Below are 537,105 nucleotides of genomic sequence, written 5' to 3' on the forward strand. Positions count from 1 at the left end.
AGAAGTATGCATGTGCTGTGCTAATCAGAGCGTTACACCAGTTTCTTATGTACCAAAGGTGTTCCCAACTATTCTGTCTATCAAAGAAGGTTAAGTAGTATAATCACACGTTCCAGGTTAAACAGAAAGCACCTATACAGCACCGTAACTTTTTGAAAACAAAATGAAATCCATAGAAGCAGGAAAGTGGAAAAAAAATTAAGTCAGAACTGCCCTACCTTGTACTTCCATTGTGTCACTTGTACAATTACAATCTAGGAATATATATGGAAAAAATCAGTTTGTATGCTATTGCCTCTCACTCATACACATCTAGTAGGTCAGATTATACAAAACAAGGCTGGAGATTATCGAGGGTGTGTGTTCAGGTCTGTACTGACTCGGGTTTGTACTTTTCACACATTTCTCTCTGTAGGCTTAATGCTCCCCTGCAAGTTCATTTCTTCTGCAAAGCAAAACAGGACTCCTTTTTTTTTTCTTTCTCCTTAAAACTAAATCCTTTAGGGGCATTTGGCAATTAGTGGACAGCTGAGCTGATTTATTTCTTGAAAAAACCCTATTTCCTAACCAACATAGCATCATTGTTCACTGCATTAGCTCAGGATACTGACGGGACCACAAACCCTGATCTGGCACCTGCAGCCCAGGTGCTGGGGTTTCGTCCCTCGACTACCCTGACTCAGAACCGAAACACACTGGGTTGGTGGCCGTGGTCTATTTGTTTTCCCTATGCAGGATTCAGTCCTGGATGGGTGCACACAGCGAACAGTTGTGCCATTGTTCAGTTTTTAGAAAAGGATCCTTTTCTACCAAACAAAAGAAGAAAGAAAATCCCCCTCTAGCTTATGTAATTTGTTAGTTTATGGAGTTCCATGGGCTCAACCGCTCGTGATGCCCAAAGCCAAAATGGTAACTGGTACATTTTCCTTCTGTTTTTAAATTTGCCTAGGGAAGAATGGTTAACATTTTAACAGAAAAATACCGCAAGTTAATGCAAGTGAAAAACTCAGAAAGTCAAAGGAAAACAAACACACAACAACACTTAAAACATCCCTCAAACCATCGTGATATGAAAACACCACCAAGTTTATATGAATCGCCAACGGGGCTCCTGGTGCGCTCTGACTGAGGTGGGCGGTGCTGGCAGGTGCTGTCCTGCGAGGGCAGGGGGTGCATCACCTGGTACAAGGAAGATTTGCATACTTTATAGAGAGAGTTCTGTTCCAGGGTAAGTGCTTCATCCAGGTAAGGGACCATTAACAGTCTCTGCTGGGTCAGGAAGATGGCGTGGGGCTCACAAAGGGGTTAAGCTGTAAACGGTGTCACTGTCCATTGCTGAGAGCAGATTTGGCAAAGGGTTTTCTTTGTAGGTCTTGTGTCAGTTTGAGGGTCTAGAGGAGGAAGAAAGAAAACCAGAGATGATTAAAGACATCCAAATGGCAAGAGTGGCAGGCACCTCGCGGTCACACGCCATCAGCCTCCCAGGTCCTCACCCACCTCCAAGCCAAGAGCACACTCAGTAAAGCTGTTTTGGCTACACCAGCTTTGAAGGTCTCAGAGCCTAAGGACGAAGCATGGGGATGTCAACTTACCTATTTCTCCGCTTGGTTACAAAACGTTCTCAAGTTGCCAAAGCTCAAAGGAGATGGGGTCATTTGCTTGGGAGGTTAACAAAGACGAGAATGTAGGGGTGTTTTGGCGGCCCTTTGAAGTTAGGGATGTCCAGGGTGCAGCTGGGATGTTGCTCTAGAGTTCTGGACCAGGGATTTCCTGGGAGACAGGACTTTTATGCTAAACCCAGGGAAGGGGTCACCCTAAGCAGACCAGCTATGCTTTTCTGGGTCTCTCCCACTGGCTCTGTGGACTTCGCTTACCACCCTTCCATTAATACCCCCAAACCAGAGATGAAATGGTCATTTTACACAAAATCTTAATTAAATAAGTCTACACTGCTGGGTGGGGGTCATCTTGACTCCCCTACTAAAAAAGGATTAAGTAACCTCTAGGTGGGCTATCTTAGGAATTTGATTTTTATATTAAAAATCTATTGAGGCAGTCGAGCCAGTGTTGCTCAGAGCATCGACCCATGAACTGAGAGGTCACCGGTTTGATTCCCAGTCAGGGCACATGCCAGGGTTGAGGGCTCAATCCCTGATGGGGGGATGTGCAGGAAGCAGCCGACCGGTGATGTTTCTCTCATAGATGTTTCTATCTCTCTATCCCTCTCCCTTCCTCTCTCTGAAAAAACACACCTCGATTAAAAAAAAAAAAAAAAAACTACAGAGGGGAAAAAATACATCACACACATATGACAAAAAAACCACCTCTCATAAAACATCCCTTTAACAATTAACATTCTTTTGTCTCTAAAAGTATTCAGTGGTAAGGCACAAAAGAGGTCCTCTTAGAGGATCTAATTTACACAAGTCTTATCAGATTTCATGCGACCACTGAGCCTGGAAAAGTTAAGAGTATATTTTTTTATAAAGTATAGTTGATCCCTGAACAATGTGGGATTTAGTGGTGCCAAGCTCCCAAGGCAGTCAAAAATCCAGCTAGGCCCTAGATGGTTTGGCTCAGTGGACAGAGCATCGGCCTGCAGGAGGCTTGAGTTGCCCCTGGCGATGGAAGAAGCCAAGCTTTCCGCCGCTCTGGCCTGCCCTGGCCTCCACTCAAGGCTACAAAGTTTCAATTATAGAAGATAAATAAATCCCAACAAAAATGGCTGCAGCCACAGAGCGAGCAGGAGGCTTAGCTCCAATCAAAGCTACAAAGTTTCAATTATAGAAGATAAATAAATCCCACATACCAGGGCCTCCGCTTGGGTCGCCGGGGGGCGTGGCCGGCCTACAAACCACCACAGGCCCCTCACGACCCAAGGGAACCCCCACCCTGATCCGGGACACCCTTCAGGGCAAACCAGCCGGCCCCCACCTGTGCACCAGGCCTCTTTCCTATCTAATAAAAGAATAATATGCAAATTGACCATCATGCCGACACACAAGATGGCTGCCCCTATGTGGTCAAAGATCCTGTCCCCATGTGGACACAAGATGGCTGCCACAAGATTGCCAGCAGGGGAGGGCAGTTGGGAGGGACCAGGCCTGCAAGAGAGGGCAGTTGGGGGCAATCAAGCCTGCAGGGGAGGGCAGTTAGGGGTGACCAGGCTGGCAGAAGAGGGAAGTTGGGGGTGACCAGGCCTGCAGAGAAGGGCAGTTGGGGGGGACCCAGGCCTGCAGGGGAGAGCAGTTGAGGGGGACCAGGCCTGCAAGGGAGGGCAGTTAGGGGCAAACAGGCTGGCAGGGGAGCAGTTAGGCATCAATCAGGTTGGCAGGGGAGTGGTTAGGGGGTGATCAGGCTGGCAGGCAGAAGCGGTTAGGGGCAATCAGGAAGGCAGGCAGGTGAGCACTTGGGAGCCAGCAGTCCTGGATTGTGAGAGGGATGTCCAACTGCCCGTTTAGGCCCAATCCTAAACAGGCAGTCGGACATCCCTCGAGGGGTCCCAGATTGGAGAGGGTGCAGGCTGGGCTGAGGGACACCCCCCCATGCACAAATTTCGTGCACCGGGCCTCTAATACACACACACACACACACACACACACACACACACACACACACGTCTATCTATTTATCTATCTATCTATCTTTGGGAGACCTTTGACTCCCAAAAATTAGTAATAGCCAATAACATAAATAGTTGATTAACACATAACTTGTAAGTTATATGTATTATATGCTGTATTCTTACAATAAAGTCAGCTAGAGAAAAAGTGTTAGGAAAATCATAAGGAAGAGAAAATATGTACATATATGTGTTTTATGCATTCATGACATGCCTTCAAAATTTTTACATTTCTAAGCTATGTGGTTCATCTGCAAGTATTTTCAAATTGTAGCAAATCTCCATTTTCCCAATATATTTACTGAAAAAAATCCACGTATAACTAGATCCGTGCAGTTCAAACCCATGTTGTTCAAGGGTCAACTGTATACTCGTAGAGATGTAGCCACAGGAACTGACATGACAGGTCTCTAGACATAAAACTGTTTATGGAGACAGTGTCAGCTGTCATGGTAGTAAAAAAATGGCTCCAGGCCAAAAAAATGGAGAGAAAAGTGGTAGCAAAGCAACATGAACTCCAGATCTGCTCACCGGATAAGGTGAACAAGTAATGAAAAATGCATCAATAAGCCTGCTCACACACACGGACATCGGCTCCCCCTCCTCAGAGATACCATCATGAGCTCATGTGGAGTTTTCTCAAGTGCACTTGTGACTTCACCTCTTCTGTGACTGCACCGGTTGGCAGCCTGACCTTTCACTACGGATGTGCAAAACGATAGCAGGGCTTGGTATGTGTAATGTTACACACCCATGGTCGCAGCGCCCCTGGTCATAGACCCAAAGACAAGAACTGAGGTTGTTTTACCGGCAGCAGAGACAAAAGCAGGAAAAGAAGGCCTGTCTTCCCTCACCCCCAGGACTTAGTTTCCCCGGCTGGTGGCTTTTCTGGAACTATTCCTTGCTTTGTTAGGGTATGAGACAATTTATCCTGGACTATAAAATAATGGCCTGTTGATTTCAGAGGGGAAAGGCTAAAGTAGACACCAGATCTCAGTGTCTGTGAGGAATTGAGCCTTCAAGATCTAGTGTTATTACAGCGTCTCTACCTTGGACCCCTGAGGCATGAACAAACGAGGGTGTGAATAGGGTTCTTTAAGAAGGGGATTTGGTTTTTTCCTTCACAATAACACTTAATAAACCACAACCTAACATCACTATGCAATTAGTCATCAGGGGACTTTGGTCCCCAACTCTCTACCCTGAGCTACTGAAAGTGTCAAGGGAGAAGCTTTGAAGTATCACCCAATTCAGACCCCATCCCCCGGTTCCCTTTGGTGTTAATTATCCAGCCGTGGAGCTGGGATGGTGACATATTTCTTCCACACGTACACAGGCCAAGCATACAGCTTGCTCTGATGCTGGGGCTGGCTCAGCATGGGAAGGAAGGAGGTGGAGGGCACGACAGCCCCCAACAGGGCATCATTCTGGGCAGAACAGGCATCAGCCCTGAAACCTGGGCAGGAGGCCCACATGGGCACAACCAACAACAATCCTGAGACCAAATGCCTGTTCCTTCATCAAAGGCCCGAATCTTCAGGAAGCATCATTAAAAAGGAGATGCGTGGGTCTCACTTTCCCTTACTTCAGAATGGCCTGGGGCCACCTGTGGCACTAGGTGCTGGAACTCCCCCAGTCTCACAGGGGTGCCTCCCACCTGGTGCAGAAACTACCTGTGCCTGGAGATTAAGCCAGAGAGGCCCAGGCCCAGGTGTAAAGGCAGCTCTCAAACAAATTTTATACAAAAACTCCCACTCCACACAACAGAGAGGTGACTTGTTTTCTCTGTGAAGGAAGGGTCAACAGATTGTAAAATAATGTGAAAACATAAAGGGACCGGATAAGTGCTGAACAGATATACAAGCACCCTTCCAAGAGGAAAACCAGAATCACCCTTCATTAGGAAGGCCTGATGACTGAAAATAGTCACGAGGCAAGCAGCTCCTCACCTGCCTTAGATTTATGGCCACTCTTTGGTGGGGCAATGTCTGCATGTTTATCTGACTCCGTCAAGGACTGAAGGAATGAGGGAACATATTTAGGAGTGAGCACAGCTACTGAGCTGGGAATTTAATGATTCTCAGGTTAGGTTCAAGTCTCATGGATTTCAGTGAAGACCCCATACCATTCTCACGGTGTCTAAAGAGAGACGTTATAGTTAACTGTGAGGCTCATGTGTATATGCTAATGCTCTGCTAAGTTTAAAAACACATCAGATTAAGCAAAACTTGGAAGGAAAAGAAAGCATACAGCTGAAGGGAATTACAGCTATCACTTTACAGTTACTAGGCAACAGGCCAACTAACAAGAAATATGAAAATGTGCTGTCCCATCAGTGACTTTCATTAATAGGAGAAGATCCCCCTCTCTTCCTCCTTGCCCAATAAATAAGTTTGAAATTGGGCTGTTGATGCAAGGAAAATAAAATGGGGAGGCCGCAGGATGAGGCCCATCTAAAATTACCTACGGACGCTGTCATCTGGTCTCTGGTGAGAGAGAGAAAGTCCCTCTATAGTCTTGGCATCTGTAGGGAAGACAAGTTTCTGCCTAATTAGGACCACTAAATCACATGATGTTCTAAGAAAGGGCAACGCCTCCAAAAAATTCGACACAAAACATAACAAACCCAATCAACTTTAATCTGGGAATAAAAACATAAATGTTCCTACTGCTGTCTTCCCACAGAGTAACTCCCAGGCGGCAGATCTGGGTTTTTCAGTAGTGTTTTTATCTTCCTGGCAGAGAAGAAAAGAACAGGACCCCAATACTAAATATGTCACCGGAGGAAAAAGAGACATCCACAAACCCAGGAAGGTTATCGACTGCTCTCCTAGCTAAAACTAAAATATGCTGGAGGAAAGTCTGCCTGAAAAATAAAATCAAACACCATTTTCCTCACTCTTGAAAACATACGGATAATTTAAGCCAAACTTGCAACCCCTGGGGCAAGCTGGGGACTATAAATTTGAACATTCAGGATAGAAAAGAAAACGAATGGACGTTCACACAATCTGACAGCAAAGCCTCACGCAGAGTTGAGAGAACAGGGCTGCATTTCAGAGTATGGCTGTTTCTGCCCGAGAGCAAAGAAATGCCTGCCTGCCACCACCTCTGCTCTGCCCCAGAGAGAGCCAAGGGACACCCCATTCATAATGAGCCACAGCCATCTGCCAGCATCCACCAAGGATTTTGTAGCTGGTGTCACCCTAGGAAAAAATGGCATTGGGGGTGGGGGGTGTGTAAGGGGTCCTTGGGTCAGGCAGCCACATGTATTTTTGGAACACGCAAATGGAAGCAGTTCCCTTGGAGGTCACCTTCACAGGCAAAACATGCAGCAGCTCCAGGCAGTGTGCGCATGGACACACCACTGGCTTAATTTGGTAATTTTTCAGTGTCTTCCAGGTTGGAGTGGGTGATAAAGAGGATTCAGGGAGGTGCATGAAAACCAGCCTGGGGCCACTGACAGGGCCTGGGGGATTACAATCCAGCCTTGGCCTGGGCTGCTGGCCGAGCAGAGCCGTCCTCCGTGACTGCCAGAGAAGGGACGTGGGAGGTGCCGCTCCAGAGAAATACATTTTGGCAAGTGCTGTCAACTTGCCAGTTTAGACAAGGAAAAGTAGACGAGGGAAGCAGAACAGGTAGGTATGGAAGCTCTGGCCAGGCTGGAGGCCAATCTGCATTCAGTTCCCAAAAAGGAAACTCAAGTTTCCAGGAAACAGAGCCCATAGGCTCTGGTGTTTTCTGATGGGCAAGGAAATGCTCTCACATGAAGAAGGTGAGGATGTTACAGGGATGCTTAAAATAAGCTTCTTGTGGCAAAGGGGACACTTAGGGAGATACTGGGAAGACACTCATCTATATGCACTATTAAAAAAAAAAGCTTAGTTTCTGTACAGAAAAGCGTGTCTTGTGTAGGTAGGTACGCTTTCTGCCATCTCCCAGTAACTTCTGGGCTTTTTCAAGGTGGCAGGGGGAGCCTGCCTGTGAAGGCTGGTGACAGGCCTCTATAGAGCCTTTGCCTCCAGGACACGTCCAAACTTCGAGCCAGTGTGGATGCCCTTCCTGCCCGCCTCGGCGCTGTGCTGACAGGGCACAGGGAACACAGGAGAGAAGCAACCGTCCTCACACTTCACAGGTAGAGCAGGGGTGACCTGCAACGAGGCTTAAACTGCAGGGAATGTCCTACCTGACTCTATATTGGGGCAGGGATTACATCAACCAATATTCTTTGTGTACGCAGACAAGGATATGGTGACTGACATGGCACAAATGTATGGATTAATCTACTGTCAATAACAAAATTGCAGAGGCCTCCTATTTTCTTAAGATTCTTAGATTTTAAACCACACAGAACAGCATGTAAAGTTTCTTATTATGTCCTTTTAAAGAACCATTTTGAAGGCAAATGCCTTGAAGGGGCATGTGGACCTTCTCTGGACTCATGGTCAATTAACCCTATTATAACATCCAAACACCTTCGCTGGCTGAGGCCTCTGGGATCAGGCTCCGAGGTCCTTATCAGGGCTTTGTGAACAGACCGCCTCGTCTGTAAGTCAGGTGCAGTCACACTGTGTCTGGTTTGCTCTCCCCGCCCATGTGAATCACACCCAGCCATCCAGCCCCTCCTTTTCTAGGTTGTCCTCTACTCAGCTCCTAAACCGCTCACCTGGCACCGAGTCACATGGTACCCAGAAGGGTTACTTTTTCATAGACATTAAGCTCCTAAAATGTTGAATTCCTTGAAAACAGCAAAAGCTTTAAATCAAATCACCGATGAAGCACAAACTATTTTAAGAGCATGGTCGGAGACATGGTATTTACTCTCAAGCACATACTCTAGCCGGGGAAACAAAGTTTTCTTGACGTCCCAAGTGGCCTGCAAAGCTGACACACAGATGAGCTGTAGAGTACACGCTGGCTGAATAAAGGGATGAACCATCCTTCTGGAATAGCCCTATCTTCTCTGCCAATTCAAACGCCACCCTTTTAGTGCTCAGCTTCTAGAAGCATTTTAGAACTACTCACATTTGCTAGGACTTAGTTTTTTTCAACCTGGGCAGAAACCTACTGCTTGTGGGACAAGACTTGGAATTTTAATGCTTTTTTGGGGTGGGGGTGGGGAGGGTGGTTCCAATCAAGTTTCTAAAACTCATGAAACCCCCTAAGGATCAATATGAGGCACAATTTTAACATTCAACTAATTTTAGAAAATTAATAAAAACATTTTAAATAGCATTTAATAAAAAATTTACCTTTTCACATCCCACCATACACACCCTTTATTACCAGCCCCCAAATTAAGAGTCTTGCTATTCTAACTCTCAAACTGCTGTCATCACTAAAGTGACTCACTGTTTACAAACAAAAGGGAACGCCAGTCCAGGAGGAAATGCTTAGCCATAACCAGTACCTGAACATCACAATGTTTAGCTTGCCGGCTGTGACCCCATCCTGTGTGACCCTACACTGCATTCACTGGCTGGAGCGGGTGGGGGATGACAGAGAGGGTGCTGTCACCCTCCAGGCTGGGATGCCCTGGAGCCCTGGGGCATGATGCACCACCCATCTAAGCGTCCCACTACCAAGCATGGGAGAGAAGGGTCTCTCAAGTCTTCTCTTCCTGCGTTGGATAATACATGTGGGAAAACAATCTAATTTTCTGCAAGGTGACTCTGAAATTGAAAATACAAAATCAGCTATTTTAGTTCCACTCATCCTCCTATAAGGTATGACCAGGACATGCAGGTGACACAAGTGGTGGCCAGGAAACAACCACCACACCAGTGTAACAGGCGGCGGGAAGCAAGGGGGAGCTGAAAGGAGTGACTCAAGGGGGGAATCAAGATCAGCAGAGAGACAAAGGACCATCCTGATACCAGGGGTCTAGCCAGGAGTACTGATTCCTGGAGTGAGGTAAATCTGCATTCTGTGTGGCATGAGCGACCCTCACCTCCCTGCTCAGCCTGACAGCACTATTGTGGTAAGTGCCTGGACCTCCTTTCCATGGCCCCCAGACCCCAGCCAGCAGGGCAACCTGGATTGAGTGGGGCTGGGTAGAGAGTGCTCTGGCTTGAGGCACTCAAGAGGCAGGCAAAAGGATCACCGTCTAACAAGTCTATCAGCCAATATTTTCTGATTTCTTACAGATATGCCGGGCTATCTTGTTTTCTGATCAATTGAACACACAGATGACCAATGGAAGTTCCAATTAATTACAGTGGCATTACAAATGGAGGCCCAGTGGATTTCAACCTTAGAACCTCTGGCCTTCTCTTCTTGGCCATTAATATCCCCAAGGAGTCAAATCAAACACTCCACACAGACATGACTACTTAAAAAAAAAAAAAAAATCATGGTCCAAACTTCTTCACAAGAGAGAAAAAGAGACAGAGGAGAGAGAAATGGAAGGGGGAGGAAGAAGACATACTGATATGCAAAAACCTTCAATCAAGCCAAGACTGCCAATTAAAGTTTTATCCTTCAGAACACTGGAATTAACTCGGAGGCCTTCATGACTAAGTAATTATCATCCTTTAATACACGAATGTTATACATTTCAGCACACAAAAAAGAGATTCTTAAAAAAACAGAATATCTAGAATTACAGAGGAAGGTCCACATCTGTTAGTGGGAAGAGAAAGAAACAAAACACCAGCAACCAAGGGCACAGGCGCTCACCACAGAGTGGTGTGTTTCAGGAACAGGCTTGTCTTGCTTCTCTGATGTCTTGAACCAAATCCTTTTCCTTCAAACCATAGGAACTCTGTTCTAAGGAAGCCCCTGAAGAAATCCTGCCCTAGAGTATTGCTGAAAAGGGTCAACCCCCTTGATTACTATGGACTCTTGGCCTTTTTGCCCTCGATTCTTACTGAGCTTTTTGTATGCCCTTGTCATATATCAAGCTCTTCTCAGCCATGGAGTGTGTTCTAAGGTTGGATGAGCTGCCTGGCAAAATGGTAGGCCCCACATTAGTTACAAGTGCTCAAGAAAAGCCTGAATTCATTAAACAAAATTTATTGAGCACCTGCAGTGCATTGGGCACAGGGCATAGAGGTAAATAAAATAGGCTTTCTCCCTACCCCCAAGAAATGCATGACCTGGTTGGAGAGGTGGAGCAGTGGCGGTAGTGAGGAAAAGACTGCCTTACATGCAAGGTTGATGCCAAGGACCCAAGTTGTGTGGTAATCTTACATGCTTGGTTTTCTGGGACAACCTTGCTTTCAAATGTCCTATTCCATTCTCACATGGTCTGTTTTTGTTTGGGGAATAAAAACATAGGCCCTAGTACTTCAGGAGCTCCATAATACTAAGAGGCCAGAGTCAGACTAAATCCAGATACTGGTTTCTGTAAAAAGCCCTCAGGACGCTTGCTTTAGTTTATGTTTGATTTCTAGAGCAGGCTCATCACAGTTGGACATGAGCCAGCCACCCACTTCAGCTCACTGTCCCTGGGGCTCTGCTCTGAAATGTTATTTATTAGATGTTGAATATTGAGCATTATGAACACTCTAAAAAGAAGCATTTAATGGGAGCTTAAAGTTTATAAGAATTTCCAGTGGTAATTCTGGCGATTTTCACCCCATTTATTTATGCTCCACATAAGCTCTGTGGCCAAAAGAGACCTTCCAGAAAGCCACTTATAAATGCAACTGCTTGAAGTGAGAGTCACACATGCTCTGTCCCCATGCCTAGCCGGCTGGCCAGAGGTGACCACAGGTGCACTGGGAAACTAACAGGCCCGGGAAGAGCAGCCTGAGTGTGATGTCCCTGCTTTCCAGGGAAATGAATGCATGGGAGGAGTGCACCAGCCTCTGCACAGAAAACCCCTTTGCACAGCTGTGTCAATTTTCCTTCACTGCTGTCAACAAGATCCAGGCAGCCACTCTCTCCATGAATGGCACTTCAGACGCAGGGCTTTGTAACAGGTAAGAATGAAGAGCCTGGCAGATGCAGAGTTCTTGAGGCTGGTGCATTGTAACCAAAGACTAGACTACAGCAACAGTGCAAAAAACACAAAGGATATTCTCCATGCAATATGTACAGTTTCATACTTACCATGCGCTATATTCCCTGACACAGAAATACCTACACCGAGGAAAAAACGTGGCAGGAATAGTCCGTACTGCCTGTATTTGGTTAGAATTAGTCCTATCTCCCAACATGAATAAAGACATAATAGAATCACAGCATTCAAAGTTAACTCTAGCAAGTATCAAAGATGTGCTCCTTTTGGGAACTAGCCTAAATGTAAATTCATCATGGCCTCCAATGCTGGAGCCTGTGGTTTCCACACTGGTTCACCACTGTTTCTTTATATTCCTACTAGTGGTTTGGTGCACGAAATTCATGCACATTAAAAGGGAATTAATTAGAGGAAATATTTTAATATTGCTATTTGCCCTTTCTCTATAATAGAAGTGTCAGAGATAAAAGAAAATTCGTAAAAATGTATATGAAAATCTCCCTCCTGTCAGAGTCTGGGGCGCACCACAAGACCCAGAGTCAAGTCCCCACCCACCCACATGTGCCTTGAAATTGCACAAGACCCAGACCCGGCTGGCCCCACCCCCATCAAGGTCCTCAGGTCACCCCCCAACCCGCCCCGGCACGAGGGCCCGAGGGCATGACGACCATTTGCATATTAGCTCTTTATTATATAGGATACCATTATGTACCTCTAGTTAGGACCATTTCACAGACAGATGTTAGATTTCAGGTTTAAAATTATACATACGCTGTACTTTTAAAACTCTATGATTCTGTCCTCTTTTCACAGACGAGAAACCTTCAATTCTAAGAGACTCATCAGTGACATGACCAGTGGGCAGAAACACAAAGAAAACTACCCTTCTCCTCTCCATCTGGGCTATTTCCTGGTTGATGTTATCATAAAGTAGTTTAAAACTAAATTCTGGGCTGCTCCCTAATGGGGGGTCTTCAAATGCCAGAAGATGAAGATGAATGAAAGAGCTTGTGAAATTAGGTATCTTTTGACATCAAAACTACAGTGAGATTGATGCTGCTTTCCCTCCGAGAGCAGACATGTGTCACACTCAGGAGGGCTTATTAGAAACTGAGCTTTGCAACCACTACAGTCAGTCACTCACAGACATCTTGCTGCCAATTTGTATGTTTCTTCACCAAGTTTTATGAGTGCCTGAGAGAGGACAAAGCCCTTTACACCCCAGCAGTTGGCACTCATGAAAAGGTATGGCTCCTCTTTCCTCTTCCAGATGGACCCATGGGCTGAGGGATTTTACATGTGGTCTAAGTGAGTGACATGTGGGAAATCCCAGCCCTCCAGAGAAGCATCTCACCACAGTTCTCCAGCAAGACTGTTGACTGGACCGACTGCTCTATAACTCGATGGCTCCAATTCAGGCTCACATGACCTTCAGTTAGCAAGTCACAAAGTGAGTCTTGAGAATACAAGACTTCTGGTTTAGAGAAGTCATTACAGAACATCTCTTGGGAACCTTGGGTGCTTAACCTGGGTGAGGTGAGGCCTGACATTGTGACCTCAGGCCTGTTTTGTCAATTTAGGAACCTTCAATATAGTAACAGCCACAAGTTTAAAAGTAAAGAACACACATCAGGCCACACGTGCTACTGGCTGTCTAGAGGAGCAATTCATTTCAAAGCAAAATGGAAACCCTAAACCCAGAAACCAGACTCCCTCAAAGTACTCCCAACCCCCCGTCTCCATGACGTTTCTTCATCCATGTTTTAAAAACTTAAGGACTAAATCTCCGTTAAAATATGTTTATACAATCTTTTAGAATTATACATACACTAGAAAGGTCTGCTATTCAACTTAATGGAAAATCTACACTGACAAAAATCAGACAAAAATTGATAGTACATTTTCTTCTGCACTTACTCTTTTTAATGAACTAGAAAGTGGCCTCCTTACAAATACACCAAAATTAAAACATCTTGTGTCTTTTGAAGCCACAATTGCATTCCTCTTCTTAAAGGAAGACAAATTCTTTATTCTTCTAAAAGCCAAGTATCCAAATTTCTCAAGGCCAGTCTCCACCATCCGAGTTCTGGTATGTTCTGAACTGGCTGGCACGAAAGTGTCACCCTCTTTAGCTTACATTACAGTCTCTTTACTACCTCAATGGCTATTAAATGACTGAAAACAGATGTCTGAGTTCCATGCGGGGCCTGCGTATGCCTGGGAAAGCTGAGAAGCCTTTAGCTTCACAACGCTCTTGACATTCCACTTTCTACAAGTACTCATGAGCTGGAGTGAGCTCACTCTAGGAGACCCTTGTAGCTCCTTCACCAGGGCAGAGGGTTAAACAAGGCTCAGCGTTTTATGCTTTGAATCCCATTTTCCTCTTATACCATTTAAAGAAGGGTGTAAAACGCTTTCTGAGATTAAAAAAAATAAATAAATCAAAAGGAGCTGAAGCACAGAGCAGAGCCCTTGAACATGGAAGGTCTGGGGTGCGAACCTATTAGAAGACCTCAGAGCTCATCTTACTGCTTGAGGAGGAGTTTCAGGACTAGCTTGTCTATTATCTGCTACTCTAGCTCCAGTTCAAAGCACTTCCCATTTTTTACTATCTAAATGAAATGAGAAAGAACTCTTATGGTCCAGCCATTCAAGAAATATGGATTCTGGGTCCAGCTGTGTGACCCTGGACAAACTACCTAACCTCCCTGCGCTCCCTGCTTACTACTCATCTGTTAGTCGGTATGCTTACCTAATTTGTACCATACCCATTTCAGCCCATTGCTGTTTTACAAAGCACCTTCACATGCCTCAGTGCATTTGATTCTTGCAATAACCCTGTAAAGTAACAGTGGCTATTAGCCTCCTTTTATAAAACTGGGAATTGAGGCTCAGGGGCTGACACACTCTCAAGAGCAGCCAGAAAGCAGAAGCAGACTGAACACTCAACTTCTGATGCCAATCAAATACTTTTCTTGCCACATCATGCTGCGTGATCTTTCCAGTTCCAACAGTACTGAAATGCCACCATTTTAAAAATCTGCCACTATTCACAGCCCATGTCACTCTGTTTAGAACCTGACATCATTTATACAGGGGGGAGCAAGATGCCCATGAGTAAGTGCTCTAACATAAACACTCCTGTTTTCAATTTAATTCTTTTGCTCTTTTTAATGCTTATCAGCTGTGGGCAAACTACGGCCCGCGGGCCGGATCCGGCTGTTCTATCCGGTTCTCTTGCTCTCCCCTCCGCTCCTTTACTTTGAATTTATATTAGTTCACACAAACACTCCATCCATGCTTTTGTTCCGGCCCTCCGGTCCAGTTTAAGAACCCATTGTGGCCCTCGAGTCAAAAAGTTTGCCCACCCCTGGCTTAGATGCTGAATGCTCCCTAATAAAGATGCTTCGTACTATGGTGAATAATCTAACAGATCTTGCTTCTGATGGAAATATGCATGTAAGAAAGAGTCCAGAATACATATTCTACAGTTAAATTGGAAGTACCTGCAAATCATTACTTTAATGGAAAGGAAGATTAAATGATAACATCGAAGATCAACAATAACAGTGCTGGACCGGGGAATCTAACAAAGTCCTTTGGCTGAGTCCTTAACCTTGAAGTTTGTGTGACTAAGGTCCTGCCTTCCTCCCCTTCCCTTCTGCCCTCATTCATCCATCAAATAGGAAGACCAGAGTCATAGGTCAGCAAGGGTGACTGGATACAAGAAGAATGACATTTATGAATGTGTGTGTGTGTATGTTCTTTTTATGGGCAATACAATTCCTGAGCTGTCAGCTTGTGGGGAGGGGCACCTGACAGCCCTATTTGTTTTGCAGGTAGAACTCGGAGATGAACTGGTTGGGAGCTATGTTTCTGTGTAAACTGTATACCCCTGCTTCATAGCTCTAAGTTTCTCAATGTGGAGTAAAGTTCACACTAAATAAAAGGCAGCCTCCCCCCGGACACCCCCACTTTGTTATTATTATGCCATAGCACTGGGCACTAACCTGCTTTGCCCACTTCCCCTTTCCTCAGTGATCCTTCAGCCTGGCACCCAGCTCTGAGATGAGGCCTGCTTAGCACCAGTGAAGTTCCCCACGTTCAAACCAACAACGTTCTGTGTGGAGATGAGGGAATCAAAGTTAAAATCCAACCCATCGGCATCCATGAGGTCAGTACGAATAATGGACTCCATGTCACATTCCAAGCTCCCATTGAACATGTCCAGGTCCAGGTCGCTGGGGAACTTCTCGTGGCCCATGACGGAAAGGTTTGCACTCGTTGAGTACAAAGAGGAGCCTGAGAGAGAGTCCGAGAGGGTTTGCATAGACTGGCTGACAAGAGACTGCTGCTGGTGTTTGGCTGACCCAAGGCTGCTAGAATCGCTCAAGCCCATGTTGCTGACAGAATTCGACAAGGCACGGCTGCCACTGAGAGCACCCTGGGTCTGGTGCTGGTGGTGGAGCAAGTTCTGACTGACCAAACTCCCCTGGTTAGGCTGGGCTGCAAAGGACATCATTGGGTCATTGCGAAGCATCACATTCCGGCGGGAGTTCTGGGCAGACACAGCGGTGCTGGCCTGAGACATCAAGGGGTCTGACTGGGTCATCATGACATCGCTGTGGCTGAGTGAGTCTGAAGTGAGCAGGTCCTGGAGTGTCTGAGTGCCATAGTGCGACATGGAAGAGAAGGTGGCTGGCTTGTTCTCTTGGATGGTCTGCATGGGAGACTGGCGCAGGGAATTGAGAGATGAAGGTCCAAACACTGTGCTGTTGAAGGAGCTGGTTGGAGAGCCCAGGCCGGAGCCCTTGGTGGTGTACGGGAAGCTAGAGCTCCTCTGCATGAGCCCTGCGGTGGGGGACGGCTGGGACGGTGGGAGCGGGATGTTATCCAGCAGGTCATCCATGAGGTTGTCAGCCAGACCATCATTCAGATTCATGGTGCCTGCCATGTCGGTCAGCCGGGGCAGCTCCACAGTGCACGGCTTGCTTACGGAGGGTGAGAGGCTGGCCGAGCTGCTATAAAGCATGGGGGAGAGTGGCGCGTCGTCATCCTGGACGTCATCCAGCTCTGTGCTCGCCAGGATGGGTGACAGGCGGCCACTGACTGTGCTGGCATTGGAATTGGTGCGCGAGCGAAAATCCGTCCATGCGTCCAGCTCATCGCTGCTGCGCGACGTGGGGCTGCCAGGCCATTTGGAGAGCTGGGAGGGACTGTCGTCTGCTGACTCAGGAGCTGTTTGCAGGGCTGCCTTCTTCTTGGCTGCGCGGCTACGGCTCTTGGTATACTTGTTGCTGTTGTCCATGGAGACAGCCCGCCGGCGGGGTGCCTTCCCGCTCTTCCCTCCATCGGGGTTGATGATCCACCAAGAGCTCTTGCCAGTCCCCTCATTCTGGACCCGCATGAACCGGCTGTGTAGCGAGAGGTTATGTCGGATAGAATTCTGTGGAGAGAGAAGGGAAAATGTGGAATATGAGCCAGAATGGTCTGAAAACTGAGCACCAAGAAATAGTTGATCATACTAATTTTTAAGTGCCTGCATGACCCTCCGTGGCTTGGAACCAAAGGACATTGCAAATGGCAAGTTTCCTATTTTGGAGATGGGAGATGGTTTCATCTTCAGGAGATGCTGGGACTGTATAAGCTCACTGACACAGTTTTTCACAAATTCCAAAGTTTTGTTGTCCTCTCTGTAACTGTATTTCCTATACTGAAGTTCACACTTTGCAACAAACCTCCCTGGCTCTCTAACGGTAATTAATCACCCAGGTGCTATTTTATTCTCCCCTAGTGTACAGGCAGCATCTACATTTTCTTAACCACATCTAATGAACTCAGAACCGGTGTGAATTTTTACCTATGACCATCTCCTCCAACCACAATTTCACACCTGACAGATGTAAGAAAAAAGCCTGTAGAGTAGGATTTGCTGAGTTGACAGAAGTAAGCAAGTCTCCCATTCAAGTATCTCATTTATACAGATACTCCCCCATTCAAAGTAATGTGGTCTGAGCATAGTCACTTCCTTCCAAAGAGTACAGTAAGGGAAGGGCGGGGGGTGGGAGGGGGGAGAGTAACTATATAGTGGAGAACCTGACAAATGTGATCTTAGCCAGATGATCAGGGGCAACATCACCAGGGATAAGTCATGTTGATACTATCTCCTCTCGATAGGATGTGATGAAAATGCACCTTCCTTTACCGTCTTTCTTCCAAAACCCATCATCCCTGTCTAACCATGAGAAAAAACATCCAACAGATCCCAACTAAGGGACATTTAACAGAGGCCTGTCCAGTGCCATAAGGAACCTAAGGAAGCATGATGACTAAATGTGATGTGGTTTCCTAGGTGGGATGCTGGAACAGAAAAGGGAAAGGAGGTAAAAACCAAGGCAATCTGTATCGACACTGGTCACTAGTTGTGGCAAATGTACCAAATTAATACCACATGTTAGCAATAGGGGAAACGACATTGGTCATATGAGAACTCTCTATACCAGTTTTGCAACTTTTCTGTAAATCTAAAATTATTCTAAATTTAAAAGTTTATTTTTTAAAAAAGAGAAATAGGGAAAAACATCCCCTGAACACTAATGACTATACCCATCTTGCAAGAATCCTGCTGGCTTGGTAGATAAACCCAGTTGACAGGGATGACCCAGATCCAGTTTTATCTCTGCCACTGACCAGCCACGTGACCCTGAGCAAATCATGTAATCTGTCTGCTGTAGGTTCAGTAACCCATCTTCATTATAGCCATAAAAATATCTAAACCATCCCTCCCTGACAGGGATGACGTAAGGATGATATATGATAATATACTTCAGGAGCCTGTCACGCTACCAAGGTAGGGTGTTCTTGCTGCTACCGTGAAGTACAGAGTCCATGGGGGAGAGCACACTGCCTGGTGCGGGCTCATTCTAACCTGTAAAATGTCTCAGGGGCAGTAGAAGAGAGGAGTTGGTGGTATTCTCCACATTTGAAACAGCACCTGAAGGCCAGATGAGTTTGAGTTTGTATTTTCAAGTTAAAGACAAAATATATTAATTGATGCTGTACATTAAATATGAGCAATCCTAAATGTTACCCTAGTTTTTTAAAAATTGGCAATCACCATGTGTATTTATGTAGAAGATGATACAAATACATGTGTTCTACCAAATGTTTTTAAAACACAAAGTCAGCAGGCTGTTACCATAAGCAAATAACTCAAAATACTCACAGTGTTTCCCACGTATACAATCCCTTGCTAGTAGGGCCTACATCTTAGACTGGGCAACGGCATTAGCAGCCCTGGGTCATAAGTCTGTATTTCTACCATGGCCATAAAGACACATTTGAGAGAAGAAACAGGCAACATGCTGAGTATCTGATGAGATGAACTTTGCCCAAGAGACTATATATCCTGCTTCCCTTTTACTCTTATGGTTTTTAAAAGAATAATGATATCTCTACTAATGGTTCAGAAATTACATTTCTTTAAAAAGGAAAACACTTTCTCAATAAAGTAGATATAAAGCATGCTCTTAAAACTCATTCTGCAGGGTTCAAAAAACAGGCAAGTGCAAGGTGGTTCTACTATTGAGTACTCAGATGACTAGATATATTAAATAAAAACTTAAACTCAAGCTTCCTAGTGAGAAAATGAGAAAGTCCTAAGGCTATGTGGGGCCAATGTGGACCCTGGCCTAATTACTCCTACCCTGGCCAGGCTCCTTTGCTCTAGATGTTGAAAAGAGTTCATACCAACACCCAGAATTAACAATGAGCAATTATAAGTTTCCAATTATTCCTCCTTTAAAAAAAGCATTTAGGGAAACAATATTTTTTTAAACGTATTTTTAGTTTCACCAATTCTAAATCAACTGAGAAAAATAACACACCTTACAGATCTCCAAAATGCCCTATATGGATTTTCTAATGGCCATCTGTTACTGCAACTCTAAACCCCAACAATGTATGTGTACAATTTTATAAAATTACAGGCTACAATTGGTTAACATTTGGAAACAGAAACCAAGCTTCCGTAAGGGCATGTGGTAAAGGGGTTGGGATAGCCACATCCAGGACCAGAACCACAGGGTGTCAGGGCCCTAATTGCAAGGGTGAAGAAGAAATGAGAGCCTGCCTAATTATAGCAGTTAGCTCCTGGGCCACAGGTGTTAGGTTCATTGTCTTTAATCCTCACAATAAACCTGCAAAGGTGGTATCAGTGCCCTCACCATAGACAGGAAGGCTCAGGCTGAGAGATTGTAAATAACTTACACAAGGTCACACAGCTAGTGTCTGTAAGAACCTAAACTGAAATTTGTTTTCCCAACTCCAATCCAATGCTTTTACCATAACCTTTCACACGTCTGTCACCAAATTATTCAGATGTCATCACTTAACCTATCTGCTAACATTTACAGAAAGAAATGTTTAAGAAAGAAGGATACAAAAGCACAATCTTATTGCTGTAATTGTGTTTATGAAATAGTTAGTGATAATAATTTAGTAGGTGTTTCCGGCCCCGCCCCCCTGCCTTTTTTTAAAGAAAGTCTCTCAGAAGAGCAAACCTGAAAGTGAAGACTCACTCCAGAGCCCATGTTAGTGCTTCTTTGCTAGTTGGCCATCATTGTAGTCATTCTAAGGGGAAGACAGCAGTTACCACACAAACCAATGTTAACTACCCTTGGATTCTGAAACAAAACCCAACTGAAGTGGGTGATTAGCTTTGGTGTCCAACCTTTGCTCAACTCTTCATTTTAGAGGTTATTAGCAGCAGAATACATTTCCTGAGGCGTATTGCCTACACAACACTCAGACAGGTTTTTCCAGTTATTTCACTGAGACAACACAAGTAAATACTGTGCCACCACCATCCTCACGTCCCCTAAGCATACAGGTTGGCCAGCCTTCCGTTTATAAAATCCACAATCTGAAGGCGGGGTACCTAAGGCCAATAAATATGGCCCATCTGTCCATTTCCAGTTCAAATGTCCCCTTCACCCCGTCCAGGTCAGAGGCCAGCAATGTGTTCTGGTTTTCTTCAAAGGTCATGATTCGAATTACTAGCTTCTCTACCTAAATTCTGGTAAAGCACAAAAAGGTAAATAACAAAATGCCAGATAAAATGTCAGAACTGCAATATTTTCCCACCTTCCCTGGCAACAAAAGTTAATGGTGATATCATTTCTGTAAGATTTCAAACTGCCCCTCCCTCACTTCAATCCCGGGAGAGAAGGAATGGGATTTACAAACACAGACGAGCCAAGTGTAAAATCCTCTTACAATGTATAATTTAAGTTCTTTAAAGAACTCTCCATTAGGGTCTGTAAATTAGCTTCCAATTTACTGTGTGATTTTTTCTACTAATTCGTATATTGTGCCAAATGGTCCACATTTCTAAAATTTAGTTTGGGAGTTGGGAGCTGAAGGTACAGGAGAAATGCTTTGACAGGACTAGAGCGATTTTTCTAATCACATCAAATACACTCTTTGAGGCAGGCCAATGGTGACTGGCCAAAGTACTAGGCTTTCCTTAAGGCTCAGGTGATACAGTAAATACTACCAACCAAGACTCCGACAGTTAGAGCTCAGACTGCTCTGTCATCACATTTGCTCACTGAAGGAGCCAAGAAGCTATTATAACCCCAACCCAAAACCATGTGAATAGTTCTGGGAGTTTAAATCCACCCCTAAAAATTCCAGATACTGATGAATTACAGGAGAGCAAACATCTTTAGGAGTAGACTTCAGCATCAGGGACAAATATGCCAGTTTTTCTCTAACTTGGTCCCAAAGGTTTATTGAACCCTAAAAGCCAATCTATCACAATGTGCCTGAGGAGAGAAAAGAAGAGATAAGAATACCCCTTCATCTCATCTTTATGTCCATCTTGCCTTTTACAAAAACGAATTACACTGAAGCAAGCGTTAGTGGTTAATTAGTAACAAAACTGGCAAACCTGTGGGACTGCAGCCTCAATCAGTGGCCACTCCAAGGAGGCGTGTGGAGGAGGCAGCACGAGGGAACGCACAGTTCACGGTCGGGCTGACGGTGGTGGCGTGGGCCACAGCCCGGAGGTCCCTTTGCGTGGCACCCCCCTCGAGGAAATTAGTATGAAGATGACTGTACCCATCAGAACCGGCAGTCATTTTCCTTGCTATGCTGACCCTGAGGAGTTTTCTACTCCAAGATGCCTTTATTGCTAATGCTAAAGTGCCTGTGGTCACTACATAACACCACCTGGTTATGAAGACACATGGACCCAAACAGATTAGCTTAGGTGTGGGAGAGAAGCCGCCTGAAATGAAAAAGCCTTCTATCAATACTTCACAAAGTGGATAATTCACAGATGCAGTTTAAAGTGTGACGCAGAAGGAAGATCACCGGCTTTGATGTCAGCCAGCTCCCTCCCAGTTGGAATCCTGGCCCTGGCATTTGTCTTGTGACCTCGGGCAACTGACTTAACTTTGGTTGCCACTTTCACAAAATAGGGTTAAAAACACCCTCTCTGTTATATGCTAGGATCTTTGGGCAGAGTAAATGAAATTACGCATGCAAAGTACTCAACTGTCTGATCCCACATACAGAAGCAATGACATCACAAATGTTCACTTACTGTTTTCCGAGCATCATCTACTTGAAGCCAAAAGGTGAGAGGGTGGCGCCTTCCAGGAAAAGATTTCAAACTCTTAAAAGTATTTCAAAGGGGCCGTGCCAGGCAGGAGTCACTGGTAATTTCTTAACTGTTGCTACCCTACGTCGGCTCCAACCCCTTTAACCATGTTTACCTTGTGCAGACTGTCCACTAACCCAGACACCAGCTGCGTGTGCTTCCCCGGGAACAGAGAGGGTTTTGTCTGGAAGCAACATGTGGTATCAATTTATCTTTCTCAGCAACGGCAACAAGGAACCCACTGACTTTAAAAATAAAAACGGAGTTGGGTAATTTAACTCTTAAAGGCCTGTGCCATTTTTTTTTTCTTTTAAAAGACAGCCTCTTCCTACTCTCCCCCTTACCCCTTTGCCCCGCCCTCCAAAAAAAGCAGCCAAATGAGAGTTATGATGGTCAGCTCCCAACCCAGACCCACTGCTTCCCACCAGGCAGATTACCGGCGTCTCCCTGGTCCCTAAGAGACGGTCCGGTGGGGACCGGCTGCCTTTGAACACAGTCCTCCTCCACCTTGAACACAGGGCCAGCATTTCAAGCGGGTCCCCCTGCTCTGAGTTTGGGCACTGACAATTCAGAATGAGCCTGCCAAACCCCTAGACTCAACTACATGCATGTGCTGAACTGCAGAAGATAAAGGTCACATGAAAAGTCCAGTGGAAACGACAAGTCACTGAGCTCCACAGCCCAGCACCACCACCGCCCCCCCCCCCCCCCCCCCCCCCGCTCCGATGACACAGCCTCAGGAAAGGGTCTGGGAAGCGGCCTTTGATTTATAACGACAGGTTCTTCCAAAGGCATTGCTCTTGAGAAGGCCCTGGTTTCTCTTAAGTATTAGTTCCTCACCTGTGCCCAGCTAAAAGCACCTCGGGGGACATTAGACACGTGCGCCCCACACGCCTAGAGATTGATTCCACAGAGGTTGATTCCACGGTCACGGGAGGGCCTGGGTAGAGGTGCGTTTTTAAAGCTCCTCAGGTGGGTCCAATGTGCAAGTAGAGTTGAGAACTATGGAATTTCCCTCTCACATTTCCACTGACTGGGAATCTGATTCCAATCTGATGATTCCTAGTCTTCCCAGGTCTGGTGACACAGCACAGTTGATGTTCTTTAAGTCCAAATTTCCACCACTTAGAAGATAAAGTCATAGATTATAGGTGCAGAGTAAAATGGAGAATTAGAGCAATTTTTCAGATCACTGAGGTCCAGATATATTATTTTCTCATAAAAAAAAAAAAGGACAGAAAAGAAAAGGAAAAGTGAGGGGGCGGGGGAAGGGTCCTGGACTTGGCACTGTCTTGCAGACAGTCATCCCTTCTGCCTGTGCCACTCCTCCACCCACCATGCATAGGCACAGACAAAAACGAGGGCAAGTGGACTTTCCCAAAAGCAGGCCTGATGTAGGCTGAAGAAGGGATGGGCTAGGCCAGTGCAATCACTGATCCCTGTAATTTTCAGAAGCCTCCCTGAATTAGCATACAATCCCTTTCACAGACTGTCCGTCCAGCAAAACGCCAAAAGACTGGGTAAAAATTACCACCGAAAAAGCCATACCCCTATCCTGAGGTACTTGTTAGCTTCCATTGTTAAGAATACAGCAAAGAATTACTTCAGGAACTTTCCCGAGAACGAAAGTACACACACAGATAGCCTCAGGAACGTTAATAACAACCACACACTGTTTCTCATTCCCTGACTGACAAATACACCACATCATTACGCTCAGTGCAAAGACCCTGGGGTGGACCCTGCAAAGGGCCAAGTAGCGGCACCATCTGAGGGAGCAGTGTGAGGGCCGGTCCTTCTGATTTAGTCATTAGCTTTGAGCTGGCTTGCCCTCTCACACTAGATTTTATCTACGTGGGGGGGGGGGGGAGACTGGCTAACTTGTGGGGGTTTTTTTAAAGCGAGTACAGAAAATATGATGGCGTAAAACAGACTTGAAACCAGAAGAGTTGTTATTTCTAACTATATGGAATACCAGCTATAATAGCCAAAAAAGCCTTTCAGAGTCAGAAGAACACTTAAAATAAACACTCACATAAAAAGATTGCACAATCAACTCTGATGTGCAAGACAAGTTCCAGGCTGGCTCCGGCTTATCCTTGCCTAAAATACTAAAAGTTTAAACCATTAAGGGACTTATTTAAAAGAGATGATGTTCTAAAATAAATACTGTCGGGAACTTGGCTGAGGGATTAAATTTCCAGCTACAGACAAGATTTCCATTAAATGTGCTGACAATAATCTTCTACTAACAGGGATCTCCTTTGAAAACTAGTATTTGTTTCAAGTTTTCATGCAGTAAGCGACAGGTTCTGGTCCCTTGTTAGGAGGAATAAAGTCATCATCATCTTGGGATCAGCATAATGAACCCATTTTCTATCCAGGCAAAATGAGACACGAGGCTTTCTTAGGAGAGGCAAGGCTGGTGGACAGTGTGTCCTGCCCCCAACAGAAAAAAGAAATCCTAGATGGGAAGAAAGTTCTGTTAAAGAGCTACCGCTCTATCACAGACAGTTCTGTTGGGTTTTTCTAGTGTGGTTTTTACTTTCATATTAATTTTTTTTCTCATGTAGCAATCTTCTTTTCAAGCTCTTCCACAGCTGTTTCTGCTCTTGGAGGGCAAGAGGGAACATTCCATTCCCCACAGCCAAACCTGCACTTCCGGCACACAGAGAACCCTGGCAGCCTTGCAACCTCTGCCCACACCCCTCCCGGCAGCACCCTCCCCTCCCCCAGCCCGCCCGCTTCCAACCCCACATCCTTCTCCCCAAGGGCTGAGGAAGCAGCCGCTGAGGACAGGCAGCCACGGGAGGAATCACAATCTCCCCAATGCAGGTTAAAGCTGCAGTATTGGCCTCCCCTCCCCCTTCTCCAGCTTCTTCCCTGATTTTATTGAATCTGTTTCTCCTCCTCAGAAGGGATCAGCAAACACATGCGAGCTACTTAAATTCTCTTTGAAGACCGTGCCCGGGTAGCCACACAAAATGGGCACTTAAATCTGCAAGTTTTTCCAGTTTGAAAACTTATTTCGAGTGGACGTGGAGAGAATAAAAGGGCATTGTAAATATACATCCAGAATTCAGGACCACATCAGAGAGTTTAATCACTTTCATGACATTATGTAAGTGACCAGGCCAGGAAATTCAGTAAAAAGGGGGAAAAGTGGAGAGGGCTATGAAACCCATCTAATAATAAGCAGCCTTAACTTTACAAGGAAAGAAATGGAAGACCAAAGAGATACCGGGACATACCTGAATTCAGCTAGTTAGTGGCAGCTGAGCTGAGACAAACTCGGATCTCCTGACCTTGGGGTGAAACAGTAATGCCACCCAGAAACATTAATACCAATGTCTAGATTACTGCACCCACTGAAAGGATAAACTGCTGGGAGCACAATAAATGAATAGCTTCCTTCCTTCCTTCCTTCCTTCCTTCTTTCCTTCCTTCCTTCCTTCCTTCCTTCCTTCCTTCCTTCCTTCCTTCCTTCCATCCATCCATCCTCAGTCTGTCTTGCTTTATAACTTGAGAAATACACTCTGTCTCCTCTAATATTAAACTCTTTAAAACCAGATATCGTATCTTATTATAGCTTTAGCTCCTAGCATGGGGCCTGGTACATAGCAGGTGCTCAAAAAATATTTGTTCACTCAAGGAATTAGTGGGAAGGGGGCAGCAGCTGAATTGTACTTTTAAACGAAATGTTCTAAAACGTGAGCCAGTGACTAATACTTACATGAATGAAGATCGAAAAAAGCTTCCATTGTAAAGTGTAAAGTTATTTTAAAGTTGCCAAGTTTCATCCTTGGGTACTATTAACATCAACTATACAACCCAATTTCCAAAACCAGACAATATGGTCTGACAAGCAGGCTTCGGGTTCTCTATAGTAAGAGAGGGGAAGAAGGGCAAAATGACAGTGTGTGGGCTGGCTACTTGGTGGAAGCAAGGGCTTGCCAGAATAGTCAAGGATCCATCCAGGGAAAAGAGCAGACTCACTGCCCACCTTGGTAATAAGGTTGGCCAAGAGCCCTCCTAGGCATACTCAAAACCACAGATAACACATCTTAGTTCCACGCTTCCTCCAAGCAAGCACACAATAAGAGAAATACAAAACAGAGTCTATTTCACCTGCAATCTGAAGGAACTTAATGTGTTTGGTGCCTACCAGGTCCAATGCTCTGTGCTTAACGTATCTAATATCATTTTATTTTTATGAAAAGCCTGGTGGGAGGGAACTAAGGGGCAGAGAAGTTACTTGTCTAGTAGGTGGTGTTAGTAATCAAGCCAGAGGCAAACCCCAAAAGCAAAGCTCTCACCACTGCACTGACATTCCCTTTGAAGTCACCAAACTGCCTAAGGACAGAGGCACCATTCACAGGCGACCAGGGAAGTGAAGCTTTAAAGACTACAAAAACCTGTTAATTGGATTAAGTGCTTCGATCTCTGAGTTTCTGCACATGGTCCTGAAGATTATGAGAGTGGAGAAAGGGCAGAAAAATGACGAGCCATAAAGCAAGCCTTGTTGGACCAGATCAATTTTAGAGATACCTTTTTTTTTTTTTTTTCTCAGACACACCCCAAAAGGAACACTATTGGCATGTCCTAACTTGACCAGGGATCACCAATTTTAGGGACGAACCAAACAAGATTAGTGTCTCAAACTGTTAGGTATCCAGGCCTTCCTCAGTGGCATGTCTGGTGCCTTCTGTGCTGGGGGAGCATTAGCCCAGGATTGAGTCAGGCCATATTACCTGGCAGTCCCTGGCAGGCAGATTCAGGCCCTCCAACAGCTGGCATCATGCTACGGGTCCTCAAGCCAGAGACATCAGGCAAATGTCTGCTTTGCCCTGGACTTCGCTATTACGAGGCTTAATCTGAAACAGGGACTCAGCTCTATACTATCTAATATGTAATTAGTTTATTATTGAGCCAGAAGAGATGAGCTTACTTTAAAAGTATGTGCATTTTAAAATATGATGCCTTTGCCTGCCAACTGACGGGAGGACCAAGATGCTTCTGTTTAACCTCAATCAAAAACTCGGGTAGAAAGCTGCTTTTAGGTTGCCTATGCATGCTATTTTATTATTTGTCTTCTGGCATCGAAACATGCAAAAACAGAAAGCACTGACAAGGCAAACACATTAAAGGGATGGATGTGGAGGTGCTGAGTGGGTGAGTGAAACAGTGAGGGTCTGACATCTGAAATCCAGGAAAATTGCTTTTCTGCTCTTGGTCTGTAATCCCTTCTCTCCCATGAAACTCACTGGCTTCCGCACACACATATAAACACCACTGTTTCCAGCTCCTCAGATGTTATGGCTCAGAAAAACCGTTCTTTTTTGTCTTGTTATTTCAAGAGCAACCCATTTCTTTTTGGAAGCTCTGAAATATATGCCAACGTGTGGGCACAGTCACACGCAGGCCCACGCCCTGGAAAGATTGGGAGGGGTGGAGGCACATTTTTCAGCTAAGGAAGGAAAAAGTTTGGGCTAGTATTTACAAACTAGGTAAGTGTGTATGCAATTGGAAGCAGGCTATCTTCCAAGTGTCCATGTTAATTAAGAGTCACCAAAATCAAGGTGTTACTGGTTAAAGAAGCAAAAAAAAGTAAATGCCACATAACAGAGTTTCTCGTGTTGGCTACTGCAAACAAAACCACCGATGGACTTTTTCTTTATGGGAATAAAAAGTATAGAAGTCAATCCTGCAAAACGATCCAGGCCTACAGAGCCCTTGCTCCCCTCCAGACCCCCAGGAAATTCAGCTAATGAGGAGCCTGCAAGGAACCCACTCTTCATCCTAGCACCTCACCTGACGGTGCAGCAGCATTTCTCTGCATGGGTTTTGCAAGATTTCTTCTTGTTTAAAACCACAGGATGCAAAAGTAGCTGGTGACCAATATAACGATACTGCTAAATGCCGAGTGAACCAACCATTTATTCCAGGATACCCCTGAGTGCCAATTACACAGGTGAGCACCAGACAGCTTAAAAGTCCACCTACAATGATCCAGTAAGGAACTGAGAGGACATTTCCACTGACTAAAGAACCAGACACTCCATTTTTCTGGGGGGAGAGGGAGAAGAAACAAAACACAAACAAATGAACAAACATACCTCCTCCTCCCCACACTCACGGAGTCATTCAGATGCCAGTACATTTAAACTTAAAATCTGGATGATCCCAAACTAAAATGAATGGAGCAGGTAGAAGGTGCATGAGTTAAATCAGTCTTTCTATAGGACAGGACAGGAATGCAGCCATTTAGTACTGATCCGTACTAGGCTCTACGTCATGTCTGCCGCAAGGTGAGCTTCCAAGCACTTAGGAGACGGGAAGCACTAGCGCCATAGCATAGTGTAACATCTCTTACCGGAAGGGCAGTAATAGTCACATATGAGACTACAGGAGCTGAATATCTAGTAGAAACAAAATATTCCTGTAACTAAGTATTTCCAGGGCTAAAGAAATTTAGGAGAAAGTTCTTTCAGGCCATGTTTGTGGCTCCCAGCAGGAGGCTTTTAGGAGACAGAAGGGCTTAAGAGGAAGAGATGAGAGTATGTGGAGAGAGAGTGTGTGTGTGTGTGTGGAGGGTGGGGCAGGGGGGGGAAGGCCACTCCTCAACTTGCAGGTGTCACAGTGCTCCAGGAATTACTGGCACTGCTCTCCACACACTAGCTGCCAGTGACCCCAGGGCCGTTCCTGAGGATGCAGGGCCCCTGGCCTTACAGCTGCCTCTAAGGTTGAGTCTGACGTGGTAGGTTTAGCCCTTAGATTTCCTCCCTCAATTTCCTCCAACCCTCTCCCCTTAGGTTAGTCATTTGCCAATAGGGTATGTGTGAGCACTCACAGCATGACCAGGTATGAGTTCCTTCCCGTAAGACTGAACCAATCACTGTACATAGAGGACCCACTAAGGTCAAACCCTTCCCATCAAGACAAGGAGGAAAAACACACAGGAACAGATGTTGCTGAGCCATTTTCAGGTTGAAAGGTAGCTTCAAGTAACACACTTCCAACTCTCTGAGGCATTCTGTGGAGCAGCAGTACCCTGTATTAGCAGTTTCCCCCAAAATAAGCTCATCAATTTCTTTCTAAACAGCCCTGACCTCAGCAGTCTCCCCAAGTACGAAAGACAGCTGAGTCCTGATGTCAATTTGTGGTTAGAAAAGGAAGTCACACAAGCTTCTTATAAGGTTAACAAATCCAAGTTGAGAGACGGTTCTCCCTGGGTCTCCGGTGTTTCTGCATGTTTTGCAAACAAAGCACTAAAGGCCTCTGTCCTGAACTATCTTTCAAGGATGTTTGCGTTTGCACAGTGAACAGCCCTGAAAGATAGGCCTCCCTCCAGAACAAAGGGCAGTGTATTGCCCATTACAACAGATGTAGGATCCCTAAACTCAGGTTTCCTCTCCCAGAACAGAGAGGGACCTGGGCATCCACCTGAGACCATCTGTGTCACTCCCATGGGACCTGGAGGCAAGGGAAGAACAAATGCAAAGTATGCTGCTGTCAGTGCTGCCTGCTGTGCCATGGCCGAGTGGTAAATTCCTTTGCCTCTGACCCAAAAGCCTTGTGGCTAGAAGGGCCAAATCTCAGACCCTCACAGTTCTTGACAGTACACTGCTTTAGTGTATACACTGCTGGACTTTCAACTGCAAGAAATGAGACTGGGCAGATCACCACTTGCTAACTTTCTCCTCTACCCCTACATAAATGAGAAGGAATACAAGATAATGGAAAAGATGACACAAGATAAGGAGGAAAATGAGGTCACAAGAGAGGCGGGCACATGGCTCCAGCATTTGAATGTTCTGGCCTGGCTCTGCAGAAGACCCACCCGTCTTTATGAAAACAAATCATTAACTGAAAGGGGTGGTGGCAGGGTGGGGGAAGAGCTCCCGATACAGTCACTTTTTGCAGTATTTCATCCACGTCAGTCACATTCTTTTTCAGCTGTTGCTCAACGTTGTGGTTTGCTTGTGAAGAGCAGAGCTGAGTGAGCAGCAGGTTCAGGTTTGTCTCTTCTCGCCTTCCTCTTCTACCACGTCATGTCCACTCTCCCGATCGCCCTGACAACGGACTGCCCAGCGTCCGGCAATCCTCTCCATAACACCTGTTGACTCTCTGTGGGGGCCAGATCTCCATTAAGGAGCGCCCCACTCTCAGAGGAAGAACTTCTCGGTCCCTTTGACTTGTCTATGGACTGCCCCAAATTAAATGCTCCTGATGTAAATGCTCTCAAGGTCTTTCTCTTGCCACACAGTCAATAAAGACAGCACTTGGTGACTTTGTTGCTGTAACGTGTAAAAAGCCAGGACTCCCTCCATTTTAGCTCTCCCGCACACATTATCTTCATCCTGCAGGCAGTACCTAGCAGCTTTAGACCTGCAAAAATGAAGACGGACTAGGCAGTTCCCATGAACCAAAAGCAAACACGTGCACGTACACGCTGGTATACTCTCCAAGTTCCCAAAAGAAGAGAGTTGATTTTCTAGCCTGCAAAATATGAACCAGGAGACTCGGCTATGAAATAGAAAAACCTTACAAGGTTTCAGCATCTACGGTTTCTAACTACCGATTTAAGCCAGACATGTTCTGGTACATAGGAAATTGGTGTTTTCTTTTCCCCTCCCCTTTCCTCTTGGATAACCTACTTCCATTCTTGGCAGAAGGAGGCGTATATTTACTATAGAGTTCACATGCACCTACACGTCCAATGCCTCTGGAAAGATACTGGATTGTTGCCACATGGCCAAATAATGTGCTCTTTGAGAAATAATTATCAATTAGAGTGCTATAAAATGGGCCAGCAGTTCTACTCTGCTCACACTGTGTGGTATTTTGGCCACCAAACACTGCAAGCTTTCTTCGGTGCTCTTCGCAACAATCAGAAAGTTACGTTAATTTGCTGATGCTATTTGTGGACATACGTGGAAAAGAATGCAGGCACCCAGGAGCAAATTAGAGTCAACTCCCTCAGCTTGGACAGCAGGTCCCCACACAGGAACTCCAGATACTAACATCATACAGTAACCCCAGCCTGGAGTGGGTGGCAAGGGCTGCACAAATAAGGAAGTATTAGCAATAATCTGCAAGGAATCAATTTTTAGTGTTTTCAGTCTAGAGTAGCTGCCAAAAGAACTTGGCAAAAGCCATCATTTAAAAAAGACCAATTTAAGCTATAGTGAGATATTCTTAAGTATAAATAGGTTTTACTTTATCTACACCTATATATGAAGTCTAAAAATAAAAAAAAAATAAAAGTTTAACATTTAGATACCACTTGGACATTAAAAATGGCATATGGCTTTTCTGTCCTTCCTGACATCTCTCTTCTATGTGGTACTATGTTTAGTGATGATTACTGAGATATTTCTTGGGGGGGGTGGTAGGAAGGGGAGTGCATAAAAATATGGAGAAACCATGTAAGTTCATATGAGAAGGCAACAGGAAAGCATGACAAAGCAAAAGAAAGCATAACTATATCTCTTTTTCTATGTTGAAGATGCCTGAGACATGAAATACTCCATACATGACCCCCGCCTTTATTTTCTCTTTTGAACTAACCCATGCTGAATAAGTTAGCATCTGCAATACAATCCAGGAAGTCTAGCATAAAGAGGTAGACACTCTCTTTTGCCAGGTTCTCCATCTCCAAGGAAATCTACCTTTAGCACTGTAAAGTCACAGGAAATAAAACAGCAGGTGTAAATAAAGTTGTCTGCCTTAGACTTCAAAAGCACTTAGAAGTTCACAATGCAGATATCATTAGTTTTATTAGAAATCGTGCCTGTGCTTCATGTGGACTACACAATCCAAACACCATAGGAGAGAACATTTTATCTTAATTAAGACTCAGAATTTTTTTTTTTTTTTTGGTAACTGTGAGAAAATAAACATTTGGATTAACTGACAAAAGTTATGTGAGTGAGAACTTCTAAAAATAATAATATTATAAAAATAATATTAAAACTGTATCTAACCTCTGACTTAGTGGAACAGTCTACTCCAGTCTCCCTTTTTTCCTTATCAGCAGAATGTTGACTTTTAGCTTGGCACATGGCTGCCCTGGGAAAAAAGAGACCGAACTCCCAGCATTCCTTGAAGTGAGATGTGGCCATGAGACTTAGCTCTGGCCACGGACATGTACCTGTTAAGTGGAGGAGCTCCGCGAACTCTCGGGAAGACTGTGTAAAGGCAGCTGACTCAGATGAGAGTCCCTTTGTTCTCCTTTTCTTCCTCTTGCTGGCCTAACTCTAGAGGGACCTTGAGGATGAGAACTACCTGCATGGCTCTTATGGCAAGGAAGGAACCGCCCCCCCCCCCCCCCCCCCCCCCGAGCGTTCAGGGTGAGCAAAATACTTTCAACCCTTTAATTTTGACTTCTACCCTCCAGATCTGTAAGGCAATAAACTTGTGTTGTTAAAAAAACAACAAACAAAAAAACAGACAGACAAAAAACCACTACCTGCTATGGTAGGACAGAATGCAGGAGGACACTGATCTTCAGTCACTTCTCAGAGTGGCCATATCAGCCCTAAACTACTTTTACATGAAAATAATTCCTATATTTGAGTTTTGTTTTATGTAGCCCCACCTAATCCTGATAGACCCAACTCATTCTATTTTTAGGAATTAATCTTATTGATACACATATTCTCTCTCGACTTTTGTATATATTTAGACCGATAACAAAAAAGATCACTGATTACAACATTTCAAGTATCAATAATGGTAATTAATGGTAAAAAAATGAAACAGAAACATCTAGCAAGAAAGGCCTTTCTGTGCCTGTCTCCCATCTACCTTGAGGTACGTGTCATCAGGCATTTTGACAGTGCTTTTCAATGTGTGTGTGCTGGACTCTGTCACCCCCAGTGTTGTAAGGCTCCCCGGGTGCGCTGGGGTCCTCCTGGACCCAGTGCTTCAGAAATTCTTATGTGGAGGCCACGAAGGAAAGGAGCTCAGTACATTTGCACACACATTTGTGAAGAGGCTGTGTTATAAAGAGGCTTTTAACACGTCTTGTCTTGAGCCAACCTGGATTTCAAGAGAAAGAGCACTTTGGGGAATTCAAGACATAAAGTGAATTGTGGACAAGAGGGCTTGGAGATATATATGGTCTTTCTAAGAATTAATTTTATGGTACAGAATATATAAAGTTGTTTCTATCAAGCATGGGAATTATGCCTGAGCCACTGCCTTGGCAATAATTTTCACAAAATTCTCAGAAATAATATCAACAGCCAGTAAACAAAGAGGATCTAGAATATCCAAGTGTCACAACTTGGACAAAACGTACACTCTTCTGACTTTGAAGCAATGTAAATTGAACAGAAAGTAAGATGGGCATCGTGACATACCAGTCTCCATTCAAGCCCAGAGCACCAAATCCAAAAAATAAAAATGCTACCCAATAAGTCAATCAAAGCAATAGAAACGAAGTTAGAAGGCATTACTGAACTGTATAATTAATAATCCAAATATGAAATCTACTAATTGCACATATGAAATTCTGATGGATTAAAAAAAAACACCAAATTGATTAAATGTCCATAACATACTATATAATGGATGCTAAAAAGTTCACATAATTGAAAATGAATCATTTTTTAAAACATGAGGATAAATGGAATTATATCCACATGAAATACTAACATTTTTGTTACTGACAAAGCCTATCTCTGTGAATTTATTTAGTATGTGCCTAGTATTCATAAAAATACAGTATGCTGCTGTTAACACAGGCCTGCCGATATGGGAGAAGCATGTGGCCAACTGGGAGGTGGGGAGGAAATGATTTCAACTCAGCCTGTATGTATTGCTGCCCAAATTATGACACCTGAAAAATTCTCCTGCCTAACACTATCCTAATGCCTACGGTGCTGCAGCTAACCTTATCAGCACACTAGCACGTGTATTCAAAGCCTTAGCCCTTGGAATAACACACATCATCATCCCTACCTTTCTTCTCCAATGAAATAATCTGCTTGCTTCCTTCCATGAGCCCCTGGGAACACAATCTCTCCCCTCCTCCTCCAGCAATGCATTACTTCTTCCAAATTCCAACTAGAAACTCACTACGTGCAGCAAGACTGGCTCCACCCCATCACTGCTGTGGTCCTCTGCAGCCAAAGGCAGGTACCCCAAGTTAAAAAACAGAGCTGTCTTACACTCGGTGCTTTGCAGTTTTGAACTAATCTCATCATTGTATACTTTTCTGTTTGATGTTGCCATTCCGAGCAGACTGTAAACTCCGAGACCAGGGAGTAAGTTTTTCACTCTTTCTGTAACTCATAGAGTGAATGGTGATTTGATGCATGCAGTGTGGTGTTCCATAAATATTTATGCTAAGGACTGAGACCACAATATATTGATCATCCAAGCTCTGTCCTCTTAAAATTGATATGTACTTTTCAGGGAGAGTTAGTCCATTCTTCATTTATTCAAGTTAAATATAAAAGGAAGGTATAGCACGGCCAGTGTGGCTCGGTGGTTGAGCATTGACCTATGAACCAGGAGACCACAGTTCGATTCCCAGTCAAGGCACATGCCCGGGTCGCAGGCTCGATCCTCTGTTGGGGGGGTTGGGTGCAGGAGGCGTCTGATCAATGATTCTCTCTCCATTATTGATGTTTCTGTCTCTCTCCCACTCTGAAATTAATATATATATATACACACACATATACATATATATGTACAGACATATATGTTTGTGTGTGTGTGTGTGTGTGTGTATACACACACACACACACACACACACACACACACACACACATACTAGAGGCCCGATGCACGAAGATTTGTGCCAGAATGGGCCTTCCTTCCCCTGGCTGCCGGCACTGTCTTCACTCAGGCCGGAGCCGCCTTTCCGCCTTTGCTCCAGCCTGGAGCCGCCTTTTTATCTTCACTCTGGCCCAGAGCCGCCTTTCTGCCTTCCCACGCTGCCCAGAGGCCCAGAGCGGCTGGGGCAGTGCGGAATGCCTGCGTCGTCGCCACGGTGATGACGCAAGCATCCCGCCCCCAGCCGCTCAGCGCCTGTGTATGCAAATTAACCCACCATCTTTGTTGGGTTAATTTGCACACTCACTCCTGATTGGCTGGTGCGTGGCAAAGGTACGGTCAATTTGCATCTTTCTCTTTTATTCGTGTAGATGGAATTACAGTAGTTCCAGTAGCTGGATTTTTGTGTGGGGGGAAGGATTGTGGGGCAGGAGGGAGGAAGTGTTAAGCTCAACCTGAGAGCAAACCCAAAGGTGCCTGAAGGAGGTCCAGCTCCACTTGCTCCTCTCTGAAGGGCCCCGACATTGCTGTCGCCTGGGGTCACTGCACCCACACTTACGCAGGGTTTTCTGTCCCAGGGAAAGCTTTCTCAGAGCAGTGTGCAACAAGAAATAAGATGGTCTCATCTGCCTTTCTCTTATTTAAGTCCAATGCACTTGTGATGAACAAGCTAAGCTTTATATTTACACCATAACTTCATGTAATTTGAGATAAAATGTTTTTAAAAAAGCTAATGCTTGAATGGTGTCGCAAGAGTCCTTATTTCCTTCCCCAGAGGGGCCTGGTGAAGAGACTAAGCTCTGCATATGTAAATAAATAAATAAATAAATAAATAAATAAATAAATAAATAAATAATTGAGGCTGCAAAACTGTCGTTCTCTGGAGCATTTGAAATCTTGCTCCCTGGCATATGTTGTTAATTTGACTCAAATAAACTCTTATAAAGATTCAAAAAAAAAAAAAAAAGCTTTGCATATGAAAGGAGCAGGATCTGCTGAGCCTCATCCGCCAAGAGAAGTGTGTCTGAAAGAGGACACTTTATCATCGGGTCAGAGGCCCAAACTGGTGCCAGGGCTCTAGGCGTCTCCAGCGAGAAAGAACAGATCTGAGGTTACCTTTCCTCTCGGTCCATGAACATGAAGGGTCTCCTGTCGCAGACCTGGATGCCAGCACAGCCTCCTCACACCCACCTGAGGCCATCTAGACAGCGCTGACACAGTAGTGGGAAAGGGTCAGGACAGCCAACGCCCTGGGCCTGTTAGCCAGGACAAGGGGCCACTTTTTTGGCCATTTTCCTACTGTCGACTGGAGTAACTTTAGGATGAGAGAAATTACCACCCACTTTTTCTAAAGAACTGGACCTTCCATCTAAAGTAGTGACAGTCACCTGTAAAAGCAGCAATGTGTATCACTGAGTGGCTCCTATTAGAATACAAGCTGACCGCTAAAAACCCAAACCCCACACCATGGGGGTTGTGAAGCAGCGGTTTGCTATCCTGCAAGTCAGGGCAGCAGGACAGGCTGGAAATCACAGCCTCTTTCCCTGGAGTTACTTATTTTCTGACACCACCTGAACTGAACTCTAAAATGTCAGAGCCGTAAGGGGCCTTCAAACATCACCTCGCTCTAATGCATCATTTCAGAGGCAGAACACCAGTGTTCAGAGCCCTGAAGCGAGCTGCACAAAGTCACACTCCTGGCTCTGACACTGAGATCTACTCCTTTTTCTGCACCAGGGGTTTTCAAATCTTATCTTCAGCAGTGCAATCCTTTTCCCAAATGAAATCTACAACCCCAACCCTCCCTCAGGGACTTGCAGCCCCTCTGAGGATCTCTGGGTCTCTCTGGACTGTCTGGAAACTACCACTGTCCAACACAGCCCTCCCACACACCTAAAAATGCCATATGGATATGTGTGTGGGGGTGGGGTGATGGCGGGGAGTAAAGATAAGCATGCATAAAATGACATTACTGAAATGTGAAAAACAGGGTAAAAAGTTACTCATTCCAACCACCCTAACTTAGCCATTGTTGACAGTTGGATATATTTTATTTTCATTCTTCCTGTTTGTTTTACAAATTTGAAAACAATTTACTGTCCTGTTTTACTGACTTGACATTGGATGTATATTTGCTTAACAAATTAAATTTTTATTAACACTCAGGAGGATTTCAGGATGTTCTTTTTGATAAATGGCTACCTTTAGAAATACGTCAGGAAACTCAGACATTATAATCATTCAACCTGAGTAATGTTAATATAGACACTAACAATCTACTGACGAGGAGACAGAAAAGACCAGGACCAGAGGGAAGGACATACTCTGACTCCCATGTGCAGAGACAATTTCAGGGGAAAGCAATGCTAAGCAAATTCTTGGTGAAAATACAGTCTTAGAGAACCACAACTCTAGAAAAATGAACGATTTCTTTTCTCAGGGGTCTTGATATGCGCAGTAAACCCCATATGGACTTAACCCGCCTAATATTACTTTTATACACCTATGCAAACACTCCGAGGCTAATTACACCGTTCTGTTCTTGACCAGCTTTGCTCCCACTATTCTGGAGAACCGAGGGCTAGGATTGGACATCTTAAAATCCGTCACAAGGTACAAGTAAAGCAGGACTGCAGGACAAAGCCTCATTTCTAGGCGGTTTCTGGCGTTCCACCTTGGTGTTCTAACTGTGTCACTGGACCCAGCAGCTCCGCAAGAAGCTACTGATGGGCACGCTCATGGGGAACTCATCCTGCTTAAATATAATTTGTTCAAGTGGTGCTAAACTAGCCAAACAACTAGGAAAGACAAAAACAGGTGACAGAAAAATAACTTCTCAGTTATATGTGTTCTTTTAATACCTCAATTTATTTTTTGCCAGCTTTGGAAAAAAAATTTTATTAAAGGAAGACATAACGCTGTAAACTAAAAGGGCAACGGCACTGTAGCAGAACCTCGCCCAGCACCCAGAGGTCTGAACCTCCTCCCACTTCATTCCTGCGTGCCTGAGATCTCCCATCCATCCCCAGGGCTGCTCAGTCAGAGCAGCTGCGATAAGGCAGTTCAGTGGGATTGCCTGGGAGGACGCTGCAGAGCTGCCATGGCCCTGGTCCTGTAGCCTCTCCAATCCTCCCAGGGATTCACTGAAGCCTGGAACAGGACATCAGTCCTCCCCAAGAACAGTGCCCGGGCTGGGGGCTGCCTGTTTGGGTGGTCTTTGCTTCCTGTGGTTTCTCACCTGGCACAAGCCAAAGGGAGGTCTCTTTGAGTAGGAGTTCACTCCAAAACTCTTCCTCACAAACTTCTAAATACACACACTCTAGAGGCCTCCATCTCCCTTTAAAGGAGGAGGCCATTTCCTGGGAAGCATGGTGTTGAAGGGCTGGGCTGGTCTTCTAAGCTCCTCCTTCCTCAAACTGGAGGACACCAGCACACAAGTGCTAAAAGCAGGGTCTCTGCAATGCTTGGTCTCCAACCCCATACGTTCCCTCCCCCAGCTCCATGTGGGCTCAACACAGGGTTTGCTCTATATTGAGCCTGTAGGGCACATTGGGTTTATCCTTTCCCTGTTAAATGAGTTCTCCTGAGCCTAGGAAACAGTGATCTGTTGAGAGGTTCAGTGAATAAAAATTTCAAAGAAGTGAACATCATACGTCTGTCTTCCCGAAGAGGTCAACATTCACGTGTGCATACTGCACATGCTCACTACCCCCAGTATCTAGAAATACACAAAGTCACACACAGAACAGAACTGGGGCACTAGGATCACTGCCATCTCGGAGTCTTCCTCCCCAGACACAGGAGGGGAGGCAGGGGGGTGCTTGTCACATTTTGGAAGCAGGCCATGAACCCAGGCCTCAGAACAATCGGTCTTCTCACTCCCCGAACTGAGGGCTTGCCTCCCTAGGCTGACAAGATTACCACAGGCAACCAATCAGTAATAGCAATAGCTTTCTTTTTTTTCTGAGAAGTCTTATCAAGGGAACCAGTTATTAAATTATACACAAAAGCGATGCTTTTTCAAAATCTCTCTTTTTCTTGTTGCCTCCAAACACTCAAGTCATTGTAACTGATTCATCCCCCATGACTTAGCCCAAACTTTCTAATGAGGCAATAGGTCAGCATGTTCCAGAAAACAGTGCCGTAGCTAACTGCTTTTAATCTGACCTCCTTACCTCCATCTTTCCTGACCCACCAGGGCTTCCCTCCCATTATGCAGATGTGTGAGTGGCCAGCCACTGGTCCCCCCCCAATCCGCCCCACCACCATGTGAATGACAGGATGCACATCTCTAACAGGAAGGGAAGGCCCCCTCTCGCCTTCTGCAGCGTGGCTCTTGACATGTATAAGAACACTTCTTGCTCCATTGTGATATATTTTAAGCAAACAAAAAATTAATTATACACAATATAACACCCACTGCTTGATTTTAACAAATCTTAATATCCTGCCGTATTTGCTTCAAATAACTTTTTTTTAAAGAAATAAAACACTACAGATACAGGTGAAATACCCTGTGTATCCCCTGCTCATTCCATTTCTCTCTCACCCTCCTCATAGGTAACCTTAAAGTTAGTATTTATTACTTCTATAAAATTTTTACTACATAAGGATATATATATATATATATATATATATATATATATATATAGACAATATGTAATAATATTTGAAAGTTTTAAAACTATATAAATAGCACCACACTGTCTATAGTGAAGCAAATTGCATTTTTTGCTCATTTTAAAAAAAACAAACAAAAAACTTTCATGTGGAGTTTCCAACATATGCAAAAGTCAAGTGTTATTATAAATCCCCATATACTCATCATCCGGCTGCAGGACCAATCTTCTTACATCTATACTAGAGGCCCGGTGCATGAAAATTCATAAACTGGAGGCGGGGTCCCTCGGCCCGGCCTGCCCCCTCTCACAGTCCAGGAGCCCTCAGGGGCAGGAGGCGACCCGGCGATCAGGGGAAGGCGATGCCCCATCACACCTCTGCTGCTGCCACTGTCGGCAGCGCAAGCCTCGGCCCGGCCCCGGTTACCTGAGCCTCGGGCAGCCCTGGGCAGTTGGGCTGAGGGGACTGGGTGTCGACATCTTGTGGCTGTGGGTGTCGCCATCTTTGAGGCTGGGGCAGTCAATTAGCATATTCCCTCTTTATTGGCTGTGGCCGCCGCCATCTTTGCGATGGTGTGAGGGTCAACTAGCATATTCCCTCTTTATTAACAGGATATCGAACACAAGTGGACTAGCTCCAGGACCCACATACAATAACCCACACTGCCTCCTTAGCAAAAGGACCAGTTCCTGGTGGAACGCAAAGAAGTCAAATACTTGATGAATGTTTGGAGGCAATCAAAACTCTACTGGCAAGTATGTGATAAAGTCCGAGTAATGGAGCCAGACCGAAGGCTGTATGTGAACTGCTCTGGGCAGCTGGTTCTTAGCTCTACGATATTCAGCTTTTCCTTTTAAGAGGTCACAATCAAATTGTGTAAGAAGAGTAACAAATAGTATATAGGTAGACAAAAGCCATTCATTTATTACTCCAGCTTCTCCCCTGTCAACTTGACCCTCAACAGCCACTTCAAACAGGGAACCAGAAAAGAGTAGATCATGCTCTTAATGCCACACACACATGACCTTCCTTTCTCTTGAGAATGTGGTGTCATAGTATCAAAGAGCTCATTGTATTGCACGCACAAAGGGGGGCACAGAATTGTAAAGACCTAAGCATTTGACCTTCATGCAGTAAACACATCAAAGCTTGGTCCAAAACAATTTTCGGTCGTTTATAATAGAACTTGGCTTTGAAAGAAGAAATGCCATTTTTCTTTTAAGAACAAAATCCAGAATTACTCAGCAGCTTTTTGGGCTGTGTGTGTGTGTGTGTGTGTGTGTGTGTGTGTGTTTACAATTAGCAATAATCGTGCCTCGGATAAACCTCATTGGCTACGATACTGCCATTGTGCAAAGCTTGGGCTGTATATCTTAAATGCTATGGACTTTATAAACATACAACTTGAAAACAATCAGTTAGCAGATAAGATAAATCCTGCTCTTCCATTTGCCACCCCCACTCCCCAGCCTCACCCCTTGTGCCTGATCCTCATCCAAGGTGGATTTCTCACTGTGACCATATTATTTACTTGTAATTCCTAAATGAGTGTGAACACGACTGCCCCAACATCTCGTTTTATTTATTCAAAACTGAGCTGAGTAACCAGCACTGTACTAGATGCTGAAAGACAACAGTGAACCACTGTACTAGATGCTGAAAGACAACAGTGAACAAGATATTCCTCGGAGAGCCTTTTCTTTTGAAAAGAGGGATTTCCATTTTTGCTTACGTTCTTGAATTATGAAGCCTCAACTTAGAGGACATCCTCTAGCTAAATTTTATTTCTTATGGGAAAATAAAATTTGCAAGGGGTGGAGATTGGGGAGAGGAGACATTTATGTAAAAAAAAAATCACTGTAATATGGTAACATTATTGCATAGGTTTTTAAAATAGTTTTAGAGGCCACACACACAATTTTAAAGTTTCAACTTTATTCTTGATAAAGTGTAAACCTCTCCATAACATGCCAACAAAAGAAGGAAAAGAAATATTCAGGTGTACACCAGACAGCTGAAGTCTTTACAGTGCACTGTTCCCGTGCCCTAACCTTACACAGGTCAGGCAGGAGGAGATGGAGAAACAGAGCCACTGGCACCGGTGAATCACCGGTTCAGACATGGTGCCAGCATTCTCTTTTACTATGAACTTCTCTTGCCTTTTGTATGCCTCAGTGACTAGATATGGGAAGTTACAGGAATGTCTGTAGGTCCTATACTGACCCAGGGGAACTATAAAAGGCACGGAAAGCAATAGTACGCTACCTCGGATAATACAATGCACCGGGGGTCAGTGGGAAGAGAAGAGTTGCTCAAGAAAGAATGATACGAACTGGCTGAGGAAAAGCACAGCTGCTGTTGCAGAGGAGAAAGTACGATATTTCTGTACTAACCCTTTTAGGGTGCTAACATTTCAAAGGCTTCCTAGGCGATGTCTTTTTTTTTTTTTAATATTTTATTGATTTTTTACAGAGCGGAAGGGAGAGGGATAGAGAGTTAGAAACATCGATCAGCTGCCTCCTGCACACTCCCTACTGGGTTCAGCTGCCTCCTGCACACTCCCTACTGGGTATGTGCCCGCAACCAAGGTACATGCCCTTGACCGGAATCGAACCTGGGACCCTTGAGTCCGCAGGCTGACACTTTATCCACTGAGCCAAACCGGTTAGGGCTAGGTGATGTCTTTTGATACCAGGTATTTACTGAGTGGCTAACTCTTGACTTCCTGGTCCCTGGCTTTACGTTCCCCACCCTCTGTCACACTGCTGGCCACAGTCTGCTGACCAAAAGAAATGGAAGGCAGCTGGTACCAAGCTAGGTTCGCCTCTGTAGTCCCCAGAGTGCCTGGTATTGTGTCTTACCCAAACTCAGCGCTCACAAATAAAAAGTTGGTTTAAGTAAATAAAGGAGGCTTCCCCTGGTGTGAAGCAATGTGAAGTACGCAGCACTGCGAAACTACAAAGCTGAACCTAAATCTAATCACGCCTCTAGAGCTAATTCCCAGTTTGGGAAATCTAGGCGATAAAGGAACAAGATAACGACACCACAAGAAAACAGATATATCCAGAATGTGGGACAGTCTGCGGAAACGGATCCCAGTTTCTGCAACAAGTCAACAGCATGAAAAAAGAACGGAGGAGGGGAGCTAGGGACTGCTCTTGATTAAAAGACATAACATCCAAAATCCATGTGTGGACCACATGTTCAGATGCTGATTTTAACAAAACAACGTTTTAAAATAACGTACTTTTTTTTTTTTTTACACAATCAAATTTTTTTTTACTATAAACCGGGCGTTAGATGATACCAACACACTATGGTGATACAGCTGTCATAATGGGGCAGTGTTTATGTAAGAATGTCTACAGCTTTCCAGGGGGCACCCCAAAGTGTGTAGAGGTGAAATAACATACCTAGGAATTGCTAAAATTCTAAAGAAAAACAAACAAACAAACAAAAGTATAGATTAAGTAAATGAGGCAAAATCTTGATAACTGTTAAAATATGTACTCTATTATTCTGTTAGCCTTTTTTTCATAAATTTAAGGGGCTCAAAACAGTAATTTCATGCATAAGCTAAGCAAATATTTTCAACCCTCTCTGACCACATTCTCATACTTATCAGTGAGGTAGTTTGAATTACAAAATGTTCATAGATCCTCACACTTAAGATATTGATGAAAGAGAAAATGGGAGTACACGGGTGTGCAAAAGCCAGCCCTTTGACAACGGGTGGGAGATGCCCAGCAGTCAGCACCTGGGGAGGGTCTGCTCCTGAAAACACCTCAAAATGAGACATGTGCTTTGTTTGGCAAACAAAATCAGCTTTCTGTTCTGATTTCCCCTACTAAGTATTTTTTATAAGGACAAAGCTTTTATTAAAATATATTTTTATTGATTTCAGAGAAGAGAGAGAGAGAGAAAGAGAAAGAAATCATTTACTGGCTGCCTCCCGCACACAATCAGGGCATGTTCTCTGACTTGGAATTGAACCGTGAGCTCAGCTCCTAGTTCACAGGCTGACACTCAACCACTGAGCCACATCAGCTTAAGGACAAAACTTTTTTACATACTATCAGATGAGTAATAAATAGTAATGCTGTAAGAAGTATCCATCCTTAGACACAGTCTGTTCAGCAGCCCACTGGCATGTTTCCTGTGCCAGGAAGGACAGCAATAACTAGAAATAAATAGTAATTCCATAAGCAGTGTCCACCTTAGGCAATGTGTCTTCAGCACCCCACTCCACATTTCCTATGCTAGAAAGGACCAGGGCCCCTGGAAGCAACTCTGAAAGAGAAATGCTGACAAGAACAAAGTGGACGAAACTCAGGCAGGGTGAGGGGTGGCAGGAGGTACTTCATTGTAGGCATAGCACCACACTTTTCACGCGTTTATTATCTAAAGATGCTTGAAGACAAGTGCTACTTTATTCATTAAAAAAGCCTGAGGAAACCACACAAAAAATATATTTACTGGCTTCTGCAAGAAAAAAGTGTTTTTTTTTAAAGATGACAAAATAATCATTTAGAGAGTAGAAAAATCCTAGACCAACACACTATCCTATTTTTCAGTCAAATCAATGCGGGCCCTTCCCTTTACCCTCTTTCTCCCCCCCCCCCAACCCCCCCCCCCAAAATAAAACCCAAAACTGCATATGGATGCAAGAACTTGGTGCTTGTAGAGCAGAGGCTTAAATGACCAAGCGGATGTGTAAGTGAGGTCTGCACCCCCACTCAGGTCTGCATCCACAGTGCAGGGAGGAGTCGGTCTTGCTCCCACCACACCCAGGCGCCCGCACGTAATATAGGGTGGGGCAAAAGTAGGTTTACAGCCGTGTGTACCTAAAACAGTTTATACCGGTATGATTATTAATTATCGTATTATTTTCCACACTAACAACTGTAGACCTACTTTTGCCCAGCCCTGTATATATCGCCACAGTCCTAACTACCTCCGTCTTCTGTCTTCTCAGAACCAGACGAGGACAAAAAATAGTGATATCCATGATGATAAACTAAGTGTCACAGATCTAGTTTAAGAAAGCGGTACACTTGAATGTATTTTAGAAAGACTGCTATTAAAATGTCTAAAATAAATGGGTTTGGGCACTTATGCTTTAAAAACCCAACAAACTTCTACCCAAGAAAAGGAATAAAGGATGATTCTGAAGTTCATGATTATTTTATGCATTCTAATCAATTAACTAACAAACACAGCCTTATTGCAAGGGATCCTGGAGCAGAAAGACAATGATCCTTGGTGGCAACGGGGAAGAAAAAGAAAGGAGCGCAGAGTTTGAGAAAGCCTAACAGAGCTTTTCCTTCTTCTTAAAGTGAAACGGGTCACAGAGGTAGTTATAGAGAAGCGCTCTTAGAGAAAGCAGGTGGAAACGGAGAACCAGGTGAGCCAACAAAGATAGGCCTTAGTCACAAGACAACGAAAAATTAATGTAACAGGACAGGCAAGGCTGCCTTCTACTGTTCCCTCCTCACTCCGAAGCGCAGCAGCTCAGGTGATCCCCCAACTAGACACACAAATGCCCAAGTGCTCCCCAGCTCAACCAGGTTCCAGATGTCACTCTGCACACCCAAAATGCTCTAATTCCCTGGAAAGTCTCACAGCCACAGAGGCATCCCTCAGGCACTTGTCTCCCTCAGATCGAAGGCACCCTCCCCATACTTCCCATTCATCCACTTCCACCGTTTTGTCTGGCCATCCATGCCTAACACTCTATCTTCTCTAGGTTATTCCTTGTTCCCTATTTTCACCCTTCTGCCCTCTTTCTGCCTTTGTCTTCAAACCTGCTCTCCCCTCTATTCCCTCCTCTTCAATCCTTTCTCACTCTTTGTATGACAATGATTCCCACTCTTACTTGTACCCCACCCCCGACCCCCACCCCAATTTCTATACCCTCCCCTTCCTCTATACCTAGAAGAAGGTTTCCCTGTAGCCATCTGTCATCTATGACCAAACAAAAGGAAGCAATCTTCTCTCAGAAAGAGCCAAAAGTTTAAACCAATATAATATTTAAAAATTGGTCATGTTAAAAAACATTTTTAAGTCTTTAAGAATGACTTAGAAGTAGTAAGGAGACCCCCATAGCTTAAGGTGGGCTTTTCCTATTTCAGGGCCAGAAGTACAGAATTTATATAAACAGGCAAACGTCTCTAAATTAACCCCCTGGTCTGTGTGTCTAACCCTTTTATCATGGGTTCACAGTCAAGGCCACAGGGACTTAGGGATGAGAATATGATCTCTTTTCATGGTTTGCTATCTAAATTCCTATCAAACGTGCTTAAAGATAAGTGCTACTTTATTCACAAAAAAGCCTGAGAAAAAGCACATAAAGAGCAGATGCTTCACTTATTTAATGTCTCCTGTCAGGAGAAAAAAAAAAGAGGCAGTCTTTGTTAAGATTATAGAACAATACTGCTGAAAGAGAGGTTTCACCAAGAAGCAAAAATATTATCCAGCTAAAGCTGTTACTGCTTCCTAGTCCCTTCTGAAAGCTAGAGTATGTGCTTATAACATTACTGTCCTTTGGCTTCACAGTGCCATCCAAGTACGAAGTGCTGGATAACCAGTGGGAGGAGAGCAACTTTCCGTCCTGGCAGCAATTCTGTCCCCCAGCCTGATTCCACTGGGTCTCAGGTCTAAAGAGACCCCCACAGGAAGGCACCGGAAAAATCACACAACCCTCACCCCAACCTTACTGCCTTCCCTCCAGGTCAGAACTGGAGAAGGTCTTACCGCGAAGGGTCCTTCACAATCTAGAGGCAACATTATCTCTGCCCCTGGAGAAGCTGCCTGCTTCCCCTTCTATCTATCCTCTTGGCACTGGATTACTGCTCGTGATGACGCTGGTACCACCACCAATAGTGAGGGGTAAGTTTTCATATACTTTTTGCTACGAACTATGCTAAGCACTTAATATGCATAAACCCAGTGTAATCAGTTGGTATTTTACCTATGAGAAACAGCGCTTGCTCAAGGTTCTCAGCCAGCAAGTCAAGGAGTTGCGGAATGAAACCCAGGTCTGTCCCTAAGGCCCTAACTCGAAACAATGACACAACCTTAGACAAAAAGGATCCTCCGTGCCTCCAAACCAGCTCCAGAAGTTCAAAGGCCCCTAGAGATCAAAAGACCACCAGCACTCACTGTGCAAAAACCTTTCACCCACCCAAGTTCCTCCCCTTCGCCTTTGCCTGCCACTGCCTAGTGGGGGAGGAAAGAGGTGTCCTCCCCACCCTGTCCCAGGTACTGTCCCACTTCTTCCTAATTATGACTGGCTGATAGTGTGGGTTTAAACTCTTTCAACACCAAGGAACCTGCTTAGAACCTAATGGAGCCTCCGTCCTCTTACCTGTCCCCACTCATGTCCTGGATGAAGCAAATAAGCCTGGAGAAGTCATGCAACACAACTCCACGGTGAAACACACCTCCCCCCGCCCCCCTGCCCTACACCACTTCCCCCAACCCCTGGGGTGACATTCCTATCAAAGGACACCACAACGTCCTGCCCCTGCCAGTTCTTCTTATGTGGGGGGAGAAGACGGAGAAAGCGAAAGCGGGATACTGTGGATTAGCCATCAGGAAGCCCCTGCTGAGCTCATGCATTACCTTAGTTGTACACAAGCCAGAGACTTCAAGCTCTTGCTTTGGAGGAGGGAGAAGAGTTCACAGAGGGAATTACACCCAGGGGCAAGGACCAAGTGGTAAGACTGACAATGGTTATTATACTGAGCACCTGCCAGGCTCTGAGCTGGATTCTTTGCAGGCATATCTCGCCACCTTCTTAACCCTGTGAAGTTCTCATTATGAAGAGGAAACTGGGGCTTAGGGACTCTACCTCCCAAGTAATTACAGCACTTACTGGGTGCCAAACTCCACTGTCAGCACTTTACATGTGCATATATTGAGTTATTTAATCCTCACAACAGCTCTATGAGGTAGGCAGGTGATACTATCACCAGGTGACCAAACCGAGAGAGGTTGTCATTAAGCACTGGCCCCAGGTCACGCAGCTGATAAGTAAAAGAGTAAGGATTTTTTTTTTTAACTTACCTTTATTGTTGAAAGTAATACAGTGTACCCTTTTCCCCCCATTGACTCCTTCTAGCCTGTCCCCTCCCCCCACCCCAAGCCTTCACCACACCATGGTGTGTGCCCATGCGTTATGCATGTATGCATATAAGCTCTTTGGTTAATCTCTTCCCACCCACCCACCTACCCCCACCTTTAAACCTAGGCACTCAGGCTCCAACACCCGTGCTCTCAGTCCCGGAGCGATACTGCAAATATACTCCTGGGGTTTTAGTCTGTTTTGTTTTGTTTGTTTATTTATTTTGGCTGTTATTTTTCCAACAAGACTGCAAGCTCTAGGAAGACAGGGAGCACTTTTCATACCCTACTCCACAATCAGTATCGAGATCCAGCCACGACAGGGCTATCAGCGAATCGCTGAGTCTGGAGGGACCCATGGAGGGACCTGACTGCTGGGAGCATCTTGCAGCTCCACTGCCCTGTCACACACTCCAGGTCCTCCCACCCCTCAACCCCAAAGTCCCTGGACAGTCTGTGTGTGTCCATTTGGGGAATATGTGAAGGCAGACTGGTACCTGCTGAAAACAAAGACCAGATTCCTTTACTCGCCACTTCCAATACACTAGAGAGCAACTCGAAGCAACTGGGCTGCAACATCCTGCTCCATTCTCCTGCCTCATGTCCACAAGAGCTCAAAGCCCTCCTTCTGGCTAGACCCAAGAGTGCCGCCATCAATCAGCAAGTCAGCATGCACAGGGGCATCTACCAACCACCCCTGTCCTGCAGTGTACAGAACACACCTTTGGCCTGACGTTCAAGGCCTCTCACAGCTATAGAACAGTGTATAGAACACACCTTTGGCCTGACGTTCAAGGCCTCTCACAGCTATAGAACAGTGTATAGAACACAACTTTTGGCAGACCTGTTCCCCTCTCTACCTGGCGTTCCTGCTGCTCAGTCATTTATTCTTTGGGCAACTATGTATGGAGTACCCACCATATTAGTACACCAGCTCTGTTAGGGTCCAGAAATACAGGGTGAACTAGAGATGCACAGTCTTTAACCTCATGCCACCTCCTCAGTGAAACCTTTGGAGATAACCCTCATTTTAAGTATATCTGGCTGACAATGAGTTCTGTCAGAGTATACAGATTTAAAAAAATCACTTAAAATCCTAATCAAATGCTGGAATGGCCAGTTGGGGAACAAAAAATTCCAGATTAAAGAAAGCAAGATTATCCTCACTTTGAAATATGCAGAAAGTTGAAGGTTGTTTTTTGTGTGTGTTTTTTTTTTAAATCCATGAAATCAATGATTTCTAGGAACAACAAAATCTGAGAAAACAGAGAACCCTGAACCACTCTAACTTATAAACTGATTGTGTCATTCCCTCCCTGGCTATATAGTTGTTCTTTATCTCAAAAATCAATGGCCTGCCTGTCTATCTCTGATATATGTGCTGAAGTCATTAAGTAACCTAGGAACACGATTAAAATATGAGGTGTGCCTTAAAGTAGTGACAGATATTCCAGAAAATTGCCAGGAGGAGGTACCGTTAAGTACCTGGGCTGACACCTCAGGAAAGAAAGCTAACATCCTCAGAGATCACACTGTTAACACCGATTTAAATTCTACCCGGGCCAACTGATATACCTTACCTGTCTTGTACCACAGAAAAATAAGGGGGTTACGCATAAGTGAAATTTTCAAATAACTAACGCTTACTTTTCAATGCCAAAACATGAAAGTGTTAGCCATTTTAAAAGAGCGCGCTGTGTGTAATGGGCACTGGATGTCCAGGGTCATACTGAAGTGTGCTCTTACACTGAATAGACTCAGGCTACTACTTCCTCTCCTCCAAGCCTGCTCCGAGCAGCTTCCTCTCTGCAACCCCTTGCCCCATCCCCTTTTAACCAGCTGTCTACCAAGGAAGAACTGAAAGGAAAAGCAGATTAACTAAGGTTATGCAACACACCAGCTGAATTTAGACACAATTCTAAGTCAATGTGCTCTGGCCTCCCTTTCCAGGAGGTAAGAGACAAGGAAAGGAACCCTAACATCTGAACACGTGTGACAGGGGAGGCCCCACCACCTCAGCATCCCATCATCTCATTTAAGCAACCCAGCACACAGTAATACTATTTCTATTTTAAAGATAAGGTAAATGGGTGCTGACAAAAATGTTAGCTCATCCAAGATCTCACAGCTGGCAGGTGGCAAGGTGGAGTGGGGTCCCAGCCTTCTTACCCCGAGTTGCATTATCCTCCATAACACCAAAGTTGTGAAGGTCTTGCCTGAGAACCTGATGCAGGCAGTAAAGCGTAGAATTCTTCTTGCCACAGGTTCCCAGAAGAAGGATTTCTTTACTTTTAGAGAAATAAATATTTTCACCATTTTATATATCCTATATTTTACCATCCTATATTTAGAACTTAAAATATGCCCTGGCCGGTTGCTCAGTTGGTTAGAGCGTCCTTCCAATACACCAAGATTGCGGGTTTGATCCTCGGTCAGGGCACATACAAGAATCAACCAATGAATGCATAAATAAGTGGAACAACATATCAATGTTTCTCTCGCTCCCTTCTTCTCTCTTTAAAATCAATCAATTAAAGAAAGAACTTAAAACTTATTGGTTAGTGCAAATGATTAATACAATGAAGACAAGTATCTCATACCAACCACACAAATGCCCCTTTAACTGTGGTCCTATGAGCAACCTAGGATCTTCACTAGTTCACATCAATAGACCTAGAAAATGAAATTAATTGCTAGGACTATACAAAAGGGGAGACTTCTCACATAATAATCTAACAAAATTATTACTTCAATCATATTTTAACATTAAACAATTGAGCAAACTCACTAAAATAAGAAGCATGTAAATGTTAAGAAACTGAAGTTTTCCCAAGAAACTAAATAACAATTATTAAGAAAGCCATAACTGTAAATATATGCTAGTTCACTGTATATAGCTTTATCAACACTCCTGCTTAAACTACAGCAATTACCAGATAAACTGTTTAATCCTGTGCACACGGCATGTGTTCAGTGAATAAACTTGTCACTGAGTCTGTAAAATGTCAAGTAACTACAAACATAACAAGGTATAAGGGAAACTCCAGTACCCATTTCCACTCAGCTGAGGATGCACTTGTGATTTCTTTGACCTCCACTTCTATGCAGAGAAAAAAAGCTTATTTTGAGAAATATAAAACACATCTAAAGTTTCACCGAATGCAATACTAACTTTAACTTTTTATATTTTGATTATTCCCTTCAGAAATGAAGTTGACACCCTAGCTGGTTTTCTCAGTGGTTAGAGCATCAGCCCACGGACTGAAGGGTGGCATGCTTTGTTCAGGTCAAGGGCACATACTTCGGTTGCAGGCTCAATCCTTGGCCCCAGTCAGGGCAACCAATGGAAGTGTCTCTCACATCGGTACTTCTCTATCTCTGTCTCTCCTCCTCCCTTTCATTCTCTCTAAAAATCAATGGAAAAAATATCCTCGGGTGAGGATTAATAACAAAAACAAAAAGTGACAATTTTAATTATTTCCAAGCCCACATACGAGGTGTGCCCTATAACTACAAATAATTTTTTCTAAAGAGTGCCCTCATCCTGGACCCATGGCTTCATTCCTGACGCTATTTATTAACCACACAACCTACTTATCTGAGAAATTTGATAATTGCTCCCTTCTCATTTTGAAATATAACTATAAAACCTAATCCTCACTTGTACTTCCTTGGATTTGTGCACAAAGAGCTGTATCTTTCTAGAATAAACAAACAGATTTTTTAAAATTTTATTCTTTTACTATTAGTCTATCCTAAGAAATGCCTCATCGGAGTCAGGAAAGGAGATACACCCTAAACTTCATCATCCATGGGCTTCTAAGCCTGGGGCTCATTCACAAGAGAAGCCCGTAGGTCCTTAGGAAACACAGGGTACACACAGTTCTCCGAGACTGAAAGAACTCCTCCCTCAGAACATTCCCAAAATATCCACAGGTTCATGGGAAGAACAAAATTTCCTTGTCCCTGTCGCCCCAACACTACCTTACGATGCTTTTGTCACAGTGTTTGTACAATCCAGAGATCAGAATCTTGGTGGCACAGGACTCCTACCTGCCATATTTTCACTGAGGAACACAAATTTCTCCATTACTTCTAATTCCATTGGACAAGCCAACACAATTTGTAGATGGTTCTCTTATTTTTTACCTGAAAGGAGAAAACACTTGTACCAACTGTTCTTAAAGAAGGAAACAGTAAGAACAGCACCATGAAAGGCGGAAGACTTTTCTTGTGCGCAGTTTATGAACCCACAGCCCAAGACCTGAATTTCCTTCCTTCCCACTTCCTTTATAGTCGTTGAAATTATTTACTCCTTCATGAAACAGCACAAACTGGTATAATTTTGTTACAAATTTATTCTCCACACAGTTGGGTGGCTTGGACAGATAGATTCCTTTGTCTTTCTGGAAAGAGGCCATGTGATTTCATACAGTAATGACATTAAAAAAAAAAAAAAACAAAACAGCAATAAATACCCAGGAACAAAAAAGTCTGACAAGGCCTGCCCGGGGAAAAAAATAAGCTTTTCCACAACTGAGGCCCAGACCCAGGGATGCACAATGGGGCTGAGCCGGTGTCTGGCCCAAACCTGAGACAGCCCTTGGCTGTCTCCAGGGAGGAACCTGGAGGTGGCAAGTTCTCCACCCAAACTGAGGAGGTGAGACATTAGGGAAAGATTTACATGTGCAGGTGGGTTCACAAAACCTACCTGCCACAGTATCTTCCACTCGCCCACAAAATAGCCTACAACTCCCACCCACACACACCAGTGACCCAGAAATCCTAGAAGGCAGCCCTCGTCTAAGCTCACCGGTGAGGCACTGAGGGCTCGGGGTGTCTGCCCTGAGCCTTCCTGAGGGCTGCCTGGGAGCATCACCGACTTCTCCCCAAACCAGATGCTGGAAACCACAGCAGATTCTGGAAGGTTCTGAGGCCTGCTTTCGTCTTGTGACATGTCCAGGATGAGAAAGGGCACCGTGCCACGAAGCAGAGGCACCAGCACCTGCCCGGGCTCAGGCCTCCTTTTCAGCCTCTCCCGTGCTGGAAGTGGATGGCCCGCTTGCTGCCTCCACTGTAGCTCAGGAAGGGGATACGGCCATTTTTTTTTTTTTTTTTTTTAAAGTCCTTCTTACACATGATTCTGGAACTCCAGAGAAGCAAGTTTCTGACAGAATGCCTGACTGGGGGACACAGCACACAGGGGCTCGGCCCACAGACATCACGCAAAATGAGTCACTTCACCTACGCCTGCTGCTGGTGCTGCTGCCAGCCCTGCTCGAGTAAGCGAGTAAGGCAAACGGGTCCACGTGAGATCTGCGGGAACTGGACGTGCAGGATTATCACAGCAACGAGGACAAGCAGTCCATTAAGAATGCTACTGTTGCCATGTGTACTGGCTCCTTCCCTAGAGGAGCAGAAGTCCCCTCAATGTCTCTGTGCTTGTGGGGAGAAGGAAGGCCAGGGAAAATACTGGGAAGGGAAAGGAAGGGGAACAGAGGTGTTGAAAAACAGTCCTGGCTGCATGGTTCCATTGGTTGCAGCACTGTCTCATGCACTAAAAGGCTGCATGTTCGATTCCCAGTTGGGGTGTGTTCAGGAGGTAACTGATAGATGTTTGTTTCTCTCTCTCTCTCTCTCTCTCTCTCTCTCTCTCTCTCTCTCTCTCTCTCTCTCTTTCTCTCTCTCTCCCCTTCTCTTCTCTCTATAAAATCAATGAAAGCTATCTCTTTGGGTGAGGATTTTTTTTAAAAAGATGCTGAAAAACAAAAACACCCCAAAAAATGAGTGGGGGAAGAACATCTCAATTCAACCATATCCTCTAATTCTCCACAGGCAAGAGCTCTTTGCTCCGATTTGATCTCAAATGGGAATTATATGGACAAGACCCAGTTTCCTTCTCTGAGCTTCTCCTTCTCAAGTGAACTCTCATGCACAAAAGCAAATCTCAAGACAGAAAGCTCCGCTTTCCCTAGCTCTCCTGCTCTCCATAACCATTTCTCAGTTCCACATGCCTCTGCCTCTTTCTTCCCAACTCTCCAGACAGCTTATTCATTGGCATTAGGACCACCACCAACCCTACTACCACAGAAGCATGACTACATGAGACCTGAGGCCGAATTCAGGGGAACTCCATCCAGCACACCCTACCAGGAGGCACTACCTTCCTGGCAAGCACAAATGTGGCCTGACTTAGGGGAGATAAAGGCCTCAATTTTCTCCCCCACAAGTTACAAAATGGCTTGTATCCCTCTCAGGCTTAAGGTAAGGTTTACCAGCCTTGGCACTACTGACATTTGAGCTGGGTAACTCTCTGTGGGGATTGTCCTGTGCAGTAGAGCAGACTTAGAAGCATCCCTGGCCTCCACCCAGACTGCAGTAGCCACTCCCCAGTAGTGACCTGTGAGCACACAGCCCCATCCATGTTGAGAACCACTGGCTTAAGATATCACTTCTGCATACTCTTTATTTTTTTTTAATCTTTTAAAAAATTTGATGGATTTTCAGAGAGAGAAAAAAAAAAACATTGATTTGTTGTTCCACTTATCTATACATTTCGTAGTTGATTCTTCTATGTCCCCTGACCAGGATTGAACACCAAAATTTGGTGTAATAGGATGACACTATAGCCAACTGAGCTACCTGGCCAAGACCAAAAATGAAACTTTTTTAATTTAATAAATCTTTATTGTTCAGATTGTTACAATTGTTCCTCCTTTTTCCCCCCATAACTCCCCTCCACCCAGTTTCCACCCTACCCTCTGCCTTTACCTCCCGCCCGAATGTCCTCATCCATAGGTGTACACTTTTTGTCCAGTCTCTTCCCACACCTCCCACACCCCTTTCCCCCGAGAATTGTCAGTGCACTCCCTTTCTATGCCCCTGATTCTATTATATTCACCAGTTTATTCTGTTCATCAGATTTTTTATTCACTTCATTTTTAGATTCACTTGTTGATAGACATGTATTTGTTGTTCATAATTTTTATCTTTACCTTTTTCTTCTTCCTCTTCTTAAAGAATATCTTTCAGCATTTCACATAATACTGGTTTGTTGGTGATGAACTCCTTTAGCTTTTTCTTATCTGTGAAGCTCTTTATCTGACCTTCAATTCTGAATGATAGCTTTGCTGGGTAGAGTAATCTTGGTTGTAGGTTCTTGCTATTCATCACTTTGAATATTTCTTGCCACTCCCATCTGGCCTGCATAGTTTCTGTTGAGAAATCAGCTGACTATCATATGGGTGCTCCCTTGTAGGTAATTAACTGTTTTTCTCTTGCTGCTTTTAATATTCTCTCTTTGTCTTTTGCTCTTGGCATTTTAATTATGATGTGTCTTGGTGTGGTCCTCTTTGGATTCCTTTTGTTTGGGGTTCTGTGTGCTTCCTGGACTTGTAAGTCTATTTTTTGCACCAGGTCGGGGAAGTTTTCTGTCATTATTTCTTCAAATAGGTTTTCAGTATCTTGCTCTCTCTCTTCTTCTGGCACCCCCATAATTCTGATGTTGGTACGCTTGAGGTTGTCCCAGAGGCTCCTTACACTATCTTCATATTTTTGGATTCTTTTTTCTTTTTGCTTTTCTGGTTGGGTGTTTTTTGCTTCTTTGTATTTCGAATATTTGACTCGATTCTTGGGATCCTCTAGTCTGCTGCTGGGTCTCTGTATAATATTTTTTATTTCAGTCAGTGTATGTTTAATTTCTAGTTGGTCCTTTTTCATATCCTCGAGGGTCTTGCTAAATTTATCAGCCTTTTCTAGGAAATTCTTGAAAAACCTTATAACTGTGGTTTTGAACTCTATATCCAGTAGTTTGTTTTCCTCCATTTCTTTCATTTGTGATCTGTTTCTTTGTCTCTGCATTTTCGCTGCTTCCCTGAGTTGATAGAATAGCTTTGTGTGGTAGGTGTCCTATAGGGCCCAGTGGCTCAGCCTCCCCAGTTACCTGAGGTAGACACTCTTGGTGCACCCCTTTGTGGACTGTGTGCTCAGCCTTGTTGTAGTTAAGTCTTGATTGTTGTTGGTATCACTGGGAGGAATTGACCTCCCGGCCAACTGGCTGTGAGGCTCAGCTGTGTCTACGCTGGGAGAACTTCTGTGCTGGAGACATTCTTATGAGACAAGACTTGCAAAATTGCAAAAGCCTCTGTGCTCAGCTTGGATGGGACAGAGTTTCAGGGCGGAGCAGACAGCCTTGGTTTCCCGTCAGCCCTGCCCTATGAGGCCCCTGGGTCTCAGTGTCCCTCAGTAATCGCTGCAAGCACCTCTGAGAGAAAGCTGCCCTCGAGTTTTGCCTGCTGCCAGACAGTCCAGTTTCTCCCCGAATGAGTCGGGCTTCCCAGAAACTTGCCCGGAACTGGAGTTCAGCACAGTCGGGAGCTTCCATCTTCCTCCCGCTTTAGAAAGCCAGCCGCGCACTCAGCCTCCCATGCATTCAGCCGTCAGTCCTCTCTGCGCGCGCGCGCCTCTGGACCTCTGCCTTCCGCAGCTCCCGAGTCTCAGTGTGCTTTCTCTTTTCCTGACAGTCCAGTTCCTCCCCCCCGCCGCCCGAATGAGTCTGGTTTCCCAGCGTCTCGCCAGGGACTGGAGTTCAGTGCAGTCTGGAGCTTCCTTCTCCCTCCCACTTTAGAAAGCCAGCCGCACACTCAGCCGCCCGTGCACAATGCCGCCCATCCTCTCTGCGTGCGAGTCTCCGTACCTCAGCCTTTTGCAGCTCCTCTGAGTCTCAATGTGCTTTCCTCTTTTCTTCTAGTTGTAGAATTTCCATTCAGCCAGCTTTCCTGTGGTTCTGGATGGTGTCCGTTTTGTCTTGTAGTTGTAGTTTTGATATTGTTGTGCAAGGCAGCAGTTTAGGTGTTTACCTATGTCGCCATCTTGGTTTCTCCTGCATACTCTTTATGAATTTCAATATTTTTACAGGGAGAAGACAGACATGGACTGCTACAAGGTACTCAACTCTTTTGTGTGAATTAATCTTTGCTCCGAGAGGTATACAGCCGGATAAGGATATGATTACCCTGCAAGGGCTCAAGCTTAGTGGCAGGGCTGAGGTGGTGGGCCGGGGGCGGGGGGGGGGGGGGGGGATGGAGAATGCTGCCAGTAGGAAACACACTTCAAGAAGAAACAGCTGATGCACCATTCACAGCACAGGACTTGAAGATGCCTTACCTCCTATTTACAAGGAAACAGAACCAACTTCAAGTATGTCTTATCCAACAAATACAGACTTGACCCTGTAAAAAAACCTACAGAACCTTATGAAGACTGAACTTCATCAAACACCCATGACCGAAAGGTCAAACTGGACTTGGCCAATGAAATGAGCCCAAAATTCCAGCATTTTTGACTGAAATATGTCTCTAGAAGCATTTGACAAGCACCTCGGTGCCCCTCATTGAAACACTGCAGTAGGTGAGACACAAACCTATGGTGTGGAGTGATTCTGTTGGTGGCCTCACAGAAACTTGGACCCACACTGAGAAAAGCAACCAATAATTGTCATCCTAGGAGGTCTAGATCAGTGGTCGGCAAACCGCGGCTCACGAGCCACATGCAGCTCTTTGGCCCCTTGAGTGTGGCTCTTCCACAAAATGCCACGGCCTGAGCGAGTCAATTTTGAAGAAGTGGCGTTAGAAGAAGTTTAAGTTTAAAAAATTTGTCTCTCAAAAGAAATTTCAATCGTTGTACTGTTGATATTTGGCTCTGTTGACTAATGAGTTTGCTGACCACTGGTCTAGATGATACACAAAAGAATAAAACATGTTTCCTGCCCTCAGGCTGCTGACAATCAATCAAGCTGGGAAAAGAAAAGGTTAATTGCACATTCAACATCCTTACCATCTAAAAGCAGCAACTAAGATTTACTAGACGCTTATAATGTGCCAAGCTCTATGCAAAGCACTTTATAACTATTACCTCTTTAATCCTTTCAACAACCCTATAATATAAGGAGTATCACCATCCCCATTCTACAGCTGAAAACAAAAACAAAACTGAGGTTTAAAGAGACTAGGTGACTTGCTCAAAGTCGTACAGCTGATAATGGGACTTGGATGCAAATCCAAACTCATTCATAACCACTGTGCAATGCTGTGCTAAAGACACACTGCAGCCGTGTGAAAGGGCTGGAGCTAGGGAGTTGGGAGACCGCCGGGATGCTCAACAGAAAGCCAAAAACTGGGGCTGGCGAAGGGGAAGAAAAAGTGTCTCCAAGGCAAAAAGTTCTTTAAAAATTAGCTCCATGTCACCTAGCAGCCTAACCAGCTATTCGAAATACTACTGCCCACAAAGGAAATCAAAGTCTTCCCTTTAAAGGATTGAAGTTGCAGTGAGCGGGGTGCTTCAGACAGGCTCAGATGAAGGCCAATACTCCTTTTTCTTCCAAGGGTGAGTATCACCCTTTCTACTGGGTTTAAAACTTTAGTTTTCTTTCTACCACCATACCCATCTCTAGGTCAGTGAATCGTCTTCATCTTGTGGAGCCATGACTCCTCTGAAAGTCCACTGATGCTATGCACCCACTTCCCAGAAAGATGGCCACACACACCTTTCCCTGCATAACATTTTAAGAACACATAAAAGTCTTTTACACGTTACAAGGTCAGGAGGATGTGAACACCTAACTTGGGCCTACATTTGGATTTCACTTTTGCAAAGTGTTTCAAAGTGTTTATTCAAATGACCTATCTACTCCTTCCAAAGTGGGTTTGTACTGAAGAGAAACTGGCCAAGGTGGTGAGAGATTTATTCCAACAAGTATTCACTACAATAGCTGGGGTATATCATGCGCCACACATATACTTAATTCTTTCTTCTGGATGTTACCTTGTTAATTGTATTTTGAACATGACTCCTTAAAATGACCAAAGAAAGCCCTGGTTTGGCTTGAAGGCACTGGATGCCTTTGTGACTCACACAAGCAGTCAGCAGCAGCTGGCTCACTCACATGAGCGGGGGGCTCCTGGTGTCACCCAGATGACTTGCCATCATGGGCAACTCCTAGCTTTTCAGGCAGAGCAAGGACATACAAGTCTGGTTTCCAAAGTGCCTAATGGTGATTACACTGGTTTGGTGATTCACTAAGCAGTACAGGATGTGCCCAATTACACATTCTATTTTTTTCCGATCTTATTTCATAAACTCCAATTTCACAAGAACATAGATTCTCCATCCAACAAAATTATCCAACTTGAACAATTGGAATAATAATTGTCCACAAAACTCTTTTTAGAAATGAGAGTATACATAAGACATGATCTTAGTAAGACATGATATAATAATTTTAAAATGTTTTGGTCATGTCCTTCATTCAAACATTTTAAAAGTGCCTACACATTTTGGATATCCTGAGGGGCCAAGGGCACAAAGAGAGAGTCATTTTCCGAGTGTCAGTAATAAAACACTAAGCTACAAAGATACCAGACAGGCCCTCTACCAAATAAAACAACTTTTATCAAGTAAAACATTAACAATATTAATTTTTTCTTCTCTACTCCCACCCCAGATCTAAGACTACAACTTGAAATCTTTAGGAAGAAGGTGCCAACAAAAGCAGCTGTTGAAAAATAAAATTCTTACTATAAACAAATGATTAGTTCTTTCCAAAATAAGTAATAACTTGGTGTTCTCATCCTCAGACTCAGAAACATGGATTCTTAATTCAAATGGTCCCAATTCCACCAGGAAAGCATGATGCCTTCAAACATGCATAGCCCCTTCCATCCACAAAGGACTATGGGAGAAACAGAGTGGCCTGTCTGCAAGGAGCTGGTAACTTCCATTTTTAGGGGAAATGTCTATATCCCACATGGAATAAACTGAGGCCACTTACCACCACATATTTTCCTCCTAAAGAAACTGCCTCCCTCCTATGTGAGGAAAACGACAGACAAAAAGTTATGTACTGCTCAATGTGTTAAGGAAAAATGTTTTACACATAAAAACAAACCAAAAGGCAGCATGAAACCATGTGAGACCTCTAAGCCAGGAATCAGTCAATGATACTGTGTATTCCTGGGCTCCTGAATGCAAACATGGTCTGATTTTCTGACCCCCAAAATATAATGAAAGGATTTAACTAATGTCAAAGTCTTACAGGGGACACTGTTAGAACTGGTTTAGGAAATGAACTAGGCTCTAAGGCAGGAATGCTACTGAACTGTTCTGCTCTAAGAATGACCTGTGGAAATTCCCTATGACTCCTAGCAAACCTGCTCCTGTAATTTAACCTGTAAGGAACCCAGGCAGGTTTAGGAAATGAGGCCCCACGAAGGTGGCGACATGTCTTAGCTTGGCATGCACGAAAGACTCATTTGTCAGGCTTTGCAACCAAGCTTAAGTGAGATTTAGGAGTAAGACACGCCAAATTAAAATTCTTAAGGACCATTAATCACAGCCTCATGACTTCATATACAGTAATACAACATATGCTTATGTAGGTCTGGTCTTTATTCTTAATCAGAGGTATTAGCCACAGCCTATGGGAGGAATTGTTTCAAAAGTGGGACAAGCATGGTTCAGCCCATTCATTATTTTAAATAATTAAATCATACAGATATGGCTATGAAATTTTTGTTATTCTTGGATACAAATAAACAGATGGCCAGTAAGGAAATGAGATCAACTTTGCAGCTGAGAATATACTATATTTCAGTTCTAGTTTCTGAATGTCAAAGCTTAGAAGACACATCCCAAGAATCCAACTGGTAACCAGAACATGAAAATTATTTTTATTTCACTGGTTTGGCATACTCCAACTGCTAAGAAGTAGGAATAAGGAGAAGTAATGCATAGCAGAGCACCAAGTACTCGGGGTGTATTTAATAAATATTATTTGGATGACCTAAAGGAGCAGTTACTCAAACAATGGCCAGCATATTGAAAATTCAGGGCCTCTCTTCTTCAAATCACAAGCATCCTCGGTTGTAAAGTAAAGGTACCATGTCTGTGCTTTATAGGCAGGCTTTCTGCCTTGGCCCCACCGTTAACACAAACTCCTCCCCCACCACCACCCTTTTAACAGGTTCTGCTTTAAACAGTTAATATAGTCAGAGATTTTAGCACTGACATCACATTTATCATGGATTCCAGCTCTAATGGAAAACTGGAGAGAATATATAGAACAACTACTGGTTTTCAAATATTGGACAATAAGGCAGCACAGGACTTAATTCCTGAGAAGAGTGAAACAAATGAGGCAATCTCTGTAATTCCCTGAACTCACTGCCAAGAGGCAATTTCCAACCCACAGCACGGAGAACGAGGAACTCAAGAGCATGGCAGTCACACTGACTTGAAGAGACAGAGATGAGTATTCAGGGAGGCCAAGACAGCTAGTACTGGCAGGACAGCACACCTGGGAGGAGAGGGAGCCCAGAGGGCCCCTAGAGTCTTAGGTTGAGTTTGGATCTGTGTGAGAGGAGACTACGTCAAGTCAGGGAGAGAAGCACCAGAAAACGGTTTGTCTAAGACATCCCAGAGTTCACACAGCACTGGTAATAGTTCATACTTCCAGAGGCAAACGTGGAAATAATTCATAATACACATGGTATCAGATTAAAATCCTCAGAAAAGTATCACCTTAGTATTAAAGCCAAGTCATCCCTAAACTAAAGGCTGCTTTGGACCTACCCTAACAAAGCCTAAAAGCTAGCTTCAAAATGACACAACCGATTCCCAGTATCTTAACTGCATGCCAGAACAAAGTCCAGCACTATTTAAAATACAACAAAATCTAGCACCTAACAATGTGTATCTGGTACCCAAGCAAAAATTATCAGGAATGCAAAGTAAGAAAAATAACCCATAACCAAGAGAGAAAATCAATCCACAGAAACAGATGCAGAAATGACAAATGATTAGCAAACAAGGGCATTAAACAAGTTAGTAAACTGGTGTAGCTTCTTTGGAAAACAGTTTGGCAGTTCCTCAAAAGGTTAAACTGAAAGTTACAATATGACCCAGCAATTCCTCCTAGATATAGTAAGTCCTTGTTTAATGCTGTCAAAAGGTTCTGTGACTTTAAGCTAAAAGACATATAATGAAACCAATTTTACCACAGGCTAATTGATATAAATAAAAGTTCTTACCACATCTCATCAACATGATAATAAAGTGACATTATTCAGGGACTTAGGTTAGAAAGTATAAGGTACTATGTCTTTGATATATAGGCAGAATCCCCAAAAGAAATGAAAATATATGTCCACACAAAAACCTGTACACAAATATTCCCACCAGTCATACTCATAATAGCCAAAAAGAAAAAGCAATCCAAATGTCCATCAACTTATGAATGATTAAAATGTGGTATATCCATGTAATGGAATATTATTCAGCAAAAAAAGGGAATGAAGCACTGATACATGCTACAACCTGGATGAACCTTGGAAACATTATGCTAAGTGAAAGAAAATAGTCACAAAAGACCCCATATTATATTATTTCATTTATATGAAGTGTCCTAAATAGCCAAATCTTTAGAGACAGAGAGATTAGTGGTTGCCTGAGCTGGAGATGAGTGAGACAGAATGGGGAGTGATAGCTAATGGGTACACAGTTTCTCTGTGTGATGGACGAAATGTTCTAAAATTATACGGATATTGTACTATATGATTGCATTATATGAAGTGTCCTAAATAGCCAAATCTTTAGAGACAAGAGAGATTAGTGGTTGCCTGGGCTGGAGATGAGTGAGACAGAATGGGGAGTGATAGCTAATGGGTACAAAGTTTCTCTGTGGGGTGATGAAAATGTCCCAAAATTATACTGTAGCAATAGCGGCACAATTCTATTAATGTACTAAAAACCATTGACTTATACACTTTAAATGGGTAAATGTATACCAAGGTGAATTATGTCTCAATAAAGCTGTTAAAATTTATTATGAATATACTTCATGTAGTAAGAAGGTAGAGCAAAAGGAAGCAGAGAAATAGATACAAAGCAATTCCAGTAACATTTATATCTTAAATAAAAAGTACACTGGGTGAGATTAATAGCAGATTAGACATTGTAGAAGATCAGTCAACTTTAAGATACAATAAAAATTATCAAAAATAAAGCACAGAGAAAGACTGAAAAACAAATTAACAGATTATGGAGGCAATATTAGGTTGTCTAATGTGTAACTAGAATCAAAAAGAGAGAGGGAGAACACAGAAAAAATAATTGAAAAATAATGGCTAAATTTTTTTTTAATTTTGATAAAAACAACAATCCCACAGACGCAAGAAAACTTAACAAACCCTATAAATATAAAGAAAACCACAGAAAGGCACACCACATCAAAACCAGTGAATGATAAAGAAAAAAAAAATGAAAGCAATCAGGAAAAAAACGACATTAGTTAAAAGGAATAGAGAGAATGAGAATAAATTGCTTTTCAGAAACTATGCAGGACAGAAGACAATGGAGAAACATCCTTAATACGGGAAGATATTATCCTGGAATTCTATACCTAGTACGAATGTCTTTCAAAAGTGAAGATAAAATAGAGACTTTACCAACAAAAGCTAAAAGAACATTACTACCAGCAGAGCTGCAATTGTAAGAAATGTTAAAAGAAAGTTCATCAAACAGAAAGAGAATGATACTAGATGGACATTTGAACTTAAACAAAGGAATGAAGAGCTGGAAATGATCCATATGTAGATAAATATTAAAGATTTTTATTCTCATTTTTAATCTTTTTAAAAGATAATGAATATTTAAAACAAAATAACAATAATTTATTATTGGGTTTATAACATGTAGAAGTAAAAGAGAAATAAGAATAAGAAGAAAGAAATGGCAGTGTATTGTTTCAAGGACCTTACACTCTATGTAAGTGGTATATTATTTGAAGGTTGGCTACAAGCAGTTAAATATGTATAAACTAGAGCAACCATTATAAAATAAACCAATAGATGAAGCTAGTAAGCCAGGAGTAGAGCTAACAGGGATTCAGTAAAATGACAATAACAACAACCTAACTTAAAATAAGACAGGAAAAAAGGGGAAAGAACACAAAGAACCTATGGAACAAACAGAAAACTAAAATAAGATGGTAGAATTAAACCTAAACAAATCATAATTACATAAAATATTGTGTTTTTTTTAAAAAAAAACCCTCCAAATTAAAGGCAGAGATTGTCAGATTGAATCAAACAACAACAAAAACAAAACCTAACTATTTGCTGTCTACATGCACATAGACACAGACAGGCTAAATATAAAGGCACAGATTATAAGTATAAGGAGAGAAAAAGATATAACATACGAACACTAATCAAAAGAAAGCTGAAGTCACCATATTCATACTGGCTTTATTAACAAAGATTTTAACAAAAAATATTGCCAGGCCGAAACCGGTTTGGCTCAGTGGATAGAGCGTCGGCCTGAGGACTGAAGGGTCCCAGGTTCGATTCCGGTCAAGGGCATGTACCTTGGTTGTGGGCACGTCCCCAGTAGGGGGTGTGCAGGAGGCAGCTGATCGATGTTTCTAACTCTCTATCCCTCTCCCTTCCTCTCTGTAAAAAATCAATAAAATATATTTAAAAAAAATATATTGCCAGGATGAAGAGGAATATTCCATAATAACAAAGGAGTCAATGTATCAAGATATAACAATCTTAAATATTTATCCACCAGTAACGGAATTTCAAAACACATGAAGCTAAAACATATAAAACTGAAAAGAGACATAGACAAATCCACAATAACAGCTGGGTAGACAAATCCACAATTATAACTAGATACTTCAAAACTATTTCACAGCAATTGATAGAATACAAAATGAAGGTGACCATCTTGACCAAATTGGCATTTATAGAGCACATCACCTAATAGGGCAAATACTAGTACCCCTTCTTTTCAAGTACACATAAAACATTCACCATGACAGACCATATTCTAGGCCATAAAACATGTTTCGATAAACTTAAAAGAACAGAAATCATACAAAGTAGGTTCTCTGACCACAAAAGGATTAAGTTAGAAAACAATAATAAAAAGGTTTTCTGGGAAAACCTCCAATGTACTTGGAAATTAAATAATTCACTTCTAAATAAACTATAGGTCAAAGATAAAATCACAAAGTAAATTACAAAGTATTTTTAACTGAATGTGAAAACAAATATTGTTGGGATGTAGCTAAAGTAGTTGTTAACAGGAAATTTATAGCTTTAAATGCTTATATTAGGAAAGAAAGGTTTCAAATAAATGATCTAAGCTTTCATTTTAAATTACCAGAAAAAGAGCAAATTAGACCCAGAATGCAGAAGGAAAGAAATAATAAACAGAAATTAAGGGAACTAAAAAAATACAAGTAATAGAGAAAAACCAATGAGACCAAATGTTGATTCTTTAAAAAGATCAACACTATCATAAGGTTGTAGGCATACTGATAAAGAACAAAGACAGAAGACAAATGATCAACATCAGGAATGAAAACATCACTACAGATTATATACACATTAAAAGAAAATTGAATATTATAAGCTTCTAAATTTGGCAACTTAGATGAAATTGACAAGTTTCCTGAAAGATACAGACATTAAAACCCACTACAGAAAAAATAGAAAAGCCAGTAATAGCACTATAACTACTAAGTAAAGTGAATTAGTTAAAAACCTCCCAAAGAAAATTCCAGGCTTTAAAAGATTCACTATTGAATTCTTCCAACACTTTAAGGAAAAGATAAAACAAATTCTACCAGAAAGCAGAAGAGGGAACAATTTCCACTTCATTTTATGATACCATCATTACCCTGATACCAAAACCAGATAAAGATATTACAAGAAAGGTACAGGACCAATATCCCTTATGAAGATAAACACAAAAATTGTTAATCAAATGTCAGCAACTTGAATCTAGCAACACAAAAAATTACTCCAAATACAAAAATATATCCCCAAAGACTTCAACGTGAATATTCATAGCAGATTTATTCACAATAAAAAAATGGAAACAATCCAAATGTCTATCAATGGATAAAATATTGTGCTATATTTACATAATGTAACATTCATATAATGGAATACTTCTTGGTAATTCAAATGAACTGAATCAGTGATAAAAGTAAGACACAGATGAATTTCAAATGCACTCTGCTAAGTGAAAGGAGCTAACACAAAAGGCTACCTACATACAGCCTATTTATATAAAATTCTAGAAAAGGCAAAGAGCAGCTCAGACTTTGCTGGGGGCCCAGAGTAGGGTGCGGAGACTGACTGCAAAGGGGCACCAGGAGATTTTTTATAGTGATGAAATGTTTATATCATGATTGTGGTGTCAGTTACACAACTGTGCACATTTATCAAAACTCAAAATTTCCACTTCAATTGGTTAAGTTTTATTGTATTCAAATTATACAACTCAATAAACTGGATTAAGTTTTTCTACAGGTGAATTTCAAACAAAAATTACCATAGTTTTGTGTGTGTTTTTTAAAGAGAGAGAAAATTTTATTTCACTGTAAAATTATCCAAATGCTTCAAACGTCAGGATTGTAGGAAAACAGTCTTTATATTCTTATTCTTTGGGTTACAAACTGGCGGTGGCAGCAGCAGGGTGGGGGGACAGCAACAAACGTGTAAGAAGTATGTGGAGATTCTCCGACTTATTTAAACTGCACTTATTTGCTTCAGATTCTGCCCACCCCTCCCCCCTACCATTTATATTTATTTGTAAAGACCATAGAATAGGAATTTGTTCTCTCTCTCCCTCAAAAATCAGCACTCACGCTCTATCTCTCTCCTCTCTCTCCAGTACTTTCTCATTTTTTTCCTCTTTGACTCAGGCAGCACAAAGGTGAAGAGGCTCAACCTATTAGGCTGAGAGGTCCAGTCTCATGACTCTCATTTATACAGACTTATGAACACTGAATCCTCCTTTTAATTCTATTGCCTTTCTTGTGGGGCAAATTTCCCTATAGCTAATTGACTATGAGTTTCTGGTCACCAGTCCACAGTTAGAACCTAAGTGATTCTTGTGACTCTTAGATTCAGTCCTTTTAAAATTATAAAAGCAATCACTATAATATTAAAAAATATTTTAAAAAGAGCTCTCCAAGAGGTTAATAGTTAAATTACAAATCCATCCAATACTTGTCCTATTAAAGTAATAATTTAAAATAATCACTATAAAATGTATATACAGATAAAAATAAAACACATCAAACAAAGAGCAGAGAAATCTCTTAATGTGACTAAGTAAATAGCTCGTGTGCATATGACCAGATTTGCCAGGCACTCACATAAATTAAGAGGGGTTGTAATATGTTTCTCCCTGCTTTTTTCTCCTCAAAAGTGTGTGAATGTGTGTGTGTTCTACTAATTCAACATGTGCATCTCCTGAGTTTAACAAAAGGATCCTGGTCTAGGCAACAAGCAACTCTTGGTTAACAGCTGAGTTCAGTAGGCACTGTTACCAACAGAGCAGTATTTTGTCGTCGGGCCCTAAGCTATAACTGAAGGACCTGCAATGAGATGCACCTCTACTAAAGGGGTGTGGCATGAAGAGGCAGGTGAGAACACAACTGCCTTCTAATCTAAGAGGTCACTTTGTTGGCCCATGTGGCTGACCCAGAAATACAAAGGGATGCATTAAGAAACAAATTCACTTGGCTCTCTGGTATTTAACCACCGCCCTTCTTAACCACCTCCAATCTCAATACTGTATTTTCACCACCACCTTGAAAGAAGTTGATGTCCAGGACAGATAGTATTTTGTTGACTAATTTTAAAACTAGACAGATGAAGACTCAAGAGTTTTACAACTATGCCAAGACACACAGGTACTAAGTAGCTAATCCTGGAGTAGAACCCCAGGCCTGTCCGTACCTGGGTAGGTAACATCCTGGCACCTCTCCATGAATGTGGACATCATTCTCTCAACACAACCATTCCTACCCACAGCCTTTGCTCCTCGGAAAAACTCCGGGGACCTGTCTTGTCTGTAAGCACTCACCGAAACAAAACTTTTTGGAAGTGACCTGACAATTCACCATTCATTTAGGAAGAAAGGCTAAAAATAGCAAGGATTAGAGATAATCCATTTACTCAGCTTACCAGTTATAAACCATTGCTTTACTCAATGTGAACTACAGTAGGCTGATCTTAAAGACATTTAAGAACTGACCTCCAATAACCTCTTCTGCATCACGTCCTCTTGTAACTGTCCATTTGGATTAAGGCAAAACCTTGAGGTCTGGCTGACAAACCCCTGCAACTGGTGGAAGCACACTGGCCACCTCAGGTTAACAAAGGAAAGGTGCTCTATAACGTAGAGCTTTAACTGCTTACGCAGCTATCCTGCGGTTGAAACAGATCTGTCCAGGGAATTTAGGGCCAGTTTTCTAACCCGGAGAGGGTAGGTGTAAAGAAAAATTAAAAATTAAGCGCTTTCCCCCCACCCTCTCTGAAAATAGCATATTTCTTTTCAAACTTTTAAAAGAACTATTAGAAATGCTAAACCTTATAAAAGTACCAAAGCCAAAAAAAACAGTTTTTCAGTTGTTCACCACTTATGAACACACCCAGAGACAGTTAAAAGGGATCCTAGAGGGTATACTCTGCTCCGAGCCCACGGAGCTGCCTAGCAGGCAGGAGCTATGGTTTCCTGGTTTGTCACGGAGTTTTTGCTTCTGGATTTTGTTTTTGATAGGGCAACTACAGTAGCATCAGAAGAGGGCTGGGTTTGGGTGTTGTTGGTTTTTTACCCAACAAGTTCTGCGAAGTTCTTTAAGAACCCTCACACTTAGTTTAGATTGTTTCTCTAGTCTAGTCCATGTTCCATTCCCCGCTGGGGGTAAAACAGAATCCCGTTAGAATAAGCCTCTTTGGCAGAACGACTTGTAATACCAGGAAACAGGTCTGTGATAGCCAATTCCCAACCATCTTTAGGAAGGAGTGCCAATTTATCCACATTTCAGTTTCCCACAGGGCTGAACTAGAGATTTCACCCAACTCAAGCATCATAAAGATGATTCTGAGTATAAAACAGACATTTTGGTTTAAAAGAGAGAAACTTCAGGTGATCTCGAGGACGACTGGGGGAATGCAAATGAAGCTCTACATCATTCCTGATGAATAGAATGAAGGAACTGGACTAGAATTTCTACACATCTTTCAACTCTGACATCCAATGATCCCAAGGTCCATGGAAAATGGCAGACCTGCCATCAACTCAAAACACTGCTGTGCTGAAATGAGGAACTGGCAATGACCTCAATTCATCTTCCAGGATCATCCACTGTTAAAGAATATTTCCTTCAGTGCCTGGCACATAGTAGGTGTCACTAAACATTTAGTGAGCAAATGGACAGATTTCTTCCTTAGCATTTGAGGTAAAACATCCAAAGAATTTAATCTGTGAGCCCCTAACAGATGCTTATATCTTACTGTGAGTCAGGACAGCAGAAAAATAAGAATAGGGGGACTCCCCTAGGCCTTGGAGACTGCACAGAATTTATCCACAATCACCTGAGCATCTGAATAGAGCAAGACAAACAGGGTTAGAAATAAATGCATTTTCCCATCCCAATTTTAAGAACATGCAACCTTACTGGAACTAGAAAATATAGTATTAGTGAAGCATGTTTCTAAAGAAGAGAGTGTAGAAAATATTGTTCTATAATATTTCAATTAGTGATTAAAAAACAACAACAAAAAAAACACACCAACCTTTTATCTCCTAAGTATGCCCCTTTGGGTATGAAGGACAAAAGTTAATAAGTAAAAAGTCCAGTTCTGAATTCCATGAGTCTAAGAACTCATGACAACACCTTGCTCCTAAATATTCTACTATCCCAGGGGTTCTTTAGATTTTTACAAATAACAAAAAAACAAAACAAAAATGAACATGGGCACTTGGCTGGTCGAACTAGCACTGCCTTCTTCAATGTACTCCTGTTAAGCTACCTTTATGGGACATTACCCCTACCCCTGGGTGTCACTGCAGGCAACAAAATGTAATCATACACAACGGTGGCCGAACAGCCAGCTCCTAAAACAGCTGTGAAACTAGCATGTGCTCAATGTGATCAAAATACACATTTTAACCATTCAAAACACGCAGACTGGTCCCGGAGCCCTCAGTAAAAGGAGGACAGGCTGGGAAAAGCACTAGGAAAGGTTTGCTGGCTCCGAGGCTGTTCACGAGCCTGCTTCCTGGGGAGAAGAAAGCTGTTAATGGGTCTCCTTCATCACTGAGTGGCAGATCTGTACAGACACATCACATCTGAGAAGACTTCTTTTCCTTCTCTCCTTCTGATTTCTGTTCCACCAGTGCCTCTGCTACTGTGTGTCAAGAACCCAAAGAGTTTAGGGGGAGGGAGAGGAATGTCACAAGTGCGGAGGCCTGACAGCCATGCAGAAAACACGCCCTACCGGACAGACGTGCCAATGAATGGCCTTTGGGAAGAGGAGCCAGGGTACAGTCTGCAGTGGGGGACAAAGGGGTGATGCACTATGGAATTAGTTTCAGAAAGAATTCCTCATCTCCAGAGTGCCGGCATTTCCAGGCAAGAGCAGGAATTAGTCATTAACTGAGATGAACATAGTTGGCAACGAAGGAAGAGGCTCTGATCAGCCTCCTATCAAACTACACAGAACTCACCTTCAAACCCTTAATACCCCAGGGGGTTGTTTTCTGATCTGGCCCCACCTCTTTTAAATTTATAATTGTTCTGTTTCAGAACAAAGCTGCTTTGTGGCATAAACTGTCTTAATTTACTTGTAATTCTTATATTAAAATATCCAAAACATCTCACCAATGACAATTTGCAAAGTAATTAACTATCAAGGATCACATACTCACATTACAAGATAAAACTTTTTCTGGTCTTCAGAGTGATGTGAAAGTACCACATCTTACCAAATATTTGCATCTATGACTTTTCCCTTCAACCTAATTTTCTTTTCATTTGCTCTCCTACCTCACCCTCCTGTTGTATGTCCATCCTGGCCCCTCCCGTGTCCTGGCCTGGTCCCTCATTTTATCTAAGCAGATTATCAAGACAGGAAACATCCCGATATTCACTGTGCTACAGCAAACACATCTTCTCTTTCTAAGGTAATTTCAATCATCCCTGAATCACTTGTGATATTAAGGTAATCTGATCTGAAATCCGACTCTTGTATTTACTACATGTGCCCGTTTGGGTTTTAATTGGTCTAAGCCCGTTTTCTTTTCCGAGAAATGAGAAACATTGTATGTAAGGGACCTAGCACAATGTCTGATGCACAGTGGGTGCTCAAAAATTAGCAGTTGTTAAATAGGAGGACCCTCATAATAAAAGAGTGTGGCTATGCACTTCACTCAGCTCAATTTTAAAAAGTTTATTTTTGGCCTACGTGACATTTTAAACTTAAAAATAAAAACTATAAAGCCAAGAGGTCATGTCCCTGTGGCACGGTGTGGGGGGAAAAAAGCTTCAAAAGAGAAGCATTGGCTTTAAATGCCCCTTTCTCTCTTCTCATTGAGCCATTATAAATCCACAGGTGAGCCATGTCACAACCAATGGGAGAAGTCTCAAATTCACCACCCACTCGTGACACTCAGATGTGGCACAGGAGGGCAGATATCTCCATAGGGATGAACCAGAGCTGAGGCAATTCTCCAGACACCAAATAAGGGTCCAAACCAGACAAACAAAAAAGCAACAACAACAAAAAAACCTGCAAAAACTTAACGGGACCTGAAGCATCCAAGGGGTTGGGGGATGGGGAGCGTACGTGCGTGTGTGTGTGCGTGTGTGTGTGTGTGTTTGTGAGTGCACACACATGTGTGCGCATGTATTTATATTTTTGGCTGAATTCACAGGCTGTTCAATTCTAGCAGAGACCCTAAACTGTAACAATAATTTGTTGTTCGAACACGATAATGAACAGTGAGTGTGAACTGAATATTTCTTGTTCACAAATAGGTTGATGTCAAACATGGTATCACGTACTAATAAATCATATGCAGCCTCAGCACTTCAATACAGATTTAGAATAGAACTACTCACTCACTCCAAGCAAAGGCATGCCTCTGTGAAATGTTATACAAACCCAAAAAGCACACAAACTGCCTCAGAAAGCTCTCCCACAGCATACAGTGGCATCATGCATCATAATCTATGAAAAGTTAACCTGCCCCTGAAGAGGAGAAAGGAATTTTTAAATTTTCACCTCATTTAATTTTACCAAGAAATATACAGTTGTCTTTCAGTTTCTCTTGATGATTTATCACATCCACCATTATTCTAGATTTTCAAGAAATATCTGGAAATATCTATGCAATGAATCTTGTTTGTTGAAATGTGTTTATCTCCCGCAGTACCTTCTGACCAGCTCAATCAGCTAATTTTGAAGGATGCTGACCTGTCTCCTAGAACTACTCCGAGTGGAATCAGACATCACCATTTCAGTCGCTGTAGTCTGGGGGTGATACTGCTGCACGTTTTGTCATCCTCAACACCATATTCTTTCAGAGTCGCGTAAGCGACCCTCCCTAGTCAGTGTCACAAACATTCTCTGAACGTCTTTCTTTTTCAGACGACACTAATGTAACACCAAACAAGTTAGTGAGCACAGTCTCTTCTGAAATCATCCAACCTTCTCCAAGAGTGATCTGCCATTCTAAGAGTAAAAGAACTTTTACTGAAATCAGCCTGATTCATCTTAAATATCACAGCACAGGGAAAGGAGAAAACAACTACAGAACTTGAAACACAAAAGGAGAATAAAATGTCTTGCATTTGGAGGAATGTGTTTGCTACCTTCTACCAAAAAGTATAATTCTACCAAGGGTTTCATTTATCTCAGAAAACACAAATAAATTCATGTTCCAAGTTTTTGGTAGGTATATATTCTTAACCCTCTCTTATTGTTTCAAAAATTGAACCCAATCTTATTGCTTCAAAATCACTGCCTGGTCACATCAAGAGAAACATTAAAACACTTTAGTGTAAGAAGGAGGGAAAAACGCATCTCACCAACTCTGCCTACTCTTAACAGTTCATTAAAAGACCAGACTTACCTCTCACCTCTCAAATGAGCTACTATACTGTATAAGACACATACGCACACTCTCACCTATTTTGTGTATTTTAATCAGGCTTTATAAAAAGTGAAGGTTTTTCTTTCTTTAAGGCTTTCAGTTAAGACAGCCCACCCTTGTCTGCTTCTTCTAGATACGACACAATAGGAGACATCACACAAGAACAGGAGTGAGGACTTGGAGCGATTTCTTAAAATTCTTTATATTCATCATACACCAAATCCTCTGAGGCTCTACAAAACCACCTCAGCAGAGTCCCAAACTTCATGCAAACACAAGATCTTGGTGGTATCTGCTATTCTGAAAGATTTTCTTGGGTGAAGTGGGACTAGTAAACCCACAGTCAAGTGGTGAGTGTGTGCTGCCACAGGGGCATGGCACAACTATACTAAGATCTCTCAGAGTCACTATGCTCTGTGTTGGCAAGGGTATGAGAAATGAGCGCTTCCATACATTGCTGAGTTGAAAAGTTTTTTGTTGTTTTTTTTTTTTCCTGAAAGAAAAAATAGAAACAAAGCAAAGAAGCAAAGCTTTAAAATTCTGCATACTCTGAGGCATCAATTTCATTTCTAAAAAACGATGCACATGAACAGGGGCTAGGTGGACGTGGGCAAAGGGGAGAACAATAGGGACATCTGTAATAGTGTTCACAACAAAAATAAAGTTTAAAAAATTGCAAAAAAAGATGTACATTAACATCTATAAAAGTGTCATCAGTGATATTTATAACTGTAGAAAAACTGGGAGTGGGGTGGGCAGGGGGTGTAACTCCATCTAGAAATAATAAGCTAAATAAATGACATTTATTTCATGTAATAAAGACAATGTTATACAATGAAATAGTATACCATCATTCAAATGATATCACTGGGCATTTATCCCAGAGAAATGAAACTTGTGTTCACACAAAAGTGCATTGCAGCTTTCTTCAAAATAGCTAAAAAGTGGAAACAACCCAAATATTCATCAACTGATAAATGGATAAAGTGTGATATATCCATTTGGATGTATCAAATGAGCTGTGATACAATGGAATAGTATCCAGCAATGAATAGGAACAAACTATTCATATGAGTAACAACTTGGGTAAATATCTAGGGAATTAGGCTGAATGAAAACCCCCAATCCCAAAAGGTCACATACTGTATGATTTCACTTGTATAACATTCTTGCAATAAATAAATTATAAAACTGAAGAGCAGATTAGATTAGTGGTTGCCAGGGTTTAGGGTGGAAGTGAGGGAAAGGCAACAGGAGGAATCCTTGTGATGATGGAAATGTTCTGTATCTTGACTCTCAATGTCAGGACCTTGGTTGTATACACTACAGTTTTGCAAGATGTCATCACCGGGGGAAACTAGGCAATGGTACATGGGATCTCTCTGTATTATATCTTTCAGCTGCATGTGAATCTGTAATTATTTCTAAACTAGAAGCCCGGTGCATGAAATTCGTGCATGGGGAGGGGGTGTCTCTCAGCCCAGCCTGTACCCTCTCCAATCTGGGACCCCTCGAGGGATGTCTGACTGCCCCTTTAGGCCCGATTCAGGTAGGATCGAGCCTAAACGGGCAGTCAGACATCCCTCTCACAATCCAGGACTGCTGGCTCCCAACTGCTCGCCTGCCTGCCTTCCTAATTGCCCCTAACCGCTTCTGCCTGCCAGCCTGATCACCCCCTAACCACTCCCCTGCCAACCTGATTGATGCCTAACTGCTCCCCTGCCAGCCTGTTTGCCCCTAACTGCCCTCCCCTGCAGGCCTGGTCACCCCTAACTGCCCTCCCCTGCAGGCCTGGTCACCCCTAACTGCCCTCCCCTGCAGGCCTGGTCCCCCTCCCAACTGCTCTCCCCTGCAGGCTTGGGCCCCCCCCCCCCAAATGCCCTTCCCTGCAGGCCCCATTGCCCCCAACTTCCCTCCTCTGCCGGCCTGGTCACCCCTAATTGCCCTCCCCTGCAGGCTTGATCGCCCCCAACTGCCCTCCCTTGCAGGCCTGATTGCCCATAACTGCCCTCCCCTGCTGGCCTGGTCCCTCCCAACTGCCCTCCCCTGCTGGCCATCTTGTGGCGGCCATCTTGTGTCCACACGGGGGCAGGATCTTTGACCACATGGGGGCAGCCATCTTGTGTGTTGGAGTGATGGTCAATCTGCATATTACTCTTTTATTAGATAGAACAGAAGCCTGGTGCACAGGTGGGGGCCGGCTGGTTTGCCCTGAAGGGTGTCCTGGATCAGGGTGGGGGTTCCCTTGGGGCGTGGGGCGGCCTGGGCGAGGAGCCTGTGGTGGTTTGCAGGCCAGCCATGCCCCCCGCGACCCAAGCGGAGGCCCTGGTATCTGGGATTTATTTGCAGGCCGGCCACGCCCCCCGGCAACCCAAGCGGAGGCCCTGGTAGCTTCTATGATTGAAACTTTGTAGCCTTGAGTGGAGGCCTGGGCCGGCCAGGGTGTGCAGGAAGCTTGGCTTCCTCCATTGCTGGGGAAACACAAGCCTCCTGCTCACTCCATGGCTGTAGCCATCGTGGTTGGGTTAATTTGCATACTTGCTCCTGATTGGCTGGTGGGCGTGGAGGAGGTACGTTCAATTTGGATATTACTCTTTTATTAGATAGGATAAGACGTTTATTCTTTTTAATGAAGTCATCATTGATTATTAATGATGTGGGAAAGTATCCATAATCCCTCCCCCTTTATGAAAATTAGCTAAGGAATAATTAGTATTAAGAATAATACTTAATTCTAATTAAATGAACAACTGGGAAATAAGCACAATGAAATGTTAACAATAAACTGAAGAATTACAGGTGATTTTTATTTTTGTTGTTGTTGCAATCTGTAGCTTTCAAATTTTCTTCAATGAACACATACCAGTATACTTTAATAATAAAAGGAAATAAACTTTTAAAGGCTTATGTTTCTGGAACACCAACTTATATTCAGTTAGTCCTCCCAGGTAACACAACTAGGTGTTGTCAGTAGTCTTTTAAAGTGAATGGCTCAAACAATTTTTTAACTATTTGTGGTGATGGATGTTAACTAAATTTATGGTAGCAATCATTGTGCAATATAATTCAGGCGTCCTCAAACTATGGCCCGTGGGCCACATGCGGCCCGCCGAGGACATTTATCTGGCCCGCCAGGTGTCGCTGCCTGTCCTGCTTAGCAGCTGACTCGTCCCGGGCCCGCAGTGCGCATAGGAATTTGTTCATAGTTTTTTTTTTAAAACGAATACAATGTTATATGTCAATTATATCTCAATTAAATAAATAAATAAATAAATACATACATACATACATACATACATACATACATACATACCATGGGAGGAGGGAGGGAGGGAGAGAGGGAATGGCTGTCCCCTCAGAAGTCTTGAAAGAGAGGAAGATCTAGGGGTAAGTGGTGCTGGGCACAGCAACTCAGTCCTGCTCAGAGGGCTGATACGGATTCTGATGGGTCTTTAAGGAAAAGACCAGCCACCCAATGCTTTGGTGGTGCTGAAACGTGGCTACACTTTAAACCTGAGATGGACATTCCATTGTCCACAGTCAAGCACAAATGGGACAGAAAGAAGAGGCTGGAATGTCTATGAAATGGGACAGCCCTGCGGAAACCACGGGTGGTGAGTGTGCAGTGGGCTTGCTTCCCAGATACTTATTTTAAAGCATTTCTAAATTTGTGAGTCAGACTTTAATGAACTAAGTCTTTTTGTTGTTGTTGCTGTGTTGTTGTTTTTAAGGAGGATGGGAGAAAGGTTTTAGAAAACGAAATCCAGTGAACTGAAGTTAAAAGCTGGCACACTGAACTTGGGAAAGCGCTCTGTAGCTGAGACACCAGAGTGTCTTTGTAGAAACATCACAATCCTTTCGAGGTCCAGAGCAAGATGCACAAAAATTGTAATATTTTACATACTGTGTGTAAGGTCATTATGCGGAGCACTCTGAACAGCCTATAATCTTGAACTATTTATGCTGCCTTCTAACTAAAACACTGAACACCATTCAAGTAAAAAGAAATAACTGTATTCAAAACATAAATCCGCAAACTATAGTTGTGATATATACACACACATGCAATATACACACATGCACCTATTCTAGGCATAGCTGAGAGCATACAGGTGTATAGAAATTAATATGTATTTTGGTCCTAGAATAAGTAGCAAAGTTAGTATGTAGGAGAATTATATATTCCTCTTTTATATAAAATTGCCCTGTCTTAAAAGAAAATCTCCGTTAAAAAAGGTTATGTCTTTCAAGAACATTCCAGAACCTGTTTCCATTTCAAAAGGGTCATTTACTTATTAACTGGAATAACAACAGGATAAAAGGAAGGTGGAGGACAAGGAGTAAAAAATAACTTGCACTTGCAGTTATTCTGGTCTAGGAAAAAGCAAACAGATCCTGCGCTCCATTTTCTAAAAACTCGGTTTACATGTCAAGTTTCTTATACAATAACTGTCAGTAATCTTACTAATTACATCTGAAAATAAGGGGGAGAGAGAAAGAACATGCACAGATGAGAAAGAGAAATTCCTCCTTCCTGGCCATTGTAAGAAGCCAAGAGTGACGGAGATGGGGGGATCATGCGGAGGTGGTCCCTGCTCCAGGTCGGGAGTCTCCATCATCATCAGGACGCAGTAACAGGGAAAGAGACTATCAACCGTCGCATCTTGCTATATCAATCTGGCTAGCATTCCTGGAAGCCAGGTGTCTGCCAATTTTATGAATGGGAGCCTTCCCAGAACCTATTTAGAATTCTTTTCCTAAATTTGCTTCCATGATGATGAATTTCCAGTAAGTCAATCACCAAAAAAATGTGTAACACTCCTCTCATGCCCCACTACTATCACCAAATCTGGACAATCCCAACCTCTGGATTGTGCTTCTGACTCATGTTGCACTAAACTATTCAAGAGGGAGCTCTAGATTTCCCCGTTTCCCAGCAGGCCCTCCATAGGCAGCTGGTCCAGAGCATGGGGCAACGTCCCAGCGGCTCTTTTATACATCCTGCTTGGGGGGTCTCCGTTCAGTTTATCACTCAGCAACTGCTTGGTAATCCCCTGTCATCCCCACCCTACAAATGTCCCTATCAGCAGACCTGGGAAGCAACAAGACAGCAGAATTCAGCCAATCCATTCCTCCTCTGGGACTGAAGTAACCAAGTGAAGATGAAGAAACTATTGAAAAACACAATTCTGGGGCAAAAAGACTGCTCCAGACTGGGAAGCAAGGAGGTTTTTCCCTCCCAAAACTGGGTAACACAGAAGGGGGGGGGGTCAAGAGAAAGAAGGTAAAGATTAAAGCAGAGAAAACCTACAATATTATATATTATGAACTGCAAGGGAACCGGTCTTTAAGTAAAACACATACCCACCCCATTGAATAACTGGGAACCTCAAAACTTCAAGAGAGAAATTATGTTTATATTTTTTATTACGTTTATTTCTTTCTTGCTTTAGTTTGAAGGTTCTCAAATCCTAGCCTAGAATTTAAGGGTTTAGAAGAGGTTATTTAACAAACATGGATGACTCTAAAGTTTCAACAAAGGAAGAAGAATCACTAATTTTTAAAAAGCAAAGCATGAGGTCTAATTTTAGTACCTCTTTAGTACTGTAGTAGGTGGCATGTGAGGGACTCTGTGATATATCTCAAGAGTCAGGCAGACCTAAGTGCTTATTAAAAATTAGAGGAAACATGAGGTTTGTTCCTGAAATAGCTCTCTGGCTACTGCACAAACTGCGTGGGACGCAGGTCTACAGTGTGAGCCATCAAAGCCTACTGAAACTGCAGAAAAACTGTATTTTAAAAAATCCCTTAAACATTAAAACACGAGGTATCTAACCAAGAGAATGCCGGGCTCAGGGACTGATAATACATAATGGAGTCATAGCATCCCTTTGCCCTTCACTGCGAGCTTAAATTTAGCTCGTAGAGTCCCTGATGTCACACAGTCATCATCTGGTCTGGGTAGGAATACCACAAGGCAGCAGGAAGAGGTCCTGATCCAATTAAGAACAGAAAATTTCATTTAGTAAGAAAGCAATTTCTCTTCAATGAGTGTCCTCACAGCTGAAAAGAAAAAATGCCTTCCACATTCAGAATCACAGGCAGTTTTTTTTAAAATTTTTGTTTTGTTTGTTCTCACCTGAGGACATTTTTCATTGATTTCTAGAGAGAGGGGAAGGGAGGGAGAGGGAGGGACGGACAGAGAGAGAGAAACATCGATGTGAGATTGGTTGCCTCCCACATGCTGCCCCAACCAGGGCCAGGGGATCAAACCCACAACCTAGGCAGGTGCCCTGCCCGGGAATGGAACCCATGACCTTTCTGTGTACGAGACCTCACTCCTACCAACTCAGCCACACCAGCCAGGGCAGAATCACAAACAATTTTTTGGTGCCTAAGCCTATTAACTCGTCTCAACCTGGTGGGCTTCAGGATCTCATGGGAACAGAAGTTTAAAGAGTAAATCTCAGGTGGAAACTGTTTTTAATGGCTCATCTGGACACTCTCAGGTCTGGCTCTCTCTCATCTAGCCAAGAACTTACAATCTGTGAGATGTAAAGTTTCTCAGCAGAGTCCAACACCACCACCCACATTCTAGCACTTCCCCTTTGGGACAACTAAAGACACAACGGCATGGCCTTGTGCAGAGTCTGGCAGAATGATAAGGAACAGGGAGGCTACCATTAAAATACTTATTTTACTGGAATGCTGAATTATACTACTCTTGGCCCATTAATACGAAATCAATTTCCAGAACTGTGAAGCTCATCACTAACAAAATGAAATGGCAGGTTGGCAGGTTGGCAGGTTAACACCAGCACGTGGTCTTGCAGAGGTCACTAGGACTTCAGGTGCACACAAAAGCTCCCTTAGGCAGCAATTACTGTAAACAGAAAAGCAGGATTTACCCCAAAGTCTTAGAAATGGGGGACCCAAGAAGGCAAGTTCTACAAGATTTCTGCTTTTATTACTCCTTTCTTTTCTACAGTAAGGAACCAATCTTAGGGATTTTAACAAACTTATCTTCCTTCCAGAAAAATGTACTTCTAACACAGAGAAATGAAATAATGAAAGTTACTGAAACTATAAAACCATATTTAAATGATTTCAATGAAAGGGCAAAGGGTCTCCAGTACCCAATAGCTTGTGTGGTGTTTTGTGTTCTTTTTTTAAAAAACAAAAATTTATGTTGTATTTCATACAAAACAATGACCATGCTTGGAAAATGAATTCAATATTATCAGCACCAAAGTTTTTTTAGTATCATTAGTTAAATTCAGCTTAAGATTTGGAGAGGTGACATTTATAATGAATAGTATTTTCACTCTACTTCCTGCTTCAGAAATACTTCCAGTATTCTTGAAAACTCAATTTGCATTCCACAACCTTACCTAAAAACACTATATATGCTCACACTTCTCATGAGCACGATGAAAATTAGCAGAAGGCTTTTGGCCTCAACAACTCTTGGCTCCACAATGGTTTGCATAACCTAGCTTCTTGGGGGAGGGAAGGGGGGAGGGGTGGAAGTCACGCCTCTAAAAAAAAAAAAAAATCTCTCCTTGAGTACAACATTAAAATACCGGGAGGATAAAGTGAACTCTTAGTTCTTACTCGTGGTGTATGGGAAAACACCATGAAAAAAATACCCTGGGATCATAAACACACCAAAATCACATTTTCCCTGACATGTACAGACCACTGTTATGCATGTTCTGAAATGGTTTCTATCAGCCCATGGAGGAAGGGCCCCCCCCCCCCCCCCCCCCCCACACACACACACACACGCACACAAAAACTGCTCAGGTGAAGCCCATTCTTATCTCAAACTGACCCAGCAGGAGTCAGTTTAGAAATTGCTGGAGCTCTGCCAGACTCAACAAAGCCAGATTTGGGGATGAGCATGCCCATCTGTCCTGACCCAACCTGACAAGGTCACTGCAACTCACCAGACCCAGAGTCCCCAGAGGCTCACGGGGGAATGGAACACCATGGCCACCACCAGGGAGACCAGAGCTTGGATTTGCCCTCTATGTTCTTAGAGTTTAGAAAGCTTTAAAAAAAAAAAAAATGGCCTGAGCCAAAAGAAGGGAATGCTAGAGGGAGGCCAAAGCAAAGAGGGCAATCAATGTGGCTGAGGTGGGGAAAGAGGAAAGAAAGTGCTGAATGCCTCTGACCTTCCGGAAACCCCTCAGGGACTTGGATGGTGCTACTGTGGTCCATGAGGCTGTTTCATACCTTTATTCTATTAATAAGAAACCAAAACTCCGGTAACTTGACAGCTTTGTTTTCTTTATTTGGCTTCTAAACTTTAGGAGCAGAAAGCAAGCTTCTCACATTCTACAGCTCTCCTGAGAAGGGGAAGGAGAACAGGAACTCCCTTTTTTCTTCTCTAAAGTTTCGCAAACCTCACCTGCTTTCATCTTTTTATAAACTTGTAGCTTAAAACAATCTGAAAATCTCAAGTTGCCCCCGCCCCACTTCAAATTAATCTGCCCACAACTTTTAGGGGAGGGAAAAACAAGAGAGAAGGAAGAATATATCGGCATACAACCTTGTGCTGTCTCTCCTTTCTTTGCTTTAGTGATTTTTTTTAAAAGAAAAGTCAGTTAACAAAACACTATACAAACACAAAAACAAAAAATGTCCCAAAGAAATACATGGCAAAGAAAAAAAATATTTCCTTTTTCCTTCCCTTCCCCCCTCAATTTCTAGTTTGCCTAAGGCACAGTTAACTTTCAGACACAATCTTTCCTCACTCTTTCAAGCTCATCTATTTAAAAACAGTAAGATCTAAAATATCTGCACACCCTATTTCACAATCAACATCTTTTGATAAACCAGGAAATACAAGAACATCTTGTTACTATAACGTGTAATCCTCCCTTCTAAGAAAAAGCACTTGTACCAAATCCAGATAACATGATCCATTAAGGACAAGCTAGTTTTTTTCTTAGAGGGCAACTTGGACTACACATGGAGGACTTGAACTTTAAAAACAAACACTCAACCATATTCCCAATACCTACATGTTCAAATTACCCACTGAATTACATATTTCTGTGGACACGCTAGAAAAATGCCCTCTCTGGTTTCTAACGGTGCTGAGATTGAGATCAGACTGCAGAGCAATGAAAGGCCTAGCATCCTTCTCCTCCCCTTACCCACTTGAATTCCCACGGCAGGGACCATGCTCAGCACCCTCCCAACAGATGGCTTCTCTAAGACCCTGAAACCACGATAAATGTGTAACCCGAGGCCCCCTGCTGTGGCAGACAAATGCCAGAAGCAAAACGCATGGCACTCTCTTTAAGCATTCACACAGAAGCTCCGACAGGTGCGAGGAACTACCCCACCATGATGTGAGGAACATGCCCCTCTCCCCCACATCTACACTCATGCTTCCATTCCAGAAAACCATCAGTGCTAATCTCGCCTCCTACCTGAAAAATAATTTCAGGTGAATGTAAAATGCATTCTCGCATACTACTGACAAGAACTCTAACTTCCGGAAAGGAAAGAACTTCTATTGCTCCAATCTTGAAACACAGAGGAAGGCAGAAGAGGGAGATCGTCCTAAGCAGTCGTGAAGACAGGAGTAACTCAAGAAATGGGAAAGCAAAGGGCCTACCTTACGGTGCTTAAAAACTGGCCTTTGTACTCTCTGTTCCTCAAGTTACACAAAGAAATCCAACCACAGCCTTTTCTAAACTCCCTTTTCTTTTTAAATCAACTTTTTAAAGGTATAATTTACAAACCCAAAAAAGGCACCTATTTTAAGCATACAGTCAGGTGAATTTTTGACAAATGTATATGCCAGTGCAATCACCACTGCAGAGATACAGAACAGCTTCACCTCCCCAGCAAGGTTTTGCAGTCAGTCTCCTCCTACCTCCATGGCCCCGGCGACCGCTGATGTGCTTTCTGTCACCATGGGTTAGTCTTGCCTTCTCGAGAACATCACATGCATGGAGTCAGATAGTATGTACTCTTCTTCTGCATAAGTCTGAGATTCACCCATGTTTTGTATCAGTGGTTTGCTCCTTTTTTACTGCAGAGTAGTACACCCTTTGGATCAATATACCACAATTTTCTAAAAAAAATTTTTTTTAAATAAAAAGGTGGCAAGGGTTAACTTTAAAACACAAACTTTTTAAGAATACTTTTTATTTCTTTCTTTCAAGGTAATTGGGACCTATAAGCGACTCTATAAAGAGCAGACCCCCAAACCTTCGGCCTCAGGAGCACCAAGTGTAATCTTGTTTCACCTCCCTATATAATAAAACTTGTTCAATCAGATGGAAAGAAAAACGGATAACCTGAGATTTTTGTTTACTGCCAGCTCAAGATGTTATTTCAAGCTGCTGAAGAACTATGAGGAAACTGTATCCAAGCAAATTTTCATGTGCTGCTTCCTGAATGCCTGACCGAAAAGTGAACTTTGGGGCTACAGTTTCATACGATTCTGACCCTTCTGCTTTTGCCTGGCTAGTCAGAATTTTGGAGTTCACGCTGACTCCCACCACCAGAAGGATGTGATGGGGTTCCCCTGAGGTGGGACTACCTGGAGAAGTCCTGTTTAGACAAGAAAATAAGTATATCACTTAAATTTTGTTTAACCTGACTTCCCAAATCATGAAGCCTACCACTGTTTCCAAGGAATACACTTTGAGAAACATCGTTCTAACAGATATAAAGTACATCCCTCAAGTGGTACTCAACATTAGGATGGATGCCTCTCCGTAACAGGCCTGGTTATTCTGAACGCAAACGTACCACCCACTATCAAAGACCTCCCTGTGAGTCCCAGCTACACCTGGGCTGTGAAATGAGAAACTCAGACCCCAGAAGCAGCAAAAAGAAATCTCTGTATCCTCAGCTCCCACTGTCCTACCCGGGTATTTATCGCAGTCACAGAGGCAGGCAGCCACATCTTCTAAAGGAAAGGGCCTGAGAGAACAGACTATTTCCTGGCCGCTCCGCCTAACTACCTCGCTTGGTGCTCTGAGCCCACACCCAAGTGCTGGCCTCAGTTTCTTCTCTCGAATGAGGTGGCTGACCTAGAATGAGCTCCAATATTCCCTCCAGTCTGAAAGCTGTAACATGAGTCTCCTAAAAGAGCAGTAAGATCAAGACTAAATTGAGGAAAGTTTTTAAACCCTAATAGAATTTGTGAGCTTGGCATCCAAAATTCTGACAGAAATATCAGTCTCAATGCTCCATTTGTAATTCTTGTCAATTACAGTCTTTAAATAAGTGTTCTATCTATTACCTCTTCCCTTTCCTCTAACTTCAGTATTATCGTTTTTTAAAAAGGGATTTAAGTTAAGTCCTGTTAATGAGTCTCAATCTGCACATTTAACTTTATACATCTATGTGCCTGTTTTGTCTGAAAACTAATGTTTAAAAGAGTTTTTATTATGACTTACTGTATAGTACACGATATCCTTGGATTAGGAATAAATATCTAGAGGGTAAACCGTTTCCTTGGAAAAAGAATACCACTGGTTTTTGCAACAGTTTCATCGTGGGCAACAGGCTTTTGTTTTGATTATTCATGAAACTGCAAAGGATCACTTAAGCTTGACTAACGTTCAGTATAAAACAGTTTTTTTAAACACTTGGAATGAGAAGGTTGTGTCTTAGAATCCACATTAGACAACACTGTGTGATCCAAGAGCTCCTTAAATTTCCCATAAGCACCTAAAGAAAGCACCGCTTTCCCAAGTATTAGTCACTGGATCTGGTGCTGTGCAGCCAGCCACAGTGCTCTCCAGCAAGATCCACCGCCTCCCTGACTCCTCCTCCGGCTCTTCAAGTTAATAGCAGCGAACACTGAGGTTGCACCACCGGGCTAGAAGGCAGGGGAGTGGGCCTGCAAGTCTGCACTGGAACCTGGGAATAATACCTGCACTCCAAGAACAAAAGCCTGCCTCACGGATGAAGCACTTTCCAAGACAGCCGGGAATGGCAGGGCTGAGAGTGAACGCTGGCAGGAGTGCTGTGCTTGTACAGGCACAGTCCATAGTACTGAATGTCCCCAGCACTTGGAGAGGAAGTAAACAAGGACCCGGCTGTACATGCGTCTGTGTGGCCCGGGGCAGCCAAGGCCTGGCCTGGCCCGGTGAGGACTCCCAACCCAGTCGGGGGGCTTACATCATGGAGCTCCAAAATGTGGGCTGCGTGTGACCAGGAGAAATTACACAGGCCAGTTAAATACAGCCTATATTTCTCTCTACCACTTAGATTTTCTTTTTATCTTCAAAAACAATAATTTTCTGAAGAAGTTAAGTAAAGCTGGAACACGGAACCCAGGCACCATGATACTACCCATTATTCTCCTCAAAACCCATTGGGATCAAACCACCCCAGCCCCACTGGACCAAAACCAGGTTTGGCTACTTTGTCTTCAGAAATATCCTCAGGAATGTCAATTTTCAAATGTTCTACTGCAGAACCCACAACACTATGTTTACTTAATAAATGTTAAGGAACTAAGATATTATCATTGCTTTCCATTAAAAAAAAATTATAAGTAGTCCTTCAAACTTTTCCACATTTGTTACACCACAACAAACTGTGTTTTTGTTTTGTTTGTTGGCCTAGTTGCAAAAAATAATCCCAGCAGAGCAGAAAGCATCCTGCGAGCATCCTGCTGATGCTGTAAGTGAGAGGGCAAGGCCCAGCTCGGGCCGATTTCCTATTTCTCCAGCCTACTACACTCTGGGAGGCCCAACCAGCAGGACACTGTAACCTGACTCACCACAAAGACACTCTCGGTGTGTCTTGATATTCTAAGCTTCCACTTAGCCTCTGCCTTTTGCAGGGAGAAAGGAGGAGACTAGGAGATATAAAGTAGAAGCGGTGCTGACCAGAGGGTAGAGGGAGAAAGCTTTGTGTCTAAGCATACATGCCTCATTTGGTATGACAAGGGCATTCTTGTGAAGTTGACCATAACTGAATTTCTGAAATCTGATTTTCTAAAATGTAACAGCTCATTAATGAAAGAAATTTACTGCATTAACAACCTTCAGATTATATGTTTTTGTAAATCATAATTTTTCATATAGTTTAGCTTTAAAAATAATAACATTATATCAAGTCAAAAATGGTCCATACCAATGAATCAGCACACTGGCAAAAAGAATAAGTCCCAGTGCAAAGGAAAATAGGAACTGAATTTTTAAAATATAGTAAAGAGCATATATAAAAAGTAATTTACTCAAAAAACAACTCATGCCTATCATCCCTACCTTTGTTGAATTTATCAATTTAAAAATGATGAAATAAAACACATTCTTAAATGAGGTCACAAGCAATGCAACTGGTTAACAGATTGTCACAAGAACTTAAGAACTTTTTAACTCTGCTAAAGCTGCCTTAAACATTATCTTCATTTTTAGAAGGAACCTTACACTTAGCAGACAGGTCCCTTCTGCCTCACTGCAAAAGTAAGGATGGACGGCTAGACTGGGGACACGCTAGAGGAGGGAGGAAGGGGGGGAGCCCTTCTCCAGCATGTGTCCCACTTAATGTTACTAGTTTGAAAACACCAAGTCATCTCAAAATGCAGGAATCCTTACGTTTTTCTATAAAAATATTGTGTCCTGTGACTGACTTTGTGCAACACAAGGGCAAACGATAAGTTCCAGGTTCCAGAACTAAATGTACCACCAGGCCAGTGGACTAAGAACAGATAACCTCAGAGAGAAATTAAACATTTCGTCAAGGGTTTCTGATGACAATGCAAAAGCAGGAGAGTACATTGTACTTTAAACAATGCCTTGTCTGTTCGCTGAACATGACGGGCCTAAAATGGAAGGGAGGAAAACAAGGGCAGTACTGAGCCACAGCTTTCACTTTAAAGGCAAAGTGTGGAATCTGTGTGCATGCGCGCGTGCCTGTGTGCGTGTGTGTGTGTGTGCGCGCGCGCGTGCGTGCACATACACATATACATACATATATATATTACTGTAGAACTGGCACAAATGGGCACACAAACCTCCCAGTGCTGCCTGAGACCCCAATCCCATCAATCCCCACACCTGATGCCCCTCAATGGAATTTCTTCACCCCCTTGAGCAGTTTGAGGACCAATTCTGCCCAGGAAGAAGCAGTGTCAGGACCCCTCATCTGCCCCCTGGAGGCTTGTTCCAGCCCCAGCACTTGTTCTAAGGCAGTGGTCGGCAAACTCATTAGTCAACAGAGCCAAATATCAACAGTACAACGATTGAAATTTCTTTTGAGAGCCAAATTTTTTAAACTTAAACTTCTTCTAATGCCACTTCTTCAAAATAGACTCACCCAGGCCGTGGTATTTTGTGGAAGAGCCATATTCAAGGGGCCAAAGAGCCACATGTGGCTCGCGAGCCGCAGTTTGCTGACCACGGTTCTAAGGGACAGAGCCCCCTCTGATAAAGCAGGGGGGACCAGGAGGAGGCAGAGGCAGGCTGGGTCTGTATTTACTCTGCCTCTCAGAAGCTGGGGAACGTTGGTCCATTGGATGCACCAAACACCCACTGGGAACCAATCACAGGCCAGACCCAGCTCTGAGCCTGTTTCTTCAGCAATTAACAAGGAAAACCTTTACCTTCAGGTTTATTGTGAGGATGGTACTCAATAAATGCTCATCCGATTTCCTTCCTGGCTCCCTAGCCCCTTCCCTGAGGCCAACTTCCTGTCCTGTCTCACAACCCGAGTCCTGCTAGAGGCTAGACCACACCTGCTGCACACCAACCCCAGCCCCTTCTGCTGAGTTCCTGCTACTACTTCTTGGTACAGGCAATTCCTTACACCAAGACATTTGCCTTCTATCTATCTTGTCCCATTCCTCAGTTTCCCCAACCTGTCTCAGTTTTCTCCTATGCGCTGCTCCAAGAACTTTCCCAAAGAACCTAATCCAATTGCTTCACCTGTAAGTCCCAGTCACTTCCTAAATCTGGAGCCATGCACACCCAACCAAACTCCTGGCATTGCAGAAAAGGACTTACAAGGCCAGACAAACAAATATATCACTGAGAAAAGAACACTCAAACAAACAGACTGGCTCATGACCTTAGAGAACTCCATTTCAAATGTGAGAATGTCATCTATTAGATCAGTGTTCCCTTTATGACGTCCTAAGAAAAAAGTTTCTAGGTAACAGAAAAAGCCAAGCTTCTCCTGTGAAACCGATCTGTTTTTATTTAAAGCCAGTTACACAGGTGGAAGCTGATCTTATGTCCCTTTCTGCTCAGCTGCTATGAAACTCCAGAGCCAAATGTGTGGCCTAACTCTAGCACCTGTCAAGTACTATACTGTCCTTACCCTTAGGCTTCATCCTTTCATACTGCACATAATTTTGTAAGTTGCCACTATGGTACAATTGGAGCACAAACATAAATTTGAAATTTATATCTTAGGGTAAGGTGGTCTTTGCTTTTTCCTAGGCTTGCATCCATCCAGAAATGGCAGATCAGTGTTGGTTTTTAGAGACAATAATGTAGCAAGGAACCTACTGAGAATGCAAGATGGAAATGAGGTGGGCCTGGGCAGAACATGCATCTGTGCCCCACACCTCTTTCCCATGTAACCTTACAGGATGCATAAGGGCAGAGCCAGAATGAAGGGCCCAGATGCCTGCGGAAGCACACTCCATCACTCTGTGGAGGCCAATTTGGGGTGATAATGAGTCCAATATGTAAAGTGGTTTAGATTTTTACTGGCTAAAAACCTAGGAGTCTACAGACTAATATATATATATATAAAAGCCTAATATGCAAAGTGTCCCCTGAGAAGTTTGACCAACAGGGAGTTCAATTGCTCGCTATGACATGCGCTGACCACCAGGGGGTTGAATGGAATGAAGGAAGGCCCCAGCCGGCAGCCGCTAGGGACCCTACCCGTGCACGAATTTCGTGTACTTGGCCTCTAGTAGAATAATATTAATGATAGCTTCTCCTAAGGCGCCCTGAATAACCTTAGCACTAATGGGAGGTAAAAGGCATCTCTAAATTGGAGGAAAAGTATGGGGAACACATTGCAGAGGCTTTCAGCTGTGCTGGGAGTGAGAGCCCAGCTGCATTCTGCTGAAGGGCTGAGGAAGGGCAGAGGTCCCTCCTAGAGAGGGAAGGAGCCACGGATGCACTGTCAACTGGGATCCCCACTCAACAGTCAGTAGTTGGTCCCCAGGCCAAAGGGCCTGTGAGCCCGGACCAGCTTTGCGATCTATCTGGCTTAGACTGAGGCACCTCCAGCAGAATTTAAACTCCAGGTGGGAAACTTCTGTTCCCAGGAGCTGGGAAAATAAGATGACAAAGACTCTTCATGACCTAAAGACTTTGGAAATAGCAATGTTAGGTGGCTGATGGTTCAGGACAGGTTTTCCCAAGCCATGCTACTTTGCCATGTGGATTATTTTGAGCTGAAAGCAATGGAGACACTGTAGGCTCACAGAAACTTCTGCCCCTCCCTTAACTACCCACAAGAATCTAAATCGGGGGCCTTTCCCAAAATGAGAGTTATCATCAGAAATAAATTTTATGACCTACCTATAGGGCAGGGCAAACTTCTAGTTACTGAACATCTATCGTCCCACGAATGACCTTCCTCCTCTCTGAAGCCTGAGGTGCTGGTGCTACATATGCCTCATTTTAACCTTCTGCCTCTGAACCTTTCATGTATGTGGAGCCTCAAACTCTCTCATATATGTGGGGTTCCAGTACAAATGTTTGTAATTAGATTTCGTTATTTTCTCTTATTAATCTGTCTCATGTAGATTTAATTTTTAGATCAGCCAAAAGAACCTAGAAGGGTGGAGTAAAATGTCTTCCTCCTCTACATGGCGAAGCAAGAGACAAAGCCCTGGACTGTGAATTCAACTCATTTCAAAAAGTACAGCTCTATGATCCTGTGTGAGCTGCCATGTTTGAATTTCATCACTATGAAATGAAATAAGATTCCTGCGCCTTTTACCTCTCATTAGAGTGCTTCTGAGGCTATTCAGGAAAAGCTATCATCTTTACTATTTTATTAGTTTACAACCTCCCAGGTTTTAGCCAAATAAAAATCTAAACCACTTTAAATACACATTGGGAACAGCATCATACAAAATTGGCTCTGCATCCCCATCAATGCGAGTTCCCATATGGCAAGATTCTTGGTGAAATCATCTAAAAGACCAAGTAAGTGCCACATATTACTAGCACGTGTGTTCCCCTCGTTAATTCACCCAGCACTCGCACATTAGGGATGAGCCAAGTTACCTCCTTCACAAAGAGCAGACTCCCTATTCTTTCCCAGTTACACAAACAAGTAACAACGCCAAACGAAAGGAAGGGCACCTCCCTCCTCCCTCAAGCGGGGCTCTGTGTTTTATCACTTTTCCTTGAGGGTTGCAAAACTTCTACAAGGAATTCTTTCAAGTATTACTGTGGTACTTTTATCAACAATAGAAAATTAACTCCAACCACACACTAGAGACAGTCAGAAACTTCATTACCAAAGGTGAAAATGAGGAAGGACGGGCAGCAATACTTGTCAGGACGCACAGCTCATCAAGACTTCCTTTCTTCACAGGCAAGAGAGACTCTGGACCCTCCCAAGAAATGCTGCAACTTTCTGTGTGCACATCTCCCTCATTGACTACACTGTAAAGTCAGCAAAGGCATCAACCACTTCTGCATCCATCTGGGTCTTCCAAGCATCACCAGGCCAGGGGACTGAAACCAAGTGTAAATGATCATGGGTGTGGCCCAGGCAGCACGTTCCTGTGCTCGGTCTCCAAATGATCATGTCATGTGAGTCCTGGGGTCAGGCCTGGACCCTGGCCCAGGCTATTGAAACTAGGGCCACTGCCATCGACCTGCTGCTAAGGGACCAGAACTGCCAAACCATTTGTGTTCACTAAGAAAACTTTGCTCACAGGAGTTTTAGTCATGTAATAATTTTCTGTATTTTTAGTTCTCCCTTTAAAGCCCATATCGATAAATTCACAACATTAAAAACCCATTTTACAAGCCTTTCGGTAATCAGTGTTGAGAATGAAATCTCCAGGTAACATTAAAAGTGACCAGAAGTGGACTTTTGCTCTCAATGCCAAAGCCAAAGAAATTGCTTGTTACAAAGACTACCACACTTCTCCAATACCTACAAAAGAGCTTAGCATTGTCAACCCGACTTTTAATAGTTACAGAAAACTGCCTTTGGGATTTAATTCCCAATAAAAGAGATCCAAGTCTACCAAACAGTACCTAATGTATGGACTGCCCAGTAGTAAGACTGGTAAAACTGTGGATTTCCCTTACAGCTAACTGCTGCCAAATAAAGCCACTGATTCAGCTAACTGTGCCCACTCCTCTGGCACAAGGTACCTAACTGATGGAACATTACATGGGGTGTAATGCTTTCCCCCAAAGTCACAATCCTCGAAGTTACAACCACTTAGAAAACTCAGGTCCCATCACTTTGGATACAGTGATGGGGCTTGCTACTTTGCCACCAGGTAATCCCTCTCCCAGGTCTGGAGGTGTATAATGCAGCATTTTGGCTGCCTGAGGATGTCTCCCACAGGTACATTTCCACAGAATGCCTCCACACTGGCAACCACCAATTTAAAAAGCCTTGTTCCTCCCTGGAGAATGATGTAGTGGTGTCTGAAGTGAGGAGCGTGTCCAGACAAGTGTAGGCATGTTCACAGATCTTCATGACAGCAGTGCGGGCTCTTCCTCCATAAAAGTGGTGACTGTGGTGACCACCGACGCAGTTCTTAACTGTGCCCTTCCAGGTGAGCTCCTTTGCGTCTCTCATCTTTAACCTCCTCATCCAGAAATAATGGGTTAAATCAGATGACATCCAAGGCGTTTAGTTCCACAACTCAAGAGGTTCCATTATAATTTAGCATTAATTTGCTTCTCAGATTAGTCCTTGCCCCAGTGGTGGGCAAACTGCGGCTCACGAGCCACATGCGGCTCTTTGGTCCCTTGAGTGTGGCTCTTCCACAAAATACCACGGCCTGGGTGAGTCTATTTTGAAGAAGTGGCGTTAGAAGAAGTTTAAGTTTAAAAAATTTGGCTCTCAAAAGTAATTTCAATCGTTGTACTGTTGATATTTGGCTCTGTTGACTAATGAGTTTGCCGACCACTGCCCTAGAAAATCCCTCAGGATACAGGGCCCAGGTAAGATGGATACTGGGCTGGCAGATGTGGCACTAACACAGGTGGTGAATAATAGATTGAGGGGTAGACTGACCTACTGCACTATTTTTTCTGGGTCAACTTGGCTTTCCTATCTTTATATATAGGAAGCAAGAGAAATCAAAATATCAAAAATCTGCCCTGAAAATTACCTCCTCAAAAATAAATAAGTAAATAAACCCACCCTTTAATATCTTCTAGGAGTCACTTATCTACATGACAAAAACCCAACTGACAGGTATTAAGTTTTATAGGGTAAATGAATTATCTTACAAACAGCTCATTTATTTTCTCCTAGCTTTTTTAAGACACCTCTGTTTACAGGCAGAATGCAAAATTTTCATTTAAAAAAGTCTAACCTCTTTGAAAAATGTTATTTGCCAATGAGTGAGAAAAAAGCTGTTTCTGAGTTATCACAACTAGTTACAGGGCTTCATGTGACTTCTCAGATGAACACTGTCTCCGACTAGAACACAGGGCTGGGACTCTTCGGCTTCTTAGCACATGTTTCACCTTCACTTCCACTCACCACGAGTCTTAGGACAAGTCACAAGTCTGCTGGGCCTGCTTCCCACATCTGGAGAACAAGATGTTTAGGATGATCCCTCTACTTAATCTAAAAGCAACTGGCAGGCGCTTAAGTGGCTAGTAAGTAAGTGGCCCATGCCAAACCAACCAAGAGAGAAGGCTGACTTCCCCTTTTTTCTGTGGGGGTAAAAGAGTGCAAGGAACATATTTTGTCCCTATATGACAATTGAAACTCTTTATATAATATTCAAATAAATAGCCCTGGTTGTTTTAAGGGCTTTTCTTGGAGAGTATGCAGACTACATTTTAAAGTATTGAGAAAGCTTTATCTTTATCATTAATCTCAGAGAAAATGGAGATGCTTTTTATTTTTCATGCAGATGAGAAATACCAGACAACCAAGTTCTTGTAACAAAGCTTTGGCAGCAAGCTGCAGATCATTTTTCATGAAAGGGTGATAATGGAGAAAAGATGGAACATACAGTTTCCTATTTCTTTCTTCTCATTCCTTTGCCCCTCAAGCACAGGGGACTCTGGGATTTAGTTTACAGACAGAATGCTTCTCCCACTTCAACAAAGAAGAAATTATTCATAATTCTAAACTCCTTGGAAAACACTATCAAAGAACAAAGCATTATTTTTATTATTCCAGAGGCACAAAATAACTCTGCTTTTTCCTTTTTTCATTCCAGAGTATGAACTGTTATGGTTCACTTTCCTCCCCAAAGTGTCTCAATGGTTCCATTCTTTATTATAAAATGTGCTCATTAATGATACCATTTAACTGAGAGTACGTATGTGTTGCTAGATAATGCTTTCTGAAGAAATTACATAATGGTCCAACTGTCCTAAACCCAGCCATTGCCCCTGATATTTCATCACAATCACACAACTATAACCCTCCAGCTCCTGCCAAGGTAGTTTTACTGGGCCATCACCCAACACCAGAGATCCCTCTTTGCCAACCAATTAATCACCCGTGTCGTCCGAAACTGGGCCTCCTTGTCCTGATGCTTCCATCACTCAACATCTGTTCACATCAGTTCACCTGCTTAAACCATCACACACAAGGTCCTGGGCCTCAAAGTGTGAAGCAGATCCAAAGAAAAGAATAAAAGTTAGACCTAAATGACTAATTTGCTTCCAGAACCAGGCCAAGCATGACACGGTTGCTCACCTAGTGGTAGAACACACTTAGGCCGCTTCTACTTCCACAGGGGAAAGGAAGAGAGGAAAAGCAGTGACTGTAGGGAAATTCAGATGTGGTGCAGAGTGAAAGTGTCTGTCTCATTTCTGAATCTGCAAAATACAACCTGGGTCACCTTCCTTGGAAGACACATCTGTTTGGCAGCCTGGGGAAACAGGCAGTTTGGAAAGTCTCACCCTTAAGAATAATTACATTTCACTGGAGTGCAAGTCTTAAAGGTCTTTAGAATTCGCTGTGAATGCTTGTCCACAATCTAACATTCCACTCTGTTCTTTATGTGTTCTGAAAGAGTGACAAGCCAGGTAGAACACATGTGTATTAATTTTAACAGAAGATCATGCAAACTTCCCTCCTTTCTCTCTTTTTTTAAATCAAAATGAGAGAAGTGATAGGAACAGCCCAGTGAAGTCTCAGGCAGTATTATACTAGTAAAATCAAAATCCCTGAAGCTTGAATAAATTAGCAATTTTAGAATTTATTTTGTCAAAGCAGAGACATGCCGATGCAGGTATCCCACCTCTATCATTTACCAACTGCACGGCCTTGGCTAAGTCACTTAACCAGCCCATACGTCAGTTTCCTCATCTGTAAAGAGGAAGAGCTGATATCCATAAAGCTCTCAGCAGTGTCCGCCACATAATAAATGTTCAATCAACATTAGCTTTTAGTTATGACCGTGAAAATGATAGGTAAACCTAAGGCTGTGACTATACACATCACACCCATTTGTACCAATGCAGACTGAGATCTGATGGTTTTTGCCCTTTTGGTGGGGAGGGAATAAAAGCTTTCCAATTTCAACTACAACTCTCCCCAACTCAGCATTATGCAGAAGTCAGAGACACAGGGACCTTCTTCTCAAAACCAAAGCCCTCCTCTATGGCCTCCCAGTGGGGATTTCCAAAGAGTGTTGAGCAGATAGATGTCCCTATTACCATCTTCATAGCTGGGCCACAGGAGCCAAGCATTCAGATCCCTCTGATCCTTGGGCTGGAAGCCAAGCCTTCTAGACTGCTGCCAGACAGGCCTCTTCGTATGAGCCTGATTGTTCCTTAAGGCACTTTACTCCTCTGAAAATGCATCCTAGAAACCAGATTTTTTTCAAGATACCCTCTCATCCCCGTCCCCCAAATATGCAAACATCCTTTTTGAAAATCAAAATGGAAGTGAACTGACACAGGTTTACACACTTCATCTGGTAGCAGTGGCAGCTGTGGGAAGCATCCCGTTGTCCTAAGCGCTTCAAGTTCCCACCAGCTGCATCTGACTGACGTCTGATCTCAAAAGTCCCTAGTACTCTCCTTGGAGTCCAATTTTGAATGCTGTTTACAGTGAGGTTTTGTTTGTTTGTTTTTACTTACTCATTTGAGAGAGAGAGAGAGAGAGAGAGAGAGAGAGAGAGAGATTTGTTGTTTCACTTATTCATACATTCATTGATTGATTCTTGTATATGCCCTGACCAGGGATCAAACCTGTGTATTGGGACAGTGCTCTAACTAACTGAGCAATCCGGCCAGGGCTGTTAAGGGCACGATATTCAGGACCCTCCTGCAAACTCTGGCCACAGACATAAGTCCCCTGATGCAGCTTATCCCACCACTGCAATAACCTTCTGATGTCTCAACACCTGGGACTGCCCTCTTGATCCTTCTCAAGAATCTTGGGGAGGAGAGGGAATAATGGCGGCGGAATAGACAGACGTGTTCCGAGCCTTGTCCCGGAGCAGAAAGAAAGAACAGCTGAGGGTCGCGCAAGGAGTGTTTGTTGGCTGGTTGGGAGACAGCTGAATTCCAGAAGGAGGTGGGGGACTGCTGAACGGGGTTCCCCTGACCTGGCAGCACGAACTGCGGCTGGGTCCCCTCCCGGAGCTGCGGGCTTGGACGCGGAGTCTGCGCCATCTTGATCCGGAAAGTGGAGCTTATCTGAAGCCTGAGAATCCACAACGGCGGCACCCCAGGAACAGCTGCGAGCCCCAGAACAACGCTCCCCAACTGGCGCAAGCACACGGGTTCAGAGGAGCTCTACACTCCACCACGGAAAGGTCAGATTTCGCCTGGGATAAGGTGAGGTCTCTGGTCCCGGCGGGAGAGAGGAACGCGCGTTTTGCGGGAGCTGGAGGACCAGGGAAGTCTGTGCCTAGAAAAATCCGTGGCTGTAGGGGCTGGCGTGATCTGTGATTGTGGAAAGGGGTCCTCAGAGCTGCTAAGAGAAGGGCACTCTAAAAAGCAACCCATTTTGATCTGAAGTGCAGGGACACCCTAAGAATTTCAGGCAGTCCAGACTTACGCGCAGCCCGTGCGCTCCCTGGGTGCCTGGGCTTACTCACAGACCCGGAATTCACACACTTGGGCTTTTTCCTCTTCAAATCCTTGCATCTGATTACTAAGCCCAATACATAGGATCACCCAGTTGGGGACACCCTGGGAGACTGCAGGGGAAGGTTGTTTTTCTGGAACCTGGGGATCGGAGCGGGGAGTGACCATCAGAGAGCCAGCTCTGAGGCAGCCCACTCCCACAGGCCCTTGGCGAGTGCCACAGGGAAAGAAGGCTCTAACACTGCCTAGAGAGGCCATAGATAGACCCGGAAGTCAATCCAGAAACACTGCCACCCAGGGGCTGAATCACAAATTGACTCTTGTGTAATCAAAAATAAAGGAATACGAGAAATTAAGACACACTGCCTGCTTAAGATCAGGACTGGCTTACAACACCAAAGAGCAGTGGATCGCAGGGAACTGCAATACTGTCTGGACTGAGAAACAGGCGTGCCAAACAGAAAAACAGAGGAAGTGAATGACCTTCACTACTCCACATTTTATTTTTACCTTTTATTTTTTTTATTTTTTTATTTTTTTTAAATTTTCATTTTTTGCATCCTTTAATCAAGAAACTTTTTTTTCTTTTTTCATCACTTGATTTTACCTTTTTAATGATTACATTTTTATTTTCAATCCGTATTACTACTACTGCTATTTTATCTTTTTTTTTTTTTTTTTAAAGTGTCATTTTATTTTCTCTTCATTTTATTTTGGGATTAGGGTTCTACATTCTATTTTTTATCTTTCCTTTAGCATCGTTTTACTCTATCTCAACTCTACCTTTAGGCCATCACTCTCTTCCTAACCTCCCCCTTTTCAGTGTCCTGTTTGTCTTACCCTTTTACTGCTTTAGATTTTCCCTATTCTTTCTGTTTACCCCTTGTTAAAATTTCACCCTACTTACATATCTAATCTCCAATCCCCTGCTCCAAGTCCACATACACCTTTCCCTTCACTGTCTGAGTTATCCATAAACTTGTCCTTATCTCTGTCCTTTTGTTGTTGTTTGCTTGAATGTAGATTATATCCAATTTTTATGCTTTTTTTGTGAGATTGTTTTGCTTATTCTTCTTTTATTTATTTTTTTGTTTGTTTTGTGCTTCAGCTTTCCTTTGCCTCACTCCATATTAGTTGGTGTTGTAGTTTGTACTAATCCCCAGGCACTTGTTGCTGGCATTTGCTGGGATTAGTGATTGTTCTATTGGAGTTTTATCCCCAATATATATAGTCTGTTCCCCTTTCTCTCTTAGTCAATTTCTTGTCTCTCTTACTTTTTTTTTTTTAATCTCTTTACTTTCCCTTTTCCCAATTTCATTTTCACACTCCTTTTTTCTTTTCTTTCTTTCTTTCTTTCTTTTTTCCTCTTCTTCTTTCTCTTCTATCACCTAATTTGCCTTTCTCTGGTGGTCACCTTTATTGGAGGTTATTAATATCGTGAATACATTCCTGTTCAGTGCCTCGTGAGTTGTACCTGGTAGTGCTGTAGTTTGTGCCTTTAAATCAACCCAGGAGAGAGAGAACTACATAACCAGACACCCAGAGAAGAGAGACCATGGGGAGACAAAGAAGCAGCCCGCATATGAAAGAAAAGCAGGCATCACCAGAAAAGGAAGTAAACGAAATGGAGGCAAGCAACCTTCCAGAAAAAGAATTCAGAGAAATGGTCATAAGGTGGCTGAAAAGAATGGAAGACAAATTCGACAATATGAGCAAGAACCAAGAGGAAATGAAGAAGAACCAAGAAGAAATGAAAAATGACATCGCTGCTGTAAAGAACTCAATAGAAAGCATCAAGAGTAGACTAGAAGAAGCAGAGGACCGCATCAGTGAGCTAGAAGACAAGATGGAAAAAAATACCCAAGAAAAGCAACATCTAGAAAAAAAAATTAAAAGGCAGGAGGAGAGTCTAAGGGAACTTTGGGACAACACGAAACAAAACAACATCCGCATAATAGGGGTTCCAGAAGGAAAGGAAGCTGAGCAAGGAATAGAAAACCTCTTTGAAGAAATAATGACAGAAAATTTCCCAGATATAGGGAAGAAAAAACCCACACAAATCCAAGAAGCTCACAGAGTCCCAAGCAAAATGAACCCCAAAAGACCGACGCCAAGGCACATTATAATTAAATTGGCAAACACCAACGACAAAGTAAGAATCTTAAAAGCAGCAAGAGAGAGACAGAAAGTTACATACAAAGGAACCCCCATCAGACTAGCAACTGATTTCTCAACAGAAACTCATCAGGCCAGAAGGGAATGGAATGAAATATACAAAGTCATGCAAAGGAAGGGGCTGAATCCAAGAATACTGTACCCAGCAAGGCTATCAATCAAAATTGAAGGTGAAATCAGGAGCTTCACAGACAAAAAAGGACTAAGGGAATTTATTACCACCAAACCAGCAATGCAAGAAATGCTAAAGGGTCTACTGTAAAAAAAAAAAAAAAAAAGAAAGAAACAGGAAGCGAAGAAGTAACACAGGGGTAAAGAATAGGAATGGCGACAAATAAGTACCTATCAATAATAACTTTAAATGTAAATGGATTAAATGCCCCAATCAAAAGACATAGGGTAACAGATTGGATAAGAAAACACGACCCATATATCTGCTGTCTACAAGAAACCCACCTCAGAAAAAAAGACGCACACAGACTGAGGGTGAAGGGATGGAAAAAGGTTTTCCAGGCAAATGGAACTGAAAAAAAAGCTGGGGTAGCAATACTTATTTCTGACAAATTAGATCTCAAACTGAAGGACATAACAAGAGATAAGGAAGGCCATTTCATAATACTAAAGGGAGCAATCCAACAAGAAGAAATAACTCTGGTAAACATATATGCACCCAATACAGGAGCACCCAAATACATAAAAAAACTCCTGGAAGATATCAAGGGAGACATTGACAGCAATACAATCATAGTAGGAGACTTTAATACCCCACTATCACCATTGGACAAATCCTCTAAACAAAACATCAGCAAAGAAACATCAATCCTAAATGACTCACTAGACCAGATGGAATTAATTGACATCTTCAGAACATTTCACCCCAAAGCCACAGAATATACATTCTTCTCAAGCGCACATGGGTCATTTTCAAAGATAGACCATATGTTGGGACATAGGCAAAGTCTCTTCAAATTCAAGAAGATAGAAATCATATCAAGCATCTTCTCAGACCACAGTGGCATAAAACTGGAAATCAACTACAATAAAAACAACCCAAAGAAATCAAACACATGGAGACTAAACAGCATGCTATTAAACCATGACTGGGTTACCAGAGAGATCAAAGAAGAAATAAAAAACATCATGACAACAAATGACAATGAAAACACTACAATCCAAAATCTATGGGACACAGCGAAAGCAGTCTTGAGAGGGAAGTTCATAGCTCTACAAGCCTACTGCAAAAAACAAGAAACAGGGGTAATAAATTACCTAACCCAACAACTCAAAGAGTTAGAAAAAGAGCAACAAGAAAAGCCCAGAGTAAGCAGAAGGAAGGAAATAATAAAGATCAGAGCACAGATAAACGACATAGAGACCAAAGAAACAATACAAAAGATCAACAAAACCAAGAGCTGGTTCTTTGAAAGGATAAACAAGATTGATGAACCTCTAGCCAGGCTCACCAAGAAGCAAAGGGAGAGGACCCAAATAAACAAGATCAGAAATGAAAGAGGTGAAATAACAACAGATCCCGCCGAAATACAAAGGATTGTTAAAAAATACTACGAACAACTCTATTCCAACAAACTGGACAACCTGGAGGAAATGGACATATTCCTAGAAAAATATAACCTTCCAAAACTCAATCAGGAAGAATCTAAACAGCTCAACATGCCAGTAACTATGGAAGAAATTGAAGCAGTCATCAAAGAGCTTCCGGCAAACAAAAGCCCGGGGCCAGACGGCTTCACAGGAGAGTTCTACCAAACATTCAAGGAAGAACTAAAACCTATCCTCCTCAGACTATTCCAAAAAATTCAAGAGGAAGGAACACTTCCAAGCTCCTTCTATGAAGCCAGCATCACCCTAATACCAAAACCAGATAAAGACAACACAATGAAAGAGAATTACAGGCCAATATCCCTCATGAATGTAGATGCCAAAATCCTCAACAAAATTCTAGCAAATAGGATCCAGCAGTACATCAGAAAGATCATACACCATGACCAAGTAGGGTTTATCCCAGGAATGCAAGGATGGTTCAATATCCGCAAATCAATAAATGTGATACATCACATAAACAAATTGAGAGATAAAAATCACATAGTCATATCAATTGATGCAGAAAAAGCATTTGACAAAATCCAACACCCTTTCTTGATAAAAACTCTCAACAAGGTGGGAATAGAAGGATCATACCTCAACATCATAAAAGCTATATATGATAAACCCACAGCTAACATCATACTCAATGGGCAAAAACTAAAACCATTTCCCCTAAGAACAGGAACAAGACAGGGATGCCCACTCTCACCACTCCTGTTTGACATAGTACTGGAAGTATTAGCCACTGCAATTAGACAAGAAGAAGAAATAAAAGGCATCCAAATTGGAAAAGAAGAAGTAAAGCTGTCCTTATTTGCAGATGACATGATATTGTACATAAAAAACCCGAAAGACTCCATCAAAAAACTAACAGACTTAATAAATGAATTCGGCAATGTAGCAGGATACAAAATTAACACCAAGAAATCTATGGCATTTCTATACACCAACAATGAACTTACAGAAAGAGAGACTAAAAAAGCAATCCCATTTTCCATCGCACCAAAAAAATTAAGATACTTAGGAATAAACCTAACCAAGGAGGTAAAAGACCTATATGCGGAAAACTACAGGACACTGAAAAAAGAGATAGAGGAAGATGTAAACAGATGGAAGAACATACCATGTTCATGGATTGGTAGAATCAACATCATTAAAATGTCCATACTACCCAAAGCAATCTATAGATTCAATGCACTCCCCATTAAAATACCAACGGCGTATTTCACAGACCTAGAAAGAACTCTCCAAAAATTCATCTGGAATAAAAAAAGACCCCGAATAGCCACAGCAATCCTGAGAAAGAAGAATAAAGTAGGAGGGATCTCAATACCAGATTTCAAGCTGTATTACAAAGCCACTGTCATCAAAACAGCCTGGTACTGGCACAAGAACAGACATATAGATCAATGGAACAGAATAGAGAATCCAGATATCGACCCAAACCAATATGCGCATTTAATATTTGACAAAGGAGGCATGAGCATACAATGGAGTCAAGACAGTCTCTTTAATAAATGGTGTTGGGAAAATTGGACAGATACATGCAAAAAAATGAAACTAGATCACCAACTTACACCATACACAAAAATAAACTCAAAATGGGTACAGGACTTAAATATAAGACGGGAAACCATAAAAATACTAGAGGAATCCACAGGCAGCAAAATCTCAGACATATGCCAAAAGAACTTTTTCAGTGATACTGCCCCTAGGGCAATGGAAGCCAAACAGAAAATAAACAAATGGGACTACATCAAAATAAAAAGCTTTTGCACAGCAAAAGAAACCATCAACAAAACAACAAGAAACCCCACTGTATGGGAGAACATATTTGCAAATGGTATCACTGATAAAGGTTTAATTTCCAACATCTACAGGCAGCTTATACAACTTAATAAAAGGAAGATAAATGATCCAATAAAAAAATGGGCAACGGACCTAAATAGAAGCTTTTCGAAAGAAGACAGAAGGAAGGCCAAGAGACACATGAAAACATGCTCAAAGTCACTAATTATCCGAGAGATGCAAATCAAAACAACAATGCGATACCATCTCACACCTGTCAGAATGGCTATCATCAACAAATCAACAAACGACAAGTGTTGGCGAGGATGCGGAGAAAAAGGAACCCTCGTGCACTGCTGGTGGGAATGCAGACTGGTGCAGCCACTGTGGAGAACAGTATGGAGTTTCCTCAAAAAACTGAAAATGGAACTCCCATTTGACCCAGTAATCCCACTCCTAGGAATATATCCTAAGAAACCAGAAACACCAATCAGAAAGGATATATGCACCCCTATGTTCATAGCAGCACAATTTACAATAGCTAAGATTTGGAAACAGCCTAGGTGCCCATCAGCAGATGACTGGATCAGAAAACTATGGTACATCTACACAATGGAATACTATGCTGCCGTAAAAAAGAAGGAATTACTACCATTTGTAGGCACTTGGATGGAATTAGAGAACATTATGCTAAGTGAAATAAGCCAGTCAATGAAAGAAAAATACCACATGATCCCACTCATTTGGGGATAATGAAAAACATTATAAACTGATGAACAAAAAGATAGTTACAGAGGCAGTAAAGCATCAAACAGACTGTCAAATTACAGTGGTAAGGTTAGGGAGAGGTGGGGGAAATAAGAGATCAACTGAAGGACTTATATGCATGTATATAAGAGTAACCAACGGATGCAAAACATTGGGGGGTGAGGGCATGTATGGGAGTGGGGTGGGGGTGGGGGGTAATGGTAAGATATGTACACATATAATACCTTAATAAAAATTTGAAAAAAAAAATAAAATAAAATCTTTCCAACAAAAAAAAAAAAAAAAAAAGAATCTTGGGGAATATGAGGAGAGTGATTTGCCTGCCCTCCCATTCCCAAGGAGAAACCCCTCTGAAGCGCAGCACCCAAGCCATGTCATCTCGGATAGTACTTCATGTAGGAAAAGATATGCTGCTTACAGAATTTGTAATCCAAACAAATCCTGTGTTTTTGTTTGTTTTTTAATGTGTCAGATATAAGAGTATTTATGAATCTCAGACAACATTCTGAAGCAGCTGCTAAGAGATCCTGAAATGAACTTCCAAGTCCTGGCCAACCCACTGTTCTTTGCACTATTTATATTCCTAAAGCCATCAGCTATGTCTGATATGGCCGATCATGAGGCCCTGCTTAATGGACTACAGAATCCAATGATACCCACGCACAGCAATCACTGGTTTTGATCTTTCCCTGGCTTCACCTTGTGGTGGGAGAGGCCGTGTGCCTTTTTGGTGTTGGAGCCAAGATGTATGCCATCTCCTCACCATGGCCTCGCCTCTGGCCTCGTCACAAGAGCTGCATCACTTTCCCTTCACTCACCCTCTCACACTGATTACACCCAGCACATTTTAATCTTATCTTTCTCCCACATGTCCCACGTCCGTCTGTGGATGAGTCAGTGAGACTACTCCCCTGTCTGATGCTGGTCTGAAAACGAGGAACATTTCCCAAAGACCAAAACAAACAAGGGGAAAAGATCAGAAAACAAAAAGAAGCCAAGCTAAACAGAAATCCTCTGCACACAATGTGTGACTAGGATGAACACTCAGATCCCCCATTGTACCTAAGCAGGTCCTTCATTACCCTGCAGGGAGGTCGGTGCCCTTGCTCTGTACACAAAGCTACACAGCCAAAAGGTTCTGTCAGAGTCTAGAATACTCACGGGGCTAGGTCTCTGCTACATTTCAACAGACACAACCACAGCATGGCTGTTCATCTTTTCCCACTCTTGTCTGAATTCTGAAGCCAAGATGGCATGAGAATTTTTTTTTTTAAATATATTTTATTGATTTTTTACAGAGAGGAAGGAAGAGGGATAGATAGTCAGAAACATCGATGAGAGAGAAACATCGATCAGCTGCCTCCTGCACACCTCTTCCTGGGGATGTGCCCGCAACCAAGTTACATGCCCTTGACCGGAATCGAACCTGGGACCCCTCAATCCGCAGGCCGACGCTCTATCCACTGAGCCAAACCGGTTTTGGCATGGCATGAGAATTTTGATTTTTGACTCCTAGGCTGTCATCAGAGGAATTCCAGACTTAGCAAAGGACTTACAAGCAGTGGTTCTCAAACTTCAACTTGCAGTAGAAGTACCTGGAGACCTCGTTACAACACAGATGGTTGGGTCCAGAGTTTCTGATTCAGTGTGTCTGGGGTGGGCCCAAGAATCTGCATTTCTAACAGATTCCTGTATATTCCTGGGTGATGCTGATTTGGAGATCACTCTTACAGGACCACTGACTGAGGCACCAGACTACAGTAGACCCTCTGGGATATCAGAGCAGGTTGCACAGAGAAGGAACTCTAAGTTTGTGTGTCTCAGTTTTCAAGACTTATGCAATGACTTGAAATAGCACCATCTCTTCTAACAAATTCCGAAAACTTCAAAATAAGTTAAGTGGGGTCCAGTGGAGACTAGAAAAACAAGTGGGAGTTGGAAACTTTAAAAAAAACACATTCATTTATAGGAAAGGAAGTACAGGAGGAGATCCTAGATAAACACAGCTTGTTAAGTAATGATGCCCTTGTCCTAGAGGCCAACTGTTCTATTAGATCCCAAATTGACGGTGCTCCTTTTAATACGGAGCTTCTGGGGAGCAAACTCCGCCTTGTAATCTTCCCATGGACGAGAAGGTGGAACTAGATCTAGAAGTCAATACAAAAATAGTGGATAACTTCCACATCCAAGATCTCTCAGTTTTCTAAGACAATGGTTCTCAATCCTAACTATCCATTAAAATCAGATGGGAGCTTTAAAAACATGAATGCCCAAGCCCTATACCTGGAGATTCTGACCTGACTGGCCTAGGATGGGACCCAGACAGAAGTGTTTTTTAAAACTCCTTAAGTAATTCTCAAATGCAGTGAGGTTGAAAACCATGATGCAGGAAAATGTCACAGAGAGAAAATAGGTGGATGGGAAAGAGAGAAGCCTCCGTTAGAAAATGTCCAGGAAACATAAAAGGAAAGAGAAAAGACTGAGCGAGCAACTAGGAACAACTAGGACAAGTAAAACTGAAACGTTTAGTCTGAGATGGATTTAAGGATCAACCCAATGTCAGCTGTCTTGGGTTCAAAACCAGAAATGGCTAGGTGATCAAGGAAGCCCTCATTTGCCAAAGACCTGGTACCAGTCCAAAGACCTATCAGGAAACCCTTTTAACAGGATGTACTATTTTGTTTTTTATTTTCAGAGGAGTTAATAACTAGGAACACAAGGCAAAGACCTGTAACTTCTCACAAACAAATCATCAACTTTGAAATCATGTACCAGAAAAAAACAGTAAAATTTATCCCTGAGCAAAATTAAATTTTTTTTCTGTAAAGGGAAGGCAAGGGAAGAGACTGAAGAAGTAACTCTCAGAGCATGTGGTAAACTATCCTCCCAGTAACCACACTGACAAATGAGTTTTCAAAGTTGTAAAGATCATGTGATGCAGATGATAAAATCAAGATAGAGTTATTTTCTCCTCTTCCTTCTCGAGTAGCACAGATGCATGAAGTAACAAGCTGGGGGGGAAAGGTTTGAAAGCTTTATGATCCTGTTTAAGTCAGAACGATGAACACAAAATAGACCACGGAATCTCAGGACAGGTAACACAGACAGACAGGTGAAATTATTTCTGCTCACATCAATAAGATCAACACTGGGAGGCCAGAGAGAAAAATCCAGATGTATTTCCACTTCATTAATAGCGGAAACTGATTCATCAATTCAAAGTTTTTTATTTGACTAGAAAACTATACTATAGATAAATCTGCATCCTAAAAAATGAGAATTTTTAATAAAAGCATTCATTTGTTAAATAATCACTTTAAAATCGATTTAGAAGAGGTTTCACTAGCACAAGTTAGCTTTCCTAACCTAACACGTGGTACTTCACTTACTCAGTCCTAACTGCCCACAAACTGACTCAAAGCATTCCTTGATTTTATAAGACTAGAGGAATAAACCTCTCCCTTCCTCCCAAAGAACACACCTACTAAATGATGCCTAAGAGCAAGTGCCAAATTTCTCCTTAGCAACTGACGTGAAGGAGGAGAGTGGTAAAGCCTAACTACGGCCCAAATGACCTACACTTTCAGCCAGAAATAAGGATCTTTATGGAAAGGGAGGACACAAAATAGGACTGATTTAGATAATTCAGTTCAGCAGAGGACATGCATTTATTCAAGCAGAAGGCTGTAAGCTTATCTTTATTGGACAGGGTTGGAGATAGAAGGCCTGATCTAGGCCACTCATTTCAGGAAAAGTATACCAGCTCACCTAGGAAGTTCTCTCTCAGGAGCCTAAGAGCCCACGTGTGCCAAAGCAAGCACACTCATACTGGTGTCAGCTCAAAGATAACTTTAAAATAATCAGGCTTACAACATTCTCATAGCCCAGTGGTTGGCAAACCGCGGCTCGCGAGCCACCGTTTGCCGCTCTGTTGACTAATGAGTTTGCCGACCAGTGTCATATACTACCCTTTACCTCTTTGCACACAATATGCCACAATTGCCTAATCCTCACAGCTTCCAACTACACGGTAACATTTGGTCTAGTCCATTGGTCGGCAAACTCATTAGTCAACAGAGCGGTTTGCCGACCACTGTCATAGCCCATTCCAGGCCTCTCAGGGTTACACAAATGATGCACCTGACCTAACTGATCATTATTCTGTTACAAAAATCAGAAGAATGCTTAGGCTCAAAGTTTCAATTTTTACCTAAAGGAAATTACCTTGCTTAAAACTGAGTCCATGGCCCTAACTGGTTTGGCTCAGTGGATAGAGCGTCGGCCTGTGGACTCAAGGGTCCCAGGTTCGGTTCCAGTCAAGGACATGTACCTTGGTTGCGGGCACATCCCCAGTGGGTGGTGTGCGGGAGGTAGCTGATTGATGTTTCTCTCTCATCGATTTTTCTAGCTCCCTCTCCCTTCCTCTCTGTAAAAAATAAGTAAAATATATTTTTAAAAAATGAGTCCATGGACCACTATTTATTTGAATGACAGGGTATATTCATACCCGGCAAATTAATCTGTTAAGGGAACAGTACTGAAAAATAACCAGTTAATAAAAGTATGCCTTCTCATTCTGCCAACTTGGGGCAGGGGGGGAGGTACCCTATACAGACTGAGATACAAATGTACGAGGGGTTAGATTAACAAGTCCTTCGCTGGGAGAGGAACGCTGGTAGCAAGCAGCCCCAGTGACAGCTCTGGAAGAGCTGCAGCAACACTGAGTTTTAAATTGGGTGCATTTTTTCAGGAATTTACCAACATGAAAAGTTCTGATGGAGAGATCTAGAGAAAGCATTTTACTTTATAAAGCCATTACAGTTATTATAGTGAGATTTTTTTTCAAATATTAAAGTAAAATAAAAATTTTAAAAAGAGAGGAGAGGAAGGTGAGCAAGAGTTTTTGAACATCACTCAGCCAAAAATTATGTATCAAATATGGGGAACAAAGGCAGTTACCTAAGTAATTTATAATGAAAGAAATATCATTTTCAAAATCAATTATTAGGACAATTCAGGGAGGGGGAATCAGTTTTGAGACTTGAATTATGTGAGTTAATGACATAACTATCCACTTGATCTTTCTAATGTACTACCAATTTGCAAGAAGACATCTCACAGGCAATTATATTGGACATAATTTTATGCTCTCCTTAAACTTCAGGTTTACAGCCAGATTTGTACCTTTAGAAGTCTACCGTGGCCATGGCCACCTTCTGCAACTGCCTCCAGCCCCTCCCCTCCCCCACACCGTTCAGTTATCAGACAGAACCGTTATGCCTGCTCTACATTTATCATAGGGTTTCAGTCTATCTTCTGGACACAATCCAGACACTACTCACCTATCTTTACTATGAAACTGAGAGTTCTGAAATTTTTTCCAACACACACATGAGATTAGTATTCCGCTAGCCACATTTTATCTCAGGGCACATGGGTTCTGCAATTCCTGCAGCCAATTGAAATCAGCATTTTAGGTCCTACTCATAGATATTTTTACCTTGAAGACAAAAGCAGTAAGCTCTTCAACAGAAATAAACACTTTAACCTGGCCAGCAACTTACATTATGCAACATTTTCTGCCTGGCAGCCTGCCTTTAAACCCTAGTAACTGCACTGCTAAGAGTCAACCACTCACAAAACATTTTTAATACCTTTAATTATGAGATCTGATTCCGCAGCCAAACTTCTGCCAGGAACTTCTTGTAAATACCGCCTCCCCCCACCCCTGAAATCTGCTTTTCTTGGTGGTGGTGTCTCCATTCACCTACCTACCTAAAGCCTATGGAAGCAGAGACAGACACCCTGTTCTCCCAAGGGAGAATTTCTCAGAGATAACAGCCCAACCCTCAGGATTTCTACACACCATGTCTCACTCTGACAGTTCTGAATAGTACACTTTGTATCTGACCCATAGTAAACCACAGTCACACAAGTCAGTGACAAACAGAAATGAATCCCCAAACCAACAGGTTTCTGAAAGAACTCTAAAGCCACTCCTCTGGCTCCCCCACTAAAAGCCCCGGCACTGACTCCATGAAGTTACTACCTTCATGCAAAAATCAAGGGAAGGAGCCTAAGTCACGGGTCCAAGTCCACGCTCCCATCAACACAGAGAGGGGTGTTAGTTACCTGAGTCAGCCACACTTGGAAGACAAGCATTCAGGACAGCGCTCCCAAGGATTAACTCGAGGATTAGTGTTAATAATGTAAAGAAAGTGGCATATAGTAGCAACTTTTAAAATAGCAGCTATTTTCAAAAGGTATAAACTTCCAGTTATAAAATAAACAAGGCATGGGGATAAAATATACACCAGGTGACTGTAGTTAATAATACACACGACACATTATAGTTAATACTACACGTTTGAATGTGTTACGAGCGTAAATCTTAAAAGTTCTCATCACACACACACACACAATCGGTAACTGTGCAGTGATGGAGGTTCATTAGGAGCCGAGGGACTCTAGAGAGATTCTGGATTAGCTGAACCACCATCGAAGATAATGAACCTGACAGGGCTCCATCTTCTCAAGCCCTGACAGGAACAGGGAGGAGAGGATCCTGCTTCAACACCTCCTTCCAATGAGGAGCCTGGAAGGCTGGCTGTTCTAGGCCAAAGCTGTCATCCAAACCCCATGGCCGTACTGTAAATCTCACAGCCCGTACTCCACAAGGACTGTGAAGCCACACCATCAGCTTCCCAAACTGGGCCAAGAAGAAATTCAGTAAGGGAAGTGGAGAGGGAGCCGAGGACAAACCATAGCAGAAATGAGAGGAAGGGGAAAGTCCTAATAGTTCTAATTAGGAAATCAAGGAGAACTCATGCCTCCCTGCTTCCCCTCACAGCAGGATAAAGAATGAAATTTAAGTTACCAGCAAGTTGCCTATGAATGATTAACATTTTAATTCTAATCTAATTAAAACTTTATTCTCTATCTGCAACCCTGCCTGTCCCTCTCTTCCATCCCTGTGCTTCTGTGTCCTAATGTTAGTACAACAAGTTACTACAAATTTAGGGGCTTCAAAAACCAAAAATTCATTCTCTCAGTGCTGCAAGTCCAAACTCCAGGTGCTGGCAGGGCCATCCCCCTCTGAAAGCTCCAGGACAGGATCCTGCCTTGCCTCCTCCGGTGCTCCTGGACTGGTAACTGCATCACTCTTTGCCTCAGCCTTCTCTTGGCCTTCTCCACATCCAGTGTCCTCCCCTCTTCTCTCAAGGAAACCAGTCATTGAAATTAGGGCCCACCCTAGTCCAGTATGACCTCATCTTAATTTAACCAATTACCTCTGGAAAGAGCCTATTTCCAAATGAGGTCTCATTCTACGGTTCCAGGTAGATACGAATTTTGGAAGGGATACTTTCCAACCCACTATAACTCCCAAATTAAAATAAATCACCAAAATATGGAGCAAAGTGGACGAAAATGACAAATTATGGCATCACAGAACTGTAAAAAATTTCAAAAGTTATCATCTCCAGTGGATCCAGGACTACGAAATCTGAGTTGGAAACGATGTAGTTTTTACCATTCTCTCAACCCACGGGAAACTGAAGTTTTGGAAAATATCAAAAGTCAACCAAAATAGCACTAACACAGATTACACTGATCCGGACACATTATATACTCTGAAATTTGGTATTAGGTATAGCTGGACATTCACATATATCGTCAGAAGTGGAATAGCAAAAAGATTAAAGGCTGGGGAGGAGATTTTGCAGTTAAAAGGGCTTTCATTTAACTATTTGGGGATGGGACATGAACATGAGTTTTAGAAGACCAAGGTTTCCTTTAAAAAGTTACCTTAGGTTTTTAACTGCCCCTCTTCCAAGCTACCCTTTTATCATGACGACGTACGCCTGCACAGAAGCATGACAGATTAGATCTTGACTGTTTTTAATCAAGGTACCACTTTAGCTATATGGGGAAAAATACTTGAGATCAGCTTAAAATCTGTGTACTCCCTCTGCTGGCTCTGATTTTAAAATAAATTATCAATGGCATCAGGAACCAAGTTATTAATTTATCTAAATCCAAAGGAAAATATGACATGAATTCTCCCACATACACATAAAGGTCTTAAAAGAAATAAATAAGAAATTACGAACATGTACTGAGAACTCCCAAAGATATCTGTGCTGGATTTTTTTATGGATTCACTCCAGGGGAAAGCTAATGCAGTTCATCTGCTTAGGGCAGGAGTCACCTCCTGCATTGGCCTTGCCCTCTCACGAGGATGCCAGGAGCTTTCCTTGCTCTGAGTTCACCTCTCCACTGCAGGATTGGGGTGCATCTGGACAGGCAGATCTGGTGAACTCCCAGAAGTTAACCTGTCATCTTCACCATAAGGAATTACCTGAGTAGCAAATTACTGGAAGGACCTCAGCCCATCAGAGAAGTTAGTCCATTTCATTTTGTAATGTTATCCCATACTAGTTAACTGCCGCACTACAAAGAAAAAAAATCTCAAGACAAAAGTCTCAAAAAAAAAGTCCGACTGAAGAGTGGAAGACGCACACTCTAGAAAAGCCCAGAGTACTCCAATCATATATTTATGTTTTACCATCCTCTCAACTCATGGGAAACTGATGGAGCAATACATCACAATAGTCTATGGAACAATTAAGAATTTAAATTTTAAAAAAATCTATGAATACCTGCTATTTTACTTCTTTTCCAATTGGGGAAATTGTGATGCTAAGAAATAGGAGTTGTTTGGTTAAGAATAAATGGTTAAAGGTACTGAGTTTGTCTGTGGCGGTGATGTGATCAAAATTGGGGTCTTTTATCACAATCACTGGCCTAACCACCTGTTCAGAAAACTACCTCCAAAGAGCTACAGACCGGCCCCCTGAAAAGGTCCCTCTGGAAAAGACTGCTTGCTTTCTCTTCTCCTTTCATATGTGACATCTATTTTCCAATCCATGCACATAAAACTTCAAGCACGTCTGAGACTGATGCCCCCAAATGCAGAACATTATGGACAACTTAGCTTTATACAACTTGGCTCCTATAAGTGGATACGTAAATTTGAGGCAGAACCATTCCATGGCGACTCTTTCTAGACAGTACATATTGATGCTGCATAAAGTGGGATACACACATAGGTGACAGGTTAGGTATCAACTTTCTCTTAATGAAAGGTCATCCCAAGATCAGGTTTCCCTCAGTTTCTGTGAGGGGTTGTGACTGGCACTGATCAAGTTTTTTCAGGGACGTCTACAGTAGGAAACAAGACACTGTGAGAAATGCCTTTAATAGCAGAGCATCATTTCATAATTACACTACATCATATCAACATCAATACTAGCAGGTCAAAGATTTGGGCCACCTTCATAGCTACAAGTATCCAAAGACTCTAGCATGTGACATAACCTAACTCCTGAGTCACATTCGCTTTCAGTGTCAAACCCCAGAAAAGGCTATCCCCTCATGAGCTCAGGACATGGTGATCCCAAAAGCAGCTCCAAGTATCAGAAACACTTATTTGTTTGGTAGACACATTGCGTGCTCTCTCAAGGCTCTTACACTGTACTTGGGAATATACAGGAGTTACAGAAAAATGACAAAAGAAACAGGCAGGAGTCAGGGGTGGGTGGGGTGGATAAAGTAGGCCTTTTCAGCAAGGTGAGCTGAGAATGAAAAAAAGAGAAACACAGCCACTCTGTGTGAGCCAGCCTAGAGGAGGGGGAGGGGAGCAGATAGGAGCAAATGAAGTAAGACTTTGCAGAAATGGAGGCCCTGGCACGAATAGCTGTGAAACCACAAGGGTTAGCAGCAGACATTACTGAACAGCAGTGCTCTGGGCTCACGAGGACACACTTAACTCTGTTTCTTCACCTGTAAAATAGTTAGATGCTCTCTAAGACCTCCTTTAGTTCTGAATTGGAGGCAAGAACAGTTGCAGATGAGTTCGTTTGTATCAAGGCTCCACACCCACTCCAGGGGGAGGTCAGTCCCACGAGACAGAAATTGGGGCTCCCAGATCAGTCCAGGGCCCCAGATATGCTCTAATCTAGGTGCATTTGGGAGAGTCCAGCTTCTCCCGAACTGCAGCAGTATGTTACAGTGGCCTTGCATCTCCAAAGCAAGCTGAAAATAATCTGCAGAGAATTAAAGGCCAGCTTCAAGCCAGAGCTCAGCACCAACTTTGGCATTTGCAGAGCTGAAACACTAGGGAAAGCAGAAGTACACATGTGAAAAAAGGCAAGAGAATGGACAATAAGGACAAGTTCACAGAGCACATATTTGCATGTTTATTTTCTGTCTTCCCCCAATAGACTGTGAACTCCTGTGAACTGAAACCTTATTTGTCTTATGCTACTACTAGATCTCTGGGGCCAGCAGAACACCCTGCACACAGTATGCCTCTCATAAATATTTGCTGAATGAATGAAATGGCATGTGATGCAAATGGGTAAAAAGGATTTTCTCTTCCCAATCTTTTACTCACTTACTGTACCTCAGCTATAATATCTGCTGATCCTCACTCACCTGTATGTATGTCATCCCAAAGTACTTTTTTAGCAGCAAAAAGCCAAAGTGAATCTTCAGGACCCCTCAATTTATGATACAGGAAAAGGTGTGGAGAAAAATGAGGAGTCAAGAATAGGATCAAGGTTGTTCCCTACAGGCAAGATCAATGTGTATGAAAACAAAATAAATCCCATAATCTCTCCGGCTTCAGGAATAAGCAATGAGTAAGTGGGATACCTCACCAGAACTCACACGCCTAAATAGTCTTTTATCTTTGCACTTTTTAATCAAGACCTTTGGATGGATGGAGTCTGCTTAACTTTTCCAGAGCAAGTAAATGACTTTTTAGTGGCACAAGGCCTCTTCATTAACTTACCAAATAAAAATATCTTGCAGGTTTTAAGTAAGAATCACGAGTATTAAAAAGTTTAACTACAAGATGTTCTTGTATGGTGTCAGTCTCTTAAAATAGAACTCTCCTAAAAGCTCCTAAAAATAAGTCTGCATAGTTTCATTTCATTTTCTAAGGAGATAAACATATCAGAACAAACACTTCGCTTCTTTTTTAAAGAGTCTCTCTGCTACATAGGGCTCACAGATCAAAGTCCAAAAGGGCCAATTTCTTCACTTCACAGGTCAATGACACAGCTTTGAAAAAGAGGAAAACAGTCCCCCTAGTGTATTGCTGCTGTAGGAAGAGGAAGTATATTAGTTGAGAATCACTGACGATGACAGTACTGCCAAAGGAAATTACAAAATAGCATGTTGGCAACATGCGCCCAGCAGAAGAAAGATTCCTCACACACCACCATAACTGGCCCTTTGCTGAGTTACTCCAAAGGTGACTAAGGTCAAAATTATGAGACAATATGGAATTATTATGATTTTGTCATTTTGAAACTTTAAATATGTATTTTTAACCAAAAAAAAGTGCAGTTAAAATAACATTTTCTTAATACAGTATGTTGAAAGGGAACTGAATGCATTAATCTAAAAAAAAACTGGAACAGTGGGCACATAAACAAGATTTATGTGGCAGGTCGGCCCTCATCTCTCCACCTTGGGAAGACGCTCTAAGAGTGCACATTATCCTACGAAGGCAGACTCGGTCTCCTGAAGAATCACCCTCTGCAGAAGTACCCTACATTTGTGAAACTCTGTGAGCCACCACAGAAACTCATGGCTGCATAATATCGCAGTGCCCTGATCCATGGGCGATGCAGGTGTGTGCGTGCATGTAGGAGACAAGTGGTAAACAGGCCTTCCAAGGTAAACGCTGGAGTCCTAGAGGTCTGCCCAAGTCAGGAGGAACCACTCTCAACAGTTTAATTATGGGTGCAGTGCAAGTAAGTTTAATGGGAATTAAAGGAAATGTAACCTTTTCCCCTCTTAACCACATCTGACTATTCGCTTCTACTTTAATGCCTGAGGTAAGGGAACCTGTGAGATAGCCATCACCTTTCTCCCTGGCACAGCAGGTATCTGACAAACCTAAGTTAACCAAGAACATCCTCTTTTTGTTAAAATGCTATCCCTTTTTTTTTTTTTTTTTTTTGCCACCTTTATCACGTCATAGTTCCCAAATATGCATACTGATAGGCACTGGACAGCTCTACAAACAGGATGCACTCCTTGGCCTCCATCAACATTCATCTGTCTTTCTGATGCTGAAATAATAACAAAGACTAGATTGAGAGGCAAATATGTTTTTCAAGAAAGCAACCTCTACTTATGTTAAGGCTACACTAGTTACTTAGTAAATGACTTTTAAAAAGATCAATTTAAAGAGGAAAACCGTGTGATTAAGAACAAAGATCTCTAGAACTGCGACTACTAATTACCTCTGTACTAACTAGCTGTGTGATCTTAGAAAAGTCATTAACTTCAAGAATCCGGTTCTTCGCCTATTAAATAAAGAGTTGAACTAGATCAGTAGTTGGCAAACTGCGGCTTGCAAGCCACATGTGGCTCTTTGGCCCCTTGAGTGTGGCTCTTACACAAAATACCACGTGCGGGCGCGCACATACATTGCGATCGAAGGAGTACCCTAATTAAGTTAATAACAATGTACCTACCTATATAGTTTAAGTTTAAAAAATTTGGCTCTCAAAAGAAATTTCAATCGTTGTACTGTTGATATTTGGCTCTGTTGACTAATGAGTTTGCTGACCACTGAACTAGATCAACAAACCTCATCCTGGCTGTATGTTAGAATCACCTGAGAAACTTCAAACCTCCCTCCCTCCCTAAACAATAAACACTAATCCACCCACCAGCACAATTAAATCAGGTTCTCTGGGTATCGATATTTATTAAAGGCTCTCGGGTGATTTTAACATGCAACCAGGACTTCAAACCACTGATTCAATTCTGATCCCCAAGGCCTCTTTCATTCTATGACCTTAGGGTCATAATACTGGTAACAGGCTCTCATAATGCAATGGCCCAAAAAGTCACAAAAGAAGTAAGGCCTGGACCCTGCATACTGTGCCTATGTACACACATGTCTAGGAGACAGTAACCTGAATTCTAGACATTTTTAGAGGTTAAAAACTCAAATACATAACTCAGAATGAAAGTAATGTGGTTTAAATGCACACAGATGCTTCCAAAATGACTAATCATGATAGGATTCAACTCCTGAAACTTGGACCCATGAATATGGGTCACAATCAGCTCCTGACCTCTCCCTTTTCCCTCTTCTCTGCCCCCACTAAACCACAAGCACAAATAGGGTTGGCTAGGAGTCATAATCAGAATATGAAACCAGCCCCAGTTTCAAAGGGCCTTCTCCATCATCAAAGATTTGGAAGTTCTTGCATGGCTGCATCTTTTGATAAAGGTCATCTTACAAAAACTCTTTAAATGATATCCCTATAGTCTTCAAGAATTAGTTATCACATAATACTCGCAAGTGGAACTGATGTAACCATTTACAGTAAAAATAATCATAAAATGTCTGCCTTGTATTAAACATATTAAGGCTTGAGTTTCAATTTACAATATTTCATAAAATTTTGGTTAAAGAGAAATAAGACAGCCAAGAAAGAAAAAAGGAACTATGAGACCAAAAAATGTTCAGGACATAAAACCACCAAGTTTATGACTAGGCCCAAAATCTCTACTGCAAATTGTGCAAGCTATAATAAAAATATAATTAGCAATTCATAGTTACTTTTGATAATACCACTTTCTCACATAATTATTTTTTTAAATCAAATGTTATCAAACTGTTATTTTACCTATAAGCACAATAGCATGAAATTACTTCTTAATGGTAAAATCATAGGAAAGCTGAAAACCCTTCCTACTTTAACTTTATTAACTAACTTGAAAGTTAGCTAACTTGCAATTAATAGTATCTATGCACCAAATTCAAAACATGCAGGACTAAATTCCAAGTGTGAGAAATTTGAAAAATACTCCAAAACCCCAAATCTATCTTCTTAGATCCTGTAAACTCACCCCTTCCTGATACTGTACACTGAGATTAACCCTTGCTAACCACTTGGAAACTCAATTTTAAAAGGTATCACATTAGCACTGCTGTGAAACAGAACTCTCGGCCTTTCTCTAAAAAGCCCTCATATCACACAACTGGCACTCCTTTGCAAAGCAATAAAATTAAATCATATGTAGCATTCATACTGTCAGCATTTGTTAAAGGAAATGAAACAGATTTGTGGAATAATATTAAAGCACACATTTTGCTTTTAAAGTTTGTTTAATCTAAATAAGGTTTAAATTTAAACAAGGCCTCTCCAATACTGGCCATAATTTTTTAAGGAACTTTACAAGGGTTTTATTTTTAAGCAAGTTAAAACTCAATACACTAAATTATTTAGTTTTTCATATACAGCCTCCTCTCCAACGCTTCAATTCTCCACTACATGTTATTTTATACACCTATTGAAACCCAGGAAGATACAAGGCTCCCCAAAGACAATAAAGGAAGGGACAGAAGGAAGAAGCAACTAACTCTTTAATTGAAAAAAAAAAAAAAAAGCAGCAACTAATTGCAAATAGAAGCAACTGATAAGCAATCAGTATCTCCAAATGCGCAGGAGTCTCTTTTGCCTGGCACTGACATTCATATCTTGGGGGAAGGAGCCAGGAGGAGCTAAGCAGCTGGGTATCAGCAAGGGCACAGGAGCTAATCTCTTTCGATGCCCAACTGCAGGAAGTCATTACATCATAGGCCTTTCCACACCTCTCTCCCTACCACGTGTCCAGTGCCCCCAAGAGGCTGAAAAGGAACAGTAGAGAGCCTCTCTTCAGGTTCACTTATTGGTAGAAGCCATTACAGCCTAGCCCTGCCACCAAACCTCCCTTCCAAAGGCCTAAGTGAGGCACCGGGCCTCCAGGCCTCCACACCTGGACCCCACCTCAAACAAGGCCAGAGTCCAGGCCTCAGCCGGAGCAGCAGGTGCGGCCACACCGCGTTGAGATGGCAGAGCTGACCTCTTCCAGACCCCAGAACATCTCAGAGGCTACTGGGGACAGATTCACTGAAAAGACCTCTCTGAGCAATAAAGGTGTTAACAGAGAGCCCGCCAGGGAAATGTTTGCAACCACTGGTTTTTCTACTGATGTCTTCATGCCTGCGGAAGTTAACACCCACAAGCCCAAAACTTGGACCCAAGGGTTCTCACCTAGCTAGTGACAATGCACCAAGCTCCTGGAAAACTCAAATCCAACTCCTCCTCCAGGCACTGAGTTCCAAACACAACCCACGTCCCCGCACTCCAACCGCAGCGTCCTCGCCGCACCCCCACTATGGTGAATTCTACTCCAAAGTTGGCCTCGGACCTACCTGCTCCGCGCTGTCCGGGAATACAGCAAAAGCACTCTTGCCCGTCTGTCCTTCTCTCTCCCAAGTCCCTTGCCCCTTCTCAGAACCTGGCCATGCCTGAAACTTCCCAGGGAGCCTCCTTCCCCTCTGCCGCCCCAGGTACCTTTCCTTTGGGGTCACACAAAACTCCTCAAAGACCCACAGCCTAGGCTCTCTGCCAACCCCAGTCCCCAACGCCGGTAGGCGCGCTCGACGAAGCGAAGGGGAGTCTGGCGCTGCGCAGGAGGCCGGCGAGTCCCACCACCCGCCGGAGATAGGTACGCACCTTCCAGCCCGCAGAGCTGTTGCTGTCGCCCTTATCATTGAAGTAGGGCACGCAGCGCACCATCCACTCGTAGATCTGGGACAGAGTGAGCCGTTGGTCCGGGGAGCTCTGGATGGCGCGAGTGATCAGGTCGGCGTAGGACAGGTTCCCCCAGGCGTTCCGCCGCGACGAGCATTTCCTTGGCTGCCCGGAGCCCCCAGCCGCCCCCGGCTGCGGTGGTGGCAGTGGCTGCTGAGGCTGCAGCGGCGTCTGTGTCCCTCCGCTCAGCGCGCCCGCCGCGGGGGCTGGCCCAGACCCCGGGTCCTGCCCTCCGGGAGCCAGCAGCCGAGCCGAGTCCTCAAGGAGCATCCCGGCTCCCAGCGTGCTGCTCCCGCCGCCGCCGCCGATCGCCATGGCCGAGCCGGCCCTACCGCCGCCGTCCTCGTCGTCTTCATCGTCCTCCTCCTCGGGGATCATGGAATCAGCGGCCGCCTCCCCCGAGGGTTTGGCCGGGCTTCCCTGGAGCTCCGGCCTCTGCAGGGGCCACGTACAGGAGCGCGGTCGGCTCTGCGGCTCGAACTCCGGGTCCAGCTCCACTTCGAGCGGAGAGAGCGGGGCCGGGGAGGCCGGCGCCTCTGCCATCTTCGCCGCCCGCCCGCGGCTCGGGCTCTCGCGCTCCCTTCTCTGCCCGGGCGGGGTGCGACGGGGGAGGGACGGGGACGCTGCGAAGGCTAGGACTCCCGGGCGCCGCCGCCGCTACTGCCGCCGCCTGGGGAAGTACGAGTGGAGAAAAAAGGGGAGTTGGTTATCCTGGTCTGGAGCCCAGTCCTCGGCAAGTCTTCAGCTGCCGCGCCGCTTCCCGACCGCACCGCGCCCGCCTTCCAGGAGCAGGCAGACTTGCAGACGTGCGCCCCGAACCTGGCGCAGCAGACACCGCCCCCTGGTCAGGCCGCGGGGGAGACGCAGGCAAATCGACGGGCTCGCACGGGGTAGCACCCTCCCCCCGCCGCCGCCAGATCTGCAGGTCTCCGGGGCTAGGTGCTGGGCGGGGACGAAGGGGGAGGGGCGGGACGGGGGAGGGGCGCGGACCGCGCCTTTAAAGCGGGCAGCACGGGAGCTGGCGCAGCCTAGCCTCACTCGAGCCCGAGCTCAGGCGGGCGTGCATTTGTTTATGTTTCGCTCGGGCCCGTTCAAGTGCTTCCCGCGGCGCCGCGGCCGAAGTCTGGCGTCTTCGGCTCCTCTCCGCCTCCCCGGTCCTGCAACCACCGCGCCCCCCTGTCAACCCCCTCCTAGGAGACGGGCCCAAGGCCGGGGACAGCGCAGGCAGCCCCCTTCTCCCCTCTTCGCCCGCGGGCCGCGAGGGCGAACGCGGATCCGAGTGCAGACGGGCCCTTGTCACTTCCAAAAAAAAAGAAAATACGGGAAGAAGGGGGGCAAGCAGCTTGACGGGTGTTCGCAAAGGGTCGAGCTTAGCAAAAAGGGCTACTTTGGGGTTTTGTGTGGTTTATTTTCTCACAGACGCTCTACCCTCCACCCCTTTCCCAGTAAAGGACGGGGGGGGGGGGGGGCAAGTCAGAACATAAATCTTCCAACAGGTCGGGAAGCGCCAAGTCTCCCGGGTCGCAAGAAAACCCGGACCAGCACGTTCATCACCTCCTTGCTCCCGCTGCTGCCATCTTGACAGTTTTCCCCCCTTCGCACAAGTCCTTTAAAAACACTAGCCGGAGAGAAGAGGGGCGCGCAAACCGAGTCACGGGGAGGGAAAAGGGAAGCGCCTGGCCCAGCTCGGAAGCAGATCCGGAGTCACCGGGAAGGCGGCCGCCCCGCTGCACAGCTCCGGCGCCTACCTCGGTTCCTTCCCTTCAGGGACGAGGGGAGAGGACGCACAATCCCGCGCGGGCCCGGGGCACGGCGAAGGGTCGCGCAACCTTGGCGAAGGAGAGGCGCTCCGGACGCCACCGCAGCCCGCCTGAGGAACCGCCTGTCAGCCTGCGCGCCGCCGCCTTCCACATTCCTCCTCTTCCCTTCCACGAGCAGGGCGGCCGCGGCAGCAGCACAAAGTTATAGACACACGCAGGGTGCCTCAACCTAAGATGACGGCGGGCGGGTGGGTCTCCGCCCAGGGGGAGGGCTGGGCGGCGAGCCGGGGAGTGCTGGTGTCCGTGTGTGTCTGTGCGCTCGCGTGCGCGCCTGCGCGGCTCGGCTTCGCCGGGCTGCAGGCGTGGGTGTCCCGGCGCGCGCCGCGGGCCAGGACTCGGCGGGCTCCCGCAGCCTTCTTCGCCGGGATCCTCCTCCCTGCCCCAGAGCCTCTACGACAACAAAGCGCGGTGCGGGCTCAGGAGAAGAAGGTAGAGGGAGCGCAGAGCCCCAAACGCTTTACTAGTGCAGTTGATTGGTATCCTTGACTCGGGGCAGGGCGCCTAGCACCCAGGGTCCCCGTCAAGAGCGTCCTCCGCTGGGCTCTGAGTACGCCCTGGTGTCCGATTCCCATTTAGAACCCGACACCAAGTAACACCCGAGATAAGATGCCGACCGCAGATGGCAAGGGTTACCTCGGCGTGGAAATACTGACAAGTGAAGATGTTGGTCAAGCCTTCAGGACTTCGATAAGCTGATGCCCTCAGATTTGACCCGGCACCGAGAGGTTTGCACTGAATCTCTTACCCAGGACGCCGGACCGCAATCGTGTTTCACTTTTCATGGATTGCATGACAAACGAGGAGAGAAGTGTAACTAACTCAAAAAAGAAAGGCAAATTATTCCCCCATTCCTAAACGCAAGAGCAGATTTTGAACAATTGTGAATGGGAAATAATTTGATTCTAATTTGCAAATGACTGCAAACGTCTAATTGTGCATTTTTTACTTTTTTTAAAAAGACCTCTTTACAAATCTTTTTCCAATTATCAGTGCCTAAATCATTCATCTGTACACTAAGAATGCACTACATGCTACTTGCACATCAAAACTTAATTTTTTTTTTTTCTTAAATCCTTTCACTGGAGATAGAGTCTAAAGCGGGCTCCGCAACGCCCCATACACAAAAAAAGCCCAACCCAGCCTACGCAGAAGCCCGCCCACCCGGCCGACTCCAGGCTCCGGGCTTCGCGCAGGGCCCCGTCACTCAAGTGACGTAAGGCCCCGCCCCTGCACCAAGCTAGTTCGACGCGTACAAACAGATGATGTCATTGTATCCACACGCGCGTGACCCAGAGCTCCACACCGCGAAGCCATTCGCTGCGCCGCTTACTCGTCAAGCCACGCCGCGCGCTGACTGGCCGCGGCCACCATTCTCTAGGTCCCAGACGCTCCTCTCCGTCCCCCGCCCTCCAGCAAATAATAAACAATCGAGTAAAATTCTAAGGAGTGGTGGGAGGTAGGAGGGGAGAAACCAGAAGCCAACCCTCCGCGTGCGGAGGGAAAGTTAACCGGAGGCAGACGCGAGAGGCTGGAGTGGTGACGGGAGGGAAGGAGCAGACCTGGGGCGATGGGTCTCGCCGCGAAGCAGAAGGATCAGAGGAGGAAAGTTAAGGAGCACTCAGCGGAGAGCGCCTGGCATCACACGGGCCTGGGAGCCCAGGCGCTCGGGGGCGGCACGCGGCCAGCCGAGGGGGAGGAGCCTGAGCTGCGCCCGAAGGGCGCGGGGGGAGTTGGCTGACACGTGCGGGAGGAGGGCGGGCGCGCGCCGCACTGGCTTGCCTGGAGCGCGCGGCACCGCCAACTGCGCGCGCTTGTTTACCAGCGCACGTGGGTGTTATTTTTAAATGGAATGTAGTGCTGGCTGCGCGGGAGAGTGGCGGGAGCTTGGAGCCGCCGCTCTAGCTGGGGGACGCGGCGGGGCCCACACCGCGGCTTCCCGAGGGCGCTGTTTGCTGGCCATCGAGGCTGTCTCCACTGCGGGCTTCCGGCTCAGTCCGAAGCTTGGGCCGGGAAGCTGGATAGTGAGTTTCACGCTCTGTCCAAGCCTTGGCGTAGATTATGAGTTCCCGCCAGGGAACATTGTCTTCTCTAAGCCAGGGCTCGGCTCCCTCATTCACATTCCGGGAACAAAGCCACCTGCTTCTCTTCGACCTGGAAGCCATGCCAGGCCAAACTGCGCGGCCACCGGTTCCGGAGCAGAGTTCACACGCCCACATACTCACTTATCACACAACACCCTGGCCGCAGGTGGACTCTCATCACCCTGCGTGGTTTGTGCCCTCGCTCTCTTGCCCTGAATGTCCCCAGTTCATACGTGCCCGTCCTTCTCTCCGGCTTACAGTTCTGTCCATGTACAAATGCGCTTCTGGTACTTGGGGTTATCTTCAGAAGCGGAATGCTGGAAAGGCGGCTTCTGACTGCGTTCTGGGGTTGCTCCTCTGCGTGAGGCTCCACTCCTCTCATTGTGGGCCTGTCCGCTGAAAAGCCCTGATAGCCTGGTGGTGCGGACCCTGATGCAAAACAACTGTCAGCTTCAAGTGCCCATGGAGTGGGGGCAGGTGGGGGTGGGGGGAACTATATTGCCTGGAATCTGTTGTTCAGCTTTGAAGATAAGAGGGAGGCCTGGGCTTTGCACCAGGATACCGCATAAAATCCAAAGAACTCTCAGTGACTTTGTTTCCAATACTTTAACACACTGTAAAATAAATCCACTCTTTTTCTTCTCTAAATCTAAACAATCTTTTGTCATTAAAGTGAAGACGTAGAAAGAATGTGTTTACATTGGCTGGGCTCTTGACCATTAGATTTTCACTAAAAACATGTTGTGTCCATTTTCAGAATGCATATCCCAAGGGCGTTCCAAAAAATGAAAGAGTTCAAGGTTCAGTTCAAGGTTGACCCTCTTGGTAAGGAATGGGGGTGAGGGGCATAAAACAGGCATTTCTCTCCAAGAGCTTACAGTCTTAGTTGGAGGGAATAAGACATACAGTGTTAAAAAGTTCAGTATTTCAAGAGTTAAAAACAGTACAAGACAAATACAAGAGGTCATATAGTATTGGGTAAGTTTCCAGTGAATGGAGGTTCAAAACTTCAAATGGCAGTGGCTACAAATGTTCAACTTGGTAAATGTGCATCTTACCCAAAGAACTTACCATTGAATTTGGCCCTATGGCAAACCTTTGAAAACTCAGAAGCTGAATCTTTTTTTAAAATATATTTTATTGATTTTTTTATAGAGAGAAAGGGAGAGGGATAGAGAGTTAGAAACACTGATGAGAGATAAATATCATGAGAGAAAAACATCAATCAGCTGCCTCCTGCACACCTCCCACTGGGGATGTGCCCCCAACCAAGACATGCCCTTGACGGGAATCGAACCTGGGACCCTTCAGTCTGCAGGCCGACGCTCTATCCACTGAGCCAAACCGGTTAGGGCAGAGGTTGAATCTTAGTAATTGTTCTCTTTTATCCTAAAATTGCTTTGATCTTAAAGGCCTCCTTGGTCCTTTTCCAAACCCCTAAACCTTACCCCCCACACACACCCAAGTTTTTAGTATATGAAAGCTGAGTAAGTTAAGGTTGTTGGTCAAGAAGTAATACCATCATGACCTTTGAGGTAGAATTTTTGGTCGAAACTTCCCCCACTTTCTTTTTATACCCTGTTTATTTCTACAAATTAAGGTGGTAATTGTCCACTCTGTTTTGTAAATTCAGTTACTGGAGGAACACAAATTTTTTAATGTTTCACCTAAACAAGCTGAGTAGATTCCAGAGCCCAAATACTAGGGACTGAACATGCTGCCTGTCAGCAAAGTGCTCATTTAACCTCTTGGGTTGGCTTTTAAGTTTGTCTCAGCAATGAAGACAGGACACACAAACACAGTATACGCCTCCAGACAAATACAGGGTGGGGCAAAAGTAGACGTACAGTTGTTTATATGGAAAATAATACAGTAATTAATCTATATATATATAAAAGGCTAATATGCAAAGTGTCCCCTCAGGAGTTCGACCAGGAGACCGGGAGTTCGATCACTTGCTACAATGTGTGCTGACCACCAGGGGGTGGCACAGAGCGAAGGGAGGCCCCAGCCAGCAGCCAGGGAAGGAAGGCCCCAGCTGGCAGCCAGAAGGCCCCGATTGGCCCTGATGGCCGGCCAGGCCTGGGGACCCTACCCTTGCACGAATTTCATACACCGAGCCTCTAGTCCATCCTATATAATAAAAACCTAATATGCAAATTGTCCCCTTGACTGGGAGTTCGACCACTCTCTATGATGTGCACTTACCACCAGGGGGTGGCGCGGAACATGGCGGGCATCAGCGACGCAACGCTGGCAGCGGGCAGCAGTGGAGGTGCTGCCAGCCCTGATGGGCCCTGACGAGAATGGGACCGTGGCGGGATGGTGGAGCAGGTGAGCAGGGTGGTGCCAGGCCAAGGTGGGTGCGAGCGGGGCCCGATTGCCCCACCAATCACCCTGCAGATGGTGACCGGTGGCGGCGGCGGGGAATGAGGCCGCTGCCTGCCTCCCGCGCTGAGGGAGCTGGGGGGGGCCCAATGACTCAGGCAAAGGGGGACGCATGGGGGCCCAGGTGCTGCCCAGGGCCCAGAGGTCAGTTGGGACCTGCCCTTCCACGCCAGACGCTCACGCTTTGATCGCTGGCCAGGCCTAGGGACCGCACCCGTGTGTGGATTTCATGCACCGGGCCTCTAGTAATACAAGACTAAACTCTGTTTCACATACAACTGTAGACCTGCTTTTGCCCTACCCTGTATGTGACTGAGATGGAAAGTAGGATCCCTAATATTCACGTCTATAGCTAGCTGTTCCCTTTCCTTTGACACTCTTATTAGTCCCTTCCTCTGATTCTCTACTTCTCAGCAAACTATTTACGTGTAAAACATTTACTGAACATTATGTACCAAAGAGCTTGAGCTTTGGCTTCCCCTCCAGACAGGTTTCATCACCATCCTCTCCAAGAGTATCTGGGGCTCTTCTCTCTTCCTCTTTGCCTCCTTTCAGCATGGCATACCCAGGCAGAGCCCTGTGGGAAAAGAAGAAATTTCACTCTGCCCTTCTAGGTTCTTTCAACTGGTCTAATAATTAGATCTACATGAGACAGATCAACAACAGAAAATGACCAAATTGAGTTACATACATACATACTAGTATGTATGGGAAGTTACATACACACATATGTATGGGAGCCCCACATATATGAGAAGTTAAGAGACAGGGAAAATGAGGTATATATGGCATCTTGCCCTAAGGATGAGGTAAGGTGCCTAGGGCTTCAAAGTGGAGGAAGACCATTTGAAGGAGATAAGAGATGTTCAGTAGCTAGACAGGGGACCTCAAGGTGTGCACCCTATAGGTAGGTCATAAAGTTTATCTCTGATGATAACTCTCATTTTGGGTAAAGCCCCCAATTTAGATTCTTGTGAGGAAGAGGCAGGAGTTTCTTCTGAGCCCACAGGGTCTCAATTGCCTTTAGCTCAAAATAATTCACATGCCAAAGTCACTCTTCTTGGGGAGGCCTATTCTGAACCCCTTCTGCCCCCCGCCCAGGTCAGTACAGTGTCTTATGTTTCATTTGGAGGACAACTATATATGTTTACAGAGGAGGATAAAAGAAGAGGATCCAAAAAAGATGGAAGATTTATGTGACAAAGAATTTCATAAACAAGAGAAAGTGGGAAAGAATCTCTCTGTTTTGGTGTTATAATGATAGCTAACTTTTATTTGACACTTAATATGTTCCAGTCCTAAAACAAAGCACTTTATTTGCAGTGCTTAATTTAAGTCTCACAAAGACCATATGAGATAAGTACAGTAATGCTGAACCCTATGAGGGTTAAGAAGTCAAGCTCTCAGATTAAGTCTTTTCTCCTCATTTATCAGCTATGTGACTCTGTGCTGTTATTTAACCACTAGTGACCCGGTGCACGAAATTCGTGCACATTAAAAGGGGATTAATTAGAGGAAATAACTTAATATTGCTATTTGCCCTTTCTCTATAATAGAAGTGTCAGAGATGAAAGAAAATTAGTAAAATGTATATGAAAACCTTGCTCCTGTCAGAGTCTGGGGCACACCATGGGACCCAGAGTCAAGTCCCCGCCCACCCACATGCACCTCAAAATCGCGTGAGACCCAGACACGGCCGGTCCCCCCCAATTGGGCTAGATCCAGACCTGGCCAGTCCCACCCTTGTCAAGCCCTGCCAGGCAGGGGGTATAGCCTCAGGTCCCCTGGCCTGGTGCTAGGAGGTCCCCCAGATGGGGCGGGGGGCATGCCTTGAGGTCCCCCGTCAAGCCCCGCCAGGTGGGGGATGCAGCCTCAGGTCCCCCGGCCCAGCACCGGGAGGGGGGTGCAGCCTCAGGTCCCCCATCAAGCCCTGCTGGGTGGGGGGTGCGGCCTGAGTTCCCCCGACACAGCACTGGGGGTGCACCTTGAGATTCCCTGTCAAGCCCCACTGGGTGGGGGGGCATGGCCTGAGGTCCCCTGTCAAGCCCTGCCGGGCGGGGGGTGTGGTCTGTGGTCCCCTGGCCTGGTGCCGAGGTGGGGGGCATGGCCTGAAGACCCCTGTCAAGCCCCACCTGGTGGGGGGCGCAGCCTGAGGTCCCTCGGCCTAGTGCTGGGGCGGGGGGAGCAGCCTGAGGTCCCCTAGCCCAGCACCAGGACGGGAAGCACACCTTGAGGTCCCTCACAAGCCCCACTGGGTAGGGGGTGTGGCCTCAGGTCCCCTGGCCTGGCACTGGGGCAAGGGGTGTGGCCTGAGGTCCCCTGTCAAGCCCTGCCGGGTGGGGAGCATGGCCTGAGGTCCACTGTCAAGCCCCATGGGGGCAGAGGAGGGCGGAGCCTCAGGTCCCTGCTGATTGCTTGTTAAGACTCCTTATGGGAACTTAGCCTCAGCTGTGGGTGCAGCCATCTTTGTGACGGAGTGATGGTCAATTAGCATATTCCCTCTTTATTAGATAGGACTAGAAGCCCAATGCACAAAAATTCATGCAAGAGCCCTAACCGGTTTGGCTCAGTGGATAGAGCGTCAGCCTGTGGACTCAAGGGTCCCAGGTTCGATTCCGGTCAAGGACATGGACCTTGGTTGCGGGCACATCACCAGTAGTGGGTGTGCAGGAGGCAGCTCATTGATGTTTCTTTATCATCGATGTTTCTAACTCTCTCTCCCTCTCCCTTCCACTCTAAAAAAATCAATAAAATGTATTTTTTAAAAAAAAATCATGCAAGAGTAGGCCTTCCTTCCCCCAGCTGCTGGCACTGACTTCCCTCCGGCACCCAGGACCCGGGCTGGCTTTCCTCCGGCCCCAGCTTTGTCATTCTAATTAGCATATTACCCTTTTATTATTAGAGCTTAAGCCTCAGTTCCTCATTCATAAAATGAGAATACCTTCTAGGATTGTTGGAAGGTTTGGCTTAAATGGGATTATGAATCTAAAGCATTTGCAATTAGAATACTAAGGGAGGTTTTTTAAATTTTTTTATTTATTTTTAAATATATTTTTATTGATTTCAGAGAGGAAGGTAGAGGGAAAGAGAGAGAGAAACATCAATGATGAATCACTGATCAGCTGCCTCCTGCACACCCCCTACTAGGGATCCTCTGAGCCAAACTGGCTAGGGCAGGGGAGGTGTTTTTTTAAATAGTGATGCCCAGCCCAGCCGGTGTGGCTCAGTGGTTGAGTGTCAAACCATGAACCAGGAGGTCATGGTTTGATTCTCGGTCAGGGCACATGCCTAAGTTGTGGGCTCAATCCCCAGCAGGGGGCATGCATGAGGCAACTAATCAATGATTCTCTCTCATCATTGATGTTTCTATCTCTCTCTCCCTCTCCCTACCTCTCCCTAAAATCAACAAAAACATATAGTTTTTAAAAAATAGTGATGCCCAGGCTCCATCTTAGATCAATTGAATTGAAATCTTTGTGTTGAGTCTAGCATTGATATATTTTTTTTAATCTTTGCCAGATAAATTGAAGACAATGAAAGTTGAGAACACTGAGCTAGAGGTCTCTCTTCCGCACTTTCCAGTGTTTGTGCTCAGCTATAACTAACTGGATTCTGCCCAAGAAAGATGATAGAGCCATAAGAAAAACCTACACACAAAGGGACAGATACCATACACTTAATATCTCACTTTATCTGTAAACAACCTAACCCAACAGGAACCATGCCTCTGATTCCACACAGTTTTGCCCTACAGCACACAGTGAGTGGGCAGACACAGGATTTAAAATGAAGTTTGTCAGAATCCATGGCGTGTGCTCCTCCCCCAACCCTGCACGGTCTCTCCAACGGTATTTCTTTATATGGCCATTTGGCCTAGAAAAACTGGGCTGCTGAAACCAGTCAAGTACATATAACCCCAAGCACTAATCCAACCAGCCGAAAGCTGGTAGTTGTCTGGCCAAATCTGCCCCATCGGATGATTTTGTTGGCTCTCTCACATGCTTTTAAAGTTCTTCTTAAGTCAATTGCCAACATTTAAAAAGGAGATTTCACCTAAAAGTCAGATTTCTAACCCTTCTTGAAAAATTAGAGGAACCAATAACACAATGGCCACAATGTGCTCTCCAGTTCACCTCCTCATCCCCAGGTCCTCTTCCCTCATCTGTGTATCTTGACTAACCTTGGCATTTGAACTTGGCTACCCTAACTGTGTCTTCTCCCTCTACAGTGGTATGCTACAGTTGGCTCATTGCAGTTCATGAGAAGCAACTGTGTGCCCGGCTGGCATGGCTCAGTGATTGAGTGTTGATCTATGAACCAGGAGGTCATGGTTCGATTTCCATTGCGGGCACATGCCCAGGTTTCGGGCTCAGTCTGCAGTGTGGGGCGTGCAGGAGGCAGCCGATCAATGATTCCCTCTCATCATTGATGTTTCTCTCTCTCTCTCTCTCTCCCTCTCTCTTTTCTCTCTGTAATCAATAAAAATGTATACATTTTAAAAGCCACTGTGATCATCTCTTCCAAACTCTTGGTTCAGGGAATCAAATTGGTAGCTTGAGATGGACCAGTATGAGAGTATTTACCCGACAGAAGTTGGCAAATGCCAACAATCAAGTCTTCTTCTTTATTTTTTTTTTCTTTCTGAGAGTCAGTTGGCGAGCACACCATTGCCCTTTCTCTACTCAGCCACAGTCTGGTGTTCTGAGGATGAAGATTTGTTCTGAAGGGAAGAGAAACTGTAACTCAGCTCTGCTTAGCAGTTGATTATACATGATCCAATCTTGTTTTTATTTTTCTTTATTTTTTGGGGGGGGGGTTTGTTTTTTTTAAAAATAAATCTTTATTCAGATTATTACAATTATTTCTCCTTTTTCCCCCCATAGCTCCCCTCCACCCAGTTCCCACCCCACCTTCTGCCCTTACCTCCCCGCCACTGTCCTCATCCATAGGTGTATGATTTTTGTCCAGTCTCTTCATGAACTCCCCCATACCCCTTTCCCCCTGAGAATTATCAGTCCACTCCCTTTCTATGCCCCTGATTCTATTATATTCACCAGATTATTCTGTCCCTCAGGTTTTTAATTCACTTGATTTTTAGGTTCACTTGTTGATAGATATGTATTTGTTTTTTTGTTTTGTTTTGTTTTTTGTTTTTAAATAAATCTTTATTCAGATTATTACAATTATTTCTCCTTTTTCCCCCCATAGCTCCCCTCCACCCATTTCCCACCCCACCTTCTGCCCTTACCTCCCCCCCACTGTCCTCATCCATAGTTGTATGATTTTTGTCCATTCTCTTCATGAACCCCCCATACCCCTTTCCCCCTGAGAATTATCAGTCCACTCCCTTTCTATGCCCCTGATTCTACTATATTCACCAGATTATTCTGTCCCTCAGGTTTTTAATTCACTTGATTTTTAGGTTCACCTGTTGATAGATATGTATTTGTTGTTCATAATTTTTCTCTTTACTTTTTTCTTCTTCCTCTTCTTTAAGAATACCTTTCAGCATTTCATATAATACTAGTTTGGTGGTGATGAACTCCTTTAGCTTTTTCTTATCTGTGAAGCTCTTTATCTGCCCTTCAATTCTGAATGATAGCTTTGCTGGGTAGAGTAATCTTGGTTGTAGGTTCTTGCTATTCATCACTTTGAAAATTTCTTGCCACTCCCGTCTGGCCTGCATAGTTTCTGTTGAGAAATCAGCTGACAATTGTATGGGTGCTCCCTTGTAGGTAACTAACTGTTTTTCTCTTGCTGCTTTTAATATTCTCTCTTTGTCTTTTGCTCTTGGCATTTTAATTATGATGTGTCTTGGTGTGGTCCTCTTTGGATTCCTTTTGTTTGGGGTTCTGTGCGCTTCCTGGACTTGTAAGTCTATTTCTTTCACCAGGTGGGAGAAGTTTTCTGTTATTATTTCTTCAAATAGGTTTTCAGTATCTTGCTCTCTCTCTTCTTCTGGCACCCCCATAATTCTGATGTTGGTATGCTTGAAGTTGTCCCAGAGTCTTCTTACACTATCTTCAACTTTTTGGATTTTTTTTTTTGCTTTTTGCTTTTTCGGTTGAGTGTTTTTTGCTTCTTTGTATTTCAATTCTTTGACTTGATTTTTGTGTTCCTCTTGTCTGTTTTTGGGTCTCTGTATAATATTTTTTATTTCAGTCAGTGTATGTTTAATTTCTAGTTGGTCCTTTTTCATATCTTCGAGGGTCTTGTTATATTTATCAGCCTTTTCTAGGATATTCTTGAAAAGCCTTATAACCATGGTTTTGAATTCTATATCCAGTCGTTTGTTTTCCTCCATTTCTTTCGTTTGTGATCTGATTCTTTGACGCCGCATTTTCACCTCTTCCCTGAGTTGGTAGGGTAGATTTGTGTGCTAGGTTTCCAATATGGCCCAGTGGGTCAGCCTCCCCAGTTAACCTGAGGTGGACACTCTTGGTGCACCCCTTTGTGGACTGTGTGTACAGCCTTGTTGTAATTAAGTCTTTATCGTTGTTGGTATCACTGGGAAGAATTGACCTCCAGGCCAGTTGGCTGTAAGGATCAGCTGTGTCTATGCTGGGAGAAGTTCGGTGCTGGAGACAGCCTTATAGGATTAGACTTGCCAAATTGCAATAGCCTCTGTGCTCAGCTTGGATGGGGTGGAGTCTCAGTCTTGGCTTCCCGTCAGCCTTGAGCTTGCGCGCACGTGCGCGCCTTCAGACCTCTGCCTTCCCAGCTCCCAAGTCTCCGCCCGAGAGTTCAGACTCCCCCCACAAGAGCGTGGGTCCCCAGGGGCTCGCCTGGAACTGGGGTTCAGTGCAGTCAGAACTGGGGCTCAGTGCAGTCAGGAGTCTCCAACTCCCTTCCACTAGGGAAAGCCTGTGGCAACCTTCGCAGCCTTTGTGCGCACTGGCACACGCGCGCCTTCAGACTTCTGCCTTTCCCAGCTCCCAAGTCTCTGCCCTAGAGTCCAGACTCCCCCCACAAGAGCGTGGGTCCCCAGGGGCTCGCCCGGAACTGGGGTTCAGTGCAGTCAGAACTGGGTTCAGTGCGGTCGGGGGCTTCCTTCCCCCTTCCGCCAGAGAAAGTCAGCCAGGCTCTCAGCCGCCCTTCCTCTCTGCGCACACAAAGACCCTTTGCCGTACCTCCAATTCTCTGTGAGCTTTTCTCTTTCCTTCTAGTTGTAGAATTTTCACTCAGCCAGCTTTCCTGTGGTTCTGGATGGTGTCCGTTCTGTCTTTTAGTTGTAGTTTTGAAATTGTTGTGCGAGGCAGCAGTTTAGGTGCTTACTTATGCCGCCATCTTGGTTTCTCCCAATCTTGTTTTTAAGTGCTCCAATTTAATATGGTGGAGTAGATATTCAGAACAAACCTCATGACAAAAACAAAAGCTGCATGTTTTTTACTTTAAAAAAAATAAATCATGGAGCTGGCGATAAAACCACAAAGACCAAAACCAAAATTAAGGTGGGGCCCTTGGGGAATGAGCAAGCTCCTAGAAAACCCAGCAAGCTAGTTTCCGAAGCTTCCACTGAAACAGGTGTGCAGGGGCTGAGAGACCGAGGAGGGGGCCCCAGGGCTGTCCAAGGTCTTGAGCATAAGAGCCTCTCTCGGTGTAACTTGGTGCAGCCACTGGGGAAACAGTGTGGAGGTTGCTACCATATGACCCAGCAATCTCGCTTCTGGGTATATATCCAAAGGGAACAAAACAATTATCTCAACAAGCTATCTGCACGTCCATGTTCACTGCCTCATTGCTCACAACAGCCCAGACATGGAAGCAAGCCAAGTACATTGAGGGCTGAGTGGATAAAGAAAATGTGGCAGAGAGAAACCAAGATGGTGGCATAGGTAAACACCTAAACTGCTGCCTCGCACAACAATTTCAAAACTACAACTAAAAGACAGAACGGACACCATCCAGAACCACAGAAAAGCTGGCTGAGTGAAAATTCTACAACTAGAAGGAAAGAGAAAAGCTCACAGAGAATTGGAGGTACGGCAAAGGGTCTTTGTGCGCGCAGAGGGAAGGGCGGCTGAGAGCCTGGCTGACTTTCTCTGGCGGAAGGGGGAAGGAAGCCCCCCACCGCACTGAACCCCAGTTCTGACTGCACTGAACCCCAGTCCTGGGCGAAACCCTGTGGACCCAGGCTCATACAGGGGGAGTCTGGACTGTCAGGTAGAGAGAAAGGCACCCGGAGACTCGGAGACCCGGGGAATACCCGGGGGAGCCCCGGCAGGCAGGCAGGGTTCCGGAGGCGCACGCGCCAGTGTGCACAAAGGCTGCGGAGGTTGCCACAGGCTTTCCCTAGCAGAAGGGAGTTCGAAGCTCCTGACTGCACTGAACCCCAATTCTGACTGCACTGAACCCCAGTTCCAGGCAAGCCTCTCGGGACCCGCGCTCTTACGGGGGGGATTCTGGACTCTCAGGCGGAGACTCGGGAGCCAGGGAAGGCAGAGGTGTGTAGGCGTGCACGCGTGCAAGGGCAAGGCTGACTGGAAGCCAAGACTGTCTGCTCCACCCTGAGACTCCACCCCATCCAAGCTGAGCACAGAGGCTATTGCAATTTGGCAAGTCTAATCCTATAAGGCTGTCTCCAACACTGAACTTCTCCCAGCGTAGACACAGCTGATCCTTACAGCCAACTGGCCTGGAGGTCAATTCCTCCCAGTGATACCAACAACAATCAAGACTTAACTACAACAAGGCTCTACACACAGTCCACAAAGGGGTACACCAAGAGTGTCCACCTTAGGTTAACTGGGGAGGCAGACCCACTGGGCCATATAGGAAACCTAGCACACAAATCTACCCTACCAACTCAAGGAAGCAGTGAAAAATGGGGAGACGAAGAAATAGATCACAAACGAAAGAAATGGAGGAAAACAAACGACTGGATATAGAATTCAAAACCAGTTATAAGGCTTTTCAAGAATATCCTAGAAAAGGCCGAATATAACGAGACCCTCGAAGATATGAAAAAGGACCAACTAGAAATTAAACATACACTGACTGAAATAAAAAATATTATACAGAGACCCAACAACAGACTAGAGGAACACAAGAATCAAGTCAAAGAATTGAAATACAAAGAAGCAAAAAACACTCAACTGAAAAAGCAAAAAGCAAAAAAAAAATCCAAAAAGTTGAAGATAGTGTAAGAAGACTCTGGGACAACTTCAAGCATACCAACATCAGAATTATGGGGGTGCCAGAAGAAGAGAGAGAGCAAGATACTGAAAACCTATTTGAAGAAATAATGACCGAAAACTTCCCCCACCTGGTGAAAGAAATAGACTTACAAGTCCAGGAAGCCCACAGAACCCCAAACAAAAGGAATCCAAAGAGGACCATACCAAGACACATCAAAATTAAAATGCCAAGGGCAAAAGACAAAGAGAGAATATTAAAAGCAGCAAGAGAAAAACAGTTAGTTACCTACAAGGGAGTACCCATACAATTGTCAGCTGATTTCTCAACAGAAACTATGCAGGCCAGACGGGAGTGGCAAGAAATTTTCAAAGTGATGAATAGCAAGAACCTACAACCAAGATTACTCTACCCAGCAAAGCTATCATTCAGAATTGAAGGTCAGATAAAGAGCTTCACAGATAAGAAAAAACTAAAGGAGTTCATCACCACCAAACCAGTATTATATGAAATGCTGAAAGGTATTCTTAAAGAAGAGGAGGAAGAAAAAAGTAAAGATAAAAATTATGAACAACAAATACATATCTATCAACAAGTGAACCTAAAAATCAAGTGAATTAAAAACCTGAGGAACAGAATAATCTGGTGAATATAATAGAATCAGGGGCATAGAAAGGGAGTGGACTGATAATTCTCAGGGGGAAAGGGGTATGGGGGGGTTCAGGAAGAGACTGGAGAAAAATCATAAACCCATGGATGAGGACAATGTGGGGGAGGTGAGGGCAGAAGGTGGGGTGGGAACCCGGTGGAGGGGAGCTATGGGGGGGGGAAAAGGAGAAACAATTGTAATAATCTGAATAAAGATTTATTTAAAAAAAAAAAGAAAATGTGGCAGCCATGGAATATAACTCAGCCATAGAAAAGAAGGGAATCGTGCCATTTGCGACAATATGGATGAAACTTGAGGGCATTATGCTAAGTGAAATGTCAGACAAAGACAAACACTATGTGATCTCACTTATTGGAATATAAAAAAAAAGCCCAACTCACAGAAGCAGGGCCTGGGGGAAATGGGGACATATTAGTCAAAGGGTACGAACTTCCAGCTAGAAGATGCCTAAGATGCCTAATGTACAGCGTGGTGACCATGGTTAATAATACATATTGCATATTTAAAGTTACTGAAAGAGTAGTTCTTAAACATTCTCACCACACACATACAGAAAAAGGTTACTATGTGAGGTGACTAACCTTATTTTGGTAATCATTTCACTATACATGTATATTGAATCATCACATTGTACACTGTAAACTTACACAATGTAATATGCCAAGTATATCTTAATACAGCTGGGAAAAAAATCATACAAAATAAAACACACACACACACACACACACACACACACACACATATATATATATATATATATATATATATATATATATAAAATACATGATCCAATCTTGTTTTTAAAGTGCTCCAATTTAATATGGTGGGGTATGTATATATATATATATATATATATATATATATATATATATATATATATAGAGAGAGAGAGAGAGAGAGAGAGAGAGAGAGAGAGAGATCCTCTCCCATAAAACTGGGACTCCAATGAGCCAAAGTGAAGATGAATGTGAAATTGACCAGCTATGCAGAAGAGAGCACCCCCCCCCCAAAAAAAAATGTATGCCTGTCTTGATCCTGGGACTCGATGGAGGAATAAAAATCTTCCTTGGAAGTTCATAACTATGTTGTGGTCTGCATATAAGATTGTGACCCAAATTTACGATACAATGGAATAAAAAACTTAATGAGTCCAAGTTTGGAGTGCTCCAAACAACTGGCAGAAGCACCCACAAACTCCCTGGAGGACTATCCTGAGCCTCGGTCCCTAAGGGTGCCCTCAGATAAAGTTTCAGGAGCAGATGTTCATGATAGGAAACACAACACAAACAAGAAAGCAAGGTTTCCTAGGGGCAGATGGAAACAAAAAGTAAGGTTAGCTTTATAACATATAGGAAAGTTGTTAAAAGAGTAAATCCTAAGAGAATTCTTTTTCCTTCTTACTTTTTTTTCTTTTTATTGTATCCATATGAGACGACGGATGCCAGCTGAACCTATTGTGGTCATCATTTCACAGTATCTGTACATGGAACCATCATGCTTTCTGCCTTAAACTTATACAGTGATGCCAGTTCTTTCTGGAGTGGGGGTGGGAGGGACGTAAGGTCAGACACACAAAGATTTGGAGTGTTTTAATAAGCAGACATAGAAAATAGGGTGCTTAAAATATATCAAATAAAATAGCAGCTTGAATATACAAGCAAGGAACAAGAGGCTATAAAAAAAACTCCTGAGTCGGTTTGAAATCAAAGTACTTCTTACTTGTTTTTAACTTTTTTTCATCCCAACAAGATTTTGGGCCCTTGAAGACACAGGACCCAGGTTATTGTTTGCCAGTTGAAGGAAGTGCTCAACTCTTCTGAAAGCAGCAGTAAGCTCCGAGTTTGTGGCGACCTTCTGAAAATCCTATTGTAAGATCTGACAGGTTACTCCAAGGAACAGGGGCCAGAAGGCAGAATCGATGCCACACTGCTGGTTGACTGGCCTGCAGCAGGTGGCACCCGGCATGGCGGGTGGTCCATCTACTCCATTTCTCCTCTTGGGAGAACTTGTGAAGTGAGCATGTGTCCGAAAATGCCCAGTAATTGGAATCTTAAATACAAATTACTTTTAAAACATTGATATGGAACGTAAAAGAAATCGAGGCCACATGGAACCATTCATTACCCTTCGGAATATATCGCACCTCCCTGGCGCGTTTGGCATGTCCACGGAGGTGTCAATGGTTCTGGAATAGTTTGATACTAAAGCCCCACAGGGTGTGTTATTTAGGGCTCCTTGCCTCTCCACAGTTATGCCTGGAGATGCAGTAAACCTGAAACAGGAAGATGACAGAGGAAAAGTGTGAAAGTTGGGCAAATTTTGCAAGTCTGATGGGAACAGTTTAAAATTCTTAAGCTAGATATGAGGCCTGTGCATGCGTTCCCGCAAACCCCCCACGGAAAAGGGCCGCGTGAAGTTACCGCAGGCGCCGTGAGGGTGGTGTATCGGGGTCTGAGCGTGTTCGTTAGCCATGGTCCAAACATCGTAGAAGGAAGTTTCTCCTTTGTTGGATGAACTGCTCTGTCAGTTCAGGTTCTGGTGGAGCCCTTTCGGGTGACCTATCAGAGCAGGGGTCCTGGTGGTGTTCGTGGGACCTACTTCGTGAGCCGTCTCAGCCCACTCAGAGATGGCGTTCAAGGAGCCTGGCCTGCGAGCACCCAGCTCCCCACAGAGGAAGAATTCTGGGTGGTGGTTCGATGCACTCTTCTCAGAAGGTAGCTCTCGTCTACGTGCTGGAGAGGGCTCCCCACTCCTTCTCCCACGCTCTGGTAGCTCACATGCCCTGATGCCACATTTCTGTGCCTTCATAGGGGCTACTTGTGCTCACTTGTGGGAGACAGCTGATGCCACCATAATGGTAACAAAATTGCTAAGACATATGTGAGGAGGAAGTGTCCAGGCCTCCAAACATGAGTTATTTTATGAAAGCACAACGTCTGCACCTCACACATTTGTGCAGCATCTAGTCGGCCTTTTGCAATTCCACTTCGCACATGTAGAGCTTAAGGCTTTACTTTGCACTTAAAATGACCTTGATATATTTCGGATTTTGGAAACAAATAATGAAGCCAAATGAATAATTTCATAAAAGAACATAATCCCTGGGTACCTGTCCTGTTTAGGGAACTAGACAAACCCAGGTGGTTTTACTCAGGCCTTCTTATTTGCTATGGAGCGTGGCACTCCTGGTAGAGTTTGCGGAATTTTGCCAACCAGTAAAAGACTGGGTTAGAGCTGGGACTTTTTTTTTTTTTTTTCTTTGCATTTGTTGTGCCATGAAATTATATTATTGAAGACGGGGTGGGTTGCCATGACAACCACCTGGAAGGGTTGTGCCCTCCATGGAGCCTAGAAGCAGGAGGAATGGTGGCCACACAGGCTGGCCTTTCTCCAGGAGATAAGCCGAGGAGAGGAGGGCCCAGTCGAAGGGAAGGTCACCAGCCTCAGAAACCACTGACAGCAGTGCCCCAGACCTGATAACTCTCTGGGCTCAGTGGTCAGAGCAAGTTTCCTCACTTGCTGAACAGAGAGTTAGACCTGGTATGGGGAAATCACAGGCAAAAGAATTCCATGAGGCCCGGTCTACAAGAGGTGGGCATTTTGACCTATTTCTTCCCGTAAACTCAATATTCTCAATAAGTGATTCTTTTGAAACTAAAACTAACTCATCCCCAAGTGAACAATTAGAATTGCGTTCTTTTCTCAAAAGTATAAGAATTAGTTTGTCTATACATGTTTTAAGTTAGTAACCCTCCACTTTTCACAGTTGCAATCCATTAATACTGAAATCAGGCCAGGTTAAAAGTCACATGTCATTCTTGTTTAACTTCTGGATTCAAGAAATACTCAGCCCTGGCCACTGTGGCTCAGTTGGTTGGAGCATCGTCCTATACACCAGCTTAATGTTTCCTTCCTCTCTCTCCCTGGAATAGTCTGATACTAAAGCCCACACAGGGTGTCTTTTAGGGCTCATTGCCTCTCCACATTTATCCCTGGAGATGGAGTAAACGTGAAATAGGAAGCTGACAGAGGAAATGTCTCTCTCTCCCTTCTTCTTTCTCTAAAATCAATGAAAACATATCCTCAGGTGAGGATTCAAAAGAAGAAGAACAACAAGAAATTCTCAGAAGATGAAAATGTTAGATGATTTGGAAAATTCCTTCCAGAGGTGTTTAATGAGGTCCCACCTAATACTACTTCAATCTCTCGTGTATTTAACAAATGTTTATTAACCTTGAATCTTTCAACATCTAATATGAAACAAAGGCATTTAAAATATTTTTAAATACCTATATTTTTTTACTTGTCCTTATCTATGAGGTTGCTACGCCTACCTCCTTCTTCGGCATATACTTTCTTTTTCACTTTTTTATCAAAAAATACAACAGAATAGTTTGCAGTTTATGTAACAATGCACAACTTAGTGAATGGTTATTAAGGCAATATCTATATGACTAACTTCAGGACAAGAAGTAGAACATTATGAGCACCCTACAAATCCCTGGGGTGTCCTTCCCCATCACAACCCTTCTCTCTCCCCCTAAAAGCAGTCACTCTTAACTTTTGTGGTAATCATTCCTTTGCTTTCTTTTCTTTTTTAAAAAAAATAGTTTTCCACCTATGTTTGTATCCCTAAACATTAGCATTTACTTTTGCCTGTTTTTAATCTTCATATGAATGGGATCACACTGCATATGTGATCTTCTCTATGTGTTCTGTGTTCTCTTGCTTCTCTCTCTCTCTCTCTCTCTCTTTTTAAAAATATGTTTTTATTGATTTCAGAGAGGAAAGGAGAGGGAGAGAGAGATAGAAACATCAATGATGAAAGAGAATCATCGATTGGCTGCCTCCTGCATGCCCCCTACTGGGGATCCAGCCTGCAACCTGGGCATGCGCCCTGACTGGAATCGAACCCGGGAGGGACCTTTCAGTCCAAGGGCTGACACTACCCACTGAGCCAAACCAGCTAGGGCTCTCTTGCTTCTTTCTTGATACTATGTTTGTGAGATGCACCCATGTTGCTGCGTGCTGCTGTACTCCATTTTTTTGCCACATAATAGTCCATTGCATCAGTAGTCATCTGTAATGTATATGCAGTTACTTTATCTATCCTAACATTGATGGCTAATTGAGTTGTTTCCACTTTAGGGCAATTGTGAACACTGTTCTGAACATTCCCAGGCATGTGTGCATGAGCTTAGTTTAGATTTAGTAGAGGAATTTCTGGGTCACAAGCATGTTCAACTTCCATGCCCTGAACTCCGGTCTGCTCTCCAAAGTGTGCCCAGGCTCCACCCTCCCCAGCACAGGAGGGTGGCTCCCTGTCCACGCACTTGAAATCGTTGGACTGTTCAAATTTTTTTATTTTCTTCTTTTAGCGATGATGGATTTAAACAACTTAGATTTAGTTAAGATTTACTGGGCACCTGCTAGGAGCATCTCTATACATTTAATCATCATGAAGTCACAGCAGCTCTATCAAGGAGATGATGTCCGCATTTCATAACTAAGGTAAGTGAAGCCACAGCCTGGAGATTTCCCAGGTGAGGCCCTGACAGAGCTGGGACTTGAACCCAGGTCCAGCCAACTGCAGAGACCACTGCTCTGTCCACATTACTACATCATCTCCATCCTCATCTCTGTTTACCCTCATTGTCGTCTGGAAGACAGCAGGCTGGGTAGGCGGTATGTTGCCCATGGCCCACCAAAGGCCCTCCGTGGTGGCCAGGCCCTGGCTCTGACCTCCCCACACACCATGCTTCTGCTAACAGAGGTCACTGCCTGAAGGAACATTATGGGAGGTGACGCTGCACTAACCCAGCAGAACCACATCTCTCTTGTTATAAAGGGTTCCGTTTAACCACTTTTAACAAGTTTCTTCTGTCTCACTTAATGCCCACAAACCCACCTCCTCCTCTTTCAGTGTTAACCTTAGTCCTTTTGCAATAGGATCCTCCCCCCCAGACTCTGAGCTAATCGAGGACAAAGATTTTGTCTTAATCCCTTTTTCAAAAATCGTATGTTGTGGGGAGGTGTCAGCCAAAGGGAACAAAGTTTCAGTTGTGCAAGATGAATAACTTGGGGAGTTCTACGCTACAACATAGGGCCTAGAGTTAACGATACGGTGGGGTACGTTTAAAATTTTCCTGAGAGGGTAGATCTTAGGTTAAGCATTCTTATCACAAAAGAAAAATCATTCTCATTAAAAGAGAAAGGACAGAAGGAAGAAAAAAGAAATGCGTTTTTAGAGGTAATGGGTGGTCTTGATTGTGGTGATGGTCTCAGGGGTATATACTTATCTCCCAACTCATCAAGTTGCGTGCATTAACTATGGACAGCTTTTGGTATGTCAATCATACCTCAATAAAATGGTTAAAATAAAATAAGAAACAAAAGAAAAAAATGGTATGTTGAACGCCAGGCCAGGGTGACGGTGGGAGAGAGCACGCTGGGTTCAGGAGACAGGCTGCTGCTCTCCACCTCTCCGCTCCATCCTTGCTCCCCTCCCCCCTCCCCGTCCCCCTCCCCCCCCCCCCCACTGCCGTCTGACCTTCCCAGGTTTCAGTTTCCTCTTCTAGAAAATGGAAAGGACCGACTACAGCATCTCAGAGGCACTTGGTAGTACCAGCATCTGTGACTGCGTTGATTTCTTCAAGGAGCACTTATCTAACACCTCCTGTTTGCACTCTTTTACAAACAAAGCTTCTGGCCCACATCACTGACACTCCGATAAAATGCCAGAGAGCTGTTTGTTTTCCCTTCCTTACAGGTTTGTGGGCATTTGTTACTTCTTCGTGGTGTACCTATTTTTAACCATTGGTTGTGGGGAGGTTTAGTTATTTTTTAAACAAGGGCCATCTTTGCTGTTTCCCTACGAGACTTGAAGCTCTATGAGGCCAGGGGTTGTGACTAATTTGTCTTTGTATCTCTGGCACATAGTGGGCACTCAATACATGGAGAAGGAAGGGAGGGAGGCAAGGAAGAAGGAGAAGGTGGGAGGGAGGGACGAGGGAGGAAGGCAGAGAGAAAAGGAGGGAGGGAGGGAAGATGGACTGATCTTTGGAATCTTCCCATGCCCATGATAGCACTCAATGCTGAGAATGTAGATATTGAAGCCATAGTTCCTGCCCAAGGAGGGTGCCATTAGTAGCAGGCTCTGACCTTTTACTGAGTCAGCAAACCATCAGAGCTATACAAAATTACATTACTTTTATTGAAGCCTTTTGCAGGTACCTAATATAATCAAGGCCTTGATAAAGGATGCCAAGTGCTCCTGAGTGCAGAGGAGAAGAGAGAAATATTATAATAAAGTTGTCAGACGTGCTTGGCTTCCAACCATAGGAAAGCTACTGCTCTGAAAGGTTGTTACTCCCCCCGAGTTGGCGTTACTGTGAGGCAACCTGCTTTCTGTTTGCTTCCTTCGCCTGTTTTAGAGCTGCTCTGCAAGAAGGCTGGCATCCTTTACCTGGGCCCAGCTCTGGGCTCTCCCGGACTCCCCAGTGACAAATGTGCCCCAGTCACATCTCCTCCTGCTACCCTATCCCTAACTTAGATGTAAAATACACAATCTCAGTTTGCCCAACTGTGTCCTCCGGGGCTTAGCCAGGGTGCCCTCCCACACCACAGGACCACCCCTCGCCCCTTAGAAAGAAGCCTCTGGACGCTGACCTTCCCAAGGGGCAGGCGTGGGAACAGACTTGCCCGCCCCTCCCAATCGAGCAGTCTGACCACTGGCTGGTCTTGGAGCAGTGGTCGGCAAACTGCGGCTCACGAGCCACATGCGGCTCTTTGACCCCTTGAGTGTGGCTCTTCCACAAAATACCACGTGCAGGCACGCACGTACAGTGCGATTGAAACTTCGTGGCCCATGCGCAGAAGTCGGTTTTCGGCTCTCAAAAGAAATTTCAATCGTTGTACTGTTGATATTTGGCTCTGTTGACTAATGAGTTTGCCGACCACTGTCTTGGAGCATCAGGCACTGACGTAGTTTCCTTTACCGCTTCCCTCTATGGCGTGCGGGTGGGGAGGAGACTCACATCTAGTGGGAAGGGGGACTACTTCTCACAGCCCTGAAGGCCTGTCAGAGAGCCAGACTGGTGCAGGCTCCGGCCGGTCCGCAGGGTCTGGTTCCTGCAGCCAGGGGCGCCTTGGGCAGGCTCTGCAGGGGGGCCACGGGCACCGACCCCGGCAGCCACCTGCTCCTCTCGGGTGTGGGCCGCAGGGATCTGGCTTCACCCTGTGTCCTGGGGAGGCAGGGAGGACGGTCCTTCGCTCTACACCAGGCAAGGCGATGCCCATGTGGAGCTGCAGTCCTGTGGTAGGAAAACGGGTGAGAAGTGGATTCCCACCATCTTTCCTTTGCCCCCTTGGCCTCCCTGGGGGCTGCTGGCATGACTGTCAGGCTGCAGAGCTAATCAGGGTGACCGCCTTCCCTTCCTCCCCCTTTCCCTTTCCCTTCCCCTCTGCCGTCCTCAGTTGCTCAGCAATGCTTCCTTCCCAGCTGACCCTGTGGGAGAGGGCACCGGGTCAAGGGCCCAGCAGGTGCCTGCCTTGTCCCAGCACTCTGGGGCACTCGGTGCTGTGCTAAGGCCAAGGCTGTGGGGTCAGACCTGTGTGTGCCCATTTTTAAAACCAGATGACAGACTTCTTAGGGTCGGGCTACGTCTCAGCTTCTTCCCTCCCGGGTTTCCAGGCTCTGCGATATCCCCCAGCCGTCGCCTGGGACTGGAAAACTAGGTCTCTCACATCCATGCATTACTATTTCTAAGTGTTGCAAAGACTTACCATGATGAATTTTTCTCAATCCATGGGCAATAAAGTCGAGCCACAACCATGGGATAGGCCTTGGTTCCTGTTGACATTAAATGGGGGCCTCCGGGTTCAGAAAGGCTGGGCAAAAGACATCAATGGGTATTTGGTATCTGACTGATGGGCGAGGACCCCCATTCCCAGATGCCCAGCTTCTCTTCGGGGGTGAGGCTCAGGAAAGACGGCAGCACCCTCCCACCAGCGAAGGCATTCTGCGAGTGGCCGGCGGACTTGGTGTCTCCCATTGTCCTTACAGGAAAGAGTTGGCTCGGGGACAAGTAATCCTTTTCAAAAAGAGATGAGCTACAATGTCACAAAGCCTTTACAATTTATTCTGGGTTTTACAGCCACCATCACTGCCCTCCTTCTCATCTTGCATAACTTGAAGAAATTGAATAGCTGCTGAAAAGTGAATCAATCACCTCAGACATAAGAGCCATGTTTGGAGCATTTGTCTCCTGAAAGAGTGATATTTTCAGAACAATCTTGGGAGATGAGACGGGGGGTGCCAAGGGAGGCTCGGTCAGCATTGGTGCCTCTGTTTTGCCTACGTGAACTCGGCAGTGAACGGGGTGGGTTGGTCTAGGTTGTGTCTGAGTGAAACGCTATCCCGAAGCTCCTGACCCCTTGCCATCCTTGCCGGAAGCGCCCATGCGATGCTGTTTGACATCAGTTTCTCTGTGGGGGTCTCTGTGGATGGTCATTAACCCCCATGAGCGGGCTCCCCACTCTTGCTGCAGCCAGCTGCCATTGTCCCCTGGCTCCGTGCAAATGGGCACCATCAGGGCACCCTGTGTGCCCTCACTCACACAGCAGGCCCGCCCTGCACTTGCAGCCAGCAGATGGGCTCACCACTTGATTGCAGCCTTCTCAGCGCCCCAGGGCATAACGCCACCAACGCCCCCTTGTTCCAAAGCTGTTTCGTACCAATAACATGTCTTTTCAAACTCTATTTCCCAAGTTCCTTTCATCTGAACCACCAGACTCTCCCCCAATGCCCATTCCAGAAAAAATGGGCTCTGACTACAGAGGGTTTGTTCTTAGGCCAGATCTCCCAGTTTCCCCAAGAGACTGCCCCCTGGCTGCACTTGGAAGGCCAGACCCCGAGAGAGAGCCTCGGGCCAAGGCCAGGGCACTCTGCCTTCTCCCCTAGTACTTCTGTCCTAGGGACTCCAGTCGCCCACAGCTGGTCTTCATTCCCAGCCCAGCCGCCCCGTGAGACATGGATGGGCAGGATGGGAACAGAAAGAACTTGGGTAAAGCCTCAGGAAGAATTTCCTGATGGTAGATAGGAGCTGGGAGGATAAGGGTAAAGGGGGAGGAGGAGAACGGGGAGATATCTGTAATACTATCAACAATAAAAAGTTTATTTTTAAAAAATAAAATGAAAACATACCACGATCCCAGCTTAGGAAGTCAAGAAATAGTATGCTCTTTATGAATGAGGATGAAGTTACTCACTAGAAAGAGAAAGAAGCCCAAACTGACTGCTAGCTGGCCAGACATGGCCTCCTCCCTCCAACTTCTCCTGCAATGAGGCGCCTCCATGTACGAAGACTTCAAGCTTCCCAGCTGAGGGCCCTCAGATAACTTCAGGAGAGGGTGCAATTCAGCACAGAGGACTGGGACGAGACAGTCTCCAACTGCCGCACAGATTATGTTCAAAGTTTATTCAGATCACCATTCATGCTTCCCATCACCTCCATGGAGCCTGTGAGGGGCTTACCAGATGGGCGTTTCTTTCTAAGCGGGAGCATCGAGGCCAAGAGAATCAGGAGGTCTCAGAACAAGACTGAGACCTCAACCACACACCTGGCTCCAAAGCGGGCCTTTCCGGAAGTCTCCTCACAGAGAAACATCTTTCACCTCTGCCTCTGGTACCTCCTTAAAGAGGAAACTCTTTCTGGAAAGCGTTTCTGACTCAGTTGGTGCCACTATTAAGTAGAGAATGATGTCAGAACTGGAAGCACAGTCAGCCACCAGCCCACAGTCCACACCCCCCACCCCACCCCCATTCCACAGCCACCCCCACAGTGCACAGCCACCAGCCCACAGTCCACACCCCCCACCCCCGCCACAGTGCACAGCCACTGGCATCCGGGCATGGCACCTGTGCCCAGAAGGTTCTGATCCTGGGAGGGTGGGACACGCCTGGCACACCTGAGCCCATCTTTCTAGAAAAACAGCTTTCCTCCGCAAGTCTCAGGGCACTTTACTCACCTCGTACCTGCTTCATCACAGTGAGGTAGGTCACACCCAGAACCACTATTTTGCAGACGGAGAGAGGCAGAGAGAGAGGAAGAAGCAGCAACACATTCCGCCTATTGGGTTACTTACCTTCAGTATCAAACTTCACAGCATCTGCTTGTTTCCTCAGCACCTCTTATGTTTTACAGGGAACTCTAGATAAAAGAAAAGTGGTTCTGTCCATACGAACTTACCCAGAAGGGGCAAGCTGGCCCAGCGCTGGAGGCTGCTGTTTCCTCCAGGTGGGGCAAGCATTCCCAGAGGAGCCTAGAGGGACAGGGCTTTGCCTGTGTTTACTGAGTTAGTTCTGCCATCTTGTGGCCAAGAGGCAAATGTACACTCTCCCTCTCCCATGTTCTCTGAATAATCAGTTTCTGGCCTTTACAATCCACACCCTGGGAGGAAGAAGCCACTGGACCCACCTTTCATTTACCCCTTAGTATAAAACAGGTGAAAAGAGCCCTGGATGGTGGCTCAGTTGGTTGGAGCATCGTCCTGTGCATCAAAAGGTTGCAGGTTCGATTCCTGGTCAGGGCACATACCCAGGTCGTGGGTTCCATCCCTGGTTGGGGACCATATGGGGAGGCAACTGATCAATGTTTCTCTCTCTCCTTCCCTCCCTTCCCCTCTCTATAGAAATCAATAGAATTAAAATTTTTAAAAAATGAAATAGGTGAAAAGAAAATGATTGGCTGCCAGCATGGCAAAGTTACGGAAAAGGGAGGCAGAAAACATCCGATGCCAACTTTGAGCAAGTTTCACTTTGCTGCAGTGGGTAGATGGGGTGCCCTGAGAACTGGAGCCCTCCCACCCAGCTAACTTTCTGAGGCGCAGAGCTGACTACGCCAGGGCAGACTTGAAAAACAAGTCTTAATTTAACCAGCAACGTAGCATCCCGTTAATGATGTTCCACAGTTCACCTGATGAACTACTTTCAAATTGTTTTCATTGGGACTTTTCATGTTTTGAATAACAAAGTACCAACAAAACGAAAGGAATTTCTAGATTTGGATAACTGAAAAAATCAGCTGCAGGGAAAACTTTCGGCATGGATTGATCCAGAGGTTCATGCTCTTTAGGGTTCTGGGTCTGTGTCTCTGGGACCCTTTCTACTCTGACGCCCTCTGTCTGTTGGCATCATCCCCAGGCTTCAGAAATCACCGTGGCAACGCCAGGCCTGGCCTTGGATCTGCATGCTACCTAGTCCAGAGGAAGATAGGACGTCTCTCTTCGTAGTGCCGGGAAGACGAGGAGGCTTCTTGTCAGAGTCCTGGTTAAATATTTTCCTCTCTCAGAGAGGACCAGATTAGGTCCTGCACTAATTCCTAAACCAGTCCGAGGGTCTGCGCTCCTGGAGTCCTCTCCCAGCCACATCACAGAGCTCCCTCCCTTCCTGCTCTTCTCAGCGTGGGCCACATTGCAGGGGCCATCCACAGGCTGTCTCTCTTGTCCCACACTTAAGGCCACCTTATCATGGTTTGAGGATGATTGTGCGGTTAAATCTGATTATGTGAGTACCACAAAGGTATAAGCCATTATTTTTAAATCTATAGACTATGTTACTCAAAGCAACAGTAATCAACTGATACTTCTTTAGCAAGTGATTTTAATATTCTGTATGTTACAGAATTTGGTTAAAAACGTGATAGGTTATTAGTGCAAAATAAGAGGCATGTTTTGATGATAGCAGCAGTTTTTACACTAATGCATCTTAAATTTGGGGCTCTAAAGATGAAATGTTAAGTCTGGGAGGACTAAATGATTCCCCATTTCTCTCCGAACATTCAGAAGAATAACACTTAAGTCATTATATTTCCCTCTTCTGAATCCCCAGAGCACTTAGTAATCTTCCCGGCATTTCCCACACTCCGCCCTGCACTGGTGCTCTCTCTGTGCTCAGTTCACCTCCGCGGGGAGGGAGCCCCATCTGCCAGCACACACTGCCTGCGTTCTGTTCTCTCTGCCTTCTACTCAGCGTCCCGGCTGACTTGAGAGCACCTGGTGTTCCCAGGACACCTGGGCAAGCTGCCCTGTTGGCACTTACTGTAGTGCTGTCCCTGTGTTGGCCCTAAAGATCAAGAGCCCATCATGGCTAGGGGGCTTGTCTTATTTACCTCTGTACCTAGCTCCTGGCAAGACATGTTTCCAACAGTTTTATTGAGATATATTTCATACTAGGGGCCCGGTGCATGAAGATTCATGCATGGGGGGTGGGTCCTTTAGCCCGACCTGCACCCTCTCCAATCTGGGAGCCCTCAGGGAAGCCCTCTCCAATCCGGGAGTTTCTGTCTGTCTTTGCAATCATGTGAGCGAATTGTCTGAGACCCCAACCCAGTTTGGTTTGTTACTCACAGAATAATAGAGGCTTTTTTTTTTCTTTGCTTCATTGGTGGAGATTTCCTGGAAGTTTTAGGATATCTTCCCTTTAATTTTTCGACACTGTGACTTTACTTATGTCTCTCACCTTTGCTTTCCCTCCACCCCCCACTGCAACAGTAACTTGCTTCAGGCTCACTTTGCTCTAGTCTAGTGGAGATCCGTCCGCCACCGGAACTACGATTCCCAGCATTCCTGGTGCTCCCTGCACTCTGGGATTCCGCTTCTGGTCCTGGGGCTGCCACCAGAACTACTACTCCCAGAATTCCTGGTGCTCCCCATGCTCTGGGTTTTCCCTTCCTGCTCTGTCTCCATCCCAGCCTCCCGCTCTGCCAAGTCCTCCAAACTGCCAGCTCTCCCTCTCTGCTCTCCATCTAGCAGCTTGGGGAGCCAAGTTCCCCAAGCCACTCCACTCTCCACCGGCTCTCCAGCTCTGCTCTCTGCCCAGAGCCTGTGTATGCAAATTAACCCACCATCTTTGTCAGGTTAACTTGCATACTCACTCCTGATTGGCTGGTGAGCGTAACAGAGTTATGGTCAATTTACATGTTTCTCTTTTATTATATAGGACTAGAAGCCCGGTGCATAAATTCGTGCATGGGTGGGGTCTCTCAGGGTGGCCTACGGGAATCGGGCCCCAGCTGGTGCCCCCAGCCTTGCAGCTCTGCAGCCCTGCCTGGCACCCCGCCTTGGCCTGGCGTTGCTCCCTCACCTGCTCCACCATCCCACCTGCAGGGCGATTGATTGGGGCCAGGCCCCCCGCCCAAGCTCCCTACTCAAAGCAACAGTAATCAACTGATCACACCTCCCAGGGGGGCCAGGCACACCGCAGCCGCTGGTCACCATCTGTGTGGCCATGGGGCCCCCACTTGCACCTGCCTTGGCCTGGTGCTGCCCACTCACCTGCTCCACCACCCCGTCACAGTCCTGCTCTCTTCAGGGACCATGGGGGCCAGCAGTGCCTCCACTGACGTCTGCTGCCAGCACCTCATCACCAACGCCCACCATGTTCTGCACCGCCCCCTGGTGGTCAGCACACGTCATAGCAAGCGGTCGAACTCCTGGTCAAACTCCCAGTCAAACAATTTGCATATTAGGCTTTTATTATATAGGCTACTGTAAAATTCAACCACACAAACTGTTCCATTTATTCGTTTTTAGTCTATTCACAGAGTTGTGCAATCATAACCACAATTGAATTTCAGAGGCCCTGAAATTACCTTTAGAAAAAACCCTGTACCCACCAGCAATTATTCCTCATTCCTGCCACCACCCATAAGTCCTAATTCCTGTTCTCTATGGGTTTGCCTGTTGTAGACTTTTCACGTCTGTGGAATCATACATCTTTGTGACAGGCTTCTTTCATTTAGCAAAATGTGCTCAAGGTTCACCCATGTTGTGGCATGTCTAAGTACTTCATTTTTAAAGTGCTGAATAGTAACCCACTGGATGGATATGCCACACTATCTGTATCCAGTCATCAGTTGGTGGATATTTGGGATGTTTCCACTTTTTGGTTAATATGAATAATGCTATGAAAATTTACACATGTTTTTGTGGGAACATGTATTTCCATTTCTCTCAGGTATATACCTAGGAGTGGAATTGCGGGGTTATACGGTGACTTTAATATTTTGTAGAACTGCCCAACTCTTTCCAAAGTTGCACCATTTTCACTTTCACCAGCGATGGATGAGGGTTCCAATTTTCCACACCAACAATTGTTGCTATCTGTCTCTTTGATTCTAGTCATCTTAGTGGTGTGAAGTTATATCTCATGTGGTTTTTTATTTGCATTTTACTAGTTATAATACAAGCATGTACATGTGCTTATTGGCCACTTATATCTGTACACCCTTTCATCAAATGATAAAATGTCAGAGCTTCCTAGAAAAACTTCATAGATGAGGCCCACAGAGTGATGTGAAGTGACTTACCCGAGGTTATGTATGGCTGCTAATAGTGCCTGCCCGCCTGGCCCTCGGTGCCCCTGGATCCACCCCACGGGCTGAGTGGGGGGACTGGATTCCTGTGTCAGAACAGCATGCGCTCCTGTGAGGCTTTGTTTTATGCTGTCTTTTCTTCTTTAGTTCGACTGATTTCATCTCTGAGAATGGTTTTCTCCGGGTGCAAACTTTATACCAGAGCAGATGGTTTTCATAGCTTGTAGCTACTTAACATTTTAAACAAATGGTGGCTGGGCTCCAAGCATGACATAATTTGAAACAGCTTTCTTGGCCACCTGAGCGCGAGCAAGGATGGGTTTAAAGTCGCAGGACAAAATTAATCCTGCCCACCTAATGTTTTCACAGTGACCAAGACCACAAAGATGAAGAAAGAATGTATATTTAAAGTGAAGGACTGCAGTGGGGCTGATGAGAACAGTTACAGCATATGTATGAGTGTTGGGATTTGGGAGGATGTAGAGATGTGCTGATATTTCTCAGCCCTCCCAAGGACACACCACCACGTGGATCTGGAGATAAAGCTGAAGAGAGAAGCCATTCTTAGTAATTTTCATGGAAGAGCCAGGTCCTCAGACAAGAAACAGAAATGAAAAACGCTGGTCTGGGGGTTGGCTAGTACATAGTCAAGATAGGCTAGGTTATGCTGCAATAACAAGCATCCTAAAAGTCTTCACAGCTTATCAGAATGTAATTTATTTCCTGCTCAAGCGTCTTTCCCCAGGGGTTCCCATGTGGTGGCTCAGCATTCCAGGCTACTTTCATGTCCGGTGGTATTTCTAGGTTTTCCATGGCAAGAGAAGAGAGCTCTAGGTCTCAAACCAGCTAGTAAGTGCTTCACCTTGGAAGTGACACATCACATCACTTCTGCTCACAACCAATTGCTCAGAACTAGTCACATGACCTTGTTTAACTGCCAAGGAGCCAGAAGTGTAATGCTCCTGTAAGCTTGGAAGGAGAGAACCAGATGTGAGCCAGCTCTGATTATGTCCACCCCGGTTGGAGAAGGGGGTGCTTTTGGACCTTGCTCTGCCCAGAGAAGCCCTGGAGCTAGCTTTGTGTATCACTTTGTGGGAGGGAACAGAGCAGGTGAATATGGAGGTGGGGCTAAAACAAAGGGGAGATACATGCTGAAGGTGATAAAATTCAATGTTTTAGCCAGATTATCTAGATTCCAAGTATTTTCTGAGTTTATTATCTGTATCTTCAAACATGAATGAAGTCTTTGGCTTAGCTAAGATTGGGGGAACTCAACAAGTATGGCTCACTCTTGTTTGAGCCAGACTATGGAGAAGGTGACATTTGGGGCAGGCGAAGACCAAATTTTCCAGACAAGGTTGGTGCCTCCAGTTGGGAGAGTCTCACTCTTATGTCAGCTTTGGAGATCCTAGGTTTTAGATGGACCAAAATTGGTGAGCTTTCCTTCAAGAATGATATAACCAACGAGATGCTCCTGTAAAATTAACCACAATTTTTAAAGCTTTTATGCCATTATATTCCATCAGAAACACTTAAACAATGTTTACTCAATAAATCAAAGCATGAACAAGAAGAATGAGAACTATCAACTACTAGCTATGGCACTTCCAAAGCCTGCCTCATTCTGTAAGACTCCAGAGTCTACCTTCAGCCCCAGGTGGATGAGGTCTAGGAGAGCCCAGGCCTGATTCAGGTACTGCAGGAACACGCGGGACAGGCCCGAGTGCTGGGATCATGTTTGCTCAAATGGCTCCTCCCTTCAGATTGTTGGACTTGCCATTCATTCCAACAATTAGCCATCCACCAAGTCCTGTTCTGCACTGATACTTACTTGAACCCTTTCTCAATCACGCATCAACATGACTCTAATGCCTACCTAGCCTTTCTCTTCTGGCCCCCGTCACTGGCCCTTGTCAAGTCAGAGTATTGGAGCTGCATGGGTGCTTGGGGCAATATCACTGCAAGAAGATATTATGGGCATGGAAGACAGGTTTGAGATCAGTACCATTTTAGACACACTGAGTTTGAAGAACAGTCAAGAAGAGAGATCCACTAGGCCAGTGGTCGGCAAACTGTGGCTTGCGAGCCACATGCGGCTCTTTGGCCCCTTGAGTGTGGCTCTTCCACAAAATACCACGGCCTGGGCGAGTCTATTTTGAAGAAGTGGCGTTAGAAGAAGTTTAAGTTTAAAAAATTTGGCTCTCAAAAGAAATTTCAATCGTTGTACTGTTGATATTTGGCTCTGTTGACTAATGAGTTTGCCGACCACTGCACTAGGCAGTTGGGAGTACAGGAGACTGGGGCGGGGTGGGGGGCAGGGATGGGAATACAGTTATTGTTGGCATTAGGTGGTTTTTGTAGCTGTGGAAATCAAGGAAAGAATGTGAAGATGATATGTGTGAAAAGACTTTGTATAAAACTTGATGTTGTTTTTATAATTACCATTTTTAATGAGCCCAAGAAAGAACTTAGGGGGTGAGAAAAAGGGAAAGGAGCCAAAAGCATTCAAAAAGGAAGAGATGAGAGGCAGCGGGAGAACCAAGTATTAATCCACGGAAGCCAGAGGAGAGAGGATGTGGCTGAGGGGCAACATGCTTAAAGCTTCCGAGCAGCAGGCCACAGAGCACAGGTTCTGGTCTAGACATGGTTCCCAGCTGAGTTACCTCTTCATTTCCTCGTGGGAAGCGGGATGATCACACCTCCCTCGGAATTGCTGTGGATGAAACGATAGGGTAGGAGCAAGTGCTTTGTACAGAAGAAATCGTGCCCTAGACCCATGGTCGGCAAACTGCGGCTCGCGAGCCACATACGGCTCTTTGGCCCCTTGAGTGTGGCTCTTCCACAAAATACCACGGCCTGGGCGAGTCTATTTTGAAGAAGTGGCGTTAGAAAAAGTTTAAGTTTAAAAAATTTGGCTCTCAAAAGAAATTTCAATCGTTGTACTGTTGATATTTGGCTCTGTTGACTAATGAGTTTGCCGACCACTGCCCTAGCCGGTTTGGCTCAGTGGATAGAGCACCGGCGTGCGTACTGAAGGGTCCCGGGTTTGATTCCGGTCAAGGGCATGTACCTCAGTTGCAGGCTCCCAGCCCTGGTGGGGGCCATGCGGGAGGCCATCAATGTGTTTCTCTCACATCAGTGTTTCTCCCTCTCCCTTCCACTCTCTCTAAAAATCAATGGAAAAAATATCCTCAGGTGAAGATTAAAAAAAAGAAGAAATCACTGCTGGTTTAGCTATTCTACTGTCCGTGGGGGGTGGAGAAGACACGCAGGAGAGCCTAGGGAAGGAGGAGAAGCAGAGGAAGAAGGAGAGGACCAGGCACTGGGAGGCAGCAGGGAGGGCAGCGGGATGCCATAGTGTGCCTGGGCCCAGACCCTGAGCAGCAGTCTCTGCTCCCAGGGAAGTGCTCTGGTGTGGAGTCAGGATACCCAGCTAGGCCCAAGCCTACGTACTTACTGGCTGTGTGGTCATGACCATGACCTCCTAGTCGGTGGTTATCAACATTAGAATCCCATGCAGCATTAGCAAGTACTGATCCTGGGGCTCCACATCTGACCAGATGCATCTGACTGGACTGGGGTGGGAGTGAGGCCTGGGAATTGGTGCAGCTTTGAGAACCCTGCGTGGTTCTTGGACTTTTTTTCTGTCAGTTTGTCCCACTGACCACAAGATGGGGCCCTCTTTCTGCAAAATCTTTGATGCTCACCGAACAGGAACAATCCATTTTCCCTATCATCCAGAAAGAATGGATTTGAATTTCACAGTCTTTACAGCATCTCGTTAAGCCAGAATCCGGCCCCCTTGGTGTCCAGCCAGTTAATGTGAATGCTCCCTTCTGCGAGGAGCCGTATTGGGGTGGGATGCGTCCTCTACCTTTTGGGTTCCTCAGGGGCTCTAACGCAAAGCAGAGTGAGTCTTTGCTATTACTTTATGATCATAATCACTAGTATCAATAACAACTGTTCATTTATCTTTCAGCATTTGCAGAATGCTTTTCACCAACTATCCTCAGAATAACTCTATGAAATGGGTATTGTTCTCATTTATAGATGAGAAAAAGCAGCCTCAGAGCACTAGTTCAAGGTCACAAGTAAAAATTGGCAGAACCAGGCCCTGAGCCCTTGCCGTGTGCTCAGTGAGAAGAGTAGGCACCATCAGGGGACCAGCAGCAGTCACCCGTGGGGACCTGGGAGGACAGCCCTGAGGGAGGAAACTTCTAGGACAGCCTCCGGCTGGCTTCCTACTCAAGCAAGAAAGATAGACAGACGTCCTCCTGGAGTTTCATGCCATCAGAGACAACAGGTCAGCAGACACATCTGACTGGGCTGAGTGACCCGCTGAGGTAACATATGTGAGGTTTCTAGTGCAAAGCTATACAGAATCAGCCGTCACTCAACAAGCGGAGAGATTTTATTATTTTTAATTTTCTATTCCAGGAAAATAAACTGCTATGCCAATGGGAGAAGTGAATCTTAATTCTGCCTTAAGAAAAAGCTGTACACTCATCTCCAAAGAAAATCCTTTTCTATACCAGCAAGGGGTGTCTTGTGAGGTTAGTGGATCTGATAAAGGTCATTTACAAGATCACTTATACCCTTGCTGCCAGACAGTTTCCCACAATCAATCAGGAACCCAAATGTCAGGGCCCAGAACCCCAACCTCCGGTTTCCATCCATCAGCTCTCCATTTGTCTGTGTCCATCATTGTCTTTTTATGAAGGTACAGCACAATTGCCACAGAAATATGAAAAGCCAAATACTAAGACTGAAAGAAGAAAGTTAAACATTTTGTATTTATTGAGTTAAAAAGCAATAGTTTTATTGCAAACTCACCTTTACTAAGTTAAAAAAATCAATATTAAAAATGTCTCCTTGCCCTAACCGGTTTGGCTCAGTGGACAGAGCGTTGGCCTGCGGACTCAAGGGTCCCAGGTTCAATTCTGGTCAAGGGCATGTACCTTGGTTGCGGGCACAAACCCAGTAGGGAGTGTGCAGGAGGCAACTGATAGATATTTCTCTCTCATCGCTGTTTCTAACTCTCTATCCCTCTCCCTTTCTCTCTGTAAAAAATCAATAAAATATATATTTTTAAAAATGTCTCCTTTTTTTATAAAGAGATCATGTGGTATAAGACATAATAGAAGTTTTGTAAACAGAATCTCAGGTCAAGCTTCAGTCTCCTTATATATAAACAGCAATGATTATATTAACTCCTCATGATTAATTTTTTCTCTGAGATCATGAAATGTCTAACAATAAATTTGGCAATTATTTCCCATCCTTTCTCCCTCTTAATCTATTTAACCTCTTTTTTGAATTCACTGTTTCAAATCAATAAAAATATTTTTAGCCACAGTTAAGTTTCAGAAGCCTTGACTTAAACTTTTCTCTATACTTGGGTACCCTTTCTATCTATGGGCTTGGCTTGGGTTAATGTTCAAAACAGACTAATGTGGATAGATTAGTAACTTATAAATTAAGAGGTTCAAAGAGCTTACTTATGTTGATGATTGTACTCACGAATTCGAACTGACTCACCTGTACCTACCTCCAAAACTACTTGATTTCCACAAGACTGTGGATTTCTCATTTTTTTTTCGCTTCTCTTTTTTCTTTTAAGGGGAATTTAGACTTTTGTAACAGCCTCAACCAAGAGTCTTTCTGTAACAACAGTTAGCAAAGTCAGATTGTACTGGAATGAATCAGAGTGACCTTGATGCAGAATAAATCAGGTTTTATTTAAGTAGATTCGTCAAGTGTTCTTTCCTATTTTCCATCAGGTCCCTCTCGCAGAAGCAGAGGCAAGGGTGGGGAGTGGCGTTCTGCAACCAGAGCCAATGCGCATGAGCAATGGGAGGAGCCGCTGTCCATTGGGGTCCAGCTGGCCTCAGATGGGCAGGAGACCACTCTGCTGCTTGGTGTGTCCAGGACTTGGCCCCTCTGGACACTCTCACAGGTCCCTATTCCTGGTATCTGTCCTCTTACAGAGGCTGGGGAACCTGCCTGTTGGTTAGAATTTGACACCCTTGCACCTTATCCCATGGTGTCATAATATTCAATCTTTTCAGACAACTTGTGTCCACGGCAGGTCACATCCTGCCTGCCAAGCTTGACCTCAGGGTGAAAAATAGATTCTCTGCTGTGAGAAAATCTGAAGACCTGTGAGATTTAGTACAATTCCTAGCCACGCCCCCCCCCGCCCCAATCACTATATAGAAGCCCATATTCCCTTTAGTTTATAGTAAGATCAGAATGCTTTCTTTGCTTTCAGTTGAAATGTAGGGTTTTTCCTCCTCTCATACAAGATGTGTTTCTATTGTGCGGCTGCCACATAGCCAAAGCTCAGACATGTCTAGACACCCTGCCTTTACCGCATGTGTGTACTCAAGGTTCACTCAGGTGGCTTCATATGGAGCCAGATGTCTGGTCCTACCTGAATCTTCAGCAGTGCTGGTTTATTTTTGTGGTGCAGAAGTAAGGCCAAATAAATAGGCACGAAGTAGACTTATAGAAATGGCTTTAACTTACTAATCCACTACATCTTTGATAGCAATTTTAGATACAAGTGGTCCACAGGACAAAGTGCATAATTAATGATGAGAAAATGATTTCTTCAAGTCCCATAATAAAGAGCTCTCCCTGTGGGAATCATCTGTCCAGCGTTTCATTCATGCGAAAGTGACGGTTACAGCGCGCTTCTGTCCCCTTCACTCCAGTACTGTTCAGTCTGCATTTCTGTGAGTCGGGAAATTGTGCGCTGAAATGCAAAGATTTCCTCTTCTCCAGTAAACATGGAGAGACCTGCTGAGTCCTGGTGACGAAAAACAAAACAAAACAAAACAATAACCCACCACCAATTAAAACCACTTCCAATGAGAACTTACAGAACTAAGTGCAGGTTTAAAAAAAACCTTCCAGGTTTATATGTTTGGATTATAAAATGTTCTATAAATTTTTTCATGGACAATCTCTTAAATTAGAGTAGAGAAACAACTAATTTAAACCAATAATCAATAAACAGAACAAATTACCAGGGAAAAGAACAGAAAAATAATTAAAGCTAAAAGGACACCCCAAAATACAAATGTGAAAATTTTTGCTCAAAGTTCTCTGCAAATTCTAAAGGAAGGACATTCCAGATAGAGAAGGAATTCTTCCGCCAAAACTGCATCCCAGAAGTAAGTAATAGCAAAAAGACAGTAGTTCTGGCAAATTAGAAAGAGGCTGGTGCTCTCCTCCAAAGCTTGATAGACAGGGCTGCCCTCGGGAGGGGAGGCCCTGAGGACGAACCTTGGAGTCTCTTCCAAACTGGATGACTGAGAGGTCCCCATGGGGCCTGGAGGCTGAGCTGGGGCTTACTTTGGGAAGGCCCGAGCTGCTTCTGGGCTTGAGTTGCTGGGAAATGCAACACTTATTTCTTAATAGCCATTCCTTTAGGTGTGATTTGCATCTCCACTATAAGTCGTGAGGTTGAACATCTTTTCATCTATCTGTTGGCCATTTGTGTGTCTTCCTTGGAAAACTATTCAGGTCCTCTGCCCATTTTTTAATCAATTTTTTTAAGTTGTACAAGTTCTTTATACATTTTGGATATTATACCCTTATTGGAGGTATCATTTACAACTATCTTCTCCTGAGGGTTGGTAGCCTTTTTGTTTCCTTGATGGCTTCTATTGCTGTGCAGAAGCTTTTTAGTTTGATGTAGTCCATTTTTTCTTTTAGTTGACTTGCCTTTGGGGTCAAGTTCACAAAAACCCCTCTCAGACCAAGGTCCCTAAGTTTAGTGCCTATGTTTTCTCCTATGTATTTTACTATTTTAAGTCTTATATTCAAGTCTTTAATCCATTTTGAGTTAATTTGTGGATTGTGTCAGCATTGACTAATACTTCAATTGTCTACAGTTGAGAAATATAACCTGACACACTTATTTATGTTTATACAGAAGAAGGAAATGTAGTCTCTTCTGGGTGGCCTGGGTGAATCATCAAATCCCAAGCACCAGGAGAAGTAGGCTGGCATTGGCTGGTTCCCCACAGGGTGTCCCTATAGCCTGGCACCCACAGGTACTCCACACATGTTTAGGGAATGGAGGTTGGGAGAAGAATCATGGATTTCTTTGCAAGCATAGGGACTTGCTAACACTCCATGGTCCTGAAATAGCCGCCCCACATGCCTGGATACTGTATTATGCACTCTACAAACTCAGCAGACATGAATAGGAATGCCCAGAAAAGGCAGCAGATGGCCAGGCATCCAGCTCTGGGCTGTCCTTAGTCAGAGGTATGACCACATGCCCATTAGTCCACCAATCTGTACTGTTTTTGTCATAAGCAAATACAATCGCTAAGATTTCTTCCACTCTAAGACTGTAATTCTCTACATTTAGTGATATTGGGAGGAACTCTGCTATACCAGCTCAAGAAGCAGTGAATCAACAGTTAAATATATACTACATTCCTTTTGCAAAATGTAGCCATGTATCAAACCAAAAACAATAAGCTCTTTTATAATAAAACGAGATTATGTTAATATCAACTACCTGGCTCAGCCCCAAATCATCCATCATTATTCTGTTTTGCTCCAACTCACTGTCATGAGGCTGATGCAGAAATAAGCTTGATAAAGGAGTTGATGCGGAGCAAATTAGGCGCACCTGAAAGAGAGGGAAACGAGTAGATGGTGTTACTCCTCACACTTCACGAGTTGAAGGCAAGAACAAATCAGAAAATAAAACTGTTTGTCATAACATAGAGCTTAGATTTTGCTTTTAAAATGTCCATACTTTTCCTAATAGTTTGTATCTATCTAAAGTGTTCTTTCTAAACTGCACAGTACTTGTCAAAATATTTCCACACAGCTTATACCAACCTGTGAAGAAGGGAGCAAAGGTTTTATTGGGTAACTTCAGGCCTGGAGAGGCCTCAGCTCGTGATGCCAGGCCAGACCTTCCAGTTCTGAGCCCAAGGGTCTTCCCATTACACATGAGGGTGACGTGTATACCTGGCTGTGGAGCCTGTCTCTGTGTGCATCGAAGACACGCCCCAGACGCACTGTACAGAGGTCACCACTGTGCTGGATGGGTATTGCTGAGTTCAGCACAATGCGCCTCTAATTACACGCTGAGTTTCCAGAACCTACATTTTACATGGACATCCTGCCAAGACATTCTTCCAAAAGACTAAGTTTTACATGAATACTAGAGGCCCGGTGTACGAAATTCGTGCACGGGGGGAGGGAGGGGCATGTGTGTCCCTCAGCCCAGCCTGCACCCTCTCCAATCTGGGATTCCTCGAAGGATGCAGGCAGTCGGACATCCCTCTCACAATCCAGGACTGCTGGCTCCCAACCGTTCGCCTGCCTGACTGCCTGATTGCCCCTAACTGCTTCTGCCTGCCAGCCTGATCACCCCCTAACCACTCCCCTGCCTGTCTGATTGACACCTAACTGCTCCCCTGCTGGCCCAATTGCCCCTAACTGCCCTCCCCTGCTGGCCCAGTAACCCCTAACCGCCCTCCCTTGCCAGCCTGGTCACCCCTAACTGTCCTCCCCTGCAGGCCTGGTCACCCCCAACTGTCCTCCCCTGCAGGCCTGGTTACCCCTAACTGCCCTCCCCTGCTGGCCTGGTTGCCCCCAACTGCCCTCCCCTGCAGGCCTGGTCCCCTCCAACTGTTCTCCCCTGCAGGCCTGGTTGCCCCCAACAGCCCTCCCCTGCAGGCCCGGTCACCACTAACTACCCTCCCCTGCCAGCCTGGTTGCCCCCAACTGCTCTCCCCTGCAGGCCTGGTCCCCCCCAATTTCCCTCCCCTGCAGGCCTGGTCCCCTCCAAATGCCCTCCCCTGCAGGCCTGGTTGCCCCCAACAGCCCTCCCCTACAGGCCCGGTCACCACTAACTACTCTCCCCTGCCAGCCTGGTTGCCCCCAACTGCTCTCCCCTGCAGGCCTGGTCCCCCCCAACTGTCCTCCCCTGCAGGCCTGGTCCCCCCCAACTGTCCTTCCCTGCAGGCCTGGTCTCCCCCAACTGCCTTCCCCTGCAGGCCTAGGTTCCCCCCAACTGTCCTCCCCTGCAGGCCTGGTCTCCCCCAACTGCCCTCCTCTGCTGGCCCATTCACCCCTAACTGCCCTCCCCTGCAGGCCTGATCACCCCCAACTGCCCTCCCTTGAAGGCCTGGTCACCTCCAACTGCCCTCCCTTGCAGGCCTGGTCCCACCCAACTGCCCTCCCTTGCAGGCCTGATCGTCCCCAACTGCCCTCCCCGCAGGCCATCTTGTGGTGGCCATCTTGTGTGTTGGAGTGACGGTCAATTTGCATATTACTCTTTTATTAGATAGGATTTCTTGGTTACATAAGTATTTGAGTGAGTGGGCATAGGTGAGAATCATGTTGGAAAGAGTTTTTATATCTCTACAAATATTGCATCCACTAGGTTAAATACAAAACATACTCTCCTTGGTGTTTAAAGTCCTGAATTTGTTCTCAGGATTCACAGCAATCCTTTGAAAATCATCTATACAAAAAGCCAGTGACCAGAATGCCGTAACAACTGGAACGACCGGTCGCTACGACACCCACTGCGGCCAGTGACCCGGCCCAATGGGGGGGTGGGCAGCTGGCCAACCTCTGCAGCCCCTCCCCCTGGCCGGCCCTGCCCCTGATGAGCCCCCACCACCCCATCAGCCTGTGGCCCCTCCCCCCAGCCAGTTCCGCCCCCAATCACCCCCCACACACACCAATTGGGGGTGGTGCTGGCCGGCCAACCTCCCATGGCCCCTCCCCCAGCCACCGACCCCCGATCAGCACCCACCCACCCCATTCCGGGGCGGAGCCGGCCGGCCCACCACCCACAGCCCCTCCCAATGGGGCTGGGCCTGCTGGCCACTCACCCTTGGCCCCTCCCCTCAGCCGACCCAGCCCTGATCGGCCTGATTGGGGTGGGCCAATGGCCAACCTCCCGCAGTCTCCTCCTCACAACAGTCCCGGCCCTGATCCGCCCAGACTGGGGCCAGGCCAGCCGGACCCCACCAGTGCACTGGGCCTCTAGTTATTTAAATAACTATGGCAATACTTTAAAATAATGTATTGACATGTGGGGCTAGTTTTTCCATATCCAAATGGCTTTCCATCTCCTTTTATAAATTATTTTAATCACAAATGACACCTTTTTCATTATTTGGATGGGAATACCCTTATTTCACAAATTCCCATGAATACATTCTAGAATAATGTCTGTTTAATGCTCCCAATTTCTGGAGTAAGACCATTTTGATGACTTTAAATGTGTGATTTAGTTGATGTAAATGTTAGGAGAGTCCATCATATTGCCAGATAAATCTTTTTTCTCTAATTAAGAGATGAAACAGTGAGGGAGAGGAAGAGTTAGGAGGTGGGGACCATAAGCTTTCTTCATTCTTTTTCTTTTTTTGAAACATCAATGTGAGAGAGGCACATTGATTGGTTGCATCCCGCACTCACCCTGACCAGGGCCAGGGATTGAGCCTGCAACCGAGGTATGTGGCCTTGACCGGAATCGAACCCCAGACCTTTCAGTCCGAGGGCCGATGCTCTATCCACTGAGCCAAACTGGCCACGGCTAAGCTTTCTTCAAGGTCTTCCTAGCTGCAGTATATAGTATTTAAAGAGTTTAGCAATTCTACACTCTAAGAACCACCCCCTAATGCCCCTCCATCACCCCTTGTTGGAGCACTGGCCCTGTAAGAACTGAGGGCTGCCTCCAGGCTCACTCCCTTCACTCCGGCCCCTGCGATCCTTGCAGAGCACTCTCTGATGAGTGACAGGAGACCACTAACGATTGTTGGAACTTGATCCCCTAGCTCTGGAGTCCTCAGCTTCAGGCCTATCCTGGCTCCCAGATCACATGCACACTGACCTCGGGGGAGTGGGCAGCCGCTTGTGAAGTGGGCGCCGCAGCCCCATGAAGATCAGTCTTCTCTCCCCCTAGACTCTCATGGCACCATGTTTCCAAGAGACCATCCCACAGTGGTGACTCACACTAGTTCTGTGGACATTTGATTACTGCATCTCTGACACTAAGATGTGAACTCCGTGAGGGCAGGCACCACACCTGGTTTTGCCTGTCACGGAACTTCCAGAGCTCAGCACTGTGCTCGGCATGATGGAGGTTGTGGAAGAATGAATACGTGAAACGTTAAAGTCTCCCTCCCAGAAGATTCTGGCCTTTCCTCCTCCCACTGAAGTCCTTTCAATGTTAAAATCACTGCTCTATTTCTGTATAAGAAATAGGGAGCAAAATTGTATCTAACAGTAAAATAGTATTTAATTAACTCTAATTTGAAGTTGTACTTTTACTGAAAATATACAGTGGCAGGTATAGACTATTAACAGTGGCTCACCCTAAGAGCTTACACAGCCCCCATAATGCTCTAAGTGCTTTATATGCTCACTTAATCCTCACAACAGCCATGTGCGATGAGTACCATGGTTCCTGAGTTTTTCCACTGAAGGCAACTGTATCTCAGGAGGTTAAGCTGGTCTCAAGGTAGACAGCCTGACCCCAGGGCCCACTCCTTAACCAGGAGGCTGCACCACCTCTGATGAATGGACAACAGCTCGGTAATGCATGCTAAAACACATGGCTGAGAAAACAACAACAATAAGATAGTGCAATACTATTACTAGGTTTCTGGGTCATAGGGAGACAGAGAGCCAATACTGAGGAGGCTCTTTACATATCCATTCATGTGTTCATTCAAATATTTATTGCACACTGAGTCTAGGCAAGGAACTGTGTTGTACATGGTCATAGACAGAGCACAGGATGTGTCTAGTTGAATGATGGAATAATTAATATAGCAGAGAGTCTTATGATGTGAGTTTTATTATACTACCACTACTCTTAGTGCTATTACTACTAATATTTACACGGCACTCAGCTTGTGCCAAACATTTTTTTTTTTAAATGTTTTACAGGGATTAGCTTATTTTGTCCTCACAATTCCCTGGAGGAAAACATGTTATTGCCCCAATTTACAGATGAGGAAACTGAGGCACACTGAAGTAAACTAAGAGGTAGACCAGGATTCCAGCCTAGGTGAAGTAGCTCCACAGTCCAAAAGGTTCAGTTCTGAGAAAATGCACATTTCATCCTTACCTTGAAATCATAGAGGGTATCAATGAGAGTTATGAATCTTCGAGCTTGACTCCTTTTTGACAGTGTAAATTGGGGAATGTTTCGCAAAAATACTGTATCAAAATTCTTAGATAGTTCCAAATAATCACTGGCTCCAAGCGGCTGTAATTAAAATGAAATAAAGGATAGAAAATGAAAAGAAGCCATTTCTGGTTGCTCTTGGATTAATGTCATTGGAAAACACCTCTTTTTCTTGTTATGATGTGACCCAGGCGGTAGCTTGGAGTAACTTGACCAAATGGGGCAGTGTGTTCAGAATAGGCTAAGGACAGTATTCCACACTGTCATCATGATGTGAAGGGGGCAGAAAAGAAGACAAGAGTATGGAGGGAAGTGAAAGAATACTTCTAGCCCCTTGGTTGGTAACTAGCAGGTCCCCATCCTAAACCTAGTCTTCACTCTTTTTATTTATATGACACTAGAGGCCTGGTGCACAAATTTGTGCACGGGTAGGGTCCCTCGGCCTGGCCAGTGATTGGGGCTGATCGGGCCGTCTCGCCCAGTCCCGATCGGGGCCAGGTGGCTGGGGGGCAGGGACCGTGGGAGGTTGGCCGGCTGGGGGGAGGGACCACGAGAGGTTGGCCAGCCATGTGAGGTTGGCCGTGGGAGCGCACTGACCACCAGGGGGCAGCTCCTGCGTTGAGCGTCTGCCCCCTGGTAGTCAGTGCACATCATAGCGACCCGTCAACGGGTCATAATGGTCACTTAGGCTTTTATATATATAGATAGATAACTAAACAAATGCTTCCTAGGACTCAACCACAAACAGCACTGCTGTTAAATGGAGCTATCTTACAATGACAGGCTGACTATCATGTCACCACATTGAAACTCAGCAGAAAATATTTTTCACGTAAGTTGAAGTACAATTATTCAGGTGAAATGTAGGAAACATTGCTACCCTCTATAGGAGGTAGCAGGGGAGTTTAATGACCAAAAGTACACTGAGACCCCAGCATAGTTTGGCATGGCAGGCCACCTCTTGATCTGGGGGGGTTATAGACCTCAAGTTCCACAAAATTATTCACAGAGATGCCACCTATAGATATAAAGTGCTTATTCCAGAAACATGACTTTAACTCACAAAAATTATGAGACCTCTGCAAACATGTTATTTGGGGTTAGGAATCTTCCCAGGAAATGTTGCCTCTCCTCATTTTAAGTTGTGTCTGGATGACGGTACCTGAGAGCAGAAACCGTGAGCAGGGTTCAGGGGAGTGTTTCTGGCCCCACTGGAGGGTGGAGGGGACCAGAGGTCAAGTGGGCCGGGATCTCCGCTGAGGTCCCGAGGCTCCTAGGTCACCCTGGCCCACTCCTGGTGCCGGGACACAGGCACTAAGCCTCCTCAATTTCTGGCAGGCCTCTAGTGTCATATAAATAAAAAGAGTGAAGACTAGGTTTAGGATGGGGACCTGCTAGTTACCAACCAAGGGGCTAGAGGGGTATTCTTTCACTCCCCTCCATACTCTTGTCTTCTTTTCTGCCCCCTTCACATCATGATGACAGTGTGGAATACCGTCCTTAGCCTATTCTGAACACACTGCCCCATTGATGGCAATTTCCATCAATATCTCCCTGTCCAGAAATGTCCCCTCACTGGGGGCGTCATTTGCATTAAAACTTCCTTCAGGAATGCAGACGGGGCTGTGTTCCTGGGAGAACTGGGGAACTGTGAGGAGGGGAGTCATGCCCACCTTAGAGCCAGTCATTTAAGCCCAGCACTGTCCTAACGACCCACTCAGGGAAGAAGGCTGCTCAGGAGGCCTGGGAGGTAGGAGAGAACTTGAGGGTTACATTCTGGAGAAGTGGCTCTCTCAAGAGAGAGCAGTTCTGAGGAGGAGACAGCAATTTGGAGACCTGGGGCAAAGGGGCAGAAAACCAGAGAGAAGCACAGAGAATGACCTGACTCCTCTGGAATCAGCATAGGGACTTCCCCACCTCCTCTCACCAACCAGGTAACAAACAGGGAAGAAGGAGATAACCATGCCTTTCCCATTTCCCTCCCTTGCTAGAGAGCATTTACCTCCAAACCCAGTGCCTAACCTTCCCTCGGACTCCCGTCACCTCACCACACAGGGTCGTGTGTGTGTGTGTGTGTGTGTGTGTGTGTGTGTGTGTGTGTGTGTGTGTTTAACCCTGACGCTCTTACAAGGAAACCTTGCTGTATGTCAAACCTGATCTGGACCAGGAGCACGTGTTAACAGAGTAGCCAGGAACAAGGTCTCTAGACTGCCTGGGTCTGAACCCTCAGTTGGTTACTTATAAACTGTGTGCTTTTGGTAAGTTAGGTATCTTCCTGTTCCTTAGTTTTCCCATCAGTAATATGGAAATTTGATTCCCATCTCCTATGATTGTGAGGATCACATGGAATCATACATGTGAAGCATTTAGCATAGTGCCTGAGGCATATATTAGCAAGCAAACAATTCCGGCTGCTTTTAATTTTTACTATGTTGAGCTTAAATAATGAGGCTCTGTACAAATCAGCCTAGGATGTAAAGAAGTGTCATTTGCAATAGTGCGTTTGCTCCACCACCCTAAACCCTAACTCAGCCTTTGTATACCTCCCTGTCCTTAGTCACAACAAGGACCAGAGGGGACTGTGGAGGCCCTGTATAACGAAAACAGCTCCCAGAACGGGATTGGGGGTGGGGGTGGGGGTGGGGGGGGGGCAAGATATAGTGTCTTCTTGCAAAAAAGGATAACATACAGTAAAACTCTCATGCTCTGAGGGTGACACACACGACTTTTTTGAGATGAGTTAGAATTAGTGTCTCCTCTTTTGTAAATAAGAAAGTACATGTAAAAAAATGTAAAACCTCATCATCATATGTAGTTATGCATAATTAAGCTCACTCTTTATGCATGGATGTGATTTCTATCAGTATAACTACAAGCCGAAGGAAAATCATCATCAGAAGTGCACTGAAGTGCCTAGGGCAACTGAAATCAGAATTCTGCCCACTCAGCTATTTTTATAAATTATATACCTTTGTCAGTAGGTTCTGCACTTGCCATTATATTAACAAATATCCCTTTTCTTCATATCCCTGAAACAATTATGTGCTCATTCCTGAAAGAAAACTAAGCTTATTAAAGGTATCTATCTCCTTTAAAAACGATAGTCCTTGGGGAGAATGGGAAGGTAGTGTTCAGTGGGTACAGAGTTTTAGTCTGGGATGATGAAAAAGTTCTACAGATGGATAGTGATGACGGCTGCACCACAACAATGTGAATGTACTTAATGCCACAGAAATGTACACTTAAAACTGATAAAAATGGTCAATTTTATGTTATGCGTTATTTTACCACAATTTAAAAAGTTATTAAAACAAGGAAAGGTTATTAATTGCCAAAGAAATCCCAATCCAGCCCATAGAGAGATAGCAATATATGAGGGAAAGAAGAATAAAATGTACTAATCAAGGAAGTCTTTTCCCAAAAGAAAACAGCACCACTAAGATTAAAATTTTAAATATTAAAAAACTATATTTTTTTAGTAAATATTTAAAGAGTGGCTTCGATGTTGAAGTGTCCAAGAAGTAACACTCAAAAAAACTTTCAGGATTGAATTTGGTGACAGATGGGGATTTCTTATTAATCAGAAATGCTGTTTTCCATTAATTAAAGAGGTTAAACAGTTGTGGGGAAAAATACAGTAGAGGCTTTGGTCTGTCACTTCTTCATGTGACTTTGAGCAAGTCTCTCTGAATTTACGTGTCCCCCACTTGCAGGGGAAAGCCGGCGGCCCACATAATGAAGAGCCCCTAAACTAAAACATGACACATAGAAAGTGGTTAATATTTACTGAATGAATGGGTCCATGTATGAACAAAACACACCATAGCCTGGGGAGCGGGCCTATTCCTTCTTTTAAAGCCATTTGTCTCGAAAACATTGAACACTTACCAAAAGAGAAAAGAATCACTCCCTTTCTTTTCTGTCCCCAATTCCCTACCCCCAGGACATTGCTGAATGTCATAGTATATTTGCAGGAAGAAGTCTAGAAAGATATAGACCAAAATATTAACAAGGATTATCTTTGGGTAGTAGAATAAAAGATGAATTTTGTTTCTTTGTTATACTTTTTGACCCTCCCCCTTGCCTCCCAGTGCACTTGTGTTACTTTTAAACAGCAAATACAGCCGAAACCGGTTTGGCTCAGTGGATAGAGCGTTGGCCTGCAGACTGAAAGGTCCCGGGCTCGATTCCGGTCAAGGGCATGTACCTTGGTTGCGGGCACATCCCCAGAGGGAGGTGTGCAGGAGGCAGCTGATCGATGTTTCTCTCTCATGGATGTTTCTAGCTCTCTATCCCTCTCCCTTCCTCTCTGTGAAATATCAATAAAATATATTTAAAAAAATAAAATAAACAGCAAATACAATAATGGTTGTTTTGGGAGGTCATTTCTATAATGGGAATCTTACCATTTATGTCTTATCTGTGTGAAGTCATAATATCAGTTTTGACATGGACCATTTGTTTTCCTGGTGTGTTTTTTTAATGTGTTTTTTTAAAATGTGTTTTTATTGATTTCAGAGAGAGGAAGGGAGAGGAAGAGAGAGATAGAAACATCAATGATGAGAGAGAATCACTGATCGGCTTCCTCTTGCACATCCTGTATTGGGAATTGAGACCACAACCTGGTTCATGGATTGAGGCTCAACCACTGAGCCATACCAGCCAGGCTGTCTTCCTGGGTTTTTTTTTCTATAGAAGTAGAATTTTTTTTTCAGGGACATTTCAAAAGAAAATAATGTAAGCTGAACACACATTTTCTCCTTTAAAGTTTGACAAAAGAATAAAGGATTTGATATTTGGGATGAAATCTGACTTTAGTTATTTGGTATCAGTCAACTAATGATTCTTTACGCTAGGGCAATTCATGGAACAAAAAATATAAAATTTCTAATAGGCTAATAAACAAATGAAAAATATAAGCTCAATATTAACCAACGAAAGACAAAAAAAAGGACATGTTTTTCATATAGCAATTTTGCAAAGAAAAATTATACTACTCAATGCTGGCAAGCATGTAATGCTTGCATTAAGAGTCCTAAAAGAAGTCATAAACTTGACCCAATCATTTTACTTCTAGAAATCAATCTAGAGGAAATGATGAGAAATTCAAGCAAAGGCGCCATTGCTATCATGGCTTAGTGGTTAGAGCACCAGCCCACACACCAAAGGGTTGCAGGTTAGATCCCCTCCCAGTCTGGGCTCTTGCAAGAGACAACCAATCAATGTGAGACACATTGATGTTTCTCTCTCTCTCTTTCTCTCTCTCTCTCTCTCCCTCCCTCCCGTTCACTTTCTCTAAAAATCAATGAAAAAAATAGCCTCTGGTGAGGATTACCAAAAAAAAAAAAGAGAAATTAAACCAAAGGCTATATACAAGGACTGTTTATAATTATGTGAACCAAAACACAACTTTAAAATGGAATAATATGCTCCCAACAAATAATATTTATGAAAAAAATTTTATGGAAACATGCTTATGATAAAAAGCTAGAAAAAGAATGCAAAATTACAATTAAGGTATCTGTTTTGCTCAAATATGTATGTAGGAAAAAAACTAAGTAACTATATAAAAAATGCTAACAACTATTATCTTTCAATGGTCTGAGTGACAGACTTGGAGGTATTTTTATGATCTTTATTTTTTAGATTTTTCTATACTTTACAAAGGGAAGAGAAACAAAATATTTTATGACAATGAAAGAGTGAAAACAGAATGATGCAGTGAACAATAATGAAGATCAGTAGATTCCAAATAAAGTATACTCTTTTGTTTTTGTCTATTTAGTCCCCTGCACTTTGCCTAATAATGAGGAGTGAATGCATAAAATATTCAACATACATGCATGTATTAAAGAGCTTGAAGAGTCACAAATCTGTTTAAATTTGCAGTTGCCTCCCTCACTTACTCCGGTGTATAAGACTGAGTCCCAGACGGGTCAGTACTCTTTCCCTAGCATCTAGCACAGACCATGGAATGAGTCTTGCATAAGACAAGATTGGTGAATAAATGAATATACTATCACCAAGTCTTCTTCAAAACCATTTACAACTACTGAGTGCTTAATAAATACAAGGCATTGTGCTAAACCCTACAAGAACTTCACAAAACACAGAGAAGACACACTTCATTCCTTTGACCTCACTAATATACCACCAACTTAGATGCACATGGTATCTATTGCAGTTGCAAACATTTATACTTTTGTTTTGCACTAGTTGATCCTCCTATGTAAGTAAACCATAGCATAGGACACTTTTTGAAAGCATAATTAGTATTGTAAATTCATGCATTGTGTCCCATGAATAATTAAAGCATATGATTATTTTTGAGTACTAACTGGCACTTCAGTTAGTAGCATTCTTGAGTGTGTTATTCTAGCTCAAAATTCAAGTAGCATTATTTAATGCAGACTCTTCTTATGATAGATAATGATGACGTTCTCCATCTTTCTACCTGAGCAATTAAAAAGTTTAATAGTCTTTGATGTGGCTGGTTACCGGAATAATTTTCTAAGCAGGAACAATTAAAATTCACTTATTTGGTGGTTTGTGTATTCTCAACTATTGTTTGAAACTCTTTGTTTTTGGAAAACGTAAAGAACTTTAAGTCTATAATGAGTTTTCAAAGAGCATTTGTTTTCCTTAATTACTGAAGTATACAGCTGAATTATACGCAGCGCAGTTTCTCTAACAAACTTTGAGGAATAAAGAGCTTCCTACTGTCTTCTTTCTCCTGTATGAGAAACGGCACAGCTGTCTGCTTTGGTCTGACCCTGGTGCCAGGAGTGGGGATTTTCTCAATGCCACACCAAGGTGAAATGCACGCACTTTACCACCAGGCTGCTTTCTGCCCTGCAATGGGCGTTGATCCACTTCAGCACACACAAATGAGCTGTCAGATTGAATATCTTTTTTTCACTGCCTGGCTAACGCTTGTTCTGCAACCATTATTTCAGCTCAAGTAGGATGATTATTATTTCAAGCACTGTCTAGATTATACTGTCCTAAGGGTTACTCTTTATCTGTATAGACTCCTCTTCATAAATTCCTTGTAGTGATACCCTGATAGCTCCTCATTAAGCAAGTATGTGTGGCATCTTGCTTTGTTTACACAGAAATGACAATACCTCCTATCTTAAAGAGAAGTACCTTTCAATAGAAAAACATATGCTTGAATGGAATTAGAATGAATATGTCCCTTTCAAAACAAACTAAAAATATATCAATTGATGTTAAAACAATTTATATGCACCAAGTTAATAAAGATAATAATTAGAAAAAACAGAGCATGAAATGTGTGTGTTCGTAAATTATTTCCCAAGATTGGTCATATGGCACTTTAATATGAGCAATCTCATTAAATGGAGTCTATAGCACCCAGTTGGGAAATACCTTGCCATTCCAGAAAATTCTACCAACTCTTGCACATTCTATTTCAGACGGTGTTCCTTGGTGTGCTGAGGAAAGTTTTACTGGTTGACTTATATACTCTCAATGGCAGGAGGCTATTTCTACCCAAATCTACTAGATCTTTGCTAAACTCTCTATCCCCTCTGTGGCTGCATAACAATGGTTAATACACTACTCTTGGTGGGGGCATGGGGGGGAATCATCTTTTCATTTTAACAGTGAGTTTGTAGAAACACTGACATAACAACAAAATCAACATGGCAAACCAGAGGCAACTGCACCCTTTCCCTCCCCCATTTGACTAGCTCTGTACATGTAATAGATCTCCAAATTCTGGAAATACCTAATTCTGGAGATTCTGGAACTGGCAACCATCAGAAAACATAAGCCACATCCAACCAGATCTACTGAGTTCTTACTAGGGGGAGGGTGAAAAGCATGTGCTGGGTTTACTCCTGGAAACACTTCCTGTTCATTTGGGGAATGGAAAACCCCAACAACTGGCATAAAAACATTTGACGTGTAGCCTGTAGCATAGAAATCCAAAATGAAAAATGTGGAGACAGGTTAAAAACACAGCATTAGAAGAATATAAAGAATTAGGAAATCATTATCATTAGTATCATCATTATACATAAGCATCAATGAATGTAAGCATCAACACAACTCCAAAGCACTGATAAAAACTGCAAAATGGTGATGGAAGGAGACTTGACTTGGGATGGTGCACACACAATACAGTGTACAGATGATGTGTGTAGAACTGTGCACCTGAAACCTGTATAATTTTATTAACTAGTGTCACCCCAATAAATGCAATTTTAAAAATTTCAAAAGAGTCTTTATGAGATGATAAAAATTAGTGGAATGGGTTATACTAACTACCTGGGATTGAGTAAACCAGACTATAATTTGTTAAGCAATTAGCTGGCATCTGACAAGGATGCAGTGTTCAATTGTTTAATAGATATCTAAGATTTGAGGGGAGTCAAGAATTTCTCTTTCTGGAAATGGGATAACCTAGGTTCAACCATACCAATGGAATCAACAGTGAATAAGTTAGTGTAGCTCAGAGCCCACTACTCAGAAAGACTCCAAATACTTCTGGAATAGAAAGCCCTGCCTAAGTAGTTTATTTAGCCTAAATTTTCAACTTAACTATAATATGATAGTCAGAAACTAGCTTAAAGTCTATGAAAAAGAGGTCTGCTTCTTTGATTTGTAGGCTGAGAAATATGGGCCTTCATAGTCTTCCACTCAGACATTGGTTAATCACGTTCTGGAATTTATTCTCACCACGAGATTATTCAAACTGGCTACACCCACTTAGTTCTCATAGTGTCTACAGTTTCTGAACTAAGGTAATTAGAGGCTTAAACTTGAGATTTTAATTAATCCTTAACCAAGGATATTTTTTTCCCCATTGATTTTTAGAGAGAGAGTAGAAGGAAGGAAGGCAGGGGAAAAGGGAGGAAGAGAAGGAGAAAGGGAGGGAGGGAGGGGGAGAGGGAGGGAGGGAGGGAGGGAGGGAGGGAGGGAGGGGGAGGGAGGGAGGAGAGAGAGAGAGAGAGAGAGAGAGAGAGAGAGAGAGAGAGAGAGAGAGAGAGAGAGAGAGATACAGCTATCCTGCAATCCAAATACGTGCCCTTGCCGGGAATCGAACCCAAGACCCTTCGTTGTTCGCGCTGACGCTCTAACCATTGAGTACACCAGCTAGGGCTAAGCTTTAGATTTTATAAGAAGCCATGGGGACATTTTGGATTGCTAGGTTTTCTCAGGGCTCCCTTACTAAAATTTTTTTAGTGTCAAGCCAGTCTAAGCAAACCAAGTTCTAGAGAATGGGAACAACACAAATGAGCTAAGCAGTGCATTATACTGAGCATTTAGCCCACCAATTTTCAACCTTTTTCATCTCACGGTACACATAAATAAATTACTAAAATTCTGTGGCACACCAAAAAATACATTTTTTGCTGATCTGACCAAAAAATAGGTATAATTTTGATCCATTCACACCAGGCAGCTATTGCTGTGTCGGCTATTGTCATTTTTTAAATTTGACAATATAAGGGAAAAGAGGTCAGTGCCCCTGATTAACAGTCAGGTATTGCATGTTTTAAAAATTCTTGCAGCATACCAGTGTGCCTCTTGCAGCAACTGATTGAAAACCGCTGGTTTAGCCTAATAAGGGAACTCATATTCTTCATACCCATGAACACAGATTGCATGACACTTTTCAAAAACATGCCATATACTGGTATTAACCATGTATAACTAACCATTTAAAATAATAAAGAATATGCTCTAGCGACTAGGTGACCCTGCTAGTGACCCTAGGTTGAGAACCGCTGCTGTGGAGCCTAAGACCATCGGAAAACACAGATATTTACATTACGATTCATTAACAGTAGCAAAATTAGTTATGAAGTAGCAACGAAAATAATTTTATGGTTGGGGGTCACCACAACATGAGGAACTGTATTAAAGGGTCGCGGCATTAGAAAGGTTGAGAACCACTGCTGTAGCCGGTTTTGCTCAATGGGTAGAGCATTGGCCTGTGGACTGAAGGGTCCCGGGTTCAATTCCAGTCAAGGGCACATGCCCAGGTTGTGGGCTTGATCCCCAGTAGGGGGCGTGCAGGAGGCAGCCAATCAATGATTCTCATCATTGATGTTTCTATCTCTCCCTCTCCCTTCCTCTCTGAAGTCAATAAAAATATATTTTATTAAATAAATAAGAAAATTTTATTTTAGCTGCACAACAACTAGTTCTTTGACAAGATTAATTTAGATACTAGCAATCCAGCTTACACTGAAAAAAAAAATATTGGCAAGGGAAAAAAATAGTCCATACATTGCTAGAATTATTTCACTAACTCATGTACTCACAATGCTATAAACCACCCCCCCCCCTTCTTATTTCCACTGGAAAGGGGATTTTCTTAGCTAGTTCAAAACAAATGGACATTTAAACATTATGATTAGTGCCTCAGACATTATGATCTCTGACTGTACAGACTACAGAAGGAAATAATGCGGCCACGCATTTGATATTTTTGAATATGATTTCAATAAGAATGTATGTGGTAATTATGAAGTAATTAGTAACAACATGATTCTACCAAAATCATTGAAACCAGTAACTAGCACTTGATCATTAACATAATCAAGCCATGCTGAGCATCCACTAGGTAGAGGGCAGTATTCGCTACACCTCCGTGGGAGGAAAGACGTGAATGTGGCTAGCTTTGAGATCTCTCCGGAGGAAATTTTAAAGATTACCCACAGGGTGCCAGATGAAGTCCTACACCCTTGGCTACTGGTCCTACATGTGCATTTGAAATGAAAGGTCAATCGATTTCCTTTTCCTTGGGAAATCAGAGCTAAGAGGCATGAAAAGTGACATTTGGGACACTACAAAGAGAGGAAAGACTTTAGAATAGCAAAGAACTTATTTTAAATTTCAGAATGAGGCCCTCTGAACATGTAAAAGTCTTACAAATGCAGAGATTTTGTTATTTTTGTTTTGCTTTTCCTTGTCAGAATTCTTCGGGGACAAACGGAATCCTTTTAGATATTTGAAAAAGCTAATCAGAGATGGAAAAGAAGTGGATATCAGAGAGTTATTCTTCCTCTCCTCTTCTGCTTCCCAAATCATGAAAATACTGCATGAAAATGCTAATTCACAATTCTAAAGATATTAAAAAGTGAATTAGAGCAAGGTTGAATGCCTCTCTCTGCTGCTGGATAAACAAAGGGCCAAATCCTTCAAATTGAATAAAACCAATAGAACTCTTCTATTGGATTCTTCTAATTCTTCAATGGGATTGTTACTCCATCTTCCTACCAAAAATGACCAAGAATTATATGCTGCCCAACTTCTTATTAAAAGATTCACCATTCATGAAGGGATTGAATATGAGTTTATCCAATTTCTAAAATCTTTAAACTATTTCTCTGGATCAAACCAATGAGAAAAGCTTACTTTGTAAAGCACTTTTTTTACCTCTCCAGCACGTGTTTCATTGGACTGTACTTTGTCATTAAACCCCCAGCTTGGATATAGAATCTGTTCAGTACAAAACATATGGGCAACAGGAATGGCGCTGACAAAACTCCCTGCTGGCATCTTTCAGGATGTCCCTCTATGAAAGGCCCAAAGGAAATTTTCATTGTTTCTATTGTACCTTTGATTCAACTATACTAGGACTATGGCTCTGTTTCCTTCCACAGAGATTTTCCAACCCCACCCTCCTCTCTTCTTTTTTTTATGTCAGTTCACGTGATTTTGTTGATTCCTTTAGACTCCAAACTAACACATCTCTATAAATGACTGCCAGATCTGTAGCTGCAAGTCCTACATTTCTAATCTTCATTCCTAGACAGTTGGAAGCTCCCTTCTCCAACCTCACACATATTTATCTTTTTTTTTAAAAAAAATATTTATTGTTCAGATTATTACAGTTGTTCCTCTTTTTTCCCCCCATAGCTCCCCTCCACCCAGTTCCCACCCCACCCCTTACCCTTACCCGCCCCCCACTGCATATTTATCTTAAGGGTCCTGCCATTCCTCTGGTTATCCAAATTGAAAAGAGCGTAGGTGTCTTGTCCTTGGCCCTGACACCTGTCTACATCCAATCCTATAGATTTCTTTCACAGTCATTTTGTTCTTTCTAATCCATCATTTTAAAGGGCAATTAGGAGCTGAAATCCAGCCTATGCTCTGTTTGCCAAACAGTGCTCCCTGGTGAGGGGCAGCATCCAGACCAAGCATGTCAAACTCAAAGGCTCACACGGGCCAAATAAACAAGGTTTAAGTCTATGTGGGCCCCCCAAAAATAAAAGCTTCAGTTTTCATAGAAACATAGGTTTATGTTGATGGAGACATGCTGAATACAAAGGGGTGAAATATGAGTAATCATTAACATAAAATAATAAATTTTAATAAAAATTAGTATTTTTTCTTGAACATTAACTTACCAGACATTGAATAACTGCATAAATTAATAAGCATAATGCAAATAAACCTATTTTCTTGTTCTCCGAAAGTGAAATATTTCCTGTTGTGCACACCAAACAAGTCAGTACAAGACTAATGATGTGCAACCGGCTGCTAAAATATTTGCTGCTAATATTAGTGGAGAGAAATGGTGTGCCTGCGTATAAGGCGAGTAAGGGAAATGAATGTAACACGATTACAGTAATCAGTCATTAGTGAACGCTGTAGTTCGTTAATAATTATGTATAACAGGGTATTGTAAAAATTAAGTTATAAAATTTGCATTAAACCGTTTCTTACATACTGTTATATTGGCTGGGCCGCAAAAATACTCGTTGTGGGCTGCATGTGGCACACGGGCTGCAAGTTTGACATGCTTGACCTGGACGAAGGGGGACACTTTAATTTGCTCACTTAGCTCCAGGCCCATCTTGAGAAGCGGTTTCAACTAATGCACACAAAGGCTCCACATTTGGTAGCCACAGTGCCAATCTTCACATCTTGACCCGACTATCCAATACAGGTCTGTTTTAAAAATACTACTTTGTTTTATGCTGATGGAAGGTCTAATCCAAACTCACCTGATATACAAACTCCTTACACTGACCTCAACCCATCTATCCTACCTGAGTGCGTACCATTCTCCAGCATATAACCTAAATTCCAGCAGGACTGTTAGATTCTCTGCAAAGAGAAACCTGAATTTTTCAGGGTTTTTTTCTCTCAGCACTTTAAAGATGTTGTTGCACTGTTTTCAGGTCTCCATTGCTTTTGCTGAGAAGTTAGCCTCATTAATCATATTATTGTTACCCTGGCTGCTTTGATATTTTCTTTGTGCTTGGTTTTCAGCATTTTGACTATGATGTGCTAGGAGTGATTTTCTTTGTATCTAATAGGGGTTTGTTGAGCTTCTAAAATCTGTAAATTTAGCTGGGCCAGCATGGCTCAGTGGTTGAGCATCAACCTATGAACTAGGAGTTCACGGTTCGATTCCTGATCAGGGCATATGCCTGTGTTGCAGCTTGATCCACAATAGGGAGTGATCCCCAGTAGGGGGCGTGCAGGAGGCAGCCAATCAATGATTCGCTCTCATCATTGATGTTTCTCTCTTCCTCTCTGAAATCAATAAAAAAAATTTAAAAAAAATAAAATCTGTAATTTTACATATTTTATTAAATTAAAAAATATTTCAGTCATTATTACTTCAAAAAAATCTTTCTACCTATTCTTTCTCCTCTCCTTCCAGGACACCAATGATGTAGCTGGACTTTTGATATAGTTTCTTATGCCATGGGGTTTTTAAAAATCAATCTTTCTCTCTCAGATAGAATAATTTCTATTGATCCATCTTCAAGTTCACTGACTCTCCTGTCATCTGCAACCTGGTATCAAATACATACAGTGAACTTTAAAAATTTTAGGTCTAGAATGTTTAACTTGTAGTTTTAGAATTTCCATTTGGTTCTTTTTATACAGTCTTAATTTCTTTACTAAGACTTCTTGTTTGTTCATTCACTATCAGTATGTTTTCCTTTATAACCTTAGTATAGATATCAAAGCTACTTTAAAACCCTTGCCACGAATTCCAACATCTGTGTCATCGTGTGATCAGCTTCCATTACCTTTCTCTTTTAAAATGGGTCAGACTGTCCTGTGTCTGAATACATCTAGTAATTCTGGATTGCATTCTGGATATTGCAAATGATGTGTTGTGGAGACCTGGGATTCTATTATATTCCACCAAAGTATACTGATTTTTTGTTGTTGCTATTTTGGCAGGTACTAGTCCAAACTCCAAACTTTCTCCTCTGTGATGAGTAGGAACTGAAATCTCTGTTCAGTAATTTTTAGCCTTCACTATGCATGTGTACTTCACAGGTCAGCCCAAGATTTGGACAGAGTTTCTATGAAAAATTTTGAACTCTTCCTCTGTGATTCTCTCCTTTCCATGTTTTCTCCTCTATTTTCCAGCTGCTCTGGTTCCTCAAGCCAGGAAGATTGCAGGATTCTACTGAGTTTAGATGTCCCGTATAAGGCCAACTGCAATCTGCTCTATGAAATTTACCAGTGTCAACCCTTTTTCCATGTGTTGACTGCATCCCACTTTCTCCCTGCTTTTGGTTGCTCAGCAGTGCCTTCCAGATAATTTTTATTTATTTTGTTCAGAGTTACAGTTGTGATCTACAGGTAAGTTGGTCAAATAGCAGCTACGGTGGCATAAATGGAAGTAGAGCCCGCCTGAGCTTTCACTTCTTTGAATATACTCTGTAATTTCCTACCTCCATGTTTTTCGTAAAAATAAACCCTCAGAAGAGGAAGAGATCACAAAGGCTGCTCTCACCATCTCCTAATCTTAGGAACATGAAACAGCCACCCATCATCCCCCACCCAGCAGACTCTCCCACACTCCAGCCCTCAGGGCCCAGTTCCTCTCTGATACTCACCGCATTACGGTCATACTGATCCTGCAGTGCTCGCTGTAATCTGCCTCACAGTCTAGTGATCTACGTACGGACCACATTGCTCTTCTAAATGAAATCTGTGGAGACTGACTCTTATTCATCTTCCCACCCTCCCCAGCCTTGGGCAAACTATGGCCCGCGTGCCAGATCCGGATGTTCTATCCGGTTCTCTTGCTCTCCCCTCCGCTCCTTTACTTTGAATTTATATTAGTTCACACAAACACTCCATCCATGCTTTTGTTCCGGCCCTCCGGTCCAGTTTAAGCACCCATTGTGGCCCTCGAGTCAAAAAGTTTGCCCACCCCTGAGTCCTAGACCCATGCCAGCTTTCCATTAAGTACTCAGCAAGTATCTGTTGAGTACTAGGGAGCAGGGCCATAACATTTTTCTTAAAAAGGGTAAAGCACTCTCTGCATAAGAGGTAATTTAAACAAATGTACAGCATGTTGGTTTATTTAACCAAATTTCCTTCCTGAATGGAGGGCATTCCCAAGACGAGATACTATTTGCTGACACACTGAAATATACTGGTGGAAGTTACCCCCTTTCCTAGAATGTACTGCCCCATTAATCTTCCCACATTACTTACTTTATGTACCACATTCCTGCTCAAAACCTAAAATGACTCTGAGGATCATGGTGAGATGTCTGGTTTTTATGGAGTATCTATCTGAGATTTTCACTCTTACTTCCCTTTTCTCTCCAGTATGTGCTCTGCTCTCATTAGGCAAACATCATCTGTTCCTCCTGAAACATTTGGTGCCTGACTTCCGATCATGGCTGAAATACTTTTACCTGCTCATCTAAATTCTACTCACCTTTCAATGTCAAGATCAGTTTCCCCCTTAAATCTCAGGTTTCCTCAGAATCTTCCCAATTCTTACTATCCTTACATTTAATTCCTGATGCACTTATTATATGCACTTAATCAGTGAGCAGAGCTCTTTAAAACAGACTGTTACAGCCAAAAGGAATGACAGGAATGAGCCAATCACACCAGGCATTTTAGAGATGAAGTATTTAGACCCTGAGAGGTTAAGTGACCTTCCTAAGGCCACTCAGCAACATAGTTCTTCCCACTCTACTGCACTGTCTGGTAGTTGGTTCATGTTATTTCCCCTATGAAGTGTACATTCTTTGTAGGAAACTTCCTGCACTTCCTTTGTATTCCTTACAATGTAGTGGCATACAGACATGGAAGCACTGAAGAAGTAGTTGTTGACTGCTAAAATCAATGCAACAATCTTGGAGGGAAATATTACATAACATGTTTCTTGATTAATAATAAAAAATAAAAGAGTTCAGTAATATTTGACCCTAAAACACATGGAAATTTTACAATTTCTTGATGTTACAGCTCATTTCTAGTTTTTTTCTCAAAATATTTTGCCTGACTCAATAAAATCTTCACCAAGCTATTTTAAGAAATAAAAATAGTATATACTAGCAATTCTCAAACGTGTTCTTAAAAAACATATCTCAACGTAATAATATATCTAATGGGATATAGCTTATTAAATATTCTAATTAGCAACATACTAAATTACTAAATTTAAGTCAACTATTTAATCTAAGGGGGAGATACTATGAAGTATATCAAATCATGTACTTTGTGGTGGAAACTGAAACTTTTGAAAATTACAAATCACAGAATTACTTGATAAAATTTTTTTTTTCTGTTTAAAAAAAGAAGAGAGAGGGGGAGAGAGAGAGAGAGAGAGAGAGAGAGAGAGAGAGCCAGTTGGTAGGTAAGCATTAGAAAAGCCAGCAGTGTTAAAACAATTATTTTTAAAAAGTCAAACAAGTAGCTGTAAAGTGTTTTATAGCCATTATCAATTGGTTGGCCTAGATTTTCTCAACACTTTACCAAGCATTTCATCACATACGTCTTCTGTTTAGAGAACTATTCCCAATTATTATTTATAATTGTGATACATTTCTTATTAAACCCAAGTGAGATAATTTACTTTAAAATTAAAAACAAATTCTAATTTTAAAAAGCTAATGACCACTTTAATGTTAAAATTTAATTCATACTTTTTAATCATTGTCTGAGCAGGTAAATGACACATTCCTCCAAAACACTGAAACAAATATTAAATATTACTTTGTCATACTTTCTTAGAGATTTAACCCTAAAAGGAATAGGAGGAGTTTCTTAGAGAAGCAACCCTAAAAGGAACAGGAGGAGTCTCCTTCTACTGCTAGATCTGACCCACAAAATAACTTCCCTCCTACGACAGACACATATTGAAGATGCACAATTCTTAGCACACTTGTTCTTCTCTCGAGATCCTCTGGGAATCCCATGGCACTCTCTCCCCCATGACAGGGACCACACACCTTTTAAACCATTGCAGTCAGCAGCACAATATAAATATACTAGTGGCTCGGTGCACAAATTCATTCACGGGTGGGGTCCAGCTGGCCTGCCCCGATGGGGGCCAATTGGGGCTGGGCTGGTGGGGGGAGGGGACATGGGAGGTTGGCCGGCCAGCCCCGCCCCTGATCAGGCCAGTTGGCCAGTGCAGTGGGCCTCATAGTGACCGGTCGTTCTGGTTGTTCCGATCGTTCCAGCGTTCTGGTTGCTGGCTTTTTATATATATAGATTCACAGAAAGTGAAAGCAAGTTCTCTCCTTCCGAGAAGCCCTAGGCAGCTGAGTCTGAGAAGGCCACCCCTGCAGCACCTAAGGCACTGCTCTTGCCCAAGTTTGGGAACAGAAGCTGAGCAACACTGCTCAGCCTCACAGTGTGTCCTGGAACAGAGAATTTCCCATGTGAAGAGAGTAGGAAGGTGTTCTCTGAACCCAGTTTTTCTCCATCCCTTTTGATTCTTCTTCACCCTCCTTTTCCTCATGGAAATCACCACATTTATTCTAAGTGACTACAGTTTTCAAATTTCTAATCTAGCCCCTATTTTATGGACATTTCTTTAAGTCCCTTTCTTCTCCCTTTAAAATAGAAAGACACAAAACACATCAACAACTTTTAACCCAACACAAAGCTATTTTCTTGGAGGATACAAATCATCATCAACAATTAGTAAAAACTGATACTTCAGTCAAACCTCCAACCTTGCAGAGAGTTCTATTTTTCTTTTATTTACAACATTTCAGAATAATTAAATTCACGTGAAAAATTACTAGTTATACATCTTAGATTTTTAAGTCAAATTATGGTATAGGTCAATTATGAGATTTTATTCCAAAAACCTTTCTTAAAATACTGAGGGCCTATATGAAACAATCTAGGTCAAGGTATGTATGTTGAAATTTTATTTATTTATTTACTTTAATTTTTTTCCTTAATCCTCACCCAAGGACATGTCCATTGATTTTAGAGAGAGGGAAAAGAGGGGGGAGGAGAGAGAGAGAGAGAGAGAGAGAGAGAAACATCAATGTGAGAGAGAAATATCCATTGGTTGCCTCCAGTACACACCCTGACTAGGAATGGAACCCGAAACCTTTCAGTATACCGGAGGGTGCTCCAACCAACTGAGCCACAATGGCCAGGCTGTATGTTGAAATTTTACATCTAACTGCATGTATCCTATGTTCTTTCTCCCACATTCAATGGCATCCTCCAAAATGGCATTATGAAACAATTGGAGGACCACAGTTTGTAAAAAGATTAGGATTGGTTGAATGGATAGATGTCTTTTAAGGTGCCTTTCAAGATTAAGACTATGCCTCTTTACCTGAGGGGTTGAATAGGAATATAGGCAGGAAAAGCCAGAGGACAAAAAAACTTAGGGCTCATTTTTTTTCCCTTTTTTTTTTTTTTTTGTTGTTGTTTAAAGTATTACATACGTCTCCTTTTCCCCCATGGACCCCTCCCCGGCAACTCCCACCCCCCAGCACATGCCCCACCCACTCCCAGTGTCTGTGTCCGTGTCCATTGGTTATGCTTACATGCATGCATACAAGTCCTTTGGTTGATCTCTTTACCTCCCCCCCACAACTTCCCCTGCCTTCCTTCTGAGGTTTGACGGTCTGTTCAATGCTTCTCTGTCTCTGGATCTATTTTTGTTCATCAGTTTATGTTCCTCATTATCTTTAGGGCTCATTTTTGACAATGGATTCACATTCCTCCCTGCAAGAATCTGATCCATTCTCTACTAAACCCTGTTCAATCTCACTTCTGCTCTACCTGTCCCCTATGCTTTAGCCAGGCTGGCTGCCTGCCTTAGCTCTGGTGATTAATGCCCTTATTCCCTGGTGCTAATCACCACTGCTGGCACCCGAACACCAGCAGACTTGACTCTTGGCCAAATAGAAGAGATAAAAGCTAATTCATCCTTTAGTATTTATTGAGAATGTACCAAGCACGGGGCATAAACCACAAGTAGTTTCCAACAAGTGGTTTCATTTGGAATACATGAAATGAAATAAAGCATAAAATAGATAGAGAAAGGAAGAGAAATATCTCTTAACTCCCCAAGAGATACTGTTCAGTACAGTTTAAGTCTAAAAATATATAAACTAATATGATATAATCAAGATTAATAAACAGATAAAGGCCAAAACATGCATCCGATGTACTTCTTTTCTTTGAATACTAAGAACCAAAAAAGAAAGCTAATGAACAAGTTGAGAGTGAACAATGTGTACACCCATGCATATGCATCAATGATATATTTTTCTGCTCACACTTTTTACAAACACACCTGGCCACCTGTCATTATTTTTATGACACAAATAACAAACTACTCCTGAAAAACAGTTACTTGTGAGTACAGTTATCAATTGAGAAAACAATTTTCTGCAGGTGTAAAAATTACATTTCTCAAGAAGGAAATTTTAGGTATAGTCAGTTTACTCATTAAGCCTTTAGAATTCTGTTTTTGCTTGCTTTCTTTGAATAGGAGCCTTTCATTTTGATCCACAGAAGTTAACCCTAAAGTAAGTGATTCTCAAACTTTTTGGTTCAGGATTCCTTTACACTCTTATTGAGGAGCCCAAAGAGTTTATTGTGTATATGGGTTATCTATCATTGTATTTACTGTATTACAAATTAAAACTAAAATTTAAAAAAATATTTATTAATTTATTTAAAATAAGAATGATATAACTATTACATGCAACCCATCAAAATAACATAAGTAACATTTTAATGAAAATAATTATATTTTCCAAATGAAAATAATTTAGTAAGAAGAATAGCATAACATTGTTCTACTTTTTTTTTTCAAATCACATTAAAGTCTAGCTCAATAGAAGAGAGCAGGATTCTCATATCTGCTTCTACATTCAATCTATTGTGGTATGTTGTTTTGGTTGGAATATATAAGAAAATCTGACCTCACACAGATACACAGTTGGGAAAGGGAAAAGCATTTTAATAGCTTTATCAGATAATTGTGGATATTCTTCTTTGATGCTACATGAAAACTCAGTAAGAATTTCCTTCCAAAGAGCACACTCTGGAAAGAAGGAGAAAAGAGTAACTTCATGGTAGAGAAACAAGACAAACTCAACCTCAGACGAGCGTGATCAAGGTTAACATCAACAGTGGTAAGTAATATTGACAGTATGTGCCCTTGATCTGAAGTTTGAAAAAAGCACTTGACCTCTATGGTCTGCCTCACAAAGCCCATAATTTCAGTTTAATCATGAGAAAAACATAGGACAAATCCCAATTGAAGGACATTCTACAAAATAACTGACTAGTGCTCCTTAAAACTGTCAAGGTCATAAACAAGGAAAGTCTGACAAACTGTCACAGCCAAAAGGAACCTAAGGAGACATGACAACTAAAAGTAATGTGGTATCCTGGAGCAGAAAAAGGACATTAGGTAAAAACTAAGGAAATCTGAATGATGTACAGACTAGTTAATGTCCTACCTCGTTTGGCTCAGTGGATAGAGCGTCGGTCTTCAGACCGAAGGGTCCCAGGTTCGATTCCAGTCAAGGGCTCGATCCCCAGTAGGGGGTGTGCAAAAGGCAGGCCAATCAATGATTCTCTCTCATCATTGATGTTTCTCTCTCTCTCTCCCCCTCTCCCCTCCTGTCTGAAATCAATAAAAAATATATTTAAAAAAAGACTAATTAATGATAACATATCAATATGGGTTCATTAATTATAACAAATGTACCATAATAATGTTAAATGTCAATAATAGGAAACTGAATTTGGGAGAATATGGAAATTCTCTATTTTCTCAAATTTTCTGTAAAACTAAAACAGTTCTAAAAATAGTCTATTTAAAAATTGTTTAAAACTTGACAAGAGTTTTTAAAATGTTAATTGCAATGTACAATCTGATAAAATATCAGTGTATTTTTAAAATTCTGTTATATTAAAATCCATGAGCCCTTCTTGCACTTTAAATGGATCTTTTGTCATGCATGATTTTGTAAAAGTATGCAATGGTTGTTAGAAAATATTGGTACAGGGAGATCTTCCAAATGTTGACATGTTCAATTATACAATGTCAAAATTTTGCATTTGTTAATATCACCATCAATCTCATCAGGAAAAAAATGCATAAAAATGGGAAGCTGTCAAGTTCATGGTGGTGGCAACAAGTCTTCCAAAATTCTAATTTTCACTTGTTTGCTCAAATGTTATCACTGGCAGCAACTACTCCTAGTTATTTTTCTTAAAGTGACAGTCTTACTTCATTCATTTTCAAGAAAACGTCTGTCAAACATTGTGAGCAACTATCTGCCAAGCCCAAATAGCCATAGTTTATCCCTCATTTTTTCAGGTAAAAATGGCATTCCATGAAAAAAGTGGCTAGTTCAGCTAGCGACTCAAACAATTACAAGGTACTTTTCCTCAGGACAACAACTGTACTTGGTATACATAAGTGCTTCATCTGTCCTTTTTGCATCATGGAGAACATTAAAAGGTCATGTTCTTAAGAGGTGCTATTTAACAAAGTTAATCATTTTTATTGCTTCTTCAATGACATTCTTAAATGAAATTGAATTTTATTTTTTAATAATTACATGGGCAATGAAGAATACAATATAGTTTAGTGCCACTGCCTTGATTCAGCTAAGGCTCCAGCAATTTTACCCACCATTGCCTTTGTACCATGATTGCAAACGTCACCAAGTGAAAAAGCAAATAGTGTCCTAGCATTATTATAGAAAGCGTTGACCACAAGGACTCCTAAGAACCATATTTGGAGAACTGCTGACTTAAGAGGCCATATTTCTGACGTCTCCGCCATCCTCCAATTAAGTCGAGGTGAGAAATGGACACCTGAAAGCCCATGTCATATGCTCACAGATGAACCTGCTTCATTTTCCTTTTAGCACCGCTCTGATAGGGAGGGAGTGACAGGGAACAGAGACAACCAAAGATACCTGCCTTTACCCTCCCACAGTTCTCTAAAAAGGGCTCCCAACCTTTTTCATATCATGGCAGGGGGAGAAATGGTATTTTTATTAAGGAGTAAAGAAATGAGACTGCCTAAGGCTTGAGGTCCCTAGCTTGGAGGTATAGGCCCCATATAGCCTTCAGGAGGTCGTAGGGGTTGGTAGCTGTGCCCACTCTGTGGGTATGCCAAGGCACATGAGTTGGGCAGTTCTGTACTAAGGTTCTCAGTTCACCTGAGGGTGTCAGACTGGAGGATCTCTATTCCACCCCCAGCTTCATGCTGCATAAGAGGCTCAAAGCTTATTCAAATGTGTGAATTCACAGAGTATGTGATTGTATTTCATGGTAGAACTGGAATTATATTAATGTAATTTGATATAATTAATGTAATTTGATGAAACTTGACCAGAACATTTTCAGATATAGTGTAGTAATTAAGAGTGCAGAATCTTATTCCCAGACTACCGAGAAGTTCAAAGCTCTGGCTCTGCCACTTACTAGCTGTGTGATCTTGGGAAAGTAACTTAAGAGCTCAGTGCCTCAATTTCTCTACCTATGAAATGGGGACAATAGTGCCTACCTATTTTAAGTATAAAGTTAGTTAATATATAAAAAATACTTAGAAGGATGCCTGATAGATGGCAATGTTTGCTCTTGTTATTGTGCAGGTGCTATAGGGTCTCCTAATTGGGACTGCTTCTCTGAGCAGGGTAGTGTTAAATTGCAGGTTTGCAAAGAAAGAGAATCCCTGAGCTACCAATAGGCTTCATGTTAACCTGTAGGATTCCAGATCTGAAGTAACATACTGGAGCAGGGAGGGAGAGAGATGGGAGAAGAGAGGCTGTCCCAGGCCTTTCTATTCTATTTATGGTATACAACCAGGGTTTAGAGTCAGTACCTTCTTTTACCATCAAGACACAAACAAATAAGTCTCTACCTAATATATATATATAATTATTCCCTGGGAGGAGGCCATGGGGAAAAAATAGTCATTACACTCCCTGGCTGGTTTGGCACAGTGGACAGAGCATCGGCCTGCAGATTGCAGGGTCCTGGGTTTGATTCCCAGTCAGGGGCACATGCCCGAGTTGCAGGCTCAATCCCCAGTGGGGGGCGTGCAGGAGGCAGCTAATCAATGGTCTCTCTTATCACTGATGTTTCTATATCTCTCTCCCTCTCCCTTCCTCTCTGAAATCAATAAAAATATATTTAAAAAAATAATAATTGTTGCAGACTATCAACCCACGCATTTCTCACCAAAGGTTTTTTTTCATAATGGTGTCAGGAGTTGTGGCTGGGTGCGCCTGGGACTTCAAGAGCCTTCCAGAAAGCTAGAATAGGTGATCCAAAGCTGGCACTGTCCCAGACACACCAGATGACAACTTCTTTACCTTGGGTTGGATGTTTTTTTCTTCACTGAATGGTTTTTGGCAACTGTTTAGCATGGCTCATAAGACCATTATAACTAATTAAGAGTTTAGGTTACAACTGAAGCTGAATGATTTCAAGAGTCCTCTTCATATAAGTATTCAATATCTGAATTGCCACAGTTATAAAGTTGCAAAGGAACAAAAGATTATCATAACAAGAAAATAGTCACAATTGAACTGACCACATAGAAATGTAGCCCGTCTTCAAACATCCCTCACAGCTTAGTACCAGTACCTGACCCCACCCTTCACATGGGTATCTTTTGTCAGTCAGTCAATGCTTGTCTGATGTAGTAATCATCACAATTACAATGCATATAAAGAGCAAACCTATCCATGCAAAGCCACTGATCAAGGAGGATCTTGTCAACTTGAACAAGGAAAAAAAAAATCAACAAAACTTTAAAAGAAAGTAATTGAAATATTCACAAATTAAAAGGTTTTTAAAAAATTTGATGAAATCCTGAAATATTTTTGTAAAAATTATTTCCTATGTAACTGAACAACCAACTCATAAACTTTGTCAAGTAAGTTATGCCAAAAATAGTCATCTATTCATTGTTATTCTAGGAATTTAGTTCATAGTGCTATTATAATCTACATTTTTGTCAAATAAGATAAAATTACTTATTTTAATGTTATTTTCACTTTTTAAGGTAAAGTCCCAATTAATAATCTTCTCTACTACCTCCAGACCATAGACTGAAGATTTTGGTCCTGGATAGCAGCCTTTTCCTGGTACTAAGTCTCCTAAAGTCATCAGCACCTTAAAAATATAGATAATGCCCAGCCCTGTGGCTCAGTGGTTGAGCTTCCATCCATGAACCAGGAGGTCCCAGTTTGATTCTGGGTCAGGGCACATGCCCGGGTTATGGGCTCAATCCCCAGTAGGGGGCACTTGGGAGGCAGAAATTAATTCTCTTTCATCATTGATGTTTCTATCTCTCATTCTCTTTCCCTTCCTCTCTCTGAAATCAATAAAAACATTTAAAAAGAGATAGATAGATGATAGATAAATATAGATAGATAGATAGATATTTTTATCTATTCAGTATCTGTTCCAAGAGACCATCTTGCCTCACTACCCAGGATACAACAGGTCTGTCCTTCCTCTCTCCCCACTAGGTCCCTTTTGTGAAGGAGCAGCAGCTTTGTCTTTGGGACACACAAGATTTTTCTCAAGTTTATTTCTCGGGCAAAGTATGTAAAACTTAAATGGAAGCCTTAATAGAATTTTCTCTGGAGATATTAGATTATGAGGACCCAGATAAGACTGACCCAGTAGAAGTGTGAAGGGTCCATATTTAATAACAGAGACGGACATTATCACCCTGTCAGATGATCCTACTTGATCCAAAACCTTATTGGTTTGAAGTGCTTTATTTCTGTAATGACAGTTGTAGATTGGATTTATCTCACTGGTTTAAAAATGGCAAATGTAGCCCCACTGGCATGGTTCAGTGGTTGAGCATCAACCTATGAACCAAGAGGTCATGGTTTGATTCCCGGTCAGGGCACATGCCCACGTTGCGGGCTCAATCCACAGTGCGGGCGTGCAGGAGGCAGCCATCAGAGAGTCTCATCATTGATGTCTCTCTCTCTCTCTCTCTCTCTCTCTCTCTCTCTCTCTCTCTTCCTCTCTGAAATCAATAAAAATACATTTTTTAAAATAAAATAAAAATGTCAAATGTACACTAGTTAGAAGTAATTAAGTCACTAGCTTTTAAGAAAAGTATTCATGAAATGGATGGCAGGTATAAATAAAGACTTTTTCCTCCCCTTACTGAAAAACAATTGGTTTTTAGTTACCTAAAAGTCAAGATAAATCAAAGACCAGCTGGAATAATAATTTATAAAAGATAATTGAGGTATTATTCTCAAAGGAAGGTGTGATTTGGATTTATTTTTCTCAAGTTTTACAGCAAATAAATATATTGAATATCCATTGAGCACTGAGAATTACAGAGCTTTTAAAAGACAGAACTCATTTCTATAATGAATCTGCAATCAAAGTCTTTCTCATTTATAGGAATGTGTGTATATGTACATTTTCTCTGTTGAATATATTATTATATAACATATATGTAATGGTTATAAATACTCACTTTCTTTGACCCTGACACAAATAGGCCAGATATTATGGCAATAACAGATGGGTAATAGAATGAGGAATAGAAAATCTTTTGTAATACATCCTTGGATCATGGTAATATTACTTCATCTTCCTTTCTGCACATACTAACCTCACCTCAATTAAAAAATAATATGCCCGGCTGGTGGTTGAGTGTCAAATTATGAACCAGGAGGTCACGGTTCAATTCTCAGTCAGGGCACATGCCCGGGTTTTGGGCTCAATCCCCAGTAGGAGGTGTGCAGAAGGCAGCCAATCAATGATTCTCTCTCATCATTGATCCTTCCCTCGCCCTCCTCTCTGAAATCAATAAAAACATCATCATCATAATAATAATAATACTCTCATATGTTTCACTTTTATAAAATATTCCTAAAACTGATTTTAGTTTTGCTTCCAGCAACAGTTGACAGTTCTCTCTGTATTTCTAATTTTTGTTTTAGAGTCCAAGTGCAAATTTTGTGCCAATATCTATAAAAAGCACATGGCATATACAGATAAGTATTTCCCTAAATGAGACTTTTAAATCCATTCTGACTCTGTGGATAGTATTTTAAAGTCTGAAAAAGACAGAGAGGAAAATCTGAAGTATTTTAACATGTGAAAAGGCCAATGAGTCTGACGTGTCTAGATACTTACTCTTTCACACAGCTCTTCAAATGTGCAGTCGGCAATGGTTCCACAGGCTTTATTCAGCCACAGCTCTCTGCCTTGCACTTTTAGAATCCTTGGTCTAGTTACTATGGGAACATGAACAAAGACTCAATCTTGTCTGGATAATTACTATAAAATTCATCTCTTACAGATAGGAAATGCATAGCTTGATGAATAATAGCACATGATTCAACACATAAATTAGACAAAATGCTGATACAATGACTGCCACTTGAGCGTGGCATCAACCCATATACAGCAATGGAACTTATTAATTGGTCAGTGGAGATTGGGCATTGTGTTCTAAATGTATTCTCTTTCAAGAGAAATTAACTTACGTACAATCATTTTGTTTCTGAGCCAGCTCATCAAACAACTTATCCATGACAGCCTCCACATCAGCTTCACTTGTGCTACAGTGAAAAGAATAATAGAATATGAAATTAATAACACTTGAAGCCAACATCAAACAGCTGCCTGAGCCTGCTTAGCTTTTTGCCCATAAAAGAAGAGAACAGGATGTTATGTTCTAAATACAAACATTAGATTTAGAATACACTTAAAAGCAGAGAATATTAACTCTCAGGTAGATGATTCTGCCTTATTTGCATACACTGAAAGACTTCTGTGCTTCTGGCTGTTTCCAGTAATGAGACGATACAGGCAGAGTAAATCCATTAATACTATGTGTACACAATGAAAAGAAAGGCTTCTGGCTCTCCCTTGCATGCAAAACAAGAGCAAATAGACAAGGCAGTCAAGCATCCAGCAAAGTATCCTTTGAAATCTCTACTGAGAGGGTACATGTGAAATTAAATATTGAAGCTGCTTTAAAAAAAAAAAAATCAAGCCAAGCCACTGACTGAGAGGATCAAACATCCAGAATTAAATTACCAGCTTTGAAATACCAACGAGATCTACACATCAATAACTTTATCAGACTTAGAGTATAAGAACAATTATAAACCACAGAACTTCTTACAAAAGTATCCTTGTCGGAAATTCAAGAAAACTCTTTCCTTCTGTGATGCCCACCATTTCAGTTACTATGAAGTTAGTCTCATCAAAGAACCTTTTGTATTCTAATTAGAAATCACCATATGGTTTAAGGAACCTACATATATAAATGTGATAATACTATGGCCTTTTTTCCTCTCACCTTTTTTTTTTTCAAGAGGAGTTGATAAATTAACAGTCAATAAAATAAAATAAATGGTAGAGGAAATAAGTGCTGTTAAAAAAAACTTCAAATGAAAATGGAATTTTATTCCAACTCTATCTACATACAAACTTAGACAGGATGACCTGCCAATATGCTTGATTTTGACACACAAATTACTCTTATCTAGGTGTGGAAGCAATTAAACTCAATTCCGGGGATGCAAGACTGGTACAATATCTGCAACTCAATAAACATGATCCATCACATAAACAAATTGAGAGACAAAAATCACATAATCATATCAATTGATGCAGAAAAAGCATTTGACAAAATCCAACATCCTTTCTTGATAAAAACTCTCAGCAAAGTGGGAATAGAGGGATCATACCTCAACATAATAAAAGCCTTATATGACAAACCTATAGCCAACATCATACTCAATGGGCAAAAACTAAAACCATTCTCCTATGAACAGGAACAAGACAGGGATGCCCACTTTCACCACTCCTGTTCGACATAGTAGTGGAAGTGCTAGCCATAGCAATCAGACAAGAAGAAGAAATAAAAGGCATCCAAATTGGAAAAGAAGAAGTAAAACTATCATTACTCACAGATAACATGATATTGTACATAGAAAACCCTAAAGACTCCATCAAAAAACTACTAGACTTAATAAATGAATTTGGCAATGTAGCAGGATATAAAATTAACACCCAGAAATCTATGGCTTTTTTATAAACCAACAATGAACTCACAGAAATAGAAACTAAAAAAAAAGCAATCCCATTTACCACTGCAACAAAAAAATTAAGATACCTAGGAATAAACTTAACTAAGGAGGTAAAAGACCTGTACTCGGAAAATTACAGGACGGTTGAAAAGAGAGATAGTGGAAGATATAAACAAATGAAAGAATATACCATGCTCATGGATTGGTAGAATCAACATCATTAAAATGTCCATACTACCAAAGCAATCTACAGATTCAATGCAATTCCCATTAAATTACCAACGGCATATTTCACAGACCTAGAAGAAACTCTCCAAAAATTCATATGGAATAAAAAAAGACCCTGAGTAGCTGCAGCAATCTGAGAAAAAAGAACAAACTTGGAAGGATCACAATCCAGATATCAAGCTATATTACAAAGCCACTATTCTCAAAACTACCTGGTACTGGCACAAGAACAGACATATAGACCAATGGAACAGGACAGAGAATACAGAAATTGACCCAAGCCACTATGCTCAATTAATATTTGACAAAGGAGGCAAGAACATACAATGGAGTCAAGACAGTCTCTTCAATAAATGGTGTTGGGAAAATTGGACAGATACATGCCAAAAAAATGAAACTTGAACGCCAACTTACACTATACACAAAGATAAACTCAAAATGGATAAAGGACTTAAACATAAGATGGGAAACCATAAAAATCTTAGAAGAATCCATAGGCAGAAAAATATCAGACATATGTCGTAACAATATCTTTATCAATACAGCTCCCAGGACAATGGAAACAAAGAAGAAAATAAACAAATGGGACTATATCAAAATAAAAACCTTCTGCACAGCAAAAGAAACCATCAACAAAATAACAAGGAAGCCCACTGCATGGGAGAACATATTTGCCAATGTTATATCCAATGAGGGCCTAATCTCCAAAATTTATAGGGAACTCATATAATTTAACAGAAGGAAGGTGAACAATCCAATCAAATAATGGGCAAAGGATCTAAATAGACACTTTTCGAAAGTGGACATACAGAAGGCCAAGAGACATATGAAAACATGCTCAAAGTCATTAATCATCCAAGAGATGCCAATCAAAATGGCAATGAGGTACCATCTCACACCTGTCAGAATGGCTACCATCAACAAATCAGCAAACAAGTGCTGGCAAGGATGTGGAGAAAAAGGAACCCTCATGCATTGCTGGTGGGAATGCAGACTGGTGCAGCCACTGTGGAAAACAGTATGGAGTTTCCTCAAAAAATTAAAAATGGAACTCCCATTTGACCCAGTGATCCCACTTCTAGGAATATATCCTAAGAAACCAGAAACACCAATCAGAAAGGATATATGCACCACCATGTTCATAGCAGCACAATTTACAATAGCTAAAATTTGAAAACAGCCTAAGTGCCCTTCAGCAGATGAGTGGATTAAAAAACTGTGGTACATCTACACAATGGAATACTATGCTGCTGTAAAAGAGAAGGAACTCTTACCATTTGCAACAGCATGGATGGACCTGGAGAGCATTACGCTAAGCAAAATAAGCCAGTCGGAGAAAGATAAATATCACATGATCTCACTCATTTGTGGAATATAATAAACAACATAAACTGATAAACTAAACTAGATCTAGAGACATAAAAGCATCAAATAGACCATCCAACCTCAGAGGGAAGGCAGGGGAGGGGGGGAGAGTGAGAGATCAACCAAAGGACTTGTATGCATGCATATAAACAGAACCCATGGACAAAGACAGTAGGGGGGTGAGGGCATGTGTTGGGTGGGGTGGGGTGGGAATGACCAGGGAGAGGTCAATGGGGAAAAAAGGAGACATATGTAATACTTTAAACAATAAAGAATTATAAATAAATAAATAAAAGGGGAAAAAAGAAAACGAATATGACAAATTATTTTATCCTTAGATTAAGCTTAAACTAAACCAAACTAATTTCTCCCTTGAGATAATTATTAGGTGGCAGGCATTTAACATGCAAGCACTTAATTCAACTGTTCTATAGCAAATGCCTTTAAAATGCAACTAAGCACACAGTCATTATGAAGGGTTGGAATTGTCATATTTCAAGTAATAACCACTCCTTTTCAAAGGATTGTAAGAACATTATTTGCTATGGTTAACTTTGCAGGGGAAATGCTATTTGACTTACAAAAAGCCCTGTACAACATCTGAATAAAACCATATTAAGATAATAAAATGACACCACAGAAAGAGTGGTTAAAGAGACAAAAAACAATTTTAAAGGTAAGAAATCACATAAGCCATCATAAATGAAAAAAAAAAAAAATGAAAGAAAAAATAAAGTTTCCTAAAACTGAAGGGCATGATTTTCTAAGGTGAAAAAGTCCAATGAGCCTAACCGGTTTGGCTCAGTGGATAGAGCATTGGCCTGTGGACTGAAAGGTCCCAGGTTCAGTTCCGGTCAAGGGCATGTACCTTGGTTGTGGGCACATCCCCAGTGGGAGGTGTGCAGGAGGCAGCTGATCGATGTTTCTCTCTTATTGATGTTTCTAACTCTCTCTCCGTCTCCCTTCCTCTCTGTAAAAGATCAAATATATATATATATATATATATATATATATATATATATACATACATACATACATACATACATACATACATATATATATATATATCTCCAATGAATTCCCAGCACAAAGAATGGGGATGAAAGCTCCATTCCAAGGTACATTATCATGAAATCTCAGGAAATAAAGAATAAAGAAAGACCTCTGGCCAGGTGGCTCTGGTAGTTGGAGCATCTTCCATACATCAAAAGGTTTTAGGTTGCATCCCCAGTTGGGGCATGTACAAGAGGCAACCGATTGATGTTTCCCTCTCACATTCTCTCTCTCTCTCCCTCTCTCTCTCTCTCTCTCTCTCTCTCTCTCTCTCTCTCTCTCTCTCTCTCTCCCCCCATTTCTTTTTCTCTAAAATTCAATAAAAACATATCCTCGGGTGAGGATTAAAAATGAAGAAAGAATATCTTAAAAATTCCAAGAAGAAAAAAACAGGTCAAAATATAAAAGGTCACAACAATTCACGTCAAATTTTGTAAGAGCAATAATAGAAACTTGAAGAAAATGGCATAGTGTCTAAAATTTTCTAAGGGAACATTATTATCAAACTATCCATGCCTAAAGTATTAATCAAGCAAAATAAAGGCATTTTCAGACAGATGAGCCTCCAAAAATATATTTCCCATGTAGCCTTCTCAGAAAGATACTGGAGTGTGTGTTTGATCAGAACACAGAGAAGGGTTCTGTTTCTAGTGGTACCAGGTAAAGTCCACCCCAGCGGGCCCTCCTACTGATAGCAGCAATAAACTGGACAAAATACAAAACAGATGGCCTGAAGACATTGCACAGTGAACAGAAGGGGGCAGATTCTGGAGAGAGCTGACACTGGGAGAAGGGGAAAACATGGGGTGAGTTAACCATTTGACTCAGATTGGAGACCGTAAAGTAAGTACTGCTCAGGGCAACTAAAACTCCAATAGAAAACTCAATCCTTCTGGCAATGAGGAGCCAGAGGAGTGAGGGGATGGGACTGGAAAGGTGTCACCACACAGCTGGATAATCAGGGAGAATTCCCGAAAAAGTGTTTCCAAGCTCCCAAAAGATATTAATCTTGAAATCCTAAATTATTCTGTATTTATCTCAATAATTCGCTTTCAAATAATAATGAGTGTCCATATTAATAAACAGTGAATCATTTTTCTATCATAGTGTTATACTAAAAGTTTCAACAGTTTTCTGTAAAATGATAATATAACAATAAATTCATAGCTTATCACTGTTGTAATATTATGACAAGATTACATATTTTAATAACATGTAAAATTATCTCTATCTGATATAGACCTTTTGTTTGTTTGTTTGTTTGTTTTTTTGGGGGGGTGCCAAATCAATCCCACTTTATTAGACCAATCAGTATTTTAATGCTACAAACTAACTCGAAGAACACAAGAAGCCAGGGCAGGAACATTCAAGAATGCCAGCATCCAAGATGCAGAAACAAAACCTCAACACATCCAAAGCAGTGGCTAGATAGAATCTTATTAAGGTCTTAACTCTGGGTTTGCTGGTCTTCATACAGGCACGGTGTTGGGAGGTCTGAGGGCGAATCCCACCGGCTGAGTAACCACTGGGGCGCATGACTCTCCAGCCACCATAAGGAGCACCAGGAGGGCTGCCAGGTGGACGGTACTTGGAGGTCAGGCACAGAAGGTATAGGCATCTCGGGGGGGAGCCTCTACAGGCTACCAGGGTTGGTGGCGCGGGCTTGGTCACATCATGGTATTGCCAACCCTTTGGCGCAGCTGTTGCGGAGGTGCAGCTGGGTGCAGCCTGTCTGGAGAGGTCCTGGGCTGTTGCGCAAGGCTCTGGAGGTGAAAGAGAGGGCTGAGAGACCCGCGAGGTGTTCGCCTGGAGGTGAAAGTGCCCTGGTGTCAGAGCACAAAACTGGCCGCAGTCTGGTAACATATCGTCGGTGCGGAAAGTGTCCCTTCCTCGCCAATCCATACCAGCTTCCTCAGGTCCCTGTGGCCAGGCTCCCAGCTGCATTTTGAGTTAGCTCCTTAAACATCTGGCCACACTTATGGGGTGTCTGGAGTCTCACTTCTGATCTGCAGTGGAATTTCAACTCAGAGCCCCACTTACCCAAGCAATTGGGGGTTTCAGAGTCTGGAGTCACTTGCTCTTCCGCAGAGCTCAGCATTCCCGTCACCTCAACTCCTTATCCATCTGGGCTGCTCATTTGCATGGAGGCAGTCAACTCTCTTTCCTTGGGGTCCTGGCCCTCTACCGCCAGGCCCTGGAAATCTTCGTCCTAGTCCCAGTCACCGTCCCCGTGTTGGGTATGTTTGCTATCAGTGAGACCAAGGATTGGTCCCTGTGAGCCCCGACCTCCCCTCCCAGCCTTGTGAGTTTTGGAGTCAGGAAGAGTGACCCCACGGTGCCAGCTGACCTCGAGGAGTCCCAGGCCTGGCCGCCATATACCCGCCCACCAACCGCTTCCAAGCACCCCAGCAGCATAACCTCTTAGCTGATATAGACTTTTGATGTAGAAAACATGAAAAGGAAATAATTTCAAAATAAAATTATTTTAAAATTTAAATACCTCATATTTATATGTGAAAATTATTATTTTGTAAATTAAAGGTTTTTATTTTTTTTAATTGATTGGTTTTAGAAAGAGAAGAAGGGAGAGACATAGAGAGAGAAACATCAATTTGTTGTTCCACTATTTATCATTCATTGGCTGATTCTTTTATGTGCCCTGACTGGTAATCGAACCCGAAACCTTGGTGTATTGGGATAACACTCTAACCAACTGAGCTCCCGGGCTAGGGCCTAAATTACAGGTTTTTAAAACACAAGCAATAATTACCTTATCTGACTGTCCTGACCTTTGCTGGTTGACAAAAATTTCAGACATAAGAAAATGTCATTTTGCAGACACATCAAATCATTAAGAGTGTGTCCTAAATCATTTCCAAGTCTTCATTCTAGTTGGGTGTTAGGGTACATATTGCTTCATGTAAGCTCATTTCCCTAATTAATATGAGTCTGGCTCCTTTTACTTAATATTACCTCCTTAAAGGCCCTTTCTCCAAATACAGGCACATTGCGGGGTTAAGGCTTCACCTATGAATTTTAGACGGACACAAAACTATACAGAGCATTTGTGTAGCTTACAGTTTGGGGTTTCTGTGAATAGTGCTACTGTGAACATTCTAGTACACTATTAGCCCTGCGCACGAATCCATGCACTAGTAGCTCTCTGCGGCGCCTGGCCGCTCTGTGCCCGCTGCTCAGAGGCCCATCCGCAGCTGGGCGCGGAACACTTGCCTTGTCACCGTGGCGATGAAGCAAGCATTCTGCCAGGCCGCTCACACTGCTCACTCTCAGTGGCCGCCCCCTCGGGACTGGGGGACTCCGGTAGGGCAGAGAGGACTGGGTGCCGCCATCTTGTGGCTATGGGCACTGCCATCTTTGTGATGGAGTGATGGTTAATTTGCATACTACCCTTTTATTAGATAGGATGCCTTTCGTAAGTTTTTGTATACATGCCCATTGTGTATGACTAGGAGTAAAACACAGGTCTACTCAGAAGGTAGACCTATGTTCAGCTTAGTAGATACTGTCAGTTTTCCACAGTGATTGTAGCAATTTACTCTCTCCCCTGCAGTGGACAAAGAGGTCCACTTGTGCCACATTCTTGCCAACACTTGGAATTTTCCATCTCTTCCATTTTAGTGATTATGGTAAATGTATTATAAATTATTGTAATGTAAGTTGCCTCAAATTGTTTTGGAAATGGGTGGGGCATAAAAAATACATATATTATTCAATTAATGCACTAATTGATCCAGAAGGATTTTCTTAGTAGCATCTACACTAATAAAAGAGAAATATACAAATTGACCATACCTCCGTGACACCCACCAACCAATCAGGAGTGAGTATGCAAATTAACCCAACAACAATGGCAGGTTAATTTGCATACACAGGTGTGAAGCAAAACTGAAGTCTCTGGCCCGAGCAAAGACTGAAGACTGAAGACTGTAGACGACTGAAGACTGAAGACCTAAGACAACTGAAGACTGAAGAGGCTTGGCTTCTCCACTGCGGCCGGAGAAGCCAAGCCTCGCTGCGGCCGGAGTGAAGGCCTGGGTCCCGGGTGCCAGAGGAAAACCGGTGCCAGCAGCCAGGGGAAGGAAGGCCTATTGCACGAATCTTCATGCAACAGGCCTCTAGTGTGATTATTATAATATACATAAAATTTTTAAGTCCATTTTAAAAAATACCTAAGATCACTTGACTTTTTAAGTAGGAAAAATACAGCAACCTTACCTTACACTAAAAATCTATACTCAGGCACTGCCCGATGTGCTCCATGGTTAGAGCGTCAGCCCATGCACCAAAGGGTCCAGGCTTCAATTCCCAGTCAAGGGCACATACCTGGGCTGCAGGTTTGATCCCTGGTCTTCCCTTCCCTCCTCCTCCCATCACCCCCCTCCCCATGGGTCAGTTGGTCAGTAGGGGTGAGTGCAGGAGGCAACCAATCAATGTGTCTCACATTGATGCTTCTCTCTCCTCTCTCTCTCTGTCCCCCTCCCTTCCACTCTATCTTTAAAAAAATCACTGGAAAAAAATATCCTCTGGTGAGGATTAACAACAACAACACAAATCTATACACAGAAATACAATCATGCCTGTGAAACTCTAAAAAAGAACCAGGGTCAGCTAGATTTTTTTAAAAATCAAGTGTTTGGGACACAAGACCTAAGGTCAGCAATAGGTATATTCAGGAAACAAATGTACCAAAAAATACACATGGATATAGATTATAAAAAATATAAATAGTCATTCAAATTATTTTCAAATTACAAACATAAATTTAAAATATTCCAGCCCAACCAATAAAATTAGAAGAAGGGACAAAACCTGGTAGTCAAAAGCAGTTGCATGAAAAAGCTACAGCCTAAAGATGGCACTAAATTAAACATGATTTTTTTCAGTGTAAAAGGGAGCTAAAGTCAGAATTTTCTTTTGAGGCCACCTGAATATCATGTCACACAGCATGAAAGAAAATGTTCTGTTCAGCTTTGTGTAGTTCCATTTTAACCACAGAGAGGCAGATCTTAAGGCAGAGTGACTTGGGTAACATCAAAATGATCAGGAGAAAACACAGGAATTAAGCTCAGATGTTATGAATCGTATCCCCTTTCCTTGCATGAGGAGAGAAACATAAGCTTCTACAACTGAGTAGTGATAAAGAATTTAAGTGACTTCCTTTAATTCTGTGTAACTGCTCCTCAGTGAGATGCTACTGTATAGTAGTCCTTTGTGCAGACAAGATGCAAAACAGATCATCAAAAGTTGAATACAATCCAGAGACAGCGAAGCATCGATCAGACCGTCAAACCTCAGAGAGAAGGTAGGGATGGTGGGGGTAAGGGGGAGAGATCAACCAAAGGACTTATATATGCCCAACCAATGGACACAGACACCAGGGGGGTGAGGGCATGAGTGGGGGAGGGGGGGAGGGGGGTAATGGGGAGATAAGGACACATATGTAATACCTTAATCAATAAAGAAAAAACTGTTTAAAAAAAAGTTGAGCACAGTATGAGAATTAAAGTCATTCGTGAAGAAGAAACAGTCACTCCTTTCATGTGCTTCTTGTTGGGGGATGGAATGTTGGGGGCCCAAGCAGAGCACAGGCTCTTTCCCTTTATCTATAATGCTCGGTAATGTCCACCAATTCCATCGCTTCGGTCACCTTTTGTTTTGCTCAGAAACTGCAGTGGAGGGGCAGGCTTCTATTTTCTGTTGAGGAGTACCACTGTGTCTTTAAGTCAAAAAAATCTCTGGAATCAACCACTATTTTGCTGCCAGAAATCCTGTGAGTACAGTTTCCTGGATTAAAAGCCTGGCTGCTTTAGAAGTATGAGAATCATGATTTATTTTTCCATATCATATTAGTATACAGAGAAGAAAGTAACCAGCCAGTCCAATTTTGAGAGAATTTCAACAGCTAAAATCAGGCATTCAACATAAAACTAAGACTCAAGAAATAGAACACGTAAAAAAAAAAAAAAAAAAAAAAAAAAAAAGGCCTCATTATTGCTGGATCGTTTGAAATTCTCAACAAAAATTCCCAAACAAGTGGAGGCTTCTAGAAGAGGGTCACACATGAATTTAAATGGAAATTAATTTCTTCAAGAACCTCCCACTTCATTAGGATTGACTCAGGGGAACAGAATGCTACCCACACTTTGCCCCTTCATTCCCTTTTAAAAATCAACAGCTTGTTAAGGTATCAACAAGTAGAATAGGGTTGGCTTTCCCTGGTCCCTCTTTCTCCATGTTCTCTATTCCAGAGAGCCAAAGTTGATTCAACGCGGGAGAAATTTCCCCTTCCTCTTGGAGTTCTTGTGCCAAGTTTCCCTGGCAGTGAGCCTTCTCACTCTGCTGATTCCTTGTGCATTCATGCTGTACAGCTCTTTGTGCTCACACCAAACATAATCTGGGGCTGGAGGCAGGTCCAAGATTAAGTTGGTTTATACTTGCCTTCATATAAAACAGACTTGGTTGCATTTCAAATCCTGTAGTCTTGTTTTACATAACGGAATCAGTTGTTAGTATGGATTCTGTCCTAGTATTTATCTTCTTCTCAATCACTCAAAGGCTTAATTGACTGTTCAGAGATCCATTTCAGTCTCTAAATTTCCCACCCTTCTCAATCGCCTGGAGAGTAACTTACCTGGTCCTATTAATTTTGACCTGCATTTAATACAAAAAGTGGGATCTAGCACCTTTTGCTCTCAAAATTCCAGACCTTCACCCCTCCCTCATCTGAGTCCCAAACTCCACATAAAATTTCTGTCAAATTTATATATTGCATTTCCTCACAAATAAATCAGTGATGTAACATGTAGAATTGCAAATTAGTAGATCCAAAAATATTTATTTTTCATAAAAGTTCAGAAAGCTTATAGTGATTGAAGATTTTTAAAAAGATTTTAAAAAGCTAGGGAGTAAGAAGCTCTAACTCCTCTCCAGGGGAAGATAGTCATATCACCTAGGAAAGAGAAGCCAGGGAGTTTTAGTAACTAATAGTTACAGCAAGCAACTAAAGACCTAGGACTTTTTGCTAGGTCAGCTTTTCTACTGTTGAAGATTGACTGTTACTTATAAACATGATCTATTTGAAGATGAAATAACAATAAGATAAGGATTTTAAGGAAATATAAAAACTTTATTCTGTACTTTTAAAAAATATATATATTTTATTGATATTTTACAGAGAGGAAGGGAGAAGGATAGAGAGCTAGAAACATCGATGAGAGAGAAACATTGATCAGCTGCCTCCTGCACACCTCCCACTGGGGATGTGCCCACAACCAAGGTACATGCCCTTGACCGAATCGAACCCGGGACCCTTCAGTCCGCAGGCCGACGCTCTATCCACTGAGCCAAACCGGTTTCGGCTATTCTGTACTTTTATAAGTACACATGCTATTTACTCATGTACATAGTATGTACATAGCCTACTTACACTTCACTAGATGAGTATAGCCATACAATTGAATACTCTGTCAATGTGTTCAGCTAGAAATGGTTGGCCAGCTCTACTCTGGTCCTGTCAGGCCTCCCAGAAAACAAATGCTATGACTGTCAAATGACAGTTCAATGAAGGAATAGAAGATAAAAGTTGTGTTGAGCTGACTGATAGAACCTGACGTCGAAGTCTATGCAAGATGAATTTCTTTTGCTGCTGTACCACTTTTTAGGTGGTGTTTCAAACCCTTGAAATAAGTTTTAATTCAGTGGTCCTTGAGTTAACACAAAATTAATAAATATTTAAATGTGCATCTAAATCAGCTGTGGGCAAACTACGGCCTGCGGGCCGGATCCAGCTGTTCTATCCGGTTCTCTTGCTCTCCTCTCCGCTCCTTTACTTTGAATTTATATTAGTTCACACAAACACTCCATCCATGCTTTTGTTCTGGCCCTCCGGTCCAGTTTAAGAACCCATTGTGGCCCTCGAGTCAAAAAGTTTGCCCAGAGAGAGAAACCAAGATGGCGGCATAGGTAAGCACCTAAACTGCTGCCTCGCACAACAATTTCAAAACTACAACTAAAAGACAGAACGGACACCATCCAGAACCACAGGAAAGCTGGCTGAGTGAAAATTCTACAACTAGAAGGAAAGAGAAAAGCTCACAGAGAATTGGAGGTACGGCAGAGAGGCTTTGTGCGCGCAGAGAGGAAGGGTGGCTGAGAGCCTAGCTGACTTTCTCTGGTGGAAGGGGAAAGGAAGCCCCCGACCGCACTGAACCCCAGTTCTGACTGCACTGAACCCCAGTTCCGGGCGAGCCCCTGGGGACCCACGCTCTTACTGGGGGAGTCTAGACTCTCGGGCGGAGACTCGGGAGCTGGGGAAGGCAGAAGTCTGAAGGCGCGCGCGTGCCAGTGCGCACAAAGGCTGCGGAGGTTGCCACAGGCTTTCCCTAGTGGAAGGGAGTCAGAGGCTCCTGACTGCACTGGGCCCCAGTTCTGACTGCACTGAACCCCGGTTCCAGGCGAGCCCCTGGGGACCCACGCTCTTGTGGGAGGAGTCTGGACTCTTGGGCGGAGACTCGGGAGCAGGGGAAGGCAGAAGTCTGAAGGCGCGCATGTGTGCACAAGGGCAAGGCTGACGGGAAGCCAAGACTGAGACTCCACCCCATCCAAGCTGAGCACAGAGGCTATTGCAATTTGGCAAGTCTAATCCTATAAGGCTGTCTCCAGCACCGAACTTCTCCCAGCATAGACACAGCTGATCCTTACAGCCAACTGGCCTGGAGGTCAATTCTTCCCAGTGATACCAACAACAATAAAGACTTAATTACAACAAGGCTGTACACACAGTCCACAAAGGGGTGCACCAAGAGTGTCCACCTCAGGTTAACTGGGGAAGCAGACCCACTGGGCCTTATTGGAAACCTAGCACAAATATCTACCTTACCAACTCAGGGAATTAGTGAAAATGCGGGGTCAAAGAATCAGATCACAAACGAAAGAAATGGAGGAAAACAAACGACTGGATATAGAATTCAAAACCACGGTTATAAGGCTTTTCAAGAATATCCTAGAAAAGGCCGATAAATATAACGAGACCCTCGAAGATATGAAAAAGGACCAACTAGAAATTAAACATACACTGACTGAATTAAAAAATATTATACAGAGACCCAAAAACAGACTAGAGGAACACAAAAATCAAGTCAAAGAATTGAAATACAAAGAAGCAAAAAACACTCAACCGAAAAAGCAAAAAGCAAAAAAAAAATCCAAAAAGTCGAAGATGGTGTAAGAAGACTCTGGGACAACTTCAAGCATACCAACATCAGAATTATGGGGGTGCCAGAAGAAGAGAGAGAGCAAGATACTGAAAACCTATTTGTAGAAATAATGACAGAAAACTTCCCCCACCTGGTGAAAGAAATAGACTTACAAGTCCAGGAAGCACACAGAACCCCAAACAAAAGGAATCCAAAGAGGACCACACCAAGACACATCATAATTAAAATGCCAAGAGCAAAAGACAAAGAGAGAATATTAAAAGCAGCAAGAGAAAAACAGTTAGTTACCTACAAGGGAGCACCCATACGACTGTCAGCTGATTTCTCAACAGAAACTATGCAGGCCAGACGGGAGTGGCAAGAAATTTTCAATGTGATGAATAGCAAGAACCTACAACCAAGATTACTCTACCCAGCAAAGCTATCATTCAGAATTGAAGGGCAGATAAAGAGCTTCAGAGATAAGAAAAAGCTAAAGGAGTTCATCACCACCAAACTAGTATTATATGAAATGCTGAAAGGTATTCTTAAAGAAGAGGAAGAAGAAAAAAGTAAAGATAAAAATTATGAACAACAAATACGTATCTATCAACAAGTGAACCTAAAAATCAAGTGAATTAAAAACCTGAGGAACAGAATAATCTGGTGAATATAATAGAATCAGGGGCATAGAAAGGGAGTGGACTGATAATTCTCAGGGGGAAAGGGGTATGGGGGGGTTCATGAAGAGATTGGACAAAAATCATACACCTATGGATGAGGACAGTGTGGGGGAGGTAAGGGCAGAAGGTGGGGTGGGAACTGGGTGGAGGGGAGCTATGGGGGGAAAAAGGAGAAACAATTGTAATAATCTGAATAAAGATTTATTAAAAAAAAAAAAAAAGTTTGCCCACCCCTGATCTAAATTATGTCAAATAGGACATTTTCATGATTTTAACAGACAAAATAAACAGCCAACCTGACTATACCATACAGGATATAAAGTAGAAAGTTGTTTTGTTTCTTGTTTTTTACTAATATCCTATATAATAAAGAGGTAATATGCAAATTGACCATCACTCCAACACACAAGATGGCTACCCCCATGTAGACAAAGATGGCTGCCCCCATGTGGACACAGATGGCCGCCACAAGATGGTCAGCAGGGGAGGGCAGTTAGGGGTGACCAGGCCTGCAGGGGAGGACAGTTGGGGGTGATCAGGCCTGCAGGGGAGGGCAGTTGGGGGGGACCAGGCCTGCAGGGGAGGGCAGTTAGGGGTGACCAGGCCAGCAGGGGAGGGCAGTTAGGGGCAATCGGGCCGGCAGGGGAGGGCAGTTAGGGGCAACCAGGCTGGCAAGGGAGGGAAGTTAGGGGTGACCAGGCCAGCAGGGGAGGGCAGTTGGGGGCGACCAGGCCTGCAGGAGAGGGCAGTTAGGGGTGACCAGGCCGGCAAGGGAGGGCAGTTAGAGGTGACTGGGCCAGCAGGGGAGGATAGCTGAGGACAATGAGGCCTGCAGGGGAGGGCAGTTAGGGGTGACCAGGCCGGCAGGGAAGGGCTGTTGGGAGTGACCAGGCTGGCAGGGGAGGACAGTTAGGGGCAATTGGGCTGGCAGGGGAGCAGTTAGGCATCAATTGGCTGGAAGGGGCGTGGTTAGGGGGTGATCAGGTGGCAGGCAGAAGCTGTTAGGGGCAATCAGGAAGGCAGGCAGGTGAGCAGTTTGGAGCCAGCAGTCCTGGATTGTGAGAGGGATGTCCGACTGCCCGTTTAGGCCCAATCCCACCGGGCAGTTGGATATCCCTCGAGGGTTCCCAGATTGGAGAGGGTGCAGGCTGGGCTGAGGGACACCCCCCCCCATGCACAAATTTTGTGCACCGGGCCTCTAGTACAGTCATAAGTTTGTAATGTCACAGAGTCTTTCTCATTCACAAAGTATCAACAGGTGTTCCTATGAGAAAGATACTACTGTGCATCTACTTTTGAGAACAAACTATAGTTTCCCCCATAGCAGCCTTTTCCCTGCAGGTGGCCTTAGAATACAGATTCATTACCATTACTGACCTTGCTACATACAATGCTTCATTTTGAATTTGAAACATTTCAAAGTGAATGAAACTTTTTACTTTATACTTCTTATATGAATAAATACTTCTTCACTAAAAAAAAAAAAATAGTGAAAAGGCCATTAAAATAATTTAAATGTTACATTAAAAAACATTCACTTATATGTGGAAATTAAACAGCACACCTAAATCACCAAAGGGTCAAAAAACTATCAAAAGGGAAATTAGAAAATACTTTGAGACAAATGAAAATGAAGACACAACATACCAAACTTATGGGACGCAGCTAAAGTTGTGTTACAGGGAAATTTATAACTTAAATGCCTACATTAAAAAAGAAGAAAAATCTCAAACCAACAAGTTAACTTTCCACAATGAAAAAAAGAGAAAACTAATCCTAAAACAAGTGGAGGGAAGAAAATAATAAGGATTAGAAAGAGAATAGAAAAATAATATAGCAAATCAATAAAACCTTTAGCCAGATATTCCAAGAAAAAGAGAAAATACTAAATTACCAAAATCAGGAATGAAAAAGAGGACATTACTACCAACCTTACAGAAATAAGGAGGATTATAAGGGAAAACAATTAGTAAATGTATACCAACAGATTAAATAACCTAACTGAAATGAACAAATTCTTAGAAAGACACAAACTCTGAAAGTGATTCAAGAAGAAAGATAACATCTAACTAAAGAAGGAGGGCACACTTCCCAACTCGTTCTATCAGGCCAGTATTACCTTGATGGCAAAACCAGACAAAGACATCACCAGAAAAGAAAACCACTGACCAATATCTTTTATGACTATAAACACAAAAATTTTCAATAAAATACTAGCAAATTAAACCCACATAAAAAGGATTATATACCATGACCAAGTGGGATTTATTCCAGAAATACAAGATTGATTTAAAATCCAATAATAAAAAGACAAACAACCCAATTTTAAAATGTGCAAAGTACCTGAAGACCTTTCTCCTAAGCTATACAAATAGTCAACACACACGAAAAGATTTTCAACATCATTAGCCATCCAGAGAAACAAAAATAAAAACCACAATGAGATATTATTTCACACTCACTAGGATTGTATTTCCCAAATAAAGAAGTAAAAGTCCCAACCCCCACTACCTCAAAATGTGCCCTTATTTGGAAATAGTGTCTTTATAGATACAATCAGTTAAGTTGATGGGTGCTTTATTCAATATAATAATGTCTCTCTCTATAAGAAGAGGAGAGAGGGACACAGGAAGATGCCCTGTGACGACAGAGGCAGAGACTGAAGTGATACATCTATGTGCCAAGGAATCACAAGTGTTGAAGGCAAGCAACAGAACTAGAGTAAGCAATGTTTCTCTCCAAAATGTTTGGAGAGAGTATAACCCAGTCAAAATCTTGATTTCGGATTTCTGGCCTCCAGAAGTATAAGAGAATAAATTTCTGTTGTTTTAAGCCACCCAGCTTGTGGTACTTTGTAACAACATCCCTTGGAAATTAACACATATGTCTATAATCAAGAAATGTTGGCACAAATGTGGAGAAATGGGAAGCTCATACACTGCTGGTGGGACTATAACATGGCACAGCTTCTTTGTAAAACAGTCTGGAAGTTCCTCAAAAGATTAAACAGAGTTACCATACCCAAAAATTCCACTCCTACGTTTATACAAGAGAAATCTATAATAATAAAAGTGTAATATGCTAATTAGACCAGAACGACCTTCTGGACAACCTTCCAGACAAAGCCAGGGCTGCGAGGGCTGAGGCAAGCTGCTGTGGCTGCGAGGGACCGAGCCCCCTGCACGAATTTCGTGCATCAGGCCTCTAGTACAAATATAAGTCCACAGAAAAACTTGTACATGAATGTTCATAGCAGCATTTCACACAATAGTCAAAAAATAGAAATAACTCATATGACCATCAACTGATGAATGGATAAATAAAAGATATATATCTATACAATGGAATACAATAAAAAAGGAATGAAGTAATGATACCTGCTACAACATGGATGAATCCTAAAAACATTATGTTAAGTGAAAGAAGGCAATCACAAAGGTCCACATCTTATTATAATTCCATTTATATGAAATATCCAGAATAGGCAAATCTATAGAGACACAGAGTAGACTAGTAGGTTGCCTAAACTGATTGGGGAGCAGGGTTATGTGGGGAGAAGTGGTGGCTAAGGGATATGGTTTTGTTTTGTTTGTTTTTTGTTTCTGTTTTTTTGGGGGGTGATAAAATTTTTTTAATGAATTGTGATAATGGTTGCACAATTTAGTGATTATACTAAAAGTCATTGAATTGTACACTTTATTTATTTTATTTTTTTTAAATCCTCACCTAAGGATATTTTTCCATTGTTTTTTGAGAGAGTACCGTGTTTCCCCGAAAATAAGACAGTGTCTTATATTAATTTTTGCCCCCAAAGACACGCTAGGTTTTATTTTCAGGGGATGTCTTATTTTTCCATGAAGAAGAATACGGGACACATTTATTGTTAAATGAAAATAAAGGAAATTTATTACCTGTATACGGTACGGTAGTACAATAGTTGTCAACACAAACCGGACAACTGTGAATCCTACAGTATCAAGAATTTACTCATTTATTCAATGACAATCATGTCATCATCTTCTGGAACATCATCATAACAATCCAATTCCTGAATTTCCTGGTGAATTTCTTGTGACTCCATTTCTTTCAGAATCAGTGGACCAAATCTCTCATGTTTAGCAATAGCACTGTCTTTAAATGAGTACTTCTTGTCAAGGTAGCCTGCTCGCAGTGCATTTGCAATACAACTGTCAGTGACTTTCTCCCATGAATTCTTCACCCAAATCACAGCTTCTTGCAGTTTAGGTTTCACAAAGTTTCCACGCTGATTTCTCTCCATTCTATTTTCAATGTAGTCATTAATTTCCATGCGCAAATTGTCTTTGAATGGCTTGTTTATTGCAATATCAAGAGTCTGGAGATAGGCCGTCATTCCTGCGGACATCATTATCTGATCTATTTTTCTTTCGTGAAGAAATGTCTTCATGTCTTTAGCGCGGTGAGTGCTGGCTGCATCCCAGACTAGCAGACCTCTTTGGCTCCCTCGCATAACAAGCGGCAGCATTAAATCGACCCACTTCCTTATAACTGCTTGTGTGGCCCAGGCTTTTTCAGTTTCAAGAATAAAAACGCCCAAAACACATTCAATCTTTTCCTTCTTGCCCTTAGAAATGATTAAAGGTGGGATTTTAGTGCCATCCAGATGAATTGCCAAAATACAGGAAACACGTGCACTTTCGTAAGCAGTGGAGGGAATGTATACTAAGGAGGCACCCCACTGTTCAATTGTTGTTTGAGATGATTGGCCCATAAACACTGCAGTTTCATCCATAGCAATCATGTTGGAAAGATTGTATTTAGAGAAGTCAGCATCATCAATAAAGGACTTGAATGCAAGTGCTCGCTTAATAACTTGAGTATCTTCCAACCTAAACAATGTTGTAGATCTTCTTAAAGACAGTTCACTTCGCTGAAGGAAATTATCCAGCCAGTGTTGTGATGCTTTGAAGTCTTCAGGGGCTATGTCAAACTGTGGTGCCATTGCAAGGGCAAATTCTTGAATCTGAGCCCTATTCACAACCAAAGCCTTTGCTCTCCTGTCAACAACCCATTCACAGATCAGGTCTTCCAGCTCGGAAAATAATGGTTGCCGACCTGATCCACACTTGCGCTTTTTAGCATTTCCCTTGTCCACTTGTTCAATGAGGTTACCATACTCTGCTCGCCATTTTCGGACCAATCGGATACTCAACATCTTCTCTTTGCAGAAAGCAGTAAGATTTTGGCCCCAAGAGTCTTCCACGATTCCTTTCTTGTACTCCACAGAGTAGCTTTTTCTTTTTGCGCTCATTTCTACCGTAGGGGTAAAAAAAAAGGAATTGGGGTATCAAGGTGGGGGGAGGGGGATCACTCAAAATGATACAGGGGGGATCAGAGGGGGGAATCAAAATGGCACAGGAGAATCAGAGGGGGGATTACCATTTTAGTAACCCCTTTTGATCCTCCTGTGTCATTTTGATTGTCCCCTCTGATCCTCCTGTGTCATTTTAAGTGATCCCCCTCCTCCCACCCCTGTGCCACTGAACACCTTCACCAGACATCCCCCCTACCCCTTTATCAGACATTTACCCCCTGGGGCCTGCCTGGGGACTGTCACTGGGCTTGCTGGGGCCTGGATCTGGGATGGAGCAGGGTCTGCCACTGACTGAGAACCTTCAGTCATCATGAAGGCGGCCGCGAGCATCAGGTAGTGTCACCAGAGACAGACCAGCACTCACCACCTTTGCCGCGTCCCGTACGCTCTAATCCTCCTGTTCTTCTACACGCATCTGCGAAAGTCTTCTCCTCTCTCCCGCCCCGCGCTCACCGCTCACTCCGACCTCCGCTCCGCCTCCACACAGCAGTGACGTCAGGACTCCGCGCTACGTCACTGGTTGCTAGACGCCAGTTGGGGCGGCCCTAGTGACCAGTTTACGGTAAATTAATTTTCATTCTGAGACAGAGCCTGGGGCCTTATTTTCGGGGGATGCCTTATATTTCACTCAGAAGGAAACCTGTAAGTAGGTCTTATTTTCGGGGAAACACGGTAGAAGGGAGGGGGAGAGAGAGAGAAACATCGATGCGAGAGAGGGACATCAATTGGTTGCCTCCTGCACGCGGCAGGGGATGGAGCCTGCAAAAAGAGGTAGTTGCCCTTGACTGGAATCAAACCCTGGACCCTTCAGTCAGTCCACAGGCCAATGCTCTAACCATTGAGCAACTGGCTAGGGTGAATGATACACTTTAAATGGGGAATTGTATGGTATGTTAATTGTATCTCAATAAAGCTGTTAAAAAACAAAAATAATATCCTACAAAGTTAACAATAATTCTCCAATGTCATGACATAATCAGTTAGTGTTTGCATTTCTCTGATTATCCCATAAGGTTTTGTTTTGTTTTGTTTGTTTCTGTTCTTATCATTTGTTTGATTCAGAATTTAACAAGCTCCATATACTGCAATTGGTTTACATGTTCTTTTTTTTAAACTTTTATTAGCATTTACTTGATGCTGAATTCTCTCCAGGGCCATAAGATTTTTGTTTCTTCAGTTTCTTCTGGGAATCTTTTTCTTCTGTGCAATCTGTTCTTCTGGTTTAGGAACCATCTGCTCTTTTTCAGTAGGATCATCTTGATGTAGCAGGGAGAGCTCATGTTTGGGTTAATCTGTTCATGAGCTCTGTAAGTTCTGTGCCACATCTTGGGAGTTTTTTGTTCACCTGGATGTGCTCAATGATCAGAGAACCTACATCTAAACCCTTAAGGTCAGCATTACTCTGCATTTTTAAGTACGTAAAGCAAAAATTCAGCACTCTTTTTTTGGGTGACCAACCCGGTGTCTAGCCACATTGTTTGGCCTGGGCACACCTACCAACTCCACCATTATAATGATGAATGGGACACATTGCTTTTGTAAAGTGACATCCTTCGGATCCGAGGTGGCTTTTTTGATATGCATGCCCTTGATGACCTGGGCAGTTTCATAAGTGTTCTTAAAGTGAACACGAAAATTTGAACTTCTTGATTTGCATGATTTTGTGGGGTTTTCTGGGTCAAGTAAATAGCAAACCATTTTCAGAAGTCACCTCAGGTTGCTTATGGGACAAGGTTTGTATGATCTTTAAGTCTCTTTCAAACTACAGGTTCCCTCTCCAGCTCTCTTTTTTTCTTTTACTCCCCCCCTCCCCCCCCCCCCCCAAATTCAGCTTAAAATGTTTTACTATCATTTAGATGTTTACCCAAAAGAAAAAAAATTATAGCATAAAAATTCAGGTATCAGCCCTGGCCGGTTTGGCTCAGTGGATAGAACATTGGCCTGCGGATTCAAGGGTCCCAGGTTCAATTCCAGTCGGGGCACATGCCCGGGTTGCGGGCTCCATCCCCAGTGTGGGGCATGCAGGAGGCAGCCAATCAGTGATTCCCTCTCATCATTGATGTTTCTAGCTCTCCCTTTCCCTTCCTCTCTGAAATCAATAAAATATATTTTTAAAAAAATTCAGGTATCAGAAAGACTCAAAAGGCTGTTTTTCACTTGGTTCAAGTTTTGTTTCCAGGCATTAAGTGTGTCATACAGTTGTTGCCTTGCTGTTTTCCAAATGTCCGATATGTGCCATGACTGACAACTACTTTTTGCTGGGTCTGATCAATTTTGCAGTAGACCACTTTTGTTTTCATGGCAATCAATAACAAACGCTTCAATATCATCAGCTCCAATCTGAAGTTCCTGTTGCATTGTATAAAAAAAAATTTTCTTTATTTTTCACTGCCATTCCCATAAAAGCAAGTAGTCTCATTTTTGCCATATTCTGTTCACGTACTAGTCCAAGTGCATCTATGAAGTCTTTATTATTCTGATAAAACTTGATATATGATGTCAATTTAGCATTCACAAAAATGGTTAAAAGATCATGAATAAGTTCACCTTCCAAAACTTGACTGGCTTTCAAGTAAGAAGATGGTCAAAAGGAAATGCATTTGGATCTTTCAGTGCTCGTACAATACACCTGTGGGCATCAACGCAAGCCTGGGAAGCACTGTCCTCCGTGTAACTTCCTAGAAATTCTACCATGACTTTTGAAGCGGCATCACTTTTCTTATAATCCACAAATGCCTCATAAAGTAGCCTTAAAAGGGTGTGTGTTTTCTCAGTGGTAAGGTTCCAGAAGAGAAATCCATTTTCTAACCTGATCCAGCTCAGTTGGAATATATTGGATGGCTCCACAAGATGCTGCCACTTTAATGAGGCTGCAATATACTGTATATCTTACAGGAATATTCTTATCCATCCCATGGAAAGGATTGCTTAGCAACTGCAGTCTCAGAGATGGGCATTCATCTTCCCAAAATTTGACCAGCTTTTCACAGAGGTTTTCAATCAGAGCTTCTTGCTTTTCTGGCTCCAAGATCAACAGGAGGCATACCACGCTGTTCATCACACTTTCAACATCTTTATCATCTTCTTTCAGACATATATCATAGGCTTCAATAATTTGAGCTAAATCTATATGAAGTCTACCTTCTGAGTTCTCTTCTGAAATTTCAGCTTCTTCAGATTTCAGATAAGTTCGAAGCTCAGCAGCCTGGTCTTCCTCAGTGATGTCAATGAAGGCCAGGACACTCGTGGTGAAGGCCCAGGCACTGGGGCAGCTACACTTGTAAACCACACCCTCTTTTTCTCTTGATTGTTGAAGAAGCAATTTATTTATGTAATTTTAAAATATTTTGATCAATATACTCCTGTGATATCATTCAACATATTCCATTCCCCTAATATTTCCTATAAATTGATCAAATTCGGGTTCCCTTTCTGTAGCAATTATTGTAGAAATATTGATCATTAACTAGATCCAAATTATGAAGGTTTTTCAAAATGGTGATATTCTAGACCTATTCAAATTATCTCATTCTTTTCTCATTTGTTATCTAGAAAACGTCTATAAATATCTCCCCACTGTTTTTTGTTATACTAAGGATCAGTTCTTCTAAAACAGGAGGGAAAAACATTTGATTCTCTCCTTTTATTTACCAGTTTTCAGGATAATGGATTGAAGACTTCCACTTTGGGCCACTATTGAGTAGCAGGACCCAGATTTACCCTCCTTTCTTAAACAACTACAAACTATTTGTTTCCAAGGGAAAGGAAACAAATGAGGTGAGCCCCCAATTTACTATTTGGTGAGAGTTTCTAGGCTTCAGGGGACCCAACCAGATCCCCAAGGTCTCTGCGAGTTCAGAAAACAAAATTCAGAATTTGGGGAAGCCCTAGCAGCTAGAATTTTCAAGGAAGAGTACTAAAATGAGAGCTACACACAGAGAGAAAGAATTATAGTTGGAAATTTCAATACCTCTATCTCAATAATTAATAGAAAACGTAGAGGAAAAATCAGTAAGGGTACAAGAAACTTGAGCAACATTATCAACCAACTTGAACCAAATGACATTTAAAGAATACTCTACAAACAACAGCAGAATACACATTCTTTTCAAGTGCACAAGAACATGTTCCAAGATACATCAGACTGTGGGGCATAAAACAAGCCTCAATATTGTTTTTCAATTATTTTATTTTATTTTTTTCATCACCTTTTATCCTCTCTATGCCCTCTTCCACTTCTACCCATTCCCCTCCAAACTGCAATCACTGTTTTTAAAGCCTCAATAAACTTAAAAGCTTCAAACCATACAACACAGGTTCTCTAACCATAATAAATTAAATTTGGGAACCAAAAGATATATAGAAAAATCACCAAATGTTTGGAAGCTGAACAGTATACTTCTAAATAACCCAGTATACTTCTAAATAATAAATTACAAGGGAAAACATGATATATTAAAAATGTATGAGATGCAATTAAAATAGTAGTTAGAAGAATATTTGTAACATTAAAATGCTTATGTAAGAAGAGAGGAAAGGTTTAAAAATCAAGGACTTGGGTTTCTATCTTTAAAAACTAGAAAAGGAAGGGTAAATTAAATCCAAATTATGCTGAAAAAAGTAAAAAATAACGAGAATTATCAGAATGCAATTAAATAGAAAACAGAAAGCAATAGAGAAAATCAATAAAGCAAAAGCTGTTTCTTTGAGAAAATCAATAGAGTCAATAAAACTTTCACAAGCATGATTGGAAAAAATAGAGATTTTGTACCTTTAAAAATTATCATTATGGAAAATTTCACACATAAAATAAATGTGGAGACAGTAGTATAATAAAGCCTATATAATAATCACCCACTCAATACATGGCCAATCTTGTTTCATCTATACCTTCCCTTAATTCCCCCACACTGGATTATTTTGAAGCACATCCCAGACACTGTATTATTTTACCTGTAAATATTTTAGTTTATGAATATGATTTCTCAAGGTTGTGTTTGTAGTGAGAAACCTTGAGGGATGAGGCAATGTCTATCATGAGACACAATGTCTACCTTGCTTACTTCTGGCTATATAATAGTACATTTCCCAAACTCAGAATCCCTCTCCTATAGCACAACTCACTGCCTATGCAGGCATCCATCTAGGCCCTCAGCAAAACTCAGCATTCCCCCGCAGTGGGACTAGGGAGCAAGAAGGGAACCAACATAATGTTATCCGTGCCAAGAGTAATGAAATCATTTGTCTCTGATCCAGATGTCTTGTGTCTTCCCAGGAAACCATAACCTTCCCAAAAGTGACAGGGAAATGGCCTGGGGAAAATCCCATGTATCCCTCAGCAGTGATATTTCCTTGTCTGAAAAGACATGCTCATCATATACAATAGTAACTTCTATTGCCACAAGCCCCCAAGCAGATAGCTAATCTGAAGCAGTTAAATTCTCTGGAAGGCATGGGAGACATTCTCATAGCAAACACCGAGCAATTCAAAATAAAAGACTGGTTCAAGCCCTCATCCAAATGCAAAAGGAAGCCTTAGTGCTTGGTTGACCTGTTTGGATTTAAGCAAACTATATTCCACACATAGGGATCTACTACTGAGCCCAATCCACCAAGCAACCAGCAAGAAAATGACTTTGTGCTCATCTCGTGGTTATAGCAGAATGAAAAACTGGACAATCATGAGAAACTTTATGTAAAAGTTTGGATATTTGCACTCAAGCTTGCTGTGGTTTGTAACTTGCTAATTTAAATTCTCTGGGTCTGTTTTATGTGAGATTGAAAACTTCTTGGGATAGGCTATAAACATCTGGTATGCAGGGATTTCTAAATGTAACGTAATATAAAACCAATGAAATGTCTGCCTGGTGTGGCTCAGTGGTTGAACGTTGACCTATGAACTAGAAGGTCATGATTCGATTCCCAGTCAGGGCTCATGCCCAGGTTGCGGGCTCAATCCCCGGGGTGGGGGGGAGGGGCTGTGCAGGAAGCAGGCAGCTGATCAATGATTCTCTCTCATCATTGATGTTTCTATCTCTCTCTCCCTCTCCCTTCCTCTCTGAAATCAATCTTATATAATAAAGAGGTAATATTAAAATTGACCATCACACCTTCGCACAAGATGGCCACCCCCATATGATCACAAGATGGCTGGCAGGGGAGGGCAGTTAGGAGCAACCAGGCCAGCAGGGGAGGGCAGTTGGGGGGAACCAAGCCTGAAGGGGACGGCAGTTGGGGGCAACCAGGCCTGCAGGGGAAGGCAGTTGGGGGCAACCAGGCCTGCAGGAGAGGGCAGTTGGGGGCAACCAGGCCTGCAGGGGAGGGAGGGCAATTGGGGGGGACCAGGCCTGCAGGGGAGGGCAGTTGGTAGGGACCAGACCTGCAGGGGAGGGCAATTGGGGGGGACCAGGCCTGCAGGGGAGAGCAGTTGGGGCGACAAGGTCAGCAGGGGAGGGCAGTTAGTCAGCGATCAGGCTGGCAGGGGAGTGGTTAGGGGGTGATCAGGCTGGCAGGCAGAAGCGGTTAGGGACAATCAGGCAGGCAGGCAGGCAGGCAAGCAGTTGGGAGCCAGCAGTCCTGGATTGTGAGAGGGATGTCCGACTGCCCACAGGGATTGGGCCTAAACCGGCAGTCGGACATCCCCCAAGGGGTCCCAGATTGGAGAGGGTGCAGGCTGGACTGAGGGACACCCCTCCAGTGCACAGATTTCATGCACCAGGCCTCTTGTAAAAATATATTTTGAAAAAAACTACCAATGAAATAAGATTACACACAAACATACAATGCCTTGTATGAATTAGTTCTTGTGTAAATCAGACAATACTATAAATCAGAGAAATTGTTCCATGTCAACTTTTTAGGTAATTAAAAAAAAATCTTTGATTATTCTTGAGATTATTTGAATTGTGTTTGGAGACATTTTTAATTGGCTTTGGAAAGTTAGACTAATAAAATACTGAGTTAATGAGTATTTTTGTTAGTTTATGATCATATATGGGATTTTGCTTATATGAAATTCTGAGATAGTGTCTGGTATTCCCCTGGAGGGAAGCTAGAAATTTTTTCTTTTTAGGCCACTGGGGTGCTAGTAAAATTGACATGGGGTAGTCTGGACCTGCATATTTAGGAACCAACTCCAGATGTTTAAGCAGAGGATAATAAAATAAATACATGCTTTAATAGGGCAATATATAGCATAGCACATTAAAATCTGTTATGGGAAAAAAATTGTTTTCCTATAAGAAGAAGATAAAAGGAAATCTAACTACATCAGAAATTACTATGACCCAGGAATTTTTCTTTTACTCTGCCTTAAAAGAAATTCTATCCAAGGGCTCATGTAAAGCAGTGTAAATTATATCCCTAGGAACCTATCTTGGTATCTAATATTATTCTTCCACTTCTGAGATAATTTTAATTCATAATTCTCCTTTGGGAAACATATCTGCCTTATCCTCTGACTGAGGTATGCCCCCCAGCTCTCTCATCTTAGTTACCAAACTATGATGAAAGCCCCCCTTTTTTAAACATTTTTTATTTTATTGATTTTTTAGCGAAAGAGGAAAAGAGAAATATTGATGTGAGAGAGAGAAACATCAATTGGTTGCCTCCTGTAGGCCCCCTACCAGGGACAGAGCCATCAACCCAGGCATCTGCCCTGACTGGGAATCAAACCCGCAGCCCTTTGGTACATGAGCCAATGCCCAACCAACTGAGCCACACTGGCCAGGGCTGATGAAAACACTTTCAATGTTAAATTTGTGACCAAATCTACCTTCCTTGAGGATTACATGATTTTATATATATTTTTTAGAAAGCTGTTCCAGAGTTTCATGAAATCCTTTGTAATTCTAGTTTCCTCGACTCAGATGTTGTCAAATTATTTTTCCTCCAGGACATGTTTTAACCTAAGCACAATCTGCATTTAATTGTGTTAGAATTGTGTTACTTTTATCAGGCCGAGGAAGGGGAAACACAAGGTAGGTCAGAGAGGAAATAGCTATGCTCCAAGCAAAAGCAGCCTTCCTACCTCCTGTAAATCCCACCCAGACCTCTCTGGCACTATGAAGCAAATACCACAATTTAGACCCAGACTGCCATATTTATTTAGGGAACTTCCCATTAGAAAAATGTTTTAATTCTTCCACATAGGGATACATTTTGTGAGAATAAAGGAAATAAGAATTACCTTATTTGAAAAATAAAGACAAGAAGGAGGAGGAGGAGGAAGAGAAGAAGAAATTACATCTGGAGTAGCAAAAAATAAGTAGCTAAGAATCAGGAATATCAGAATAAAAAGCTCAGAAAACACAAATATAAAAGAAGCTGGGCGTTGGGGGTGCTGTCTAAGTTAAAGCAGAAAAAAGTGCTATAAGAGTTTTTAAAAATTATAATGTACTTTAAAGACAAAGTACTTAAGGGCAGATGAAGAACCTCCTATAAATAATCATCAGAATCTGAATAATAAACTGAAATAGTTCCCTTGGTACACTGTAAAGTATGCAATTTTAATTATGTGATTTTTCTAGCTAATTTCTGCTTCAAAAACAGTAAAGTGCTTCTGCTTACAAGGTGGCAGAGATGAGAACTTTCTGAGCCTTTCATATGCACACTGTCATCAAAATTTAAATTAGCAGAAACATGCCTTTGAGTTAAGTCACAATTAGCCCTTAACCAGCGATTTTCAACCACGCGCCGTGGCACACGAGCGTGCCACAAGAATTTTTAAAATATGTAATACCTGACTATTTAGTCAGGGGCACTGACCGCTTTTCCCTTAGGTTGTCAAGTAAAAAGAAATGACAACAGCCAACACAATAATGGCTGCCTGGCGTGAATGAAAAAAAAAAAATTATATCTTTTTTTGTCAGATCAGCAAAAAGTAACATATTTTGTGATGTGCCGCAGAATGTTAGTAATTAGTTTACGTGTGCCGTGAGATGAAAAAGGTTGACATCGCTGCCTTATAGACAGATTTATTTACTGGGAATCCACAATGTGCCCAACACTGACAGCATACATGAAACAACAGTTTGCATTTGTAAAGCGCTTTTTCCTTTTCAGGTTCTCACAAATAACATTTTAAAACAAACTATGTTTTTCAGCATTAACTGCACATGCTTAAGATATGCATTATTTATAAATTGGTCCTACAAAGGAAAGTTTTAGCTGTTAAAAGACAAAATGCATATCCAGTCATACTTGTGTATATATGTGTATATATGTTTTACATAGTTATGTATGGAAGTCAATCAACAATGATAAATACAAACAGGTTGTCTGACAAAATAAAACAACAATTTTCGGGGAATGGAAATGGCACATTTGGCAGAAGATGTGCACAAATAATTAATTACTTTAGCACAATAAAGATATTCTCTTAATACTAGAGTGTCTTATAAGAGGATACTCATTACTTCCTAACCATCTGTCATCACTCCTCCCCCAAAAACTAATTAGGGTTTCATCCAATCACACATGATAAATCATGCAAATGTGGATGGCAAAAAACAGTTGAAAGTAGTTAATATTATAACACCTTGTATTTTAAAAATCACAGGCTTCAAAACTAGCCTTTCCCATTCTAATAACTAACCTGCTTATTTTTCTGATCCTTCCCTGATTAATTATTAGATAGCAAACTTACAAAATTAACACCTAAACAAGAACAAACTTACAGGTAGTAGAGCTTTCCTGCAGCGGGAAGCTCCCTTTTCCGGTAATCTATCCCAGAGTCCAGCTGGACCGTATTGCAGTACTCCTACAACCAAACACAGATGACATCTTTTTAACCAAGTGGTGGCTTAGAATTATAATCTTTCTGCTATCTTATTTTTTTAATTTTTCTAAACAAAATAATGAGTTTAGGACAACAATAGCACTCATGTAAGAATCACAAAACTTGAATATTAAATATACTGGTATATCAAGCCAAAAAAAATCAGTTTAAAAAATTAAGATTTGCAGCATGCCTTCCTGAAACTTTGTGAAAACAATGCTGTCGGCAAATCCCCCATGTAACTGTTTCACATTTTTTTAAAAATCCCGATTTCTATTATCCAGTAGTAAGAAGCTAGAGACTATCAAAAAGAATAACTCATGGGTCTTTATAGTCACAATAGAGAGAGACAGTCTAAGCAAGTTGGGCCAGAATGTTAGCATTCACATTTTAAACCAGATTACCATGCTCAAGTGATGCTATATGTACTCCTGCCCTTTACTTCAAAATGCTTCTGCCCTTGACCTTAGTTCCCTCTCCAGCCATCAAAGTCTTCAGAGCTCTTTCCTGCAGTGAGCACCTCCCTCCAACCTGAGTCAGCCTGTGCCACTGATGTCCTTCTCTCCTCCCAATTATTCTTCCCTTTCTATGCTCTCCTCCCCAGGGTGCTTGTGTGTATGGACACATCGCACACACCCTAAAACTATTAATACAGAAGCATATGAACTTTTGCTACATTTATCTTGGTCAGTTGGCTTTATTTTGAAAGGTATATATATCAGATAGATAGATACAGATAGTTATTCAGTCCAAATGGTGAGCAAGAGATTTCAAAACAATTCAAGAAATATTTACAGGCTGATCTTTTCATTTTCATTCAAAATGAAAATTGCTTTATGAAAATTCATGAGGAAAAATTGTATTTTAACAACTTCACTACTCTTACTAGTATTAATGAAAAACTGCATTTTGGGGCCAAGGTGATTGTGGCGAATTGTATTTTCCAAAGATGGCTGCAATAATCTCTCCATCCCAGCATGTTGCGCCGTTGACATCCCAGCCATCAAGAAGTTGGATCTGTGTTCCCCTCCCTTGAATCCTGTAACTGTGGTGAAAATGATGTTATGCAATTTACTAGATGACATTCAAGGCAGCTTTTACTTGGTGGCTGGAACACTTCTCTTGAACCCTGAACTGTCAGTAAATATCAAACTGTGTGGAGGCAACAGTGCCCTGAGAGAGCTTAAAGTAGCCCATACCATAGCCAACCTGGAGAGGCCTGAGATGACATGAACAGAGAGGTGTCTGACCAGTCCCCAGCTGTTCTAGTTGTAGCCACTAGGGTACTGAGGGAGCCAGAATTGCCAGCTGAGGGTTTCTCAAATTCCTGATCCACAAAAACCAGGAGAGATAATGAAGTAACAGTGTCATAAGCCTCTAAATTTTGTGGTCATTTGTTACGCAGCAATAGATAATCAGAACAGTAATATCTGGGCACACGTGAGATGTAGCAATATCTTCCTCCCTGAAATTGCATCCTGGGGTATACAGCTATGCAAGGACTATGGGCTGTTTCTCATCTGCACTACAGGGAAGAGACTGTACACAGTGGCAGTGAATGTGTTTCCCCTCCTCCCACCCTGCAGCTGCTACAGATTCAGGGAAGTAAAATAGGGTGATCAACCATCCCCCTGGGACTGAGGGGTTTTTCTGGATGCAGGACTTTCAGTGCTAGTTCAGGACAGTTCTGGGCAAACGGGGACAGTTCATCACCCTAGGAATGAAGAGCCAGAAGTCTTGGCTGGAAGGCTGAAGTAGGTACGACAGTTTGATTTATATAGTTGAACCTTAAACAGCAAGGGTGTTAGGGGTACTGATCCCAGTCCAAAATCCACATATAACTTTTGACTCCCCAGAAACTTAACTACTAATAACCAACTGTTGACTGGAAGCCTTAACATAAACATAAATAGCCAATGGACACATATTTTGTAAGTTATATGTCACATGCTTTACTTTTACAATAAAGTAAGCTACAGAAAATCCTATCTAATAAAAGAGTAATATGCAAATTGACCATACCTCCACTATACCCACAAGCCACACCCACCAGCCAATCAGGAGCGAGTGTGCAAATTAACCTAACCAAGATGGCTGCAGCCACAGAGCGAGCAGGAGGCTTGGGTTTTGCCGGCAATGGAGGAAGCCAAACTTCCCGCACACCCTGACTGGCCCTGGACTCCACTCAAGGCTACAAAGTTTCAATTATAGAAGATAAATAAATCCCAACAAAAATGGCTGTGGCCACGGAGTGAGCAGGAGGCTTGGGTTTCCCGGTGATGGAGGAAGCCAAGCTTTCCGCCTGCCCTGGCCTGCCCTGGCTTCTGCTCAAGGCTACAAAGTTTCAATTGTAGAAGGTAAATAAATCCCTGATACCAGGGCCTCCGCTTGGGTCGCCGGGGGGTGTGGCTGGCCTGCAAACCACCACAGGCCCCTTGCCCAGGCGGCCCCATGCCCCAAGGGAACCCCCACCCTGATCCAGGACACCCTTCAGGGCAAACCAGCTGGCCCCCACCCATGCACCAGGCCTCTATCCTATCTAATAAAAGAGTAATATGCAAATTGACCATCACTCCAACACACAAGATGGCTAACTCCATGTGGTCAAAGATGGCCAGCAGGGGAGGGCAGTTGGAAGGGACCAGGCCTGCAAGGGAGGGCAGTTGGGGGTAATCAAGCCTGCAGGGGAGGGCAGTTGTATGTTTGTGTGTAATCTTATTTCATTGGTAGTTTTTTTCCAAAATATATTTTTACTAGAGGCCGGTGCATGAAATCTGTGCACTGGAGGTGTGTACAGCTATGCAAAAACTCAGCCCAGCCTGCACCCTCTCCAATCTGGGACCCCTTGGGGGATGTCCAGGCTGGCAGGGGGGCAGTTAGGCATCAATCAGGATGGCAGGGGAGTGGTTAGGGGGTGATCAAGCTGGCAGGCAGAAGCAGTTAGGGGCAATCAGGAAGGCAGGCAGGTGAGCAGTTGGGAGCCAGTAGTCCTGGATTGTGAGAGGGATGTCTAACTACCCACCAGGATCGGGCCTAAACCAGCAGTCGGACATCCCTCGAGGGGTCCCAGATTGGAGAGGATGCAGGCTGGGCTGAAGGACACACACACCCCCCCCCCGTGCACAAATTTCGTGCACCGGGCCTCTAGTGTTATTAAGAAAATCATAAGGCCTTAGCTGGTTTGGTTCAGTGGATAGAGCATCAGCCTGCAGACTGAAGGGTCCCGGGTTCAATTCTGGTCAAAAGCACATGCCCAAGTCATGGGCTCGATCCCCAGCAGGAAGTGTGCAGGAGGCAGCCAATCAAAGATTCTCTCTCATCATTGATGTTTCTATCTCTCCTTCGCCCTTCCTCTCTGAAATCAATTTTAAAAAAAGAAAGAAAATCATAAGGAAAAGAAAATACAGTTACAATGTTTATTGAATAAAGTCCACTTATACAAAAGGATCTAGTTCAAACCCATGTTGTTCAAGGGTAAATTGTACATTAGCAATTGTGGATTTGATTAGTATAAAATAATCCCCAAGTAGAAGCTGGTCCTCTGAGGAAGCCTCCAAAGCTGAACTTTTGAACGCCATATGTGAAGAACAACCCCTGAACCTAACAGAATCCCGGCACACTATAGTGCTTGCCCTGAGCAGCCAGTTGGCCTCCTCATACAGACATTCCTAGCTCATCATTATTCCATGTTGCTCAAACCTACTTCTCAGGCCTCACTCTCAGGACTCAGGCCCTATAACCCATCTCACCAAAAACTCAAAAATAAAAGTAAAACACTCTTTTGCCCAAATACATGCATTCCACTCTCTCCTAGCTTCAGACGACCTATAAAAATACCAATGGCATATTTCACAGACCTAGAACAAACTCTCCAAAAATTCATATGGAATAAAAAAAAGACCCTGAGTAGCTACAGCAATCTGAGAAAGAAGAACGAAGTTGGAAGGATCACAATACAAGATATCAAGCTATATTACAAAGCCACTATTCTCAAAACTGCCTGGTACTGGCACAAGAACAGACATATAGACCAATGGAACAGGACAGAGAATCCAGAAATTGACCCAAGCCACTATGCTCAATTAATATTTGACAAAGGAGGCAAGAACATACAATGGAGTCAAGACAGTCTCTTCAATAAATGGTGTTGGGAAAATTGGACAGATACATGCCAAAAAAATGAAACTTGAACACCAACTTACACTATACACAAAGATAAACTCAAAATGGATAAAGGACTTAAACGTAAGATGGAAAACCATAAAAATCTTAGAAGAATCCATAGGCAGCAAAACCTCAGACATATGTCATAGCAATATCTTTACCAATACAGCTCCTAGGACAGGGGTGGGCAAACTTTTTGACTCGAGGGCCACAATGGGTTCTTAAACTGGACCGGAGGGCCAGAACAAAAGCATGGATGGAGTGTTTGTGTGAACTAATATAAATTCAAAGTAAACATCATTACATAAAAGGGTACGGTCTTTTTTTTTATTATTTCAATAGTTTTATTCATTTCAAACATTTTAACAAGAAGAATGTAAACGCTAATTATTATAATTTGAAACTTCAAAAAATGGAGGAATCATAGCACAATAACATACCTTATATTGAAGATGGCAAAGGCAAAATAAAATTGCCTAACAAAGGAAAGGTACAAAAGCCTTTCAAATTAAACTTAAATATAATAAAATAATTTAAAACTAAAACAAATAGAAAAGAACAAAATGTGTAAACAGTAAATTAAACATTTTCTTTAGTGCAACTTCCAAATTATGCCCAGGACGTAGATGTAGATGGCAATGTAGACTGGGTTGAAAGGTTTTTGGTCTTTAAAACATCAACTTCAGTGGGAACAGTGTTGTTGGTCTCCTTCTTAGCTAATGCTCTGATACTGTGCTCTCCAGGGGCGTGTCTCCGTACATCACCACAATAACGTGTCTATGCATTTCCAGGGTGATGTCCGAGGACGCGTCCGCGGGCATTACAAGGAGCCTCTGGAAGATTGAGAGGTTGTTCCTTCTACTGAATGGGCGGATATAAATCTGCCCACTCAGAAGAAGGAGCTGCGGCCGTGTTTCCCGACGTTGCCATGTTAACACTGCTGCTGGTGAAGGAGCGGAGGGGAGAGCAAGAGAACGCTCCACTCTTTCGGCTCTGCGGGCCGGATAGAACAGCCGAACAGGCCGGATCCGGCCCGCGGGGCCGTAGTTTGCCCACAGCTGTCCTAGGACAATGAAAACTAAGGAGAAAATAAACAAATGGGACTACATCAAAATAAAAACCTTCTGCACAGCAAAAGAAACCATCAACAAAATAACAAGAAAGCCCACTGCATGGGAGAACATATTTGCCAATGTTATATCCCATAAGGGCCTAATCTCCAAAACTTATAGGGAACTCATACCTCTTAACAAAAGGAAGATACACAATCCAATCAAAAAATGGGCAAAGGACCTAAATAGACACTTTTCAAAAGTGGACATACAGAAGACCAAGAGACACATGAAAACATGCTCAAAGTCATTAATTATCCAAGAGATGCAAATCAAAACAACAAGTAGGTACCATCTCACACCTGTCAGAATGGTTATCATCAACAAATCAACAAACAACAAGTGCTGGCAAGGATGTGGAGAAAAAGGAATCCTTGTGCACTGCTGGTGGGAATGCAGACTGGTGCAGCCACTGTGGAAAACAGTATGGAGTTTCCTCAAAAAATTAAAAATGGAACTCCCATTTGACCCAGTGATCCCACTTCTAGGAATATATCCTAAGAAACCAGAAACACCGATCAGAAATGACATATGCACCACTATGTTCATAGCAGCACAATTTACAATAGCTAAGATTTGGAAACAGCCTAAGTGCCCATCAGCAAATAAGTGGATTAAAAAACTGTGGTACATCTACATAATGGAATACTATGCTGCTGTAAAAAAGAAAGAACTCTTACCATTTGCAACAGCATGGATGGGCCTGGAGAGCATTACGCTAAGTGAAATAAGCCAGTTGGAGAAAGAAAAATATCACATAATCTCACTCATTTGTGGAATATAATGAACAACATAAACTCATGAACAAAAATAGATCCAGAGACAGAGAATCATCAAACAGACCATCGAACTTCAGAGGGAAGGCAGAGGAAGGGGGGAGAGGGTAAGAGATCAACAAAAGGACTTGTATTAATGCATATAAGCATAACCAATGGACACAGACACTAAGGAGGTGAGGGCATGTGCAAAGGTGGGGTGGACGGGGAGAGGTCAAAGGCGGGGGAAAGGAGACATATGAATACTGTATGTAATACTTTAAACAATAAAGAATTTTAAAAAATAAAGAATAAAAGGTATAGTCATATATCTCTCTTCTTCTCAGCCTTGAGTAAAGTACTAAACCTGGGAAAAAATACTTCCTCTCCCTTGCCCATGCTATAATTGTGGGTGCTCAGTCATCCAGTACAAAGAAAGGAGAGGCACTTGCTAATAGCACCTCTCTCTCTCTCTCTCTCTCTCTCTCTCTCTCTCTCTCTCTCTCTCGCTCTCTCTCTCTCTGCTGGAAATCTGTCCTGGTATGTAAGGACCAATTATTCATAAGCTACTTGTACCACAGACAATATCTTACGTAATAATAGACAAACATGTAAATTGACCATACCTCCGCTATGCCCACAGCCAATCAGGAGTGAGTATGCAAATTAACCCAACAAACATGGTGGGTTAATTTGCATATGCAGGCAGGGAGCGGGAGGGAGCTACAGGAGCGGTGCTCTGGCCAGGAGAAAGGACTTGCAGGCTCCCGGGTGGCCGGTAGCGAAGCCAGGGGAAGGAAGGCCTATTCTTGCATGAATATCGTGTAATGGGCCTCTAGTAATAAATAAAATAAATAGTACAGCAATATGTTCATATATTTCCCAATGTTCTCTTTCTTTTAAACCACAATTTATCTTACATGGCTCAATATTCCTAATTTAGTCAACATTTTTTTCTTCTCTTTTTTTCTATTAAAAAAAACAAGGTTAATGGAAGCTATACAAGCTTCAGTTTCACTTTCTGGGTAACTTACTTCCCTCTCATATGAGTAATTAAGTCCTACCAAATGATTGCATTTGTACATTCACTAATCACCACCCAGGAATACCTAATCAGCAGCAAAGGAACTGTATCCAAAAGCCCTTAAATGTTAGCTCATAATTGTCTGGAAAATAATAATACTCGGTTTATATTTAAAAAATAAATAAACCTCCAATTTTCAGATTTTATTCACTCAAACCAGAGTCTTCAAAACACTTTGCAGAAGGTTGTAGGAGGGTGAACGCTAAGCTATTTCCAAGTTGAGGATAATCTAGTCAAAGGAGCATGATCTCTTACGTAATTTCCTAATTTCCAGGAATATTACAAGACCTGTGACCTCTTATCATCATCCAATTCAAATGCATAAAACTAATCAGCCAGCAAACAAAATTTATTTTAAAATAGTTTATTTATGTACACAAAGGACAAATACAATTACACACTCTAAAAATGAAATTAGGAAGCTTGGGGAGAAAAAGGAGGGAGGTTAACACACCCCTGGGAGCACACTCAAGAGTCAAAGGCCTTTGACTTTGGAAAGAAAAATGTGCTACTAAAAGAAGCATATTCCAGCAGTTTGCATTTTCCTTAAGACCTATTGTGTGTATTTTTAGCAATTTTGAATAATACCATTAGAGTAATAACCATCTCACAAAATAGCTTTATATAGCTTCTACTCTGACTTTTCCCTTCCCAATTAGAACAAAAGAACAATAAATACTGTGGAGAAAAATCCTCTAAAACCACAATATATCAACGTCAACATAAACAAGAATTGAAATAATAAAGATCCAGTGTGGAGCATGCAATAATCTGTTGCAAATAAAGATTTGCCTACCTTAAATACTCTTTATTTTAAAAGTAATATTGCTTACTATAGAAAATTTGGAAAAAGAGAAAAAAGCCACCAACCACATAAATAAAAGTTTTATATCTTACCTAAGTGATTATATTAAATAGGGATTTAAAGAATCAAATTATTGAAGTTTTTTTTACAATATTCAACTGATTGGTTTTATACATTTTTTAAAATATGTTTTTGTTGATTTTTAGAGAGAGAGGAAGGGAAAGTGATAGATAGAAACATGGATGAGAGAGGAACATTATGGATCAGCTGCTTCCTGCAAGCCCCCTACTGGAGATCGTGTCCGCAGCCCCAGCATGTGACCTGACCAGGAATCAAACCGGCAACCTATTGGTTCCTGAGTGGATGCTCAACTGCTGAGCAACACCAGCTGGGCTATACATTTTTCATACGCAAAAAAGAAAAAAAAATTGATACTTTTCCTAGTTCCAAGAAATAAAATATTCAAATAGTGAAGATCTATCTTTTTACTGAATTCTTTAATAATGTATATTTTAAAATAAAAATGTGAAACATGCTTACTGTAAAAATTCAAATATTAAAAGTATGAAGGTAGAGCCCTGGCTAGTGTGGCTCAGTTGGTTGAGCTTCCTCCCATGTACCGAGAGGTTGCCAGTTTGATTCCTGGTCAGGGCACATGCCAGGGTTGTGAGCTTGATCCCCAGTAGGAGGCATGCAGAAGGCAGCCAATTGATGTTTCTCTCTCCCTTTCTTTCTAAAATCAGTAAAAAAATAGATATTTTTTAAAAGTATAAAGGTAAACGTGAAAGTATATCCCCTTCTCAGAAAAAGGTTGGCTTATAGCTTTATCCATCAAGTTTTTCCTACATACATAGAGATGATGATGATGATGATGATATAGATAGAGATAGATAGATAGATAGATAGATAGATAGATAGATAGATAGAAGATATATGATAGATAAGTTGGAATGTTATACACATAGTTCTAAGCTTAATTCTTTTTGATATCTTAAAAGTTCTATGAGATAAGTAACTTAGGATTTAAATACAGGTCAGTACATCTCAAACTAGATGACCATAAGTTTATAGAATTGGGTTTTCAACTCACATCTTGTAAATGAGGTTACATCCTTATTTTTTTGAGCATGACTATGATGTGGAACATTCCAATATTCCTCTAAAATAATGAGTTTCTGAATATGTCACCAAAAATATTTTCAAAGTTACTAAAAAAAAAAAAAAAAAGACAAAGCACCAGCTTGCAGCACCTGGTGGTGGCACACCTGCTCAAACTTAGCACAGAAGCCTAGCACAACAATTGTAGAATCTCTCTGTCAGTGTTTGAAACTCTGAGACAGAACCATGGCCCTTCAAACACACCACCACTCTCACCATCTATAAAAGGAAAGGTGGAACATCTGACCGTGGCAACTGCTATTGTGCTACCAGATGTCTTATTCAGAATCCCAATGACTTCCTTTCTCTTCAATTTCTAGAAAATTTGGGCTCTGTATTAAATCCAAAGTTATTTATCTCATAGAACTTTTAAGATATCAAAAAGCATTAAGCTTAGAACTATGTGTATAACATCCCAACTTATCTATTCTATCTATCTATCTATCTATCTATCTATCTATCTATTTATCATATATCTATCATCTATCTATCTATTATCATCATCATCATCCTTAGACTATTAGGAAGTAGGAAATTGTGGAGAACAAGAATCTATACTGACTTTGTCAACTAGGTCAAGATATTGGATGTCAACTAAGTCAAGACTTAATTAATTTGGATGATCTAAGATCCCAATTTGCACCCTAAATAGCCATGTGCCATGATGATGAGCAAGTCAGAATTGATAGTCTTATCCTTATACTATCCAATTATTTTGGCATAGGGGTAGAAAATAAAACAAAGAATCCTGCTGTTATATGAAGAGATGTTTCTGTTCATCAGAAAAGTGGTAACCTTTGAGTCATGGGATACTATAGAGTTTACGTGTTTTCTATTTGTTATACAGAAAATGCCCCACTGCCATTTACTCCAAAAGATAAATATTTAATCATGCTTATCTTTATAAAATTGTTACAGAAGAATAAAAATAACAACAGCTACCATTTATTGAGCACTTAATTTTTAAAAGTAGGGTTATTGGTCTCAATTTACCAATGCAATACTTGAGATTCAAAAGGATCACATACTCTGATCTCTTTTTCTCCAGAGTTATTTTGCTCATAGGGGGCAGAAGACCCGAACTCTTGTGCTCTTCGCCACTACACATACCTTCTATGTTCAGAATAAGACATAGTTCAAAGGTTCAAAAATTCCACCACCTATAAACATTTTGGTAATTATAATTTTGCAATAAGCTGTTGCTGACTTAATATGTACAAGCAATTCCTATATAATAAAGAGGTAATATTCAAATTGACCCTCACACCCTCACAAGATGGCTGCCTATGACCAGGTAGTCAGATCCCTCTCACAATCCTGGAACATCAGGCAGGCAGGCAGGGGGGTTAGTGAGGGATGACCAAACAACTGAACAAACAAGCTGCATGGGGCGACCAGGCTGGCAGGGGGGTTAGTGAGGGACGACCAAATGACTGAACAAGCAGGCTGCATGGGGCGACCAGGCTGGCAGGGGGGGCAGTTGGAGGCGATTAGGCTGGCAGGGGGGGGGGCGGCAGTGAGGGGTGACTAGGCCAGCGGGGGGTCAGTTGGGGGCAACCAGGCCAGCAGAGGGGGGCAGTTGAGAGTGACCAGGCTGACGGGGGGGGGCAGTAAGGGGTGACCAGGTAGGCAGGCAGGTGAGCGATTAGGGGCCAGTGGTCCAGGATTGTGAGAGAGATGTCCGACTGCCAGTTTAGGCCCAATCCCCGGGATTGGGCCTAAACTGGCAGTGCTATATCTCCCAAGGGGTCCCAGATTGGAGAGGGTGCAGGCTGGGCTGAGGGGAACCCCACACCGTGCACAAATTTCGAGCAACAGGCCTCTAGTCCTATATAATAAACGCCTAATATGCAAATTGACCAAACAGCAAAATGACAGGTGGAATGACTGGTTGCTATGATGTGCAGTGACCACCAGGGGGCAGACGCTCAATGCAGGAGCTACCCCTAGCCCACAGGCCACAGGCCAGCCAAGGTGGATGCTAGCCAGGGCCCCTCAATCACCCCGCTGGCCCTGATCACCAGCCAGGACTAGGGACCCTATCCATACATGAATTTCATGCACTGGGCCTCTAGTATCCAATAAAATTCCCAGAGCTTCATACCTCAACTCCACGTGATTTCTTGTCATTTATTAATACTCCATGTGTTCCAGAAGGGCTAATGTGGCTTCTTAAAAAATATCATCTTACTATTTGGAAATTCAGTTCCACCATTTAAATTTTAATGTTAGCTAATACACAAGTAAAGAGTAATTTGACAAAATTTAACAAATCTTTAATTGCATAGAACTTTTGACCTAGAAATTCCATTTCTAGAAATCTATCTTACAGAAACACTGACTCATGTGACTAAAAATCCATTTGTAAGTAGGTTTTTTAAAGCATTATTTAAAAAGTAAAAACTAGAATAAATCTAAGTATACAAAAATAGTTTAAAAATGATAGTTCAGCCTGGCCAGTGTGGCTCCGTGGCTGAGTGTTGATCTATGAACCAGGAGGTTGCAGTTCGATTCCCAGTCAGGGCACATGCCCGGGTTGCAGGCTCCATCCCCAGTGTGGGGCATGCAGGAGGCAGCCAATCAATGATTCTCTCTCATCATTGATGTTTCTTTTCTTTTTTTTTTTTTTAATATATTTTATTGATTTTTTACAGAGAGGAAGGAAGAAGGATAGATAGTCAGAAACATCGATGAGAGAAACATCGATCAGCTGCCTCCTGCACACCTCCCACTGGGGATGTGCCCGCAACCAAGTTACATGCCCTTGACTGGAATCGAACCCGGGACCTCTCAGTCCGCAGGCTGACGCTCTATCCACTGAGCCAAACCGGTTTTGGCATCATTGATGTTTCTATCTCTCCCTCTCCCTTCCTCTCTGAAATCAATAAAATATATATATTTTAAAAATGATAGTGCAGCCATACTGTGAAATAGAAAGCAGCCATTTAAAAAAAACAAGAGTTATATCTAATATCAAAAGGTCTCCAGGTTATTTCCAAGGGATAAATGCACAATTCAAAATGAAACTATTATCCCATTAATTTATGACATAACTACATGTTTGTGCACATAGACAGATGTATATATAAATGTGAAGAAAGCCGAAACCGGTTTGGCTCAGTGGATAGAGCGTCGGCCTGCGGAATGAAGGGTCCTGGTTCGATTCCGGTCAAGGGCATGTACCTTGGTTGCAGGCACATCCCCAGTGGGAGGTGTGCAGGAGGCAGCTGATCGATGTTTCTCTCTCATCGATGTTTCTAGCTCTCTATCCCTCTCCCTTCCTCTCTGTAAAATATCAATAAAATATATTTTTAAAAAAAGAGGCAGCTGATGGATGTTCTCTCCCATTAATGTTTCTAACTCTCTATCCCTCTTCCTTCCTCTCTGTAACAAATCAATAAAATATATTTAAATAAATAAATAAATGTGAAGAAAAATATTTGAAAAGATACATTTTTTCCAGCTTTCTATGAGCTCAGCTTTTTAGATTGCACATATAAATGATATCACATGGCATTTTTCATTTCAGTTTAAAGAATTTCTTTAAGCATTTCTTCAGAGGCAAATTTAGTAATGATAAACTTCCTCAGTTTTTGTTTACCTGGGGATAATTTTATTTCTGAAGAATAATTTGCATTTCCCTGATGAGTGATGTGTTGAGCATCTATACTTGTGCTTATTAGCCCATTTGTGTATTTCTTTTGTGAAGTGTCAGTTCATATATTTTGTTCATTTTTAACTTTTGAGGGGTCATTTTATTATTGAGCTGTAAGAACTCTTTATGTAATTTGAATACAAGTCCTTTGTCAGAGGAAAGTTCTGCAAGATATTTCTCCTCTGTGACTTGTATTTGTAGTTTCTGAATGGTGTCCTTTGAACAGCAAAATTTTTTAAGTTTGATAAAGTCTAATTTGATTTTTTTTAAAATAATCTTGTTTATAACTATACCACCAAAGCATAACTGCAGCTCCTATAAGCTATCATTTTTTCCCACAAAAGGAACTGTGAATTCATCTCCAGACTAACAGGAACTTCCCACCATATACGCAGCTTTACAATATCTATTGTTTTCAAAATCCAGTAAATTTATCCACAAGATTTTTCCTTCTTCTACACAAATAATCAGAGGTAAACAATAACTTTGCTATCTAAAAAAAGTATAACCATTCTATAAATACACGAAGTCTATAATGCATGTGATTCATTTATACTATAATCACAACTTCTGGAATAATAAAGAAAAACTAAGTCTCAATAAAATATTTAACTTAAAAAATAAGTAGTCTAGTTTCAGAGGCTTTCTTAATAAGACTTTTGGTATCCAGGAGAGCATTTATAAATATCCTAAACTCTGATTATGCTCTTTCATCATTGTATTTGCTCAACTTTTTGTCATTTCACTGTTCATTAGCACTTTTATCTGAAGATGAAAAGAGGAAGAGAAAGAAGATGAATTCAGTAAATCTTGCAACTTATTCTTATCTCTGATAAAAGATCTAAAGAGAAAATTCTAAGCTATTAGCTAAAACGAGATTTGGTTATCACTACATTTATCGTTGTGTATGACTAAAGCTAGATTAATAAGGTAGGTTATACCTTATAAAAGAAAGATAAAGAGTTCCTTATTGATAAAAGCAATTGAAAATATAATTAATTCTACCCAAAGACAGTAAAATAACATATAAATACAATGACTATGCAGTGTTAAAATGCACATGTGTGCATACATACGTGCATGCACGCGCACACACACACACACACACACACACACACACACACACACACTGTACAACATGGTTTGGTAGAAAGATCTCTCAATAAAAAACAGGAAATTTGGGTTGTAGACCTGGCTCTGCCATAGCTGGGTGATCTTAGGCAAGATTATCTTAGGCATGAGCCTCAATTGCCTCCACTATACAACAAAAAGGTGGGATAAATGTTTCTAAGGCTCCTTCAAAGTCTGACATCCTGTGAGTAAACACACACATACACTTTCATCTACAGGCAAAGCTAGTACTCACGAGCACACACCAGTACGGCACGACTGACTGTTCACAGTCCAGCATCTAATTGGTGTGTCAAAGCTGCACCAGTTGTTAAAGAGTTTGAATGATTATCCTTATTTCCAGGCACTCCCCAAATTATAAAATGTCTAATATGTATAACCCTCTGTTTGCATTCTGTCTTCCACATACAATGAGGATATTTCTCTTTGTTAAACAGGCTCTCCTAAGCTCTGGTTATAACTTAGAGTCCAGAACCTTTCCTACTACCTTTATTCTCTCAAAAAGAGTTTCTACAAATTCCTTGTTCTATATTTCAGCTCTCACTATTCATAACTTATTTAGTTACATGTCTGGTAACTTCTCCCACATACACTGGAACCATTTTTAGCTTTATTTTTCTGCCCTCCCCTTCTCCCTTCTAAGCCTTGTCCAGTTTTCCCAAGAAAATCCCCACTTCATACTAGTTGAGGCAAAACAAAATAATAAATATGATTATTAAACCCGTGATGGCAGTAATACATCCAAATAAAGAAAACAAAAGTCATAACAAAGTTCTTGTTGATTTTATATTTGTGTGTATATTTATTTGAAGAGGACATTGTTTTAACAACCTATATTTACTATTTAACACCGACTTAAAAATGGGAAGTGTAGTCTAGCTGGTGTTGCTCAGTGGTTGAGCATTAACCCATGAACCAGGACTTCATGGTTCCATTACTTGTCAGGGCACATGCCAGGTTGCAGGCTTGATCCCCAGTAGGGGGCGTGCAGCAGGCACCCTATAGATAATTCTCTTTCATCATTGATATTTCCATCTCTCCCTCTCCCTTTTTCTCTCTGAAGTCAATTTTTTTAAAAATGGGGGAAGTGTAGATAGTCAATAGGAGAGAATATTGTAATAAGAACCCCTAATATACAATACTTTCGAGGGAGAGAGAGAAGCTAAGTTCACTATAACAGAAAAAGATTTCTTGGATGTCTTGAAGCCTCAAAAACTTAGCCAAACTATTGTTTGATGTGCACAGAGTTTGTGTCTTCATGCTCAGATGTTGTTGAAACAGGAGACTTAAGTAATGTCAATGAATCCTACCAAGCACTATACATGACCTCTGGGGTAATTAGCAATCATTCAAAAGCAATAAGACTAAAATGTTCTATTCTTTATTACTGTCAGCTCTTATCTTGATCAGCATTTTAATAAAGATGGTTCGTTTCTAAGACAGTTTCATGAATCAGTCATAATTACATTCTGACATGCAGTGAATAGTAAAGCAAAACTAAATATCACTTCATCAACCTTTCTAACCTTTATGCAAGTATTAACTGTAAATAATTTTTACACAATCCTACAACAGAAAATCTGCATATTTCTTAGCTTTGTACATACTTTACCCCAAATGAATTTCCTGTGACCTATACCTGAAAAACACAATCAGCCATAATTATCCAGTTTTGTGAGATGTTCAGGTGTTGCCTTTCAGAGTTCAAATCAACTTCAAGAATAAAAGGCTACTTTATTCCACAAATGGCACAATATGCAAAATGGGTTAAGTAGCCAAAAGCATCTCAGAGCATTGTGGCTTGAAAGAAGTCTAACCAGAATCAAAACGTCAGAATAAAAATACATAAAGCATAGCAACACTTATAAAAATAGATTCATAGATTATACATTAAGAAATAGATCACTGATGACTACTGCAGTATTAATTAATTAAAATATGTCAAGAATATTAATTAGAGGGAAATCTAAGCACTTAAGTATGTGAAGGGTATATTTTTAAAAATATATAATTCCAAAATAGCTGATGGAAGACAATTTATCAAAACTATAAAACTTACTTACAGATAATATGTAAACTGTTTTAGCACCCCCCCAATACATAATTTACTTTAGAGCTTTGAAATAGCTAATTCTCTTTTTAAAAATGTTTTAGTCAAAGTGAACATAATTCAATTATCAGAATAAATTGATACTGCATTTTAGGTGATTTATTGTTTCAGGTCTTAGAAAATTTCAAAATAAATACAATGCTTTCTCAAGAAATAATTCTTGTCTTCCCAGTAGTACAGAGCATCCACACAGACCTAGGTTCCCAAACCTGAATTTTTACTATGTCTCTCAAATAAGTACAGTTTATGGTAAATCTACTGAGTAACATCTTTAAGCAAAGTGATTTCCATTTAAAAACTTAACCACAGAGAGATAGGAACATATTTACTTTGTGTAATTTCAATTGAAAACAAGTTATTTCAAAAATCTATATAAAAATCATTCCTTATGTGTTTTCTTACACATTTTATTATAAAATAACCTTCCTAGAATGTTACCGACCTGAAACAAAAAGAAATATAGCAAGCATCTTTTTCATCTGGGATTAAGAGCACAAAAATATATGTCTTTTCTGTGATAATTTTTGTTTAACTCTCTAGCTTTCGTGATCATCATCCCTTCCTCTTATTGGAGGTGCCAAAAAAAAAAAAAAAAAACAGTGTTGATTTAAGAAAACAGATTTCCCAGAAAGAAAAAGATCGTGATTAAGATTTAAACAAAAGCTAAAGATGGCTTCCCCTGAGCACTGATGAGGTCCGCTACCTCATTACTAAAGACTGAAAACTTGTGATGCATTTTGTTTCAAGAGAATCCAAAAGTCCTTGCTATAAAGCAGACAGGGGGGTGCAGAGTCCATTCACTCTTTCTGTACCACAACCATTATGTAAGAAGTATAAAACACTGCCTTTATGCTGCCAAGCCACAATGACTCTTCCTACATCAAAGGATTTTCACTACTAGGGTTTTTTCTTCAAAATTTATTCAAGCTAAGGGCAGAGAGACAACAATTCATACACGCTAATTATGTCTAATTATCTATTCCTTTTTCTGACCAGCTTCGGCCAGTGTTATTTGCTATCTGGATTTCTCACAACCTCCCTTTGCCCTGTCCATCCAGCCCAACAGGGAAGGCTTTGAAGAAAACAGTTGTGGCTTTTTAGAGTTTTCTCAATATAGAGTTCAAGCAAATTAAATAATTATTCTGTTAGTTTTGACACATTTGTGCTTTAAATATGAGGACCTCTTTGTTACTTTGGCAAATTCTTCACATCTCTTCATGGCTGGAATCATAGTAACACCCTCTCACACGGGAGTGTCTCCTCATGCTTTCTTTTCATGATCTAAGTGAAATGTTTATTGGATTAAAGTTCTTCTCTGCAGACCTTCATGGTGGCCTATGACAAAGAGCTTAAAAGTTCTATTAATTGGCTTGAGTTTTCAGGGAGGGGAAAAGAGAATTTTATTTCACATTACATCACTAGCCAAGGAAATTGCCACGTGTAATTAAACTAATTTATTTCATGAGTCAAACAAACAACTCATATTTAAGACACACTTCCTTTAAACCATTTCTGTCATTAAAGAATTGATTTCTTATAATTTAACCCAAAATACCTATGATTCTAAGGAAAAAGAATTCAAGACCTAAACAGTACATATTTTACATATAAGCAATAGCTTGCTATATTCCAGTTTGACACAAATATATAATTATATATTGTATATGTAATTAGACAAATACAGATTATAGTTATATATTTCATGAGAAATCTTTATTTTTATTTTATATAAGAAAACCACGCAAAAAATAGTCTTTTAAAAGGCATAAACCCAAAATTACTTTTCCATAGAAAGGCCCTGACTAATATTAGGTGCATATTCCTGGATGTAGAAAACAAGAATTGCATTTTAAATCCAAATCAAAAAATTTTTATTCTAGATATTTAGTGATTTCAAGGACACAGTACAAAAACACCATCACAAAGTTTAATGCCTGTTATTATAGCCGATTTTCTTAAATATATTTTTTTCAAACATGGATGAAATGGACTAGTTTATGACAATATATCCTTTAACCTAAAATTTGGTAATTATAGGAATGTTTTCTAAGAAAAAATACTGGTTTTTATATTTTAAAATATTAATTACTATAATGCAAATGAACAATTTAGTGGTTTGTGGGGGAAAGCCACAAGCCTTTTCAATTCAGGGATTCAGTCTACTACTTTTGTTCTGTCTTTTACATCTTTCAATCTTATGTATTAAAAAGCCAACACGTAAGTAAAGACATTATCACACTAACAAGGGTTAATCCTTGCTAGGCTGCCTCAGGTGACAACACAGTGGAGGTCAATGGGCTGACACTGACCTCAAAGACTGATTCTGATTATTTAGCCCTGTGAAAGCTCTAGCATTGAAAGTTATAACGAACAAACTGACAAATCAATTTCACCAATGAAATGAAAACTGCTTCAGGAAAAAATGGCAAATACACATTTAGCAAGTGCAGGTGGCTGGACAAATGCTGAACACTGAAGCATTTTATCTAAGGATTATAAACAATGTTTCTAAAGTTTATAACTAGAGATCACACCATGGGAATAGTCTCAGAGTTCACTATATGTATAACATTCCTTTTAAAAAATCCCTGAGGAAACAAAAACACAAAGGCTAATACGTGGCTTTTTAAGTTTTAGAGAAAGGATGCATAACAGCTGAAAAACTTTAACAACCAAGTAGAAGAAATGAAGTAATAACTTGAACATTAAGCAAATATTATAAAAGTAGTAATAATACTAACATAACTGTTACTGCCTTAGATTATAAAGTATTTTTATATGTTGCATATTTAAACCCAATAGATGTTAAACCAAATCAGATTATGATGTTTTTCAAACGGACCACACTTTATCAAGAAAAAGAAAACTTCATATTTATAAGAGTTAATACTAGTATCCTATTTTCCCTAATTTCATCATCTAAATGGCATTCATCGGAGAGAAAATTATACTGTAGAATGCCTTGTCAGTTACTTTTGACCAGTTTATTGCTATCATTTCAGTAATCTATTAATAACCTAACTAATTTAATTTTAAACAGAAATCTTGAAAACTTAAGAAAAAGATAGCTTGCTAAAATGTTACTGTGAAATAGAATGAAAGTGCTACATTACTGATCACAGAATCTATCACTGTATGGCAAAAACACTACATACAATATTGTACAGGAACATTTCTCATGGGGCAATTATTTTAGATTGGTCCATACTGTTGAACTAATTTTAAAAAGCATAAGGAGAAAGTTAATAAAATTCACATGGAGAATTTTTTTTTACTCTAAAAATTATGAATAGCACTTATCTCCCTCAGGACTCATTATGGAATGAATCAAACAAAAAGTGATAGAGTGAACAGATAGATTTTTACCCAAATATAAGATACCTGTCCAAAATACCATGGAGTGCTAAAACTTGATCAGATGGGAATAGCAATGCTTGTCAGGCAACCCATTTATAAGAAGGCCAATAATAGTAGCTAGTTGAAATTAACTAAGAATCTATCCTGATCAAAATATCAATTGGCCCTCTTTTCCTTTCACAATAATTTTAAATAATGTTTACAATATAATGAGGTTGTGTTCAATATATATTATTCAATGAATATACATTTAAGATATTCTTTTTAAATGAAACTCAAGATATTTCTAAGAAAGTTGATCCTAACAAAGCTTTATTTCTCAAGTTACAGAATTATTTGAAATTGATACTAAACCACCCTCTTATTTGTTGGTTCGCCAAGTTTCTTCCCTTCTATCAACCATTAACCAGCAATCTCTTAAAATGCTTTCTCCAATACAAACTAAGGAAATCTTTGCTGAGACATGATTTCCATCACTGTACTCTTTAGTTAACTCAATTACAGAAGTTCACACTTATGAAAAAAATTTTACTGTCTGACTTACAGACCAGAGTAAGACAACATTTAATCAGAATCAATGACCACCACCAATGTTTTCTTACTATAACATTTCATTTATAAGTTATTAATTTGACTGGTGGTATAAAATGTTAAAGTAGTTTGCTCAGGAAGCTTCATGAGGACTATAATTCTTGAATTACCATATATCCAAAAATATAATCTGCAACCTTAAAGTTTCATAACAGCCTAGCTAATAAGAGGGCACATAGGCAAGGAGGAGGGGCCAATGGGGGGGGAGTAATGGGGACATCTGTAAAACTTTCAACAATAAAGATAACTTTTTAAAAAGGGCACTTCTTTTTAATTTAAAATTTTTTAATTTAAATTTTTTTAATTTAAATTTTAATATCGTAAAAACTATTCTAGTCTATCCTATTCTAGTATCCACTTGTGGTGTACAAGTCTCAGTCCAGCTTGATTTTTTTTCTCCATGGATTTTTCTTCTATGTAATTATAGGATTCTTTCTTTATCCTTGAAGTTCAGTTGTGCACCAGAAAAAAGGTATTATTTTTCCATTTTATATTTGTGTTCTGTTTTAGAAATATGAGTGATGTGAATGCTTTATCTCTGTTGCCTGCTTCCCATATCTAGCACCTTCTCTGTAATAATTTTAATCTCTATTCTATTTTTTATCCTCGACTATTCATTTTGTGTGATTTGTTTTATAAGTCTGGTCTCTTTATAACTGATTTTGTTTTTATCAGTGTTGATTCTTTAACTTGATTTTTCTAAAATGTTTTTCACTTTTTTAAAGGGTTCACCCTGTCTGTAAGATTCATCTAATCTTGCAGTTATTTCATCCCTAATCTCTTATTTCATTAGAACTATAACTTCTTTAAGTTCTTTTAAAATATAGAATAGTTTTATCTAAAAAAAAGTCTCCCATTTCCTGAGTGAGTTCTTCCAAAGTATATTCTTCATGTGCTTCTACCTATTAGTTCATGTCTGCTTTTGCTGCTTCCTTCCTGCATCTGCCATTCCATTTCTTTTCATAATAGCCTCTATACATAGGACACATGAGAAATCCACTTCACTTTTTGCTGATTTCTCAACTTTGTTGTTTTTTTGTTTTGTTTTGTGTTTTTTTTTGCTCAGTTAATCTGTTTAATTATAGGCACACAGGGAGCTGCAGGCTGAGACAAGTGGGGACTTCAAGCCACACATTCCTCAGTTCTTCACTCGCCCTGCCAGGAGGCTGGGGGGCTGGAAGGCAGTCTGCTCGGCGGAGGAAGTAGAGATAGGAGGCTGAGGGTACCTCAGCGCCAGGCTTGGTATTGCAGGCACTCTCTGTAGCACAGCCTCGAGTGGCAAACCTGGTGTTGATGATACCAGCCTGCACTTTGCCAGTGAAGTAGATGCAGTGGGTTTACTGGCCAACACAGCGGGCTGCCTGGGTCCCTGGGCATGTCTCCTGAAAGGGTAAGATGCAGGCAGGACACTGGAGGCCATTCTCGGGAGGAGGCACTGAGCTGCGACTGCAGCCGTCACTCTGGCAGCAGTGCGTGTTGGACACCATGTAGTCCTTGAGGCCCATGGTGGTGGACACGAAACCCGAGTAGCAGTCGCTGAACTTCATGCAGGCCTTGTAGCTGCTCACTGAGTGGTGGCCCTTGGTGCTCGACTCCCCCACGATGGCCACGCAGGCGTCCTTGCCGGCCTCGCAAGTCTTTATTTTTCCGCTGCACATGGGCCCGGAGCCCCTGCACACCTCACAGCTCAGCGGGCACCCGAGACCCAGCAGGGTGCCGAGCAGTGTGAAGGCCAGCGGGAAGGTGCTCGGTGTCATGGACGGCCTCATGGTGTGTATTAATTTCTCAACTTTGAATATGGGTAGTCCTATCTAGGTGTGCTGATTTTCTAAGAAGGATAGGCTAAAATTTACCTTCTAAAAAGAGTTATTATTATTAAAACTAGAGGCCCAGTGCATGAATTCGTACACAGGTGGGAACCAGCCAGCCCAGCTCCAATCGGGGCAGATCGGGGCTGGGCCTGTCAGGAGGAGGAGATGGCGGGAGGTTGGCCGGCCGGCCTGCCCCGATCAGGGCCTGATCAGGGATGGGCTGGCTGGAGGAAGGGACTGCGGGCAATTAGACGGTGGGCCCCGCCCCCAATTGGGGTTGGGAGGCCAATTTGGGACCAGTGGCCTCGGGGAGGGGCCATGGGTGGCTGACCAGTCAGCCCTGCCCCTGATCGGGGTGGGGGGGCCAATATGGGGTGGGGCCTGGTGGGGGGAGGGGCTGCAGGAGACTGGCCAGCTGGCCCCGCCCCCTATTGAGGTGTGGTGGCAATCAGGAGCGGAGCTGGCCAGGGGGAGGGGCTGCGGGCTGATCAGGGTGGTGGGGGCCCATCAGGGGTGTTGCCAGCCGGGGGGAGGGGCTGCAGGAGGTTGGCCACCCAGCCCAAATCCCTATTGGGGTGAGGGGGTGTGATCAGGAGCGGGCCGGCTAGGGGGAGGGGCTGTGGGCCTACTGTGGTGGGACTGGCTGATGAGGGTGGGGCTGGTGGGGGTGGGGGGGACAGGGAGGGGGCAATTGGCCGGCTCTTGATCAGGGTGGGAGAGTCCAATCAGGGGCAGGCCGGCAGGGAGGAGAGGCTATGAGGTTGGCCAGCTGGCTCCACCCCCTGATCAGGCTGGTTCGCTGGCCACTATGGGTGTCATAGCAACCGGTCGTTATGGTTGTTATGGTCACTGGCTTTTTATATATATAGATAATACAAGATTGAGCAATCTTAGAATAAACTAAAAAGGAAAATTTAAATTATTTATAATCTTATTATTCAGAAATAATTCTATTTACATTTTCGGATACGTATTTCCAGTATTTTTCCATGCATGTGTATTATTTCCATAGTTGAGAAAGTAACAGATATACACTTGCATCACATTTTTTTCACTTACATTATCTGTAAGCATTACACTACATTATCAAAAGCATTTTGAGCCGAAACCGGTTTGGCTCAGTGGATAGAGCGTCAGCCTGCGGACTGAAGGTCCCAGGTTCGATTCCGGTCAAGGGCATGTACCTTGGTTGCGGGCACGTCCCCAGTAGGGGGTGTGCAGGAGGCAGCTGATCAATGTTTCTAACTCTCTATTCCTCTCCCTTCCTCTCTGTAAAAAATCAATAAAATATATTAAAAAAGAAAAAAAAAAGGCATTTTGAAAATATTTTTCCGGTCCCAACAGGTTTGGCTCAGTGGATAGAGCGTTGGCCTGTGGACTGAAGAGTCCCAGGTTCAATTCCAGTCAAGGGCATGTACCTTGGTTGCGGGCTCGATCCCCAGTAGGGGGCATGCAGGAGGCAGCTGATTGATGTTTCTCTCTCATCCATGTTTCTAACGCTCAATCCCTCTCCCTGACTCTCTGTAAAATATTTTCCAAGAAAGTAAAATATACTCACTCCCTCATGTGACTATACCATCAATTAATGATTCCTCTAAACACAGGAGAGAAAGATGTGCCCACCACTTTTTTTTATAGTTATCCTATTTATATTTCTGTATCTATGGGAAAATATAACTCGGAGTGCCTGAATTCCAAAACAATAACAACAATAACAACAAACACCCTGCCTTCTTCCTCTTTATCTTTAAAATAAATACCACTAAAGAGACACTCTCTCTGCAGATCTCTTTCTGTATAGATTCCTCCTGTACTGAATGCTACCATGGAAATTCTGCTTCAGGTCAAGGCAGAGTAGTTGAACTCATTTTTGCTCTCTTGCCATTAAGCACTAAAACACTAGACAAAACATGCAAAACATTGGATATCAGACATAACACAATGAGTAGCAAAGGATAGCAATCCTTGAAATGCGGGAAATAAATCAGGCAAGCAAGCATTACGTTTTCCCTGGCTTTCTATCTAGAGCAGTGGTTGGCAAACTCATGTCAACAGAGCCAAATATCAACAGTACAACAATTGAAATTTCTTCTGAGAGCCAAAATTTTTTAAACTTAAACTTCTTCTAACGCCACTTCTTCAAAATAGACTCGCCCAGGCTGTGGTATTTTGTGGAAGAGCCACACCCAAGGGGCCAAAGAGCCGCATGTGGCTCACGAGCCACAGTTTGCCGACCACTGGTCTAGAGGAAATTTCTAAACTGCAGCACAGCAGACTAAAACAGTTGAGGAAACAGCAATTAGAATTTTGGGAAACTGAGGCAATTAGAATTTCCATGGTAGTGTTCAGTACAGGAGGAATGTATACAGAAAGAGAGCCCCAGATATCTGCAGAGAGAGTGTCTGTAATCTTCGGCCAAATATTAAATTGCCAAGAGCAGTCCACACAAAGCTGGGAGATCTAAGCAGTCTACAGCCAGAGTAGAGGGCTGCCATGAACCACAAGGGAATTCAGTGAGAGCCTACAAGGGCCCCAGCTGGAAGACAGGCTAAAGCAGTCCCAGAGAAAAGGCTACTCCAGACACCCTAACAAAGCTTGAAAACAAGCCTCAATCAGATCAGGCTGATCTGTAAGAAATATAATCACTTGCTGAAATAAAGTTCGACAGCTTTAAAGGAAGGAACAGGGACTCACTGCAATACTCACAATCTCCAGCATCCAGTCACAAATTACTCGACTTGAAAAGAAGAAGGAAAGTAGGACCCACAACGAGGGAAAATATCAGACCATGGAAACAAAACCAGAATTGACTTGTGCTCTGGAAGATGGAGCAGATGTACTTTCCCTACTCCTTCCACTTGTACTATTTAAAATCTGGAAATTACATACAAAACAATGTAAGAAGACACTGAAAAGTAGAAGGAAGGAAGAACAGCTAGGGACCTCTATACCTGAGAAACAACAGAATGGTGAGTTCTCTGGTTTTCTTCTTGACTCATATACCCCAGGCTTGGAGACGAAGCCGCCAGAAACTCAGAAATACCAAAGGACACAGAAAAATGAGACCAACAAAAGCCTGCTCTCTTTAGTCAAAGGATCAAGAAAATAGCAGCATATTTAAGAGGAAAAAACAGTAGCACCACATCCACTCATTCCAGCAAAGGCTGGGGGGAGAGCCCCCCAACACTCCTGCCAGGGTAGTGTCAATGAAAGCTAGGTGGGGAGCTGAAACGTTCCTCCCTGCAGCCAGCAATGAGCATCACCCCCACCCCCACGATGTCTGTGGCGATGGACAGGGCACCCTTGACTCAGGTGCCAATGCAGGCTGAATAGGGAACCTGGACTTCTATGCCTGTATCTGGCAATGATGTGGCAGTGCCTCTCCTCCAGCCAGAATAGTTTGGAAAATAGCCAGTTAAAACAAAAAGTTTAAATAAGGTCTACAAAGAAAATATACAAATGGCAAATAAGCACATAAAAAGATGCTCAACATCAGTAATCATGTGAGAAATGTACATCAGAACTACAAGGTAACATTTCATACCAATTATGATGGCTATTACTTTTTAAAAGAAAAAGAACAAGTGTTGGAGAAACTGGAACCCTTGTGCATTACTGGTGAGAATGTAAAATGGTACAGCAGTTATGAAAACCAGAATGGCAGTTTCTCAAAAATTAAACATAGAATTACCATATGATGCAGCAATTCCATGTCTGGGTATATATACAAAAGAACTGAAAGCAGGGGTAAAGCAGACATTTGTACACAAATGTCCACAGCAGCATTACTCACAATTGCTAAAAGATGGAAACAATCAAAATGTCCATCAACAGATGAATGGATAAACAAAAATGTATAAACATACAATGGAACATTATTCAGCCTTAGGAAAGAATGAAACTCTGACACTTGCTATAGCATGAGTAAACCTTGGAGACATATGCTAAGTGATTGAAGCCAGACACAAAAGGACAAATATTACATGATTTCATTTATACTAGGTACCTAGATGACAAATTCATAGAGACAGAAAGTAGAATGGTGGTTACCAGGATTTGGGGGAGGGGAGAATGTGGAGTGATTACTTAATGAGCACAAAGTTTCAGTTTGGAAAGATAATAAAGTTCTGCAGATAGATGATGGTTGCACAACAATGTGAATGTACTTAATGCCACTGAACTATACACTTAAAATGGTAAATGTTGTGTATATTTTACCACAATAAAATATTGATTAAAAAATAAGATCCAGCTCTAACCGGTTTGGCTCAGTGGATAGAGCGTAGGCCTGCGGACTGAAGGATCCCAGGTTCAATTCTGGTCAAGGGCATGTACCTTGGTTGCGGGCACATCCCCAGTAGGGAGTGTGCAGGAGGCAGCTGATCGATGTTTCTAACTCTCTATCCCTCTCCCTTCCTCTCTGTAAAAAATCAATAAAATATATTTTTTTTAAAAAATAAGATCCAAAGTCTCATGACAAATTATGAAAATGTCCAAGTTCTAGTTGAAAGTCACTCCTACCAAAAACCATGAAGACCTCGAAATAAATGTAAAAAGATTATCAATAAATAACAACATCAAGATGATGGGAGATGTTAGAATTATCTGATAAACATTGGAAAGCAGACATGATAAAAATGCTTCAACAGACAATTATGACTATACTTGAAACAAAAGAGCATTACTACTTAAAATAAAATTGATTAGAAAAAGTTCCATTCACAAGCAATATTTAATAAGTTTAAATCTCTATGCAACTTATAACCCTGTCTTCAGTGATTTAAGGTCAATGACAAAATTATTAGAAACATAGACAAATTTACAATCCAAGTGGGACATGCTTTCCTTAGCCTCTCAATAACTGATGTGAAAAATACAAAAGAACTAAGATTTAAAGAGCATTTAATTTAAAAACCTTACTTAATGGATGTGTTGTTATACCTATATATATAACACACAACAACTAAAGAATAGTCATTATGTTCAAGAACACAGAGAATATTTACCAAAATTGTCCACATTTTGGGCCATAAAGTAAGTTTCAACAAATTTGAAAGGACTTAAGTTACACAGAACATATTCTCTGACCACAATGCAATTAAGCATTTGTTAAGAAATCAGTAACAAAAGCATAACTACAAAACTCTTATATGTTTGAAAATTAAGAAACATACTATAGATAATTCATGGGTTAAAGTAGAAATCACAATGGAAATCAAAAAAACACTTCAAACTTGATAGTAAAAATACTAAATATCAAAACATCATGGATGCAATTATTTAAAGAAAAATAAATAGCCTAGGAAAGAAGGTTGAAATGAGATAAAAATTAATCTCAGAAAATTAGGAGGGGGCAAAATAAACACAAAGAAAGTACAAGTATGAGAAAAACAGGAACCTCCCCACATAAAAGGCAGTGGAAATGATATGTAAGGATTAGGGTTTTTGTTTTGCTTTGCTTTTTTTTTCAAGTTTCAAAATTTATTTATTTATTTTTAATTTATTTATTTTTTTAATTGTTTGAAGTATTACAAATAGTAGTACATATGTCTCTTTTTTTTCCCCCATTGACCTCCCCCCAGCCTCCCCTTTCCCCCAGTACATGCCTTTACCTGCCCCCACCCCCAGTGTCTTTTATCCATTGGTTATGCTTATATGCATGCGTACAAGTCCTTCAGTTGATCTCTTACAGCCCCCCTACCCCAAAACCTCCTCTGCCTTCCCGCTGTAGTTTGACAGTCTGTTCAATGCTTCTTTGCCTCTGTATCTATTTTTCCCCCTTTTCTTTCCTTTAAAAAATCTTGCCTCTGCAGACTAGAAATAAACGTATAATAACAAAAAACGTTTGAGTCCCAATTTCAATGTCCAACAGTTCTGAGTCCCCGTTTCAATGTCTAACAGTTCCTTAAGTGTACATGTCAGCAATGATATATTTACAGGGTAAACTAAGATTGTTGGTAGAGTATTAAATTTGACAGTAAAATAATAATCAAGTTTTCAGATTAAATTACATAGGCTAATTCAAACAACTGAATGTTCAAGAAAATTTAATTGTACTGGACAAAAAGCTGTTCCTAAAGTGATAACTAAAATTTCTATTGGTAGTTCATCTCATGGTAAAATTCCTGAACATGCAATGAAACTAAAGCAGTCATATTTTTGTGCGAAAAATTAAAATTTAAAGTTATCAAGACTGCATTATAAAATTTACAAAAGCCTCCATTAATCAAAAAAAGGGGGGATAGTAGGGTAATATCATGTAAGGAAAAATATCCTATAAGTAAATTACATCTAGAAAATTTTTACTTTACAAAATTAATTTTCATTTGTAATGCTAACAGCAAGACACCCATGAAAAACACACATGGTTTCTAAATAAGACAAAGGAAAACCGTTTGGGCAAAAATAAAAAGGATCCCAAATCAATTACATAGAAAAGATTCCTTTATTAACTTTTGGTCGAGAATATGTTTGTATATTTTCAGAAAACAACTCCAAGACCATGTGGATTCCTGCAACAGAGAGGAATTGACAGGTCTGCTCCAACCACGAAGACAAGAGGAGAAACAGTCCAGAGATGGGAGACGCTGACGACACCTTGCCACGCTAGCAGTCAGAAGCTGTGCGACGCAGCAGCTTGCCTAGGACCAAACCAGAGAGGGTCGGACCTGCATTGCCACCATGTGCCCACCATCCAGATATCATTGCTTTGCTTTTATCAAGGACTTAGTCTAGGAAGGCTTCCTAGGGAAATGTACCTGAGCATTCTGTGTATCTTTTCCAGTCCTGTGGCTTTCTTTCTTTGCTTTCCTTTTCTTTTTAATGAATTGCAATAAAATATACCTAACATAAAATTTATCATTTTGACCATTTTAAGTGAATAATGCAATGGCATTAAGTACATTCACGATGTTATGCAACCTTTTTCATCATCCCAGAGACTTAGCACCCATAAAACAATAACTCTAAATTCCCCTCCCTCCCAGCCCCTCATAGGTATCTGAGGTACCTATGAATTTGCCTTTCATATATTTGTCCTTTTGTATCCTGCTTAACTCACCTAGCTTGTCTTTGAGGCTCATCCATAACGTAGCTCCTGTCAGAACTTCATTCCTTTTAATGGTAGAACAATATTTCATTGTATAACTATGTCACATTTTTTATTCATCTGTTGATGGGCCTATGGCTTTTAATAGCATATGAGTCTTTCTCATTATTCCTATCATCTTACGAAAATACAGTTTACTAATAGCTTATATGTTTTTGTTATTTTTCAATACGTCAAGCAACAAATTGCAAGTTCTTATAGTGAATTGCAAACCTGTCATCACTTGGTTTATAGAAGAAAATGTAATGGAAAAAGTAGACTTTACATTGTATTTTTCCCAAAGTAAATCTCTCTCTCGTTTATAATCTCTTTTTTATTAAATTAAGATTCTCTATTTGTTTTAAAATTGACTTCTGCTATACACTTCTCTCAGATGGACCAAAATGAAAGAGTAACACTAACGTATGTGAATAGGCAAAATGTCAGTTAAATTAATATGATACACCCTTTCCTTACAATAGAAACTTCATCTGCACCCCCCCCCCGCCCCCCAAGCCTCAGGAAAACCAGCTGTAGTGCACGTCATCAGGATGACGTTTTTGTTACATGTGTAACGTCTTTTGGTCCTAGCCAATTTGCCTCAGTGGATAGAGCGTCAGCCTGCGGACTGAAGGGTCCGGCTTCAATTCTGGTCAAGGGCACATGCCAGGGTTGCAGGCTCGATCCCCCATGGGGGGCATGCAGGAGGCAGCCAATCAATGATTCTCTCTCATCATCGATGTTTCTATCTCTCTCTCCCTTCCTGTCTGAAATCAATAAAAATATATTTTTTTAAATATTTTGAATAAATGAGACATTTTATATCTTTTTTCATCCAATCTAGTATTTAGTTTTCTGGCAATTTCAGTCCATGTTCAATTTCAAATTGTGTATTTTTTATCTCAGTTCTCTTTTAAAAATTTTTTTATTAATTAATTTGAAAGAAAGAGGGGGAGAGAGAGAGAGAGAAACATTACTTTGTTGTTCCATTCATTATGCACTCATTGGTTGATTCTTGTATGTGCCCTGACCTGGGATCAAACCCACAACTTTGGCTTATCTAGACGATGCTCCCAGTCTAACCAACTAAGCTACCTGGCCAGGACCTATCTCAGTTCTTGTTTGATTCCAAATTTGAATTATTCAGCTACTTGGTTTTCCTTCCTCTTCAGAAAAACATTAAGTGTGCGACAGGGGTAAAAATTAAATTCAATCTGGCCAATTTAGTTACCTCTTAATAATGCCATTATTATATATCGAAATATGACAAATTACTGGCCAAAAAATATTTGGTGTTAAAAAACAGTACAGCTACTAAGTTCCTTGAGAACCTTTTAATTTGTTTCATTCTGTGAACATTCTCTTTATATTTTGGGTATTTCATGCTATATGAAGATACTATTTTTAGTAGCTATTTTTCTTAGTTTCACTGTTTATAATTTGGTATCTTTGTATACAATTTCACTTTGGATTTCCTGGCATGAAAAAACATACTGCAAATCTACCTTCTCATATGCAGAACATGAATATAAAGGGGAAAAATTACTAACAGCAAAATTTTCAAAAAGTACTTTTCTCTACATCTATAAATATCTCAGAGAAATTAAAAACCTCTCAGAAACTAAAATTGGTTAAGGAAACAGATGTTTGAAGTCTCCTAAGTATAGTACAGGGAATAAAGTTTGGCACCAACAACAATTACAACTTAAGTATATTTCAGAAAAATTATCTGACTGTATCTTTAGAATATTTAAAGATAAACTGTTTTTACTCCTCTTTGGTAAGAATTTTTTGAGGTTTTAGATTTGTGGGGTTTTTTTTAATACAACTTTATCCTTTCTTCAGATATGTTATTATGAACTAAGAAAAATTATGTACCTAAGAATTATCGGAATTATATTTTGGCACATAATTATGTTTCTTTTGGTAGTTATTACATTTTGCTTTGTGTTACAGGTATTTGTCTATATACTGTATGCCCAACTGGATTATAAATGACTTGCAGGCAAAGTAACATAATCTATTTCATGATTATATTTTTCCTTATGCCTCATGCTGCATTTAGTAGATTCTCAATAAATATTGCACATAGTAGATTCTCAATAAATATTGGCAAAATGTGGAACTGTTGAATAATCATGTAAAAATATTTAATATTAACAGTGAAAAGGGAGATTATTTTATTCTTAATTATATTGTAATGAAGACTATTTTAAACTCTATGCCCTGATGATACACACAAATATTTAAATTATTTATGTGCCTCAACTTCACATGCTTTCATGGTAACTTGATGGCAATCACATTTAAATATATTAGAATATTTTTGTAATAATGTTAATCTAGAATAGCAACTTTAATAGCTGGGAAAACATGTTAACCTGAAGGAAACAGAAAAATTAAACATTTTTTCAGAAATCAATGTATAAGTTTAAACATTCCACTATAATATTTATGAGCAAACCTCAAATTAAAATTTATAAAATACAAACTATCAAATGTTTTAGTTAGGTAATAATTTAGACTATATTTTATAATTTTTCCTCTGTACACATTAATGAATGCTAAATAAAAAAGATTATTTTCTCCTTTAGTGTCTTTGACTAATATTACCAAAAAATAAAAATGAATTGTGCTTGAATGCCATATCATAGCATTCGTCTAAAAGCCTTCAATTATCAATCAACATGGTGTTAGTCAGTGAACACAAGTACTGTAAGTGATTTTCCTTACCTTTAGGACTGCTATGAATGGTACAAAGTTAGCTCTTTGTAGTCCATTTTTATAGAGATCTGAAAGAAAAAATTGATATTGGCTTTTTTTTCTTTTTTTTATTTCAGAGGGGAAGGTAGAGGGAGAGAGAGAAACATCAATGATGAGAAAGAATCATTGATCAGCTGCTTCGTGCATGTCCCCCTCTGGGGTTCGAGCCCACACCCAGGCATGTGCCCTTGCATGTCCCTCTCTGGGGTTCGAGCCCACACCCAGGCATGTGCCCTTGACCAGTACTGAACAGGGTACCCTTCAGTCTGCAGGCTGACACTCTATTCACTGAGCCAAACCAGCTAGGGCTGGTATTAGCTTTTTACTTAGCCTAAATCATAATGTAAGCTTATATATTAGGCTGACAAAATTTTCTACTGATAAAAAAAAGATAAAGGAACAAAAAAGGAAAGTATAACCAAAATTAATTTTTATTCTGGTACTAAACAAAATTCATTATATTCTCAATAAGAAAAAACATTAACGATCAAAGAAAGATCAAAAGGCACTCAATCAAATTAGCTTTAAACTATAATAATAATTTTTGTTGACTTCAGATATAATAGAAATATCAATGATGATAAAGTCATTGTTCGTCTGCCTCCTGCAGGCCCCCTACTGGGGATTGAGCCTGTAACCCGGGGATGTGCCCTGACAGGAATAGAACTGGGACGTCCTAGTTCATGGGTAGACACTCAACCACTGAGCCATACTGGCCTGCTCAAGCATTTCTTTTTAATACGTTTACATTAAAACCTCTCCTCCATGGGATTTATTTACCTTTTTCAGTATTTTATTTTATTTATTCTATTTCTACACACTGGCAGAGCTTCCCAAGTTGTTTCCCTACATCACTAATTTCATTTTCTTTAAATTCTACACTTTAATTATTCTAATGCTGATTTTTACTTATTTAATTTAATCTCTTTTCTTATCTTATTTAGCTTTCTTTTATTTCAGCTGATTTCTTAGCAAAAAAAAGATTTTCCACTGAATCTGTCGTCTTCTCTCAGCTTAGATCTTCTACATCACAGAGTCAATGTTTTCCTGATTTTTAAAAAATACAAAACAGAAATTTTCTTACTTCTCTTTCCTCCTTATTGTTCCCATATTAGGGTTGGTAGTTCGCTTGTTTTTATAACCTTGAGAAAGGAGTGGTATGACTAATCCTGGTGAATCCCTGTAGTCAAAACATGTGGTTTTTTTCTTGGTTCCCCTCACTATCACCTAGTTGTTCCTATAATCTTAACCTGTACTGTAATTCAATGTTAAAAACTAATAGTTGATGTCCTAGCTCGGTCAGTGGTTGGCAAACTCATTAGTCAACAGAGCCAAATATCAACAGTACAACGACTGAAATTTCTTTTGAGAGCCAAATTTTTTAAACTTAAACTTCTAACGCCACTTCTTCAAAATAGACTCGCCCAGGCCGTGGTATTTTGTGGAAGAGCCACACTTAAGGGGCCAAAAAGCCGCATGTGGCTCGCGAGCCGCAGTTTGCCGACCACGGCCCTAGCTGGTTTGGCTCAGTGGATAGAGTGTTGGCCTGTGGACTGAAGGGTCCTGGGTTTGATTCTGGCCAAGGGCACATGCCTGGGTTGCCGGCTCGATCCCCAGTAGGTGGCGTGCAGGAGGCAGCCAATCAATGATTCTCTCTTATCATTGATGTTTCTATCTCTCTCTCCCTCTCCCTTCCTCTCTGAAATCAATAAAGAAATATATTTAAAAAACAAAAACCAAAAAACTAATAGTTGGCATCCTTAGCTTGTTCACACTTGTAGTAGAAATATCACAATGTCTCTACTAAGCATCATTCTGACTTTTGAACTGATATATATATTTAAAAACTATCATCTATTTATTTTTTGTGTGATTCTATCAAGAAAGGTGTTGCTTGGCTGGCATGGCTCAGTGGTTTAGCATAGACCTATGAACCAGGAGGTCATGGTTTGATTCCCAGTCAGGGCATATGCCTAGGTTGTGGGCTTAATTCCCAGTGTGGGGCGTGCAGAAGGTTGCCGATCATTGATTCTCTCTCATCACTGATGTTTCTATATCTTTCTTCCTCTCTCTTCCTCTCTGAAATCAATTTTAAAATATATATATTTTTTAAAAAGATGTTGAATTATGCCAAATGCTCTTTCAGCTTTTATGGTGAACACCACTGATTTTTTCTCCCTAGAAGTGTTAATATGATAAATTATACAGGGTGGGGCAAAACTCAGTTTGCAATTATTCATATGGAAAATAATACAATAATTAATAAATAATATTACAAGAATAAACTCTGTTTCATGTACTCAAAACTATAAACCTACTTTTACCCCACTCTGTAGTGTATGTGTGTGTGTGTGTGTATGCATAATTGTTAGCCAACTTTCTAGTGATATACAGTCTTTTATTCACTACTAGAGGCCTGGTGCATAAAATTCGTGCACGGGGCGAGGAGGGTGTCCCTCAGTCCAGCCTGCACCCTCTCCAATCTGGGACCCTTCAAGGGATGTCCGACTGCCTGGGACAAATCCTCTCACAATCCAGGACTGCTGGCTCCAAACTGCTTGCCTGCCTGTCTGACTGATTGCCCCTAACTGCTTCTGCCTGCCAGCCTGATCACCCCCTAACCACTCCCCTGCCAGCCTGATCAACACCTAACTGTTCCCCTGCCAGCCCTATTGCTCCTAACTGCCCTCCCCTGCTGGCCTGGTCACCCCTAACTGCCCTCCCCTGCCAGCCTGATTGCCCCTAACAGTCCTCCCCTGCTGCCCCGGTCACCCCTAACTGCCCTCCCTTGCCAGCCTGGTCACCCCTAATTGTCCTTCCCTGCTGGCCTGGTAACCCCAACTGCCCTCCCCTGCAGGCCTGGTCCCCCCCAACTGCCCTCTTCTGCAGGCCTGGTCCCCCCCCAACTGCCCTCCCCTGCAGGCGTGGGTCACCCCCCAACTGCCCTCCCCTGCCAGCCATCTTGTGGCGGCCATCTTGTGTCCACATAGGGGCAGCCATCTTTGACCACATGGGGGCGGCCATCTTGTGTGTTGGCATGATAGTCAATTTGCATATTACTCTTTTATCAGATAGGATGAATATGCTGGCTTAAGGAAGGATCACATAGCATTGTTGCCTGATAGAATCTAAGTAATATAGGATTATTCTTGGACATTCTAATGTTATAATGTTAGAGACAGGATCATTAATCAGCTGCCTCCTGCATGCCTCACACTGAGGATTGAGCCAACAACCTGGGCTAGTGCCCTGACCAGGAATCAAACCCTGGTTCTTAGGTCGATACTTAAATACTGAGCCATGCCAACTGGGCTGCATTAAGAACGTGGTGTGCCTGGCACTTTGTGCTATACACAAGCATTGGCAGACTGCCTGTTTCCTCCTCTACTTTAACCCTCATCCTCCAAAATATCTTTTTTTTTTTCATTAAATAGGAGATAAAGAGAAACAACACCCTCCCCCACTCACTTGAGAAATGGATACCATTTCCTTTGATGTCTCTGCTGTGCCCCTCCCTGGCAGAGAAAACACTGTTGTCTTAATCATTCCCTGGCTTTGCTTTGTTATGTTATTACATGTTTATATTGGTTTTACATGTTTTTGAGTTTTATATAAGTGGTATTATCCCACGTTTATTCTTCTGTGACTTGCTTTTTCACTCAGTATTATGTTTCTGAGATTTGTCCAAATTAATGTGTACAGCTAAATAGAGTGATCCTTTGAATATACCACAATTTATTTTTCTATTTTGTCCCACTATATCAACCCCCTGTGTTTGATTCCCTAAGATCTATTCTTGGTCCTTGCTCTTCCATATACTAGTAGATTTTAGAATCAGCTTGTCAAGTTCCACCAGTTATAATAAACCTCTTTGAGATTTGACTGGAACCCACTGAATCTATAGATCAGTTTGAGGAAAATCAACATCTACATGAAATAGAATTTTCCAGTTCATGAACATGGTATGTCTCTCCATTTAATTTTTTCAATAGTTATATACCTTTTTTCTCATTAAAAAAAAAATCTAGCCTATAACCAGGTGTTATCCATTTTACCTCTTAAATATCTTTCAAATCTATCCCCTCCATATCCATTGACATAACCCTATAGCAGGGTTTCTCAACCTTGGCACTAACATTTTTGGCTAGCTAATTCTTTGTTGTGGGAGGAAGCCCCATACATGATAGGATTTTTGGCAGAATTCCTGGCCTCCACCTACTGGATGCCAATAACAGCACCCACCCCCTGCCTTGCCTACTTGTGACAACTAAAAATGTCTCCAACATTGTCAAATATGCCCTGGTGGGCAAAAGAGCCCCCCAGTTGAGAATCACTGCTTTATGCCAAGCTATCACCATTTCCTGCCCAGTGTATGCAATAGCCACCTAATGTCTCCCTGAATCTACCAATCACTGCACCCCATCCCGTAACCCATCTCCACACTATAACCAGAGTGATATTTCCAATTCCAATCTCGTCAGTCCCTGCTTAAAGCACTTCAATGGCTTCTCATTTCTCTTAGAATAAAATTCAAAATGCTTATGAGTACTTTCTGTGGTCTAGCTCCCACTTTGCCAGATGCATCCTGTACCTCACTGCACCCCCCCTCCCCCTTCCTCCCACTTCAGCCAACAGCAGCTACATTTCAGTTTCTGCAGTGGGTCATGCTCTCTCCTGCCATTGGGCTTTGCTTCAACCCTCTGCCAGGAAGGCTCTTCCACTACCTCTTGTAACATTCTGAGAATAAGTAAATGTTATTTAAAAATAATAACAACGTATCTGGGCCACTACATTAAAATCTCTGACCTAAAAAAAAAAGTTGAATGCATTTTGATGGTTGGAAAAGGGGACACTCTCTATCTGGGACAGGGAAGACAAAGATCAGTGATGACCAAAAAGGAGGAAAGATAAAGAACAATGTGTTAATAGAGTCACAAACCGAGGTTAAGCCCCTGTTCTTCACTCACTATCCATGTGATTTGTTTTTACTTATATACAGTAAAATTAACATTTTGGGGGTATACAATTGCATTGGTTTTAACACATGGAACCACCACCACAACTGGATGCAAAACAGTTCCATCACCCCCCAAAATTCTCCTATGTTGCCCCTTTGAAGTCAAACACCTCCCCACTCCAGCTTGACAATCACTGATCCATTCTTGATCTGACAGTTTTGCCTTTTCCTACATCTACACTTAACCTGAGTCTCATTTCTTCACGCATAAAATTATTTCTATATATTATTTATATAGATATGCCATCTTATTTATATTATATATTATTGAAAATTATATTCATATATAAATATGTATTTATTTATATATAAAGATATGCCATCTTTATATTAAAATATTCAGATATTTATGATGATCATTTGGCTGCTGTGGCTAAAAAAACTGATATATAACAAGTGCTTCTTCTATGGTTTATATTTATAAACTAGAGGCCCGGTGCACAGATTTGCACATTGAAAGGAAATTAATTAGAAGGTGGCCAGCAGGGCGGAACTGGGCGAGATGGGCCAGACAAATCCTGGAGCCAACCTCCCGCAGTCCCTTCCCAGCCGGCAGCACCTGGGGCGGTGCCAGGGCTCGAAGGGTGCCTGCGGAGTGAGCGGAGTCCCTCTGGCAGGTGAGGTCCCTCGGCCTGGCCTGCAGGAATTGGGTCAAAGCCAGCAGTCCGACATCCCCCGAGGGGTCCCAGAGTGTGAGTGGGCACTCTGCAAAGTTGCTGTCGCTTGGCAGCTCCCGCGTTGAGCATCTGCCCCGGGTGATCATTGCATGTCATGGCCGGTAGCTTAGGCTTTCATATATATAGATGATTTTCTTTAAGTTTGTGGCTAATGACCAATCTTTGCAATTCTGCATCTTGAAATTTCAGTCGCCTCCACAAGGGTGCCTCCACCTTGGATTTCTGCATGCTGCCTTGGTGCGCCTGTAACTGTTCCTACAAAGCTCTGAGCTGCAGGGTGCTCCATAACCTCTCCTTGTGGTTGTCCTTCCTCAGTTTACCACAGTGCAGAAGCCTGAGAGCCAAGAGCAATTTTCTTCTCATTAGTCTTTGATGGGGGTTGGGAGCTAGGGGGGCAGCAAGCTTGTTCTGATACCTTGTTATTTATGAACATAGCTTGTCTCTGAATATCTAAAGTCAATACTACTGACACTGTTAGGTAAACAATTCGGCTAGAGTAGAGTCAAGCCTGGCTCCTACCTAGATAGGTGATCTAATATTAAAAAGCTCACTGACTTGGCTCATAGGGTTCCTACAACAATAAATCACAAGAATTCTACACATAACGTTATATGGATGTTTTAATATATATATTTTTAATTTCAGAGAGGAAGGGAGAGGGTGAGAGAGATAGAAACATCAATGATGAGAGAGAATCATTGATCGGCTGCCTTCTGCATGAGGGATCGAGCCTGCAATCTAGGCATGTGCCCTGACTGGGAATCAAACCGTAACCTCCTGGTTCGATGCTCAACCACTAAGCCATGCAAGCCAGGCCTTATATGGATTTTAACAAATGATCTGACAAAATCATTCATAATTCTCTTATAGCGTAACAGATTAGTTATAACTATAACTGTGTGAATAACTGGCTCCAAAAGTATTATTTCTTTATATCACCCTAAACTTAATTGATCTCTCCCTAAAAGGCCTCTAGTGGTATACTACAGGGGTCTTAATTTGGTTCTATCTTACTTACACATTTTAATTAATGGCTAAAGATATAGAAGTGTGATTACCAACATTTGTACACGGGGGGTATGTGTCCCTCAGCCCAGCCTGCATCCTCTCCAATCTGGGACCCCTTGAGGGATGTCCAACTGCCCATTTAGGCCCGATCCCACCAGGATCGGGCCGTGGGATCGGGCCTAAACGGGCAGTCGGACATCCCTCTCACAATCCAGGACTGCTGGCTTGCAACCGCTCACTTGACTGCCTGCCTGATTGCCCCTAACCGCTTCTGCCTGCCAGCCTGATCACCCCCTAACCACTCCCCTGCCATCCTGAGAGATGCCTAACTGCTCTGCTGCCGGCCCGATTGCCCCTAACTGCCCTCCAATGCAGGCCCGGTGGCCCCCAATTACCCTCCCCTGCAGGTCTGGTCCCCCATAACTGCCCTACCCTGCTGGCCTGATCGCCCCCAACTGCCCTCCCCTGCAGGCCTGGTCACCCCTAACTGCCTGCCCCTGCAGGCCTGGGTCCCTCCCAACTGCCCTCCTCTGCTGGCCCGGTAATCCCTAACTGCCCTCCACTGTTGGCCTGATTGCCCACAACTACCCTCTCCTGCCGGCCATCTTGTGACGGCCATCTTGTGTCCACATGGGGGCAACCATCTTTGACCACATGGGGGCGGCCATCTTGTGTGTTGGAGTGACGGTCAATTTGCATATTACTCTTTTATTAGATAGGATAGTTAGTAGGAATAACTAAATATAATTTGTTAAAATCATATTTCAAAAGCTATCAACATAAATTCAATTCAATGGAACAATACAGATAAACTAATAAGATGAAATGTAATAGGAAGGAAAATCAACTACACAAAAGGGAGAGACCTAGTTTGACAGCAGTTCACCAAGTAAAATATGGGTGTATTAGCAGACTACAAATTTAATATGGCATCAATGTGACATGCTTATTTAAAACAAAACAACAAACTATTACATTGCTCTTTTCAGGTTCACTAGTAAACTCCATATTACCAATTCCAATAGTCAATTCTCCACCTCATTTTCACATCCTAGCTCCTAGCAGCATTTTAACAAACGTGATCAGCTCTCCTTTTTGTACCACTTTTCCTTTCCTGGCTTGACACTCCCTTGGTTCTTCTACCTCACTGGTTGCTGTTTTCAGCTTCCTTTAGTACTGATGAATCCACATTTATGTTTCCAGTCCAAACCTTTCCATTGAAATCCAAACACATATGCATCTGCCTCACCATCATAAAGCCCTCACTTTCACCTCCCTACCCAAATCTGCTTCTCCTGTAGTCTTCACTATCTCAGTAAACAGCAATTTTATCCTTCCAGTTGCTCAGGCCAAAGCCTTGAGTCATTAATCCCAATCTCCCTCTTTTATTTTTTTCCATATCCTACATTCATTCCATCAGTAAATAACTTTTGGCTCTGCCTACAAAATACATCCAGAATCTGACCACTCTCACCACCTGCCCTGCTCCATCACCCCCCTCAGGATTGTGGCAATCATCTCCTAAGTAGTCTCCTTACTTCCAACCTTGAAACCTCAATCCCAAAATCTATTCTCAGTACTATAGCCAGAGAGATCCTTTTAAAGCATGCATTCATTCAAAACTCATTCTAAGACCATTTGCTGAAATCCATATATAGCCTGCTTAAGTGCTTAGAATACTTCTGTGAACAGAAGAAATAAGTCACTGCCCTCACAAAAGCTTTTGTGTCCTGAAAAGGGACAGACAATAAACTATAAATATAATAAGTAAATTATATTCTGGGTCCATAAGTGCTACAGGAAAAAAAAGTAGAGCAGGCAAGGAGAAGCAGGACCAGAAAAAGGGGGAGGGTTGTAGATTCAAATAAGGGGATAAGTCTAGGCTTCATTGGCAAAGTAACTTTTCAGCAAAGACCTGAAGGAGGTAAGGACCTGGCCTTTCAGATATCTGGCAGAAAACCATTCCAGGCAGAAAGCTGTTATTATATAATAAAAGCCTAACATGCAAATTGTCTCCTCAACTGGGAGTTCGACCAGGGGGTGGGGCCAGCCAGACAACTATCCACAGCCTCTCCCCAACTGGCCTGCCCCAGCTGGCGGCGGTGGCAGGTAGCTGGGGGAAGGGAGGCCCCAGCCAGCAGCTGGCAGCCACTAGGGACCCTACCTGTGCACTAATTTCATGCACTGGGCCTCTAGTGTATAAAATAATTTTGGCTCACATGACTTGGCAACCGCCATTTTGAAACAGCAAAGGTCAACCCCTCTCTTTTTCCTTTAAATTAGCCAATCATGCAAGAGTGTGAGCCTAAGCTCTGACCAATCAAGAATGAGGGACAGATGACATGTATCAGACATAAAAGCCCAAGCAGACTGCCCACTCACTGTGTGTGCTGCCAGACCCTGTGAGTGTACACTCTCCTGCAGGAGTAAAGATATTTGCCTTGCTTAAAAAATGAAAAAAAAATAAAAAGAATGTATAAAATATTATTTGGGGTTCCTTAGACCTTCAACTAACCACATGGTGACCCAAATAAAACAAGATTTTAAACTTGTTTTTATTTAAATATTACTTGTATTTTACTTCTTAAATAATTTCCTAGTAAACCACAGTGATTTTTGAGAAATGATATATGAAGTATTAGAAACTACTTATGCAAGTGAACTTTAAGTTTTTTTTCTAAAATTTAATTAGGAATGTTGCCTTCCATTTCATTGAGTTTCTTTTATGATCCATAAAAAGAAGTTAAAAAGGACTGCATTTTTTTGTATGTACATAGGGCACAACTAATACTTAGAAAATCAGCAAGTGCATCAAACACAACAGATCACCTGGACGTAGCATTCGAGGAATATAAACATTTTTCAAATACAAATACTGAGTCCTAGCCAGTTTGGCTCAGTGGATAGAGCCTCAGCCTGCAGACTAAAGGGTTCCGGGTTCGAGTCCGGTCAAGGGCATGTACCTTGGTTGCAGGCTCCTCGCCGGCCCGGCCCTTGTTGAGGCACGTGTAGGAGGCAACCAATCAATGTGTTTCTCTCACATCCATATTTCTCTGTCTTTCCCTCTCTCTGCCACTCTCTCTAAAAATCAATAGAAAAATATCCTTAAGTGAGGATTAAAGAAAATACAAATACTCACTGGTTTTTCAGATTAAGTCAGTTATGAAACTAATGATAAGCAAAGTCATCAGATTTATTCACATAGTAAAATAAGTACAAAATTATGGATTTTTAAAAGCTTGTTAGTTTCCATCTAATTGGATGAGATTAGCACAATGTTTTGTTTTTACCTTCTGGTGGCCTGTTGGATGTTGCCACAACGATGACCCCATTTTTGAACAGATTTTCAAAAAGCTGTTTCAGAATCATGGCATCAGCAATGTCAGTGACCTATGGACAACAGCACATTTGTTTTATTTTAATTTCACTTCTGCTCTAACAAATTTGCTAAAGACTCTTTTTTTTAAGGATGAAAGTGAATTTCAAGAGAAAAATTCTAATTATCATCATGAAGAAAAGAGTAAATAATTAAAAGCATGAAAAACTGTATAGTAGTCTTTTAACTTTACTCTTCTATTTTGCGAGCCTATCATTTATACACAAATTGTCAAATGGTTCTTTATTAACTTCTTTTATAGAACTACAGGTGGAAAGCATAGATAATTGTCCTAAACATTTACGAAATCTAATTAATTAGAACTAACATAACCAACTCCCTTTTCCTACTTCCATCACAGCCCCCTCCTCCAAAAAATAAAAATAAAAAAGAGAGAGACATACATAAGCTGTTTGAGATTTCTAGTACCTTTGTGGCAAAGGTCCCTCAAAAGGTGCCTTTAAATGGTCATGGAACTTTAGAAATAAGGACAAGTAGCCAGTGAGACATAATCAGCTGCTGTTGAAAATAGAATGATATGACATAGATACTATTGTGCAATTGTTGCACAAAACAATTCAACAGATGGCCCATCACAAAAATAAGCAATTTCATTGTTCTTTTTAAGTGCCTTCTATTACTGTCCATGAATAATCAAAAGGCACTGCAGTCACTTCCAGCACAGCCAGCCTCTGCTAACCTTCATAAATACAAATATTCCTTCTACAAAAAAATTTTTTAAAATAACAATTTACAAGAATGGTTGATACAGTATTAAAAAAAAAAACTTCTGACAAAACAAAAAGTGCAGAATGCATATAAAATTATTTAATCTAAGTACAGAGATATATATAACTAACGATCTTTTTTAAAATTACTTTTTAATCCACAATTAACAAATAAGCTTAATAATGACTTTTTTTAAAGCTTTTAAAAATCACATAGAAATACAGAAATTAAGGAGGAAAGGAAGTTGACTTAAAAAATAAGTGTCTAGGGGAGGCTGATATTAATGGTCATACCTTCCCTTTTGAATATAACATGGGTTTTAGATACTCTTGATGTAGAAATGTTATGATCTTTCTTTAATACCACACTTTAGATAATCTCACTAAAACTTGTTTCATGTTCATAAAATATATCACACAATATATATCAATATGTATATGTTATTTTTAAATCATGTTAAAGCACATAGAAACTAATGGAATTCTTTCAAATTAGATCCAAATACTAAAAGTGAACAACTAACTGGTTCTAACACAACTAACAACAACCTGGCCCAGACAGGTCCCAATCACTTTCTCTTTACAGCTCGTATCTTACTCAAAAGTTTAATTATTTCCTTCCCACCTGAGCAAAACAAAACAAGACCAGGATATAGGGATGCACAGATCTTTCTTTCCTGTCTCAAACTGTAACTTTAAAATATTAACCAAAAACCTATTGATGGTTCTTATATTAAAAAGACTTCAGGAACTTATAAAGTGGTGATTAAAATGAAAAGGAAAGTGGTACTGATATTAATTAATTTGGAGCTTAGTATCACTGTCAAATTTTGCTTCCGCAAAAACACTCACAGAGAAGGCCCTTTTCAAAGGCTTAAATACCAGTGGCATTTCTGATGAGAGGACAGAACAAGCTAGCAAATTTTAGAAGCAACTGCACGTTTAAATTGGATTCCCAATACACCGACTTTTAAAAAGAATACCAATGAAAAGTTACCCAATTTTAGAGAATAAAAATAGTCATCTGCCTATCTCACTGGTGTTTTTGAAAAAATTTAAAATAATTTTTGATTCAGAAAAACAAAGGGACATTTAGCTTATAACACTGTGCAAAGGTTTCAATAGGAGGCTGGGAAAAGCAAACAATAAAGATTTGTGGTTGAATTATCATTTGTTGTTTCTGTATTTCAGTGTTTTTGCTGTATTGTAGTAAATTTACTTGGAGAAGCTGTGGCAAATTAAGAAAGCAGGAGTGACTTGATGTAGAGCCGGGTGCCAATGTATACTCTTTTGATCTTGTCCCCTTTCTTGTTCAGCTTTGCTGGGGAACAGTAATTTTACAGTATAAGTGAACAGAAGACAACTGACCACACATTCTTGAAGAGCAGGCTTTTTCAGCACCCAGCATTTCATTACTACCAGGAACAAAAGAGAAGGCTACAGATTACCAATAAGGGTAGTCTGCTAATACAGAGAGTGGAGACATTTCATTAGCATTAAAGAGAAAAGATTTTTTATGACCTAGAGTTGCTTTCCATTATGACTCACTTAAGTAAAAAAAAGGGGGGGAAAAATCTAACGGTTAATTTACATGTGTAAGTGCTTGAGTCTCAGTCAATCCTCTGATTGGTACAGTGCCATGTAATGACTGACAAACATAAGCATGCATTATCAGTAATTAGTATTAGCACAAAAATAAGCACCTATTTTTTATTAACAGTTTTTAACAGCTTTCCTGTTTTATAAAAATGGTCAAAACTATTTTTAAAATGATATTGATAGTTATAGAGGAGAATTTTGCATGATATTCTGCTCATCAGAAATCTTTAAAAAAAACACATTAGTAAAACATCTATCCAGTGTCCCAAAAGACAGGAAGAAATAACATGTTTAAAAATCACTTTCCTTTAGTATTTTGATATCTTCAGAATCATTTTTCAGAAAGTTTAATAAGAAATATAAATATTCAATCAGGTCATAAAGAAGTCCCTAAAGAAAATCTTAAAGAAAACCTATTCTTTTATGTCAGCAACTAAAACACATAAAAACAATCTATCTAGACAAATTCTCAAACAAAATAAAAATAGTGTATCTGATGCCAGGGGTAAAGATGACCAAACTAATGAGAAATATATTCTGCAGATGCAATCTGAGTATTATCATAACATAGTCTTTAAAATGCCTTAAATTCAAGAGCATAAAAAAGAAAGAATATATTCTTGTTTTGAAGCAGCAGTAATTCATTCATTTTCCACTAAAATAAATATTACATTAAATAACACCAACTAAAGGTTGATAATAACTAGTTAAAAATCAAGACTACTAATAGGATTCAATTTTAAAAGTGAAGTGGTGTTTGTAGATATACCGTCATTAAGATTAAAGTGGCTAAAAAAATCTTTTCTAGTAAATCAGTAACGCATTGTACTAGGTTTAATAGGCTTAAGGATAATTTTTAGGTTCTAACTTTAAAAATATCTACTAAAAGCCCACCCAGCTCTAGATCTGTACATTTAAAAACATAATAGAAGATATCATATACCAAGGAGAACATATAATATAGCTGTTACGACCAGTGACTAAGAATACTGATGATGGATTCAAACTGAGTTTCCAGCTGTTCAACCTTGGACAAGTTACTTAATCTCTCTGATCCATAATTTCCTCATCAATGCAATACAAAATTGTTATGATACATACTAGAGACCCAGTGCACGAAATTTGTGCATGGTGGGGGGGAGTGTCCTTCAGCCCAGCCTGCACCCTCTCCAATCTGGGACCCCTTGAGGGATGTCACAGTGGGATCGGGCCTAAACAGGCAGTCGGACATCCCTCTCACAATCCAGGACTGCTGGCTCCCAACTGCTCTCCTGCTTGTCTTCCTGATTGCCCCTAACCACTTCTGCCAGCCTGATTGATGCCCAACTGCTCTCCCCTGCCAGCCTGTTTGCCCCTAACTGCCCTCCCCTGCAGGCCTAGTACCCCCCAACTACTCTCCCCTGCAGGCCTGGGTTCCCCCCAACTGCCCTTCCCTGTAGACCCAGTCACCCCCAACTTCCCTCCTCTGCCGGCCGGGTCACCCTTAACTGCCCTCCCCAGCAGGCTTGATCACCCCCAACTGCCCTCCCTTGCAGGCCTGGTCCCTCCCAACTGCCCTCCCCTGCTGGCCTGATCGCCCACAACTGCCCTCCCTTGCAGGCCTGGTCCCTCCCAACTGCCCTCCCCTGCTGGCCTGATCGCCCACAACTGCCCTCCCTTGCAGGCCTGGTTCTTCCCAACTGCACTCCCCTGCTGGCCATCTTGTGGCGGCCATCTTGTGTCCACATGGGGGTGGCCATCTTGTGTGTTGGAGTGATGGTCAATCTGCATATTACTCTTTTATTAGATAGGATAGTAAATTCTCAATAAATGGTACCTATGACTATTACCTAGATATGGTATGTATGCTAGTATAATTCCTTATTATTTATGTACAGTTATATAGAATTTTAGCTATAAAAGTAATGATATAGAGCACAATAATAACATAGGCACAAAGCAAGCACTAAGTACACAGTAGCTAATATTACAGAACATACATAATAAAATGTAAACATTCCAATAAATAAATGGGCATTGTCTCAAACAGATAGTTCATAAAAGATGGCTTTTAATTAGTAAGTAAACAAACATGGAAAAAATTCAACCATTACTACTTAAAGGAATATGCATTAAAACAATGAGAAACTTGTTAAATTAGACAAAAGTGTTAAGATAATTCAAAACATTGACAGGAAAAAAATGTGGGTTGTTACTATATATAAGGGAAGTGGGACTTAGTTGGGGGACTACTTCAATATGCCAATCATTTCTCTGATTGTTTAAAATTTACATTTTTAAGTTAATGATTTGTAGATGCTACCTATGAAATTCTAATGCTTTACATTCCTCATCTATAAGATGAAGATATTAATAATAACTACTTTACAGAATTAACTGAAGTAAGGATATAAAAATACTTTGTAAGCCAAAAATCATTTAACAAAGGATGGATATTAATATACTTAAATTTTTTTAACTTCAGTACCTTAATCAAAAATTTAACTGTGGCAATTCAATTTTATTTAGAGTTAATTTAGGAGACTCATCATAATAAATCATGTGAGATGGCCTTCAGTGACTCATCACTGACTTCTGTTGCTGAAGGCAGCATAACTGTTAACTCAATGCTACTTTGTGAACTACATGATGCCCTTCTCTTCCTGAAATAGTACATTGATGTACTTAGTATAGCTCTGCAGAGGAGCAGGGGAACATCTCTTTTCCACAGCTTTTCTTTTGAAGACCTCTGTACAAAGGGTAGATGCCAGGCTGTCTTAAAATGACTAAAGGGAGAAAGAAGTGAAGATTCTTCTTCCCCAGATGGTTCAGTGTAACACCACGCATAGCTAAAATTCCCCTTTCTCCTCTATCACAAATCAAGATTGCTGTTAGCTATGTGGATTGAGTTGCCTCATTTGGGATAAAGGCATCCTGGCTACAACATATTTCCACCATCCCAAGTTTTTAACACAAAATAACAGGAAATAACTTACTACCGATGTAAATGCATAATTTCAGAGAATCTTAAAACTGAAAGAAACTTTAAAATTTAACTAGAGCAATTCCCTTACTTCATCACAAATATGAAGAGTTGTGTGAATCACCCAGCATCTACCAAAGAGTAGGCACATGGGAATGTTAGCTCCCAGACTTTGAGAAGGTCTATGGGCCTTTATTCTAGGCAATCAGACACAGGAGTTTCTGCACTCAGCTCCAGAAATATTTTTCAAAAGCTTTGGTGTGAAGCTCTATTTTTAAGTTTATATTCAGTGCTTATGGATTTTCCTGTTTTGATTCTAATAATCAGTTGTTCTTATGATAAGCATTATAGAAAAACCAACCACAGTACTATGCTTCAGAACTACTAAAGAAAGAAGTCTAATAAAGAGAAAGTAATTCTTTGTCTAGAGCAGGGGTGGGCAAACTTTTTGACTCGAGGGCCACAATGGGTTCTTAAACTGGACCGGAGGGCCGGAACAAAAGCATGGATGGAGTGTTTGTGTGAACTAATATAAATTCAAAGTAAAGGAGCGGAGGGGAGAGCAAGAGAACCGGATAGAACAGCTGGATCCGGCCCGCGGGCCGTAGTTTGCCCACAGCTGGTCTAGAGTATCGATTATTACTACTACTCTGACTACCACTACTACACTGGGATGGCATCCTATCTAATAAAAGAGTAATATGCAAATCAACCATCACTCTGTTACGCCCACAAGCCAATCAGGAGCAAGTATGCAAATTAACCCAACCAAGATGGCTGCGGCCACAGAGAGAGCAGGAGGGAGGCTTGGGTTTCCCCGGCGATGGAGGAAGCCAAGCTTTCCGCATACCCTGGCTGGCTCAAGCCTCCACTCCAGGCTACAAAGTTTCAATTATAGAAGACTAGAGGCCTGTTGCATGATATTCGTGCAAGAATAGGCCCCTGGCTTCACTCCCAGCCGCCTGGGAGCCAGCAAGTCCCCACTCCCCGGCCGCCCGGGAGCCAGCAAGTCCCCACTCCCCAGCCGCCTGGGAGCCAGCAAGTCCCCGTTCCCACCGGGAGCCAGCACATCCCCACTTCCCGGCTGCCCGGGAGCCGGCAAGTCCCCGTTCCCCGGCTGTCTGGGAGCCAGCAAGTCCCCGCTGCCGGGCCGCCCGGAGCTGGCACATCCCCGCTCCCGCCCGGAGCCTGCAAGTCCTCGCTTCTGTCTGGAGCACCACTCCAGTAGCTCCCTCTGCCGCCCCGCTTCCCCTCGTAGCAGGCTTCACACCGCTCTGCGCCTACGTATGCAAATCAACCTCCATCTTTGTTGGGTTAATTTGCATACTCACTCTGGCTGTGGGCATAGCGGAGTGATGGTTAATTTGCATGTTTCTCTTTTATTAGGTAAGATAAATAAAACCCAACAAAAATGGTGGCAGCCACAGAGCTGGAGAGAGCAGGAGGCTAGGGTTGCCCCCGCTGATGGAGGAAGCCAAGCTTCTGCAGCCCTGGCCTGCCTTGGCCTCCACTTAATGCTACAAAGGTTCAATTATAGAAGATAAATAAATCCCAACATAAATGGCTGCTGCCACGGAGCCAGCAGAAGGCTTGGCTCCACTCCAGGCTACAAAGTTTCCATTGTAGAAGATAAATAAATCACAGACACCAGGGCCTCTGCTTGGGTCGCTGGGGGGCATGGCCAGCCTGCAAACCACCACAGGCCCCTCACCCAGGCCGGCCCACGCCCCAAGCGAACCCCCACCCTGATCCGGGACACCCTTCAGAGCAAACCAGCTGGCCCCCACCCATGCCCCAGGCCTCTATCCTATCTAATAAAAGAGAAATATGCAGATTGACCATCACTCCAACACACAAGATGGCTGCCCCCAAGTGATCAAAGATCCTGCCCCCATGTGGACACAAGATGGCCATCACAAGATGGCCAGCAGGGAGGGCAGTTGGGAGGGACCAGGCCTGCAAGGGAGGGCAGTTGTGTGTGATCAGGCCAGCAGGGGAGGGCGGTTAAGGGTGACCAGGCCGGCAGAAGAGGGAAGCTGGGGGTGACCGGGCCTGCAGGGAAGGGCAGTTGGGCGGGACCCAGGCCTTCAGGGGAGAGCAGTTGGGGGGGACCAGGCCTGCAGGGGAGGGCAGTTAGGGGTGACCAGGCCTGCAGGGGAGGGCAGTTAGGGGCAAACAGGCTGGCAGGGGAGAAGTAAGGCATCAATCAGGCTGGCAGGGGAGTGGTTAGGGCAGCCGTGGGCAAACTACAGCCCACGGGCCAGATCCGGCCTGTTCGGCTGTTCTATCCGGCCCGCGGAGCCGAAAGAGCGGAGGGTTCTCTTGCTCTCCTCTCCGCTCCTTTACTTTGAATTTATATTAGTTCACACAAACACTCCATCCATGCTTTTGTTCCGGCCCTCCGGTCCAGTTTAAGAACCCATTGTGGCCCTCGAGTCAAAAAATTTGCCCACCCCTGGGTTAGGGGGTGATCAGGCTGGCAGGCAGAAGCGGTTAGGGGCAATCAGGAAGGCAGGCAGGCGAGCAGTTGGGAGCCAGCAGTCCTGGATTGTGAGAGGGACGTCCGACGGTCTGTTTAGGCCCGATCCCAGTGGACCGTCGGACATCCCCTCGAAGTGTCCGAGATTGTAGAGGGTACAGGCTGGGCTGAGAGACACCCTCCCCCTGTGCACAAATTTCATGCACCGGGCCTCTAGTAGGATACATAATAAGCATAAGACTTGGTGTTTGCCTTTATCCCATATTTGCTTTCATCTATAATAATAAAAATGTAATATGCTAATTAGACCAGACGTCCTTCCGGACATCCTTCTGGACAACCTTCTGGACGAAGCCGGAGCTGTGAGGGAAGCCCGGGTCCTGGGTGCCTGCCGGTGGCCAGAGAGAAGCCTGGGTCCCGGGTGCCAGAGGGAAGCCCGTGTCCCAGGTGCCAGAGGGAAGCCTGTGCCGGCAACTGGGGGAAGGAAGGCCTACTCTTGCATGAATTTCATGCATCGGGCCAATAGTAAGAAATAAAGATCAGGAAATAACTCACTACCAATTTAGTCACAATTTCAAAGAATCCTAAAACTAGAAGAATTTTAAGTTTAAGACAATTCTCTCCCTTCATCATATGTAAGTTGTAAGATATGTGAATCAAATAAAAATATTTTTTTTAAAAAAACCTCAAACACCTTTAAAGATATTATGTTGTAATCAATACATTATCTCCATCATGGTGTGGGGAGAGGAATATGGATTCACTGACTAGAGTATCAGGGTGGGAAAACTTTTCCTATAAAAGGCTGAACAGAGAATATTTTAGGCTTTACAAGCCACAAATGGGCTGTGTTCAATTTTCTTTTTCTTTTGAAATAACCCTTTAAAAATATAAACTATTCTTTTCTCACTGTCCATATAAAAGCTGATGGCCAGATTTGCCCTCAGCAAGCTGAGGTGGGTGTACTGACCCCTGAACCAGATAGTAATATTAATGTCATAAGAGATAATTCAGAGAAAACCAAGATGACGGCATAGGTAAACACCTAAACTGCTGCCTCGCACAACAATTTCAAAACTACAACTAAAAGACAGAACGGACACCATCCAGAACCACAGGAAAGCAGGCTGAGTGAAAATTCTACAACTAGAAGGAAGGAGAAAAGCTCACAGAGAATTGGAGGTACGGCAAAGGGGCTTTGTGCGCGCAGAGAGGAAGGGCGGCTGAGAGCTTGGCTGACTTCCTCAGGCGTTAGGGGGAAGGAAGCCTCGGACCGCGAGCTGGGAAAGGCAGAAGTCTGAAGGCGCACACGGGCCAGTGCGCACAAAGGCTGCGGAGGTAGCCATAGGCTTTCCCTAGTGAAAGGGAGTCAGAGGATCCTGACTGAGCCCCAGTTCTGACTGCAGTGAACCCCGGTTCCAGGCGAGCCCCTGGGGACCCACGCTCTTGTAGGGGGAGTCTGGACTCTCGGGCGGAGACTCAGGAGCCGGGGAAGGCGGAGGACTGAAAGTGCGCACACGCGCCGCGCCGGTGCGCACAAAGGCTGCGGGGGTTGCCACAGGCTTTCCCTAGTGGAGGGGAGTCAGAGGATTCTGACTGCACCGAGCCCCAGTTCTGACTGCAGTGAACCCCAGTTCCAGGCGAGCCCCTGGGGACCCACGCTCTTGTGGGGGGAGTCTGGACTCTCAGGCGGAGACTCGAGCTGGGGAAGGCGGAGGACTGAAAGCGCACATGCGCGCAGGGGCGGGGCTGACAGGAAGCCAAGACTGAGACTCCACCCCATCCAAGCTGAGCACAGAGGCTATTGCAATTTGGCAAGTCTAATCCTATAAGGCTGTCTCCAGCACCGGGCTTCTCCCAGCATAGACACAGCTGATCCTTAAAGCCAACTGGCCTGGAGGTCAATTCTTCCCAGTGATACCAACAACAATAAAGACTTAATTACAACAAGGCTGTACACACAGTCCACAAAGGGGTGCACCAAGAGTGTCCACCTCAGGTTAACTGGGGAAGCAGACCCACTGGGCCATATTGGAAACCTAGCACAAATATCTACCTTACCAACTTAGGGATTCAGTGAAAATGCGGAGTCAAAGAATCAGATCACAAACGGAAGAAATGGAGGAAAACAAACGACTGGATATAGAATTCAAAACCACCGTTATAAGACTTTTTAAGAATATCCTAGAAAAGGCCGATAAATATAACGAGACCCGCGAAGATATGAAAAAGGACCAACTAGAAATTAAACATACACTGACTGAAATAAAAAATATTATACAGAGACCCAGAAACAGAATAGAGGAACACAAGAATCAAGTCAAAGAATTGAAATACAAAGAAGCAAAAAACACTCAACCGAAAAAGCAAAAAAAAAATCCAAAAAGTTGAAGATAATGTAAGAAGACTCTGGGACAACTTCAAGTGTACCAACATCAGAATTATGGGGGTGCCAGAAGAAGAGAGAGAGCAAGATACTGAAAACCTATTTGAAGAAATAATGACCGAAAACTTCCCCCACCTGGTGAAAGAAATAGACTTACAAGTCCAGGAAGCCCACAGAACCCCAAACAAAAGGAATCCAAAGAGGACCACACCAAGACACATCATAATTAAAATGCCAAGAGCAAAAGACAAAGAGAGAATATTAAAAGCAGCAAGAGAAAAACAGTTAGTTACCTACAAGGGAGCACCCATACGACTGTCAGCTGACTTCTCAACAGAAACTATGCAGGCCAGACGGGAGTGGCAAGAAATTTTCAATGTGATGAATAGCAAGAACCTACAACCAAGATTACTCTACCCAGCAAAGCTATCATTCAGAATTGAAGGGCAGATAAAGAGCTTCACAGATAAGAAAAAGCTGAAGGAGTTCATCACCACCAAACCAGTACTATATGAAATGCTGAAAGGTATTCTTAAAGAAGAGGAAGAAGAAAAAAGTAAAGAGAAAAAATTATGAACAACAAATACATATCTATCAACAAGCCAACCTAAAACTCAAGTGAATTAAAAACCTGAGGAGCAGAATAATCTGGTGAATATAATAGAATCAGGGGCATAGAAAGGGAGTGGGCTGATAATTCTCAGGGGGAAAGGGGTATGGGGGGGTTCATGAAGAGAATGGACAAAAATCATACACCTATGGATGAGGACAGTGGGGGGGAGGTAAGGGCAGAAGGTGGGGTGGGAAAGGGGTGGAGGGGAGCTATGGGGGGAAAAAGGAGAAATAATTGTAATAATCTGAATAAGTTGGACGGGTTATTTTGTGTTGAATAAACTTGTGGTCAGAAAAAAAAAAAAAAAAGAGATAATTCAAACCAATTTATAAAACAATGACAAATTCAGGAACAGACTGTAAATCTTCACACTTCATTCAGTATTCCATTCTACATCTAGAAGCATTTCTACCTTACCTGAAATTCATCGAAACATAAGAGACATGCTTCTTCGCTGATTTCTTCAGCTATAGGAGCTATTGGATCATATGCTTTAGCCATGAATCCTGGTTTCCTTTTCGGCAAACTCTGTTTAAGGCGGTGTATTCCTTAAACAGATGAAATTAAATGTAAAATCAAATATTATATCAATAGTACATTTCAGATAACTATAACATATTTTTAAATCTAAATAAATGAAACTTTAGTGTAAACATCAGTTTAAAGTCCACATACTGTATAATCATATATAACCACAAGTGTGATTATTGAAATTGGTTGCATTTTCTCTACCTCAAAATAAGTTGCTCACATATTATATTCCCATGATTATAAGGATACTTAGTAATCATTCTATGTCTATTCTTCAATCACTTTGGAGATGACAAAGTGATAGACCAGATGACTAGATGGTAACTAGATGGACCAAAAAATCAATCTTAGTCCCAAGAATCTCAGGAATGCGCACAGAGGAGACAGTCCTGCCCTATGTCTAGCATATCTAATCAGAATGTTCTTGTCTCCAGCCTGATACACTGGAGCCAGTCCCATTTCATGTATTATATGTGTACTAAATGCTGAACATATTCTAAGAAAAACACAATGTTCCTGCCCTGGAGAGGTTACAATATAGCTGATAGACAATGCAAAAATGAAATAATATAAGAACACCGACAAAGCAATAAAGCCTACATACAAATACAAACTACATGCCTACTTGCTAAGGTGGCACAGTGGAAATGATCTAATCAAGAATAACTTCATTTTTAATTAGATTTATTGGATTGGCATTACTCAGTAACATTATTTAAAATTCAAGTGTACAATTCTATAATACATCACCTATACATTGCATAGTATGCTCACCACCCAAAGTCTAGTCCCCTTCCATCACCATATATTTGACACTCTTTACCTTCTCCCACCTCGCCCTACCCACCTTCCCCTCTGGTAAACACCATACTATTGGCTGTCTATGAGTTTGTTTTATTTGTTTCTTTGTGGCTTTCTGTTTTATATTCCATATATGAGTGAAATCATATGGTTCTTGTCCTTTTCCATGTGACTTATTTTGCTTAGTGTGATACTGCTCTCAAGATCCAACCATGTTGTCTGTCACAAATGGCAATATTTCATCTTTTCTTATGGATGAGTTGTAAAGAATAACTTTTTGAAAAGAATAACTTTTTTAACATTTCTTATTGATCCTTAGCATAAAGAGAAAATGCCTAACCTTCATGGAGTAACCTCTGTTCTCATATTTGGAAGTACTGATTTATTTATCTTTAGGACCAACTCTGAACACATTACTATTGTTTCAATATAGCACAAAACATATAAAATCTTACTTTAAGCAAAAGTATATTTTTAAGTATTAAAAAGTTCAGAATTTTAAAAGATGACGAAAATTATTTTGTAGTGTTTGCCCACTTAAAAACCACTGCTTTTCCCAGATAGTTAACTTACTTTTGTGAACATCTAGCATGAAACCATGAAAATGAACCCGTTTTTTCCTCTTCATTTCCACATAAGTATAAAACATGTCCATCACCATTGTTTTCCCTGTACCTTAAAAAAAAAAAAAAAGGATACTATTAAACAGTGTTACTGATTGCTCTAATGATTAGCTTTAGGATAATGAAAACACACTCTTCTACTGGAAAGATTAAGACTATGTTACTTTTTTTTAAAGAGGTGTGGTTTTTTTATGTTAAACCAGCAAAAAGTAAAATAATATTATTCTTTTCTGTTAAAATCCTGTTTTTAGAAAATATTATTAAATATTAGTTAATATTACAGGGGCTATTTGCCCCTGAAAACTATGTTTATAAACTGGCATAATTTACAAATTCTTCATTCTTCAGTTTCTCTTCCAAAAGGTACCAGTATGAATAAAATAAATTCATTATTTAAATATTTATTGGGCCATTACTAAATGTGAAAAATTATCTTAGGCACTATGGGAAAATTCAAACATGAAAAGTAAGAAAATAAAGATTAGTAGCTAAATACTGAAAAAAAAAATAGATGTAGATTAGAGCTGGAGGATTGCCAAGTATATAATACTTTTTCAAAAATCTGAGAATACAGGTCTTGCAAAATGAGGTCTACTTGAAGAAATTCTGATAGTCAACTCTTATAATTAAGTTATGTAATTTTCAACACTCTGGAACTTTTCATCACTATGATTGCATTAATAATTGAAGAGTCAGCCGAAACCGGTTTGGCTCAGTGGATAGAGCGTCGGCCTGCAGACTGAAGGGTCCCGGGTTCGATTCCGGTCAAGGGCATGTACCTTGTTTGCAGGCACATCCCCAGTGGGAGGTGTGCTGGAGGCAGCTGATTGATGTTTCTCTCTCTCATCGATGTTTCTAGCTCTCTATCCCTCTCCCTTCCTCTCTGTAAAATACCAATAAAATATATTTTTAAAAATAATAATAATAATTGAAGAGTCAATGACCTGGGCCTTTAACGCAGGCATGCACAGAAAGCCTATTCCCTAGTAGAAAGGCAGAGCTCAAGCTTGGTTCACACCAAGCATTCCTTGCAGTCCAGGCCCAGGGATGCTGGCCCTGTCTCTTATCCTTCTGAGTTCTCCATTCCCCTTCCCTCCACCATGTTCTCCTCCTAAGAGCTGCAGCTCAGGAAGTGAGATCTGAGTCTTTAAATGGGGGAGAGGGCGCGGGGGGGGGGGGGGAGGGGAGGGCAGGGAGGTGTCTCCATTCCATAGATAACTTTGGATCCATGCTGTTTGAATTGCCAGAAAGTTTTTGTATATGAAAATACAATTTGTTAAAGAGATTTTTAAAAATATATTTTTATTGATTTCAGAGAGGAAGGTAGAGGGAGAGAGAGAAAGAAACATCAATGATGAGAGAGAATCATTGATTGGCTGCCTCCTACAAGCCCCCGGTGGGAATTGAGCTTGCGACCTGGGCATGTGCCCTGACCAGGAATCAAACCCTGACCTCCTGGTTCATAGGTCAACATTCAACCACTGAGCCACGCCAGCTGGGCTGTCAAAGAGATTTTTAATGAAGAAACCATTCAGACTGAAAAGTAATTCTTTGCAAAAATATCCAGTACAATATCTCTTGATATAGTGAGTGGCAGCAGATTTTAAGTCATTATATTTACCTAAAAGAGTAAATCAATAAAGTTTCAAATCCTGCTGCATAAAGCATAGTATACTGACAGGCCCAGAAAAAAGTCATGAATTATCTAACCGCAAATGCAAACAACCTATATTTGAAGTGACTTTTGTGCTAATTCTAAAAAATGGGCTTAAAATATAATGTGACCATCATATAAAAAGTTGCTGAAGATAAAAGAAACATAAAAGGAAAGGACTGATAGATTAGGCTATGTGCAATTCAACTTTCTAAATATAAAATTCACCATAAATAAAATTGTCTTTATTCATTTAATCCAGTGGTTGGCAAACTGTGGCTCGCAAGCCACGTGTGGCTTTTTGGCCCCTTGAGTGTGGATCTTCCACAAAATACCACGTGCGGGTGTGCACGTACAGTGCGATTGAAATTTCGTGGCCCATGCACAGAAGTCAGTTTTCGGCTCTCAAAAGAAATTTCAATCCTTGTACTGTTAATATTTGGCTCTGTTGACTAATGAGTTTGCCGACCACTGATTTAATCAATATATTTTTACTGAATGCCTACCATGTGTGAGGTCCTATTCTAGGTAGTTAGGGCAGTGGCCGGCAAACTGCGGCTCGCGAACCACATGCGGCTCTTTGGCCCCTTGAGTGTGGCTCTTCCACAAAATACCACGGCCTGGGCGAGTCTATTTTGAAGAAGTGGCGTTAGAAGAAGTTTAAGTTTAAAAAATTTGGCTCTCAAAAGAAATTTCAATCGTTGCACTATTGATATTTGGCTCTGTTGACTAATGAGTTTGCCGACCACTGAGTTAGGGTATCACAGTGAACAAACTTCACAAAAATACATGCCCTCGTGGAATTTGGTAGTTAAACCTTATATATCTTTTCAGATATAAAGAACTCTTACAAACTACAATGAACTTTTTGTCCTAAAGCTCTCCCTTCTGGAAACTTCTCTACTTAGTATGATTCTATGATGAGAATATCAATCACAAGGTGGGCCAATAAAAATGCCCCACTACCCTACACACTGTGATTGGCCCTGCCATGGGCATATGACCCAGTTAGGGAATGTTCTATGGGAGGAGTTAATATGGATTCCAAGAATAGGAATCATCCCTTCTCCTTTTAAGAGAGCAACCTAGAAGATTCCAGGAGCCTTCTTTCCTATAACATCAAAAAATTTTTACCAAGAATGAAGCCAACAATAGAAAACCAGAATCAAGCAATGAAGGAGGGAAAAGGAGGGAAAGAGAAAGAGATCCCTAAAATATTATTTAATCTCTCCTCTCTACCCATAGCTGAATCAGATCATTACTTGATTTCACAATTAAACCAACCATTATATTCCTCCCCTGGTTCAGCTACTTCAACAGACTCCCCTCACTCCACTCCAACTGAAAGAGGACTGAGCAATACAGAATTAACAAGGGGGTGGGGCACGGGGAAAGATGATCAAGTGCAAAGAACATGAGTATTCAAATAACACAAAAAATATAAATAGCTTTAAACACATTTTTAAAAGTTTAACTCTATCAGAAATATAAAAAATACAAATTAAAACACTAATGATATACCAGTTTTATGTTGGTGAGGACATGGGGGAATCCAAGTAAATCACCTAGGTCTCGCTAAATTGGATTAAGAAAGTTCAGAATTATAGGAGTCCAACATAGGTGAAAATTTCAAGGCAAAGCACCAGAGAAAAGGAAGCTATATAATGAAAAGAGCTCCTGAAACCAACATGTGAGTACTCTTGAGTCTTTGGCTGAAGACTAGCTACTCCTATGTAGGGTGTTACTCCATGATGTGAGGCAAAGTATGGCCATCAGAAAACTATAAGATAAACAATTTCCAGTTGTTGTATGTATCATATCTCTGGAAATTATGGACAACACAAGGGATTCTTGTAGAAATAGAATTGTTTAGTATCTTGATTATGATGGTGCATACATGAAACTACACAGGTGATAAATTGTACACATACATGAATACAAGTAAAACTGGAGAAATCTGAATAAGATCCATGAACTGTATCAATGTCAATATCCTGGTTGTGATATTTATACTATAGTTTTGCAAAATATTACCTTTCAGGGCAATAAAATAGAAAATACCAAAATATATCACATGTAAGCATAAGTTTTCTTTCATGGAACTATTTTTCAGGCGTGTGGTGGTGTGCATGTGTGTGTGTGTGTGTGTGTGTGTGTGTGCGCGCGCGCATGCGCGCGCACATGCAACCTGGTGCTTTGCCTTGAAATTTTCACCTATGTGCACTCAGTGAGTTAGGGCGTAAAATATAGTTCTTACTCTGGATCGTGTTCAAAATGTTTCAAAGCCATTGCAATAGTTTGTGAACTTAGGGTGAACAAAGGCTGCCTCTGCTTTTATTCACAATTATACCTCCAGAAACAACACAAGGCAGATGCTCAATAAACATTTGTCACATGAATGGAAGAATGAGGACAAAAGTTGTTGGGAAAAAGTAGGGAAGAAATCTACAGTACATTTTACCGACTTCACAATTTGCTTTAGTCTCTACAGAATCCTAAATAAAACCTTGTATATTTCTTAAGAGGAGATTCTTGTTAGGGGACTAATTTGTAAAAACTAAAACTCTTTTATGTTCTAACTTTCACGCCTATAGTTAGGAAAACAAAAATGACTACTTGAGAGCCCCCTGCACCCATGGTGTCCTTTTCACAGCCGACCCCCTGCAGAAGGAGCTGTACGTATGTAGTAGCCTCCATCATGGCTTCCGAGTCCAGCAGAATTTTGCTTTCCAACTCCTAACCTTATTACCAGCCTACCTTTGACTGGTGAAATTATCAATGTGAAATAGGTGAGGCTAAAGCAAGAGTCAGCAGAAAAAGGACTAATAAACAAAAATGAACTTTCATTATCTCCTCATATACCAGAGAAATCATTAAGTGCAGTCTGTTTGTTAGTCAGAAGCAGGAACCTTGTTGTAAGAAAGCCTGCTGAAGGGTAAGAATGAAGCCACAAGAAACTACTGCAGCTTATGGTCTCTGTATGGTTTGAGCTAAGCATTTTATTAATGAATACGTTTTGTTTCAAGATTAAACCATGATGATAATCCCTTCAATTTATATAGCAACTCCAATGGGGTTCCCTGGATTGGGGGGTCTACTTGAGTCAGTCATCTCAACATGTCTATGAAGAAAGGGAGTACAGCTGAGCAGGCATGACAGAGGGCAAGCCAAGCACAGGAACAAGGAGTGGGAAGGGGGCACTAAGAAGCAGACACCCTCTTTCCCATCACTTCTGAAATGTAAACCTGTTTCCCGAGTCTAAAAAAGGAAACTAAAGAGTAAGAGCTTGTGAAGGCACTGGCAGGCTTTTCTCCCAGCCAGAGAATCTGACCTGTCATTGATTACCTATTCTGTAAGTACTCTAAACTAAACTGAGTATAGCCACTGAAATGTTCATCTCACTTCCTGTTTCATAATTCCTTTCTCTTTTCCTCTTTCCATTATAAAAATGTTCCTAACTGAAGGTTGCCCCATACCCAGCCTATGTGAACATCCTATGTTATCACATCTTTTCTGATTCTTTTAAGCATTCAGATGATTTATGTTTTTGTACTTCCCTTCAATCAATTAGAATATGGCTGTATTTTGCAAACTAAAATCCAACAACTTTCATGAATTTTTTTAAGTCCTTTGCAGAAGTAGAAGTTGTGCTTTACTAACCATCTCCATTTATGGTTAAGTGGCTAAGGTATCAGGAGAAACAAATATATTGGCTTTAGCAATGACTGATTGTGAAAGTGAGGGTATAGGAAGGACATGTTCTCCAAAGAGGCAAAGAATGAGCTCTGACAACAGGCTGAGATCTGCGGGCAGTGCCCAAAGGTACTGACATGTAACACTGATCATGCACCTGGTATAAAATGCTTTTTAACTACGAAGGAAGCATACCTAAAAAATACCAATTAGATAATTAACTAAGAGAACAATAGTTTGAGCTTCTTGTGCATTTTTTTAACTGTAAGTTTCAAGAACTTGATGAATTTTAGGGGCAATCTGTATCATTCATTTTTGTGAACTAAACAATTCTTTTTATTAGATTCATTAAATCTGTAAATGTAAAACAGGAATTTAGCAGCATTTGTAAACAAATCAGAAAAAAAGGAGAACCCTTTTAAAGATGAAAAGCTAAACCCTTTAAGTTTTATCTTTAAGGTACTATAACTATTTATTCAACTATTTTATTTCTTGTCCTAAATATATTACTAACTTCTGCCTTCACTCCATAATGCAAATTTGTTATGGCTACAGGGAAACCTGAAGCATGTTAATCAGTCTAGGACCAAAGCTGATCCCATTACATGTAAATGAGAATTTTTAGTATCCCACTATAAGAAATGAGTGACAAGCAATAAAGCCAGGGAAAGTAAGAGGCACCTTCGTAACATCAGTGAATGTGGGTAACCAGGGAGAAGTTTAGGAAGAATTTGTTTGAAGGAAATGAAAAGCAGAAAACAGATTGTTTCAGCAAGACATTTCAGCAAAACAGATGAAGTCAGAGAAGAAGCAAGACATTAGTGGATTAGGAAAATCTAGAAAGTAAGTGACTGCTCATAAATTTTCCAAAAAAAATGTGAGTCTTTGTGCCCAATGTATAGAAATGGGAGACCAAGCCCTAGCTGATTTGGCTCAGTGGATAGAGCCTCGGCCCATGGACGGAAGGGTCGTGGGTTGGATTCTGGTCAAGGGCACGTACTTCTGTTGCAGGCTAGATCCCAGGTTCCAGCTGGAGTATGTGCAGGAGGCAACCAGTTGATGTTTCTCTCTGTGTCTCTTTCCCTCCCTTCCACTCTCTCTAAAAATCAGTGGGAAAATATCCTTGGGTAAGGATTAACAATAACAACAAAACAAAACAAAACAAAGAAATGAGAGACCAAGGAAGTATTACCACTCGGGCATTAAGAGTATCTACTAATAAATTGAAGATAAGGGCTTACATTATGAGTAGAAATATTAGTGGAAAGTAAAAGTGAGAAAGAACAGCTTTTTTAAAAAGTACATCCTAAACTGAGTTAAATAGCAGTGAGCAACAGGATTCTGAATTATCTAATAACCTATCTATAGATGATTTCCTTCCCTGAGATCAACTCACTTTATTCATTGAATAATGTTTGTACCCTAACATGCTAACTAACACTGCCTTATACTACAGGCACACCCTCTGAGAAGTAAAAGTGCAAACTTAGATGCCTACCCTTCCCTCCCCCTATTTTACCTCACCTCATCCTACTCCCTTGCTGGTAGTGGATTGAAGGATTGAAGAACTGAAGGATGGAAATGGAAGTTATCGCTGAGTAAAAGCTGGGAAACTTTCTGTTTGCACCACCCAAAACTAGTTTTAACACACTTACCAACATCTCCATAAACATAGAGGCCCTTTGGAGGTTTGCTCCTTGAAAAAAGCTGCAAATTAAGAACAAATTATAAATCTCTAACATGGAAATCATTAAATATCATCATATACATAGTGTTCCTAACTGTGCTATATATACATGGCTAAAATGGACTATTGTGCACAATAAGTAAAATAAAAACTTGATGTAAAAGGCTGGGAAGCCTAACTTAGGTTTCAATACAGGAGGCAAAATGTATAGCGGTCCAGAGCAGGGGCTCTGAAATCATGCAAGTTTACATCCCTACACCATCTGCTAACCATGTAATCTTCCCCCTCTTTCCCAATGAGCTCTCCAAACAATGGCAGCCTGGCTCATTCTCAGCAAGCAACAGATTAGAATTTTTCTGGAAAAACTAAATGATATCCAGCCATAATTGCTGCCCTAGGCCTGTCCTGCCCATGACTCTCAATGTCGTCCCTTTATTCGATCTTTATTTGAAACATCTGCTGTGAACTGCTTCCTGCCAGGACTTAGATACACACCCAACCCCTAAAATGCACAGACATAACATTAGACAAACAATTGAAAATGTGAACATGAATAAGTTTCCCTAATGACCAGTGTAAGATCTGTCCTGTTACTTGTATCTTAGGAAATTTGTAGAGGAGGTGGAAGATACCTTTCTATGGGGTATTTGATGAGTCCAATGACACTGCATTGTACCACTGAGCAACACTGGCCGGGCCATTGTAGATTGTACAGATGGTAAACTTAAGGATGATGTTGAAACATTGTGGTAACCTGTCACCTTCCTCTGCTAAGCATAAAAGATACAGCACAAGAGTATTGGAGTTGGACCCAAAAGATCTGGTAAAAATTCTGGTTCTGCTACTTATTAGCTATGTGACTCTGGGTAAGCCTCATCAACCCTACAATCTGCTATTTCCTTATCTATTGGGTGCAGGGCAGAGCACAGGGGAGTTTCCACTCACTGCCTACTTCTGCATACCTAATCACAAGGCCCACTCACTCACAATGAAGACTGGAAACTACATGTGCTTACTGATACCAGCTTCCACCCAAACTTGTGGCCATGAAAAAAGAAACCTTGCACCCTTTGACACACCCATCTCAAAGACCTGAATAACACTAATATACACTCTAGATATTTTATATTTAAAAACCAAATGAATCAAGAATTCAAGACAGGCAGCCCAATTACAAATATAGTCCATATGCTAAGCCATAAAGAAAACCTCAATAAATTCCAAAGAATCAATGTACTCCAACTATAATATAATAAAATTAGAAATAATGGAAGAACAGCTAAAAATAGAAAAACCTCATACTAAGATATTGACCTTCCCATCACATTCACCCAGACTTCTGAATACTACTGGAAAAAAGGTCTGAAAGGCTTGCAGACTGCACCCTCTTACCAGTCCCTCCATATTGTCAACAATTATTTCCCTGGTTAGTTCACTCTCTTTCTCCACAGTGATGCTCTAGAACAGGGGTGGGCAAACATTTTTACTCGAGGGCCACAATGGGTTCTTAAACTGGACCGGAGGGCCGGAACAAAAGCATGGATGGAGTGTTTGTGTGAACTAATATAAATTCAAAGTAAAGGAGCGGAGGGGAGAGCAAGAGAACCCTCCGCTCTTTCGGCTCCGTGGGCTGGATGGAACAGCGGAACGGGCCCACGGCTGCTCAAGAACCTTTTCAGCTCCCTTCATGCTAAACTACACTTCCCTCTATCACTTTCAGCAGATAGCTCCTCTTTCTTCACAGGGAGAAAACAGGGGCAGTAGGTTGGAACACCTTCAACTTCCTATATGAAAGTAATCCCACCCATATCTGTACCCATCCTTTCCTCTCTTCCTCCTGTGACAAAGGAAGATGATTCCTCCCCCAATACAACCTTCTATCAATTTCTGGATCTCAGCCCCTCCCCCCAACCTTCTCAGGAACCGCAGCCCATTAAAGTAAATTTTTCACTTCTCTTATAATCATTCTCTTCAACATCTTTATAAATATCTTCCTATGAATGTATTTTTACAATCTTGAAGTGTGATGTTTTATAAGCAAAAACTATAAAGGAAAAGATAGCTACATTAAAAGAAGTGGAGTTAAACATTTCTATTTGGGGAAAAAAATGTTAAGAAAGGTAAAAAGACAAACTGCAAAAAAAAGAAACATCCTATATAATAAAGAGGTAATATGCAAATTGACCATCACTCCAACACACAAGATGGCTGCCCCCATGTGGTCAAAGATGGCTGCCCCCATGTGGACACAAGATGGCCACCACAAGATGGCCAGCAGGGGAGGGCAGTTGGGAGAGACCAGGCCTGCAAGGAAGGGGAGTTGGGGGCAATCAGGCCTGCAGGGGAGGGCAGTTGGGGGCAACCAAGCCTGCAGGGGAGGGCAGTTAGGGGCGACCAGGCTGGCAAGGGAGGGCAGTTAGGAGTGACCGGGCCAGCAGGGGAGGGCAGTTAGGGGCAGCCAGACTGGAAGGGGAGGGAAGTTAGGGGCGACCAGGCTGGCAAGGGAGGGCAGTTAGGGGTGACCGGGCCAGGCAAGGAGGGCAGTTGGGGGTGACCGGGCCAGGCAAGGAGGGCAGTTAGGGGTGACCAGGCCGGCAGGGGAGGGCAGTTAGGGGCAATCGGGCTGACAGGGGACCAGTTAGGTGTCGATCAGGCTGGCAGGGAAGTGGTTAGGGGGTGATCAGGCTGGCAGGGGAGTGGTTAGGGGGTGATCAGGCTGGCAGACAGAAGCGGTTAGGGGCAATCAGGCAGCCAGGAGGGCAAGCGGTTAGGAGCCAGCAGTCCTAGATTATGAGAGGGATGTCCGACTGCCCGTTTAGGCCCTATCCCACCAGGATCGGGCCTAAACGGGCAGTCAGACATCCCTCAAGGAGTCCCAGATTGGAGAGGGTGCAGGCTGGGCTGAGGGACACACCCCCTACCCCCCGTGCACAGAGTTTGTGCACTGGGCCTCTAGTTTATTATAAAATAGAATTTATTTCCTTGGTAAACAAAGGGCTTTTATAAATCAATAAGGAAAACAAATACAAATTGCTTAAACATATAAAAAATACTTCATTTCATTCACAATAAAAGATATGTGCCAAAACCGGTTTGGCTCAGTGGATAGAGCGTCAGCCTGCGGACTGAAAGGTCCCGGGTTTGATTCCAGTCAAGGGCATGTACCTTGGTTGCGGGCACATCCTCAGTGGGAGGTGTGCAGGAGGCAGCTGATAGATGTTTCTCTCTCATCGATGTTTCTAGCTCTCTACCCTCTCCCTTCCTCTCTGTGAAATATCAATAAAATATATTTAAAAAAAAAAAAAGATATGTGATTTACAATAACAATGACAAACCACCATGACAAAATTCTACAGGTCTCAGAGGATATAATATTATTAAAGATGTAGACAGATATGCAGGCTCATAAACTTGTAAGAATATGAATTGCTGCAGTTTATGTTTTAGACAAATGTCCTTGCCTATCAGAATGTAAAGTACATATACCCTTTAACTGAACAACTCCATTTCTAGAAATTTATCCTACTGGAATATCCACACACATACAAGATATATTAGTATATTCATATGATGGAGTTCTATACCACTGTTAAAAGCTAATGAATTATTCAAGTGAAAGAATTTAAAAGAATGAGGTAGCTCTTATAAGAAGTAGACACTCTCATTATTTGCAGATATGATATTGTATATAGAGAACCCTAAATATTCCACCAAAAAACTACTAGCACTGATAACTGAATTCAGTAAAGGAGCAGAATACCAAAAAAATTAAAAATCCAGACACCAATGGCATTTTTATAAACCAATAATGAACTATCAGAAAGGAAAACTATGAAAATAATCCCATTCGCAATTGCTTCAAAAAGAATAAAAATACTAGGAATAAATTTAATCAAGGATATAAAAGACCTGTACTCAGAAAATTATAAGACATTGAAGAAAGAAATTGAGGAACATAAAAATAAATGGAAGCATATACCTGGTCATGGATAGGAATAATTAACATCATTAAAATGTCCAAAATTCAAAGCAATCTACAGAGTCAATACAAATCCTATCAAGATAATAACCCAGTATATCACAAAACTAGAACAAATGTTTCAAAAACTTGTATGGAACCACAAAAGACCTCAAATAGCAACAGCAATCTTGAGATAGAAGAACAAAGTTGGAGGAATCACCCTTGCTGATATCAAACTATACTAAAAGGCCATAGAAATCAAAACAGCATGGTACTGGCAAAAAAAAACAACCAAAAAAAACAGACATATAGATCAATGGAACAGAATAGAGAGCCCAGAATTAAATCCACACCTTTATAGTCAATTAATATTGAAAAAGGAGGCAAAAACATATAATGGACTAAAGATACATTCAATAAATGGTGTTGAAAAAACTAGACAGACACGTGCAAAAAAAAAAATGAAACTAGACCACCTTCTTACATCACACACAAGAATAAACTCAAAATGGATTAAAGCCCTAGCTAGTTTGGCTCAGTGGATAGAGCGTTGGCCTGAGGACTGTAGGGTCTTAGGTTTGATTCCAGTCAAGGGCACGTACCTTGGCTGATTGCAGGCTCAATCCTCAGCCTGGTCTGGGCTCCTGGGGAGGCAACCAATCGATGTGTCTCTCTCACATTGATTATTTCTCTCTCTGTCTCTCCCCCTTTCTTCCACCCTCTCTAAAATTCAATGGAAAAATATCCTCAGTGAGGATTAAGAAAAATAGATTAAAAACTTAAATTTAGACTCAAAACCATAAAAATCCTAGAAGAGTAATACTTTCAACAATAAAGATTTTCTTTAAATCCTAGAAGAAAACATAGGCAGTAAAATCTCAGATATTCTGGTAGCAATATTTTTCCTGATATATCTCCTCCAGCAAGTGAAACAAAAGAAAAAATAAACAAATGGAAATACATCAAACTAAAGAGTTTTTGCACAGCAAAGGAAACCATCAACACAATGAAAAGACAATCCACTGAATGGGAGAACATATTTGCCAATGATACATCTGATAAGGGATTAATAATATCCAAAATTTATAAAGAACTTATAAGACTCAACACCAAAGAAACAAACAATTTAGTTGAAAAATGGGCAGAGGCACTAAACAGACACTTCTCCAAAGAGGACATACAGATGATCAATAGACATATGAAAAGATGCTCAACATCACTAATCAGAGAAATGCAAATTAAAACCATAAAGAGCCCGGCTGCGTGGCTCAATGGTTGAGCACTGACCTATGAACCAGGAGGTCATGGTTCCATCCAGGGTTAGGGTACATGCCCCAGTTGTGAGCTCGATCCCCAGTAGGAGCCAAGCAGGAGGCAGCCAATCAATGATTCTCTTTCATCATTGATGTTTATATCTATCTCCTTTCCTCTTTCTGAAATCAATAAAAATAGTAGCTTTTTTTAAAAATCCACAATGAGCCCTGGCTGGTTTGGCTCGGCGGGTGGAGCGTCTGCCTGCGGACTGGGGGGTCCCGGGTTCGATTCCAGTCGGGGGCATGTGCCTTGGTTGCGGGCACATCCCCAGTGGGGGATGTGTAGGAGGCAGCTGATCGATGTTTCTCTCTCATCAATGTTTCTAACTCTCTATCCATCTCCCTTCCTCTCTGTAAAAAATCAATAAAATATATATTTAAAAATAAATAAATAAATAAATAAATAAATAAAAATCCACAATGAGATATCACCTCACACCTCTCAGAATGGCGATCATCACTAAATCAACAAACAATAAGTGTTGGCAAGGATACGGAAAAAGGGAACCCTCATACATTGTTGGTGGGAATACGGATTGGTACAGCCACTGTGGAAAACAGTATGGCATTACCTTAAAAAATTAAAAATGGAACTGCCTTATGACCCAGCTATTCCACTTCTGGGAATTTATCTGAAGAAACCCAAAACAGTAATTTGTGCCCCTATGTTCATTGAAGAATTTATTTACAATAGCCAAGATTTAGAAGCAGCCCAAGTGTCCATCAGTAAATGAGTGGATAAAAATGCTGTGGTAAATTGACACAATGAAATACTACTCTGCTGTAAAAAGGAAGAAAATTTTACCCTTTGTGACAGCATGGATGGACCTGGACAACATTATGCTAAGTGAAATAAGCCAGTCAGAGAAAGGTAAGTACCATATGATTTCACTCATGTGTAGAATTTAATGAAACTGAACTACCAAGCAAAACAGAGACAGACTCATAGACATAGAGAGCATGCAGACAGCTTTGGATGGGGGCAGGGAGGGCAGGGGTGGAGGTATTGCACAAAAAAGAAAAAAAGAGAGAGAAGACATGGACAACAGTGTGGTGATTGTGGGGGCAAAGGGAATGGGTGGAGGTGGAAGAGGGCATGGAGGGTATAAATGGTGATGGAAAAAATTAAATTAAAAATTTTTTAAATGTGGGAAGATTAAAAAAACAGTTAACATTATGTTCCATTTGTTAAAATAAAAAACACAACAACACAGTTTGAAGTTGGCAACTAGAAAAATTTTATTGAACCATACACTTTGAGTAAATCCTGGCATTAATTTGGACATTTTCAAACAGCCATTAGTTCCAAAATATATCAGCCTTTTTTATGTTTATTACTAAAAATCAATTTAAAATCTTTTTAAAAAATAATCAACATCACCCCCTTCACCCCAACTTTAAAAAAAAAAAAAAAGTGAAACTGCTAGGTTTTTCTTTCAGCCTATGAGCACTGTGAAAAAGACATAATGATGCTGGGAGCCAAGAGGTTAGACCTCTGTGAGAAAAGCAGGATAGCCTGGCTGGTGTGGCTGAGTGGTTTAGCATTGACCTATGAACCAGGAGGTCACAGTTCGATTCATGATCAGGGCATATGACCGGGTTGCGGGCTGCAGAAGGCAGCCGGTCAATAATTCTCTCTCATCATTGATGTCTCTATCTCTCTCTCTCCTCCTCCCTTCCTCTATGAAATCAATAAAAATATATTAAAAAAGAAAAAAAAAAGAAAAGCAGGAATTAGGGGCTTAAAGAAACCAAAAGGGAAGCAATTAAATTTGCATGAGGGTGATTAAGGAAAAACTATAGAAGGGAGATAGCTTGTGAGCTTACAGGTTGAGTAAAAATGAACAAGTTATTCTAGTCAGATGTAAAATAGAAAAAGCTATACTAGTTTGGAGGAAAAGCAAAGACATTCTAATAAAAAGGCAGGATGTCCAGTTAATTGTCTTCGGTGTGATAATGTAACATAGTTATGTAAAAGAATATCTTTGTTAGGAGATACATAATGATGTTTTCAGGGTCAAGTGTTATGATGTTGTAATTTACTTTCACGTGATTAAAGAAAAAATATATTTCAAGAGAGAGAAAGAACAAATGGAACATAATGTTAACTGTTAGTGGATTTACGTGTAATTGTGAAAATTTTTCAAAATTAAAAAGTTGGGGGGAAATAAACCACAAAATTTGATAAGGTAAGTAATTAGTATATGACTTTTACTTTTGAATTAAATCTAAATTATTCTAAAAGTATCTGAATATTGGCATTTTAGACAACTGCTTCCAAAACTTTTACCAAAATTATTCCTTTAACTACTGCAGAGTAAACATTTGTCATCCATCATTCCAAATATTTTGATTGAATCATTCTAACTTTATCCATTGTTCCTTATATCAAAATTCTAGTGTTAAAAATAATCCAGCATAATTCTCATCAAAGTTATAAAGTAAAATAGCATGTCCTCTGTCTTTCTGGGTTACTATCCACCTGCTTCTGTGGCATAATTTCTATTAAGACAAGTAGATAATAAGGTTGGTCCTGTTAGAATAAAAAGAGTTTTCGAGCCCAGCCACTGTGGCTCTTTAGTTGAGCGTAGACCTATGAACCAGGAGGTCACTGTTCTATTCCTGGTCAAGGCATATGCTGCGATTGTCAGCTGGAACTCCAGTAGGGGGTGTGCAGGAGGCAGCTAATCAATGATTCTCTTTCATCATTGATGTTTCTATCTCTCTCTCCCTCTCCCTTCTTCTCTGAAAAAATATATTTTTAAAAAAAAGTTTCAAATTTATTTAAAATGCAGCAATACTACTTTTCCTGTTACTTCCCACTCTCTGCCATTCCACTATTATCTCCTAAAATGACAGAATTAGAGACAATTATTCCAGCTGGAATGCTGAGCATAATTATATCTTTTAAAAACTAGCATTACATCACTCTCAACATAGATCACTTTTTGATAAAAGTATATCACTTCAGGTTTCTAAGATCTTTACAAACTAAAAACAGAACTATATGTTAGCACCTATAAATTTTCTACAAATGAAAATCTTTTTTTAAATGCCTTCAGCAGATTTGCAAGAGAACCCTCTTAACCTAAAGTACACCAATTTGTTCAGTTTACAAGTATAATTAAGTCTATTTAAGTACTTAAGTAACTAGCAAATGTGGGGGGGGGAGGGGAGAGGTGAGCTTAAACCTCTAAGACAACTAGCATAAGATGTGGCTCTACTTCTGATTATAACAGAATTTGAAGATGCAAATTACTTTTTAATGTCTCATTCATTCAAGCAATGAGCATGTATGTGTAAGTGCCTATATGTGCCACTGGGAAACAAATGACAGGAGGCAATTTCTTCTGCAAACCCTTCCATGTCACTCACTCCTAACTGATAATCTGATTCTGGACTAGCTGAGGTGAAGCTGCACTAGGTATGATCTACTCCAGTTCACCACTAATTCAGAAGGATGCCCAGGACATAAGCATAGTTCTCAAATCAATGTGGAGTTCCTCAAAAGAAAGATGTGGACGATAACCCTCAGTATGAACCTGGCTGAGGTTCTGAATTTGAGAAATTCAAGCAGCCTTCCAGGCTTCTTCTGACAACACAGAGGGAATGAGAACACACACACAGCCACAGAGAGGCAAATGGATATGGGAACATAACCTCTCAGATGGACACAAGGAGAGGCTGACAGCAACCAGAACAACTGTCTTCTGAATCAGTGAAAAATTACTGTGTGAATCTTCAGTGAAGGATAACCTAAAGATGCTTCCTTCTCTAGAGAATCGTCAGGAACAGCACATGGGAAAGGCAATGATGAAGAGCTCAGTAGCTGAAACAGATTTTATGGAAAAATAACGGAAGAGAAAGGAAAAATCTAACTAGAACATAAATCAAAATCTATCACATCCCACCACTTTTCCAAATACAACGTGCCACACACATATGTCCTTCACCAAACGATTGGCCTTCATCTGAAAAGAGATCTTTTCACTCCCCTCTACTCAGATTCTCACTCTGGCTACCTTGCTTTCCTCCCCACCTCCTCCTCCAAATCAAAGTCCTTGTTGCCAGTGATTTCAACGGACAATTCTTGAAATGAATTCTTAAAATTTCCTACTCCATAGGGAGAAACCAAGATGGCGGCATAGGTAAACACCTAAACTGCTGCCTCGCACAACAATTTCAAAACTACAACTAAAAGACAGAACGGACACCATCCAGAACCAAAGGAAAGCAGGCTGAGTGAAAATTCTACAACTAGAAGGAAGGAGAAAAGCTCACAGAGAATTGGAGGTACGGCAAAGGGGCTTTGTGCGCGCAGAGAGGAAGGGCGGCTGAGAGCTTGGCTGATTTCCTCTGGCGGAAGGGGGAAGGAAGCCTCGGACCGCGAGCTGGGAAAGGCAGAAGTCTGAAGGCGCACACGGGCCAGTGCGCACAAAGGCTGCGGAGGTAGCCATAGGCTTTCCCTAGTGAAAGGGAGTCAGAGGATCCTGACTGAGCCCCAGTTCTGACTGCAGTGAACCCCGGTTCCAGGCGAGCCCCTGGGGACCCACGCTCTTGTGGGGGGAGTCTGGACTCTCGGGCGGAGACTCGGGAGCCGGGGAAGGCGGAGGACTGAAAGTGCGCACACGCGCCGCGCCGGTGCGCACAAAGGCTGCGGGGGTTGCCACAGGCTTCCCTAGTGGAGGGGAGTCAGAGGATTCTGACTGCACCGAGCCCCAGTTCTGACTGCAGTGAACCCCAGTTCCAGGCGAGCCCCTGGGGACCCACGCTCTTGTGGGAGGAGTCTGGACTCTCAGGCGGAGACTCGAGCTGGGGAAGGCGGAGGACTGAAAGCACACATGCGCGCAGGGGCGGGGCTGACAGGAAGCCAAGACTGAGACTCCACCCCATCCAAGCTGAGCACAGAGGCTATTGCAATTTGGCAAGTCTAATCCTATAAGGCTGTCTCCAGCACCGGGCTTCTCCCAGCATAGACACAGCTGATCCTTACAGCCAACTGGCCCGGAGGTCAATTCTTCCCAGTGATACCAACAACAATAAAGACTTAATTACAACAAGGCTGTACACACAGTCCACAAAGGGGTGCACCAAGAGTGTCCACCTCAGGTTAACTGGGGAAGCAGACCCACTGGGCCATATTGGAAACCTAGCACAAATATCTACCTTACCAACTCAGGGATTCAGTGAAAATGCGGGGTCAAAGAATCAGATCACAAACGAAAGAAATGGAGGAAAACAAACGACTGGATATAGAATTCAAAACCACGGTTATAAGACTTTTTAAGAATATCCTAGAAAAGGCCGATAAATATAACGAGACCCTCGAAGATATGAAAAAGGACCAACTAGAAATTAAACATACACTGACTGAAATAAAAAATATTATACAGAGACCCAGAAACAGAATAGAGGAACACAAGAATCAAGTCAAAGAATTGAAATACAAAGAAGCAAAAAACACTCAACCGAAAAAGCAAAAAGCAAAAAAAAAAATCCAAAAAGTTGAAGATAATGTAAGAAGACTCTGGGACAACTTCAAGCGTACCAACATCAGAATTATGGGGGTGCCAGAAGAAGAGAGAGAGCAAGATACTGAAAACCTATTTGAAGAAATAATGACCGAAAACTTCCCCCACCTGGTGAAAGAAATAGACTTACAAGTCCAGGAAGCCCACAGAACCCCAAACAAAAGGAATCCAAAGAGGACCACACCGAGACACATCATAATTAAAATGCCAAGAGCAAAAGACAAAGAGAGAATATTAAAAGCAGCAAGAGAAAAACAGTTAATTACCTACAAGGGAGCACCCATACGACTGTCAGCTGACTTCTCAACAGAAACTATGCAGGCCAGACGGGAGTGGCAAGAAATTTTCAATGTGATGAATAGCAAGAACCTACAACCAAGATTACTCTACCCAGCAAAGCTATCATTCAGAATTGAAGGGCAGATAAAGAGCTTCACAGATAAGAAAAAGCTGAAGGAGTTCATCACCACCAAACCAGTACTATATGAAATGCTGAAAGGTATTCTTAAAGAAGAGGAAGAAGAAAAAAGTAAAGAGAAAAAATTATGAACAACAAATACATATCTATCAACAAGTGAACCTAAAAATCAAGTGAATTAAAAACCTGAGGAACAGAATAAACTGGTGAATATAATAGAATCAGGGGCATAGTAAGGGAGTGGGCTGATAATTCTCAGGGGGAAAGGGGTATGGGGGGGTTCATGAAGAGAATGGACAAAAATCATACACCTATGGATGAGGACAGTGGGGGGGAGGTAAGGGCAGAAGGTGGGGTGGGAAAGGGGTGGAGGGGAGCTATGGGGTAAAAAAGGAGAAATAATTGTAATAATCTGAATAAAGATTTATTTAAAAAAAAAAAAAAAAATTTCCTACTCCATAAATACGTTCTGTCAAAGCATTTTTCTAGCCGACTGTCTATCTACCAAGAGGTTTTCCTGATATTCTCTCCTTTGAGCTGTATTTTCCACGACCATCCTCACATCATGAAAATAAAAATTACCTTTAGAGTTGACTCAGTCTTCACACAAACCCTCTACTGAACATCCTGAACTGAGAAGAAACTTGAGACTTTTTGTCTCTCTTCAAAACTAATTTTCAATTCTCAATATTAGTTTCCAAAAAATTGCTATTATTGAAGTAATATACTTTGCACAAATGGAAACTTTAATCAATAATTCTCAGAAGTGTTTTTATAAAGTTTATTTAAATTTTAATTTTGTTGAGTATATTATTTACATTTTATTATTCTCTCTATAATAAAATGGGGTCCAGCCGATCAGGACTGAGCAAGACAGTAAATATTACATTTAACTAACAGTCCAATACTACAGAAACAATGCAGAATTTATGTAATACTGAAACTGTTACATGACAGTTCAGATATTGGACACATATGAAATGGCAAAGCCACTCTATATGCCAAGAGCAGTATCTTATATTAATTTATTTTACCAGTAATAACACAAATGAAAAAATAACTTGAATATATTTTTAATTGGTATTTAAAAAAAAAACCATGTTGAACAAATTGTCTTAAACATAGTGATACTGCTATTTCCCAGGAGCAAATAGTTAATACATATAATCTTAATTATATAAATTTGTACCATATATATTTTGTGGTTTTATATTAATTTTAATGTATATAATCACATTTGGAATCTAGTCCCAGAGTAAATCAATAGTAATTTGATTCATAAAATTTCTATGTAAGAATCAGAATTGTAAGTGCTAAGTGAAGCAATAATATAGAGTAGAATAAACTTATATCCTTTTTAAGTGGGCACTCAAAGACAGTTCTCAAATGTATTTTATACCCACCTGAATTTTTGTACTTAATTCACTGAGCTATAAATAACTGCTTATGACTATTCTCTATGCTGAACAAGGTATCACTAAAATAAAAAATGTTCATCTTATTCACATCTGTATCCTTGACTCCTGCATGGAGCCTAGCACATAGTGAGAAAAAACTCTCCTTTTGTTTAATGGGATTTCCTATATAACAAAAGCCTAATATGCTAAGTATCTGGTCGTCTGTTCAACCAATCAAAGCATAATATGCTAATGATATGCTAAGGCCATTCAACCACTCGCTATGACGTGCACTGACCACCAGGGGGCAGATAGTCGACCGGTAGGTTAGTTTGCTGCTGGGGTCTGGCCAATCAGGACTGAGCAAGACAAGCTGGACACACCCTGGAGCCCTCCTGTGGTCCCTCCCTAGCTGGCCAACCTTCCGCATCCCTCCCTGGCCCCAATTGTGCACCGGTGGGGTTATTTGGCCTGGCCTGCACCCTCTCGCAATCTGGGACCCCTCAGGCGATGTCAGAGAGCCAGTTTCGGCCCAATGCTGCAGGCCAAGCCAAGGGACCCCACTGGTGCACGAATTCGTATATACAATAATTCAGGGTCCTTGATAAACAAGAAATACATATTCTAGCTATGATAGATGTTTCTGTAAAACTAAAAATCATTTGCTTTTCCCAGCTACACAATGGAACTACTTTCCTCAGGGCCCATTACGGGGATGCATCAATTCTCCTTTTGATGGCAAGAAGACACTGGCTAATTATTTCTCCAGTACATGAAATGGGCACATTACCTGGAAGATAAAACATTATCATACATGGGGTATAAGGCCAATATTAAATGGAGACATAACTATATACCATACATAGGACTCAGAAACAACTGGCATTCATAAAAAATATTTAAGGCCTAGAAGATTCAGATTATGAAACTTTAGAAAGAGAGGGAAAATTCCATTGCCAAAAACCTCTAAGATATTTCCTATGCCTGTCTTTCTGAGCACTGTGCTAATAATTCCCCTTCCTCCGTCTATTTGCAAGAAGCAAATGCTGACTATCAAGAGTCTAGAATTACATTATCAAGAAAAGTTGTAATTTCCACAAAGTGATAAAAAACAAACAACTAACCTGTTGAAATATCTCACAATTACACTGAAAAATATTTTTACTATGGAATATAAATGGGCTAAATTGGAGAAAATATTAAACACCTGGTTATCTATCACCCAGTTTTATCAAATCTTTATATTTTAACATATTTATTCCAACATTTCAGTAATAAAACATTAAGTATAGTTGAAGTCCTACTTTGTGCCCTTCTTCCTCCAAGTTAACAATCCTGATTTTGAAGGTTATCATCCCTAGGCTATTTTATTTCAGAAATACATTCTAATTTATTTATTAATTTTGTGTTATCCATTAGTTATCCCCCCAAAATTGACTCTTCTTTGTCCATTACTGGTTTGTTCAACTTTTTTCCTATTATTTGGTAGGAGTCCATTATATATTCTAGATAGTAATCTATAGGCAATTATTTTTTATGCAAATATTTTCTACCACTGTGGTCTGCCTTTTCACTTTTTCTCTGGTACTTTCTATTTAGAAGTTTTAAATTTTAGTATAGTCAAATATATCCATCTTTGCCTTTATAATTTAGTATTTCATATCTTGTATAAGAAATACTTTCTTTTCCTAAGTTCATAAAGAACTTTACTCTTATTTTCTTCAAGAAGTTTTACTTTAAATTAGTACAATAATTCTATAGAATTTATTTTTTGCTTAGAGAAGTAGGTACTTAATTTTATTTTACTTTCAATGTAGATAATTGTGTCATCTGTTTATTGAATAGTCTATCTTCCACTAATTTTCAGTGCCAACTCATTTATTTATCAAGTTTCCATGTATGTTATGAGCTATTTTGTCCCATTTTTTCTGTTTGCCTATATAATGGGACAGTGAACAAAATAGTTCTGCTGATTACAGTCAGGCATATATAAAGGGAAGTAATGGGAGATAGGTTGGAAAGATAGACTAAGTACAGTTCAAGTAGAATCTTAAATACTTAATGGTCTCCCTCTAGCTTTCAAATCTAGCCAGGTAGCAGTCATCCAGAATAGAGGTCAAATTATGGCCTGTGGGCCAAAATCAGCCTGACACCTGTTTTTGCAAATAAATATTTATTGGAATACACTTATTTATGTATTGTCTGTGACTGCTTTGACAATGGCAGAACTTTTGAATAGTTGTGACAGAGATCATATGGATCCCAAAGCCTAAAAAGATTTCCAATGTGGTCCGTTGCACAAAATATTTGCTGACCCTTTCCAGAGACCTAACTATAATCTCAGCATCGATTCCATGGTACTGATGCCTCTTTCTGGCCTACATAATTCAGCTGCCATAACCAAAGTAGTCAGTCAGCTTTGGTTGATAATGCCAGATAAAATTCCAATCCTAAACTATTAAAATAGGATTACACCCCTTTCTCTAAATTTAAGGAATGTACTTAATGAATTATTGTTTGTTTCATAAAGTATTAATAATTTTTTAATTCATTTAGAGGGATTTATTCTCATCTATGTTGACAAAATAATTTCACCTTTTGGAACTATGACAAAGCTTAAGATGTAACTGACTACATTGGCTAATTATTCTGGATTCTGAAGCAAGCCCCCACACTCTGGTTCTCAGATTTCAGATTTTCTTTTTAAACATATTTTATTTTTGTTCGTTTGTTAATCCTCACGTGAGGATATTTTTCCATTGATATTTAGAGAGAGTGGAAGGGAGGAGGAGAAACAGAGAGAGAGAAACATCGACGTGAGAGAAACACATTGACTGGTTTTCTCCCACACAGGCCCGACCAGGCCGGGCGAGGATGAAGCCTGCAACCAAAATACATGCCCTGGATGGGAATCGAACCTGGGACCCTTCAATCGGAGGACCGATGCTTTATCCACGGAGCCAAACCGGCTAGGGTTCAAATTTCAGATTTTAAATGAGTCTTTGGCATATGTTAGTTCTCCAAAACAAAAAATCTTAGTTTGATCCCCAACCTTACTTCTTTACAGATAATACCATCACTGGGTTAGGACATAATGCTTTTGCTTCAGCTTTCATGAAAATTTGAGTCAAGAAACATTCATTTTAAAATATTTCTGCTCTTTCACAAAACTGTAGCTTACAATTTTCTAAAGGATAAAGTTCCAGAGATGAGGGAAGCTGTACCTAAATCACATTGCTCAGCTTCCTTTACCTATAGGAAATGCCAGTTCTAAGAAAAGGAATGGAGGAGAGAACAAGCTCACTCTCTGGGAAGGAAGGATGAAGGGAGGAATGGAGGAAAAACCAGCAAACTACCTAGAGGCCCTTCTGAAAATCTTAGATAACTAACTAAAGGGATCCAGACCATTAGGCCTCCCGCATATCCTGAGTGTCCACAGCCCATATTCCAGGCATCCTACCCACGGCCTCCAGGTGCTAGAAGCCAGAACAAGTCAAGCAGTAAGACCTAAGACTAGCTGAATTGAAGACAGGACGGTTCTTTTCTACCTGCTATATGCATTGTTCTTGGGAGGGTGAGGAACGGTATCCAAATAAAAAAAAATGGTGAGATGTATGAGGAAACTGGAAATAATAATTTCTCATCGGGAAAAACCGAAAATTACTTTGTGGAGAGCAGGAGAAAAAGGAAAGGAATTTGTGCTTCCCCCCATTCCCAGGACTCTTGGGCTATGATGTCTCCCCACAAAAGATAAAAAAAACCTGGCAGTCTGTGTACCCCTGATTAATGGAAACAGATTTTCAGAGTAGCTTCACACTCCATTTAATTGTCTCCCTCCCTGACTCCAGAAATGCTTGATTTGGCTGTGTAAAAGTAATTCTAATTATAGTGATTTACATGAACTACTTACCATTTATGCCTAATTACCTCACAGCACAATAACAATTATGCATACATTAAACGTGTCAGATTAACCTGGTTGTAAGTCTTATTTGATAACAAAAGTAAAGTGTTCATACATGCTCATTCTTCACAGTTTGTTGCTCACATAACATGGTCATCCGCATGTAACTTTTTCAAATTTTTAGTAGAGAAACCCTTGTTATGTAGGTAGGTGAAAGCAGCCAGACAATATGCTACCAATTTTATCTCATTAATTAATGATTTTGGCATCTTGGGAAGGTGTACTTTATTTTAATATTATAGATTAGCCTTACAGAAAGTTTCTTAGGAGTACAATGAGGAAAAACATATAGTCCACTACAATGAATGTTTAAACATCTGTATTAAAACAAAGTCAAATGTTCATAAAACCATAAATTTTATTTACCAAACTTAAGAACTCTATAAATAAAGTTCTTTTATTGCTGGAAAACCTAATAGTCCAATTTTCCTTCTCTGATAATCAGCATATCAGTGTTTATTTTTTAATAAGAAATAGGTTTGTGGCATCTTATAATCTTCAAAAACTAAAACTTTATAGATGTCTTACTCAAATTCTGTCAGATGATTGGGTCATTTTCTTTCTTTCTTTTTTTTTTTTTTTTTTTTTTTGTTGTTGTTGTTGTTGTTAATCCTTACCTGGGCATATTTTTCCATTGATTTTTAGAGAGAGTGGAAAGGAAGGAGAGAGATAGACAGAGAAACATCAATGTGAGAGAGACACATCAATTGGTTGCCTCCAGAACACACCCCCAACCAGGGTCAGGGATCGAGCTTGCAACCAAGATATGTGCTCTTGACTGGAATCGAACCCAGGACCCTTCAGTCTGCGGGCTGACACTATCCACTGAATTAAACTGGCTAGGGCGATGATTGGGTCTTTTACAATGTTAAAGATTTGGTAGGCTAAAGAAATTACAGGACAAATATTACCACAAAGAGCTGCTTGATCTAACAACTAAACATTTATTCACATATGCATTAGCATTTAACAAATATAAGCTTTCGTTAAACACATTGAAAGCTAGCTGACATGTCAAATCTCCTACTTACATAAGATTACAATTATACAATTAAACCAGGGTTATTTACTAGGTAGACCCATCATAGCCAATTCAGAAATCAATGGTGGAAGTGTGGGAGAACACCTCTAAGAAAAGCAAAACAATATATATATATATTTTTTTTACTTATGGGTTTTATTTTGCCAAACAAAAATTTTAAAGGGAACAAATATTGTTGAATTGGCAACCAGATAAGTTAATGATTTAAGGATACTTCTGACTGGATGGGAAGTTCACCAACCACAGGAAGATGAGCCCCAGAGATGATACAAAAAGGGAAGAAGGAAAAAAGACTGTATTTTCAAAAGGAAGACTAGAAAGGGAACAAGATATAAATTCATGAGACTAACTCAATTCTCAGGTAAACAAAAAATCCCATTAAGTAAAACATCTTGTTTCCTGGCTATGACACATAACCAAGTTGTTGTTTTATTTGGAAGACCACCTGTATTGAAAACTATAATTAGGAGGCAGTACATAAGAAGTCTAAGTTTTCCAAACTTTTTAGTACTTTACTCACCTAAAACTTTGGATATATGGTTAAAGGAGAAAAGGCTGGCCATCAAAGGGGGAATTCGTCATTATTTCCAATAACTATTGTGCTGGACTAGTTAATCAGAGTGCTACTATACTTGTGGTCTACTTCTGAGGGAAACTGCCCTGCTCACAAGAGGTCTGGATGGAAACTTATGCAGAGATCCCACCTTTATACTGGCTAGTGGCCTCTGAAAAACTCGGTGTGAAAGCTCTGCCCAAATACTGATGAAGTGATTGGTGATGAAGAGATCAGATTCTTACGCAGCAATTTAAACCACAGATTCAGGGAGAGAATTTATAAGCTGGTAAAACAAACAGAAGTGAAAATGCACATGGTAGGGGCGGGGGGAGGAACAAAAGAGGAAATGGATTTCATGAGTAAAAGAGCAGTGGTACCTGTTACTACTGCCTGTTAACTCTTCAAAGCTTTCAGAGACACTGGTTCTGCAGCTCAAGCTCCAGGAGGCCTTGCTGTGTAATGGAGATGCCCTTCATTTCTATATGCATATGCAGTGTTTCTAAATCTCCATTTCTTTCTGTAACCTAAGTGAATCTCTATTCCTTTTAACCAAAAGATACTAACACAATAATAGCCTTTTTCTTTACATAAAAATAAAACTATTTAATTATACTCTGGGTGCTTTTTAAAAAGTAAAATTACTTTCCGTCATTTTTAATAAAGCACTACTAACACATATTATACAGGACCTTTCTCCTAAAGACCACATAATACACAAATATTCGTGTGTGGGAGTAGGGAATGGGCGATTTGGCCAATTAAAAGAAAACTAGTTCCTTTGATTAAACCATATTTTAACTCTTATCACTATTAATATCCTTCATAATTTGAAGATGACACCACTGAGGACATTGACTTCTATAATGGGATAAGGAATGGGAGTTTTCCTGTCATCTTAGAATTTCAGCAAAAGCTCAAAGCTGAGGATAAGGGGAGACAAGGTGTCCTACACTCTTAAGAGAGGCACTAGTCATATCCATGCAGGAATTATGGGGGGAGGAGGGATCAGCTCAAAAACAAAAGTAGAACTGAAAGAGTCATCAAGGTGAAAGCTGTTAGCTGGGTAAGAAATGCTGTGGAATTTCCCCCAGATAAACCTCATGCCAAGTGCAGGGGTAACCTAAGAGAAGCATCTAAAAAAGTGAGGATTGAGTGAAAGCAGAATGCTTGCTTAGGTGAGGAAATCTATAGTCAGCTATCAAAGCAGGATGTGGAAGAGTTAGTTCATGGAAGAACTTGACATGTGTCCCCAGGATCATGGGAGTACATAGGACTAAGACAGAGACTGATGTCTACTTCTTATCAGCAGAAGTCCAAGGGCAGTAGGCTAACTAAAGCTGTCCATGCAGCCCTGACTGGTTTGGCTCAGTGGATAGAGCATCGGCCTGCAGACTGAAGGGTCCCAGGTTCGATTCCAGTCAAGGGCATGTACCTTGGTTGTGGGCACATCCCCAGTGGGAGGTGTGCAGGAGGCAGCTGATCGGTGTTTCTCTCTCATCAATGTTTCTAACTCTAATCCTCTCCCTTCCTCTCTGTAAAAAACCAATAAAATATATTTTAAAAAAATAAAATAAAATAAATAAAGCTGCCCATGCAGTGGTGTGAGGTATTCTGCTATAGTCATAAGAGGTCAGAAATTGTTTATTAGGGAGAGAAACCAAGATGGCGGCATAGGTAAACACCTAAACTGCTGCCTCGCACAACAATTTCAAAACTACAACTAAAAGACAGAACGGACACCATCCAGAACCGCAGGAAAGCTGACTGAGTGAAAATTCTACAACTAGAAGGAAGGAGAAAAGCTCACAGAGAATTGGAGGTACGGCAAAGGGTCTTTGTGCGCGCAGAGAGGAAGGGCGGCGGAGTGCCTGGCTGGCTTTCTCTGGCGGAAGGGGGAAGGGAGCCCCCGACCGCATTGAACCCCAGTTCTGACTGCACTGAACACCTATTCCGGGTGAGCCCCTGGGGACCCACGCTCTTGTGGGTGGAGTCTGGACTCTCGGGCGGAGACTCGGGAGCCGGGGAAGGCGGAAGACTGAAAGTCCGCTCGCGCCAGTGCGCACAAAGGCTGCGGGAGGCTGCCACAGGCTTTCCCTAGCGGAAGGGAGTGAGAGGCTCCTGACGGCACAAAACCCCAGTTCTGACTGAAGTGAGCCCCAGTTCTGACTGCAGTGAACCCCAGTTCCAGGCGAGCCCCCGGGGACCCACGCTCTTGTGGGGGGAGTCTGGACTCTCGGGCGGAGACTCGGGAGCCGGGGAAGGCGGAAGACTGAAAGTCCGCTCGCGCCAGTGCGCACAAAGGCTGCGGGAGGCTGCCACAGGCTTTCCCTAGCGGAAGGGAGTGAGAGGCTCCTGACGGCACAAAACCCCAGTTCTGACTGAAGTGAGCCCCAGTTCTGACTGCAGTGAACCCCAGTTCCAGGCGAGCCCCCGGGGACCCACGCTCTTGTGGGGGGAGTCTGGACTCTCGGGCGGAGACTCGGGAGCCGGGGAAGGCGGAAGACTGAAAGTCCGCTCGCGCCAGTGCGCACAAAGGCTGCGGGAGGCTGCCACAGGCTTTCCCTAGCGGAAGGGAGTGAGAGGCTCCTGACGGCACCGAACACCAGTTCTGACTGAAGTGAGCCCCAGTTCTGACTGCAGTGAACCCCAGTTCCAGGCGAGCCCCTGGAGACCCACGCTCTTGTGGGGGGAGTCTGGACTCTCGGGCGGAGAATCGGGAGCCGGGAAGGCAGAGGACTGAAGGCACACACGTGCTAGCAAAGGCAAGGCTGATGGGAAGCCAAGACTGAGACTCCACCCCATCCAAGCTGAGCACAGAGGCTATTGCAATTTGGCAAGTCTAATCCTATAAGGCTGTCTCCAGCACCGGACTTCTCCCAGCATAGACACAGCTGATCCTTACAGCCAACTGGCCTGGAGGTCAATTCTTCCCAGTGATACCAACAACAATAAAGACTTAATTACAACAAGGCTGTACACACAGTCCACAAAGGGGTGCACCAAGAGTGTCCACCTCAGGTTAACTGGGGAGGCAGACCCACTGGGCCAAATTGGAAACCTAGCACACAAATCTACCAACTCAGGGAAGCAGTGAAAATGCGGTGTCTAAGAATCAGATCACAAACGAAAGAAATGGAGGAAAACAAACGACTGGATATAGAATTCAAAACCACGGTTATAAGGCTTTTTAAGAATATCCTAGAAAAGGCCGATAAATATAACGAGACCCTCGAAGAGATGAAAAAGGACCAACTAGAAATTAAACATACACTGACTGAAATAAAAAATATTATACAGAGACCCAAAAACAGACAAGAGGAACACAAAAATCAAGTCAAAGAATTGAAATACAAAGAAGCAAAAAACACTCAACCGAAAAAGCAAAAAGCAAAAAAAAAAATCCAAAAAGTTGAAGATAATGTAAGAAGACTCTGGGACAACTTCAAGCGTACCAACATCAGAATTATGGGGGTGCCAGAAGAAGAGAGAGAGCAAAATACTGAAAACCTATTTGAAGAAATAATGACCGAAAACTTCCCCCACCTGGTGAAAGAAATAGACTTACAAGTCCAGGAAGCCCACAGAACCCCAAACAAAAGGAATCCAAAGAGGACTACACCAAGACACATCATAATTAAAATGCCAAGAGCAAAAGACAAAGAGAGAATATTAAAAGCAGCAAGAGAAAAACAGTTAGTTACCTACAGGGGAGCACCCATACGACTGTCAGCTGACTTTTCAACGGAAACTATGCAGGCCAGACGGGAGTGGCAAGAAATTTTCAATGTGATGAATAGCAAGAACCTACAACCAAGATTACTCTACCCAGCAAAGCTATCATTCAGAATTGAAGGGCAGATAAAGAGTTTCACAGACAAGAAAAAGCTAAAGGAGTTCATCACCACCAAACCAGTATTATATGAAATGCTGAAAGGTATTCTTAAAGAAGAGGAAGAAGAAAAAAGGAAAGATAAAAATTATGAACAACAAATACATATATATCAACAAGTGAACCTAAAAATCAAGTGAATTAAAAACCTGAGGAACAGAATAATCTGGTGAATACAATAGAATCAGGGGCATAGAAAGGGAGTGGACTGATAATTCTCAGGGGGAAAGGGGTATGGGGGGGTTCATAAAGAGACTGGACAAAAATCATACACCTATGGATGAGGACAGTGGGGGGTAGGTAAGGGCAGAAGGTGGGGTGGGAAATGGCTGGAGGGGAACTATGGGGGAAAAAAGGAGAAATAATTGTAATAATCTGAATAAAGATTTATTTAAAAAAAAAAAATAATAAGAGGTCAAAGAGTGGAGCACTGGGGAGGTTCTGAGGAACCCACCACTGTGCCCCTCAAAAAAAAAGAGCTAGAATGTCAATATCTATCACACCAAAGGCCCTTAACTAGTCACTTAAGACTGCTATTTCACTCTAATCTTCTATCCCTCTCATTCTGACCCTAGAGAAGCCAGGCAAGCAGAGAAAGGAGGAGGAAGGAAAGGAGAAGAACAAATCACTCCATCTTCACTGCTGATCCTCGGCCATGCCTCAGCAAGAGAAAGGGAAACATTTGAAGGGCACTGAAGTTTTTTTGACTGGATGGCATCAACTATTATGTAAACACTAGAGGCCCGGTGCACAAAATTCGTGCGGGGGGGGGGGGATGTCCCTCAGCCCAGCCTGCACCCTCTCCAATCTGGGACCCCTTGAGGGATGTCCAACTGCCCGTTTAGGCTTCATCCCGGTAGGATTGGGCCTAAACGGGCAGTCGGACATCCCTCTCACAATCCAGGAATGCTGGCTCCCAACTGCTCGCCTGCCTGCCTTCCTGACTGCCCTTAACCGCTTCTGCCTGCCAGCCTGATCACCCCCTAACCCAGCCGTGAGCAAACTACGGCCCGCGGGCCGGATCCGGCCCGTTCGGCTGTTCTATCCGGCCCGCGGAGCTGAAAGAGCTGAGGGTTCTCTTGCTCTCCCCTCCGCTCCTTTACTTTGAATTTATATTAGTTCACACAAACACTCCATCCATGCTTTTGTTCCGGCCCTCCGGTCCAGTTTAAGAACCCATTGTGACCCTCGAGTCAAAAAGTTTGCCCACCCCTGCCCTAACCACTCCACTGCCAGCCTGATTGATGCCTAACTGCTCCCCAGCCAGCCCAATTGCCCCTAACTGCCCTCCCCTGCAGGCCTGGTCCCCCCCAACTGCCCTCCCCTGCAGGCCTGGTCACCCCCAACTTCCCTCCCTTGCAGGCCTGGTCCCTCCCAACTGCCCTCTCTTCCCTGCTGGCCTGATCACCCACAACTGCCATCCCTTGCAGACCTGGTTCCTCCTCTGCTGGCCATCTTGTGGTGGCCACCTTGTGTCCACATGGGGGCAGCTATCTTTGACCACATGGGGGCAGCCATCTTGTGTGTTGGAGTGATGGTCAATTTGCATATTACTCTTTTATTAGATGGGATAGAGGCCTAGTGTACGGATGGGGGCAGGCTGGTTTGCCCTGAAGGGTGTCCCGGATCAGGGTGGGGGTTCCCTTGGGGCGTGGGTGTCCTGGGCAAGGGGCCTGTGGTGGTTTGCAGGCTGGCCACGCCCGCCGGCAACCCAAGCTGAGGCCCTGGTATCTGGGATTTATTTATTTTCTATAATTGAAAATTTGTAGCCTTGGACGGAGGCTAGGGCAGGCCAGGGTGGGCAGAAAGCTTGGCTTCCTCCATTGCCAGGGGCAACTCAAGCCTCCTGCTCTCTCCAGCTCCGTGGCTGCTGCCATTTTTGTTGGGACTTATTTATCTTCTATAATTGAAACTTTGTAGCCTTGAGTGGAGGCCTGGGCTGACCAGGGAGTGCGGGAAGCTTGGCTTCCTCCGTCGCCGGGGAAACCCAAGCCTCCTGCTCGCTCCGTGGCCACAGCCATCTTGGTCAGGTTAATTTGCATACTCGCTCCTGATTGGCTGGTGGGCGTGGCTTGTGAGTGTAGCGGAGGTATGGTCAATTTGCATGTTACTCCTTTATTAGATAGGATGAAGCTATCTGAATCCCCCCAAGGTGAAGGAAAGCTATGGAACATCAAGAGGTCAGATATGGGGATCAACATAGCTTATTTAAAGGAACTGGTGGGAAATTTTCAAGCTGTTTCAGATTGTACCCGACTGCATCTAGTCCATTTTATGAAATGCTTATACTTTTAACTGTTTAATCTTTAGCATCACACAAACCTCACCTTTGAAAAAATGCCTTCTGCCTCTATACTGTATCCTTTAAGGTCCTCGTGTAACTTCTGCAAACACTGTATGACTCTTCTTTGATGTGCATCATCCTTTATCTCATGATTTTTTATCAGAAAGTTATAGTGGTCCAGAGGTCCATGGCAAAAAGCCAAAGCTTTCACATAAGCTTCTGTGGCCACAGATGGAGACATACTCTCGGGTATCTGAACGGTATAGGCTATAAACAAAAAAATGTATAAAATGTTAGACTTTCTTAGATGGAGATGTTTCATAGTGCTACTATACATATGTTTCTTAATAGTCACATTAAAACTTTTAACCCGTTACAGATATATATTTGAGCAGTTATTGTAAATATTCTGATAAAAACAATTTTGCACAGTAAATACATTTAAAACCATCTCATCTTAATAAAACAACCCTGGCTGGTTTGGCTCAGTGGATAGAGCATCGGCATGCCGACTGTCCCCAGTTCGATTCCAATTCCAGTCAAGGGCACATGCCTGGGTTGCTGGCGTGATCCCCAGTGGGGGGCGTGCAGGAGGCAGCCGATCGATGATGCTCTCTTATCATTGACTAGAGGCCCGGTGCATGAAATTCATGCATGGGGGGCGGGGCAGTCCCTCAGCCCAGCCTGCACCCTCTCCAATCCAGGACCCCTCGGGGGATGTCCCACTGCCAGTTTAGGCCCAATCCTAAACCGGCAGCTGGATATGCCTCTCATAATCCAGGACCGCTGGCTCCTAACCACTCACCTGCCTGATCGCCCCTAACCACTCTACATGCCTGCATGATCACCCCTAACTGCCTCTGCTTGCCAGCCTGATCACCCCCTAACTGGTCCCCTGCTGACCTGGTCGCCCCTTAACTGCTCCCCTGCCAGCCTGGTCGCCCCCTAACTGCCCCCCTGTTGGCCTGACAGCCCCCTAACTGCCCCCCTGCTGGCCTGATCGCCCCTAACCGCCTCTGCCTTGGCCCCTGCAACCGTGGCTTTGTCTGGAAGGAAGTCAGACATCCAGAAGATGTCCAGTCGACCTGGTCTAATTAGCATATTACCCTTTATTAGTATAGATGTTTCTATCTTTCTTTCCCTCTCCGTTCCTCTCTGAAATCAATAAAAATATTTTTAAATAAGTTAATAAAAAGGGAGAAATCCAAACCCATAGCTATAAATATAGCCCCTCTTCTAAAAAACCTAACCTGCTATAGAGTCTCTACTTTACCTCCACTCCATTAAACGAGAGCCCTGGGTTCATCATATCTTCCCCACAGCAGGGCTGGTCCCTTTCTTTGAGTTAGGCCTAATTATGATTCTTAAGTACCAAGGCAGAGACATACAGGCTAGTCACAAAAGGTTCTCTACTGTGGAGAAACCAAGATGGCGGCATAGGTAAGCACCTAAACTGCTGCCCTGCACAACAATTTCAAAACTACAACTAAAAGACAGAACGGACACCATCCAGAACCACAGGAAAGCTGGCTGAGTGGAAATTCTACAACTAGAAGGAAAGAGGAAATCTCACGGAGAAGGAGCGGCAAAGAACTGAGGTACGGAGACACGCGCGCGCAGAGAGGAAGGGCGGCAGAGTGCCTGTCTGGCTTTCTCTGGCGGGAGGGGGAAAGAAGCCCCTGACTGCACTGAACCCCAGTTCCGAATGCACTAAACCTCAGTTCCAGGCGAAATCCTGTGGACCCAGGCTCATACAGGGGGAGTTTGGACTGTCAGGTAGAGAGAAAGGCACACGAAGACTCGGAGACTCAGGGGAGCTCCGGCGGCAGGGGTCTGGAGGCGCGAATGTGCACAAAGACTGACTGCAGAGGTTACCATAGGCTAACGGAAGGGAGTCGGAAGGTCCTGACTGCACTGAACTCCAGTTCTGACTGCACTGAACCGCAGTTCCGGGCGAGCCTCTGGGGACCCACACTCTTACGGGGGAAATCTGGACTGTAAGGCGGAAACTCAGGAACCGCGGAAGGCAGAGGTCTGGAGACACGCGTGCAAGGGCAGGGCTGACGGGAAGCCAAGACTGTCTGCCCCGCCCTGAGACTCCACCCCTTCTAAGCTGAGCACAGAGGCTTTTGCAATCTGACAAGGCTAATCCTATAAGGCTGTCTCCAGCACTGAAAATCTCCCAGTGTAGACACAGCTGATCCTCACAGCCAACTGGCCTGGAGGTCAATTCCTCCCAGTGATACCAACAACAATCAAGACTTAACTACAACAAGGCTCTACACACAGTCCACAAAGGGGTGCACCAAGAGTGTCCACCTCAGGTTAACTGGGGAGGCCAACCCACTGGGCCATATAGGAAACCTAGCACATAAAGCTACTCTACCAACTCAGGGAAGCAGGGAAAAATGGGGAGACGAAGAAACAGATCACAAACGAAAGAAATGGAGGAAAACAAATGACTGGATATAGAATTCAAAACCACGGTTATAAGGCTCTTCAAGAATATCCTAGAAAAGGCCAATAAATATAATGAGACCCTCGAAGATATGAAAAAGGACCAACTAGAAATTAAACATACACTGACTGAAATAAAAAATATTATACAGAGACCCAACAGCAGATTAGAGGACCGCAAGAATCAAGTCAAAGATTTGAAATACAAAGAAGCAAAAAACACTCAGCCGGAAAAGCAAAACAAAGAAAAAAGAATCCAAAAAGTTGAAGATAGTGTAAGAAGACTCTGGGACAACTTCAAGCGTACCAACATCAGAATTATGGGGGTGCCAGAAGAAGAGAGAGAGAAAGATACTGAAAACCTATTGGAAGAAATAATGACAGAAAACTTCCCCCACCTGGTGAAAGAAATAGACTTACAAGTCCAGGAAGCGCACAGAACCCCACACAAAAGGAATCCAAAGAGGACCACACCAAGACACATCATAATTAAAATGCCAAGAGCAAAGGACAAAGAGAGAATATTAAAAGCAGCAAGAGAAAAACAGTTAGTTACCTACAAGGGAGCACCCATACGATTGTCAGCTGATTTCTCAACAGAAACTATGCAGGCCAGACGGGAGTGGCAAGAAATTTTCAAAGTGATGAATAGCAAGAACCTACAACCAAAATTACTCTACCCAGCAAAGCTATCATTCAGAATTGAAGGGCAGATAAAGAGCTTCACAGATAAGACAAAGCTAAAGGAGTTCATCACCACCAAACCAGTATTATATGAAATGCTGAAAGGTATTCTTTAAGAAGAGGAAGAAGAAAAAAGTAAAGAGAAAAATTATGAACAACAAATACATATCTATCAACAGGTGAACCTAAAAACCAAGTGAATTAAAAACCTGAGGAACAGAATAATCTGGTGAATATAATAGAATCAGGGGCATAGAAAGGGAGTGGACTGATAATTCTCAGGGGGAAAGGGGTATGGGAGGTGCAGGAAGAGACTGGACAAAAATCGTACACCTATGGATGAGGACAGTGTGGGGGGAGGTAAGGGCAAAGGGTAGGGTGGGAACCGGGTGGAGGGGAGCTATGGGGGGAAAAAGGAGAAACAATTGTAATAATCTGAACAATAAAGATTTATTAAATTATTTTTTAAAAAAAGGTTCTCTACTACATTTTTACTCTCTATCCAAAACCACACAGCATCTAGACTTTACCACACGACTCCAGCCCTCTGTTTATGAGATTCCTTCCCTTTTCCATAACCTTTAGGTCAAACACAAAGATCTGGAACACAATAGTGTCCATTTCTAAGCAGGGTGTTGTTCTGATCCTTCTTTTAGTCTTCCTGAGAAGAGAAATGATTGGCCAATCATAACTGCATCCCTATCTGGGTAGGTGCAATGAGTAGGTAACTATTTTTTAGAAGCATCAATAAACAGCAGTCAATGGACACATTTTTTAGAAAAAGATTTTGCACAAGTACATTGCCAGTGTTTCTCTTGTTTGATTGAATATCATGTTTCCTTTGTTTCAATATAAAAATTACTTACTTTAGAAAAAAAATAACAGTGACAATGTTATTTCCATCTTTTTCCCAAGAGAGAAAAACATCTAAATAAATCATGAATGTCCAGGATAGGGTAGGGCTATCTTCTAATAGCTGTTTTTTCTGAATAGAAGTTTTGGTTGAGTTCAAGGCTACCCTGTTAAATATTCCATGTCCTGGCCTCTCTTGCAGCCAGGTTGGCCAGGGAACTAGTTGGAGATAAAACCATCTTTGTTTACAGATGACATAATCAACTATGTAGAAAATCCAAAAGAATCAACAAAATAAATCTTGGAGCCCCGGCCAGGTGGCTCAGTTGGTTGAAGCGTCATCTTGTACAGCAAAAGTTGTGGATTCTATCCCAGTCAGGGCACATAACTAGGTTGCAGGTTTTATCCCCAGTTGGGGCAGGTATGGGAAGCAACTGATTGATAGTCCTCTCTCTATCTCTCTCTCTTCCTCTCTCTCTAAAATCAATTTTTTAAAATATCCTTGGGTGAGGATTAAAAAATAAATAACTCCTAGAATTAATAAGCAATTATAGTAAGGTTGTAGGGTACAAGGTTAATATATAAAAGTGGAATTAAAGCCGAAACCGGTTTGGCTCAGTGGATAGAGCATCGGCCTGTGGACTGAAAGGTCCCGGGTTCGATTCCGGTCAAGGGCATGTACCTTGGTTGCGGGCACATCCTCAGTGGGAGGTGTGCAGGAGGCAGCTGATCGATGTTTCTCTCTCATGGATGTTTCTAGCTCTCTATCCCTCTCCCTTCCTCTCTGTGAAATATCAATAAAATATATTTAAAAAAATAAAATAAAAATAAAAGTGGAATTAAAAAAAAACAAATGTAAAAAACATTAAAAAAGAAAAATAAATAAAAGTGGAATTTAAAATTAAAAATACAATACCATTTACATTAGCAGCCCCCCAAAATAAAATACTTGAGTATAATTCTAACAATATATGTACAAGATCTATCATGAGGAAAACCACAAAACTCTTATGAACCAAATCAAAGAACTTAAAAATGGAGAAATATTCCATGTTCATAAATAGGATGACTCAATACTGTCAAGATGTCAGCTCTTTCCAATTTGATCTATACATTAAATGCAATCCCAGTCAAAATCCAAGCAAGTTATTTTGTAGATACTGGCAAAATAATTCTAAAGTTTAAATGAAGAAACAAAAGACCCAAAATAACCAACACAATATTGAAAGAGAAGAACAAAATTGGAGGACTGACACCACCCAACTTCAAGTTATGATAATCAAAAGAATAGACAAATAGATCAATGAAATAGGATACTGAGCCCAGAAACAGACCCACATAAATACAGCCCACTGATCTTTGACAATGGAGCAAAGGCAATACAATAGAGCAAAGATAATCTTTTCAACAAATGGTGCTGGAACAACCTGCAAAAGAACAAAAAATGAATCTAGACACAGACCTTTCACCCTTTAAAAAATTTAAATCAAAATGAATCATAGACCTAAATGTAAATCATAAAACATATAACTCCTAGAAGATACCCTAGGAGAAACATAGGAGGCATAAGAGAAACCTAAATGACCTTGGTATATATGATAACTTTTTAGATACAATACCAAATGCACAATCCATGAAAAAATAATTGATAAGCTGAACTTCATTAAAATTAAAACCTTGGCCCTAGCTGGTTTGGCTCAGTAGGGCACATGACTGGGTTGCAGGCTCGATCCCCAGTAGGGGTTGTGCAGGAGGCAACCAATCAATAATTCTCTCTCATCATTGACATTTCTATCTCTCTCTCCCTACCCTCTCCTTTCCTCTCTGAAATCAATAAAAATATATCTTTTTTTAATTAAAACCTTGTGTTGCAAAAGACAATGCCAGGGTCTCATTAAAGGACAAGCCATAGACTGGGAGAAAATATTTGCAAAAGATCCATCTGATAAAAGGACTGTTATCCAAAATATACAAAAAAAACTGTTAAAACTCACAACAAGCCCAGCTGGCATGGCTCAGTGATTGAGCATTGACCTATGAACCAGGAGATCATGGTTCAATTCCCGGTCAGGGCACATGTCCAGGTTGCAGGCTCAATCCCCAGTGTGGGGTGTGCAGGAGGCAGCCAATCAATGATTCTCTCTCATCATTGATATTTCTATCTCTCTCTCCCTCTCGCTTCTTCTCTCTTTCACTAAAAATCAATAAAAATATTTTTTTTAAAAACTCACAAGAAAACAAACAATCTGGTTTTTAAAAATGGACCAAATACGTTAACATACAATTTATGATAGATAGGACTATAGAGATACATTCCTAAAAAACACAGCTACCAATAAACAAAAGTGGGCCAATGCCCTTAATAGACATCTCACCAAAGAAGACATACAGAAGGCAAAGAAGCATACGAAAAATTCTCCAGGTCATGACATTAGGGAAATGCAAATTAAAATAATGAGATATCACTATACAGCTATTTGAATGGCCAGAACACTGACAAATGCTGGCCAGAATGTAGAACAACAGCTCTCTTTCATTCCTGATGGGAATGCAAAATGATAGAGCCACTTTGGAAGACAGTTTGGTGGTTTCTAACAAAACTAAACATAGTCTTTTTCTTTTTTTTTAAGGGAGTTGGCATCTTTTTTTTTTATTTTTTACAGAGAGGAAGGGAGAGGCATAGAGAGTTAGAAACATCAATGAGAGAGAAACATCGATCAGCTGCCTCCTGCACACCCCCTACTGGGGATGTGCCCACAACCAAGGTACATGCCCTTGACTGGAATCAAACCCGGGACCCCTCAGTCCACAGGCCGACACTCTATCCACTGAGCCAAACTGGTCAGGGCAAAACATAGTCTTACCATATATGATCCAGCAATCATGCTACTTGGTACTTACCCAAAGAAGCTGAAAACGTATGCCCACACAAAAACCTGCACACGGATGTTGATAGCAGCTTTATTCATAATTGCCAAAAGTTGGAAGCAACCAAGCTATTCTTTAGTAAGTGAATATATAAACTGGTATATCCAGACAGTGGAATATTATTCAACACTAAAAAGAAATGAGCTATCAAGCCATGAAAATACAAGCAGAAAACGTAAATGCATACAACTAAGTAAAAGAGCCAATTTGAAAAAGCTACATACTATAAGGTCATATTTTCTAACTACATGACATTCTGGAAAAGGCAAAACTAGGTAAAAAGTAAAAAGATCAGTATGAGACAAAGGCGGGGGGGAAGGATGGAGGGATAAATAGGTGGAGCACAGAGGATTTTTAAGGAAGTGAAAATATTCTATGTGACACTATAACGATGAATATATGTCATAATACATTTGTGTGAACCAGCCGTGGGCAAACTACGGCCCACAGGCCGGATCCGGCCCATTCGGCTGTTCTATCCGGCCCACGGAGCCGACAGAGCGGAGGGTTCTCTTGCTCTCCCCTCCGCTCCTTTACTTTGAATTTATATTAGTTCACACAAACACTCCATCCATGCTATTGTTCCGGCCCTCCGGTCCAGTTTAAGAACCCATTGTGGCCCTCGAGTCAAAAAGTTTGCCCACCCCTGGTCTGAACCCTTAGAATGTAAAACACCAAAAGTGAACCCAACGTAAACTCTGGTTAATTATGATGTGTCAATGTAGGTTCATCAATTTTAACAAATGTACCACCCTGGTGGGGGATGTTGATAATGGGGGAATCTATGCATGGGGGGGAAGGAGGATATGGTAGAATCTCTGTACCTCCCTCTCACTTTTGCTGTGAACCTAAAACTACTCTAAAAATAATAATAAAGTCTTTTTTTAAATATATTTTTATTGATTTTCAGTGAGAGGAAGGAAGAGATTGAAACATCAGTGATGAGAGAGAATCATGGATTGGCTGCCTCCTGCACAACCCCTACTGGGGATAGAGCCCGCAACCCGGGCATATGCCCTTGACCAGTATCGAACCCGGAACCCTGCAGTCTGCAAGCCAATGCTCTATCCACTGAGCCAAACCGGATAGGACAATAATAAAGTCTTTAAAAAAGAGAGAGAAAGAGAGACTCAGTCAGGCAAGACAATCAAGGCTGAGAGATTGGCCAGCGTAGGCCTGGATAGCAGCTGTATAAATTGAAACACAAAAGACTTCTCAAAAGCTGCACTAAATTAAATCTGTTACTACATCAGTGTACACAAATTATGTGATGCTGCTGCCATATTATTTTGATTTGTATTAATTTGTCTTATTGTACTCCAAATGGACAGTGGGAAAATGCCATTTTGAAGATCCACACATTAATCTACACACATAAATGGAAGATTTTAAAGGCCCCAAAAGTCTGTACTGTTCTAATACTTCAAGTTTCTTCTTTATTTCACTACTTTCTCCTAAACTCAATTTTAGGAAGATCCCATTACAACCCAAAGCCAACATGCTTTAAGATTTAGTCAATATCATGATGTCCTAGAATCTGAATAATTATAATAACTTCTTAGATAGTATTTTGGCAATTACTTATATTTTTTCCCCAAGGCTTTTAATATATTTGTGATTATTTCAATTTCCCAATTTTTTTAAGTGAACATAACCACAAGATTTCACTGTCTTCATAATAAAACTGGATCAATTGGCCCTTTCTCTTATCTCCTCCCAGTTCAAAATGCTTGCATGTCTTTTTTTTTTTTTTTTTTTTTTTTTTTCCAGAGAGGAAGGGAGAGGGAGAGATAGAAACATCAATGATTAGAGAGAATCATTGATCTGCTGCCCCCTGCAGGCCCTCTACTGGGGATCGAGTGGGGTATATGCCCTGGACCAGAATCAAACCCGGGACTCTTCAGTCCACAAGCTGACACTCTATCCACTGAGCCAAAGCACGTAGGGCCAAAAAGCTTGCATGTCTTAATGGCCTGCACTCCTTAATGGCCTGCAGTTGGGCTCAATGCATTCAAGCCTCAGCACAATCTCCTTTGCAGTTTTAGCCCTTTTCCAGAAAATCGGCATAGTTTGCTCACCATAATCACTGTTTCCTGTTAGAAGGCCACTTTCCCTGGGCATACAGATTCCCTGCCCTTGTCCTGTTGTCACTTTTGGGGTTTAGTGCTTCTCACTTCTTATAGGAGACCGGTGGGTTTTAGAAACATGGGTTTGCTTGCAGCGTCACTATTAGCAGGGAATGAAGCAATATCCACCAATTTTTTTTTTAATTGATTGATTTTATAGAGAGGAAGGGAGAAAGAGAAACATCCATTTGTTGTCCCACTTACTTATGCATTCATTGGTTGTTTCTTGTATGTGCCCTGACCAGGGATTGAACTGCAACATTGGCATACTGGGATAATGCTCTAATTGAGCTAGCTGGCTAGAGCTGAATATTTCCCAATTTTTAAGTTTTCATCTTACGTAGGACATAAGTTTGGAACAAAAAAATTCTGAGGTTCTACAGTCTGTGCTAATATGCTCTACTTAACACAGGGGTGGGGAATGTCTGGCTCGTGGCCCGTATAAGGTCTGTAAAATCATTTGATCTGGCCCTGCCAAGGCATTAGGGGTGAGTTAATTAAATGTTTGAACAAATATAGCACGCTAATTTTTAAGTTGATAATTTTGTATGGCCCTCGAATAATGTTATAAATATCCAAATGAACCTTGGCAGAAAAAGGTTCCCCACCCCTGACTTAATGGATCTCACTACATTAATAAATAATATAATAAGCCCCAATTACACTCTTCTTAATAGCACGTGGTAGCCTTAATGCAGAAAGAGACAACTCAACACAAGAACAAAAGAAATTAGAAAAAGGCAAATTGTTTCTAATAACACTAAGAATAACTTTTATATATAAATGGGGTTTTTTTTAAACAAGGCCTTGACTTAGGGTCCCTGGCAGGCTGGAGGACAATGGGAGGTTTTGGTAGCCTTCTGACATTAAAAGAAAATACTATGTATGTATATTTGCATATTTTTCCTGAGGCAAGATCTCTAAATATACTACAGCCTCCTTCAGATTTTTAAACCAAATTGGTTAACAAAAACTGGTTAAGAACTACTGTTTTAAACAGAATTGTCAAAAATAAATAATTTATAATAAAAATAAAAACACTTGTCAAAACTTTAGAGTTTTAGAAGAAAAGTCTATTAATAGTTCACACTTATTGAGCACCTACTGTCTGCCAGGGATAGGTTAGGTAACTTAACATAATCATTTTTATTAATCCTCCCAATAATCCTATTATACAGATAACTAAAAAAAACACACGGATAAATGTATCCACTCATTCATTCACTCATGCTTGTTGAGAATCACCTATATCTCAGATACTATTCTTGACACCAGTAAAAAAAAAAAAAAAAACACTAAAAACAAATTTCTTTCCTTATGGCAGCTTCACTCAAATTAAGGGGAAGACAGACAGACAAAAAAAATTAAATGAAGAAGGAAGGATCAGACAGTGGTCAGTACACTGAAGAAAATAAGTGATATCCTAGGAGAGTGGTCAGCAAACTCATTAGTCAACAGAGCCAAATATCAACAGTACAACGATTGAAATTTCTTTTGAGAGCCCAATTTTTTAAACTTAAACTTCTTCTAACGCCACTTCTTCAAAATAGACTAGCCCAGGCCGTGGTATTTTGTGGAAGAGGCACACTCAAGGGGCCAAAGAGCTGCATGTGGCTCGCGAGCCGCGGTTTGCCGACCACTGTCCTAGGGCCTCTGACCATCAGCCCTAGGGACATTTCCAGGGAGCTTAATAGAAAAACAGAATCTCAGGCCCCACCCCATGGATCTGAATCAAAATTTGCATTTTTAACAAAATGCCTAGGTATTTCAGATGCACATTAAAATATGAGGAAAAGACTACCTGTGAAAGTGACATTTAAGTTGACACCTGAATGCTAAAAGAAGTCAGCTCTGAAGAAGATCTGAGAGAACATTCCAGGCAGAGGCAAGAGCTCTTGCAAAAACCCAGAAGTGAAAATGAAAAAAAAAAAGCTTCACATTTCTAAGGAAGAAAAACAAGGCTTACGTGGCTGATTTAAATGAACAATGTGGAGTCTGTCACCAAATGAAGCTGGAAAGGAGAGCCAAGACCTGATCATGTAGGGTCTTGTAAGCCATGGTAAATAAATACTGTGAGTTTTTTAACTAGAATTAAGAACAAGTGGCCCGGGCGGCATGGCTCAGTGGTTGAGCACCAACCTACGAACCAGGTGGTCACAGTTCGATTCCCAGTCAGGGCACATGCCCGAGTTGCGAGCTCAATCCCCACTGTGGGGCATGCAGGAGGCAGCTGATCGATCAATGATACTCTCTCATCATTGATGTTTCTATCTCTCTCTCCCTCTCCCTTCCTCCCTGAAATCAATAAAAATATATATTTTTTAAAAAAGAATAAGTGGAAGGCTCTGATCAGGGATGTGACATGATTTGATTTATTTTTTAAAAGATTACTCTGTAAGACGGGTAAGATTCCTCAGGGAAGGAACAACCTAAGACAGGCACAGTCGCAGAGGGGCCATCAGGAGAGAACTTGGGGGTCAACAGAGGTGGGGCACAGACCCTCACCCCCCCACCCAACTTTGCAGGGGCCTGAACCCTAACCCCTTATGAGCGAGGTCTCCTGCCCCATGGCTGCTTTGCTTCCCATGCCCAGCTCAAACTGGGACCCAGGTAACAGACAGAGACTTGGCCAACAGCAGCTGCCCTCCCACTGCAACAAGACTTGTTTGAGTTGTCTTGTACCCATGATGTGGGTAAGTGGGTTTTTGATATCTAAATCCAGCCTAGCACCAGGAATGCTCAGGGCCTACTCAAGAAGGCAAATAATCCTTTCCACTAATATTTACAAGGTAAAATAAGATTGTTGTTAGAGTATTAAATTTGACAGTAAAATAGTAGTCAAGTTCTCAGACTAATTTAAATTGGCTAAGTGAAATAAGCGAATATTCTAGAAAAATTAATGGTACTGGACAAAAAGCTGTTCCTAAAGTGTTAACTAAAATTTTTCTTTTTAAATAAATCTTTATTCAGATTATTACAATTGTTTCTCCTTTTTCCCCCCATAGCTCCCCTCCACCCGGTTCCCACCTCACCTTCTGCCCTTACCTCCCCCGCACTGTCCTCATCCATAGGTGTATGATTTTTGTCCAGTCTCTTCCTGAACGCCCCCATACCCCTTTCCCCCTGAGAATTATCAGTCCACTCCCTTTCTATGCCCCTGATTCTATTATATTCACCAGATTATTCTGTTCCTCAGGTTTTTAATTCACTTGATTTTTAGGTTCACTTGTTGATAGATATGTATTTGTTGTTCATAATTTTTATCTTTACTTTTTTTCTTCTTCCTCTTCTTTAAGAATACCTTTCAGCATTTCATATAATACTGGTTTGGTGGTGATGAACTCCTTTAGCTTTTTCTTATCTGTGAAGCTCTTTATCTGCCCTTCAATTCTGAATGATAGCTTTGCTGGGTAGAGTAATCTTGGTTGTAGGTTCTTGCTATTCATCACTTTGAAAATTTCTTGCCACTCCCATCTGGCCTGCATAGTTTCTGTTGAGAAATCAGCTGACAGTCGTATGGGTGCTCCCTTGTAGGTAACTAACTGTTTTTCTCTTGCTGCTTTTAATATTCTCTCTTTGTCTTTTGCTCTTGGCATTTTAATTATGATGTGTCTTGGTGTGGTCCTCTTTTGGATTCCTTTTGTGTGGGGTTCTGTGCACTTCCTGGACTTGTAAGTCTATTTCTTTCACCAGGTGGGGGAAGTTTTCAGTCATTATTTCTTCAAATAGATATTCAGTATCTTGCTCTCTCTCTTCTTCTGGCACCCCCATAATTCTAATGTTGGTACGCTTGAAGTTGTCCCAGAGGCTTCTTACACTATCTTCAACTTTTTGGATTTTTTTTGCTTTTTGCTTTTTCGGTTGAGTGTTTTTTGCTTCTTTGTATTTCAATTCATTGACTTGATTCTTGTGTTCCTCTAGTCTGTTGTTGGGTCTCTGTATAATATTTTTTATTTCAATCAGTGTATGTTTAATTTCTAGTTGGTCCTTTTTCCTATCTTCGCGGGTCTCGTTATATTTATCGGCCTTTTCTAGGATATTCTTGAAAAGCCTTATAACCATGGTTTTGAATTCTATATCCAGTCGTTTGTTTTCCTCCATTTCTTTCATTTGTGATCTGTTTCTTTGACGCCGCATTTTCACTGTTTCCCTGAGTTGGTAGGGTAGATTTGTGTGCTAGGTTTCCTATATGGCCCAGTGAGTCGGCCTCCCCAGTTAACCTGAGGTGGACACTCTTGGTGCACCCCTTTGTGGACTGTGTGTACAGCCTTGTTGTAGTTAAGTCTTTTTTTTTTTTTAATATATTTTATTGATTTTTTACAGAGAGGAAGGAAGAGGGATAGAGAGTTAGAAACATCGATAAGAGAGAAACATCGATCAGCTGCCTCCTGCACACCCCCCACTGGGGATGTGCCCGCAACCAAGGCACATGCCCCTGACCGGAATCGAAACCGGGACCCTTCAGTCCCCAGGCCGACGCTCTATCCACTGAGCCAAACCGGTTTCAGCTGTAGTTAAGTCTTGATTGTTGTTGGTATCACTGGGAGGAATTGACCTCCAGGCCAGTTGGCTGTAAGGATCAGCTGTGTCTACGCTGGGAGAAGTTCGGTGCTGGAGACAGCCTTATAGGATTAGACTTGCCAAATTGCAATAGCCTCTGTGCTCAGCTTGGATGGGGTGGAGTCTCAGGGCAAAGCAGACAGTCTTGGCTTCCAGTCAGCCTTGCCCTTACGTGCGCGCGCGCCACCAGACCTCTGCCTTCCCTGGCTCCCAAATCTCTGCCCAAGTCCAGATTCCCCCCACAAGAGTGTGGGTCCCCAGGGGCTCGCCTGGAACTGGGGCTCAGTGCAGTCCGGAGCTTCTGACTCCCTTCCACTAGGGAAAGCCTGTGGCAACCTCCGCAGCCTTTGTGCGCACTGGCACGCGCGCATCTCCAGTCCTCTGCCTTCCCCGGCTCCCCAGTCTCCGCCCAAGAGTCCAGATTCCCCCCACCCCGTAAGAGCGTGGGTCCCCAGGGGCTCGCCTGGAACTGGGGTTCAGTGCAGTCAGAACTGGGGTTCAGTGCAGTCAGGACCTTCCGACTCCCTTCTGCTAGGGAAAGCCTGTGGCAACCTCCGCAGCCTTTGTGCGCACTGGCGTGCGCACCTCCAGACCCCCGGGTCTCCCCCGGGTCTCCGAGTCTCCAGGTGCCTTTCTCTCTACCTGAGAGTCCAGACTCCCCCTGTATGAGCCTGGGTCCACGGGGTTTCGTCCGGGACTGGGGTTCAGTGCAGTCAGAACTGGGGTTCAGTGCGGTCGGGGGCTTCCTTCCCCCTTCCGCCAGAGAAAGTCAGCCAGGCTCTCAGCCACCCTTCCTCTCTGCGCGCACAAAGACCCTTTGCCGTACCTCCAATTCTCTGTGAGCTTTTCTCTTTCCTTCTAGTTGTAGAATTTTCACTCAGCCAACCTTCCTGTGGTTCTGGATGGTGTCCGTTCTGTCTTTTAGTTGTAGTTTTGAAATAGTTGTGCGAGGCAGCAGTTTAGGTGCTTACATATGCTGCCATCTTGGTTTCTCCTTAACTAAAATTTTTATTGATAGTTCATCTCATGGTAACATTGCGTAACCTGTAATGAACCTAAAGCAGTCATATTTTAGTGCAAAAAATTAAAATTTAAAAGCTATCAAGACTACATTATAGAGGAGAAACCAAGATGGCGGCATAGGTAAGCACCTAAACTGCTGCCTCGCACAACAATTTCAAAACTACAACTAAAAGACAGAACGGACACCATCCAGAACCACAGGAAGGTTGGCTGAGTGAAAATTCTACAACTAGAAGGAAAGAGAAAAGCTCACAGAGAATTGGAGGTACGGCAAAGGATCTTTGTGCGCGCAGAGAGGAAGGGCGGCTGAGAGCCTGGCTGACTTTCTCTGGAGGAAGGGGGAGGAAGACCCCGACCGCACTTAACCCCAGTTCTGACTGCACTGAACCCCAGTTCCGGGCGAGCCCCTGGGGACCCACGCTCTTGTGGGGGGAGTCTGGACTCTCGGGCGGAGACTCGGGAGCCGGGGAAGGCAGAGGTCTGAGGGCGCGCACATGCGCGCAAGGGCAAGGCTGATGGGAAGCCAACACTGAGACTCCACCCCATCCAAGCTGAGCACAGAGGCTATTGCAATTTGGCAAGTCTAATCCTATAAGGCTGTCTCCAGCACTGAACTTCTCCCAGCATAGACACAGCTGATCCTTACAGCCAACTGGCCTGGAGGTCAATTCTTCCCAGTGATACCAACAACAATCAAGACTTAATTACAACAAGGCTGTACACACAGTCCACAAAGGGGTGCACCAAGAGTGTCCACCTCAGGTTACATGGGGAGGCAGACCACCTGGGCCATATTGGAAACCTAGCACACAAATCTACCTTACCAACTCAGGGAAGCAGTGAAAATGCGGTGTCAAAAAATCAGATCACAAACGAAAGAAATGGAAGAAAACAAACGACTGGATATAGAATTCAAAACCACGGTTATAAGGCTTTTCAAGAATATCATAGAAAAGGCCGATAAATATAACGAGACCCTCGAAGATATGAAAAAGGACCAACTAGAAATTAAACATACACTGACTGAAATAAAAAATATTAGACAGAGACCCAACAACAAACTAGAGGAACACAAGAATCAAGTCAATGAATTGAAATACAAAGAAGCAAAAACCACTCAACCGAAAAAGCAAAAAGCAAAAAAAAATCCAAAAAGTTGAAGATAGTGTAAGAAGACTCTGGGACAACTTCAAGCGTACCAACATCAGAATTATGGGGGTGCCAGAAGAAGAGAGAGAGAAAGATACTGAAAACCTATTTGAAGAAATAATGACCAAAAACTTCCCCCACCTGGTGAAAGAAATAGACTTACAAGTCTAGGAAGTGCACAGAACCCCACACAAAAGGAATCCAAAAGAGGACCACACCAAGACACATCATAATTAAAATGCCAAGAGCAAAAGACAAAGAGAGAATATTAAAAGCAGCAAGAGAAAAACAGTTAGTTACCTACAAGGGAGCACCCATACGACTGTCAGCTGATTTCTCAACAGAAACTATGCAGGCCAGACGGGAGTGGCAAGAAATTTTCAATGTGATGAATAGCAAGAACCTACAACCAAGATTACTCTACCCAGCAAAGCTATCATTCAGAATTGAAGGGCAGATAAAGAGCTTCACAGATAAGAAAAAGCTAAAGGAGTTCATCACCACCAAACCAGTATTATATGAAATGCTGAAAGGTATTCTTAAAGAAGAGGAAGAAGAAAAAAGTAAAGAGAAAAATTATGAACAACAAATACGTATCTATCAACAAGTGAACCTAAAAATCAAGTGAATTAAAAATCTGAGGAACAGAATAATCTGGTGAATATAATAGAATCAGGGGCATAGAAAGGGAGTGGACTGATAATTCTCAGGGGGAAAGGGGTATGGGGGGTTCATAAAGAGACTGGACAAAAATCATACACCTATGGATGAGGACAGTGGGGGGGAGGTAAGGGCAGAAGGTGGGGTGGGAACTGGGTGGAGGGGAGCTATGGGGGGAAAAAGGAGAAACAATTGTAATAATCTGAATAAAGATTTATTAAAAAAAAAAGACTACATTATAAAATTTCCAAAAGCCTCCTAATATTTAAATCAAAAAAGGGGGGATAGTAGAAGAATATCATGTAAGGAAAAATATCCTGTAAGTAAATTAACTCTAGAAAAGTTTTACTTTAGAAAATTAACTCTCATTCGTAATGCTAACAGCAAGACACCCATGAAAAACACACATGGTGTCAAAACAAGCCAAAAGAAAATCGTTTGGGCAAAAAATGAAAAAGGATCCCAAGTCAAATTTATAGAAAAGATTCCTTTATTAACTTTTGGTCGAGAATATGTTTGTATATTTTCAGAAAGCAACTCCAAGACCATGTGGATTCCTGCAACAGAGAGGAATTGACAGGACTGCTCCAGCCATGAAGACAGAAGAGAAACAGTCCAGAGATGGAAGACGCTGACGACGCCTTGCCATACTAGCAGTCAGCAGCTGTGCGTCGTTGCAGGTTGCCCAGGACTAAACCAGAGAGGGTCGGACCTGCATTACCACCATTTATCCACCATCCAGAACTGAAATATCATTGCTGACATGTACACATAAGAAACTGTTTGACATTGAAATTGGGACTCAAAAGAACTGTTGGCCCAGAAAGAAACTCACTACAGACTGATTCATTTGCCTCTCAGCATAACCATTATTGCTTGTCTCATTTTCGGTTCTTGTAAGTGTATTTCTAGTATCACATGATCTCACTCATCTAGGGGAAATAATGAACAACATAAACTGATGAACAAAAACAGACCCGGAGACAGGGAAGCATCAATCAGACTGTCAAACCTCAGAGGGAAGGTAGGGGAGGGTGGGGGTAAGGGGGAGAGATCAACCAAATGACTTGTATGCATGCATATAAGCCTAACCAGTGGTCACAGACAACAGGGGGGTGGGGGCATGCGTGGGAAGGGGTTTGGGATGGGAATGGGGGGATGAGGACAAATATGTGATACCTTAATCAATAAAGAAATTAATAAAAAAAAAAAAGGAAAGAAACCAAAAAAAAAAAAAAAAGAAAAGATTACTCTGTAGAAAATAAGATGGTAGGAATGCAACGTAAAAGTAGAAATGGGTGAATTGTGTGGTACGTGAATTATATCTCAATAAAGCCATTACATTTTTAAAGTAGAACAGAGAAACTATTTAGGAAACTATAATAACAGGTTAAGAAAAGTCTGTAATTTGGACCAGAGTTAGCACTGCAGGTTAAGCAAATTGACCAAGATCATGAGGCTAATAGCAGCAGCAACAATTGCTAATCTTTACTAACTACTAAGTGCCAGGTACTTTTCCAAGCACTTTACATACATTAACTCACTTGATCTTCACAACCACCCTATGAAGTCGGTACTACCATTATCCCTACTTGAAATCTTAAGAAACTAAGAAACAGAGGGGCTAAGTAACCAGTCCATGCGCCCATAGCCAGGTAGGAGCAGAGCCAGCATTTGCACCCACAGGTACAGCAGAAAGGTAGAATGTTACAGTGGAAGGAAGGTGGGCTCTGGAGTCACATACACCCTCTAGATCCATCTCCTGATTCCACCATTTGACTCTCAATCACAGTAATGTCATTCTCCATGGTGACTGGCACATGATCACCATCCTAGCAATGATGCCTAAAGGAAAGTCAGCTTCTGCCAAAGTTTCCCCACGTGCTCTTCAGGAGAGCAGGACAGGAACTCATTCCTTCCTGCATTTGTAGTTTTACGTGTCAAACAGCGATACCTGGACTACTACAACCATCCTATCTAATAAAGAGGGAATATGCTAATTAACCATCACTCCATCACAAAGATGATTGCACCCACAGCTGAGGCCAAGTTCCCATAAGGTGCCTTAACAAGCAATCAGCAGGGACCTGAGGCTATACCAGGGGTGGGCAAACTTTTTGACTCGAGGGCCACAATGGGTTCTTAAACTGGACCGGAGGGCCGGAACAAAAGCATGGATGGAGTGTTTGTGTGAACTAATATAAATTCAAAGTAAAGGAGCGGAGGGGAGAGCAAGAGAACTGGATAAAACAGCCGGATCTGGCCCGCAGGCCGTAGTTTGCCCAAGGCTGGGCTATACCCTCCCCTGCCCCCGTGGGGCTTGACAGGGGATCTCAGGCCACGCCCCCCACCCAACAGGGCTTGACAGGAGACCTCAGGCCACCTTCCATACCTGGCAGGGCTTGACAGGGGACCTCAAGGTGCGCTTCCCGTCCTAGAGCTTGGCTAGGGGACCTCAGGCTGCTCCCCCCGCCCCAGCACCAGGCCAGGGGACCTCAGGCCACACACCCCCACCAGGTGGGGCTTGACAGGGGACTTCAGGCCACACTCCCCACCTGGCAGGGCTTGACAGGGGACCTCAAGGTGCACCTCCCATCCTGGTGCTGGGCTAGGGGACCTCAGGCTGCTCCCCCGGCCCCAGCTCCAGGCCGGAGGATCTCAGGCCACGCCCCCCACCAGGTGGGGCTTGACAGAGAACTTCAGGCTGCACCCTCCACCCCGGCACCAGGCCGGGGGACCTCAGGCTGCATCCCCCGCCCCAGCACCGAGCCAGGGGACCTGAGGCTGCGCCCCCCCTGCCTGGTGGGGCTTGACAGGGGACCTCAAGGTGCACCCCCAGTGCTGGGTCGGGAGAACTCAAGCCGCGTCCCCCACCCAGGAGGGACCTGAGGCTGCACCCCCCTGCCGATGGGGCTTGATAGGGGACCTGAGGCTACGCCCCCCCCTGCCTGGCAGGGCTTGACGGGGGACCTCAGGCCATGTCCCACACCTGGCGGGGCTTGATGGGGGACCTCAGGCCATGCCCCCCGTCCTAGCGCCAGGCCAGGGGACCTGAGGCTATGTTCCCTGCCCAGCGGGGCTTGACAAGGGTGGGACTAGCCAGGTCTGGATCTATCCCAATGAGGGGGGGAGGGGGCGGCCGGGTCTGGGTCTCATGCGATTTTGAGGCGCATGTTGGTGGGCGGGGACTTGACTCTGGGTCCCGTGGTGTGCCCCAGACTCTGACAGGAGGAAGGTTTTCATATACATTTTTCTAATTTTCTTTCATCTCTGACACTTCTATTATAGAGAAAGGGCAAAGAGCAATATTAAATTATTTCCTCTAATTAATCCTCTTTTAATGTGCATGAATTTCGTGCACCGGGCCACGAGTCCATAAATAATCTTACTAAATATATTTTACTTTAGTGACTTATCTCCATAATATAAATCAAATTTCAACAGCTTTCTTTGAAATGTCATGAAGAAAGCAGCAATTTGTATTTTCTAAAAACCTCCAGATGTTTGGAATAGCCAAAGAAAAGGTAGTTACATCCAGGAGAACAAAAACCATCCCTGGTTTTCTACAGAAGCCCTTTGCATAGTCTTCAAAAAATCAAAACTGCATTTTCTAGAATTCAAAGCACTGAAATCAAACTGAGCCCTTTGCCATTGTTAATATTGGTTAGGCATCACCCAGTTAAAATGGTTTTAGTAATTCTATAGAGTTGAGTCCATTCCATTTCTACTTACCAACTGGAACCCACCCTCTACCATTTCAGTATTAATATTTCAATTACTCCTAGCATAGCCCTACATTTATATAACATTTCTTAAGAGTTTTCAAAGGACTTTCTCATATAATAATCTATTTGAGCCTCATAAATGACATGTAAGAAAGGGAGTTAGGATAACTAATCCCATTCTACAGATGAGAAAATGGAAATACCAAATTAAATTATTGATCCAGTACTGTAGAATGAAACCAATATCACAAGCTAGTCTTTTCAGGTCACATTTTATTATTCATCTGGTATCCCATATGTTCACCAGTCCTAAAATAAAACCGATCCAAATTCTTCAAAGTAACAGTTATGGAATAAAAGGAGCTTCACTTCTTCACAAAAAGAAATAAGATTGTTGCCAAAAAGAACACGCTCAGTTAAATGACATCAAAACTATAGAAACCGAGATTTCCAGTTTAAAATGTTTACCCAACTGCTGTGAGAAAAATGCACAATCAGGAAAAGCACATTTAATATTTCTAAAGGGCTGGATTAAAATTTCAGCTGTAAACTTCATTACTATAATTAGATTTTAATGCATATTTATTAAACATCCTTTCAAATACTGTGTTCACAATTCCTCATGAGTTACTTGTACATGTGTAGATTTTAACAAACTGTAAACAGTGGCCACTGACCAGAAATGTTCCCCTACAATAACAGAAGCCCATGCTAAGGTCATAAGCATCCTATGTATGCTCTCTTATATCTAATCATACCAAAAATAAAGATTCAGCTGCTTTTTTGAAAACTGCAATGGTCAACAATGACCCAAAAAGTCAGACTTAACAGTGACATTCAAGACCTATGTTTGGCCCTGGCTGGTCTAGCTCAATGGATAGAGCGTCAGCCTGCAGACTAAAGGATCCTGGGTTCAATTCCAGTCAAGGGCACATGCTGGGGTTGCAGGCTCAATCCCCAGTGGGAGGCATGCAGGAGGCAGCCAATCAGTGATTCTCTCTCATCATTGGTATTTCTATCTCTCTCGCCCTCTCCCTTTCTCTCTGAAATCAATAAAAATAAAAATAAAAAAAGACCTATGTTTGATTCAGTGATGAAAAAACAAAGTGCAGAATAGAAGAAAATCAAATCTTCATAAAACTCCTTCTTTTTTTTAATGTATATATTTTTGTCTTGATTTCAGAGAGGGAGAAAGAGATAGAAACATCAATGATGAAAATCATTGATTGGCTGCCTCCTGCACATCCCCCCTGGGGATGGACCCCACAACCCCCACCAGGAATCAAACCAGGACCTCCTAGTTCATAGGTCAATGCTCAACCACTTAGCCACACCAGCCAGGGCCATAAACTCTTTCTTTAGAAAAACAACGTAAGACAGCATCAAGGAATGCATCACGAGATGATGTGCCTTATTTATAAAAGGCTGATTTAGGAGCTATTAAAAGGCTGCTTTTGTGTTACAAAGAAAAATTATCAAAATTAAAACTAAATGCTTGCTGGTTATTTTTTTTTTCCTTTAGGAGCTAGTTAATCTTAAAAGTAACAATATGCATAATTTTACAAAAGGAAAAAATTGTACTTTAAATTTCATGATAACAAATCAGTAAAACACTGCCCTACATATCTGAATAAAGCTATTCTGAAATAATTATAGGCATACTGAGTAACTCCTTAATATTCACCCATACAATATTTAATAATAACATCTACAGGGTCTACTTTCCTTCAAAAGATAAAGAAAAGTAACATCTATGTTATGTTCATTTATTTTAAATTTTATACCTTCACACATATATAAATGAGAATTTTAAAAATGGAATCTTACAGGAATTACATTTAAGATATAAATTGCATCATAAAACTATTAAGGAACTAAAAATTGAGAACTACTGCACCTAGCCAAAAATATGGATAGATAACATATTGAAAAAGTAACTTCTGGGATAAGGTGGATGGAGAGAAGAAATAAGAAGGGACAATCAGGACAATGAAAGAGGTTATAAAAAAAGATCCTGGAGATTAAAGTATCAGGTACCTCCAGTATGGCAGGCGTAGAAAAGGGACCTCAATAGAGGACATTAGGCAAGAAAGACAAAACACAGCAGGAACAGACACATTCAAAAGGCTCTGAAGAGAGAAACTGGAACAAATCTTAGTCACAGGTCAAAGAAAATATGAGTGACCTAGGAAAAAAAAGTGTTAGATATGTTCAAACTGAGGCTAGATGACCTTTCGTCGGACAATTTATAGAGCATCTTACTTCACTGGGAGCAAAGGCTGAACTACCAGTTTCTAGACCCTTGACATCCATTATTTCTGTGGGACTTTTTGTGAAAAGACAAATCCAAAATAGTCATACTCCATTTATATTCTTCATTTACTTAGAGAATGAAGCTCTTGATGTATGAAGCAGTGATAATAAATAGTATATCAATAATCCATTTCTGGACTTTTAAAGTTCCTTTCTATCACTTCTACTCTTAGACAAACCCTATTTCATCTGCCCCACACTCCACCCCAGAACTACATCTAGGGCACTAGCTATGCTTATATAAGTCGTGCCATGCCTTTAAAAAAATTAATTGAAGGAAACTGTTATCATGAAGTGAGTCTCATGAAGTTAGTCATGAACATTCTTTTCTAATCTATATATATCAGGGGTCCTCAAACTTTTTAAACAGGGGGCCAGTTCACTGTCCCTCAGACCGTTGGAGGGCCGGACTATAGTTTAAAAAAAAAACTATGAACAAATTCCTATGCGCACTGCGGGCCCGGGATGAGTCGGCTGCTAAGCAGGACAGGCAGCAGCACCCGGCGAACCACATGTGGCCCGCGGGCCGTAGTTTGAGGACCCCTGATATATATAATCTATATATATAAAGAGGTAATATGCAAATTGTCTAGGACACTGTAATGTCATGACCGCTCAGCAGGAGGCTGCGCACGCAGGTGGGCGTGAGGAGACTGCATGTGCAGTGATGGCGCAGGCCCAGAGAGAAGAGGGCCTGCCAGCCGCAGTGCGCCGGCAGTCCCGCCTCTGCACGTGAACAGCACAGGAAACACCTTTTCTGACCACTCATTGGCTAAGCTCCTGGTATGCCACTTGCAGTGTTCTTGGTAACTTGGGTAGTAAGAATCCAAGAAGGTGATCTAGGGTTTTTCCACCTCACTCCTGGAGGAAAAAACGGAGGTCCACTGCTGGAAGGGCTAAGAAATGTCATATCCTGCCCTAGCCAGTCTGGCTCAGTGGACAGAGCCTCGGCCTGTGGAATGCAGGGTCTGGGTTCAATTCTGGTCAAGGGCATGTACCTAGGTTGCAGGCTCCTCCGTGGCCAGGGCCCAGGTCAGAGCTCATGTAGGAGGCAACCAATCGAAGTGTCCCTCTCACACTGATGTTTCTCTCTGTCTTTCCCTCTCTCTTCCACGCTATCTAAAAATCAATGGAAAAGTATCCTCAGGTGAGGATAAAACAAAGAAAGAAAGAAAGAAATGTCATAGTCTATGAAAGAGACATCTTGAAAATGCCTAAAGAAAGTTGTCAGTTTTTCGTGGTGAAGGGACTGGAGTCCGTGTTGATGAAAACACCTTGGTGGCTGCCACGGCCAGCAGTGGCAGCAGCAGCGGGGTGACGGGGGCGGCGCCTTCCCCTGATCAGCCTGGTCACCTCCACAGAGGGAGGCCAGGCTGCGAGGAGTGGGCCTACGCTGTCAGTAGGACATCCTCTGTGGGCTCCCAGACTGTGAGAGGGGGCAGGCTGGGCTGAGGGACCCCCCTCCGGTGCACAAATTTTCATGCACCGGGCCTCTAGTATAATAATAAATGTTAATGGAGATCCAAGAAACATGAAGTTTCACATCAGGGACTTCATCTTACTGGGTAATAAACATCCAAAGCCCATTTTCTAAACCACTAATGTATATTATGAATAAACTAGTGGCCCAGTGCACGAAATTCGTGCATGTTAAAAGGAGATTAGAGGAAATAATTTAATATTGCTCTTTGCCCTTTCTCTATAATAGAAGTGTCAGAGATGAAAGAAAATTAGTAAAATATATATGAAAACCTTCCTCCTGTCAGAGACTGGGGCTCACCACAGGACCCAGAGTCAAGTCCCCACCCACTCACATGCGCCTCAAAATCGCATGAGACCCAGACCCAGCCAGCGCCCCCCCATTGGGCTAGATCCAGACCCGGCCAGTCCCACCCTGGTCAAGCCCCACTGGGCAGGGGGCATAGCCTCAGGTCCCCTGGCCCAGCGCCAGGACGGGGGGACACGGCCTGAGATCCCCTGTCAAGCCCCGCTGGGTGGGGGGCACGGCCTGAGGTCCCCCATCAAGCCCCGCCAGGTGGGGAGCGTAGCCTCAGGTCCCCTGGCCTACCACCAGGAGGGGGGCACAGCCTCAGGTCCCCCGTCAAGCCCCACTGGGCAGGGGTGTGGCCTGAGTTCCCCCGACCCAGCACTGGGGGTGCACCTTGAAGTCCCCACTGGGTGGGAGGCATGGCCTGAGGTCCCCTGTCAAGCCCAGCCAGGCAGGGGGGCCCAGCCTCAGGATCCCTGGCCCAGTGCTGGGGCGAGGGGCATGGCCTGAGGTCCCCTGTCAAGCCCCACCGGGTGGTGGGTATGGTCTGAGGTCCCCCGGCCTGGTGCTGGGGTGGGAGGAGCAGCCTGAGGTCCCCCAGCCCGGCACCAGGACGGGAAGTGCACCTTGAGGTCCCCCGTCAAGCCCTGCTGGGTGGGGGGCATGGCCTGAGGTCCCCTGTCAAGCCCTGCCAGGTGGGGGACATGGCCTGAGGTCCCCTGTCAAGCCCCGCCCAACAGGGGGTGGAGCCTCAGGTCCCCTGGCCCGGTGCTGGGGCCGGGGGTACGGCCCAAGGTCCCCCGGCCTGGTACCGGGGTGGGGGGCATGGCCTGAGGTCCCCCAGCCTGGTGCCAGGGCAGGGGGCGAGGCCTGAGGTCCCCATCAAGCCCTGCCGGGTGGGGGTGGAGGCCTGAGGTCCCCTGTCAAGCCCCATGGGGGCAGGGGAGGGCATAGCCTCAGGTCCCTGCTGATTGCTCGTTAAGGCTCCTTAAGGGAACTTGGCCTCAGCTGTGGGTGCAGCCATCTTTGTGACGGAGTGATGGTCAATTAGCATATTCCCTCTTTTATTAGATAGGATTATACCAACCCACATGGCTGAGATGGGGTTAGTTCTATTCGACTTAATCGAGATCACCTATGTACATGTACTAAAGAAGAAATTGGGGAGCTAACGGTGAATCATCATTTAATAGAGACATCTAAAAATATAACATTGAGATACAGGACACTATAATAATAACAAACCACAAGATGTGACTCTCATATTATCTTACCTCTATGAAGTAAACTTAAATTCTAAGACTAGCTTAAATAAAATACAATTTCAGATATGCTAATTTTCCGTTTCAGAAAACCTAGAAACATTTTCTTCCTTGGCTTCTTCCCCAGTTTCCCTATGACCTAATTGCTCTTCGACAAGGTCACATTCTTCTGCTCATGTCGGTTTTCTCAAGGACTCCTCCTCAGCCTTTTCTCCTTTCACTCTACAAATATTTCCAGGCTAGTTCTTCCATTCTCATGGCCCTCAACATCTCAAATTTCCTGCAATAATCATAAACACCTCAAATTTAACAAATTAAAAATTATTTACCTGCAATCATCATAAGCACCTCAAATTTAACAAAATCAAAATGGGATCTCCCCCCTAAAATGCCTCTGGCCTTCCTTTTTGTTTGTTTTGTTTCCCTTGACAGATAGATGGCAATGCCATTAAATTACCCAAACTAGGAAACCTAAATTGATCTTAACTCCTGTCTTTCCTTGTCTCCCCCAAAGTCTGTCAATTCTACCAAAGCAGTGTGTCCGAATTCCCTCCCTTGCTGCCCTGATCTCCACCTTCACCACAGCAGTAATTCCTATAAGGCTCTCCCCTGTACTACTACAACTTCCTTCTAAATCATCACCCAGCTTCCAGTATTCCCCAGCCAGCATCCTGATCTGTTTTTCAGGCTGCCACAAGAATAATCATGCTAAAACAGATCTCATCACCTCATTTCTTAAGAAACCTCCAACAGCATCCCACTGAGCTTTTGCTTAAAAAACCCTCCCAGCTCCAAGCAGAGCTGCTTTTTCCTCTGTAGTCCTACAATACTTCAGGTGGGCCTAGCTCATGCTGTTATTAATATTCATTGTTATGAGGAGGAGCTAATAGAACTTAGTGATTAAGTTTGTGATTCTGAAGCAAGAATGCCTGGCTTCAAATCCCAGTTGGGTAGCCATACCTGATTATTCATTTATGAAAGATAATTTTATATATCTAGTTTTTATGAAGATTAAATTATGAGAGAAAGAATCTGCTAGCAGACTGCCTGGAACAAAGAAAGGGCTCAATAAATGTTAACTATTGTAATTTCATCTCCCTTCCAAGACTGTGAGCTATTCAAGGGCTGGAACTAAATTTCATTCACTTTCTCACACACACACACTTAATACCAGGATTCAATTGAATTAGCAATTTTTCAGCATTTAACACCCACACTATGGCCATCTAATTCCTAATAAATGCTTCTCCTTAACTACCTGGAAGTTGAATAACTGTTACATTAAATGGAGATACATTTAGACCTAAAAGAAAACAGATAGTGAAATAAAAATTAAGCATATATATTTAAATTACATAAATAAGAATTTCACTTTCAAATTTTTAATAATCTTAGTAATGGAAATACACACATCCCAAAATGGAATTCATAATGCTATATTTCCTACAAAGTTTAAAGCTAGGCAATCAAGGAGGTGATTTGGATGAAGAGCATTTTAGGACCCTTAAAGTTTTCATTGTTCCAGTTTCCAACATGGCTTGGAGCCACGGCTGGCATTAAAGCTGAGATGAGGCATAAAAACCATGCTCTTTCTTTTCCTTTACCTATGTCCTTGTTTTAACTTTAAAGCAATGCTCCCCTCACATTACACTGTAGTCAACAGTAGACTTGAAAGGATGAAAAAAAATGTAGATAAAACATAAACAGTAAATAACCAAAATAATTGAAAAATGCATAGAAAAATTGTGAGATTATAAATACTAAATAACATTTCAACTTAAATTTTCCTTTGATTTAAAAAGGGGACGGGAACATCTTCATAACTGCATTTTCATAAAATCTCCACACTCAGTTAAATTTTGAGTATAGGAAGTAATATGAGTACAGGGTAATAACATAGCCTTTAGGGTCAAATGGAAGTACAAGTATAGCCTTTACTATATAGCCTTTACTTGAACCACAAGTTCTATCATTTAATTAGCCTTATAACTTTTGCAACCTTGGATTCATCAACCCCAAATTGAGGATAGCAAGAATTAGATGAGATAATGTACGTAGAAAGCACTCAGCTTATTGCATGACACAGAATAGACACTCAGTAGATCTTAAATGTCATTATGTAATGTTCATTAAATCTTACTTTTCATAAATTATGGTTACATGCAAAGAATGGAATTCTATTTTAACCATTTAAAACATGAAACAGTTCTATACTTATTGACATGGAATAATCTCCAAGATATACTAAATAAAAAAAATAAAAAGAACAGAACAATGTGTACAGTATGTTCCACTTCTTTTTTTAAATTATGTTTTTATTGGTTTAAGAGAGAGAGAAAGGGAGGGAGGGAGGGAGAGAAACATCTATGTGAGAGAGAAACATCGACGGACTGCCTCCTGCCTGTCCCCGACTGGGGATCAAGCCCACCCATATGCCCTGACCAGGACTCTAACTGGCAGCCTTTTGTGTGTGTTTGTTTGTTTGTTTGTTAATCCTCACCTGAGGATTAAAATTTTACTATTGATTTTTAGAGAGAGTGGAAAGGAGGGGAAGAGACAGAGAGAAACATCAATGTGAGAGAGAGACATTGATTGGTTGCCTCCTGCATGCTCCCCCAAGCAGCAACCGGTATGTACCCTTAACTAACACTCTAGCCAGAGCCAAACTGGATATGGCATCAGTGGCCTTTTGATGCATGAGAAGACAGACGTTCAACCAACTGCACCACAACAGCCAGAACACACTTCTATTGTTTTAATACTGATATTTATATACATATGTTTGTATAATACAGAATGTCTCTATAAAAATATTCCATTATAAAGTGGATTATGCTAAACTTTGCAGAAAAACCTTAGGTGACTTCCATAGTTCTAATATTCATTTCAACACTATTGACCATAATAGTTAAAGACTAGATCAGAGTTTTAGCTATTTTAGCCAGTGAGAATCAATTAAGATATATAAGAGAGGGTGCTTGGAGATGAGAAAAAGCATATGTGGATGCAAAAGACAAAAATAACGTCATTCAGCAGAAACCGGTTTGGCTCAGTGGATAGAGCGTCGGCCTGCGGACTGAAGGGTTCCGGGTTCGATTCCGGTCAAGGGCATGTACCTTGGTTGCGGGCACATCCCCAGTGGGGGGTGTGCAGGAGGCAGCTGATCGATGTTTCTCTCTCATCGATGTTTCTAACTCTCTATCCCTCTCCCTTCCTCTCTGTAAAAAATTAATAAAAAATATATATATTTAAAAAAAAAATAACGTCATTCATTAATTCAAAAAACACATCTGCCCAACAACATTGTGCTAAGAAATGAGGAAACAATGACACCTAGTCCTTGCCTGTGAATAGCCCCAGTTTAGTGGGCGTATATGAATACAACAATAAAATTAGCACTCCTGTGGGTTTGGTTATCAAAATATATGTGCATTCTGACCGGCCGGTGTGGTTCAGTGGTTGAAAGTCATGGTTTAATTCCCGGTCAGGGCACATGCCTGGGTTGCAGGCTCATCCCCAGTGTGGGGCATGCAGGAGGCAGCCGATCAGTGATTCTCATCATTTGTTTCTCTCTCCCTCTCCCTCTCTGAAATAAAAAAATATATTTAGAAAAAAATGTGTCATGAATAACATAACATTTAAATGAATGAAGCAAGCCAGGTGACAAAATATACTCCAAGCCTCTAGTGACTTGAAAAGAATCAAAGAATCTATCCCTCAATCTGCGAATGTTTGTGTGTGTCCCAGAATCCCAAGAACCAGAGGTCCCCCAGGGGTCCCAGGCGTGGCCTTCAGATCCAGTGCCTGGCCACCAGCCCCGACAGCTTGGGAAGGCGCAGGACGGAGGGTCCCCCGCAGTGTCAACCCCACACCGGCATCCCTTCTAGCCAGGCCCTTCCACACCTGGCCTCACCGGGCCTTCGCTCTCCAACAGCCAGGAGGGAACAGACTCTGGGTCGACCTCTGACCCTCAAAATGCCCGCCTGGGCCAGCTCCCTCAGTGCTCAAGGCTCCTTCATAGACGGGCAGTAGTAACACGAGAACGAGAGGCTGAAACTAACTCCTCTCGAGGGCTCGAAAACCATGAAACCAGGAGGGAGGTTTCCCAGGTCCTATGCACAGTCACTGACCTTTCCAAAAGGGGCTCCCAGGGGCGGTGGCCGGAGGGGTTAGAGCGGCTGCCCAGGCTCCGCACCCAACACATTTTCCCCTCAACCGGCTCTGCACTAATCGCAGGGTAACCAAGGGCGGCCAGGAGGCCGCCATCTTGAGCTCCGTACAAGAGAAGGAAGAGGAAAACTTTATTGAGACCTAAAGAGAGACGGTGGCACAGACAAATCCAACGGTGCTCACGGAAGGCTCCGCCCGACAGAACGAAGGGAGCAGCCCAGGAACGCGACCTCCGGTAGAAAAGGGGCGGGGTGGCCTCCTGTGCCCTTTCGTCCCTCAGGTCGCTGCCAGCCGGGACTACGACCCCCAGCATGCAGTGCGGCGGCGCCGAGGGCGGAGGGCTGGGAGGGGAGGGGAGGGGCGGGGAGGGGCGGGGAGGGGAGGGGAGGGGCGGGGAGGGGAGGGGAGGGGCGGGGAGGGGAGGGGCGGGCAGTTCTAGGCTCGGTGGGAGGGGCAATTCTGAGCCCAGCGCTGGATGCAGAGGAGCCCAAAATATTTTCATGGAATTGGAACTGGAGTACGACGTGTAACCACCCCTGAACCTTTTTCAATTAGCGTACTCTAGCCAGATTCCGAAACCTAAATAAAACGTAGGTGACTCAGTGGTAGCCCCTTTTTTTTTTTTTTTTTTTGCCTCTAGCGCCCAGTTCATCTTTGACAGGATACCTGAAACGTTTCCTTACCATTTTTATTTTCTGTATTAGAATAGCATAAATCTTTTTCAAAATGACATATGCTCAAATGTTTGGAAAGAATTCACAAGTGACATGGGAAAGCCAAAGGCCTGAAATGGACAGTGAGTTAAGGGAGTGGCCATGGGTTAGTGTATCCAAAGATGAATTTCTGAGTGATCTGCTCTAATTTTATTTAACAAAAATGTTTTGAGATACAATGATAAGTGTATTGGGAATACAAATTGCTGTCCAGAAGAGGCTGGCAGTCCAGTAGGAGGGGTGAAGAAAAAGACAAAAGATTCTACCAAGTGCTGAGAAATCAATGAAAAAGCACTTTGGAAAATCTGGAAGGCCTACTAGAAGCTTTTTTGTTTTTAATCCTTACCAGAAGACATGCTTAGAAAGAGAAAGGGAGAGAGAAACATTGATGGGAGCCCTCCTTAAGTAAGAATTATATATTTGCCAACCTTCCAACAAAAGTTACCATTTTTTCCTTTACTGAAACATTGTCTAACTTGTAACTAGAGACTGGCTAAAGACAATATTTGAAGTCAAGTTCAATGCTTAAATCTTTATTTAGTTCCTACTTATTTTCTATAACAGATTAAAAATAACTAGTTCTTTTTGTTTTCCAGCTTTGAATATCGTTTATGAGCATTTGCTTTTTAATTTTTTCTAAGATATATTTTCATTGATTTCAGAGGGAGAGATAGAAACATCAATGATGAGAGAGAATACCTACTGGGTATCGAGCCCACATTCTGGGTATGCTCCCTTGACCGGAATCAAACCCAGGACCCTTCAGTCCTCAGGCGGACACTCTATCCACTGAGCCAAACCAGCTAGGGCAGGATATGCTTTTTTAAAAAATGTTTAACCCAATGATAATGTGTATGTATTTACCTACATATTTCCTCCATAAATATCACTTGCCCAAATGTTGAAGGGGGAGGAGAGACTTTTCTCATATAATTTCTCCACATGACCTTTCTGCCATCTTTATTTTAAAAATAGCAGCAACCCCCAACTAATTCTAACTGTCCCAACTCCACATGCAAATTTGTAATCTTGGAGCCATCTTCAATTAATTCCTTTCCCTCCTCACTCAGATCCAACCCTGCACCAGATATAATTAAATTTATCTTCTTTTTTTTTTATTGTTTGAAGTATTACAAATAGTAGTACATATGTCTCCTTCCCCCCCCCCCCCATTAACCTCCCCCCGGCCTCCCCTTCCCCCCTATCTTCTTAATATGGCTTTAATTCATGTACTCTTGTTGGATCTTTCTCCTCCTGTCTTTACTAGGTTAATGCAGTCATCTCCTAACCGGCTCTATCTCTTTCTCCTGGCTCCATCCTGCTGTCAGAGTTGTTTTAAAAAATGTGACCTAAAAATGTGATCTAAATTTGCAATGCCTGCCCACTGTCTACAGAATTTCTTTATTATAGACCTTTAGAAAATCAAGATCTGGTTCCTATCATCCTTACTATCTCATTACCAAGTATCTCATTTGAGTTCATGAACCTTCATATATATTATATTGAGAAAACTGGAAAAATGATCCCATTTCCTCTCTCATTTATTTCCTGTTTTCTCATACTTTTTTTAAATTAGAAAAATAATCACTTTAATGTAAATAATTATAAAAGCTAGTAATTGAATTTTAATATTTGCAGGGCAACTCCAAGGATTTTCCAGGTTTAATGTTGCACATGTTTTTAGTATTCATTATTATAAAAGAAAAATAAACTTCATGTAGATGGATATCCAGACTTAGTAAGAAAAATCATTTTTAGAGCAAATTGTTCTATATGTAGAACATGAGAGGATGTGAGTTCAGGATCTGCCTACATCACCATCTTGAACTGGAACCAAAAAAATTACTTGTAGATCCTCAAGGGACCTTAAAGATCTTCTGATTTTAACCCAGCAGTTTGCATATTAAGACTCAATGATTCTGAGCAATAAAGTAACTTCCCCAAGGTAGCTAAGCTACTACCCCTTCTTAAAATTAACTGGACAGTAATAGGGACTGAAAGCTTGTTTATTCAATGAGATCGTTCTTTAAATGGCCCTTAAATCAGTTGTATATCTAGACAAAAAGTAAACGGTGCCACATAGAATTTTAATTATCACCGAGTGATGGTCATAAGCAAGCTAGTTTTGTTGGTTAGACACAGTGCATCTAGGCAATCAAATAGACTGAATACTTTTCAGTTCTACAGACTGCTTTTTCTAAGGAACTAAAGTTGGCCTAAAATGCAGCCAATCTTCAAAACTCAAAGATGGAATGATAAAACTATATCAACTCATTTGTTTACAAGTATTAGTACTTGTACCAGGTGCCTATTTTCAGAATTAGCCATGATTTGGCCTAGACCTCAAAGGAATAAGCTGGGTGTTGTGTTGTGTTGTGTTTGTTTTCTAATGGGCACCTTGGGAAATTACTTGAATACGTTTTAAATCAAGATGAGTTTTATTTACCCAAGTTTACTAGTAACAGAGCAGTTCTCAATCTAGAATCTCTAGATGATAAAATCTGAATACCTTTTAGTCATGGGGCATATCTAATTCAAGAAGGACTTATTACAAAGTTGAATGTCTTCTGCAAAAACCAAGACTGGATAAAACTAAGGGACCAGATGATAACAGTGTTGAGACTACTAATGTCTATACACACCAATTGTAAGGGCCCAATTTTCCCAGCATGTATCTCACTTAGGCCAAGAAATTCTCATCAACTTCAAAGGGAGAGATGGTCACCCACAGATCTGAGTTTGCAGTATCCAGGGCTTACTCAGCAGGAATACATGCTATAATCTATGGTACCAGGCTTCATTTCTTTAGTTCAAATCAACTCAGCTGGATTTTGAAGCTTTAGTTCTTGGAAATAATCAATTGTCCCTTACAATATCAAATCCTCTTGGCTTTATTTCACACAATGATTTTGTTGATTAACTAGGAAAAGTATAGTTTAGATTTATAGATTGATATGCAAGACATGTAATATAGAGCTGTATGCCATACTACTATGTAGCTTTATAGTATCAAATTACCAAAATTTATTCTGTAGGTAATTTGATGCATAGCAAAGAGAGAAGCTGTAGATTTAATTTCTTGTTTTGCTGTTCAATGATGTTCTTAAAAGTATAATTCTGCTTACAAGTACTGTTTTTCATCTTTAATTTGATACTTTACTATGAGGTAAATTATCTTTTAATGTAATTAGCTTTATGTAATAATTATGATCTTGAAAGTCTGCAAAGTGATTAAAGGGCATTTTCTAAGAAATAAATTTCTAGATGCAAATTATGCAATTTTTCTGCTTATAGTTTTGGCGTTATCTAATTTATTATTATCATTATTATTATTACTACTATTAAATTCTTATTAATTGGCAAGTATAAAGGTAGACCTTTACAAATATTAGACATAAGGTTAAAAATATTTTTAATCATAGATTTCAAAAGTTGACAAGTATATCCCTGTTATCTTCTTTTAAAAACATTTATTAGGCCCTGCCAGCATGGCTCAGTGGTTGAGCGTCAGCCTATGAACCAGGAGGTCACGGTTCAATTCCGGATCAGGGCACATGCCCGGGTTGCAGGCTTAGGCTTGATCCCCAGTGTGGGGCATGCAGGAGGCAGCCGATCAATGATTCGCTCTCATCATTGATGTTTCTCTCTCTCTCCCTCTTCCTTTCTCTCTGAAATCAATAAAAATATATTCTAAAAAAAATCATTTATTAGTTTTAACTCACTCTAGCATGTTATACACATCAGCACCTGTGCCCATTTAGCAAAGAATTCAGTACAAATCACTCTGGATTGAATAGACATCTCTAAGAAGCATTACAATTGTTGCAATATTTTTAGAAACTGAAACGAGGAAATAAACAACTTCAGTAAAAGTGATTTAAATAACAAATAACATCTTTATAAACAGCTTATCTCCTTGAGAACAAAGAATAAACAAGGAGACAAGGGGTTTTTTTTTTCCTTCCACTATTAAAGCAGATCACAATATGAGTGGGTGAAATGTCATGAATAATTGGAGAAAATCACAGAGTAATCTTCGACAAAAACATCTGATTTATTTAAATTGTCGCTGTTTGTCTTATTAGAACCTTTATTTAACCTTGTTATACACAATGCAGTATTCAAGCTGGTTTACCAAAAAATGTACTTTGGAACTAACCATATCTTGAAAATTTTGACTTTTTCAAATGCAAGTTATGGTAATGTAAACTCTCTGGTGGCAGCTGTTTTACTTGAGACCTAATTAACTGACATTGCGTTAGACTGAAATGCCCGTGAAAACGAATATTTTGAATCTGAAGCAATAGTGAGTAAATCAAGGCTTTGAATAATAGATTTAAGCTCAGGTTTCTGGTCAAGAGGATCGTCAGGCTTCCCACTATTACACTTATGTAGATATAACATTCATTCGATGTCTTCTACTCACAAACCTAGCTCAGCACCACCAGGCATTCAAGGCCTCATTTTGTGATTTTCCAACCATCTTTTTTTCTCGATAAGATTATGTTCCTATGAACTTTTATGTAGATTCTATGTATTTCAGGGCTTACTATTATGTCTGTCATTGTTCTAAATGCTAGAAAAACATTAACTCTTTCAATACTTATAACTATGCTATGAAGTAGTATTGTCCCCACTGTATACATAAAGAAATGAAGGCACTGGCAGGTAAAGTAACTTTTCAAGGGTTAAGTAGATGCTAAGGATTCTGCCCATCTCCTCTACCAAGCCCTGATTAAATAGATTTGCTCATAGTATTATCTTCAACTCAGAAATACTTGTATAAAATATAAAACTCTAGCCAAGAGGTATTTAATGTAAATATAAGACATAACTGAATGGCAGTACGTAAGACATGCTAGTATTGTGCATAAGAGATAAGTGTGACTGAACTTCACATCACCCTGCTTGGCCCCGGAGGATAGCTGGTTAGCCAGAGATGGGTAAGATTCCTCAGGGAAGGAACAACCTAAGACAGGCACAGTTGCAGAGGGGCCATCAGGAGAGAACTTGGGGGTCAACAGAGGTGGGGCACAGACCCTCACCCCCCCCCCCACCCAACTTTGCAGGGGCCTGAACCCTAACCCTTTCTGAGGGAGGCCTCCTGCCCCATGGCTGCTTTGCTTCCCATGCCCAGCTCAAATCAGGACCCAGGTAACAAACAGAGACTTGGCCAACAGCAGCTGCCCTCTCACTGCAAAAAGACTTGTTTGAGTTGTCTTGTACCCATGGTGTGGGGAAGTGGGTTTTTGATATCTAAATCCAGCCTAGCACCAGGAATGCTCAGGGCCTACTCAAGAAGGCAAATAATCCTTTCCACTAATATTTACAAGGTAAAATAAGATTGTTGTTAGAGTATTAAATTTGACAGTAAAATAGTAGTCAAGATCTCAGACTAATTTAAATTGGCTAAGTGAAATAAGCTAATATTCTAGAAAAATTAATGGTACTGGACAAAAAGCTGTTCCTAAAGTGTTAACTAAAATTTTTATTGGTAGTTCTCTCATGGTAAAATTGTGTAACCTGTAATGAACCTAAAGCAGTCATATTTTAGTGCAAAAATTAAAATTTAAAAGCTATCAAGACTACATTATAAAATTTCCAAAAGCCTCCTAATATTTAAATCAAAAAAGGGGGGATAGTAGAAGAATATCATGTAAGGAAAAATATCCTGTAAGTAAATTACATCTAGAAAAGTTTTACTTTAGAAAATTAACTTTCATTTGTAATGCTAACAGCAAGACACACATGAAAAAACACACATGGTGTCAAAACAAGCCAAAAGAAAATCATTTGGGCAAAAAATGAAAAAGGATCCCAAGTCAAATTTATAGAAAAGATTCCTTTATTAACTTTTGGTCAAGAATATGTTTGTAGCCAAAACCGGTTTGGCTCAGTGGATAGAGCGTCGGCCTGCGGACTCAAGGGTCCCAGGTTCGATTCCGGTTAAGGGCATGTACCTTGGTTGCGGGCACATCCCCAGTGGGGGGTGTGCAAGAGGCAGCTGATCGATGTTTCTCTCTCATCGATGTTTCTAACTCTCTATCCCTCCTCTCCCTTCCGCTCTGTAAAAAATCAATAAAATATATTAAAAAAAAAAAAAAAAGAATATGTTTGTATATTTTCAGAAAGCAACTCCAAGACCATGTGGATTCCTGCAACAGAGAGGAATTGACAGGACTGCTCCAGCCATGAAGACAGAAGAGAAACAGTCCAGAGATGGAAGACGCTGACGACGCCTTGCCATACTAGCAGTCAGCAGCTGTGCATCGTTGCAGGTTGCCCAGGACCAAACCAGAGAGGGTCGGACCTGCATTACCACCATTTGTCCACCATCTAGAACTGAAGTATCATGGCTGACATGTACACATAAGGAACTGTTTGACATTGAAATTGGGACTCAAAAGAACTGTTGGCCCAGAAAGAAACTCACTACAGACTGATTCATTTGCCTCTCAGCATAACCATTATTGCTTGTCTCATTTTCGGTTCTTGTAAGTGTATTTCTAGTATCACATGATCTCACTCATCTAGGGGAAATAATGAACAACATAAACTGATGAACAAAAACAGACCCGGAGACAGGGAAGCATTGATCAGACTGTCAAACCTCAGAGGGAAGGTAGGGGAGGGTGGGGGTAAGGTGGAGAGATCAACCAAATGACTTGTATGCATGCATATAAGCCTAACCAGTGGTCACAGACAACAGGGGGGTGGCGGCATGCGTGGGGAGGGGTTTGGGATGGGAATGGGGGATGAGGACAAATATGTGATACCTTAATCAATAAAGAAATTAAAAAAATAAAAAAATAAAAAGAAGAAAAAAAAGAGTTAAGTGTGATCAGAGAAAATAGCCAATATGAAGATCTCTGTAGTCTAATATTACCTAAAACCAAGATAAAGGGCAGATGAGAAAGAAGGTAAAATATAGGACTCAATGTAGGTGAATAATAAGCCCAAGTGGTTTGTAAAGTAATGGTAATATTTATACCACAAAGGATGTAAATAATGGGAATTGCTTGGGGGTAAATGGGATGAGCCTAATTTTAGACATGTGAGTTTGATTTAGTCAATAGGACAACAAACAGAACTAGCATATGGGTGCCTGGATGAGTATGTGGTGTGATGGGTGGCAAATATAGTGGTATGCCTATACTCAAGGTTGAAGTAAGTATAGATTGGAAGCATTAAAAGCTTAGTGGATCTAGTCTTGGTCTAGCAGGCCTGTCAATCTCTCTACCAAACCCAACCCACAGGTTCTGGACAAATACACCTTCTATGAGGACGTGTTCCCAAATGAATAGAAGAGCTTACTTCCTTTGCAAATACAACTAGAATCAAACCTGGTATACCTGAACATATATATCTCTGTGGCTAAGGTCTTGCACTAGAACATTTACACCAATCCACAGAGACCTGTCAGGCCCCTCATCTCCCAATAGAAGTCATGGTGTTCTTTGCATGCTGACATCCCCCTCTGCCTGGCATCTCGAAGACTTCCAGTCAGAGCAGTCCTCAGTTGCTTAGTGCAGTGCCTTCTTTGGGTCAAACCAGAGAAAGAGAGGCAACTATTTCTCAAGTGCATTCATTTCTCTGCATTCCCACTGCTATTATCTTAGTTCTGCCAGAGTGATTTTTCTAAACTAAAAATCAAATCACTTCCATTCCATGGTTTCCTTTAGAATGTTTTTAGATAATGTCCAGAATCAAAAATATGGACCATAATGCCCTTCATGCCTTGTCCCTTTGGCCTTAGTTCTTGACATAGTTTCCTTTTATTCTAGTAGCACTAAGCCAAGTGTAGCTCCTTCTTTCTTCTGGGCCTCTGCAAGTGTTTATCTCTAGCTCCAAAATGCACCTCCCACACACAGGCACACCCAAATCATAGGCACTTCACCTGTCAAATACCAACTTCATGTCTCAGTTTTGTTGTCGTTTCCTTCTGGAATTTCCCCCTTCTGCCCCCAAGACTGGGCTATGTGACTCTCATCACCATCTACTGACATGTCTGTATGATCAGACTAGAAGATCCTGGAAGCAAACACTGTGTCTTGTTTACCACCATCCCTCTTCTCCGTGCTCCCTCCTCCCCCAGCACCAAGCACAGCGCCTGGTTTATTGTAGCTGCTCAGTACATATTTGTCATATGAATGGCCAGAAGGGTCTAAGAGTCTTAAGGGGACATATCTGTTCATCTAAAAAGACCACATGCTGCCCTTGGTTCTGGAATGGATCCCCCCTTTTCCACTAGTTAATCAATATATCTGGCATTCCTGAGAGTCTCTAGATCCTTGTTACTCAGTGTGGTCTGGGGACCAGCAGCACTGGAATTACCTGGAAATGCAAAATCTGAGTCCTCAACCTAGAATTTCTGGATTAGAATCTGCATTTTTACAAGGTTCTCAGGTGATTAATATGCACGATAATGTTTGAGAAACTCAGTGCTCTAGATAACATTAGTGGTTCTTTACTCCAAAAGTTGGTAATGCATTTTCTTGAGAGAAAGAATGCAAATGTCTGGTTGCCAGTGTTCTGGAAGCTGAGGACTTGCCTGAAACAATCTACTCTTTGTTGGAAATTTCCTTCCCTACCTCCCGAAGCCTTCCATTTTGATTTTTTGGTTTTTAAATATATTTTTATTAATTTCAGAGAGGAAGAGAGAGGGAGAGGGAGATAGAAACATCAATGATAAGAGAGAATTATTGATTGGTTGCCTCCTGCACACCCCCCATGGGGGATCGAGCCTGCAACCCTGGCATGTGCCCTTGAGCAGAATTGAACCCGGACCCTTCAGTCTGCAGGCCAACACTCTATCCACTGAGCCAAACCAGCTAGGGCCATTTTGAATTTTTAAATTTAAAATAATTTTAATTGGTTTTGAGAGAGAGAGAGAGAGAGAGAGAGAGAGATATCAATTGGTTGTTCCACTTATTTATGCATTCATTGGTTGATTCTTGCATGTGCCCTTTGTATGTGCCCTGACTGGGGACACAACTTTGATGTATCTGGATAATGCTCTAACCACCTGAGTTACCAGGCCAGGGTGGAAGCCCTCCATTTTGTACAGCTCCTCAGAGCTCCTTTCTGTTTGCTAGAGGGAATGCTGCTAATTCATGAATCATTGAATAAAGCCACTTTGATCTTTAAATTTACTTAGCTGAATTTTGTTTTTTTAACATAGGTCACACAAAAAAGAAAATAGGAATGGCTTGTAAACATATTGAAAAGATGCTCAAACCTGGCCAGAGTGGCTCAATTAGTTGAGAGCCATTCTGTGCACAAAGGGTTGCTGGTTCCATTCCCGGTTATGGCACATACCTGGGTCTTGGGTTCCATCCCCAGTCGGGGAGCCTGCAGAGGGCAACTAATTGATGTTTCTTTCTCACATCAATATGTGTCTCTCTCTCCTTTCCTTTCTTTGAGCATGTCCTTGGGTGAGGATTAAAAAAGGAAAGGTGCTCAACTGTACTTATAAAAAAGATTAAAATAAGGATATGATTTAGAATATTAAAGATTAAAACGTTTGCTAACACTTGGTGTTGGTGAAGCTATGGGCAAACAGGCACTTCCATCCTTTGTTGAACAGGGCGTAAATAGGTAAAGCATGTACAGAAGGAAATTTTGCAATATTTCATAAATGCGTATATCCTTTGGCCCAGTGATTCTATTTATAAAATTTTATTCTACAAATTTAATACCACATTTGGAATGATGTCATATTCAAGGTTATTCTTGCACCATTGTAACAGTCAAAAGGTTGAGATCACCATATATATATTCATCAGTAGAGGACAAGTTAAATTATGGCACATCGTGTAATGGAGTATTTGGGTGCCATACAAATGTGAGTCTATCTTCAAGATATTATTAAGGGAAATATGGTACAAAAGTGTATCTTATGATAACATTTCTGTTAATATGTACACGCACAGATGTTTTACATGCTAGACTTTTTCTGGAAGGATACAAAAATATACAAGAAACTGGTAACAGGGGAACTAGATGGCTAGCGATAGGAATAGAAGGTAGATTTTTCAGTGAATACTCTAAGTGCATTTTGACTTCTGATTTGTTGTTTATTATGTGAAAAACATATAGAAAAGTACTTATATACTTTGCCTATTTTTCTGTGGGGTTGTGCTTTTCTTATCAATTTATGATCTCAATGAGATCAGAGAATTTCCACGTCTTACCCTTATCTCTTTAGTATCTAGAATTGAAAATATCTATAGGCCTTCAATAAATATTTGTTGATTCAATAAATGTACTTTTTGGGAAATAATCACATAATTTTAAAGTAATTTATTTCAACTGTTCTCAGTATTATTAGAAATGGTTGCTAATGATCTGGACAACTTTTCAGTTTAAGGGACAGAGCACTTAAAGTACATCAGGCCCAGCCAGTGTGGCTCAGTTGATTGAGCATCATCCCATGCACCACGAGGTCACCAGTCCCATCCATTACTGGTCAGGGCACATGATGGGTTGTGGGCTGAATTCCCAGTAGGGGGCATACAGGAGACAGCCGATCCATATTCTTCTCTCTCCCTTTCTCTCTCTCTAAAATCAATAAAAATATATATTAAAAAATAAAATAAAGTACATCAATTTTACCCTGTGTGCTCAGTGGTTAGAGCATTGGCCAGCACCCAGAAGGGTCCTGGGTTTGATTTCCAGTCAATGGCATGTACCTGGGTTTCAGGTTTAATCCCTGGCTCTGGTCGGAGCAATGTGGGAGGCAATCAATTGATATGTCTCTCTCACTTGGATGTTTCTCTCCTCCTCCTCCTTCTCCTCCCCCTCCTTCCCCCTCCCCCTCCCCCTCCTCCCCCCTCCCCCTCCCCTTCCCCCTCCTCCTTCTCCCCCCCCTCCTCCTCCTCCCCCTCTCTTTCAAAATCAATGGAAAAAATATCCTCAGGCCCTAGCCGGTTTGGCTCAGTGGATAGAGCATCGGCTTGCTGACTGAAAGTTCCCAGGTTTGATTCCGGTCAAGGGCATGCACCTTGGTTGCGGGCACATCCCCAGTAGGAGGTGTGCAGAAGGCAGCTGATCGATGTTTCTAACTCTCTATCCCTCTCCCTTCCACTCTGTAAAAAAGCAATAAAATATATATTTTAAAAAATATCCTCAGGTGAGGATTAACAAAAATAAAAAATAAAGTATATCAGTTTCTGAAAGAACATAAAAAATTCAGAAATAGTTATGGGGCTATAACATTAAAAGAGATAACTCTCCAGGCAGGGTCATTTATCCTTTACCTCAATGTTCAAAACCTGCATTTGGTAGAAATCAACTACGATATACTTGTTTTGTCTTGTTTTCATTTCTTATAAAGGTTTATCTGCGTTTCATTTCAAATGCTGTAGAGATAAGTTTGTCACCTTTTAATTTTTTAACTTACTGTGTTACCAGCGTGGACCTCGATTCTTCCCATCAATGCAGAAAAGATTTTAAGGTCAAGGAAAATGAAAATAAAGCAAAGTGGGATTTATTGAAGATACACTCCAAGCAAGCAGCAGCAGGCCAGTCAAGAGAGACCATGGCCCCGAACCTCTGGGTTATATTGTTTAAAACAAAAAGATGTTACCAGGGAGAGGAGGAGACCTCAGTTCTTGTCTTCTTGAGGGAACGATTTCAATCAAGAGACTAAAGTGTAGAAAAGCAAGCAAAGAATTTATTGACCACAGCAAAAATGTACACAGAAGAGTGAAACAAGGAAGGGCATAAAAGAAGCAAAAGGAGAGCCTAGGCTGGGCTTCTTTGGCTCACTGGGAAGCCAGAGAAAGGGGGGAAAGGAGCCTTAGAGACAGGTTCAGGGGTTAGACTTGGATGAGCTGCTGCTGCCCATTGCTTCCCTGGTTGCAAGCCTCAGGGGGTCACTTAGAGGTGGGATACATGGCGGGCGGGGAGGGGGAGTTGGGGAGGGAGGAGAGGAGTGGTGGAAGGGAGGAATGGCAAGGGGTGTGCTTCCTGAAGGGAGAGCAGCACTGGGACCTTCATTTTCAGAGGTTTTAAAGGCTGGGCGGTTAGGGGAGATATTAAGGGCAGATCAATAGAATATTCATTTGCTTTAGGCTGATGTCCCAAAATGAGATTTATTCTCTCAATCTGTCTGTCCTTGGGTGTGGTTGGCAAATGGGACTTAATTGGATTTCTGAGTTGGAAGATTTAAAACTATTTACCCTCCAGTTGGGGAGGAGTGCAAACCATTTACTTTTAAGTGTCCTTGGTTTAGGGAAGATAGAATTTACGAGGTGGACGTAAACTGCTGTTTAACCATCTGTCTCAGCTTTCCCATTCCACTCCTGAACTCTTCCTAGTTCCTTACTATTCTGTAACAACTGCGATTGTGTGGGAACTGAAGGAAGAAGTTGCAGGTCACCCAAACATAGGGCATTCAAGGCAGGTTTCAGCCTAGCTACTACATGTTATTTTGTTTCTGAGAGCCCACCAGTCAAAAACGGTTTGATCTTAGTGCTATGATCTCATGAGTTTTTGTTTGTTTGTTTATTCCACTCCTACTTTACAGCCTTCAATTTATCCAATCAGACACGTGTCTGGTGAAACTCTGGAAGGTGATGTCAAAGTCATTGAGGCATTTGTAAAGGGTTACCACGAAAGGCACAGCCGTGGTACAAGGTGAGGCGGTGGATAGATTGGTACACAGTTAGCGTTGGCAGCTTGGTGTCCATAGCCAGTAAACCACTCATACCTCGCCGTTTAACTTTTGTCCCGCAGTTCCCCAGGGCGAGAAGACCCTTTCCAGTGTTTCCCCACCGCTCCAGGCCCAGGAGGACGCAAAAAGACAGGAAGCGCCGCCCCCGCTTCCCTAGGTCCTGCAAACCCCTGCCACATTCCCACGGCGACGCGCTCGCCCGGTGCATTGTGGGCGCTGTAGTCCGGCCGGAACCTGTTTCTGACTACAAGTCCCGTGACGCCGCTCCTCCTCCACCTCCTCCGTCTGGTCCGCAGGCCCCTCCGCGGCCGCAGCAAGGCCTCCCGGGCCGGGTACGGCATTTCGGCGAGTCAGTGGTCTCTTCCCTGAGCACGAGAGGCGGAAGCCGGAGGAGCTCAGGGAGGAGCTTCGCGCGCGGGGTAAACGCCCGCCCTACGTGCTCGTTCGCTTCGCGACCGCTGCGCGCGAGCCTGGTGTCTCCGCGGCCAGCAGCGGCGGCGGCGGAACGCGGCGGGGGCGGAGGGAGCCCGCGGAGGCGGCGGCGGCGGCTGCACCAGCGACATGGCGGAGACGGTGGCGGATACCCGGCGGCTGATCACCAAGCCGCAGAACCTGAATGACGCCTACGGGCCGCCCAGCAACTTCCTTGAGATCGATGTGAGCAACCCGCAGACGGTGGGGGTCGGCCGAGGCCGCTTCACCACCTATGAGATCAGGGTCAAGGTGAGGCCGTCTACCCCTGCTCACAGTGAGACCTTTCCTGCCCTCACGGGTCGCCCCCTGCTGACCCAGGAGCGCATCCCCTCGGGCAGCCCAGGCCGGGATCCCCAGGCTGACTCCGTAGGGCTGCCCTATCCGCGGGCGGGGTCTTGTTCCAGGCTCTCTGGAGGGCTGGGCTGGGGGCTGCAGAGGGAGCTGAGCCCAGCGCTGGCACTTGGAGAAGGTGCATGGAGATCAGGACGGGGGTTGGGCGCCGCTTGCCCCTCCAGCAGCTGATCGGGGAGTGACATTTGAGTTGGAAAGGGGTAGATCTTTCGAGAACACAGAACGCAGCCTTTCGGGAAGGGAGGTAGATGTGATTGAGATAGGGGGGTTGCGCAAAGTTGAAACCCTCCCAGTTTTCCTTTCTTGGACACTTTTCCCAGCAGTGGCCGAGCCAAGCTGGTTGCTTTGGGCTTTTCCCAAGCCATCAGACTAACCTCGGTTGTACACTTTTTGAACAGAATCTAATGGGAGTTCACAAAAGTCTGACAAATTTGGTATGGCTGAGCCAGGTGAGAGGGGTGATTGGAAGTGATATTGACCTTAGCGTTCAGGGCCACCGTTGTCGGAGGTGTGGGTGGGGAGTGTTGCCTACCTCACAATTCAGAACTACGACGCTTTAACAAAAGCCTGTCCAGTTAGGGATCTTGCTCTGTTAATTTAGAGGTTTGCACTTCATTGAATGAATGAATCAGCTGAAGTAGAAACACATAATTTCATGACTAGTATTTCTTGGCAATCAGTAATTCAGATGATTTGAAAGATGCTAATTGAGAATAATGCTTCACTTTCTGTAGTTCATGCTCATGTATGGAAGTATCTTTAAAAATTAACTACATAAAATGAATCCGGCTGTTAAAGATGACAACAACAAATTATTTTATTAAAAATTAAGCATAATAAGAATTTAGCTTTAGAATAATCAAACTTTACATAAGTTACTATTAACATTTAAATGGAATAATGTCTTCCTTGACTTACCCACTTTTTGTATGGTAAAAAAACACAACATGAAATTTATTATCTTAACCGTTTTTAAATTCACAGTTCTGTAGTGTTAAATATATTCACATTGTTGTGAAACTTACGCACTTTAAAAAATGATTTACTTATGTAGTTTTGCTAAATTAAATATCATCAAACTTTAAGATATGAAACTAACAATTTAATGACACAAGCTACTCATACCTCCCTACAGATATGTAAAATGTGACCATAAGCAGTGTTGTTATAGTGAAACTGCAAATCCAGGCTCCAGTGTACCTAGGGAAGTACATTACCACCTAGCCTACTGAAAAAGTGAGGTCTTTTTTTTAAAACTTTTGGAATTACTTTGGATTGTCTTAAATATGTGGCTTATTGTTCACCAAAGCGAACTTCCTCTTTTACCCTTATTCACCAAGCATGTTTTCCTTTCTTTCTTTTGCTGAAACAGAACTTGGTATTCCTATTTCTAAACTTCCATAGCTAGTACTTCCTGTCACACAACTGAAGAAGAATCTCCTGCCTACACTTCCTCCATTTAATAACTGAGTTTATCTTGCTGAGTGCATTACATTAAGTAGACTCTACCAGCCGTGGGCAAACTACGGCCCGCGGGCCGGATCTGGCTGTTCTATCCAGTTCTCTTGCTCTCCCCTCCGCTCCTTTACTTTGAATTTATATTAGTTCACACAAACACTCCATCCATGCTTTTGTTCCGGCCCTCCGGTCCAGTTTAAGAACCCATTGTGGCCCTCGAGTCAAAAAGTTTGCCCACCCCTGCTCTAGCCTGATAATTATTTTAAAAATATATCTGGTACTTGGTTACCAAATAGCTGATGTGACACTTAAAAATAAGTTGTGCTTTATGGTGTAATCATTTGCATTTTAAAGGCAATAATCTTAAGAATGATTACTAAGTTATAGAATTAACAAAGAGTACACATACACAGGTTTGTATTATCTAAAACAGTTTGTTGTATGTTAATGACTGTTACAGTCATAAATGCAAGTGCTCTATAAGAAAATGTAATTGAGTTTCTAATGCTTATAAAATGCCATTGTTGCCCTAAGTTTGGTTCAGTGGATAGAGTGTCGGCCTGTGTACTGAAGGGTCCCAGTTCGATTCCTGTCAAAGGTACATGCCCAGGTTTCAGGCTCTGTCCCCAGTGGAGGGCGTGCAGGAGGCAGGCAATCAATGATTCTCATCATTGATGTTTGTAGCTCTCTCTCCCTCTCCCTTCCTCTCTGAAATCAATAAAAATATATATTAAATAAATAAATAAAATGCCATTGTTGTTCCTCATAATATGTAATGTTACTTAAAACTCAGGATACCATGTATTAAGTTATTAGTCTTATTTTCAGCTGCATATGGTTTTTGAGAACAAGTACAGTCTTGTATTAAGGCAGAATGGCCAGTGAAATGAACAGGTAAATCATTTTGTAATGACTTTTATTACTACTTTTCTACACTATTGCTGCTCTCCCTAGCCCCTACTACCTGCCTTTTGCTATTAAATTTGCCATGTGGCAAACCATTTTATGTTTCAGAGTTTGGGCCCTTAAACCATATTATAGTTACTCTTTAATTCTGGTCTTGAGAAAAATGTTCAGTTTTATAGAATCTGATTGAAATTACTCTAATTCACAGAGTAATTTTATCTGGATGGTGGCACTTTAGAATGCAAGTTTCCCAATCTCCATTTATCTTTTGGTTTGAGGATAGTGTTTAAGGCTATTAGGATCCCTTGATTAGTATCTTTGGGCTTTTGAAAATAATTAGTGGTGGTAATGTTTTTAAAAATTGTTCTAATGGGTAGGTACAGCAGAGAGCACCATAAATGATTAAAGTTTAGGAAAGCTCAGGGTCTAGAATTATTTTGGCATATTAAAGAGAAGGCTAAAGGGAAAATTCAGTCATCGTTTATGAAGTTTGTGCTATAATGTAACTTTAATTTTCTGGAGATTTTAATTAAGATCTATAGTACCTAGAGACAACTGTTTCAAACAGGAATGAACTTAAGAATCTTTCTTGAGCTCTGAGTTCAAATACTCAATTTATTATTTATTAGCAGAGTAAGATACAAAATTTAAACTCTACTTCCCCTTGGTAGAATAGGTATCCTAATAATTGTGCCTACCTCATAGGATTAAGTGAGATAATGCACATAAAACCCTTTAGCACAGTGACTGATACATAATCACTCAAATGTTACCTCTTTCTCTTTTTTTAAAAAAAAATTTTATTGACTTGATTGGGGTGATATCGATTAATAAAATTTACAGGTTTCCATTGTACAGTATCATCTATATTTCATCGTGGTTCATTCCTTAAAGTCAAGTCTCCAAAAGGTTACCTCTTTATAAATACAGATATTTTCTAAAAGTCAGTAATCAGCATAGCCCTGACCAGGTAGCTCACTTGGTTAGAGCAAGCATGTCAAACTCAAAGGCTAACACAGGCCAAATAAACAAGGTTTAAGTTTATGTGGGCCCCAAAAAAACAAAAGCTTCAATTTTCATAGAAACGTAGGTTTATTTCGATAGGGACATGCTGAATACAAAGGGCTAAAATAAATGAGTAATCGTTAACATAAAATAATAGAACATTTGAATAAAAATTAATATTTTTTTCTTGAACATTAACTTACCAGACACTGAATAACTGCACAAATTAATAAGAGTAACGCAAACAAACCTATTTTTCTTGTTCTATGAAAGTGAAATATTTCCTCTTGCGCATACCAAACAAGTCGGTCCAAGACTAATGATGTGGCAATTGGCTGCTAAAATATTCGCTGCTAGTATTAGTGGAGAGAAATGGTGCGCCTGTGTGTAAGGCGCGTAAGGGAAATGAATGTAACCTGTCATTAGTGAACGTTGTAGTTCGTTATTAATAATTATGTATAACAGGATATTGTAAAAATTAAGTTACAAAATTTTTATTAAAATGTGTTTTACATACCATTGCAGCCTGCGCGTGGGCTGCGAGTTTGACATGCTTGATTCAGAGCGTAGTCCCGATACACCAAGGTTGTGCTTTTGATCCTGGGTGAGGGTACATACAAGAATCAACCAATGAATGCAAAACTAAGTGGAACAACAAATTCATGTTCCTCCCTCCCTCTCTCCCTCTTCTCCTTTCCCTCTTTCTTTCCCTCCCTCTTTCTCTCCTTCTCTCTCTAAAATAAGCAAAAAAATAAATAAATGAAAGTCCGTGATTAGCTACATTTTCTGTGTTAATATGCAGTTGAGTTATTAAAATGTTAGATTATCTTATCAAGAAACCTACTTGGCATGAAAGTATACTTTCATTGAGGCAAATATATTTTTAAAAAAGCCATCTTTTCTAGTACTTAATCAAGTAACCTTTTTTCTTTAATGTTTTACATTTTTATTATATTTTGTGTGATTCCATGTGCAAGTTGTGATGCCATTTAGAACAGTAAATTTCACATTTAAGATTTTAAAAATATTGAAAAAATATTCCATATTTTAAAGTAAGTATGGTTCTTATGATTTTACTGTACTACCGTAGTATATTTTCCAGTTTTATTGAGATACTAGAGGCCTGGTGCAGGAAATTCGTGCACGGGGGGCCGGGCGGGGGGGAGTGTCCCTCAGCCCAGCCTGCACCCTCTCCAATCTGGAACCCCTTGAGGTTTAAACAGGAGGTTGGACATCCCTCTCACAATCCAGGACTGCTGGCTCCCAATGGCTCGCCTGCCTCTGCCTGATTGCCCCTAACCACTTCTGCCTGCCAGCCTGATCACCCCCTCACCACTCCCCTGCCAGCCTGATCACCCCCTCACCACTCCCCTGCCAGCCTGATCGACGCCTAACTGCTCCCTAGCCGGCCCGATTGCCCCTAACTGCCCTCCCCTGCCATCCTGGTCACCCCTAACTGCCCTCCCCTGCAGGCCTGGTCCCCCCCCAACTGCCCTCCCCTGCAGGCCTGGTCACCCCTAACTGCCCTCCCTGCCAGCCTGGTCTCCCCCCAACTGCCCTCCCCTGCAGGCCTGGTCTTTCCCAACTGCCCTCCTCAGCTGGCGTGGTCACCCCTAACTGCTCTCCCCTGCAGGCCTGGTCCCCCCCATCTGCCCTCCCCTGCAGGCCTGGGTCTCCCCCAACTGCCCTCCTCTGCCGGCCTGGTCACCCCCAACTGCCTTCCTCTGCTGGCCTGGTCACCCCCAACTGCCTTCCTCTGCTGGCCTGGTCACCCCCAACTGCCCTCCTCTGCCAGCCTGGTCACCCCCAACTGCCCTCCTCTGCCAGCCTGGTCACCCCCAACTGCCCTCCTCTGCCAGCCTGGTCACCCCCAACTGCCTTCCCCTGCTGGCCTGGTCACCCCTAACTGCCCACAACTGCCCTCCCCTGCTGGCCATCTTGTGGCGCCATCTTGTGTCCACATGGGGGCATCCATCTTTGACCACATGGGGGTGGCCATCTTGTATCTTGGAGTGACAGTCAATTTGCATATTACTCTTTTATTAGATAGGATAATTGATATATAATATTGTATTTAGGGTGTACAATATAATGATTTGCTATATGATGTATTGTGAAATGGTCATGACAATAAGTTTAGTTAATACCACCTCACATAGTTACAAAAGTAGCCTTTTGAAGTTGAGGCATATTAAAATATAAAACTGAACAGTACAGTTTGCTAATAAAATTATGACGAAGATGGTTAATAAAAGTAACATCTTGACTGTTTGCCTTTCTAGACCTGTGTTGGTGATTTTTCTTTGGGTAAATCCTCTAATTTTTTTTGTTTGTTTATTTGTTAATCCTCACCTGAGGATATTTTTTCCATTGATTTTTAGAGAGAGTGGAAGGGAGGGGGAGAGACAGAGAGAGAAACATTGATGTGAGAGAGACATTGGTTGCCTCCTGCATGTGCCCTGACTGGGGTTGGGGATTGAACCTACAACCCAGGTATATACCCTTGACTGGACGTCGAACTCGAGACCCTTCAGTGCACCAGCCGATGCTCCAACCACTGAGCAACACCAGCTAGAACTACAACTTAGTTTTAAATAAAGAAGGGAGGCATTGACTATTTTCAGCCAAACCAGATCTTTTTGCCTGTTTTATACCATCCATGTCCATATTCCTAAGTAATAAACATGGAAGTAAGCCAGAAGTCAAGGAAAGATGAAATATATATCCATTTAAGAAAGAAATCTACATTTTATTTTTTAAATATATTTTTATTGATTCCAGAGAGGAAGGGAGAGAGAGAGAGAAACATCAGTGATGAGAGAGAATCATTGATTGGCTGCCTCCTGCACGCCCCCTACTGGGGATCAAGTCCACAACCTGGGCATGTGCCCTGACCGGGAATTGAACTGTGACCTCTTAGTTCATAGGTCAATGCTCAACTACTGAGCCAGCTGGCCAGGCTGTTTACAGTTTATTAATAACCCTATTCTGCACCTTTAAAGTGGAAAGTCTAAAAGGGCTTAACTTTTAGCTATCATGGTGATTCCAAGTAGTAATAGAGATTTTCCTCTACTCACCTTCATAATCATGCTTACCCCCCAAAAAAGGCACTCAACTGTTTTTAGACACTTTGACATTTGTACTATATTATGCGGCTTCCCTGTAAGCAGAGCCAGCAATTTTTTGAACATTAGATAAGAAAGATGGTGTTCAATAAAAAGCAATATTATAATCTTGTTACTGCTGTTTATTGATTCCTTAGATAAATGACTTAAAGCTTTCAACCAGAGTCCTACTTCTTTAAAGAAATATTTAACTTAGGAATTTGGACATGGTAGTTAAGTGTGACATTGGCTGTAGCTTGCTAGAAAAGTTGTATCAATTAGAATATAGTTTTGGCTGTTCTCACAGGGACCTCAAAAATAGAGTTTGTTTTTTTTCACGTTGAAGAGGTCTTGGGGGCAATCCATGGCTTGTATTGTGGCTTCACCACCAGCTTCCAACATTATATCCACATTCTAGCCAAGGGAAAGGTATACCCCTGCCCATTGACACATGTAGCCACAAAGGAAGTTGGAAAATTTAGTGTAGCTGGGCAGCCATGTGAAGAAAGGAAAAACAGACACTGTTCTTTGCTTTCCCACAATAGCAAATACTACGTGATTGGGATCGGCTTTTTTAAGTGTAGCTTTAGCAACATTCTGATCATCTCCTACTGCTTTTGTCTTTTTTGCTGATATCTGAAATTTCAGAGTTTTGAGAATGTTCACTAGATTTCGAAGAAATAAAGTTGAGCTCTCATTAGTTTTGTTAATCTTTTTTTTTTTTTTTTAGTTTTGTTAATCTTAAAATGTGAATGAATTTTGATCCTTTCCTGAGAATTAATTTTGTTGAGTAGAGAAAGGAGACAAGCATGAAGAAATGGCATATCTGATAGTGATATATCATGGGACTGAGTTAGGTTAGAGGTACTGAAAGTAGATAATTAACTTTTTTTTTTTTTTTTTTTTTTTTTTGCCTTCAGTGACTGTTTAAAATTACGTGGGCATTTTTACTTAGGACCAACATTTTAGTTTGTGACATTAACTGATGGAGTATGTAATTTGAGTCACCAAAATAAGTGAGATCATTATATCTTACCAGAAAATCTTAGGAAGACTTCAGATAATTTTTATAAAAGCTTTGTGTCAAATAATATTGGAATGATCACTTTCCAATTCTTTGGTTTTAGACTTTGATTTTGTCACTGGTGTCTCTATTTGCTTGGCTTTTCTAAAGTATTTCCACCCCTGTCCCCTATAGCTTGTTTGCTTTTCATTCCTGCCCTTGTGGTATGAGCTTCTCTGTTCTATTGTAAGTTTGGGTATTCTAATCCATATAGAGTAGGGATGGAGAATTTTTTTTCTACCAAGGGCCATTTGGATATTTATAACATCATTCCTGGGCCATCCAAAATTATCACCTTAAAAATTAGCCTGCTCTTTTGATCAAACATTTAATGAACTCACCTCTAATGCCTTGGCAGGGCTAGACCAAATGATTTCACAGGTCTTATATGGCCCATGGGCCAGACATTCCCCACCCCTGATATAGAGGAACAAAATATTATGACATACTAGAGGCCCAGTGCACGAATTCATGCACCAGTGGGGCCCCTCAGCCTGGCCTGCGGGATTGGGCCGAAACCAGCTCTCTGACATCCCCCGAGGGGTCCTGGATTGCGAGAGTGCGCAGGCCAGGCCGAGGGACCCCACTGGTGCATGATCGGGGCTGGGGAGGGACCATGGGAGGGCTCCAGGTCGTGTCCAGCCCATCTCACTCAGTCCCGATAGGCCGGAACCCAGCAGCAAGCTAACCTACCAGTCAGAGCGCCTGCCCTCTGGTGATCGACCGGTCGACTGTCTGCCCCCTGATGGTCAGTGCACATCATAGCGAGCTGTTGAGCGTCCTTAGCATATCATTAGCATATTACACTTTGATTGGTTCAACTGACGACCGGGCACTTAGCATATTAAGCTTTTATTATTATAGGATAGAGTCTCAAAGCCTCTCTTCCTTGTGTCTAGTTCTTAGTATCTCAGTATCTCACTCTTGTCTTGCCTTGCCATTATTGGTTATCTTCAGGTGGAAACAGAAGTATGTACAAATTTTATCACCAATAAATCAACAAACAGCAAGTGTTGGTAAGGATGTGGAGAAAAGGGAACCCTTGCACACTGTTGGTTGGGAATGCTGATTGGTGCAGTCACTGTGGAAAGCAGTATGGAGTTACCTCAGAAAATTAAAAATTGAACTGCCTTGTGACTCAATGATTCCACTTCAGGAATTTATTCTAAGAAACTCAAAACACTAATTCAAAAGAATATATGTACCCCTGCCCAGCCAGGGTGGCTCAGTGATTGAGTGTCAACCTTGAACCAGGTGGTCGCTGTTTGATTCCTGGTCAGAGCACATGCCCAGGTTGCAGGCTTAATCCCCAGTGAGGTGGCATTCAGGAGGCAGCTGATCAATGATTCTCTCTTATCATTGATGTTTCTATCTCCTCCCTTCCTCTCTGAAATCAATAAAAATATATTTTAAAAAAAGAATATATGTACCTCTATGTTCATTGCAGCATTATTTACAATAGCCAAGATTTGGAAGCAGCCCAAGTGTCTGTCAGATAAGTGGATAAAAAAGCTGTGGTAGCCCTAACCGGTTTGGGGATAGAGCATCGGCCTGCGGACTGAAGGGTCCCAGGTTTGATTCCGGTCAAGGGCATGTACCTTGGTTGTGGGCACATCCCCACTAGGGGGTGTGCAAGAGGCAGCTGGTCGATGTTTCTCTCTCATCAATGTTTCTGACTCTATCCCTCTCCCTTCCTCTCTGTAAAAAATCAATAAAATGTATTTAAAAAAAAAAAAAAAGCTGTGGTACATTTATACAGTGGAATACTACTCTGCCATAAAAAGGAAGAAAATTTTACTGTTTGCAACAGTAAGCATAGACCTGGAGAACATTATGCTAAGTGAAATAAGCCAGTCAGAGAAAGACAAGTATCGTCTGACTTCACTCATGTGGAATTTAATGAACAAATTGAACTACCAAGCAAAATGGAGATAGACTCATAGAGAACAGGCAGACAGCTCTAGTAGGGAGTGGGGGTGGAGGGATTGAGCAAGAAAGAGAATTGATGGACATCCAACAGTGTGGTGCACTGACCTTGGTGTATTTCGAGAGGTGCAAAGTCAGTCACTGCCTGTACCCCGCCTGGGGCCACATGGCATGAGCTACAGAGCAATCTACAGATGGCTGCTACCTGTGCTGGGCTTGGAGATGCCCAGAAGAGGCCAAGCTGCCATCCAAGGCGGATTGCTGCTAGTGCCAGGCCTAGGGCCACTTAGCAAGAGGTAGCAGGTAGGCAGAGGCCAGGTGCTGCTTATTTGAGAGATTGTAGGAAAGTGAAGCATGAAGCAAGAGAGGTCCTTTGTATGGAAAAGTGACTGGAAATGGCTTGCGTGGGTCCTCAATTTGAGTGGGACAGGGTCTCAGGGATCACTAGGGCTGGGTGAACAGTGTGAGCCAGGTTGATGGAGACTTAGATCTGGTGCCTACATGCTGGCTCAGTGGGGGTGGGGATTCAGAAAAGGAACAATGGCTTCTGCCAGCACTTTTGTCTGGCAGAAAGCTGCCTCCCAACTCTTGCCCTGATGCCAGACAATTCACTTACTCCCATTATATCCCTGGTTCCTTTCAAGCTACTGCCCCAGCGCTAGAGCTCAGAGGGAGTGAGTCAGAGTAAATCCATGCTTGGGCCCTTCAAGAGGAATGCCCTAGGACTCCAGCAGCCCTCTGTCTCTCTCAGCCACAATCCCTGCTGGGTTTTACAGTCAGAAGTTATGTGGACTTCTCTTCCTGGCTCTGGAACCCTGGACTGGGAGGCCTCTTTTGGGGCTGGGACCCCTTCTCAGCAGACTTCTGCAGCCCAGATATCCTTCCCAATTTTAAACCACCACACATGGTTGTGTGACCAGCCCAGTCTGTGTTTCCACCCCTCTCACCAGTCTCAATGTTGCTTTAAATTCCTAATTGTAGGACTTCCATTTGACTAGATTTCAGGTGATTCTGAATGATGGTTGTTCTGTAGTTTAGTTGTAATTTTGTTGTGGCTATGGGAGGATTCGAATATTGCATTTACCTACACCATCATCTTGACCAGAATCCTGTATGTAGCTGTCTTTAGCTGGAGAGTTGGCATGTCTGGCTCTCACTTGGATTGCCTTATTCTCTTCCACATAGCCTGTCATTCTCCAGTCAGCTAGACTAACTTCCTTATATGGCAGTCTTAGAATAGCATTCTAAGAGGATGAAGATGGAAGTTTCGAGACCTGAGATTTCAGCTATTAAACTTGCTTATCCCTTCTACCACATTCTGTTGGTCAAAGCAAGTCATAAGGCTAGTCCAGATTCAAGGGGTGGGGAAATATACTCCATCTCTTGAAAGGAAGGAGCTTCAAAGAATTTGTGACAACATTACTTATTAGGAATGTCCAAATGCCATAGTTGGTGGTGGTACTTGTGACTTGGGTGACTTTGTAGGCAGAATAACGATTCCCCAAAGATATCCACTTCCTAAACCTCTGAACCTTACATGGCAAAAGTGACTTCAAATGTGTGACTAAGGGTCTTGAGATGAGCACATTGTCCTGTATTACCTGGTTGGGCCCAGTGTAATCACAAGGGTCTTTGTAAGTGAAAGAGATAGGGAGAGTCAGCCTTAGAAGGAGATGTGACAGTGGACACAGAGGTTGGAGTGCTGTCATTGTTGACTGTAGATGGAGGAGAGGGCCATGAGCCAAAGAATGCAGCCAGCTCTAAAAGCTAGAAAAGGCAACGTAATACATTCTCCCTGATGCAGCCCTGATGATACCTTGATATAGCCCAACTGGAAGCCCTATGCACGAAGATTCGTGCAAGAATAGGCCTTCCTTCCCCTGGCAGCCGGCACACGGCGGGCTCGCTCCGGCAGCCTGTGCAGTGGCGGCGGGGGTGGCAAGCCTTGTGCACTCCGACGCCGCTTCTTCCTTGCCCTCCTTCTCCAGAGAGTTCCTCTGTGCAGCGCTGGCACTCCAGGGAAGGCGCGGAGGGGAAGAGGTGGAGGAAGCGAGGCAGGTGGGGAGGACTGGAGAGGTTGAGTGTGTTAGTGCGTTTCACTTTTCCATTGTGAAAGTGGGATGCAACTGGCCCCCTTCCTCATCCTCTTCCTCCTCCGCCCTTCAACTCCTACCCGCCTGCCCTCCCTCCACACCCATCGCCCCTCCCCTCTTGATTTGGCAAGATAGGGAGGAGGGAGATCTGATAATTTGGGTTACTGTGTAAGTGGCCTCTTTCATCTATTCAAAACAAAGCTGAGCTGCCTGCTGCTGCATCCACGGCTGCCACCATTGCCCCTTGGCTGGCCTGGGGCTCCCAGGTGTGCTAACTGTGCACCAAGTGAGCTACCGTGTGTGTCCGTGCCCGCAGGGCTGCTCCAATGCTAGGGTTTTGTTTACCAGAGCAGCAGGGCAGGGGTGGGGTAGAGGGAGATGCCAGGCACCGGGAGCTATGACCTCAGGCACCAGAGGGTTGCCTCTGAGGCCGGGGGCTGGGCCACAGGGAGGCTGCAAGGACGGTTGACAGGTGTGGAGCGTGGCAGGGAGGCCCTGAGGAGGAAAACTGCCCAGAGGCCCAGAGTGGCTGGGGTGCGGGGCTGCTGCCATCTTTGTCAGGTTAATTTGTATACTCACTCCTGATTGGCTGTGGGTGTTGTGAAGTGATGGTCAATTTACATCTCTTTTATTAGTATAGATGAAACCCATTTTGGACTTCTAACCTCCAAAATTGTAAGATAAATTTGTGTTGTTTTAAGCTACTAAGTTTGTGGTAATTTGCTACAGCAGCAATAGGAAACTAATAAGAGTGACCATGCTCCTGTCTTAAAGATCATTTCCAACAGAAAGAGACACTCTAGACTCCAAGAGAGTGAGAGTCAGTAGAGACTTGGTTTCAGACTGACACTGATCCTTGATCATAGGCCACAGCCTGATCTTTCTTCTTTCCCATTATAATCTAGTACTGCTGGTTCTCATTATCACTCCTTCTAGTCTGCCAAGATGCTTTACCAAAGGTGTAAAAGATATTTTTTTTCTCATGGAAAAAGTTGAGTGCCTTACTTAAGTTAATAGGCTGTAAAGAATTATTTTTCCAAACTAAAGAGAAAATTACTAAAACACTGAATATAAGAGAAAGAACCACATAACCTTTTATAAAGTTGTTTATGCTTCTGTTGTGATCTAGTGCCCTTGAATGAGAGAGGGCTAACTTCTGAGACTAGACAAGTGTAAAATTATGTGTACCAGGTGATGAATACTTTAGGTTATGGGCTCTTGATTAAAATTTAACTTAGAAATGTTTCATTCTTTTTCAGGCCTTTGACCCTCCATAATTCCAAGTAAGGTCTTAGAAGTATAGTATCTTCCATTCACTGCACACATTAGGAGAAAAGTACTTTGACTTTTGCAATTTATAATTCTAGGGCTCAAAGTCTAAAATATATTTAAGTATTTCTGGCAGTGAATGTATAACTTCACAATTTCTTTTGATGTCACAGTACTTTTTTTGAATTTTGAGGAAGAACCTCCATCTTAACTTCAAGAGGTCATTTAAAATGAGCAAGAACAATGTTTTCTAAAACGTCCACATCCATTTGTGATAAGACAGATTTTATCTTTTTTTGTGTGTGCTTTATTTATTTGCCGTATTTTTCTGTGTATAAGAGAGCCCCCACTTTTCCAACCCAAAATTAAGAAATCACTATCCTATCTAATTAAAGAGTAATATGCAGATTGACTATCACTCCAACACACAAGATGGCTGCCCCCATGTGGTCAAAGATCCTGCCCCCATGTGGACACAAGATGGCCACCACAAGATGGCCAGCAGGGGAGGGCAGTTGGGAGGAACCAGGCCTGCAAGGGAGGGCAGTTGGGAGGGACCAGGCCTGCAAGGGAGGGCAGTTGAGGGCGATCAAGCCTGCTGGGGAGGGCAGTTAGGGGTGACCCGGCTGGCAGAGGAGGGAAGTTGGGGGTGACTGGGTCTGCAAGGAAGGGCAGTTGGGGGAGACCCAGGCCTGCAGGGGAGGGCAGTTAGGGGTGACCAGGCCTGCAGGGGAGGGCAGTTAGGGGCAAACAGGCTGGCAGGGGAGCAATTAGGCATCAATCAGGCTGGCAGGGGAGTGGTTAGGGGGTGATCAGGCTGTCAGGCAGAAGCGGTTAGGGGCAATAAGGAAGGCAGGCAGGAGAGCAGTTGGGAGCCAGCAGTCCTGGACATCCTCCCCCCCCCCCCCCCCCGCATGAATTTCGTGCCCTGGGTCTCTAGTTTTAAATATAAAACAGAACACATTTTTATTTAGTAATTACCGCAGGTAATGTTTACATACCAGTACTATGATATTATGCAGCATAGCACCTTATTCAGCCTCTGTTGCATCACTGCTCTCTTCTTCATCACTATTAGTTCCAGTCATATCAATTTCTTAAACTTCTGTTGTATCACTGCTGTCTTCTGAGTCACTGTCTATATATGTGAGATCATCCTCATAAACTGGGGGCATTTTCTGAGCTAACTTTGTTCATGTTCTCATGGCCAACCCTTCTCTCCTCATGAAATTGAAGCACCATTTTGCCTTTCCTGTAAAATCAACGATGTTCATTTCACTTGCAAACATTCTTGCCTGACATTGAATAAGCTTGGTTGATACACATAAGGCACTCTGGCGCTGTTCCAAGTTTGCCCATTTTGTTGGTTTTCCTCTTAAGGCCTTCTTCTTTTTTGGCATCTTAAGGAGTTGTTCTTCCTGTTTTCTCCACTGTCTGATCGTCTCTCTGCAGCTCTATATCCATGCTCTTTTGCATAGCTGATTATATTCAGTTTGAATTTTGCAGAGTAAGACAATTGCTTACCAGTATTTATCTTTTTATTTTTTGACATCTTTATGGGCTCAGAATGCTTTGGTTGGTCCCTGTTGCATCTGTGCACTCTCTATCTCCACCTCCAATTATGGCTTCAGCTGACGTCAGTAACAATAAGGCTCATGATTGCAGGAAGTCTGTTTGACAAGGTATAGGCAGCTATGTGCAGGTGTGGCTCCCTCCTCAGCTGACTTCAGTGTATAAGATGCCCCTCAATTTTCAGTCTAACAATTTTAGAAAAAAATAGCATCTTATACACAAAAAATATGTTTTTTTTTGTTCTGTATTTTTTTCCTGATAGGACAGATTTTAAAAATCCAACTTAAGAAAGATGATGAAGTATATGAAAATATGTATCAAGTATGTAAGGCATCCAGAGCTTCTGTATGAAGAGTATTCAAGAATGTCAAAACCAGCCTGGCCGTGTGGCTCAATGGTTGAGCATCGACCTGTCAACCAGGAGATTCCCCATTAGGGCACAGGCCCAGGTATCGGGCTCGATCCCCATTGAGGGGAGAGCAAGAGGTAGCTGATCAATGATTCTCTCTTATCAGATGTTTCTATCTCTCCCTTTCCCTTCTTCTCTGAAATAAATAAAAATATGTGTTTGTTTTTTTAAAAAAAAGAATGTCAAAATTAAGGGAGCATAGTAGAAAAATTATAACTGTAGAATATGACAAAACATTCATAAAATTAAGAAGAGCTTTGTAAGTTGAATTAGGTTATCAGTTCTGAATATAGTTAAGTGGATTATTTAGAAAAAAATGTTATTTTATCTGCCTTACTCTAGAGCTTTTGATCTGCCTTTGTCTAAAATTGGTCTAATACAGTAACCTTTAGCCAAATGGAGCTATTTGAATTAAAATGTTAGACTCAAGCTCTAGCTGGTTTGACTCAGTGGATAGAGCATTGGCCTGTGGACTGAGGGTCCTAGGTTCGACTCTGATCAAGGTCACATGCCCTGTTGCGGGCTTGGCCTCCAGTAGGGGGCTCTCTCATCATTGTATCTATCTCTCTCTCCCTCTCCCTTCCTCTCTAAAATCAATAAAAATATATTTTAAAATGTTAGACTCAAACTATTAGACATCTGTTTGTCCAGTTTTCCTGGAATTGAAGTTGACTTATTGGTCTTGTCTTTAGTTGATTATAAGTTATATTGGCCTCGAATATACAGGGGAGTCATATATGAAGGGATCAGTGTACACAGGGCTTTTTCTATTGAGTTTCTTTGACGTTTTTGCCCCATCTCACTGTGTTTCTGGTCAGTAGTCACAGTCTGGTCACTGTGACCCCTGTGACAATCTCCAACGTGTGCACCAACTTCACACAGACCCTATTCTCTGTGACAATGAAGATAGAACAACTTTTAATCCAACCAAAGGTTAGAGACTTGTTTTTTTGATAGGATCATTTATTACCTTAGGAAATTGCTTAACTAAAGTGAACTGAGATGAGAAAAATAGTGCTTTTCAGAGTGCATACTACCTTTTTTTCTCTTCAGTCCTGTCCAGAACGGTCCCGGTTGGATGTAAAGTCTTTGTGGTCCCGACAGAGTTCAGTTATATCTGGAGAAATCTGTAGGATTAAGTAAATATTCATAAGCAAATTATGAGTGAATTTTGCCTTACAGTAGAATTGTTATTCCACAAGTCCATTAAAGGTTGCTCATTGAAAAACCTTGCATGAGCTTGTAAATGAGTCTTGTTGCCAATTCACAAATGAAGAATATGGACAAAGAAGGAAAAGTATATGGAATTACTTGGTTTGTGCATTAAACCAATCTAGATAATTTCTTCTCTATTGTTTTGGAAATTATACCATAAAGGATACTTCTTCTAAAATAGCGGGAAATTGTATCACTGGAAGGCCGTGTCCTTTTTTTTTTTTTTTTTTTTACAAAACTAAACCAAATACCTTGGCTTAGTGACAATCTACATTTCAAAGGTTCACCAGACTAAAAGCTTATTCTTCACTTAAATGACTTCTCCCCAGACATATTTAGAGTTCATCTAGGTTATAAACCATATCTCCAGTTATTCATGCTGTTCCAGATTGGGTAAAACAAGTATCAAAAGTACTGAAGGGCGAGGTAATAGCTTAAGCACTTCTCAGCTTATCCTTTATCTCTAGATGTAGATATTTGGAGAAATGCAACCGTTTAATGAGAACTGTAGTGGGGCATCCATTTACATCTCTTAGGATTGGTTGAATAGAGTATGGTCTATTGAGTATACTTTTGATGTCGTTGCCAGTCTCTCTTTTCAAATGTACACGTGACACTATCTGAAGAAATACTAGAAACACCTAGTAAACATTTTTCTAATATCTTTTGTTAAGCTATATTCAGGTGATCACATTTTGAGGCTTGGTTTTCTGCTTAGCTATCAGTGATAATCGGGTTACATATAGGGTATCTGTGAGCTGCTGACTTTAATAGGTCAGCCTGTGTAAGTGTGTAAGACTCAGTTCTTTGGAGACTAATAATGTGGCAGTTTCCTCCGCTTAGATGTGAAGGGAGCACTTGTTTTAGAGCTCTGTAACATGGCTTCAGAAATCTGTTCTTTCTCATATAATGTCTGGATTCCTGATGATTTTACTCCATGTGACTAGTAATACTTTGTGGGAAATGGCTGGTTTCCCTTTAATTTAAAATAGCAGTTTAAGGGTATCAGGCATACAGACCTCTTAGAACATTTGCATACAGACCTCCTATAACATTTCATCCTTTTGGAGCTTTGTTTCTGGTACATGATTAGAACAAGTGTACAGTAACAAAATAATATTGAACTGTCTTCGGATTTTTAGTCTTGTTCTTTTCTAGTTTTCTGAACATCTCAGGCACATAAACAGTCCATCACCTTGTCATGAGCTACTCAAAAATGCATCCTCCTCTTGGAAATGAAAAGGCAAGATGTACAGAAGCTTGAGAGGTGCCGTGAATTTCTCCTAGGGCAAGTACAACTACTCATGGCTCCATCTTAGCCATGTAGACTATAAATCCTCTTCTGGTTTTGCATTTTCACACTGTACTTGGCAGAGTAGAGCTTTCCTACAGTAAGCCAGTCTCTCTCCTAATGGTTAAATCAGGCAAATAACTTCACCTAAAAATGTGAATTTTCCAAGAAGCTTTAAATTTAAAACTTCATTCTGTAAGTTTTTTTTTAATTTTATTTTTATCTTATTTTATCTTATTTTATTTTATTTTATTTATTTTATTTTATTTTATTTTATTTTATTTTATTTTATTTTATTTTATTTTATTTTATTTTATATTTTTTTGTTAATACTCACCTGAGGTATTTTTCCATTTATTTTAGGGAGAGTGGAAAGGAGAGGGAAAGACAGAAAGAAACATTGATGTGAGAGAAACACATCGATTGGTTGCCTCCTGTATGAGCCCTGACCAGCGCCTGGGCTGGGGAGGAGCCTGCAACCTAGGTACATGCCCTTGACCAGAATCAAACCTGGGACCCATGGGTCTGCAGGCTGACACTCTATCCACTGAGCCAAACAGGCTAGGGCTCATTCTGTAAGTTTTAAATTTAGCTGGGTAAATTCCAAATAGCACTAAATCCTATATAATAAAAGCCTAATACGCAAATCGACCAAACGGTGGAACGACGACCCATCGCTATGACATGCACTGACCACCAGTGGGCAGACACTCAATGCAGGAGCTGCCCCCAACCCACAGGCCTCAGGCCAGCCAAGGCGGGTGCCAGCAGGGACCCCCCTGATCGCCCTGCCGGTTGCCCCACAGATCGGCCCTGATCACCAGCAGACCTAGGGACCCTGTCCATTCACGAATTTCATGCACCAGGTCTCCAGTTTTATTATAAAGGGCAAGTGCAAGAGTAAGAAAAACTTACAATAAAGAGGAAAAAAGATAACTTCATTTTGGAAAAACCTGGCTTACCTAACCTTAACAAAGTGATTCAGTAATAGGATAATATGCCATCTGATGTGATACACTGAGAAGGCCAACATTCCTGCATTAGGAACATTCCTGCCCCAAATGCAGAACATGAAGCTGGTCATGAGGAAACAGACAAACACAGATGTCTGGCCTGCACTCTTTAAAATTGTCAATGTCTGGAATGGCTAAAAGGCAGGAGGACTGTTCTAGATTGGAGGAGACTAAAGAGATAATGAGTGCTTGATTCTTAAAGGGATTCTGTTTTTTTAAGAGTTATGAAGGATGCTATTGGGACAACTGGTAAAATTTTAATATGGGCTGTATGTCAGCATTTAATGTGCTGTATTTGGTCCTTGTTCTGTGGATATACAAGAGAATGTCCTTAGGAAATGCACACTGAAGGACCTAGTGGTAAGGGGTTATAATGTCTGCAGTTTACTCTCAAATGGTTTAGCAAAAATAATGGTAGAAGATATACAAAGTAAACATCACAATTAAGAATTGGTTAAAATATAAGGAGAGTGTTATACTATTAGAACTTTTTGCTAAGTTTTAAAAAGACACAAAATGGGTAATATAAGAAAAACAAAGAAATAACTTAAGACTTACGGTGCAATTATTGTGTGATGGGTATAGTTCTAAGAATGTTTTATGTATTACCTCATTTTATCACTACAACAACTGTATGAGATAGGATTATAAGAAAATAGTTTCCCAGCATTGCAGATCTTATTTATTTCAAGATATTTATATGATTTCCCAAGTAGTAGAAAAGAAATCATCTAGGTTAATTTAACTTCTAAACCATCTAATTTGATATACTTTCACACTATTTATTATTTCTAGTTTATAGATGAGCAAATTAAGAAACAGGGAGATTAAGTTGCCCAAGTCACATAGCTAAGTGGTATTGCTGGAATTTAACCCTAGACAGAGACTGAGCTCTTAACCACTATAATATGGAATATTAGAAAGTGTATACTCATATGCTGAATGAATCTCTGAGATTTTAAAGTAAGAATGAGAGTTAGTAGGGTTACTAACTTTGATTTTCTTCTCCTATAAAAGGAATAGTATGACTATTATGTCAAAAAGTTTTGTAAAACAGTATATTAAAAATAATCTCAAATTTGATTAGTCTCCTGTTTCTTTAATTCGAGCATTTAGTGTTTTACATCTATGTTTTCTCTGTTGTTTTTAGTCTCCATTTATTTCTGCTCTGAACTTTATTACTTCTTCCTTCTACTTGTTTTGTGTTTTGCTTGTTCTTTTTCTAGTTTTCAAAGGTGGAAGGTTAGGTTATTCATTTGAGATATGTTTCTTTTTCAATGTGGACATTTGCAGCTATACATTTCCTTCTAAGCACTGCTTTAGCTGCTTATTGTATGATCTTTTGAACCAGTCTGATGTGGTATGGTAATAGTTTCTATACTTGTGTATAAATCATCTGGGGAACTCTTTATTTTTATTTTATTTTCCAGAATGTTTTTTCACCAAGCATTTTTTAAAAGTAATTCTTTATTGTTGCAAGTATTACATATGTCCCTTTTTCCCCCATTGACCCCCGCAGCCGCCCCCGCCCCGCCCCAGACCCTCACTGCCCCAATTGTCTGTGGCCATCTGCCATGCATATATGCATACGAGGTTCTTGGTTGATTGCTTCCCACCCACCCACCCTCCCCCGCCTTCTCTCCGAGATTCTGCACTTTGTTCCATGCTTCCATGTCTCTGGATTCACTACATTCATCAGTTTGTTACTTAGATTTGGGGAACTCTTTTTAAAGAGCCCATTCCACTAAAAGCTGGTTTAGTTGATCTGAGATCTGAGGTAGGACTCAGGACTTTTTTTTTTTTTTTTATTAATGACTACCCAGATTATTACCATTGAAAACTTATTGAGCTGTACCTCAATGTATTTGTGCACTTTTCTTTTTTTTACGCTGGGAATGCTGACTAGTTTTATTTTGGAATGCTTTTTAACCTTTTCAAACTAGAAAACCTCAAAGTTAATTTCTTCCTCTTTTCCCAGAGATGCCTCTAACACATTCTTCTGCTATCCTTTCCCCATTTATTTATTTATTTTTTAAATAAATCTTTATTGTTCAGATTATTACAATTGTTCTTTTTTCCCCCCATAGCTCCCCTCCACCCGGTTCCCATCCCACTCTCTGCCCTTACCCCTCCCCCCCGCTACTGTCCTCATCCATAGGTGTATGATTTTTGTCCAGTCTCTTCCCGCACCCCCCGCACCCCTTTCCCCTCGAGAATTGTCAGTGCACTCCCTTTCTGTGCCCCTGATTCTATTATATTCACCAGTTTATTCTGTTCATCAGATTTTTTATTCACTTGATTTTTAGATTCACTTGTTGATAGATATGTATTTGTTGTTCATCATTTTTATCTTTACTTTTTTTTTTTCTTCTTCTTCCTCTTCTTAAAGAACACTTTTCAGCATTTCATATAATACTGGTTTGGTGGTGATGAACTCCTTTAGCTTTTTCTTATCTGTGAAGCTCCTTATCTGCCCTTCAATTCTGAATGATAGCTTTGCTGGGTAGAGTAATCTTGGTTGTAGGTTCTTGCTATTCATCACTTTGAATATTTCTTGCCACTCCTGTCTGGCCTGCATAGTTTCTGTTGAGAAATCAGCTGTGGTCCTCTTTGGATTCCTTTTGTTTGGGGTTCTCTGCACTTCCTGGACTTGTAAGTCTATTTCTTTCACCAGGTGGGGGAAGTTTTCTGTCATTATTTCTTTAAATAGGTTTTCAGTATCTTGCTCTCTCTCTTCTGGCACCCCCATAATTCGGATGTTGGTACGCTTGAAGTTGTCCCAGAGGCTCCTTACACTATCTTCATATTTTTGGATTCTTTTTTCTTTTCCGGTTGGGTGTTTTTTGCTTCTTTGTATTTTAAATCTTTGACTTGATTCTTGCGATCCTCTAGTCTGCTGTTGGATCTCTGTATATTATTTTTTCAGTCAGTCAGTGTATGTTTAATTTCTAGTTGGTCCTTTTTCATATCCTCGAGGGTCTCGCTAAATTTATCGGCCTTTTCTAGAAAATTCTTGAAAAACTTTATAACCGTGGTTTTGAACTCTATATCCAGTAGTTTGCTTTCCTCCATTTCTTTCATTTGTGACCTGTTTCTTTGTCTCCGCATTTTGGCTGCTTCCCTGAGTTGATAGAGTGGCCTTGTGTGCTAGGTGTCCTATAGGGCCCAGTGGCTTAGCCTCCCCAGTTACCTGAGGTGGACACTCTTGGTGCACCCCTTTGTGGGCTGTGTGCACAGTCTTGTTGTAGTTAAGCCTTGATTGTTGTTGGTATCCCTGGGAGGAATTGACCTCCAGGCCAATTGGCTGTGAGGCTCAGCTGTGTCTATGATGGGAGAACTTATGTGCTGGAGACACCCTTATGAGACAAGAGTGTGTCCCTTATGGATCTGAGGAGTTGTAATCTGTATGGTCCCACTCTGACCCCTGGGTACACTGGCTCTTGGATCTCCAAGGAGCTGCTAATTAGCCTTTGCCTGAGGCCACCCAGCAGGAGCTACAGAGAGATCTGCAGATTCCTCTTCTTTGTTTGGGTTTTGGAGGTGTCCAGATGAGGCCCAGCTGTGAAGCAATGCAAGCTGCTGCGGGGCCTTGGGCCTTCTTTTGGGTGTTCTTGGTCTCACTGACTCAGCTGCAGTTTGTTAGGTAAGATTAGAGTTCTGAGGACCAGGCTATTCATATGCAAAAGCCTCTGCCTCAGCTTGGATAGGGCGGAGTCTCAGGGCAGAGCAAACAACAATGGCTTCCCGTCAGCCCTGCCCTAAGAGGGCCCTGGTCAGTGTCCTGCAGTAATCACTGCAAGCACCTCTGAGAGAAAGCCACCTTCGAGTTTCACCCGCTGCCAGACAGTTTAGTTTTCCCCGTATGAGTCTGGGTCCCCAGAGTCTCGCCCGGAAACGGAGTTCAGAGCAGTCGGGAGCTTTTGTCTCCCTCCAGCTTGAAAAAGCCAGCCACATACTCAGTTGCCAGCCCTCTCCGCGTGTGCGCCTCCCTCCCCATGTGCGCGCCTCTGTACCTCTGCCTTCCACAGCTCCTGTGAGTCTCAGTGTGCTTTTCTCTTTCCTTCTAGTTGTAGAATTTCCACTCAGCCAGCCATCCTGTGGTTCTGGATGATGTCCGTTTTGTCTTTTAGTTGTAGTTTTGAAATTGTTGTGTGAGACAGCAGTTTAGGGGGTTACCTATGCTGCCATCTTGGTTTCTCTTCCTCTGTGCACTTTTCTATATTTGTGTTATACTTCCACTTCAGAAATTGTTTTAAGCTACTCAGGTAATTCTGAAGTTTACCAGGTTGAAGAACCACTGATGTCTTTGATTTTAGTAGTTGAAGTAGGATATGGAGTAGAGATTTTTGATTGACTTCTTCTTGCTCTTTTAACTTTGTGTCCCATATTTAGATGTTATAAATGTTATATTTTGTAAAAGCTATATAAAATTTCATTTTACGATTGTAAGAATTTAATTAGTTTTTTTAGTGTTGTTTTGCTAATACATAAACACTGCTAATGTAAACCTCTGCACCAATATCTTTTTGCATGTGGAAATATTTATAGGATTAATCCTTAGTGAACTTCTTGGCTCAAAAGATATATGCATTTAAAGGAATGATATGGGGAAGTAAAGTACAACATAGGAAGTATACTCAGTAATGTAGTTACTATGCATGGTGTCATATGGCTACTAGACTTATCAGGGTGATCATTTTATAAGGTATGTCAGTGTCTACTCACTATGTTTTACACCTGAAACTAATACTGTATGTCAACTCTAATTGAAAAATAATTTTTTTAAAAAGGGATGAAAAATGTCACCAAAATGGCCTCCTTCAGGTTGTGCCAAGTTTTCACTACCATTAGCACGTATTTTTATTTATTTATTTTTCTTTTTAATGACTTTTTTAAAAAATATATTTTTATTGATTGCAGGGAGAGGGAGAGAGATAGAAACATCAGTGACAAGAGAGAATCGATTGGCTCCCTCCTACATGCCCCCTACTGGGGATCCAGCTCACAATCCAGGTGTGTGCCCTGACCAGGAATCAAACCAACACCTCCTGATTCATGGGTCAAGGCTCAACACAGCCACACAAGCTGGGCATTAGCAGGTGTTTTTAGTTGTTTATCTCTCTACCCTTACTGTCACTGGGAATTAAATTTTAATGCGTGCCTGTTTGATATATGAAAATGGGATCTTACTGTTTTAACTGGCATTTCTTGTGTGAGTGAAGGTGGGTGTTATTGGCCATTCGTTTTTCTGTGTTCTGCCTATTTTATTTGTTAGGTTATTCATCTTTTTCTTTCATTGTTTTCTAACTTCTTTACCTTTTAATGAAATTACCTCTTTGTTTTATGTTGCAGATATTTATTTGTTTCAACTTTATTTTTGTTGATGATGTATGGTATTTTTAAGCACATAAATTTATATTCCCCACCTTACCTAGCACTATACTCTAGTATAGATGCTCCCAGAATGTAATAATAGTTGAATCCTCCCAAAACTGTTGGAAAGAATTATTATCCTTACTCCTCTTTCTTTAAAACAAAAACAAAAAACCAAAGTAGAACATTTTGTAAGTGTTAAGTTGAAAGTGACCAGTCATAAGAGTTTGTAATCAGTGGTGATAGTTCATTGGCTTAAACAAAAAACCTGCTCATTTTCCATTTGTATTTTGATCAAGTTGAATTGAAATTCCTTGTGATGATCAGGAAGACATTGACAGGCAAACTTACACTTTAAAGTAATGAACAAATAATATCAAGAATTACTTGATGTGACTATCAAAAGTATGGCAGTCTTTATACAAAGAGAAATCATACCCAGCTGAGAAAACTAAATAAAAGAATTTTCTTTAAACTAACCATGATCCTTTTTTAATGTATAACCTGTCAAACTATTAGCTAATCATAGAAAGGATTGGATTTTTTTCTCCCTCCCACTCCCCTACTATTAAAGTGAATCAGATATAATCATGATTGTGTCAAAAGTTCAAAAGGGAAAATGGGAGGTAAAATGAGCCAGATTGGCACTCTTCCCTCAACATTGTACCTGTAAGCTTGATATGTTGTTTCAGAGATTAACTTTATAGACTTCCGTACCCAGAAGTATGAAAATTCTTAGGGAACTCTTTTCACAAGCTTGATCTTAACATACTGAATAAAGAGAGCAGCTAATCCCCTTTGTAAAGTAATTTGAGAGGAGGGAATTCAAAATGTAAATCTCACCTGCATAAAACACTCAATTCTGTAAAGGCCTTTCTACCTGTAGACACTTACAAAGACTTAATATTTTAATGCGGAAGGGTGAACTTGGTTAAAAAGCCAATGAGTGAAATTAGAGAGAAATAATCCAGTGCTTTCTTTCTGGGAATTATCATCCTGCTCTCCAGGGGACCTAATTTTATTCCCTGTGGGGAATGAGAATACCTCTCTGTACAGCAAGCCAGCGTCTCTAAATATAAGCTTGACTTTTAGTATAATAAGAGTCTTGTTAGGTGCAATTTGCTCTTAGTCATTAATACAATGAACAAATGTTGTGGTTACCTGGGAAAGAAAATTCAAGTGCTTTTAAACCTCTTGTGAGATTTGGTTTCATGCTTGAAATCTATACAGTGTTATGCCCAATAGCATCAGTAGAAGATTCCAAGCTATAAGGTATACAACATAGAGAAGTTAATACACTTTAGAAAAAGCTTAGACCACTACAAAGTGGGTTTAAGATCCTGAATAAAAAGCTTCTCTTTAGCTGAATGACAATTACCAGTGGCATTAAGTTTAACAAATGATTGGAATTTTCTTACGAGTAAATTTTATATAATGATTTGTATACAAAATAAGAAGGCAGTCTTTTCTTTTAGTGGCACTTAACTTTTTTCTTTTCAGTTCTAAAACAGTTTATAGTTCTATAAGTGCAAAGGTTGAATTAAGGACAAATTATAATCTGAAAGTATATACATTTGACTCTTGAACAGCACTGGGGGTTGGGATGCCAACCCCCCATGCAGTTAAAAATCCTCCTGCAACTTGACTTCCCTAAAACTTAACTCCTAATAGCCTACTGTTGACTGGAAGCCTTACCCATAACATAAGTAGACTATTAACACATGTTTTGTATGTTATATGTATTATATACTATAGTCTTACAATAAAGTAAGTCTGAGGAAAGAAAATGTTACTAAGAACATCATAAGGACAATAAACTACATTTAGAGTACTGGGCTGTATTTATCAATACCGTAAGTTCGTGTCATTTGTTTAGCAATGAATCGTCTGTCACAACTTACATCAATATTGCCTTATCTAATACAAAACACTATAGATGTTACATCTATTACTCATACTGGATATTAAAAATGTAAAGATATTGTGAAAAAGAAATTCATATTTATTTACAGGTATAAAGTTTCATGAATTGATAACAAAGAAGCATATATGGATGTTTTAGGGTAGCCTAGTATAGTTGATACAATAGGAGATCACTATGAAATTATTACAGTAGCACAGTATTACTACAGTTAATTTTATGCAGTTATGATTTAATCTTTACATTTGTTTACATTTCTCTCAACAGCCAATTGCATGCTATTGCTATGTATGGTCTGTAAGTGTGTAAGTTTTAACTTTTTACAATAGATTTGTAGATATTTTATGGTAGTAAAATGATAAAATAGACTAGTATCTATATATTTTATGCATTCATAGTGTATCTAACTTTTAAAAATATTTTTCATATTTCTAGGCTACAAGGCTTGTGAATTTTTTCAAATTATTGCAGAACTCCATAAAATTTTTTTATATATTTATTGGGGGAAAAAAATGCCTGACCAGTGTTGCTCAGTGGTTGAGTGTTGACCCATGCACTAGTCCAGTGGTCGGCAAACTCATTAGTCAACAGAGCCAAATATCAACAGTACAACGATTGAAATTTCTTTTGAGAGCCAAATTTTTTAAACTTAAACTTCTGCCGAAACTGGTTTGGCTCAGTGGATAGAGCGTCGGCCTGCGGACTCAAGGGTCCCGGGTTCGATTCTGGTCAAGGGCATGTACATTGGTTGCGGGCACATCCCTGGTGGGAGGTGTGCAGGAGGCAGCTGATCGATGTTTCTCTCTCATCGATGTTTCTAGCTCTCTATCCCTCTCCCTTCCTCTCTGTAAAATATCAATAAAATATATTTTTAAAAAAAACAAAAAACAAAACTTAAACTTCTTCTAATGCCACTTCTTCAAAATAGACTCGCCCAGGCTGTGGTATTTTGTGGAAGAGCCACACTCAAGGGGCCAAAGAGCCGCATGTGGCTCGCGAGCCGCAGTTTGCCGACCACGGCACTAAGAGGTTGCTGGTTTGATTCCCAGTCAGGGCACATGCCCAGGTTGTGGGCTTGATCCTCAGCAGGGGACATATAAGAGACAGCTGATCAATGTTGATGTTTCTCTCTCAGTGATGTTTCTATTACTCTGTCTCCCTCTCCCTACCCTCTCTCTCTCTAAAAAGTCAATAAAAAACATTTAAAAAAACAAAAAAATAATACTTTAAGAAAGGAAAATTAAAAAGAGAGAGAGAGAGAAAAAAAAAAGCCACGCCTAATTGGAACCTTGCAGTTCAAACCTGCATCATTCAAGGGTCAACTGTAGTATTAAGTACTATTTTCAGTATGATATGGCATTAATTGTGTTAGGTAATTCTGTTCCCTACAAACATTGTGATATTATATGCATTTTAAAATCTATTCTTTTTTAAATTAAACTTACTGGAGTGACATTGGTTAATAAAATTATATACTTTCAAGTGCACAATTCTGTGATACATCATCTGTATATTGCATTGCGTGTTTACCACCCAAAGTCACATCTCCCTGCATCATCTTGTATTTGACTCATTTGTAGGATATAAAACTGAAAACAACAAATGAACAGGGGGGTGGGAGTGGCTGGGGAGAGGTCAAGGGACAGAAAAGAAGACATATGTAATACTTGAAACAATAAAGAATTAAAAATAAATAAATAAAATAATAATTAAAAAAACACAAATGAACAAACAAGCTCTAGCCAGTCAGGCTCAATGGTTAGAGTGTCGGACTGCAGACTGCAGGGTCCCGGGTTCGATACCAGTCAAGGGCACATGCCCAGGTTGTGGGCTGGATCCCCAGTAGGGGGTGTGCAGGAGGCAGCCGGTCAGTGATTCTCTTTCATCATTAATGTTTATATCTCTCCTTCTCCCTCTCTGAAATCAATAAAACTAAAAAAAAAAAAAAAAAAAAAAAAAAAAAGAACAAACAAGACAAACAAAAACTCACAGACACAGACAACAGTATGGTAGTTACCAGAGGGGAAAGGGGGTGGGAGAAAGGTAGTAGGGTAAAAGGGAAAAATCATGGTTCTTGACTTTTTCTGTCTGACTTACTTTTATTAGCATGATATTCTCAAGTTCTATCCATGTTGTTACAAATGGTAGTATTTTATCTTTTCTTATAGCTGAGTAGTATTCCATCGTATATATGTACCATATCTTCTTTATCCAACAATCTATTGAAGGACACTTCGGTTGTTTTCATGTCTTGGCCACTGTGAATAATGCTACAATGAACACGGGGTACATATATTTTTACAAACAAATGTTTTCAAATTTTTGGGGTAGATACCCAGAAGAGGAGGTTGCCATAATGTTTTCCATAGAGGCTGTGTCAGTATACATTCCCACCAGCAGTGAATGAGGGTTCATAAAATTTTTTCTTAAAAAAAAAATTATTCTTTTTATTTTTTAAATTATTTTAATTTTTATTTTTTTAATTTAATAAATCTTTATTTTTCAGATTATTACAATTGTTCCTCTTTTTCCCCAATAGCTCCCCTCCTCCTGGTTCCCATCCCACCCTCTGCCCTTACCTCCCCCCTACTGTCCTCATCCATAGGTGTATGATTTTTGTCCAGTCTCTTCCTGCACTCCCCACACCCCTTTCCCCCTGAAAATTGTCAGTCCACTCCCTTTCCATGCCCCTGATTCTATTATATTCACCAGTTTACTCTGTTCATCAGATTTTATATTCACTTGATTTTTAGATTCACTTGTTCATAGATATGTATTGGTTGTTCATCATTTTTATCTTTACTTTTTTTCTTCTTCTTCTTCCTCTTCTTAACACCTTTCAGCATTTCATATAATACTGGTTTGGTGGTGATGAACTCCTTTAGCTTTTTTTTTAAAATATATTTTATTGATGTTTTACAGAGAGGAAGGGAGAGGGATAGAGAGTTAGAAACATAGATGAGAGAGAAACAACGATCAGCTGCCTCCTGCACACCTCCTACTGGGGATGTGCCTGCAACCAAGGTACATGCCCTTGACCAGAATTGAACCTGGGACCTTTCAGTCCACAGGCCAGTGCTCTATTCCCTGAGCCAAACCGGTTAGGGCTAGCTTTTTATCTGTGAAGCTCTTTATCTCACCTTCAATTCTGAATGATAGCTTTGCCCGGTAGAGTAATCTTGGTCGTAGGTTCTTGTTTATCACTTTGAATATTTCTTGCCACTCCTGTCTGGCCTGTTTCTGTTGAGAAATCAGCTGACAATCTTATGGGTGCTCCCCTTGTAGGTAATTAACTGTTTTTCTCTTGCTGCTTTTAATATTCTCTCTTTGTCTTTTGCTCTTGGCATTTTAATTATGATGTGTCTTGGTGTGGTCCTCTTTGGATTCCTTTTGTTTGGGGTTCTGTGCACTTCCTGGACTTGTAAGTCTATTTCTTTCACCAGGTGGGGGAAGTTTTCGGTCATTATTTCTTCAAATAGGTTTTCAGTATCTTGCTCTCTCTCGTCTTCTGGCACCCCCATAATTTGGATGTTGGTACGCTTGAAGTTGTCCCAGAGGCTCCTTACACTTTCTTCAAATTTTTGGATTCTTTTTGCTTTTTGCTTTTCCGGCTGAGTGTTTTTTGCTTCTTTGTATTTCAACTCTTTGACTTGATTCTTGCGGTCCTCTAGTCTGCTGTTAGGTCTCTGTATAATATTTTTTATTTCAGTCAGTGTATGCTTAATTTCTAGTTGGTCCTTTTTCATATCCTCGAGGGTCTCGCTAAATTTATCGACCTTTTCTAGAAAATTCTTGAAAAACATTATAACTGTGGTTTTGAACTCCATATCCAATCATTTGCTTTCCTCCATTTCTTTCATTTGTGATCTGTTTCTTTGTCTCCGCATTTTCGCTGCTTCCATGAGTTGGTAGAGTAGCTTTGTGTGCTAGGTGTCCTCTAGGGCCCAGTGGCTCAGCCTCCCCAGTTACCTGAGGTGGACACTCTTGGTGCACCCCTTTGTGGGCTGTGTGCACAGCCTTGTTGTAGTTAAGTCTTGATTGTTGTTGGTATCACTGGGAGGAATTGACCTCCAGGCCAATTGGCTGTGAGGCTCAGCTGTGTCTGCGATGGGAGAACTTCTGTGCTGGAGACACCCTTATGAGACAAGACTTGCAAAAGCCTCTCTGCTCAGCTTGGATGGGGCGGAGTTTCAGGGCGGAGCAGACAGCCTTGGCTTCCCGTCAGCCCTGCCCTGTGAGGCCCCTGGGTCTCAATGTCCCTCGGTAATTGCTGCAAGCACCTCTGAGAGAAAGCCACCCTCAAGTTTCACCTGCTGACAGACAGTCCAGTTTTTCCCTGAGTGAGTCTGGGTTCCCAGAGTCTCGCCCGGAACTGGAGTTCAGCGCAGTTGGGAGCTTCCATCTCCCTCCCGCTTGAGAAAGCCAGCCGCGCACTCGGCAGTCAGTCCTCTCCACGCATGTGCGCCTCTAGACCTCTGCCTTCCGCAGCTCCCCTGAGTCTCAGTGTGCTTTTCTCTTTTCCTAACAGTCCAGATTCCCCCTGTATGAGTCTGAGTCCGCAGGGTCTCGCCTGGAACTGGAGTTCAGCGCAGTCAGGAGCTTTTGTCTCCCTCCTGCTTGAGAAAGCCAGCCACGCACTCAGCCGCCAGCCCTCTCCGCGCTCGTGTCTTCGTAACTCAGCCTCCTGCAGCTCCTCTGAGTCTCAGTGTGCTTTTCTCTTTCCTTCTAGTTGTAGAATTTCCACTCAGCCAGCCTTCCTGTGGTTCTGGATGATGTCTGTTTTGTCTTTTAGTTGTAGTTTTGAAATTGTTGTGCGAGGCAGCAGTGTAAGTGTTTACCTATGCTGCCATCTTTGTTTCTCCCCCCAAAAAATTATTCTTGATAATAAAATTGTGATGCTATACAGCTTCCGCTAATTATCCTTAATCATAAACCACTTTTTATTGGATTTGGTACTATGTTCTCTCTTTTTTTAGGGATCAGTAAAAGATAACAGATGTCGTTCTTGTGACTTTAAACTTAGAAGGTGACAGAAGTGATCTTTGCAGTCTCTGAAAGTTTTCTTTCATTCGGATGTAATCTCCCAGTACTGGGCACTATGTTTCCCATTGTTAATTTTCCCCTCAGCCTGTAAAGCTCTGGATCTGTGAACCTGATCTGAAGTGTGGCTCCTGATTTCCTACTGGTGTTAAGAGTGATTTTTTGGCATTTTTAAAGATCATTAAGAATAATCCTTTATTTCTTTCATTATGCAACATCTAATCTAGTAATCCTATCTAATAAAAGAGTAATATGCAAATTAACCATCACTTCATTACACCCACAAAGCCACGCCCACCATCCAATCAGGAGTGAGTATGCAAATTAACCCAACAAAGATGGCTGCAGCCACAGAGAGCAGGAAGGAAGCTTGGGTTTCCCCGGCAATGGAGGAAGCCAAGCTTTCCGCACACCCTGGCCAGCCCAGGCCTCCACTCCAGGATACAAAGTTTCAATTATAGAAGATAAATAAATCCCAACAAAAATGGTGGCAGCCACGGAGCTGGAGAGAGCAGGATGTTAGGGTTGCCCCCGGCGATGGAGGAAGCCAAACTTCTGCAGCTCTGGCCTGCCTGGCCTCCACTTAAGGCTACAAAGTTTCAATTATAGAAGATAAATAAATCCCAATAGAAATGGCTGCCACCACGGAGCGAGCAGAAGGCTTGGCTCTGCTCCAGGCTACAAAGTTTCAATTATAGAAGATGAATCAATCTCAGATACCAGGGCCTCCGCTTGGGTTGCCGGCGGGCGTGGCCGGCCTGCAAACCACCACAGGCCTCTCGCCCAGGCTGCCCCACACCCCAAGGGAACCCCCACCCTGATCCGGGACACCCTTCAGGGCAAACCAGCTGGCCCCCGCCCATGCACCAGGCCTCTATCCCAGTGGTCGGCAAACCGCGGCTCGCAAGCCACAAACTCAAGGGGCCAAAGAGCCGCATGTGGCTCGCAAGCCGCAGCTTGCCGATCACTGCTCTATCCTATCTAATAAAAGAGTAATATGCAGATTGGCCATTATTCCAACACACAAGATGGCTGCCCCCATGTGGTCAAAGATCCTGCCCCCATGTGAACACAAGATGGCCAACACAAGATGGCCAGCAGGGGAGGTCAGTTGGGAGGGACTAGGCCTGCCAGGGATGGCAGCTGGGGGCGATCAAACCTGCAGGGGAGGGCAGTTAGGGGTGACCAGGCCAGCAGAGGAGGGAAGTTGGGGGTGACCGGGCCTGCAGGGAAGGGCAGTTGTGGGGGATCCAGGCCTGCAGGGGAGAGCAATTGGGGGGGACCAGGCCTGCAGGGGAGGGCCGTTAAGGGTGACCATGCCTGCAGGGGAGGGCAGTTAGGGGCAAACAGGCTGGCAGGGGAGCAGTTAGGCACCAATCAGGCTGGCAGGGGAGTGGTTAGGGGGTGATCAGGCTGGCAGGCAGAAGTGATTAGGGGCAATCAGGAAGGTAGGCAAGTGAACAGATGGGAGCCAGCAGTCCTGGATTGTGAGAGAGGTCCCAGATTGGAGAGGGTGCAGGCCTGGCTGAGGGACACCCCCCCCCCCCCACCGTGGACGAATTTCGTGCACCGGGCCTCTAGGAATAAAATATTTTGTATTTCATTTCAAAGTAGTTAAGGTCTATTTCTCAAATGAGCATTATATTTTGAGGTGCTATCTAAACTGGATTGCAATTAGCTAGCTTTATCTTCACTCCTGTTCAGTTGACATTTTTATAAATCACTGAAATGGAAAAAATGGCCTTTGTTTATGTAACTAACCTCAGACAGATTGACATCCAATAGTATATGTGCAAATGTGCATATAGAAAGTGTATTGTAGTATAAATAACATACTTTTTTAACAGCTAAGTTTTATTTTGTTAAAAATAAAATGACACCTTAATAAGTTTGTGATTTTCTTATCTTAATGTAACCAGGTTTGCCATGTTATTAATTTGACAAACAGATCTCACCATTCCTTATTTGAAAGTCCCTGTAATATGCTTCAATTTAGGAGTGACCTTTTCTGTTTCAGACAAATCTGCCTATTTTCAAGCTGAAGGAATCTACAGTTAGAAGAAGATACAGTGACTTTGAATGGCTGCGAAGTGAATTAGAAAGAGAGAGCAAGGTAAGAATTATTTGTAATGCAACTTGAAAGCAAAACATTCCAAATTTTAATATTCAATTTCTCAGAAAATTATCTTGAATAAAGTGGGTAAAACAAATATGATTTCTTTTTTTCAAATAGTTTAGTTTTGTCTTATTTCATGGGAGATAGAGGAAGTCTGTAATTTTTCCTCAGAACTCTCTTCCTTCTCTTGTCTACGTTAGTGGCCTAATTGAGGCCTTTGCTGACTCACAGTTGGATAACACTTCTTAGAACTATCTTACTATTGCTTCCTTTCCTTCTTCTTATTCTGCCTTCCCCTCCACAACCCGTGCCAAGTTTCTCTTCCTCAATACATCTCATATGTCATTGTATTTCCAGTATTTTTTACTGACTCTTAATAAGTACATTTTTCATCATTATACATTTATATATAACAAAAATTTCTAAGCCCGGCTGGTGTGGTTCAGTAGTTGAGCTTCGACCTATGAAACAGGAGGTCACAGTTGGATTCCTGGTCAGGGCACATGCCCGGGTTGCGGGTTTCTTGCACGAGGCAGCTGATTAATGATTATCTCTAATCATTGATGTTTCTCTCTCTTTCTCCCTTTCCCTTCCTCTGTGAAATCAATATGTTTTTAAAAAACTTTTTAAACCAGAATTTAGCATAGTTTGTGTGATATATGCTGATATTCTTCAGATTAGCTTTTATAAATGATGGCCATGATCTACTAATAGATTGCTACCTGCAATTTGAAAACAGTTATATACCTGGGTAAGAATTTTCTTAAGCTTTGGCTGCAAAATAAATTAGAGCATGGTCTCACTCTAATTTTTCTTATTTCAGCCCTGTGTCAGAATAACATCAAAGGCATGGTATGCTCAGATTGATGAAAAGTTATTTTGTAACTAGAGTATAGTAGGGAAAAAGTAGATATGATAGGAGCCCAGAAGTAGGTTAAGGGTAGCTTGTGCTTATTTTGAAGCATAATAATCTAGAAATGGAAGGAAGACTTCCTTACCCAGATAAATGTGGCTGGATACAAGAGTAGCATATACAAATCATTGCATTTTATCAAAAGTGTAAGAAAAAAACAATTTTACTCATAAAGTGAGAAATATAAGACCCATATAAAGAAAACTTAAGCCCTAGTTGGGTGGCTCGGTTGGTTGGACTGTTGTCCTGTGCACCAAAAGGTTGTGGGTTCAATTCCTGGTCAGGACACATGCCTAGGTTGCACGTTCGACCCCTGGTTGGGGTGCATTCGGAAGGCAACCGAACAATGTTTCTCTTTCACATCAATGTTTCCCTCCCTCCCTCCTTCCTTCCCTTCTCTCTCTAATCAATTTAAAAAAACACATATCCTCCAGTGAGGATTAGGGGAAAAATTTTTTTACTGAAAGACAAAAAGACTGTAATAAATAGAAATACTATGTTCTTATTTTGGAATATTCACTTTTTTCTCTCTTAAAAAAAAAATCCTCACTGGAGGATAAGTTTATTGATTTTTAGAGAGAGGAAAGAGGGTAGGAAGAGAGAGAGAAAGGGAGAAACATCAATCAGTTGTCCCTGTACATGTCCCAACTAGGATCAAACCTGCAACCTAGGTATGTGTCCTGGCCGAGAATCCAACTGCAACCTTTAGGTGGGTATACAGGATAATGCTTCAACCAAATAATTCACTTTTGAAGATTTATTTACCTTATAAACATTTGAGAGTTCATTCAGTGTGTTCTTTGAGTAATAGAGTTGTGAAAACTTAATGTCCCCATTTTTATGATGCTTACATTCTTTTGGGTAAGTTGGGATGGTGGTGAAGGAAAGGCAGAAAAAATAGTGAGATATCTATACTAAAAAAAGGGTAATATGCTAATTAGACTGGGAGACCTTCCGGGAGAACTTCCAGACATCCTTCCGGACAAAGCCATGGCGACGAGGCTGAGGCAGAGGTGGTTAGGGGTGATCAGGCTGGCGGGGGGGTGGGGGGGCAGTTTGGGGCAAGCAGGCTGGCAGGGGGGGCAGTTGGGGGTGAGCAGGCTGGCAGAGAGAGCAGTTGGGGGCGAGCAGGCCAGCAGGGGGTCAGTTGGGGGCAAGCAGGCCAGCGGCAGGGGTGGCAGTTTGGGGCAAGCAGGCCGGCAGGAGGGGTAGTTGGGGGCGAGCAGGCCAGCAGGGGGGGCAGTTGGGGGCAAGCAGGCCAGCTGGGGGGGGGGGTGGCAGTTGGGGGCGAGAAGGCCAGCAGGCTGGCAGTTGGGGGTGAGCAGGCCGGCAGGCAGAGTGGTTAGGGGCGATCAGGCAGGCAGGCCGGTAAGCGGTTAGGAACCAGCGGTCCCAGATTGCAAGAGGGATGTCCCAGATTGGTGAGGGTGCAGGCCGGGCTGAGGAGACCCCCCCCTCCCCACCCCCCCACCGTGCACGAATTTCATGCACCGGGCCACTAGTATATATAACGTCAAATGGTGATGTGCTCTAAAACAAATTGAGTTTAAACTAAGAGAGAGCTACTCATATAGGATAGTCGAGGGAAGGCCTTACTAGAGGTGGTATTTTAGCAGCAGACCTGACAGAAATAAGGCAGTGTACATATTTATTTATCTAATAATAAAAGCATAACATGCTAATTAGACCGGATGTCCTTCCAGACACCTTCTGGATGAAGCTGGCAGCCGGAGGGGACCCTGGGTCCTGGGTGCCAGAGGGAAGCCGGTGCTGGCAGCCGGGGGAAGGAAGGCTTACTCTTGCATGATTTTCATGCATTGGTCCTCTAGTAAATTAATAAAATTTTAATAAAGGTATCTGTGAGGGTCTTTATAAACTTACAAATTTATATATGAACTTTAGAATCTGACAAAGCTCAAAAATAGCCAGAAATTATTTTCAGTGTATATTTAAGCACTTGCAGACACCAAAACATATCTTTAGACTGTTCTGAAGGGCAAGTAGATTAGTGGATATAATATAATTTAGAAGCTGACCCATGTGTTTATTGGAAATTTAGTTCATAACAAAAATAACATTGTTGACAAGTGGGGAAAGGAATTTATATTCAGTAAATGGGGTTGAAATATTTGGCTGTCTATTTACAGATCTTTTGAACATGTAAATGTACAAAACAAGTTAGGAAAGTTTTGGAAAACAAAGGAAATGTTTTATGACTATTGGAAAGAAGTGTCTTCCCCCCCCCCCCCCAGCTTTATTGAGACATAATTGATAAATAACATTGTGGAAGTTTAAGGTGTACAACATAATGATTCGATATGTATATGTTGTGAAATGATTACCACAATAAGGTTAGTTAATACATTGACCACTTCAGATAATAATAGCTGTTGTTATCATTTTATTTTATTACTAGAGGCCTGGTGCACGAAATTGGTGCAGTCAGGGGGTTCCCTCAGCCCAGACTGCACCCTCTCACAGTCCGGGAGCCCTCAGAGGATGTCTGACTGATTTAGGCCGGCAGTTGGACATCCTTCGTGCTGTGGCGGAGGCGGGAGAGGCTCCTGCCACTGTGCTCGCTAGCTGTGAGCCTGGCTCAGGGCTTCTGGCTGAGCGGTGATCCCCTGGTGGTCAGTGCACATCATAGTGACCGGTCCTTCTGCCATTCGGTTGATTTGCATATTAGCCTTTTATTATATAGGATTATTTTTGCTAATCTGTATGAAGTTGTGTTGCTCTTCCCCTTTTTTACGCTGTTGAATTGTTGTTTTACGATAACTCTTAGTTATAGAAACTCTGCATCAAGGGTTTGAAGTTTTACATCTTAGAATACATATGATTTGTATTACTGTTGTTTACTGTTTATAGTTCTTTGCATTGTGTGCTTACACCTTTTTTTGTTTTGGTGTAAGATAGGTTGGTAATTTAACAGATATTTGAGCTTCTATTTTGTATGTCCAGCTTTTATTAAAATGACCATAAGTAGTCTAAGAGGGTTCTTGATTTGAAGGCATTAATAGGCTAGATTGGTGGTTCTCCACAGGGGCAGTTTTGTCCCCCAGGAGACACTTGACAATTTAGGAGACATTTTTTACTGTCATAACGGGGTACTACTGGTGGTATCTATGCTATTAAGTATTCTGTAGTGCAAAAGAAAATCCTCCTCCAGTACAAAGAATTATGTAGTTGTGCCATTTGTTGAGAAACCCTCAGATAGAGAAACCAAACTAACCTGTGAAATAAATAGCTAGCTAGCTGCTGTTTCATTCCAATACTGACCTCCACATAATTTCCAGAAGAGAGATACAGTATAAGTTGATCCTAGAGGATAGTTAGTCTTTGAAGGGCAAAATTTGGGATGTTCCTATAAGGTGGGAAGGAAGAAATGACAGGTCTTTGGGGAAAGATAGGATAGCGGATGTGGGAGAAAGTTAACATGTTTCTTAGCCTAGGAAATGAAAGTGGTGACAAGTTGTTGATTATCTTATCATCACCTCAGACACAAGCAGGAAATACCATGTACAAGATGGTGTGAGGTGGAAGAAACTGATCACTTAATTCTTACCTGCCTCTGTCAACATTAATATTTTATTTCTTTGTTGGATTGAGAGTTGATTTGATCCCTGCAGTTTCCATCAGAATAAAGCGTTGTCTTTCCCAAGTGACATCAAAACTGTCTGAGGGGCGTGGTAGCTTTTATTTCAGTATTGCTTGAATGTTCTCTTTGTGTAGTTGTGCTTTGCTAATAAGTCCAGGAAAAATGATAATTAAGCTAGGGGCCCAGCCATTAAGGAGCTTTGTTCTGATGGGCTATTTTGCATTGAATATTTTTTCATTGTGTTTTTTTGCTGATTCCCTTTTATATTTAAACAAGTTTGACAGTGGGATGGCTGTCATAGTGAGGATACACTGTATCTTCATGTTGTGCTCTAGAAATGTTCACAACTCAGCATGTTTGAGAACGCTCTTTTCTTACGTTGTTTTAGGTTGTAGTTCCCCCACTCCCTGGGAAAGCATTTTTGCGTCAACTTCCTTTTAGAGGAGATGATGGAATATTTGATGACAATTTCATTGAAGAAAGGAAGCAAGGGCTGGAGCAGTTTATAAACAAGTAAGTGCTTTCTGATTCTCGGGGTGTAAGAGGGAACAGTGTTCTGAGACTGTCTTATGTGACTACTAGTAATTTTTATATTAAGCTAAACTGTAATATTGCTTTTCCTTTTGGCCATTTCCTAACTAATTTTTTGTATCATTTAAACAAAGTAACAGTATATAACAAGTTGAATATCATGTGATAAATACACTTGAGTGATTGAAAATGAGTATCTTTGTTTTGACTTAAGTTTTGTATTTGTTTTTCTTGGTTAATTTATGCAAATTGCATTTAAAATTATAGCATTTAAAAAAATACAGTTTACTTATGATTCTTTCTGATTTAAGGTATGTTCTAGTAGGAACAATAAAACTTAAAATACATTTGAAATAATTTTGTTTGATTGCAGATGGAGGTATTATTAGCATGTCTTGTAAAAATGCACATTTAAAATTTTTATGGCAAAATATATTTTGGAAATGCGAGAAGATTTGGGGTTGATTATCTTTTATTTTAGAAACTCTTAAGCTCAAAGTAAAATTTCTAACTTAAAATTTTATTTCCACTTAAAAATAAGTATTTTTAAAAGGCCACTAGGGAGACTTATGCCTGGGAAGCGTTCAGTATAATTATGTATTGTCTAAAGTTTAACCAAATAAGACCAAATCCTAGAGAATACGGTTGTGTGAGCTATTTATTAGAAGCAATTTAATTTTATCTAGTGGTTTGAAGATCTGTGAGTGGTAAGTAAACAGAAGAAAAGTTATACAAAGCCTTTAACTTCTAGTTACCTACTGTAGACATGACCTTCGTTATCTTTTTATGAACATACTTTCCTTTTAGAGAAGGCATTGCTAGATTAGATGTTTTTAAATTCTGAAATAGAAGTCTCTTTGCCCAGTCTGATCTTGGGTTAGGTCTAGTGGAAACCTTTAAAAGCAGCCCTGGCTAAGGTAACTGTTGGTTAGAGCATCATCCCGATATGCCAAAGCTGCGGGTTCAATCCCTAGTCCGGGCACGTACAAGAATCAACCAAAGAATCCTATCTAATAAAAGAGTAATATGCAAATTAACCATCACTCTGCTACACCCACAAGCCATGCCCACCAGCCAATCAGGAGCGAGTATGCAAATTAACCCCAACCAAGATGGCTGCGGCCACAGAGAGCAGGAGGGAGGCTTGGGTTTCCCCGGCGATGGAGGAAGCCAAGCTTTCCGCACACCCTGGCTGGGCCCAGGCCTCCACTCAAGGCTACAAAGTTTCAATTATAGAAGATACATAAATTCCAACAAAAAACGACAGCAGCCATGGAGCTGGAGAGAGCAGGAGGCTAGGGTTGCCCCCGGTGATGGAGAAAGCCAAGCTTTTGCAGCTCTGGCCTGCCTTGGCCTCTGCTTAAGGCTACAAAGCTTCAATTATAGAAGATATATAAATCCCAACAGAAATGGCTGCTGCCACGGAGCGAGCAGAAGGCTTGGCTCTGCTCCAGGCTCAAACTTTCAATTGTAGAAGATAAATAAATCCCAGATACCAGGGCCTCTGCTTGGGTTGCCCGGGGGTGTGGCCAGCCAGCAAACCACCACAGGCCCCTCGCCAAGGCCGCCCCACGCCCCAAGGTAACCCCCACCCTGATCTGGGACACCCTTCAGGGAAAACCAGCTGGCCCCCACCCATGCACCAGGCCTCTATCCTATCTAATAAGAGAGTAATATGCAGATTGGCCATCACTCCAACACACAAGATGGCTGCCCCATGTGGTCAAAGCCCCCATGTGAACACAAGATGGCCACCACAAGATGGCCAGCAGAGGAGGGCAGTTGGGAGGGACCAGACCTGCAAGGGAGGGCACTTGTGGGTGAGGCCAGCAGGGGAGGGCAGTTGGGAGGGACCAGGCCTGCAAGGGAGGGCAGTTGGGGGTGATCAAGCCTGCAGGGGAGGGCAGTTAGGGGTGACCAGGCCTGCAGGGGAGGGTCGTTAGGGGTGACCAGGTCTGCAGGGGAGGGCAGTTAGGGGCAAACAGGCTGGCAGGGGAGCAGTTAGGCATCAATCAGGCTGGCAGGGGAGTGGTTAGGGGGGTGATCAGGCTGGCAGGCAGAAGTGGTTAGGGGCAATCAGGAAGGCAGGCAGGCGAGCAATTGGGAGCCAGCAGTCCTGGATTGTGAGAGGGATGTCCGACTGCCTGTTTAGGCCCGATCCCACTGGCAGTCAGACATCCCTCGAGGGGTCCCAGATTGGAGAGGGTGCAGGCTGGGCTGAGCGACACCCCCCCCCCCTGTACGAATTTTGTGCACCGGGCCTCTAGTGTATAAACAAGTGGAACAACATATCAGTGTTTCTCTCTCTCCTCCCTACTCCTCTCTCTAAAATCAATAAATAAAGGCACATCCCCCCCCCAAAAAAACCCTCTGTACATTGGTGCCTATTTCTTACTATTTGGGGCTTTTATGGAACTCCAATGTATTTCTAGCTCTAATCTATATATTTTCCTTCTTTAAAATGGATTCTCAGAATCAGGACATATTTCACTTTTAATATTAAAGTTAATTTAATTTTTTATAATATACTATCTAATAGGTAAAGAAGCTGACTGGGTACATATGCCAGAAGCAGTGCAATGTTAGTGATTGAATGTTTTCAAATTACCTTGCGAACCAAAGGAAAGAAAATTTACCATAAATTTTGGTAAAGTTGTTAGAGCATAGCTTTATGGGCAGTTCAGACTAACAGTTACGATTACTAATTGTATTTGCTTACTAACCTTAAACTATGTGTTTGACAACTCCTCCCATCCCTTTTTATAAAAGATTGGACTAAATTTGTCTTTTTTATTCCTAGGGTCGCTGGTCATCCTCTGGCACAGAATGAACGTTGTCTTCACATGTTTTTACAGGATGAAATAATAGATAAAAGCTATACTCCATCTAAAATACGACATGCCTGAAATTTGCCGAGAAGTGGCAAAAAAAACTTTCTGTGACTATGAATGATCGTATGCGCCAGTGAAGAAGTTCTAACTAACTTAGCATGCTGCACAGAAACTGGTCTAACATGCCTGCAGTATACTAACACTCGTGTGCTCTGCTCTGTTTTGTTTTGCTTTGGCAGTTGACAAGAAGTTAATTTGCTTTAGTAAAATCCCTCATTCCAGCCTTTCTATATAATAGCTCTTCCTTGCTCTTTCATGTGCTGCACACTATCGCCTCACACACCTGTTCCTCCAGCATAATCCGCAGTGTCTCGACTAAAGTTACTGAACTGGCCTCAGCTGCACAGTTTTTGTGTCATGTTTGCTTCTTGAATCTGATTAACTAGGAATCTCTTATCCCCTTTTTAATATGTCATGTCCTTGACCTAACTTACGTGTAGGAGCACTGCACCGCTGGTTGCCAGCACCCTGCACGTAAGATACACACTCGTATGCAGAATGTATCCCTTCAGGCTTGCCATGCCCTTCACATGGAAGATCAATGAGGGAAATCTTTATATTCTGTACAAAAACAAAATCAAATTTATATACTAAAATCATTTGTCTAAAAATTTAAGTTGTTTTCAAATAAAAATAAAACTGCATTTCTGATATGCACTGATTGTGTTGCCTCCGGCTTTTCTTTTCTTCCTTTATGACTTTCCTACTTAACTCACTTGTTGAGAGGGATTATTTACTAATTATATACTTCTCATTCCTGTAATTTCATTCCTCTTTAAACAGTGGTGATATCAAATATGCTACCACCCTTTGAATGGGGTATTTTCTTTTACACAACAAAAAAAGTGATGTACTAAAAAAAAAAAAGCATTCCTTAAGGCTTATTGAGTCATTATGAAGTACTTTGTGTATTTGAAAAATGCTTTATAATCTCAAGTCCTTCTTTTTTGAAGGTCTTTTAAGATAAGTCAATACCATGTCTCCAAGTTTATAGAAGAATTTTTTTTTTTTTTGTAGTTCATCTGAGTGACTTAAACTTAGCCAGGGTGTAATAACTTTTTTTTTTTAATATATTTTATTGATATTTCACAGAGAGGAAGGGAGAGGGATAGAGAGCTAGAAACATCGATGAGAGAGAAACATCTATCAGCTGCCTCCTGCACACCTCCCACTGGGGATGTGCCCGCAACCAAGGTACATGCCCTTGACCGGAATCGAACCTGGGACCTTTCAGTCCGCAGGCCGACGCTCTATCCACTGAGCCAAACCGGTTTCGGCGTAATAACTTTTTTTGTAGTCAGCAGATTCATGCTCTCTAATTTGGTTTGGGATAGTGGCACTCTTGATCTTCTTTAACCAAGACAAACTTGTATAAATGATAAAAATGCCTGACTTGTATCTATATATATAAAAGTCCAGCGACCGGAATGGTGGAATGACCGGTGGCTATGACGTGCACTACAGCAGCCAACCAGCCTGATCCGGGCCCTGATTGCTCCCCTAACCCCCAGCCAGCTCGGCCCCTGATCAGCCCCCAAAACCCCGATCGGGAGTGGGGCCAACTGCCTGCAGCCCCTCCCCCCCACCAGCCCAGCTTAGATGGGCCCCATTGGACGCCACCCATGCACGAATTTGTGCACTGGGCCTCTAGTAACTGATAAAGAAAAAAAACAAAACAGAAAATACATAAGCCTTGCTGCGTAGCCTGTGTTATGGCCAGACCTTTGCAGCCAGAATGTGGTTTTTAGTTTGACTCTGCACAACATCTGGTGCTTATGGGACCCACAGTGACCTAGAGTTAATCCCCAAGGTAAGGCAGGTTTGTCCTCCCACACCAGAGCAGCACCTAGAGACACGTCTGTCCATTTGAGAGGAAACCAGCTTAGGTCTCAGTCAAATTAGGATTTCCACCAAGAAGATTGGAAGTCACAGAACAGTCAGAGCTGCCCTAGAAGGTCTTAGTATTTCACAATTCCATAATATTGGAGTTTTCACTTACCATAAAACACAAAGCTAAACAATGTGAATTTTATTTCATTGAGCTAGAGAAATAAAGTCTGTCAGTTTTCGGTATTCAGAACAAATGGTAGCTCTGCTAAACTGAATGATACTGCCAGAGCAGTGGTTCTCAACCAGGGACGACTTTAACCCCACGGGACATTTGGTAATATCCTGAGATGATGTTGCTCATCGCTACTGGAGAATGCCACCGAAAACCAGTGGGCAGGAGTTAGAGATGCTACAGACCCTGTGCAGGATAGCTTCTCACAGTAGAAAAATGTCAATAGTGCTGAGGTTTCCACTCACTGTGGAATTTTGATTTTGGTCATTCATATATGAGGGAATAATGTGGCTTAGGATGGGTTGTATTGGCCTGCTTGCTTCTAACCACTACCGTTTCCTAAGGGCAGGCATACTCCAGAAAGCTGAAGGCTTTAAGTTATGTGAAAAGTTATCTATTCCAGGTAACATGTTTTTGCCAGGAATGGTATTCTTCAGTGTTGTCTTTCAGAGAATTGAAACCATGGTCTATGTTAAAACTACGTCTTTAACCTGCAAAGTGAAAATGCAGGGGCTGTTAACTCTAACCACACAGGAGGATGTTCTAGAAGCCCTTAAGAGTCTTCCTAAAAGAATGGGAGTGAACTTGGCAGTGGGTTATGCAGCAAGAGTCGTGGGCTTTGTGTCCTAGTAAGTAATTGCTTCGTCTCAACTCTTGCCAGTTGTAAAGGGTCAACATCAGTGGGACCTTGAGTAACTTAGAGCTGTTAAGTACTAAATGTCAAGTCCATAGAACAGCAATGTCTGGGACGTGTAAAGGTTCAATACTAGTTCTCTGATGGCAGTGGTAATCATAGATATATTAGTAGTAACAGCAAATGGTACCACTAAACCCATGGCAGTTGGGTGGGTTTATCTGGTATTTGGTTTCTTCTTTGGAGGTTCTGCCCATTGTGATCCTCAGTGGCAGGGGTCCTCAAACTTTTTAAACAGGGGGCCAGTTCACTGTCCCTCAGACCATTGGAGGGCCAGACTATAGTTTAAAAAAAAAAAACTATGAACAAATTCCTATGCGCACTGCGGGCCTGGGACGAGTCGGCTGCTAAGCAGGACAGGCAGCGGCACCCAGCGGGCCGGATAAATGTCCTCGGCGGGCCGCATGTGGCCCGCAGGCCGTAGTTTGAGGACGCCTGCTCAGTACTGATGATGACCTCTGTGGGGGGTGCCGGGAGCATCTTCTATTTATTACGTCCTGTGGCTTTTCAACTTGGCTCTCTTATGGCCCACTCTACATTAAAAGTCCTTGTCCGGTTGCCTCGGCTTACTTTGCCTGTTTTGGTTACAGGAGTGAGGATGAATATAGCCAATGAAAGGGGGAGGCCTTTACAGATAAGATTTGTTTGAAATGTGGATGCACAGATAGAGAGCTTAGCACACTGCCTGGCATATAGATGAACTGCTCAGTAGGTGCTAGCTGGGATTATTACATTATGCAGGCATTTGGACTGGGAAACTAGTTAGAAACGTTTAGGAGGGTAGAGTATGTCTTCCTCAATAGTTTCTTTGTGATCCTTGTCAGAGGACTTTCCTATGAAGTAATATTCTCCTTTATAGATGAGAAGACTGAGGCTCTGAAAGCTTAAGTAATATACTCCAGGTTAGCCAGGATGTGAGGGCCCTGGAATAAGTATATCTGACTCTTATTGTGGACAGGGACTGTGACTTGGTACCCAGGCCTTATTTGATGCTCAATAAATTTATTGAGTGAATGAAAGGGTGAATTTTCAGTAACATTTCCTATGTCCTCTAGGCAGAACATAAATGATTAAATGGCTGGTTTTGTTTTTGTTTTTGTTTTGTTTTTTAGTTTGACTTTAAGTGAGGGTATAAAAGCACTTTTTGACCTGAAGAGCTTGCTGATTAGAAGTATCCTATTTTCCCAAACTTAGCTGTACACCACAATTACTCTCTAAGATTAAGTCCAAGACTTTTTTAAAAAAAAATTTCCCAGATAATTTGGAAACAGCCAGGTTTGAGCACTTAGCCAGAAGGTCCTTTGATTTCTAGGAACTTGGTCAGATTTTCTTTTTTAATATTTTTATTGATTTCAGAGAGGAAGGGAGAGGGAGAGAGAGAGAGAAAAATCAATGATGAGAGAGTATCATTGATTGGCTACCCCCTGCACACCCCCTACTGGAGATCAAGCCCAAAATGCAAGCATGTGCCCTTGACCAACCCAAGCATGTGCCCTTGACTGGAATCAAACCTGGGACCTTCCAGTCCACAGTCCAATGGTCTATCCACTGAGCCAAACCAGCTAGGGCAGAATTTGGTTAGATTTTATCTTGGCTACTTTAACCTGGCTACTTAAGTCATTACAAAAAGAAATCAGAAAATTGAGAAAAAGTCAGGACTTACCAGATGTTGAGAAGTTACTTTTGTAAATCTTGATTTACAGTAAGAGAAGTTTGCCTTGGGAAAATTCATTCTAAAGCACAAAAGGGAGATCAGAGGACAGGGTGCTGGGGAACACCACCCCACATGCTTTTATTGTTAGATGAGTGCCATACGTGGAAGTGACCAATGATATCAATGCGTTAAGCATTTTATATGGGCAAAGTGTTACCATAGACAAGAGGTTAAATATGGCCTTTTTCTCAAGAAACTCAGTCTTGTTAGAACACCATCATGGAAAGATTCGTTGTTAGTACAGCCAGATAGGAGACCGGGCCAATACGGGGACAAGATGGAGGGAGGGAAAGGCCATTCAAAATAAAATAAAGGGGAGGAGAAACCAAGATGGCGGCATAGGTAAACACCTAAACTGCTGCCTCGCACAACAATTTCAAAACTACAACTAAAAGACAGAACGGACACCATCCAGAACCACAGGAAAGCTGGCTGAGTGAAAATTCTACAACTAGAAGGAAAGAGGAAAGCTCACAGAGAATTGGAGGTACGGCAAAGGGGCTTTGTGCGCGCAGAGAGGAAGGGCGGCTGAGAGCCTGGCTGACTTTCTCTGGCGGAAGGGGGAAGGAAGCTTCCGACCGCACTGAACCCCAGTTCTGACAGCACTGAACCCCAGTTCCGGGCGAACCCCTGGGGACCCACGCTCTTGTGGGGGGAGTCTGGACTCTCGGGCGGAGACTCGGGAGCCGGGGAAGGCGGAGGACTGAAAGCGCGCGTGCGCGCGCCAGTGCGCACAAAGGCTGTGGAGGTTGCCACAGGCTTTCCCTAGTGAAAGGGAGTCAGAAGCTCCTGACGGCACTGAGCCCCAGTTCTGACTGCAGTGAACCCCAGTTCCAGGCGAGCCCCTGGGGACCCACGCTCTTGTGGGGGGAGTCTGGACTCTCAGGCGGAGACTCGAGCTGGGGAAGGCGGAGGACTGAAAGCGCACATGCGTGCAAGGGCAAGGCTGACAGGAAGCCAAAACTGAGACTCCACCCCATCCAAGCTGAGCACAGAGGCTATTGCAATTTGGCAAGTCTAATCCTATAAGGCTGTCTCCAGCACCGAACTTCTCCCAGCATAGACACAGCTGATCCTTACAGCCAACTGGCCCGGAGGTGAATTCTTCCCAGTGATACCAACAACAATAAAGACTTAATTACAACAAGGCTGTACACACAGTCCACAAAGGGGTGCACCAAGAGTGTCAACCTCAGGTTAACTGGGGAAGCAGACCCACTGGGCCATATTGGAAACCTAGCACAAATATCTACCTTACCAACTCAGGGAATCAGTGAAAATGCGGGGTCAAAGAATCAGATCACAAACGAAAGAAATGGAGGAAAACAAACGACTGGATATAGAATTCAAAACCACGGTTATAAGACTTTTTAAGAATATCCTAGAAAAGGCCGATAAATATAACGAGACCCTCGAAGATATGAAAAAGGACCAACTAGAAATTAAACATACACTGACTGAAATAAAAAATATTATACAGAGACCCAGAAACAGAATAGAGGAACCCAAGAATCAAGTCAAAGAATTGAAATACAAAGAAGCAAAAAACACTCAACCGAAAAAGCAAAAAGCAAAAAAAAAAATCCAAAAAGTTGAAGATAATGTAAGAAGACTCTGGGACAACTTCAAGCGTACCAACATCAGAATTATGGGGGTGCCAGAAGAAGAGAGAGAGCAAGATACTGAAAACCTATTTGAACAAATAATGACCGAAAACTTCCCCCACCTGGTGAAAGAAATAGACTTACAAGTCCAGGAAGCGCACAGAACCCCAAACAAAAGGAATCCAAAGAGGACCACACCAAGACACATCATAATTAAAATGCCAAGAGCAAAAGACAAAGAGAGAATATTAAAAGCAGCAAGAGAAAAACAGTTAATTACCTACAAGGGAGCACCCATACGACTGTCAGCTGACTTCTCAACAGAAACTATGCAGGCCAGACGGGAGTGGCAAGAAATTTTCAAAGTGATGAATAGCAAGAACCTACAACCAAGACTACTCTACCCAGCAAAGCTATCATTCAGAATTGAAGGGCAGATAAAGAGCTTCACAGATAAGAAAAAGCTGAAGGAGTTCATCACCACCAAACCAGTATTATATGAAATGCTGAAAGGTATTCTTAAAGAAGAGGAAGAAGAAAAAAGTAAAGAGAAAAATTATGAACAACAAATACATATCTATCAACAAGCGAACCTAAAAATCAAGTGAATTAAAAACCTGAGGAACAAAATAATCTGGTGAATATAATAGAATCAGGGGCATAGAAAGGGAGTGGACTGATAACTCTCAGGGGGAAAGGGTATGGGGGGTTCATGAAGAGAATGGACAAAAATCATACACCTATGGATGAGGACAGTGGGGGGGAGGTAAGGGCAGAAGGTGGGGTGGGAAATGGGTGGAGGGGAGCTATGGGGGGAAAAGGGAGAAATAATTGTAATAATCTGAATAAAGATTTATTTAAAAAAAATAAAATAAAATAAAGAGGCATGTTCCAAGTGGCAAAAAAAACCACAAAAAAAAACAAAAAAAAAAAACAAAAATAAAATAAAGGGGACTCTGGTTTCAGCTCTGACATGTAAGGCGCTTGAAACATGTAAAGATCTTGTCCTTATAACAAGAATAGCTGAACAGGCTGAAAGTGACCTTTCCTGGACCCACCCACCAGAGAATTGAGGTTGCAGGGCAAATTACCACCCCCAAATCTGGAGAGACAGAATCTGTTTCCCTGGAGCAGAAACTGCTGGAGCGATAAGCGGGTAGGAACACATACATGGTAACATTGATGAATTGCTGGAGGCTGAGTGTGATCGCAGCCTTGGAGGGGTCTCCACAGTTTCCTGGGCTTTCACTCCAGGAACCCCATCAGATCCCCACAATGAAGAACAAGAAAGATCCCCTATGGCTCTGGCAGGGAGAGGAGATGAATAATCATTGTAAAATATGCCTAAAACTTCCTTACAAAGGCCTATGCTGAAGGGTAAAAGACTGCCAGAGCCATATCCCCAACAAGGGACGGATAGTCTCACTCTTGCCCATCTAACCTTCATGTCTCACCCAAGGAGAAAAAGAATACATCAGTAGGGGGTTAAGACGTCAAGGAAATGTATTGGGAAAGCTCAGGCATGGGGGGAGGAAGGTGCCGAGGGGAAAGCTATAGCACCAGGGAAATAAATACTCGTGAAGGTCACAGGCCCGCGAAACACTGAGATTTGACCTGGAGATTACAGAACCCCTATCCCCCAACATTACCCCACACCACCAGGGCTCCAGTATAATCATAGTGGATTACAGCTGAAAGCTGCAAGACAGACTCTTGAGGAGGAATAATTAGGGAAAACCAAAGTTAAGACAGAGACAAAAGGAAGAATTGCAGCCTCTGGTGCTGTAACTACAGCAAACATTAAACACAGTCCACTCCCTCGCCAGATAAATCCCACACGTGAGGCCTGTTTACCTCGGTTTCTATTATTCAGTACAACATGTCTGGTTTTCAACAAAAAATTACAAGGCATGCCAAAAGGCAAGGGAAAAATAGAAGAAAGAAAGCAATCATCAGATAGATGTTGGAATTATCAAACGGAATTTTAAATAGCTATGATTAATGTGTAAAAGGTTTTTAAAATATGTATATTTTTATTGATTTCAGAGAGAAATGGAGAGCGAGAGATAGAAACTTCCATGTTGAGAGAAAATCATTGACAGGCTACCTCCTATGCACCCCATACTGGGGATCGAGCCCACAACCCAGGCATGTGCCCTGACCAGGAATCGAACCGTGACTTCCTGGTTCATAGGTCGACGCTCAACCATGAGCGACACCGGCTGGGCGGTTTGACAGTTTTGAAACACCTTTTCTCAGTAGTCTTGAGACGAGAGATGGTGATATTTTATAACACCTGAGTTCTTAACCTGGATCTGGATTTGGGAAAAAGTTGCATCTTTATACCTAGTATTCTCTAATTGAAATTTAGCATTTCTTCCATTATGAATGTAGAAACAAGCCAGAAGAGCAGTATAAGCAGAACTGGTGAATACGTTATATCCCATTTGTTGCAGATCATGAAATACATACACTCACTACTTGAAAATTATTTTAGTTATAGACCAGCCCTAAGATCTTGTTTAATGTGTTACAGAGACACATTTTATCACCAGTTTTTAAAATAGACTTTAATAAATGTATTTTAACAAATTGGTTTCTTTTGTCATCCTATATATTTCACTTTACCCTTTTATAAACAGCTGAGAAGGGATCTTTGTTACTGGAAGTAATGGGTTCCTGCACAGAGTGTGGCTCGGATGTGCCTGGAGTCTGCAGAACATGGAACAGGTTTGCCTGCCGTGTGTGCGTGAGGAGGGGGAGGGAGGTTGGAAAACAACCAGCCTACTGTCTCCGGAGTGCTTAGGTTTCAGCCTGGGCTTTTTACATACGTTACCTCCTTCAATTCCGAAAACTACCCTATATGGAGCGGGTATTACCCCCTTTTCACCAGGAGAAGAACTGAGAGCTGAAGTAATTTGCCCAAGGTCACACAGCCAGTAAGCCATGAAACAGATTCTTCCTGACTCTAGCTCCTGTGCTGTGCAATGCTGGACTGCTGGCATTTAGGCCAGAGCCCTGACAGGGAGTGCCTGCAGACTGGCATGCCGGGGCCTCTGCCCTCCTGGGCATCAGTACCCCTAGTCCGGGCACAGTTTGCCTGGACACCAGTGTTGTTATCAAAGAGGCCATCGAAAGCAGAGGCTCCTAATCTTGATCTAAGGGAAAGTTAAACATTTAAGAGAGTTTGGCTGTAAAACCGGAGTGGCCATCCCTGCTTGGCACAAGTAAACACTGCAGCTTCGTCATTACTTAGCGTTCTTGGTACATTTCCTTTCCTTTCTAGCTAGATTATACTTAATCCAGTTGTTTTCATGTTCAGTAAATCCAAACCATGTTTAACCGGTTTATTCATTGGAGAGTCTTGAGGTGAAGAAAGTTTTGTCCTTTCAACTGCCCTGGGGATTTGCTGTCTTCTTTCTGCAAAGGGATTTTCTTGTACCTGTAACCTGAACACTGTGACCTGTGGGTCCCTCCCTCCCTCCCCCCCAGTATGAGCAACATTGTGAGGCTTGACTCTTTGTGTGCTGTGCAGCAGGGACGATGCCCTCTGTGGACGTCTGAGGACAGTAGCGATTGGTGTTAGGAATGCTAATCATTTGGCTACCACTTCCTCAGAGCCTGGTGGCTCCAGCCCCTGCAGCTGCCCCTGCTTGCCTCCGCTGCATGCTTCAGCATGGACCCACCGTACTGGGATGGCAGTCTAGAGAGGTTTGCTTGTGAGCATTTTGGGAGTTGACAATCTCATTTAAAATGCAGTGAATTGGTCTCAGACAGTCAGCATTGGTGAAATGACAGGTCCTCATACACATTGTCTGGGACAGTGGTCGGCAAACTGCGGCTCGCGAGCCACATGCGGCTCTTTGGCCCCTTGAGTGTGGCTCTTCCACAAAATACCACGTGCGGGCACGCACATACAATGCGATTGAAACTTTGTGGCCCATGCACAGAAGTCGGTTTTCAGCTCTCAAAAGAAATTTCAATAGTTGTACTGTTGATATTTGGCTCTGTTGACTAATGAGTTTGCCGACCACTGGTCTGGGAGAATAAATTGGCACAATTTCCATGAAGGGCAATTTGGCAATAACTATCAAAACTATAAGCCCAGCCAGGCTGGTGTTGCTCAGGGGTTGAGCATTGACCTCTGAATCAGGAGGTCAATATTTGATTCCTGGTCAGAGCACATGCCTGGGTTGCTGGCTCAGTCCCCAGTAGGGGGCGTGCAGGAGGCAGCCAATCACTAGGTGGCCCAAAGACAGAAGAGAGAGGAAAACATTTCATCTTATACTCTAAAAAAAACCCCAAAAAACAAACACAACTTTTTATTTTGGAGTAATTTTGGATTCACAGAAAAGTTGTAAAGGTAATACAAACAGTTCTGATATACCTCCTCACCCAGTTTCTTCTCATGTTGACATTTTATATGGTCATGTCATTTTTGTCAAAACTAAGAAACCAGCATTGGCACATTAGTATTACCTACACTCCAATTTATTTGACTTTCCCCATGTTTCCCACTCATGTCCTTTTTCTATTCCAGGGTCCAGTCCAGGAGACCACATTGCATTTAGTCAGCACACGTCTTTAGTCTCGCCTGGTCCTTGACATGCATACCATCAGGAGCGTTTTGAATTTTGTATCATGTGACTACTAACTAGTCAAAAATAAGTAAATTTTAAAAGAGAATTAGACTTATAGAGTCCCAGGATGTTAGAACTGTAAGAAATCTTATAAGCAATCCAATTCAAGCTTCTCATTTCTCAGACACAGGACGGGACTTGTCCAAGGGCCTCCCCAGAGCCCATACTAGAAAGGAAGGGGGGTGGGGAGTTAGGGGTCCCTGGGGAGCAGTAGAAAGAGGATAAGCTTTAAAGTCACCCAGACTTGGGTTCCAATCCCAGCTCTGAGTCCTTGGGCCAGTAGGTACTCTCTCTTCTTCTTCTTCTTCTTTTTTTTTTTTTTGGTCTGGATTCTCTTGCTCAACATGTTTTAAGATACAGCCATGCTGTTGCATATATCAGTAATTTGCTTAAAAGACCAAATAAACAAAAACAAAAACTCAGTTTTTTTGAGAAAGTAGTTCTGATTGCAAAGAATTTGTTGAGAAAACTGTGTTTTTCCATCCTTGATCTGTCCTTCTGGTGCTAACATGCGACACCACCGGCCAGATGCTCCCTTCCTGGGAGCACTTTGAGTCCTCAGGCTGAGGGGAAGCCTGGGAAGGCACTGGGAGAGGAGGGCCACAGGGCGAGGGAATGGGAAGAACAGTAACTCCTAATACGGGCCCCAACACTCATTCCATATGAAGACTCAATTCCAAGGGTTGATCTTTTTTATATGGAGTGCAAAATTCAGCTGTAGAAAGCGGAGCTCTGGGTCCAGAGCAGCTGTGTGACCTGGGAGAGGTCTGTCACTCACCTCTGGGGCCTCTGGTGTAAACTTATGGGAGCAGACAGCTCAGCTCTGGTTCTCTGCTATGTCCACTGTCATCTCTCCTCCCGCACAGCCACCTCTCTTTGGTGCCCTTGCCCTTGCTTTCCCTGCAGGTATCTTTCCTGTAGGCACAACAGATGGCCATGTTTCCCTGAACTTGCATAGGGGACTCCCGAGAAAGCAGGCACCTCCTTATTACCTTCCAACTGCATGTCTCTCCACAGACCCTCCCGCACCTGTAAGTGCCCTGCCGTGGAGACTGAGTCAGCCATTGCTCCAGCTTTGGAAATTTTAAATAAATTTAACTATAAAAGAAATGTAAACAATAAAACACCAATAGAAATACAAATACAATAAATATGCCATGCTAGTAAAAATAATTAAAACATCAATAAAACCACCTGATAGGTTGTTTGGCAAATAGATGAAAAAGTAACTTACCCATAATCCCCCCAGTTCTCCCAAACATATTTTCAGGTAAGAATAGCGCCACAATAATCTCGCGGATAGCAATGAATGTGGAGGGTATACAAAACGGGCTTGTGCTACATCCTGTTGAAGATGTTTATTATCTCCAACATAGAAGTAGTATAAATAACACTGTGGTGAGTATCCTAATGCATAAAGCTCTCACTAAATTTTAGGTTTTTCTCTAAGCCAGAGTTCCAGAAGTGAATCTGAAGACTTTGGCTTGTGACACAAGTCACTAAATTGTCTTTCACAAGAGTCGTGTACCCACTGTACCGTGACAGCCTATCATGAAAATTCACTGTGGCATCTTCTACGTTGGGGAAGAAGCCTCGCTGCCAGGTGTATTCTTTCAGCTGGGCACTGAGGTTGGCATTCTAATGCCACTGCTGGCTTGCTCTCTGGAAGAGAGATGCCGTTTTCAGGCCTTAGCCAGCTACTTGAGCAATATAACCTGCCCACCTTATCCCCTCCCGTGCTGACTGCTTATGTTTCGAAACTCTAACGGCGGGTTGTATACAGTGGATGGGTTGCTATCATTTTATTTCTTCACAGGGTCTGAGTTTCACTTGCAGATGAGATGAATTTTTTTAAACAATAAAGTGTCCAGATGAACCTCGCACTACAAATTGTATAGCTACTCAATTTCTTTCGTTTTTCTACTACTCACCTGCTCTTCACAAGCTCACACCTGTGGCCTAAAGATAAAAATCAACTTTTTTTCTTCTCTTGTGGACTGCTTTAAATAGCCCTTTAGGTGATTTGCAGTCTTCCAGAGAGCGAGCCCTCCCCCCTGCTCTTTCTCCCTAAGAGGTGTCCCCTGTCCTGGGGGTCAGTGCGGAAAGATGTGCTCCTGGTAGTAGGAAGAGTTGGGGCTCTCAGGCACAGAGCCCCACCCCGCCGGTCTCGGGAAAGGTGTCCCTGCTGCCCACAGCAGGCATTTGTGCTGAGCTTCACTGCAGCTGTAATTCTGGTTTCCACGTTTGCCCATAGCCAGTGGCGGTGCCTGGTTGACAGGGCCCCACTTCAGTTCTTCCTGGCTGCTGACCTCTGACTCTCTTCCAAGTCCTCAGATAGTCACAGGCCCAGGGGGCCACCCCTACCCTCTGCTGAGTGGTCTGTCACCTTGCCCTGCCATGGTGACCTCTAGCTTTTGGGTTAGCTCCCACATCACAGGGGATTAAACCATAGGCCCTGGCTGGTTTGGCTCAATGGATAGAGCATCTGCCGGCGGATTGAAGCGTTCCAGGTTTGATTCCGGTCAAGGGCAGGTACCTCAGTTGTGGGCTCAATCCCCCTGCCCCAGTTGGAGCTGGGAGGCAACCAATCGATGTGTCTCTCTCACATCGATGTTTTTCTGTCTCTCCCTCTCCCTTCCACTCTCTCTAAAAATCAATAGGAAAAATATCCTCGTTTGAGGATTGAAAACAAAAATTAAAAACCTTAGAACCTCGCTTTTCTTTCTGACATGAACAGCTTGAGGTGGCCACCCAGAGTACTGTGGAAGCAGTGTCAGAGCACTGTGAAATACGAGAATCCAAACAGGCCTGGAGGCAGAAAGTTACCCTCACTCCTCCAGCCCTGCCCCTGCCCCTGCCCCAGCTCAGAGATCTGGAAACTGGGACATAAACCTCAGTCTGGTTCGCTCTGCTTCTCTCTCACTCCGTTTTTCCTTCTCCCATCATATTCGAGAATGAGAAAAGCAAGGAGATTTTTTATTTCTACTTCCCCCTTTACCTCAGCCCTCAGGTAGCTTGCCTCCTGGCTCACTGTCACGGGCCAAAATAGAATTCTCTACACTACAAAGCTCTGTGCACTGGGTTTTCTAATCTCCAGATTTGAAAAGGAGAGAATAAAGGATTTTAAAAACTCAAAGTAATAGTCTGGCTTGTGATGCTATTATATCAGTGTTTAAACTAGGAAAAATAGGAAAAAATAAAAATTGTTGTATTAGAGAGGTGGAATTACAGATGATTCTTTCTCCTCAGATTTTCCTATAGCATTGTCTTAAAAAAAGAAAGTCAATGTTAATCTATATATATAAAAGCCCAAGAGTCCATCTGACAGGTCACTATGATGTGCACTGATCACCAGGGGGCAGATGCTCAACATAGGAGCTGCCATGACACACTAGCCATTTAAAAATAAACTGTACTGTGGACCTGGCGCCCACAAAGCAACACTCGGCTTCCCCCAAGTGGGACACAGGCCCCACCACCACCCCAGAGCGACACCCCACCAAATCACAGCCAACGCTGCCAAGACCCCATGGCGTAAAATGTGGCCCACAGCCCAGCCCAGCCCAGAAAGGGTGGCTGTGGGCGCTGGGTAATGACGTCATGTCGCAACGCCTGGCTTCCTCTCCCTAGCGACTAGCCTCCTTGGAGTTTCTTCAGCTCAGGAACCTGACTTTCTTTATAGCCAGGTGCAAACATTTTATAGTTTAACCAAATGTTGGTGAAGCATTTTCCCATGCCTCATCTCATTTGATCCTCACAGAAGTCCTGGAGTAGGTAGATAGGAGACTCGGAAGAATCCTATTTTCTTTTCATTAGCAAGATGCAAATAGTGATATTAAAATATTTCTTCTAATTAATTTCCTTTCAATGTGCACGAGTCCATGCACCAGGACACTAGTGTTTTTATAATGTTGTATTTGAAATAAAGCAAATACCTCTCACCTGTGGCCTACATGCTGCCTACCACACATGTATGAGATATTCCACTGGGTGCTGTGTATTAGAACCTGAACCAGCCAGCCCAGCCCTTCCAGGAGGGAAAACTCAGCTATAGTCCCAGGGCCACTCTGATCACAGGCTCCCTGCATGTGGTGGAAGCCTGGAGTTCCTCTGGGCTGAGAGAGGGGTGCGAAGTGTGCACTGCTCCAGGCTCAGCTGCTCTGGCTTCTAGGGTATTTCCAAGAGGGGGGTGGGGCAGAATGTGTTGCTCCCTTGGATCTGATAGCCTCAACCCCACTTCTGAAATACAGATAATCTGGACGCACTGCTCCTCCTCACCAGCCTGGCGTTGCCCAGTGTGTATAAAAGAATCCACTGATCTTGCCCTCTTCTGGGTTCTGAGGAGACATTTCTTTCCACTGCAGAGAGCTCGGGGTGGGCAAGGAGTAGCCTGCAGCACTGTTGGCAAGAACTGGCTTCCTCCTTTTGACATTCAATGTGGACAGGCTGGGAGCTTGCTGGTCCCTGTGGGGAGCAGGCCATAAAGAGCTCGGCAGTCAGTTCAAGGGGCACAGCCCCTTCCTGCACACCAGGCCCTCCCCTCCCCCCAACTCCCCACAGTCCCTGGAGGCTCTGCTCTGAATCACAGGCTGCTGCCAATTACAAAAGGACTCTTAACTCTGTTTCGCAGCTCCTTGATTGATCGCACTGGTGAGTGAAATTATAAGCCTTAATGATCACGTTAATTTCTGGGGAAAGGAAAGGGTCAGAAGAGGTTCTCAATCATAAGCACCACAATCAGCTGGGTGAGTTCAATGACAGGCCAGAGCAGAGAAAGAAGGAAAGAATTAACTTCTTGAAAGGTCACCAGTGAGTAGGGGGAGAGCAAGCAGACATGAGGGATGAGGGGCACAGATGATCCTGGAGCTTGCACATAAGGTATCATGCTTATTCTCGTGCATCCTGGAGGCATCTTGGGGCTTTCAAATATTGCCGTCTGGGCCCGGCCCCAGAGACACTGCAATGGGTCTGGGATGCAGCTTTAGCACTGAGAGAGTTGTGGAAGCTCCTCAGGTGACTGTATGTGCAGCCAAGACAGAACAACTTGACTAGATGAAAGGATGTAGGGGGCAAGAAGTCAGGGCTCTGCATATTTGGAAATGCGTTCAATCTGATTTGTTCTTGTCACCAAGGAGACGTGTTCTCATGGTTGCCTGGTCCCCCTTAAAGATGATGATGATGAGAAGAGAAAGAGGGAAATTAGGCATCACTGAGCCAAGTGCTCCTTTGCACAGATGGAAACATTGAGGTGCAGAGAGATGAACTGACTTATCACTGTGATCATAGCTAGGACCCCAGCCTCTTCACCCTGGCCAGTGCTCCTTTCACTAGGCTCATCACTCTGCCAGGGCGAAGAAGATGCCCTGGATGACACTGGGGGCCGGGGGGGGGGGGAGGGAGGGGAACAGGAGCAGGAGCCGTTCTCCAGCTTTCAGTGTCCTGGGACATAATGATCTACAGTTATTTGAGATACCAGGGCACAATAAAGCCACCCAGCTCCTCTGAGGATCAAACCTATGACCTTAGCCTCTTAAATACTTTGACCCTACTCACGTTTTCCCAGCAGAGCATTGCAACACTTTGGCATGTCAGAAAGGTGCCCAGGCTATGTGGCAACATCCTGGCTTTCTCATCAGAGAGACTGCCCTCTGCACGTTGCTGATAAGCTCAGTGGGCCGCTGAAAGCTCTGATGACCCTCCCTAACAGTCCAAGTGCAGGTCAGCAATATTCGGAGAAAAGAAAGTCACTTCTGGTTCCAAAATGAGCTTCAAAAATCCAACAACATGATTTGAAAAACAAAATATATAAAAAATAAAATTGCTTCATGTTGACCAATGTTACCCCAATAAATTTAACAAAAAAATAAAATATAATCATCATTTAGGTAAGATACTAGAGTTATTCAGTTAAAGTTATTGTTCTTCAAGCCCTAACCAGTTTGGTTCAGTGGATAGAGCGTTGGCCTGCAGACTGAAGGGTCCCAGGTTTGATTCCGGTCAAGGGCATGTACCTTAGTTGCGGGCACATCCCCAGTAGGGGGTGTGCAGGAGGCAGCTGATGGATGTTTCTAACTCTCTATGCCTCTCCCTTCCTCTCTATAAAAAATCAATAAAATATATTTTAAAAAAGTTATTGTTCTTCAATTTCTGTAAGTGATTATAAAAATGTTATTGTAAAATGAGTGGGTTGAGATTCTTAGAGCAGCATCTTAGCAGAAGAAAGTGTCTGCCAACTGCTTCTACATTTTCATTTATCTCTTCACTGTGACTTGGGCACTCCCAAAAGTTCACAGAAGTGGCCTGGACTGAAAAATTCGGGGAACCAAGTTCTAACCATGGATACAGTGTGAGACCTACTTGCCCAGTCCAGTAAGCATTGTAGCAGAAGCATATTCATAACAGAAACATATGCATCCTCTGTATTTTTCTAACAGCCTCTGAAGTGTTCATCAAGCCTGTGTCTGATTAAGCACTTTTAAATTCTGAGCAATGAAATGGTTCCTCTCATACCCTCTTGGCAGGAATGCAAATTGATGCAACCCTTTTGGAGAGCCATTTGGCCATATGTATAAAAATTAAAAAATGCAGCCTGGCCAATGTGGCTAGCAGTTGAGCGTCGACCCTACGCACCAAAAGGTCTCTGGTTTAATTCCTGGTCAGGACACATGCCCGGGTTGCCGACTCTGTCCCTGGTGGGGGCCATGCAGGAGGCAGCCAATTGATGTTTCTCTCTCATAGATGTTTCCATCTCTCCCTCTCTCTTTCTAAAAATCAATAAAGACATACTTTTTAAAAATTAAAAAATGCATGTAATCTGTGACACAGAAATGCAAATACCCTCTCAAGACCACAGAAGTGTATACTGAAGGGTGGTTCTTTACAGTTTAATTTATTAATGAAACACTGCAAGCAACCTCAATCTATCAATAAGGAATTAGTGGAGTCACTGTAGGTCATCCATAACATGAAATACTAGGCCAGTGGTTGGCAAACTGTGGCTCGTGAGCCACATGTGGCTCTTTGGCCCCTTGAGTGTGGCTCTTCCACAAAATACCATAGCCTGGGTGAGTATATTTTGAAGAAGTGGCATTAGAAGAAGTTTAAGTTTAAAAAATTTGGCTCTCAAAAGAAATTTCAATTGTTGTACTGTTGATATTTGGCTCTGTTGACTAATGAGTTTGCCGACCACTGTACTAGGCAGATGTTAAAAAGAATGAGTCATGGGAGGAGAAACCAAGATGGTGGCATAGGTAAACACCTAAACTGCTGCCTCGCACAACAATATCAAACAAGACAAAATGGACACCATCCAGAACCACAGGAAAGCTGGCTGAGTGGAAATTCTACAACTAGAAGAAAAGAGGAAAGCACATTGAGACTCAGAGAAGCTGCAAAAGGCTAAGGTACAGAGACTCGCACGCGGAGAGGACGGGCAGCTGTGTGCACGAGTGGCTGAGTGCATGGCTGGCTTTCTAAAGCGGGAGGGAGAAGGAAGCTCCCCACTGCACTGAACTCCAGTCCCTGGCGAGACGCTGGGAAACCAGACTCATTCAAGGGGAATCTGGACTGTCAGGAAAAGAGAAAGCACACTAAGACTCGGGAGCTGCGGAAGGCAGAGGTCTGGAGGTGTGCACACACAGAGAGGATTGACTGCTGAATGCACGGGAGGCTGAGTGCATGGCTGGCTTTCTAAAGCAGGAGGGAAACAGAAGCTCCCAACTGCGCTGAACTCCACTGCTGGGCAAGTTTCTGGGAACCCCGACTCATTCAAGGAGAAACTGGACTGTCCGGCAGCGGGCAAAACTCAAGGGCGGCTTTCTCTCAGAGGTGCTTGCAGCGATTACCGAGGGACACTGAGACCCAGGGGCCTCATAGGGCAGGGCTGACGGGAAACCAATGCTGTCTGCTCCGCCCTCAAATTCCGCCTCATCCAAGCTGAGGACAGAGGCTTTTGCAATTTCGCAAGTCTTGTCTCATAAGAGTGTCTCCAGCACAGAAGTTCTCCCAGCGTAGACACAGCTGAGCCTCATAGCCAATTGGCCTGGAGGTCAATTCCTCCCAGTGATACCAACAACAATCAAGACTTAACTACAACAAGGCTAAGCACAGAGTGCACAAAGGGGTACACCAAGAGTGTCCACCTCAGGTAACTGGGGAGGCTGAGCCACTGTGCCCTAGAGGACACCTACCACACAAAGCTACTGTACCAACTCAGGAAAGCAGCGAAAATGCGGAGACAAAGAAACAGATCACAAATGAAAGAAATGGAGGAAAACAAACGACTGGATATAGAGTTCAAAACCACAGTTATAATGTTTTTCAAGAGTTTCCTAGAAAAGGCTGATAAATTTAGCGAGACCCTCGAGGATATGAAAGAGGACCAACTAGAAATTAAGCATACACTGACTGAAATAAAAAATATTATACAGAGACCTAACAGCTGACTAGAGGACCGCAAGAATCAAGTCAAAGAGTTGAAATACAAAGAAGCAAAAAACACTCAACCGGAAAAGCAAAAAGAAAAAAGAATCCAAAAATTTGAAGATAGTGTAAGGAGCCTCTGCGACAACCTCAAGTGTACCAACATCCGAATTATGGGGGTGCCAGAAGAAGAGAACAAGATACTGAAAACCTATTTGAAGAAATAATGACCGAAAACTTCCCCCATCTGGTGAAAGAAATAGACTTACAAGTCGAGGAAGCTCAAAGAACTCCAAACAAAAGGAATCCAAAGAGGACCACACCAAGACACATCATAATTAAAATGCCAAGAGCAAAAGACAAAGAGAGAATATTAAAAGCAGCAAGAGAAAAACAGTTAGTTACCTACAAGGGAGCACCCATACGACTGTCAGCTGATTTCTCAACAGAAACTATGCAGGCCAGATAGGAGTGGCAAGAAATATTCGAAGTGATGAATAGCAAGAACCTACAACCAAGATTACTCTACCCAGCAAAGCTATCATTCAGAATTGAAGGGCAGATAAAGAGCTTCACAGATAAGAAAAAGCTAAAGGAGTTCATCACCACCAAACCAGTATTATATAAAATGCTGAAAGGTATTCTTTAAGAAGAGGAAGAAGAAGAAAAAGGTAAAGATAAAAATTATGAACAACAAATACATGTCTATCAACAAGTGAATCTAAAAATGAAGTGAATAAAAAATCTGATGAACAGAATAAACTGGTGAATATAATAGAATCAGGGGCATAGAAAGGAAGTGGACTGACCATTCTCGGGGGGAAAGGGGTGTGGGGGTGTGGGAAGAGACTGGACAAAAAGCCTATGGATGAGGACAGTGAGGGGGAGGTAAGAGCAGAGGGTGGGGTGGGAACCGGGTGGAGGGGAGCTATGGGGGGAAAAAGAGGAACAAATGTAATAATCTGAACAATAAAGACTTATTAAATTAAAAAAAAAGAGAATGAGTCATGGTCATATGTACTACCAGGAGAGACACTAACACATGAAAATAACTTGCAGAAAAATAGAAGATTTTTATTTTTATATAAATGATGAAGAATGGCAACCACAGAGGAGGTCTCTGGCCAATGGGTTCAGTTCTTGGATTCCTAAAGTGGATTAAAAACTTTGAACTCTAAATGAAATAATCTGGGAGTCTCAATTCAGTTTCTGAACTCATCCTCTGTTCTTTTTCTTCCTTAGCATCAAAGAATAACTAAAAAGTAAATCAAAATAAATGTAAGACTCCATCCCTAGTTGTCCCAGGATATAAATGATACCTTTGAAAAGCAATCCTTCCAGTCTTGGGAAAACCATTTGTCCAAGGAGAAGCACTAAAGACTGGTTTTTGACCACAGTAATCCCTTGGCTGGGCTTAGCTTCTCTTGTTTGTATATTCAAGTTGCATATATTGGAATTGTATATCTTGAATTTATATATTCAAAGACCGCTGTGGCACCTCCCCCACCATACCAGCCTTAACATCCAGGCAAGCAGTGAGGTTCTTAAAATACCCAGGCTGCATCTGGCAGAAACTCCCAAATCTCAGGAGAGACAGCTATTGGGCTTCTAATTCTGGGTTTTTCAAATGCAAGCCATGCTTGATTCTTATTTGTAATGGCAGAGAAGCCCAAAGAAAAGGCAACTTCAGTGGGAATCAGTATTTGTGGTATGTCACAGGAAGCTTACTCCCTTTTAATTTTACTAAGAATATTTAAAATAGATGAAAGTGGATTATGCTTGTGACACATTTCATTATAGGTCAGTGATAGTCCCCCTTCCCCTCCTTCACGAGAGGAGTCCACGACCCTGCCCACTTGAGGTTGGGTTTGGCCATGTATCTGGCTTTGGCCAGTGGAAAGTGACCAATGTGACATAAACAGCCAGCTTTAAATGAGTGTGCCTGGATTGGCTCAGCCTCTTGCACTTCTGCATTCTGTCAGATGCAGATGTTGCTTTAGGGAAGCTGTCAGTCAAGAATGACAAAACACTGGAGCACACTTGAATCCAAACTGCAACCTGGAGCCAGGCCCGGCTGAGACTCTGGAGACTGTCCCGTGAGCAAGAAATACAAGTTTGTTGTTGCATTTCCAGCACGTTGAAACAAAACTGGACTAATACATGGGTGAACAGCCTTGGATCCATCACTCAGTTTTACCAAATCTTGTCATTGATCTCATATGTGTTTCTGGTCTTTTATTATCTTATAAAATAAGCCATTTCAGAAACATTTGAGGGTTCTCTTGGTACCCTTCCCCAATCCCACCCATCCCCAGAGGTAACCACTCTCATGCGGTTAGTGTTATACTCATGTTCATTTTAAACATTTGCTCTATATTTATATATCTACTAAAGGCCTGATGCATGAAACTCGTGCAAGAGTAGGCCTTCCTTCCCCCAGCTGCCAGCACCGGCTTCCCTCTGGCACCTGGACCCAGGCTTCCCTCATAGCCTCGGCTTCGTCCGGAAGGTCATCCAGAAGGACGTCCAGTCCAATTAGCATATTACACTTTTATTATTATAGATAAACATGATCTATTTATAGAAATACCAAGCTGCATGTATCCTCTGCAATTCACTTCTCACCCACCCAATACACTGTATTTCAGATTTACCCCTGTTGACATGTTGGCTCTAGTCTATTCACTTTAACTACTGTAACACTGTCTATATATACCGCAATCTATCTATTCTCTGTTGGTGGGCATTTTAGTTATTAAATATGAATAGTATTGCAAGGAACATTCTTGCACACATCTTTGAGTTTCTGGCTTTTCTTTAAGACTAATTTTTCTGTGGAATCAGTAGATGAGAGGGACATGGCAGATTGAACTTCCACACATGCAATCTGCAAGGTCAGTTTAGCCAACAGTTGCTCGTGCCTCTGCTCCAGACTCTCGCTGGAGCTGCTCCCCAGGAGGAACCCTCAGGTACGTGGCCTTGGCACTTCCGACTTCCACTACCCACCTCTGGCTGTGGGCCGGTGCCCTGAGATTTCCTGGAAACATCTGAATGCACTTTCTACATCTTACTCTCCAATAAAGTTCTTCACACTTTATCTTTTTGATCATTAAATGATTTTAAGTTCCTGGTTAGGATTGAGATGTTGGCAAGAGAGTTAGAAACAGAGGAGTAAGTGAATGAAGACTCTGTTAATCGTCCTCTTTCTTCCTCACACAGCAATTTTTCTAACAGATGCAATTATATTTGAGAGCTGCAGAGAATGGAATCTTGTTTTATTTCTTTATTCATCATTTTACAAATGGGATTCACTGTAAAAAGGAAATTGCCTTTGTAGTTCAGTTCTTCAGGCTGGAGTGCTCTGAGCTTCAATTTTTATACCAGCTGCTGCCACCACCTTGTATCTGGTGGGTAAGAACCAGCCAGGGAAGGAGGCTAAGAAACCAGGCAGAGTTTAAATTCATTTAGATTCAATATATTTTTATTCTTTGTAAATACAATGAAGTACAACCTTTTAACTTCACAAATTAGTTAATTCACTTTGTACAAGAAAAGTTTTACTCAACCTATGATAGTCCAAGTGCTGAATAGTTTTCCTCAGTGCTAGAAACTACTAAATCAAAATGTGAAAAGTACAGCAGCTATTTTAAAATGTTTGTTTCTACATTTTCATAAGTATAGATTCATACCAAAGGAGCAGCTTACAATGTAGAATGGTGTGTGTGTGTGTGTGTGTGTGTGTGTGTGCACGCACACATTCAAGGCTTTACTAGAAACCAGTTTTCTGAAAGGCATTTAAGAGTCTCAAGCTGTTAGCAGTGGATCAATCGAGAAAACTCTTAGTGCCCATCTCTTTGAAGTTCCATTCAGCATCACGTCTGTGTTGGTTTCCTGTCTGATGCGACTCACTGAAACACCAGCTTGGACCTTCATTGCCTTTGGTTTCAGCACTATTTTAATGGGACAGCAATCTGCCTCAATCTTTCACCTCCGCTTTATTTGGTTTTGCTGTTTTTAGTCTTCCTCCCTCGACTTTTGTTCTTTTAGTAAAGCTCTTCTATTTTTGAGATGTCATCCAAACTGAAGTTCTGGTGAGAATTTTATTTTTGTCCACCAATCTTTTGACAAGGTTGCCTGGCCTATGGTATTAAAAAGAAGAAGAAAAGAAAGAGAAAGGAAAAAAAGATAGAGAAAAAGCAAATCTCACGGCATAAGCTACCTTTCACTTATTAACTCAGTTCTGAAGGCCACTTAATGATGTATTACAATAGATGGAAAACTTTTGATAGAACTTTTTATTTTAAACCTAACCATTGTTTTTACAATAAAGTCTAGTTCATAAGGTAGTTCTCAAGGCTGCTGCATGGTGTTATACACAGAGCTATATTTGGTTACCCAATTTTATACACTAAAGACGAAAAGGAAGTTCCTACTCATGTTTCAGTGTTTGATAGTTCAGACGGATCTTCCAGGTGAGAGGCAGAGTGGCATGGCCTGTGGCAACCCTCCATTTGTGCCCTCCCAGGGCAAGGCAGCTGTGAGTTCTCTACGCAGCTGGTCCTTCCGGGCTGCCCTGCCCTGGATGAGGCAGCAGCTGGTCAGAGCTACTGTAACTGTTGTGTCCATGGTGTTTCTCCTGAAGGCTCCACACCCCCAGACATATGCTTCCTGAAGGGTTGGTTAGTTGAAGCTTGTTCTCCGTGGGTAGAAGTTCATCAGAGACTATCCCATACTGAAAAGGGGGAACTTGAAGAGCTTAGATATCACTGGATTTGTACATATCTGAAAGCAGTCTTGTAATTGGTACATTGCCGATGGTTTTTTTGAAAAACACTTCTTCTATGGTTGATGGGCTAATAGAACGTAAAGCTGGCAAAAGCAACAGAAGCTTTCCAAAGCGACAAGGTTGAGTGGGATATCTGGAATAGGAGGAGCCGTGAAAGCAAGGTCAGATCCATTACCACTGGGAATTAATAGCTCATACTTAAGCACACACCACCTCCAGCATAGTTTCCTGACTGGGCCTCATGAATAGCACACTGCCCCTGCAGCCGAGTCTGGGACTCGGGCCCTACTTATGGTCCTGGTTCTACAGGCAGAAGTGTCCAGGCCTGGAGAACACACATGATGTCAAAATCACATGGTGACTGTCTCAACATTAGCAAAGGGGTTGCATTTTGTTTGGAGGGGGAAAAATGAAGAAACAAGGTACTAAGTTTAGGCTAGTTAATAAATATAAGGGTGCTAGTGCAGTAGCTAGTGGTAGTATCCATGTTTTCTGATTGTCAAGGTTTCTTCCTTTGCAAGGCAATTTCCCTCAAATAAAATGGATTCCTTTTCTAGGAAATTCTCCAAATTATTATGCAGGCATTATACTTAGTCACTTTCAGGAATAATTCCATTCTTATTAGACTGCAAATTGAAGGCTAAGTTCTGTTGGGTGGCAGTGCCACCCAACTTTCATGTCAATGAAATTGACATATAATTAAAGATGTGAGAAATTGCTTAACAATTTCCTTTCTTAATGTCCAACATACATCTGTGTTCAGATGTGCAAGTTTCATTTTCTACTGCCTTCAGATGCCTATAAGCCACCTCCTCACAGTAGCCCTGATGCTTCTTTAGTCAGCTGCTTGGAATCAGGTATCTATACACTCCCCAGGGAGGGCTCCTTCGACTGGAACAAACCGCCTAAAAGACTGAGGTCTGGCCCTGGCCCATTTGGCTCAGTGGATAGAGCATTGGCCTGCGGACTGAAGGATCCCAGGTTCGATTCCGGTCAAGGGCATGTAACTTGGTTGTAGGCACATCCTCAGTGGGGGATGTGCAGGAGGCAGCTGATCAATGTTTCTCTCTCATTGATGTTTCTAACTCTCTATCCTTCTCCCTTCCTCTCTGTAAAAAATCAATAAAATATATAAAAAAAAAAAAATAAAAAAATAAAAGACTGAGGTCTGGGATCACAACCTGTGACTGAGCCAGGCTCAACCAATAGCCACAAAGTGCTAGGAACTGACAGACATCAAAATTCCTTCCCAGGAGTCAGGTGGCTGAACACTGAGTTTAACTGCCCAATAACCCCACCCTGCAAATAAAATTCAGGACAGCAACCGTCCCGCTTGTCTCCTGGCTTTGAGACATGAAAGTCCCTCTCTTCAATCTGATACGAGGTGATAATTCATTCTGGGCCTCTGAGAGCCTCATTTGGTACTTTGACTACCCAGCTACCTGAGCACCCATGGACGGAGATCACCACCCGACATTGATTAATGCAGTATGGAAATGGTGAAGTTTATCTGCATTTTCTTAAAGGCCTAAATCCCACCACTTGCTCTCCTTGCTAAAAGTTTCTCCTACGTTTCCTGGAAAGAAATCCCAAGACCCAGGTCTCCCTTTCACCTTGTCCACTTACTCTTGTCAATAGCTCTGTTTCCTGTCCCAGGATCGGGCAGAGGCGAGAGAAGCCTGCAATGGGTGGGACACAGCTGAGCCTCTACCACATCTGCTGCATCGAACTAATGTGCTAGAAGTTTCCAGTGTGAGGAACCACTGGGGGAAATGATTACTTTGAAAAAGGATGGATTTTGGAGAATCCATAGACAATTCTTGATTTTTGGTAAATAAATAATACATTCTCACCCACTTATTTTATTCTCTAGTTAAGAAGGGGTTGGTTAGTCAGTCAACAAGAATTGTCTATTACAGTGGTCGGCAAACTCATTAGTCAACAGAGCCAAATATCAACAGTACAATGATTGAAATTTCTTTTGAGAGCCAAATTTTTTAAACTTAAACTTCTTCTAACACCACTTCTTCAAAATAGATTTGCCCAGGCTGTGGTATTTTGTGGAAGAGCCACACTCAAGGGGCCAAAGAGCTGCATGTGGCTCGTGAGCCGCGGTTTGCCGACCACTGGTCTATTATATGTGAAGTACGGTACTACTGAGAATTAATAACAAAGTGTGTATATATGAGAGACACAGAGACACAGAGAGAGCATGTGTCTGACTCCTCAAAATTAATATTTTAGAATAGCTATGACCCTGGTTTCATCCATTAGTAAAAATAACTGGAAGTTTTCACTCAGGTATAAGTGTTTTGAGCCTGTCAGAGATCCATGTATTTGATCTTCAATGATAACATATGGTTTGTGTGAAACGCCAATTCCAAGCCTTCTCCTTATATAACAGATAATTAGAGAAATAGCTCACACAGCTATAACAATGAGCTCAGTTTGCAATGTTGACTATTAGTTGTTCGCTATGTTAACTTTTCATTTTGATTTCAGATTTTATTTTTCTAGACAGAAAAGTGCTAGAGGAGAATGATCCTGATTTGAAAGAGCTAAGAAATAAGGCATGGCCAGTTTTGTCACATGCATGAGTCTAGATCTTAATATATTAAATTATAGCTGTGGCAGATATCATAAAACAAGAATTCCATGTCAAAGCAGATGAGTTCCTTCCATGAATAATTTCCTTGTTTTGCGGGTGAGGGAGAAGTAGTATACTTGCCATTTCTTTAAAATAGACTTTTGTTAATTTGTGCTTTAATTTTCTCAGGCTTTCTCTCTCTCAGATTCTCCTCAGTCACCTCTCTGGCACCTCCCTCTACCAGCTCTAAGGAGCACCCCTTATCCCTGCCATTCAAGAACACCAGCTCCTGTGTGGTCCCCTCCATCAATCAGCCTTCCCAGAGTCTCCCTCACCCCGCCTCCCCCAACTAGAATTTGTCTCTCCCACTCCCCACTTTGCTTTTCTGTCTTCTCTGGTCTGAATTGGAGTAATACTTCTACCTACTTCATGCACCAATAAAGGACAGTTGTCTTATTCTCTGGTGCCCCACAGTGCTCACCAGCAAAGGCTGGACTTATATTCTTCTTGGTTTGATGTTCTTTAAACCTTAATGGCTCTAAATGTCAGAGGTCAGTTCTAATATACAAATTAATTTTTAGTGGGAAAATTTATGTACTACTTCACTCAATAATTTTGAACAAATATTCAGTGCCTATTATATATATATATTGAAATTTAACGTGGATTTTAAATTTAAAAATCATGGCACTTTAATTTAGAAAAACATATACACATTGCACCAGCACACAGCACAGTTTCAATGATATTGGATGGACAGGGAACAGTTTTATTCAATGGAATTCAACAGAGGATTTGTAATAAAAACAAGAAAATCCTAGCAGAAGTGGTATTGCTCCAAATGGATACAGTATAAGGGAGGCATTCACAGTCTCCATGAATCTGATTAAGTTATTCCAGCTCAGTGTCTGTGTTGATATCGAGAGGATAGAGACAGGCTTCCATGGGTTTCCCTTTAAGACCAAGCTAGTTTTCCTGTTCTCTCTCTCTCCGCCCCTTTCCTCCCTCCAACCCTAAAAGTCCCATTCTCTCTCCATAGCAATCATTTGGCCCTAATAACCACGAATAAATAAATAAATAAATAGCCAGCCTAGAGAATAAACAAGAATAGCAACTCTGTTCTAACCTTACATCCACCACAGACCTAGCAAGCTCCACAGCTCTTTAAAGTCTTGCTTTTTCCCTCTGAAAATGGAAGCAGAAGGTCTATACCTCCTGGAGGACTTCCCCATCAGTGGGCCAGGAGGAGGACTGCTGAAGCCCCTGTGACTGAGAGTTTCTACAAATAGACAAGAGCAGCTTCTGCCAATGCGCCCTGCTTGGCCAGACATAACCTGGTGGATGCAATGACTCCAAGTAACTCAACAGCTATCAATCAGCAGTTACAATGGGGGTACAGATGGCCTCTCTAGAAAGTTCTCTGGTCCTTCTATTTGGGATTAGCATCCAAAGAAAGGCACTTGCCTTTTTTTAAAGGATGACTTCACTACTCTCTATCAACTGTAACACTTGGCCTTCATTGTTACCTTTCCCACATCTGGGTCCATTCATACAAATGTGTTCAAATATTATGATGGATTATCTTGTTCAACCAGGTCAGCTACAAGGCATCTGGCAATCTAATTGCTAATCTAATTTTATTTGCTCCTCTCACCCACCATGTGATATAGGTGAGCACATAATTCTAAGTAACTTTATTGGCTGGCAACAGAATAATTAGTCAGAAAGTTTGAACTGGCTTATTACCCCCCTGCTCACACATTCACCATGGGAACAACATTCTTAAGGACACCTTCAGGGCAAACAAGAGTCACCTGGTATGGATGTAGCTGTTGAGAGTTAGCTGAGCCTCATCTTGAAGAGCTGCAATGGCAGCAGCATTCCGGAAACTTCTCAGTTCAGAACCACTATGTGTAGGAACTAGAAATGAAGACCAGGAAACTGTGATAGACAGCACAGGAAATGCAGATATGAAATCTCCTCTCTGAAGAGAATAGCCAGCAGAAGAATGCGCAAGTCCCCATGGCTATGGAAATGAGGCCAGACTAAGAGTCTCAGCATCATTCAAAACTATCACTTGTTTTTGCAAATCTGGAATTTGAGGTGGCTGAATTAGTGATGTGGCAAAAGTGGGGGAGGAGAATAGACAGGGGTTTGTGTCTGCTTACCAGCTTTGAAAGTGACGATACATTTCAGACAGGCAAATTCAGTAGCATCTAACCGGAGTTGTCTAAACCGAGCCACCACCTCTTGTAAAGCCTGTATTTCAGATATAATCTTGTTCAGCTTCTGGGAATCTGTGTTGTCACCATTCATGCCTAGAATTAAAACATGGAATAAATGCTATAATATGAAGGCATTTTCATAATTTAATATTGATTTTTGACAAAATCCTGCATATCAATATCTTTTCAATTGTCACTCTAAGATATCTGATTCCATGTACACTGGCTATATTGTATGAAAGTTAATATAAAATCGTCTCTTGGATGATAACAAACACAGTAATTTGCATTTAAATAACAATGCAAGCAGTCATGAATACAACAAAACAACATTATTTGCATTTAAATATAGATTTATAAATGACAGGTATACTCTATTGTTCAGTGGGAATTTGTTATTCTTTACATGTTGTTCTTTTTTCAGTAATGTATTTTTATGGTAATTTCTACAACAAAGTCATTAAATTGTGCAATTCTTACCAGATACAGCCAGTAGAGTGTTAGCATCAACCGGAATGGCCCATTGTGCTATTCCTAGAACAAACAGTTCTCTCCAAGCATCTTCCAAAAGCATCAGCTGTCATACAATAGATGTATAATATAATATAGCGTGTAATTTATAAATTTATAAACAATTTCAATATGTAAATTTCCATTATTTTAAAAAGTGTTTTAAATGCTTGTCTTGGTAATTTTTCCTCTGAATATTTTTATCTTTCCCTTGTTTTCCTTTTTCAAAAGGTGCCTATAGATAAGCACAGGCATTTGAGAGTCAGACATTCTAATCCTCCAAAGTTTGCTTCCCTTAAGAAAGGGTTTACCCTTCTGGTCCTCCCATCTATTTGTTTCTAAAGACCTAGAAACTTCTCCCAGAGACCCAGGCTCAATGAAATGCCACCAGCAGCTCAGCAGGTGGATACCCCTCCTATAAAATGCTGATATTATCAGGGTTGAAGATTCCAGAGTAAGCTTGCAAATCTGGGCCCTCATTGTCCTGGTGGGTATAGGGAGGGGAAGAGAGAGAGAGAGAGAGAGAGACAGAGAGAGACAGAGAGAGATCTCACTAATTCCCAAGAGGCATGCAGGGAAATCAGGGTGTAATTATGTTAATCGGGCTTTACTGAGTTTACCTCATCTCACTGACTGATTTTTCTGAGACTCATAAGTGGACAGCATCAAGGTGCTTGTCATTTTCATTCTAATAAAATGTGCTACTGAATATTTAAAATGAAAATTTGGCTCCTTTTCCAAATGAATATACTGGATTCCACTTCACTGCAGTTTGCTAGTTGTTGAAGGGTTTCCATCGAAGAGCTGAGTAGCAGACAGTAAATATATTTTGTTTGAATTAAAGAGTCTACAAATACTTGTTTTGAGAGAAAAAATAGCCAATTCTCACACACACACACACACACAGACACACACATGGCAAATGATTAGAGCCAACCAGCTAAACTGGTCAAAGATAGAACTTAATCATCTTGAAAAATCTGTTTTTTGAAAAATCTATAAAAATTCAGCCAATTCTGGATGATTTATATGAAAGGATTTCCTTTCAGAAACTAAGAGCTAAATTGTGAAGGCTTGTAACCAAAATCAAAAGGTTGAATTTTCAAAATGCTTTATTTTTATTACATGAAGTACAAAAAAGAATATTTTAAAAATGCAAGGTAAACAGTATCAAATTCTGGCAGTGTCTGCAAGTCCAGGTCATGAAAAAAAAAAAAAAAAAGAACATTCCATGCTAGAAGATTAAATGTCTTTAGCACATTGCCAGGTCTTTCTGTAGGAAATGTACTTCATATTAAGGAGCCCTATTATTCCTTAATTAGGTATAAAACGAATTAAAGAAATAAATCCTTTGCTTTTAGAACTACTTATTAGCCTTTTGGGAAATTTGTCATAAATTCCCAAGAATGCACTGGTAACAGCCAAGATTGTGAACACTTCATTCTCTTCCTTTCCCTTAAGTTTAGAAAAATTCTGGCAGAGGCCATTTCTGATGCCCCTAACAACAAAATTTCTGGGTTTTGGTACAATGCAGTTTTTAGCAGCACAAACTTTTATTGCCTCAGAATATCATTTACAACCACAGAATTATGCGCAATGCCCATTTGTTTACAAAATCTCTAAAAGACTTAAAGACTCTAGAGAGAACTTAGCCTGCAACACACCCTTTAATCGTATATGCTGATAAATTAGCGGCCCCAACTCTATCACGATGAAAAACATAAAGCTGAGCATATAGAATAGTGAGACGAGCTCCAAAAACCTTAAAGGAGAATACTCTTCTATTTCTCTCAGTTCCAGTGTTCTAAGAAAGCACGGTTTTTATTAACAATTTTTAAAAGGTCATTAAGAATTTGTGATTAAATTTGAAGTTTCAGTTAAACTAAAAAAAAATAATGCCCTTGTTTGTTTGTTTTTCATAAACCAGATCTGAAGTTTCCAAATTAACATAATTACATTTCCTTAGTAAGGTCCATAGCTAGATATTTTGAACCCGTAGAAAGAAGCTAGCAAAGATAGATTCCTCCTTGCTGTTAAGAACTGATGCCTGACCTTGGTGATTTATCCAGGTAACCTACAGTTCCATAAGGCTGACTCCTGTGGCTTCTTCCCAGCTTCCTTCCCTCAAGATCTCTGGGCCCTCTTGGTCATACCTGGTCTTGCAAAGACAGGGTGGAGAAAGCTGGTACACTCTTAGCCCACTTGATGCTCATAAAGAGAAGCCTGGCAGCTGATTCACACACTGACTCTGTGGCCACTTCATAGAGATACATGGGGGTCCCATTCACTTCATGGGGATACTGGGTGGGGAAGAAACAGAGAGACCAGCGAGTGAGGAAACCACAGCTTTGCAAGAAGAGCCAACTTTTTTTAATTTTCTAATTAGAACAGAGAAGGAGATAGGAATTTGGATGTTCTGCTTAAATGGGCAGTTGCCATAAGGGCATAAAAACCAAACATCATAGCTATAGAGTTTGGGAAATTGTTGGGGGAGACCCACTTCCACTGTGTGGGCCTGTTCCTTCCAGAGGGGCATCTGGCTTTTTACCCCCTACAGCAAATTTTCCTTGGGCTGAGCCAAGTGCCAGGCCTGTCTCCCAATTTAGATAAGAGCTGCTCACATTTGTGTACATAAAAGTAGATGTGAAAAAAGTACAAATTAATAGGCATCCCAAACACAAATATGCATATGAGTATTTTTAGAAAGGATTAGTATATTATGGAAATATTTCAATTAGACATCTTAATCATTCACAGAGCATTCCCATTCATAACTGACAACATATTCATAACACTACTTTCCCAAGCTTATTATACACATCAAGGGTAAGGAAGCAATATTAAATATTGTGCGTGCGTGCGTGCGTGCCCAGGTGTTTGGCTTCCCTGCCGTGTGGGGCTGCAGCTGGCCCTCCTCTGGGGGAAATCCAGATCCCTTCTTGGCCTGGAGTGGAGCTGTGGGTAGGTACAGCTGGAAGCCTGAAGGGTAGTCCCTGCGTGGCAGCCTTTGGAGGTGACCCTGGCTATGTCCCTGCCAGTAGAGGGCCTGGTGTAAATCAATCCATGAGGCACAGAAGAGAGTGAGTGAGAGGAGACTGGGAAATGATGTCAGGTTCCCCAAACTGTCCAACGGGGTGAGTTCCACTCTCCTCTCTTAGGTTAGAGACCCACAGCTTTGCCCAAGAGAATAGACCCCTAATATTTGCAACTCAAGGACTCTTCTCCTCCTTCTCAAAACAAATGTCCACTCTTCTGACCTGCAGGGGACTTCCTAGGTTCCTAGGCGGCCTGCTGGGCTCAGACTGGGCTCCCTCCCCCGCCCTCCGTCAAACGCCCTGAAAGGGCCTCTGGGGGAGCGGGGGGGAGGAGAGGGTGCCCGGGAGTCCACGCTTGTAGCAACTCAGAGAATGACTGTACTGCACACTCAGGTGTGAGCAACCCTGGCTCCAGGGAGAAGAGCAAAAGGCCCAGAGCTCCCTGCAGGGCTCTACCAGTATCCTGCGAGGTCGCCCCATCTTTTGCCTGTCCCCATTCCTCCCTCCACTCTTCCCGGGACTCCCAGCAAGGCCCCTGACCTTGGGCGTGGGCTGAGCCAGGCTCACGAGGGTCTGCCGCTCAGGCGTGGCGGACACCGTGGCCAGCTCCAGGCCGTGCGGCTCCAGCTGTGTGACCGTGGTGAAGAAGGCCGGGGCGGGCAGGGCTGCCGAGGGGAAGTGCGCGGCCGCCCCGTTCTCCTCCTTGTGTCCACGGAAGTAGAGGGCCACCTGCTTGCGGATGGTGGACGTCCGAGGGCCCCGTTCGTGCTGCACAGCTGCAGAGACAGACGGACACAGGCCTGGGATCAGAGCCTGGGAGACACACAGTTTTCCACTGCTGCGCTGCAGGGCGCTCTGAGGTGGGCTAGCAGCCACGCTGTATGCTTTAGAGGAGCCCGGCACCAAGTAGCAGGTTAATGACATGCCTCAAGCAAGACTAGGTGTTCTCTGTCCGTGAGAGCCCTCTGGGAGGGGCTAGCTAGGGATCCGCGTTCCCCGTTCCTTCCCTCTGCAACTAGTCTCTGCACAGACTTTCCCCGCTGGGCCCTAGGATGGCTCCCCCCACCGCCACCTCCCCACCCCCGCCCACACAGAAAAGTCAGAGAGGGCCACAGACGCAAAGGCCCTGAGCCCTGGGACCCTGGGGGATGGGACAGGGGGAGCCCACCTCTGAGTGTGCTGGAGGAAGGCAGGGAGATGTGACAATTACCACCAACAGCTTAAACAAACAAATTAATTCAGGGCAATCTTCCTTTCACCTAACTTGACAACTTGTCAATACACAAGTTCATCAGGTTGGACTCGCTCTCCTGCTTGGGGGGGGGGGGGGGCGGGGGGAAGAAGGTGGGAGAAAGCGCTCTCCCCAATAAGCTGCTGTGCCTCCTAGGGCTGCCACCTGGGCCGCCAATGCCAAGCCCACTCCGCACCGGGTACTGAGGCCCCATTCCTCCCTCCAGGCCATGACCACCCCACCTTGCTTTTCCCCAGCCTGGTGCACCCTTTCCAGGCCCCCACCTGGCATCCAGAATCCTAGTTCTTGCTGTGCATGTATAAGAGCCTTCTGGGAGTTGGTGTCAGAGGCACCCACAGGCCTCACCCAACCTCTCCACCCCTTTCTGTAAAACCAAGGGAAAGCTCTGGAGAAGCCCAGATCACCACACTGGCGGTGCCAAATTTGGAATCCTGTTGAATTTGCAAATAGGGACTCAAAATTCCCTGTGCTTCTGTCTCTGTCCTCCCTCCTCCCACACATCGGTCTCCTAGTCCCTGATCTCCTCCTCCCCCAAAGACTATCCAGACTGTGAGATCCTGCAGGAGGCTGACAGGTTTGGGAGTGGCCATGAAAGGGCTGTAAGGAGGGTGAACTGAGTAATTGAGAGGCAGGAAATACCGCATGTTCTCAGCAGAGTGGGGTCCCCAGGAACGCTGCCTTCTTGGGGGTGACTTTGGAGCACAGGTTTCCAATGTGGGCATGGGCCTTGCTCTAGGAAGTTCAAGGGGGTCGGGATAGGGCTCATGCTAAGAGATCAGGAAGGACATGACTGAAAGCCTGAGGCCAATTCCCAGCATCTAGAAAGAAATGCTGGGGAGATAGTTGCCATGCCTAAGATAAGTAAAAAATGCCATATATTTTACTTATCAATCAACGTTGTTAGAGTAAAAAGGTGTACTGATTACCATCTTTGTTCATGTTGACTTCCAAACACTTCTTGAGCCGACATGCCCTGCACTGGTTTCTGTGCGTCTTGTCCACGGGGCAGCCTCCCTGGAACAGAGCGCAGGCCGTCAGCGGCCCGTGGGCCTTCAGATGGTGACGCAATGCCGGCGCTGGGTGGGGAAACAGAACCTGACACCTACACCTGGGTCCGGGAAGCAGTGAGTCCTTGGGCACCAGCAGGTCCAGGTAAAGAAAGGGCTGGGATTCCCGGGGCTACTTCAAGAGGACCAATTCATGACTCTGTGAAAGTGCTAAGTTGGAAAATCCTTCTCCAAGCAGGCGAAGGGTCACAGCGCCTGGTGTGCCAGACTCTGCTGTGCTGGGAGGAGAAGCTCCCCATGGAACCGGGAGTGGAGAAACTGGGGTGAGGCTTTTTCAGGACCCAAGACAGCGACCTGGCCCCATAGGAGGAGGCCTGGGCGCCCCTTCAGGAGTGGGCTGGCCTGGAAGGATCCCTGCCATGGCCCCCTTCCACTAGCTCTTTCCACTTAGGGTCTTAGTCTTCCTCTCTCTTTCACTTTCTGGGTGAGCCCATTTATTTGTCAGATAAATATCTCCCATGTATTCTCTACTCTCCTGTTTTCTCACTCTTACCTTTGTACTGAAAGCCATTCTTATAAGCAGCATGGTGAGAGTTATCTTAAAGCCTTGTCTCAACTCAAATTCATGGACACATAGTCATTCTCAAGTGTGTTGAGGCAGAAGCCAGAGTGGTTAGGAGGGCAGGTCCCCCAGAAGAAAGGGTGAGAAGGGAAGAGACCAAGGCCTGGGCAAAATCTAAAAATGCTCTCCATGTAAATATGGCTAGGAAGATAATGTAATAAACTGTCTGACAAAATGATAACATGGGGTGAGTATATTAGTGTGATAACTGAAAAAAAGAGGTAATTGCTGACTTAGAAATATTTATCAGGGACACATGAGAAAATAAATATTTTATCTAATGCATTTTTATGGGGAAATGTTGGCCATTAAAAGAGGAAATTTACAGAGAAATTTTCTTATGGAATTCATTCAGTATTTGGTGTTATTACTGAGGAAACACATACATAGCTATATAAAGAGTCACATATATATTATATACAGAAAATACATAAGTTTGGTGCTCTCTGGTGTTTATATGAGTTGCTACTGTTAGATTTGCAATGAGAAGAAAGAGAATAAAGTAAATGTATTTTTATTTTGCTTCATAATACCAAAATGTTATATATGTTGAAGTTGGAGTAAGTACATTTTCTAAAATATCCCTTGGGAATAATTACACATTAGAAAACACAGTTTTATAAGATCACACCCCTCTGATTTAAAAATGTTAATTTTTAAAATAAATACAGGACTGGGGGTTGTAACAATTTCTAAAGGTCCTCATTGCTGTTAATAATAAGTTGAAATATTGTTTACCTAATCTTAGAATGAAAGAGAGAAAGGAAATTTTTTTTTGGTTCCTAAGTGACTTCTTCAGAGCATCTTTGCGGGCCAGTGTAATAGCTTAATGTAAAGAGGCTGAAGAAGTTATTATTAAATGCAATCATATGCCTATCATCAAATGTTATTCCCCAAATGTATTCTGTTAACATGTTAATGCAAAATGGAAGCCTTCATTAGTTTTTAAGAGTGTCTTCAAATCAGATCATATGTATATAAATATCTGGAGCCCGGGGAGAAGGATGAGTGCCTCCACTCCGTGCATTTATTCTCTCTGCAAGGAGACAACCACCAAGCCTGATGAGTCTATTATCACTCCTTTACAAATACTTGGACTGACATCAGCGTGTTGATAGCCAACCCCTTTGAAAATATCAAGCATTAACATCTGAGATTTTGATTCCCCAAATCTGTGCGTTGCATAAAAGTAAAAGACAATTTAAGTAGAAACTTGCTTGAATCTGGCAACCCACAGCAATCCCACATTCCTGTGGAGCTATTGGGCTACAGTGTTGTGTGTGTATAATGTGATGTGTCCATATGGTAAAGCTAGAAACTGATACAGAGCTGTGAACCCAATAAAACAAGAACAGGGCAGGAGAGTTCCAAGTAACTTATCCAAATACAGATGTCTTCTTGTTTTTGTTGATAATCCAAATCTATCAGAAACTGATATAAGCAGACATGGCTTCAGAAAAAGATTCATCAACTAGCACCAAACAATATATGTGGATGTATATATGTGTGTCATATTTATACATAGATATTAATTAGTGAAAATGTTTTACCGGTTTGGTTACCAAAGGATGACTTCTGACTAATACACTCTCCAGGGTCTTTGGGGGAGTCAAGGTGGTGGCTCTGTGCTGGAGGGTCTGTGTGCCTGCCTAAGGAGAGGGCAAAATGTGGGACCAAAAGGCTGATCCCCTAGGTTGAAATAAGCCTGTTTCTGGGCTGGAAGATGAGGCGGGGTTCTAGTTGCTCTTCCTGGCAGCTTTGGCTCACATTCAGTCCATGCCCGGACTCCCCTGTTTCTGTGAGACAGTTCAGCCCGCCCAAGACCAAAACACAACCAACCAGGCACATCGAAGCAGAGAAAGGGGAGACTCGGGAACCTGGGAGAAGGTCCCCGTTACTCCTTCCTTGGGAGCCTTCTCTGCCTGCTCACTCAGCCCTTTTCTGACAAGGCTCAGCCAGAGTCAGAAGAGTTGAAGGGCACAGCCTTCCACAGGACACATCCTCTCTGTCCCAGTGGCTAACACTCACTTTGAGTCTCACCCTTGGGTAGGATACCCTCTGCCCTTAACCTCTGCCACCCCAGGCGGTGGCGAAGGCACTGCGCTGTAGGGGTGGGTGTGGCGGACAGACAGCACGACGTAGCCTTTCTCCTGCTCACGTTTGAGGTTTAGATGTTTAAGTCCCTTAGGTCCCCTGGGCTGGCTTTGGCGCCACTAGGAGCGGGCCTTGCCAAATGTCAAAATGTTAGAGGATTAAAGTGTTTGGGGGCGGGGAGGAGGGACTTCAGACTTCCTACTGCAAACTCACCAGTCTTCCCTTACCCTCCACAGTCCCCCCCCATACACACACACCGCTTCTGCCCTGCCTTGCCCAAGGAAAAGGGCCTCAAAGAGTTGAGTCTGGAGCGAGAGAGAACCGGAGAAGTCAAGGTCTGTGCTCTCCTGAGCAGAGCCGTCCTTGGGCACAAACAAAGGAGGGGTGGGCAGCAGAGGGGAGCTGAGCAATGCAGCCTGGCTGAGGTACCTGGTTTCCAGATTTGCAGACGTACGTCCTGTTCCTTCGGATACTCCGTTTGAAAAACCCCGAGCAGCCGTCGCAGGCGTAGACCCCGTAGTGTTTCCCCGAGCTGCGGTCGCCACACACTTTACAGGGGATATCTAAAATGCGGCCTGAAATCGCAGAAAAGACAGGGAAGGGGCAAGGGGCGAGCAGGAGAGGAGGGCGGAGGAGAGGGAGGACAGGGGAGAGGGAGAGAGAGATGCTAAGCAATCTGACCTCTGAGGGGATTAGCACCGAGGCTGCGGTAAAAGCAAATAATGAAGTGATTTTATAGTCAAACTTTTTTTCCTTGAGCAAGTGTCAGTTTCCTACAATGAGCATTATTCATGCACCGCTACATGTATTGGGGTCTCCTCTAATCGCCGGGGCCCATTTGGAATGAAAGATTACCGCAGGCCTAGGCCGCCGCGGCCTTCAGGCTCCGCGCGAAGTTGGGCCGCCTCCCTCCCCCGCTCCTGCATTTAACAGAGAAAGTTGCTGGTGAGCGCGCGAGGAGACAAACTGGAAACGTAAAACGCGAAAAGAAGAAAAACAAACACGGCTGGAACTAGGGATGGCAGCTGGGAGGCAATCGGGTTTTCCTCCAGCCGCCGCCTGGAGGTGGTTATTATCAGGATTATTATTGTAATGCTAATACTAGGATTATTAATGATAATAAGAGTCGTGGTCCTTGCCCAACTTTCGCTTTACCTATGTGTTCAAAATGCTTGCTGGAACGCTTTTGAGAAATTATTTCTTTTAGGAAAAAAATTTCTCCCCAAAGTAAGTAGCACTGGGCCAGGCAGGCCGGAGGAGACTGGTGCAAGGGTGTGGCTGCCTGGCAGGTCCACCTGGAGCACCTCCTCCCCTTCATTCTCCAGCGTCTTCCTTCCAGACTTGTTTCCACCCCCTGGATCCTCTGTGGGTCCCTTCCTCCCTGCTTTCCCGCCGGCTGTCCCGGGCTAATGTTCTAAAGGGCCTGACTGGTTTCTCTAGACTGTGGTCCCCCCACACCCCCATCCACTGGCTTCCACAGTCGCCAGATAGAAGAGAACTTTCCCTAAAATCCCCTCAGGGCTGGGGTGTCCGCAGACTCTGAAGGTATGGAAGGAAGGGATAATATTAAAACATTCCGTAGGGAGGGAGCTATTTTTCTCTAAGAATGGAGAAGGGTCCCACCAGCCTGAAGTGGTTTATAGGGACTTAGAAACCCTTCCTCCCACAAACAGGGGGAGCATTGAATAAGTGTTAACTTAATTAACACTTTAGTAATAATGATAGTTAATAATAATTAACTCCTTAAATTTAATTTTCCTTTGCTGCCCATGCAAAGGCCTCCAGTCTGGACCCGGGCGGCCTGAGGCGGGATGAAACTTCACAGCTGCCCCCTGGAGCGCTCAGCCGGGTGGGGAGAGGCCGGGGTGAGAATGGCTGGGCAGGGGGGAGTGGTGGCGAGGGCGCGGCGTGGGGACGCCTCTGAGACGTCTGAGGTGGGAACTTGCTGGTGGATTCCGCGCGTCCATGCGGGCGGGCACCCCATGCGGTGGCCTTGGAGGAGTGGCGGCTGGGGGCCGGGGTGGAAGGAAGGGGGAGTGGAGGGAGGGCGCGGGCGGCCCGTGGAGGAGGGGGGTCGGTAACCACCAGGCTCGGCCGGGGTAATTACAACCCCGCCGAAGCACCTGCCTATAGAGCCACCAGTGACCCGTCAAAAAGAGTAGCATGGGAATTCGGGTGGTGACAAAGGCCGGCGGGGAGGCGCGCGGCGCGGCGACCACCGCCTGGGCACCCCCCCTCCCGCAGGGTGGGAGGAGAGGTTGTGCAGGGGGAGGGGCTGGAGAGAGCGCTGGGCGACCGCGGCGGGGCTTGTCCCTCACCCCCTCCGTCTTGTCACTGCGCCCAAGGAAGCTCGCGGCCACCCAGCAGGGACTCGCGCTTAGCTGCACCGCCCGCAGTCTGGAGGCAGTAAATTTAGTTTCCATAATTTGCAACCAACCTCTTGTGCATAGCTCACGCCCTCTGACTCAGCTGGGGTCCACGTTCGGGGTCCTGTCGGCCCAGCTGTGCTCTTCCCCGGGGCACTTTTGAAGACGCCCAGATGAGCGCGCAGGAGAAGCAGGGTAGGGGTTCTTGTCCCTGCTTCCCATCCAGAGGAGGCCAGGGCACACTCCCCAGAGAACCCCCGAAGGGGTGGAGGAAGCACCCGGCTCCCGCGGGCGGGGGCTCCGCGACCAGCACCCCTGAGGCCACGGCGGCTGCGGGGAGGCCCGGCCTGTGCCTGGCCAGGGGCAGATTAGAGACCTGCTACCCGCCTGGGGCGGGGCGCCGGAGGGAGGAATGCGAAAATTCCAGGGCCCGGCGGGCCTGCGCCTTAGACCCCGCTGCCCAGCCACGTTAAGGTGACTTGGGGTCACGAGACAAGCTGGTTGACCCCGTTGCAAAGCTCCTCGTTTAATAAACCGAGCGAGCTCCGACGTGAGGCTAGCGGGAGTTTCCTGAGGCTGGAAAACCGTCCTTAACTTCCCTCGCCAGGGGGTCCCCTCAGGGCTTTTTGTGTATCATAATTGCCTAAAGATATATGGCAGCTTCGATTACTGTAATTACCATCAGAGGCTGTTGAAAGAAGTTAGTCTGGGCTGCAGGGGTGACTGGCCGGGGTCTTGTTACCACCCAGGCGGGGCTCCCGGCGGACAGCGCTCTGCTCTCCGGCCGCGCACGGCCGAGCAAGGCGAGGGCTCCAGACCTCGAGGCCTGGCCGGCGGGCCCTCCCCCGTTGCGCGGACCTCCTGGCCGACCCGGGCGCGGGCTGCGGCGAGCTGCGGGCTGCGGGCTACGGGCTGCGGGCTGCGGGTGCGGGCCGGGCAGCCTCCGCTCTGGCAGAGCCCAGCTGCAGCGGCGCGGCGCGGCGGACGCGGGCGCGGGTCCTTCGCCCTGAGAAACCTCAGAAGTGGAGGCTGGAACTGCGCAGGGGCTCCAGGCTTCCGTGGTCAAACTCAGGCTCTCGGAAAGTTGGAAAGGTCCCAAGTTTTCCGGATGATCACACTGTCTTTTTTTCTAACAGCCTGGAGGGACCACGGCGTCCTAGTCCTTGGCACGCGGGCTGGTCCCCAGCGAACGGGCTTCGTGTCCCCTCCTTCTCGCGCCTCCGAGGCCTCACCTTTCACAAATACCCCCAACCATGGCGGCTCTGTACCCAAGTGGGTGCAAGAGTCGGAGACGCCTTACTTCCAGGGCGGGCGGCGAGGGGCCTGTCAGGGTGAACAGGCAGGAGGCCTGCAGGGCCTGGGGCTTGGGTTTTGGCCGTGAGGCTCAGAATGCCACGGGAAAGGTCTCTCTCCGCACCTCCCGAGAGGGACCCTGCACACAGGAACGTGGGCCACAAAAACACGAGCTCGCTTGCCTTCCCAGGGGGTCCAACAGCCAGGCCAGAGTAGGCCAGCCCTCCAGTGCGGGCTCTGATGCAGACCGCGGTTAAGGTTCCTTCTCTCTCCCCTCTGCCTACATCTAAACATGTCTCCTTTTCTCTTTTTGTCCATGTTCATTTTGTTCCAATTTTTAAAAGGGCAGCACCCAAGCCAAAACAATCAGACAAAGTGAAAACAACCCAAATGGGATGGGCAGGACTTCGCTCTCAGTTCTCAGAAGTGTCTCGGACTCTGCCAACTTTCAGACTCCCGATAAGATAATGAGGGTAAGAGAGGGGAGCGGAGGGGGCCCGCGTTGAGGAAAGCACAAGTCACCAAATATGCTATAGGTGACAGCAGCAAGGGCCGACCTCCGGGACATGGGGACTGCAGCAGCGGCCACCCCCAGCCTCGGACCCAGGATAGGGCAGTCCCGGGCCGCCGGAAGGCGGGAACTGAAACGGCCGGGGAGATCCCAGCATTGGGGCCGCGCCCGCCCAACATGGGCTCGGGCCTGCCTGTCCTCGGCTCCGCAGGCTCGGGGCACGCCAAGGCCCTGGAACTTCCACCTCGCCCTGCACTCGGCCGTCGTGCAGGGGCGGCTGGGTATCAGCCTCGGCTGGGCTTGCGGGGGGACAGCCGCCAGCTAAGCAAGTTTGAAGGAGAAAACCGCGCGAAGGGAACAGGCCGCACACTCCTGCCTCCGTGGCGCTCCCGCTCGAAAAGTCCTTGGGATTAGGGATTTGGTCCTCTCTTTGCTAGAGCGGTTCGCCATACTTTAAATTCCCCAATTATGACCTATGCGGATTTAGGATTAAGGAAAATGTGACTTTTAAATGGTCTCTGCTTCCCAGTTTGCAGGATTATTCGAAATAGCTAGAAACGGGGTGCAAAGCATTCCATTCAAAATCCTCTTTTCGCAGAGTTGCTTCTGCGCGCCGCGCGGAGCTGGGAGTTTTGAGCGAGCGTATTACGGTGCAGCCTCCCGGGCTGAGGCCTAGTTCCGCCCCCGTCGCCCCCTCCTCCCCGCACCTGGCGATAAGTGATAAGTGGAGGGAACTCGCGGGACTGGTGGGCTGGCTGCATGGGTTGCAAGCTTCCCACCTTGCCGGAAAGAGGGGGAATCAAGAGGTCCAGAGGTAACAAATTGTTATTCCCTCACCACGAAACGCTCCGACTCACGGTCTGCAAGAAGCTGGGCCAAACACACGCGCCAATGGAGGACCTCTCCCGTGTTCCCAGTCGCTATACTCTGGGCAGGATCGCCCAGGCCTCCCCGCCCGCCCGCCCTCCCCAGGCAGCGCGCCTGGACCCAGGAGCGGACCGAAAGGTACCCACTTGTTGATCCGGCCGGCTTGCTCATGCTGGCGGTCCCGGGGCGGAGCGGCTGGTGGGCGCTGCTCGAGTCCCGGCCGACAGCGTCCGCCTCGCCGCCGGGCTCCACCGCTCTCCAGCCGCCCTCCAGCCTGCGAGGCTCCGGGGCCGGACAGGTGGGTGTCGGGCGCGCGCTGCTCCCCGGGGGGCTCAGAATTCGTTCCACCGTGGAAATTTAAGCATCCTTAAGTTTCTTCCCGGCTCTTGCAAAACCGCAGCTTTGGGGAATGTTGCCTGATATGAACACACGCATGGACAGACAAATGGAGAGACGGAGGGGCAGACAGAGGAAGGAGGGAGAACAAGAGAGGGGTATTGAAGGACACAAACGGAGACACACGAAAATGGTCTTCCTACGGAGCAAAAAGGGCCAAATTCCTCTCTTTCTCCATTCCTGTCTCTCAGTCTCCAATTTCTCCCTCTACGTTAGGCATGCAGAGTGTGGACAGCTCTTTGCAGACTGCTGGTCTTCTAAGGAAAGAAGGAAAACAGCCGCAGTCTCAAGGCGGACGGGCTCGGCGCCGCTCAAGCCCGAGCGCCGAGTGGGACCACTAGATTGCTGGGAAGTCTTCCGAAGGAACGGGCGGCCGGCTCCTGGCTTCCGGGGAGAGCCGCGCTCGCAGCGGCATAGGGTCCCCGAAGTTCATTACCCCGTGACTTTGTGCCAGTCGCTGTGGACTGGGTCCCGTGTAATATCTCCAGAAGCTCTCTGACAGGCAGCCGCGGGGAGGGGAATAGGGCGTCCCTGGCCCACTTAGCTTTTCCCCCAACTCCTGGCGGGGTCTGACGTCAGCCATGTGCGGGGAGGGGATGGGGAGAGGGAGGGGGTTAAATGCTAATGATATTAATGAACCTCCCAGCGGCTCCCAAAGAAAATGCAGGCGCTCTGGGAGCTGACGAGTGAGTGTGAATGTGAGAGTGTGGCTCTGTGTGTGCGTGATAGTGAGGACAGTGCTGCCCTTGTGACAAAAATGAATTATTATATTTCATGGCAGGAGTGGAGGGGAGGGGAGATGGAGCTTTCTCAAAACGCCTTTTCCCTTCTCTCCAGAGTTCCAGACAAATTCGTGGAGGAACGAGGTGACTGTGTGAGTGAGAATGCGCGTGCCGGATGTAGCCATGGAGGTAGGTTCATTCTTGGTTCCGCGCCCTTTCTGTGGGTAAAACTTGGATCTGGCCCGAGGTGAGTAATTATTCTTTGGCAACTCTCTAGGGAAGGCTCTAGCTGAGGACGCTGTGTGGGGACTGGAAGTCTGGGGTGGGTCTGCGGAGGCTCCGCGTTTCCCCGGACCTGGAGAGGTCCGCCTGGGCGCCAGCCTCCAGGAAGGTGCCGCCCGCTTCCCAAGGCAAAGCGCACCCCATCCCGAACAGAGCGAAACTCCGGTCGCGCCCATTGCCTGCACTGGAGCGGCAGAGGGCAACGCTCCCCTCCCGAGCTCGTCCCCAGCGGGCTTTGCTGGCCCTGCTGTCCAGGCCCAAGGATCCTGAAGCGCTTTCCCGCCTCAGCGCGCTGGCCCCATCCCCGCCTCCCGCGATTCCGGAGCTCCTGCTGCTGTTCCCTGCGCCGCTCTAAGGGGAGTGCGCGCGCCCAGGCAGCCGGCGACTCCCGATATCCAAGAGATGACTTCTTATTTAAGCTCTCCCAGCAGCTTGAACTTGTCCAACAAGGGCCAGCCTTTCCTCCCGGCGTAGGCCGGGCCAGAGGTCAGGGGTCACACCTCCTGCTTTCCAGGCCTTCGCCGCAGGTTGGGGAGGGGGGGAGAGTAAGGGCGGGGGTGGGGGAGTAAGAACCCAGGCCAGCACTTTGCAATATTCCCTGCCCACCCCCTACCCCCCCACCCCCACCCCACGGTCTTCAGACTCAGAGTCAACCCGGGCTTTGAGCACAGTAAGTGTACAAGTGAGTGCTTTCGCGTGTCCCACCGCCCTTCCCCGGCCCCAGCCCTAAGAGGGCGCATCAGCACCTCCGTCACGGCGTCTCTGGGCTGCGGCCGTACCCTCCAGTGCCCGCCGCAGCACGTGACAGCAACTTCTGCAGCGGCCGGGCTGGGCCTGGCGCGGGCCGGTGCCCCAAACACCTCAGAGCCCGCTGCCCTCTCTAGGGTCGCGCAGCAACCAGGGCTGGGGGCCGGGGACATCCGGGAAGACCAGGAAGGGTCCGACGATCTCCTAACTTACCCACCCTCGGTCTTCCAAATTGGGGTAAGATTAGGAAATTGTGGGGCAAAACCATAAACCTGCGGGGGTTTTGTTTCTGTTTTTGTTTTAGGAGGCAGGACGAGAAATCAACATTTTTTGACAGCCAAGTTGGGCAGCCGCTGGAGCAGCGAGTCCCGCCAGCGACTTGGTGCAAACTCGAACTCCGCGCTCAGAAAGGGAAGTTCTTTCCGGGCGAGGTTGTAAAGACCCAGTTACTGCTGCCCCAGGTGGGGCTTGCGGCCTGGGGTTCTCGTTCCTGCCAGAAATCCACTTGCTGCCACCACCACCCTCATGTGGACGCAGGGAGTGGGGTGGGGGGCGGGGGATAAGTACAAAAACTTCAAGAGTCCGAGTAATTTATCTCGGCTGACGCCGAAGGCCGGTGTCAAAGAGTAGAGCTGGGCCGGTCTCCAGGGGAAAAGTTGAGAATTCTGTGGTGAGGAGACCTAGAAGCCCCTTCTCAGTGCCTGCAGGGTTTTGCAGGTAGGAGGACTGGCTCTCCAGGGGCCCAAACTCGTCCTACTCCCCAACACTTTCACCCTGCTGGTGTATTTGTAGGCATAAAACTTTTGGGAAATACTCATGAGGCTCACCTAATTGTCTCCCAATCAAAATGGCAATGTTCCCTCTTTCTCCTATTACAGCCCCTAATCAAGCAGAATGTCAAGAAGTCCTCTCAACAGAAACACACACACACACACACACACACACACACACACACACGCCATCCAGCCCTGGCAAAAGGCACACACCAACAGCCTGTTCTACTGCGTCTGCCCTCCCGCCTGTAATTATCCTCTTGCTTTGCATAAATCACAATGCAGTTCTGAAATCATCATGATGACTTTCTGGCATGATTGGTTTGGTGGCAAGAATAGGGACAAGATCCACGGTAGGTGGGAGGGTCTGGGGCTGGAGTCCACCAGGCCCAGGGAGCTGGAACCAGAGTGCTGGCTTACTTCTACTGGCTTACAAAGCTGCTGCAGGTGTAAGGTGTAGACACGTGGGGCCTTCCTAGGTGCAGGTCAGAGCAGAAAGCCTCTGCAGGGCAGGAATTGTCACTTTTCGTCATCCTATCCACAGGCTCCAGCATGCTGCTCGATTCTTAGCAGGTGTTGTATACTAGGTAAATGTAGGGTGAATGAATGAAGGAGGAAAGTCACCTGCAGATTTCCCAAAGAGCTTTTGGAGGCACAGCAAGGCTAAACTACTGGAAGCCAGAAGGTGGTGTGGTTCAGGCTCTGTCCCAACTAGTTGTGTAACTTTGGGCAAGTGACTAGACCTCTCTGGGTGCCAGATCATTATACGTAAGACGACTATGCCCTGCTCAATCTTAACTTTCACAGATTTTTTCCTGTGCACTCACTAAGGGAAATGATTGATAAGCAGCAAATGCCACCTATCTCAGGTATACCTTTCAACAGAGGCAAGATCTAAAGTTCAAGGATGAGTTTTTAGCGGTGACTTTCAACTGGTGTGCTGCAAGAATTTTTAAAACATGCCATACCTGACTATTTAGTCAGAGTCACTGACCTCTTTTCTCTTAGATCGTCAGATTAAAAAACAAAAGTTGTCTGGTGTGAATGAATCAAAATAATATTTTTAGTCAGATTGGCATATATATATATATATATATATATATATATATATATGAATTTTAGTAATTAGTTTATGTGTGCCATGAGATGAAAAAGGTTGAAAATCATTGGTTTATAGTGTTTCCTTGGGAAGGTAGTGGAGCCATACACCAGAGGTACTTAAGCCCTTCTGACTAGATCCAATCTAAACGTAGCCTCTAACTTCCTCTTCAGCCTCTTATGAGTATGGAACTCTCTAACAAACCAAAGCCAAAAACACAGGGGAGACATCTTTTATTCGAGGATGTTTACATTTTGTTTCAGAAGATAAGAAATAATAACAGGAGAAGAACCATGGAATCTAAGGGTCTCCATGTCCATCAACCAATCCACACCATTCATCAAATACTGAGCACCCCCTATGTGCCAGAGATTAATGACATGACCCCTTTCTCAAGGAGGTCACAGAGAGAGCAGATACATAAGAGATGATAAGTGCTGTGGAGTGGATTAAAACACAGGACTCTCTGGAAAAATATACAAGGGACCCTAAGCCAATGTGGAGTGGGGTAGGCTGTCAGGAAATGCCCTGGCCTTGTGTTAGGAAAATTTACTGCTGCTGAAAACTGTGTTGTATTGTAGTTTACTCTTCTGCTAATGCCACTGCCCATCTGTTTTATTTTTATTGTTATTTTTCCAATCCTCACCTGAGGATTTTTAGAGAGAGTGGAAGAGAGAGGGAAAGACAGAGAGAAATATCGATGTGAGAGAAACACATCGACTGAGACTGAGTGCCTCCTTCAGGAGCCTGACCTGCAACCGAGGTACTTGCCCTTGACCTGAATCAAACCCACTCTATCCACTGAGCCAAACCGGTTAGGGCACTTCCCATCTATTTTAAAGGGGAAGTAGAGTCCTGTTCACTAAGATTGTATAAAGGCACAGTACATTGTCTGAGTCTGATCCCTACCTCTCTGTTCACAAGCTTCTCTAAAAATGTTGTCATCTTTCTCCATTAACTGTCCCCTCATTCTTCTAAATTAAAACAGCAAAGAAGAAAGAAAAAGCTTTCTTAGCAGCAAGCAGAGCTGATGAAATTGGTGTGAAACAGAGACCCCTTCCCCAACCAGTGATCAACCCCCCTTTAGAGGCCATTCTACCTCTGGAGATGCATGTCTTTAAAATGACCTTCACTTCATCGATGAGCAGAGTTGAGAACCATTCAGACCCAGGAAATGGCTGTGAAAACTTACCAGTAGAGCTTGGCTGAGGTTTGATGTTCACTCTCCACAAGACACTGACATGAGAGTTTTCATTTATTTGCTTATTTACATGAAGAAGAAAGTTGGTTTTCTCTTACTTGCAAGTCATAATTTAACCTGTGGTTGGTTGTTACTTCCCCCAGTGGGTGGTGAGTGAGAGAGAAGGTGGGTCACAGAGCAGAGTGTCTAGCAGGCAGCAAGTGCTCAGTGAGGGCTTCTAAGTGACAGGATGCAAGACACCGTCTCATCAGGCTTGCCCCTGATTCTGTTGTGGGCCTCTCTTCAAGTTCTTTGTCTCCCATCTAACTCTACTCAGAAAAGGAACACTGAGAAAGAGCCAGAAAGGAGACACAGGTGTTTTAGAACCCTATGAGTAGCATAGTTTTCCTTGACATTCCCCCGGACTGTGTTGGCTAAGAGTTGTCAGTGGGAAATAGCACTGCTAACAGCAACAGCACTAAGACATGCTCTGTGTGACAGGCTCCCCCCACCCCGCTCCCCCCTCCCATTTCACAAATAACACATCAGTTTCCCTCAAGGCCACATCAGCAGAAGAAAGGCAGGTCTATAGGCAGGCTGCCATCAGCACCTTCTAGAGCAGCCTTGGGCAAACTACGGATCCAGCTGTTCTATCCGGTTCTCTTGCTCTCCCCTCCGCTCCTTTACTTTGAATTTATAATTAGTTTACGCAAACACTCCATCCATGCTTTTGTTCCGGCCCTCCGGTCCAGTTTAAGAACCCATTGTGGCCCTCGAGTCAAAAAGTTTGCCCACCCCTGTTCTAGTGTGTCTCTGCACTTTGATATACTTATTGCCCCAAGAATAATCAAACAGAAACATCTTCTCCCATCTGTTACTTTATTTCTTACATTAAATATGTTATTTATTGATATTCTGCCTTGTTCCAGAAAGAATTCACTGTGGCTCGCATGTCAAATTGCTTTCATTTAAGACCTAGGCTCCCTCTCTAGGGGATGACTCAGCTGAGATGTATTTATTCATTTACTTTATTATTTTTTTTCAATCCTTGCCTGAGGATATGTTCATTGATGAGAGAGAGAGAGAGAGAGAGAGAGTTATGGACGTGAGAGAGAAACACTGATTGACTGTTTCTCTTGTAAACATCCCAATTGGAGACAGAAAGACAGCCTAGCCATGTGCCCTCTCCAGGAATGGAACCTAAAACGTTTCCATGTACAGGACCATGCTCCAACCAACTGAGCCACACTGGCCAGGGCCTGAGATGCATTTAAAATGAAAACACTCAGAATAGTACCAGGGCCAAGGAAAAAACATAGTCTTCTTTTCTTCTCCCAGGAAGATAGGTCAACAGAGACAAAGCTGCCTGTTTCTTATTTCCTAATGACAACAGTGAGAAGGAGACATGAGGGATACCCAGCTATCCAACTAGCCGGGGAGCTCCTTGAGCAGAGACTGATTCATCTTTGGATCGCCAGCCCCTAGCACTCTGGCACACAGTGGTGCTTTATAAATGTAGATTGTATGAGTGGTGCGCCTGATGCCTGCTGCTACTTGAAAGCCGAGGCTTGAAGTGTGCGTGTGGGGTCTTGCCTGCTGTGCCTCAGCAATGGGGGTCGGGGATTGGGAACAGGTCCTCTAGACCACTAAACCTTGGGAAGCTGTGCAGTTCATTTTTGGCTAAAACAAAAGAATGACTAGAGAAACAAGAAAGCAGACTACATCCAGGAAGAGAAGCCACCAAGCCTTCTCCAGCCCCCTAATTTCCTATGAATTACACAGTCTGATTTGGCTTCCATTTAGCTCAGAATCACAGAGCACACAAGTAAAAAATGACCTTATAGATCAACATTCATCCAATTCCATAATTTTACGGATAAGGGGACCGAGACCTGTAGAGACAAAGCTTGTCCTAGGTCACTCATCTGGAGAAAGAGGCCAACCCCAGAACCTGGGTCTCTGGATGCGGTGTCAAATGCTCTTTGAAATACTAACTGCACTGCATTGAGCTATCTCCTATTTCCCATAAGGGCTTCTAGAAGCTCCAATTAAGGCAATTTCACTCTCTTAGGAGTGAAGTAATCAGAATTAAGAAAAGTGTTTTGTGCATCTTGAAGTAAGAGTTCAGTATTTCTGAAACTTCAGATTCCTCCACTTCACAGGTTTTTCTTCAAATTCCCTGTCTGTCAGTATTAAAAAATTTCTGTCCCAATGGATGGAAAACCTGTGAGGTCTCTCTCTGTTTTGTAGAGGGGATCATGTGAGCAACAAGAAGAACTACTTAGAAACACTAATAGTAAATGCTGAGAAAAAATTTGATTAATCACTGAATTTGATTCATGTGGATTGCCAATCTGGGCCTTTCACATTTTAAAAACATCTCCCTATTCCTTCCACAGCAGGTTTAGGACCTGCTCTACCCAGATTACTATTTCAACACTAGTAGAATCCATTGTTATATAATACAGATTAGCCTGGTGTTAATGTGGCTAACATATTTGAGAGTAAGATAGGATTCTTTATTCTATGAATAAGTATATCAGGACCACATAGTTGATCTCTGTCAATGCAGTGAAAACATCATAGATTTTGGTATGCTTTGTTTCCAAATGATCTAGTTCACACAGCACTCTGTTGTCCTATTCTAGTAAGCAATTTCAGAATTCACATCACTTAACAAAGATGCTGAGTGGCTATTTAGAGAAGTCTGATAAAAAAAAAAAAAACCACCCTCCAAAACAAAACAAACCTCCCCCTCTCTTATCCCTCCCCACAACCCCACGTGCTTTGTGCAAGACGGAGTCAACCAGTGGGATTCACAGGAGGTCCCCAAGTCAAATGCTGCAGCTGCGTTTCAAAAAAGGGTTGGATAAACTACAGCCGTTAATAACATCTGTATCTATGCAAGCTAAGATGATGATAGGGGTAATCAGATCTCATGCTTCAGGGCATAAGATGATTGCCTGCTGGGAGGAGGGTTCGGCCTTCAGGTATAGCAGTTCAGAGCTCAGGGGTTAGGTTGCAGACTTCTCCCAGTCTCAAACATTTCAGGTGTAATTGACATGATTTTGAAGTAGATGAAACAGTGATTTGAAATCTAATGTTTCCATCAGATCAGGACATTGAATAATGAAATATTTGAAATACCCACATGCACCCCCCCACACAACACATGTGTATCTCTCTATAGATCACATACAAATATTTAGATGCCTTTTTTGAACGTTGAGATTCTTTGATATGTTTTCACTCTCTTATAGTACAAAGAGAGTGCTTAATAAATGCTAAATAGCAACAATGAAAACAGTGGAGGTAATTCAACTTTAGTCCATGCATGTATGCTTAGCTAAAACAATGTATAATTACCGAAGTATTCGTAGTTAGATCCCTAAATGTGTGTGTTTTCGGTTGCATTAGCTGACTAATGATTTAGAGTTGCATTTTTGGAGAATACAAGGAATGCATTCATTTTAATGTCCTGATCACCAAAGTGATTTTTAAAACTTAATATTTGTCTGGAAGTGAGGAAGGAATTATGCAAAATAACCTTACCTTCTTGTTTATTTCTTTAATAGTATCAAACTCCAGGAGGGGTACACTTCAGTACAGTTCACAAATTAATCAACTTGTAAAACACTGTGCAAGTGTGAGTGGGTCTAAAGAACTGCATATATTTAGACATGCACTGCAGGGCATATAGCATCAGAGTGATGTTTGAAGGAGTTGATTTTTAGCAGAGTGGTTAGAGTCCCTTTGGCATGAAAGACATTCTTGCTACTGGCTTCATCACTATTACTATTCACTTCTGTTTCAGACAGAGGGACTATTCTGAAGGATATTGCTGTTAAATGCAATGTTTAAAATGATACACGTAAAGGAGGCAAAATTCTGCAGCTGTTTGGCTGCAGACAGGCATGGGAAATTAGAAGCCCAAAGCATCATAGTTAATAACTCTTATTCTCTTGTCTGGGATGTTTGTTTAAATACTATTGACACTGTGTATGCATTCTTATTTCCTCTAAATTGTAGCTCTGAGCCACTGAAATCTTGTTAAAGACCACCTAGGGTTTCCTCTGTGTGAAGCTCAAGTGTGTATTCACCTGGTGGATAAACAAAAACAGATTTTTTTTTTGTTTCAATTTTTCTCTCATGTGCAACTAGCAGGAAATTTTCTAGAGGCAAGAAAGCGATTGCCTGAGTACAGTAGAAATAGATACTGTGGAGTCCCAACCTTTGTATTTCAATTCTAGTGAGAGAAGATGAACAAACCCATCAACTGATTAATACAATTCAGTTCTGCTTAAAATTCACAGTTCTGTTTGGTATGAGACTGTATTTTAAAAGACTCATACTCGCCATTAAGTGTGAAGAAATCAGTAACTATTCTTTTCATCAACAGCGTGTTGGTTCCCCCCTCGGCCCCTTCAGATTTTTGCTTATTAAGTGAGGTCATTTGGGAGAAGAGCCGCTCTGGTGGGCGGGGTAGGGGGAGGGAATCTAACAGGCCGACTCCCAAGTTGAGAGTTCCAGATCACGAGCCATTCAGGACAAAGCGGTTTGTAGCTCGACTTAGAGGGCACAATAGCTGGCCTTGCAAAGGCACCACCTGTGATTTGCACGGTTGACGTCTTTGTTAAGGAGGAGCCGGAGGGCAGGAGAGAAGCAGCACGTGCACGATCGGGAACTTGCTGCCCTGATCCACCTTCAAGCCTGTTTCCCAGGGTGGCTGAGGCCGCGCCAGGGTTTCTGGTTCCAGTTTTTAAAAGGAGGTGCGGGGCGAGAGGGGCAATGAACGTCGTCCAGCCGAATTGACCCAAAGCTCTGGCGTCACGGCTGGCAAGCGCCCAACTGTCCCATTTTACAGATGGGCAAATGAAGGTCAGGTCCGCGGAGCGTCTAGCTCAGCCTATGCTGGGGATGAGGGACCCCCGCGGGGCTTCGGGGGCACCCGGCTGCGGGTGCCGAGGGTGCGCGGCCACGGGTGGGACGTCCAGTCCCCATCTCCGGCCCAACCTTCAGGCCAGTGGCTTTTTGCTTCCTTCCCGAAGGTCGCTTCTGACAAATCTATCTATTTGGGGCAAATTGTCAGTGAGAAACTTCCGCTCGAACTGCCCGGGACAAAACCGGCTGTTTGAAAATGGTAAATCCCGCGGCCCGGCGAGGCCGAACAATGGGGCGCTGGTGCTGCTGCGGCGGGGGCGGCCGCGCGGGCCGCACAAAGGGCGGATTAATTGGGGCCGCCGCTGAGCGATTCGTGCTAGCTCCACTCAGCCTGCGCCGCGGGGCGCCCCATTGACTGGGCCCCGAGCCCCACTTTTCACCAACTCCAAACAAAAGTCAATTTCTTTTTTATAAGGCGGGGGAGGGGGCCGCGGCCAAGATTCTCCACTTGCTTTGGGGCGGGGGTGGGGGGTGGTAGCTGGAGGGAGAGGGGTGTGGGGGAGCCTGCCGTGGAAAGGGACGGGGTGTGGCTGTCGCGCCCCCGTCCCCGCTCCCTCCGCCACCCTCGGGCGTGAGTCTTGCCCTTCCGCCTGCACCTACCTTCCAGGTGGGAGCTGAGGTCCCTGCCAGGCCTGATGGCCGCAGCGACGCTGGTGGGGTGGTGGTGGGACCGAGGTGAGGGCTGCGGCACCGCGTCGGGTGAAGTACAGGAGGGGATTAGGAGGAAGGGAAAGAGCCGGCTCCTGAGTATTCTAGGCCTCCGGAGGCCTGACCATTCATCAGATGTTTATTGAGCAACTGCTACGTTCCAGATAGGAGACAGGCAAAAGCGGGTTTGTCCTCAATGTATACACTTGTGTGCTCTAGGCTGGTGAGTGGAAGTCTTAGCTAGCTAGACGTCAGTAGAGAGACCCTGCCTCCAAGGCACCGGGTCCTGGGAGGACACAGTGAGAGGAGAGCTCTGAGGGCGGGCAGGCTCAGAAGAGGTGAAGAAAGCCTTCCAGGCCAGGCTGAAACATGGCTGGAGCCAGAGAGACGTGGACATGAGGAAGCAACAGCAGCAGATGGACCTGCCAGCAGCATCCAACCTGGGCTCCCTTGAAACCACAGTTTAAAGCTGTAGCTTGAAAATGGTCTTCTCTGGGCCAGTCTGTGTACCCCTATAGATTTCCATGGAATCAGAGGCTGTGAAAACCAGGTTCAAATATTTATCTAAAGATGTCTCAACTTCGACTTTCAATAATAACTTACCCGCTAATCTCCGTTGGAAATCTAGAGCAGCCATTACTCCATTGTGTATTTTGAATTCCCAGAAGGTAAATTCGGGAATCAACATTTTTCCTCCACCAATTTCCAGTATGCATTCTTTTAGTTTATTGATGCCTTTGCACGTTCAAATCAAATAAATGACAGGACCTTTTGCTTATTATGAAACTTATTAAAGCCTACCAAAAATATATAGTGTTTGACATTTATTGGCAAGTGTGATAATGTTGAATGTGTCCATGCCAGCAACAGTTGAGTGAGGGTACAAAGACTGAAATATTGCATTATTAAGAAGAAAAAAGAAAATACAATTATGAGTCAGATGACACTTCCACATTAAAGGATCCATAACAGCAATATGTACATTTAGACAGATAGGCTTGCCTGTCTATTAATAGAAAGCATCTGACCACAGCTTCTAAGAACAACCAGCACACAAGTGATTGCTTATCATTTCTATTTTACAGATGGAGATCTTCAGAGAGCGGGGAATACTAGTGATGGTGATAAGGTCCACCTTATCAGGCCTCTCCACCACTTCCTCTGGTTAGCTTTCAGGGCCTTGAATTACTCGGTCTTTCAGAAAGAATTATTTTGGAGTTGCTCAAAGTGAACATCATTAGAGGAAAGAAGCTCCTGGGGATCTGATTATAATTAAACTTCTTTTTTTTTTTCTGTTATACTTGCTGGCTGAGCCAACACTGCTGGAAAGGCAAGATGATGCTCTTGTTAGCCCCAATGTCGGTGGCCAGAAAGGTACAGAAATCTGACTGCTGATAATGGCAGAACAGGGGCAAGTATAGCACCAGATCTAAAGGACAGTGGTCATGACCAAAGAGAAGGAGCACTAGATCCAGGGATGAACTAGGTTCAAATCAATAAGAGGATGATGTTTTTTCGAACGGCTGTCCCTTGAAGAAGAAAGGCAAAGGAGACAGACCAAGATCCTGGAAACAACATATTGAACATTTGGTTATGAAATGTATCATACATAAAAAATACCATGTGAATGCATCTGTACAATCTAAAGAATGAAATGAAATGAATGCGCATATCCTAGCAGCTATGTTTTAAAAAAACAGAATCTCAGGACAGATATATCTGTAAGGAGACTCCTTTGTGTCCTCTTGGAGAACATCTCTCCGCCCCACCCACACACCAGGGGCAGTGATCACACGGACTCATTTGCTTGCTTTACACTTCTACTACGTTTGTCTGTATCCTTGAATGCTATAGTATGTTTTGCTTTTTTAAAATGTAATATAAACAGAAGCAAACATTACATAATCCTCAGTGGTTTGTTTTCTTCTCTCAACACTGTTTAATGTTGGTATGAAATTAATTTTGGTACATTCACACAATGTGGTTTCTTCATTATCATTGCTGTATAGTACTCCACTGTGTGAGCATGTTATATGTGATTGGTCCTCACTATGAATGGACATTTGGGTTCACTCTCCCTTCCTTTTTTTAATAAAAAATATATTTTTATTGATTTCAGAGAGGAAAGGAGAGAGAGATATAGAAACATCAATGATGAGAGAGAATCATTGACCGGCTGCCTCCTGCACAACCCCCAAGGGGAATGGAGCTGGCAGCCCGGGCATGTGCCCTGACCAGGATTCGAACCGTGACCTTCTGGTTCATAGGTCAATACTCAAACATTGAGCTATCTCTTCTTTCTTTTGTAATTATGATAAATGCTGCTATGAGCATCTTAGTGCCTCCTGGTACACACATGCAAAAATTTCTCTAGTATATTAGCCCAGCAGAATTCTTTTTATTCAATTTTAGTTGGTACTATCAAATTGTTTTCCTTAATACTTGTGTTAATTTATACTCCCACCTGAAAGTGACAAAAGTTATTGTTGCTTCCGATCCATGTCAACATTTACTATTGACTTATTTACAGTCTTTTATTCATGTAGAAAAATATCTTTTTGTAGTTTTAATTTGCATTTCTCTGATTACTAATAGGGTTGAGCATTTTGTCAAGTGTCCGTGGGCCATTTTTATTTTCTCTTTTATGAAATACCTGCTGGTGATTTTTGTCATTTTCCCATTGGGTTGTTTTTCTTTTGATTCATAGAAGCTTTTAAAAAATGTATTTTGATATGAATCCTTTGTCTCAATTATTTGTATGGCGAATACTTTCTCCCTTTTATGATTGTCTTTTTACTTTCCTTCTAATGTCTTTTGATGAACCAAAGTTTTAATTTTGTGTGGTAGAATTTATCAATATACTAGGGGCCCAGTGCACAAATTTGTGCACCTTGAAAAGAACTGTGGGCCCCCGAGGCTGTGGTAGGCACAAGGGCAGTTCTCAGCCTATACTCCACAACCCTACCCGGCCCCTCCCACTCCAGCCCCCTGTCTGCCCCCCTGTCTGCCGGCAGCCCCGCTCCCACCACTGCTGCTCCCATGCAGCACTGACAGGGCAGGCCCTGCTCGTACCCACTGACAGCGTGGAGTGCAGAGCAATTGGGGCTGGTGCCAGCAGTGGGTGCGAGCGGCAGCTGCTGCCCTGATCACCCCTCAGGAGCAGGGGAAGGTGGAGAACCCCCGAGGGGCAATCGGGACCGGTGCCGGGCTCTGGCAGTGAGTGCGAGCAGCAACGCCATCAGCAGTTGCAAGTGCCAGGCGGGACCGCGGCATGTGGGAGCAAAGAATTTTCAGTAACCACCAGAGGCTCGCCCCCAATGACAATGACCAGTGCCCCGCCTTGGTCTGGCGTCCCCACTCACCTGCTCTACCATCCTGCGCTGCCGATGCCCATGTTCCACACGTGACCCTGGTGGTCAGCGCACGTCATAGCGACCGGTTATTCGGTTGTTCAGTTGTTCCGCCATTCGGTCTATTTACATATTAGCCTTTTATTATATAGGATTTTTTCATGGGTTGATATATATATTTTTTATATATTTTACTGATTTTTTTACAGAGAGGAAGGGAGAGGGATAGAGTGTTAGAAACATCGATCAGCTGCCTCCTGCACACCCCCTACTGGGGATGTGCCCGCAACCAAGGTACATGCCCTTGACTGGAATCGAACCTGGGACCTTTCAGTCCGCAGGCCGACGCTCTATCCACTGAGCCAAACCGGTTTCGGCAGGGTTGATATTTTTGAATCTTGTTTTATAAACCTTTCCTTATTATGATGTTCTCCTAAATTGTTTTCTAAAAGTTTTATAGTTTTGCCTTCCACATCTAAGTCTTTAATCCAACTGGTATTGATTTTGTGTGAGGTAGGGCTCCATCCAATTTAGTTTTTTCACTGCTGTTTAATAAATTTTCCTAGTACCACTGACTGAATTTTTTCTCTGTTTATCTCTACAACATTATAAAAGCAAGTCTACCTATATACATTGATTTGTTTCCAGGTTCCTTATTATATTCTTTAAAAAATTTTAATATGTGTTTTCCTTCATTGATTTCAGAGAGAGGAAGGGAGAGGGAGAGGGAAAGAGAAACATCACTGATGAGAATCATTGATCAGCTGCCTCCTGCACTCCTCCTACGGGGGATCGAGCCTGAAACCTGGGCATGTGCCCTGACCAGGAATCAAACCATGATCTCCTGGTTCAGAGATCGACGCTCAACCACTGAGACACACTGGCCAAGTTTATCATATTCTTCTGGCCCTTTTCCTGCTGTCCTACTATGGGGGAGAGGGGCAGCAGTGTCAATTCTCCTTATTTTGCACTTTTTCTTAGGAAGACTTGACCATTTCTGACCAATTGCTCTTCCATTTCAATATTAGAATTAGCTTGTCAAGTTCCATGAAAAATATTGTTGGGATTTTCATTGGAATTATGTTTAATCAGTTTGGGGAAAATTGCCATCTTCATGCTTTTGAAGCTTCCTACTAACAACTTGATAATTTCCCATTTGGTAAAGTCTTCTTTAATGTTTTTTTTTTTCAATCAGGTGCAATTTTTTTTATAAATGAGGTGCACAACTTTTGTTAGATTTATATCTAGATCTATCATATATTTTGCCTGCTTTTAAAATTATATTTTCTTATGGACAGTTTTTGCTATATGAAAATGTATATTGATGGAAAAACTCTACTAATTCTAATAATTTATCTATTGAGTTTTCTGAGTGGCCAATAATACTATGTGCAAATATGATGGTGTTTTATCTTTCTTTTCTAATCCTTAAACCTTTTTTTTATTTTCTGTTTTTGTCATCCTTATATGGGTTGGGGCTTCAAATACAATAATGAGTAACAGTGGTGATGGCAGTAACTTTGCATTTTTTTCTGATATTAAAAGGAAGTATATGATTGTGGGTGCCTATGAGTATAGAATTGGCATATCTGCTTGGTGAATTAGGTAAAAACTTGTGTCCTTTCTAGTATGTGTATGTAGAGAAAGACAGAGAGACAAAGACTGACAGGGAGAGAAAATATAAGAATTGGCCCATGAAATTGTGAGGACTGACAAGTCCAAAATCCACAGAGCAGGCAGGGCAGCAGGCTGGAAATTCCAGCAAAAGTTGATGTTGCAGTCTTGAGTCTAAAGGCAGGTCTGGAGGCAGAATTTCTCCCACTTCAGGGGACCTTAGTCTTTTCTCTTGAGGCCTTCAAGTGGATTAGGCCCACCCACATTATGGAGGGTAATCGTCACGCAAAACCTACTTTAACATCTAAGATATACCTTTACAGCAACATCTAGATTGGTGGTTGACCAAATACTGGCACCATAGCCTAGCCAAGTTGCCACATAAAATTAACCATCACAACATGTAATCTGTTAAAGTGCTGAAAACAGATGCCAGAGCTATAATCTCTTGTGATGAAATGATAGCACCAAGGGCACAATAAGGCCATGCTTAGCGGCTTCGTGAAAGCAGTTCTACAGAGACACTGAGCATCCTCTTAGGAGGCTGACTGGCTGTTCTGTTTTCCTAGTCCAGCGCTTACTGCAGGCTTGTAGTGCTTACGATAGGCATTATAGGTTGTGCCAAATGTCTTTTCCATATAAAATTACAGGAAAAGGAGGAAACATTCAGTTGTCTTAAATTCTAGGCCACAATAATGCATGCTGTTCTGGAAAGTTGTATTATTTACTCAAACTGGCCAACATTTATTAAATATTTTAAACTAAAAAATATAAAGATGGCTGGACTGAGCAAAGTAGCTACTACATTGCAGGGGGATCAGAATATTGCTCACTCCTGTTTTAGAATCTAAACGGTGTTTTCAGGTGATTAAAAAGATTTTTTTTCTCCTTCTCCCCGTCTTTTCCCTCCCCAATCCTCTCTTCCTCCTCCTTCTCCCCAAGATATTCATGATTTCTTAGAAACCTAGAAACAGGTGACAAAAGAAATGAGAATTTGGGGGATACCTCAGGGGGAGAGAGGGGTTGGGGGGTAGTGTCACCAGTCAGGAGGAAGGGAAGCCAGGGAATCCTGTAGCCTTTCTGTTCTTCTTTCTTGATTTCTCTCTCTCTTGTTTTTTTCTCCCTATCATGAAAAGTCAAGCCATGCATCAGCATGAAGCATTATTGCTTAAAACAGAACAGTGAACATCTAAAGAAAGCAACTTCAAAATGTATGCATAGTCAAGAGCCTGGAAGAAAAAAATGCACAGTGGTTATCTGGATGGTGGAATTATCAATTATTTTCATCTTCTATGTTCCTCTATATTTTTCAAAGTTTCTACCACAAATAACTTTATACGCAGAACTTACATTTATTTTCCAGAGCAAGAACCTAAAATAACTTGAATTTAAATGTTAAATGCAAATGAGTTTTCCATATGCTAGTGTCTAATACTAAGCTTTTGTACTGTATAAAGCCACATCCATATAAGATACTCCAGTGTTGAAAAAGTTATTTTCAACCTGGCCGGCATGGCTCAGTGGTTGAGCCTCAGACTATGAACTAGGAGATCACCATTCGATTTCCTGGTTGGGTTGGGGCACATGTCTGGGTTACAGTCTCCATCCCTAGTGTGGGGCATGTAGGAGACAGCCAATCAATGATACTCTCTCATCATTGTGTTCCTGTCTCTCTCTCCCTCTCCCTTCCTCTCTAAAATCAATAAAATTTTTAAAAAAGTTATTTTTATGCTCGCAAAATTAAAACTCACCAAACAGTAACACATTAAGAACCTTTGAGCTGGCTTTGCTCAGTGGATAGAGCATCGGCCTGAGGACCAAAGGGTCCCGGGTTCAATCCCGGTTAAGGGTTAGGGGCATGTACCTTGGTTGCAAGAGGCAACCAATGTCTCTCACATCAATGTTTCTGTCTTTCCCTCTCTCTAAAAATCAATGGAAAAATATCCTCAAGCAAAGATTAACAAAACAAAACAAAAGGACCTTTGATAAATTTGTATGGCAAAATTTAACATTTTAGATGAATTCCTCTAGAATTTATGAACTTTTAATTTTATTAGCAGATTTTTTAAAAAATCAGCTTTGTTAAACTAAAATATCTTACAAGCTTCTAATTTAAGCTGGTATTTTGTTTATGAAATTTCTAGCTTACAAAGCTACAGTCTTTACCATTTGTTACCTCTTTCAAACCTGTGTAGTCTATGTTCAGGTTAACTATAGTTAGAGTTCTTAGAATTCCCAATCAGGAGGCAAGTTCATTTGTAAAAGTTAGGATTCTTTGAACTGCATAATTATGGAAAGGTCAGAAAGATCAGTGTAGAGCAGAAGGGCTCAAGGCAGTTCCTTCTGTGGAGTGATCACATAAAACAGGAAATGTGTAAATCTGTGAACACAGATACATCCATACGTTTCTCTGCAGAGGGTAACCAGTGACTGAGCTAGCGTTAGTGGCAAGACCTCCTAGGACTTGACTGGTTTTCCTTAAAAAGAATACTAAAAGGTTAGGTAATAAAAAAAAATGGTCCCGCACTGGCATGCCATTGTTCCTCTCGGAGGGTTATAAGGATGCTGCTCAGTGACCTCTCCAAAATGTCACAAAGAGCAGTGGCATCTGGATTAGTAGGGAAATTAACACGAGGAAGGGACTTCAAAGTACCCTACAGAGACCCAGAAAGTTCTTTAATGTATATGTATACATAAATTGTGTATATAGTGAATTAAGCTCTATAACACAGCTCTTGATAGACATATGGACTTCTTGTTAGGTGCAAGGAGATAAGAAGGAATGCTGGGCTACCTGTAGTTCTTAACATTGAATCCATCTCTCGTCAGGCAAAATGAACTTCAGAGTCAGGACTTCAGAATTTCAGAATCAAGATGTTGTCACTTTGGTGAGAAACATTAAATACACTTTAAAGATTTGTGGCATGTGGACTCTAAAGAACAAACTGAATGAACAAAACAGAAACTGACCCGTAGATCCAGAGAACAGCCTGATGGTTGCCAGAGGGGAGGCCATTAGGGGCCTGGGTGGAAAAGGTAAAGAGATTGAGAAGTATAAATTGGTAGTTAAACAAAATTGTCATGGCAATAACATTCTAAGAACCATGTATGGTGCCGGTTGGGTATTAGAAATGTCAGGGGGAACACTTTGTAAAGTATATGATTGTCTAACTACTATGCTGTATACCTGAAACTAATACAAAATAATATTGAATATAAACTGTAATTGAAAAAAAAATAGAAAAAAATGATTATGTGATAAAAGAGATAGGAAGGAGAGTTGAGAGGAATAAAATGGAGGTGCAAAATAGGAAGAAAGAGAAAAGAAGAGAGGAATAAGAAAGTTAAAGGGTGGAGGAAAACAAAATGTGAACTGAATGAGGGGATTAAATTGGAGGGAATGAGGGATACATCTCCACAGGGCCCCTCTCCTATAGAGAACCCAACCCATAAACAACATGTAACCTTTCAGCAGAGAAACATCCTACTTTCTTAGTTGTTAGGAAGTTTCTTCACACTGGGAGGTAGGTCTTACTGATAATGAGAACAAAGAAAAAGGAATTGATAGGAGGGATGGTGAGGTTGTCATCCATTATTTCTGGTCCAGTTCGGTGATATCTAATCCTATTAATGCCTGGTATTAGAAGGCTCTCTATTTGTGTGGGTGAGGTGAGGAATAGTAGGTTGTTGGTGTGAATACATAGAATTAATTCTAACAGATTTTCTAATCTCTCCAGCAAATTACTTACTTATTCATCTCTTTCCCACTTCTTCCTGGCCATTGTATTTTTTTTTCACAAGAGCAAACAAGAAGACTAATGAAGCATATTGATCTAATGGAAACTCGTGACCATATAAATGCTCAAAACCTGGATTGAAACCTGGAAGAACGCACTTGAAAACCATGAACTTTCTACTTTCCTCGTCCCTTCTCATAATATTTGATGTTAAACTTCATGCAATGTGAAAAATACTGCCCTACTTTAAAGGTGTGTTACAACTTAATAAGTGGGGAAAGAGAAAGATGAAGGAGATAATTTAAAACTTGTAACACAGGCTGAAAGCTGATCAGTTAACTAAAAGGCCTTTGGTATTTTTAAGCTTAATGGAGTAACAAAAAATAGAAGTTTAGAAAAATGAAATTTTAAATAATTTATAGAAATTCAAATCTATTATAGCTTAGTTGATTTTTTAATGTACACATAGACTGTTGTAAAATCTTATGATTGCTGAATGTGAATTTCCAATTATTTTTATTTCAGAATCTGAAAATTGTCAATACCTTCTTCAATTTTGTAATAACAAATAAATATTTTAAAAGTAATCACTCAAGATTTTTCTATCTCTTATGATGAGCAGACATAAGGTCCCTAAATACAGTAATAGTCATAATAATAACAACAAAACAAATCAGCAATGACTACCTCTTATTGACTCTTATTATGTCCCAGGAATTTTACACTTAATTTTATACCCCACTTAATCCTCATTTAATCCATCCTATAAGGTAGTTACTGCTGTAGCCCCATTTTACAGATAAGTGAACAGAGGGCTATTTTAGGGACTAAAGCCAGAATTGTTCATAAGAAAATGCACCAAGATCCACTCATTCACTCATTCTGTAATATGTGCAGTCCAGCTGCACATGCTGGTACTAAGACACAGATATGGACACTGCCCTCATGAAGTTTACAGTCTATTGGGGACAGTATCTTCAATCATTTTTGCTTAAATGACTGCAAAAATGCAGATTTAATTAGATGAAAATAGTATTTCTTTTAACAAATTGGTCATATGTATTTTTGAAGGTTGGCTCTTAGTTATATGGTAATTCTGGGATTGTTTAAAACAATTATAATTTAGATATTTATTTTTTGAATTTTTCATAACAGCTTTATTGAGATATAATTGATATACTATGAAATTCACCCTTTTAAAGTGTACAATTCAGTAGTTTTAAGTGTATTCAGAGTTGTGCATCCATCGACACTGTCAAATTCCAGAATATTTTTACCACCCCAAAAAAGAAACTCCATTTCCATTAGCAGTCACTTCCCATTTCCCCCTCCCACCAGCCCCCAGAAACCACTAACTTACTTTCTGTTTCTGTGGATTTGCCTATTCTGAACACTTCATATAAGTGAAATCACCCACTATGTAATCTTTTGTATCTGACTTTTTTCACTTAACGTGTTTTCAAGATTTATTCTGTTGTAGCATGTATCACTACATCATTTCTTTTTATTGCCAAATACTATTCCATTATATATGTATGGCACATTTTATTTATTCACCCATCAGTTGATAGACATTTGAGTTGTTTCTACATTTTGGCTATTACGAATAATGCTGCTATGAATAGTCCTAAGTTTTTGTGTGGATGTATGTTTTTAGTTCTCTTAGATATATATATAGGTGTAGAGTTGCTGGGTTATAAGGTAACTCTATGTTTAACTTTTTGAAGAAATGCCAAACTGTTTTCCAAAGTGACTGCACTATTTTACATTTTCATCAGCAATGCATGAGGGTTCCAGTTTCTCTGCATCATTGCTAACACTTGTTATTTCCTATCTTTTTTATTATAGCCATTTTAGTGGTGTGAAGTGGTATCTCAATGTGGTTTTCATTTGCATTTCCTTAAGGGCTAAAGAGGTTGAGGAGGCATTTACTTTTATGATTTAAAATAATCTTGATTCAAGGAGCACAATGAAACTATTTGAGCTTTTACAAGACACTGCTACCTGAGCTTCACACCATGTAAAGTGGTGAAAATATTTGCCAGGATGGTCTATTGCTATTTGGAGTAATAGAAAACCAGTTCAAAATGACTTAAATAATAAGGAGAAATATTATTTCACATAACAAGAAGGACAAGGTCAGGGAATTACAGAGTTGTCAACCACTCAGAACTATCATATGGAGATACACAACTTCCTTCCTTTTTCCCTACTAGCATGTCCATTTTGTCTGCATACTTGCTTCCTTAGTAGTAGCAAGATGACTACTGAAATTCTGAGCAGTCCATCTGGACCTGGAAATGTCCCGTGGAAGAGAAATCTTTCTCAGAAGACTTTATCTGTCTTTTCTTATATCTCATTGGCCTAGAATTATACCTCATGCCCAAATCTAAGGCAATCATCTGCAAACTAAGTGGGAATTCCATGTATATGGTTTAGTTGAAGTGAGATTTACTACCTTCCTAAGTAATAATTAAATGGGGGTTCTGCTAACAGGGGGGAAGAGAGAAATAGATGTTGGACAGCATCCCTGTTAGGTAGCTATAGGCTACAACATCATGATAATGAAAAATATTAGGTTGAATCTTGAAATTGCTTCTATTGGACCATTGACACAACACTAATTTTATATGGTTTCATCTAATAATTCCAATGCCATTTTCACAGATTGGGCTGAAGAGTGAGGAGAGGATAATATAGCTCCAGGTTTTAGTTCAATCACTTAAAATAGCTCATAAATTGTGAATCACTTAAATTGATTGATACAAGTAAATCAGACTCATGAGCAAGAAGAATTTGTATAATATGAAATCTCATTTGATTTCTGTATCTCTTTCTTGGCACATCTCAAATGTTAGGAAATATTTCCACAATTATGAAGCCTAAAGATTTTGTCCCAATGCATATGCTAATGAAGCCTGTGAATGTTTTATTTATACAGACTTACAGTTTATTCAATTTTAATTTTGAACAATTAAATCACAGTATGCATTTTCCTGTTTTCATTAAAAAATGTTTAAAGATTTCAAAGAGAGTGACTGTCTACTTTCCATTTTAGGGCTCTCTTTTAATCGAGGCAGACTTTGAGAAGTCTAAAATAAGCTTAGGATATGGAAATGAACAGGATGATTTTAAGACTGGGCTACCCTTGAACTGTACAGAGCTATGCACAGAGCAGATTGGAAAATGGCAACCTTTGTCTTTCTAAAATTTTAAATTTATGGTTTTTTTAAATAGGTAATACATTCACACAGCACAAATTCAAAAGATACAAAAGCTATAGTGAAGTCTCCCTCCTTAGCCACTCAGTTCTCTTCCCCTAAGACAACTACAACTAGAACAAAGTTTTGTGAATATTCAAACCACGCCTTTCCCTACAAATGGTGGCATGCTTTACACACTGTTCTGCTCCTTCTTCATGTTGTTGCTTTGCCTTTTACCTCCCAGGCTATTCTAGAGAACATTCTAAATTGGTATATAATGAGCATCCTCATCTGTTTGGCTATGGCTGCATAATAGTCCACTGGGTGGATGTACCACATTTTTTTAAACTAATGTCCCCTGTTCATGGACATTTAGAGTGCTTTCCATCTACCATAAACAGTGCTGAAAAGAATAACTTTAAAAAAAATTTAATAAATCTTTATTGTTCAGATTATTAAAATTGTTCCTCTTTTTTCCCCCATAGCTCCCCTCCACCCAGTTCCCACCGCACCCTCTAGCCTTACCCCCCAGCCCCGTCCTCATCCATAGGTGTATGATATTTGTCCAGTCTCTTCCCGCACCCCACCCCTTTCCCCCCGAGAATTGTCAGTCCACTCCCTTTCTATGCCCCTGATTCTATTATATTTACCAGTTTATTCTGTTCATCAGATTTTTTATTCACTTGATTTTTAGATTCACTTGTTGGTAGGTATGTATTTGTTGTTCATAATTTTTATCTTTACCTTTTTCTTCTTCCTCTTCTTAAAGAACACCTTTCAGCATTTCATATAATACTGGTTTGGCGGTGATGAACTCCTTTAGCTTTTTCTTATCTGTGAAGCTCTTTATCTGACCTTCAATTCTGAATGATAGCTTTGCTGGGTAGAGTAATCTTGGTTGTAGGTTCTTGCTATTCATCACTTTGAATATTTCTTGCCACTCCCATCTGGCCTGCATAGTTTCTGTTGAGAAATCAGCTGACAGTCATATGGGTGCTCCCTTGTGGGTAACTAACTGTTTTTCTCTTGCTGCTTTTAATATTCTCTCTTTGTCTTTTGCTCTTGGCATTTTAATTATGATGTGTCTTGGTGTGGTCCTCTTTGGATTCCTTTTGTTTGGGGTTCTGTGCACTTCCTGGACTTGTAAGTATATTTCTTTCACCAGGTGGGGGAAGTTTTCTGTCATTATTTCTTCAAATAGGTTTTCAGTATCTTGCTCTCTCTCTTCTTCTGGCACCCCATAATTCTGATGTTGGTACACTTGAAGTTGTCCCAGAGGCTCCTTACACTATCTTCATATTTTTGGATTCTTATTTCTTTTCCAGTTGGGTGTTTTTTACTTCTTTGTATTTCAAATCTTTGACTTGATTCTTGCGATCCTCTAGTCTGCTGTTAGATCTCTGTATAATATTTTTTATTTCAGTCAGTGTATGCTTAATTTCTAGTTGGTCCTTTTTCATATCCTCGAGGGTCTCACTAAATTTACCGGCCTTTTCTAGAAAATTCTTGAAAAACCTTATAACCGGATCCGAACCAAGATGGTGGCAAAGGTAAACACCTAAACTGCTGCCTCGCACAACAATTTCAAAACTACAACTAAAAGACAAAATGTCTATCACCCAGAACCATGGGAAAGCTGTCTGAGTGGAAGTACTACAACTAGAAGGAAAGAGAAGAGAAAAGAGCATTGAGACGTGCACAAGCGCTGTAAAGCTGAGGTACGGAGGAGCGCGAATTGGGCTGGCAGCGGGCGACTGGGTGCGCTGCTTTTTTCAACTCAAAGGGAGACAAACTCCTGATTACTCTGAACTTCAGTCTCTGGGGAGACGCTGGGGACCCAAACTCCTATGGGGAGAAGTTGGACTGTCTGCCATCAGGTTGGAAAGTGAGGGTGGCTTTCTTGCAGAGGTGCGCGCAGCAATCATTGTTTATTGTGCTGGGGCGTGGGACGTGGGGACTTGGAAATGCGGAGATGCAGAGACGGCTAACTGGCAGCCATCGCTGTTTGCCACACCCTAGCCTAGTGACACCCTGAGACCTCACCCCGCACAATCTACAAACCCACCCAAGTTCCATGCAGCGGCTTTTGCATATAAATGGTCTGCCCTATCGCAGCTTAACCTAACAAACTGCAGCTCTGGTCAGACAGATCCAAAACCTCCAAACCCCAAGCAAAGAGGAGAAAACTGTAGTTCTTGCTGTAGCTCCTGCTGGGTGGCCTCAGACAGTAGCTGACCTGCACCCCATTGGAGTTCCAGAAGCTAGTGTATCTAGTGGTCAGTGTGAGACGACACCAGATTTCAACTACTCACATCCATAAGTGACACATTCAAGAGGCAGACTCAGTGAGCACCAAAGCCCCACTGAAGCAAGTCCTGCCCCATAAGCAAGTCTCCAGCACAGCAGTTCTTCCATTATAGACACAGCGGGTCCTCACAGCCAATTGGCCTGGAGGTCAATTCCTCCCAGTGTACCAACAGCAATCAAGGCTTAACTACACCAAGACTTTGCACTCAGCCCACAAAGGGTTGCACCAAGAGTGTTCACCTCAGGTGGTAGGCTAAACCACTGGTCCCCTACCACAGAAAACCACTCCATCAACACAAGGAAGTAGCAAAATGCAGAGACAAAGAAACATGTTACGGATGAAAGAAATGGAGGAAAGCAAACTACTGGACATAGAGTTCAAAACCACATTTATAAGGTTACTCAAGAATCTTCTAAAAACTGCTGAGAAACTTGATGAGACCTCCGAGGAGCTTAGTGAGACCTTCAAGGACTTTAATGCGAATGCCAAAAAAATGTAAAAGGACCAGTCAGAAATTAAGCATACACTGTCTGGAATAAAGAATATACAGAAATTCAACTGTAGATCAAAGGACCCCAAGAATCAAACCAAAGATCTGAAATATGAGGAAACAAAAAACACCCAACCAGAAAAACAAAAAGAAAAAAGAATCCAAAAATATGAAGATAGTGTAAGGAGCCTCTGGGACAACTTTAAGCGTACCAACATCCGAATTATTGGGGTGCCAGAAGAAGAGAGAGAGCAAAATATTGAAAATCTATTAGAAGAAATAATGACAGAAAACTTTCCCTACCTGGTGAAAGAAATAGACTTACAAGTCCACAAAGTGCACAGAACCCCAAACAAAAGGATCCAAAGAGGACCACACCAAGACACATCATAATTAAAATGCCAAGAGCAAAAGACAAAGAGAGAATCTTGAAAGCAGCAAGAGAAAAACAGTTAGTTACCCACAAGGGAGCACCCATATGACTGTCAGCTGATTTCTCAACAGAAACTATGCAGGCCAGATGGGTGTGGCAAGAAATATTCAAAGTGATGAATAGCAAGAACCTACAACCAAGATTACTCTACCCAGAGCAAAGCTATCATTCAGAATTGAAGGTCAGATAAAGAGTTTCACAGACAAGAAAAAGCTAAAGGAGTTCATCACCACCAAACCAGGATTATATGAAATGCTAAGGGTATTCTTTAAGAAGAGGAAGAAGAAGAAAAAGGTAAAGATAAAAATTATGAACAACAAAATGACAACAAATACATACCTACCAACAAGTGAATCTAAAAATCAAGTGAATAAAAAATCTGATGAACAGAATGGACTGATGAATATAATAGAATCAGGGACATGGAAAGGGAGTGGACTGACAATTCTCAGGGGGAAGGGTGTGTGAGGGGTGCGGGAAGAGATTGGACAAAAATCTTACACCTATGGATGAAGATAGTGGCGGGGGGGGGGGTAAGGGCATGGGGTGGGGTGGGGAATCAGGTTGAGGGGAGCTATGGGGGGAAAAAAAGAGGAATGCCTGTAATAATCTGAACAATAAAGATTTATTTTTTTAAAAAAAGAAAAACCTTATAACTGTGGTTTTGAACTCCATATCCAGTCGTTTGCTTTCCTCCATTCCTTTCATTTGTGATCTGTTTCTTTGTCTCTGTATTTTCGTTGCTTCCCTGAGTTGATAGAGTGGCTCTGTGTGCTAGGTGTCCTATAGGGCCCCGTGTCTCAGCCTCCCCAGTTACCTGAGGTGGACACTCTTGGTGCACCCCTTTGTGGGCTGTGTGCACAGTCTTGTTGTAGTTAAGCCTTGATTGTTGTTGGTATCACTGGGAGGAATTGACCTCCAGGCCAATTGGCTGTGAGGATCAGCTGTGTCTACGATGGGAGAACTTCTGTGCTGGAGACCCCCTTATGAGACAAAACCTGCAAAAGCCTCTGTGCTCAGCTTGATGGGGCGGAGTCTCAAGGCGGAGCAGACAGCATTGGTTTCCCGTCAGCCCTGCCCTAATAGGTCCCTGTGTCTCAGTGTCCCGTGGTAATTGCTGCAAGCACCTCTGAGAGAAAGCCGCCCTCGAGTTTCGCCCGCTGCCAGACAGTCCAGTTTCTCCCCGAATGAGTCTGGGTCCCCAGAGTCTCGCCCAGAACTGGAGTTCAGCACAGCCGGGAGCTTTTGTCTCCCTCCCGCTTGAGAGAGCCAGCTGCGCACTCAGTTGCCAGTCCTCTCTGTGTACGTCTCAGTATCTCTGCCTCCTGCAGCTCCTCTGAGTCTCAGTGTGCTTTTTCTCTTTCCTGACAGTCCAGTTTCTCCCTGTATGAGTCTGGGTCCCCAGAGTCTCACCCAGAACTGGAGTTCAGTACAGTCAGGAGCTTTTGTCTCCCTCCTGGTTGAGAAAGCCAGCCGCGCACTCAGTTGACAGTCCTCTCCCTGCGCACGCCTCGATACCTCTGCCTCCTGCAGTTCCTCTGAGTCTCAGTGTGCTTTTCTCTTTCCTTCTAGTTGAAGAATTTCTACTCAGCCAGCTTTCCTGTGGTTCTGGATGATGTCTGTTTTGTCTTTTAGTTGTAGTTTTGAATTTGTTGTGCGAGGCAGCAGTTTAGGTGTTTACCTATGCCACCATCTTGGTTTCTCGAGAAGAATATCTTTATACATCTGTCATTGGGTACATATACATCTCTACAGAAAATTTCTAGAGAGGAATTGCTGCCTCAAAAGATGTATGCTTTGTAATTTGATAAATAATGCCAGATTGCCTCTATTCAAGAGAGCTTGTAGCAATTTAAACCCCCACAACATGCATGAGAGCACTTGTTTTCCCACAAGTGGTAGCTTTCCAGAAGAGAAATGTCATGAAGTTGCCCCCCTGCACCTTCAATATGGGTGTGTGAGCAGGACCCCAAAAGGATCCTGTGCCCATTTTTATTTTTTAAAATATATTTTTATTGATTTCAGAGAGGAAGGGAGAGGGAGAGAGATAGAAACATCAATGATGAGAGAGAATCATTGACTGGCTGCCTCCTGCACGCCCCCTACTGGGGATGGAGCCTGCATCCTGGGCATGTGCCCTGACCAGAATCAAACCATGATCTCCTGGTTCTTAGGTCAACACTCAACTACTGAGCCACGCTGGCCGGGCCCTGTTCCCATTTTTAATGACACAGAGTAATACTCATCATATGGTATTAAAAGAACAAACAAAAAATATACAAATCTGAATTGTGTAAAAATTTTGGGGTGCATAGAAAAAAGAATGGAAAGACATCATTAAAATCTTGACAGTTTTCGTACTTTTCTACAACGACTTCTGGTTCTATTTATAATGAGAAAAACAATACTAAAGTCACTGCTGCTGTTGTACTTGGGCTGGGAATCTCAGAGGAGCTCCCATCAGCAAAGCCCTCCTTTAAAGGAGCTTCCATCTCTGTACCATTTTAGGCTGAGCACCTGCTCTCCCCTTGGGTGTCTCCTCAGCTTGGTCAGAGAGGCAGCCTCAACTCATCTGTATAGTCTGACAAACCTACCAAAACTGAAGTTCCAACCGGATTATATCTTACTTTACTATTATCATTATAATTATTATTATTGTCCTGGTTTACCAATTTCACTGATCACAGCAGGTTTAAGCTTACTTTCTGACTTTTCTACAATCATGGTTTCTGTTTTCATGAAGACCATTAAAATGTTTCTGAACGCCTCAAAGATAACTGTATCCAGAAAAAGCCCTGTTCATTTGCTAATAGTCCTTGGGTCCCCCAGGCAGCTCATCCCCGCCTGGGCCAGGGCAGCATGCTTGCCGCATGTTTTGGGGAGGTGACTTGGAGCTATCCAAGTCCCTGGCCCTGGCCTGCACTAACGCTGCATAATGGCTGCTGGCTGTGGCAGTTGCAATGTTCTCTCTAAACCCCACTCCTTTTGTTGACTTGCAGAGGCTTACATTCCAAAAAAGGTAATTTGAAAGTGCTGCTGAATTTAGACGCATTTTGCTAATTTGTTTGTATTATGCATAGAAATATTGGTATAAAAGGTGTTTCAATTATTTTCTAAGGGAGGGACCTATGCATTCTCATGGGCTACAAAGCTCTTAAATGAAGTTATTTTTCTCGGCCTATAATCGTCCTCTCTTTTAAGTGCCTGAGCAGAGAAAGTAAGTTTACTGCTCCTCACACAATGGGCCTCTTCACTTTTTAGGTTTGGGAGACCTGGGTGACCTAGGAAAGTTAATTAGAAGGTTAACAAAGACGAAGACAGAGTCGAATCCATCGCCTCTCCTTCAGCCAAAGATGTCATCCATTAATTAGGGAAATCGTTAAGGTGGCCTTTATAGAATCCATAGAAAATCTGCCATTGGCGGTCGACAGTTTTGATCAGATTTTCCTCTCCCCAGTAATGCTACCCTTAATGGTACGAAAAGCAGAGGCTGGGGTGGGCAGAGGGGCAGGAGGAGGGGGTGGGAAGGATGTGTTTCAGCAACATTACAGTTAACCAGCCGCTGATTGTGACGGCTTTCATTCTCAGGCTGCCCCGCATACTTGCTCCATGATGTAATCCTATTGAACCTGGAGGCTGAGGAGCGGGAGGGAGGCTGCTGCTCCAGCCTCGCAATCACAGGAGGCCCTGGGAGTTAGTGGCGAGGCCCCGAGGTGGACCGCTGAGGGCCAGACGGTCTCCCCCGCAGCTCAGCGTCTGCTGCAGCTCAGCGTCTGCTGCCCCCCGAGGACCCGAGGACCCGAGGACCGCCTGGGCGCTGGATGGGCAGCATTTCTTGGGGAGGTGACTTGGAGCTCTGAGTCCCTGGCCCTGTCCTGCACTCACTCTGCATGAAGGCCGTTGGCTGTGGCAGGGTGGGGGGTGGCTGGCTGGCTGTGGTGGGCAGCCCAGCCTTTTTTCATTGCTTTGAGGGAGATTTCTCCTGTCTCCCTCCCCTATCCCTGCTCTGCCACTAAAATACCAGCTTAACTAAGGGCACATTTGTCTGATTAGCTCTTTGCCATCTTGAGAACAATCCTGCTAATAGCAAGTCTGGGTATTTGGGGAGGTTGTATTTGAACCTAGAATTTCTGATTTAGACAGCTACTAAAGCTTTCGGGCTTTTAATTTTGGTATTATATATTTAAAGATGGCATTAATTCTGAATATGAAATGCCTTATTTTTTAATGTGGGACTTTTAAAAAATCATTTTGAAGGGTACAGTGGCATTAAGTACACTCCCAATGTTGTACAACCATCACCACCATCCGTCTTCCCAAACTGAAACTCTGCATTGTGGGACTTAATTATAAAACATTTCAGGGTTGGCTCCATGGTTTTACAAATTATCAGTAAATTCTCTTTAAGCAATCAGTATCTTTTAAGGAGTTGGGAGTTTTTGCACAACTTCATGACAAAATCTGGTCCAATATAATGTAGCCCTTCTTTGCCATGCAAGGCATTTCTAGGTACTTTTGTCTCTCACTGGATTGAGCAAACACTGTACAAAAGCTCACTCAGACAGGACATTGCCATTTTGGTTTGCCTTGTTCACCCCATGGCAGAGTGGGTAAGAGTTGCTGTGCCTCACTCTCAGCTCTTAGCATCACTGATGGAAGGACCAGAACGACTATTCTAAATATATGGTCATATCTGGTGACTCCACCCCACAGCCAGGCTCTGGTTCCTTCCTCTGCCAGGGTGGAGAGGAGTTTCTCTTGTCATCCAGCCCCTCCTCCCTCCCGCCCCACAGCAGGCCGAACTCCAGGCCCAGATCAGGGCTCTGGGACAGCAGCTGCCACACAGGCTCTGCCAGCAGCTCCTTCAGTGGAGTCCTCATTCCTCCTTTCCTGGGTGTGCCCACAGACTGGAGGAGATTAGAGTGATGTGCCCCTGATATCCCAGAAGAAAAAGTGGTAAATATTAAAAAAATCAGCTCCAGTGGTTCTCAACCTTTCTAATGCCGCGACCCTTTAATACAGTTCCTCATGTTGTGGTGACCCCCAACCATAAAATTATTTTCGTTGCTACTTCATAACTGTAATTTTGCTACTGTTATGAATCGTAATGTAAATATCTGTGTTTTCCGATGGTCTTAGGCGACCCTGCTAGCGGTTCTCAACCTGTGGGTTGCGACCTCTGCTGTAGAGCCTAAGACCATCGGAAAACACAGATATTTACATTACGATTCATTAACAGTAGCAAAATTACAGTTATGAAGTAGCAACGAAAATAATTTTATGGTTGGGGGTCACCACAACATGAGGAACTGTATTAAAGGGTCACGGCATTAGAAATGTTGAGAACCACTGAGCTAAAGGATTAAAAGTGCATAAAATTAAAAGTACACAAATTATGAAACATAAGCCATAGCTCTCTTTGTCACCAAAGTTTAAAATAAAACCGTTATTTGGACTGGAACCTTTAGTCTTCCTTACTGCTTATAGTGAAATGCAGGAGGAGTGATGTGACGATAACTGGGTATGGTGCCACCTACCTTGACTGCTTTCACAGGTTTGCAGCAAGAGAGGAATTTTGCTTTCCCTAGAGTCTCACTCCTATCTGATTTAGATGATATTTAGATGAGACTTTAGACACTGGTTTGGTGGCACAATGAATTAAGACTTTTGGGACTGTTGAAATGGAGTACAAGTATTTGTATGTGAGAAGAACGTGGATTTTGAGGGAGCGTTGTAGACTGAATGTGTGTGTCCTCCCTACCCCAAATTCATATTTTGAAGCCCTAACCCCTATGTGACTTTATGCTGAGATAGAGCCTATGAGGAGGTGATATAGGTTAAATGAAGTCATAAGAGTAAGGCTCTAATCCAATAGGGCTGGTACCTTGTAAGAAGAGGGAAAGACATGAGCTCTCTCTTCCTCGTGTGAGAACAAAGAGAGAAGACAGCCATCAGTAAACCAAAAAGGACAAGCCTAAGACGAGTGTAGCAGTTAGGACCTTTCAGGAGCAAAGGTCAGTGAGGGTGTAGGACAGGAGTCGGGGGGGAGTAGTTAAGAAGTTGGGGAAGGTAGGGAGATTGAAGGATGCAAAACAGACTTAGCTGGCATTGCAGTTTTCCCCAGGACATCTGATCATTCAGACTCTCCACCATTTCTCATCCAGTTCATCTTGAGGGTGGCCTTTGTCATCATTGTCCTAATCAAAGCAAATTTGATTGTAAGGGTACAAGATCCATTCAAACTTACATATATATTGAGGGAGGACTGCTGGTTATTGGATGGATATCAGGAAATATAGCTGGACTTCTTGGAAAACTACAGGTATTGCCTCCTCTCTCTCTCTTTCTCTGAGGCCCTGTTCTAGTTTAGCTGGGCAGGTCTGCCCATCTCTCTGCCACCACAAGGTGGGATGGGCCTGGGAAGGGGTCTATGTTATCAAGCATCTACTAAGGAAAGGCATGCTGAAATTTTCTATTCAGATTATAGAAATATCCAAAAATACCTTGGTGTTTTTTTTTCTATTTTAAGTCCTATATAATTAGATTTAAATTTAGATTAATGGGTATACTGAGGAGTGAAGTATATTGACTCATTTTCTGATAAAAGCTTTGTGTTAATCAGAAAATGCTTTTATTAAAAGCTAGGGTCCCGCCCTAGCTGGTTTGGCTCAGTGGATAGAGCATTGGCCTTCAGACTAAGGGGTCCCAGGTTCGATTCCGGTCAAGGGCACATGCTCTGGTTGTGGGCTCAACCCCCAGTAGGGGGCGTGCAGGAGGCAGCCGATCAATGATTATCTCTCATCATTGACGTTTCTATCTCTCTCTCCCTCTCCCTTCCTTTCTGAAATCAATAAAAAAAAATATTTAAAAAAAACACCCAAAACTAGGGTCCCTTGGCCTGGCCTGTGGGATTGGGCCAAAACCAGCTCTCCGACATCCCCCGAGGGGTCCCAGATTGCAAGAGGGTGCAGGCCAGGCCAAGGGACCCCACCAGTGCACAATCAGGGTCAGGGAGGGACCGCAGGGCTCCAGGGCGAGTCGGGCCCATCTTGCTCAGTCCTGATGGGCTAGACCCCAGAAACACACTAACCTACTGGCGGTCAGTGTGCATCATAGTGACTGGTCAAACAGTCAAACGGTCAGAGGGACAATTAGCATATTAAGCTTTTATATGTATATACTAGTAGACTAGAATCCTGGTGCATGAACTCATGCTGAGGGGTAGGGATGGTGGGAGGTTGGCCGGCAGGCCTGATTGGGCAATCGGGGCTTGCCAGCCAGGGGGAGGGGCCACGGGAGGTTGGCCCCTGGCCCCGAGGAGGGAGCTGGCCCTCGGCCACCCTGGGAAAGGGGCCGCATCTGCTGCCACCCATGCCCAGTTCACCACCCCAGCCCAGGGCCTGAAGGCCCCAGCGGGGTCAGGAGAGGAGGTGATGGTCTCCAGGCAGGTGCAGAAGGAACAGACACCAATGTCAACATCGGCGCCCCGCCACCTTGAGGTTTCCTGCCTCCCCCTCTCCTCCTTCCCTTGCTGCTGCTTCACCACCGCAGCAGGCGGGTGGCCCCCCGGGGAAGGGAGAGGATGAGAGTGAGACAAACCCTTGTGTCAAGAGCTGACTTTCAATAGATTGCAGTGAGGGAGCTTCTCTGCTACGTACAAAACCCCAAATCAGAAGCAGGTTGTCTAAGTCTATGAATGGTTTAGCACCAGGCACTGATGGGGGCTGGCCAGCCAGGGGGAGGGGCCACGGGAGGTTGGCTGTGGGTGCACACTGACCACTAGAGGGCAGCTCCTGCATTGAGCATCTTCCCCCTGGTGGTCAGTGCACATCATAGCGACTGGTGACTGGTCATTCTGGTCATTCAGTCATAACGGTCACTTAGGCTTTTATATATATAGATAACTTCACTGGAAAGTGTTTCTAAAACATTTACTCTCTTCTCTTTCTAAGACTGACAATATTTGCTTCCTCTTGGTGACATGTGAGTCATGACTTTAAATAGCAGTTCCAATGGAAGAGATCTCAAGGAGAAGTGGAAACAGATCTGGATTGGGGATCAGAACATTCCCTTCCTGCCAGTTGTATTGCAGAGGAACCCCAGACACCTCACTGAGCCTCTCTTTCTTTCTTTCTTTCTTTCTTTCAACATATTTTTATTGATTTCAGAGAGGAAGGGAGAGAGAGATAGGAACATCAATGATGAGAGAGAATCATTGATCGGCTGCCTCCTGCACATCCCCCACTGGGGATCGAGCCCAAAACCCAGGCATGTGCCCTTGACCAGAATCGAACCCAGGACCCTTCAGTCCGCAGGCCAATGCTCTATCCACTGAGCCAAACCAGCTAGGGTCACTGAGCCTTTCTGAGCCCTCTTTTCCTCATATGACAAAGAGGAAATGGAGGTGGTGATGCTTGCCTTTTTTTTTTTAAAAAAAAAAAACCTTGGTGATAATTACTTTAAATTTATATGTGAAATGAATTAGTAAATTTAAAGCATAAGTTATTTCAGTCTTTGGCATATAGGACTTGCTTCATAAATGTTGAATGACTTCTATGGTGCTAAGGATCTCCATGCATAAGATATAGGAAATTGGGCTGAATCTCTGCAAATCCTAATCTCATTAACTATTATATCAAGGTTAGTTTTTTTGATACTAAATTCCTCATAAGAGCTAGTTCTGTTAGCTTCTTTTAAAAAGTGTGATATAGGGGAAGAATCAGGTAAATTGAGGGTTTCATTCATTGAGTTCAGGTTTATCTGAGCTGCTATCATATCAGAAAGGCATTAGTAATGCATTCATTTTTTAAACTTATTCAACAAATTTTTACCGAGGACACTGGGGATATACAGTATGATTGAACAGAAACAGACATGATCTTTGCCCGCAAGGAGCTGACAAGGAGCTGGTACTCTGAACTCCCTCACACATCCAAAAGGAGTGGGGAGAGGCTTCATCTTCCTTGACCAGTTTCCTTAGTCTTTGCAAATGTCTCTTTGACCAGAGCCTAGGAGGAGGTGGGAGAAGCAAGACAAACACCAAGATCTAGCAGTCCAGAAGAGGGCTGGGGCCTGAACATAAACCCCACATAAAAGTTTTTATTTAATTTTTGTGGTTTTTTTTCCCACATAGAGGTTTTTAGATCACTGCCTTGGCTGGCGGTAGGGGAGAGTTTTTCCACCAATGCTGAGATACCCTCAGTGACTTTGAGTATTATAGTATTCAAATGCCATATCTTGCCTTAACTTTAATCTGACAATAGCCAATACTTTTTTGAGAGCCTATTAAAGGCCAGGCACTGTGCTGGACACTTTCCATGTTTTGTGTTTAATCCCATCCTCAGTTTGCTTATGAGGGGACTGTAGCTGTAGAGGACATGGTCAAGGTCACAATAAGTGGTTACAAGAGAACCAAACCTGTTTTATCCTACTTGAGTGCCTACGCTCTTTCTGCCCACCCATGCAGGCCCTTTACTCTTTTCTAAACAGAACAGTGGAAACCTTGAATTTCTATTCCTTTCCACAATGAGAGAGAAGTGCACATATTTTTCAACATATCGAAGAATAATGATAACAATAGCTAATATTAATTGAGCGATTACTATGTACCAGACACGATTCTAAGATCTTTACATGTATTAAGTGTTTTAATCCTCACAAACCTAGGAAGTGGCTTCTCATTATTTAATATTATGCCTCTATTATTTCATAGATGGCAAGTTGAGACACAGAGTTTAAGCAATTTATCCAAGGTGACTCAGCTAGTAATTGACAGAGACAGAGTTTAGACCCAAGGTGTCTGGGTCCAGAGCTTAAAATTTTGTCATTTCATCCAAAAGAAATACATTATTTAAAACATCTATGGCAGTTTTGAGTTGGTGAAATAAAGATCATTAGCATGGGTGGGGCCCCTCTGTCCTCACCCACACCTCGATAAGCTTGAGACCTGATTCCATCCACAGTCTGACTGAATGCATCCCTCTCTCATTGTGCAGAGTTCGACCTATGCAACGGTACACAACAGCCCTGAATTTCATCCACCATAAAATGGCATATGACCAAAAAATGCACCAAATTTAGTTTCTGTTCCCACATGTATAACATTTCCCACAGTCTGTGAGTTCTCTCAAAGAGTTAACAGCATGCCTTGAGAAGAGACACTGAAGAAACCTAGGAGCATTTTCTGTACCAGCTCAGGCAAGGGACTGAAAAGTCAAAAATTAATTGTTTGAAACGTTAAGTTTTCGATCTTCATTCCCATCGACTGGCTATTTGGATAAATTGGACAGTGCATCACTGACTAGGCACCAACCTCAGTGGGCTCTGCTGGGGCCAAGGCAGAGGCAGAAGGCAGCAGGGCAGTGTGCTGGTGGATTCTAACCTCCGACCACTAAGAACACGCTCCCTCTCTCTGCGTCCCTGCGACACACATGAGTGATCTCTGAAGCAGGCTGATGTCCTCAGATGGAAACCTAGTTTGTGGCCATGGACCATTAAGGATGCTTGATAACTACTAATTAAATGAATTAGGTGCACAATATATAATTACTAATGTTCTAGATTTCCCCTGTCTTTGCTGCACCACGACAGCAAAAAAGTTTCCAGGGCGATCGATTTGTATAAGCAAAAAACAACAACAAACAAACAAACAAACAAAAAATACACAAAATTAAATTAAGAGGTCATACACCAGTAGCAAAGACAAAATCAGGAAAACATTTTCTAATCAGAAACCGCAAAGAAAACAGGGCTTTTCTAGAATAGCAAAAATCAGGGTTTGGATGGTGGCATTCTTTCAACCAAGTTTTCACAAATATTTCCTGGAACAGGCCCAAGGATGGAATCCTAATTTAGCCTATTCTTTTTCAGACGTAATTGAATTCACTTGCTTAGGTTCCTGCCTCCCCCACCTTCCCTCCAGTGGCACTGTAGACCGTGTTTGCTAGTCTCTTCTCCAGGGAGAGGAGGCTTGGTCCATCCTCAGCTGCTTCGTATCAGGGAAGTTTCTCCAGACCTTTGCTCCCTCTGGTACCGCTCATCAAGGCCACTCTCCACTGCTCTGCACCCCCAGCCCACAAAGTTGCTCTCTACTCCCTCAGCTGGGGAGGTGATTGTCTGAAAAATATTCTCTGGGAGGAATCTGGTGCAAGAAAATATGAAGAAAGGTGTAGTCCTTGACTGACATCACTTAAAATGTTACTGAGCTGAAGCAACTTAGGTTCCTGTGGCTAAAGGAATCGTGCGGCATAAGAACCAGGAGAGGTAGCTCTTGCTGTGTCAGCCCTGGATGAGGATTTAGCAGCACACACACCAGGTTGGAGGGAAGGTCTCTAAGGAAGCATTCGCTCCCATGTTCGTCTCCACAGGGCAGGCCTCTGGCTTGCCATCCACTTGGCCCCCACACGAAAGCCATTACCACAGGGAAGACCTGAAGGCCCCCTCCTGCTCCTGGAGTTCTCCCTGGCAGGCTGGCTGGCTCACTTGGCTTCAGAGTTTGACAAACATTAGCTTCCATGGCTGCTCCTTGAGGATAAACAATGTTCAGATGAAGGCAGGGGAGGGAAACATCAGAAGCCCATGTCTCTCTCCTTTCTGTTCTTGAATGTTTTTAAAAAGGAGTTTGGCCCTAACTGGTTTGGCTCAGTGGATAGAGCCTCAGCCAGCAGACTGAAGAGTCAAGGGTTTGATTCAGGTCAAGGGTGTATATCTTGGTTGCAGCTTGATCTCTGGCCCACATTGATGTTTCTCTCTGTGTGTCTCTCATCCTCCCTTCCACTCTTTCTAAAAATCAATGGGTGGGAAAATATCCTTGGGTGAGGATTAACAAACAAACAAACAAAATGGAGTTTGATTTGGATGAGGAAACTTAAATAAAAACATCTCCCCTCTCCTTTTGGGGGATTCTTTTCCCACTGTTTGTCAGAGGTTAGCTAAGGTGGTTTGGAACACACACACATTCACACACACATACAAGCATGAGCATCTCCCAGCAAGTCAGCAGTCCCTGCTCTGGTACTCACGTTTTATCCCCAAGGAAGTATGGGCCTCCGGGACAAAAACCCCACCGTCACTGGGCAGTAGAGTTTGGTGAGCAGCCAGGGGGCTGGTGGGCCCCGCTGGTCTTGCCGTGAGGGCTTCTTTAGCCTGGTTTAGTAGGAATCAGAGTCGGTGTAATTTCTGCCATGGCGACCCAGAATCTAGTTGTCCCGGCTCCAAGTGCAGTCTTCTACGTGTAACAAGAGAATACGGGCTTCTTTGAAACAGGCTTCTTAGAGCATAAGCACAGGGAGCCAAGTGTGAAGGGTGTCAGCAGCGGTGACACGCCCTGGGGGAAGATGTGGGACTAGCTGGGCTCGGAGCCAACAGCAAGAGGGGGGAAGGCTGCTAGGAGTCAGAGGAGTTCTCCCAGGATCCTGTTTGCTTAAAGTGACCCCCACACCATTGCTCTTGCCCTGGCCCCAGGGCATGCACTAATTTTATTCATTAAGGTATTCCTTGGCAATCAAGTAATTCTCATACAAATGGTATTGTTTAGTCCCAATAACCCAGGTATCAAGTGGCATTATCCCCATTTTATTGATGAAGAAACCATGGATTCAGAGTGGTTTACAAAATGTTTCCCAAGGTAAGGAAGGCTATTAATACTAGCAAAGACATGAAGTATCGGGGTACCTGAAGTTCTCTCCCTTGCATACCCTTAGTCAGTGGACAACTGTGTACTATATTCCTAGCATGGAGCTAGTATTAATTAGGCTCTGTTGAGAAAACACCCTGACCCCGTTCCTGCCATCCTGGCACTTATAACCTGGTTAGCCAGATTATCATGTGAGGAAGGCCTGGATGGTGTGCGTTTAATAAATTGTGGGGTATGCACTCAGCAATTGGTTCTTGAGCATTATGTGCCAGACACTGGGCTAGGAGTAGACACAAAGATGACAAGGACACAAGTTCTATTCTCAAGGCAAGGGACTTTCACTGCTTAAAACTGTTCAGTGGCTTCCTATTGCTTCTAGGGTGAAATCCAAAATTCTTGACGTGACTCACAAGGCTGTAGGAGATCAGACATCTCTCCCACCTTCCTCTGCTCCCCAACACTGGGCTTTGCTAAAGTCCTCAATAAGGCTAAACCTCCTTCCTTCCCTGGGGTCTTTACACCCTGGGATGTCTTCACAGAAGGGCCATTTGAGCAGGGTCTTGGAGTATGCATAGGAGATTTCCCAGAAGAGAGTGATGGGGGAGATGGTGGAATTCCAGGTAGAAGAGTTTGAGTGGGGAGGGGACTAAGTGAATAAGAGGGCTGGGGGGAAAAAAACCCTCAAAAAGAAAATAAATAAAGAGTGGCTGGGAAGTTTCCCAGAAAAGGCAAAACATTCATTCTTTGTATGTACCTGGTGTTCAATAACTATCTGTTAAATGGAGCCAGGCTGGGGATTCGAAGTGTGCAGAATGGGAGAGCAGGACCACAGAAACAAAGCCTCAGCTGAGCATGGAGTGGTGGTGGTGGTGGGGAGGGAGGGATGGTGTCAGAAAAGCCATTTAAGAGGCAGTTTAGGGAGGTGGGCAGTGATTTGTGGGAGGATGGGTGTTTATGGGGTGGAGTGGGAGATTAGAACTCAGCTATTTGTTTTGTGACATTGGACAACTCATTTCTCTTGTCTGGGCTTCAGAACGTGTGAGGAAGATGGAGCCTCTAAACCTATAAACCTCTCCTTTCCAGCTGAAATGGGCTCTTTAAAGTTCAGGTGATGACAGAGAGTTGCAGAAACCAGGATGGATGCAAGACTCTGGAAAAGAGGAGGAAATCCCAGAAGCATAGAGAGAGCCCAGGCAGAGTGCTGGCTTTAGAGGCCTGAGGGGAAGCCTGGGGAGGGGTGGGGTGGGTGGGGGAGGCTGCTGCCCTGGACTCATCTGTGCCCCAGAGGGACAGATCAAACTCCAAAGGAATTTCCTAAGACAACCTGACTTTTCCTCACTTCTCCCCTGATCTCAGGTCTAATGTGGGGGGAACCAGGCCCACCATCGGAGGAGAAGGCCACAGTGGCCAGTAAAACTGAGGGCCAACTTCAAAGAGTAAGGAAGGCGGGGAAAGAACTGAAGGGGCTTTTCGGACCGTGCAAATGACTGGACAAGCCCCTAACCCAGGTTTTATCTCTAGTGACCCTATTCTGCCCCATGGATGTCACTTGTTTTTCTTTCTTTTCTTTCTTTCTTTCTTTCTTTCTTTCTTTCTTTCTTTCTTTCTTTCTTTCTTTCTTTCTTTCTCTTTAGCTAATGGAGAGGGGGAGCAAGGCGAGGGAGGTGGGAAGAGACTTTTTTTTTCACATGAGTCCTCAGAATTACAGTTCACAAACTATTCAGTAAACTGACCGGCCTCAACCTCCCCTTCAACGGCCTAATCTAAGGGGTGGATCTATGTGTTTTGTTGCTTGTCAGAAACAATCGCTGCCCGGCCCATTACATTTACAGCACGTCGCCCTTTAATTGGTGTAACACGCTGAGGCCTGAAAGGAGGAGAGGCCCACAAAAGCGCCTGTGAATGAGCCTTGACTCACACAAAAACACGCTGCAGAAGTTCAGAGCTGGCCACTAACAAGGAGGTAGGGAGTTAGCCTGAAAAGGGGTGAAGTTCAGAAATGTGTCACCTTGAGGAGCCTCCCATCAAAGCAATGGTCGCATTGACAAGCTGCAAAGAAAAAAAGTTAAACCTTCAGGGCTGCAGACTTGCCTGCTGGATTTATTCTTTTTAAACTTGAGGAGGGGTGGCGGGAGGAGAGGGGAGAGTCTTTCTTTTTCTTCTCCTCGTCCCCACCCTTGTCTCTCTGCTCCCCTTATTTACTTCAGAGAGCTTTCAAGAAGTCGGCATGAAGAAACACACCTCCCACCCCCCTGCTAAGATATGCTGTTTTAAAAAAATGTATAAAAAAGTCAGGCTGAATGCGGCTGCCTTAGGCCTCCGCCGCTGAGCTCAGCCTCTGTGGGAATAGCGCTGTGTCTCTGCCCTCAGGTCCCCCTGCGCGCATTTTCTAAGGCGACTCCCCGCGTCTTGGGGCTGGGGGCGCGGCGGCCCTGGACACTGTGGACCTGGATTCCGCGAAGGCGTGCGCGCGCTGGGTTTCAGGGCGGCAGAGGGGACGGTGCGAGCCAGACCAAAGCCCGTGGGAGCAGGGATCGCGCCACCGACCTAGCCTTCCCTCCCCCTCCAGCCAGTAACACCTGGGAGACTCTTTCCCGAGTGTGTGTGTGTGTGTGTGTGTGTGTGTGTGTGTGCGCGCGCGGGGGGGGGGGGCGGCAATCTATACTTTGGTTCCAGTTTGCAAAATAAGACTTTCCTAAAAGTAGAAGCTAACCAGCGCAGGTGGCGGGGGGGGGGGGGGGGGGGGTGGGGGGGGGCGGGGGGGAAGGAGTGGGCCTAGGTCGCACCTTCCGTTCCTCCACCTTACACGGTCAGCTGCTCCGTCTCTCTCTCGCAACTTCCTCGCTCCAGCGGCTGGGAATTTACCCGGTGATAGTGGTGGGGTTGATCTCTCTCGGCACCCTTTCCTGCACCCTGCCCTGGCCGTCCTCCGTGGGGAGCTCCCGGGTGGATAACACCTCGTTCAGTTCCCGGGGCGCGCCCTGCGCTAGGAGGCGCCTCTTCGGCTCGCCCCCTCCTGCCTTTGTCTGGCGACGGGACCCTCATCCCCGGCCCCCCCCCCGCCCCCCCCCCCCGCCCAGCTCCTGTGAACCGGCTGCCCCGTGCGAAGGCGGGGGCGCCTTTCAATGCAGGGCCGCAGCTCCCTCCAGATTTGTAATCCGCCAAAAAGCCGCTGATTGCTGCAATCGTTACTTTTCATTAAAAAAACTTAGAAGCAATTTGGGAGAACCCTTCTCAATGAATACATTTACCCCCGAACGGTCTTTATTCTCCGCCTCCACTTGATGAGTTTCTCTGGCACGAATCCGTTCTTACAGGCACAGAATGGGCAATCCCTTGATCCCCGTCAATTGTCATCCCGAGTCGGGGCCACTTTGACCGCCAATAGTGGGGAAGTCAGAGCTAATCCTCAGAAGGAATCACGGGAAAAGAAAAGCAACAATAACCAAGTCAAGCGTAAAAAATGAAAGAGAAATCTCTATTATCACTCACTACATTTCCCAGCTATGTACTGAAAAAATCAGCTCGCTTGTCATGCGAGTCAGACACCCGCACAAGAATATGGGGTCGTGGCGGGTTGGTAGGCTCGCACGACGTAAGGAGCGCTATCTGAGAGCCAGAGGCCTCTCTTCCACCTCTGCCAAATCCCCTCACATCCGCCATGACCATTAAATACAGACTGACTTTATTCTGTATGGGGAGGCCCAGGGGTGGCTGGGGAGGGAGCCCGGGCTGTGCCTGGATACAAAAATAATCCCCGGAGAGAGGAATGGGGGCGGGGTATCCAGACCAAAGAAACGCGCCCCTCCCGGGAGGCCACCTCCCGGTCCGGAACCCACCTAGGTCCAGCGGGAGTGCGGGGCGGCCCCTGCGCCCTCAAGCCCTCGCAACCCTGCGGGCGCTGGGCCTCAGCGGCTAGGCCTGCCCGCGGGCGCGGGTGCGAGGCGCCCGCACGGTCAGCGGGCCGCAGGCTGCGCCAAGTCCCGGGAGTCCCGCAGGCAAGCCCTGCCCCGCGCTGTGGGCTGGGGGTGGGGCGTGAGAGGTTCGCCGGGCCTCGGAGCAGACGCAGGGAGACCTGTGAACACTGCCCCTTCCCACGCTGACACCTACACTTGTCGCACACGGGTCTTGATCCCTTTATGTCGCAGCCAAGTGAGAGGCAAAGTTAGTTCTAAAGAGGCCGCTGGGAAGTGGGGCGCGTCCCGGGAGGGGTTGCCCCCAGCCGCGCCCCTCGCGCCCTCCCACCGGGAGGGACCGAGGTCTCCAGCTGCTCCGGCAGCGGTTCTCCCCAGCACCGGGCCTGGGTGGGCCGCGGAGGACCTGGACCCCACACTCCCTCCGGCAGAGAAAGGACCGGCCCGGGCGAGGACATGCAGTCTTTGCTCGTCCAGCGGCCGTTCCGCGTCCTGGTGTCTCACTAAGTCGCAAAGCCGGTCGTGGGTGCCGTTTGGATACTTTCAGTTTCCCCGGGCGGGTCGAGGCAGCCTCCCGCGGCTGAGGTGAGGCTGCTTCACCCGTGTGCTCGCGGGACGGAGGGCAGGGCCCACGCTGGGCAAGAAGGCTCCCCCTCTTCCGCCGCCCCCAGGCCTCGGAGGTGCAGCCTGCGCTCCTGCGCCCTCCTGGGCCTCGCGCTGCAGCTGCCATCTCACCCCTCGGCCCCCAAACCCGTGAAGTGTGGAGCGCTTCTCCCTCCGGGGAACCTCTCCAGGCTGTGACCCCCCCTTCCCGCCCCTGACGCCACATACACGCACCCACTATATAGACGATATCACAAGTGTGCACATGGCACACACTGCATACCATCGACACGAAGGTCCTCACACTGTGTACACGCATGCAGAAAAACGGTCCCGCACTAGCAAGCTTACCAAACACATTCACATTTACACAAGACCGGACTCACCGCGTGCACACAGCCACCCGGGGGCACACATTCCTGCACACCCAGGCACACACCGCATCGGCACCGCCTGTGCGGAATGAAGAGGGGGCAGTCATCAGGCTGGGAGTCAAGGACTTTGGCCCTGAGACCTGGACCTCCTTTGGGGATCTCAGAGTTCCCCTGCGGGGCCAGTGTGCTGAACCCTACTGTGCTCACACCCCTGAACCCGCACTCCCCAGGCGGCGAGGCGATCAGGCCAGAGCCCTTGGCGGCTAAGACTGGCCAGAGGGACTCACTCACTGCCCTACCAAGAGTGTACTTAAGGTGTGGGGGAGCCTCCTTTTGTGGCCACGGGGTTGGGAGTGGAATGGGCAGGGAAGGAGTGGATTCGACCTTACTGACCCGCATCCCACCCAGGTCGGCTGCGGAGCCTGGAAGGATGGCTTAGAGAGCTGGGTGATAATTACCTTCTACAAAGAGAGGCTGCCCAGATTTACATAAACGCCGATCCCCTCTTCCTCTGAGCACTGGAAAGGGTGCTTGCAGAGACCGGCATTCTGCAATCCTAATTAGTGATTTTTGTCCCCTTGTTACTGGGCTCAGCATCTCATGCAAATGAACCCTTCATTTCAGCCACATTACCCCAGCTCCAGAATTAACTGACTCTTATCTTTAATGACATGCCGCTGAAGTTCTCTGAGCCCCGCTAGCTTTTTATCTTGATTACTCTAATCAATAAGAAGTGATAGCGCAGAAGTATAAACTCTATTGGTTTTTAAATGTTGCCGACAAGCCCTCTAGACGCCATCCCCGTTCATTGTTATTTATTGGAATGATCCTCAGCCTACCAGCAGATGCACATAGGAGGCGGACAAGAACTAGCCTTGGGATTCGTCCCAGGCAGTCCCTGACACCTTTGGTCCCCACTCCCCAGGGAAGATCCTGGGTGTTTTGACTTGAGAACGTGAAAACATACACATTTTTAAAAGAAAATTGCTCTTTTTGAGGCACAAAAGAAACACACACACACACACACACACACACACACACACACACATTAAGAAACACCAGCTTTCCCATCCCATCCAGGTTGTTTTCCAGGTAGAAGCTTTGAAAAAGCACTTTGAGACACAAAGCCTCATGGCCTGGAAATGAATCAAATCTGTAAGACACAAAGGCACTCTCCACCCACCTCACTGACCCCACCCCCAGCTCACAGACGTTTGCATGTCAATATCTGTAGACATGTGTGTGTGTGTGTGTGTGTGTGTGTGTGTGTATGTGTAATTTCAGATCGTTTGAACGCCGGAAATGCGATTTCCTCCACTGAGTTCTCTTGGGAGAAAAATGGGGATTGATTCCCTTCCTGTCTGCAGTTCTCGCTGGATGTTGGGTGATGATTGGCCAAGGCGTCAAAGCACCTCGAATGATAAGTTTTTGGGTTTTCAGACGTGCAGCACCCCATCCCATCCGCCTCGGGCGACCCATCTCCCACACCGTCCGAGGTCCAGGACCCACGACTCTACGGGTCGCACCTCCCTCACAAGCTCAGTTTGCGAAGCACAGTCTGCTTCCCAGGAAGCCCCAAAAGAGGGTGTAGAGCCCTTCTTCCCTTGGCTCCTTCAGAGTGAAGTGTTGATGGTGTTGTGAGAGAATCTCTCTCCTCACCCTTGACCAGCTTAACACGCCCCTCATCCCCAATCTGGGCTCGGAGTTTGGCCGCGGGCAGTGTGGGTGTTTTCTGGGGACCCAGGCAGTCGTCATTCATCAGAATCACGTACTAATTTACTAGTTTTTGTTAGAGCCAATGCCACCTATGGGGAGCCTGCTCTGCACCAGCCAGGAGCGCGGCCCAGGCTCTTTGGACAGTGGCGTCCGAAGCTCCGAAAGCGCACCAGCGGTTGGCGCGCACACACCCTCGCCACAACCCGGCCCTCCTTGCTCAGCAAACCCTCGGGCGGTCCACTGCTGCCCGGAAGCCTTGCGCCTTGGGGGTGACGCGCAGCCCCTCCAGCTCCTGTAGCTGCGAATTCTGCACGTCCCGTCCCTCCCTCGCAGCCCTGGACTCCCAGCCGCGCTTCGGACGCTCAGGGGTGGGGTAGGGAGTGGGAGTCAGGCGCGCGCCCAGTCTCTCAAGGGCGCACCGCGCCCAGAAACCCGCTACGGGCGGAGGTCTCCGCGAGAGGCAGCTCGCGGGGAGCGAAAGGGACACGAAATACAAACTTAGGTCCGCCAAGGCCGCGGTGGATCCGTGGAAGGAGAAGTTGGAAACTGCGGGCAGGCTAAGCCTTTTTTTTTTTTTTTAAATGACACTTGGGGGGAAGGGCTGAATATATCAAAATCATGTAAAATTTCTGTTCTTAGCAGCATCCTTGTTATTAGGAATGATGACTAAACCGCCAGGATTATTCTGGACTGTAAGTTATCAAGAGCCCACTAATTTCACATTAAAGCCCATTGACTGCAACGACGTGATTGAAGGGTTTTTAACAATTAACATAATCAGAAAATGAGCTGAGATAATTTTTATTCAACTCATTACTTTTTAATCATGTATTTCTTTTAATTAATATCTTCTCCGTGAACATAACACAAAGCGGAGCCTCACTGCTGGCCCAAACCAGCCCGCGGGACTGAATTTGACACAGCCAAACATCTCGCAGCCGCATTCACTGCATCTCCATTGTGGTGTGGATGAAATAGGAAAGTCTTGTCCCAAAGTCACCCTGTTGTTTTGAAACACAATTTAGGGGAGGAGGAGAGGCCGGGAGCGCACGAGCCATACGCTTTTAATTCAACTTGACGTGTAATGTTTGGGCGCCTCTGTTGGTTTACAGCCAGAGGGATACACATGGGAAGGAAGAAACAGGAGGAAAAACAAGAAGAAAACGCTTTTGGAGATGAATGTCTCATCCTGGGTTCTAAGAGAAGTGGGCTTTGGCTGCTCACCCCTATGACCCCAACGGCTGGGAGGCCTCGAAGGCACGGAGCTGTCTGACCCGCACCAGCCTGGCTGGGCTTGTCAGGGCTCAGGCATTCAGCCCCAGCCCCCTCCACCCCACCCGCCTCCCGGGCTGGGGCTAAGTCTCTCCACTCCCCAGGCCCAAAGGGAAATGGGCGGCTACCCGCGGGCCCTTCTTTCTGGCCGGATCCTGACCCACCAACGCGGCGGCCAGACGCACCGCCCAGGTATTTGCATTGCAGTCTCGGGTCCTGACTGCACCCATACCCCAGCACTTTACGGTATCTCCAACTTGGAAACTTGATCCAACTCAAATGCCTCAAACGGGGCGAGGAACAGACATTTTGGGGGTTAAGAGGGCTCCAGCCTCCCCCTTGGCGAGCTCCTTCTTCACTCCGGTAACTGCCACCCGGGGCGCATCTCGCCTGTAGCCTCACTACAATCCCAAAAGGATGTGTCGGAACTAAGGTCTCTTGCTCTGCTGCATCCGCCTCTGAAAAAAAGAAACAAAGCCGACCCCTGGTGGAAGAAAATGTAAGTTTAAGAAGATGAGGAAGGTTTGGGGGAGCCGCATGCCCAAACGTCTGTACAGAGAAGGATGGCAGAAGGAAGACAGAGAGCGCAGAAATGGATAAATAATGGAAAGGAAAATTAAAAGTGGCAGAAAACAGGAGATTACATAGCAGCAGGTAGAACTCAGGTGGACAAAGCTGGAAAGAATGAGACTCAAAGAGCTCATTTTTGGGAGCCCTTGGACCAAGTATGCATCAAATGTGGCCTGGCCAGTATCAAGGGTCAGGTGGGGCCGTCTGATTTCTTTTCTTTCTACCCAGGGAAGGTCTGGAAGTTCTATGATTGCAGAGGGCAGCTGGAGGTTTCTGTTAGACACTAGCAGCCACTGGCTGCCTGACCCAGAAAGCATCCAGATTCCAGAACACTCCTCTTTTCTCTAAACAAACTTCTGCCTCCCACCATCCTGACCTCTCAGTCTTAGCTACGTGATGGTAAGGCAAAAATCCAACCTTTCAAGGGAAAACATAGACTGAGAATGCAAGGCCCATTCCTCTCTATTGTTTAACTAGTGGCCCAGTGCACAAAATTCATGCACATTAAAAGGGAATTAATTAGAGGAAATATTTTAATATTGCTATTTGCCCCTTCTCTATAATAGAAGTGTCAGAGATGAAGGAAAATTAATAAAATGTATATGAAAATCTCCCTCCTGTCAGAGTCTGGGGCATGCTGCGGGACCCAGAGTCAAGTCCCTGCCCACCACGCCTCAAAATTCAGACCCAGCCGGCCCCACTCCCATCAAGCCCTGCAGGGCAGGGGGGCCCAGCCTCAGGTCCCGCGTCAAGTCCTGCCGGGTGTGGGGGGTGCGGCCTCAGGTTCCCTGGCACAGCCTCAGGTCCCCCGGCTCATGAGGGCGTGATGAGCATATTAGTTCTTTATTATATGGGATTGTTTTTTAAAGAATATATTTATATTGATTTCAGAGAGGAAGGGAGAGAGGGAGAAAGAGATAGTAACATCAATGATGAGAGAGAAGCATTGATTGGCTGCCTCCTGCACGCCCCCCCCCACCCCCCTGGGATTAAGCCCACAACCCAGGCATGTGCCCTTGACCTGAATCAAACCTGGAACCCTTCAGTCTGCAGGCTGCTGCTCTATCTACTGAACCAAACCAGCTAGGGCTATTATTTAATTGTTAAATTTTAATGGGGAACATCTGGGGCATGAGTTTGTGTGCCCTATGGGATGGTGGTATCTCAGGCACTAAAGGAAATCAGTGATGGGAAAACCACTGTACTGAAGCCTCTACTGATGTCCAGGGTCAAACAGTTAAAAATAAAAGAAGAAAGAAAAGGTGACATCCAAGATAAAGATTTCACTGATGAACAAGTCACTGTTTACCCAGAGTGAGCACTTCAGGTTAATCAAGGGAGTGCAAAGGGTGGCATTTATGTCCTTCAGCTCTTTTTAAAGCTTTATTTTTTAATCCACTATCAAGATGTGCCTCCGTGTTGCTCCCTCCTCATCTTCCTACCTTATCTCCATACTCTTCTATGTGTCCTGATATTATCCAGGGGTTTCTTCACACACCCATCTCTCCTGTGCCTATGACACACCAGAAGCATTTTCTTTTCCCAGAAGTTCACCCTTCCCTCATTACCCATTTATCCAGAACTTTGCCTGGTGTCAGTTCTCAGGAAATATTTGTTGAATTGTTGACTATCTCTGAGATTCAGAGTTTGGACGTATAAGCCAGGACTGTGAGCAGGGTGGTTCGGGGCTGGTCTTTTTGGAATCTGGTATGAATCTGGTATTGCCGCTCCTCGGCAATTAAGAACAATTATTGCTGTTATAGGAGGCTGTGTCTGAGTGTATGGTAAGAAAGAAAACCCATATGCTGTGCTGTGGCTCTCCAATGAAAGTGTCAAAGATGGGGGGAGAGGAAGATGAAGGGTGGGCAGACACGCAGAGAGCACTGGAGTTCTGAAATCTGTTTTGAGTGAAGCAGGTCAGGAGGATCAGGTTGGTGTCCTGGATAGAGAACAAATAGCTTCTCTCAATAGAAATCAATGAAGTGAAAAAAAATTAATGAAGTAGTTATAGCTCATATTTACCCAAGATACGGGCTGTAGTAAATATTACTAAGAGGTGAGTCCATGTTCCGGTGAGAGTAGACAATGTTATGCCTTATGCTCCACAGAGTTTTGTCAGTGACAGTATATGCCCCTTTTGGAGTTTCTCCACTTTGCCTCCTGGTAGAGCCATCATCAGCTCTAGTAGAGGCTTGACCTCTGACCCAAATGGTGACCTAGGCATGAGATGAGGGATAAAGTCAATAAAGAGAGCTCTGGCAAATGAATCCTAATTCCTGTGGCCACCCTTGAGGCAGGGCTGTGGTGACCCCAATTGGCACAGGGCCCTTTCCTCAGACCACTCCATGTCATCTTTAAAGCTTCCATGAACTCCCAGCAGCTGCATCCTCTTCACTCTCTCCTGTTTAGCAGAGCATCATGACACACTCAGCTCATTGTAGTATTGTAACCACTGTTCCAGCCAGAATGTCCCATGGCTGCTCTGACCAATTTCAAAAGTGATTTACTTTTCCCAATTCACACTGAGTCTAAACAGTATAAGGCAGAGAGGAATATGCAACTATCAAAGCACTTTAAGATTCAAGACAGCCAAACTGCACAATTCAGGTCAGAATGTACACTTAAAGACGGAAATATCTGAATTGTGTACCCCACTCTCTGTCACCAGGTGATTGCATGATTTTGCCTTGCTTTGTGTTCTGTAGACATGAGCTTGTTCCTTAGAAGAAGCTTCTTGGACATTCTCAGGGTGCTTGAGGAAGAGCTTTGTATTTTGAATGCTTTTTTTTTTTTTATTCCATAATTCCTTTGGTGAAAAATTAAAAATCTGCTTACAGTGTATCTAGATAAAAAGAAAAATGAACGCCAATTGGTATTCAGTGAAAAATACTAAACCTGAATTATATATCATATCATACTTTTAAAATAGGTTTTATTGTGAAAATTTTCCACCATACACAAAAGTAGGGTAATAATCCCTGATGAATCCATCACCCAACTCCGATAAGCACCACATTTTGCTTTCTTGGCTCCTATCTTCTTCTTGGTTTGGCTATGGTTTTTTAAAGTTTATCCCAGACAGCATTTAAGAGGAGAAACCAAGATGGTGGCATAGGCAAACACCTAAACTGCTGCCTCGCACAACAATTTCAAAACTACAACTAAAAGACAAAACTGACATCATCCAGAACCACAGGTAGGCTGGCTGAGTGGAAATTCTACAACTAGAAGGAAAGAGAAAAGCACACTGAGACTCAGAGGAGCTGCAGGAGGCAGAGGTACCAAGGCGCATGCGATGAAAGGGCTGGCAACTGAGTACGCAGCTGGCTTTCTCAACCGGGAGGGGACACAAAAGCTCCCAACTGCACTGAACTCCAGTTCCGGGCAAGACTCTGGGGACCCAGACTCATTCGGGGAGAAACTGGACTGTCTGGCAGCGGGCGAAACTCGAGGGCAGCTTTCTCTCAGAGGTGCTTGCAGTGATTACCACGGGACACTGAGACACAGAAGCCTATTAGGGCAGGGCTGACAGGAAACCAAGGCTGTCTGCTCCACCCTGAGACTCCACCCCATCCAAGCTGAGCACAGAGGCTTTTGCGAGTCTTTTCTCATAAGGGTGTCTCCAGCACAGAAGTTCTCCCATCGTAGACACAGCTGATCCTCACAGCCAATTGGCCTGGAGGTCAATTCCTCCCAGTGATACCAACAACAATCAAGGCTTAACTACAACAAGACTGTGCACACAGCCCACAAAGGGGTGCACTAAGAGTGTCCACCTCAGGTAACTGGGGAGGCTGAGCCACTGGGCTCTATAGGACACCTAGCACACAAAATGCTAGGACACCTAGCACTCTATCAACTCAGGGAAGCAGCCAAAATGCGGAGACAAAGAAACAGGTCACAAATGAAAGAAATAGAGGAAAGCAAACGACTGGATATAGAGTTCAAAACCATGGTATTAAGGTTTTTCAAGAATTTTCTAGAAAAGGCCGATAAATTTAGCGAGATCCTCGAGGATATGAAAAAGGACCAACTAGAAATTAAGCATACACTGACTGAAATAAAAAATAATATAGAGATCCAACAGCAGACTAGAGGATCACAAGAATCAAGTCAAAGATTTGAAATACAAAGAAGCAAAAAACACTCAACCGGAAAAGCAAAAAGAAAAAAGAATCCAAAAAGTTGAAGAAAGTGTAAGGAGCCTCTGGGACAACCTCAAGCGTACCAATATCTGAATTATGGGGGTGCCAGAAGAAGAGAGAGAGCAAGATACTGAAAACCTATTTGAAGAAATAATGACAGAAAACTTCCCCCACCTGGTGAAAGAAATAGACTTACAAGTCCAGGAAGCCCACAGAACCCCAAACAAAAGGAATCCAAAGAGGACCACACCAAGACACATCATAATTAAAATGCCAAGAGCAAAAGACAAAGAGAGAATCTTAAAAGCAGCAAGAGAAAAACAGTTAATTACCTACAAGGGGGCACCCATACGATTGTCAGCTGATTTCTCAACAGAAACTATGCAGGCCAGACGGGAGTGGCAAGAAATATTCAAAGTGATGAATAGCAAGAACCTACAACCAAGATTACTCTACCCAGCAAAGCTATCATTCAGAATTGAAGGTCAGATAAAGAGCTTCACAGATAAGAGAAAGCTAAAGGAGTTCATCACCACCAAACCAGTATTATATGAAATGCTGAAAGGTATTCTTTAAGAAGAGGAAGAAGAAGAAATATGTAAAGATAAAAATCATGAACAACAAATACATATCTATCAACAAGTGAATCTAAAAATCAAGTGAATAAAAAAATCTGATGAACAGAATAAACTGGTGAATATAATAGAATCAGGGGCATAGAAAGGGAGTGGACTGACAATTCTCGGTGGGAAAGGGGTGTGGGGGGTGCGGGAAGAGACTGGACAAAAATTGTACGTCTATGGTTGAGGACAGTGGGGGCGGTAAGGGCAGAGGGTGGGGTGGGAACCGGGTGGAGGGAAGCTATGGGGGGAAAAAAGAGGAATAATTGTAATAATCTGAACAATAAAGATTTATTAAAAAATAAAGTTTATCCCAAATATTACATATCATTTCACGCTTAAATACCTCATTACACATAGGAAAAAAATGACATTTCAAAGTCACATGGCAGTAGCACATCTAATGAAAAATAATATCCTTTAATATCATATAGTATGATTTTAAAGTTTCCCTAATTGTCTAAGAAACATTTATTTTTGCAATTGGTTTGTTCAAATCAGGATCCAAACAAGGTACACTTATATTTGGTTGTATAGCTCTTAAAACTTGAAAAAATATTTTTTGGATGTTGCTGTTATAGCTTTTAAGTCTTCAAAAATGTTTATTTACTATAGTCTCTATGCCGCACCCCTCCCCCCCTTATTGTCACATGACATTGAGTTTTTTCAGAAATCAGGTCATTTTTTCCTGAGGAATATTTCACATTCTGAAAATGACTGCTTGTTTCCTCATGGAATCATTTAGCAAAGATTTCATGTGTCAAAGAAGCAGAGATTTAAATTGTTTTTCTTTCTCTTGCAGTACTTCCTGAAGACTATAAGTAAGATAATGATTTGAATAAATTCAGGTGTTTTTTTTTTAATTGTTTGGGCAAGAATACCATTAGTCAGAGAACCCCCAAAGATAAATATTTTGCATAGTTATTCTTCCTCCACATTGTGGATGCCGTTTTGACCTTCATCTCCATCAGCGAAGCATGCACTTAATGCTGCTTTAAGCCCCAAGAATCTAAATTGAAGGAGAGAGGCTGAGTCTCCCTCCTTAGGTTCTGACCCACATTCTAGTTTAATGTCTGAACTTTATCACTCACTCAAATGACCGATCCCCCAAATGACCTCCCTCTTCAGGTGACAGGTGTATTCATAAGATTGGTGTCTGTCTCTGACCCTTGCCTCAGCAGGCTATTCATATCAGAATAGAAACTATCAGCCCCACAGTTCCCAAATTCATACACAGCTGGGAAACAGAATCATGCCTGGGTTGGGGGTACAGTGGAAATGTATGTTCATACAAGGGCCAATATTAGCTCTTGTGAGCAGAGAAGGATCATCTGAATGAGAAGTACGGGGGAACTACAATGTGGAAATGAGTAGAAGGATAAGTATGGGTCAGAAAAATATACTCAGGTTTTTCAAACAGGTTGTAAGAAGTGCATCCCAGTGATGGTCAGAATTAGCATTTCTTTGTGGGAACTGCAGCCACCTTGCTTCTAAGAGCCCCTTGCTTCTGAGTGTTGCGTGTTGTCCCTAGAACTAGTCCTGTGGCCATTCTGGGGCATTAATCCTTTTCCTCTAATGCACTCTGATGATATGTCTCATGGCTTCCTGCTAAAATCTCATACTAGGCGCCACTACCCTCTGCACCCATCTCCAATCTGGCTATGCCAGTCCCCCGATGCCACCATTAGGGCACATTCCTGGCCCTTCTCCTGTCTCTGACAAGTCCCTGATGCTGCCTGAAGAGTCACTAACACTGCTGCCTCTGGGGACTCATGCTCTCAACTTCTCAAGACAGCATGATTTTAAAAACAAAACTACATCTTTTGGTTCTTACTTGTTGAGTTCTTCCAGCCCTTTTGCTGAGAAGAGGAGTCGCCTAAGGGGCTGGATTTGGGAAGAAAGTCCATGCCAGACTTCTTTGTATGCTTAAATAAACTCTCCCCCTCCCTTTGTCCAATGAACCAAATGTCAAGTCTCTGCCCCTGGAAATACAACATTTCCCAGTGAGCCCCTGGGTTTCTCAAGCTCCAGACCTCTAGTAGGCTGCCTTCCCTCCCACTTCCAACATACTCAGATATGTGTATCCCAGAGCCCACATCTATTAGGCATATACTGTGACTCCTACTATGTATGCTTTGTCTGCCTCACTACTTCTTTATTCTAATGCTATCAAAAGGCCCTAAGAAAAAGTTAATAGTAAGCCTTAAAAAATTGTGCCATACTTATAAAAATACATAAAAAAAGGCAACCGGTGAAATAGTACAAAACACTTATCTGTGTAAAAACAACATTTCATTTAAAAAGTTTAAAAATAGGGGGGGGGGGGCAGGTAAAGGCATGTACTGTGGGGAAGGGGAGGGTGGGGGGAGGTCAATGGGGGAAAAAAAGAGACATATGTACTACTATTTTTAATACTTCAAACAATTAAAAAAATGTAAAAAAAAATAAAATAAAAGTAAAAAAAAATAAAAAAAAACTCCCATCCCTCCCAGCCCTAAAAAAAAAAAAAAATAAAATAAAATAAAATAAAAATAAAAATAAAAAGTTTAAAAATATCACTGAATTAAAAAATTATAGAACCTATAGAACATTATATTTTGAGATTGCCTTAAAATCATTCGACCCTTTTATTTGGTTAAATAAACTGAGGCTCAGAGAGATTACATAATCACAGTTGATCAATGAACGTGCTAAATTAAGTAAAACTGGTTACAAAGTGGAATATATGTATGGGAATTTGCCTATCTATATCTATAGCATCAGTTCACATGCTCTATTTTGAAGAGGTGAAGCACCCTTTGCTGTCAGTCATCTTGAGTTTGTTGACTATCAATGACAAACAGCTGAAGTTTGAATATTTCTCTCTTAACCCTAACCCTTTACAAATCAACAAAGGTAAAAAAAAAATAATTTAAAGGTCAAGTAAATGATAATCACAATGAAATAGAGTGCTTCCAATTTTACTCTAGCAGACAATGCAATTTTAATACCTTAGCTTACTTACATGGTTTACATATAAGTTTATACAGCTTATAGTATTTTATCAGATGTCTCTGGAATGTGTGCTGTGAGACTTTGGAACACAGAGATGTTTTTAGACAAATAATAATCAATGAAGCAGAGATTTGCAATTATTTGGTTCGTGTGAACCGTTAGATAGCTTACCTGGGTAACTCAGAGCCCAAGGCTTGGATTTTCCCATGTTAGTTGATTTCTTCTAGTTCTTAGCATAGGTACATAGTAGATGCTTAATTAATGCTCAATCCTGAGAGCGACAACTAACATTTGTAAAGCATGATACACTCTATCAAATCTTTTCACATATAAAGTATTGATAATTATAAAAGCTTTATTATATGCTGTGTAATTCCAGCCTGAATAAAATATGTTGTGAGACTACTATTAGCATTATATTTCTAACTCAATCATATTTTTTTGTAAAAACTGACATATTAAGCTATGAAGAGAATGATAAGAAGGCATTGTGCTTTTTAAGGAGATATAAATATGTGATAAATTTTCTGCCTGCAAATATTAGAACAAGTATCAAGAGGGAATAGACATAGGCCTACATGGGGCCAATTGGAATCTCCTGGGATTAGGTTTCCTAATCTAGAGTGGTGAATGGGCATAGGCCTGGGACACAGTTTGTAGGTTTATTGATGCAGTGGCAGTGAATGCAAGGACAGTGAATGCTGGACATATGAAAAAATTAATGCTGGCCTGCAAGTATAGTAAACCTTTTTCTTTTAAACATAGCAAAGGGTAGGGAGACTAATATAATGTACACCCATATATCCATTGCTTATATGTGATAATTGTTAATATTTTGCCATATTTGCTTCATATTTTTTGCTGAAGTATTTTGAAGAAAATATATGTGGTATACATCTCTTAAAATGAAGGATCAGTTGTCTATATAACCTTAATGCCTTTGTCACACCTAATAAAATTAGCAAGTATTTTATAATATTATCTAATATTTACTTTATAAAAGAAACTTCATATTATCATTTCATAGGCAAATGAAATTATGAGCATTAAGTGAAAAAATCCATTCTTTAGCTACTGATATTCACCTTTGTTGTCCACATAGGTGGCTTGTTGTTGTCAATAGCACTCTAGGGCTGAGGACACCTGCATTCTGTTTCAGGGTGAGATCACAGACAAGTTGCTCAATTCTCCTTTTCTCGGGTTCCTTGCTTATAAACAAAGAGGATGGAATAGATTATTTCCAATGGGGTTTACATGAAGAGCTGATAACCTGTAGGCCTAGTATTTGGCTTTAGTTTCACACACTGTTGGGATAATTCAGGAACGACGCAGAAACAAGTTGTTTTGCTGTCTTAGTCCATTCGTGATTCCATAACAAAATACCACAGACTGGGTGGCTTATAAATAACAGAAATTTATTTCTCACAGTTCTCGAGGCTGGAAGTCCCAGATCAGAGTGCCAACATGGTTGAGTGAGGACCTTTTTCTCTGTCCCAGACATCTTGTCTCATTCACATGGTAGAATGGGCTAGGGAGCTCTGTGGGATCTATCTATCTATCTATCTATCTATCTATCTATCTATCTATCTATCTATTTATCTATCTATTTCAGAGAGGAAGGGAGAGGGAGAGAGAGATAGAAACATCAATGATGAGAGAGAATCATTGATTGGCTGCCTCCTGCACAATCTGGGATCAAGCCTGCATATGTCCTGATGGGGAATCCAACTGTGACCTCCTGGTTCATAGTCAAGGCTCAATCACTGAGTGACTGTGGCCATGGTATGGGATCTTTTTTTTTTTATAAGAGCACTAATCCCATTCATGACCTAATTACCTCTCAAAGCCCCCACCTTTTAACACCATCAAATTGGGTATTAGGATTTGATATGAATTTTGGGGGAACACAGACATTCAGACCATAGTCACAAACATTATTTCTATCTAAGGTAGCATTCTTTCTCTGCACGAATATACTTGTATCACTAACTCCTTATTCTTTTTTTTTTTTTTTTTTCATGGTATTACCTGGATGGTGCTGCTATTTCTGTTCCTTAAATGAAACGAAGCCAGAGGGTTTCCTGACTTTTCCAGGGTGGCATAGGAAAAGAAATGCATGTCCCTAGATTTTCATTTCTTGGCCTGTGTGATGGTTAGTTTTATGTGTCAACTTGGTTAGGCTACACTACCCAGATATTTAATCAAATACTAATCTAAGGTATTTAGTTGATGTAAGTTAATAGCTACAATCAGTTGACTTTAAGTAAAGCAGATTACTCTCAATATGTGTGGGCCTTATCCAATCAGTAAGGCCTTAAGAGCAAAAATAGGTTTCTTGAGAAGAAATTTTGCTTCAAGAGTGTAACATCAACTCCCACTTTAGTTTCCAGCCTGCCTATCTGCCCTACAGAATTCAGACTTATCAGCTGCCATAATTGCATGAACCAATTCCTTTATTCCATAAATGAATCTCTTCATATACACAGTATATATCGTATTGGTTCAGTTTTTCTGGAGAACCCTAACTGATACAACCTGCTTTACAGATCAGAATAATTTTATTTTTTTAAAATATATTTTTATTGATTTCAGAGAGGGAGGGGAAGAGATAGAAACATCAATGATAAAAGAGAATCATTCATCAGCTGCCTCCTGCACACCCTACACTGGGGATTGAGCCCACAACATGGACATGTGCCCTGACTGTGACCTCCTGGTGTATAGGTCGACATTCAACCTCAGAGCCACGCTGGCCGGGTACAGATCAGAATAATTGTAAACGTTATATATGTTTGTTGCAAATTAACTTGGATTCCTATAATTCAGAATTTTATTAATGTAGAATTTTAATTACTTAGACAGATGTTACTTTGAAGCCTAGCTTTTTAATATCTATGAAGAAAAGCATTGGGCAAAACTGACAGATCACAAGTGGCAATGGTTTACCCAAAAGGAGAATAATGCATAGATTGCATAGATGGTGAAGCATCCACTACACCCTGGAATTACCTCCTAAATAGCTGAGTACAAGTCTTTAGCTCAGGCTCTGGTTTTCAGAGGCTCTAGATTAAGACGATAACAGAAATGTACTATTAAAGAATGGCCTCAAGAAGCATGGCTCGGTGGTTGAGTGTTGACCTATGAACCAGGAGGTCATGATTTGATTCTCATCAGCGCACATGCCCAGGTTGTGAGCTTAATCTCCCGTGTGGGGTATGCAGTAGGCAGCCAATCAATGTTTTTCTCTCATCATTGATATTTCAATCTCTCTTTCCCTTCCTCCCTGCGATCAATAAAAATATAAGTATTTTTAAAAAGTAATAAAAAGAATTGTTAAAAATGTGGATTTGGGGTACATGAGTGTTAGATATATTATTGTATGTGCTCTTTTGTATTTTCTTTATTTCTCAAAAAAGAATAAATTCCCAGTTGCAGATTATGGGAAAAACCTAATGCTGAGCTGCTATCTTCTAGCTCTCTGGATATGAGAAATACACCTTTTGTTTTCAACGTCAGATCCACAAAGTTGTTGTAGCCTTTCTTGGTATATTCTTTAAGTTATTATTTCATTTTTTCCTATAAAGCTAGTTTCAGGAGATAATGGAAAAGAGATTAAGCGCATTTAAACTATAAATTCAAAACCACCAGATTCCAGGAATGGTGACTCTATAGACAGGAGAAATTTAAAAATGGAAGGGGAGTTGATTTATTTTTGAAAATTATTTCATGCTAAGTTGAAAACACAATTACCCAAGTACATGCCAAAAGTTGTAATGAGACAAGTATAACTATGATTCTATAATTCAGCGTTGGGCTACTTACATTTTTGATCCTTCCTTCTTTTGTCTTTAAGTTAAAACAACTTAAAGATGTTTATTTCACAAGGATAGATTTAAAAATTGGTATGTGATAAAGTAGCAACTTAAATTATTGGATATATCATTTTCATTACATTTTGCCACCTATTCACTGCTCCTTCTGCATTCTGCTGATTTACTCTAATCATACAGGGTGTGGCAACAATAGGTTTACAGTTGTTTGTGAAACACATTTTATTCTTATATTATTATTTATTAATTCTTGTATTATTTTCCATATGAACAACTGGAAACCTACTTTTGCCCTACCTTGTGCATATTTAAATCATTTGGGTCTATCCAAAAAGACATTACTTATGATAACTTAATCATTATGTAACTTCTAATGTTAGGCTTTAATTTTAAGGCTCATTTTCACATTTTATTCCTTTTCTTTGGATTAGCCATTTTATGAAGGCCATCTTTAAGTTCCTCTTGTGGAAAATACAGTATAACAGTGTTTCTTTCATTTCATAATGAATGATACAATTAAAATTTAATTAGAAGCACAATAGTAAGGGAATTAAAAGCTACTCTGAACCTGTAAATGATATGTTACACTTTTAAATTTCTCACATATTGCAACCCAGCTTCTCTAAAAAGCAACCACATGTAAATTCAATTTGAGGTGGTGCTTTTTAAAATAACATGATTGCTTGTTACACTGAACCTCTTCCTTGTCATGTACCCACCAAAACTCATTTTATCTAAAGGAGAAAGGCTCACAGATGCTTCAAGGAAGAAAAGGGGTATTTTCACTACATTTTCTTTACAAAGCACATTATGTAGAAGTATTCAAGGGTGAGAAGACCTTACTCTCATTAACGCATGTCCTACCTACTTCTACCGTTTTCATAGCCCTACAAAGAAGCACATTTGGGAAGTGACTTATCTATCACATAAATAAATTTTGAATAAATATGTAGCTTTATACTTAAAACAATGCTTAAAAAACTAATACTTCATATTAGAATTTGTGGCATTATTGTTTCTAATCCCATTACTTTTTTTTCCCTTCAAATTTAGATGATGTTGAAATTATAGGCTTTCTCATTTGGATTGGGAATAATTAGTTTCCTGAAAGGTAGAATAGAATAGCAATTTAGAAGTTTCAGGTGAGAGAGTTCAAGGCTGTTGACATGACCTACTGACATGTCTATAGGAAGAGGAGTGGCTTTGCTCCCAATTGGATTTCAGGCAATTCATATCTAGGGCTTGAAAGGTTTCATATAGCATGGCCTGAAAGTTGAGAATTAGTATCTTAAAATCCTATCCTACCCATCTTATTTTTAAAAATACTATATTTTTATTGATTTCAGAGAGGGAGAAAGAGTTAGAAACATCAATGATGACAGAGAATCATTGATCAGCTGCCTCCTGCATGCACCCTACTGGGGATCGAGCCTGCAACCCGGGCATGTGCCCTTGACCAGAATGGAACCTGGGACCCTTCAGTCTGCAGGCCGACACACTATCTGCTGAGCCAAACCGGCTAGGGTCCCATCTTATTCTTTACATATGGGTTCAGAGGGCCTAATCATGGAAAGAAGCAGAGAAATAACCAAGTGCTTGTGATCATTATGGAAATGACTTGCAGGAAAGCCTAAACAAGCAAGTTCTTAACGTTCACAGGATTACCCAGAACTTGTGTTTTTAATGCAATGGACACCTATTAAGTTTGTTATCCAGCCTCCCTTCTCTGCAGACTTCTCCTTTTCCCCTCATCCATATGGTCTCACATGACAGCCTCTGAGCAGCTGTGAGGATAAATTATGACTGCCTAACTCTCATTCTGGCCATAGTTTGGACTGACAGAGACACTCAGCTTTGGAAAATTTTGAATTAGGAGTAAGATCTGGCCTTTGTTTAGGTTAGAATCTTCAATGCGGGAGATATAAAAATGGAGTTTGTGCAGCCATATTTTCTACTATAAAGACTGGTAGTTAGAGATTTACAGAATGAAACAAAGTTGGAGGGAATGTCTGGTGCATAGTTCTAGTTCTATCCTGAGACATGGCTTGGTTTCATCCTTGTACTTCCCATTTTTATTTAAGTGAACTTGAATTTGTTTCCCCTTTTTGAAACAGAAAAAGATTAAACAGATAGAATGTATTGATGGAAGCCTATTGTCAAGTCCCTCAGTCACATTATTGCCTCTATCAGATCAGCCAGGAGTTATTCTCAAAGGTGTGGAGAATACAGTCTCTGAAGATCTAAGTAGACAATCAAAGTACCCCATGAGAGTCAAATGAGGATCTTGGTTTATAACTGACAGGTCCAAGATTTATATGTAATTGTGAATGTGTGTGTGTGTGTGCGTGTGTGTGTAAAATCAAGTAATTAATTTAAATAATTGTCATAATCTTTAAAATATTAGCAGACTAATGAGAGGGAATGGAGAGGCAACTGTCTACCCCATGGTACTGAAAACAGCAGAATAGTTGTTTGTTTTGTAGGTAATTTCTTTTTATAATTTTTAAAATGAAAAATAGTGACCCTGTCCATAGTTTTATCATTCAAACACAGAAAGCATAGCTCTCCATTCTACATATAAAATTGGGGTGGACACAGCTGGAAAGAGCTGGATAATTACAATATCAATCAGATCAGGGGAGAATAATGACTTTACTTGAATAGAGCATTTGGGAAGGAATTAAAATTGAAAGGAAAATAAAATAGCAAAGCAAACTATTTAACATTGGTATGGTCTTCAAGTGAGCACAGCTGAAAGATGGTAACAAGTGGTATTTGCTCCAAATGTTGCTATAGGGGAATTGAAGAACATCCACTTCTCTTAGGCATAGACATTCATACACTTTATGTGTAACAATTGCTTCCTTCTGCTGCTGAAGTCATGTACACAGTGGATATGACTAACACAGAATACTTAAAATTTGATATTAAAGAGGCATCTTGATATGAAACATAACATCTTATTGATTTCTTTAGCAATCTATATATCCCAGAAAATGAAATAGAGAACCAACAACAAATAATAAAACATACTCTGAAATTGTCAAGAGATACATAAATTCCATTTCTGAATAGGAGTTAGTTTAGTAACTGCAATTTATGAAGTAAAAATGAAAGAAGAGTGACACAAAACAGATGAGAAATAATTTTCTACCAAACTTGTCAGCTATTTGTCAGACAACCATTTTCCAGGTCATTAGCTTAAATTGTTTTTACAGCCCAGGAGTAATATAGGATGCTTATTAGAGAGTGTTCCCTACTATTGCCTTGGGCATGTCAGAAACTAGTTGGGAGTTTGAAGTCGAGCAGATTTCCCAAGTTTTTTTAACTGGATGGAGTTTTGTGCTACACCCTGGGAATCCTTCAGTCCCAAGCAAACCTGGACATTAGCCAGTCTTGGACCAGGCTACAGAGTAAGAACTTAGTCCTGCCTTGTCCAACACAATACCACTAGCCAGATGGGCCTCTGTACAGTTAAATTAAACATTCCGTTCCTCAGTCATAGTACAAGTGTTCAACAGCCACATGTGGCTAGTGGCTGCTGTATTAGACAACACAGATATAGAGTCTTTCCATTATCACACACAGTCTATTGGACCATGTTGATGTAGACAGTTTAGTGTGTTTTTTGTTGTTGTTTGTCTTTTAGTTTTTCCTGAAGAAGAAAGCCAGTTTACTGCATTTAATACTGACTACTCTGCCATTTTCCTGTACAAATAATGGTTTACTGTATGAATTTCCAATGTTTACCTATAACTGATTAAAGTGGGCAGAGCATGGAGTAATCTACTTACTTCTAGGAGAACTGTTCTTACATCCTAGCTTTTGAAAGTTCTCCTTCACAAGTCTTTTCTGACTCTCCTGGTTAACCCCAGTCATGTAATTTCCTTCCACTGACCTGGACAAATATGGTGGCTTGTTGTGGATATTAACGAGAGGCAACTAATTCCATGAAAGCAGGTGGATAAACCAGCTTCTTTGTTTTTGAACTAGCCAAAAGGAGTCCAACAACGCCAGCAAAACCAATAACACCAAGTCTTGGAACAAATGCGGGCGGTGCATTTTGGAGATATTCATAGCTATGTAACCCCCACTGAACCCAATTTCGCATCTTGGGCTCAGTGTGGGAGTACGGTTCCCGACACCAATTTTTATATGCTGGAGATAGGAGACGCTTTCTTAGAGTTGAGTCTTTGGCTCCTCCACATATTTAGTTGACTCTCGGGAACCGAGTGCAAGCTCATTAACCTTCACGGAAGTTTTGTGAGGTGAGTCCTTCTTCTGTGATGCATAGACATTGAAGGTGAGCAGACTCAGGCTGGCCGGCCCCACGGACCTGGACCTCTGAATTACTTTGCACATGTCGCTGGCAGTGGCGGCTCTGGCGGGTTCGCGGTTTTTTGTTGTGTGTGTGTGTGTGTTTTTTTTTTTAAAGCTTGGAAGCCACTAGGCTCCACTACCAAAAATAATCACCAGACGTTTTCACCCTTTCCGAACAGGATGACGGGTAAGATTATGTTAAGAAACACCAAGTAAACAAATCTGCACAGGCACCTGCCAGCGGTCTTAGGGCACTAACTCATAATTCCCTCGCGTCCGTCTTTCTGCTGTGTGACTTCTGGACGGCAGGGAACGCCCACTGCAGTGGGCGATCGAGGGCCACGACCCCTCCCTCCCCCCCACCCCTTCCCCCTCCCCCCCGAGATTTAATTGTTCAAAGCGGTGGAAACCCGTCTTCTCAGGGCAGGAGAGTTCGGCTCATGGGCCTTGCACACCCCTCTGTCAGCCGCACAACACCGGCAGGGGGCGCGAGGCTTCCCGAGCGTGCGCACTGCTGCTCGCGCGCCGGCCCTCCGGCTGCGAGAGGTTCCGGGCAGCCAATGGGGCGGGGCGCCGCGCGCCGGGGGCGGGGCCATGACGCGCGCATCTCGTGACCCCACTCGCGGCCTGCGCCCAAGAAAACCGGAAGCAGTGGCGGTCGGCGGCGCCCGCTCGCTGTGGAGAGTCGGCGGCGAGCGCCTTGGGGTGTGGGAACCCCGCGATGGATCCCGATGCGACAGATCCGCGGCGGAGTTCGTTGCTGCTGCCGGGGCTGCTGCTGGTGCCGCTGCTGTGGTCGGGGCTGGCTCTGGGCACGCTCGCCGTGGACGGCAGCCCCCGCAGGGTCCTGTACGACCTCCTGTCAGAGCAGCAGTTGCTGGAGGTGGAGGACTTGTCTCTGACCCTGCTGCGGGGAGGAAGGCTAGGGCCACAGTCCCTGCCCCCGGACCTGCCAGATCTGGATCCCGAGTGCCGGGACCTGCTGCTGGACTTCGCCAACAGCAGCGCAGAGCTGACGGGGTGTCTGGTGCGCGGCGCCCGGCCGGTGCGCCTCTGCCAGACCTGCTACCCCCTCTTCCAACAGGTCGCCAGCAAGATGGACAACATCAGCCGAGCCGTGGGGGTATGTAGAGGAGCACACTGGAACCTCTGGCGTGAGGGTTGGGAAAGGAGGGCGAGATGAGGCTACCTCGGGGTTTGGGGGCGGGGCTCAGTTTTTCCATCTGTAAGAAAAAGGGGTTGGACTAGGACTGTAGAGTTTGAGCATCAAAAAAGTGGATGGCGTTTTAGGGCTTGGGCTTGAATTTTTGCCTTCGTAGCTGCTGTTGGGCATCCTCTTGGCACACACTGTGTACAGATAGATATGACTAGTTTTCTTGAGGCTCCTCCACGCCTCACCCTAGCTTTTTCCTTTCCTTCTCCTCCTTTTCTCCCTTCCCCAAACTCCACCACAGCTTCCCATTTCCACCTGGAGTCCCCAGGAAGGACCCCGCCTCCCCTGAAATCCTAAGTGGAGTGGGGAAGCAGTAGTGGCTAGGAGCTTGAAGTTTGCAGCCAGTAATGTTCAGACCCCCCACTTTATAGAAGTTTGTCCTTGTATTATTTTAGAGTCTTAGTTTCCTCCTCTTATTAGCCCTGTCCTCACCGCAAGTTGCATTCTTTGTACTTGTTTTCTCATCTGTAAGATGGGATAAAAAGAACTCTTAGAATATTGGCACATAGTAATTGTTCTTAGTAAATGGGAGCTAAAATTTTAGAAAACAGTAAATTTACCTCCCATTCTTGGTACCCTCAGAGCTTTTCTGGTCATGTGGGTAGGTGCTATAAAGGACTTAAAAAAATGAAAGCCCTGGCTTGTTTGGCTCGGTGGTTAGAGCGGTTGGTAGAGCCTTGGCCCGCTGACCCAAGGATTCGGGTTCGATTCCCTGTGAAGGGCATGTACCTGGGTTGCAGGCCCGATCCCGACCTGAGGTCGAGGCGTGCACAGGAGGCAACCCATCGATGTCTCTGTCTCTCGCCCCTCCTCCCTCCCTTCCACTCTCTCTAAGAATCAATGGGAAAAATATCCTCGCGTGCGGATTAATAACAACAAAAAGACACAGAAGATACCTTCCTGTTCCTAGGAACCTTATAGGGTCTAGAGTAGGAAACGATTAGAGAGTGTCAGGGCTGGTGGGAGTCACGAGGTGTGGGCCGGATATGCCTTGTAAAGGAAAAGCATGAATAACTGGGATTGTGGAGTGGGGAAGTTTCTCTGGTATTGAGAGCACAAGTAGTCTCATGAAAATGTGGTTGGAATTATTTCATAAATCATAGTTGGTTTGGCAAAATACAGACTTGTATATAGTTACATCTTTTAAGTCAGCCTGATATCACTTAACATAAATCTATTTTTTTATATATAAAGAGGGGATTTATTGCATTAAATAAACCCTGTGGTCAATCTTTCTGTAAAGAGCTAGTTTTCAAAGTAGTTTAAAGAAATTTAGGTTTACATGCAATATTTTTCAGGCATACTTCTACTGGGTATGGCGAAGGGGATATATATATATATATGTATGTATATGTATATATTTATACATACATATATACATATGTACATCTCACTATGATTTAAAAATAAAGCCCCCAAGACTTGTCCCTGTTAATAGGGTATTATATGGCATCATATTCTGTTTTGAGCAAAGGTGAGTTGTTTTATGGTCAGAATGACTGTGATCATGATGCAAAGCTTGGGTCTTTTGAGACAGCAAAAGCCTTTTTCATTTGTACAGATACTGTGGAATTAAGACGAGGTTAAAAAATTACTGCAAACTCTAGTACAGTATTAGGGGCATCACACAATCTGTACATATTTCTGCATGAATTGCCCTTCCCAGCGTGGAGGTGGCAAACACTTCCTTCTCCTTCATGCTTCTCAGATTCTACCAGTGACCTGGGCACCCGGCTCGCCTCACCCTTGTGTGAAAGGAAGAGGGTAAAGAGATAAGAAAATGCAGAAAACCCTTTTCCCAATCTGCATTTCCTCTCCAACTCATTCTAGACTTTTCTCTTTCCCCTCCTTTCCTTAGAGCTGGATGTGGTATATTAGTTCAAAAGCATGATTTCTATGGTTCTGAGGTACTTCATGGATTTAATAGGCTTTTTTGGGTTGGTTTGAGAATTGAACCATCATGTGCAGTAAGGTACATATGGGATAATGTTTCCTGAGTTTCTTAGGAGTGAATTTGAAGGAATCAGTTGTCCTTTGTGTGTGAGCGTGGGAGATTTTTTTTCTAAAGAGTAATATATTTTCTTATACTCAGATAGACTTCTTTCATTTAAATTAGTTTAATCAGTAAGCACATGCTATTCTTTTTAAAAATAATATTTTTTAAAATTGATTTCAGAGTGGAAGGTAGAGGGAGAGGGAGAGAGATAGAAACATCAATGATGAGAGAGAATCATTGATCGGCTGCCTCCTGCACGCCTCCTACTGGGGATCAAGCCTGCAACCTGGGCATGTGCCCTTGACCTGAATCGAACCTGGGACCCTTCAGACCCCAGGCCGACACTCTTATCCACTGAGCCAAACCAGCTAGGGCTGCTATTCTTTTTTTCTATTCTTTTTTTTTTAAAAAAAATATGTTTTTATTGATGAAGGGAGAAGGATAGAGAGTTAGAAACATCGATGAGAAACATCCATCAGCTGCCTCCTGCATGCCCTCTACTGGGGATGGAGCCCTGCAACCAAGGTACATGTCCTTCACCTGAATTGAACCCGGGACGTTTCAGTCCACTGATGCTCTATCCACTGAGCAAAACTGGCTAGGGCCTTTCTCATCTATTTAGAGTGAATCTATGTCCATGGCTTGATTGAGGGAGGAGGGGAGTATAACAATGAGAAAAAGAATCAAAGGAGAAATTGGCAAGCTGTTTCTGTGGTACAGCAAGTTAATTCATTTAACTGTAATAGAATTATCTGATGAGAATTCTATTTTCTTCTTAACTTTCTCTTGGAATTACTGGGACAGGATCACATACAGTTTTATTATCTTAAGGTAAAGAATACAGAGATTTGTAGAAACCTGAGTGTAGAACTGATGTATTCCTCCTTCTTTAGAGTCATGCTTTCTTCTTTTAGTTTAAACTGATAGGAATGTGGTTTCATTGAGCTGCTCAACATCATCAGAATGGTTGTCAGGATGCTTTGGCCCCGCATATTCTGAATTGCTAAACTCTATCTTATTCTACTTGGTTTGTTTAAAATTTATATAGATAGACATATAGATATATACATATGTTTATGAAGGTGCTAATGATTGGGGGTGTGTACCTAGAAGTGTTCATACTTTTAGTGTAGATTAATAAATAAATTCTTAGGAATATAGACAAAATTGGAACATAGCATAACATAATAATCTGTGTCTTTCATTAGAGATGAGAAAATATAATGCTGCTTATGTATTCAGTCAAAAAATTATTGAGTGCTGGCTAGTGGTAGTTACTAGGGATGTAGCTGTGAATGAGTAGAGCTTGTGGTCTGGTAGGGAAAACTGACATTAAACATTTTATTATACAAGTAATTACTTAGCTCAAGTGTGATAAGTGTTGTGCAGGAAAAAAAACCTCAGATGATACCAAAGCACATAACAGGGTGCTGATCTTCACTAGGGCTGAGGGAAGGTAGAGTGGTCAGTGACATAAATCTGACACCTAAAATTTGAGAGGATATGGGTCGGGAGAGAAGGTATACATATAAAGAAATGGCAGATGTGAAGACTGAGGTGGGAGTCTGCTGTGTTTGAAGACTAGAAAGAACTCAAAGCCCTGTGAGCCAGGAGGAGACTAGTGAGCTGAGCTTGAAGAAATAGGCAGGTTCCTGGTCATGTGGGCCTTGTAGGGTATGTTAAGGGTTTTAGATTTTGATTTTAAAGCAGTGCAATGTCAGTGAAAGATTTAATTCTGCAGAATGACATGATCAGATTTGTACTTTAAAAGATCACTCTGGCAGGCTATATGAGAGGAATGGAGGGACGGACTGGGAGGGTAGAGGAAGAGTTGGTGTGGGGAAATGAAGAGACTCTTGCAGTGATAAGGGAAATGATGGTGGCTAGACTACATGTGGGCCATTATAATGGGGAAAAATGGATAGATTTCAGAGATATTTAGGAGATAAAATTGACAAGACTTGGTAGTTAATTGAATGTGGAGAGTGAAAGAAAGGAGATGATGATTTCCAGTGTTTTTATAAGAGTTGCTTAGTGAGTAGGGTTGCTATTTACCCAAATGGAGGGAGGAACCTGTTTGGTGGTGGTGGTGGTGGGGGAGATCATGAACTTGATTTTGAAAATGTTGCTTTTGAGATGTTTATGATATATGTAAGTGGAGATAATGCATGTGTGGATGGATATATATGTCTATAGATCTGGATTTGAGATAGTATTTTTGGGAATAGATAGCTAAAAGCAGTGTGTGAAACCATGGCATGCTGAGTATAATTGATGAATAAGGCATGCTAAGAGTTGAAGACTTGGGTAGAGAATAAAGAATCAAAGGAGCCCTAGCCGGTTTTGCTCAGTGGTTAGAGCGTGGGCCTGTGGACTGAAGGGTCTCAGGTTCATTTCAGGTCAAGGGCACATGCCTGGGTTGCGGACTCAGTCCCCAGTAGGAGGCATGCAGGAGACAGCCAAAAATGATTCTCTCCCATCATTGATATTTCTGTCTCTCTTTACCTCTCCCTTCTCTTTGAAATCAATCAATCTATGTATCTATATCTATAACTGTATCTGTATATGATCAAAGGAGACTGAGAAAGAATCTGAAAGATGAAGAAAAATTAGAAGAGTGTGGTGTCCTGTAAATAAATGAAAAGGGAAGAGGTGGTTATTTGTGTCAAATCCTGCTGAGAGTACTGGAAGTGCATCTATCAACATTGGCATTTTTGGTGCATCCCACAACAAGAGTGATTTTGGTGGAGTGCTTGGAGGAGAAAGCAAGATTAAAGTGGGTTAAATAGTGAATGGAAGATGAGGAAGTGGAAAGAGTGAACCTACACAGCTGTTGAAGAGTTTGACCTTAAAGAGGAGATAAGATAGGCCATTACAGCAGAATGTGGGACTCAGCTATTTTCTTAATTTTTTTCTCTTACGTTGTCCCTCCATTCCTTTGTCTCTTCTTCGCTACTTCCTTTCTTAAGATGGCAGAGACTTGAACAGGTGTAAATGCTCCTGGGAAGAATTCTATAGAGAGGGTGGAAAAAGTAAACAAGGTCAGTTTTCCTGAGAAAGCAGAGTAGGTGGGATCCATACAGAGATGAGCCTTTGACTTTCTGCACTGTAACAGGAGGATAGAGGGAGAGGTTGGATATAGAGGTAGGCAGCTCAGAGTTTCAACTTGATGGCTTCTATTTTCACTGTCAACTAGGAGGCTAGATGTTCTCTTGAGAGTAAGGGGTGAGAGGGATATAAGAGTTCCAGGGAGAGTGGAGAAGACTGGAATAGTGGTTTTAAAAAGGGGAGAAGGAGCAGACAGTGAGGAGTGCAGTTTGGGATTATGGATTTATCGTGCAAATAATCTGCTTGGTTGTTTACTTTTTGCCAAACAGGCATGATGAAAATGGTTGGGTTTGTTGTGGTTAGGGTTCTGCTAAGTAGTTATGAGTATTTGAGTATTAATAATTTTAAATATAAACCAAGGGCCAGTGTTTTTTGGTCACTTACTAGGTGTTGGGAATATAAAGATATAATGCAAAGTTTCCTTCCCACAGGAACTTCTGTTCAGATGAGGAACCTAGGCATATATAGATGGATATTAAGGTTTAAGAAACAGCCTCAGAGTGTTTATGTAACTTATCCAAAGCCATGTAGTGGAAGAGGCTGGGTTTGAATCCAGAAGGATACTACTACATAGAGTTGTTATAAGGAGTAAGTCCTGTATTTGGGGCATTGAGAACCATCCTATCTAATAAAGAGGGAATATGCTAATTGACCATCACTCCATCACAAAGATGGCTGCACCCACAGCTGAAACCAAGTTCCCATAAGGAGCCTTAATGAGCAATCAGCAGGGACCTGAGGCTACACCCTCCCCCAACCCCCATAGGGCTTGACAGGGGGACCTCAGGCTGCATCCCCCACCTGGCAGGGCTTGACAGGGGACCTCAGGCTGCGCCCCCCACCCTGGCGTTAGGCTGGGGGACCTGAGGCCATGCCCGCCGCCCGGCAGGGCTTGATGGGGGACCTTAAGGTGTGCTTCCCGTCCTGGTGCTGGGCTAGGGGACCTCAGGCTGCTTCCCCCGACCCAGCACCAGGCTGGGGGACCTCAGGCCATGCCCCCACCAGGTGGGGCTTGACAGGGGACTTCAGGCCGCGCCCCCCCACCCGGCACCAGGCCGGGGGACCTCAGGCTGCACCCTCCGCCCCAGCACTGGGCCAGGGGACCTGAGGCTGCGCCCCCCTGCCTGGCGGGGCTTTACAGGGGACCTCAGGCCATGTTCCCCACCCAGCGGGGCTTGACAGGGGACCTCAAGGTGCACCCCAGTGCTGGGTCGGGGGAACTCAGGCTGCGCTCCCTGCCCAGCGGGGCTTGACGGGGGACCTGAGGCTGTGCCCCCCTCCCAGTGCCAGGCTGGGGGACCTGAGGCTGTGCCCGCCCCCCCCCCCCCCCGCCTGGTGGGGCTTGACGGGGGACCTCAGGCCATGCCCCATAACCAGTGGGGCTTGACAGGGGATCTCAGGCCATGTCCCCCACCTGGCGGGACTTGACAGGAGACCTCAAGGCACACCCCCCTGCCCCAGTCTGTCTGGGGGACCTCAGGCCACGCCCCCCGTCCTGGCACTGGGCCAGGGGACCTGAGGCTATGTCCCCTGCCCAGTGGGGCTTGACAAGGGTGGAACTGGCCAGGTCTGGATCTAGCCCAATGGGGGCGGGGGCTGGCCAGGTCTGGGTCTCACGTGATTTTGAGGCACACATGGGTGGGCGGGGACTTGACTCTGGGTCCCGTGGTGTGCCCCAGACTCTGACAGGAGGAAGGTTTTCATATACATTTTACTAATTTTCTTTCATCTCTGACACTTCTATTATAGAGAAAGGGCAAATAGCAATATTAAATTATTTCCTCTAATTAATCCCCTTTTAATGTGCATGAATTTCGTGCACCGGGCTACTAGTTACATCATAAATGATGTACTCAATGAGTACATCATTATCATTGGGATTATTCATCACTTCCCTTCCATTTCCATGGTTGCCACCATCTTTTCATCATATCTGAACTATGGAAATGTTCTCTGCCTCCTCACACTACATATTATAACCTAGAGACCTATGTTCTCCAAACTCTGCTTTTCATGTCACTGTCTGCAAAATTTTTTTTAAATTTCTCATTGTCTGAATCTCTTGACCCTCAAGACTCTTCATAACCTTGCCCTAAATTGACCCTCTGCTGCCTCTACTTTCACAGTACACTCCATTTAGCTATATTAGCCTACTGCATACTTCCGGAATACCATGTAATCATTCCATTTTCACCCATTGATCATTTTATTCTCCTAATTTAGAATCCTCTTTCTTTTCTCAGTATAGGGCTTAGTTCAAATCTCACTTCCTAATTTCTCCCAACTTTACTGATGTCTTCCTCAACTGAACTACCCCACACATTGACCCCTTATACAGACTAAAGTGTATGGATTTAAAAAAATAGGTTTTTATTGATTGCAGAGAGAGGAAGGGAGAGGGAGAGAGAGATAGAAACATCAGTGATGAGAGAGAATCACTGATCAACTGCCTCCTGCATGCCACCTGCTGGGGATAGGGCCCGCAACCCTGGGCATATGCCCTAATCCTGAATCAAACCGTGACCTCCTGGTTCATGGGTCAACACTCAACCACTGAGCCACACCAACAGGGCTATCAATTTTTTTGTTGTTGTTAATCCTCACCCGAGGACATTTTTCCATTGATTTTTAGAGAGAGTGGAAGGGAGAGGGAGAGACAGAGAGAAACATCGATGTGAGAGAGACACATTGATTGGTTGCCTCTCACCTAAGTCCCAACCAGGGCCAGGGATTGAGCCTGCAACCAAGGTATGTGCCCTTGACCAGAATCTAACCTAGGACCCTTAAGTCCAAGGGATGATGCTCTATCCGCTGAGCCAAACCAGCTAAGGCTGTATTGATTTTTTTAAATAGCCAGTCATCTGCTTATGAAGCTTCAACTCATGTAACTGATTACACCTAGCCAACTATACCCACCTAGAGCATTTTAGGTTGGCAGCAAGGTAGCTAGGTGAGAAAGCATATATCAGTTACTTACTAGGTTTCAAGTGATTAATGTATGTTATGTAAGACTCATGATTATGAAACAACCTCTGAGAGGTTACCTCAGCTGCTCAAGATTGTCAACTAGTGACTGAGACTTGTCTGACTCCTTAGGCTATGTTGTAATATTTAAGAAGTGATAATAGAAATTTTCTTCTATAGCTGATATTGCTCTGAAAGCAATTTCAAGAAAGGAGCTTTTAAAATGCTTTCTTTAATTCACTATTTTAAAAGCAAGCATTTATTTGGATGTATCTTTTAATGAGATGGCAAAACGAAGTCTCAGCAAGGGTAACCATACTAAAATAAACATTAGATACTAGAGGCCTGGTGCATTGGTTCGTGCACTGGTGAGGTCCCTCAGCCTGACCTGTGGGGATCGGGCCGAAACTGGTTCTCCGACAACCCCCGAGGGGTCCTGGATTGCGAGAGGGTACAGGCCAGGTCAAGGGACCCCACCGGTGCACGATCGGGGCCAGGGAGGGACCGCAGAAGGGCTCCAGGGCGTGCCCCACCCATCTCGCCCAGTCCCAATTGGCCAGACCCCAGCAGCGAGCTAATCTACTGGTTGGAGCATCTGCCCCTGGTGGTCAGTGTGCGTCAGAGCAACTGGTCGAATGGTTGGACACTTAGCATATTAGGCTTTTATTATATAGGATTTCAAAGCAAGAATTCTGCCCTTACGACCTGCCCTCTTTTCTCACCCCCACCTGGTCAATCAATTCTTTTCTAGAGTTATCAGTCTTTCCTTTTTATTACTCATCACACTATTTAATTCCTTATCTTTATGTATCTGGGGAGGTTCTTGAAGCCCAGTGCTGATGGCATTCCCTTATACTTTTGTATCCTCAAAACACCAGGATTCTTTTTTTTCTTTTTTATTGTTTAAAGTATTACATATAATAATACATATATCTCCCTTTTCCCCCCCCATTGACCTTTCCCCAGCTTCCCCTACCCCCTGGCGCATGCCCTCATCCCCCCCTCCCTTCAGTGTCTTGTGTCCATTGGTTGTGCTTATATGCATGCATACAAGTCCTTTGGTTGATCTCTTTCCCACCCTCCCCAAAACTCCCCAGCCTTCCTGCTGTAATTTGACAGTCTGTTCGGTGCTTTACTGCCTCTGTATCTATCTTTTTGTTCATCAGGTTATAATGTTCTTTATTTTCCATAAATGAGTGAGATCCTGTGGTATTTTTCTTTCATTGCCTGGTTTATTTCACTTAACATAATGCTCTCCAGGTCCATCAATGCTGCTGCAAATGGTAAGAATTCCTTCTTTTTTTATAGCGGCGTAGTACTCCATTGTGTAGATGTACCATAGTTTTCTAATCCACTCATCTGCTGATGGGCATTTAGGCTATTTCCAAATCTTAGCTATGGTGAATTGTGCTGCTTTGCACATAGGGATGCATATATCCTTTCTGATTGGTGTTTCTGATTTATTGGGATATATTCCTAGAAGTGGGATTACTGGGTCAAATGGGAGTTCCATTTTTAGTTTTCCGAGGAAACTCCATACTGTTCTCCACAGTGGCTGCACAAGTCTGCATTCCCACCAGCAGTGCACGAGGGTTCCTTTTTCTCCGCATCCTCGCCAGCACTTGTCATTTGTTGATTTGTTGATGGTTGCCATTCTGATAGGTGTGAGATGGTACCACATTGTCGTTTTGATTTGCATCTCTCAGATAATTAGTGACTTTGAGCATATTTTCATATGTCTCTTGGCCTTCCTTCTGTCTTCTTTCGAAAAGATTCTATTTAGGTCCGTTGCCCATTTTTTTATTGGATCATTTATCTTCCTTTTATTAAGTTGTATATGTTCCCTGTAGATGTTGGAGATTAAACCTTTATCAGTGATAACATTTGCAAATATGTTCTCCCATACAGTGGGCTTTCTTGTTATTTGGTTGATGGTTTCTTTTGCTGTGCAAAAGCCTTTTATTTTGAAGTAGTCCCATTTGTTTATTTTCTCTTTAGCTTCCATTGCCCTAGAAGCGGTATCAGTGAAGAAATTGCTTCAGCGTATGTCTGAGATTTCTCTGCCTGTGGATTCCTCTAGTATTTTTATGGTTTCCCATCTTATGTGTAAGTCCTTTATTTATTTTGAGTTTATTTGTGTGTATGGTGTAAGTTGGTGATCTAGTTTCATTTTTTTGCATGTATCTGTCCAATTTTCCCAACAGCATTTACTGAAGAGACTGTCTTGACTCCATTGTATGTTCATGCCTTCTTTGTCAAATATTAATTGAGCATAGTGGTTTGGGTCGATATCTGGGTTCTCTATTCTATTCCATTGGTCTATATGTCTGTTCTTGTGCCAGTACCAGGCTGTTTTGAGAACAGTGGCCTTGTAATACAGCTTGAAATCTGGTATTGATATCCCACCTACTTGGTTCTTCTTTCTCAGGATTGCTGGGGCTATTCAGGGTATTTTTTTATTCCAGATGAATTTTTGGAGAGTTCTTTCTAGGTCTGTGAAATATGCCGTTGGTGTTTTAATGGGGAGTGCATTGAATCTATAGATTGCTTTGGGTAGTATGAACATTTTAGTAATGTTGATTCTCCCAATCCATGAACATGGTATGTTCTTTCTTCTGTTTACGTCTTCCTCTATCTCTTTTTTCAGTGTCCTGTAGTTTTCCTCATATAGGTCTTTTACCTCCTTAGTTAAGTTTATTCCTATGAATCTTAATTTTTTTGGTGCGGTGGTAAATGGGATTGTTTTTTTAGTCTCTCTTTCTGTAAGTTCACTATTGGTATATAGAAATGCCATAGATTTCTTGGCGTTAATTTTGTATCCTCCTACATTGCCGAATTCATTTATTAAGTCTAATAGTTTTTTGATGGAGTCTTTAGGGTTTTTTATGTACAATATCACGTCATCTGCAAATAAGGACAGCTTTACTTCTGCTTTTCCAATTTGGATGCCTTTTATTTCTTCTTCTTGTCTGATTGCAATGGCTAATACTTCCAGTACTGTGTGGAACAGGAGTGGTGAGAGTGGGCATCCCTGTCTTGTTCCTGTTCTTAGGGGAAATGGTTTTAGTTTTTGCGCATTGAGTATGATGTTGGCTGTGGGTTTTTCATATATGACTTTTATTATGTTGAGGTATGGTCCTTCTATTCCCACCTTGCTGAGAGTTTTTATCAAGAAATGGTGTTGGATTTTGTCAAATACTTTTCCTGCATCAATTGATATGACTATGTAATTTTTGTCTCCCAATTTGTTTATGTGATGTATCACATTTATTGATTTGCAGATATTGTACCATCCTTGCATCCCTGGGATAAATCCTACTTGGTCATGGTGTATGATCTTTCTGATGTACTGCTGGATCCGATTTGCTAGAATTTTTGTTGAGGATTTTGGCATCTTTGTTCATGAGGGATATTGGCCTGTAATTCTCTTTCATTGTGTTGTCTTTATCTGGTTTTGGTATTAGGGTGATGCTGGCTTCATAGAATGAGCTTGGAAGTGTTCCTTCCTCTTGAATTTTTTGGAATAGTCTGAGGAGGATGGGTTTTAGTTCTTCTTTGAATGTTTGGTAAAACTCCCTCGTGAAGCCGTCTGGCCCCGGGCTTTTGTTTGCTGGAAGCTTTTTGATGACTGCTTCAATTTATTCCATAGTTATTGGCCTATTGAGATGTTTAGATTCTTCCTGGTTGAGTTTTGGAAGGTTGTATTTTTCTGGGAATATGTCCATTTCCTCCAGGTTGTCCAGTTTTTTGGAATAGAGTTGTTCATAGTATTTTTTAACAATCCTTTGTATTTCGGTGGGGTCTGTTGTTATTTCTCCTCTTGCATTTCTGATTTTGTTTATTTGGGTCCTCTCTCTTCACTTCTTGGTGAGCCTGGCTAGAGGTTCATCAATCTTGTTTATCCTTTCAAAGAACCAGCTCTTGGTTTTGTTGATCTTTTGTATTGTTTTTTGAGTCTCTATGTCGTTTATCTCCGCTCTATCTTTATTATTTCATTCCTTCTGCTTACACTGGGCTTTTCTTGTTGCTTTCTTTCTAACTCTTTGAGTTATAGGGTTAGGTAATTACCATTGTTTCTTGTTTTTTTGCAGTAGGCTTGGTAGAGCTATGAACTTCCCTCTCGAGACTGCTTTCGCTGTGTCCCATAGATGTTGGATTGTTGTTTTCATTGTCGTTTGTTGCCATGATGTTTTTTATTTCTTCTTTCATCTCTCTGGTAACCTAGTCATTGTTTAATAGCATGCTATTTAGTCTCCATGTGTTTGATTTTTTTTTTGGATTGTTTTTATTGTAGTTGATTTCCAGTTTTATGCCACTGTGATCTGAGAAGATGCTTGATATGATTTCTATCTTCTTGAATTTGCAGAGACTTTGCTTGTGACCCAATATATTGTCTATCTTTGAAAATGACACCTGTGCACTTGAGAAGAATGTATATTCTGTGGCTTTGGGATGAAATGTTCTGAAGATGTCAATTAATTCCATCTGGTCTAGTGAGTCATTTAGGATTGATGTTTCTTTGCTGATTTTTTATTTAGAGGATTTTTCCATGGTGATGGTGGGGTATTAAAGTCTCCTACTATGATTGTATTGCTGTCAATCTCTTCCTTGATATCCTCCAGGAGTTTTTTTTATTTATTTGGGTGCTCCTGTATTGGGTGCATATATGTTTATCAGAGTTATTTCTTCTTGTTGGATTGCTCCCTTTAGTATTATGAAGTGGCCTTCCTTATCTCTTCTTATGTCCTTCACTTTGAGATCTAATTTGTCAGATGTAAGTATTGCTATCCCAGCTTTTTTTTCATTTGCATTCGCCTGAAAAACCTTTTTCCATCCCTTCACCCTCAGTCTGAGTGTGTCTTTTTTTCTGAGGTGGGTTTCTTGTAGACAGCAGATATATGGGTCATGTTTTCTTATCCAATCTGTTACCCTATGTCTTTTGATTGGGGCATTTAATCCATTACATTTAAAGTTATTATTGATAGGTACTTGTTTGTCGCCATTTTTATTCTTTACCCCTGTGTTCCTTCTTCACTTCCTATTTCTTTTTTTTTTTTTTTACAGCAGACCCTTTAGCATTTCTTTTTTTTTTTTTTTAATATATTTTTATTGATTTTTTACAGAGAGGAAGGGAGAGGGATAGAGAGTTAGAAACATCGATGAGAGAGAAACATCGATCAGCTGCTTCCTGCACACCCCCTACTGGGGATGTGCCCGCAACCAAGGTACATGCCCTTGACCGGAATCGAACCTGAGACCTTTCAGTCCACAGGCCGACGCTCTATCCACTGAGCCAAACCGGTCAGGGCCCTTTAGCATTTCTTACATTGCTGGTTTGGTGGTAATAAACTCCCTTAGTCCTTTTTGTCTGTGAAGCTCCCGATTTCACCCTCAATTTTGATTGATAGCCTTGCTGGGTACAGTATTCTTGGATTCAGACCCTTCCTTTGCATGACTTTGTATATTTCATTCCATTCCCTTCTGGCCTGATGTGTTTCTGTTGAGAAATCAGTCGCTAGTCTGAAGGGGGATCCTTTGTAGGTAACTTTCTGTCTCTCTCTGGCCACTTTTAAGATTCTTACTTTGTCGTTGGTGTCTGCCAATTTAATTATAATGTGCCTTGGCGTTGGTCTTTTGGGGTTCATTTTGCTTGGGACTCTGTGAGCTTCTTGGATTTGTGTGGGTTTTTTCCTTCCCTATATCAGGGAAATTTTCTGTCATTATTTCTTCAAACAGGTTTTCTATTCCTTGCTCAGTTTCCTTTTCTTCTGGTACCCCTATTATGCGGATGTTGTTTTGTTTCATGTTGTCCCAAAGTTCCCTTAGGCTCTCCTCCTGCTTTTTAATTTTTTTTTCTAGAAGCTGCTCTACTTGGGTATTTTTTCCTACCATGTCTTATAGCTCACTGATGCAGTACTCTGCTTCTTCTAGTCTACTGTTGATGCTTTCTATTGAGTTCTTTACAGCAGCGATGTCATTTTTCATTTCTTCTTGGTTCTTCTTCATTTCCTCTTGGTTCTTACACATATTGTCGAATTTGTCTTCCATTCTTTTCAGCCACCTTATGACCATTTCTCTGAATTCTTTCTCTGACAGGTTGCTTGCCTCCATTTCGTTTACTTCCTTTTCTGGTGATGCCTGCTTTTCTTTCATATGCGGGCTGTTTCTTTGTCTCCCCATGATCTCTCTTCTCCGGTGTCTGGTTATGTAGCTCTCTCTCTCTTCTTTTTGTGAGGGAGCATAGAGCTCCTCTGAATCTGCATGCTTGCAACACTTGGGGACTGGTGTTCTTGGGTTCGCAGCTGTTAGGTGGGTGCCGTAGTTGTAGATTCACACCAGGATTCTTATAGTGCTTCGTAAGTAGTAGGAGTTCATTAACTTTGAAAAAATGAAGGGTCATCAGGACTTAGTTCCTTGCTTGGAGCAAAAGGGAAGGGAAATATATAAGGATTAAATAATTTAGGAACTTGGACTTATTATTTGCATAGTGTGAATTTCGTTATTAAAGTGATCTGTGGGAAGAAAGCATATTTTTTTATCAGGGTACAAACTTTGGGCACAAACTGAATGTGTCACATTTTCTTGTGGATTATAAGATTTTGAACCAAAAATCACCTAGAAGATGAAACTAAATGTTTTGTGATAATTTATCCACCAGAGTAAAAAAATTATGTAAATAATATATGTTCATTGTAGAAAAATTTAGACAGTGTGAAAGAGGCAAAAAAAAAAACCCAACAAAAACAGCATATTTCCATTATGTCCACATAACCACTGCTACATTTTGAGAACAACTTTCCAGAATTTTTTCCTATGCACAAAAAGTTAAGAAATATGACATGCATGCAATTTGGGCCTAAATTGTTGAGGTAGTACTATAGAAGCAGACACTTATTTAAGAACAAAGATTTTATTCCCTTGCAAATGAACGTTGTATCAACAAATGTTAGCTGCTATTGTTTTATTATAATTGTTATTATTAGTGACATTACTTGAATATATCAAATAAAATGTTAAAATGCTTAGAATAAATATTTTAATTTTAAAAGGTTTTTTTTTTTTTTTTGTCTCAAGTTGTTTGGAAGCTCTTAAAAATACTCACGTTGTATTTTTCTTTTCTTTTTTGTTACAGAATACTTCAGAGAGTCATAGTTGTGCCAGAAGTCTCTTAATGGCAGATAGAATGCAAATAGTTGTGATTCTGTCTGAGTTCTTTAATTCCACATGGCAGAAGGCAAATTGTGCAAGTAAGTAATTCTTTCCTGTTTACATTGCAGTTACGGTTCAATAGTATAGAGTCAGATTTTAATGAACCTTGAACTCTTTGAATCTATGGAATACTTTTTATTACTATGTTTAATGAACTGTGATTGGCATCGGGGTTTATTAGTGGGAACCATTTGGGAACATACTGAAAGGCAGAAAAGTAGCAGTTACCAGCATGAGCTTTGCAGTCAGAGAGATCTGGGTTTGATTCTAAACTTTGGCACTTATTAGCCATAATGCATACTAGCTGCCAGACCTTGGGTGTATGTAACTTTGCTTCTTGGGATTTCAGTTTCCTTATCTTTAAATTGATGGTAATAATGGAACCTACGTTATACCATTGTCTTGAGGATTAAATGATATCATTTGTGTGAAGTACTTAACTCAGTACCTGACACATAATTAATGTTCAAGAAATGTTAACTGTTTAGTAATAATTATGATATTACTGAAAGATGTTAAAGTCTTCTCTTTACCTTTGCACATAAAAGAAAACCCATTTCTTACATATCTAGCCATTGTTTATGAAATCATTTGCCTATAGAAATATGTAAAAGAATAACCCAACAAGGAAAAGCTGGAGTTCATCACCATAAAACCAATATTACCTGAAATGTTAAAGGGTCTTCTTTAAGAAGAAGGAGAAAAAATATGAACAATAAAATAGCAATAAATACATATTTATTAACAAACAAATCTAAAAAAACAAAATAAATGAAGAAGCAGAACAGAAACAGACTCAAAGATACAGAGAACATTTTAACAGCTGCCAGATGGGAAGGGGGTTGGAGGAGCTGGGTGAAAAAGGTGAAGGGATTAAGAAGAACAAATTGGTTGTTACAGAATAGTCATTGGGATGTAAAGTACAGCATAGGGAATATAGTCAATAATATTCTAATAACTATATATGGTATTAGATGGGTATGAGATTTATCAGGTTGATCAATCACTTAGTAAGTTATATAATGTCTAATCATTGGGGCAAACACCTGAAAGTATAACGTATGTCAACTATAATTGAAAAATGATTGAAAATGAAATATGTAAAAGAATACAAGGGATATTTACTCTTTTAATGAAATGGAAGAAGGCAGTCATATCACACTATAATTTTAAACAAATTGTGCCCAATCAGAAGTTTTTCCAGGATGTTGTCATTTTGTATTATAGGAGACCAAAATATACTACCCCAAAATATGACTATAAGAGACCAGATCATGCCACCCCAAAATATGCCCCTTTGGCATGAGGATTATTTTGAGCTAATTATTTTGAGAAACAGCAGAAACAGGAGAAGCCCTGAAAATAGTAGAAGTAGCATTTTGTAAGGGAAATCTGTATTTATAAAATCTTCATTTGTGAGAGTGTTTCTATATATTCCAGGAAGAGCTCAACTCTTTAAATTCACATTACAAATAACATGGAAACTAGTTCTTATGGAGAATGACTGCTAAGAAGTAAAGAAAATATATTAACTAATTCTCCTGTGCAGAACTTTGAAGCTGTTATCAGAAGTGCATTGTGGACATAAGGATAGTTTTATTATTGAGATGCTTCTTGGTTGTCTTATGCATGTGACAGTTGAATAACTAGCGGAGTGACCAGATTTGATGACACCATGGATTGTTTTATGGTTAAGTGTTTTCGTTCTTTGGTTTTTTTCTTTTTCAACTTTATTGAGATATAATTGACATATAACATTGTGTAAGTTTAAGGTATATAATGTGTTGATTTGATACACTTATATGTTGCAAATAATTACCACTGTAGTGTTATATTAGGTAACACCTCCATCACATGACATAATTACCATTTCTTTTTTGTGGTGAGAACATTTAAGATTTAATCTCTTAGCAACTTTCAAGTACCTAATCCAGTATTGTTAACTATAATTACTACATCAGATTCCCAGAACTTCCTCATAACTGGAAGCTTGTATCCTTTGACCAACATTTCCCCATTTCTCCTACCCCCAACCCCTGGCAATCACCATTCTCCTCTCTGTTTTTATGTGTTCAGCTCACAGTTGACTCTGTATGTCAGGGTTTATTTCTGGACTCTTGATTCTCTTCCATTGATTTCCATTCTGGTGATAAGTGTCAATCTTCCCTAGTTGATCAAACTCCCAGGGAAGGGATTTATGACAATTGAGTTTCTTTTGGAGGATCTGTCTTTAGGCAGATAAGGGGAATCACAAAAAGCTTCTCTCTGCATCTGCTGTTTCAAGTGCCTTCAGCTCAAAATAATTCTTATGGCAAAGAGGTATATTTTAGAAAGATATATTCTGATACCCTTCATTTATTATATGTTGATTCTTTAAAAATCAATAATAAAACTTAATGGTTAACATGAAGGTCAATTAACCAGAACCTCTTTTTCCCATATTTTATCTATATGGTAATATACTAAGCACCGACTAGACTCACTCATTTGTATCTCACAATTTAAAATGTCTTAGTTTTCATACTTACTAAACTTACATTGTCCAGGTACAAAGTTCCCTTAGTTTATACCATATTTTCTGAAGCTTGCCCTGTTTTTCAGAAATTGGTGCTTGTCTCTATTGTTTTCTATAAAACTAGTTTTGAAAAACAGCAGATATCTTTATACAAATTCCTATTAGATGCCAAATACTTTACGAAAGATGTATAATTCCTACTATGATAATTCAGTAGGTTTCCATGAAGGTCTTCACTTGAATTGTTAACACCCTTAAGAATGCCTTTTGAGCTGATGCTTCAGCCCTCAATGAGAAAGAAGCTATGCTAATGTGACCTTGATGAGGCTGCATTGATTATCTGAGATGAGGAAAATTTATAATGACCACTTCATTTAGTGCTTATAGGAAGCTTTATCATCATTAATATTCCTTAACTTAATAATTAAAATATATAGTCTCTCACTGTTTATAACTTCATGTTCCCAGTTCCTATAAAAGGATAAAAGGAATTTTACTGGAGTTCCTTTATTTTAAATGAGAAAGTCAGGGCTCTTTAATAATGAAGACATTTTTAGCCTCATTATATAAATGAATTTCTTTATGCTGTATAATGCCACTGTTTAATGATCACTGAAAAATTTGATGATACTGCATTAATACAGTATATAACAAGATGTCCAGTCTATATAACTAGCTTTTAATTTAATGTCCCAGTTATTTTAAGGGAAAAAGAATGGCTGTCAGTGAAATAGAAGAGATTAACTTCTTTGTTGTTCAGAGAGCTTCCTTTGTAAATCACTTTTTTCTTTTGTTTGCCTTTTTTAACTCTACAGATTACTTTTTTATAAAGAAATTTACATGCTTTGTATGGAAGAAATTAGCATTGCTCTCAATTATTCATGTACTACTTTTGTAGGCAACACAGGGATGGACACACACTCATCTATCCCTATATTATGTATTTCAGTTGCCATGACATGGCTCATTATAACACAGATGTACAATTGCCATGGATGCAATTGTATTCCCTATACAGGAAAACCTGTTCAATCTGGTTTGCCCAATATACTAATATTCTGCATATTTGTTATTGTGTTTCTTTTTATTTATATGTACTCTGCCTCATGCTTAAAATGATTCAGGGCAACTTTGTGATGATGTTAAACCAGGATTAAGCGGGGGAGGAGGGCTTATGTTATATTTTAAAGAATTCAGTATGTGAACTTTCTGAAAGCTGACAGATGGAGTAAAATTTTTAAATAGTAAAGAAAATGTGGCATAATTAAGAAGATACTTAATTGAGGGTCTGGAATGTATATTTTATATTTCAGTGCCTTACTAATTTGATGTATGATTCCCCAGTGTGCCACTTTGTTTCTCTGGCTATCTGCTAATTTATGAAGCGATCCCTCAGATTTTTAAGTGATAATGTGAACAGTTAGAAAGGAATTCACATTCTTGAGAAGAAAAAGCTGCAGGGAATATAGATAGAGTATGTGAGTTGAGAGAAGGAAAGACTGTAGAAATAGGTTCACTAGCAGGGCCTTATGTATACAAGGTGCAGACCAACCCGTGTACCTGGGGGATTGTGTGAGGGGTGAACGGGGCCCAATTCCAGCTCAGCCTCTGGAAGCAGGAGTGTTGGTGTGTGATGTGTGTGTGTGTGCATGTGTGTGTGTGTGTGTTTGGTAATTAGTTTACCCACAGGGGAAGTCTTTAAAATTTGCACAAAGAAGTCTTAATTGCTATTGCTGCCCCATTCACCAGGTTTAGGTTTGTATCTCAGGCACCAACACTGATCATTTGGTAGTGACCGAATCTCTGCATTGTGTAATACATTTATGAGCAGTGGAGGGAGGAGTGGTGGCAGGTATTTTTTTTTACTCCGAGTATTGAACTTTAATGGTTAGAATTTATATGTAAGTATTTAATTATTTTTTAGTGTTTGAAGGTGCAGGCTCAGGAATCAGACTGAGTAGAAATTACAAGTTTTCACTTAACAGTTTTGTGACTTTGGGCAACTTCATTAATTCCTCTTAAGCCCCAGTTCCTTATTTAGAAAATGGAGATAGTGATAGTTATTGCCTCATGGGATTGTTGTAAGAATGAAATGGGGGAAAAAAGTGTTTAAAGAACAAGCATAGCACAAGCACTCAGTTATTGTTAGCTTTCATTGTAATGATTGTTGTTTATCATACTACATGCATATCTCAGAGTGTGTCATATCCTAGTGTCTACTGTAGGGAAGAAAAACATCTTTTTCCTCTGTTTTAGGTTTTCTGGTTGAGACTCTGTAAATTAGACTGGCCAAAGACAGGTTAACAAGAGAAAAACAAACAGAAGTTTTTAACAAATGTATTGCACTTGTATACATGGGAGCCCCCAATGATGAGTAACCCAAAGGGATGGTTAGAGTTTGGGTTTATATGCCATCTTAGGCTAATGAAAGAAAAGGGACTTGGGGCTTCTGGGTGGAGGAGACAAGTTATGGGAGGGTGACCAGGAAAGGTATGGTAAACAAGGGTTGTCTAGTAAGGCTCGTTACAGAGATTGAAGTTAGTGCCTCTCCATTGGTAAGAGTTGTTGAGTCCTCTTCTTCCTTTTACATGATAGGCAAGCATCTTTGCAAATGGAAATTTCCTTTATAAATATTTACAAAATAAAAACTTGTGTCCTGCTTTTAGAGTTTTCTTGCATCTGCTGGTTATCAATGGCCTTTAGCTCAAAATAATCCATATGCTATAGAGGCTTATTTTGAGGTGGCATAGTCTGGTCCCCTTCACTGCCTACTCAGTCTCCATTATCCATTGAATTCTTTCATTTGCATTGCCACCTTTCTCTTGGATAATTGCAATAGCCTCCTATCCTGTCTCTCCATTCCCAGTTGAGAGCTATCATAATACGTGGCCCGGAGGGGGTATATAATACAGCTACCAGTTAAAATTAAGGGGGACAAGAGTGGGGTTGATTGCTACAGAATAGAAAACAGTGGGAACATCCCTTGTAGAGTAATTGGTAGGGCATCTATAAGGATTGTTTTGTGAATTAGAATTTGAATTGTGAATTAGAAGTTTTCTGTAACTTTAGAATTTCTAAAATAATATTCTACAGCCAGAATTGGAGTTAAGAAAGTAAATGGAGTTTTTCCAGTGTTGAAAATGTTTGTATGTGGAACACAAAGAGGATCAGGATTCTAGGAGGGTGAAATTGAAACTGCTGACCATGAGTTCTAGGATGTGAAGCTAGGCACTTGAACCTACCAGACGAGAGGGTAAACTGAGAACACAGAGAGGTAAAAGCAAAGTGAGGATAAAGAATAGGTTTGTTGAAGAAGGGAGAATAGGTAAATTGGGCTACATTCAACATAGAAAACAATTAAAAGGAATGAACTTGAGCTAATGCTAAGCAAGGGAAGCAAGTTGCAGAGGTATATCATTTGTGTGAGATTTTTTAAAACCTGTAAACAGTTCTCTTTGTTCTCCCCCATGCTTTACTTGAAGCCTCTTTATCAGTATTTCAGGCAGAATTCCCACCAGCTTGTTTCTCTGTTCTCCCAAAGGGCATATGAAAAAATGTTACCATGTTAGATGCAATTAATGACCCAGTAGTGATGATGAGACACAGACCTACTGAATTAGATACAGGAAAGGATAAAAAAGCAAATGAATTTAGGTAAAATTAGTGTAGGATAAACAGTCTTATGCCTAAACAGCACTAAATCCTCCTACTAAGGCAGCATTTGATAACGATGTTCATGATTAAGATATTGTGCTGACAAAAATTGATTGGTATATTTTTTTTATAAAGAAAGAATACGTGATTATTTTAAGATTTTCATGAAAATGGTTATTATATAAAAAATAACTTTTGGAAACTAAAAGGGGTAAATTTTATGTATATGGGAAATTCCCTTATATGGAACACTTCAAGCTTGTTTAAATAAAGAATTACTATAGTGTGAAACAAGATGATAACTTGAGGGAGAGAAATGGCAATATATAATTGTTGCTTGAGATATATTAATATACTTTTTTTGTGGTTTTTTTGACAGATTGTTTAACGAACAAAAGTGAAGAATTGTCAATTAGCACGTTAAACTTCCTCAATCAATTTAATAACACCTTGACCTGCTTTGAGCATAACCTTCAGGTATTTTATATATGATACTTGAAATTAAAATGAATAAAAAAATAATTCAAACTCTTATGGCATTAGTCTATAGATACAATATAGAGAAGTTAGCGAACCTGGATGTCTGCTAAGTTCTTCCATTACTAACCCTTAGGCAAATCACAGAAACTTTAGTTTTCTTTTTTGTACCTCTAGTTTTCTTTTTTGTACCTCAGGGATAGCAAGATCTACCCAGCCTACCTTCAAGTATTTTGTAGTAAGGACCCAGTGAGATAATGAATATGAACACATTAACTGAGGCGTGTGATTCTTTTTTTTTTTTTTATAATATATTTTATTGATTTCTTACAGAGAGGAAAGGGAGAGGCTAGATAGTTAGAAACATCAGTGAGAGAGAAACATCGATCAGCTGCCTCCTGCACACCTCCTACTGGGGATGTGCCTGCAACCCAGGTACATGCCCTTAACCGGAATCGAACCCGGGACCCTTCAGTCCGCAGGCCGACGCTCTATCCACTGAGCCAAACCAGTCAGGGCAAGGCGTGTCATTCTTAAATGTAATGTTGTTCTTTCGGACAGTAATTGACTTTGACTTTGTGCAGTACGGTATTTTGCAATGCATACGATTCTGTGTGTCTATAGGAAGCTTATTCTTTGTGTCAGTATTCACTTACATATATTTTACCTACTTAAAAAGGCACTGTTTAGTAGGTAACTTTGAGTATTGAATTAATAATATAAAAGGTAGCCTTCAAGAAACGTGCCCTAGTGGTTTTCAGTTTGTCCTACTCTGATCCCTGAGTGTTGGTATTGGAACCTCCTTGGTGGTGGTGAGGATGAGATTGGAACTCTGATAAAATTATAGTTTTGAAACTCCCTTAACAAGTAAATAATTCCCACAAGTAGATGTAAACATATTTAGGATATAGATATGTATGATTTCCTCATGGTAACACAGAATTATGAATTTTCCTGACAATAATAAAAACTGTGTTCTGAAAGATGTTAGTAGATGGCCTTTGTACTAATACAGTTGGGAAATGCTTTACTACAGGACTTCACAATTATAGTGGAGCAATGTGTGTTGTAAAACTCGAAATCATAAATTTTGTATATCAAACCTATTTACCCAGAAACTCTTTGCTTTAAGAGATTAGTATTCTGATGAATGCATTTTAGGGAAATTAGCATTTCTCCTGGAATGTTAGTTGCAAATATTTTTCCTAGTTTGCTTTTTGTCTTTTTTTTTTTTTTTTTTTTAAGCAAAGATGGAGATTTATTGAAGATCAAGTACAGACTCCCACGTGGGGAGAGGGAAAGGGTCCCCTGTTTTTTGTCTTTTTATTGTGCTTTTTGTTATGAATAAATTTTAATGTTAGGTTTATAAAAATTTTTTAATGGTTTGCAGATTTTGTGTCACACTAGAAGGCCTTTTCCCACTTTGAGATTATTTTTTAAAATTCTCTTATGATTTCCTTTAGTACCTTTGTGGTTTTTATTGCTATGTTAAAATATATGTGCATTTAAAATTTTAATATAAATGCCTAAATTACACTCTCCCATCAAGGGTCTGTGCTTAGTTTTTGACTGAACACTTTTAGCTAAATGCACAGTTCTGTGAAAAAGAGGCAATGAGCCATTTCTTGTGACAGAACTAGAGTCTTAGTTTCTCTGTCAAATAGATGATGAGGCTAACGTTATGGGGGCTGTAGCACGTTAAATTCTCTTATTATTCCTTTCTCTCTCATTCTGATATTCAGTTAACATAGCATTTCTCCAGGCCACAAGGTAAAGAATAAAGTGAACTGACTCTTTAGAAAACACAGCATTAGTCCTAAGTAGAAAAGACTGAGATTCACTAACATACTATCTTGTATGTTATATCCATTACCTTCATTTTAGGTTAAAGAATTCTTTGGTGTTAGTCCCTTTTTGTTGAGTAGAAGGGCCTGGATTATAAACCTTGGGGTAAGAGGATCGTGTGGGATGTAGTTTTAGTGACTTTTCCTTTCCCATTAATGAAGTCCTCTCTGTTGAAGTCAGCACAGGCAAGCTCATATTTATGTGGTGAAAGTAGGATACATAAGAGCAAATGTAAAATGGTAAGATAACTTAGGAGATTTTTGTTGTCCTCAGTTAACAGAGGATAGTGCAGTGGTTTTCAGAATTTAGAGGTAACTGGAAAGTGCCAAAATATTTTGCTATGTGCTTTACATGCCAGGTTTCTAATCCTTGGGACCTATAATACAGGTAGTGTAGTCCCCCATTGTAGATGATAAAACGGAGGCTCAGAGTGATTTAGCGACCTGCCCCACATCATAGCTCAGCACTTATACTCTGTAATTTCCTGCTTTCTAGGAGGGCAAATAACTTACATTAAAGAGATGTAATGTTTATTGTATGTATTACATGTGCCTTTGACATTTTAGGAGAGCATACACAGTCTTCTGCAGTTAAGAAATTATTCAGAAGTATGCAAAAACTGTCACAATGCATACAAAACTCTGAGTAGTATGTACAGTGAAATGCAAAAAAAGAATGAACATGAGAATAAGGCTGAACCTGGAACACATTTATGCATTGATGTGGAAGATGCAGTAAGTACTTTGCTTCTAATAAGATACATATTTTACAGTGTTGTTGAATATGCCTTCAGTATTATTACCCCTTTCAGAGGTATATTGGAATCTTCATATTCTGTTTTCAACCAGAAATAACTAATTATAAAGTAGTAAAGTTTTAGAATATCCTTATCTGTCAAACTAAAATGGAAATCAATCAGGTCTTCAGAACTGAATTGATACTTCGATACATTTTGATTTTTAAGTTTGATAATGTGTATCATTTTCTGAGTTGTGCGGGCTTTGTTATGTGTTTACATTTCAGTTTCTTATTCATGTGTTGCTGATTCAAGAACTTTTGCTGTCATGTGTTTCTGAAGCCATTCCTCAATTACTTCCTATCCCATTGCTTTATTTTTTTATATCTATTACTATCTGAAAATTTTCTTTACTTATTTATAGTCTGTCTTCCCCCACTAAAATACAAGCCACATGAGGATAAAAGGACCTCATGCCTCTTTTTGTTTTCTGTTTAGTATTTAGAACAGGGTCTAGCATATAACAGGTTCTTAGTAATATCTATCGATGGAATGAATGGTCAACAAAACTTTTTCTCCATTGTATAGCCTGCCTTTTTATGGGAATATGATGTCTTGAGTATTGAGGCATTAGAGGAAAGTGAGTAATTACTGGCTAAATGTAGAGAACTCAGGGTCAAAATTGATAAACTTAATGGTTGAGAATGATGAATATGAATTATCATAGCAGCTCAGAGTTAACTATAGTGGATCAATAATATTCAGGATGGCAAAAAGGATTTCAAGTAGATGCACCCTGGGGATTTTTGTGTGTGTGTGTGTGTGTGTGTTTTTTTACTGCTTTATTACCAATGTCTGGAATAGTACCTGGTTTCTTTCTTTCTTTTTTTTTTAATATATATTTTTATTGATTTCAGAGAGGAAGGGAGAGGGAAAGAGAGATAGAAACATCAGTGATGAGAGAGAATCATTGATTGGCTGCCTCCTGTACACTCCCTACTGGGGATCGAGCCTGCAACCCAGCATGTGCCCTTGACCAAAATCGAACCCAGGACCCTTTAGTCCCACAGGCCGATGCTCTATCCACTGAGCAAAACTGGCTAGGGCAGTACCTGGTTTCTTGTAGACTCTCAATAAGTAAGTAATATATGTTTTTAAAACAATAGTCTATTTCATTGTTTTTACAATGAAGAAAAATGAATATTGGTTCTGTGACATAAGTGGAATTACACAAGAAATCAACATGACCACCTATTTTAGAACATCCTTCTTGCAATAAGCAAAACTTACAGTAAACATAAAATGTATTATTTGTAAACCGTACCTCAAATAAACAAAATCCAGAGAAGAACAGTTTTCTATATTAAATATGATAGTTTCCTTGTATTATCAGACTGACAGAAATCAAGAGCTCAGTGAAAGTAAGATATTGCTGCCCCTAACTTGTATCTGTTGTATGCTACTAAATAAGATATTAATATTGTCTAAGAAAGTTTCCATGACTCATTGGGTATTATGTACTTAAATAAATATATTTGCCATGAGTATGAACCTTTCATATATCTCAGATAAAATATTAAGCATTTCATAAACAGAAGCCCTATAAAGTTGATATTTTTATTTTCATCTAAAAATATTGCAACAAGATTAGAGATTACATATGTTAACAGGAAAAAAATTTTTTCCTGCTCCACTCCCTGCATTTTATTGAGGTATAATTGACAAAATTATAATATAATTAAAGTGTATAACGTGATGATTTGACATGTATTCACTGTGAAAGGATTCCCACAGTCGAGTTAATTAACACATCTATCATATCATATAGTTACCCTTTTAAATCTTTTTTAATGAATGAAGCATGGTCTTACGATATTCTTATTGATACAAGTTCTCTGTTTCAACTCTGTGAAAGGTCAACATTATTTGGACATTAGGACATTATTTTGAACATAAAGGTTAACATTATTATGAATTTAGAATATGAAATTTTTGTATGGATATAAATTTGTACAGTGACTATTTGTGAACCACCTTATTTCCTGGCAAAAGATATTGTACTCAACGATCCATAGATTTTTTTTACCATGTATATTCAGTCTAAATTCTAAGTGTTTGTTTAGTTATTAACAAAATAATTATATGAAATTGAAGACAAACCAAATATAGAATAGAGTAATATTATTTGTTATTTTTCCAGATGAACATTACTCGAAAACTTTGGAGTCGAACTTTCAATTGTTCGGTCCCTTGCAGTGATACTGTGCCTGTAATTGCTGTTTCTGTGTTCATCCTTTTTCTACCTGTGGTCTTCTACCTTAGTAGCTTTCTTCATTCAGAACAAAAGAAACGAAAACTCATTCTACGTAAGTGTCTTTTTATAATTGTTCATTTATTTAGTTAAAGACCTATATTTAAAAAATTTAGGCCTGGCCTGGCCAGCATGGCTCAGTGGTTGAGCATTGACCTATGAACCAAGTGGTCACAGCTTGATTCCCAATCAGGACACATGCCCAGGTTGTTTGTTTGATCCCCGGTAGGGGACATGCAGGAGGCAGCCAATAAATTATTCTCCCTCATTGTTGATGTTTTTCTCTCTCTCCCTCTCCTTTCCTGTCTGAAATCAATAAAAATATATTTTAAAAATAAAAATTTAGGCCTGTTTTAAAAATGATATATACTCTGAGAACTCAAAAGTTTATTAGCATTAGACAATTATTACTTCCAATTTCACAATTATACTTACTAATGAAAGAGATGTATAAGAAATTTGTAAGTGCAGATCATCAAAAGTTAACATACAGTATCTTTCAGATGCTTTAGTTGAAAAAGCTAGATTCCCTGGAATAAGGTTGGCAACAGTGGAGGAATAAGCAACAAAAATGTTGAAGACCTAAATGGCCACAGTGGGGAGATAGGGACAGCTCTTAGGCCCACTGGAGCCATGGCAGAAGCACCTGAAAGTGCAGCTGGCAAGGATAAACGATAGCTTACACACAGTTTGTTTCTGAACAAATTGAAATTGCAGTTGCAAGAACATTACTTGACATATAACATGTGCTCGATACAAATTAATACCTTTCCTTTGTTCACATCAAATAGGACAGAGCAGAAAAAGCACTAACTAGATCCCATTTAGCTGAAGAAAAGTGCCTCTAAGTCTCTTGAGATGCTTGTTCATTATCAGAATGAAAGTAAGAGCTTCTCTTTTAGTAATTTTAGTTTATAAAAAGAAAATGTTTTTTGGAGAAAAAAGTTAGGCTTTCCCCCCTCTATACACTATTCTATCACCCCCTGACCCCCCTTTCCCTCTGGTAATCTCCATACTATTGTCTGTGCCTATGAACTGAATTATTATTTTTTTAATCCTCACCTGAGGGTATTTTTTTCCATTAATTTTTAGAGAGAGTGGAATGGAGGGAGGGAGAGAGAGGGAGGGAGAGAGAGGAAAGAGGAGAGAGAGAGAGAGAAAGAGAGAAGCATGGAGGTGAGAGACATCAATTGGTTGCCTTCCGCAAGCACTCCCACCAGGGCTGGGGATCGAACCTGCAACCGAGGCACATGAACTTGACCGAAAAATCTAACCCTCGACCCTTTGGGCTGACTTTCTCAACTACTGAGCCAAACCAGCCAGGGCTGAACTGAATTCTCTTAAGAGAAATTTATATTTGAATTTCTAACTTAGACTTTTGAATATGTAATTTTATTATACTTTCTAGCACTTCCATTTGTGAGTACTTTCACCTGTATTACATATTTAAGATTGTGATGCTCAATATGATATAAATTATGTCTGTTTTACTTGGTACTGCTTCTAACAAAGTTATGTTTTTTGAGTTTGATAGAAAAAAAATAGACTTAGGTTTTAATTCTTAGAAGATTGAACCTATTCTGATTCCAATATAGAATTAATAGATGAGTACTGTATTTTTTTAAAAAACGATAGTTTACATTAAAACAATGAATAATCATGTTTAGAGAATTAAGTTAAATTTAATATTTTTAATTTATATAGCCAAACGTCTCAAGTCCAGTACCAGCTTTGCAAACTTTCAAGAAAATTCAAACTGAAACCTACAAAATGGAGATTTAACATCATATCCCATGGATGAATGGTGAAAAATACAGCTTGGTCCAAAAGAAGATAAAGTTCTTAAGAAATTCAAGGACTTCCGATTTATTTTTAAAAATAAGGATTTTCGATTTTTCTTTCCTTTTCCACCCCCTTTTTAAGGTTTTGGGTATTTTTAATTTACAGGCATAGCAATGTTGTCTATTTTAAAGTGTATTTATTATAATGACAAAAGATGCAAGGTCAATCTTTGTTTTATTTTGTAGGCATATTACTATTTGAGACTTCTGGTATCTTATTAACAATATCTCAAGTAGCAAAGTTTTTGAAAACCAACATTTAAAAATTAATCAGTTATAGCAAAGACTTTGAAAAAGAAAATATACTTGCCAAAAAGTAGCAGATCCAAAGATTAATTTACATTACCATGGCAGTATTATTGTTACATATATATTAAATATATCATATGTTATAAATAATAAGTAATTCATTCTCTAGTTTTCTTAAAGTCATTTTTGAAACCACTAATTATAGACCTCCCTAACAATTTTTGAAAGTGGGAAGACCCATTAACATTTATCTTTGTAAAAAGATTTATGGTAACTGGTTTCTTACTTGACTTTTATAAATACTATTTTACACCTTATTTTTGCCTTTATTTCATAAGTAATTTGAAATCATTGGACTGCTTTATTATATTCAGGGCAAGATGGATTCTTTTTATACCAGGGATTTTGCATTGTGAATTACATTAAGTTATTTGGCAGTTTATAATTTATTACTACTTTAAGTCAAATTAGCATTATCACACTGTATTTAAATTGTGACTTTTAATGGAGATTTTCTTAGGATATATGGGGATTTTTGGAAGGGAGATACAGGAGGAGCAAAAAGAAGCTTAAGATTCAGACAATAGACAGGGACCCGAGGGGATGCTCACAATAAGACCACTAACTGGTTTAGTAGTATACTAGGGGCATGAGCCAGAATGAGCCTGATATAGAAAGCAGTTAAGATGATGCTTATTTTTTTCTAAATTATTTAAATCAGATAAAAGTGATATGATTGATATGAAGTCAAATGTTTCACTCTCAGAAAACATTCTATTTGGAATGTTTCTATCTTTTTTAAAAAGCTTCATTTCTGAATTGTTTACAATTTTCCCCTCAGGTTTTTAGTGCTAGGTATTTCATTTGTTAATTCCTACTTACTTTCTTGGTGGAAACAGGCTTTGTATTAAAATGAGTTTGGCTAAATGTTACTACAAGAATTTGAATATCTTCGTGTACTGTAAAATACTCTATAGAGAGACAAGAAGGTGTTTTTGTTTTTAAATGTTTACCATATAGGCAGAGTGAAAGGAAAGGCTCATCCTTGCATATGTAACATATCCACAAGCTGTAACAGTTTTCCTAGTCTGCTGTGATCCATTAAAAATGTGCTGGGTTTGTTCTGTTGTTACTGTTCCCGCTGCTGATACTAATAGCACTATTATGATTTGAAGCATATAGTTGAGGGCCATTGAAAGCAATCTTTCATTAATGCAGATAAAGCCAGTTTACATGTGCAAAGGTACAAAATGGCATATTCAATTCTATAAGTAGTGACTCTGAGCACTTTTGAATATTATGTATTTCTAAAAACCATCGCTTTTGGAAATGTTTGCTAATAAGCACTTTAAAAAAGAAAAGGCAGCCTTTACTATTTTTCTGGTTGAGTCATTGCTCTTTAGAAGTAGCATCAGAAAGAGATGTATTAAGTATTAAGAATTATACTAAAGGGTGTAAATATTTCATTTTTAGTCATATTGAAAAATTCTTTGCATAGTTCTGAATTCTTAGACACATAGCATATGTGTGTACAAGAACATCTTTAGTTTTTTGACACTTTGAAATAAAGAAAGTAGCTTAAGGAAATTGCAGTGCCATATTTGATTTTTTAAAATTCCTTTTTAAAATTTGAGCTGTAATTAAACATCACATTTCAGTTTTTCAGGTATTGAGTTTAACTACCTACTTTAAAGTACCATCTGTCTTATAATTTTGCTGCAAATAAAAATGTACTTTTTGATTTTGTTGTTTTTGTTGGATTTGAGAAGTAGGAATAGCATCCTCTACCTTAAAGTGTAACTCTAAATCAATAATAACACCAGGGCATAGTTGGTAAATATTATTTCCAATGAGACCAGTATTTTGATTGTTTTAAAAAATATCTTTTTATTGATTTTAGAGAGAGAGGAAGGGAGAGGGAGAGAGAGAGAAACATTAATGAGAGAAACATTAAAATCGATCGGCTGCCTCCTACACCCCCCTTGCTGGGGACTGAGGCTAAAACCCAGGAATGTGCCTTGACTGGGAGAACTGGGACCTCCTGCTACATGAATCGATGCTCAACCACTGAGCCACACTGGCCAGGTGGACCAGTATTTTGTAATGTTTCATGGATGAGCTCTACTTTTTACTGCAATATATTCCTTATAAAATGAAATGTTTTCCCAGAACAACATTGCAGTTTGGGTTGCATTTCTGACCGAACTACGGGTATATAATAGGCATCACCAGCAATGAATTATGAATGCAAAAATACAGTAGTAACCTATGTAGCATTTTATTTATTTATTTATTTATTTATTTATTTATTTATTTATTTATTTTTTCACTTTCCATATTATTCTGTATTAGTTTCAGGTGTACAACATAGTAGTTAGACAATCATACACTTTATAGAGTTGTCCCCCTGATATTTCAAGTACCCCCCCGGTCGATACATATCTATTACAATATTATTTTCCCCCCATTGACCTCTCCCCAGCCACTCCCAACCCCCAGCACATGCCCTCACCTCCCTAGTGTCTGTGTCCATTGGTTAGGCTTATATGCATGCATACAAGTCCTTTGGTTGATCTCTCCCCATCCCCCCACCCTGCCCTGCCTTCCCTCTGAGATTTGACTGTCTGATTGATTCTTCTCTGTCTCTGGATCTGTTTTTGTTCATCAGTTTATGTTGTTCATTATATTCCACAAATGAGTGAGATCATGTGATATTTATCTTTCTCTGACTGGCTTATTTCACTTAGCATAATGCTCTCCAGGTCCATCCATGCTGTTGTGAATGGTAGGAGTTCCTTCCTTTATACAGCAGCGTAGTATTTCATTGTGTAGATGTACCACAGTTTTCTAATTCACTCATCTGCTGATGGGCACTTAGGCTGTTTCTGAATCTTAGCTATTGTAAATTGTGCTGCTATGAACATAGGGGTGCATATATCCTTTCTGATTGGTGTTTCTAGTTTCTTGGGATATATTCCTAGAAGTGGGATCACTGGGTCAAATGGGAGTTCCATTTTTTAGTTTTTTGAGGAAACTCGTGCTGTTCTCCACAGTGGCTGCACCAGTCTGCATTTCCACCAGCAGTGCACGAGAGTTCCTTTTTCTCCACATCCTTGCCAGCACTTGTCGTTTGTTGATTTGTTGATGATAGCCATTCTGACAGGTGTGAGATGGTACCTCATTGTTGTTTTGATTTGCATCTCTTGGATGATTAGTGACTTTGAGTATGTTTTCATATGTCTCTGGGCCTTCTGTATGTCCTCTTTTGAAAAGTATCTATTTAGATCCTTTGCCCATTTTTTGATTGGATTGTTTATCTTCCTTTTGTTAGGTTGTATGAGTTCCCTGTAAGTTTTGGAGATTAAACCCTTATCAGAGATAACATTGGCATATATGTTCTCCCATGCAGTGGGTTTTCTTATTTTGTTGATGGTTTCTTTTGCTGTGCAGAAGCTTTTTATTTTGATGTAGTCCCATTTGTTTATTTTCTCCTTAATTTCCATTGCCCTAGGACCTGTATCGGTGAAGATATTGCTACGACGTGTCAGACATTTTGCTGCCTGTGGTTTCCTCTAAGATTTTTATGGTTTCCCATCTTACGTTTAAGTCCTTTATCTGTTTTGAGTTTATTTTTGTGTATGGTGTAAGTTGGTGGTCAAGTTTCATTGTTTTGCATGTATCTCCCATTTTCCCAGCACCATTTACTGAAGGGACTGTCTTGACTCCATTGTATGCTGTTGCCTCCTTTGTCAAATATTAATTGAGCATACTGGCTTGGGTCAATTTCTGGGTTCTCTGTTCTGTTCCAATGGTCTGTATGTCTGTTCTTGTGCCAGTACCAGGCAGTTTTGAGGACAATGGCTTTGTAATATAGCTTGATATCTGGTATTGAGATCCCTCCTACTTTATTCTTTCTCAGGATTGTTTCGGCTATTTGGGGTCTTCTTTTTATTCCATATGAATTTTTTGAAAGTTTGTTTTAGGTCTGTGAAATATGCCATTGGTATTTTAGTGGGATTACATTGAATCTATAGATTGCTTTGGGTAGTATGGACATTTTAATGATGTTGATTCTACCAATCCGTGAACATGGTATATTCTTCCATTTGTTTATGTCTTCCTCTCTTTTTTCAATGTCCTGTAGTTTTCCAAATACAGATCTTTTACTTCCATAGTTAAGTTTATTCCTAGGTATCTTAATTATTTTGTTGCAACGGTAAGTGGGATTGTTTTTTAAATTTCTCTTTCTGTACGTTCATTATTGGTGTATAAAAAAAACCCCATAGATTTCTGGGTGTTAATTTTGTATCCTCCTACATTGCCAAATTCATTTATTAAATCTAATAGTCTAAAACTTCCAGCAAACAAAAGCCCTGGGCCAGACGGCTTCACAGAGGAGTTTTACCAAACATTCAAAGAAGAACTAAAACCTATCCTTCTCAGACTATTCCAAAAATATTCAAGAGGAAGGAATACTTCCAAGCTCTTTCTTTGAAGCCTGTATTATCCTAATCCTAGAACCAGATAAGGACACTACAAAGAAAGAGAATTACAGGCCAATATCTCTGATGAAATTAGATGCTAAAATCCTCAAAAAAATCTTAGCAAATCGGATCCAGCATTACATTAAAAAGATCATATACTATGACCAAGTGGGATTTAATCCGGGGATGCAAGGATGGTACAATATCCACAAGTCAATAAACGTGATACATCACATAAACAAACAGATAAAAATCACATAGTCATATCAATTGATGTAGAAAAAGCATTTGACAAAATCCAACATCTTTTCTTTTTTTTTTTTTAAATCTTTATTCATATTATTACAATTGTTTCTCCTTTCCCCCCCCCATAGCTCCCCTCCACCCGGTTCCCACCCCACCTTCTGCCCTTACCTCCCCCCCACTGTCCTCATCCATGGGTGTATGATTTTTGTCCAGTCTCTTCCTGAACCCCCCCATACCCCTTTCCCCCTGAGAGTTATCAGTCCACTCCCTTTCTATGCCCCTGATTCTATTATATTCACCAGATTATTCTGTTCCTCAAGTTTTTAATTCACTTGATTTTTAGGTTCACTTGTTGATAGATATGTATTTGTTGTTCATAATTTTTATCTTTACTTTTTTCTTCTTCCTCTTCTTTAAGAATACCTTTCAGCATTTCATATAATACTGGTTTGGTGGTGATGAACTCCTTTAGCTTTTTCTTATGTGTGAAGCTCTTTATCTGACCTTACATTCTAAATAATAGCTTTGCTGGGTAGAGTAGTCTTGGTTGTAGGTTCTTGCTATTCATCACTTTGAATATTTCTTGCCACTCCCGTCTGGCCTGCATAGTTTCTGTTGAGAAATCAGCTGACAATCGTATGGGTGCTCCCTTGTAGGTAATTAACTATTTTTCTTTTGCTGCTTTTAATATTCTCTCTTTGTCTTTTGCCCTTGGCATTTTAATTATGATGTGTCTTGGTGTGGTCCTCTTTGGATTCCTTTTGTTTGGGGTTCTGTGCGCTTCCTGGACTTGTAAGTCTATTTCTTTCACCAGGTGGGGGAAGTTTTCTGTCATTATTTCTTCAAATAGGTTTTCAGTATCTTGCTCTCTCTCTTCTTCTGGCACCCCCATAATTCTGATGTTGGTACGCTTAAAGTTGTCCCAGAGTCTTCTTACACTCTCTTCAACTTTTTGGATTTTTTTTTCTTTTTGCTTTTTCAGTTGAGTGTTTTTTGCTTCTTTGTATTTCAATTCTTTGACTTGATTCTTGTGTTCCTCTAATCTGTTGTTGGGTCTCTGTATAATATTTTTTATTTCAGTCAGTGTATGTTTAATTTCTAGTTGGTCCTTTTTCATATCCTCGAGGGTCTCGTTATATTTATCAGCCTTTTCTAGGATATTCTTGAAAAGCCTTATAACCGTGGTTTTGAATTCTATATCCAGTCGTTTGTTTTCCTCCATTTCTTTCGTTTGTGATCTGTTTCTTTGACACTGCATTTTCACTGCTTCCCTGAGTTGGTAGGGTAGATTTGTGTGCTAGGTTTCCTATATGGCCCAGTGGGTCGGCCTCCCCAGTTAACCTGAGGTGGACACTCTTGGTGCACCCCTTTGTGGACTGTGTATACAGCCTTTTATTTAAGTCTTGATTGTTGTTGGTATCACTGGGAGGAATTGACCTCCAGGCCAGTTGGCTGTGAGGATCAGCTGTGTCTACGCTGGGAGAAGTTAGGTGCTGGAGACAGCCTTATAGGATTAGACTTGCCAAATTGCAATAGTCTCTGTGCTCAGCTTGGATGGGGTGGAGTCTCAGGGCGGAGCAGACAGTCTTGGCTTCCAGTCAGCCTTGCCCTTGTGCGCGTGCGCGCCTGCAGACCTCTGCCTTCCCCGGCTCCCGAGTCTCCGCCTGAGAGTCCAGATTCCCCCCACAAGAGCGTGGGTCCCCAGGGGCTCGCTTGGAACTGGGGTTCAGTGCAGTCAGAACTGGGTCTCAGTGCAGTCAGGAGCTTCGGACTCCCTTCTGCTTGGGAAAGCCTGTGGCAACCTCCGCAGCCTTTGTGCACACTGGTGCGCGCGCCTCCAGAACCCTGCCTGCCGGGGCTCACCCGGGTCTCCCCCGAGTCTCCGAGTCTCCAGGTGCCTTTCTCTCTACCTGACAGTCCAGACTCCCACTGTATGACCCTGGGTCCACGGGGTTTCGCCCGGGACTGGGGTTCAGTGCAGTCGGAACTGGGGTTCAGTGCAGTCAGTGGCTTCCTTCCCCCTCCCGCCAGAGAAAGTCAGCCAGGCTCTCAGCCGCCCTTCCTCTCTGCGCGCACAAAGACCCTTTGCCGTACCTCCAATTCTCTGTGAGCTTTTCTCTTTCCTTCTAGTTGTAGAATTTTCACTCAGCCAGCTTTCCTGTGGTTCTGGATGGTGTCGGTTCTGTCTTTTACTTGTAGTTTTGAAATTGTTGTGCGAGGCAGCAGTTTAGGTGCTTACCTATGCCGCCATCTTGGTTTTTTTCTCTCCAACATCCTTTCTTGATAAAAACCCTCAGCAAAGTGGGAATAGAACGATCATACCTCAACATAATAAAAGCCTTATATGATAGACCAACATCATACTCAATGGGCAAAAACTAAAACCATTTCCCCTAACAACAGGAACAAGACAAGGTTGCCCACTCTCACCACTCCTGTTCAACATAGTGCTGGAAGTGCTAGCCATAGCAATTAGACAAGAAATTAAAGGCATCCAAGTTGGAAAAGAAGTAAAACTGTCATTTGCAGATGACATAATACTGTACATAGAAAACCCTAAAGATTCCTAGCATTTTAAAATGGAAAAAATTATGTTCTAAGTCTTTTATAGTTTCTGTCTCTCTGCTGAAATTCCCATCAGTTTTTGCCTGCTGTCCATCCATTCCACTAGATTCTTTAGAAATTTAATTAGTTATTTTAATTTTTTGATTGATTGAGAGAGAGAGAGAGAGAGAAACATCAACATGAGAGAGCATTGATCTGCCTCCCTCATGTGCCCCAACTAGGGATTGAACCCGCAACCCAGGCATGTGTCCTGACTGGGAATTGCACCTGCAACCTTTTGGTGCACTGGAGGACACTCCAACCAACTGAGCCACACTAGCCAGGGCAATCAACAGTTTTTTTAAAGTTCCTATTCGATAGTATCAAGATCTGGGCCACCCCTGGATCTAGTTCCGTTGACTACTTTATCTCTTGATAATGGGCCATTGTCATTTTTTCTTGCTTTTTAATATATTTTATAACTTTTGATTGAATGTCAGACATTGCATTTGAAAAAACAGTAGAAACTCATATAAATAGTATACATATATGCCTACAAATGGGCAAATCTCTCCTTCTATTAGCCATTAATGTGGGGGGACCACGTTAACTCTCATCAGTAATTGATCTGGATTTGAGTTTTATTGCTGACCTTCAATATAACACATTTCAAAGTCCTTCAGTGGTGGACTGCTGCTACTTTATGTTTAGTGTGTGGAATGCCAGAGTTTTCCTCGGTGTTCCTGCTTCACCCTCAGCTTTCAGCCGACTGTACATCTATACAAAAATGCCATCTCTCACTTATCCTACTTTCCTCCTAGATGTAGAGAGCTGTTGCTTGTTTCTTTGTGCAAGACTTGTAGTTGAGGCCGCAGTTTCATGCAGGCCCTGTGCTTTTAACTAGTTAACTGCTACATATCCAAAACGGAAACCCCACTCGCCATAATATTTTGAATTTAATTTTAAAAATCAATTTGCAATGAATATTATAAAAATAAACATATTACTCACAATTCAGGTGTTCTTGAATATTTTCAGCTGAAAATTCTCACGAAAAATGATTTTAAAGTTGGTCAGGGCTGCCACTTAGGGAAAACATGGCGTGCGGGAAAGGTCTGCTGCTTGCGTCTGCAGACGCTTATGGCATACGATGGGTTAAACGAAGTGTGGGCCTTCCTCTCCTTGTGGCAGTCAGACTCTGCATTGTAATGGGGGTCCTAAGTGAGTGTGAGTTTCCTGTTCCCCTCATAGGCAGCAGAACAGTATCAGTGCAGGATCCTGGTCACAAGTGCGGTCACTCCTGTCCCCCTCCACCACCACAGCCAACCTTTTCCTAGCACCAGGGGACAGGAAGGTTTTATGCCATTCCTCTAAACGTTAAGAGATAAAACAACAACAAAAACAACAACAACACGAGATTGATAACTTCGGAAACTATAAAAAAGGAACCAAGTCCCCAAGGGGACGGGGGTAGTGAAATTGACTCAATGGAAGTGTTTTGTAGCAAATAAGACATAGAGATAATTAAGACCATATTAGAATATGTCCAGAGGGAAACACTTTTAAATACAGATGAAGTGTAAGAGAAATAGGGAACGCAGTAAGATGATTTAAATGTATTTAGAATCCCTGAAGCAAAGAAGAGAGAAAAATGGGACAGAAGCAATTTTTTAAAAAGCTAATAGCTGATAATTTTTAAAAACTGGTAAAAAAAAAAAAAAAAGTCATAAATTATGAAGCCTAAGCCAAACTTAAAACAACCCACAAAAACCTGGTCACATTCATGGTAAATGAACACCAAAGAAAAAAATCTTACAAAACATCTAGAGAAAAAAGACATTACCTTCAAAAGAACAATAGTTAAACTTATTGATGGTTTCTCAAAAGAAATAATGAAAGCAGGAAGGCAAATGGAAAATTTTCACAGTGCTAAAAGAAAGTAACAACAATCTAGAAATCTATGCCCAGAAAAACAAAAACAAAAGTTCTTCAAAATTAAAAGAGCAATAAAGGCATCTCTGGATACCAAGGCAATTATCACAAACAGGCCTGCATTAATGGAAATAAGACAGGTGTTCAAACAGAAGTAAAATGAACCTAGATGGAAAATCAGAGGGGCAAGAAGAAAAGATTGATGAGAAGGGTAAAATCTGTGGACAAATCTAAATAAATATTGACAGCATATAATAATAATGCACTGTGGGGTTTAAAACATTATATGTAGAGAAAGTGAAAACACGCAACAATGGCATGAAAGTCAAGAGGAGATTCTTGGAGTTAACATGTTTTAAGATCATTGCACTGTCTGGAAAGAAAGGTTCTTTTGTGCTGTTCCTGCAAGTTGAATTGACTGTCAAATGGGTACTGCTAAAGACTTTTGTTATTTTTAAATTGGATTGAAGGAACATTCTCCCTCAGATCCAATTCCACTTCTTTCATGACATTTTTTAAATGACTTTCTTTTGCTTTTGACTCTTAACATTTCTTAAAGAAGCAACTTACCTTAAACAACAAAGCCAGGGCTTTGGAGTCAGACCTGGGTTTACACTCCTGCTTGTCCCTTTACTTGGACAAGCAATTTACTGGAGCTTTCCCTTTTCACATCCGTGACATCGAAGGTAATAACACTAGCCTCACGGGATTATTGTGCAAATTAAATGAGATTAAGTATACAAAGAGCCTGCAGTGTCATGGCCAATACCGAGCTGCTCCATAAGCAGTAGTCGTCTTCCTCGTGGGCTGCATTGCGCACAAACTGTACTGTGCAGTTTAGCACTTGATTGTTCACCTCCCGCACTGCCTCCCAGGTTCCTATGTTTGTGATGATTATCCCTCCCCTCCTGACCAGATTGTAATCTCCAGGTCAAGAACTGTATCTCCTTTTCCTCTTGTATCCCTAGTTCAGTGAATGGTTTTTGGAGGCAAGAGTAATACTTGTTTAGAGAAAACATGTGTAAATGAGATGAAATACACTCCTGAACCACACATTATGCTGGAAGGTGTCTTCATAGCTGCCATTGCAGAAGGATGTTTGCAACCTTGAATTAAGGTTCTTCAGCTGCCCACGTAAACATAGATGGTGAAAGCGTCACTAACTAATGAAAAGAGAGAAGTGCTGTTTTACCATTCAGAAACCCTCTAGCTGAAGCACCGAAGAATCCACCGAGGCCAATGCTGAGTATCTTGGATTGCTGCCCTTAAAACCAGCATCTTGAATCATATATAATACCTTTCCTGGGCAAGAATCCCATCTGCTTAATCTCTGCTAAATGAATGTATATTAGATCTGACTGTTGGAAAATACCAAGCTAAATCAGTTAAAAAAAATCAACAGAATGCCCATAACTGGTTTAATTGATCTTTCAGTAATCACACACGTTACCTGTTTATTTGCTATAATGAACATGCCATTTCAGCTAAAATGAAATGTAACTGCTCAAACCATGGCATTACAGGCAGGGAACTTTAATACCGCTTTGTGTTCCATTGTAAGGTTCAGCAGTTAAACAATACAGTGTTGTCGTTTCTTCCTTTGTAATCAAGGCCTTTCACTTAGGATTAGGGCTCCCCATCCGATTCTCCTGATGGAACATTTGAAGCAGCAAATTTCTATGTGTGGGTTACAGCCCGGCAGCGATGACAACATTCAGAATCAAACCTGTTGGCCTTATTAGCACTCAAATTGCACTGCTCTTGGTGAGCCCCCCTCTGCTCTAATGGTGATGAATCTCGCCTGCCATGCAGACTATGTAAGGAAAATCGGAAGGGGGTTGGCTGTGCATCTGGAAAATGGCATTGTGATGACTCAGGTGGGATCAAAGTTCAGAAAATCAATCCAAGTTCCCCCCCCAAATGAACAAACATTCATTCACCTGTTCTGTGTGTCAAGGTCAAATCCCACTTCAGTGGAGCTTTTTAGACTGTTCCAGCCGCACATCTCTCTCTCTCTCTCTAACTCTAGTTGCAATTATAGTTCTCCCTACATTACTTAAGACTGATTATTGATTTATGTGAGTCGTCATATTGTTGTTCTGCATGGGCTAACACTAGTCTCTTCAGTTAGACTGCAAGCTCTCAGAAGTCGGGGACTAACATCTACATGATTCTGGGCCCATAAGAAGGGCCCAATAATAGCACCTGACTGAAGGAAATACCCTCTGTGTGATTTGACCCTTTATGACTCTGCCTAGATAGTCTGCAGTGGGGACAGCAGCCTGCAGGGAGCTCCTAAACCTTATTACGCCTTCTCTTCTGTGGATCAGATTCCTTTTGTTTGTGAAAGGGAGTTATCATGGTGACCAACAGATTTGCCCATCCATTCATTGATTTATTCATTCAATACGTATTAAGCACTTACTATGTGCCAAATCTCATTTCTCAGAACTCTAAGAACTGAGAAAATCCTTGCTGACCATTTTGGTTGAAATGGGGAAAACAGTTGAAAAAAGCTAGAAGAAAACTTTCTTCTCACACACTTCCCTTCAACCCCAACTATTGAGCAGGAGCACGCTTGGGTACAGCTTCCTTTCCTTGTGCGTTTACTCACCACTTTCCCCCAGCCTCACCTCCCCTGCTAAAATCACTGCCCTGATAGGTGGAACTGCTCCTCTCCTGCCTCCCTGGCTGTGATAATAACAGGCTATTGCATTTTCCTGTGTAAAACTGGTTTGCTCAGGTCTCTGCTGGGCAGGGTGCCCTTGCTAGGTTGGATGGGTTCCAGCTATGTTCTTCTGGATAGGATTTAGTGTGGATCAGGATTCCTCCTAGGGCAGGAAGAGGGTGGGGCGGGAAGAGGAAGATTAAGTTGGCTCTGCTCTCTCTGCCTAGGGGATTAGATAACTTATTTTATAAATTATAAACAAGAAGCCCTGTCTTGGGTCTGCCCTCATCCCTAGCCCAATAACCACTGGCTATGTTTTAACTCCTCCAGAGAAAAGTCAGAGCTTCAGTTGCCCATGGGATGATCTGAGCTGTTTCGGGGGTGTTGGAGCAGCTGCCATCTGAGCTGGACCTCTTGGGAAATCTGAGGTCACTCTCTTGACAGCTGTGAATCCAAGAATGATACACCCTACTCCCAAGCTTCCTTCATTTTCCTACTAGAAACAGGATGTGCTAGAGAATGATAGGCTGTTAGAACTAAGAGGCACCTTAATCATCCTTTATTCCAGGCCTCCTTATTTCCCAGGTGTAGAAATTATGAGTCAAAGAGGTTTATCCAAACAGGCAGAGCCAGTGCTGTGTGTAGGTCCCCTGACTCCCAGACTGGGGCTCTCTGATACGCTCCGTTATCTCTCACCATTCTCTTTCCATCACTCTGTTCTCTCACTCTATTCCTTCTGCCTTGACTGACTCATCTTACTGTTTTTCTTCCTTTTACAATTATAAAAGCAAAAATTACTAGTATAAGAAGGAAAACAAAAATGAGCAAAACTGGTTTCCTCAACATTCTGCTAAACACCTTTGATTTGT

At 42.5% G+C, this 537,105-nt stretch overlaps 5 protein-coding genes and 4 pseudogenes across 14 annotated transcripts; 2 read left to right on the plus strand and 7 right to left on the minus strand.

Moving 5' to 3' along the window:
- Positions 1–1,068: 1,068 nt before the first annotated feature.
- FOXO3 (forkhead box O3) lies at positions 1,069–120,207 on the minus strand. 2 transcript variants are annotated; one of them, XM_080664230.1, is made up of 4 exons: positions 119,782–120,207; positions 117,956–118,703; positions 15,596–17,031; positions 1,069–1,391 (listed from the first exon to the last, which is right to left on the minus strand). In XM_080664230.1, exons 2-3 carry the CDS (start codon positions 118,574–118,576, stop codon positions 15,631–15,633), a joined length of 2,022 nt encoding a protein of 673 aa, XP_080520356.1. In that variant the 5' UTR covers positions 118,577–118,703; positions 119,782–120,207; the 3' UTR covers positions 1,069–1,391; positions 15,596–15,630. The 2 variants fall into 2 exon arrangements, with proteins under 2 accessions (XP_080520356.1, XP_080520357.1); XM_080664231.1 differs by having other exon boundaries at positions 119,863–119,971.
- Positions 120,208–153,892: 33,685 nt separating this feature from the next.
- Positions 153,893–334,417, minus strand: AFG1L (AFG1 like ATPase). Of its 5 annotated transcripts, XM_080664233.1 has the most exons (13): positions 334,079–334,417; positions 304,485–304,708; positions 280,055–280,106; positions 273,003–273,104; positions 271,515–271,645; positions 260,245–260,344; positions 250,223–250,281; positions 218,569–218,651; positions 189,445–189,515; positions 189,088–189,188; positions 162,628–162,768; positions 158,041–158,154; positions 153,893–156,312 (listed from the first exon to the last, which is right to left on the minus strand). In XM_080664233.1, exons 1-13 carry the CDS (start codon positions 334,212–334,214, stop codon positions 156,187–156,189), a joined length of 1,440 nt encoding a protein of 479 aa, XP_080520359.1. In that variant the 5' UTR covers positions 334,215–334,417; the 3' UTR covers positions 153,893–156,186. The 5 variants fall into 5 exon arrangements, with proteins under 5 accessions (XP_080520359.1, XP_080520363.1, XP_080520362.1 ...); XM_080664237.1 differs by lacking the exon at positions 280,055–280,106 and having other exon boundaries at positions 153,894–156,312; positions 334,079–334,224; XM_080664234.1 differs by lacking the exon at positions 162,628–162,768 and having other exon boundaries at positions 155,119–156,312; positions 334,079–334,309.
- On the minus strand, positions 210,012–210,589 carry LOC308245917 (large ribosomal subunit protein uL22-like; annotated as a pseudogene). The gene has a single exon. The product of its transcript is annotated as a large ribosomal subunit protein uL22-like (transcript).
- LOC308245918 (eukaryotic translation initiation factor 3 subunit M-like) lies at positions 211,013–214,059 on the minus strand (annotated as a pseudogene). The gene is made up of 2 exons: positions 214,016–214,059; positions 211,013–212,193 (listed from the first exon to the last, which is right to left on the minus strand). The product of its transcript is annotated as a eukaryotic translation initiation factor 3 subunit M-like (transcript).
- Positions 239,671–240,360, minus strand: LOC308245919 (phospholipase A2 inhibitor and Ly6/PLAUR domain-containing protein-like; annotated as a pseudogene). Its single transcript has one exon. The product of its transcript is annotated as a phospholipase A2 inhibitor and Ly6/PLAUR domain-containing protein-like (transcript).
- A 13,308-nt stretch (positions 334,418–347,725) lies between the features above and the next one.
- SNX3 (sorting nexin 3) lies at positions 347,726–389,700 on the plus strand. The gene is made up of 4 exons (XM_080664238.1): positions 347,726–348,230; positions 381,008–381,103; positions 386,006–386,130; positions 388,949–389,700. The coding sequence occupies exons 1-4, from the start codon at positions 348,069–348,071 to the stop codon at positions 389,052–389,054; spliced, it is 489 nt and encodes a 162-aa protein (XP_080520364.1). The 5' UTR covers positions 347,726–348,068; the 3' UTR covers positions 389,055–389,700.
- Positions 389,701–411,783: 22,083 nt separating this feature from the next.
- NR2E1 (nuclear receptor subfamily 2 group E member 1) lies at positions 411,784–431,558 on the minus strand. Its single transcript, XM_080663899.1, has 9 exons — positions 431,476–431,558; positions 426,722–426,867; positions 423,496–423,583; positions 421,858–422,093; positions 420,436–420,582; positions 418,253–418,349; positions 417,716–417,865; positions 417,362–417,467; positions 411,784–413,093 (listed from the first exon to the last, which is right to left on the minus strand). The coding sequence occupies exons 1-9, from the start codon at positions 431,498–431,500 to the stop codon at positions 412,931–412,933; spliced, it is 1,158 nt and encodes a 385-aa protein (XP_080520025.1). The 5' UTR covers positions 431,501–431,558; the 3' UTR covers positions 411,784–412,930.
- A 62,231-nt stretch (positions 431,559–493,789) lies between these two features.
- On the minus strand, positions 493,790–494,286 carry LOC308246997 (MICOS complex subunit MIC26-like; annotated as a pseudogene). The gene has a single exon. The product of its transcript is annotated as an MICOS complex subunit MIC26-like (transcript).
- A 546-nt stretch (positions 494,287–494,832) lies between these two features.
- OSTM1 (osteoclastogenesis associated transmembrane protein 1) lies at positions 494,833–526,103 on the plus strand. The gene is made up of 6 exons (XM_080665308.1): positions 494,833–495,367; positions 510,658–510,772; positions 517,283–517,380; positions 519,792–519,959; positions 522,162–522,327; positions 523,977–526,103. The coding sequence occupies exons 1-6, from the start codon at positions 494,966–494,968 to the stop codon at positions 524,030–524,032; spliced, it is 1,005 nt and encodes a 334-aa protein (XP_080521434.1). The 5' UTR covers positions 494,833–494,965; the 3' UTR covers positions 524,033–526,103.
- The last annotated feature ends 11,002 nt before the right edge of the window (positions 526,104–537,105 follow it).

The sequence above is a fragment of the Plecotus auritus genome, assembly GCF_963455305.1.
Source record: "Plecotus auritus genome assembly, chromosome: 4".
In the NCBI taxonomy this organism is placed as follows: domain Eukaryota; kingdom Metazoa; phylum Chordata; class Mammalia; order Chiroptera; family Vespertilionidae; genus Plecotus; species Plecotus auritus.

What these genes read in the sequence shown, in the direction of transcription:
- FOXO3 (XM_080664230.1), bottom strand. Translation starts at nt 118,576, where the DNA reads ATGGCAGAGGCGCCGGCCTCCCCGGCCCCGCTCTCTCCGCTCGAAGTG. An exon ending in ACAGCTCTGCGGGCTGGAAG is followed by an intron (nt 17,032 to 117,955) that starts GTGCGTACCTAT and finishes CTCTCTCCACAG; the next exon opens with AATTCTATCCGACATAACCT.
- AFG1L (XM_080664233.1), bottom strand. Translation starts at nt 334,214, where the DNA reads ATGGCGGCCTCCTGGCCGCCCTTGGTTACCCTGCGATTAGTGCAGAGC. An exon ending in CAGAAGGCATTTTTTCAAAG is followed by an intron (nt 280,107 to 304,484) that starts GTGAGGTTTGTG and finishes CTTAATTTGCAG; the next exon opens with CTTTTTTCAAGGAGCAAACC. An exon ending in ATACCCTCTATGATTTCAAG is followed by an intron (nt 158,155 to 162,627) that starts GTAAGGATGAAA and finishes CCTCTCTTTCAG; the next exon opens with GTGCGCCTAATTTGCTCCGC.
- SNX3 (XM_080664238.1), top strand. Translation starts at nt 348,069, where the DNA reads ATGGCGGAGACGGTGGCGGATACCCGGCGGCTGATCACCAAGCCGCAG. An exon ending in AATTAGAAAGAGAGAGCAAG is followed by an intron (nt 381,104 to 386,005) that starts GTAAGAATTATT and finishes ACGTTGTTTTAG; the next exon opens with GTTGTAGTTCCCCCACTCCC. An exon ending in CTGGAGCAGTTTATAAACAA is followed by an intron (nt 386,131 to 388,948) that starts GTAAGTGCTTTC and finishes TTTTATTCCTAG; the next exon opens with GGTCGCTGGTCATCCTCTGG.
- NR2E1 (XM_080663899.1), bottom strand. Translation starts at nt 431,500, where the DNA reads ATGAGCAAGCCGGCCGGATCAACAA. An exon ending in TCTGCAAATCTGGAAACCAG is followed by an intron (nt 423,584 to 426,721) that starts GTACCTCAGCCA and finishes GCTCTGTTCCAG; the next exon opens with GGAGGCTGCCCCGTGGACAA. An exon ending in TGGCTCAGCCCACGCCCAAG is followed by an intron (nt 420,583 to 421,857) that starts GTCAGGGGCCTT and finishes TTCCCCACCCAG; the next exon opens with TATCCCCATGAAGTGAATGG.
- OSTM1 (XM_080665308.1), top strand. Translation starts at nt 494,966, where the DNA reads ATGGATCCCGATGCGACAGATCCGCGGCGGAGTTCGTTGCTGCTGCCG. An exon ending in GCTTTGAGCATAACCTTCAG is followed by an intron (nt 517,381 to 519,791) that starts GTATTTTATATA and finishes TTGACATTTTAG; the next exon opens with GAGAGCATACACAGTCTTCT. An exon ending in GAAACGAAAACTCATTCTAC is followed by an intron (nt 522,328 to 523,976) that starts GTAAGTGTCTTT and finishes TAATTTATATAG; the next exon opens with CCAAACGTCTCAAGTCCAGT.